At 36.4% G+C, this 576,716-nt stretch overlaps 2 protein-coding genes and 1 long non-coding RNA gene across 7 annotated transcripts; 1 reads left to right on the plus strand and 2 right to left on the minus strand.

Annotated features, from left to right (window-relative positions):
* Positions 1–58,484: 58,484 nt before the first annotated feature.
* On the minus strand, positions 58,485–102,423 carry TMX3 (thioredoxin related transmembrane protein 3). The gene is made up of 16 exons (XM_008529380.2): positions 102,169–102,423; positions 101,074–101,128; positions 95,031–95,070; positions 93,679–93,802; positions 86,037–86,082; positions 84,386–84,466; positions 82,149–82,248; positions 81,393–81,470; positions 76,893–76,959; positions 73,550–73,648; positions 70,684–70,741; positions 70,444–70,497; positions 69,555–69,611; positions 65,458–65,587; positions 63,982–64,050; positions 58,485–62,469 (listed from the first exon to the last, which is right to left on the minus strand). Exons 1-16 carry the CDS (start codon positions 102,212–102,214, stop codon positions 62,209–62,211), a joined length of 1,365 nt encoding a protein of 454 aa, XP_008527602.2. The 5' UTR covers positions 102,215–102,423; the 3' UTR covers positions 58,485–62,208.
* A 59,017-nt stretch (positions 102,424–161,440) lies between these two features.
* On the plus strand, positions 161,441–442,842 carry CCDC102B (coiled-coil domain containing 102B). Of its 4 annotated transcripts, none has more exons than XR_011542096.1 (10): positions 161,472–161,676; positions 203,358–203,979; positions 205,416–205,558; positions 214,471–214,579; positions 246,835–246,948; positions 281,198–281,407; positions 377,319–377,489; positions 378,891–379,350; positions 412,005–412,108; positions 439,539–440,996. XR_011542096.1 is itself a non-coding variant. In XM_070627845.1 (9 exons), the coding sequence occupies exons 1-9, from the start codon at positions 161,606–161,608 to the stop codon at positions 439,540–439,542; spliced, it is 1,626 nt and encodes a 541-aa protein (XP_070483946.1). In that variant the 5' UTR covers positions 161,441–161,605; the 3' UTR covers positions 439,543–440,996. The 4 variants fall into 4 exon arrangements, 2 of the variants coding, with proteins under 2 accessions (XP_070483946.1, XP_070483947.1); XR_011542095.1 differs by having other exon boundaries at positions 161,546–161,676; positions 205,338–205,558; XM_070627845.1 differs by lacking the exon at positions 378,891–379,350 and having other exon boundaries at positions 161,441–161,676; positions 205,338–205,558.
* Positions 370,541–413,156, minus strand: LOC139084593 (uncharacterized). 2 transcript variants are annotated; one of them, XR_011542097.1, is made up of 4 exons: positions 413,002–413,156; positions 405,134–405,288; positions 374,708–374,923; positions 370,541–370,865 (listed from the first exon to the last, which is right to left on the minus strand). It is a non-coding gene; the product is annotated as an uncharacterized lncRNA (long non-coding RNA). The 2 variants fall into 2 exon arrangements; XR_011542098.1 differs by lacking the exons at positions 370,541–370,865; positions 374,708–374,923 and adding exons at positions 388,502–389,114; positions 390,502–390,705.
* Positions 442,843–576,716: the final 133,874 nt, after the last annotated feature.

The raw sequence follows: 576,716 nt of genomic DNA on the forward strand, positions 1-576,716 counted from the left end.
TCTCAGTCAGTTCTTCCTCAGAAAAACTGTATCATAAATAATGACAAGGAATCCTTTCCCTTGGACAGAAAGATAACTCCACAGTGGGTAAAGAAACCACTGCCTTTCCCGGTTCTTTTGAAGGCATTTGCATCATTTCATTTCTCTGAACTTCTGGAGGGTACTGGTCATCTGTATTAATAGAACATATAACCAGCACTCTTAGATTATGTAGATTTACGATGCCAAAGCAGTAGGTCAGAGAAAGAAGCTTGCTCCAAAGGCTCTGAATGACAGTTAAATTCCTCTGCTCAGTATTTAGTTCCATCCTCAATCTTCTACAGGATACTGTCAACCCCCTCTGCTTCAAGTTCAAGGCCCTGTGAAACTGGGCTGCAGATAACTATGTGATGTTGTTTTCTCTAGCCACATGTGGGAATTATTTAAGCCATCTGGTCTACCTTGCTAGCTCCTTGCCTTTGCACATGCAGTTCATGGAAAGTCCTCTCCATTCTCTTCCCTCCTCAATTCTCCCCAAGCATCATGTCCTGCTACCTCTTTCACACTGTCTTCTCTGAACGCTCCACCTGGCATCATTCTCCTCCCTACTTTAATTCCTTATGGGACAGGTTTTTATACCAACTTCATAAAAAGTTGGGGATCATATGTAGCTTCCTATTATATTCCAGGTATGCATTCAACAAAATTTTATTTAGGAGTTACTAGGGGCATATAGGGCATGTAAAAATTCTTTCCTTCTTGGAACTACAGTGTTAGTGGGAGATATAAAGGAAAAATTACATAATTGTTATTCAAATCCATAGGTTTTGACCCGATCCCCAACTACCCAAAGGACTATGGAAGACAATATGTTGTACTGGGTAAAACACAGACTTTGGAGTTAGACACACCTACTTCAAGTCTCACCTCTGTGAGACAGGCTGAGCCAGGTGACTTCTCTGTGGCTCAATTTCCCCACTTGTAAAATAAAGCCACTACTGTCTACTTCTTAGGTTTCTTGAGAGGATTAATAATGTAACATATGTAAAGTTTTCTTCCACTAAGCGGTTGCTCGTTAAACAGGTAATGAACAAATGAATGAAACGTTTAGGTCTGTGTGAAATGATTAAGGTGGCATGTGTATATGAAAATGAGACTTAAGAATACAAAAAAGAGTAAATTGTTGCTTCCAAGAAATAAAGAAAATAATCACAAAAATATGAGCAGATAAAATAATGTGACAAAAAATCTAAAAAGAAAAATGAATAATTCTCATACTGTTATTTATTGAGTGCTTACTGTGTGCTCAGCATTCCTGGGGTGAGGAATTCATTATTTCACCTCACGTACCCTCAACACCAAGCCATGAATAACCTTACTTTACAGATGTCAAATTAAGGCTTAGAGAGGCAAGTAACAGAGCTAGTAAATATCTAATCTGTTTGTGTTTGTTTTACTGCCCAGAATACTGACTACAACGTAGCAAGAGGTTTTTAACATACATGCAAGAATTTTCACAATCATATCAGAATAAACTGCACCACGGGTCGCAACTCTGAATTATTTTGCATTCTCTATGCTTGGCTGACTCATTGAGAGCTCAGTAAGTGTTTAATAAATAAAAGAGTAAAGTTTTGTATCTAAATAAACATTTGACTCAAAGTAATCTTTTGTATTCTTAGGAAAGTCACTTGTGTATTTCAAGTATTACAATGCAGTTTATTTTCAAACTCTCAACCCACAGTTTCCTCCCAATTTGTGTAAAAGAAAATATCATGCTTGTGAAATTGGGGCATTCTCATCTTCTGAAAGAGGATGTGATGTTTGAAGATGATCAAAACTCATTCAAGGCCAAAGCTGGAAAACAAAGACTTGTGAGGATGCTGAGTACTCTTAGTGTGGCACAACTATGAAGTCAGACAGCAGAATCTCACTGTAAGTGGAACTCGGATGAAAGAGTTATAGCAAGGACTCCTTTGTTGTTATGCATATGGCTTCTCACCACACTCAATTCTTTGATAGATTATATTCATGCGAAAAACATGCCATAGAAAGAGCGCAATTTACCTCCATCTTTATTTTCTATCCCTTTGGAGGAAATGCACAGTCAGCACCATGTAGAACCACTAGGAGGATCTATCTCAAGACATCACCCCCCTGTGACATTGTGAGTTACAACACTCCGCATTTGTAGAGTGATTTACCATTTTAACATATTCTTCAGGTAGTTAACCTCACAGTGCCTCGAAGGTACAGTTGTTGGTATTTTCACTTCCTTTTTCTCTTCTAACCATCACAAGGATGTTCCACTCACATACTTTTCCTGCCACATCATTCTAATCTTAGAAAGTAAGTAATTCTCTTTGTGAGTTTTTGCATTTTTTGCAAACTCTGCTCACTTTTATCCCATATTTATGTTGCTTTCAACTTTATTTCAAGTTTTAAATATTACAACATCATGCATGTTCAGAAAAGCCCCTTTCTCACATGAAAGTAAATACACATCACAATATCACCACACCAGAAGCAATGAGAAAAAAAGATAGACTAGCATGGTTACATAATTGAAGAATAAAAAACCTTCACATAGTAGTAAACATGACAGGCAAAGTCATAAGATCGATCACAAACGTAAAACATTTAACAGCTTTATATGATGTTGTGGGCTACAATACTTTGCACTTGTCCAGTGATTTATGGTTTTAACACAACATAATTACACAATAGCTACTCAAATCCCTATCTTTTGACCGCTAACTAAACAGAGGACTCTGGAAGACAAAACATTGTACTAGGTTGAGCATGGACGTCAGAGTCAGACATAACTAATTCAGGTCTCAACTCTGTGAAGGAGAGTGAACTTCTCTGAGCGTCTCTGAGGCTCAGTTTCTTCAGTTGTGAAATCAAGACACTAGTATCTACTTCTTAGGTTTTAATATAATATAAGCGGTATCACTTACATATGGAATGTAAAAAAAACAAAACCTCGAGCTCATGGGAACAGAGAGCAGAAAAGTGGTTGCCACAGGCTGGGGGGTGAGGGAAATAGGGAGAGGTTGGTAAAGGGTACACTTTCAGTTATAAAATGAATCAGGTCTGAGGATCTAATGGGTAACATGGTGACTATGGTTAATAACACTATATTGTACAACTGAAATTTGCTAAGAGAGTAGACCTTAAATGTTCTTACTGAAAACAAAAGGGTAAATGTGTGAAATGAGAGATGTGTTAATTATCTCAATGCGGGGAATCCTGTCACAGTCTTCACATATATCAAATCATCATGGTGTACACTTTAAAATATCTTACAATTTTATTTGTCAACCATACCTCAATAAAGCTGTATAAATAAATTAATTAATTAAAGCATCAGAAAGAATGATGATGGCAAGGATTCAAAAATATCAGAGATGTTAAAATGCGTGAGTTCTTATTATTACTACTAATAATAGTGAAGAAACTAATTGGCCACTACTGGAGGTTGCCAGGATGCCATATCATGACTCTGATGATTGATGGCAATTTCCTTTAGCTATATTCTTGTGACTAAATTTATTCATATTCTCTTCCTTTCCTTGGGGAAAATAACCAAGACTGAGGACTCATGGTGCAATCCCAGTAGGATTTTCTTTTGTGTTATTTGAAATATAAAGCAGAAAGCATCCCTCATTAAAGACATACAAACCAAAAACAGAATCGAGTTGGTTCCTAAACAAAAGGGATTTAACCAAGCAATTGGCAGCTTTCATTCACTCTCAGTGTCAATATGCAATTGCGTTTTAATAAAGAACTTAAAGACCATACCAACCATGCTTGAGAACAAGAGTTATAATTGATTTAGTGCTGTGCTCCACCGAGAAGGAAAAATAATTTCACGTTGGTATCAAAACTTTCAGGCCCTATTCAGAGGTTACCCCCATAAGACCCCCGTGACAGTAGCCTCTCTGGAAATGCATATGTTGAAATCCTAACCCCTAGTACTTCAGAATGTGACAGTGTTTGGAGATAAGGTCTTTGCAGAGGTAATTAAGGTGAGATGAGTCATTAGGGTGTGCTCTAATCCAATATGACTGATGTTCTTACAGGAATAGGAAACTTGGACAAAGATGCAGGCAGAGGGAAAATGATGGGAAGACACTGAGAAAACATGGCCACCTACAAGCCAAGCAGAGAGGCCTGGAATGGATGCTTCCCTCGCGGTCCTCAGAAAGAGCCAACTCTGCTGACATCTTGATCTCAGACTTGTAGTTTCCAGAATTGTAAGAAAATAAATTTGTATTGTTTAAGCCATCTAATCTGTGGTACTTTCTTACAGCAGCCCTAGCAGACTAATGCCAGGGCTGAGCAACGTTTTAGTCCAAATGGCAATTTTTTAACAGGCATTATTCATGCCTGAAACCTTGTTGGGACAGTATCCACATGAAAGACAAAAACAGACGTTCATGTAGGGGTTATAAGATATGAGGCAATTATGTAATTATAAACGGTAGATGTAGATATGGAAACAAAAAGAGAAACCATTTAGTAACAAAATCGCGTTATGGATTTTTTCTGTTAATGTAGATTTTTTTTTCTGGAAACGTCAGGAGACTTGTGCTATCTTCATGGTAATAAATAAAGCGTTTAGTTACTGCATGCATCAAAAAGAAGGACTCTATTTCGTGCCATTTCCAAAGGGAAAGCTCAACACATTGTAACTAAAATTAAATGGTACAAATATATATTTACTTCTGTAATTGCCCTTAAATGTATTATTCATTTCCGAAGTTTTGAGATAGGAGTGAGTCATCTGAAATATATCATAGAACAGACTAAAGTCGTGCGCCTTTCCCCAGTAGGAGAATGTGTATTAGGAAAAAGCAATTGTTTGATGATGTGTGGGACACAAGCAGATCTATTTGTATTCTGTCCTTTGAAGCAGTTCTTGTATATACATATTTTTATGCCATAGAGCTCAAGGGCTGCTGATTATCTCTTTAAAGGAACTGCTAACCATTTCAGGATATTGTTGAATATAATATCTGAAAATGATTTCAGAGTGTGAAAACATTTTATACACTTTGCAAATCAAATGCATTTGGCTGGAAGGGACTAGCTTATGTTGCTGGCTCTATTTTGCATGTTTTTTAATACTTAAGGGTTAGATGGTTTAATCTTTAGTTTCTTTGATAAGATGTAGGTGCAATTACATTGACACACCTCAGCAAGTGTCCTCCCTTAACGTAATGTGAGTTTTCAAGCTTGCCTCACGACATGACATTACCGCTGATGGCAAAATAGTAAGAAAATTAATGGGTCTTTCCCCCATAGGTTTTTTTTCTGCTTCCAGTCACACCTAGAGCTAATGAATATAAAAAATTCACTTGGAATTGGTCCAAAAAGAAAAAGGAAACAGTAAAATTGCAAGTAAAAATCTCTAACAAATTTGGGCTTAAAACCAGTTTTAGAGTAATACTCTAATTAGTTCATTTCGCTGACAAAGGGAAAACCCAACCAATGGAAAACCAGACAGAAGTTGGTAGCCATTAGTGTGGGGTCACTGCTTCTGTAGACAAGCACCCTAGTGGCTTGGTGGCCCTCACCACATCCCTGTGAGATATGACGTTGGGTCTAGACCCTATGTGCCTATAAATATTATTATTTAAAAACACACAGTTCCAGGGAGTGTATGAGAAATCTCTGTACCTTCCTCTCATTTTTGTGAACTTGAAACTGCTCTAAAAAATTGTCTTACTAAAATTTTGTTTTAAATACACAGTTCTGCATACAAAAGATGCTGTTAAGAGAATGAAAAGACTGGGAGAAATCATTCTGCAATACACATGTACTGTGTAATAAAGGACTGGTGTTCAAAATATACAAAGAATTCTTAAAACTCCACAACAAGAAAAGGAACAACCCAATTTAAAAATGAGGAAAAGATTCGCACAGGCACCTCACTAAAAAAGATATACCCATGGTCAATAGGCACATTAACAGATCCTTAATATCATGACATCAGGAAGTTGCATATGAAAACAGTGATGAAATACTACTACACATCTATTGGAGTGGCTAACATCCAAAACATCGACACCACCAAATGCTGGCGAGGATGTGGAGCAACAGGAACTCTCACTCATTGCTGCTGGGAAAACGAATGGAAAAGCCACTTTGGAAGACAGTTGGATAGTTTCTTACAGAACTAAATAAATTCTTACCATCTGATCCAGCAATTGTGCTTCTTGGTATTTACCCAAATTGTTGAAAATTTATGTCCACACAAAAACCTGTAGTAAACTTTTACAGAAACTTTATTTATAATTGCCAAAATTTGAAAGCATCCAAGATGTCTTCCAGTAAGTGAATGGATAAGCAAGCCGTGGTACATCCAGGGAATGGGATACCATTCAGTGCTAAAAAGAAATGAGCTATCGAGCCATAAACAAAACATGGAGGAACCCTAAATGCACATTGCTGAGTGAAAGAAGCCAATCTGAAAAGGCTGCACACTGTATGATTCCAACTATGTGACATTCTGGGAAAGACAAAACTATGGAGACAGTAAAAACAGATAAGAAGTTGCCAGGGATTGGGGGAGAGAGAGGGAGGAATGAGTAGGGGGAGCACGGGGGATTTTTAGGGCAGTGAAACTACCTTGTAGGATACTGTAATCGTGGATACATGTCCTTATACATTTGTCCAAACTCATGGAACACATGATGCAAAAGCAAACCCTAATGTAAACTATGGACATAATAATGTGCCACATTAATGCAAGACGTGAACAATGGGGAAAACTACATTGGGGTGGTGGTGGAGGGGGGGTATATGAAGACTCTCTTTACTTTCTGCTCAGTTTTTCTATAAATCTAAAACTGCTCAAAAATAAAGAATATTAATTTAAAAAGATTACAGAGCATCATAGCACATTGAAATAGCACATAGCACTTTTTAAGATTGGGACTGAAAGCAAGAGTTGTGTTCTTTATGGGAACCCAAATAACGCCAAGTGGATTTTGTGCTTAGATTTCTACCCGTTTTTATTTAGTAGGCCTCAGCTGCAATGGCATTCAGAAATGAAGGGAAGATATCTTGTTTTCTAGTCATTTTCACATGTTCCAGCTTCTTCATTTCCATATGGTTAGAAAACAATGGAAAACTCTACTAATAAAATATATACACAAAGATACAATGTTTTTAGTTGTGCTTAATGCTTCATGAGAAATGATGGGAGAGAAAAATAATTTGCTTTAACTCCTGCTTAATATTCACTTATTCATTGGACATTTACAAAGTTTCAGGCACTCAGGATGCCCACTTATGTCCCCTGGCCTTAAGAAACACCATTATGAAGTCATGAATTCATTCTCTCTTCTCTTTTTCTCTTCTGTGACCTTTTTTTCCCCCTTTATACAAAAAAAAAAAAAAAACTTTGCAAACTTTCAATTCAATTAAACTTAGCAAGCACTACCATATATGAGAACCCATGCTGGTTATTAGAAGTGATATGAAAGCGTATAGAAATGTATCTTCATCCTCAAGAAGAATATAATTTTGCAGGAAGACAAATACACACATATATCGTCTAAAATATAACAAAGAAGGGCAAGTTCCTCCCATTTACCACTTAGAGGTAAAGCAAAATGACATGATAGCAAGCGCGTGCACAGATAATATGACCAAAGGGTGAGAAGGAATCACTGAGTAGGAGGCACAGAAACTGGACAAAATATTTTCATAAAATAGTTGCAAAGGGTTAGGTGATTTCAGGGGGTGAGAGGGAAATGACTAATGGGGTAAACTTTATTTTGCCATTATGTAATTCTTTAAATGCATAAGTGAATTTACATCTTTGTTTAGAATTAAGCATGGATTGCATTTTTTTTTTATTAATTTCATTCTTGGTTCAGTTTGGGGATTAGGAGTACTCCAGTATCACATACCAGATTGAGAATATTTCTGTCTTTTTCTATCATCTGGAGGAGTAAATAACACTGGAATTAACTTTACTTGAAAGTTTGATAGAATCTTTCCTTTAAGTTAACTTAGCGAATTTCCATTAACACCAAAATTGGATTACTTTTTCAATATCTTCTATGATTTTTAGCTCCATAAGCTTGACACATTTATTCTATTTTCATACCTTGTATTTCCTTAGAAATTGCCCATTTCATCTAAAAATCTGAAATTCCAAATAAGTGGCATAATATTCAATATGAGATTCTCTAATCTTTTTTTTCAAGTAACCATATATTAAATTTAATATCTTTCCCTTTCTAAGCATTGCATTTCTTCCTCCCTCCCCTGATCATTTTTGTTTGTTAAGATCTTTTTTTTTTTTAAGGGAATCGGCTCTTGCTTTAACTATGTAAGTTTGTTCTTTGCATTTTTGTAATTGTCTATTTTCTATTTCATTCACTTCTGCTTCTCTCCATATTAACTTAGACATTCTAATTTTGTAGGATTTATTTTTGTGGTTTTACTTGTTTGTTGAACTGAGCACTTAGTTTCACCTTTTTGCTTTTCAAAAAATTTATTTAAGGCTACACAATTTCTTCTTAGTACCAGTTTGATCACATTCCACAGTTCTTAACTTGTAGTCCTATCATTATTGTCTGCAATTTATAGCTTGGAGCTCTTAATTAGATAAACTCTGTAAAACAGTATTTTTAGAAATGTATTTTAAGTAGAGTGCATAGGCTTTACTTGTGTTATTCATTTGTTGTTGATTATAAATTGATTCCAGAATAGTCAGAGAATAGCGATTGTATAAGTTTTTCTTTGGGAATTTGATGAGGTAAACTGTGACTATCAGCAATGTTTGAAAATAATGCGCAGTCTCTCGGATATTTGTTTTCATGAATGCTCGAGCTTCTTTGTTGCATGATTCAAACCAAAGTATTCTTACTTAATTCTACTCTACTTGATCTAGCCATTGCCCAGAGAATTTTTAAACTTTCCCGCTCTGATTGCTTTGTTTTTGTATTCTTGTATTTTCACCAATTTCTATTTCAGATATTTCAAAGTTGCAATGTACATAAACATTCATGACTTTTATTCTCCTTTGTTGGATTTTATATTCTGTCTGAAATATAGTGAAATCTAATTTCCATATGAAATATCTCCTAGATTCCTTTTAAATGCTTTCAATATCAAATTCTATGTTGTGGAATGATATTGCCAAAACTTCTATTTTTAATATTTGCCTGGGATTATTTTCCTTTCTTCTCTCTCTCCCTTTCTCATTCTTGCTCTCTCTCACTCTGTCTTCTTTTTCCTTTTCGTAAAATAATGAAACCTGTGGCAAAAACTAAATTAGGCTAAAGGGAAAATGAAAGATTAATTAGTTTCTTTTTTTAATCAACCAAAACGTCCTTTCTATCTTAAATTTATTTAAAATATTCTTCTAGAAATCTAGATCATGAATCTATACCATATTTTACCCAAGTAACATGATTTTAGAAAGGTATAGCAGTGATTCAAAGCCTTCTTCTAAAAGAAAGGTCATTTTACAGAAAATTACCTAAATTATCTTATACTTGCATTTTTTTCTATCTGGATCAAGTTTCACAATCCAAATTTGTTAATTCTACTCTGCAGAAAACAGGCACGTGATTTTTAACATTACAGATTTGAAAGTAAGCATGCATGGAAAGAGGGGAGGTTGATCATTTTAAAGATTCAAGCCTTATTTTTCAAAATAAGGAGAGAAGAATGAAAATGTCAGGCGGTGAGTAGACCCGTAACCGGCTAACACACACTGCGGCGTTGGCGCCGGTTTTCTCTTCTCAAGAGGGTTTGCTGCCCCCTGTCGGTCGTTGCAGAAGTAGGACGCAAAAATAAAAAAGGCGTTGAAAAGGAAAAACTAAAAGGGATTGAGCCTAAAATACTTCCAAGGACAGTTTGTGTGGTGTATAAAATCACCTTTGTAGAGGGATCCTGGACTCTACAGCCGCCCCACCCTGCGGTCCCCACGGGGAAAGCGGGTGTGGAGGATCCCGCGGCCCTCTTGTCTTCTCTGTGCTACCTGATGGCACCCGCCCATCGGGCTTCCTAACCACGACGGCCGTCGGCAGGGTCGGCACAAATTAGCCTGTATGGTAGACATCCCACACAAAACTGCACAGTAAAAGAGCTTCACGATGAAAGATCATTAAATAACTCTACAGGACACACGAAGAGCAGTATGGGAAGAAAGAGAAGCAGCAGGTTACTGTCAAAAGCAGAGATTGTCACAAAAAGAGATAAGAAGGCCAGAGAAAACACAAAATTTAAAAAGCAAAAAGAAAAAGAGTTCACAGCGAGAGTTCACATGTTGAACAAGCAACAGATGCTCAGCTCTGAGGGTGCAGATGATTGGGCCTCTAAGGCCATTGTCACAGCCTGAAAAGAATCCCAGGCCCACATGGGCGGTTCGCAGAGTCAGATACCCCCGATTTGTCCTCACAACAAACCCATGTTGCCAATGGGCCCTTAAATGTATTTTTCCATCCATGTGAAATGAGAGGTATTATTTTAAAAAATCTATTTTAAATCTGCAAAAGTATTACTGATTAGTATATGTTGCAAGGCCCTAAATATGATAATAAAATAAGATCTGCCCCCATTTTCCATTCTTAGAACATAGAATTCTACACCTTGAGCAAACTATTTTTTTCAAACTTTGTTTTTTAAATTTTTTTCCAGCTTTATTGAAGTATAATTGCTAAACATTATATATATTTAAGGTGTACTATGTGATGATTTAATACATGCGTACATTTTGAAATGATTGCTACAATCAATTTACTTAAGACATCCATCATTTCAGTTACCTTTTTTTGTGATGAGAGCACTTAAGATCTACTCTCAGCAAATTTCAATATTGTTATTATTATTATTATTAACAGTATTTTATTATTAACTATAGTCACCACGATGTACATTAGATCCCTAGAACTTATTCGTCTTATAACTGAAAGTTGCATCCTTTGACCAGCTACTCCCCATTTCCTCCACTCCTAGCCCCTGGCAACCACCAGTTTCTCTTTGTTTCTGTGAGTTTGATTTTTTAAGATTTCACATGCAGTATTTTGTCTTTCTGTGTCTGGCTTGTTTCACTTAGCATAATGTTCTCCAGGTTCATCCGTGTTGATAAATGGCAGGATTTTCTTCTTTTTCTTATGGTGAAATAATACTCCATTATATGTATACCACATCTTCTTTATCCATTCATCTGTGGATGGACACTTAGGTTGTTTTCATATCTTGGCTATTGTGAATAATGCTGCAGTGAACATGGGAGGGTAGATATCTCTTCAAGACAGTGATTTCATTTCCTTTAGATAAATACTCAAGTGAATTGCTGAATCATATGGTAGTTCTATTTTTAATTTTTTGAGGAACCTCCGTACTGTTTTCTGTAAAGCCTATATCAGTTTACATTCCCACCAACAATGTACAACACTTGCCAAAACTTACTACCTCTTGTCTTTTTGATAACAGTCACACAGATAAGAGCTGTGGGGTGATATCTCATTGTGGTTTTGATGTTTGTTTCCCTGATAAACATCTTTTCATATACCTAATGGCCATTGTATGTCTTTGGAAAAATGTCCAAATCAATTAATAGATAATGAAAGTAAGCCACATAAGAATCAAGATGAGAAACTTTTTAGAATCATATTTATTTCAATTCTGTGGTCCTGAAAGAAGAAAGAAAGAATTAGAAAGAAATATTATATGTATAGAACAGAACGGTCCATACACATACATAATTGGGGCTCTAGAGAATAAATTTTAAAATTGAAGAGAAAAATTATCTTTAGATATACAATAAGCAAAATTAACTTTCTGAAACACAGTTTTGAATTTCCATATTCAAAGAGGAAAATGTGGTAAAGAATTACTAATTCCAAAAACTGATATTGAGGTGAAGAAGGAAAATATAATTTTGCAAGAAGGAAAAATCAAGTATCTGAGAGTGTTCCACTGAACTTCTAATGTCAGCAAAGTTTGAGTAAAAGAAAGTGTGAAAAAGAGAATTTTATTCCTATTCATTTTTTCCTAAATGTATTAAGGAAATAAATATTCATTTTCAAGCACATATAACTCAGGGAATATAGCACCCATGAGCTCTTGTTGAAAAGAAAAATCTATTTTAAGGTGAAATCCACTCAACCCAGAGCAGATATAAAACAAAGAACTCAGGAAAGGAATCTGTGATAAGTGGATTGGGAATGAGCATTACATTGATTTATATGTAAAACTGTAACTAAACAACTCTGGGAAACATGGTTACACAACAGAATGTAAAAATTATAAACCTGATTAAAAATAAAAACGTAACAGAATCAATAGTTTAGGAGGATGGATGTGGGAGGAAGTGTAAATAGATTGATTTCTTCATTTTTCATAAGGAGTCAGTGGACATGTCTAATTTTAATAGTCATTAACTGACTCTAACCTCCTCCAATGTTATTTGTAATCTTTGTTCTTAACTTGAAAGGAATCTCTCAGGAAATAATATCTCTTATCATGAAAACATTTTTCTGAATTTCATCTACTCCTACAGATTCATATGAAGATTTGGGAAAAATAATTTTATACTTATTGTTTAAAATTGTATATATGGAAGTTCTTACCACAATAAAATAAAACTTAGAAAAAGGAAAAGTTAATATCCATTCCAAAAAGAAAAATAATATTATTATTCACTTCAAATAAAAGCTCAAAACAGCAAAGGAAGAATCTCTGGGCTTCTAGGAACCTATCCAATTTTTATAGTGTCCATTTTCATCAATAGGCAATCATAGATGAATCATACAATCACCTCTTAGAAAAAAATGCAATCCATGGCATGAACCCATGTGTAATGGTATGTTGAACTGATATTGACACATGAGTCTGATATGATAAACATAAATCATTGTCTCTTTGCAGTGACATTTTGCTGCACGATCCTACGTGACGCTAAAATCAAGTTTACTACTCAAAAGTAAAATTATCTACTGGAACATGAAACTAATGGGCACATTACTTTTTTAAATATATTCCTGCTGGAGACTAGGACTTTAGTAAATACTTCTATGATGATATCAGTACAGTTTTATTGAAACAAGCATCTTTAGGAATTGACTTTACTAGGGGAAGGACTCTAGGGATGACTATGCCATCACTATTGGCCCTGGAGGACCAAATGCCTGCCTGTGGACCTGGGAGAAATACGTGCAATATTAGTTCCTTTACTAGGCAATTTGACATGCAGATGGCTGCCTGAGAGATGCAAACTGTCCCTGGACCAACACCAAACAACCCCCAAATTACTCATCCTTCTTTCCTGCTGTCTTCCTTATCTTTAGCTCTCACAACATTCTATATTCCACTTATTTACCTTATTTATTGCCTGTCTTCCCCACCAGTATATACATTCAGTGATGGAGGACTTCCTTTGTGTTTACTACTGTACTTCCAGAACCTAGAAATGTGACTGTGACATATTTGGAGCTCACCGAATATTTTTAGTGAAGCTCACTAAATATGAACAAATTGAACGCAGGAATTCACAAGCTATAACCATAAGTTATCTGGCATACAGATATATTTTAGAAGGAAGCTATTGTTTCTAGGAGGAGTCATCATTTTTAGTTTAGCCACATTACATTAAGAATGTCCTTAAATTTTTTCATGAAAGCACTTTCTAAAAATGAAATCTGTGGCTGTAATTGATTCTGATATTGAAATGATTACAAAACCTACAGTTTGTGCAAGATATGTGCTATGGTTGACCAAAAGAATGTACTATTCATTGGAAATAAGTGTAAAACCTTGGACAAACATTGATTTGATAGTGTCATTCCAGATGAAGAACTTGGTAATTCTCATTGCTCTATCTCAAAATATATAAAAGTGTTAGCAGATCCACCTTAAATTCCCCAGTGGAAACCACATTTTTAAAAATTCTGCTACTATAATTGTTCCTAAACTCTATTAAGTAGTCACACCTTAAATGCAGACAGACTCATGTTCAAATCTTAGCAGCTCAATTTACTAAAATTGTAAATTTACTGGATATGTAGGCTACATACTGGATATGTGCACTTTGGAAGATTACCTAGTCTCACTAAAACTCATTTCCAAACTGTCAAATAGAGTGTGTAGAGACATCCAGTATTTATCCATACCAGTTCTTCTCTCATTTTGGTATGTAGTCAAATTGGTTTTTTTCCGCCCCTAAAATAGAGCATGACCATATAACTGGTCCTTACCAATTGGCTATGAACATAAGTTGCTTTGGCAACCAAGCAATCCCCCTGTTTGAGACGGTTTAGCACAAGATAGCAAAGTCTCCCACAGTCTGGGCCGCAGAGTAATTATATATATAACAGAACTTTCCACCTATTGACCCCAGCTGGATATGGACTATAAGCAAGAGATAAAACTCTGTGTATTAAGCCAATGGGAGTTGGATTTAATCTGTTATCAAGACATGAAAATCTTGAATAAAAAATATTTATAATAATATTTACCTCGTAAAGTTATTGAGTAAATATTTAATACATTTAAAGCAATAGGCTCAGTGCTTGTATAGGATTTTTAAAAGACTGTGGTTTATAATTATCATTATTATTACCACTATTATTTTTATTTCCTCTTTATTCACTTAATTCTTTTAAAATAGTCTCCAGAAGATATAAGAAGAGGGAAGAAATGAGATTAAATGAGTAAAAGAAAATGTTAAAGGGAGAAAATGGAAATTAAACTGGTTATAACATTCATAATGAAGATGACGTACAGAAGTTAACCTCTACATCCTAAGTATTAGCTTAAACTTCATTAGACAAGCTTTCCAAAAAGAGTGCATTGCAAGAATGAAAAAATAGAAACGATGTGTGAAAATATTATAATCCAAAGAAAAACTCAACTTACCAGCATTTGTTAAAGCAGCTACCTGGAAAGAAAGGACCTAAGACCTCGCCTCACCAACGCGGAGCGTAGGTTAGAAGTAACAATAGGTGATCCGATTTTAGAGAATAGACACAATTATTCTAAAATCTAAATGAAACGGCACAAACTCTAGAATAATTAAAATCACTTTGAAATGGAAGAATGAAGTGGGAAGAACCACTGTACCCAATACTATGGTTTACAATTAGCCACAGTGATCAAGACAGTATAGTATTGGCAGAGGGATTGATGCAACGATCAGTGAAACAGAAACAGAATAGAAAATCAAGAAAGACGTCCACACAAATGCACCCAAATGACTTTTGACAAAGATGCAAAAGTAATTCAACAGAGAAAGACAGTCTTTTCAACAAATGGTGTTGGTGCAACTGAACATCCACAGGTCTAAAAAAAAAATGTTAACCTCAACCTAAATCTCACAGTTTATTTAAAAGCTAATTCAAACTGGATCATAGAATTAACTGTAAAATGTAACACTGTAACACTTTTATAAAAAAACATAGGAGAAAAACCTCATGATCTAGGGTTTAGGGCTAGGCAAAAAGATCTTAGAGTTGACACCAAAAACTTGATAAAAAAAGAAAAAACTGTAATGTTGTATCTAATCAAAATTTTAAAATTTGCTCTGCAAAAGGCCCTGTTAAGAGGATGAAAAGACAAGTTACAGACTGGTGCAAATAGTTGTAAACCACCTATCTGACAAAAGACTAGTATCTGGAATATATAAAGGCTCTCAAAACTCAACAGTAAAAATAACAACAAATCCAATTCAAAAATGGACAAAAGACATGCACAGACATTTTACCAAATAGGACATACAGAAGGCAAATAAGCACAAGAAAAGATGTTCAATTTCATTAGCCATCAGAGAAATGCAAGTTAAAATCACAATGATATATCCTAGAAACCTTTCAACATGGCGACAAGACCAAATGCTGATGAGGATGCAAAGAAACCGGATCTCTCATGCGTTAATGGTATGGATGTAAAATGGCACAACCAGTCTGGAAAACAGATTGGCGGTTTCTTATAACACTAAACTAATGGCAATTACCATATGACCCAGAAACTGTACTCTCTGACATATAGCCCAGAGAAATAAAACCAAGCAAAAGCCTTATGCCAATATTCATAGCAGCTTTGTGCATAATAGCCAAAAACTAGAAACAACCTAGATGTCCTTCTGTTGGTAAATAGTTCAACAAACTGTGGTACCTTCATACCATGCAATATTACTCAACGATAAGATGGAACTAACTGTTGACACAGGTGACAACCCGGATGATCTGTTGAGAATTATGCTGAGTGAAAACTAATCTCAAAAGGTTATGCACTGTATTCTTCCTTACCTAACACTCTTTTAATGACAAAATTGAGAATGAGAGAACAGATTAGTAGTCATCAATGGTTAAGAATGGGGTAGGGGAAGAGGCAGGGATGGTGGTATAAAGGCACAAAATCAGGCTTCCTTTTGGTGCTGGAACTGGTTCATACCCTGACTGTCGGGATTTACACACAAACCTTCTTAACAATACGTTAGGAAGAGGAGTTGAGCAGTTGAACCTCTAATCATAAAGGTTTAAGTTTTACGCAATGACTAGGGCTCTGCCATCCTAATGAACCCTGCCCTAGGATAGGGTACATGTATAAATTACTTAGATTTAGATTATATCATCTATTAGTTTGAAGGCACTTTTGTGAAGTGGGTATTATTTCTCTTGTCCTTTGGTACTGGGAATAGTGTAAAATAGGTAGAAGCCGACCTAGATTACTCCAGTTTGAACTCAGATCACATAGGACTTTAACCGTTGAACCAATGAACCATCAATAGCGGTGATACTATTAGAATGTCCTGATCCAACCTTGAGGTTGTGAACCCTATTGTCGAGATGAACTCTAAAATAGGATTGCACTGTTATCCCTAAGGTAACTTGCTCCGTTGATCAATAGCTTGGATCAATAAGTGATTGTCATATTTTAACTAGTTGGTCTGAATTTTAATCACTCAGAGGTTATTTTATTCTCTGAGGTCACCCCAGCCAAAATTGGCAGTTCAGATAGTTTTGTTATCCCTTGAATGTAGGTTGAAATTTTGTTCTTCGTGAATTAGTTAGTTAAAGCTCCATAGGATCTTCTTGTCTTATTAAATTATTCCCACCTCTTCACGGGAAGGTCAATTTGACTGATTAAAAGTAAGAGACAATAAAACCCTCATGTGGCCATTCATACAAGTCCTTATTTAGAGAACAAGTGATTATACTACCTTTGCGTGGTTAGGATACTGCAGCTGTTTAAACAAATGTCACGGGGCAGGCAGTGCCTCTAATGCTGAGAATGCTAGAGGTGATGTTTTTGGTAAACAGGCGGAGTTTGTGTTTGCTGAGTTCCTTTTACTTTTTTAAATCTTTCCTTAGGGTGCATGCCTGTGTTGGGTTAACAGTGTAGAAAAATCTCATAGAAATAGATGTACACACACATACACAAATGAGAACATGTAAAACAGGCTGTCTGAAGAGGATTCGTAGATTGTATCCATGTCATATCTTGGTTGTAATACTTTATTACAGTTTTACAAGATATTATCTTTGGGATAAATCGAGTAAAGGTAGACGAATCTCTCTCATTTCTTTTAACTGCACGCAACTCTACAATAACCTCAAATAAAAAGTTTAGTTAAAAAGATAAGTTACTCCAAAGCACAAGAATGATATTTCCTATCTGTAATAAAAAAAATTAGGGAAAAGAAGCAATGTGTTTGATTCTGAAGGAAAATAATCTTTTTTAAATTTAATTATTTTATTGAGGTCATATTGGCTTATAACATTGTGTCATTTCAGGTGTCCATTATTATATATCAGTTTCTGTATAGACTGCATAGCGCTCGGCAACAATAGGCTAGTTTTTATCTGTCACCATACGTATGTGCCCCTTGACCTCTTTCATCAATCCCCCAACCTGCTCCCGTTCTAGTAACTACTAATCTGTCCTCCTTATCTATATGTTTATCTTCCACATAAGAGTGAAATAATATGGGTTCTGTCTGGCTTATTTCACTTAGCCTCAAAGTCCATCCATGTTGTCGCAAATTACACGATTTGTCTTTTTTTTTTTTTGTCTGAGTAGAATTCTATTGTATATAGATACCACATCTTCTTTATCCATCATCAGATGATGGGCGCTTGGGTTACTTCCACTTCTTGGCTATTGTGAATAATGCTGCAATGAACATAGGGAGGTATAAATCTCTTTGCATTGCTGATTTTATGTTCTTTGAATAAATACCCAGTAGTGGGATAGCTAGATTGTAGGATATTTCTATTTTTAATTTTTTGAGAAATCTCCATACTGTTTTCCATAGTGGCTGCACCAGTTTGCATTCCCACCGGCAGTGTATGAGGGTTTCCTTTTCTCCACATCCTCTCCAACACTTGTTATTTTTTGTCTTGTTAACTTGTTAACAGCTATTCTGACTGGTGTAAGGTGATACCTAATTGTACTTTTGATTTGCATTTCCCTAATAATTAGTGACGTTGAACATCTTTGCATGTGCCTGTCAGCCATCTTTATATCTTCTATGGAAAATGTCTGTTCTTAACCTCTGCACTTTTTAAATTTTTTTTGCTGAGAAAGATTCACCCTGAGCTAACGTCTGTTGCTAATGACAATCTTCCACTTTTTTATTTTAAGGAAGATTTGCCCTGAGCTAACATCTGTCCCAATCTTCCTCTATTTTGTATGTGGGTCAACGCCACAGCACGGTTGATGAGTGGCGTAGGTCCGTAACCAGGATCCAAACCTGTGAACCTGGACCCCTGAGTATGCAAACTCAATCACTAGGCCATGGGGCCAGCCCCAACTCAGCCCATTTTTCGATCAGGTTGTTTTTTTGTTGTTGTTTAGTTGTATGAGTTCTTTATGTATTTTGGAAGGTAGTCACTTATCAGATATATGATTTGCAAATATTTTCTCCCAGTTGATGGGTTGTCTTTCCCTTTTGTTCGTGGTTTCCTTTGACTTGCAGAAGCTTTTTGGTCTGAGTTAATCCCATTTGTTTATTTTTTCTTTTGTGTCTCTCGCCTGAGTAGACATGGTATTTGAAAGGATACTGCTGAGACCAATGTCAAAGAGTGTACTGCCTATATTTTCTTCTAAGAGTTTTATGGTTTCAGGTCTTACATTCAAGTTTTTAATCCATTTTGTGTTAATTTTTGTTTATGGTGTCAGATAATGGTCTACTTTCATTCTTTTGCACATGGCTGTCCAGTTTTCCAAACACCATTTATTGAAGACAGATATCTTTCTTCGTTGTATGTTCTTGGTGCCCTTGTCAAAGATTAGCTGTCCGTAGATGTGTGGTTTTATTTTTAGGCTTTCAGTTCTGTTCCATTGATCCATGTGTCTGTTTTTCTGTTAGTACTATGCTGTTTTGATTACTATAACTTTGGAGTATATTTTGTTTTTTTGTTTTTTTTTTTTTATTAATGTTATGATAGATTACAACCTTGTGAGATTTCAGTTGTACATTTTTGTTAGTCATGTTGTGGGTACACCACTTCCCCCTCCGTACCCTCCCCCCACCCCCCCTTTTCCCTGGTAACCACCAATCAGATCTCCTTCTCAATATACTAATTTCCACCTATGAGTGGAGTCATATAGAGTTCGTCTTTCTCTGACTGACTTATTTCGCTTAACATAATACCCTCGAGGTCCATCCACATTGTTGTGAATGGGCCAATTTCGTCTTTTTTTATGGCTGAGTAGTATTCCATTGTGTATATATACCACATCTTCTTTATCCAATCATTAGTTTCTGGGCATGTAGGCTGGTTCCACGTCTTGGCTATTGTAAATAATGCTGCAATGAACATAGGGGTGCAACGGACTCTTGAGATATCTGATATCAGGTTCTTAGGATAGATACCCAGTAATGGGATGGCTGGGTCATAGGGTATTTCTATTTTTAACTTTTTGAGAAATCTCCATACTGTTTTCCATAGTGGCTGTACCAGTTTGCATTCCCACCAACAGTGTATGAGGGTTCCTCTTTCTCCACAACCTCTCCAACATTTGTCGTTCTTGGTTTTGGATGTTTTTGCCAATCTAACGGGGGTAAGGTGATATCTTAGTGTAGTTTTGATTTGCATTTCCCTGATGATTAGCGATGATGAACATCTTTTCATGTGTCTATTGGCCATATTCATATCTTCTTTTGAGAAATGTCTGTTCATGTCCTCTGCCCATTTTTTGATCGGGTTGTTTGTTTTTTTGTTGTTAAGCAGTGTGAGTTCTTTGTATATTATGGAGATTAACCCTTTGTCGGATAAGTGGCTTGTAAATATTTTTTCCCAATTAGTGAGCTGTTTTTTTGTTTCAATCCTGTTTTCCCTTGCCTTGAAGAAGCTCTTTAGTCTGATGAAGTCCCATTTGTTTATTCTTTCTATTGTTTCCCGCAACTGAGGAGTTGCAGTGTCCGAAAAGATTCTTTTGAAACTGATGTCAAAGAGTGTACTGCCTATATTCTCTTCCAAAAGACTTATTGTCTCAGGCCTAATCTTTAGGTCTTTGATCCATTTTGAGTTTATTTTGGTGTGTGGTGAAAAAGAATGGTCAATTTTCAATCTTTTGCATGTGGCTGTCCAGTTTTCCCAGCACCATTTGTTGAAGAGACTTTCTTTTCTCCATTGTAGGCCCTCTGCTCCTTTGTCGAAGATTAGCTGTCCATAGATGTGTGGTTTTATCTCTGGGCTTTCAATTCTGTTCCATTGATCTGTGGACCTGTTTTTGTACCAGTACCATGCTGTTTTGATCACTGTAGCTTTGTAGTATGTTTTGAAATCGGGGATTGTGATTCCGCCGGCTTTGTTTTTCTTGCTCAGGATTGCTTTAGCAATTCGCGGTCTTTTGTTGCCCCATATGAATTTTAGGATTGTTTGTTCAATTTCTGTGAAAAATGTTCTTGGGATTCTGATTGGGATAGCATTGAATCTGTATATTGCTTTAGGTAGTATGGACATTTTAACTATGTTTATTCTTCCAATCCATGTGCAAGGGATGTCTTTCCATCTCTTTATGTCATCGCCAATTTCTTTCAAGAGAGTCTTGTAGTTTTCATTGTATAGATCCTTCACTTCCTTGGTTAAGTTTATCCCAAGGTATTTTATTCTTTTCGTTGCGATTGTGAATGGGATAGAGTTCTTGAGTTCTTTTTCTGTTAGTTTATTGTTAGTGTATAGAAATGCTACTGATTTATGCACGTTAATTTTATACCCTGCTACTTTGCTGTAGTTGTTGATTATTTCTAATAGTTTTTCTGTGGATTCTTTGGGGTTTTCTATGTATAAGATCATGTCGTCTGCAAACAACGAGAGTTTTACTTCTTCGTTACCTATTTGGATTCCTTTTATTTCTTTTTCCTGCCGAATTGCTCTGGCCAGCACCTCCAGAACTATGTTGAATAGGAGTGGTGAAAGTGGGCACCCTTGTCTTGTTCCTGTCCTCAGAGGGATGGCTTTCAGCTTTTGTCCATTGAGTATGATGTTGGCTGTGGGTCTATCATATATGGCCTTTATTATGTTGAGGTACTTTCCTTCTATACCCATTTTACTGAGGGTTTTTATCATAAATGGGTGTTGGATCTTGTCGAATGCTTTCTCTGCATCTATTGAGATGATCATGTGGTTTTTGGTTTTCATTTTGTTAATGTAGTGTATCACGTTGATTGACTTGCGGATGTTGAACCATCCCTGTGTCCCTGGTATAAATCCCACCTGATCATGGTGTATAATCTTTTTGATGTATTGCTGTAATCGGTTTGCCAAAATTTTGTTGAGGATTTTTGCATCTATGTTCATCAGTGATATCGGCCTGTAGTTCTCCTTCTTTGTGTTGTCCTTGTCAGGTTTGGGGATCAGAGTGATGTTGGCTTCATAGAATGTGTTAGGGAGTTCTCCATCTTTCTCAATTTTCTGGAACAGTTTGAGGAGAATAGGTATTAAGTCTTCTTTGAATGTTTGGTAGAATTCTCCGGAGAAGCCGTCTGGTCCTGGACTCTTGTTTTTGGGGAGGTTTTTGATTACCGTTTCTATTTCCTTACTTGTGATTGGTCTATTCAGATTCTCCATTTCTTCCTGATTCAGTTTGGGGAGATTGTAGGAGTCTAGGAATTTGTCCATTTCTTCCAGGTTGTTCAATTTGTTGGCATATAGTTTTTCATAGTATTCTCTTATGATCTCTTGTATTTCATTGGTATCTGTTGTGATTTCTCCTCTGTCATTCCTGATTTTATTAATTTGCGATTTCTCTCTTCTTTTCTTGGTGAGTCTGGCTAGGGGTTTGTCAATTTTGTTAATTCTTTCGAAGAACCAACTCTTTGTTTCATTGATCCTTTCTATTGTCTTTTTTGTTTCAATATCGTTTATTTCTGCTCTTATTTTTATTATTTCCCTCCTTCTACTGACTCTGGGCCTTGTTTGTTCTTCTTTTTCTAGTTCTGTTAGGTGTCGTTTGAGGTTGCTTACGTGAGCTTTTTCTTGTTTAGTGAGGTGAGCCTGTATTGCGATGAATTTCCCTCTTAGGACTGCTTTTGCTGCATCCCAAATGATTTGGTATGTCGTGTTCTCATTTTCATTTGTCTCCAGATAATATTTGATTTCTTCTTTAATTTCTTCAATGATCCATTGTTTGTTGAGAAGCGTGTTGTTTAGTCTCCACATTTTTGCACCTTTCTCTGCTTTTTTCTTGTAGTTGATTTCTAGTTTAATAGCGTTATGATCAGAAAAGATGCTTGATATTATTTCAACTCTCTTGTATTTATTGATGTTTGCTTTGGTTCCCAAAATATGGTCAATCCTTGAGAATGTTCCATGTGCACTTGAGAAGAATGTGTAACCTGCTGTTTTTGGATGAAGTGTTCTATATATATCTATTAAGTCCATCTGGTCTAATTTTTCATTTAATTCTATTATTTCCTTGTTGATTTTCTGTCTGGATGTTCTGTCCATTGGTGTTAATGGTGTGTTGAGGTCCCCTACTATTATTGTATTGTTGTTGATGTCTTCTTTTAGTTCTATTAAGAGTTGCTTTACAAATTTTGGTGCTCCTGTGTTGGGTGCGTATATATTTATAAGTGTTATGTCTTCTTGGTGGAGAGTCCCTTTTATCATTATATACTGTCCCTCTTTGTCTTTCTTTATCTGTTTTGCTTTGAAATCTACCTTGTCTGATATTAGTATAGCGACACCTGCTTTCTTTTGTTCATTATTAGCTTGGAGTATTGTTCTCCATCCCTTCACTCTGAGTCTGTGTTTGTCTTTGGGGCTGAGGTGTGTTTCCTGGAGGCAGCATATTGTTGGATCTTGTTCTTTGATCCATCCTGCCACTCTGTGTCTTTTGATTGGGGAGTTCAATCCGTTTACATTTAGAGTGATTATTGAGACGTGGGGGCCTACCACTACCATTTTGTGTCTTGTTTTCCAGTTTTCTTCAGTTTCCTTTGTTTCTCGTCCCATGGTTTAATCTGTTCTGATGTAGAGCTGCTACTCTCTGTTGTTGTCCTTCTACTTATCTCCTCTGCTCTTGGTTTTGTAGCCCCTTTCCTTTTTTGGATTTTTCAGGAATGAGGGTTTTCCTGAGGATTTCCTGAAGAGGAGGTTTTGTGGCAATGAACTCCCTTAATTTTTGTTTATCTGGGAAAGTTTTTATTTCTCCATCGTATTTGAAGGATATTTTCGCTGGGTAGAGAATTCTCGGCTGTAGGTTTTTGTCCTTCAGATTTTTGAATATATCATTCCACTCTCTTCTAGCCTGTAAAGTTTCTGCTGAGAAATCTGCTGATAGCCTGATGGGGGTTCCTTTGTAGGTTAGTTTCTTTTGCCTGGCTGTCCTTAATATTTTCTCCTTGTCGTTGACTTTTGCTAGCTTCACTACTATATGCCGTGGAGTTGGTCTTCTTGCATTGATAAAGTTTGGAGATCTATTGGCTTCTGTCACCTGAAGATCCATCTCCCTCACCAGATTTGGGAAGTTCTCAGCCATTATTTCTTTGAATAGGTTTTCTGCCCCTTTCTCCTTCTCTTCTCCCTCTGGTATACCTATAATCCTTACGTTGCATCTCCTAATTGTGTCTGATAATTCTCGGAGAGTTTCTTCATTTCTTTTAAGTCTTGCTTCTCTCTCCTCCTCTGCCTGCAACAATTCTATATTGCCATCTTCCAAATTGCTAATTCTTTCCTCCATATCATCGGCCCTACTGTTCAGAGCATCTAGATTTTTCTTAATCTCCTCTATTGTGTTCTTCATTTCCAGTATTTCTGTTTGGTTCTTCTTTATCGTATCAAACTCTTTTGTGACATAGCTCCTGAACTCGTTGAGTTGTCGGTCAGAATTCTCTCTTAACTCAGTGAGTATTTTAATGATGGCTGTTTTGAAGTCATCATCATTTAGGTTATATATCTCATTTTCTTTGGGATTGATTTCTGTGTATTTGTTACTTTCTTTCTGTTCTGGAGATTTAATGTATTTTTTCATATTGCTTGATGATGTTGATTTGCGCCTCCGCATGGAGATAGAGTTTAGTTGCTCCTTTCACTTGTTTCAGCTGCTGCGGTGGGGGGAGCAGCTGTTTATACTTCACCAACCAGGAACCCTGTCCGTAGTTGCTAACTGGGCCTGGGCCCCTCTTCGTAGCCACAGTGGCCCTTTGGATTCCCTCCTCTGCCGTGGGGGCCGTCACGGGGGGCTTCAGGCTGCAGGTGCCTACTGTTGTTGCCCACCTAGATGCGCTCTCTCCTTGGGGTCTGCAACGGTGTTATGGGCTTTTCCAGCGGCCAGGGGTGGGATCACTTTTATTTGTCGCTCGGTTGCTGTCGGCACCCACCAAATCTCACTTGTCCTCTATGGGTCGCAGGAGAGCTATTGGCATCTTCTACAGTCTGTGGTTAGTACACCTAGCTATGCTGCTTTTGCCCTGGGGTCTTCCAGCCTTGTGGCCGGCGGCTGGGTGCCTTCTACTGATGCTGTGCAGAGGCTTTCCCTAAGGCTTCTGTGAGCCTGTAGGGTTTCCCCCTAGGCTACTAAGCTGGGTCTCTGGAACTCTCTCCAGCCCCAGTCCTCTCCGAGATCTCCGGCAATCCCTAGCCTCACCGGGTGGGCAACGGCAGCTGGGGGTCGCCCCGCCCTCTGGGCTTCTCTCCGGGCCTCTGCCGGGAGCTCTGAATGCTCAGCGTGGCCCCTCTGCTACCGGCAGACAGAGAGTTTTGTCTGCTGCCTGGCGGAGCTCCGGCGCTTCCCCTCCGGGTCGCCGGACCCGCCTTTGGAAGTTCCCCCGCCCCGGTCCTCTCTGAGATCTCCGGCAATCCCTAGTCCCACGGGGCGGGCAACGGCAGCTGGGGGACGCCCCGCCCTCTGGGCTTCTGTCCGAGCCTCTGCCGGGAGCCCTGAATGCTGGGCGTGGCCCCTCTGCTACCGGCAGACAGAGAGTTTTGTGTGCTGCCTGGCGGAGCTCCGGCGCTTCCCCTCCGGGTCGCCGGACCCGCCTTTGAAAGTTCCCCCGTCCCGGTCCTCTCCGAGATCTCCGGCAATCCCTAGTCCCACGGGGCGGGCAACGACAGCTGGGGGACGCCCCGCCCTCTGGGCTTCTGTCCGAGCCTCTGCCGGGAGCCCTGAATGCTGGGCGTGGCCCCTCTGCTAATGGCAGACAGAGAGTTTTGTCTGCTGCCCGGGCGGAGCTCCGGCACTTCTCCACCGGGTCGCCGGACCCGCCTTTGAAAGTGTGCTCAGCGTGGCCCCTCTGCTACCGGCAGACAGAGAGTTTTGTCTGCTGCCTGGCGGAGCTCCGGCGCTTCCCCTCCAGGTCGCCGGACCCGCCTTTGAAAGTTCCCCCGTCCCGGTCCTCTCCGAGATCTCCGGCAATCCCTAGTCCCCCGGGGCGGGCGTCTCTCTGGGACCCTCCGGGCGCCCCGAGCACCAGGCCGGGTCTCCCCGCCAATGGCGGGGAGAGACTCTCCCCGCGGGCTCAGGTGTGCAACTCCAAAGTTTCCCTCTGCGTTTAGGAGTAATTGCGGGGGGTTTAAGTAGGGTTCTGGTCACCTGTTTCCACCGTCGCTCCTCTGTTGTGTTCTCGCTCCTGCCCTAGATGTGTGTGGATCCTCTGGGGGCGTCCGTTGGAAGAAAGCCGCTTGCGGGTACTAGGCTGCCCGTCGGGGTCGGAGAGTTTTCACCTATTTCCACATCCTCCCGGAGGAAAGTCCGTCCGCCTTCCGATGTATAGTCGCGTGGGTGTCTCAGACGTCCTGAGATGCTGTCTGGATATCCTTTGTCAAGCGATAAGTGTCCAAATAATTGTAGACTCGAAGGGCGAGAGACAAAGAGGACTACTCACGGCGCCATCTTGGAATTCCTCTCACTTTGGAGTATATTTTGAAGTCAGGTATTGTGATGCCTCCAGCTTTGTTCTTTTTTCTCATGACTCCTTTGGCTGTTTGGGGTCTTTTGTTGTTCCACATAAATTTTAGGATTCTTTATTCCATTTCCCTGAAGAATCTCACTGGGATTCTGATTGGGATTGCATTGAATCTGTAGATTGCTTTAGGTAGTATGGATATTTCAACTATGTTTATTCTTCCAATCTATGAGCATGTAATATCTTTCCATTTCCTTATGTCTTCCTTGATTTATTTCAATAATGTCTTATAGTTTTCAGTATATAAGTCTTTCACCTCCTTGGTTAAATTTTTTAGATATTTTATTCTTTTTGTTGGAATTGTAAATGGGATTGTATTCCTGACTTCTCTTTCTGCTAGCTGGTTATTAGTGTATAGAAATGCAACTAATTTTTGTATGTTGATTTTGTACTCCAACTTTGCTGTAGTTGCTGATTATTTCTGATAGTTTTCTGGAGGATATTTTAGGGTTTTCTATATATAGGATCATGTCATCCACAAACAGTGAAAGTTTTACTTCTTCCTTCCCAATTTGGATACCTTTTATTTATTTTTCTTGCCTAATTGTTCTGGCCAAAACTTCCAGTACTGTGTTGAATAAGAGTAGTGACAGTGGGCACCCTTGTCTTCTTCAGGTTCTCAGAGGGATGGCTTTCAGCTTTTCATCATTAAGTATGATGTTGGCTGTGGGTTTGTCATACATGGCCTTTATTATGTTGAGGTGCTCTCCTTCTATCTTATTAGAATTTTTATCATAAATGGATGTTGCATTTTGTCAAATGCTTCCTCTGCATTTATTGAGATGATCATGTGATTTTTATACCTCATTTTGTTAATGTGGTATATCACATTGATTGATTTGTGGATGTTGAACCGTCCTTGCACCCCTAGATTAAATCCCACATGATCATGGTATATGATCCTTTTAAAGTACTGCTGTATTCTATTTGCTAATATTTTACTGAGGATTTTTGCATCTGTGTTCATCAGCAATATTGGCCTGTAATTTTCCTTTTTTGTGTTGTCTTCTTCTGGTTTTGGTATCACAGTAATGTGGGCCTCATAGAATGAGTTAGGAAGTGTCTGTCTTCTTCAATTTTTTGGAATATTTTGAGAAGGATTGGTATTAAATCTTCTTTCAATGTGTGGTAGAATTCTCCAGAGGATTATTGTTTCAGTCTCTTTACTTGTGATTGGTGATTGGTGTGATTCTCCATTTCATCTTGATTCAGTTTGGGGAGGTTATGATTCTAAGATTTTATCCCTTTCTCCTATGTTATCCAATGTATTGGCATATAATTTATCACAGTATTCTTTTATAATCCTTTGTTTTTCTGTGGTATCCACTGTAATTTTTCCTCTTTCATTTATAATTTTATTTATTTGAAACTTCTCTCTTTTTTTCTTGGTGAGTCTGGGTAAGGGTTTGCCAGTTTTGTTTATCTTCTCAAAGAACCAGCTCTTACTTTCATTTATCCTATCTATTGTGTTTTTAGTCTCTATTTCACTTATTTTTGCTCTAAATGTTTATTATTTTCCTCTTTCTCCTGACTTTGGGCTTTGATGGCTCTTCTTTTTTTAGTTCTGTTAGGTGTAGTTTAAGATTACTTATTTGAGACTCTTCTCATTTGTTGAGGTAGGCCTGTATTGCTATAAATTTCCTCTTTTAGCTTTTGTTGCATCCCATTAGAGTTGGTGTGTTGTGTTTTCATTTTCATTTGTCTCCAGGTATTTTTTGATTTCTCCTTTGATTTCTTCATTGATCCTTTGGTTGTTCAGTAACCTGTTGTTTAGTCTCTACATATTTTTGTCTTTCCCAGCCTTTTTCTTGTAGTTGATTTCTAGTTTCATAGCATGTGGTCAGAAAAGATGCTTGATATGGTTTCAACCTTCTTAAATTTGTTGAGGCTTGACTTGTTTCCTAACAAATGCTCTATCTTTGAGAATGTTCCATTTGTACTTGAGAAGAATGTGTATTCTGCTGTTTTGGGGTGGAATGTTTATATACGTCTATTAAGTCCATCTGATCTAGTGTTTAATTTAAGGCCACTGATTTCTTGTTGACTTCCTGTCTGGATGATCTATCCATTGATGTAAGTAGGGTATTGAGGTCCCCTACTATTATTGTGTTGCTGTCAATTTCTCCCTTTAGGTCAGTCAATAGTTCCTTTATATACTTGGATGCTCCTGTGTCAGGTGCATATATATTTATAAGTGTTATGTCCTCTTGGTGGAGTGTCCCTTTTATCATTCTATACTGCCCCTCTTTCTCTCTTTTTATCTTTTTTAGCTTGAAGTCTGTTTTTTCTGGTATAAGTATAGCTACACCTGCTTTCTTTTGCTTGCCATTTGCTTGGAGTATCATCTTCCATCTCTTCACTCTGACCTTGTGTTTGTCTTTAGAGCTAAGATATGTTTTCTGGAGGCAGCATATTATTGGGTCTTGTTGTTTAATCCATCCAGCCGTTCTGTATCTTTTGATTGGTGAATTCTATCCATTTACATGTTGGGTGATTATTGATATATGAGTGCCTAATACTGCAATTTTACTTCTCATTTTTTTATTGTTCTATATTTCCATTGTTTCTGTTCTCTTGTATTTCTGACTGCCATGTCAGTTTGGTGGTTTTCTCACTTTTCTCTTTATTTATGATTTGTGACTCTGCTCTGATTTTGTTTAGTGGTTACTATGAGTTCTGTATAAAAGATCTCACAGATGAGATAGTCCATTTTCTGATAGCCGCTTATCTTCATTAGCCTAAGTAGGTTCCATCCCTGTCCTCTTCACCTTCTGTGTTATTCATATCACAAATTATTCTTTAATGTGTTGTGTTTGTGACTAAATTGAAGTGTCTATAGTTTTTTTTTTTTTTTTTTGGATGCTTTCTTTCCCTTTATCATCTATGTTGTAATTGTTTGCTAATCTATTCTTTACAGGTATATGGAGTTGTAATTTTCTGATTTTTGTCCATCTATTTATCTCCTTGCTTATGGCTTTGTAAACCTTTGGCTTTTTGTTTCAGGTGTGAGGGCATCCTTAATCATTTCTCGTAGGGGAGGTCTAGTGGTGATGAACTCCCTAAGCTTTTGTTTATCTGGGAAAGATTTATTTATCCATCATATCTGATGGAAAGTTTCACTGGATAGAGTATTCTTGGCTAATAGTTTTTATCTTTCAGTATTTTTAATACATCATTCCATTCTCTCCTAGCCTGTAAGACTTCTGCTGAGAAATCTGCTGCAAGCCTGAGAGGGATTCCTTTATAGGTTATTTTCCTCTGTTTTGCTGCCCTTAATATTTTTTCTTTGTCATTGAATTTTGACAGTTTTAATATTATATGCCTTGGAGAGGGTCTTTTCACATTGCTTTAATTAGGAGTTCTATTGGCTTCATGTACTTGTATGTCTAGTTCTTTCCCCAGGTTTTCGATGTTATCAGCTATTATTCCTTTGAATAAGCTCTCTAATCCTTTCTCCCACTCTTCTCCCTATGGGATACCTATAATCCTTATGTTACTCTTCCTAATTGAGTCAGATATTTCTTGAAGAATTTCTTCATTTTTTAAAATCTTAGTTCTCTCCCCTCCTGCACATGAAGCATTTCTAGATTTGTACTTCTGTGTCGGTTATTCTCTCCTCCATAAAGTCTGCTCCATTTTCTATGCTTTCTACACTATTTTTTATCTTATTAATTGAGTTCTTCATATCCAGAATTTCCATATAGTTTTTTTAAAGGTCTTCGATCTATTTGCTGAAGTACTCCTTCTGTTCATTAATTTTATTCCTGAGCTCATTGAACTGTCTGTGTGTGTTTTCTTGTGACTCATTGAATTTCGTTATGGCTGCTATTTTGAATTCTCTGTCATTTAGACTGCAATCTTCTACGACTTTGGGTTTGGTTTCTAGAGAGTTATCATTTTCCTTCCATTCTGCAGTGTTACTCCAGTTCTTCATGGTGCTTCATGAAGTGATCCTCTGTTGGCACATTTGTGATAGTATCTGATTGAAGATTCCACCTACCACCACTGGGGATGGGGGCAAGGCCTGTGTTTTCTGTTCCTGCCCCATCTGCTAGTAGTTGTAACTCTCTGTTTGCTCTGTGTTTTCATGGGCCAGCCACAGCCTCTTGGCAGGTCACACTCACATGGGTGGGGCTGCTGTGTTCTGTGGGCAGGGCACCTTCACACAGGCTGGGCACTGCATTTGGTAAGTGGGTGCACCCACAGGCCAGGCTACCACTCCAAAAGTGTTCGCATGTGGGCCAGGCTGCCCCTGTCTCCACTCACAGTTGCTGCCAGCCACTGTGTGAGGATCTATGACCTAGATCACTGCTGTGGGTGGAAAGCGTCCACTCTCTTAGTTTTACTGCTTCACAGGGGTCTACTCCACCCACTTTCAGACATATAGTTGGGTGGATCTCTCAGGAATCCTGCTGTGTTGTGTAGGGAATCCTCTGTTGATTAACGGATGTCTATTTAGTTGTAACTTAGAGGGGAGAGACAAAAGGAACAATTCACTCCACCATGAAGCTGAGGTCACATGAAGGAAAATAATGTTGAATCTAGAATTTTATGTTTGAATTCTCACTGAAATGTGAGGACAAAATTATGACCTTCTCAGATGTAAAAGACTAAGAAATATTACCATCCATTACCTATTTTGGAAAAAAGAAGAAAAAAGAACTTGAAAGAAATAACTTAAAATAGCATTTTACTATTTTATCAAGATGAGAAATGACTCCAAGAGAGGAAAGCATGAAATATGACAGATAATATAAGAAATACAGCACAACGGCAATTATAGCTGGAATTATTATTGCCAGTGTTGGAAAATTAATCCTTAAAAATAAAGGGATTAGATTAAAATCCAAGATGGTTCTTTATTTGATAGATAAGTATGTTTAAATCAGCTTTTTAAAAATTTGAGGTCATCTTCCAAAATAATTGAAATAGGATGAAGAGTATCCAGATCATTAGAGGACTCAAAAAGAACAGAGAAAATTAGCAATTGAGCAAAAAGCTGCAATGAAAGGAAAAATATTAAATAAAAATATATAACAAACAGAGAATATCAAGTAAATATCAATAAGACCAATGATGGTTATCAACAATCTAATAAATGTAAAAGTATCAAATTACCATATCAAGTATCACAAAGCATTAAACAAGGTTAAAATATTCAGTTGCATTCCCTTTACCAGTGATGTATCAAATCAGGATATAATAAGGTTGAAAATAATGGAATTTAAACAGAAAAATACAAACAAGTCAAGAGAAAAATGAACAGAAGAAGAAATAAGAATGGCTAATAAGCATAATAAGTGATATTTAACCTCATCTGCAAAATAAAATGAGGTTTACTTTTCTCACATTAGATTAACATTCTTAAGATGAAAATGTGGGAAACTAGCTCTCTAATAAATTGTTATGAAATAAAATCTAAAGAGTGTGTGTATATACTTTATGGATTTATAATTCACATCAGCATATAAAAGTCTCTATGAAATTTGCAGTTAAAAAAAAGAATTATTGTGATACAGTTATTTTCCAACTTTTTTGACCATAGGCCCTTTTGCTAAGTGGATATATTAACATCATGTAAAACAATTAAATACGTATAATCCATTAGTCAATGGATTATAAAGAAATGTAGCTCCCTGGCCTGGTGGCATAGTGATTAAGTTCGCATGCTCTGCTTCAGTAGCCTGGGGTTCGCAGATTCAGATACTGGATGTGGACTCAGCACCACTCTTCAAGCCATGCTGTGGTGGCACCCCACATAAAATAGAGGAAGATTGGCACAGATGTTAGCTCAGCAACAATCTTCCTCACAAAAAAAAAAAAGAAATGTGGCTCCTACCTACTGCAGAACAAGTGCCCACTAAAAATGAATAATAAACATAACCAAATCACTTGAAAGACAGTGAAAGTTTTTTATATCAAGACTCATAGCTCCTAATACAGAATGAATGTCTTTTAGCTATCTTCCTGTGTATTAAAACTCAGCACTTATCATTTTGAACAATATGCTAATTAAGAAATACTATGACATGGGCTAAATAGATTAGAATTGATTCATATTCAGTTTTCAGTTTCTCTTAAAACCAGTGTTGCTTATTTTCCAAATATAGAAATGATTTGCCTGGATACATTTCAGGGTAACCCTTAATACTTGCTATTTTTACAGGAAATTAGTGGAAATATATTTTTTAGCATTTCAGTTAAGTTTCTCTTCATTGTCTCTGCCAATTGTCATGAAAGACTAGCCTCTATTCATATGTTAGCAACCATATCTCACTGGACTATAAAAATATCCTGACTTCTAACTAAGAATTTCTGTTCAATATCAGAGACTGAGTTTTAGGTGAAATAGACTTAGAATTATTTACGAGTTTGATCACAGAATAAACATGCTGTTACAAGGTATGTCAGCAGGAGGTGAGTTGGAAAAGGCCATTCCCTATTGAATAACAATGATGTTACTTTGATCACATCTGCAGAAATATGGTCATATGCAAATTCTACTGTTCCAGAGAGCTGACCTCATCTAAAGGCAAGAAATCCTGCTCCTACACCTGGTCTCTTTCCCTAAACCTTGTCACAGTGTCTCCACTCTTCAGAGAGAGCTGACTGACTCAGTGGCCAGGGCTGTGCTTTACCTCTCCTCTGGATGCTTACCTATAGTCCCAATGTTTATGTCCCCCCTAAAATTCATGTGCTGAAATCTTAATGTGGTCGTATTAGGAGGTGGGGCCTTTTGGAGGTGCTTAGGTCATGAGGGTGGAGCCCTCATGCATGGGATTAGTGTTCTTATAAAAGAGGCTCCAGAGAGATTCCTAGCTCATGGAGAAATTCCACCACGTGAGGACACAGCAGAAGGCACTGGCTGTGAAGCAGGAAGAGGCCCCTCTCCCCGTCATACTGACACCCTGATCGCAGATTTCCAGCCTCCAGAACTGTGTTATAAACTTCTGTTTATAAGCTACCTGTCTGTGGTATTTTGTCATAGTGGCCCAAAAGGACTAAGACAGGTGGCAATTCAATGAGGTGGGTAGAGGGGAGAGGCTGCGCCACTGCACCATGACTAGAACCTGCAGTTTGTTGACCGTTTCTCCCCCCTCGCCCCTGCTGACAACCTCCGCGGATCCTCCCCCTACACACGCACCCCACCACGATTCCCAAGACAGAATAGAGAGGCTGCCCACCCTCCCTTTCATGGACGTCCTCCAGGCTCCTTTTGGTGATCTTTTTCCTGGCAGTAGCCCCTGATTCTCATTTTATGAATTTTCACTTGGCTAACATATGGGGTAAGAAGAAGGTAGCACAGAGTGGGGTTTGTGCCAGAATCTGCACCTCTAGAGGTGGCTCCATTTACCCTGCACCCTCCATTTGACTCAGCTGAGTGGCTGCTTGGTCCCATAATTCTAAAGTAAGATACATTGACTCACTCTTTACTCCCACCGCTATGTAGTATCTTTTCAATTTAAGTGTGATATCCAATTTGGAGAAGCAGTGGCTCCAGAATTTCTATCATAGAGGGAATTAGGGGTCATAATTTGGTTGAGAGGGATGCATGGGATAGCTAAGGAATTTATCTGGACTCTTTTCCACTGCAACGACACGTTTATTTTAGGATGGAGATAGAGATTCTCAGGAGGTATAGACACACTCAGCCTTTTTTGGCACCAATTAGTATTAAAAAGGAAACTGCCTTTCTTCTGCAATTCACTGTGCTGTGCATGGCTTGCTTGTGTGACATGAGGTTCGGTTTGTGGTTGTTAGGCACCTGGACGTCTACTTTGGTATGCGGTCATCATGTGACTATCAGAGGAGGTTGACGGCTGGATCCAGCTAAATCACTTCTTCTTGGGTTCTCAACACTCTCTCTCATTCTTTTCTTTGCTTCTTTAACAAAGATGCAGAGAAGGATATAAAAACTTTTTTCTGTCAAACCCTGAAGTTGTTACCCTCCTGCCCCTTTCGTTTGTTGGTCTTATTTTTTAATCCTGGGACAGAGTAGGTGAACTCGTCTTGTCAAAAAGAAGGAGAGGAGAGGAGTTGCCTTTATCTTTGTATTGAGATAGAATTGACATACAACGTTGTGTAAATTTGAGGCACACAGCCCATTGATTTGATAAGTTTGCAGACTGCAGTACGATTACCACCACAGTGTTAGCAAACATCTCCTGACACCTCTATCACGTCATGTAATTATTCTTTCTTTTTTGTAGTAGGAACAATTTAGATCTAGTCTTTTGGCTTTGAAGTTTATAATATAATATTGTTCTCTATAATCGCAATACTGTGCATGAGATCTCCAGGACTTATTTATCTACTATTTCCAAGTTTGTCCCCTTAAACAACATCTCCCCAATCCCCCCACTCCCCAGTCCCTGGGAACCACCATTCTGCTCTCTGTTTTTACGAGTTCAGCTTTTCCAGATTCTACACATAAGTGACATCAGGAGTTGCCTTTCTTAATTGATTTTTATGTTCCCTCTTGGTCCTCAGTAGCTGGTTAGAGAGCTGGGGAGAAATGATTGAAGGCGAGGCACCTCGGGTTTGCTCATTCACGATGAATTCGTAGTCTCAAATAGAGCTCGTCACCCATAGGTCAGCACACTCTGGTTTCACATTACCCCACTGATTCTGCCGACTCTTTCAAGAGGATCTGTGCAGAGCTACCATCTTGTTTAAGAAATATTGTTCAGCATGGCTTAGAGATAATAAACTTCACTGGGGAGCCAAGAGGGTTGATTTGTCCCTGGGAACCTGCTCTTTCAAAGTTTTGCTGTGTTTTATTGGAGAGTCACAGAGTTGGTGCTTGTTCCTCCAGATAGAATCTTTCTCTAAATAATCGCCCAATAATGTGTGGTTCGAGATGAGTGACGGCATATAATGAGAACATTTGTTTGCTCAACCACTGTGTTTTTTTTTTTTTCTTAAGGAAGAAATATAAAACTAAATAATTCATGTAATTTTACTGACTCCCACACTATTGATTACAATGGTCGTCGTCAATTTGCTGCCCCTCCAGCCATCCTAACAGGTTATTACTTACAGATTGTGGTACTATTTGCTGCCAGGATTCCATTTTTAAAAATAAGTATAAACAACAGGAGGAAATTTTTAGCTCACCAGAGAGTTTCTTTCCTCTTGAAAATAACATAAGCTGCATCTCTGGTTTTTAATTAATCAGATGCCAAGAGTCAATCCCTAAAATTTCAAGTTGGATCAAAATGAGTGGCAAATGATAAGACTGAAATAATTGCATAGAGTAAGGAAAGTTACTAGAATGAATTTCTTTATGATTTAAGACCAATGCCAGAGTAACTAAATATCGATCATCTTTATTGACAAAAGACTAAAATTTAATGATATACTTATTAATTGGACCATAAGTTAACAATCTATTTTATTATAAAGTTAGGCTCCTGGATGTAGAAAGAAAAATATGAAATACAAGCTATAAAAATGACTTTCCATTTATTAGCAATTAGGAGATTTTTAGTTAAATATTAAGTAATTACCTTTAGTTAAATATTAAGGAACGACCTTGAAGAGATTTCTTTTCCTCTTTGGAAAGCTGAGAAAATTCTATTTATCCTGTTTCTTTTTCTTTTTAAAGATTGGCACCTGAGCTAACATCTGTTGCCAATCTTTTTTTTTTTTTTTCCTTCTTCTCCCCAAAGCCCCCCGATACATAGTTGTATAGTCTAGTCGTAGGGCCTCCTGGTTGTGCTGTGTGGGATGGTGCTTCAGCATGGCCTGACGAGTCGTGCCATCTGCAGGCCCAGGATCCGAACCAGTGAAACCCTGCACCGCCAAAGCAGAACGCACAAACTTAGCCACTCAGCCACCAGGCCAGACCCACATTTATCCTATTTCTATAGCTGGATCAGTAACAAGCTATACAACATGTCAGTGTAGCAGTCTGTAGAATGCATAAGGAGGAAAAAAACAATATTATGTCATCCAGCAAAATATATCCTCTGTGCTGTACACGAAAGAAGCACTAAGGGGTCTTTCTACTTTTTCAAAATGCTTAGTTTAGATAAGCTCTCTGCTCCAACTCACACAAGCAACCAGAATATTAACAATTTATAATTCCAGATTTTCTTGGAGCTAAGTCCATGTTTATAAATATAAGCTTCTCACAGTTTATTCTAATATCTGTGACAAGTATTTTCTTACCCTCAAAATTATCGCTAAGGTACAATTTCAGCAATCTCAACTAAACATGGTTTTAAGAGACCACAAAAACAGCAGCCCAACAACCACAACAGACCCTAAAGCATGATTCACCCCCAGTTCATGCTTCCTGGGGGTGGGCATGAGGGTGGGTTAGGGTAATACTGGTTTCTGTGCTCCCTCAGCTGAAGAATCACCTTACAGTCGTAACAGCACTCTGTTATCATTTTCCCATATTTATGTTTCCCCCCTCAAGACTAAGAGGGATCCCTAATGTCTACATCTTTTTATTTTGTTTTATTTTTATTTTTTCATTTTTTATTTTTGATGAGGAAGATTGGCCCTGATCTAACATCCATTGCCAGTCTTCCTCTTTGCTTGAGGAAGATTGTCCCTGAGCTAACATCTGTGCCAGTCGTCCTCTATTTTGTATGTGGGCTGCTGCCACAGCATTACATTTTTTTTTTATTTTAGTTACCAAACATAGCATTTGGTATATAGTGAATGACAAATAAGGCCTAGTTGAATTGAATTCAATTCAAGCTACACCCCCCCTTATTTAGATACAGATTTTTTAAATAAAATAACTGAAATTGTTTATCTATTTCTTTTCTGTGTGTTATCATAGGCACAGCCAAAAACACACACACACAAACCGACATCCTATGTCTTTCTTTATATCACTCTAATTCCCTCTGAATTCTACTTCTTATGCCCATTTGATTCTCTCTTAAGAATGTAATACATTCTGAATTGCTTGGCAGATTACAGTCACCCACCTGGCAAGCTTTGCCCCATTTATTAGCATTCCTGCAGCACTTTGGATTTGCTAAGTGCTTTGTAATAATTTTTATTCTCTTGGCCATCATGCTTTTGATGAGTAACCATATTCCAAATGTACTTTATTACTTTCTGGTTGCTTCTATCCATCACTAAAGAGGAGAAATCAGACGTCTACCAGGATGTCCTTGCACAATGTTAGTTTGAGAGTTTTATTCAGAGTATTAATATTTCAATCAAGTGGAAACTTTGGAATACATAGCATTGTGTGAATTGGATTCACACATTACTTTCCTATAATTTAGATTTATTATTACTCATGTGAAACTGCTGAGCCTCCTCCCGGAGACTCAACCTTCCAAAGCCAGCTTTCTGCTGAATCAGACCTGTCAGTAAATCACTGATCCGCTGATGATTTCTCAGGTTCTATGGATCTTTTTCTTCTTTTCTGTCACATCGTGGTCTCTGGATCCCTTGAGATAGTCATGTTTCATCTTTAACTAAAGAAAGAATAAAAACCTGGGTATATAAAGAGTGCATTTAGATTTTTCTTGGTTTTCAATAAGTCCACTGTTTCAGACACATATCAGTTGTGAATGATGATGCCTTTAGCATTTTTAAGCATCATTTGCTTATATATACCCAAGTTATATGTCAATATATCTTGGAATTCAGAAGCAGTAAATGACACAATATTACAAGCAGAAACTGCAAATCAACAACCAGTATTGAATGCTGTTTGTGCAATCCAGTACTAATCACCATTACTCTCAAACCCTCAGGCTGTGCACACTGATACACTTATTACAAACAACACATTGATTCATCACTTGCTGGAATTCTATTCTATGATCGTGGTTTTCTTTCCCTGTTATCAATGCTTCTTTAAACCCCAGCAGTCATTTCATATCCAATATTTACTTCAAGAACCTACCCCAACCATCATAATGCACAGATTTCTTCAGGAGTGTGTAATGAAAAAATAGTGAGAAGACATGGTTTTGACTCCTGGGTAAGTGTTTGTTACTCCTATAACACCAGGCACATCTTTTATTTCACTTACCCTCAGATTCTTCCTTTGTGAAAGCGGATAATAACTATGCCTATTTATCAATTGCACAATTATTCTAAAGTGAAATAACTGAAAAAAAGTAATCACCAATGTTATAAAGTGTAAATTGTTTTCAAATTTGCACAAGCTACTACTACACTCGAACTCTACGCATATCACCTTGCAGTCGAATAGCACATCATTTCCTGTCTCACCTCCCAGAACAGATTGCAAGCTTTGTGAGGCTAAATAGTGTGTGCAGTCATTTGATTGTCTTCTTCACGGCATTGTAGTCCGGCGCTGGTCATACACGTGATTCCGTAAAATTTGACTATAGATGGAATGGTTCTTTCTCTTATTCGTTCAACCAGATGACTAAACAGTTAAATCAACAAAATGAATCTAACTTGATGGATCTCATTTGACATTTCATTATTTCTTTTCTTCAAAAATGATTAAGGCATTTGTGTCATTTGTTTAAGAGAGTTTCTTTCTGGAACAAAACCTTGGAGGAAATAATTAAAAAACAGGCATACTCTTTTGAAAGTGAAAATGAAACATTGTTTTAGCATAGAGCAGTAATAAAAATTGTTGAAAAGAAGATTACATGCACTGAGAAGAACTGAACGGGAGTAGAAGTTAGCTGAGAGCCAAGAGAGGAAATAGAGGAATTTGAGAATGATCTGCCGAAGACAACTCCACGTCCTGCACGCTGACACAGTCGTGCAGCTGCAGCCAAAGAATGAGTTTTAGTGAGCGTCACCTTCCAGCTTTGAGACTGCGCACACGTAGGCTAGACTCTGATTACAAGTTTCCTCACCTATAAAATGGGGCATAATAACACCTGGTTCATGAGAGCAGGGAACAATTTTTAGCAATTGTTAATTTTATCAAAAAGCAAGCTCTCTGGTTCTCTAACTTTGGAGAATTTCCTCTAAAACAGGAGGAGTGACTAGAGTGATCAAATCTGAATAGGCAATTAACTAATATAATTAAGCAGTTACCTGGGGTTTTGATATTTCTTCATGACTAACTTAAAACTAAACCTGTCTCTCTTATATATGTAGTATTTCTTTCTAAAAACCAATTTCTTATACCAAATAAACTATGCAGCAATCTGTAATGATTTCATGCAATAAAATACAAAAATCTCTATTAAAATTGCATTAGATTACACCATTCATGAAAACTAAGTCAAAATAGATCATAGATCTAAATGTAAAATATAAAATTATAAAACTCCTAAAAGATAACATAGAAAAAATCTTTAGATGACCTCGGGAATGATGATGACTCTTTAGATACAACAGAAAGGCATAATTCATGAAAGAAAGAATGGGTAAATTGGACTTCATTAAAATTAAAAACTTCCGCTTCATTAAAGATACCATCAATAGAATGAGAAGAAAAGCTACAGACTGGGAGAAAATATTTGCGAAAGACATATCTGATAAAGGACTTATATCCAAAATATGCAAAGAACTCTTAAAACTCAAAAATAAAAACTGAACAACCCAATTTAAAAGTGGGTAAAAGATCTGAACAGATACTCACCAAAGAAGATATACAGACAGTGAATAAACATATGAAAAGATACTCAACATCATATGTCATCAAGGAAATGCAAAGTAAAACAATTAAAGATTAAAACTACACACGTATGAGAATGTGGAATCCCAAACACTGACAACACTACTTGCTGGAGAGGATGTGGAGCAACAGGAACTCATTCATTGCTGGTGGGAACGCAAAATGACACAGCCACGTAGGAAGACAGTTTTGTGGTTTCTTACAAAACTAAGCATACTCTTATCATACTATATAGCAATTGCAATCCTTGGTATTTGCTTAAGGAATTTTAAAATTTATGTCTGCACAAAAAGGTTGATCCAACACATGAAGGTTTATTGCAGCTTTATTCACAATTGCCACAACTTGGAAGGAGCCAAGATGTCCTTCAGTAGATGAATGGATAAATAAACTTTCGTACATCCAGACAAAGGGATACTATTCAAAGCTAAAAAGAAATGAGCCATCAAGCCATAAAAAGACATGAAGGAACCTTAAATGGACATTACTAAGTGAAAAAAACCAACCTGAAAGGCTACATGCTGTATGATTCCAACTATATGACATTCTGGAAGAGGCAAAACTATGGAGACAGTAAAAAGATAGTGGTTGCCAGGGGTTATCGGGGAAGTAGGGATGAATAGGCAGAGCATAGAGGATTTTTAGGGCAGGGAAACTACTCTGTATGATGCCATAATGATGGAAACCTGTCCGTATACATTTGTCCAAACCCACAGAATGTACAACACTAAGAGTGAACCCTAAGGGAAAGTATGGACTTTGGGCCATTACGACGTATCAGTGTACAGACATCCTTGGTAAGACACGTACCACTCTGGTGGGGGATGTTGATAATGGGGGAGGCTGTGCATGTGTGGGGCCAGGGAGTAAATGGGAATTCTCCATACTTACCACTCAGTTTTTCTGTGAACCTAAAACTGCTCTAAAAAATAAAATATATTTTTTAGAAAACTTAAATCATCTAGAGAGGTATAAAAATGTAGAAATTGTTAATGACTTTTAAGACACTAGTTATGCTGAAAGTTAACACTTGAGCTCGAGTCAGATGAAGGAGACAAGACCAGGATTGTCAGGTCGTGTAGGTTCTTCCACGCCTTTCTAGTTTCTGTTCAATGAAACTCTTACTTCCCTAACCCTCCTCTCTCCAACCGTCTTTATAGGGACCTTGTTCTTGCTTGCAGGCTTTTTAAAAATTGGTTTTCAAATTCCTTATTTCCACACCCATCCTAACCTGATTCCAACTCATGTAACTCCATTTCTATTGCTCTGGTTTTGGTTCATGGCTGTATCTTGTCTCTGTTTAACTCAAAAGAACTGAGCTGTAAAAACCCTGGCCCCTTCCCTTGGCATAAACCAGAGTATGGCAAATATATATTTAGATGGTGCTCGTCTATGTCTCAAAAAGGTTAAATTTAAGCCACTTCTAAATACTTTCAGATTAACTTTTATTTTCAAAAATAACACATTTATACTGTATTAAAATATAAAATGACAATAATCTGTTAAAGTAGACTGAAGAACTGTTAGGAAATTAGATACTGTATACTTTGCATTATATATCAATATATATTCAAAATAATTATAACCAATTAATAGAAATGACACCAGCAGCAATGAGAAATACACACATTCACACACATAGGCATTAGAGCTTTAGTTTCTGTCTTCATTGAGACCTGAGCAAGGGCTGATTTGTTTAAAAGCTAAGTTCAAAAAGATGTGTTGGAAAAATAATGTTACACATTTAATAAGTATGTTAGGCATTGGTTTTCTTTCTGAAAAATGACTTGCTTTATTCACATGCAAATTAAGAGGATTGCTCAGCTTTGACTCCATTGTCAGGAATTCTAAACTTGCCAGTTCGTGTTGGAGAATCATAAAGCAGAAACACATCCGTAAATACATAGTTGGTGTCTCACTTGATCAGTCTGACAGTAATTGCTTATACCTTCATCCTGTGAAGTGATTTCTTACAACACATTCTTTCCACACTAACTTAAGAGTAAGAGTATGAAAGTTTTATTTTCTTAAACGTCCCACACTTCAAGGATTTTCCCCTTCTTTATTCAAATACTAGAGAATAGGATTAAGTGAGAAGCAGTTCATAAAATTTCAAGAACAAGTGTTTGGATTTTCTTTGTTCCTCAATGTTTTTCATAAACTTTTTGAAAGTGGTGGAAGATTTCTGATGCATACAGCTGACAGTAACAGAAAACCACATCCCATACTAATTTAAACATTGAGAGAAATACATACTCTCACATAACAGGAAGTCCTGAGGAGAACAGCTCCCGGCTTCAGTGAGGAAATAGCTTGAGCTTAAACACAAGGTTCTCTTCATCCTTCCACACTGCCTGCTTGGACCTCAGCTTAGTGTCTCACAGTCACAAGATCGATGCCAGAGTTCCAGTCATCTCATGCTGATTTCACAACAGCTAGCAGAAAAAGATGGAACATCTTCCTGTATGTCTTTTGTTCTGACAGGAAGCATTCTGAAGGGAGAGTTGACAAAAAATATGCCCCAGTCACTGATGTACAATCAGTCACTGGCAAGGGAAATTGGATTGCCTTGATTGACTTGGGGACACAAGTGAAGTTGGATGTAGGAATAAATCAACCTCTTTTCCTAGGAATAAATTCTGCAGGCACTGCCACTGGCTGTTCTGGAACTGAGGCAGTTTTTTCCTCAGCTTTACTGAGGTATTGGCAAATAAACATTGGATGTATTTAAGGTATAAGAAGTGATATTTTGATATATGTATACATTGTGAAATGATTACCACAATCAACTGATTAACACATCCATCACCTTACATAGTTGCCTTTTTGTGTGAGTGGTGAGAATAGTTAAGATCTACTCTCTTAGCAAAGTTCAAGCATACAATGCAGTGTTGTTAACTATAGTCAGCATGCAGCCGTTAGATCCCTAGAACGTATTCATCCTGCGTAACCAAAACTTTGTACCCTTGACCAACATCCCTCTGTTTCCTCCACTGCCCAGCCCCTGGCCACCACCATTCTACTCTCTGCTTTTGTCAATTCCACTTTTTTAGATTCCACATATAAATGAGATGAAATGGAACACAGTTATTGTTCCGGGTCCTTCTCCAGCATCTCCAAACAACCAAAATCCTTTGGCGGCTCCAAGGTATAAAGCAAGCATTCTGGATTCTGAGAAGCAAATTATACTAAACAACTGAGACATAGCGTTTAATTGTTCGTGGTCACATGCTGTTAATTTTATGTACCCTTTTTACATTTGGTTTTGCATACTAAATCTCAAAATCCTTTATTTTGAAGATAATCTATTTACACCTTTATGTATTTTCAGTCTACGCAAAGTAGATATGCAATAAGCCTTTTTTGTAATTCATTATATTGTAACTCAGTAACTCATCAATAAAATACTCTCTCTAGGATTTGGCATAAGAACCCTGCCTCCAGTCAGGAACTTTGAAATAATAAATAGTGTTTTGTTTCAGTGAACACAAGCTACTGTAACAGTTAGTCTCCAAATGTATAAAGAAAGAAATAGCAGTTGATTTCTTGTCTGCCTAGCAATACCTGTCAGGTAACGCCAGTTGTGTGGCCCGCTTTCATGCAGTCATTTCTGGACCGAACGTAAGAAAGGTTGTGCCATCTTTAATTTCCAGTTAACTAAACTCACCTTTATTTAGTTTTCCCTAGAGATTCTCTCTCTCCCATCTGCTGGAATGGGCACATGGCATGGGAGAATCTTACCGATCCTGCTTGGAAAATTTACAAGTCATTCTTACTCACATCCCACTGGTTAGAACTCAGTCATGGAGTCACAGCTAACCACAGGGCGTGGCTGGGGAAGGAGCCTGGTTCTGCTCCAGCAAGAAGACAACACAGACATAGATGGACTCTTTGACACACGTGTAGCATGTTATACATTGATGACCATGTTTAATTTTCCTAATAACCCCATGATGTAAATATAATTAATGCCCCCATATTGCACAGGAGAAAATGGACAAATTCAAATAGGTTAATCAATGTTTTTACAGTAAGTAGTGGAGCCTGGAGTCAAAATTTTTAAATTTTAGCCTTTGCCTGCTACAGCATTTGGTTCTCTGGGGAGAAATAAATTTTATTCACTTGTACTCTCAAGATTTCTCTCAGTCGTTCAGCGGGCTTTGCTGCAGCCAGCTTCCAGCTGCCAGTGTCTCCCTCTGCAGACACGGCAGGTGTCGCCCAGCAGAACAAAGCCACAGTCAGGCGCTGTGCTTGATGCTTCAACATGCATCCTGTATTGACTGCCTCTCCCTTCCTGCATCATTCCCATATTTACCCACTGGTGTTTCCAGAAGATTCCATCAAAACTACTTTCATTCAAATCGCTGTTTCAAGGTCTGCTTCTGGCAGAACCAGAACTAACACACTGAATCTCAAAAATAGAATTTTAAGTGAAAAAAAAATGAATGAAATAATACGTAATTTTAAAATGAATACATCAAGAAAAGGACATAAAAAAAATATCCCAGTGAGCTAAAAGAGATAAATAAAGTAGGTATCAGCTTAACTCCTTGAATTGCAACCGAGTATTTAGGGACTTCTGGGCTGCATCTGTGACTTAGTGTTTCTAAATGGGTGCCATCCAAGGAGAGAATCAACACACAAGGAGCACCCAGAAGCGCTCGCCTGATGAAGTTTTTCAGAAAAAACACACGATGTCAGTTACATTTGAATTTAAGGTAAACCACAAATAATATTTTCATATAATTATATCCCTACTATAAGTATGTCCCTCTCACTTTAGGCTGGTGACATGCATTTTATTTATCTCTTTTAGCCCAGTAAGATATATATATTTTTTATGTTCTTTACTTAACGTATTCCAATATTGCATGGGATATACCTAAACTAAAATATCATTTGTTGAGTATCTGAAATCCAAATTTAATTGGACTTTCTCTTTTGTTTCGTTTTTCCCAAATCTGGTAAGCCTACCAATGAGCCCATAACACGATCATTCATTTGATTCAAATGTACCCGTTATGAGTGAGAGGTTGGTTAGACATTGACTGCCTTTCATGTCTCTCATGTTTGAACAAGTCACAGTCGATTCAGATATATGTATAAATTAAATAAAATTATAATTTAAGTTACTTTGATTTTAGAGTAACTTGTTCCTGTCTTTGTTTCCTTTTCTTGTATGTCTTTCAATTTACAAAGTATTTTTTAGTCTCTTCAAATATAATAACCGTACTAAGTATCAGAAAAATGAACTCTGATTAAATTCAATTTCTCCACACACATAAATGCACAGCAGCTGTCATCTACTTCCTAGGAAGCGTAGAAAATGTGATCAACAGACTATTACCCCATTGCAAATCTGTGCCAGTTAGGCAAAGTGGAGTATTAAAGTTATAGTTACTAGTTCCTCCTTGATAAGGTGTAATGAAAATAAATACTAGAAGTTGACACACAAAAAATCTAGTTTTAATTCCAGTGTGTTGATTCTATTTCAGGCACAACTTAATTATTTTTAAAATATTTTTTATTCAAGTATAATTGACATACAATATCCTATTCATTTCAGGTGTACATCATAGTGATTATATATTTATACACATTACAAACTGATCACCACGCTATCTAGTGACCATCTAGCATCATACAAAGTTACTACAATATTACTCACTATATTTGCTATGCTGTAATGTAAGCTGGTTAAAGGGTGGGAAGGAAGCTGAGCTTAACAAAATGAAAAAAGTGAATTATTACTCAAAACTCTTAATCACATTCAATTTTCATATTAAATATTGACAACAAGCAATGCAAAAATATAGCATTTTAAGCTACCATTTTTCTATCTTTCCTTACATTCTCTGGGAAAATAGAATGTTTTATTTTGTTTAAGTTGAAACTGACGAGGGGGAGGAGATAGTAGTTGTGGTGAATTTGATGATCATGACGATGTTGATGCGAACAGCTAATATATATTCTGTGTTTTAATATGTGCCAAGTAAATGCCAAATGATACATTATATCATTTATTCCTCAAGTCCATAATATGAATTGTCTCCATTTTACAGATAAGTAACCCCCTCAAGATACAAGCAGAGGAAGTAATTGAACAAGGATTCCCTCCCATGAAGTATGACTTTCCAGCAAGAATCCATAGATAGAACTATTTTGTTGGAGCTTGAAGTGCTAGAGGCTTTCTAAAGTGCATTATTTCAATTCCCGTAACGACCAAATCTTTTCCAATTTTTAATAGAAAAGCAATTTAATAATTATGTTATAAAATTATAGTCTTCATTTGGTAGATATGTAATATAAGAATTGAATTGCAATACTGAATAGGACTATTATACTCCAAAATGCACAAAGAAGGTATCAATTACATAGAGATATCATGTTTATAGCATACACACACATACAGATTGGGGTTTAATTCCAAACAGAGTACCCAGAGGATTGAAGTCATTCCTATTATATAAAAAATCAGATATGATCATCAGCAAAGAAACATATGAAAAGATGCTCCCCGTCATATGTCATCAGGAACATGTAAATTAAAACAACAAGATACCAGTACACACCTAAAAGAATGGCCAAAATCCATAACACAGATAACACCTGATGCTGGGGGGATGTGGGGCAACAGGAATTCTCACTCACCTCTGGTAGGAAGGTAAAATGACACAGCCACCTTGAAGACAGTTTAGCAATTTCTTACAGAACTGAACTTACTCCTCACATATGATTCAGTAATCACACTCCTTGGCATTTACGCAAAGGAGATGAAAATTGTGTGCACACAAAAACCTGCACATGAAGATTTATAGCAGCTTTAGTCATAATTGCCCAAACTTGGAAGCAGCTAAGATGGCTTTCAGTAGGTGAATGGATAAGTAAACTTTGATACATCCAGACAAGGGAATATTATTCAGCACTAAAAAGAAAGGAGCTATCAAGTCATGAAAAGAAATCTTAAATGCGTATTACTGAGTGAAAAAAAAACATCTGAAAAGGCTACAACACTGTATAATTCCAACTGTTTGACATTCTGGACAAGTCAAAACTATGGAGAACAGTAAATGATCAGTGGTGGGGTTAGAGGTTAGGGGGAGGGAGGGACGAACAGGAGAGTAAAGAGGATGTTTGCGGCAGTGAAAGTACTCTGCATGATACCATCACAGTGGAGACTTGGCACCACAATTTGTTCAAACCCATATTCTATATGTCATAAAATAGTAGACATAAAACAGATATTTTCAGCTAAATTGATGGTGTTTACTCCTCCCAGGATGCCACAAAAGGAGCTACTTTAAAAATGTAATGGTAGTACACAATAAATACACAATAAAGGCATGAGACACAGAATTCTTGTGAGCAAAGAGATTAGTAAACATATAGGTAAATCTAACCATTGACTATATAAGATCAATAATAGTGAATGATTTTGTGGCATCTAAAATACTGCATTCCTAGACCACTAATAAATAATCTCTGTAATAATAATTTCGGGTAAAGCTGTTTTCTTCACATCTGATGATACAATAACATGGAAGGTAATAATGATATGTTCAGAGTTAAAGTGTTCTGAGTGCTCTCAGATTGGAATTATTATGAAAGATGAACTTTAAAAAGTTGGCAAGTCAAAAAATTTCTTGTTTAATTTTATTATCCACATCACTAAACATTCTGGAGCTGTACTACTCTCATTTCAAAAATATGACAAGACTTCTGCTCCTTTTCACTTTGTTAATGTCAAAGAAAATTAGGAATGATACAATGGTTTGAAAGTCTTAGTGTACAATAAAGCTGCGAGAATTGTGTAGATCAATTGTACCTCAATAAAGCTGTCAAAAAAAATAAATTATATAAGCACATGAGATGGCTTTGTTGTGTGTCTACTTGGCTAGGCTAACAAACATTTCCCAGAATTCCCTTTCCTGTATGTTTCCCATTAGGATGGGCCATAAAAGAATGTTTTGAGTGAGATTTGGAGGGTAGAAAGAAGCAAGTAGTGGACATCTGTAACTCACCCTTGTGTTGCTGTGCTGCTGACTCTCGTCGTTGGCATGAGGTAGCTGCTAAGCCTGCAAAAGCTCAGCCATTCTCCGGGTGCTCCTGCTTCTAGGACTCATAGGCCAAGTCCTCAATGAATGGGATGCATGATGCTCAAACCACAAGGTCAAGGCAACAAGAACTAACCCAGGTTTCATTCCTTGATCTCCATCACCTTACATTCATCTTTCCTTCCAAACTGCCTACCTGTGAACTTGAAGCTCCAGCATTAGAAGTGAACACAGCGACCTTAGACTACTTAACTGCTTAACCAGCTCCAAGAAATCCCTGCAACTAATCTGTATATATGAGTGTGAGTCTTTTTATATATACATATATATCTTCTAGTGTTTTTGCTTCACTGATTGAATTCTACTGAGTCAGAATGATACAGAATTTGGTACTGAGAATGGTTCCAGAGGAACAGAATCTTCAAGATAAGTTCTGTGAACTGGTTCCGGGTTGTCTGGAATTGGTTCTCTCATCTAAACAGATTTACAGGCACAAATGACCTGATTTCCAGGGCTAATTGGGCATTAGTAATCCACGGCATGCAGCGGCACAACCATTGAGATACTTATAATCAAGTCCCTGATTGATACAAGGGAAGCTCTAGGCAACCAAGTATTTGTTGTCTTAGTTTATTTTAGTAAAAATAGGGAGTATAATGGTTGGTTTATTGCTTCTAACTGTGTTGAAGAAATTGGAGGAAGAAAACGACGAGCTCAAGGCCTTAAAGTCCCAGTTCAACGTCTATGTAAAGGACCCGTGAAGCTTCCATCACCGTCCTGAGAGAAACCTTGTCTCCTGCAGCCACAGAGCTGAGATGTCTAAACAGCAAACCAGAGTTTTATCTTGCAAATGTCTGGATTCCAACACAAACTGAATCCTCAACCTTGCAGAGTCTCTTTTGTTGAAGTTGGGATATTGACTGGAAATGAATGAAATCCTGGAAATTGGTATGAAGACGTGTGGGCAGATTCTGATGAAAGGGGGTACTTCAAACACCTAAATCCCACCAAGTGCTCTTGGCCGGCAGAAGCAGGTCAGTCTCTCTGCCCATCAACCTGCTGTGATCTTCCTTGAGGTAGCTGCCAACAGGTCCACATCATGAGAAACTAAGCGTGACCCATAAGGAGGTACAACGCAGATTGAAAGAGCTGCATGGTTTTGCCAGCTCATATTTATGGAAACCAAGGGACTTGCATCAGAATATATAAATAACTCTTAAAACTCAATAATTAAAAGACAAATAACCTAATTTTTAAAAAATGGGCAAAGGATCTGAATAGACATTTATCCAAAGAAGATATACAAGTGGCCAAGAAGCACATGAAAAGGCACCCAAGATCATTAGTAATTAAGGAAATGCATATTAAAACCACAGTGAGATATCATTTCATACCTTGTAAGATGGCTAAAATAAAAGAGACAAACAATAACAACTGCTGACAAGGATGTGAAGATATTGGAACCTTCATACCGTATGTAGATTAGTGGTTGCTTAGGGCTGGCTGGGGAGTGGGTGGAATGGAAAGTGACTGCTAATGGATGCAGGTTCTTTTTGGTGTGATGAAAATATCCTAAAATTAGGTAGTGTTGATAGTTGCATAACTATGTGAATATTTTTAAAAATTGTATTGTACAATTTAAAGAAATGAATTTTATGGTATATGAATTGTCTTTCAATAAAGCTGTCCAATAAAAAGGTTTCAGGACATTGGGATGTTAGAGTGAATTTATCTTGTAAGATCCACTCTGGGAAGGCCCAGAAGGCACATCTTTCACCACAGCTGTGAGAAAGAAATTGATGAGGGGAGCTCCAGGAGTTCTGAAGAGTTGTGCGGTCTCTCTTCTCCATAAGTGACAATTACAAGGGATCTGCTACACTGAAGCTACTACATTTCTAACAAATGGGGTAATAGAATCCCCAAGTAGTAGGTGCCAAGCGAGGGACTTAATCACCAAAGGCAAGGCGAGTGTGGTTACTGTAAGAACCAGTAGTTTGATTCCAATCAGTCAAACTAGATCTGAAACCAAAGGACAGTCCAGTAAAGTCTTGATCTATATAAATGGAAAAACTGTAGGTCTGGTGAACTGAAGTTTGAATTGAATCACCAAAAGAGAAAGTCATGCCCCCGAGTCAGTTCCCAGTTCACACATCCAGAGCCTCAAGTAAAGGGAAGGCCAGGTCCTACTGAGAAAAAGATGTTGCTACACAGCGAAAAGGAAAATCCAAAACACTGTGAATCATCCTCCTTAGCCTCCTCTAACGGGTACTGCAGACATTTATCAGGGTGACAGCTTTGGGGAAGGAAAAATGATCAGATATTGAGGATTTATAGATGTTGGCTCAAAACTCACAGCACTTCTGATGGTCCACCAGTCAGAATAGAAACATATGAAGGTCAGATAATCCTTTGAGTTTGAGCTCAAGTCCATCTCATAGTGGGCCCACCCTCTGATTATTTTCCTAGGTCCAGAAGGGACGATTAGAATATGTGTATAGCAACTTGCAGAATTTCCATGTTACCCAACCATGGAGTGAGGGCTATGACAGGGAGAGTAAAATGGAAGCCACTGGAACTCCCTCTACCTTTGAAAATAGTAAACCAAAGGCCGTAGCACATTCCGGGAGGGCCTGCGGGAATTATTGCCTTCAACAGGACTTAAAAGATGAGGCGTGGTGATTCCATTCAACTCATCTGTTTTTGCCTGTATAGACAACAGACGGGTATTGAAGAATGAAAGCAGATTATTGAAAAATTAATCAGATGGAGACTCCAACTGCAGCCGGTCCAGATGTGGTTTCTTTGCTGGAGCAAATGAACACATCCCCTTATATCTGGTATGTAGCTATCGATCAGGTGAATACTTTTCATCTCTCTACCAGGCGAACTATGGCTTGCTGGCCAAATCCAGCCTGTAGCCTGTTTTTGAAGAGGTCTTAAGCTAAGACAGACGTTTACTTTTTTAAAGAGTTAAAAAAAAATAGAAAAGAGTATGTGACAGAGTCCATACATGGTCCTCAAAGCCTAAATCATTTCTTATCCGGCCCTGTATAGCACAAAGTTTGCTGACCCCTTGTGGGGCCTTAAAGAAAATATTTCTATGTTTCTGCACCATGAGGGCTCTCTGAGCAAATTTTACTGAACCTTGGGACCTGGGCTAAAAGCAGGTTTGGGGAAGAAATTTATGACTGTTTGGAAAAAATCTCTGGGTGTCTGTTCAACATTATCACCATGAAACAAGATTTTACTCTAATGCTTACTCTATTTTTTCTCTCAACATTTATTTTGAAACTTTCCAAACCCACATCAAAGTTGAAGAATAGTACGATTGGGGATTCTAGGTGAAGGGTCTGTGATACTCACATGCCCTTTACTTAGAGTCCGCGATGGTAAATAAACATTTAGCCGCATTTGCTTTACCTATTTTTCCCCCTAAATATATACAATAAGAAGTCCTTATAATGTTGTTTTTCAAAAAGTGATGAAAAGCAGAGCGATCGGAGTCAAAGCCATGGTGCCATCCCTTCTCCCTTTCTAACAAGCATCACTCCAGTAGAGACTGGGGATTTTGGGCAATCCCTTGTTTTCTTCTTCTGAAGTTACACAATCCAGCTTCCTAGGGAAGAAACTTCTTTAGATCACAAAAGTCCAACTACGTAGAAAGACCCGCACCTGATTACTACACGATAGTTGAACGGAAATGCTTTCCTATAGAGCTGTACTTCTGGGCGTTTTGTCCTCCATTCCTAAGCAGACATCTTGAGACAGGTTTTATATTTGGCACTGGTTACGTAAAATATTGTTTTACATTAGACACTGTAGAAGAAAGAAGCAAAACTGTGAATATACTTTTCTATTTTAAATTTCATTTTCTATACAAATGACCCATGAGGATGGAGCCGGAAAGTCTGGACCTTTGATGGTCACACCTCACTGGTGCTCCCCCATCACGCACGTCTCCAACAGCAGAGGCTGCCTTCAGCCCCTGAGCCATCGCCCATCTGCAGAGGAAGGATAGTAGAAGGAAAAGAGAGGTAAATAACCCCAGCTGCACATAACCCACTTTCTTGTTTACAGGAATCAAAAGCACTTTCTTCAAGCAGCTACTGTTGTGCCAGCCTCACCGTGGGCTGAGGCCGAGGGGTCAAGATGGGGCTATTGAAGCATAGCATGCTCTTGGACTGTTCTTGACCCCTGAATGCTGACAAGGAAATCACAAAAAAATACTCCTCTCAAAGGCGCTGACACTTTTGCCCCTCCTCACATCGTTAAAACCATTGGTTCCAACTTGGTGTACACATCAAAATCAACTAGGGCAGGTTTTTCCTTTGTTCCGGCTTCAAGCAGAAGTTCATCCAAGACCGCCAGATAGATTTTCTAGGGTTCATGTGTATTTTTATAAATTATTTGAGGCGATCAAGGCTCTCATAATTCTGATAAGGACTTCTGGTTAAGAATCCACGACTTAAAAGGCAACAATCATTACCAAAAAGGCTAACAATCTTAGCCTGACATTTGCAAAGGAGCCCATTATTTATTTTTCCCTAGTATTTAAGGGATGGAGAATATTTGGTTATCTAAAAGTTTCCACAGTTCTTGACTTCTACTCTTATTTTCAAACACTGTATAGATTTTAAGATTCTGGATCCTAAGCTAAATAATATAAAAATCTTTTGTATGAAAACATAAAATATTTCCAAAACTTATGACCATATGTTAATTATCTTTCTTATTGCTTAATCATTAAGCATTTAGATACTTTTGGAACATGCATTTAAAATCTTCACTTGAAATAAAATCTATGCTTTTGACTTTTTAAAAGTCAGAAACTCAACTCTAACACACTAGTGATAGATATATCATTGCATAAGAACAATATATTCAATTACATATTCATTCATTCTACAAATATTTATTGAATGCATACTTCATGCCAAGCATGTTTTAGGAACTGGGAATATAGCCTTCAAAAAAATAAAGTCTCTGATCATTCAGAGCTTACATTTAGTGTGTATTTGAGAGGGAAGATGGGAGTAAACAAACAATTGATATATAACGTTATAAAGAAGTGCTTATAAAAAATAAAACAGCAGAGTAAAGGGCTAGGGAGAACTGGAGGCCAGAGATCTAATTTATATAGAATGGATGTAACGGTGTTAATGATAAGGCGACCTAAAGTAAGGGGGGAGTGAGCCATGAGGATATCCAGGAGAACATTCTTCTAGTCAGAGGGAACAGCAAGCGCAAAGGAGCACGCTCGGTGTGCTCGGGGCACAGCAAGGGGGCAGACACTGTAATGGAAGAGCAAGAGGGGCAGGGAAGGGGGGGTGGCGGCGGATAGGAGATACAAGCGGTAATGAGTGCCAGTCGGGAGTTTGTAGCAAGCACCACAGGCTCCGTCAATTTCCTAGAGCGGCTATCACAAGTATCACAAAGCAGCTGGCTTAAATAACAGAGACTTATTGTCTCACAGTTCTGGAGGCCGGAAGTCCAAGATCAAGGTGTGAGCAGAGTTAGTTCCTTCTGAGGGCTGTGAGCGAGAATCTGTTCCATGCCTCACTCCTAGCTTCTGGCGGTTTCTTGGCAATCTTCAGCATTCCTCAACTTGCAGAGAAATCACCCCAATCTCTGCCTTCATCTTCATATGGCATTCTCTCTGTACGTGTGTCTATCTGCAAATTTCCCCTTTTTATAAGGACACAGTCGTATTGGATTAGGATCCACTCTACTCCAGTATGACCTCATGCTACCTAATTCCGTCTGCAGCAAACCTATTTCCAGAAAAGGTCACACTCTGAGGTACTAGGAGTTACGACTTCAACATAGGTATCTAGGGGGACACATTTCGACCAGTTAACAGAGGCCATGGTAAGGACCTCAGCTATTAAGCTGCGTAAGATAAGAAGCCACTGGAATGTTTGGAGCAAGAACATTCCATGATCTGCCTTATACTATAAAAAGATTTCTTTAACTTCTCTTTTGATAGCAGACTCAGGCAGGCGATGGCGGAAGTTGAGAAGCCGGGTAACGGGTTACAGTGGCTTGAACCAGGATGCTAACCTGGAAAGCAGTGTCAAGTTTGGCTTCTAAGTATATTTTAAAGACATAACTAACAAGAATTTCTCAAATTACATACAGGCGTTGAAGGAAAGAAGTCAGAGATAGATGCAAGGTTTTTGGCTTGAGTATTTAAAATACAATTTACTGAGATGGGAAAGACTGAATAGAAGCAAATATTTGGTGGAAAATTAAAGTTTTGGATATGTTGTTTGAGTTGCCTATTAACCACCCAAGTGTAGATGTCATGTTGGATTTACAAGCCTGGAGTTCAAGCTGGAGATACAAATTTGTGAGATGTCCATGCTTGGATTTGTAGAATCAAGAGACTGAGTGAGTAATGACGTTGAGCACCTGTTAACAGAGGTTATTGACCATTTGGATATTCTCTTTTGCAAGGTTCCCATGCATGTCATTTGATCATTGTTTACATTGGGTTGATTTTTCCTTATTGATTCTTTATATATTCTGGATATAAGTCCTTTGATAGATCCAAGTATTATGAATATCTTTCCCTTTTCACTCTCTGTGTCTTTTGATAAACAGAAATTCCTAATTTTAATAAAAATCAATACTTTTTTCATGTTTAGTGGTGCTATTTGTGTCCTCCTTAAGTAATTGTCCTACTCCAAAGATCATGAAGACTTTCTATATGAAAATTTATTGTTTTATTGTTCATATTTAGGTCTATGATCCATTTGGAATTAATTTTTGTGTATGCTGTTAGGGATCAACGTTCCCTTTTTCCCCCATGGGGGTAGCCAATTGATTCAGCACCATGTATTGAAATCCTTTCCCCCACAGAAAGTTAGATCAGAAAACAACAAACAGCAGTTACCACTTCCTGGAAGTATCATGTTTTACCAGACAGCTGGCGAGGAGATCAACACTTGGCAGCAGAGGGAGTTATGCGGTCAGGATTCTTTCATGTATCTATTGTTCCCCACAGCTACATATGAGAGTGACACTTCAGTTAAGCTTGGAGCAAGGAATTTGTTTTTCGCAAGGAAAATGGCTAGCTCTTAGTCACGTACTGTTGGCTCCAGGCAAAGGGCTGTATGTTCCCTTCTTGATTTCCCAAGGGGTCTTTCCTGTAAGGACCTTCCTGAAGATCACAGGGAGTGGCCACACACCTAACATCCTGACATTTTTCTACCAAGTCTCATAAAACTTCAGCCTTTTCACGGACATACATGATAACACCATCAACAGGTTAAGGTTCCAACTCCACTGGTGGGAAGGGAATGCGGGACAAGTCACTGACGCCCCCATCCCATTTTGTCTCGGCCATTGAGATAATGAGTAAGGGTGGTTAAGTGATTTGTTCAGATTTACGCAATTTTTGAGTGATTCTACTCAGATCTCAACCAGAGTGTATCTCCAAAGGCTCTTTTGAACTGTACTTATTATAAATCTTAAAAAATAATCATCAACTTTTCCTCTGTAATATATCTGAGGAATACCTCATAATTTCCTAAATAACTATGAATCTGATGGGAAAAAAAATGTTCCTGGTGTATCCTCCTAGAGGTTGTTTGGCCCCTGTGAAAATTACCATTATGCTTCACACACTAATCTTTGAATGACTCTATGTATTTAAAAGAACGCTAGAGAAAAACTCATTACTTTGAAGGCTAGCAATTCAGAATTTGAGATTGTACTACCAACAACTGAGAATAGATTGTACTAAGTGCAGTAATTTGGGCCCAAGAAGTTTAAATGATAATCTTGGAAACTAAGTTATCCAATTAGTCTTTCGTGAAAAATGTGAATCAACCTATGTCCAAATACAAAGGGAATTTTGTGAATTCTTTTATCCCTTCCAAAATTACCCCTTGTAAAAAAGGGAGCACCTTTGACCTTATAAAAATCTTTCAGATTATTTTAAGTCACTCTCTCAATTATTTGATTTAGAACAACAAAGTGTTATTTGGAGAAGTCATATGATTTTGAAATCTCAATAATGCCAAATCAGAATTTTACAAATTTCCCTTAACAGTTCAAGAATAAGAACAACACAAATGACTTTAACATGATTAATTAGTTACTCAGATTATTTTGTGTGCAACATCAAAATATTAAGTGTCATTTGATGATTCATTAAAATCTAATCATTTACTATATTTTTGACTGCATTCCTATGGTGTGGTATAGAATTTCTAGCGAGAGCATCAAACATGTACAGAAACTGCAGAATATCAAACAACTTTAATGGGATAAAACCACTATTACATAAATCCACTGGTGAGCATAGTGATGAAGACAGTGATGTAGTCACGTGAAAACTTGGAACGAGTGGAAAAATATCCTTGGTTTCTACCATGTATTCTTCAGTTTCACTTGACTGCTTCACCCATCCAACTAAAATTTAACACATAAAAGCTGGCCAAGATTTTGGGGGATTTTTTATAGGAAAGAGAAGGGACTGGCATAAACTTGGGCATAGAGGGTGGCTTCAGAGCTTACATTTGTGGCCTCACAGAATCTGGGCCTCACAATGAAACTTGATACCAAAGGGCTGTCTGGCTCATGTTTAAACTTTTTCACTGTGGGAACTCTGGCCCCCTAGGACAGCCCATTCTGCCTCTGGAGACTTCTTTCCCTGAGTGTTCCCTTAGCTTGACCAGCATTCCATTCCGTTACCCACCCACAGCACTGTCACAGCTGCACACATGCTGAGGAAATCCGATCCCTTCACAAATTTGAAGAAAGAGATGTGTTCTCCTGTCTTGTCCTGGTCTCTTACCCTCCGAGTCCCAAAGATTCCAAAGATCTAATAGCAACGATTTTATGTTGAATAACAGATATACGAGAAGGAAAGCTAAGAAAACAAGAAAAATAGAAGACTCGCAATTGAGCATTTTAAGTAAAAATTGAGTATCAGTTACAGTAGCCTTAAAACTCCGTGACTGAGGCCATGACCACCTTTTACTGTTGTATCCTCAGTAGTACATAGAAGACATTTAATAAACATTTATTGAAAGAATGAATTGCAAGAAAATAACTGCCACTTTTTCACTAGTTGTTTAAAACACCTCATAGGAGATGGGCTTAGACAAAAATTGATGGCTTGTGACTATTGCCAGGAAGGCATGAAGGAAAATCCAATAATTTTCCTATCTCTATTCAACATCTATTAGTACACTAAATCTGTGTCTAAATCACATGTATGTCTATCTAAACTATTCACACACACCAATGATCCTACTGGATGTATGTCCTCTTATGCTTATTTATTCTCACTAAAAGCACAAAATACAAAGGATTTTCAGAGTTGTTTGTGAATCTAAGTATTTGTAATTAAGAGAAAATTCAATGTTAAAGAAATAACTTTTTTACTTCTATCCAAAATGTCAGAACTTAAATTGCAGTAAATAGCAAAGCAAACAGACATATTAGGATTTCACATTCCTAATGCCTTGGCTTTTCTCCTTGGTAAACAATGTTAATGCTAAATGAAGTGAGAAGAGAAATAAATTAAAGTGGATAAATAAACACTATAATTTTTGAGCCATTACTGTGTGCCAGTCATGTTCTAAACATGCTTCACATGCAACTCACTCTTCACAATCCAATGAGGCAGCGGTCATCATCCTCGAATTACAGACAACGCAGAAGCAGACAGGTTCAGAGTCTCACCAATTTTACACAGGAGAGTGATGGAGCGAGGACAGGAATCCAGGTTTGTGCCACCAAGGCTTCCCCACACGCAATGTGATACAGCCGCTCATCACGGCCAGGGAAGTCTGTCATACTCCCATGGAACTTGTACATAGCTGACGCACTTTGTCCCTCTTATCAGAAGTGGCCCATTGTAACAAGTTATTCTGTACACATTCACACGTGTGGGACCAATTTTTGGTTATTTCTGTGCCAGAGTAATTCTCATTAAAAGATATGCACATGGTAAAAAGTATGAAATACAAATTATTAAAAAATTAACATTTGTTTAAAATTTTGTTTTTTCATAATATACTCTCCCCAAGTGATGCTATCTTAAAAGAGAAAGTCTTGAGGCTTTAGCTCCCATTCTACTGACAATGAAAGTCAGGGGTGGTTATGTCCAAGATCACAATTTAGCACTTGATCAAGGACTCAATCCAATTATTCTAACTTTAAACTCTGTAATTAGTATTTTAAAATTCTAAGGTTTTACAAATATAAAATATATCAAACCTATGAATCTTGGATTCTTCATCTATAATATAAGGGGATGAGATTACAATCTGGTCTCTCTGAAGTCTGTTTAAACTCTCAAATTCTACATTTCTATAATGATAAATAACTTACAATTAAATAAATACAAGGAAACAACGCTCAGTGGAAGATGAGCCTCGGCCCTCCTCTTCGTTGCACAGAGAACTATTCACGTCGTAAACAACCAAAAGATAAAGAGTAAAAATAATAAATGATTACATATGTTTTCAATTAATTTATTTTAGAAAAACAAAGGTTTACAATTGGGGCCTTAAGACAGGGTATCATGCATTCAACAAGTTAGTAACACAGACTTTCAAAAACCTTTATAGATTAGGCCAAAGTAGAAAATTATTTTTGCCCACTCTTGGACTCAGACACATTCAGAAAAAATATATATTTATAAAAATAAAATGGCAAACCTAATCCCACCAATTGATAATCTTAACATCTCAAACTGTTTATTTGAGTAATTTCTGCATAATAAGAATAGCTGAGTGATTTTTCCCTATCCTACCTCCATATCATATGAATCAATGGTGAAACTATTTAAATTACTTTTTGCAAAATCCAAACCAAAAAAAGCCCCTGAAATAAAACACAAAAAACATCAACCACAACAAAAAACCACTAAACAAAAATAATACAGCTAGCTTTTAACTACTCATATACACCCTTCCTTCAGCCTCTAGACATTTGGCTCTTTATGTTATTTTCTAAATCAGATACCAACAAGGACTATGTGTGAAGACAAAAACAAAAATTCCAGGTCTAATTCACCTCAAATAAGTTTCAGATAGCAGTAGCTAAACAAATATTAATGTACACAATGAAACAAACAAAAAGATTGCAAGCTATAATGGGGTGTGCACAGCTTGATAAAAACATGCACTTTCTCTCTGAAATATCTTTAAATACTGTGTGAGCACCAAATCCAGCAAGAACAAGCATCTAGGATTTTGAATTTTAGAACTTAGCAATAGAACTCTATTGCAACTGAAAGAGAAGGCAAAACTCCAACTCACGGAAGGATATTCCCTTTACTGAGATGTAATAAAAGTGAGAGTCATCAGTGAATTAGGATGATGATGATGTTCTTCTATCAGATTCCTTAAGAGATCCTTTATTCTGAAGTAATTATTTTTCTTCTTTTTGGTGACAAAGATTTGCCGTGAGCTAAGGTCTATGCCAATCTTCCTCTATTTTGTATGTGGGACGCCACCTCAGCATGGCTTGCTGAATGGCGTGTAGGTCTGCGCTTGGGATCTGAACCGGTGAACTCAAGGCCGCTGAAGCGGAGTACATGAATTTAACCTCAATGCCACCAGGCTGGCCCCTGAAGTAATTTTTCCTGAAAACACCATCACCAGTAAGCTCTAACAACACACTAAAGGGAAGAGAATTCTAGTGAGCAAAAACTTTAAATGTGCTTTTTGAGGAGTCTGACAACATCCTAAAGCAGAAACAAGTAAAAAGCAAAAATTTTAATACAAAAAGGGAGAAATAAAATTTTTCACTTGCACACCATCTACACATTGTTTTCCCAATAGACACACTTTGAAAACCCAAAGAGCATATGGGGCAGCAGTATGGCGTTGTGGAAAAGATAACAGAGCATTAGGCCTTAGTTTATAGACACAGGACTCTCAACATAAAGCTCATGGACCGTGTGGCCAATACACACTGAGTTTCACTTTTTCTTCTCTCTTGATGTCTTTCATTTACAGGTGATGCTTCATGAGAGAGAGAAACATGCAGCTGACAGACGTCAGAGAGTGATAAATGCCAAGGAAACAGCAATGACACTCCTACCACAATTCTCTCCCGTCTCTAGCTAAGCTTTGCCTTCCTTACTGGATGGAGACTCAAGCGCGGCTCCTCTCAGCCAAGGTGCTCGAACTGCAAAGCAAGCTTGGCCACTGGGAACACTGGCATTTATCTTCCAGAAGAATCCCTCAGTCCTCTCTGGAGAGGCCTCTACTTGTTACACTAACAACATTTATCACCAATTTACATTTAAGAGCACTTCATTCCAGTATTTTCTGAAATTCCCTGTGGCTGCATATCTGCTTCATTATTAAAAATAATAATAATGGGGTGCCAAATATTAAGAATAAGTACTCATTATATACTAAAATAGTAGATAGATACAATAAAACAATTACTGAAACTCCTTAGAACTTAAGATATGAGTTTCAGTTCAGTCGTGATCAGCCTGGCACCAGAAATTAAAAAGGCTGCCCTTAGAGATCAAACCACTAAACAACTTCAGTATCAGGACCATGAATTGTATTTTTAAAGTGATTAAACATTTTCTTTTTCTTTTTTTTGCTGGGAAAGATTTGCCCTGACCTAACATCTGTTGCCAGTCTTCCTCTCTTTTATTTTTCTCTCCCAGTACCTGGTCGTATACTCTAGTTCTAAGTCCTTCTAGCTCTTCAATGAGAGCCACTGCCACAGCATGGCTACCGACAGACAGGTGGTATGTGGTTCTGCGCCCAGGAACTGAACCTGGGCCACCGAAGCAGAATGCCAAACTTTAACCACTAGGCCATCAGGGCTGGCTCTGAAGTGATTAAACATTTTTAAATGTTTAATAAAATCTTTAATATTGGATAACTCAATAACTCAATGAAAAAATCACCCAAATAAAAGTTACCTAATAAAAATCCTAAACTTACCTAAAATTACGGCTTCAAAAATAAACTAATCTACAAAACACACCATACTATTACTTAAAAAAGAAAACACAACTTTTATACATTACTTGGGGTAGAATTCCTGTGTTATTTCATTATGGAGAGAAGATGAGAGGTCACTGGCCTGAAATGGCTGACAGAATTGAGTGTGGAGAAGGTAACTGGCAGGTCTCTTTAGTCACTGGACATGAATTTAGTTGACAGGCGGATTATGTCACTTATTACTCATTATGAACAGAGACATGGCCATAATATTACATAACAGATGTCAATAAATTTTGTACGTATATATGTATGTCTGTTTATATATACATATATACACATACACATCACATCATAAGTTACCATATAATAAACATAAAAATATGATAAATATTACTTTTTAAAATGTAGCAGGAGCTTTTTATCAAAGGAAATTTTTATAAGGAATCCAAATATATAAAATAGAAAAAAGGGAGGCTGTTCTGGCTAAAGCAGGGCAGGAGTGACAATGACCATCCCCTTCCTGTAGTGACCACTGAGACACCTGCTAACAGTGTCCCGGGGCTGGTTTGAGGTCACTGCTCCAAGTAAATCCTGTTTATGTTTCAAAGATTAAACATAAGACTATTTTTTTCCCACTGTACAGGCCCATATGAAAATTTTATAATGCAACTGAGTATAAAGTTAAAAAGTAACATTTCCTCTCCTTTAAAAATAATAACAAAATAAAATCACTATGCTATATAAAACCAAATTATTTTTAATCTCATAATATTAATCTGTGGAAAAAGTTACTAGTTCTCCTTAAAGTGCCTAAATTTTAAAGACTTAATTTTGTCCGTATAAATCTTATCCAAAATATATGAGGGGAATGGATGGTAGGAGGTGGAGGTATTATTTTTCTCTATCAAACATGTATCTTCTACCTGACTGACCAATTTAAATATTCTGCCCAAGAATCTTAATTTTGTCACAGAATATTCAGATAGAGAAACATGCACACAGAACGGATCTCTTATGACAACATATGCAAGGTAAACTTTGATGGAGTGCTTTGATTTTGTTTGTTTTAGACAAACATTTCATCTCTTTGCTCCAAATATCTCTCCATTTATGGAAGGACTACTTTAACCCATGCAGTGGAGATTAGCAAAATACAAATAACACGTTCTCTTCTGTAAAGATCATGATTAAATGTCTAAATTCAATAAATAGACTCTGTCGTCATTTGAAATCCTATCAAACATTTTATACTAGTGAGTCTCAATCCTTCTTCTTTTCCAATACATCTTTGGGTTCTTGCACTGCAGGCACTGGCGAGTCCCCAGTCCTTGGCTCCTGCTGTGCTTTGCTCTCTTCTATTTGTTCTGGGCTTTCAATTTCACTTCTGGACACTTCATAGCGTTCTTCTATATAACCTCCATCTGCATCAGCTGTGTAGATTCCATAGCACATGATACTGATGACACCCAGTGGCAGGCCAAAGAGAAAGCAGCCCATAAGTGGAGAGCTCTTGAATATAGACTGTGGAAAGACAATTACAACTCAGTTCCCCTCAGATGTATTCTAATATAAAATGCATAAATGAATTTAAACCACTACAGATTTCTTCCTCTTGCTGCCATCCAACATGCTTTTAGTTCCAATGAATCAGTGTCAGTTTTTCTGCAGTAATTATCATGTTAAAGACATCATAAGAGAAATTTTATATTTGTGTGTGTGTAACCAGCTAATGGCACCAAATACTCTATAACCTTTTCTAAAGACATTTATTTTTCTCACATTATCCACCAAGGTCTCTTTAAAACAGCTGCTATGTGCCCAAGAGGTTTAGAGTTGTATCCTGGGCTACAGGAATGTGCTCACTGAGAAGGCTGGTTATTTACCATCATGAAGGTGTACACATATTCTCTTCACATGACGTTTTTAATACTTTTTACTTATCTCCTTAGGAGTAAAGCCACATTAACTTAATAATTTCCCTCAGGTTATATTCTGTCTCCTCAGCTCCCAGGAAAGTCAAAGCAATTTCAGTGAATAGGCTTTTCAGCTATTCTATGTCCTATGGGTTGAGACTATAACCCTTGATAACTACATGGATAAATCCATAGGAGAGCGAGATCACTCTGGGTTGAGGTAATGGAAGAGGCCTTCACAGAATAAAGGTGTTTGCAGGCAGCAATTTAAGCTTGAGAAACAAGGCAGGCCAAGGTACAGTGTGAGCACTAGCAAGAAGCACCAGGGAAGCTCACACAGGGTTCAAAGACTGAGGAGGAGAACATACATGAGATGAACAGAGCATTCGGATGTGCATCACTGGAAAAGAGAAGGCAAGTGCTCAAACTGATTATTTTAGAATACTAATTGTGTAGTAGTGTGCAGAAGGGATCGGAGACAAAGCAAGAGGAAACTGAGTGGAAGCCAGAGCAAGAGACAGACATAATGTGATAAGAGCCAATCCACGTTGGTCGCTAATAAACTGAAGGGTGCAGGGAACAAGTCAAAGATTATCAGAACTTATTTCTCACCAACAGAAGAAGGTTAGCTCTATTTCAATGACTGCTTTTGGCCATAATGAAGAAAAATACCCAGGGAGTAGCTCAAGATAGACAACTAGAACTAAGTTTAAGGCTCAAACAAATTTAGGAATGCCTCTGCCATCAAGCTGATTGACAGCTGAAGGTGGGATGGTAAGGAAGATTTCCTAGAGTTCTAAGCAAGAAGGGGTTCATGAGCTTCAGACTGAAAAGGGCAGAAGGAGGAAAGACACTGTGAAAACACTTTACGTCACGCTACCAAGTTAGCTGATTCTGAATTTCAGTTAACTCATCAGCTATACAGAAACGAATAACTAGAAAAACTTAATTTCCACCTAATGAATATATTTAATGTAAATATGGACTAGTTTTTAACTTGCAAATTAAAAAGACACGTTTTTACCTAATCCTTTGAAATTCCAGATTTTGCCTTAGTTAGACATAAAGAACCTACATATTCTCAAATATGAATGACACTAAACAAACAGTCACAACTTACCACAATAGTAGATTTGGCATCAAATACTATTCTTTTCAATCTCTGCAAAATGCTATCACCTCCTTGGGCCTTAAATGTCACAAGAAGAAAACAATTAAATAGTTATTTCAGTACTATCACTTCATTTTCCTGTTACATAACCTTACAACTGCAGGTCAAGAGCTGACTACAAAAGGTTACTAAAAGCACCTGAAAGAGCCATGTAGTAAATATTGACTGTTTCTTTCCTGTCCCTCCCACCTTCTTTCTGCTTTCTCGGGTGATGCCCTCTGATTCCCCTCTGAAGAATTCATCCTCCCTGTCCACAATCCAGGCCGAGTCCAGGTCTGCCCCATTTTTGAGTTTAGCTGAGGTTGTTAAACTAAAGTGGCAGCAGGATATCTTTGCTACTGTGTAGGGAGAGTCCCAGAGGATGAAGCTCAAAAAAGAAAAAAGTGCTGAGAGGCAGGGAGAGAAAAATGCCTGATGAAGATCAGTCAAATCCCTGCTCTCAGTCATCCCTGAAGTCTGGCTCAGTCCTTCAATTTCTAAGCCATATGAGCCAGTAAGACCTCTTAACCATCAAACAGTTTGAGTTGGGTTTCACTAACTTACAGATGTAAGGGTTCTCACTCATACAGGTGTGTTTCATTTCAACAAGTGCTATTTTCACAAATAGAGAATACCTCCTATGTGACTAACAGTGTTTCAAAGCAGAAATATCTGTTACTCTGTGAGCCAACTTTCAAATAAAGTTTGTGTTAAACTGAAATAAAAGTCTCACAAAATAATAATTAAACACAAAAAACAAATTAAGCACAGAAGTCCCATCTTTTCTATTTTATTCTAGTCTATTGAATTGAGATGCATGCTGGTCACAACCTGCTCAAGTGATTTCACAACCCTCTAACATGGGTTGTAACCCACAATTTGAAAAACACTGCAGTAAGATTTACAGAAAAAAATAGAAAGTTAAAACTATGCTTCATTATTTCTGAGAAATATTTTACAGGATTATATTTGGAACTCTCCATTGGGACTCTGATTCTCAATATATTTCCTTGTCTTTTAAAGAAACTATGGTCTTATTCACAGGTTCTCTTAGAAAACCAAATCTGAATAACTTAATCCAATTGTCCTCTTGAGCCCAGAAAGGTGCTAAGAACCAGGAAGCTCACTGTCAGGGTCCTTGTACGTGGCAGACCTCTCAGCATTGCCAGCCCCGACTCTAAATGCCAGCAGCATCCCCCAATCACTGTGACAGCCAACAACGCCCTCCAAATAACTCTTAAGGAGACATTTCCACCCCTGAGCAGCCTCTGCCACAGAAGAACCTTCTATACCTTGGAGAAGGTGACAATGTCCATGGAGTGAGAGAAGCAAGGCACCGCAGCCTGCCCTCGCCTCAGGGGATGGTGACTCTCCCGTTCAGGATCAGAAGAGCTCACTTCTCTACCTCCTCCCACCATCCCTTTGAACTGAAAGTGAACAACTTACTTCCACTGTGCCATCCAAAATGTTATTAATAAACTGGACCATGTCTTCGGCATTCGTAATCTGTCTGTCTAGTAAAAAGTATTGTTGGTTTGAAGTATTCAGTACAACCACAGTTGGGACTTTCAATTCACTGACAATAGAAAAACAAATCAAAATACCCATTAACACAAACAGAGATAACGAATATTCTAATATTTATTTATGTTATATCTAAGTAGCTATAATTACAAAAGAAGGCAGCTATATTTATAGCTTTTCTTCCTTTTGCCTATATGAAGAAAATTTCAAATGGTGCACCAATTTAGAAAATAGCTAAATTAAGATTATAAGAAAAGCATTTAATATACAATATTAGACAGCTGAGTATTCACGGTTAAACTTAAGGATACAAATTATTATGTAAGAAGTATCAATTTCTGGGCCATATTATTCCTTGCCACAAATTTGTTTTAAATACCATCACTGCTAATCACACAAACCCACCTCAGTTAAGCGGTACTCAGGTAACTAGACAGGGAAGAGCATGGTCTCTGGAGTCACACTGCTGTGTTCAAATGTGGAGCTTTCCCATAATTTACTTTTTTAAGCCTAATGTTTTTCACTTATAAATGAATAAAAGGTGGGTGGGGGCACCTATCTTGTTATAAAAATTAAACGAGAAAATTCAAGTTAAATATTCACTGCAGTACCTTATACATAATACAGGTTCAACAAATCCTATTCCAAATTCTCTGAATTCCCACTATCCATCTATATATTCCACCTCATCATCAGGAAGTAAGTCAGTGATATAGCAGACATCAATTCAATATGTCATTTAATTGAAATAATTAAAACTTCTTCTTTCAAGGACAGACTTCTGCATCATCATAAAAGGAGGGAGCTTAATTCAGTAAGTCACCTACACGTCAGTTCATGGTTACTCGTATGTCTATGTGAGAGTATTATGCAAAAGCACAAAACTCTACGGTAGAAACAATTTACACCACTACGTTATCACTACCTGAATTCAGTAGATTACTGTATTGCTCACAATGCTGGATCCCTCTCCATGCCACGCCCTTTCCCAGTGAAGCAAAACATGCTCATCTGACCCCTGATGCTGGCTCGGCAGTGTGACATGGTCAACGGAAAGGTAGCAGAAGTGACAGAAGCAGAGGTTTGAAATGTGTATGTGTGGCTGGGCCTGCCTTCTTGTGTTCCTGCGACTGTCATGAGAAGAATGTCCCCCAGGAAAATACCCTGCTGGGATCAAGAACACGGAAGACACGAGGGAGTGGACCTGAACCTAACTGGCTGTTTGGAGCCACATCTAGCTGAGCCCGGCCAGGGTGAGCCAAGCCCAGACAAGCAAGACAGAATAAAGAATCACTGTTTTAAGCCACTAGGTTTCAGGGTTGTTTATTATCCAGTATTATTAGGCAGTAGTTAACTGATTGTACAATAAAAACATGTTAGCTTCGTTCTTATTCATAAAAACACCACAGGCAACTTTTTGATTTATAGTAGTTTACTTATTAGTTATCATAAGGCATGAGTAGCAAAAAAAATCTTTTTATAGAATGAATTAGAACCTTGCCTTGCTTTAAAAATATATCTTATGAAGAAGTTAAATACACAGTTGAACTAGAAACTATCTGTTTTGAAATAATTCAATCTGAATAAGGATGGAATGTATAACATCTGATCCTATCCTCTCTTAATTACACTCACAAAAACCCAAAACAAAATAACTTAGACCAAAGGTCTGATAGTATTTTATTTTGAGAAAAGGTAAAAACACATAATGCTGAAGTATAATTATCTTACATAATATCATGTAATTGCCTTAAGTTAGAAACATTTTAGGCATCAATACCTAATAAATTCCACTAATTTATGTGTCAATATTAATGTTATGGTAGTTAAGAGCTTTTGCAGTAAGAGAGATCTGGATTTGAGGATGGATCTCTTTAACTTACTTGTTGGGCATCCTTTGGCAAATTATTTAACTTCCTTGAGTTTCTTCTAAGAAATTTCAATTTCCTCATCTATATAAAATGGAGATGATAATAGTACTTACACCTTAGTGAGTTATTGTAAAAGTTAAAAATACACATTGACCACTTAGTCCAGTGCTGGTCACAGGGTAAGGGCTCGATGAGGACTTTCAATTATTATTATATAATCATCATTATATGCCTTCTCCCTTCTCTCAGAAAAACCATAAACAAAATAGGAATTAAAAACAAAAGAAAACAATACAGGGTTGGTGGTAGAGACTGTTGTTATTCTCTGACCATAACTGTAGCTCAAAATTTCTACCTGACAACTCACATTAGAAGTGACACTCATGAAGGAATATCCACCCATCTCCAGACGTTCTGCATATTATCCTGTATCAAGGAGTTCTTCACTGGACCCAAACTGCTTTGGCTTCAGGCAAAACTGTTTTACTGAAGCACTGTATTGACTTGCCAAAAGGACACTCTAAGAAATGAGTGTATCAAAGTGCCTACTATACATACTGTAAAAATACACTCCTGTGTCAGAGTGTCCCCTGTTATGAGATTCTATAGCACAGCAATTTCTCTTAGGTTTCTACAAGGTCAACCATACTCCTGTAAGCAAGTTATTTTATAGGCAAGGGAAAGGTATAAATAATGCTTTTTACTTTTTCTTAAGTATTAAAATTTTTTCAAGTACCTTTAATAATTGCATAGATCCTTTATTTTATTTTCATTTGTCTTGATTTCTTCATTATACATTATAGCTGGCACTTTATATATTTTATATTTGGTAAACCCTCTCAAGTCCTTATTGGAATAAGAGGGATAATACATTGAAGATAAATGAATAAAGGTAACACTACAATTTCAGGCTTTTAAACGAAAATAATGAATGTTACTCTGGGTTTATAAGTTTTGCTTTTATTTCCCCAGTGTTCTTACTTGAAAAATGGAAGACACTAATTTAACCTAACACACTGCAACAATGATGAAGGGATGTGATACACCTATGCTACTAAGCAAAGCTAAAGAAGACCAAAATACAGCATAATGTTGCTAACTAACTTTACCTGGGCCCTCAGTGCCGCTGGACACGTTCATCTGTCTCTGGCGAGCATTCCCTATCTTCTCCTCAGGGGCTTATTTTAAAGCTCCACCACTCTCCTAAGCCCCACGGTCCTATCACTTCTTGTGTTGGCTCTACACTCAGCCTGAATTAAGCTCTCTGCACTCTTCATTCAGCTAATTTCTCATTCTTCAGAACTTCTCTTAATTACTGCCTCCTCTGGCAGGTGTTTTCTGAGCCCCTCCACCTTAGCATGCACTGGGGACTGGGGTGGGCGTGGGAGTCTCTATGCTTCCAGAGCTTTCTACCACACAGACCTTTTCACACAGTACCATAATCAACATGTTGTCTTACCCAGCAGACTATAAGCATTTGAAGACAGGGACTCTAATTTACTCATTTTTTGCATCAACAGTGCCAAACACTGTGTGTAACATACATAAAATACTCACCAAATGTCCACTGAGTACTCAGAGTAGGTTCTTATTTAAAATTTATTAATTCAATTTAGGTATGGTAAACGTTATTTTAATATCAACTTTCTGAAGTGACAAATCAGATCTTTACATCATAAACACAATCGATGAAATTATATTAAAATTGCATATTTTTCCGACAAGGTTATTTCAGTCTCTTAAAGGTTATTTCAGTCTCTTAAATTCAATTCTTCTAGAATAGCAATTAATTCTTGAATGCTAAAAATTTTCTATTTAAGTTACATTTAGTCATTAAAACTGAACTTAAAGTGTGTATTAAACAGAAACTGCAAAATTCACAAGTTTCTCAACGATGTCTTTTCAAAATACTATAAATCATTAACAGTGAATTGAGAGATAAACTTTTTTTAGGATAGAGCAATATTAAAGTTCAGTAAGTTTCAAATAGAGACTTAAAAACTAAAGTAAAATATTTAATGGGAGAATATCTGCATCAGCAGATCCCAAAGATTTGTCTTTTTCAGTTATTAGTCCTTCTGGCTATCTCAAAAACAGAAATTTAAAAATTGACATCAGAATCATTTAATCATTTAGCACTTTACTTACTCCATCAGCAAGGTATTTATATAGTCATTTCCATCCATATGGCCAAACTGAAAATCCCTAACCAACAACAACCAAAAAAAAAAAGACAGAAAAAAGGTAAATATAAAAAACTAAACTTCAGGGCTTAGTAAGCATGTAAACACTGTAAACGTTTAACATATAAATCATATACAATAAATGTAGAAAAGAGTGTGAATTCTTCTGGCTTTGAGATGCACATGCACAGGTTCACACAAATTCTAAGACATTTCTACTTTGTTTACATGTACTTAAAATGCAGGACAATATAAGCTTTTCTAACTAAAACATATTTAAGAAAAATTACCCACTTACTCCAAAAAAGGACTAATCAGAAAATGTTGACACTATGTTATAGGAGAAATATAAATATATATCACTGATACATCATTAGAAGACTCAGAATAAAAATGGAATAATAATTAAATAATATAACAAATTTATATTGATTGTCTCATGGCAGCAACAAACAGAAGGATTTAGCACTCAGCAAAAATTTCACTTATTTTTTACATTTTATTATTCTTTGAGTTCCTATCGCAATCATTATCTGTCCATATCTGACTTGTGATTGCTCACGTGACTTTATTTCAATTGTGTACGTGCACATTTTCCTACCGCAAACTTATCCCGAATCCTATCAAGTATGATACAAATTATAAATAAAATATATACATATTTTTTTACTTGTAGGACATTTATCAACAAATTTCAAGTCCAGATAATTCATACTGAAATGCAACATGCTGTAATTCACCTTAGCTCCCTTTATTTACCTTTGGAAGTATGAAATACTAGCTCTTTTGCTTTACTATATTATAAAACATAATTAAACAATGACAAAGGAATCTTCCAGAATGCAAGCACCTACCTGTGGAACTGGTCTCTGTAATCTCTAGCAACTTCCTGAATAATTGACTTCAATCTGTGGAAGAACAAACACATGAAAATTTCATCTCTTCATTTCAAAAATACAATTATTCAGTTACAATACCTGTGGCCCTGTCTAATACTGCAGGAAAAGTAAGACACTATATCACGTTTATCTGAAGCCATGTACAGTCTGAATTAGATGATATTTGAAGCATAAAACTATTTCAAGGCACTATACCTGGTGTGTTCTGTTGATGTGTTTTTCTCATCAATTACTGCAATGGCCACTAGCTTCCCTGAAATTAAGAAGGACAAGTCTAGATTCAATAACCCTTATTACACAAGCTTTTCAATTATTATTGTAGCTGTAAACAGGGAATTAGTAAATAGTGTTTCTAGAATTTAATTCCAATTACCCTCATGTCATACTTAGTAGAGTCAATCAGTGAATTAGGTAACTCCAAGGGTTAAGTTCCTTCCTACCTTCCATCCCCAAAATGTAAATAATAGCAAATATTTAACAATTCATATACTCAAATTGTATTTTTTTCCACCTAACCCACAAACTGACTAAAATAAGTTATTTCATTAAAAGCTAAAACCATAAGGAACAAGCAAAGAAAAGAAATTCACTACTAATTACTGTAGCTCTAAAAGAATGGCACATAACAAGAAGAAAATGATTTTTACATTGCTATTCCCTTCAGTACCATGGGTCACTACCTGCCAGTAACAATAGGCAATATAAAATTGACTCCAATTTACTTAACCTTAAATAGAACATAATTCATATTCATCTCCGATATCCTCCAGGAAGGCAGCATGACATAATAACCAAAGCACTGGTACTGGAGTCAGAACTCCAGACACTGCACTCCAGCAGCGTCTCTGATGTTCTAGGCCCGGGAGAACAACGGTGAAGCGCCGTCATGTATCAGCTATGTGACTTCACCTCAGTAAACAACTTATTTTAGAACCTAATATCTATTTCAAAGGTATTGCGAGAGTTGGATGAGATTATATGCTCAAAAACATGGGGTAGTTTCTGGCTCAGAGTAGGTATATAAATGCAGGATTACATCAACAGTCTTTCAATATCATCCCCACATTTTAATGCTTCTTCCCTAATTCCATACTGCTTAAACATATCTTTAAACTCTACACAATCTTGACTGTTCTTTTAACCTTCAGCTAGAAACACTAGTTCACAATGATTATTTCCATTCTAAAAATATTATTCATGTTCAATGTTGGGTTTTTTATTGTGCTTCTTTAATTTTCCAGTGCTTCATGAGCTTTTTTCAAAATGCCTACAACATGTAAAGCATCTTCCCACAGGCCAACACAAGCGGTTTCTCATGTATTAATTTCACAATTACTGAGCACCAAGCAACGTACCCAGTACTAGGCTAGCTCCCAAGCACAGGGAGGAGCACACGCAGACACAGCTCTGCACTCGAGGGAAGCACAGGCTAGCAGGGAAGACAGTCACACAAACAGATGGACAGTTAACAACTAGGAGCGTTCTGAAGGAAAGGAACGTGCTGTTGAAGAAGAGCAGTACAGACTAAACTAATGCAGTTTGAGGGGCTCAGTAAAAGATTTTCCTAAGGATGCAATATTTGGTCTGAGCTTGACAGATGAATATAAATTAATTACACATTTCCAGGTAAAGAAAACAGAACATATAAAGGTGCTTTGATGCACAGCACAGGGCCCTTTGAGGAAATTAAATAGTGTGGCTGGAGAAGGAAGAGGCTGGGGAAAGACTCAAGGGAAATAAGACCAGAGATTCAGGCAGGAGTCTGAAGAGGAGAGACCTGAGGTCAGCAGAACTACGGAGAAAAACACCAAGTGTCTGAAGCCACAGAGAGCCAGGAGTCCAAAGCAGCGCTTGTAAGATAAGTGGCAGATGCGATGACCAGCAGGACCATGGCTGATACTTAACAGGGGCAATTATGTTGGACACACAAAAGGAATACTGTCACCGCCAAATTCTTTCCAAATTTATCTGGGAGAAGAAATTGAATAGAGCAAAGCTGTCTATTTTAATTAACTCCAGGTGTCTCCTATGATTACTGCACTGAAAGCAGAATTACAGTATCCTTACATCTTTCCCACCTAACTTCCCGTGGGCCTGAAAGAATCAGAAGGTAAACCCACAATCTTTGGCAGTATCCATGTCAACTTCCAATACTAACTCTAACGCACGCCTCCCTCTGTAAGGAAAAGCAAAGGCAGAAACATCACCAGACATAACGCATAAAAAGCAGGCTCGGGAACCAGAAATGGATCCTAAGAAAGAGTTACAAAGTGACAGGGGGATGTGTTCAAACATTTCTAACTTGTATTATTAATCAGATTCAAGATCAAGAAATCATGAAAAGGAAACTCTATACTCATAACTTACATAAAAACTGAACCTTGGATAAAGTTTTCCCATTCTTTTCATGTAAAACTATACTGCTATCCTGCTTATCATAAAGCGGTGAATGGAAGCAAATGTGGCAACAGTATCTATGATTCATCTCTCATTTGTAACTCATTATAAATTTACAAAACACTCCCTCTTAAAACTTACATGATTAGCTTCTTATAATTTTTATAGTTTGCATCTATTTGAGACCATACAGTTAGCTTCTTACAGCTTTCATTTTTGCATCTATATTTGCTTTGCCTGTCATTTTCAATCATGTAACTTTGAGAAACCATGCCAACTTGATGCCCATATTTTCCTCACAATTAAAAGCAGGCCTTAAAAGATTGTGATAAGTTGTAGTCCAACTCTTACTAAAAAACCAGCCTTTTTAGTATAGCTTCCTGGTTGGTTATTTTTTCTCATTTCTTTATTATTCAGGTTCTGTTTTCCCTGTCACCATCAGTTCTATTAGTAAAACGTCTCTATTTAATCTCTGATCCACACACAAAGGTATATTCTTTGGCAGTATTAATCTACATTCTCATAAAGCGGAACTGGCATTCAGGATTGAAAGAAGGAATAAAACTATGAATTAGATGTTAAAATTCATTTCCTATAGAATCATATTTAAATAATCAATTAAGGAAAAATTCTACAGTGATAGAGTCGTATGCATGCTTGTTACCAGTATCTCCAAGTTCATACAAGAGGAAACCATCCACTGTAAGATAATTCTGAAACCTCTCCCTGCTGATCCAAGATGACAGATCACCATCTTCATACTCTTAAAAACAAAACAAAGTTGATAAATTGTACTGTAAATACGCCTTTAAAATGTTTATGATGTTCTAACCTAGCAATATGCATAACATGCCTGACAGAGGAACATAAGCTTAAATTTAAAAATTTTATTTTTAGGAATCTAATCTAAGCAAACAATCAGATACACAAAAGGATTAATGCATAAAGCAATTCTTCACTACAGCATCGTTAAACACAGCAAAAAGATAAATAAAAATAAAGGAAATAATTGAAATATTCTAAACATGAAGTAATTTAAATAATTATGGTACATATGGAAGAAGATCGTTTATAGATTTTTTAAAAAATTGTAATAATTAAGTGGTAAAGCAGGTTACAAAACAATATTACAGCATGACTGTAACTTCATAAAAAATTATGAAAAAAACTGAGAGAATGATAAAATGAAGGCATATATATTCCTACTAAAGGGTTATCCTGGGTTGATAGTTATCCTCGGATGATGGCATTACAGGTAATTTTTCATTAGAATTGTTTTGCTCTTCTCTATTTTATGACATTTTTACCTCAGTTTACAACCCTCTCTCATATGTAAAACTAACACAAACACACATATAAAGCCATAGTATTTTAGCCAAAAGTAATCAAATACTTCTGCTAAGTAGCTAGAAAATATTTATAATATCCAAGAGAAATAGTATGTCTTGATTAGAAACATAATTCTGAAGTAATTCTGAAAAATTATTACAACTGCATGAAAAAGAAGCTGACTAAAAGCCTACCAACATGTCTGGTTGAAGACTGGATTTTACTGATTTCTTGAAAGATGTGCTTTTTCTGTCACTTGCATTGCTAAACAAAACATTTTCAAGTTACCAAACCTATAAAATAAGTGATATAATGCAAATTTGAAAGTATTTATGGATTTGGATTTACAAATTAGAAAGACAAACACAAAACCAGAAGTTGAGATTATTGGCTACACTCTCCACTTGAGGTCAAAAGTAAATTTTCTAATGATGGTACAAAGGTGATAAATCTTAAACTCACTGGAAAATAAACTACCCTCCTGAGCCCCTACCTCAATGCTTCTACACTTAGTAACTACTAAACATTAGAAAAAAGATTCAAAGGAAACCCTGTGGCGTATGTGAAGCCTTGGAGCTTGTTCTAAGTACTGACAGGTGCACATTAGAAAATGCCGACCTTTACGACAGCTGTAGATGCTTAACAGGTGACTCCTGTCTTTCTTACTGACAAGCCACCACATTTGAGGAGCGGCACGTTCTTATTCTGCTTAACCAATACATTTAAGTCTAAACAGATATGATCAGGTTTTTTCCAAAAAGAAATCAAGTGGCTCTCTGAGTTGTTAAGAAACTCAGAATAGAACTAGAACAAGAGGTTTGAAAGCTGAAGCTTGATTATACCACTGACTGTTTTAACTTGGAAAAAAAATCTCTTTAGTCCTGTTTCTTTACTAGTAAAATAGTAAGAATACTGATCTCAAAGGATTGTTGTAGTCATCAAATAAGACAATATACACTAGGTGCTTATCATACTAGGAGTGTCATAATCAAAGAGCATGTGGCTGGAATCCGTGCAGGTATGCATTATTTTCCTTCTCCTATTTTCATATATGCAAATTTCACTTAACTTCCTTTTTAAGTCCAATGTCTAATACAGACATTCAACAAATATTCAAAGAATGAATGAGTGAGTGAATGAATGAGCAATGAACGAACCTGCGACTTAATTACACATCTATCTCCTTATCTAACATCCCTTAGTTCTCTCCTTTGTAACCTCAGGATATTCATCTATCTGCCTTGCTACCTACCTCATAGCTTATGGGGAGGATAAAATGAAAATATCAAGTTAAGTATATAGTTTCTGCTATATAAAACAGAGCAAATAAATGGAAGTAGTTATACTATAGCAAGAAATAAAATTCAGTCCTCACATTTATTTAAAGATACTGAAAATACAAGATTTTAGAAATGCTTTGTCTTCAAACATGACTGTCAAAACAATTAACATGTTCCTTTTATTAAAATGAAACAACCAAAATATCCTTTTATTAGATCTTCTTCTATTCATTAGAACTATTGAAGTAATTCAAACCCTACAGCTTTCAAGTAGTTCTTCTTTCTTTTCTGATATAAAACAACAACACTCTAGAATGTTTCTGCAGTGAATAAAATGTTCCACATCTGTGCTCTCCAACACGGTAACCAAAAGCCACACGAGACCACTGAGCATTTGAAATGTAACTGGTGAGAAGGGGACACTGAATTTATTTTGTTAAACTGTACTTCAGAATGTCACCAGGACTGCTATGAGGCAGGACTCTGCATTGACTTTTGATTTTGAGTGGCTGTGTAGTGTCCAATGATGTCGAGTTTCACTGTTTCCCGTAAAATTTAAAACATGTCCTGGTGCCCCTGTGAGTTTGCTGCACTGCCCTGAGGTACCTCAGAGCATAGTCTGGGAACTGTGGGAGTAGATAATGCCAAGGAATTGTTAGTTTTGTCATAAGAGCATGTGGTTATCTAAAAAGAAAGAAGTCCACACTTCTTAAGAGATGTATAATGAAGATGTAGTGAGAGATGCATAATGAAGCATACAGTGATGAAATGCCACTGAGATTTGCTTTAAAATACTTGAACAAAGAAAAAACTCACTGAAGCAAATGTGGTTAAACCTAGCTAACCGCCTAACCTGGGTGATGGGTATGTACGGCGGGTTTTATTATTTTAGCATTTTCTTTACAATGATGTATGTTTGATATAACAAAAATATCTTAAACATACACCAAGTATTTGCTTCAACGAAGCAGTGTTGAATAGCAGGTGAGTGGTTACTGCTGTCAGGGAGAGAAAGATGGAGCTGGTAAAGAATATATTGGGACATCACCACTATTGAAGATATTTTCTTTCTTTACCTTTCTGTGTGTCTGAAATGTTAAGTCTTTTTAAAAATTAACTTAGAATAGTTTAAAGTAATGTATAAAAATTGCATAGGGTTCACTTCTCAAAAACGCAAATGACCTGATTAAAAAAAAAATTCATTGTAAGCAAAACTCAGAATGAAAGAACACTAGATGGAAAAACTAAAGTTAAAGGGTAAGAAAACCCCATCATTCATTCAACTAATGGGAATTGTACGCAGTAGCTGCGTTTACTAAATTTTTCACCAACATTTAAGTCTTACAATAGACACAGCATTTTAAGATGTTTTATAGGAGTTAAAACTTTGGAACTTACCATCATAAACAAAGTAAGTTTCATCTTTGAAAACAAGCACAGCAGGCATCTCTTTCAGTGTCACATACTGAAAAATAAAAAGTATAAATAACTTTTATCATCACAAAAATTTCAAGGGGTTGGCCTGGTGGCATAGTGGTTAAGTTCATGCACTCCACTTTAGTGGCCAGGGGTTTGTGGGTTTGGATCCCAGGCACAGACCTACACACTGCTCATCAGGCCAGCTGTGGCAACCCACATACAAAACAGAGGAAGACTGGCACAGATGTTAGCTCAGTGACAACGTTCCTCAAACAAAAAGAGGAAGACTGGCAAAGGATGTTAGCTCAGGGCCAATCTTCCTCACCAAAAAAAAAATTTCAATTGGTAGCTGTGATTTCAAAAGTATTGGAAGATACCAGAAAAAAACCACAACAATAACAAAATTGTTACAAAAAGTTAAAAAGAGCACAATCAATCTCAAACTTATCCAAGGATTAGGTCTGCTATCTCTTTATACATCCTCTGGATGTGCCCTGTTTGCTATGATGAAAACCATGGAATATTCTCAGAGTTGATAACATACCAAAGATATCAAGGGAGGCAACGGATAAAAGGCACTCTGAAGTGGCAGAAGAACAGGGGGTACAGTATCAGTCAGCACAGGTAGGTGCGAGTCCTTCCCTCCCTACTCCTGGGCTGCGTGACAATGAGTCCATCACTTTACCTGGGGATTCAGCCTCGCCCTCTGTACAAGGACACTGCGCCCCCACCTCACAGGGAGTCAGACCCATTAACACACATGAGAGCAGGTTTACACTGTAAACTGCTCTATACACGGGAACTCACAATGGTAATTAGTTACAAGGGATTCATTCAGGAGGTACCTGCTTCTTATACCTGTGTTGTAATTATTTCAAAGTAGTAAAATTATAGTAGAGAAATCAGTATCAGAGCAGAAGAGATATAGTTTGGGTAAACCACAGAATTATTACACGAGTGTGGTAATACTGAAAGCAACAACAAATAAACAGATCAGTAGATAACTAATAAAATAAAAATGACAACAATAAAATAAAAACACAGTTGTCCTGAAAAGATTAAAAAGTGGGGCAGCAGGGGCCAGCCCAGCAGTGCAGCAGTTAAATTCCCACGTTTCACTTCGGCAGCCTGGGGTTTGCTGGTTCGGATCCCAGGTGTGGACCTACACACTGCTTGTCAAGCCATGCTGTGGCAGGCATCCCACATATAAAGTACGGGAAGATGGGCATAGATGTTAGCTCAGGGCCAATCTTCCTCAGCAAAAAGAGGAGGAGTCGTGGTAGATGTTAGCTCAGGGTTAATCTTCCACAAAATAAATAAATAAAAAGTGGGGGAGGCATATCTCAGGTAGCACAGAACGATCTGGTTACATTACTAGTAAAACTTGGTACAGCACCATGAAAACAACTATTTTCAGGGCAGTGGTAAAGCTCTCAGGTGAGGTTCTATCATCAAGTATGCCTAGATTCATCTGCTCTTGGCAACTCTTCCACAAAGGTGCTTCAGAAGGATTTTTTAACCTTCAGCATCTCTCTCTTTCAAGAATATCCCTGAGTGGACCACACTATAACCTTACTAAATAGCTGAAACCTGGCAGCCTCTATTTCTACAAATTCTGAATCTCTTCTCCCCTTTCCTGGGGTTCCTTTAAACTCACTATCTTATATTACAGTTATTTGTCTAAATGCCAATCTTCTCCATTCATCTTTAAGTATCCTGAAGTCAGAAATTGTCTTAATTTATCTTTACATCCCCTTGTTACACTTACTGCGTTTTTCATAAATACTACTTGTAAAGCTAAGGAAGTTTTTGCATGACCAAACATTAAAATTCAAAATATGAGAACACAAAATCATGGGCTTTGTCCTTATTTGAGAATTTTCTATGAGAGAAAAAAATCCCCATATTATTCTTAAATAACTATTATCCTCCCAGCAGACTTCTGCAACCACATACTCAGAACTAAGAAGGAGATGACAAATAATGATATTTGCCAAAATAATTAAAGAATGCTTAAAGAAATTAGTTGAGAAGGCTAATAATAAAAATAATACATAATAACTAGGAAGTAGGCCCATGTAGCAGATGCTGTTTGTGCCCGCCCAGATGTCCTGGGTTCTTGGATTTTGACCTAAGACATCCCATCCTTATATGAGGACTGAGATGGTGTCTGGGCCCAGAACGCAGCAAACCCTCTGGTGCACTCCAAATGAAACTGCTCGGAAAGTTTCGCCGATGAGAGTGCAGTATACATACCCACCTCTAATACGAAAACGTGGTCCACTGGACTTAGGAGACAAAAGTGGATTAAGAGTTCTAGTTCTACTCCATTATAGGCCTTTAAATCACATTAAGATAACATTCCAGAATAGTGGTTCATAACTTTTTGGGGCATCCGTTGAGAATCTGATGTCAAGTATGGCTCTTCTTCTATTCCCTCCCCATCAAAAGTAATGCACGTACACAGAATACTGCAAAATAACTTCCTACACAAACTAAGTAAACCTAAATGAGTTTAGGCTCACCAGAAATTATCTGCGATTCCCCAAGGAGCTGAAAATCATTTTAGAATAATTTTATATGATAAACATCCATGTACATTTGCAGGAGCATTAAACACATACTCTAGGCAACTGCGCAATCTTCTTCAAATATTTAACCATTAACAAACATTGAACAAAAAAGTAATCAAATGCGTAATATGACATACCTTTGTGAAAAACACTTGTTTCAATTTTTTATAACTTAGACTGATTAAAAAGAAAAACCTCCCTTGATTTATTTCATATTTCAAAGCCTTCAGCTACCACCAAATTTTTCAGGTCCCCTTCTCAGTAAAACTCTTCTGAAGAGAAGTCTATACTTGTGGGCTCCAATTTCCTACCTGCATTCTCAAATGACAACGAGGCACCTGTCCCCATTATGCTCAAACTGTTTCTCTTAAAATCACCAACAACCTCCATGTGGGCAAATAACATGGTTACTGTCCCCTTTTCATCTTGATCACTTCGCAAGCCTCTTACACAAACCGCCACTCCTTTTGTAAACACTTTTTTATCTTTCCACTCATCTTGTTTTCCTACTTCTCATTTTCCTTTGCTGCCTTTAGTCCTGGGCCTTCTTATTTCTTTATAAATTTGCATCCCATGTCTAAGAATTTTCTCTGTACAGCCTTAACTCTAGACCCCTATATCCAACTGCATATTTGATGCTTGGACTTGGATGTCTAATACAGTGAATCAAATTAAAATGAACAATTCAAAATTCTTGATCACTCCCCCACTCCCCAACTTGTTCCTTCCACAATATTCCCAAGCTCATGAATAACACCACCATCTATCCAGTTATTCAAATCAAAAACCCAGGTGTCATACTTGATTCATCCCTTTCCTCCATATCAGCAAGCTCAAATAATTCTATCTCCAAACGCAATAATTCTTTCACTTCTCCCCATTTCTCTTACTAACCTCCAAGCTCAAACTTCCTACATTACTTCAAAAGTTCAACTGTTCTCTCTGGATCCACTCTCATCTCTATCCAATTCATTCTGTGCTTAGCAGAGAGTAATGTCCTTAAAATGAACATGACACCAAGTCCAACCCACCATATGCATGGCCATGACCTGCAAGGCCTCCACTGGCCTCTGTCTACCTCCTACTTGCTTTCTCACTGCATTAGAGCCACACTGGCCTACTACACTGTTCCTCAAATATACCACGCATGTTCTCATCCTGGGCATTTGTAGCATCTGTTCCATTTCTGATTTACTCTGGCCACAGATCTTTCCGTGGCTCCTTCATATCACGTAATTCAAATATTTTCTTCTCAGACAGACATATCTTTATCAACCAAGCTAGAGCAGCCATTCCACCTCTAAATGTCCCTACTATCACATTACTCTTTTATTTTTTTTCATAGCAGTTATGATATCCTATTTATTGATATGTTTACTGAGGATCACTATCTCAGTCTGAGGACCCAACAGAAGACCTCCCCTGCAACACTAAAATTCAGTCTACTTCCTCCACCCACGAGAATGTAAGCACTATCCTATCAGGATTCTGATGACCTTGCTTGTCTTCAATTATCCAGGACTTAAAACAGTGCGCAGAACATGATTAGAGGATAAGAAGTAGTTGTTTAATTTTTATATATATATATTTTATTATTAATACATATTACACATATTATAATATATATTACTTAATCCACTATTTATAAACCAATTTAGGGTTTGAGGTATCACTTCTCACTACAGCTTTTAAAGAGAAAAAAACCACTAAGGTAATAATCATAATCCCTAAATGCTATGAATCTAGTGATATCTGCTTATTAACAATAGGCAAGCTGGTACCAGCAGCAAAGAGTTAATGTGTTTACTGTTTCCAGACATATCACAGTAAATAAATCTGACAGATAAAATCAGCAAATAATTTAAAAAATGAAATTAAGTCATTAAAATCCAATTTTAAATATTACCTCAGGAACCACTTCTTCTGAGGCAGAGAAGAAGTATGTATATACAATTAATTCTGAAGCAGCATCTATGTATTTCTCCTGTGAAGACACAAACAGAAAAAAAGTGACTTTCAAGTATCAAGTAAGATCAAGTCACTCCTCATTAAACACTCACAGCAAGTAGTATTATCACTAAGTAGCATCAGCACGATTTGCTGCCTTGAGTCCTTTTTTGTGAAAAGATGGAACATAAGCAAATGAAATAAATTGTGTCTATGGCAAAAGGCCATTGTAACTAAGTGTTTCTATACTCCTTTAAGTGAAGTTCATTAAGTTCAATATAAGCTCAATTCATATTTATTCATTTAATTTGATGATTATAGGAAGAGATATGTGATATGCACACACACCTACATAAACTAATCTTAAGACAATGATGTTTTGCCTTTAAAAAGTTTACACTCAAATTGCATTTTGCAGTCTCAAAAGCTCAAAACACTAAAAAGCAATACAACATTTAAATAACCAGATCAATAAGAGAAGAAATACTAAGGCAGGCAACATCTATCCACTTTTTACTCACTTCCGTTTCACGAAGGCAAACACCATAAAGACTATATAAGAAAGGATTTTTATTATAAAAATACTTAGATTGAACTAAAGTGTTTCCAATAAGAGTGAAGAAATTTTGAGTTTTTGGTGAAGTTTTGGCTATAGAGATTATTAAATTACGATACACCTGCATTTGCAGAGTAAAAAAATAAAATCATTTGATACCTTCAAAGGTGACTCTCCACCTATATAAACGAAAAATACACGATGTCTCTTCTGCACATGTTCAAACATTTGCTGACTTGGAAGTGGCCGAATCAGAGCCCTGTTTGAAAACAAAACAAACAAGCAAACTTGCAACTGAACTAAAGATAGTACACGATTTACTCCTATTTATATGATAGCCTACCATGTCTAAAGTTATAAAGTTTTAATGTTGCATTAACTGCATTTTAAGTGTATCACCCAATATATATAAATCTAATAAAACTATAGCCCCTGATCACTATTATATCCATATAATAAAAATATAGTACCCACAATTTAATTATTAGTTTAAAAAATAAGTTTCAAATACATCCCTTTAGAGAGTACCTTAGCCAATATTTTGACAGGCAAAAACAGAACTATAATCCATTTAGAATCCTCAAATCAAAACAAAACAATCCATATGAGAATTATTTTTTTCTTCCTTCCAAAAGATCATTCACATAAACACACTATGAAATACTATCCCAGGAGTTTATAACACTATGTTAAGAATATTTATGTATTACTCTGTCCATTTAAACGTGATAAAGTTTTAAAATACCCTATAGAGGTTAAAACCTAAAATGTTTCATAAGTATGTTGTTCTTTTCAGAAAAAATAAAATGGAAAACAGTAGTCGTAACAGTCCATAAGAACCTCACAAAGAGCAAACAAATCGCAACAAAGAGTTTTACTCCACAGGCATATTTTAAGCCAAACAGACTGAGAAACGAAGTACATCAAAGGCTACTATAAAACACACCACTTACACAATATTACCAAAAAACTAAAAGAACAGGTAGCCTTCTTTTAAATGTGGTCTATATTATCAGACGTTTACTCCATCAAATTTGCAAAAAGAACAAAACATACTTTGCAAAGGCAAAAATATTTTCAAAATGCACAATTCTTTAAACGCATTGCATCACTCTACTCTGGCCTCTATTCAATATTCCGTAATTAACTGGTAAGTGATGCAACTCCAGAACTGACTCTGCAACTTCACTTGCTACAGTCACCCCTAGTTACATCACGAGAGTTGTCTGAGACTTAAACTAAAACTCAATTAAAAATTGCCAAAACATAAAGACGAATCTAGGTCATGGGGAATAACGCACACCCCACTAGCAATCCCCTCATATAAAGTTATCTCAAAATTTATTTATTCACAAAGCAAATAAAGAAAATGAAATATGCAATGAGAAAATACAGTAAAAATTACATTAATAAGCTTTGTAAACTTTAATATATAAAGATTATTCCTATTCTGTGCCTGTTCTCAAATAATTTAAGCTGGATAGTAGCATGCCACCCAACAAATCCACCCCGATATTTCAATGTACCTTAAAGCTAGTTAAAGCTATCAATATACCCTGTAAAGCTCATAAGTGCCTGTACTTTCAAAGTCAACACAGGTTAAGCCACGTTGATAAATTTTCTCTTCAAGAAGTTCCACATAATCACACTAAATAAGCATCAACTTTCTTTAGTTCCCAGCAAGATGTACATTAAAAAACATCACCACATTCAAACTGACAGGAAATGCTTACGGAAGAATTTCTGTCTCCTTCTCAGTAAAACCTCAGAGATCCTTAAGGCAAACAATCTCTGGGTTCCACTTATGCCACAGTCTAAGCAAAATGTGCAATAATACCTCCCAGTCGGCATAAAGCAGCATGTGATAGATCAGGTAAAGCATTTATCTACAAAGCATTCTCCAGTATTGCAGGCGAGGGAGGAAAACCCAAGTCTATCCAGAACAACAGTATGAAGTGGTTTCCCTGAAAACTCTGAAATTAGGTAACATGAAAAATAAACTGACGTAAACTAGGCAGTAAAAAAGCAAAATTATAATAAAATAAAAATTAAGATCATAAAATTGTTAGAAGTAATATTTTGAAAACGTCTTAAAAATTCATTGGGGGAATTCTTCTATATACTAAATGAATTTACATGTGAGGTAAACACGTATATAACACAAATCACAGTCCCTTTTGTTTCTTTAAAGGATCTCTTTGCATATGCTATATAACCCTATCTTTTCTCATAAATAAGTAGACAAATTTTATTTAGGTTAGGTCCCTAAAAATATATGTTCGATATGTCTATTAAAATACATTTAATTTTCAAATATTAATATTATTACTGTAAGTATTAATATTAATATAAATCCTAATATTATACAGTAAAGCCCTTTCCTAGTAAGAACTTACCCAGATACTCTGTGAGCAAACTCAATAATATCATTTTTAGTTCGTGGTCCTCTATAATTATATGCCAAGTCCCCCTTTAATCTTAAAAAGAAAAAAAAGAAGGATAAAAGCTTGGATTATTTCAACTGTTTTAATATTTAATGCTAATCACTATTATTACATAAAGTTATAGTACACAGTTAATGCAGAGGAGTTTTACAAGCAGCATGACTACGTTAAACACAGTAGGCAACTGGCTTCAAGGGGGTAACAACTCAAAATATAAAGAAAAGGTTCTATTTTATTAAAATATTAATATTCAATACAAATATTTATTATTATATTTATTAATATATTAAAAATATACAGAGTAAACATGAAAATAGTTTACTCTCTACAGTCATGCACCGCCTAACGATGTTTCAGTCAACGACGGACCACATATACAATGGTGGTCCTATAAAATTAGTATTATATAGCCCAGATGTGTAGTATGCTATACTATCTAGGTTTGTGTAAGTACACCCTACAATATTCACACAATGACAAAATCGCCTAATGATGCAGTTCTCAGAAGACATCCCAGTGTTAGGTGATGCATGACTGCATTTGATAGTTCCATGTGTCTGTGCCTTCTGAAGATGGAATAATTTACACACTCATCGTCAAGAGCTAGCCAAAGCATTATAATTCTCACTATACTTTAAAAGGTAAGTTAAAGGGTAGGGAATTAAATGTATTTTGGTAGAGGTAAAACAAATTTTAAGCAATACAATATCACAGTAACTTGACAGATGCTGCAAGACTACACAGTAAAACAATGCATAAAAGCACTTCTGTTAGAAAATTAGATAATTTTCCAAAAGCCTGCCAATAAATTGTGTCCAAGTAACTGAGATTTTAAACAACAGAACATTTATAACTAAGCATAGGAAGAGAATGGATAATTTACTTAACACAAGAAAGTAAAAGAGACTTAGCACTTTCAAAAAGTGGGGGAAGGAGGGAGGCCAACAGCAAACCCAAGAAATAAAAAGTTAAACTTAGTCAAATTTTGAAATTTGATACTTTACCACTGAAATAAAAACTTATTTTACTATAAAAATAAGCTTCAAAGTAATTCCTCAACCCCATTACCAAAGTAAGGATGATACCGATGAGAAAATTCAATAAAATCATGATTCTAGGTCCTTTAGAACTATCACACCATTTCTCCCAACTTACACACTCTAGATCAGACTTGATCAGCAGGTACTGATTAGAATTAACATTCATCAGTTTGATTCTCTTCCTTTCAGCTCTAATGAAAGAAATCTATTTTAATTATAGGAAAATAAAATTTCTTAGGAGGCAAGATAAAGCAGAATACACTCGAACCCCTCAAGGGTAAAAGCCCTTTCATAATTTACAACTGTAACCCTTGTCCTGCACGGTGCCTGTCGCACAGTAAGCACGCAAAACATGTTTAGTGAATTAGCCATCAACAACACATTCACTTAAATACAAAGAAAAGCATAAAGATATGCCCTCTCCTTTGGCCACATACTGCACCTAGAAAGCATTGCTGAACCCAAATCTTCAATCCTCCAAAGTTACTAGAAATTAATGTAATAAAACGTAAGTAGAGTGAACTAATAAAAATACACACATAAACATACAACACTCAACTTACAGCTTAATTGTTGGATAACCTCGAACTCCAAACTCTGAAGCAATGCCTTGATAAGAAAAAGAATAAATAATTCTAAATTTTTTAAAAAAATGAGAAACTAGGTAATAAATGCGCCTTTTACTTTAAAAAATATATATTTATACAAACCCATTTAGATATGTTGTTTTTAAGTCTTAGAAAGAATATAAACTCACACACAAAAGAGAAAAAACATCATTATTTCCATACAAAACAACCACTTAATAATCCAACCTATGGCCTGCACAAAGCACTGACAAAATATGAAATGTAGAAAGAATAGTTAAAATGTTATCTCTAAAGTACTTATTTTAAAAGGTATTCTTGTTAAAATACATATATATATAAATAAACTCTCATTTCTCATTTGACTTCATTTTCCAGGACAAATATTTCATCTAGATCTCACTGACTTCTCTTAAAAACAAACAACCGGCAAAAGCCCATCTCTTCCTTTAGTGTTTTCTGAGGCTTAAAAGAACTGTAGTGTATTTTAATTTTAAAAACATAAATGGTATTTACAAAATTAATTTCTGCAGTCAATATATGATCTAAAAGCAACTTGACTTGTGTTAGAAGTTTCTGCTTTTGTAATAACCTAGAATAATTCCAATTGTCTCAAAGAGTATTCTGAAATTTTCACATTAATTAAAATAAGATATAGTTGCTACAATGGCATCTTTTTAAGGGAAAGAAGAAACGAAAATAGAAACAATCAAACAACAGAGAATTAAGACTTTAAGAGGACATAAATCATATAGCAAATTAATCCTATACTGCTTTCCAGATTCCAGGCAACTAGAACAGGAAATAATAAAATATTCTTAGTTTATAGACAATATACAAAATATCTACACAACTATACTACTACATGCAAAGTATACGGTATTTATTCATATGAGCACTCCCTTTGTCGATTTTCTTTATTTATAGGATATTTTCTTACCACAGTTGGGTATAAGAAAACTACTTCTATGTACATGGGTTCTGGTTTACCAATGACTTTAGTAATCATTAATCTTTGCTTTCTCATCACTCCCCACCAATACACAAGAATGATGACAAACTGAATTGTCGCCAAATAACATCCCAAATCTCTCCGCCTTGCTTTGTCGCTCTAGAGCTCCTCTCTTAAACGTATGGAGACAGGTGACCAAAAGGGTCTGGAGAGTGATCAACACTGGTTTTTATTAGAGGCAACACAAACAGCAGAGGTAACAAAAATAACTCAGGTTCTGAAGATACAGGTCCTATCTTTGAATATTTGTGCCCATCTCTAATTTAGGACTTAATTCTGTCTGCTACGTTCTAATTAAAGACTGCTATTATTGAGACTGCCTTCTTGTCAGTAAAAACATAGACATGAGGGGCTGGCCCAGTGGCATAGCGGTTAAGTTCACGTGTTTCACTTCAGCGGCCTGGAGTTCATGGGTTTGGATCCCGGCATGGACCTACACACTGCTCATCAAGCCATGCTATGGCAGCTTCCCATATATAAAATAGAGGAAGACTGGCATGGATGCTAGTTCAGGGCCAATCTTTTTCATCAAAACAAAAAAAATACAAACACAGAAATCATTTAGGGGAGACTATAAAGTATGTTCCTAATGCCCCTCTCCCCAAATTAAGGAGGCAGGTAAATACAAACCCTTATTACCTTCAACTAAAACTCATTAAAAACTGCTATAACATAAAGACTAATATAAATGACTAGAGAGGGCAGTATACTGCACTAGCAATTCTTTATACAGTTTACTGTAGAATTTCCTTACACAAATCAAATATAGAAAAGGTAACATGCACTCAATGAGAAATGCAGTAGTGGTATTTTAAAGCCTGATGGTGTAGTTCTCATGATAGGCTTCAGAGAGGGCAAAAACAGCTCCACACTTAACCCTAGCACTTAATTACTTGACCTCAGTTTTCATATCTATAAGACAGAGATGTAGCATACCACCCACTCTATGGTCCCTTGGCTCCTTGAGCATTAACCTTCATTTCTGAGATAATTTCAACTGACAACAACTTGTAAAACTTCAAACTTAGGTTTTCCTAGAGGAAAATGGTTGTATAATAATTTTTAAAAAAGCACAAAAGCAAAACATGGGTTACAGACAAATAATGACCCAGGTCAGGATTCCAACTTCTCCATTTATTACCCATGCAGCTCTGCATAAGTTTCTTCTTTTATTCTGCTTTCTCTTCTGAGGATACCACTCATCTTGAAGGGCTATGGGTGAGATTTTAAAATGAGAAGCATGTGGAAAAGAATCTAGCAGAGTCTGGCAAACAGAGATCCTCTAACACCGGGTCCCTTCCTTTCTCTTCTTGATCCTAATTTCATCTTTAGGTGAGTATCTGCTGACACATCAATGTCCAGATAATATTAACAAGAATTACCATGTTAGAATATCTTATAACTGGCTTTAACATCCCTTCAACTTCACCTCAAAACAATATTGTGAAGGGTGAAAAGGGTGCTAATGCTATTTTTCCGATAAAGAAACTAAAACTTAGGGGGATTCGGTAACTTGTTTGAGAGCAAGCATTGATTACGTAGCAGGACTGAGACAAATTCAAGTCTGAGTTGAAATGTTTTGTTTTTTTCACATATTAGAAAATAATATTAGAAAGAAAAGAAAGTGTTTAGAAACCTAAGATCAATTCCTTCATCAATTGAAGAATCCATTTGTAACAGGCAAATAACTTCCCCTGAAGTTTTGTAATTTTAAATGCTCATAAAATGAGGTCAAACATGAAGCCCTAGATTTCATTTCTCCTTGAAAATGTTAACAACTTGATGGTAGTGACAGACTTGGATGTGAATCTTGGTGATCCTGGATTCTGGGCCTAATTCTGCCTCTAACTTTGTCTGAAATTATTCAACGTCATTTCACCACTGATTACCTTTTGTGACTTCATCTACACAACGGGAGGTGGGAAGAAGTAAGGGGTTGGACTTTATCTGAAGTCCTTTTCAGCTCAAAATACTATTTTTCTTAGTATTTACTGAGTGTCACTAAGTATCTAACATCAAAAGGAAATAAAATATAGCAGTGGTTCTCAACTAGGGGCAATTTTGCCCTCCAGGAGACACGGGGCAATGTCTGGAGACATTTTTGCTTGCCACAACTTGAGGAGGAAGAGAAGGGTGCTACTGGTATCTAATGGGTAGAGGCTAAGGATGCTGCTAAATATCCTACAATGCACAGGAACCCCTTTGCCCCCAAAAAACAAAGACTTATCTGGCCCAAAATGTCAGGGATGAGCAACCCCGAAATATAGACACTGACCAAAAGGGCTTATAATCTAGAAAGGTAAAACTAATTTGCAAATATAATCTGTGAACAAGAAATCAGAATAAGAATGTTACTGGCCAAACATTGTTGCAAATTAATACATCAAAGAGAATGATTTATCATAAAATGATGTCATACTTAGGCGGAGGAATAAACAGAATTTCAGTGGTTTCATAACGGAAATCAGTACACCATTACAAGTAGCATCATAACATATTTTAATTTCCAAATGAGAAATCATTTTAGTACTCGTTTTTGAAGGGATATGTACAAAAGAGGCTAAAATATATGTCTGAATTTACATTGGACATTATACAACTTTTTATGTTGATAAATAGTATTATTAGTTAAAACCACACATCATGAAATTTTTGGTACAATTCCAAACATACAGGGTAGGATAAATCATGATAGCTCAAATTTCTCTAGTTGAGGAATTCTATACACAGAGATTCATTGGACTGAGTGTGATGGCATTTGGTCCCAATCACTGCAATTCCATGATTGAGAAATACACTACCCTCAAATACTCTAGATATTCTACATTTCATCACTGAATAATTCTATCCCACCCCAAAACCAAAATCCCATAAATAACTACCCATTAAAATAATACTTTACTTTGTGATTCTCCAACTTAAGTGTGCAGCAGAAACACCTGAAGTCCATGCTAAAAATACAGATTCTTATGACCCAACCTCAAAGACTTCATTTGGTAGGGCTGGTGTGGGTCTTCAGAATCTGAATCTATACTGGGCACCTCAAGTAGTCCTAATGCAACTAGTTTGTAGACTAAACACTGAGAAAGACTGATGCTGTGACTGCCTGAAAAGCGACTTAAGGGGATAAAAGAGATACCCATGCAACAGCTAATCTTTTCGTATTCTATAGTTAGGCCTAGAATAATGCTGAGAGCTAGCTTGAAAAAAAAATTCTATTTCTTAACTGTTTGATTCCAAGTTCTACTAAAACGCCTGTATTGGAGCTGTTTTGAAGTATTTAAGGAAACAAATCTATTTATAATCCCTAGACAGTAGTTTTTAAATACTTAAATTTTGTTTTAAATATTAGGAAGATAACATTCGTTTTCTCTGTAGTACATAAAACATCTCCTTGATTCTATAACAAAGTGGAAAATGCATCAATCACTGACATCAAACACTAAATAACACAAACTTACTTATGTTTATTGGTTATTGTTTCTCTCTGCCCACTAGAACATAAATTCCATGAGAGTAGAAATTTTTGTCTGTTTTGCTCATGGATGTGTCATCAATGCCTAGAACATGCCTGGTACATCCTGGCATATGGTAAGCACTTATTACATATCTGCTGAATGAATGTTGACTCTACAGCTCTTTGGCAAAAGAATAGTTTTCCAATAAACTATGCTTACATGATTCAAGTAGTCACAAGGATTTACAAGCAAGCATTGCCATGCAGGTTGGGCTATGGGTTGGGTAAGTAGGAGAGGAAGTTTATTCCATATGAAGCACCTAACACAATGCTTGGCAGAGGGCAGGCCTCAGTACATACCAGTTCCCTTTCCTCTTTTCCCAAAGCCAGATGCTTGAGATAATGTGCTATGCATCCTCTATAGGTGCGTTTTCCTCCTATTAATTTAACATAATGTATTACACAATGCTAAGAGAACACGATAATCATCTATCAGAGGCAAAAATTTAAACCTCTTAATGGTTTATGAAAAGTGAATTAGAAAAAAGTCCCACCATAAAGTACCTAAAAGACTACAAACTGTATATGAAGTCTTAAGTCCTGAAAGAATACTATTGCTTTTTAATCACAGTATTCAAAACACTATCTCCTCTAAGGTACTCAGGAAAAAAGTCTTGGCTATTTTTTCCCAAATCACAGTGCCACTTAATAAATTGTGGCACACAGGGGCACTTAAAACATACTGAATAATAAACTAATGAATTAGATATTATAAAAAAGAATGTGACTTGCTGTAAACTGTTATTATCACTGTAGCATCACATAAGTAATCCATTATTTTTACTGATTTATAGGTACTACTATTCTCATTGATTATGTTTCTTCATACTTTCACATTCCTTTATACATTATTTTACTTTATTATTCCATTGAATGATTCAAGTGGTCAAAAGAATTGCCATGTGTAAGACTCTACTGCACTTGTTGGTTCATTCCTCTTTCTCCCGCTATTAGACTGTAAGCATTTCCAAGACAAGAAGGATTGTTTTGGTTTTTCTTCAATCTCTAGAGACTAGCACAGCGTTTGACAAATAGTAGTTAGTAAATATATACTGATTGAGTGAATATGAATGGATGACTATATGAATAAATATAAATGTATGCGTATGCATGTCTACTGAACACACACGTCTAGACACAAGAAGTTACTTTCATGAACAACAGTTTAAAGGCGTAATTTCTTAAGCATTGTTAAAAGTTTATTTTAAGAAATGCCAACTCAAGCATATTATTCTCACCCTCTCTCTACAATAACTTCCTGCCACTGATCTTTTCTCCTCTCAAGGTTCTAACAATTCATTTGAGTGACAATAATTCCAGCTCTAACATCTCACCTGCATGCTATTTCCCTATTCCCAAACATGCATAAAGCAAAATACTATAAATTCAAAACAGCTGCTAACAAGAAAATGCACACAAAATTATTCTTTTCCATATGACCAATAGTAGTGTTGTTCAGTAACTACGCTAAGATTCTTACATGTGACATTATTTTCGATTATTCTTCTTTATACCAATTTATCACATGTGTGATTTCACCCTTGAAAATGCTTCCCCTTGACTCCACTGCCGCCACCCAAGTCTGGGCTCCTAGCATCCTACACCAAGATGCATACAAAGGTCAACTTAGATGATCTTCTTGTCTCTAACTGCTCTTCTTTTCTACCCTATATGTTGCTGCCAAAAATATTTTAATCAAGTCATTTGCCTTTCTCAAAAATGTGTACTACCTCTCAATTGAGAATTGATAAAATCCAAAACCCTCTGATCTGGGAGGCCCTTAAAATTTGGTCTTACCCTGTAGCATCTAATATGTGCTAGCTATGTGCCAAGGATTTTGAACACAAAATATTAATACAATCCTTACAACCTTGAAGATTATCACTGTTCTGTTTACAGACATGGAAACTAAAATTAAGAGAGGTTAAGCACTTCCCCAAAGCCACAAAAGTAGAACATGGTAGAGCTGGGATTAAAACCTAGGTGTGGCCTGGGCCAAAGTTGTATCATGAGTACAATACTGATTTCCTAAAAAGAAATACACATTACATACTTCCACTTTCTTCATTAATTAAAAGAAAAAGGAACTAACATTCACTGAATACTACAAGGGACTTCATATGTGCTACATCATTAAAACCTCAGAACAGTCAATAAAAGACACATTACAAATAAATATCTACCAATGTGGACACCAAAGCTTAGAGATGTTAAGAAATTTTCTCTGCGCTACACAGCGAAAGTAGCAGGCAGAGTCAGCAACTGAATCCAGGTCTCCTTTCCAAAGACATGCTCTTTCCACATTTCTAGGACACATCATACTTCTCTAAACTTAATTTCTTCTTTTCTCAAACCCTTTCAGATAGGCATTAGTCAATCTTCTCTGTAAAGGGTCAGATAATAAATATTTTAGGCTTTGTGGGGTATACAGTCTCTGTTACAACTAGTAAACTCTACCATTGGAACACAAAAGCATCCATAAACAACAGTGAACAAATGAGTGCGGCTGTGTTCCAATAACTATAATTACAAAAATGGGCAGTAGGCCAGATTTTGTCCATGGGCTGTAGTTTTTTTGCCAACCTCTGCTTTGAGACATTCTATTCTCTGGTACATACTTATTAAGCTCATTCTTAACTCTAAGATTTTGCTCTAATATTCTCTCTAATGTGAATATTTTTCTGATCTTCACTTGTATTTATTTCAACTCATCTTTCAAGTTCCCATTTACTCCTCTACTATGCCGTCACAGGCTACTCAGACAACAAACCCTCAATCTTAATCCACATAGCAACATCAAGAGTTTAACAGTCAAATTTCTGTATTTATGCCTCAGGGAAATTGATTATCTCAAGCGGGCTCAAAGTTGGAGGAATGGTTTATACTTCTTTGTTAGGCATACAATTAACATATACTGCATATTTAACATTCAACAACTAATTCTTTAACTGTAAAGTATACAGTCTTAAATTATTAAGAGAACTTTAATTTTACATAAGCAAAAAAAACCCTTCTTACCTTGAATACTGTTTCATGTAATTAAAACATGTTCATTATGAGAATGGTAAAATAAAGTGAATAACGCTTACTAGAATAGGAAGTAGCATCCATCTTTCCAACTTTAACCGGAGAGCCAATGCTTTTCATCTCAAGACCAACTTCATTCCAAATCGGTTCCAGTTTTTTACAGTGGCCACACCATGGTGCATAAAACTTGTTTAAAAAAAAAAAGATAACCACTAAAATGTTGTGTTACTATGGATATCAATCTTAATTTTTAAAGAATCTCTTTGACTAAATGATCTGACAATAATCTGTTTTAGATAAAAAGTCTAATTAAAGTGATTATATAATCAAAGATAAAACACACACACATAAACCTGGATAAGTTTACTCCTAACATATTCTCAACACTGATACTTCTCTAAGTTCATTTAAGATGACTGCTGATACCTACTTAAAATAGAGATATGGTTTACAATAAAAACATCTTTGCTTCCAAGTGAGTGTGTCTATGATATATATAAAATGAAACCACTAAATACACATACACACATCATATGTACACCCCTTAAGGGTTAATGAACAATATCAATCTACTTCTATTACAAAAATTCCAACACAGCAGGTACTTTTGCTACTTTAAGCATAACCACTGGTAAGACATAGGAGATCATTAGGATGACTGGCTTGGGATAGGGACAAGTCAGGCTGCTTAAATGAAAACCACAGCTTTTCCTCCTGAATCACCAGATGACTGGGGCGGTGCTTAGGTTTCTCTAGTGAAATGGTGTAACAAACTGCTTGTTGTAGGTTCATGAAATGAGATTTACCTATTTTTCAACATTATACTATGGAAATGTTGAAATATACACAAAAGGAGAAAGAAAGAATTAAACAATGGGCCCTCATGTCCATCGCCTGGTTTCAGTAATTGTCAACTCTGCCAGTCTCACTTCATCTCTTTTGCTGCCACTCCACTTCTTTTTCACTGAGGCACGTTAAAACGAATGCCAAACACTGTGAAGTTTAAATACATTCCAAACTTGAAAGTGAGGAAAGGAAGATGAAAATTTGATTTTGTTCACTCTTAAGATGAAAATATGATTTTGACTGCCAGGTGATATTAACATACTCAATCTCTAGGATAATATGAAAAAACAACATAGTGAATTCTGTTATAAAATCATAGCATAATCTCCCTCAGACATAAACCACAAGTTGACCTCATCAAAATTTCATCAAAAGCAGTTCCCTTGCCAGGAACCTTAAAGCTCTGAGGTTGATTTTAATGCAAAGACCCAAAGAGTACTACCTAAGAAAACACATTAAGTAATATACATAAGCACTGATTGTATATTACCATGTTTGGGCGGAAAATAGAAAATAACACTTACAATGGGAGGGGTGGTTAATGAGTACAAAAAATTTACATACTCACATCTACAAGCCAAATGTCATCTTTTCGACTGTCTTTAAACCTAAAAAACAAGAAAACAAATCTTTGACTGTATATTTCCACTTTGCAATTGAATAGTATAGGTGGGGATAATAAATTGATAAATATAGGAACATGGAACAAATTCTTTAAATAAATTTTTATGTAAAAGTTTTACTCAGTGACCTCTAAATCTTAGCAATTAAACATCTTAATAAAAGGAGAGTACTGATAAAGTAACCAGGAATAAAAGATCCAAAAAAATTAAAGTGGGACTTGGGAGAACCACAGCTATATAGCCAGCTCCTAGCCCTCTATTCCACTTACACCTGTACATTAAAGTTAAGAGCAGGCCTGAGGCTATCCTTAAAAAGGTCTACTGGCAAGACTGGCCCTGAGTTGGCATCTGGGAACCTGAATTTCAGGAGGGCTCCCACCATTGGTCCTACACTGTGTAAACAACAAGGTTTTGTGACAAACAGCTACGTTCCTTCTGGGAATCTGAATTTTGGTACAGGTTAGGCAGAAGGGTGCTTTCATGACCAGCTCTCAATAAAAAATCCTAGCGCTGAGTCTCTAAGGAGCATCCTTGGTAGATAACATTTCACACATGTAGTCACAACTCCTGATGGACGAATTAAGCACATCCTTTGTGACTCTACTGGGAGAGGACTCATGGAAACTTGTTCCTGGTTTCCCCTGGAACTTGCCCGTGCCTTTTCCTTTGCTGATTTTGCCTCATGTCCTCTCACTGTAATAGATCACGGCTGTGACTTCGACTACAGGCTGAGTCCTGTGAGTGCTCCTAGTCAATCACCAAACCTGGAGGAGCTTTTGGGGACACTGACACAATACAGTCAAAGAATTTTCAGAAAACAGTTCTGACCATGTGACTCTTGACATCTTTTGGCCCTCTCCCACCATCTACAAAAAAAGTACAAATTGCTGTTTTATCTGGTTCCAACATATCTTTCCACTCAAATATGAGCACCCTACGATTTCCAGACTATGATGTTTATCACAGCTAAATTCATGTTTATTTGACTTTCTACATTCTTTCAGGTTCAAATCCTACCCAGCTAAAAGCACTGCTTACTCTATAATACTGTTCTAAATTCTTCACAGCTGCAGTCAATCTTCCCATATCATCTTTATCCTCTTTATGATTCTTATCAATTCCCACATGTTGTAGTTATCCAACCATAAATATGCTAATTCAGGGAAGAAATATATTTGTTTCATCTGCTAGTGTTTTCCAGTGATCTATATTCAATCTATACTGGCTGGATGACAAAAGTTCTCTATGAGGAGGATATTTTAGTAACATTTGAAGACCTGTAGTTAAGACAAAGAGAGCATATCCCCCCTAAATCTGAGCTCTCAGGTCCAAAGGTGTCCACGTCTATCCAAATGTAACATTGTCCTATACCAGGGGCAAGGACAGCACCCTTAACCAATCCCCCATGTTGGTGAACCTACATCTTTTGGCTTTGTTCCCCTTTTTTAGTTAAAAGTTTTAGTCTATATACTGATAACCATCACATGGGCTGCCCATCAGCTGATTAAGCTTGTCCTTTAATTGTTCATTAAAATGCTCAACTACCTCTGTGGATTAGGGGTGATACAGAGCACGAACAGTCTACTGTATGCCCCATGACTAGGCCCATTGATGGGGAGCTTGGGCTGCAAATCCAGGCCCGTTATGAGATGCAGTGTTCTCCAGGAATCCGAACAGAAAACAAATATGGTCTTGCAGGGCCTGGATGATGGGGCCCGAGTCAGTGCAATGCATGGGGATGGCTAGGCCCAATCCAGAGACAGTGTCAACTGCAATTAGGATCCAGGGGAACACTATGGTTGGAATGAGGGGTCCAGTGTGTTCTGCCTCCTGAGAATGCCCTGGCTCACTGACTTGAAATAATCTGTTCTTGGACAGTATTTTTAGGCTTGAGCAGGGTCTGACAAATGGGACAGCTTTTTCATGCTGCTTTGGTATCTTCTCACAAGAGTGCAGTCCAAGCGTGCCAGCCTAATCTAGGATAGCATCTGAATTTTCAGGGGCCATCCTCTTGTGGATCCAGGAGGCAATTAGTTGCACATCTGACTGCTCTGGGGTGAAGAACAATTCAGTTTCCCCATTTAGCTGACAAGCATAGTATGCTCATTGGTTGTTTCCCTTTGTCAGCACAGGGGCCTTTCCAGCAAGCATCCACATATGCAACAAAATGCTTACTAGGAGCAGAACTGATCTTTATCCAAATGTCTCATCTTCACAGGGGCTCCTGTTTTATATGCCACACAATCAAAGAATGAAGCCATTGGCCACAGCCCATGAGTCAGCGAAAATATGGCAGGGCTCACTTGCTGGGGCTGGCTGGAGCAAGGAGTAGGAGACAGGGGAACAGAGAGGCAGATAATCTTACAGTCTTCCACACTGCATGAAACTGCCCACTGTGCAAAGGTCCTTTACCACATGTGGTGAAGGACAGGTCTCTTTCAGGCTGGATGGCAGCCACACCCAATTCCATCCCAGTATAAGCTAAGCAGGAGGAGCTATCAGTGAACCAGGCCCATGGGTGGTCCCCATTGGGCAAGAGGAAGCAGCGGTTCCTTGTCTGTTATTCCTGGGAGGTGGAGGGGCACCTGTGAGACCTTTGCAGGGAGCTGTGAGACTCCAGCAGGGCTGCTGTATGTGCCATCTCCACTTCACTAGAGATTCCAGAGCTGTCCCTATTCAGCAACATGCCTGGAATTTCTGCTCGTGAGCCTACCACTGCACTCATCCACCAAGGCCCAACAGGTCAACAACTGCATCTCAAGAGGTGTGTTATGTTTCAGCCAACCTGGGGAACTTACAGGTCCACATTAGCCTCTGGTGGTGTCCTTCTACAATGAGCTCCAGTGAACTGAGAGGGTGCTGAGATATGTAACTCGAATGGCAGATGTGGATCAGCGGGGTGCACAAGAAGGGAGGCCTGGTGGCCTGGTAGAGGGCCTCCAGGGTATTGCGCTGGTTAGGGCCCCAGTCAAAGGTGGTGGCCTTTCTGGTAACCCGGTAGATGGGTACCATCAAGATCCCTGCATGGGTTATATGACAGCATCAGCAGCCAAATAGGCCCATCAATCCCTGGGCCTCTTTTTTTGGGGGTCAGAAAGGCTCAAAGTTTGGAAATGATCTTCTCTGGAATGAGATGTACTGCTTCCCAGATCACACCCAGGAATTTCAGCTGGGTACAGGTCCGTGTCCCCTGTCTGTATTAACAGCCCAGCCATGTTGCCACTTGTGAGTCTTTATGGTGTCCAGTCCTTGTGGGCAGCGCCCTTGCCTAGGCCCTCTAGGTTATCAGCATAGTTTTTGTAGGTCATGGCCTACCCATTGACGGCAGATAGGTGGGGAATTTAGATAGCCTTGTAGAAGGACATTAAAGGTGTACTGGAATCCATTCCACAGAAAGGAAACTGATTCTGATTGGCCCAGTAGAGAGGGATGCCAGAAAAGGCACTTGCAATGTCAAATGCTACAGACCAAGCTCCGCCCAGTAGCATCTTCCTGATATCAGGTACCACTAGTGCCAAGCACAGCACTACGGTTCTGAGCTACCTATAATCAATGGTGAGTTTCCAGGTACCCAAGGCCTTGTGCACAGGCCAGACGGGACTACTGAATGGAGAAACAGTCTCACAGAGCACGATGGCTTCCTCCAGCTCAGCAATTACTGCAGTTATTTCTTTTACTCGCCAGGTAGCAAATATTGTTTTGGGGAGACAATGGCACCAGGAGCTGGTAGTCTGGTGGTCAGTCTCCCACATGCTTGACTAAGATAGCCCTCACTACAGCAATTCCCACTGGGGCTTGGGGACAAAGGTGAGCGAGAGTGCACAGAGCCAGGCCTGGGCAACAGTGCTGGTACTGGTTGTCACAAACTCAGAACCAGAGAGTATTATATAGATCCTCCTCACCCTGCTAACAGGGACTATAGGGATCACACGCACCTGTGCACTGATATCCAAAAGGCCCCAGAAGTGCAATTCTCCCCACCTCCCAATGAACTCTGACCCTTGGCATAGGATCTCCAGCCCTGCCTGCGGATAGAGGGGCCTCAACTGAACACATTATCAAGGTGTGGGTAAAGATGTCAAGGCTCTTCGACTCATCTCCAGACTCAGTGTACAGGATGGTGGGGACAGTACTTGTGATACTCACAGGGCTGCCATCATGCCGATCATAGTGGGGCCACCCGTCCGGTCCCTCATGGCTTGCTACCTGACCATGAGGTCCTTGGTGAAGAGCTTATTAATCTCCTCCTTTGAGACTCCATTACTGACTTACCACAGCTGGAGACCTTTTCAGAAAGTCTTTTGCACGGGTCACCCAGGAGAGAGAGCCCAGTTCTCACTCTTACTGACACTCTTTGTGCCGGTCAATGTTTGCTATCTTGGTGGTAGCTGCTTTTCCATGTCTGGAAACTTGTCAGTTAAGACTTGAACTGTGTCACAGACCGACCAATCTGGCTTCATGAGGAGGCTTAACTGGGTACAAAGCAGGATCAGCAAAGACAAACCTAGAAATCTGAGTCTGGTTAACAGTTTCATTATCCTCTGTTCCCAATCCCTCACTGTACACCCGAGGATCACCAGGATGGCTTGCAGGACCACTATAGCCTCTGTGAGGGTGGGCCAGACATGTTTTCCAGTGATAGGAAACCCATCATGGGTGGGCCAAACCTGTGAGAGTCCACACAGCACCCAACTGAGGAAGGTGAGGGTCCGGGGTGTCTGCACCTGCTCATCCTCCCCCTACCCCCGCCTCACACAAAGCCATGCCATCAGGGCATCCTAGAGGAGGAGGCCTGTAGCGACACACCCCTCTAGGTACCACTAAGTTTAACAAGGTTATCTCCCTGTGAACAACGGGTCTCTGCAGAATCAAAAAGTTTCTGCCAGGGATCCACTAGCACTCCCCAATACCCATCAGTACTTGGCTGGTGAAGTGCCCCAAAGGACTCTCAGGCTTTTTGCTTTTCCAGAACAGCATTGTGCTCAACTGACCACCTTGCTGCTACATCAATTTTGTTGTGTAGAGGTGGTTAATTAGGACAACAGCCAAACTAAAAGTAAGAATCAAGCCTTGAATCACTTACAGCAACAATGTAAGCCAAGAGGCCAAACAAAAGGCACCAGCTCCTTAGTGCTCCATTTTTCTGAGTGGAAGAGCCACAGGCGAGGGGCAGGTAACTGCAGGACAGACGGAGGACTTCATCTCACTGCTGAGGAGCACTGAACCAGAGGCTTCTGCCTCTTTATGGACCCGTGGGGAGAGGGAGGGAGAAGGATAAGGGACAGGAGCAGAAAGGTACAGACTCCAAGGGGAGAAAAGAACCTCGGCCAGCCCCTCGGTAAGGAGGTCTCAGCAGAGGTGCCCAGAAAATGCCTTAGGTGAGGCCAGCAGTCGGAGGTCTCCAAAAGAGCAACCAGGCTAGGAATGCAGACATCCACAGGAGCATGGCTGGCCCAGAGGGCCTGAGGCTATGACTACAACTCCCTCCAGACACTGCAGTGCACTGGCTGTACACCAAGTCTGGTGTGGGGAGGGCAGCTTCTCTCTTGAGGCCTGCCCGGCAAAACCTTGTAATTGCCTACAGTCAGGCCTGAAAGATCACCCATAGGATTCTGGTCCATAGGCAAGGCCTTGTGACTAGTGCTGGGCTACTATAAAGATAAATACACAGCGCCGTTACAGAATTTCAGTACCCACTCGGTAGTCTACAGCAGAAAAACATAACAAATACAAGGTAAAATGATAAAGTAGAATATAGAAAGTTTGCCAGTTTTCTGATCTCATAACTGTTAGCAACTCTTTGAACATAACCCCATTTTGTACATACACAGCACTTAGGGCAACTCTGAATGAAATGAATGAAAATGAGTGGTATACTAGCATTGGTCATTACTGTCTCTATTATTAAAAGATTATATTTATGCAAATATTCAAATAATATTAGAGTTGGAAGAAGTTAAGATACTATTTAAAAATAAATATACTCACGATTCATCTAAATCTTCTACAAACCCTTTACAGAAAGCCATATCAAGTAAAACAACTGAAAAAGAAAAGACAAATATACACAATACAGTAAGTGCTGATTTATCACTTGGCTTGTACCTTATGCTTAGTCACCTAAAAAATGTTTTTGATTTTTTACAACCTACCAAAATAACATCACTGATCCATCCCAGGGCAAAAACGATGCAAGCATAAGTAGTTCATCCATTTAATAAACATTTACTCCTCGTGCAACCATAATGTGACAGGTAAGTTCTATGTAGGCTGGTGTAAGTCTAAGGCACAGAAATTCCTTTTACATATACTTTTTCTCTAATCCTATTTTTTCCTTTTTTACCAGTCCATATTTTTGGAGTAGAGATAGAAATCGTTTTTCTGGTATTTCTCCTTTTTCTCTAGTAGTAATTATCTCCTAAGTATAAACTCCAAATGCCATCAAAATACTATTAGGTTTCTTTCCCCCAAACTGATTGATAGACAGAAACAAAATGAGCTACACATCTAAAACTTATTTCAGAAGAGTGCCTGGCACGTAGTGAGAGGTAAACGGTCGCTGAGTAAGTGAACACACCACAGTGAGGACCAGGGTTCCCGACTGGCACGAGGAGGCCGAGAAAGGCCAACACGTACTCAGATCACTTCTCATATAGCACAACCTCGGCGACCTGACCGTGATCCGTCCTTGGCCATGCCTCCTGGAGCCCGGTGGGTAAAAATTCTTCAGACGTGACAAGACTCGAAACCTAAAGCCAAAGCAAGGCTTGGCCACAAGCTGGGAAGGTGGCATCATCCTTCAAGCCGATCGATGGGAGTCGGCGCTCCTGAAACTTCCTGCCACACTCAGCAAAGGAGGAACGGAAGACAGCCGCATCTCTCGGGTGGCTGCCGCGGGTCCCCGCAGGGCCGGTTGGGGGAAGGACCTTAAAGGCGTCCGCTCAGTTAGGGGGCCCCGGGAGCGGAGGGACATCTCGGCGAACCCCGCAGCCTCTCCCCACCGGGGCTCGAGACCCCTGCCCAGGCCCGACCCCTTCAGGGAGGGTCCCGCGCCCGCCCCCCTCGCCCACGCACGGCCCTTACCTGTGGCGCAGAGCCGCAGGGCAACCCCGCGTCTCCAAGCTGCCATGCTCACGCCAGGAAAGGGGGGAGACCCTGCGGAGAGGACACAGAACCTGGCGGTCGCCGCCGGCGCTCTCAGAAAGGGAAGCCGAGCTGCCGAGCGCGGAAGGGAAGCGCGGCGTTGAGGGCGGGGGCGGGGCAGGCCTGCCTCGCACCCTCCCAGGACCCGGCAGGTCTCCGCCAATGAGCATGCGCGTAACTGCGGCGCATGCGCGCAAGTGCGGCGCACGCGCGGTCGCGTTTTTAAACTCGGCCCTCTCAGCTGCCGCGAGGAGCGTGGGAACCTAGCGAGGGGGTGTTTTCGTGTTGGAGTGGAGCAGGTTGCGTAGATTGGGGGGCGTTTCCCGCAAGTTAAATACCCACTGCCCTTGGAAGATGCATTAGACTCCACCGACGCATCTTGAGGTTGAATTCCGCCAGCTCTTCCACTTCCTGTTCGTGTGTAATGAGCGATCAAATTCGTGGAAAGAGGTGGATGTTAGCGGCGGTTAGAAAGATGGGAGGCTATGGATTGCTGTGTGACCCTCCATATATTTCCAATGAATTTGGAATTTTCCTTGAACCTGTTTGCAAAAGGGGAGATGTCTTATAGTCCTAAGCCCCATTAATGTAGTTTTGCCAACTAAAAAATTCCCTTTTTAAAAATTGTTTCTTTTGAAACCTGAAAAAATGAAGTTGATCGTGGGATATAATTTTTTGTTGATTTGTTCCTGTTTTTTATGTTTGAAATAAGCATTATAAAACATTTATAAAAATTACTTAGAAAAGCGATAGTTTTCTGTGATGGTTCTTCCAGCAGTCACTGCATCTGACCTAGACAAAATGTTTATGGGACATAAAAGACCAGAAGATTTAGATTTAAGTCAGTTACTGAACGTGTGTTATGAGAATAGAAATGAATTATGATGTCAGCCAGTTCATCTTAGGTTCAAAATTCCAACAGGCAGAAATCTCAAAACGTTGCTATTCCTAATGACAAGAAGATTAAATTATAATCTGATTGAGAACAAGCCCTAGGTTTCATCCTTTTTATGCATATGGCGTAATATCCAGAGCAGGCCTTCCGCAGATTCAGATATATTTTTTAATTGAGCATCTGGCTTATTCGAAGAGCTTAACATACATAAATATTTAATCCTCATAAAAGTTCTCAAAGTAGGAAATATTATAGATTAGGATCCAGGATCTCAGAGAAGGTAATTTGCTTAATAACTATAAATGATGGAGCTGCTATTTGAAAGTCTCAGACCCCAGAGCTGGTGTTCTTTCTGTAACACAACAGTGCCCGGCAGGATTTCTTTCTGCCCTGGAATTATCCCCTTCCCTCTTCCTTGTCCCCTTTTTCAGTCATCCTATTTTGGCTAATGGTCCAAATGTTTGAGCAGTGCATTTCCCTGGGAGTTATGCTAGGTATTTCCCAACCTAATATTTTATCCGACTGGTCACCACATCTTTTATTGCCTAAATATCTCTTGAATCTGTCCCCATTTTCTCCATCTCCATTACTCCCTGGGCAGATTCTCATCTTCTCTTGCTTGGATAATTGAAATAGCCTCCTAACTGGGCTCCTAGCCTCTAGTTTAACCCCAAGCCATCATGTCCATCACTTGCCAGATTGGTGTTTCAAAAATACAATTCAAAACAGATCACTTTAAACTTTCATACTACATCCTGGAGTACAGGAAAAAATCATGGATTTATACTGTCTGCAAGTACGGTCATCATCTGTTGTTTTCTCAACCTTCTCTCCATTAGTCCCATCCTCCCCTAACTATGCTTCCCTAGGGACAGTTCCCTGCTGAACCAGCCATGCTGTTTCCATGCCCTGTACATTTTGTAATCTTCATCATCACTTAGATTGAACATTATTACCATCAGCATTTTTGCTGTTTTAGCAAAAATCTTCTATGTTACATTTTCTTTTTAAAAAGCCTTACTTTTTAAGAGCAGTTTTAGGTTCACAGCAAAATTCAGAGAAAAGTACAAAGATATCCAAAAAAAAAGTAGACTAAAAAAATTCTCATTCTCATCTATTTCAAAATTGTCCGTCTTCCACAGCATGTAAAAGAAAATACTCCTTTAGAATTTGCATCATGGCTTCAATTAGCATATGAAGCACAACATAAACCACTCTTGACCTAGACATAAGCTTTCCAGTACTGTAACCAGCAGCTACATGTGGCTTTTAAGCTCTGCAGATGTGGTTAGTGTGACTGAGTAACTGAATAATTTAATCTTAATAAAGTGAAGTGTTAAAACTGATACTTGATTCAGTTATTGGAAAACTTTAAGTATAGCTGGCAAAACCTGGTTATGTAAATCTCCTTTTTCAACTGTAAATTAAATCTAAATACTGAATAAGTATTTCTGATGAAATTTTAGAGTCTGGAATGATATGTACTATAAATGTAAAGTTTGCAATGGATTTTGAATACATAAAAAATAATGTAAAATTTCTAAATATTTTTATATTGATTATATGTTGAAATTATAATATTTTAGATGCAAGTAAAGTATATTATTAAAATTAGTATCACCTGTTTCTTTTTCTTTTTCAATATGACTACTAGAAAATTTAAAATTACATATGTGGCTTGCATTGTATTTCCATTGCATATCATGGACCTAGAGAATCTGTAAATGATCAAACAAAAGCAAATTTCTTAGAGTTTTTGGATAGAAAATAAGGTAAATTTGCATATGCTAAAACTTATATTTAGTAAGTTCATAGTACAATATAGCATATATTTTTAACTAATGAAAAATTGTGTTTTTCCTGCTTGTCTGTCTCTAGTGGTTATGAATTGAGATTTGGAAAGTTCTGCATTAAATGTAACAAGTGTTTTAACAAAAAGCTTTTAAGTGAACTGCATATTATACATGTATATGCCTCATATATCATGCATACATATCCTCACCAAAAGGCGTGTTCAAGGATGTCTATAGCAGGTCTGTTTGTGATTGTGAAAAGCTAAACTACTCAAATGTCTTGGTAGACTGGATGAGTTGTGCTGTTTTCCTGTAGCAGAATACTCCATAGCAATGAGAGTGAATGAACTATTGTCAGGGAACTGGGTGGATGTATATCACGAATGAAATGTTGAGCAAAAGAAGCAAGAAACCAAAGAAAGGTACTCACTGTATGATTTCATGTACATGAGCTCAAACCCAGGCAAATTAACCAATAGTGTTAAAAGTCGGGGTACAGGTAATGTTTTGTTTCTTGATCTGAGTGCTGGCTACACAGATTTGTTCACTTTGTGAAAATGCATTGAGCTCTGCCCTTATGGTTTCGTACTTTTCTGTATAGAGACTGTAACAAAAGTTTAAAAATAAAAACAAATAAAGCTGTATAACTTTTTAATGGAAAGATGGTCAGTATACAGTGTGAAGCAGTCCTTCTCAAACTGTACTAAGCATCAGTTACCTAGAGAACTTGACAAAACAGTTTCCGACCAATCCTTACGGAATCTGATCCAGTAGGCCTGGATTTGCGTTTGTAAGTTCCCAGGGGATGCTGTTGCACTGTCCTGCAGATCTCAGTGGTGTTGAGGAAAAATAAATCCAGAAAATACCATTCATTTTTAGATTGCTTTGTGTAAAATACAAGAGGTAAAAACAAATCTAGAAATGAAAATCAATTTTTTTATAATTGTTATTTCTTGATGGTGCATAATGGTTTTGCTAATTTTAAATAACCTTACAGGACTGGCCCGGTGGTGCAGTGGTTAAGTGCGCACGTTCCGCTTCTCAGCGGCCAGGGGTTCGCTGGTTCGGATCCTGGGTGCAGACATGGCTCCGCTTGGCAAGCCATGCTGTGGTAGGCATCCCACGTATAAAGTAGAGGAGGATGGGCACGGATGTTAGCTTAGGGCCAGTCTTCCTCAGCAAAAAGAGGAGGATTGGCAGCAGTTAGCTCAGGGCTAATCTTCCTCAAAAAAGTAAATAAATAACATTACATATTTTTAAATGTCTCAGTTTTAATTTCTAATATGGTAAATATTGTTAGATATAACCCACGTTAAAAAAAAATCTCTGAAGTCCTCAATATATTTTTAAGAATGTACAGTGGTCCTGAGAACAAAAGTTTGAAAACAAAGTGGACATTTGCAGAACGCTACATTCAACAAGCAGGGAGTACATACTCTTCTCTAAGACACATGGAAGAAGTAAAAGAAACTCGTATATCTAACATATCATTAAGACTCAACAGATTGAAAAAAATGTAGTTTTATCAATATATTCTCTGACCATAATGCAGTTAGGTTATAAATCCATAATACCATAATTGGTTAAATACGCCCAAATCTGGATTTTCAAAACATACTTATAAATAACATCTTTGTAAAAAATAATAATAGGAACTAAAATATACTCAGAACGAAACAAGAAAGAAAATACGCCTATTAAAATTGTAGGATGTAGCAAAATCTGTACATTCAGAGAAACTTATAAACATAAATGCTTTTTTATTTTAGACTGAAGAAAGAGTGCAAATCAGTGAACTAAATATTCTCCTTAAGAAGTGGGAGAAACAACAGAAAAGAAGGGAGGCACAAAAAATAAACAGGGACGTTTACTTTATTGTGCCAGCAACTGTTCTATGCGCTGTGAACAAAATGGAAGCTCGTGCAGTTCACTTTCTAGTGGGTTATAAGAGTTATCACTTGTACGGTGTATATGTAGTTGGACGAGCTTCTGAATGCTTTACCTACATTCACTCACTTAGAGAGACAGGAGGAAGAAGACACAGTAGACTCAAAGACGTAAGTCCCAAACTGTGTTTTTTGAAGCAACCAATACAATGGACAAATTGGTTGTTATCGTGAATCCAGAAATAGAGTGAGAGCATATGAGAGAGAAGGAAGAAATGAGAAAACATCTAACATCCAGAAATCACCAAGACACCTTCGGAGAGGCGGGCTGAATCATCCTTCAGGCCCAGAGACGTGGAAGCCAATTTAATATTGGACCAGTCCAAGCAGAACAGCTGTAGCACCATCCCCTTCTCTGTCTCTACATACCCACCCTGGAAGAGTAAAGCCCCAGGCAGCTAGCTGGAGAAGGCAAATGAGAGAAGGCAGATCAAGACCCCCTAACCTATCCCACTGCAAGTTTCCAGCCTAAAACAGTCTCTAGGAGGCAAGGGGAAAAATTTTTGATGGGAAATCTAGTTCAGAATTTTGGTTAATATTAGGAATGGATATGCAAATTATTAGACTGCATCTGCAACTTAAGGTTAGTTAGAACTATCTATTATCCAAGTGGGCTCGTTAGAATTTTCATGCTGGGACAGGAGTAGAATACTCACACTGAAAAATGTTTAACAGAATGATGGGACAACAATCAGTTGCATTTTGATTATGTTGCCATTATTGTTTATTCAGTATATTAATTACATTAATAAAATTAGGACCAAAAGATGGACGTAAATATAGACAGTGGAGGTTAAAAAGGTAAAGAACATTGTCACGACATATATGAAAAGTTAAAATCAAAAAGTTATAAAAATGTAATTTACCAAGATCGATTCACGAACTGCAAAGAGAATAATTGGATAGTCATTAAAGAAATTGAATCAGAAATTTGAAATTATCTCATAAAGAAAATGTGCTATCTGACTTTTATGAAAAAAAAAAACATCTGTTACAAATCTTCCAGAGAATAGAAAAAAAAGAACACTTCTCAATTTGTTCCATGAAGCTAGTATAAACTCAGTAACAATACCAGAGGAGGCACGTGTGAGAAAGGAATTATACAGGTCAATTTCATTCATGAACAAAAAGTGGGAAAAATTCCAAATAAAATATTATCAAACCAGATCTGGTAATGCACAACAAAAGATAAACTTGGGTTTTCTCCCAGAAATGCAAGCATGGTTTAACATTAAGGGGAAAATTGATGTAAATTTTCCACAGTAACAGATAAAAGATGAAAAATACGTAATCACATAAATAAATGCAGTAAAAGAATTTGATAAATATCAACCCCCAATCATGACAGTAAACCAGGAATAGAAGGACGATTCTTCAACATCATGTGCTGTGCAGGTTAATTTCCAGCAGTCCTGGAATTAGCCTGAGCTGTTTTGCTCAAGTTCCTGCATTTCATTAAGCTCTGGTCCCAGTACCTCAAACAAGCTGATTATTAATGTCACTTTTGTAACCATGCATCCAAGGAGTTTTCGGTTGGTTTTTACCAGCCTACCAGCATTGTTTATTGTAGGAGTGAGATTCCTGATTTGCAACTGTTGAGACTGACTTTGTAGCAGGAATATGTATATGTGACCAGAAAGATATTTAAAAACCCAGTGAGATTCCTGGGCTCCCTAGTTCCAAGCAGTTCTAAGCACATGTACGTGGTTCCTGATCCAAGAGAGAAAGTGCTCTAAAACATGACCCTTATAGAAAGTAGAAGGTAAAAACTTGTACCAGACCTCCCCAGACCCCTTGCCGTGAGACAGCCTTTGACGGGCATCTAAATCCTTACTTCTACACTGTTGTTATATTGTATCCATTTTCTCGAATAAGTTATAGATTTGTAAGTATTGTTATTTGGGGTCCTAACAGTCTTCTTTAGCAATCAAAGCCTATTTTAGTACATACAGTTGGCATTAGAGGTGGGATTTCTTAGAAGACTTCTGACGCATGTTTTTGCTAAAAACATGGGTTAGACATTATTTAGAAAGAAAAAGAATGGTTCTGATAAAGGGGATGCAAATGAACTATTGATGCAGAGGTGGTTGCCAAGCTGTGCTTGGTGTGAAGTAACACAGGCTTTGAAATCAGCTACTGATTGTAAGACTTTCCATTGCAATCTAGAAATGATAGAACCTGAATGCCAGGAGCTAGCAAAATTAGAAGACAAGTTGCCAACTGTTGGCAGATTGGCTAAATCAGTTCCTGGTTGCTCCTTTCAGTATTAGCAAAGTGACAATCCACAGTCTCCTTTGATGGAGCTTCATCCTCTCTGGTTGGCAAATGGAGCCCCAGCCAAAGAAACCTGGGCACAAACTTTTGATGGGTCAGCTTAGCCTGTGATACCTACTACAACTAAGGCGATAACTCAAGTGGGGCAAGTTGCAGATGGAGGACTAGAAACCAGTGAAGTAAGGAATTGTGCAGTAATGAATTGGAGGCAGTTTGTAGACTGTTACAAGCAGTGTCCTGGTGACCCTGTTAAAATGGATCCTGAGAATCTTAGATCAAGGAGCAGTGCCTCTGGCTTTGAACACTGTTGAGTAGAAGGAGATGTTTGCACTCATCCTGGATCCCTTTTCGGCTGCTGTCTTTGTGGGGACAGTTCAAGGAAAAGTCCTTGCTGACCAGAATGGATTAAGACAGGGACATTCGTACTAGAGCAGGTTAACTGCTCTGCCCCTCCCATGTCATTTAAGTGCTAATGTCTACTAAAGCTGCAGAAATGCTGCTGATGCAGACAGTACCAGACTGGCTATATGACAGTGAGCCGTTAGTGGACTTGCCAAGTGACAAAACTCCCCGGGGATGCCTCTCACCCAGGTTACGATGAAAGGAGTGCCACCACTATGAACACCATTTGTGATTTTGCTCCTAGGACCTCAGAGGATGTAAAAGATGCAATCTAGGGTCTTTTATCCCAGCTTCCTCCTATAAGACTTCAAGATAATACAAAGGTTACAGTTTTACAAAAGAAAGGAATCAAAACAAGAAGAGGGCAATAATTCAGGACCTAATGCTGTGGAAATCATTAGACGGTTAATTTAAAATGGCGTTGAGAAGGAGGAAACTGGCTAAACTCCCACCGAAACTTTGATAGAATTTTATAGGAAGCCGAGGAAACACACTGCCTCCTCTCAAATTTCCCAAGATATACAAATCTCAATGCAGATATGCTTGTCTTGCCCAAGATTAGAGGAATTTCAGTTAGAGAAAGGTTCTCATGAGCCTACAGCATCTCCAAAATACCCACTTTTAATACTACTGCAAGCTATCAGTTTTCTATTTCTACAGCTTGAAACAGCAGAAATTTATTATCTCACAGCTCTTAGATTAGAAGTCCAGTCAGCCGAGCTAGTTTCTGTGCCCTAGGTCTCACAAAGCCAAAATCAAGGTGTCAGAAGACTCTGGGAAAGAACCCATTCCAGGCTCATTCAAGTTGCTTAGTAGAATTCACTTCCATGTAGTTGTAGGACTACAGCCCTTGTTTCCTTGCTGGCTGGTGGCTAGGGGTTCTTCTCAGCTTCTAGAGACCACCTACGTTCCCTGAGTATGGCCCCCTTCAAACCCAGCAACAGTAGATGATGTCCTTTTCAGGCTTCAGAGCTCTCTAACGTTCCCTTCTGCTGGAGCTCTCTGACTCTTCTTCCTTCCTCTTCTGTTTTGTTTTTTTTTTTTTTAAGATTTTATTTTTTTCCTTTTACCCCCAAAGCCCCCTAGTACATAGTTGTATATTCTTCGTTGTGGGTCCTTCTAGTTGTGGCATGTGGGACGCTGCCTCAGCATGGTTTGATGAGCAGTGCCATGTCAGCGCCGAGGATTACAAACCAACGAAACCCTGGGCTGCCTGCAGTGAAACGCGCGAACTTAACCACTGGGCCACGGGGCCAGCCCCCTTCCTCTTCTGTTTTTAAGGGATCATGTAGATACATTGGGTGCACCTGGATAATCCGGGCTGCTCGCTCTATCTTAAAATCACCTGTTAGTAATCTTCATTCCATCTGCGAAGTCCCTTCAGAGCAGTACCTCGATCAGCTTTTGACTGGATAAGCAGGGTATGAGAACCTTGAGAGGACATCTTCAGAATTCTGCCTACCATAAGCAGTAATGGAGAAAGAGCATGACATGAGAGACAAGGTCTCCTCACCAAGTCCCTGTGGGAGAACCAAGGCCTTTTACAAATGTTTGGGTGAAGTGGCCTGCAGATGGAGAAGAAACCCTTTTAGATCTTCTGCATACAGGAGCACAGCTTAGACCTACTAATGAGCCGCCTACGGGTGATAGCATTAAGTTATGGGGACAGGGAGATGCTACTGTAAAAAGAATAAAAATTAAAGCCTTATTAAAAGTTGAAATATATGATTTAAAAAAATATACTGTGGGGATGTCTCCCTTACCTGAATGTAAAATTGGTGTGGATATAACGGTTGGCTAAAAGTTCCTCCCTCTACTGAGTAAAATGAGAAAAAGAAATAACTTCTAGATCTACCCTAGATTCAGTAGTAATTGAGTATGAATCATGGGAACTGTTATAGTTACCTAAGCCTACTCAAATAGTTAATTTGAAACACTATTATAGGCCTATATCAATGAAAAATTACTGCCTTAATTGAGGACATGTTAGATGCAGGTGTGTTAATGCCCACACACTCACTCTACAGTGAACTAATGTTGCCAGTGAGGAAGGCTGATGGATTGTGGAGGCTGACCATGGACAATAGGGGACTCCTTTAAACAGTAACCCTAATAGCTTCAACAGTCCCCAGTATGATCCAGACTATTCAACTGCTAAACAGATCAATTCAAAAGCTAAAGGTGACCAGTTTTCTGTAGCTGACCTGGCTGATGCCTTTTTTCAATATTAGTTGCTAGGGAGAGTCAACACCAATGTGCATTCATGTGGAATGGTTTCCAACATACATTTGCCTCTAGGTATTTGAGTTCCCCTGTGCATTGTCACAATCTAGTGAGGCTGATCTAGGGTACTACAAGTGTATAGTGTTCTAGTGCACTATATTGATGATATGATTATTTCCGAAACTGAGAATCAAGCTAACAGGAACTTTACTATGATCATGAGTCATATGACTCATCAAGGATGTTAATGAATCCTGAAGAAAATCCAGAACCTTGCATAGATCATAAAATTTAGGAGGATTACATGGGCTGGAATGTCTTGTGATACACTGCAGACCACTAGGAATAAATGTTCCTGCTCTTACCCCACAGACTAAACAAGAAGCCTAATGCCTGACAGGCCTACCTCGCTTTTGGAGAAATCATATCCCCTACTTAAGGATACTCTTCAGCCCAATCCATTTAAATCACTTGGGAAAAGGCAATATTTGATTGGAAGCCTGAACAACAAGAAGTCTTGGAACTGCAGATATTGTAGCTCAAGCTATCCTGTTTGGACCATATGTTGTTGTTATGGGCTGAATTGTGTCCCCCAAAATTCATATGCTGAGCTCTAATTCCCAATGTGATGGTATTTTTGTTTGTTTATTTATTGAAGAAGATTAGCCCCGAGCTAACATCTGTGCCCATCTTCCTCTATTTTATAAGAAGGACACCTGCCACAGCATGGCTTGATAAGCAGTGCATAGGTCCATGCCCAGGATCCAGAATGGTGAACCCTGGGCTACTGAAGTGAAGTGCACAGACTTAACCACTATGCTACCAGGCCAGCCCCCGCAGTGTGGTGGTATTTTGAGGTGGGATGTTTGGGAGGCAATTATGTTTAAATGAGATCATGATGGGATTAGTGTCCTTGTAAGACTAGGAAGAGACCAGAGCTCGCTCTCTCCTCCACGTGATGTTACAGAGAGAAGGCAGCCATCTGAAAGCCAGAAGGAGGGCTGTACCAAAGCCCAACCATGCTGGCACTCTAAGCTTGGACTTAAAGCCTCCAGAACTGTATAAAATAAGTTGTTTAAGCCATCTAGTCTGTTATATTTTGTTATAGCAGCCTGAACTAACTGAAACATCTGGTTTTACAGGTTCCCAGTGGAGAGGAATTTTGCCTCTGGATGAATCATACCTCACCTCACTCAAATCTGATGGCATTTAGATGAGACTTTGGACTTTAGACTTTAGAGTTGATGCTGGAAGGAATTAAGATTTTGGGGGCTATTGGAATGAAGGTATTTTGTATATGAGAAGGACATGAATTTGGGGGAGCCAAAAGCATAGATTTCTGGACTGAATATTTGTGTCCCCCCCATTCATATGTTGAAGCCCTAACTCTCAATGTGATAGTATTTGGAGGTGGGATCTTTGGAAGGTAATTAGATGAGGTCATGGGTTGGTGGGACCCCCCCATGATGGAAGTGGTGTCCTTATAAGAGGAACAGACAGGAGAGCTTTCTCTTCTCACCCATATAAGGATATAGCAAGAAGGCAGTTTTCTGCAAGCCAGAAAGAGAGCCCTCACTAGAAACTGACCATGCTGGCATCCTAATCTCTGACTTTCAAACCTCCCAGAACCTCCAGAAATAAACGTCTGTTGTTTAAGCCACCCAGTCTATCGTATTTTGTTATAGCAGCCTGAGCTGACTAATGCAGGTGCTAATGCTGAAGTGATATTCAAAATATCAAGCACCTGCCTTCATGCAGACTCAAGTCTTTGACAAAAGTTCATAATTGTGGTCAACAGTGACCTCTGGGTTATTAGGCAAGAAAAATATTTGATACTACTCTTCGGTAAATTTCTTTTAAACTTAGTTACTAGCTAGTTGTTTGGAATTTACTAAGACAACTCCATTAACTGAAAATTGAAGGACATACAATTATATCAACTCCTGAATTAGCCTTCATGTCATGGGTAATGTCAAAAAAGCATTGCAACAAGGAGAGAAATCTCAAAGGAACTTCCATCATAAAATGGAAATGATATTACAGAAGCATTCTACCATAATACACAGTGGAACTCAACATATTCATGAGCAAGTAGCCTATTTTCCATTAGGTCCTCATAAAAAGCCATCTGAAGAATGGTCTTGCCTTTTCATCAATTTCTCGAGGATATAAGAGAATTGACCTGGTTCACAGGTAGTGGTTCCAGAATGGAATGCCATGGCACCATAAGGAAAGCAGTTGTCCTATGTCCAGCAGATAGTAAACTCTTCTCAGAAGAAGGCAAAAGCAAGTAAGCCACCCAGTGAGCTGAGTTACAGACCCTGTTTCTGGCACTTTGAGAACTGGACACAAATAAAATCTCCACCTTTGGGTCCATATTGACTCTTGGATGATTGCTTACGGACTTCTGATTTGGTCTGGAAATAAATGAACAATAAAGGGGCCCCTGTGTCAGGTACTGCTCTTTGGAATTTGCTATGGCAATTCTGAGTGCAAATCAAAGTAGAACACACTGTTGCTCACCAAAGAACTACTATTCCAGTTTCTGAAGGTAACTGGAATCAAGTTGATGTTCTAGTTCTGTCTCTTGAAGCGGCAGTGTGGGCCTATGAAAATAGCGAACTCAAGTCATGCAGTGATGGGCTGAATGGTGACATACAACACTGAACTTTATTTAAGCTCAAATCATTAATAAAATTACACTTCCAGCCAATAGGAAAGGTCAAATTTGCAGTTGTTTCTGAAAAATAGTCCTAGGGGAGAACATCCAGCTCATAGCAGGCAGGTAAATTATATTGACTCTTTCCCTATTCCTGAACAACAACAGAAAGAAAAATATTGGGCCATCTTGGTCCTCCTAGTTACATTCCTCAGATCAAGGCAAAGCTTTCAACCGGTTCACCAAGAATATGTTATGGCTGTGCTACCATATCATCTCCTCAGTCTTAGGTGCAGTAGGTGTGGCCTGGACAAGGCAGAACAATCTAGTCTGTTGTCTGCTATCTTGAGCAGCCTCATCCATTTACATCATGCATCCTTAAAATTTATCATTTTCTATTGGTGTTATCATGCTCAAAGGGATGGGAAGTACCAGTATATATAATAAGGATCAATAACTTACATCAAACATTAATGTTAAAGGTAAAAAAAGAAATAAAAGAATTTCCTTTAATATCAGGATCCAGATGAGTAGATTATTATTACCATGTCTATCAAATATTGCACAGAAAGTCCTGGATCACATAGTAAAGTAAAGAAGAAAAAGGGATAGAAAAAGGATAGGAAAAAGGAAACTCCTTAATCATAGATAAGACTATCTATATTGAGGGGCAAGCCTGGTGGCATATTGGATAAGTTCATGTGCTCTGCTTTGGCAGCCTGGGGTTTGCCACTTTGGATCCTGAGTGTGGACCTATGCACTGCTCTTCAAGCCATGCTGTGCAGCACCCCTCATAAAAGAACTAGAAGAATTTACTACTCGGATATGCAACTATGTACTGGGGCTTTGGGGAGAAAAAATCCCCAAAGATTGGCAACAGATGTTACCATAGGGCCAGTCTTCTTCTTCTTCAAAAAAAGACTAGTATTTAGGGAACAAAAAAGACTATATCACAAATTAGTGGGAGGAGAGTAAAACTGTAGGGATTCTAGTAAGAGGTCAAACTTAAGGGACTATCAGCTTAATATAGATTGCTATGTACATAGGTTATTATATGTGAATTTCATGGTAACCACAAACCAAAAACCTATAATAAATGCACAAAAAAATAAAGAAAAAGGAACCCAAAGATAACACTAAAGATAGCTATCAAACTGCAAGAGAGAGAGCAAGAGAAGAAAAGAACAGAGAAGAACTACAAAAACATCCAGAAAAAAAGTAACAAAATGGCAATAAGTACACACTTATCAACAGTTACTTTAAATATAAATGGGCTAAATGCTCTAATTAAAAGACATAGAGTGGGTGAATGGATGAAAACCAAGACCCGTATATATCTTGCATACAAGAGACACACTTTAGACCTAAAGACTGTCATAAACTGAAAGTCAAGAGATGGAGAAAGGTATTCCATGCAAATGGAAATGAAAAGAAAGCTGAAGTAGCAATACTTATATCAGAAAAAATTGACTTAAAAAAAAGGATAACAAGAGACAAAGAAGGGCATTACATAATGATAAAGGGGACAATCCAACAAGAGAACATAAATATCTATGTGCCCAACATAGGAGCACCTAAATATATAGGGCAAATATTAACAAATATAAAATGACAAATTAACAATAAAACAATAATAATAGGAGACTTTAACATTCCACTTACATCAATCAATAGATCATCCAGACAGAAGATCAATAAGGAAACGTTGGCCTTAAATGACACAATAGACCAGTTGGACATAGTAGATACAAATAGAACATTCCATCCCCAAACTGCAGAATATATATTCTTTTCAAATGCATGTAGAATATTCTCCAGGATAGATCACATATTAGGACATGAAACAAGTCTCAATAAACTAAAAAAGATTGAAATAATGCCAAGCCTCTTTTCTGACCACAAAATGAAAACGAAAATACAACTTACCAAAGTTTATGGGATACAGTAAGTGTGGTACTCAGAGGGAAGTTTGTAGTGATACAGGCCTACCTCAACAAATAAGAAAAATATCAAATAAACAACCTAGCAATACAACTAAAGGAATTAGAAAAAGAAGAACAAACAAAGCCCAAAATGAGTGGAAGGAAGGAAATAATAAAAATAACAGAAATAAATGAAAGAGAGACTAGACACAGAAAAATAGAAAAGGTCAATAAAACTAAGACCTGATTCTTTGAAAAGATAAACAAAATTGGGAAACCTTTAGCTAAACTCACCAAGAAAAAAAGACAGAAGGCTCAAATCAATAAAATCAGAAATGAAAGAGGAGATATTATAACAGATGCGACAGAAATACAAAGGATCATAAGAGGATACTATGAATAGCTATACACCAACAAATTGAATATCCTAGAAGAAATTGATAAGTCCTTATAATCATGCAGCCCTCTAAAACTGAATCAAAAAGAAATAGAGAATCTGAATAGACCAATCACAAGTAAAGAGATTAAAACAGTAATCCAAAACCTCCCCAAAAACAAAAGTCCAGGGCCAGATGACTTCGTGAGTGAATTCTACCAAGCTTTCAAAGAAGATTTAATGCCTATCCTTCTCAAACTATTCCAAAGAATTGAAGAGGGTGGGACATTTCCTACTCATTCTGTGAGGCCAACATTACCCTGATACCAAAACCAGACAAGGACAATACTCAAAAAGAAAATTTCAGGCCAGTATCATTGATGGATATAGATGCAAAAATCCTCAATGAAATTTGGCAAATCAAATACAACAATACATTAAAAGGATCATAAATCATGACCAAGTGAGATTTACTCCAGAGATGCAAGGATGGTTCAACATCCGCAAATCAATCAATGTGATACACCACATTAACAAAATGAAAATAAAGATCATATGGTCATCTCAATAGATGCAGAGAAAGCATTTGACAAGATACAGCATCCACGTATGATAAAAACTCTGAATAAAATGGGTATAATAGGAAAGTATCTCAATGCAATAAAGGCCATGTATGACAGACTCACAGCTAACATCATACTCAATGGTGAAAAGCTGAAAATTTTTCCTCTAAGAACAGGAACAAGACAAGAATGCCTACTATCACCATTCTTATTTAACATAGTATTGGAAATCCTACCCTGAGCAATCAGGCAAGAAAAAGAAATAAAAGGGCTCCAAATTGAAAAGGAAGAAGTAAAACTGTCACTATTTGCAGATGACAGGATTTTATATACAGAAAACCCTGAAGAATCCACCAAAAAAACTTTTAGAAATAATAAATGAATACAGTGAAGTTATGGGGTACAAAATCAATGTTCAGAAATCAGTTACGTTTCTATACACTAACAACAAAATAGCAGAAAGAGAAATCAAAAATACAATCCCACTTACAATTACAAAAAAAGAATAAAATACCTAGGAACAAATTATACCAAGAAAGTGAAAGGCTTGTATACTGAAAACTATGAAACGTTGAAAGAAATCAAAGAATACCCAAAGAAATGGAAAGATATTCTGTTCTCATGTATTGGAAGAATTAATATGGTTAAAACATCCATATTTCCTAAAGCAATATACAGATTCAAAGCAATCCCTATCAATGTCCCATGACATTTTTCATGGAAATAGAACAAAGAATCCTAAAATTCACATTGAACAACAAAAGATCCCGGAAAACCAAAGCAATCCTGAGAAAAAGGAACAAAGCTGGAGGTATCAAACTCTCTGATTTCAAAATATACTACAAAGCTACAGTAATCAAAATAGCATGGTACTGGCAGAAAAACAGACACAGAAATCAATGGGACAGCATTAAGAGCCCAGAAATAAACTCACACAATATGGACAGCTAAATTTTGACAAAGAAGTCATGAACATACAATGGAGAAACTCTCTTTGATAAATACTGTTGGGAAAACTGGACAGCCACAGGGAAACTAATGAAAGTAGACCATTCTCTTACACCATATGCTAAAATTAACTCAAAATGTGTTAAATACTTAAATCTAAGACTTGAAACCATAAAACTCCTGGAAGAAAACATAGGCAGAGAGCTCTTTAACATCAGTCTTGGAAGTATGTTTTTGAATATTATGTCTCCTCAGGCAAGGGAAAAAAAGCTTTAGCACAGCAAAAGAAACCATCAACAAAATGAAAAGACAACCTAACAACTCGGAGAAAGTAGTTGCAGATCATGTATCTGATAAGAGGTTAACACCCAAAATACATAAAGAACTCATACAACTCAATAACAAAAAAAACAACCTGATTAGAAAATGGGCAGAAGGTCTGAACAGACATTTTTCCTAAGAGGATATACAGATGGCCAACAGGCACAAGAAAAAGTGTTCAGCATCACTAATTATTAGGGAAATGCAAATGAAAACCACAATGAGATATCACCTCATGCCTATCAGAATGGCTATAATTAAAAAGATAATAAATAACAAGTGTTGTAGAGGATGTGGAGGAAAGGGAACCCTCATACTTTGCTGGTCTGAATGTAAACTGGTGCAGCCACTGTGGAAAACACTATGGAAATTCCTCAAAATATTAAGACTAGAACCAGCATATGGCCCAGCTATTGCATTTCTGGATATTTATCCAAAGAACATGAAAACAATAGTTCAAAAGGATATTTTTACCCCTATGTTCTTTGTAGCATTATTAACAATAGCCAAGATTTAGAAACAACCTATGTGCCCATCAATGGATGAATGGATAAAGAAGATGTGGTATACATACACACACACACACACACACACACACACACACACACACACAAACAATGGAATACTACTCAGCCATAAAAAGATGAAATCTTGCCATTTGTGAGAACACGGATGGACCTGGAGGGTATGATGCTAAGTGAAACAAGTCAGACAGAGAAAGTCAAATATTATGTGATTTCAACCATATGCAGAAGATACAAACAACAACAACAAACAAAGAGATGTACACAGAGAATAGGTTGGTGGTTACCAGAGGGGAAGCACAGAGTGGGGAGAGTCAAAGAGGTAAAAGGACACATGTGTACAGTGACAGATGGTAATTAGACTTTAGGTGGTGAACACGATGTAGTCTTCACAGAAACTGAAATATTATTATGTGCACTTGAAATTTATGTAATAGTATAAACCAATGTTACCTCAATAAAAACATAAATAAATATTTAAAAAATTAAAACACTGGAAATTTTAAAAAGTCAGATGCAAACTATTAGCACTAATAAAGGTTTATCAAAGCAGCTATATATAAGATTACTATGCAAAATTTGTATTTCTTTAAAATAGCAATAAGGAGAAAACATATATTTTAAAAACATATCATTAACATTACTAACAAAAAATGTTGCCTTATAATAAACTAAAGGTGTGTGCCAGCCAAATGAAGAGAATTATAAATATCAGTTAAATAAATGAAACAAGACATCAATAAATGGAGAGAGAAAACACTTGAGTGGATAGAAAACTCAACATGATGCAGGTATCTGTTATCTCCCGGATTATCTTTAGACTCAATGACAAGTCATTGAAATGTTGCTTTTCCAAGGACCTCGACATTTAAAAATTTATTTAGAAGAGCAAGCATCCAACTATAGCCAAGACATTCATCCAGAAAAAGAATAAGGTGAGAGAACTTATTCTACTAGATATCAAGACTTACAATGATAATAATGAGGACAACATGGTATTGGCACAGGGATAGACAAATTGACCAATGGAATAAAATAGACAACTCATAAACAGACTCATGCATAAATAGAAACTTGACTGTAACAAAGATCACAATGGAGAAAACTGGAGAAAAGAATATATTGCACTGAGACAATACAATTGATTTTTTTTTTTTTTTTTTTAGTGAGAAAGATTTGCCCTGAGCTAACTTCTGCGCCAATCTTCCTCTACTTTTTGTATGTGGGACGCCTCTATAGCATGGGTGATGAGTGGAGTAGGTCTGTGCCCAGGATTCGAACCTGCGACCCTGGGCCACTGAAGTGGAGCACATGGAACTTTAACCACTCGGCCGCAGGACTGGCCCCAATACAATTGATTTTGATCCAGATCTTACACAGTGACAAAAATCAACTCCAGTGAGAAAGAAGACAGACAAGAGAAATATCAAATCTTTAGAAGAACATATGAGAATATCTTTGATACTTTGGTGTAGAAAAGAATCTGTCAAACAAAAATTAGTCAAAAGAAAAAGATTGATAAATTTGTTGAAAGACATCAGGGAGCAAGTGAAGTGGAAAAACAAGCAACAGAACTGGAACTGTTATGTGGAACATACATAACTGAAAAAGGATTAGTTAATTAAAAAATCAATAAGAAAAAATTACAAAGCACATGACAAAGACATGACAAGAGCGAAACACATGAACTGGCATTTTACCAAAGTGGGAACATAAATACCAAACAATATGCAAAGATGCTCTACTTTATTAACATTTGTTACATTCAAAATAGGACCTCACTGGCACACAATTTGACTTTCGTTTTGTATGTGGTTGTAGAACATTGGAAATTCTCACACACTATTGATGTTAGTAAAATTTATATTTATGAATGCAGTCCGCCTAAGTTTCTCTTTGATATTTTAATACTAAATATAAAATGTAAGATTTCATCTAAATAAATTCTTTGATTACATATTTCAGATTAGATTCCAGGCTATCATTATAATAGGTCAGACTCTCTTACCCATTGCGAACATAAAAATACAAAAATATTAATGCTCTATTTTCTTTTTATAAAAATATCTATATTTACTTCTGAGTCTCTCTAGAGTTGAGAGGTGCTAACCCAATTATGGCAATCAGTTAACATTTCAGTTAATTAGCTTATTCCCTTCTAGAGAGTTAGCCCAGGGGAATAACTCAGATTCTTGTCTGTGACTCTGAAGAAACACTTTGAACCTTACCTTTACTTATTATGCCAATTTCTTCATAATTTCAACATAGGAGTGACTCACGTGATAATTCTGTCTGTTCACACAAATCTGTAGCACCACCTAGAATAAACTGCTGATTGGAACATTTAGATCTTTAAATAAGTTTTCCCCTAAATTTTAAAGACTTTTAAACATTAATACAATCTTGTTCTCATTCATATTCTTAAAAACATGTAAATCTTACTGATTTTAAAAATGATGACATATATCTTTATCTGACTGGATGTCACACTTCTGAGGCCACTCCCCTGAGTGAGAAAATGTCTTTCAAATGATGTATTAAATACTTACTAGATTGTATATCATTCATCAATACAATAAATGTGTCAACAATACCAAAAGGATTGAGTAATAAGATCCAGTAGGAATATAATCTGATCTCTTGACCTTTCTCGGGGTATTTAAATTATTATTTTTTTGTGTATCATGGACTCAGGACTTTAATAGATTTAATGTATTTTAATTAACCACAGTCATTATTTCATTTTTTATGCTCATATTGTCATAATCAAACCTCTATAATTTGGTTCCTGTGTCCTTAGGACATGGTTTCACTAACCTTTAAATGAAACCTTGGCTTCTGACAAAGAAGTTCTACATTTTCTTGTACCTTCCTCCCCTAGACATAGAAGCAGCTATCATCCCAAAAAACCTTACTTCCTTTTCATAGAAAATTGATTTTAGAAACTATAATGTGAGCTTTACGTTTACATATTAGTCTGGTCCCATCTGAGGTGCCATTGCCTCTAGGCCATTTCAGTGGACAGAGGGAGAAACAATTTTATTAATAATTACATATATTTATATAGAAATACATCTCTGTTACATAATCTGCTACATAATAATGTTAATTTAGGTATCTATCAACTGTCAATTTCATTTGAAAGGATGCTCTTCAAACAGACAATTGTTCTTAAGACTCTGAAATCTCTGAACACCATTTCCACTCACTTAAAATTCAGAAAGTTATGGGCATCAGTATAGTCCAAGCTCTTTTTTTAGAGGAAACAATTTTTTTTTAAATATAAAACTGTGATTACATCTCACATCAAAGGAGAATAGTTTACAGTTTGCCAGATTTAAGTTTTCGTATCTGCTTAAAATTTCCTGCTATTTTTCTTTCAAATAAAAAGAATTTCTCAATCCTCTGACTTTATTATTCTAAGATCAGTCTGAGGAACTTTCTCCACTTTGATATATGTTCAGTTACTCAAACGTTCAAGTTTGGAGAGTGGAAGAGTTAATTTCAATAAAATATACTGCTTCAGGGAAGGGATCTTGAATCTCTTTTATGTGTGCCAGACAGAAGTTATTGAAGTACAGTGCTTTTATGTGAGTATCCTGTGTATTTTATGTATTTCTAGTATTTCTAGGTTGGGCCCCACAAAGGGCTCAGGAAATAGCAATCTTACCCTGAGGTCTTAGTCCTCTAAATGGGTGTTGGGTATTTCTTGAGGACTTTCCATAGGAATGTGTGCTGGTCATCTTTCTTTTGTAACTCTCGCCTGCCCACAGATAACATGATTTAATCTACTCAGGGTTGAAGTTTTCCGGTTTTCTTTTAAATGTTTTAGGATATCATGGTTCCCAGAACCGTGGATAGAAAACTGTAATTTTGAGTCATCCCTGCCCTGCTAGTTGCAAGTTTACAGACTAGGGACCATAATGATTTAACGTCAGTGAAACAAGAGCAGGGCCCCCTTCCCAGTGCTATTTTTTTTTTAAAGATTGGGCACCTGAGCTACCAACTGTTGCCAATCTTCTTTCCTTTTCTTTTTTTTTTCTGCTTTTTACCCCCAAAACCCCCAAGTACATAGTTGTATATTTTAGTTGTGGGAACCTTTAGTTGTGGCATGTGGGATACCACCTCAGTGTGGCCTAATGAGCGGTGCCATGTCCGTGCCTAGGATCCAAACCGGTGAAACCCTGGGCCACCACAGCAGAGCGCGCGCACTTAACCACTCGGCCACGGGGCTGGCCCCCAACCGCTTCCCAATCCTTGGACTGAGGACCTCCCATAGAGTAACCGAGCCTAGGGACAGGCAAGAGGAAGACATCCAATGTATAAGGAGAACTATCAAGAGAGGATGTAAGAGCTGGGGGAGAGATTATGCAGAGACTAAGCAGACTCAGTTTGTGATTCTTTTGTGAATTCAAAGGACTTTCTGAACTAAAACAGTGCAGAAATGGAGCCAGAGCCAGCCAGGCCAGCCCCAGCTGGCGAAGGGAGATAATGAGATGGGTCTGAAAGTGAGACACCCATAACTTGTACCTCTCATGTACTCTATCTTTGTCCTGGCAAATAAGACCACAGACCCAGAACTAAAAATAAGTGGTTTTTACTAAGAACTGCATGATAAACAAATAAATGAGAGGAGAGGAATACACATCACATAATTGGTTCTTTGATATATCAAAATTACAAGTCTGGTTATTTAAGTCCCTTTGAGAACTACCTGTGGTCAACGGCGCGTAGACAGGGAAGAGAAGGTATTGCGATACCAACCACCAGAGAGGAAGGCTGAACTTCCAGTTATAAGTTAGGACTTCAAGAAGCTTTTTGAAAGAAGCATCGAAAATATAGATTTCAGTGGGATCGTATGGTTTCTGTAATAAAATATTAAGGATGCATGATTTTGCTGAGACTCTATCTTGCTCAAACTACTGACTACCTAGGGGCCAAGTTCTTTGTTATTTGTCTTTGCCAAATAAATCCTTATACTCTTGAAGCAAAGCAGATTCGTTGAAGGTGCACCGTACGACAGACACATCACATATGTTACTGTACAGCCCTCTCATAACAATTTCAAGTGTTATAAACTGGTAACCCTTCTTTATAGATGAGGAAACTGAGATTTAGGAAATAAACTACCAATAAGTTGGCCCAAACGGGAACTTACCTCAGAGGCCTTCCAACCAACCGCCTCTGTAAATTCAATTATTCAAAAGGAAATTTACACTTGATTGCATGTGTTTACTCCTTCTATTTTGTGATGATATACCCCTCACATGAGCTAAGATTGTTTGTATCAGCCTGGAAGGAGCTTTAGACTGGAATTTTTGTTAGTAATAAGAATGGCGACACCTGCTGGAGTCAAGTGTTTCAGCATCAAAGAGCTAGCTCTGAGCAACTAACTAATCTGATTCAAGTCATGCCTGCATTTCCCAGGAGAGGTTAGAGATACACATGCACACGGAGAAATAATGAAGTCTATGCTTTATTTATAACAGAGATTTATTACGGACAAAGGCAAGCTCTTTAAGTCAAGATTTTAAAAGAGCTGAAGGCTTCTAGACTATCTTTGCAAAGAAACCCCACTACTAAGAAGCTTAAGAATTCAGAGAGAAAGCAGTTATCAGTAGTTTCTCTAGAAGTGAAAGTAAACCTGTCCTCCGGGAAGAACAGAAAAGAATGGTGAGCTGCCCCTGGGGAAGCTGGTTTCTGGGCTCATTAAGAGGCCCAGGGCGACAGGAGATACCTAGCTCGGAAAAGACAAACAGCTAGAGAAGGGTCTGTCTGTAAGTACGTTTATTGCACGAGGCTGCTGCATCAGAGAGTAGAGATTTGCCCAAACAGCAGGGCACTGACGTATGTAGGATTTTCAAGTCCAAGCTGCATTTTACAGTCAGAACGATGCAGTATGTCTTGAATGTCACAGGATGACAATAGCAAGAGATTACTGTCATCACCTTGCTTAGGGAGAAATTTTGTGTATCATGTATATTTACACCACAAATAGGACAACATAAATGCCAAAGAGTCTATATGTAGTGACCCAAAATTCACAATTTTAAGTCTATTTCAGATTTAAAACAATGATTCCTCATTCAGTATTCTGAAAATGAATTCCCCTGTTCATTTCCTTTCAGACTGTTTCGAAGGCAACCTTTTCAAATATTTTTTCAGGCTAAAGATTGCAACCATTTAAGTGCATTTCCTGAAAGAAACACTTGATCATTTTAGTTCTCATTCTCCAGACATTTTCCATCTTATTTTCCACAACTTGGCAGAATAAAGACAGTGCGTGGAAGGTCTGAATAGTTACTTTATCTTCTTCCTCTGCAACCTCCTGATGTTTTCTAGAATTTAGAACTGAGTGTTTATGGCTGTTCTTTCTTTTGAGTTTCTTTGCCATTTGGTTTTGTAGACCACACAGCACTTTATGATGTCACGTCATCACCCTTCCCCTATCTCTTGGAGCAAATTATTTTAGCATTTCTTTCGTGAATGTTTATAAAGGGCTTCTTTATGTATAAACATTTCTGAAGCCTTATGTTGGTGACATAAATTTTTATTATAAACGACCGATTTAAAAGGACATTTGCTTGGGTATATAATTTTATATCCAAAATTCTTTCTTTAAATATTTAAACCCATCCTACTCCTTGTTTTCTTGCATCCATTTTTGTTGTGATGTCTGATGTTCTGATCCGTGTTATTTTCTACATGATCAGCTCTAATTCACTGCTTTATCAATTTCTCCACGTCTTTGATGTTCTTTTCTTATTTTGTACATGATCAGCTCTAATTCACTGCTTTATCAATTTCTCCACGTCTTTGATGTTCTTAAATTTCCCTCTAGCATTTCCAGGAGTAGGTTTTCTTTCTTTCTTTTTTTTTTTTTTAATGTTTCCTGTTTGGTGTGAAGGCAGATCTGGTAAAGAAACTTGCGTGTGCACACCCTGGCTTTCCTGAACTGCTGGCACTTCTTACGGGTGTCCTCACCATGTGTCCAGGACTCTCCGACAAGAAGTCCTTTTCTTGATAAGTGAGACATGAGATTCAGTATAAACTCACCAATTAGATGCACCTAATGTTGTTAGATCTGTGTTGCTCACAAAGTTCTAACTGAACATTTTTAGCTGCAAAGTATGTGTTTTGACAATTTCTTCTAAAGGTCTGTCTAGATCCTCAGAGCCTTACGTTAGAGCGACATCATGTGGTGGTCCGAGGTTATGCAGGCAGGCTTGTTAGCAACGTTTCTCCTTTAATCACTTTTCTCGCGAGATCAACTCTTCGGTGACTGGACACACTTTTCCAACAGCTCTTTTGCGTCGAATACCATAACTTTTTATTAAAAAACAATACTTTATCACTGTATAATAGAGTTAAATTGGACAGGAATTTTTAACATTTTTAAAAAAGTGTTTTTGCAGTAAGTGTTTAGAGTAACAGTTCTAAAGACTGTCCTAGAACAAACTCCCATCGAAAGTACTTAACTCCCCAGTGGATGTCATGTTTGAGAAGGTCTTAAATTTAGGGTCATTTATAATTTGAATCCTAATCACATTTTATCCTATGAGTTCCCACACTTTTAAAGAAGTGTGAATTTTTATTTGCTCATCAAAAGCAGCAAGGATTATCTTAAATATCAAGCCCAAGAAGGGCATCTGTAAAACACAAAGGCCTCTCCCCAGTTTGAGAGTGAGTTAACATTAACTGAGTATGAGCCACCATAAGACTTGTGTCGTTTAAATAGTGTTTTTCTAGCCTTCTGATCAAAACCATTATTAATGTCGTTGCTCCAGGCATGTCAGTTAGCACCATGTCCTAATGCCATGAGTTAAGCGGATTGTTCTGATGGAAGCTTTTCTTGATGCAATAGTGCCAGTTATCATATTTGCACTATTTCTTCATATATTTTTATCTTTATTATTTACATCATACCTAGTTATTTACAGAGCACGAAAGACCTGATTTACACAAAACATCAAGTGTTCCAGGTTTGGTTCCTCGCAGAGCCTGAGGTGGGATTCTGTTTCGCTGATTTAGTGAGGGTGTCCTCTGGGAAGAGCACTGGGAGAATCCAGCTCAGCAAGAATGTGGTCCTAGCTGGAGACAAATCAGATAAGTCAGACTGATTCCACAGGAAAGCTCTAGAGCAAAGCTTTCCAGAGCAAATAGATTAAATATGATGCATGCCATATATGTATGCAATTTCAAACTGTCTAGTAGACATATTTAAAAAGGTAAAAAGAAACAGATGGTTTAAACACATTTTACTTAAAGTAGTACATCCAAAATATTGTCATTTAAGCATGTGTCAATATTAAACATATTGATGACATATCTTACATACTTTTTTCATACTAAATCTTTGACTTCAATGTATAAACAGCATATCTGATTTCAAGGACACAATAGCCACATGGGGCTAGTGGCTACCACATTCACCAACACACCTCCAGGTCATCAGTTGCACAAAACTTGGCTGTATCTTGAGTCAAAGGAGGCGCCCTTTCTATCTTCCATTTCAGTCAGTTACTGGCTATAATCTGCTCTCAGAGAGTTGGGAGGAATATCCTGGAAGGCGCAGTGGCTCCTGTTTGACTGAGAGCAAGTCTCAGGTGAAGGTGGCCTCTGTGAGTTTGCCAGCTGGGGGCTGGGTGTGCCTGCTGTGAGAGGGTCTGGGTGTTCAACAAAGTGTGTGCTACAGTCCCAGCACTGCTCACATATACCGGCTTCTCACAGTAATTCTTTCAGTGCAGCCTCTGATTTCCCAGGATTCTAGTTGGTTACATTTTACGGAAAAACTGTAAGAGGAGGGGTAGTGGGACCAACGATAGCCCCTGCTGCAGAGTTGGTCGCAACGCTGTAACTTATACCCAGGGGCTCATGCTGGTTTTAGCAAACGTTCATGGGCTGAACCAATGAGAGGCACATTTCCTGAGCAGGCGTTACTGAGCCAGGGAGTAAATTTCTTCCTCAAGGGAACCTGATGCCTCTGTCACTGAACAGAACCTACTTTGAGTGCAGTCCTGGGACAGCAGAAACATGGGGCTATGACGGAAACAGAGATGAAGAGGTTTGTATGTGGTGAATGGGGGAGAACTGTGCTACAAACAAGACTCAGAGACAGGAATGCCCATGTTGCAAATGTCTCAACTTCGCGATGAGGCGGATACATTTCATATTTGCCATCCTGAGCAAAGAGAAAGGACCTCTATCCAAAATTTGGCCCAGATGTCAAGAATGATGACACCATAAACACACAATGAAGGTATAAAAATGTTTACTACTCACATAATGAGGCTTTCTTGTGAGAGCAGGGCGACTCCATAGCAGGTCCCAAAATGGCTCCACAGAGCAGTGAAAGGAGACTGGTGTGGGGTTTTTGTTGTGGTTAGCAGTGGAGCCAGAGCAATTGTCCCTGCAGGTGGTTTCACGTGCCGGCTGGTGCCAAAGGAGGAAGCACCTGGGCTTTCTTACCTGCTTTCCTGGATGTGGGCAGGAGGGTGAGGTTCAAAACCTGTCAGCAGTCAAACATCAGACACTAGAGTCGGGCTGTGTATTGTTTCCCTGGACTGCTGTGACGAATGACCACAATCTGAGGGCTTCCATGACAGGAATTGATTGTCTCTCAGCTGCACAGGCTGGAAATCCAATACCTCGAGGTCTGTAGGGTTGTTCCTTCTGGAGGCTCTGAATGAGAAATTTGTGTCTTGCCTCTTTCCTAATTTTTGGTGATGGCTGGCAATCTTTGGCATTTCTCGGCTTTTAGATGCATCCCTCACATCTCTGCCTTTGTCTTCACATGGCGTTCTCCCTAAGTGTCTGTCTCTTCTCCTCTTCTTATAAGGACACCAGTTATGTTAGGTTAGAAGCCCACCGTAACCCTGTAAGACCTCATCTTAACTCACATCTTAAGGACTTCATCAAAGACTTTATTTCTGAATAAGGTCACATTCACTGATACCAGGGGTTAAGGTGTCAGTATGTCTTGTTGGAAACACAGTTCAACCCACAACAGACTATTAAATGCCATATGCCACTCTTTGACAGAGCGATTTATGCCGGGCTATAAGGTAAAATAACAGCAGAATTAGCTTCTTGATGGCTAACTTCTCCTTACTGTAAGTCTAAGTTAATTGGTCATGTTCTACTACCACAGATTGGCGGGTGTTCTGGCAGAGCTGAAAGCAATAATTTTCTCTATCTACCCTCCTTCCCCCAATGCCATTGAGTTGCTACTTTGTTCTTTGGCATCACTAAGTATTGGGTAATATGAACAAAATTTTGCCTACTTAACTGCTTTGTGGGCTGCAAATTGCTTTGTTTTCTAAATTTGCTGGGTATAGGGACCGTGTAGTGATCATCTTTGAACTCTTTGAAAGAGAGACTATATAGGATTAAGGAAATCTACAGCTGGTCTGTAATAGCTCTATCTTTATTTCTGGGGATGTCTGATGCCTGGCTTTGACTCTTGGCCAAGATAAGGAAAATAGAATTTATAATGTGCTGTTTAAATTCTGACGCTTAGAGCCAGTTTGTTTACTTATGATTTTCACCTGGCATGATGGCTTAGACAATTGGGCCTGACTACGTGATCAGAGGTACATTAAAACTCTCTCTTGGAGCTTCTGCCTTGAGCTCTCTGGAAGCTTAGATTCATCGCATACATTTCGATGGTTCAATCCAGAGAGAAAGTCATGTGCATGTAAGTGACCCGAGGAGTTAGCACCCGGCTGTCTCTGAGCCTCAATGCTTGCCTACAGTCCATTCTCTTTCTCTTAATGGATCGTCTCCTTTGCCTTTAAATAAGCCTCCTGTGAGTAAGAGCTGAGGTCTCTGCAGAGGCCCCTGGAAGATTTGGGATTGAATTAGTACAAGTTTTGACGCCTGAGGGAACTTCAGTCATTTCAGGGAGCGATTCCTCAGCCTGCTGCTGCTGAAAGAACCTCGAATCTATCCGGTTATTCAGAATCATTTTTAGCAGAGACTGAGCAGAAAAAGAAATCGGGGAGGAATTAGTTTCTTTGAACTTTTAACTTACAAGTGCAAGAAATTTTTATTTGGGATTTTAATTCCTTTGGATTTTGAAGTCTTTGAACTTGAAAACTTTTAGTATTAGCATTTGACTTCTTCCTGAGAATTTTATTAATGAGAAACTGTATTCAACGTCTACAATATTTACATGTTGTTGGAATTTTACTGTGGGGCTATCTTTCTGCAACTTATTAGAATATCTTGTTGTTGTAATCTAATCTCATTACAGGTCTTCTGACATGCTCTGCTTAAGTAATATGAGTATTACTTAACGGAACACAGTTTGGATAGGAAATAGAACAGAGACAATTTTCACTCAAGACTTGTCTTGGAGTTAATATAGTCTTCTACTTTCAGATCCGGATGAGAGAAAATCAACACTAACATCTGTTGGACTATGGAGGTTTAAAACATGTCTGAAAATCTTTTGATATTCCTCTCGTGCGAGTTGGGGGTTTATGTTCCCTCCTCCTGAGTCTGGACCTTTTCAGAGGCTTGCTTGTGGAGAATAGAATGCAGCAGAACTGAAGTGCCTCAATTCTGAGACCAGGTCAGGAAAAGCCATCCAGCTTCCATCTGCTTCTCTCAGGACACTTGTTTTGCAGCCTTGTGCTGCTGTGTAAGAAGTCCAACCGCACTGAGGTCTCCAGGATGAGATGTTCAGATCACATTGGTGGCAGTGTATAGCGCTCTGGACAATGGTGCCAGCTGAGGTCCCATCCAACATCTTTAACCACTTAGCGTCAATCACCAGACATGTGCGAGAAGACGCCTCCAAATGATTCCCATCTTATCCAGTTACCCCCAGCTGTCAAGTTGCCTGTAAGCCGCTATGTTTTGAGTGATTAGTTACCCAGCGGCTATAACCAGCACATGGACTCAGAAGTCTATCCAAGGGAGGAGTAGTTGGTATTGGGGATGCAATCCAATTAAGGTTGAAGCAGGACATCCTGATTAACTTTTGGTTTCCTTCCTCAAGAAGAATAGCCACAACCCGATTGACCATGGGGTTGGCCCAGTGAGCTAAGGGAATGATGAGCTGAGCGCTGTTGGGGCAGACCTATCCTTCCTTATTTCGGAGTCAGGAGGAGTGACTTTCCTTCCACACTCCTGATCTCCCTACCTTCTCAGTCACTCCCTTGGAGGTGGGAGGGAGTGATGACATTGTTGGAAATTTGAGAAGAAGAAATGGACCATGCTTGTTTCAGCTCAGATCCTCTGCTTTTCTCTTTGGGAGCCAGCCTGGCCACAGGCGACATGCATTCTCTGCTCCTTTGATCATGTCTGACGCTTGAGGGGCCCAGCTCTTGGAAGGAAAGCATGTGGTGTTCTGACTTCTTCTGTGACTGGGGCTAAGTCTGCACATCAGATAGCGTATTTCACCCCCTACTGTGTGCCACCTCCTAAAACTTACTTTTATGAATAATAAACATTATGTTTTATCCTCCAAATGCTTTATTCCTAGCCTAATTTTTATCATGTTCAGAATTCAAGTAGGGCTGAAAGGTGCCATTTATTGGGCTTCCTTAAGATGCCAAGACAATTCCTATGTATTTATATCGTACACTCAGTCATATTGTTTATACTGTCATGTGAAATATCTAATACAGGACGGAGTAGACCTCTAATGTTTTTGCTAACCTATAGCAAATTTTAAAAATATATGCAATGTAGACATCTTGTTCTAATCCTTAAAACAGACTCCACATGTATTCTTGGAAACTGGTCTCTCAATATATTACTACCATATTAAGAGCTTCTTTTAAAAGAACTGAACTTTGCATAGTTTCTGGGCCCTTAGAGTTAACCCATACTTCAACTATTTCTGAATGCAATTCACCACCTGAAGAGGTGACAAAACATTTGGAGATTACTAAAAAGACACTTTAAGTGTTTTCAACTGGGAATCTTAGTCTATCTAAAAGAAATTTCAAGGGGCCGGCCTGGTGGTGAAGTGGTTAAGTTCACACCTTCTGCTTTGGCGGCTGGGGTTTGCCAGTTCAAATCCTGGATGTGGACCTATGCACTGCTGATCAAGCCATGCTGTGGCAGGTGTCCCAGATAAATAGAGGAAGATGGGCACAGATGTTAGCTCACGGCCGGTCTTCCTCAGAAAAAAGAGGAGGATTGGTGGCAGATGTTAGCTCAGGGCTAATCTTCCTCAAAAAAAAAAAGAAAAAGAAATTTCAAAGGGCTTTTGGAGGACTTATTAGGTTTTTCTCAGAAAGAAATCTTAAACAATTTGTTACTCAATGAGATCAGCTTCTTTCGTCATCCAAACCATACTGAGATTGCGCAGAGGAATGACAAAGTCCCTAGTCATAGAATTTTGGAGGAACGGTGCTGGTATGGCTTCAGAACTAGCAATTGATCTTAAGAAAAATACAACTTTGAAACTTTTACCTCTATAGGCAAAAATTTACCTCTGAAATTCTCCTTCTGAGTGTTTGGTTTTATACTCCGTTCCTACGAATATTATCCCTTAAATTAGCTGCTTATTTTTTCTCTTTAGTCCCACAGAATCTATACAGTTACAAGGTTTTCATCTTTTTTTAAAAAAAGCAATTACCATTATCTTTAGTTCTGCCTTAAAAGTAAACCTTGAATAATTTATACCATTTTTAACCGCTTTACTGAGGAGTTATTGATATACAAAGAACCAAACACTTTTTTTTTTTTTTTTTTTAAAGATTTTATTTTTTCCTTTTTCTCCCCAAAGCCCCCCGGTACATAGTTGTATATTCTTTGTTGTGGGTCCTTGTAGTTGTGGCATGTGGGACGCTGCCTCAGCGTGGTTTGATGAGCAGTGTCATGTCCGCGCCCAGGATTCGAACCAACGAAACACTGGGCCGCCTGCAGCGGAGCGCGCGAACTTAACCGCTCGGCCACGGGGCCAGCCCCAAGAACCAAACACTTTTAATGTATATGATTTGATAAGTTTGGACATATGCCAACACCCATGATACCATCACCACAATCAACATAACAGTCACATCCAGTATCTCTCACAGTTTCCTGTGTCCCTACTGCTTTTTATTGGTGGTGAGAACACTTAACATGAGATCTACCCTCTCAACAAATTTTGCAGTTCACAATACAATATCGCCAACTATAGGCACTAGGTGTACAGCAGATCTCTAGAACTTACTCATCTAGCCTAACTGACACTTTATATCCATTGAATAACAACTCACATTTCTCCTACTTCCATCGGCTGGAAATTGCCACTCTATTCTTTGCTTCTATGAGTCTGACAATTTCAGATACCTCATAAAAGTGGAGCTGTGCAGTGTTTGTCCTTCTGCAACTGGCTTATTTCACTTAACATAAAGTCCTCCAGGTTCATCCTGTTGTTTTGAACATTTTATTTTAATTTTGTGCACTACATTCTAAGAATTCTTCTGGAATTATATTATCTTTCATAAGGGAAGGTGGCTTTTTTCCCCCCCAATCACAAGAAATTCTTCAGTGTTACGTTATTATCAGTCAAGTGCAAGCACTCTTTAATTGTGTAACTTGATAAGATTTTAAAGGGAATATTTGAAAAGGCATTGGCAAAGTATAATGGACCTAACAAGAGATAACACAGGTTGCTGGAAGTAGCCACAGTGGAGTGGTGTTACCATTCCCAGTTCAGATGGAGGAACGGGAGGGGTAACACAGAATCCAAAGGAAAATAGCTGAATGGACAAGACTTTATGAAGGAGCTGTGGTCTTTGGTGGAAGGTCACATAGTTAACATGTGCTGCCTCCACCAGGAGGAAACTGGGGAAACAAACACGCTCCTGCTCCCCATCTTTGATTCCTGCTTCTCATTGACTTAATCCAGCAGGAAGCCAGAGAGTAAGTGAGTTTGAAAGAGTCCATAAGTGTCAATCTCTCGGGCACAGAGCAAGAAGAATGGAAAGCGCATCTGGAAGGGCAGAAGGGAGAGAAGAAAATATCCAGCAGAATTAACCAATACCCTGGTAGACAAACTCATTTTTTCAACTTTCCAGATTTTTGTTTTATTCAGTCTTTTATTCAGCAAATGTTTGCTGAGTGCCTAATGCTGAGATAGGGACTGTGAATCAGGAGGAAAAAAGGTAGCACATCCTTTCAGGGATTCCATAGTTGAGTGAAGGAGTTAGACTACAAAACAGGAAATCATCATGCAAGGAAATGAGCCTTTCTATAGAAGTAGGACTGAGGTGCCCAGGAGCACTTTGGAGGAATGGATGGAGTGTCAGGAAAGGCTTCCTGAAGGATATGCCTGTGATCGCCTGGGAGGTAGAAGTGGGAATTATCCATATGAAGAATATGGAGAATGATATGCCAGGTGACTGAGAAAACAGTAGATGCCCAGAAAGCGGACATAGCATGGAACTTTTCAGGAACACTGTGGCAGAGACAATTTTCTTCTTTCTTAGTGACAGAATTCCATTTCTTTTTGAGGTAGGGGGCTATGTGCTAGAAGCACGCACACACAGACACACACACACACACACACACACACACTCTCCGCTACATTTCCATTTCCCAGGTTCATTTGCAAGTAAGTCCTTGATGTAATCCAAGAGAATTAAAAAAAGCTTGGCTCTGAAAATTAGTGAGATAACAAGTCATGTGTTCAACAATAACAAGAAGTAACAGATTTAATAATGTAAGAATTCTAGGTATTGGAAATGTCAAATACAGAATATGAGAAAAATATGTATAAAATATTTAAAGTAATAAAGGATATGGCTAAAAGTGTATTTATACAGTGAAGAATTTGAACAGATAAATTTTAAAAAGAACACAAATGGAACTTTTAGAAATGAAAATTAAGTAAGTAGTGAAGTAAAAACCCAATGAAGAGGTTGGATAGCAGATTATATACAGTTGAGAAAAGAACTAGTGAACTCAGAACTCAGAACCATGTGTCATAATCCAGAATGTAGCAAAGAGGATGAGATGGTGGGAAGACCTGAAAGTGGTGAAGAGATGTGAAGTATGGAATAATGACTCGACTTCTAGAGGAAGAGAAGAGAGAATTATTAAAAGAAACAGTAACAGCAACATTTACAGGAAAATAAAAAACATAAATCCACAATTCATGAAGCAGAATGTAATTTTTTATTGTGGGAAAATACACATATCATTAAATTCACCATTTCAGCATTTTAAAGTGTATAGTTCAGTGGCATTGAGTACATTCACAATGTTGTATTAAAATATTACAAGATCATAGTAATGCTCTGAAAAGCTCATTCTAATCATTACATGTAATTTACAAAGAATAATGTAATAATAGTTTACGATCATTTAAAATTTTCAACAAAAATGAGCAAAATTAATGTTAAATATTCAAATTTATTCTTTCACAAAATACAACATTTTAGTAAGAGAAATCATATATGATACAGTATGTGCAAGCATTTTAAAAATCATTACATACTTATCTCTAGCATATTGAATTGAGAATTAAATTTGAGATTTCAAGTTATCATTATTATACTTGTATACATTTTAAGAATAAACCAAAATAAAAATAGTGGTATTTAAATAAACCCTTATTTTTGGAGATTGACCTTTTTCAGAATCTTTTTGTGGTTTGCCATCCTCAATAATCAGTTTAAACTATCAGGCTAATTTATTACAAATGGAAATCACATTGATAGCATTACAAATCCATACTCTAATGAGAGTCTACAGGGATTTATAATTGGAGAAGAAAGACTTTACCAAATGGAGTTGTTGATTTCCCATTACGTGATAGGGCGATGGGCCCAGTTTCCTACTTCAAAGGATTATGCTTAAACCAGCAAGGATGGGTTTCATTATCACAGGGACAGTAGTTGCTCCCTTGTGATAGCTTTTTTCAGGGTTTAATCACATATTCAGCCAGCGAATTCTTTTTCAGTCTTGCCAAATTCATGCTCTTCTTTTCAGAAAGGAAGAGCAGCTAGTAAGTATCACTTACGATAGCCTTCCTATACCTACACATCTACAGTCATGGCTTCATTATTTGTCTCTTATCCAGAGTCATGAAGCTGAGTGCCTCATTGGTCCTATTTCCTCTTATTTTGTGTTACTGATTACTTTCCTTTGGAACACTGCAAACTTTTATAAATTATTTAGCATGTGGCTACCAAATGGGAAACGAAAGAACTTAGATAACAAAAATCAAAAGAATAAAATTTCAATGAGGAGGCATTCAGTGTTTTTGTTAAATGCAAGGTAAATATATATAAACTATTTTTTTATGCCTCAAAATGTCATGCAATCTGTGCCTCTAGGTTCGATGAGTAGAATTAGATATATTAACATTCATTTCTAGATTAATTCAATTAATAGTCATTGTATTACTGTGCAATGAACACATGAGACAGAGTGTTATCACCTTCAAGTACCTTTCAAGCTAAAGAGGGAAACGTGCATAAAGAATTCATTAAAACACAGTCACATGCTGTAGAAGTTATTACAAAGGCATAATTTCAACTGGGATAAAGAGAAATAAGGTAAAATGTAAAGATGGACTTGTTTCTCCTACGCGCAGAAGTGAACTAAAGCTATTGCAGAGTGAGGGGAGAGTAATCAAAGACAAAGGGGAACAGAGATGGACGTGTATTAATTCTGAAGTACAGGATGACATACATGAAACAAACTATAAGTTAGAAACGAAGATGAGTCAAGGGTAGTTCACTGGGAAGAGAATATGTGTTATATTTTGGGAATTAATAATTAACTGTGCTTAGAACATATGGAATTAGAGAGCTGCCACTATAATCAACTTCACATGAAATGCCGAGGAGCTTGGACTTTATTTGATAAGTAATGGGGAACCATTGAAGGTTTCTAAGCAAGAGAGCAACCTGGTAAAGCTTACATTATAACTACATTACTAGCATAGAGCAGTGTGTAAATGAACTTTGGGGAGTAATTCCAGAGTGAGTTGAATACCCATATAGGAAAAAATGTAATTGGACTTGTATGTCACATCTTTAAAAAACATCTGAGTAGATTACTGGCATACATATGAAAAGCCAAAGTAAAAGACTTTTAGTGATAGACAACATATCTACATGACAAGGTAGGACTTAAGACATAAAAATCTCCATCCAACCAAAAAGAAAATATTGATAAATGGAATACTACTAAAAATCTACAGTAATTACAAATTTGACAGCTCCCAGTATTGGTCAACTCGGGCTGCCATAACAAAATACGATAGAGTGGGTGGCTTAAACAATAAGAATTTCTTTTTCACAGTTCTGGAGGCTGGGAAGTCCAAGATAAAGGCGCTGGCTGATTCGATTCCCTGGCGAGGGCCTCCTCCTAGCTTGCAGATGGCCCCCTTCCCACTGTGTCCTCACGTGGTGGAGAGACAGAGGAAGCATGTTCCCTTCTCTCTCTCCTGATCTGAACACTAATCCTAAGATAAGAGCCCCGCCTCCATGACCTCATCTAAATTTAATTACCTCCCAAACAGTCAGTCTCTAAATGTTGTCATATTGGAGGATAGGGATGCAACATAGGAATTTGGGGGGGATGCAATTTACTCCATAGCACACCCTATTTTCCATTTTCCGCCTTTCTCTCTAGTCCTACTCTTGCTCCCGTAATCGTCCCAAGATAAGTTAACTATACTCAAACTTTTGTCTCAGGTTCTGTTTTCAACAGGAACTGAGACTAAGGAGTTAGCACTGGAGAGCAAACTCAGGATGGGATTGTGGAACTCACCGGCTAATAGCCAAGAAGACTGTGGCTAATGGTAAGTGAAGGCTGTGAGGCAAAAAGAGACAGTTCTGTTTCAGGAAATGATAGTATCATTATGGCTGGGATGCACGGAGCATGGCTGAGATCAAGAACTGAGGCTGGAGGTGTAGAGTGGGGCCAGATCAGGCTGGTCCTGGTAGGACATGTTGAACAGTTGGGTCCTTTTCCTAAAACAAATGGGAAAGCATTGAAAGATTGTAAGCTGTGGAGCAATATGGTCATATTTGCACTGAACGTATCAGCACGAAGAACAGACTAGAAAGGGGTGGGTGGTGACAAGAGCAGATGCCAGGAGATGGGTTTAGAGGCTATGGCATTAGTCCAGGTCAGAAAGGGTGGTAACTTGGATGAGGAGATGGAAAGCAGAGACCGTAGGGACCTTGCCTGGTATTTTAAGAGATCATTTCTGCATTTAATGAAAGATTTGACCAGTTCACTGTAGTGGTTCCTCTGAATACTCCTTTGAGAGATTGTCTGATTATTTCACTAAAAGGTAAGAAACTTCTTATTAAAAATCATGATTTCCTCAGTTTCCATTTGCTTTTAAATCTCTACTCATTGATGAGTACAAGGAAAACAATACCGACATTTCTCCACTATAAACAGTATCAGTCTGCTTAACAGACGCCACAACATCTCGGTAGCAAACAACAATAAGTGTTTATTTCTTTTGCAGCTGTGTGCCAGCTGGGGTCAGCTGACCTTGGCTAGGCTCAGCTGTGGTTTCTGCTTCAAGGCACAAGTCTGGTCAGGCGTGAATCCCTCTGGGATTAGATTTAGGTATGATTCATGAGTAATCATTCTGAGACCCAAGTTGCAGTTGCCACAGCTACTCAGGGAAAGCCCTTTCTGTGGCGAAGACAGAAGCATAAGAAGAAATAATTCATGCTTCTGAGGCCTAGAAGTGACAGGGTACTACTTCTTCCCATGTCCCAATGAACTAAGCAAGTTTCGCAGTGAAGACCACTATCAGTGAGTTGGGGAAATGGACACTGCTTCCATGAGGCCAACACAAGGATGGAGAGGCACGCTACTATTATAGCGGAGAGGACAGTTGTGGCTAATAATTCAACTTGTCATAAAACTAAACTAGATCACATTCTGTCCAATAAAACTTGGAAGATTTTTGACAATTTCTTTTACTACAATTCTCCACTCAAAAGTTGTTCCTTTCTGTGTACAATGTTCTTAAAGGGATGGTAGATAAATTCTTTTACAAAAACTCTATGTAATTTTGTAAGGTTTTTCTAAAATGCAAAGTTGTAATGACATTTAGGAAGTCAAATATATTTTGATTCATAGAAGCCAGGCTTTGTAGAAGGCAGAAAGAATTTTCTGTGATCTTAAAACACTAAGTTTTAAAAATTGAGAGCCAAACCCAAAGTACTGAGCATAGAGTTTTACACCACCAAAGGAAAAATATTTGCTATTGTAAAATACATACTGCTTTACAGTGAAAAAAAGAAAAGTTTAGTCAGTAGGTTAGGCGAGATGGTTCTGAGGGGACCGAGCTTGGTATTAATGCTGGTAGGGTGAGAAGCCTCTGAGTGGCAAAGTGATAGATTTGGGGGATTTGCAGATTGGGGGTTTTGTGTCTGGCCTTCCAGATTGCAAAGGGCAAAGCATAAAATTTATTTAAATGATCAGTGGTTGAGGGATGGTGTTTAGACAGAACACCTGAAGATAGCTGTGTAGAATTTGATATACTCCAGGGTGCTGTGGTCAAAGCAGCCAAGAGTTCCCAAGTCCTGTATAGGGGAGAGGAAGACCTTAGAAGCGACCTTAAGTCAGAATGAGAAATTGTAGAATGTATGACAAGTCAAGATGAGCAGCCATAAGGGACTGGTGACACCCATGGAAGACACCATTTCTAAACACCTGAGATCATCAGGGATGATGTATGTCAGGGCAGAGAGCAATGACTAAAGATGGCTCAGGGATTAGGTGCTCACATCTCCATTTAGGATGAATGCAAATTGCACATCCTTTATTTGACTGCCTCCCTTACCTCTTGCTCCCTGAGATTTAGGTAACCCTTATTAAAAAAGAAAGGAGAAGGAGGTTTGGAGAAACCTTGAATACAGTTTTTCAAATGCTCCCGTTGCATGAGGCAAACTTGTAAAACAGGGGGTGGTGGGACATCTTTCTCTGTAGAACGACGAGGGGTGGTGTCAGGGGAGCAGGGCCTTTGGAGCTGTGCACACGTGGCTGTGAGTGCATTTGGATATTTACCAACAGAGCCTAAAATTTCAACCTGGAAGTGACTGTTACCTTGAATTGGGAAAAATAAGAGCCTTCTGCTGTCGGTGGAACTGGAGGTCAAAATTGAGGTCACCCAGAGTTGAGCTTATTCATAAAAAGGAGGGAAATTTACATTTCTGCACATATGAGTTGTTACTGTGAAATACAAACACACACACACACCATTTGGAAATAAGAATTCTCAAGATTCTTGGTGCTTAAATGTCTGGTCAGAGTCTCTTAAGGTAAATAGATCTCTCCTGTTTTGTAATTCTCGAGAATTATTGTTTCACCGTGCAGTTGTTTTGATTTTTATTGTTTCAGTTCCACACATTTCCAAGGTTAGAGATTAATGTAGCAAAATGAAGCATCAAATGTAATGAAGAGAATCAGTTTCTTCTCCCATGACATCAGCCAAAGATCCAAGAGTTCTTGACCCCAAATGTGAACACCTTGGCTTGACTATCAGAGTCACAAACTGCCAGAGCCTTGTACACAATCTAAGACCATTCAACAGAATGAAGATTTATTCACTCAAATGGATTTATTTTAGTGAAATCTTTCTGTTGCCAGCACAAGGTGAAATGGAAAATTGGAAATAAGCCTGAAAAGCTGGTCAGTGTAGGCAGCCAAACCAGATAATTAGGACACAGCCATACTCAGCACTACATTCTTAGAACTTGTGGAGTACAAATTATCTGCAGCTGCAAATAATTTCTAATATTTAAGCAGTGGGTAAATATTTTACTTTTTGACCCAAACTGTCTGGCTTGGCTCTTTCTACAAGCATTATGGCCAACTTTCCATTTTGCTTTGTACTTTACAGGCTTGGGCAAAATCTGGACTGCTAAGAAACTGGATAATTTTGTAAAATAAAGCTGAACTATTTAACAAGTCATTTATTATTCATTGAGATATGCTATCTCTTGGTAAATGGTTTAAATAATCAAAATATTAATTTTATGTTTATTTTGAAACTGAGATTTAGAAATAATTTGTCTAGTCCAAGGAAAGAAGGAATGTTAACACTGGAGTATAGCCAGATTTTTCTTGGTCATTCCAAACAGACTAATTAAAAGAACAGATTTAATATTTTCTTTGGGGGAGCTAACTGGTACACATTCCCAGAGAGCTTTATAGTTTAACAGAAAAATTTCTCCAAGAAAGGATATAAAGAAGATGAATACATATATATGAGAGAGAGATAGAGAGATGAAATTGGTATGAGTCTGGAGAAGAGAGTTAAAGCTTTCTGGTAAGTGGAAAAAAAGGCAAATTAATGTTACAGAGTTTAAATTCTTGGGACACGGACCATGAAAGGTAGAATCTAAAAGAAAAATTACAAAATGAAGGAAAGGATTGAATCAATATCAACATGTACTCAAAATTGTGTCATTAGCTATAAGAACTTCTTCCAAAGTAATATATTTTGCTTCTTGGAAGTAATCTCTTCACAACTAGAAAAATGTGCCAAGACAGAGGAATTGGCTTGAGTTTCTCCCTTAAATTAAATCCCTTAAACCTGGTCATTGTTTACAACGTTAGAAGATGTCTTAGGCTGTAAAAAATTTGCACTCCAAAAGTTATAAGAATGGGGCAGAGTGAAGTACTGGTAACTCTGGAGAGGAGCCAGGGAAAAAGGGAAGGTTAATTTGATGTGTCCTGCAGGATCCAAGAAGTTAGTTTACTTCGTATATGGTAAAGAGCAGGTGAAATTTACCCAAAATAAAAGTTTTTAAAGTTAATCCTCTATATCTTAATTTTTTCCCATAATGTTTATATTTACAGATATCTAGTGGAATTTGTAAAAAGCCTTTGCTACATAGCATCCTAATATAAATTTATCTTGATAGTAAATCAATACTAAAGTATGATTGTTTTCCAGCAGCTATGCTTAAAATAATTTAATTTCTTCAAATTGAATATAATGTTTGCTAATAAAACTATATTTTTCAAGTATATAAAAATGTAAAGCATATTATTTTTGGGGTATCATTAAGGGTAAAAATTTTGAGAAAAGTGAAAACATTCTTTTATTTTAAAGATAGTTGTTTGAAACACAAGCATGTTTGATTTTGACTGATATTAAAATATTTGATTGGAAAAAATATTAAAATATTTGATTGATAAGATGGCATAACTGATTTTCACGTTAGCACATACTTAGTTTTGACTAAATATTTTCTTCAAACATCTGTCCCTTTCTTTGAACAATAAAAACAGTAATAATGTCACACGAATACTATATCCATCGATTCAGTCATGAATTTTGCCTGTGCTTGAAATTTTGCTTACGCTTAAGAGAAAAAAAGTCTGCAAAAATGTGCACCTTTTCTTTAAATGGTACTTTCTATTTGTTAAAGGATCAAGTAAATGTCACCATGATATTATTAGTTTAAAAATCTGATATAAAAGGAAACATGAAAACACAATAAAATTTAAACTCAGGCAGATGGTTCTCTAGAATCCTCCAATAGGCAACATTGAAGTTATTATTTGTGTTGATGCTTACATTGTTCCATTTTTTTATTCTGCTTCCTTTGAATGGGAAATTGTATTTGAAGACGATTTTTTTTGTGTTAGAGAGAATCTCGGCTACCAGGGTTGCCATGATTCCTAGACCCTTTCGTTTAACAAAGCTAGGATAAACATATATATATGTGTGTGTATACATATGCATATATAGTTTGTAAACTATATAGTTTTATATATAATAATTCTATATATATTTATATAAAATGCTAAGTGAATTCTCACTGATGCTTCCATTAGTAATCAGGACTAGGATTTCTACTGACCATTTCCATCTGCATCTCTTTTCTCCCATGTTGGAAATCCTTGTTCTTGAAGACACTGAGAATGATAACATTAGCATATCACAGATCACATAATTTCTCCTTTGCTTTATTTACAATATAAACACAACAGTGTCAGAATAACAATACCAACCACCAAGAATATGATAACTGAAAATAGTTTAAATTTTTTGCATTTTTTTTGGTCAAATTATCATGATTTAATAACTCAGAATTGTTAATCAGTGACCAAATATACACTATAAGTTTATTTGTTTCATTTTGTTCATTTATTTTAGAGGTTGATTGCTTTTTTATTTCATTTTCCATGATCCCAAAGTCAAATCTACTAAACAAGATGCACTCAAAGAAGTTTAACTTCTATCCTATTCTCTCCATCTAATAACCCCAATAGTTGTCATTTAAAAAATACTGTGGTTTATGCTTTAATTTTTGATATAAATTGGTTATATAATCAATACCACTCATAGTTGTTATTTAATATAGTTTATCCATTTATTTTTAGTATGTCATATATAAAAATATTATAATAATGCATATATTTATTATATAATAATATAAATGTTTAATAAATAATAAATAATAATTATATAAATAATAATAGATAATAAATATCTTCCATCAGGAGAGGGTAATAACTGAATGGCTCTCCTTGTGTGATGTTCATAGCCAGTCATATGTATTTCCTGGATTCATTATTAATTAGTGATACACAGAGTGACCATAGTCTAATTCTATTGTAATATTTCTTTGATTATTTCTTTCACCCATTCTCTCTGTGTTCTATTTCTGGAAGTGTGATCACATACATATTTTATATGGCCACATCATCCTGTGTATTTCTTGATCTCTATTTCATATTCTACGTATGTTTTATTTCTGGAGTGCTTTCTAGATTTTTTCTTTTGCTTCTATTTTCAAGTTCACCAATTGTTACTTCAGCTGGGTTTAGTCTGTTGGGTAAGCACTTCCGATGAATTTAAAAAATTTCAATCATTTAGCTTTTATATTTAGAATGTCTCTTTGTTTACTTAAAAACTACTTGGACAACTTTCATAATCTCTTGATTTCGCCTATATTTTTAAGACATTGGCCCACATTGAACATAACTTGCTTTTGATTTGTCTCAAATAATTCTAATACATGAAGTCTTTCTAGTTTTTATTACAGTGTAGTTGTTTCTCTGGTTCCACTCATGACATCATGTATACTGATATTTTGTGCTCTGTGTATGTGTGTGTCCAGATCATTTCCCTTGGAACTTTGTGAGAACTGTTTGGGGTCTTGGGAGTACTTTCAACTCAGAACCATTTTAAAATAAATTGACTGAGAATTTTTAGACTAAGTAGGTCATGGGAAGTTGAGTTGCAAACTCAGGCAGATCCAGCTTATGCTTCCAGATTTTCAGAGAATATTTCCACCTCCAACATTCAACCCAAACTCAAGACAGGCAGATGTTAATTGATCATTTACATTCTGCACAGCAGGCTAGTGGATCATTTATTTTTAAGCTGAAGTGATAGTTATTTGGAATCCCAGTTCAGTGTGAAGGCTATGCCATTAAATCCCCACCTTGACAGGTTCAACGTTTTCCTCTGTCCTGTGCCCTGAGAAATCCTCAAAATGGAGAAAATTCTCTCACAAGGCAAGCTGAGGTTAGCACTTGTTTTCTCCTTGATTTCTAACTTTCTCTTCATGTTTGGCCTGATATTTCTTACTTTCCTTACAGTTCAGCAAAACATTGTTTCTTGTTTATACCAACTATTTAAAATCTGATCGTTCTTAGAGATTTAAGGGAGTACTTAGATCACTATGCTGCCAGAAAGAGAAAACTATTTACTGGTACATAGAATTTTAAAGTTGGTGTAAATGATAAACTATCCAAAACAAAGACTCAATGTCATGTGCCTCAAATTAACCAGATTAAGGAGTAACTCTAAGAATTCCTTGCCTGGAAGTAAAAAAAGCAAACAAAAATGAAGAACAGTTTCCTAAATACATCAAACACAGTTGTTACAACTGTTTGATTCTCACGGGGCAAAAGAAAGATTCAAGGTTGACAAGCATACTGCAATGAATTAAATGGAAATATTTCTTTGATCTTTTAAAGTAAAATCCATATTAAAATTCTTTTAAAGGAAAAATCGAAATGGTCATTTGCTGGTATGTTAGAGGTACTAGATTAAAAACGAGTTTAGAAATGATATGGCTGGTGTGAGGATATTAATTAAACCACTGATCCATAAGTTTAACATGTGAGGTAGCACTTTCTGGCAAGGAAATGAGAGACACAATTCAAGATATTTGCATCTACAATCTAATAGCAGAAAAACAACTTTATGATAGTTTGATGTATTTGGGGATCTTGAGGTAATCAACATTTTCTCTCCCCATATGCCTAACTGTCCTAGCATATTTCTTTTAATTAATGACAAAAGTTACTGTTTACTGGGTCCAAAATCTTTATTTGCCAGTGAAGGAGTTTTCTTGATTAATATTCCAAGTATAACATCATCTAGCTTTATCTACGTTTTGTCATTTCTTTTTCATCAACTGATTTACCCTTTCTGAGTTCATATTGAATATCTACCAATTTCGTATGAGTTAGATTGCCAAGAATGCCTTCTTTTACCTCTAGCAATCTTGTATTTATAATTGAGTAGCTGTCACCACTTGTGAGATGTACCCAGTTTTAGTTTGCAGTCTCACCAGATGTAGCCAAGTCAGAGATGAACAGGATTTAGGATATCATCAGGCCAAATCTTTTTTTTAATAAACAAAAAACGTACAAAAAAAGACCAAGTTACAGTGATTTGAGAAACTTTCCCCAAAGTCACTCATTAATTGACATGTTTATGTTAAAAAAAACTATCCAAATCCCTGCTGCATAACTGATTGAATCATATTCTTATTCAAAATATGTTTGTTAAAAACCTAGTACTTACTAAGCCAATGTGCTGGAAACTGGGGATAAAGTGAAGGAGGTATGGGAACAGCTCTGAAGAAATCCATCCACAGAGTTGGAGGAGTGGAATTGTAAAGAAATAGTTATGACTGCTGGTCAAAGTGGTTTCTAGTTATAGCCTTCAATGCTTTCCAAATCCTTTCCAAATTTGTCACTGCAAAGATGAAAAAGGGGGAAAACTCAAGGAAACACCAGAACTTAACAAAAACTGAGAAAACCTACTGCCAGAATTTTGAAGAATTGAAGACAATCATAGGGCGGATAGGGTGGGTATGTGAATGACTAATCTTCCCCATCTGATTGATCCTAAGTTTGGTAGAAGTTATTCTAAATAATAGTACGAAGATGCTTTATTGTTCCTGTTTAATGACATACACCACCCAGAGAACAAGACAGCCACCCTCAGGTGTTTTCCTATGGGTCTGATTGGTTCTTCCCAAATACCTTGCTCTCATCCCACAGGAAGTAGCTTGGTAAACAAAGAAGGTAAATGCCAAAAACTTTCTCAGGCAGAAACTTTTGAGCTCACACGTGTTCGTGTCTTTTTATGGGTGTGTGACCAGGCAGTGTTGCAGGAAATTGTAAAATGCATAGTCCTCATCAGAAAAGAATTATGAGGGAGTATGAAAATAGGAAAGGTAGTGGCAGTGCATACTGGGGTTTATATCCTTTCCGTGTACTATGTGGGTGGATTGCTTAAGGCAATTAGAAGTATAAACAGAATAGAAATAATTATTTACATTTTAAAATCTTATCTTTCTTAAATTTGTATTTTCTTAGTATAATAATATATATCACACATTGGCACAATAGTACATGAATATATATTATAAATGAATACATATTCTCATATTGTGGGTTCATACCGAATATAATTTGCTAATGGTTGCATAGTCAAAAATGTTTTGAGACTGCTAAAATAGAGAAGCAGAAAATCATGCAGTGGGGGAAGGAAAAAGGCAATGAGAAATATAGCCGACTATAGAAATGAGTTGTATTATTAATTCTAGAGAGACTTGCTATTGATTTTAAGGAGCTCTGATAACTTAGGCAAACTTGCTCCCTCACACATGGGCTGCTTTTTTTTTTTTTTTTTAATCAAACAGCTTTATTGTGATGGAATTCCCATGCTGTATAGTTCTCCCATTTAAAGTGTATAATTCAGCGGCTTCAGCGTATTCACAGAGCCATCATCACAATCAGTTGTAGAACATTTTTATCTTGCGAGATACAAGAAAACCAGGAAAGAACACTGCCTCCTACAGCAATCACTCCCCACTTCCCTCCAACCTCAATTCTAGGGCAATCAATAATATACTTTCTGTCCCTCTAGATTTTCCCATTCCGGATATTTCATACAAACGGAATCATAACAGTATACCATATTATCTGGCTTCTTTTACTAAGTATAATGTTCTCAAGCTTCCTCAATGTTATAGTACATATCAGTACTTCATTCTTTTTTATTGCCAAATAGTATTCCAATGTATGGATATACTACATTTTGCTTACGCATTTCTCTTTCAATAGGCATTGTTTTTTCCCCTCATTTTGTGGCTATTATGAATAACGTTGCTATAAATATTTGAGTACAAGTTTTTGTGTGGATATAGGTTTTTATTTCAATTGCATATATACCTGAGAGTGGAATCACTGGGTCATATGAAACATTTTGTTTAACATTTTGAGGAACTATTTTCCAAAGCAGCTGTACCATATTACATTCCTACTAGCAACAGATGATGCTCTATTTCTTACACATCTTTGCCAACACTTGTTATTATATGTTCTTTTGATAATAGCCATCCTAGTGGATGTAAAATAATATGTCATCATGGTTTTGATTTGCATTTCATAATGACTAAGATATTGAGGATCTTTTCATGTGCTTCTTAGCCATCTATATGTCGTTTTTAAAGATATGTCTGTTCAAATCCTAGTTGAGTTTTATGTTAGCTGTGTGTTTTTCATATGTGCCCTTTATCATGTTGAGGATATTCCTTTCTATTCCTAGTTTGTTGCGTGTTTCTATCATAAAATCTTGTTGGACTTTGCAAACTGCTTTTTCTCTACCTATTGACATGTATTTATATCTACCTATAATTGTATCTATATAATATGTTGGCATATAATTGCTCATAGTATTATTTCATAATCTTCATAGTATTCTTTTATACTATCTTCATAGCATTCTTTTTATAATCTTTTTTTATTTCTGTAAGTTTCCTAGAAATGTCCTCACTTTCATTTCTTTTCTGTGAATATAATTATTCTCTCTCTCTCTCATTAATCTGACTAAAGCTTCATCAGTTTTGTCGATCTTTTAAAGAACAAACTTTTGGTTTTGTTGATGCTCTGTGTTGTTTTTCTGTTCCATTGTTTATCCCTGCTCTATTCTTCCTGTTTTCTTCTTCTGCCAGCTTTGGGTTTAGTTTTCTTTTCATTAAACAGTCCCTTAAGGAGCAAAGTTAGTTTATTGCTTTGAGTCACAAACGTCTCCTACTCTGTTTCAGTGGACTTTCTCACAGTTACATACTGCTTGCTTGCTGTAGGTTTTTGCCTATCTTTCAGAGTTCCAATAAGTGGGTTCTGACAGTTTTAACAAGATTTCAGCATCTCTGAGCTCCAGATTTGCCTACTCCCTCATTCTTGCTGATGTAATTTGGATCAGAAATACTTTGCACTCACTTAGAATGGACAGTCTTACCACAGATCTATGTTAACTCTTCCGTCTTCTGTCATAATGTAGTCTGAAGAGACCTGGACCAGTGTCAGAACAGTGACATAATACTAATTACACCAGGTGAGGAAGACGTGGCTAGCGCGTTGATGGCCTTGCTAAGACACACGCCCTACAAACGGTCAAGGAAAAACCCTACCACATCAGTAAAAGTTAGGTACACAGGATAACACATTCTGATTAGTGTATCTGGCATCTCCCACCAAGATAGAGGAAGCATAACTTGTCTATTTGTCATCTGTAGTAATGATTTGACTATGTTGTGAATGGTACATAACAAGATGTCTTCATTACTTATCTGATCGTGGATAACAGTCTTATTCATGCTTATTGATATTTCCTGATCTCTTTAAAATAAACATTCACTACTTATGTAATAAATATTATTTTCAGACAAAAACATATTTAAGTTCTCAGGAAATTAATGAGAAGAATGAGTGGGTGGACAGAAAAAAATTGGACATGTAATTTTTCCACACTGAAGTCAAGATTCTTTATCTGTAAAATAATGATTTTACTATATTAGTTGTTTTCCAAAGTTCTCTCTAGAGCCTAGGGAGTCTGTGGATGACCTCCAAGGACCATTGTTGGAGGAACTCACATATGAGGAGAATTTCCAAGTGGGCAGGTATCCAAGTCTTCCTACAAGCATTGATGGGAGAAGCTCCCCTTTGACGTATGTGACCTGTGTGCAATATGCATATATTCTTATTCTTAAAAGAAAGGACTCTATTACTTTAAAAACATTTTGAAAGCCAGTGTAAAAAATAATTTCTTAGGTTAATTCTGACTATATTCTGTCAAAGTATTAAAACTTACCTTTTATTTTGTTATTTTCAAATTACCTGGAATGTCATCTGAGCTTGGCCTGCACAATGATTTGGGGAATAAGTAAAAGACAAAAGTATTGGGTTACAGATATTTTAAAAGTTTTTATAATAACATGTATTGCTGAGTCCTTGTAGATTATTTTAAAGTGATAAATATATTAATTTTAGTTTTTAAGATCTAAGAGATATTACAAATAGAGTAGTAGTCAATGAGGTATTTTCAAGGGTTTCTAGAAATCAACAGATAAGCTATGTTTATTATAGCTATCTTTTGTTAATTTCTATCTTTTAACCATAAAGATAAATTTTCACTAGTTTGAACCAATAAGGAAGCAATTTCTATTTGAAGGGACAATGTAACCCTGTTCTTATACTATCCTACCACACATCATCATCATTGAATTCATTTGAAAATATATTTCTTAATGTTTATAGGCCCAAGTTTTACATATTTTTATGTTTATACCTGTAGGATTGGGATGAAATTATACATTTTTGTTTGGCTCATCACCAAAAAGTTTCTATTTTTATTGATTTGGACATTTTAAAATTCATGAAAAAAATCAACATATGCATTTCTATGTGTAGGAATATACCAAAATAAAATTGCCTTTCAAAAATTTCTTTTTTTTGAAATATGAATCTCTATTCCTATTTTTCTTCTCTTGAATAGTTTTTCAAAGTCAGTAGAAGTTTTGCCTGGATAATGAGAGATGTGTCATGAAAATATTAGTGCCTTTACTTAGTTGGCTAATGGTACTACATATTCATTTTAACTTAAATTAAAAGGATGTTTTTGTATATCTTTTGCTTTTGCATTCGAATGTTAATATTTTCAGTCCTGCTCAATCTGGACCAGAGGAATATTCCTCTCCCGCAATTCACAGATGCCATTTTAACTCTCTAATTTCCAATAGTCAGAAATAAAAGAGATCTGAATTCATTGATATTGATGAAACAGAATTTAAATGAAATCCTGAGATAAACTTGGTCCTTTTATATGTCAGAATGAAAAGAATATCATTCATTTTTTTATGTTTGTTGCATAATTAAATCTATACTATGTATTATTATCATTACTATTATTATTATACCTGCCGTTTGAGTTCTTGCTATGTGCCACACTCTGGATTCCATTCTGCAGGCTCACAATAATCCTTACAACAACCTATGGGCCTTCTTTTGCCGCTGAAGTGACTGGGCCTCAGGGGAGGTTGGTGTAGTGGGTGCATTTGTTTACCCAGCAGACCTGGTCCCTGAAAGGACCCCTGAGGAGAGTTTTGTGAGGGAGGACAAAGCTTTCTCTAGGCCGGTTTTCCATTGTGGTGTGTGGATGGAGAGCAAGAAAGTAAGCTGTAGATATCCACAGTCTTAAAAAAAAAGTCTTTTATTTTTGAGTGGATTCTTTTAGTGTCTTTCACCACCAGTGGAACCTCTTTATCCTTCAGTAACTTTTGTAGTCTTGCATTTTACTGAAGCTTTGCTATACTTCTCTCCCTGTGCCTGGTGCCCATGCTGGGAACCTTCCTCAGCGAGATGATTTACCTTATTTAAAAGTCATTTTGTTTGTTTTATTTAATTATTTTACTGAGGTCATATGGTTTATAACATTGCGTAATTTCAGGTGTACATTATTATATATCAGTTTCTGTATAGACTGCATTTTACTCAACCTTAATAGTCTAGTTTTTTTTTTAAAGATTGGCACCGGGCTAACAACTGTGGCCAATCTCTTTTTTTTTTTTTCTGCTTTATCTCCCCAAACCCCCCGTACATAGTTGTATATCTTAGTTGCAGGTCTTTTTAGTTGTGGGATGTGGGATGCTGCCTGGACGTGGCCTGATGAGCAGTACCATGTCCAATCCCAGGATCTGAACCCTGGGCCGCCGCAGTGGAGAGCACGAACTTAACCACTCGGCCACAGAGCTGGCCCCTTAATAGTCTAGTTTTTATCTGTCACCATATATATGTGCTGCTTTGCCCCTTTCACCCTACCCCACACCCCTTTCTTCTCGGGTAACCACTAATCTGTTCCCCTTATCCATGAGTTTATCTTCCATATATGAGTGAAATCATACAGTGTTTTTTTCACTGTCTGGTTTTTTTCACTTAACATACATAATACCCTCAAGGTCCATCCATGTTGTTGCAAATGGCACAATTTTGTCTTTTTTATGGCTAAATAGTACTCCATTATGTGTATATACATATATACACATATTCTTTATCCATTCCTCAGTTCATGGGCACTTGGGTTGCTTCCATGCCTTGGCTGTTGTGAATAATGCTGCAATGAACATATGGATACACAAATTTCTTTCAATTGTTGATTTCATGTTCTTTGGATAAATACCCAGTAGTGGGATAGCTGGATTGTATGGTATTTCTATTTTTAAGTTTTTGAGAAATCTCCATACTGTTTTCCATAGAGGGTGCACCAGTTTGCATTCCCACTAGCAGTGTAAGAGGTTTCCCTTTTCTCCACATCCTCTCCAACATTTGTTATTTTTGTCTTGTTAATTATAGTCAGTCTGATGGGTATAAGGTGATATCTCATTGTAGTTGTGATTTACCTTTCCCTAATAATTAGTGATGTTAATCATCTTTTCATATGTCTGTTGGCATCTGTATATCTTCTTTGGGAAAATGTCTGTTCATATCCTCTGCCCACTTTTTAATTGGGTTGTTTGTTTTTTTGTTGCTGAGTTGTACAATTTCTTTATATATTTTGGAAATTAACTATATGTCAGATGTATGATTTCCAAATATTTTCTCCCAGTTGATGGGTTGTCTTTTCATTTTGTTCATGATTTCCTTTGCTTTGCAGAAGCTTTTTAGTTTGATGTAATCCCATTTGTTTATTTTTTCTTTTGTTTCCCTTGACAGAGTAGCCATGGCATTTGAAAAGATACTGCTAAGATGATGTCAAATAGTCTAGTGCCTATATTTTCTTGTAAGAGTTTTATTATTTCAGGTCTTACATTCAAGTCTTTAATCCATTTTGAGTTAATTTTTGTATATGGTATAAGACAATGGTCTGCTATCATTCTTTTGCACATGGCTGTACAGTCTCCCCAACACCATTTATTGAAGAGCCTCTCCTTTCTCCATTGTAGCTCTTGGCTCCCTTGTTGAAGATTAGCTGTCCATAGATGTGTGGTTTTATTTACAGACTTTCCATTCTGTTCCATTGATCTGTGTGTCCGTTTTTCTGCCAGTAATGTGCTGTTTTGATTACTATAGCTTTGTAGTATATTTTGAAGTCAGGGATTGTGATGCCTCCAGCTTTGTTCTTTTTTCTCAGAATCGCTTTGGCTATTCAGGGTCTTTTGTTGTTCCACATAAATTTTAGGATTATTTACTCTATTTCCGTTAAGAATTTCATTGGGATTGCCTTGAATCTGTAGATTGTTTTAGGTAGTATAGACATTTTAACTATGTTAATTCTTCCAATCCATGAGCATGGAATATCTTTCCATTTTTTTGTATTCTTCAATTTCTTTCAATAATCTTATAGTTTTCAGTGTATAACTATTCTACTTCCTTGATTAAATTTATTCCTAGATATTTGATTCTTTTTGTTTCAATAGTAAATGGGATTATATTCTTGACTTCTCTTTGTGCTAGTTTATAATTAGTGTATAGAAATGCAACTGAGTTCTGTATGTTGATTTTGTACCCTGCAGCTTTGCTGCGGTTGTTGATTATTTCTAATAGTTTTCTTGTGGATTTAAAAGTAATTTCTTTAGGCATTCGACTCTGTCTTCCAAGCAGCTGCTGCATGTGTGAGAAGGAGAAGCAGGACGTCCAGGCCCTGTGCTCAGGCAGGTAGCGCATGATGATCCCGGGGATGAATACTCCATCAGTGTGGGTTTTCATGGAGCGTGGGTTTTCTGCCAGGCGCTCTGGGAATAGCGAATTTTACCTTGTGGCAGCCGTCTCTAATGGAGGTTGAGTTTTGTACTTTCTTTTGTAGCATTCTTTCTTGATTTCAGCACTGTTATAGATTTATTTTTAAAATAAGAACAACAACAACGTCACTTTTATGTTATGTCAGTGAGAGATAGGGTATGAAGAGAGGAAAACATGCATGTGGAGCCCACTATATTAAACTAAAATCTGCTGACACCATTTAAGTTTTGTGAAATACGTTGTCACAGGTTTAAAAATTGATTGTGAAACTAAACTGCATGTTTTGCTCTTTTTAGAAAGGAAATTTTATAACTATTCTAATATTTTGATAGTCATGATTATTAATCTAGTATTAATCTAATAGTATTAGCAATCTAAGTAATACTTAGTAATTTAGTAGTTTGATAATCATGATTATTTTCTTCTATCTCATAGGAATTTTTAATCCTTGAAATGCACTGGTTTATCTCAAATATACTCTGAATTTTAAATATTTATTAAGAGTCTTCAAGCCTGGTTAATATTTTGATGATAATGCATGTTACAATGAATTTAAAGGCTAGTTGAATACAGTACTTTAAGAGTTCATGCCTCATAATTATAATAAATGATATTTCCTTTATTAAAGAACATGTTTTACCATTTATAGAGATCCTTATATAAGATGAGAAAAATTATAATTTTCTATACATATACATCTTTATTTCCCAAATTGTCCTTCAGTGGAGTTAAGTATATGGTCCAACATAGGCAACACGTCGGTATCAAGAACAAACCCAGATCTCTTAGGACTTAATTCATATTTTCTTTAAAACAGTAGACTATGCTATGAAGCATTGCTTGTTTTGGTGATTTTTTTGGCATTTTTGTTCAGAGCTGGGATGTATTACTATAAAATGGAAACTCCCTACAATGTAAGGAAATAATTTTTTTTCTTTCACATGGTGCAGGTAATTCTTTTTTATAAGAATTCCAAAAGGATAGATTTGCAAAAAACATACTTTGAAAATATTGAAGGAAACTCGCGCTATGTGTGAGGAAAATCTATTCATAAGCCTTAGCAAGTGGTAGTTTACTGCTGATACCAAGAATATTTGTTAACACTAATCAAAACTGTTACCCACCAAGGAGGCTTAGTTCTATGTTGAATGAGATTATATAGCAAGGGATGTCCAAAGGTTATAGTTTATTAAGAAATGAGATGTGTTTTCTAAATCAACTCAGTAAAATTAATTTTTCTCTGTGCGAACTGCCTTTCCTCAGTTTAGTCGACATGTTAAATTGTAATTTCATATAGCTCCTGAGGGGGAAAAAGCACTTTCATCAATGTTGTGGATGTTGGGTTGTGTTCTTCCAAGAGAAAACAATGCTTGGCCTTATCAATTTAGGTGTATCAAGAAGAAACTTTTTTGTTTTTGAGTATGTGGTAATCCTGGAGTTGATGTTGCTAAGAAAAATTAATTATGGCACTGTGAGACTGCTTCCCTGTGTTAGAAATGGGTTTTTTAACATTTTTGTTTTCATTCTTTGTGCATTTGGCACCCTAATGCATACAGAATATATGACTGACTATGTTTGAAAGATATGAGTAGAGTGGTGTGTGTGTGTGTATTTGTGTGTCTGTGTGTATGTGAGAGAGAGAGAAAAAGAGGTTAAGGCATCTAATATTTTAGTAAGATAAGCTTTTGAGATTATCTAGTCTAACTTTGTGACTGAATATATGGGAAAATAAGGCTTAAAATGATGGAGTCACTTTATTCAAGTGACTTATGCAAGGCCATAGTTGATAGTTGGTTATTAGCAGAGCTAAGCCATGTCTTAGCATAATCTTCCCGCTACTCCATCACTCTAACAATGGATCTCAACTGATAGTGATTTTGCCCCTCATGGAATATTTGGCAATGTTTTGAAACATTTCTGGTTGTCACAACTTGAGTGTGCCACTGGTAACTAGTGGGTAGAGGCCAGAGACGCTGCTAAATACCTTACAATGCACAAGACAGCCCCACATAACAAAGAGTTATTTGGTCCAAATGTCAACAGTGCTGAGTTTGAGAAATCCTTCCAAAAAGTGAAACACATCACACCATTACTAACCAAGGAAAGAACAGTTGACCATTCACTTCTGCTGTGAGCTTGATCAAAATCCGATGACTAAATTTTTATTCCTAATTATGTAAAATGTATCTGATTATTTGAAAAGAAAGTATTTGTCTCTGGGCCATTTTTTCATAGGTAGATATTCTCAAGGAATGTTCTTAAATGTTCAAAGTCTTACAAAGATAAATTCATCATATGCTTATTATAAGCATAAGTAATATGTCTAATTGTCTTGTCAGGGCCCAAGTGTTGGGTGACAGAACAAGATCACAAGTACAAAGCGACCATTTACAGAGGTAATGAAATCAGTCATATCGTTACACTGGGCCAAGCCGAATTTGCTTCATGTTCCTACTCAGAATATAAAAATTTGCTTTAAAACTATTTTGTAGACATTGCAGTTAGGTTGACATAATTACTTTTTGAAATAATTACCTCTAATGATAGCTTTAATTTATTTAGTCTTGGGTACTGCTTAGGCACTTTGCATTCATTATCTCTTAACCCTTAGAATTTCTCCAAAGATTATAACATCCATTTTATAAATGAAGGAACTGAGACTCGGAGATATAACTTTGAGCACACTGGTGCTCAAACCCAGGTCTGTTGGAGACCAGGATCTTTCTTTTTTAACGACGTTATATTGTATATCAGATTTATTTTTCTTACAATTTTTTCTTAACTTTTCCCCCAGTTGACAAAATATAAATAAAGTTAGCTTGGTGTTACACCTTAAACATTTTCATAAAAAACATACGTTGTGTTTGTAAAGAAATCCTGGACATCATGAGACATAATTCACATTTCTAATATAGTGAGAAGGAAGAAAGTATTTTCTATAATGCTGCAATAAGACTCATACGTTGACATTCAGGTTTATGCAACCGATGAATGTGAGTAGGCATAAGTTAGTTTAATAAAAGATGGTGGCTCCTGGCTGGTCTCTCCTGACTAATGAAGGGTGTATTTGTACAATCACAATATACTCTGTGGTTTTATGCATAGGTATTTCTAATCTGTGCTTTCAAATCACCTAGTACATTTCAATCAAAACCAAAATTGGCTTCCTTGCAAGAAATTTCAATTGCTGAGACAGTCATATGTTGTTTTAGAATAATTCCACAAATATTGTTAAAGCCACTAAAATTGTAGCAATTAAGATATAACAGTACAGCTAAATTCAAATAGTTACTACGGTCCACAGGAAATCTTTCCTATTTGTCTTTATCAGTATTTCTATTTTTCTTACTTTGTCAGTGAGAGGCACGTATATGTGACATTGGCCCTATTAATTCTTTGAATCCATAAAAGTAGGAAAAAAACAGTATTAGGAGAAGTTTAAATATCACCATATACTTATTTTGTGTTTTAAAGATACATCTTTCTAATTTATTTTCTCTACAACTTGTACTCTCATTATTTTGGTTTTCTTCAATGGCTTTCATAGAATATCCATTTATACCTTCATTCACTTATCCATTAATTTATCTGCTTATTTCCAAAAGATTCAAAGACAAATACAATATTATATCTTTAAGATATTCACGGTTCTTTGAGGAAACAGACATGTAAATAAGTACACAAATACAGTCTTTGACAGTATCATTAACTCTTTCTCTGGGAATCAGGAGAAACCTCATAGAAATGGTGAGAGATAGATGTAAAATTGGGGAAAACTTGCTTCTGGAGTTTTCAATTTCATGGTTTCTTCTGGACTCCCCAGTTGATAAGGATTTGGAGTCAAATTAGTTTTGATTGATATTTATTTCCTATTGTTTCTCCAGTTAAAAAACTCTCATAACTTTCTATTGGTCTGCAGCTCCCTATCTAATCAATAAGGCCACAGGAAGAAACTAATGACAATGGTTTAACCAGAGAAGTTCTCTTTTCCTCCCATCACCAGAAGCCTGCATGTGGCCAGTCATGGTCCCGGGTCCTTTGCCACTCTTAATGTGGCTTCCACTGAATCATAACCTCATGGTCAGTTAAAGAATTCTTCTCCGTCTGCAGCCTCCTGTCCTTGTTCAAGGAAGGAAGAAGAAGAAAGAAATGAAACGGACTGGCATCCATATCAGGAAGACAAAACGTTCCCAAAATGCTCACCAGGCTTTCACTTAGGTTTCACAGGTGAAATTGTACCATGTAGCTGTGTGTTTTTAATGAGAGTTTTGGTAACATAGCTTTATTTTTTTTCAGCTGACCACATGGTTTCCCCAAACAAAAATCAAAATTATTTTTGTAAGAGGCAGGCAGAAAATTGATACTGGTTGAGCAAATAGAATTCACAGGGAGGACCTAATATACAGAATGAAATTGGAATCCCCCCCCGACACACAAAATCAGCCCTCATTGATGAGTGCTGAGTGCCTTAAGATATTGTGAACTTGCCAACAAGTTACGAAAGCTCCAAAGCTGAATTTTCTCCTTTCTTTTTCTTGTATTTCCATTACTTGTTATGGGATATTGAGTGTTAAGATAATGAAGATGTTTGTACACTCATGCTTTGTGTGTGTGTATGTGTGTGTGTGTTATAAGCCGTGATGGCAATGTATCCTTTGCACTAAGATGGAGATGCTGGGTAATCTGTTTGTTTGTTATTGTGTTTTTTGGGTAAGGAAGGTTGGCCCTGAGCTAACATCTCTTGCAAATCTTCCTCTTTTTGCTTGAGGAAGAGTGGCCCTGAACTAACATCTGTGCCAATCTTCCTCTATTTTGTATGTGGGACGCTGCCACAGCATGGCTTGATGAGCAATGTGTAGGTCAACATTCAGGATCTGAACCCACGAACTCTGGGCTGCTGAAGTGGAGCTCATAAACTTAATCCTTATGCCACTGAGCCAGCCCTGACACTGGATAACTTTGTTTCCATGACGCTAGCAGGTTCCATGCTATCAACAACAAAGCATTTTTGAGCCAGACTTGGCAATGAGGACAAAGCAGGACACCTACTCCACTTTCTTACCTCTAGGGAAGCAGGTTTGTGTGGGAGAAAAGAGCCTTCATTTGACAAAGCTTCAAGTGAGACAGTGCCCTCTACATATAGCCAGATTTTGCTGATTAGTAATTTATAAACTTGCCAGTAAAAAATTGATGTGGAGAAACAAAAATCTGATTAGCGTGGGTTTTAAAAAGATGGAAGGTATTGACGTGGAGACAAATATGGACAATTCTTTCAGATTGTACTTTAAAAGTGACATATTTTAAGGATGAAGAGGAGTAAGTATTCAGAAATGATAAATAAGTTTCTAGCTGGATGGATGGTAGTATCGTTATTGAAGATTGAGAATATAAAATATAGTAGATATTTTGGAAGAAACATAAAAGATTTGGTGTTTGGAGATTACTGAGTAATTTGAATGACTGCTAGTGGATATTCTCATTAGACTGTTAGAAATACAAATCTGAAGACTGAAAAACTCCTATGGGTTGGCCATATATATTTGGGAATTACATGTGCATTAGTGTATTTGCTGGGGCTGCCATAACAAATTACTGTAAACTTTGTGGCTTAAAACAATCGATATTTGTCTGGAGGCTGAAGTCCAAAATCAAGGTATCGGCAAGGCAATACTTTCTCTCTGAAGACTCTAGGGGAGAATCCTTCCCGGACTCTCACTAGATTCTGGTGGTTGCCAGCAGTCCTTGGCTTGTAGGTGCATCACTCCAATCTGTGCCTCTGTCTTCTCATAGTGTTCTCCCCTGTGTGTCTGTATCTAAATTTCCCTTTTTATAAGGACATCAATCATTGGATTAAGGGCCACCCTAATCCAGTATGACCTCCTCTTAAACCTGATTACATTTGTAAAGACTCTATTTCCAAATAAAGACTCATTCACAGGTAGCAGGGGTTAAGACTTCAACACATCTTTTTGGAGGACACAATTCAATCTGTAGCAATGTGTATAGTGAAAGGAGCCAAAAATATAAATGTGAGCACCCTGACTGAAGACGCGGAGCGAGAATAGGGCCAGCCATAGTCCATTGGAGATATTCCACCCTGAAAAGAGAGAAAATAATAAAGGAAGGAATAAGGACATGAAATGGCCGACAAGACAGAAAAAAATTATCCAGAAAAGTTGCATTCTGGCAAATGTATTGCGAAGAAGAGATTTGATAAGAGAGTTAAAAATCTTCAGAGATTTCAAGTAGCGTGAGTACTGGAAATGGACCACTGTAATTCGTGCTAAGGTTGGAGAGGAACAAGTTTGGGGCAGGTAGATAATTTAGGAAAACCCTGGAGTTATCCAGACAGATGATGACAGTTGCCTGAACGAGGATAGTGGCAGTGGGAGGAGAGAAGACTGGGCAGATAATTGAAGTAAAATCAAAAGGAAGTCATGCTAGATTGGACGTAGAATAGAAAAGGAATTAAGGATGACCTCCGGGATTTTTCTTCAGCAAACTGTAAGACTGATTGGCATTATTGAGATAAACAACACAGCAAGTCCATGGAGAGATGATAATTTCAGTTTTAAATACTTTAATGATAGATTTGTGGTATTTTCTAGTGGCAGGATACAGTGTGCTGATGCATGTACTGTTAGAGACTCAGAAGATGATTGAGAGTCACCTGAAAAAAGAGGTGATAATTGAAACCATGAGAATGGGTGACATTTTCCTGAGATAAAATAGATTTATGTGAGAGTATACCTGGTGTACATGGAGGGATGGGAGGGAAAAGAGGCACCACCAAGGACAGTGGAAAAGGCAGCAAGAGTAGTCAAGAGGAAGACCAGGAGAGTGTCGTGCTAAGATATGAGAAGAGAGTCTTAACGCCAGTGGGTTTATGAACAGCGTCAAAGGCTGCATAGATGATAAGTAGAATGAGGGTTGAGAGGAGTTTATAAACTTTAAAAAAGCAAAATGTGCTTGTGTGTGTGTGTTTTCAGAGACAGTCACTTTGGTGCATTACAGGGAGTAGATGGCAGATTAAATCGGGTTCTTGGCTGGAGAGAGCCCTTTCAATCATCTTACCATGAAGGAGAGGAACATGGTACCTACAAGTGAAAACCATTGAATTGAAAGTGAAATTCATTGGCGCAGGTGAAATTGGCTGAGGAATTTATCGTGTTTAAAATATCATCGGAAAATCTAGACAAAAGGGAGAGTTCGAAGAGAGAATGGTGACTGAGCACGTGTCCTGAAAAGACAGGTGGAAATGAAACCTCAAAAGGTTAGTTCACTTTCCACGGGAGAATGACGACCCTCTCCGTTGTATCAGGAAGTAAGGAGGAAAGGATATTGTTAAGTAGAAATAAATGAGGGACATGTTATTCAGCTAAGAATAATCCTCCAAATTAAAAGGGAAGAAGAATAACACAGTTTGAAGACATTAACTCCCTGACTTCAAATGCTTTTTTCATGCTATTTATAAGGAATATAGTGACTGTGTTTCTTCTGCCTTCTCCTCTTTTTTGGGGGGCATTCAGGGTTAGTTTCAGGCAGAGAAGCTCTCTTTCGTGTGATCTGCCATCACCCCTTCATCAGAACACTTCCTGACAGCTGTGTCACATCACTGGAAAGTCACTCTGTGTTTTTCTCCCCAGAGAAACGGGCCGGAGAGCTCTCGCTGGGTTCCCTGGAGACCGCAGCTCTCAATTCCTGCCAACGTGACTGAAATCAAAGGTTTTGACATACAGTTTTATATCATGATTTGTATACTCAAATATTTTATTAAGTATGATTTTTTTTTTCTTTTTTATCGGCAATCTAATGAGAATCAGTTTGGACCCGTGATAGTCCCTTTTGTTCCTGTGATCTGTAGTATGATCTCCCTTTAGTTTTTGGCAGATAGATACTTTATTAGTACTTTTTTCTTTTGCGTTGCCATTTTATTTTTTCTATTACTATTGCAAGTCACACCTATTGTTATTAAACATTAAACAAATTTGTAGATGAAGGGTTGTGTGTTTTCTTCCTTTTCCACTCACAGTACATAGTTTCAAATGGGTTGCACGGAAAGTGTTGGACCCCCATGCTTAGGGAATGCTAACATGATTTTATTTTGGTTAGCTCACTTGTGATCCACAGAGGCTGTTGTGAGATTGGTTTTGATAAAACTTCACAACCAATGGGAATCTTTTTTGAGTTAGTGTGGAGTGGCCTTAATGCTGGAAATAATCCTGTTGGCCAGGACCCCAGAGCTATACAGATGAGAAAAGGATGCAGGAAATTCTGTTGTTTACACGTGTCTGTAACACTGAGCCGCTCGAGCAGCCCAGCAAGCCCAAAGGGTAAGATGCTTAATAACCTTGTGGTTTTCTAGTTAGTTTTTATATTTTCCTGCTGAGGCAGAGCATGTGCTGTTCTCGGAGCAAAGAGAGAGACAGTTGCTTATAAAATGCAGAGCAAAACTACTGTAGGTCTGGGAAACAGAGGGACTCGGATCTTCTTAAAGTGGACTTGATTTCTTCCCTCCCTCTGCCATTTTCCCACTGTTGGTATTATTTATCCTGACAGCTTGTCATACATGTCCTGTCTTTAAAAAATAACTGTATACTAAACAAAACTCAGGTAAGAATTTCAACTCTAAATTTAGACAGTGATATAATATGTTAATATTAAAACCTTGTTTTGAAGTTCCAAATGAGTGTGAGTTAGTCAATATGTTTGATGTAAGGTATATTCTTAGAGTAAAAAAGAGTAAAATTGTTTCACAAACCCTCATGTTTATGCTTCATACATTTAGAGTTCTTGTCATTCTGCTAGTCCTCATGCTGAATTCCTGTCATTGTTAATAGAAAGTATACTTCAAACTTAACATGAATTTTGATTTCTTTGTATGAGTTACCTGGGTGGTGTGGAGGAGATAGTGACATAGAATAAAATAATAAAATCCTGTACGTGATACAAAGGACATGGATGTTTAACTATATAGGAAGTAATTACAGAACTGAAGGAAAAAAGATCTCTGGAAAACATTGGGAAGTGTTTGCTTATGTTTCCTGCAGGGATAAATTACAAAATGAATGTTGAGTGATTAGGTCTATTAAATGAAAATGTAAGGAAGATGTTCTTAATATAATTAGAAGAATATAAGTAACATATGGCATTGAAATACACAATGATATTTCTTGATGTTCTCATTTACATCAACACTGGTCTTTACATTTTCTAAAATTAGATGAATACACTTTTGCTAATGATTTTGTGGGATAGGATGTCGTTACAACTTTTGATTAAATGTTTTGTTGTTAATGATTTTATTGTCAAGTATCTCCACATATACATTAATTATTCTTGAATTCAGACTTTTATCCATTCTTATAAGCATTAGATTAGAAAGGAATCTTGAAAATCTACTGATACAATATTTGTTTAAGTTTTTTGTGGTTTGGCAATATTGATTTAAAATATCAATAAATCTATTTGAATGATATTTAGAAAAATTCTTTATGTGAAATGCTTTTACTCAAAACATTAACAATTTTATTGTGAAATAACGGATCATTTAATGGTCTTTCTTCTGCATTCTTCATACGTTTTCATGTTTTCATTGGATTCAGTAATTGCTTAATCTCTGAGACAAAGCTTCTTGGTGTCTCACTATGGGTGTGGCTTTGAAATTTATGAGGGTTCCGTCTAAGTAGGAGAGCCACAGACATAATGGCAGTAATTTTTTGGAATTGAAAAATGACCTCAGGTCACTTCTATTCGAAGAAGTAGCCTATCTCCTATGTTGATATTGCAAGGTCAACTGAATTCTGCCATAATGCCAAAACCTTCAAAAATTCCGTTTTTGGAAGATTTGAGAGAAATCTTGAAAGAAAAATCCAACTTCCTGAGCTGAATCTTGAAAAACCAGTGGAACTTGAATAGTTGCTGAAAAGCAAAAGGACTATTCTACTTTGTAGAAGCAGTTGGACAAACGGTTTTGAGGTCTTAAAATTCACACAAATTTTGTCCTTACATGTTATACAACGGGGGTAACTGCACGTTTCTGAAGAGATGGAGCATTTGTTCCCTTCTTCTTCATCGTCACCATACTGCCAACATATAATCATGTTTCCTATATGCAAGATAATTTGCACACATATCTAAAATTTTGAAACCTGTGCAATAAAATGAACTTCATTTTACATATTGTCTTCATTTTACACATGAAGGAATCTGACATTTAAAAATCTTAAATGATTCTTTAAAGCCACAGACATAGTAAGTGCTGCAGCTAGGATTCCAAACCATGTCTTTCTGGCTCCAGAGCTATTTCCAGTATGCTGCACTGGTATTTTAGGAATGTAAATCTGGCAGAAGTTAAGCAGGATGGTTTGGAATAGGCGTGGGGGTATCAGAGTTCAGGGAGGAGGCGGTGAGACAAGCCAGAGATCAATTCCAAAATCTGTAAGTCCAAGCGAATCACAATTCTCTCAGGTGCCCACTCTTTCCTTTGGGAATAAAATGAAGAAATTGGTACTGAAAATAAGCAGTCTTTACATTTAAATTGGCTGTTCTCATATTCAACCCTTATGCTTTCCTCTCTCTCTTATTTTCTTCAATGTTATAGTCCAAGAAGATGTTTTTTGATTTCTCAGAGGAAATTTCATCACTGATTTTCATCAAATCTTATTTATTCACAAATGAAATATGTGTGGTGACTGGAAATTCTGTTAGGAACATACTGACTTTGCTTTGTTTCCTCTTGACATGTGGTATGAATGAATGCTTAGTGCTCACGCCTTCTTCAAATTACAGAGAGAGGCAGTTATTATCAAAGAAAAGTATCATCTAAGTGTTATTTCAACGAGTGAAGAGCATGTATAGAATTTATGTTGCTAACAGGTAAAGTGTAGTACAGTATATCCATAGGAAAAAGAAGAGAAGCTGTTTATCAACACTTTCCCCCCCATGTTTCCAAACCTTAAACATATTATTTTACATTTTCTCTAAATAGAATAAGAGTAGTATCTGGAATAGTATTCATTTGCTTCTTTACTATTTTTTAGTGTTTTCAATGAAATAAAACTACCTCACATTATAAACTTTCTATTATTTTAGAAGCTTCCTGTCATTTAAGTCATGTCTTTTTGCCACGTACCCAAACAGATGAGGATAGTTGAAATTTAAAGATTCATCATTTTAAATTTATCACTACTAAAACAATAACTACATTTGTCATTTTTAATACTTTGGTCACAGACCTTATGGCATTTTATTTTAATTAAACAGGTCTAGGCTGTATTCCAAGATTTTATTCCCTGGAGGGCCTTTGTTTACCCAGTGCCCTGACCGATTGTGAAAAGGAGAACTAGCAGGCTGGCCCAGTGGTGTAATGGTTGAGTTTACATGCTCTGCTTCGGTGGCCCAGGGTTCTCAGGTCTGGATTCCGTGGATAGATGGTACACATCACTTATCAAAACATGCTGTGGCAGCATCTCACATACAAAATAGAGGAAGATTGGCATGACATTAGCTCAGCGACAATCTTCCCTAAGCAAACAAAGGAAGATTGGCAACAGATGCTAGCTCAGGGCCAATCCTCCTCACCAAAAAAAAAGGAGGAGCGGGGATCTGGGTATTTTCTTGGAGGAAATCAGCCCGTCAAAGAGAAGAGAGTTTGTGCTCAAGGCCATTCCATGAAGTCATAGCTTTGAAGAGGATTAATAATATTATTATATATTTAAATATTATCTGGATGATTTATATTCAATGATATTTGCTAAGAATTGCTGTTATGTGAAGCAAAGGTAAAAATATATTTGATGTTAAACTTCTCTTGGAAGTATTCTGTTTTTTGGTAACTGAAGTCAGAGATATTCTTAGTATTGAGTAGAAAACATATGTTCATTGCAGAACTTACAAATGGCGTCTTATCATTATGCCTGTTTTTAATTTGTAGAATTAAAGCTTAAAAAAAAGAGAAGGGATTCTTTCAGTCACTGACTTATGAACATATGTTCCTAGGATGCAGTAATCATTTAGAAATGCAACACAAGGTGAAGTGGCAATATTTCAATGAGGAAGAGCCTGAAACAACTCTAGACTACTTTTTATGTGGAAATGGTTTTGAGGGCTTTTTATACAATCTTTCATCTCTCCCTTAGTGAATTTAGGATTTTGAAGGCATTATTTCAAAAGTTGAATTTATGATGGCTGCAAACTATCAAATGGCTTTATTACTCAGTGCATATTCATGGATTTCTAACTTCTCTTTGCTCAACTTCTGGATGAGATGAAACTCTAATTTACAAATGAAGAGTGAGAATTATAAGCACTCAGTGGGATGACAATACTTGTTAGCAAAGGAGAGGAGAGGGAGACGTGGAAATCCTTAGTCATTATGGAAAGTTCTATTTGTAAACTATTCCTGGTTAGGAGCTAGAGTAATTTCAGGGATTTTCTAGGGGTTCAGACATGCTTTATTTCGTCTTTAATTCAGAACCTTCTTGTGAGCATACTCAACAGCGGGACTGAGTTGGGTCAAAGCCAGGCTACTTAGAGTTTCTCTCATCCCATTCTCTGACGCTGCCCAGGCTTCTCTGTTCTGTTTTTTTAGTGACGAAGCTTAACTCATAAAATGTATGATTGTGTGGATTGAAAACATTGACGATGGTGATTATGGCATATTATAAATGGACTCCAAAGATGTTGATGCTATAAGAATCTAAACTTTTGATGTGGGAGTAAAATAAATTTGATCTAATACTGCAGACTGGTGAGAGACATTCCAGTATTCATGGAGTTCTAAGCAGTTCTAAGCATCTACACCTTGGCTGTAGACTTCTCATGGAAGGCCAGGACCTAAACCTGGTTGACAGCAAATTTCTGCTCCCAGATCTTAACAGTAATGTATTCACTTGAGGTGGGTAGTCATTGTCTACTCGTTCGTAGAAGTCGTATTACTGAGTAGAGTGTTCATCTATATAAATTAATGAAAATTACACAATCCAGAAACACAGACGTTCGTCAGAAACAGTATCTGAAATATAAATAACTTCTGTTATGTATTCCTTCATTCCTTCTCTTTCTTAACTTCCCAGTCTTGTGCAACCTCTTGGTTCTCTTGTAGAAGGGATATACATGGCTTTTCCTCTATAATCCCCCATCCACTTTCCACACTATTTCAAAAAGACTCTTGGCTAAGTAAGCGTAAATATATGTCTTTTGTAGATATAGATATTTACTATAAGTGTGTGTGTATATAATTAAAGGCATATGGGAGAATTAATTTCCTGATCACAATTAAAATGGAAGTTAAGCTCACTGAAAACTTATTCTAGGATAATTTTAAAAGTCTATCAGCATCCAATTTTCAAAAGTCTTTCAGCATCCTTCTTCAGAGGAGTCTGACTTATTTAGTAAAACTTGTAACACCTGTGTTTTGAGAGAAAAATAGTAGTTCTAAATCACTATTTTCTCACAAGTTTATTCGTTCAGCAGTGGATGTCTACTGTGTCTCAGACACTGTTCTAGCAATGGAAATAGAGGTGTGAACAAAACTAAAAATCTCCTGCTTTCATCAAGCATCTATTCTAGCTGGTGAATCAATAGAATCCACAAATTCTATGTAATTGTATATTAAGTGATGATAAGAGCTTGAAGAAAACAAAAAGTCACTCCAGGAGGGGCTGGAGAATGTGTTCCTTCTGGTATAATCAGAGAATGCCCAACTGCCAAGGTGAATGAAGTAAAGAATCTACCATGAGGAATCTTAGGGGAAAAAGCTACAGGCGGAGAAAATAAACACCGAAGTCTCTAGTCAGGAGAGTGTTGTCTATTCAAGGAATGGCCAGAAGGCCAGCAGTTGCAGCAAGTGAGCAAGGCAGAGGTAGTTCTGCTTTGAAGCTAATCTAGTTTAAGTTTCAAGATAATCTTTTGCTTAAAAAAGGCCTCCTCATACCCCAATTGTGTGAACCTCAGGTCCAGAAATCTTGGATCTTGGCAAAGAGTTTGGGGAAGTAATGTGTGCCCAGATCATGAGAACCTCGTAGGGCACAGTCTTAACTTTTTCTTTTATTCTGAGACTGATGGGAAGCTATTTAAGTGTTTTGATCATGGAAGTGACATAATAAGTTGAGTTTTAACAGGATAACTCTGGCTGTATTGTGGAGAACTCGTTGGAGTAGGGAAACGATAGAACCAGGGAGACCCGTTAAATACAGCCCTCCAGGCAAGAGAGAGGTGGTTTGAAGTAGGTACTAGAGATGAAGTTGGTGAGATGATGGATATATTTCACATTCCCCTGACAGAATTTTCCAAAAACTATAACGTGCAGTGTGAAAAAAAAGAGGAATCAAAGATTTTCTCTAGGCTTGACCTGAGAAATTGGAAAAATGAAATATCCATTTATTGATCAAGGGAAGACAGTGGGGGGAGTTGTTTAGGTGGAGGGATGTGGGTAGTGTTCAAGAATTTGTTTTTTTGAACATGTGAAATTTGAGATGCCAATTAAATATTGAAGTGGTGATGTTAAGTTCGCAGCTGGATACATGAGTCCAGAGTTAAAGGAAGATCTTAGAATGCAGAAATAATTTTGGCAAGCCTCAGCAAATACGTGGATTTATAGGCAAAGGAGTGGATGCATTCAGCTACAGCTATTACCACTGGGGAAGAGAAGAGGTGTGACGACTCTGAGCTGGAGCACTTCCACATCAAAGGTGTGAGGCAAGATGAACCCATTGAAACAGAATGAGAAGCAGCATCAGCAAGGTAGGAGGGAGAACCATGAGAGAGGAGTCTCTTGGAAGGCAAATAAATGAGTGATTCCAGAAAGATAGAGCAGTCAATGATAATAAAATGCTACTGATTGGTCAAGGAAGACAAGAATTTGAAACCTGGAATTAACCGTTAATTAGATTTAGCAAGGTAGTAGTCATTGACTGTCTGGAGTAGTCATTCATTGTTTTTGTGGAGATCTAAGCTTGAATACTGATTGAGTCCAAGAGAGAACGGGATGAGTGGAAATATCTCTTAAAGATTTTCATTATAAAAAATGCCAGAGAAATGGGATGGTGATCAAGACAATTTTTTCTACGGTTGAAGGTATTGTCTACAGCATGCCCATTTGCTGATAAGAATGCTCTAGGAGAGAAGTTGATTAAGCAACTTCTTGATTACTTTGATAATCAATTTCTTGATAAATTGATTAAGCAGGAGGGAGAGGACAGTCATGTCCAATGTGTTCAATGATGTCTATTTTATTTTGCTGTGGCTATTGCAGCCTCGCCTCTCTGCATTATGTGAGCGTGTGGCAGAGAATGAAAATGTCCTGTTCAGTTATATTGGAAGGGCAGGCATGACTCTGGTACGTATTTCCACTATCAATGGAAAGCATTTCTCAAGCATATATTTGCAAATAATGTTATTAGTAATCATCTTAATTTGAAATATAGATAGGAAGCCTCTGAAAGATAGAGGCAGAAATATTGCCCAAACACACCAAATATATTTAAAAAAAATCAAAACAAAGTTTTCTATTTCTGTAGAAATCTCCATGAAAAAGAAAATTCCTTAAATTTTTTGGATGCTCTGGAGTAGAGCTATCCAATAAAAATACAATTCAAGCAACATTTACAATTTAAAGTTACATTGAAAATTTTTTAAAAACCCTGAAATTAATTTTAATAATGTATTTTACTTAACCTAATTTATTAAAAATATTATCATTTAAAAATGTAATCGAGATAAAATTATTAATGAGATATTTTACATTTTACGTTCCACACTGTGACAAATTTGCACGTAACAGTACATCTCAATTGAGATGATTCTCATTTCAAGAGTTCACCAGCTCCATCTGGCTTGTGACTACTATATTGGATAGCACGGGCTATAATATTCCAGAATATAAACAATTACAAAGCATTCTCAAAGCAACCAGAGATCATATTGAAGGCATTAGATTTATCTCCTTGTAGTAAGTGAATATATGTGTCTGAGTGACCTTCCCAAGCAACAGATTTACTGTAGATTTTCTGATTCTGAACCCAGACTTCTCTGGGTTCCACTATACCATTCTGAGGTTATATTGATGCTGAGAAGTATGACAAATATGATGACCTGTGGAAATAACTGGTACCAATATGTTCTCTCCTTGCTCTACTTCAAGACATCCTAACTGGTGTGAAAAGCAGGCAATGACGAGACCCAATTTTAGTAATCCATACATCTCTTAGTATTTTTTTTTCTTTTTTAATAAATTAAATCAAAGATACAAATCTGTGAAAGCATAGCGAGAAAAAAAGTAAAATAAGAGTTTTTCAGGAAGATTTAAAATTTTATCATTATAGGATTGCTTGGGATAGACTTGAAAAGAAAGTATATATATGGTTGAGAGGGTAAATAAAAACAAAGCAAATTTTCAGAAATGTGTGCATTTAATCTGGTCTTCAACTCTGCAGTTTTCCCTGCACGTGTCTTACATTTTCTATTTGAGGGAGTGGAAAGCCAAATCTTTTGAGAAATATAAACACTCTTCACTTCCTGTTATTTTGACATTTTTAATCCAAGTCCTTTACTTGTCTTTACTAAGGAAATAAAACACTGCCTAGAATAAAAACAAACAGACGAAAACTGATTCCAGATCAATTAACAATTGTGTCAGGAACTTTGCTTTGTTAAATCGCTTTTCTCCTTAGTGTTACCGTCTTTTACACCAAAGGACAAAAACCCAAAACAACACTTTCAAAGATGATCGGACAAGTTGGGAGACTCTTATGTCTAAACAAATTACTAAATGTTTTGGCTAAAATGGAGAAAATACGGACAGGGAAATAGTTTCACTGGCATATATAGTAAATGATCTTCAAACCAAAATCTAACATTTACATTTTTTAGTATTTCATGTCTTTTCTTTCTTAAGATTATGCAACTTTATGAATGAAATTTTCTCAGTGAAATCAAGATTCTGGATCTCATTATTATACGAAGTTGCTTAAGTACTGCACAACCACCATATTTGTTTTTCTGGGGAAGGTATTTTCCTCCAAATAATGTATCTGAAAACTGGTTACTTGATTACTTGTTTTATTTTACATTAAAATTAAAAGAATTAGAACAAAATATGTGATCGATATTATTTTAATCTTAGAAGAGTCCATGGATATATAATGAGGTTATGTGATCGATATTATTTTAATCTTAGAAGAGTCCATGGATATATAATGAGGTTATAAATCAAATACCAGCAACTAAAACAAGAAGTCATCATTTTGTCTAAATATCAACATATTATTAGCTATTGTTTTGATAATTTGTGGTGATATATGTACATATTAATATTTCTTTTTTTAAAATAGTCTAAGAACATTCAGTTTTAAACAATTCCACTGTTTCTCCTCTGCTTTTTCTATGTTATTTTATTTCAGTTTTTCTGAAAATTAAAATGCTCCTTAGCAAGATAAAAATAATTGATTCAATATCTTTATAGTACTGTAAATGAATATAATACTATAAATAAATATAGTTTTAATTATACACAAAATCAATTTTACATGTTCCTTTTATATTTTTCCCATTTATGTCATAAGAGGTACAATACACTTTCCAAAACTTATGCTATTCCTAGAGGTAGGTAGCCTTGTGACTTCAAAATAGATTAATCATGTACTTTAAGAAAAAACATAATTATGAAACTTGGGTGGGTCCATATTCACTAATAATTTTATTTTCCCAACTTCCTGTGTAATCACATTTGTAAGGACACGTAATTCCAGGACTCAATCTGACCTGCGGCAGTGTGGAGTATTCAAGGACTCACGTGAACTCCTGTGGTACTGCGCTTTGAACATGTTGCCATGGGTGGGTGGAGGCAGCTGGTTTCCTGTTTAAAATATTTTTGGGAACTTTTCAAAAGTTCAGTTCATGCTCAGCCCAGAGTTCCTTCAGAAAGAGAGCTGAACATGTGTAAATATTTATATTTGGAAGATTAATCAAGAATACGTGATTAAACTCCAAAAGCTGGATTAGTTTGTTTGTGTTATAGCTTAGGCAACTTTGTTATTTCTAGTTCTTCCAATATGTTCAAAATAATTTGTTTTGATTCTTTCAAAATAAAAATTTTTATTCCATTTAAAAATATGAAAACATCTTGGTAATTTGCTACAAGTGAATCTTCGGAGAAAAACCATTGTTTTAGTATGCTTGAATTTGCCTTGAATTTCTGTGAGTCATATTCCACATGTAATGAGAATTAAACTCCATGAAGATGGACATTTAAATCTATTTATTCACTGATGCGCCTTCAACCCCGATAACAGTGTCCCTGGCACATAGTAGAAATTCAATAAATATTTGTAGAATGAATACATGAATATTCAATCTCAAAATCTAAGAAATATTTATCCTTATTCTACTTTAGCAACAAGATGAAATCAGTAGACATTATTGTACATGCATCTGTGTAGTTCTAATAAAATGGTCATCACAATGCATTGTTTTACATACATTTGCTGGTTGGTGTGTCTCTTATTTTGCCTTTATTTCACGTGAGTTACTGAAATGATTTTAAAACCCTAAACTGGATGAAACTAGAAATAAAGATGAATGGAAATAAATATAGGCACTTTAAGAATCTTAAAACTGCTATTGTTAAATTAATTAAACAAGGAGACCATTAGATTGAGGTCGCTCTACAGCCCTGGTGGCCCATATAAGCAAACCAAAATCTAAGCCTGTAAATGCCTCAAGGTTATGAAATCAAAACTTAAGGACGACCAATCCCAAACAGCCAACTAAGCTTTAAGCCTTAGCCCATCAATCATGTCCTTACTTTGCTAGCTGTGGGTGGAGCGCTCCTAGCCACTTCTGTTTGGTGCTGCCTGATTGGAATGGATTTTTGCTCAAATAAACTCTTAAAATTTTTAATATGCCCCAGTTTATCTTTTAACATTGTATATTTACTACTGCTTGCATTTGCTTATGCATATTTTGGTTACTATCATAATTTTTCAGTCAAATTTAGAGCAACAGGGAGATTCGTAGAGAGTGTGCATCTCTGAATAGGGTGCATGATGTACAAGGCACATTAGTTTAAAAAATACAAAAAACAAACGAAAACCTAATAGGACCAAAAATTTGGAAAGAGGTATGAACAGCTTTTTCCATTTTTTTTTTTGAACAGGGAAGTTGTTTGTAAACCTCAGTGAAGAACTTTCATAAATGGACAATCATTTGCATAAACATACTCAACAGGTGGTAAAGCCCTGTTTAGGTGTAGCTATGCATGACACATATGACTTCTATCTGAGTAAAATGAAAATGCCACAACAGAAAAACCCCAAAGTTATTTGGTTTTGCAGTTCTATATGTCATTAGAAAAAAATCAAGGGGAAATTTTCCCCAATCTGCCTTAACGATCTAGAAAATAAAATCTCTATTGTTAGTGTGTCTTAGTCTGCATTATTTTCGAATGCTTTCTAAATGCAGGTTACCCTCTGAGTATTTGTAAATTTAGTGATTTTTAGAAAGGTTCTATACTGAGGAATTTTTTAATGAGAAAGACTATAAAACCATGGAAACTTTCAAGAAAATGGTTTGCTTTCTGTGTTGATGCAATGCAAACTTAAGAACAGGAGCAATTTAGGCAGACAGGGGAGATGTTAAGAAAGAGGGAGTTTTGAAAGGGGTGCCAAGGTGATCAAGTGATTGAAAGGTAGAGGTCCTTCAGGAAGGCGGGAACATCAAGTTGGCAGGGATGACAGGCCGTGATCTTGAGGTTTCATGAAGCATGAAGGACACCATTCTGTCTCTCACAGGCAGGGACAGAAGCTGAGTTAGAGAGTGAATGTCTGGAGTTGGAAGAGACGAATATTAGACTGAGCTTGGATTTAATTCACTGAGCATATTCACTTAAATAGATAAACGCTTCAGTCAGCAAATGTGGATACCTTTTAAATTATCCAAATTGGAAATAAACATAAGAGTCTCCTATTGCCACTGAATGAGTTAAAATTCTCGTAAGATATAAGCATAAACATACTTATGTGTTAGATTTTCACTACTACATGATCAGTACTTTAATCTTTTATTGTTAAACACTCTATTGTTGAAAATAAGGAGGTTGAAAGAGCCATAAGTCATAGTTGGGTTTACAGAAAGGAAAATGAGCTTTTCATATTTCCCTTAGGAAGTATCAATATTTTAACTGGGAGATAACTGAATAATTTTACTTAAAAATAGATTCAAATCACATTAGTATGTCAAATAGTCTTTGTTCTACTTTATGAAAAGTGTTAAATTTTTAAAAAATACTTTTTGTGATAAAAATTTAAATGTTAACCAAAGCATTTATTTCAGAGAAAAATGTCATTTTAGGTCCTTTGAGCTTTATAATCATCATGAAATCGTGGCTGTATGTGATCACTGGGTTATGGAAACTATAAAGCAGTGAAAAACAACTTTCATGTAGTGATTCAGTTTAAATAATAGAAAAGCATTTTAAAGAACATAGTAATAAACTTGAGTAGCCTCTCTACAGCTTAGCATTGAATGTCTCTAGAGCATAAGTTATGTCTTTCAAATGTTGCGTATTAACTGAGTAAGTTGATGTTTTGACTAAATCAAGAGGGAGTAAAATACGAAGAGGAAGAAAAAGAAATCAAGACTCTAATGAATATTCAAGAATTTTCTATTTTTAAAATATGAAATATACATATTTTAGTTCAAGCTGGAACTTCTATATTTTTCATGGAAGAAATATTCCTTCTGAAGAATTAACATGTAGGAAGAGTCAATCAAATGAAGTTGAATTATTTTGGTAATTCGAGACTAAAAGCTTGGCTAGAATGAGAAGTGTGATATCCAGGTATCTGAGCAGAGGAAGCTTGGAGATGCTGAAATGGAAGGAAAAGGAGAGGAGGCCAGCCAGTAAGTCTGGTGTAGCTGTAATAAGGACCTTGAACTTAATCTTAAGAATTATGGGAAAGCAATGGAAGGCATTTTAGCACAGAGGAAATAATACAATTAAAAATATAAGAAATATCTCCCCAGTTGTTGAGTGGTGAACAGCATTGGGAGGGAGGGCAGGGTCGGTAATCTAAGAGTGAGATGACTACTCGGACCGAGGTGGCTGAGATGGAGACAAGTGTGATGAACAGGACTTGGTCATTGATTGGATACAGGGGATGATCAAGAATGATTAGTAAGGGAAGACTAAATTTTTGGCTTATACAGACTGACAGGATGGTGATGACTTTTATTAATAGGAAAAAACTAGAGGAAAGTCAGAGTTAATCTTTGTAGAATGAGAAATGGAAAGAGCTTTCCCTGAACCCCCTGAAGCAGCAAAATTCATGCTTTCCCTTTCCGCATAATCACACACACAACAAATAGACTTTTCATTTCCAGCAACCCTGAGGATTTCAAATTAACGAAATAAGATTAATTTGTTATGGCCCAGTGGACATACATAAACATAACTGCATGCACATGCATTTTGGCAGTTGTAAACTCTATTTTGATTGAATGATAGTTTTAGTTTCCTTTACATTCATTAGTTGAGTGCCTTCTACTGTGAGGACAAAGATAAATAAGATGGAATTTCTGCCCATAAGAAGCTCATAGACTGGCGGTAAAAACAGATATATTAAAATTATTATGTGGTGTCATAAATCCAGAATAAAGTAATTATCCAGAGTATGGGGCCACAGATGAAAAAGGAACAAATTAGCCAGGAGACATAGTACAGATCTGTCATTTCTTTCATTATTACCCACTCTTCACCCCCATTGCACGTGAGCACGCAAGCACACACACACACATTAACAAATTGAACTCTATTTTGGTTTTCAAATAGTTTCTGTACCAACATCTTTTTATAGGCATGAGATCTATGTCTTTTTATGTATACTATGTACCTCATATACTGTAAGTGTAAGCTAAGAGTTGATGACAGGATGAGAATAGAATAATGGAATGACTTGCCTCTATTCATATGGGCTCTGTGAAATGTGCATCCTATTTGGACAGGAACCAACGAAAAATCACTGTCAGTTGTTTACTTCAATTTCTCTTTTCATCGTTCCCACAGCTTCAGATAATTTGGAAGTGGGATTGTTTACGTTCCTATATCTTGTTCTTTGTTTTATCTGTAAGCATTTTGCTCTCTAAATTTTATTAATTTCATTGCCCCTTGATTTCGTTTCAGCAGATATTTCATTCTCCCGAGGAGGGATAGAAAACAGAATAAATTGTTCAAAGAGCTGATTCTCAAGATAATGTACTCTGCCTTCACTAAGATTTGGTATAGTAATTAGAAATGTGTGAACATTGGCTTTATACCACGTATTTTAATTTCAGGCACAAATTCATGATGTATAGGGAACGAATTTGTGTAGTAAAGAGAATTATAAAAGAATATATACCATTTATTGAATGTCTATGTTGTGCCTGGATCTTCATAGATATTGTAGCATTGCATTCTCAAAGCAAACTGATGAGGTGGTATGATCATTCCAGGGTTATTATTAAAACTGAGTCTGGGAAAAGTTAAATCAAGTCCCTTTTCACTATTCCCTTTTTGCTTTGGAGTAACCAAAGAAACTGCTGGAATTTTCTTTGAAGAGCTATTAGCTGTTTTAAAATCAGGAATGATGGCTAAAAGCAGCAGTAAATAGGGAAAAGATCAGTTTGTCTGACTTTAATATATAACAAAATGAGAAAGAAAATGTTTTTGTATTCAAGTTAACTTCCATTATAATTAACAAGATGCACTTGCCTGCTTTTTTGTTTTACATTCTGGGAGAAAAAAAAGCCATGAGTTTTCAAGACAGAACAGTCTCAAGGTAATCAGAACACTCACTCCTTTGCTGTTTAGAAAAAAAAATCTATCCTCACTTTTTTTATTAGTAGGGGTAATCTGATGTTGTAAAGTGTTATGTGTTTTTCTATTTTTTATTTCAGTTTATTACTACTTTTATAAAATGCTTAATTGACATGATTATATTTGTCTGAGAATCCTTTTGACTTATAATAGTACAGATTATCTTAAAGCATACAAGAAATTTGAATATGGGTTTTTTTCCTAGATTTTATGCAACAGAACTTAGTGGGAGTTTGGGGTCTCTGAGGTCAGATCTTTTACGCTGCCAAACATTGTGAGCAATTTAAAAGTAGATCTGGCTTTCATAAACACATTAAACAGCGGAACTCAACATTTGAATTTAGCCTTCTTCCAAAATATCAGTTACTTTCTTTTTTCCATTTTCCACTTTAATTTTAGCATTTGGATAGCAAAATAATTATCTTGATTCTGTTTTGTGTCCTAAATTTTGGAAATGGAAATATGTTCAAAGAAGGTGGAGGAAGTGGCTGGATTTGCTTTTCTTCCCCCAAGTCCAATTATCTTCGTGTTGTTAATGCTCATTATTTTGAAGCAGGCCCAGAAAATCTTGTTGATTACTTAAAATTCAACGTAAATATATAATGCAAGAAAGCTGTGAATAGAGATGTTATCAAGCAAATGATCATAGTTCTCTGCGTGTGTGTGCGAGTGTGTGTGCGTGCACACGTGCATGTGTGTGTGTGTGTGTGTGTGTGTGTGTAGGGGAAACAGGACAATGGACTACTCTGTCATAAGACTTGTTAAGGGCTTTACAGGCCATTTGTTTGCTGAGACTCATGCCTTCATTTCCGTTAAGAAAGGTATATTTGATGATCAAATTCTGATCATCTGAATGCAACTGTTTTAGTGAGCATTAATTTCATAAAACAAGGAAACATCTGGAGAATTTAATCTGGGTGGTTGGATAACTAAAGCATGAATCAACTAGTGCATTATGGTATGTTCCCTCGTACTAAAGAAAGATGATTAGAGGGGAAAAAAGCTAAAGTTTTAGTTATATATTATATGTACAAATTTCATAAAATATTTTATTGGAATTAAACACAGTGACTTTACTGGGAATTTTTGTATTTTATGCCCATCCAAAATCTCCGTAATAAACCACACTATTTCTCTACAACAAATTGGGAATCACTGAGTTCAAGCAAGGCATTGTCCTTCAAGGAAGATATCTCCTTTCAGGCAGAGCTGAATGAGCTACAATTTGCTGAGCACTATAAACTACACCGACCAGTCCTGTTACCACATTCTTCTTCCACTTGTTTCACGTCTTCCCCTTGTGTACTCACACATTGATACTTTTACCTCAGCCATCAAGCAGATGGACATTTCCCGTCTTCTATGCTGCCCCTGCACCCTGTGCTTCCATCAGAGCACACGTTACTACATTGCCATAATATTAATTTTCCGTGTATTCTCCTGCCTAATATGAAAACTTCTTCTTGAGAGCTAAAAATCTGGGTAGATGGAGTATCTGTAAAGACAGCGCCTGGCAACTGGCTGTTTTCTTATTATCTAAATGATAAGATTCAATGTTGATGGCTTCATGCAAAGTGAGCAAACCGTAAACATATACCACTCAATGAATTTTTAGAAGGACACACCCGTGTAACCACCATCCAAGTCAAATAATAGAATCTTGTTAGCATTCTAGAAGCCTTTTTCGTAACTTCTCCCTGCCATTACTACTCTATCCAAAGGTAAACATTATCCTGCTCCCCATCATAAGGTGTGGCTCTGCCTCTTTTAAACTTGTTATGAATGGGATCACGCAGAATGTATCATTTTGTGCCCACTCCTTTCGCTTATCATTTTGTTTGTGAGATACGTCCCTCTATAGCACCAGTGCACCCACGTTTATTGTTATACAGTATAACATTACATGACTATAGCAAAATTTATGTATCCATTTTTAGTTTATAGACAATGGATAAGTTCAGTTTTGAGCCATTGGGAATAATGCTGCTATAATCATTCTTATGGGTAGTGGTTTTACATTGTGGTTTTAATTTGCATTTCCTTGATATGTAATGATGTAAGAACATCCCAAATGTTTATTGACTATGTGAATATCATCTCTCATAAAGAATATTTTAAAATGTCTAGCATGTTTTAAAAGAAATCATGTTAACTTTTTCTCGACGATTTGTAGCAATTCTTTGTACATTCTAGATATGAATCCTCAGTGGGCACAAGTGTGATAAGACCTTCTCCCAGGCAATCATTTACATTTTCATTCTGTTGACAGTATCTTCTCATGAACAGAAATTCTTAGTTTTAATAAAGTTCAATTTATAAGTATTTACCTTGTGGTTAATGCTTGCTATCCCCTTTGGAAATCTTTGCTTGTTGTAAGGAAATTGGGAGATTTTTCTTAGTTGACATGTAGGATTTTCATTATTTCGTCTTACTCTTTTAGTCAGTGCTCTCTTTGAAAGTGGTCTTTTCATATGTTGTGATGTAGGAGTTAGTTCCATCTGGTTATATGGTTGAGCTGGCACCTTTTGTTAAAAAAAGGAAAAGTAATTTCCCATACCGAACTGTCATAAATCAGGTATCACCAAGGTGTGGGTCTATATTTGTTCTCTGTTCTCTTCCATTAGTCTTTCTGTCTCTCCTTGTGCCAAAATCTCATTGTCTTCATTACTGTAGCTTTATATTGTTGTTCAGATCTCGTCAAATAGTTCCTCTAACTTTGTTCTTCTCTAACATGTTCTTGGCTATTTTTTACATTTGGCATTTCCAAATGAATGTTAGACTCAACTTGTCAGTTTCCACAAAATAAACTTTCTGAGGTTTTCACTGGAATTGCATTGAATCTATAGGTTGATTTGGTTAAAGGTGTCATCTTTACAATTGTGAGCTTCTGATCCATAAACATGATATATCCCTCCATTTATTTAGGTATTCTTTAGTTTCTCTCAACAACATGTTGCAGTTTATATAACGTAAGTTTACACATCTTCTGTTATATATCTAACTATTTTGATGTATTGGATGCTATTATAAAATGGTATTGGTTTTTAAAATTTGATATTTGAAAGCCAACCCTGATGGCCTAGTGGTTAAAGTTCGATGCTCTCACCACTCCAGAGGCCCAGGTTCAGTTCCTGGTTGTGGAACCACCACTTGTCTGTCAGTTGCCATGCTGTGGCAGTGGCTCAGATAAAAGAAATAGAAGGACTTACAACTATGGTACACAACCATGCACTGGGTCTTAGGGTGGGGTGGGGGGAAAAGAAGAAGAAAAAAGAGGAAGATTGGCAACAGATGTTAGCTCACAGTGAATCTTTCCCAGAAAAAAAAATTGATATTTGATATGTATTTGTTTCCAGAATATAGAAATACACGATTGTGTACATTGACTTTATATCCAGTAACCTTTCTAACTTCATTTATTAGTTCCAATAGTTTGTGGATTGATTTGAATTCTCTAGTTACATAATCATATTGTATGAAAACGACAGTTTTATTTCTTCCTTTGTTTTCTTATTTAACTTAATGTCCCTTTCTCTGGTTAAAACGTCTCATCTTGTACAACACTGAACAGTAGTAATATTAGCAGATACCCATTTCTCATTTCTGATTTTGTGGGAAAAGCTTTCAACAATTCACCATTAAGGATTATTACTTTAGGTTTTCTGCAGATAACTGTTACCATATCACACATTTTCCTTTCTATTTTTGTTTTGCTAAGTTTTTTAAAATCATAAACTGGTTTTCAATTTTCTCAAATGCATTTTATCTACTGAGATTTTTTTGTTTATTTTGTTAATATGGTTTATTAAGTGAATTTCAATGATTAATAATCAAATGCTAAACCAATTTTATATTCCTGAAATATATTCAACCTCTTTGTGATATATTAATATTTTTAATCACTATATTTTTCTTGCCAATGTTTCTGTTCGCATTTTTATACCTATGTTATTGGGAGATATTTGTCATAAAGTTCTTGTCAGATTTGGTGTCAAGATTGTTTTGACCTTGTAAAATGAGTTGGGCTGTGTTCACTCTTTTCTTTATCTGGAAAAATTTGCATCATTTTCTGGTATGAAAATATTTTATTTACATACCTATATGAATAATCTTTGCTGGATTTAACAGACTCTTTTCTCTGAAATATCTCCCACTCATTCATTTATTCATTCATTCATATAACAAATATTTGCTTAATATCCAGTCTAACTCGGCAGTGTGCTAGCCCCTGGGGATGGAGGGTGAGCAGAAACACCCACGGTCCTCATCCCACTGAGCTCACAGCTTAGTCAGTGGGGGAGAAAAAGGGTGATCAAGTAATTTTAATACATGGACCAAAACTCTTACACATTTACGAAGAATGAGTACCAGTGTTCAGAGATCACAGCAGGGAATCTGATCTAACACTCGATTCTGGGGGCTTCCTGAGGAAGCTAATAGTAAGAAATACATCAATTAATTTCCTTTCTCTCATTTGAACTGACATCTAATTCACATGGTTAGAATGCTGTAAATGAGAATGACTGTCCAGTGTGGCTCATTTTCTGTTTTGGAGAGGATTTCCCAACATAGAGGAGTTTGGCAATCCAGAAGCAAATTCATGTCCTTCACACTAAATTAAAATCTGGCAGAAAGATTACATATTTAAGTCAAAAAAAGGAAAAATGCTGACAATATATAAGCCTCACTGGGCCCTTCATAGCAATGATTCTAATAAATACCTGCTGCTTCTCTTGAATTCAGCGCAGTCCTTTTCCCTATCATTTTTACTTGTCTACAAAGATACTTAAGTTTGCATTTTCCTGGATGTATTTTATAAACTTTTTTATTAATTTCATAAATGTTGTATTTATATTTTATGTTAACTGTTAGGATGCACCATTACCATCTCTTTCTTCACTCTTTTATTGAACTCAAGTACAGTGCTTGAATGCCATAGAGAGAAAGCAAATCTTGAGTCTGCAAAATTCTTCTCTATAAAGAAAAATACTAAGTTTCATTCTGTGTGGGAAGGTAGCTAATGCAATATGAAACCATGCCAAACACAGGCAGCAGGATAATACACACAGTATGTTGTAAACTTCCTTTTTGATTTTCTAGGGGAAAATCAGTAGTATTTAATTAATAAATAAAACAAGTTGTTTTAAATTTAAAAACATATAATATGCCATTTTGAGTAAGAATATAAACACTATTTAATGCAATTGTACGTAAAATAAAATAAAACGTCCAAAAATAATTTCAAATTTCCCTTAGGCGACAGCTGTCAAAGAGTTTCAGGATTTGAATTCTTCTATTTGAGACATAGTTAGTGTAGAGGTTTTACTAAATATGCTAGATCAAATGTCGCTTTAACCCAAAAACTTGTAAACTATGAAATTGGAACCCATTCTAAATACCACAAAAACTACTAAGTGTTCTCTTGCAATTTTTTTCTTATTTAACAGTAAGATTTTACAGATGCAGATGGATAAATGTTCAACACATCAAATTGGTATTTTAGTTTGAAATGGGGAATTTTAAAATTATGAATTTTAATCACATTCCTAAAAAAAGATTTCATTGGAAAAAATATAGCCAGAGAAATGAAAATATTGAAATGTGCATGTCATCATTTGAATAACATAGAATAGTGAGACTCAAGTGATATTATAAATATTTGACAATCTTTTTTGTTAGGCCAGAGGCTCTGTGAAATTACAACTAATGAAAAGAATTTATAGTAATAAAAATATTGAAATAGACTTTTGCTGATCTGTAGAATTTGTCTATCATACACACACACACAGACACACACACACACACATGCACTTAGAATAAATGGAAAATAGAGAGGCATAGACAGGTAAATACAATCAGACATAACTCTTGGGTTATGGTGAGAAGTAAAAAGGTTGATATATGTGAAAGGCTTAGGAAGATGCCTGATAAGTTCTCTCACTCTTTCTCTCTTTTCCGCTCTCTGTCTCGAAATGTCCTTGTAAGTTGCCAAACAGTTCAGTTTATCTATCATTTGATGTGCAGAAATTATTCTTAAAGAAAGATAAATATTACAAAATATATTAGTCGATAAACATTAAAAAAAGGAATTATGCTAAAAGTGACTTGATGAAACTGAAAAACTTCAAGATTTTTGTCATTTTATGTGTTCAAAACAGCACTGCTGAACTTCAAGAAGGGCTGTTTGAATAGAAAGCTTTCTCACACTCTTGTATCTTGCATTCAGAAATGGGAGAGAAAAAAAATCTAAATAATTAGTAGACAATTTCCCTTGCTCCAGAAACAAAATAATATCTTGCTTGTTAATTGTAAAAAAATAAATTTCAGTAAATTATTAGAATATCAAAATGTAAAAATGAGCATGTCCAATTTTACTTATCACGAGAGAGGAAAATCATATGCACTGAATTAAATGTGCTCTAGAATATAGCAACTTCAAATCTTCTGTAATTGTAGCATATGCTCTTGAGAAAAATTTTAGGAAAGTGACTCTGCACACCGTCCTCATTTTCCAATTTTAAGTTGTTAAAGGCATCATTGCATGTCAATTTATATTTCCTGTTACTGTTACCTCTTCGCAGGGTCAAAATGTACCACAAAAATCCAGAATATTTCTCTCTTGTTGGTTTTTTATTTCCCAAATATCAACAGAGACTAAAAATGGATTTTTCTGACAATTCACATTTTTTTGTGAAGACTGCACTCTTTCAGCTATTTTAAACTAATCTGAAGAGAAACTTGTCTGTGCTGTCAAACTAATATATCAAAAGTTTTAGAAGAGAGATTAATAAACTGAGGCTGTCTGTAGACTCAAAATTGTATTTGGATTTCAATTAGTTTAAGTATAATAAGCAAAAACAGACTAAAAGGTAATTTTATTAATTTGTGGCTGTCGCCCTGATTACATATGTGATTTGCTTGGTTAGCGACGGCTTTCTTCCTTTTTGGATTGGTTACGTAATGTTCTTACTAGAAACTAATGGCATGTTTAGCCATCCTTTGTGATGGCTCTCAAAAAGACCAGCCAGCTTTATGTCAACATATCTAATTTAAACAGGATACTATAATATTTCCTGCATTTATTTCCTTGAATACAACCTATCTTTAGTGCCGTGGACCCTTTACATTTCAAGATTATCTGAAAGGACATCATGAAATTTGTTTATTATTAATCCTATGATTGGCCTTTGTATTGAGAATTACTGTTTTCTATTTCCTCATTTTATGCCATTTGACTTTCCTATTGAACTCGAGTTTAATTAGTAAATGTTAACATTTTGTTTCCTAAATACTTGCCCTTTTGCATTGACATTAAGCTAAATTGTGATGGATGGAAATGATAATTGATAATTTGAGCAAGTGATTTTAATAGTCAGATATTGTCTTTCTGTATTGCTGTGTAACAAATTACATTAAAATGTAGTGGCTTAAAACAGCATTTATTGTCTCACAGTTTTTGTGGGTTAGGAATCAGGCATGGCTTAGTTGCGCCCTGTTTCTGGGTCTCTCAAAGGGCTTCAATCAAAGTGTCAGTCAGGGCTCAGTGGTCTTTAAGTTCAGCATGGGATGGATCTGCTTTCAACTCCCTCAAATGCTTGTGGGCAGGATTTCATTTCTTTTGAGCCGTTGACCAGAGGCTTCCCTCGGTTCCTTGCATGTGAAGCTCTCCACAGGAAAGCTTATAACGTGATTCTTGGCTTCATCCGAGTTACCAAGAGAGGAGGCAATAGAGAGAGTGCTAGTAATAAAGAAGTCTCATTCTTTCATAACCTAATTTAAGAAATGACATCCTATCACTTTTGCCATATGATGTTCATTAGAATCATGTCACTAGTGCCAGCCCACAACGAAAGGAGGAAATTACACAAGGTTATGACTACCAAAACATGGGAGAGCTGGGGAACATTTTAGAATGTGCCTACTATACTTTCTATTTTATAATAATAATTTTAAGTTATTCATGCGTATTGGGAGGAAACATTTTGAATTGTCTTTCTGTACCATTTTATCCAATTATCCTGAGGTTAAGGAAACATTTGAAGCCATAGAAGAAAACATAGTTATGTGGCTTGAAGTCATAGCCATAACCTTGCTTCTTATTGGCATTTATTAATATCTGGTTGATCACAATGCTATAAAGCTACTATCTATATGCTATCTATCTAGAGTTTAATGAAATTGAAATTTAAAATGAAAAAAATTATATGTCATAATGTTTGTGTTACTTAGTAACCAATGCTGAATTCCTAATACAAAATATCAACACTTGGAACACCAATTTGAATGGCAGTGAATTTTTCACCTGAATCTATGAAAGCCACAATGTGACACATTTTCAAGTGTTGAAAGAAAAGAACCGTCAAATTATATACCTGGTGAAAGTATCCTTCAGGAAAGAAGGGGACGTAAAGATACCAGATGAAGGAAAACTAAAAGATGTCATTAGTAGACCTACCCTTATAGATTGGCTAAAGATCCATTCTTTCAAACAGAAAGGAAATGATAAAAAAAAGAATCTTGGAGCTTCAGAAAACAAGAAAGAAAAATCAAACACCAGAATATGATTACGTATACTAGAATGTCTTTCTCCTCATAGGTTTTATAAATCTCATTTGATGATTGAAATAAGAATTACAGTACCATCTTATACACAAGAAAGTGGTACTTAAGAATACAGGAGGTAGAAGGACCCAAAGGGAAGTAAGTTTTCCTCATTTTACTCAAAGTAGTGAAATGTTGATTCTAGTAGACTATGATGTCACATCTGTATATTTCAATTCCTAGAGTAACCAGTTTGAAAATTGTACAAAATGATGCACTCAAAAGCGCTATAAATACATCAAACAGATGGAATCCTAAAATATGTTCAAGTGACCCACAGGAAGGGAAAAAAAGAGAAACAGGAACAAAACAGGAAACAAACAGAAAACATGTAGTAAAATGACAGACTTAAGCTTTAACATATCAATGATTACCTTAAATGTAAATGGCTAACTACACCAATTAAAAGGCAGAGATTGGCAGAGTAGATAAAACAAATGAACAAACGAAACAAAATAAAACAAGCAAAAACCATGAACAGGGGCCGGCTCCGTGGCTGAGTGGTTAAGCTCGCGCGCTCTGCTGCAGCGGCTCAGGGTTTGGATCCTGGGCGTGGACATGGCACTGCTCATCAGGCTACGTTGAGGTGGCGTCCCACATCCCACAACTAGAAGGACCTGCAACTAAGATATACAACTGTGTACAGGCGGGGTTTGGGGAGATAAAGCAGAAAAAAAAAAGATTGGCATCAGTTGTTAGCCCAGGTGCCAATCCTTAAAAAAAAAAAAAAGAAAAAGAAAAAGATTGGCAACAGTTGTTAGCCCAGGTGCCAATCTTTAAAAAAAAAAAAAAAAAAGAAAAAAAACCGTGAACAAACTATACACTATTAACAGGAAACTTAACAGAAATTCATTGTAAATTCAGTGACATATATAAGTTGAAAATAAAAGAATGGAAAAGCATACTATGCATACATTTGTTTAAAGAAACCCTAGAGTGGTTACATTAATATCAGAGAACGTAGTTTAGAGCAAAACAAAACAAAGAATAACACCACAGACCTACAGACAAAGAGAGAAATTTCATAATGATAAAAGGATCAATCCATCAGGAACACACAATGAAGCTAAATGAGTACACATCAAAGCAACACAGTTTTTAAATGCATGAAGCAAAACCTGAGAGCTGAAAGGAGAAATAGACAAATCAAAAATTATAGCTGGGGACTTTAACAACTCCTCTCAGCAACTGATTGTTTAACTGATGAGTCTAGCAAATTACTAGACCGAAAATCAACAAAGATATAGGAGATCTGAATAACAAAATCAACCAAAGAGATCTAATTGTCATATATGGAACATTTCAAACCAAACTGCAGATTATGCATATTGTCAAGTGCCATGGAATATTCATCAGTATAGATCATATCCCAGGCCAAAAACAACCTTCAACAAACTTAAACAATTGAAGTCATGCAGGGTGTGTTCTCTTACCATAATGGAATGAACCAGACATCAACGATAGAAATATTTCTAAAGAAGTAGAAATTAAACAGCACATGTCTAAATAATCCATGGATCAATGAAGAATTCTCAAAGGAAATAAAACTGATACATAGTTGAATGAAATGAAAATATACCATATCAAATATTTAGGAGACAGCTAAAGTACTGCAGAGAAGGAAATTTATAGCACTAAGCTATTACATTAGAAACAAGTAAGGGCCTGAAAACAATAATCCCAGCTCCTACTTGAAGAAACTGGAAAAAGAAGACAAAATATCCCAAAGAAAGAAGAAGGAAAGAAACAATAAAGGTAAGAGCAGAAATCAATTATATTGAAAACAGGAAAGCAATAGAGAAAATTAATGAAAACAAAGCTGGTTCTTCAAAAAAAGTAAGAATAATTAAACATCTACAAATACTGACAAAAAGAAAAGGAGAGTAGACATAAACCACCAATACCAGCATTTAAATAGGTGACATAACTAAAGATCCTGTAGCCATTGAAAGGAAAATAGATGAATATTACAAAAATTTTTATGATCATAAATTGACAACCTAGGAGAAATGGACCAACTCGTTGAAACCATAAATTATCAAAACTCAACCAAGATGAAGCAGATAATAGTTAAATAGTCTTACTCACATTAAAGAAATTTGAATTTATAATTAGAAATCTTCCAAAGTTTAAATCCAATCTCATCTGGCTTCACTGGAGAATTCTACCTGTTTTAGTGTGTTCATGCTGCTGTAACAAAATACCACAGAATGGGTAGCTTATAAACCACAGGAATTTATTTCTCACAGTTCTGGAGTCTAGGAAGTCTGATCAAGGTGCCAGCATGGTCGTGTTTTGGTGAGGGCCTTCTTCCTGGTTCATAGCCGGTACCTCCTTCTCGCCATGTCCTCACCTGTGGAAGGGGGGAGAAGGCTTTCTGGGGCCTCTTTTACAAGGGCAGTAATCCCACTCATGAGGTCTTCGCCTTCATGATTTAAGCACCTCACGAAGGCCCCACTTCCTAATACCATCACATCGGGCATTAGGATTTCAATACATGATAATTGGGGGGATACAAACATTCAGCCATAGCACTACCAAATATTTAAAGTATTAACACCAATTTTACACATATTCCTCCTGAAAATCAATAAGAGAGTATTTCCCAATTTATTTTATGAGGCTATTCTTACCCTGATCTCAAAACCAGACAAAGACAGTACAAGAACAAAAATTGCAGACCAATATCTTGCATGAACATACATAATAATCCTCCAAATCCTAAAATAAATAACAATAATAAATAAATAATCCTAAAATCTTAGTATAACAAGTTAAAAAATGTATAAAAATAATTATATACCATGACCAAGATGAACTTATTCCAGATATGCAAGGCTGTTTCAACATTTGAGAAATCAATCAGTGTAATCAATACTCTAAAGAATAAAAATCACATAATTATATGAACATAGGGTATATATGAATATATATAATATGAATATAGAATATAGGAATACATATGAATAGAGGGAAATGCCTCAACTTGATAAAAAGCATCTAGAAAAACCCTGCAGCTGTCGTCATACTTAATGCTGAAGATTGTATGCTTTCCCCCTAAGTCTGGGAACATGGCAAGAATATCTACTATCACTATTCTTATTTAACATAGTACCCGAAGTCCTAGCCACTGCAATAATACAAGAAAAAGAAATAAAGAGCACTTAGATCAAAAAGGAAGTTATAAAACTGTCTCCATTTACAGATGACATGAATGTTTACACAGAAAAATCCCAAGGAATCACCATAAACAAAAAACAAACAAAACAAAACTCCTAGAATTAATAAATTTAGCAAGATTGTAGGATACAAGAGCACCACACAAAATATTACTCGTATTTCTATACTCTAACATCAGTATGTAGAAAAAGAAATTAAAAACACAATATCCTGTATAATCACTCCAAAAAAAATGCCACTTAGCAAAACATATACAGGCCCTGTATGCTGATAATTGCAAAATTCTGCTGACAGAACTGAAAGAAGATCTAAATTCCTGGAGAGTCATACTGTATTCATGGGTGTGAAGAGGAACATGATAAAGATGCCATCTCTCCCAAAACTGAAACATAGCTTTAATGAAATTCCTACCAAAACACTATAAGTTTTTTTCCTGTGCAAATATATAAGCTTATTCTAAAATTTATAGAGAAAAGCACAAGCTCTAGAACAGCTAAAGAAATCTTGACAAAGGAGAATAAAGTGGGAGGAATCGCTCCACCAGATATAGTCTTACTATCCAGCACAATAATCAAGATAGTGTTGTACTTGAAGAGTGGGACTGATGGACATATAGATCAGTGGAACAGAATAGACAACCCAGAAACAGACCCAGAAAAATATGCTCACCTGACTTTTGACAAAGATGAAAAAGAAATTCAATTGAGGAAGGATAGCCTATCTACAAAGGGTATTGGAGCAACTGGACCTCTGTAGGCAAAAAACTGAGTCTTGTCCTGAACCTCACACCTGATATAAAAATTATCTCAAAAGGGATTGTGGACTTAACAGTAAAACATTACACTATACAACTTTTAGAAAAAAATATAGGAGAAAATCTCCAGCATCTAGGAGTAGGTAAATTCTTAGACTGGACACCAAAACCACAATCCATAAAGCATATTGATAAATTGGACACCATGTAAGTTAGAAACTGTTGCTCTGTGAAAGACCATGTTAAGAGAGTGAAAAGAGAAGCTACATATTCAGAGAAAATATTTGCAAACCACGTATTTGACATCAAAGACTGTATCTCTGAAAACCCAACAGTAAAAACCAAAAATACAAATAGAAAATGGTCAAAGACATGAAAAGACATTTCACGAAAAATGATATACATATAAGTATGTAAACACATGGCAAAGATGTTCTTAGCTATCAGGGAAACACAAATTAAAACCACAATGACCTATGCACCTATCAGAATGGATAAAATAAAAAGATAGTGACGACCCTGAACGCTGGAGAAGATAACAACGTAAAATGGTATAGTCACTCTGGAAAACAGTTTGACAGTTTCTTATAAAACTAAATGTGCTCTTACTATATGACCCAGCAGTTGAACTCATGAATGTTTATCCTAGAGAAATGGAAGCTTATGTTCACCCGAAAACATGTATACCAATGTTCATAGATGCTTTATTTGTAATAGCCAAAAACTGTAAACAGCTCAGAGGTCCTTCAGCAGGTTAGCAGGTAAAACAAACTGTGGTACCTACCTACCATGAAATACTCCTCAGCAATAAAAACAAACAAAACCCCCAAACTGGACTATTCATATATGCAGCAACTTGGATGATTTCCAGGGCACTATGCTGAGTGATGGCTGACAGAGCCAATCTCCAAGATCACATGGTGCCTTATTCAGTTTCCATAACATTTTTGAAATGAAAGAATTTTAGAAATGGAGACAATTTAGCGGTTTCCAAGGATTAGGGACAGGGTGGGGGAACATGAAGGAGGTGGGCTCTGTCTTGACTGTGGTGGTGGATACACAACACTGTACACGTGATAAAACCATATAGAACAAAATACACAGACAAACCAAATGGGTATAAAACAAACTGGGAAAATCTGAATAAGGTGAGTGAATTCTATTGATTTTATTCTACTGGTTCGGATATCGGACTATAGTTTGGGAAGATGTTACTATTGGGGGAAACTGGCTGAAGAGGACATGGGCTACCTTGGGCTATCTTTCCTACAACTGCATATGAATCTACAATTGTCTCAACAAAAATTCAATTATAAACAGTCAAACAAGAATCAACACTTAGGTTCTAACAAGTGTTAGTCTTACTATTGAGATGAATTAAAGCCTTCCAATGTAATTTTACCAAAAAAAGAAAGTACAGTCTAGTCAAAGATCAGGAAATAAAATGGTCACTATTAACCCAACAAAAATGACAGTGTGGTCTAATTAAAGTTCTCAGCAGTAAAGGTGGAAATCCATATACCCTGTGAATATGTGAAATCCTTACACTTTCACACAAAACCTTAGGCATGTCGCCTCCCCCTCACTTCCACAGTGCTGTGCTCATAGTAAGCACTCTAATAGAATGTTCTAATCCAAGAGAGAAGTTAGGAATCAGAGCAGACTTACATTTCACCTAGCCCCCTTTTATTTCTGTAGTATTCATTCCAGTCTGTTGCCACATCTTTTCTGATCGTTGAATATACCTGATATATCATTGCTTTACAGTATCTAAAATCTTCATAGTTTCATTATCATTTTTGGTCCTTCTGATGATTCTCACAGTGTTCTCCAACTATACCATTTGTTGAGTGTTTTAAAAGCAAATATATTCAAATTTAGAATCTAATTCAAAATCTCCATTTTGTACATTATTGGATTGTCATTTGAGTGGTCATACAGACATATGCGTGTATATTTTTATATATGAAAAAGTATGCTATATACATTAGAAAGCATTAGAAAAAAATTACAGTCACACATAATCTAGATATAAACCCTCAAAAGTTCAAAATTTTTCACTGCAATCATAATTACTTTAAAATTAGGTAGGTAAAAATATAGTTTTATGCAATTTTTACTATCTTAATATTTTATCTATATTTTTCAACATTGAAATTTACATTATTATTTAATATACATTGATAGGCACTATTTTTAAAAATTTGACTGTTATGAAGATAATACCAAAAAAAAGAAGTCATCACTGAGAAAGCAGTGGACTTGAGCATAAAAATGCTGTAACTTGCTGCATAATATTTCCATCTCCCCTGTTTCTATGTACTCATATACTGTGAAGTACTTGCCTGTCAAAAGCATGACCATTTGACAAAGATTGCTAGCATTTAGGTGAGAAAGGATAGGTCAAAGCATGGGAGAATTACTGTTTTAAAATATTTACCTTTCTTATTTTGCATTTTCTCTTGATTGCTCAGTTTTTCTGGCTCCAGAGTATAAAAATGAATAAAAAACAAGAACTTCTCAATTGTCTAATATATAGACTCATTACTATTTATTACAAAGATACATAGTAAAGATTGACATTTTAATTGGAGAGCACAAACATTTCAAAATAGTAGGAGAGAAGGTTCAGTTTACTCAGTATTAGAGTGGAAATCTCATCTGTCTTTGGGGTAGTTGAATTCCTTGTCTAACTTTTCAAGTGTTTTGTGTTATGGAAACCTCAAATGTGTTTTGTTAAATTCTTTACCCTTAAGGTTTAGACTCAAGAGTAATTTAGAGGAAATTCCATCCATATGTTTATAATTTAATATGTTAGGCTGGTTTTTCTTTTACTTTTTCATATTTGATGTACAAGACCTCTCTCGAACTGTTTCTTTCAGGGATCTTTTGGCAAGATTAGACTAAATCACAAACCAGAAATTTCAGTCTGGAATTCAACATATATCAATAAGTGTAGATTCTGAACAATACCTAAAAGTTTTCTCACTTTGACTCTAAACACCGTAAAGATAGAGTTGAAGATTACTCAGTGGCATTGATGGACATTGAAAATAATTCTGGTTAATGTTAACTCAGAGTCAATACATTTTCTTATTCTTGAATTGTACTTTATTTTGGAGGGGGCTGGCCTCGTGGCCGAGTGGTTAAGTTTGCGCGCTCTGCTGCAGCAGCCCAGGGTTTCGCTGGTTCACATCCTGGGCGCGGACACGGCAGTGCTCATCAGGCCACGTCCAGGCAGTGTCCCACAAGCCACAACTAGAAGGACCTGCAACTAAGATATACAACTATGTACGGAGGGGTTTGGAGAGATAGAGCACACACACACACACACAAAAAGAAGATTGACGACGCTTGTTAGCTTAGGTGCCAATCTTTAAAAAAAAAAATTTCTTTCTCTTACTATTTACTATTTAATGAAGAGAGAATGTTCAGCTATTTCAACTGCACACCCTCGTCTACTCGAGCAGATCTGTAAAACAATTTCTAAATGTCTAGTCTTTTAAAACAGCCCCTGTTCCTTTCTATCACAGCATGAATGGTGCTTAGTAAACATGCACGATGTGGATGGAAAAATACAATCTTAGTGTATCTAGTGATTATTAACTTAGGTCTGCAACTCAATGAACATTTGAGAACTTGTTAATCTGTGGAGACACTGTGTATTTTTTGAATCTGAAAAACACCTCATAAGCATGTGACATGAACCTTGGAAAAATTAATGAAACATAGAAATTCGTATCCAGAGTACATTGGAACTAAACATGGTTTCCCCTTAAGTCTTCGTTTGCTCCTGAATAATTGTGGTGAAAATGGATTAAACAGAAAAGAGATTTGGCATGCAGGAATTATTTTCTCTAAGTATTGCTGACATTCCTAAATATACACAACAGTTTAGCTCAATCTGCTAAATAATAACATTAAAATCATATACAACCCATGTAAAAATATGTATGTGTACTTCATGTATATACATACATTGCACATACACAGACACATTTATATATGTCTATACACATACACACACGTGTGTGGTATATGTTTTTTGATGTGGTTTAGAAGGAACTTAGGGTACTGAAACCTTAGTTCCTTAAATTTCCTCATTTTGAACAGGCAGTTGAATGCTGTGTTCACAGAGGAAGGCTGGGCTACAAAAGAGTATCTTATTCTGAGGCAGGTAGGTGAAAACAGGGCGTGGAGTGTTGGTGCCATTACCTACTTCGTGGGCCAGTCCTCCTGGCCTTTAGATTTTTCTTTTATAAGAAACACAAAAACGTGGTATTGGCTGCTAAATTCTGTAGGCTTCTGTATGGTTCAGAAGGTTGAAACGAAATTCTTTCCCTTGGCCCTTACTTTCCCTAAGTTAAGGGGCAATGAGACCATGTACTTTGCTGTGGTGTTTGGGTCAGGATGCTGATATTTATCCTGAACATTTGTGAAAGAGACAATTCGGTATAATGGAAATAGCTCCGAACTTTGAAATGGAAGATCTGAGTTAAGCCTTCTCTCTGCCACTTATCAGGTTTCCTTACATTGGTCCGGGCATCCAGAGCTACTTAACAGAATTTCTATAACCATCATGCAAAATGTATATAAAAGAGTTTTTAAAATAGATATTTTATGCCAATGTAAAGAATTATTACATCTGGAGGTTGATGTTTGAAATTCTACTGTTAGCATTTTATCCTCTTAGTTTTTTTAAATACTCAGAGCAGTGGAATATAGTGAAATCCAAGGATCCGAGGGAAGAGCATTCCATTCACAAGGTCCTAAGGCAGGAATGAATGTGGCCTCTTCAGAGAACAGGAGGAAAGTCAGTACGACCCGAGCAAGAAGGGAAGGTAAAGAAAGGATAGGATGTTGGGAACAAAGTCAGAGAGGGAGGCTGGGGCCAGATCATGTGAAACTGAGATTGTGGTTAAATGTTTTCATTTTGTTCTAATTAATAGGCAAGCATTGATAAGTTAGTTTTAATTAGAGAGTTATGTCATTTTATTTAAAAATTTAAAAAGATTGGCTGCTGCATACTAACTAGACAGAAGTATTAGCAGGCATTTCAGCAGTAGTAATGTTGAGACAGGTGGTAGTTGTTTCCACAGGAAAGAGAAAATGATGGTGAAAAGAAGTACATGGATCTAGGAAGTAATTTGAAGTAATGAGATAATAAAATGTGCTGACTAAAGTGAGTCAGAGAGAAACTAGGTTTTTGACTTGATCTGTTGGATGGGTGGTGGTGCCGTTTACTGTGATGTTAACAATGGGGAAAAAAAACTACATTTTCAGAGGGCTGAGGATAGGAGTTCAATTTGGTCAATGTTAAGGTTGAGGTGGAGATTCCTATTAGACATCCAAGAGGAGATATAGAAACATACTGCTCTATGTGAGTCAAGAGCCAAGGAGAGACTAAAGGGCTGGGGATATGGATTTGGCAGTCAATGGCAAAAACATTCTATTTAGTGTTGTCAAGCTTTGGGCCCTCCAATATTTACACAGGAGCAGCAGAGGGAAATAGACACCAAGAAGAATGAGGCAGAGGAATAATCAGAAGAGTGTGGTGAGAAGGAAACAAAAGACAAATGTGTTTAAGGAGCAAGGAACTTTCAAGTGTTTTGAATATTGCTGAGGTCAAGTCAGGCAAGGATGAAAATGAGTATCTTTGGCAATATTGAGGTGACTTGTGATCTTGACAAGTGGGATTTCTGTGGAAAGGAGTATACAGACTTCCACTTGAAATGGGTTGATAAGAGAATGGAATGTGAGGAAACAAAAGCATTGAAAATAGCACATTGGATAAGTTGTCTCTTTTGTTCTGGGAGCTGGGGCACTGTTTGGTGGAGAAGGTGGCAATGATGCAGTCAGTTGGTATGCTGAAGGGACTGATCCAGCAGAGAGGGCAGATCCATGTGACACTCTTGAAACAACCATGTGACAGAACTATTAATGTCTTCATTTTATAGATGAAGAAACTTTTTCACACAGGTTAATGAAGTTGCTGAGGTCACAAGATGGTAAATGACAAAGCAAGAATTTGAACTGGTGCCTATGTGGTTTCAAAGTCCAATCTCTTTTCACCATGTCACCTGTTGTAGGCTGAATAATGCCCCTCACCACCCCAACCCACCCAGAGATGCCCACATCCTAATCTTTGGAACCTGCAATATGTTATCTTATTTGGCAAAAGAGATTTTGCAAGTGTGATTAAGTTAAGCATTTTGAGATGGGGAGATTATCCAGGTGGGCCCAATATAATCACAAGGGTCCTTTTAGGAGAAGAGAGGAAGATCAGTGTGAGCAGGGGGAGATGTGATGATGGGAGCAAACCGTTGGAGTGATGTGATGAAGAGGCCACGAGCCAAGGAATACAGGTAGCCTTTGGAAGCTGACAAATGCTAGAACAGGGTATTATCCCCTCAGAGCCTCTAGGAGAAACCAGCCCTGCCTACTCTTCAATTTTAGCCGAAGGAGATTTATTTTGGGCTCTGAACTTCGGAAGCGTAAGATAATAAATTTGTGTTACTTTCAGCTGTTGAGTTTGTGGTAATTTGCTTCAACAGCAATAGAAAACAAATACATCACCTTTACTATGTTAGTTAGTTATTTGCAGAATTGTCTATTGCCCTTAAGCTCAAGTTACGTGTGTTTATCATGGCACTGTCTAATGATTGCACTGAATAAATAAATTAAATACTAACTTCTACATTCAAAATATTGCTTTATTTGACCATCAAGACAAGGATGACAATCTTACAGTACTTCTTGAAGGGTATTTTTGAAATTTCTGAAGATTACTGTGGCAAATATTTTGGGTACTAGGCCCTCAGTTGCCCTTGGCAGAGGGGAGCTGCAAATTCAAGGGCTGCCAAGGTGCCTCTTGGACTCTGATGGATGTGGGTTCCTTAAATCTGGTCTTTCTCTTGTCCAGAAAAAAACCTGTCTTGTCCATCTTTCCTAGATGTTCTCTGTAGCATCTGGTGAACCAGTAATCTTGGGATTTTGGTGAGCAGGGCTTTTTAAAGACTTTTTGTTTGATCTGATTTATAATTCAAAAGGGTGATTTTTATTCTCTGCCACCAATATGGTCATAGCTCTTTGTACTGAAGTTAAATTCCAGATCATACATAGGAAATAAAGCTAGCAAACAATATCATCTATGTCTTTATATGAATATTACTTTGCTTTAGTAAGAAGTAGGGTGAAATGAAGTAAAGTATTTGGAAATATTATATGTAGGTATAGCTCACAAAGGCCTAAGTACATTATAACACTTCTGCTTCTGATTCCAATTTTTTCTCTTAGCTTTTTGATGTAGGATACATTTTAGCGAATTTGGATTATTAATGTAAAGAATGTAGTGTTGGGAAATTGAAACAGAATTTAACAATAATTTTTTTATTCAAAACTTTTATAACGCTTTTCAAAAGTAAATATGATCATCTTTTGGGCGGTATTCTTCAAACTTCATTATTAAGCCTGAGAAAACTTTCTAGTCAGCTAACACAGCTTGGCAGCTGTGCACAGTCCATCAAATGGGTGTGAGAAAATATTACTGAATCGTACTGACATGAAAGGGTTTTCTCTTTTTCACTATAAAATGTAACCTGATATGTGAAGAATTTCTGATTTAGCCTCATACATTCTTAAAGAGCAAGTGTGAATGGGGTAATTGGCTTAGGAATTTTGCTCAGGAAATGCATAGGAAAATTGGAATACTTTGTAGTTTTGTTTACTAAAACCCTGAAACGGACATAAGTATTGGAAAATGTTGATGAATTCAATATTAAAGAAAATCTATACTTTTAACAAATAAATAGCTTTTAAATAACAAATAAACATAAAATATGGAAAGCATAACCCCTCCCTCTTAGCACCACCTGGTCTGTCATGGAACTGTGATAGGAATTACTTCATAGGGTAATTTACCTTCACATTATTAAGTAACAATAATTTTAATTTTGAGTTGTTGCTTATGTGATTGTCTGGATTTTATGTTAATTTCTTTTTAACTAACATTTATGGGCACAGTTACATTGTCTATGTTACTTAATCTCTATGAAATTATACAATGTGATATTTACGTAGTGGCGTAAATTCCAGATTCAGGGTCACCTGTCCAGCTTTGGAAAGTGGCAGGATCTTTGACATGACCAGGTTTTTGTGGTGTTCTTTCCAATAAATTGTGCACTCTGACTGTTAGCCACCTGGAAATAGTAGCAAGATTATTATTATTTGAAAATAAGATTTGACAGCACTCTATATTTCCACCATAGTTAAAACTAATTTCATTTTTGGCTTAAGGTCTCAATGACTATTTTAGTTTATTTGTTTGGCGCTGTTAAGTTGGATTAGATTGCATGACAAAATTGGTATAGTTTGAGGTTTTGTTGACTAGATCTTTGAAATAAACATATATATTAAGAAATGCTGTGGAATTCAAATGTCAGACTTCCGTACAATGGGTAATAATTGGCACAGATTTTACATATATCGTTAGGAGAAGTATACTTAAGCTGTAAATTCAAATCTTAGATAAAATATCTTTATGTCTTAATATTTGTTCACTGGTGAGACATTTCAGCAATATTTTAAAACAGAACTTTCTTGAACCTGATTGACACCCCAAGTATTACATGAGTAATTAAATTATGTTATATCCTCCAAAAAATTCTAAATCATGTGAACCTAAATTTGTACTTGGCAGACAAAGCACTATAAAAACTTCAAGATGAGCAGCCTGCCAGAAAACAGAAATTTCGTTTTTCCAGGGCTCCTTACAAAGGATGCATTGGCACTTCAGAAAATGGCTTGTGGATTTTGATGCATCTTTCTTTCTTTATTCATATTCCAAAGAAGTAGGACATCACTTTCTACCTCTGACCTATAAGGTTTTAATTTTAATGTAGTATTTATTTTGTTTTATTTTTTGCTTCTTAAAGCATAGAAAGCATTGCTATTGTCTGGGAATGGTAGCGATAACATCAAGCTACGAGGTAGAGAGGTTATTCTGAAACAGTTTATTTTAAAAGAAATGGAGTTAATGTTCTATCATTGAGCATTATCTAAGAAACATTATTTTTTTAAGTAACTTTTTTTACTGAAAACCTAGAAGAGATGACATAACATTGGATTTGAAACAGTGATACATGGCTTCAGCGATACGAGGTAATGGTAAGAGTTAAGTTAAAGAGGAAGCAACGAAGAGTCGGCCAAAACAAGCAGGCTTATCATATGAATTCCAAGCCAATTCTTCAAAGGTAATTTCCATCTCATCAGATAATGTGATTTATAATTTAATGATGACTTGGGCAAACATAAGTATATATGTTTTAAAATGTTTACATTTATGCTTATCTTATACTACAATGCTTTTGGAACATAAAGTATCTAAGTTTTAAATAGCTGGAAACCTTTACAAATGAATTTTATATTATTCCCGTTGCCTTCTTTGTGCAAGTGTTTCCTGCTTCTGTATGATTCCAAATCTCACATTCACATCAACAAACACAGACTAACTGTCCGTATAACTTGCGACAGGTGTGTAGTTTTTAAATACAATATTTAACCATGGGCAAAACTTGAACTCTATCGAAGTGACGTCATGTGGCCATTCACTGTCATTGTTTCACTTACCTCCCTGTCATAACTGCAGTTTTCACATTGAATATTTAGTGCTCTCTTGCAAAGCAGTCCTAAAAATACATTATTTTTTCTACTTTAGACCCACACAAAGTGCATACGTTTTATAGTAACCATTTGTGTGTGTTTGGCAAGCCACATTTTAAAATACAATATGACATTGTACTTTCCTGAATATTGAAAACTGATCCTTCTTTTTCTCTTTTTATCAGCATGTATGGTGTCATATCTATAGTAACAACTGTTCCTTAGCACTATGTTCTGAATCTGTGTGAATCTATTTTCCCCTTGCTGATGTCTTTTATTAACATTATGTGTGTGCGTTAGAGGTCATGTGCTTCTTAGGGAAAAAAAAATCCAAGCAGGGTTTCGTTCAGAATTCATTTCCTATATATTAATGGAAAGCAATAAGTATAAACAATAAAACAAAAATCCCTTTGGACCCTATTTTAGTCTGCCCTGATAGTTTAACTTCTGCCAAAAATGCTTTTATTTCTGGTTCACCTCATTCTTCAGATAATACACATGATGTCACTTCATAGAGACTTCTCTAAGTATATAGGTATGTGTTGAATCACAATACACTATATCTTTCAAAGACAGTTAAAATCTGTGATCGTTAGTTTGATTTATTGTTTTTGGTTATAAGCAATTGTCTAGGATGGTAGAAGCCGTGTCTCTTTTGTTCACTATCACACAGGAGGCCAAAGGTAGGTTTTCCACTCAGATGTAGGGCCTCTAAGGATGTAGACGAGTCAAACATAGGTCCCCCTAGCTGCTACCTGAAGGAAAGGAAACCAGGGAGAGGCAGGCGTGTGGAGAGAGGGGAGTGCTCCTGCATAGCAATCAGATTGCACACAGGAGACCATCGAGGCAAGGTTTGTACAAGGAATGGGCACACCAGGGTCCAAAGCATGGATCGTGGAAGCAGGATGACAGAGAGGAGGGGTGGACAAGCCCCAGACCTTATATACAGTTCCTTTAAGCTATGAGGAGGAGATTGAATTCACTCAGAGCTCAATGTCAGGATCGGTTGACTAATTGTGGTATGATTTAATGAGAGACATTTGAGCGTAAAAAATATCCAAAATGGAAGTCTGCTAAATATATTTCTGAAATAATGTAAAAGATGATCTTACTATGGTGAAAATAGATATTTTGAAGCTGTAGATTTTTGAAATGAGGAAGCAGTGGCTCTGTATTCAAATTTCCTTAATTCCCAAACTGGGTTGACTCCTTCTAAGTGCGTGACTTGAGCTAGTTACATTATAACCCTAAGCCCTAGTTTCTTCATCTCTAGCATGGAGTTGATAATACTACTGAATATATCCCTGAATAATATTAAAATGATGTGGAAATTGATTTTATACCTTTCTTACATGAAATTTAGAGATTTTTTGTAAACCTCATTTATATGTTGCTATCCCTGTTTTTTAAGTATACCATTTTTCTTTCAAAAGACAGAAAAGAAACTGAAAATAAATAGTAAAATAGTCCAAGGTGACATATTAGTGACTTGTATCGCACTGAGGAAAACTGTCACCTTGCCTAGGAGGGAACCTGGGCCAGCCAATGAGCAGGCTTTTTCTTATTTAATGGTCACAAGGACTCAGCGACATGCATGATATTTCTGCCTCCTTTTACAACTAAGGATATGAGTCAAAGGCAATCTATGTAATTTGTCCAAGATCATCTGTCTAGAAAGTGGCAGAGTCAGAACTTGAACCAAGAGAGTCTGGAGCCCAATGTCTTACACATTAAGCTCCTTTTTAGCAAGAAATAATATGTTTAGTAATATTATCTATACATTGTAGACCCATCAAATTTTATTTTGTTAAGTGCTATATTCAAAAATGCTTGCCATCATCATGGTAGCCTGATTGCATGAACTTGCTTTAACAGCTTTACTGAGGTGTAATTGATATGAAATACTGCCCATATTTAATTTGATGAATTTGGACATATGCGTGCACCTGTGAAACCATCACCTTAATCAAGGTAATAAACATCTGCATCACTTTTAAGAATTTTGTTGTGGATCCCGTTTTTTGTGGTAAGAACAATGTGAAAATCAATATAAGAAACCAGAGTTGACAGCATTAAAATATTTTCACATACATGAAAACCTTTGTGCTATAACCACTGACAAATACTTTCACAGTCATCTGAAATAAAGCATGAAGAGTACCCACATATGTATGGAGAAAATGAACACTTTAATAAATACACATGAGGAGTAAATATCCCCATTTACACTTGCTTGAGAAATACTTTAGAACAGGAAATGCTATTCAAGGACTGAATGATTAAACCCAACCCAATTTTCTTTAGTCAGATGTGAAAAAATATGTAATTAATTGTAGGCAAGATCTCAATGTACCAGAATCCGATTATAGAGTCTTCATAACACTAGTGAAATAAAAGTTAATGAGAAGTTTTTAAAGACATTACAATTTTATGATACTGATTTATTTTGAAAAACGGCAAGAATAAATTTGTTTAATATACTGAAATAAATTTTCTGCCTTCAATTTGGAATTCCAACCAAAGAAAATATCACTAAATAGTGAAAATGAATATATATATATATATGAACATACATATAAAATATTTGGTATAAATTATGAGTTCCTTTTGTTCTTTTTAAATATTGGTCTTGGTTTACTAATGGTCCGAGAAATTTGGTCAGTTATATTATCATTGCCCTCTGAATTACCAAAAATGAAGGGAACAATTACTCCAAATCAGCATTAATTCAAATATGATTGGACATACACCAATGCTAACAAAAATAATTACAGCCATGAATCTATATTATTATAATAAGTAGTATAATAAGGAGTGAATTGGTTTGGCACCTCTACAGAGCGCTTATTAAAATGTGTTTTTTTTCTACAACTGAAAGTACTGTACATTTAATATTATGTAGTCATTTTTTTTCAGTGACTGGAGACTTATTTTGTAAGTTATTGGTATAATGAAATCCCTTCAGTTGATTAAATGGGTGGTTTATAAGGAAGCAGTTTATGATCTGTAACTATATAAATGCAAATGAAAAAAATGAGAGGAATTAATGTCATGTATATAAAATGCTATCTAAGATTATTTACACCAGAAAATCTTATTTGATAATAAAAATAATTAATCTTATACAACCACAGAAATTTATTAATTTATAGATTAACCTGCATGTTTTAAGCATTTATTTTAAAGACAAGTTTCCACTTGCTATATCCTCAATATAGCTATGTTGCTATAATGAATAAAGTCATGTGTGTACATACTGATAAGAAAGGTTTGCATTTACCAATTAATTTGTCTCTGATGTTTATATGGAAAGCTATTTTTAATTCCTTTATAAAGCTTTGAAATTGCTAAGACTGTGTTCAGTGTTGCTTACACTGTGAAGCCTCATCATTTCTAAGAGACAGCTGTTCACCTCTTTTTTTTTGAGGAAGATTAGCCCTGAGCTAACCGCTGCCAATCCTCCTCTTTTTGCTGAAGAAGACTGGCCCTGAGCTAACATCCATGCCCATCTTCCTCTACTTTATATGTGGGATGCCTACCACAGCATGGCTTGCCAAGCGTTGCCATGTCAGCACCTGGGATCCGAACCAGCGAACCCTGGGCCAGCGAAGCGGAGCTTGCACACTTAACCGCTGGGCCACCAGGTCGGCCCAGTTGTTCACCTCTTTAGCTCCTTAGAGTATCTCATACATACCATAGGACGCTAACACTGATTTGGCATGTAATATGTGCTACAAAAAGATTGATTACATAAATATACTTTTATAGTATGAATTATGTATTTTTAAGTTATATGTGCTTGTTTCATCCACTGGACTATAAAATCTTTAAGGACAAAGACCATGTCTGATTCATAACATTTTATTTTTAGAACCTATCATACTATTAACCATAGTAGGAAATTAATTCATGTAGCAGTTGGATGTCATTCTGACTGCAAGTAAGAGAACACTCAATAATCATAGCTTAAGTAAATATAGGTAATCATTCTCACAAAACAGGGAAGCCAGAGGTAGACATTCCAGGTTTGGTGCAGCAGCTCAGTCCTTAAATCAAACTCTTTTCGTCTTTCTGTTCCACCATTTTAAATGTTACAGGATGACCGTTACACTTGCCGCTGCCTTTTTTCAGGCAGGAAGAAAGCAGAGCAGAAAGGGTTTCTCATTCTGATGTTTTCATGTTTTTCTAGACAGGAAACTTCCTGAGCAGACTTCCCCTCACATCTCATCAGCCAGAAGCAGGTCATGTGCTGCCTGGAGACTAGTGAATGATCAATGAAATGGAGGTCATCCTGGAAGATTTAGAGCAAGCATGAGTTAGCCCCTGGGATTGGGATGGGGGCTTATCCTCCCAGAGATTAATAGATTCTGCATCCCACCTGGACAACTGTGCTTTAGTTAGCAGGAGAAAAGGGACCAATGAGTAGCTAATGGACAATATGTGTTACAATAAATATTACCTGAAAATAATTGAGTTTATTAAAAAGAATTATTCATGTTGTATGCTATCCCCAATTGCATCTTTATATTTTTATTTGTATTTGTTTGGCAAATTTTAATATAAGCAATTTCTAATTTTTTGAAGATAATTACATACACATACAATCCTCTGTATTTTTAGTTACATTAGAAAGGAAAATATGCAATATTGAAAAGATGTGTTGTTTTCATCAGCTTTCTTTCCTTTTTGATGAGCAAGATTGGCCCTGAGCTAACACCTGTGCCAATCTTCCTCTGTTTTATGTGTGGGGCACTGCCACAGCATGGCTTGATAAGCAGTGTGTAGGCCTTCGCCCAGGATCGAAACCTGTGAACCCTGCGCTGCCAAAGCAGAGTGCATGAACTTCATCACTATGCCACCAGGCTGGCCCCATGTTTTCATCAACTTTCTTTTTCAAATGTAGGTCTTGCTCTTATAATTGCAAAGAAATTCAAATGTTAATTGTGCTTTCTGTCTTTTCTTAGGCCTGAAAAGATAAATATGAATTTAGATTCCATTCATGAGCTAATTGAGGAAACACAAATCTTCCAGATGCAGCAATCCTCAGTGAAACCACCTTGTGACATGGTGGCACCCCCCTCATCCCACAGGGACCCCTGGAATTCCTGTTTACCACTTTATGGGCTGCAATCTCATGCCGCTCACAACTTCCATGCTCACTCCTGCAACGCCAGTGAATGGGACATCTGTGAGGAACTTCGCCTGCGGGAACTTGAAGAAGTCAAGGCCAGAGCTGCTCAGATGGAGAAGACCATGCGGTGGTGGTCAGATTGCACCGCCAACTGGAGAGAAAAGTGGAGTAAAGTTCGAGCCGAAAGGAACAGTGCCAGGGAGGAGGGAAGACAACTCAGAATAAAATTAGAGATGACAATGAAAGAATTGAGTACACTGAAGAAGAAACAGAGTCTGCCACATCAAAAGGAGGCATCAGAAGCTAGTGTTACCCGAGACCTGAAGTGTCCTAGTTTCATAGAAGTGTCCTATGCACAAAGAGACCAATTTCAAATTGGTTCAGAAATGTGTGAATCTATCAAAGAGTGTTTGTTAAGAAGAGAATTTCCTAGAAAAGAGAACACAAATAGTAAGGTAAGGAAAAAACCCACAGTGGAATCTAGAGATTACGTGCATATTTGAACACCTTACATGGTGATGGGGAGGAAGGGAAAAATGACAAACCCAAGGGTAACCATATTTGTGTGCTCAGACCGCCATAATTAAGTACCACAGACTGGGTGGCTTCAGGAACAGAAATGTATATTTTCATTTCTAGAAACTTGCATTTCTAGTTCTAGAGGCTGGAAGTCTGAGATCAAGGTGTCTGTAGAGTTGCTTTCTTCTGAGGCCTCTCTCCTTAGCTCATCGATGGCTATCTTCTCCCCATGTCTTCACATAGTCTTTTCTCTGTATGTATCTGTGTGCAAGATTCTCTTCTTATAAGGATATCATCATTAAGCCCAGCCTAATCACCTTGTTTTAACTTAATTATCCGTTTAAAGACCATATCCCCAAATATAGTCACCTTCTTAGGTGCTGGAGGGGGACGAGGACTTCAATAAATGAGTTTTGTTGAGGGGACACAATTCAGCCCACATTGCTGATCTTACTAAGATGTTTAGCAAAAATTAACTAAGCACTTTTTTATGTGAAAAGAAAATATTTGGAGAGATTTCTTGCTATTTACCCTAATTATGCCAATAATAATAAATCATCCATACAGTAGTATAAACATTTGTCAAGGTTGAGGACTCTGGCCTCACAATAATTCCTGTAAAATGGGTACCACAGGCAAATACCTTTAAAGAACGCTTCACATTCCCGCTCTTGGAATTTCTTGGTATACTTGGGATCTTGAAGTTTCTGAGAATTCTGCACAAAGTAAACTTTTTTAAAACATTTAATCCAACAGTTCGTATACTAATTTACCCATGAAGAGCCTCCTTCCTGCCCATTTTTCGTTGTTAAATCTTGTAAATGCTGTTAACAACCCATGAAACGTATTTTGCGAAACTAGGAATTCATGTTGTCTCTTTAAATGGCATCAGTTTATATTGTCACTCCTTTCTGTTTAATTCCATCTGTCAAAGCAAAATCAGTTAATATCTTGCCTTTCTATAATTCCATCTAAAATTTTAAGCCTTTCCATGATGTGTGGATTTATGGTAGATAGAACCTAGGTTCCACTGTAAATGAAAATTTTAAAAGAGCGAAGAGAAATGTATTTTATTATAATAAGATAGAATATAGAAAGAAAAAAAAAAGCTGGAAGAATACGGGTTAAAGTTTGGTCATATAACACCATGAGAGAATGAGAAAGAAATAAAAATGTGGATTTGATTCTGGATCATAGCATTTATTTCCTTCCAAAAATATGCTTTCTTCATGATTTTTCTATACTAAATTTAAAAGTTGAACAATAAGAATTGTTTTATATTTTTTCCTTTCAGGAAGAAAGTTTGATTATTGACTCATTAAGATTAAATGAGGAAATGAAACTCAATCTAGATTGTTCTGATTTATTCAAGAATGGTGGTTCTGAAAACTGTGCCATGAAACCTAGATTAACACTGCAAGCAATAAATCTGCCTTTGGAGAATGAAGTGCCTGAAATGTCAGCTCTGCAGGTGCATTTGGATGAGTTCCAAAAAATCTTATGGAAAGAAAGAGAGTGAGTGCTAAACATTGTCTCCTTTAACCAAGTCTGATTTTCAAACTTCTTAAAATGATTACCTCTAGTATACTGGCCATATGATAATGTATTTTCCCATGATTAGTGTTGTCCGCAGCCACAAAGGGCAAGGAATGACAGGTACCACCAAGGCTACTTGGTTGTTTAAGAAATCAGAGTTTATTGATAAAGGGAAACAGAACGAGGGGCAGGGATAAAGAGGAACAACAAATCGGTACTTACGACATCCACACCACAATCAGCCGGGGAAGTCCCAATAGTTTGTACAGCGGGCTGGATGCTGACTGTCCAAGTCTGAGGCAAAGAGTCCTTTTCTCAGTGAGACTCCCAATGGTTCTATGCCTGTGACTCCCTTTTACCCTAAGGTTTCTCTAGGTTCTGACTCAGGGTTTTAGACATTTAGATACTTTGAGTTATTTCTTCTTGTTCCCATGGATGGGGTGCTTCTGTCTTTTTTGTTCCCATGGATGGGGTGTTTCTAAAGTCCAGTCAGGTGCCAGTTGGGGTGGCCAACCCAGGCAAGGAACATGATGCAGAACATATTCTTTGTAACTTGTGCCTTAGATCCAGGGTCGAAGAGGCCATCTAAAGCCTCTTAATGGGCAGAATAAAAAAACCAAGAGTAACACGTATATAAATATATATAAAATATAAGTATGAATATAATTATATTTTTATTATTATATATTATGTAAAGTTTCAATTTCCCTGGTTTAAATGGACTGAAATGGTGATAAGTATGCACACAAACCTTTCTTAAATGCTATAAGCTTTGTCTGCCATTCTTTTTCTGTCTGCTAGAAGTTTCTCATTAGTTCCTCTGAAATTTATTCATACCACTAATCATCTTTTTCAGATTTTTTGTCTATATCTCACCATATGAATAGATTGTGATAATACAAGCATCTGTGTATAGAATAAATATTTATTATTCTGCTATCGAACATAAATTCCTAATAGAGGCAATCAGCATTAGTAGAAAAGGGAATAAATTTGAATTAATTTTTAGGCCTGTATCCATATTAACAATTAATTTTATCTGCAACTATGGGTCTCAGTCAAGTTCTAACCTCTGTGTTTTATTTCTTGAAGTATTTAACTTTTTAGTAGTTATAGACTTCTCTCAAACCCACGCACAGCGTTGCTTCACTGACGTAATGTGATAGGAGCCATATGAAACTGTTTCCTAGATGTGAGCCTCTAAGGTGCCAGTTTTAAGGATATGCATGTGCATCCTTACACTGTTACTCACATACATATACACATACATATATATTATGCTTCTTTGGAATAAATTAATAATCCCAATAGTAAGTAAATTCTTCAATTCTCAGCAACTTCAATATATAAGCCACAGACAGGCCAGAGAATCAGAGAGAATAGGCCTTTGACTCCACTTTCTCTTCTCACTCTCCTCTTTAAGAAACCATCCCCTGGGTGTCATGTGTCCATGAATCAACATTAGCATGCAATCCACATGAGACGATTGCAAAACCTTTTTTCTTTCACTAGAGGATATTTCCCAAGGATATAGGATATACTGTTGCTATAAATCTGTCTAATCTTTTAAATTCTTTCTCCCGGAATCTCAACAAGTGGGTGGCTAGAGTAGAGAAGATATGAATGTAATTTTTCCCATGTTCCCAGCTAGTGGGAAAATTCTCTTGACTAGAGCATGGGAATCAGCCGAGAGAACTTAGGGAATCATTTCCACCATTGTCACTGACTAGAACCTCTTCTTGGAATACACTACACATTCTTATATGATTCATACTTGGGGTACTGTTCAGTTTTATGTGATATTACCCAGTATCTGGAAGCTGCTCAAGGACTGAGAATTTGTGTATTTCTGATCTCTCAGATAAAGACTTCCCAGGCTGAAAATTTGAGGTGAGGGTGGGAAACCTGGTCCTGTTATAAAGCTAGGTGCACCTAACATTTAGGAAGAACTTTGGCCATATCAAGTCTTAAGTAAGAGAAAGGATGAGGTAAAACATTTTAGTGAACTGTTTTAACATTTAGAATTATTTCTCAAATTAAAGTACAGATGGCAGCTGTATCCTGTAGAAAATATTTCCTTTGTGTGACTTAAAGAGAAGTAGTATGCTTCAATTATTTTGTTTTGCTTCATAAAATGTTGAATTTTTTCTTAATAAAATGAGATTTAAAATCTTGGTAAGGAGGTACAGAAAAATTCTTCAAAGATTAGCATTAGTAGAAATCCATATATTGTATATATCATGTATATATATAATATATATAATGTATATATATATTTCTCAGTTAACACAATGAACATATTGGCATGCAAGCTTGCAAATCTGGTTAATATTATTTAATATAGTATTGTTAAAAATTAGAAATTCAGACCTATTTTAGTTTTTATTCATTGTAACTAATGGGATACGCAGTAAACATTTGCCATTTCTTAAAAGTAATTTTTAGTATTTATTTATTTATTATTTCCCCAGCTTTATTGAGGTATAATTAACAAATAAAATTTGTATATATTTAAGGTGTACAATGTGACGTTTTGATATACGTATATATTGTGAAATTATTATCACAATTAAACTAATTAACATATCTATCACCTCACATAGTTATTATTTTTGTGTGTGCAATGAGAACGCTTATGATCTACCCTCTTATCAGATTTCAAGCATACAGCACAGCATTAACTATAGTTACTATGCTGTATGTTAGATCCCCAGAACCTACTCATTTTATAACTGAAACTTTGTACCCTTTGACCAACATCTCATTTTCCCCACTCCCCTGCCCCTGCCAACCACCACTCCACTCTCTAGTTCTATAGGTTCAAATTTTTAAGATTCCACATATAACTAAGATCATACAGTATTTGTCTTTCTTTTTCTACCTTATTGTTCACTTAGCATAATGTCCTCCCGGTTCATCCATGTCGTCACAAATGGCAGGATTTTCTTATTTTTATGGCTGAACATTTTTTCTACTGTATATATATATATATATATATATATATATATATTTCCCACATTTTCTTTACTTAGTCACCTGTTGACGGACGCTTAGGTCGTTTCACATCTTGGCTATTGTGAACAATTCTGCAATGAACATGGGAGTGCAGATATTTCTTTTAGGTACTGACTTCATTCCTTCGGATATACACTCAGAAGTGGGATTGCTGGATCATATGGTAGCTCTATTTTTAATTTTTTGAGGAGGCTCTGTGCCTTTTTCCACACTGGCTGCACCAATGTACATTCCCACCAACAGAGTGCGCGGGTTCCCTTTCCTCTACGTCCTCGCCAACACTTACCTGTTGTCTTTTTGATGACAGCCGTGCTACCAGATGTGAGGTGATACCTCATTGTGATTTTGATTTGCATTTTCTTGATAGCTAGTGATGTTGAGCACATTTTCATGTCCTTTTTGGCCATTTGTATGTCTTCTTTGGAAAAAACGTCTCTTTAGGTCTTTGCCCCTTCTTTAATTGGGTTATTTGTTGTTTTGCTATTGAGTTGTATGAGTTCCTTATATATTTTGGATACTGACCCCTTATTGGAGTGTGCTTTGCAAATATTTTCTCCCGTTACACAAATTTCCTTTGATGTGCAGAAGTATTTTCATTTGTTGTAGTGCTGTTCCTTTATTTTTGTTTTCTTGTCTGTGCTTTTTGTGTTGAATCCAAAAAATCATGACCAAGACCAGTGTCTGGGAACTTTACCACTTTGTTTTCTTTAGGAATTTTACAGTTTCTAGTCTTATGTTTAAGTCTTTAATTTGTTCCAAATTCGTTTTGTGTATTTTGGCTGTTTTTTGACTCGCCAGTATCTATTTTGTGTTTGGACAATCCGCTACCTAATGAGACAGAGTCTGTTTCTCTCCACAGACTACAAACGCGGGTAAGTCTCTAGCTCAGTCTCCCCGCAGGGAGGGTGCAGACGTTGATCTGGGGACAACTATTCAGAGGTAGCCTAGACTTTTTAGCAGAAGCTAGTGCTTCAAGAAGAGAGCACCCAGAAGCCATGCTGGTGAGGAGGAAGGCTGGCCGTAGCTGTATCTTGTTTCCAGAGGCAGAAGTGGTCTCTGGTCTCCAGTACCATCACCTGCTGTCTCGAGTTGGTGGTGTGAGGTCATGCTGTGATGTCTGTACCTAAAGGGTGGCCCCAGTGAGGTGCTGAGGAGATAATTTCTGGGGCTTTCTCTTTGGTATTTCTGGCTGTGCAGGTTCCCCACTTGCTTCTCTGGCTCTCCCACAGATTCTCTGAGCTATGAATGTCCTTTTCTACTTAAATTAGCTAATTTGAATATATTTGCTTGTCAGACACATAGTTGACAGCAGGAGAGTGTACAGGCAACGGGCAGTGAAGGCAACAGGCAGTGGGGTTTTCACAGGGCTGATTCCGTGGTGTGAGAGCCGGCCTTGTTGCTGGCTGCATTGCCTCCAAGTGTTGGTCTCTGACGTTCCTGGACGTCTCTGAGCTTTAGAGCATTCTTTAAATTCACCTCTTTTCTAGTTAAATTAACCATATACGGCTTTGGCTATTTGCTGAAAAGATACTGAAAAGGCTGGAAGATGAGGAAAATGAAAGATGTTACTGCTGAAAGAAGTAATTAGAAATACTTGAGAGTAGAATCAAAAAATGACAAATACGTTGCTCATTAAAAGTGTATTTGTGGGGCCAGCCTGGTGGCATAGTGGTTAAGTTCAATGTGCTCTGCTTTGGTGGCTCAGGCTTCGCGGGTTTTGATTCCAGGTGCAAACTACAGCACTCATCAAGCCATGTTGTGGTGACGTCCCATATACAAAATAGAGGAGGACAGGCACAGATATTAGCTTAGGGCCACTCTTCTTTGCCAAAAAAAGTGTATTTGTAAACATTTTTATTATTTGTAGTTTAATACTAACTCTAGATTTTGAACTAATAGAAGAATGGATAACTAGATATTATTACAAGTTAATTATTCTTGACTGGCGAAAACATTTGCCATTAATAGACTTTTAAGAAGTTACTTATTAAATATTTTACAATGAAATTTCACACAGTTCAAAATTGATTAATTTTTATTTCCAAATATTAATGTTTCAGGAATTTTCATTCCTGAAAAATATTTTGATTCATCTTCCTGTCTACATGTCAAAATTTTATGCCCAATTATTATGGGATCATGATAGTTAACAAAGCATTAAAAAATTGTGGAGAAATGTAACCATATCTTTCCATATCAATCATTTTAGTTCACAATTTATCTTTTAGATTATGCAAATTTTATATATTTTAACAATCTCATTTTTAATGTTTATATCATGTTAAACATTATATATTTCCTGGGGTTTATCTTTATTAATTTTGTTTTTTAAAAGAATTTGTGCATAAAATATGCAATATTATTTAGAGTAAAATTAGGTTTATTTCCTTTGCTTTCTTGTAGTTCAAATAGTATGATAATAGTTTAAATTTCAATCACAAATTTAACTTTATAATTAATCAACTTTGAAAATCTCTCTAAAATATAGAATAAATTGATTAGGCCAGAAAGTTAAATATTTAAAGAGTGCCCTCTGCTGCATAAATTTAAATGTGCAATGTCCTCATGTCTTTAATGCTTGCTTGCATAAAAAGAGTCCCACAAGTTTTTTGATGAGGCCATACTAAAAAATATCCAAGCATCCCATTGGTGTCAAATAAATTTTTATAACTTGCCTGTCCTCTCACTTCTCTGACTAAATTGGACTTTTTTACATAATAAAAATACATAATCTTCTTATAGAAAACTAATAAATGTGAGTTATTTTATTTAAGATGTATACTTAAGGAGACAAATAGTACCATATTTTAAATGTTGCTAATTTGCCTTAAATAAGGAATACAAATAGCTATCCATTCATTTTAATATACTTTGGCAAAATTATATTATTTTTATCTCATGAACTGGCTTTCAATGCTTATTCTAAGTTTAGACATGATTACGTCTTTAGAATATGTCTACATTTACATGTAACTAAGATTAAAAGTTCAGTAAATTTATTGTTTGAAATGTTCCTCTTGAACTTCTTAGAAAATCCTTAAAGGACTAGTTACTCCAATAATTTTGATGACATTTTTGAGGATCAGCATTTATTCTCCATTAATAGTTAATCATTTTTATGTTAACATGTTTTTTTGCTAACATTATCATTTGATTTATTAAAGTGTAATGTTAAAAACTGACGTTGTTGCCTCGACATGTATGATTTTGAATTTATAAATATAAAAACATAAACATTTGTCAAATTTTTAAGTACACATTTTATATTATTCTATTTATAAATAAAATTATCAAAATTAATCAATGTATGCTTCATTACATAAATGTAGTTAATATCCTTTAATAAAATTCTTTTATTAATTCAATATATTCCTTTTCCTTTTTAAATTTTTCAGTTACTGACAAAAAACATTTCCACATTCTACTCATGTAACTCTAATAAATTAAAATTATAAATGTGGTGATTCTTAAACATTCCAATGAAGTTACAAATTAGTACAATTTTATTGTATTTTTTTACCTTAAATTCAGGTCTTTCAATACTCAATTGCTTTTAATTATTCAAATATGCCTTATCCAAAACTTTAGAAATACCCGGATGCCAAACATATAACATATTTTAGTGTACAATGATTTTTTCCTATTCTTTCTAAATTTAACACAAAATATTAGTATTTGGCAATTTGTTCATTATTTCTATACTTAATCTTATTCCTCTTGAAATCCCAAACGCAGCCACCAAGAACAAAAATAACAACAATGTAAGCAACTGGAGTGTCCAGCTGGCTGGGTTTGCTTACATAGAATTCTTGGCTGAGCTTGTTAATATGGAGGTGTGGACATCTATAGGCACTGTTTGTAGGACTTAGACTTCTATATTGAGCCCTTTTGTTTGTTAATTTTAATATATTTACTGTGTTAATAAGGGATCCAAATTATGGTCATATAAAGGGTGCTGGTATTTTTTGCAGCCTGAGTCTTTTGAGGGTAAGTTAATCTCTAACTAATTTTTTAATATCCTCTTTCAATTTTATGGCTTGATTCATGCAAATATCATTATGTAACTCCTTAATGGGCTGCTTATCCATTGATTGGATTAAACTAATATATTTATGGGTTAAACCTATTTTGAATTATTTTCAGAATAGTGCTACCTGGAAGAGTCACATTTCTTATAAATATGTAAATGGCATTCAGTTTTGCTTCTGCATACATCTTCTAGTTCTGTGAATAGGTTTCTAAGATCTTTCTAATGACATTATCACTGAAATAGATCCGTATATGCATTAGTTAATTATAAATGCAATAAGGCTGTAACTGACAACTGCAGAATCTCAGTGGCATATAGCAATCAGAATTTATTAAAGTCTCTGAGCTGACTAGAGGCTGGTTGACCTGGACTGGGGTCTGCAAGAGAGACTTATTATGTCCCACGTCTCTCTTCTTCCCACTGGGAGCAGTGGGCCGGCACTAGTATGTATTTCTCATAGTAAGGGACAAAATACAAGAGAGCAAGCCCAACTGCAGAAATACTTTTCAAGTCCTGGCCACGTTGTGCTCACCAGCATTCTATTGGTAATGTCAGGGACACTTCTATTTTTCAAGACACTGCAAATAACAATTCCACCAAGCGTTTCACCACTACATATCACCATTTTTCCAGCCTCTGCCCACCATCTAGTCACTAAGTGAAGTCTACGTATTTTTTTGTTTTTGTTATTGCAGCGTCCCACTTTTAAGTACCATTTTCTGTATCAGTTATCTTTTGCTGCATAAAAAACCCCCCAAATTCAGTGGCTTAAAACAACGATTTATTTTGCCCATGTGGAGGCAAGGAAGCTGGGGTCAGCTGACCTTCACTGGACTTGCTGGGCTTGGTAAAGCTGGTGAGGTTGGGCTCAGATCTGCTTCACATGTTTATTTGGGGACAGCAGTTTTGGGGGGAAACTCTTTTCACAGTGATGGCTGTGGCATAAGAGAAGAAGACCAACCACACCAGTCTTTTCAAACTTCTCCATCTGTCAAATCTGCTAATAGCCCATTGTCAAGGCCTAGAATGACGGGATGGGGAAAGCAACTCTGCATGGAAGTAGAGGAAAGGGAATGAGTATTTTTGAACAGTAATCTAATCTACCATACAGATGAGGACTGGCCATTTGCAAAGGTTGATACATGCTAATTATAACCAGAAATAAACACTTATTTCCAATGATTCTAATAGACATATGGGCATAGAAAAAAAGTGAATGATTGAGATATTAAAGGACTAGATTTTAATCTTCGTTCTGTCACTTATTCTACAATTGGAGAAATTAATTTCAATTATTTTAAATAATTTAAAGAAAGATCCCAGTGAAATCGCTTCATTAAAACAAAATTGCAAATATTTAAAAATTATTTTTATATCCCCAATAAATGAGAGATTTCTCTCATTGTTAGGTGGGCTCCTTGGTACTCTCTATCATATCAAAGGATTCTTCAATCATATACAGTGACAATATGAAGTTGGATAAAAGCCGTGTTAAAGTTAGAAACATGTACATCCTCTTATATAAGGAAATGATAGGAATAAGAGGCATTGTGAGAAATGCATGGATAGTACAGGAGAAAGTAGGCAGAAAGTCACTTATTTGGATACTGGCAAGGCTAAATTAAATATGTTTAATCTATTGTAAAGCTAATTGACAGAATAATAAATTAAACCAAATTTTAGTCAATATTTGTAATTTTTAATAAGGTGAAAAACATTTCTATCGTTACAATGATCATATACAATTATCAAAAATTCTGAAAATAGAAAATCTAAAATTGAATGCATTTCTAAAATTATTTTTAAATTGTAAGTCTACTTTGCTTTCTTTTAATTCTTGATTTAGAATGCGCTTATCTTTGGAAAAGGAAATAGGACGACTGGAGTCAGCTTTGTCTGTATGGAAATGGAAGTATGAAGAACTGAAAGAATCGAAGACAAAAAATATGAAAGAGGTATGGAGACAGACGATGGAAAGGAAGGAATGAAACTGATGGTTTGCTTTGTTTGGCTGTGTAACCTAGTGGGCAGAAGCCTCGATAGATAAGAGGAAAGGAGGTTAAAAAACTGAACGTCTTCTGTAAGAGGAATATTTGAATTCACATGTCAATAGTGGACTCAGTTAATCTCAGGCCATAAGATATCTTGTTATAAATAATGCATATTTTTTTTTTTTTTTTTAAAGATTTTATTTTTTCCTTTTTCTCCCCAAAGCCCCCCCGGTACATAGTTGTGTATTCTTCGTTGTGGGTTCCTCTAGTTGTGGCATGTGGGATGCTGCCTCAGCGTGGTCTGACGAGCAGTGCCATGTCCGCGCCCAGGATTCGAACCGACGAAACACTGGGCCGCCTGCAGCAGAGCGCGCGAACTTAACCACTCGGCCACGGGGCCAGCCCCAATAATGCATATTTTTAATGATAAACCACATGACATCATTAACTATCCATTCCAGTCACATGCGAGGGGACTGCTGAAGATGTCGTATATCATCAGATCTGTAATAAATAATTTTATCTTATTCTGTAATGAAGCAGTCTGAAAATATCAATTTATCTCAAGTGTATTTAGGGTTTTTCATATTGGCATTATAAGTATTCGGGATCAGCCACTCACTTTTATACTTTTCCTTTGCATTTTCACCCATAAATTTCTGTCATGAATGCTTTCCATTTCAATGATTTATTAATATTAATTATTTAAACAATATTAATTGTACATATTCTCTGTACTAACACATTGTGCTAGGTAAGTATGTGGGATAGAATAATGAGCAAAGCAAAGAAAAGAAAGACACTGAGCAAAAATAATGACAAGCTAAATGCCATCAAGTGAGTTAACATTTACCTGATGTGTGTGCAATAAACACACATACACACATGCAGACCATATGTATGTGACAGCTGTCTAAAGAAGCTGAGTATCTAAGTCAATTACGTAATCGTGCCTTAATTGGAAGCACTCTTCCATCAGTTGTTAAAAAGTGATGAGCAATATTCCTCTTTGTTTGTGAAATCCTATATGAATGTTGTTTCAAGTTTGTTTCCAGGAAGTAATAAAGATTAGAGTCACTAACTTAAGTTTGCTGAAATCACATGATGAAATGTTCAAGAACCTTAGTTGCCAGCATATGCCTTAACTTCTGGACCATACGCGGGCATCCCGATGTCCATAGAGCATAGCAATCGCTGTGCACGAGTTCAGAAATAGTCAGCTATTAACTCTGTGGATCGCTGAGGTCTGAAAGGAGGGGGAGCTTCTCCTAATATTCTTAAGCAAATGTCTCTTGTTTAAAAATCGTTTACTAATGAAAGGTCACTTCAGTGAGAACCACAGCAGGTTAGTTTGAGAGCATTTGTCATTGAGGGGTAAACTAAACAAAGCTAACAAGCTAGATTAAGTTTATTTCTCCTCTATGGATTCGTGTTAGATTTTCAGAGTGGTTCTGTTTCTAGCTTAAACTTTGGGGGGTTGTGTGTGTGTGTGTGTATAGTGTGCATCATGCCTTTACATGCATAGTGTCTGTATTCCCAGGTACCTAACTGAACATTATGTCTCCGGGTATGAACACTAGCAGTATATCAATGTTATATGGAAAAATAGTTCACAACACAAAAACCATGTTATGCCTAGAGTGTATGTGTGTTTGCTCTACAATATAACGGGCTCTAAATTTGATTGAGAAAGCTAATATTTAAGATAGAATTGGTCTTAAATTTGATTTTTACGAGAACATACATTTACTATCTACTGCCACTAGTGGGCAGTGCAGACTTGATAACATTAGTCTCCTACAGCTTTTTATTCAAGCAGTTTAACATTTTTGTAGCAACTGTTTTTGAAAAACGTCATGGTTTTGAATTGGTCTACAAAGTGATATGTATATTTTAAAAGGTTTAGTGTTTTATATTCAAAGGTATTTTTGATATCAAATGGGAAAATGCTTACTTTAAATTGCTTAACAAAGCTTTGTAGATGAGAAGAAATAAAACCAATGAAGCATTTTAACATCATAAATTGGGTCTGCATTTTGATACCCATACGGAAATATATATTAATACATATATGACACTTTTACTAGATAAAATGATGATATGGTTTCAGAACAAAGGAAATCTCAAAATTGTTGTGGAAAATTTGTCCAGCTACTTCAACTTTTTTTTCCACCCTGAGCTAACATACGTTGCCAGTCTTCCTCTGTTTGGATGTGGGTTGCTGCCACAACATGGCTGCCAACCAGTGGTATAGGTGTGCTCCTGGGAACGGATGTTGGGCCACCGAAGTAGAGTATGCCAAATTTAACCACTTGGTCATGGGGCCGGACCCTCAACTATTTCAACTTTTGAGTATACATTTCAGTTAGATGAACTTCAGATATGGGCAGTGAATGAAAATGGCAATGAATGAAAAAAAAAGCTTTTGTTGCAGATGATGGAAAGTTATGACAAATAGAGATAAAGCAAAAAACATTGTTTGAATTTTATATGGGATTATTTTTTAAAATATCTCTTCCCACCTCCTAAAAAGGAATTTGTGATATTCTTAGAGCTTTTTTTTTGCTGAGGAAGATTCACCCTGAGCTAACATCTGCTGCCAATCCTCCTCTTTTTTGCTTGAGGAAGATTTGTTCTGAGCTAACATCTGTGCCAGTCTTCTATTTTGTGTGTGGGTCACCACCACAGCATGGATACTGAGTGGTATAGGTCTGTGCCTGGGATCTGAACCCAGGCTGCCAAAGCAGCACGTGCTGCTGAACTTAACCATGAGGCCACAGGGTCAGCCCCTCTTGGAGCCTTTTTGAAGAGACGTGGTATGCACATATGTTTAAGTAGTTTTCACAAAATATGATGGAATGTTTAAAAATATTTAAAAACTGAAGAAAATTACTTGGTCACATAATTATACATACAGTGTTTAATTTTTTTTTTGCTAAGGAAGATTAGCCCTGAGCTAAGATCTATGCCAATCTTCCTCCGCTTTCTATGTGAGTTGCCACATCACGGCTGACGAGTGGTGTAGGTCTGGGTCTGGGATCTGAACCCATGAACCCACGTCGCCAGAGTGGAGCATGCCAAACTTAACCACTACGCCATGGGGCTCGCCCCTGTTTAATTTAATAATAGATTATAATAGAACAAGAATTTTACGGTACATTTAGAAATGGCATTATAGAGTAATTATAAGTATATAATATTCAACATTCCCATCCAGTTGATAGACAACCAGAAAAAGCTGTCGTGACACCTCCTTTGGAACTTCATATGAATCTCCTTTCTCACTCCACTCCTCAAAAATTCTGACGAATGACCTTCATTTTCACTGTAATTCTTCATCTATAAAAAATTTTCAATGCAATGTAATTCTTTGTTGGATGCCTGAAACTGCTGCAAGCAAATCCGTGCCTGGCTAAGAACTGCTGGTGGGAAGATCAGCAGTTCTTAAAGCTGGAAACAGATGTGCTTAATGGAGCCAGATTTTTAAAAATATATTTGAAACTTTGCTGTGCTTTACAGGGAATCAGTCTTAAATCAGTGACATTTAGAGAAGAGTAAATATAAGGATTTAATTGTAAAATCTAATAAGTATTTAAAATGCAACCAAGACAATGAGTAGTAGAGATGATTATATTCAAAGTGTTGTTCCCTTGCTGAATTTAATACGTATTCAGCTTTTCCTTTGCAAGTCTGTGAATATTGATTTGGAATTAGATTATGAATTCCAAGTGTACTGAAATGATCTTTTTAATGAAATCGTATGGTCTAGAGAATCTAATGGTCATGTAGTAATATTGATTACAAATAATTGTGGCACCTTACTTTAACAAGAAATGACCCTGATTCTTTCCATAATGGGAGATATTTTTTACCATAAGTAGAGAATACTGCTAACATTTTAAAATTGGTCTCAAGCTGAAAAATAACTTTTTAATCATTTTTTGAAAATTTTCTACTTTTACCTGGCATCTTTTTTAAGGATTTATTGAGAAATCTTCTATATTTTTGTGATAGTAAAAACGTTTCTAGTAGTTTACAATTTACAGGGTTTTTAAATAAATATTTATATTAAATATTTATAGAGATGCGGGCTTCGTGGGGGCTCTTTATGATTCTAATAGCTTACACTGAAGCCTTAACTCAAACACCCCAAAACATCTTTTTGATTTGGCAGAAACAGAACGTTAAAATTAGGAGTTATGTAGCTAAAATTCTGCACTGATATCTTCACTTTGAGAAGGATTATGCCATATAGGAGCTATTCTACAAACATACAGAGAGTCTCCTTGAAGATATTTGTAAGAAATACATTATGGTGGAGGATTAATATAGTTGTGAGCTGATTTTGAAATACTGTATCTTATTGCTATTTTCGTGGCTTTAATAAATTACTCCATAGAAGTGACCACCAACATTAATGTGTCCTGTCAGTTCTCACTCCAGCTGTAGCTCGTACCATCCCTGCCAGCTCTGCCACCTCCACAGTCAGAGCCATCTTAATCTCTTGCTTTGCCCTCCCCTCCAGGTCTCCTGCCCATCACTTTTGACCTATTCATTTTTCCACCCAGCGACCAGGGTGATATTTCTAAAAGTGTACGTTGGATTACAAACACTTCAGTGACTTGCCTTTTACTGATAGTACAGCTGCCTTCCAAGTAATCTGGAAGCCCAAGGAAATCCAGATCCACTGGCTAAACCCCAGATGTTGACAGGTCAATGGATGCCCAATAATGACACCACTTTTTTCTACCTTAACTGTTCTAACAAGCAGTGCCCCAAATTTCAGTAGATAGTAGCCAGTAGAAAATTATTTTTGACTCACATACATTCCCTACATGTGTTTGAAGGGCAGCCTTCTCCCATCCAGTGACTCTGCTGTCTCCTGAGCTCTCATAGGTCGTGCAGCTGGACACTCTGCATCTGACCAGAGATTAGAAAAAAGAGAGAATGGGGCGTCACATAGGGACAACTTATATGGACCAGGCTTAGGAGTAGTGTACATCATTTCCACTTACGATCCAAAGACAAGTACTCATTTGCATAGTGACACCTAATTGTAAGGGATGTTGGGAAATGTATTCAAGATGTATCCTCAAAAAGAAAAATAGGGGCCAGCCTCATGGCTGAGTGGTTAAGTTCGTGAGCTCTGCTTTGATGGCCCGGGTTTTGCTGGTTCAGATCTACCCACTGCTCCTTAAGCCATGATGTGGTGGTATCCCACATAGAAGAACTAGAATGACCTACAACTGGGAAATACAGCTATGTACTGGGGCTTTGAGGAGAAAAAAAATAAGAGGAAGATGGGCAACAGATGTTAACTCAGGGCCAATCTTCCTCACCAAAAAAAAAAAAAAAAAAACTTAAAAAGAAAAAGAAAATGGAGTTTGTAGCCATCTAACCAGTTTCTGCTGCAGGCATCATTATATTACATAACATAGCAATATTTACTTATTGATATTTCCTATGAATAAATATATTAAAATATTGCTTGTATTGTTACTGATAAACATATTGTGAAGACTTTGACTTATATTTAAGGGAAAGTGAGCTTCCTAATTCTGAAATCCATAGTAAAGAGCTTGAGAGCTTGGTGTGCATCATACAGCTGTCCTGGGCAGATGGAAGCTTATTTCACATGGGACCCTTTCCCTCTTCATCCTACGTACTTGAGAAAGGTTGTGCAAAGTGTGCTTCTTGCAGATATCTCTTCCCCAAAGCAAGGGAAGAGAGGAAGAGACAGAGCCATGTGCCCAATTTCCCCTTTGAAACTCACCAATCAGATAACTCCTCCTTCTCCTGGGTAAGAAGGAGTAACAGAAGGAGAGAGACCTGGAGTCTTAGGCAAATAGCTGGCCGACCACAGGGCTGGATACTTTGGGTAGAGAAAAGCTTCCCTCCCTTTACTACCTACCAGAGCCTACACGATTTCACTGTTTTTTGGAAAAGCTGGTGGGATACTTCCCAGAGCTCTCTTGCCCAGCCTCCTTCACCTACAAGCATAGCATCACCTAACTACCAAGAAGGCAGAGGGAGGGGACATGAGGTGGCCACCGGGAGGATTTCTCTGTTCTAAACCAGGACAGTGTGATTTCACTTCTGAATGCCTCTCCTGTCTGCTCTTTGTTATTCTCGCCTATTCACATGAACCTGTAGCTACACTGCCTTTCTTTCATTTCATCAAAGGAACCAAAATTTTCCTGCTCAATCCCAATCTGCCAGCCACAGAAACCAACACTGAGCCCCAATATGGCACCATTCCCTGGGATGCTCAGCCAGCTACCTGGGGGCAGGTTGATTACATTGGACCACTTCCATCATAGAAGGGGCAGCTTACTGGAATAGACGCTTCCTTGAGATATGGAGTTGCCTTCCCTGAAGACAATGCTTCTGTCAAAACTGCCATCTGTGGACTTACAGAATGCTTTATCCACTGCCATGGTATTCCACACAGCATCGCTTCTGATCAAGGAGCTCACTTTTCAGCAAAAGAAACGTGGTAAGAAGCCTTTGCTCATGGGCTTTCTGACCTTACGAATGTCTCTACTGTCCTGAAGCCACTAGCTTGATAGAACAGTGAACTGGCTTTTTGAACACCCATTACAGCAGCGACTAGGTGGCAGTACCTTGCAGAGATGGGACAAGGTTCTCTGGAAGTCTGTATACGCTCTGAATCAGAGTCTAGTATATGGGGCTGTTTCTCTGAGATCCAGGATTCACAGATCCAGGAATCAAGGAGTGGAAATGAGAGCGGCACCACACACTATTACGCCTAGTGACCCACTAGCAAAACGTTTGCTTCCTGTTCTCACGAGATTATGCTCTACTGGCCTACAGATCTGAGTTCCAAAAGGAGAATATTTCTACTAGGAGACACAGCAAGGATTCCATTGAGCTGGAAGTTAAGTCTGGCACCCTCTCACTTTGAACACCTCTTGCCTCTGAATATGCCAAGAAGGGAGTTACTGTGCTGGCTGGGGTGACTGACCCTGACTACCAGGGACAATTGGACTGCTACTCCACAATGGAGGTGAAGAAGAGTATATATGCAATGCAGGACATTCCTTAGGGAGGCTTAGTATTACCATGCCCTATGATTAAGGTCAATGGAAAACTACAGCGACCCAGTACAGGCAGGATTAGTAAAGGCTCAGAGCCTTCAGGAATGAAAGTTTGGGTCATCCCACCAGGCAAAGAATCATGACCAGCCGAGGTGCTTGTTCTTCAAAAGGAATGTGGAATAGACAGTTGAAGAATGTAGCTATGACCATGTGACCTGACACTCTACTGAGTATTTCTTCCTTATTTTACCATAAATATGTTTGTGTGTCTCTCTATCTATCTCTATATATCTTTGTTTTCTTTCCTCTCTTATTCCCTTATCATTAATATGAAATGTATTGTCTTTATATCGATATTTAAGTATTATTAATTTTACATCAGAGTATTTAAGTTATACAATATCAAGGAGAAGAGTAAACATCACCTAAAGGCTTCATCTCCTCTTATGGGGAAGGGGTTAATTTTCAGTTATATGCAGGATAGTTGTATCATGGTAGGTGGAATTGTGACCTTATTATTATCTTTATTTGAAGATTAAGTATGGCTTAAAGACATGCATATGGGTGCCAGCTTGAAAGGAGTAGACTTGTGATGGTTAATTTTATGTGTCAACTTGCCTGGGGTAAGTGATGCCAAGCTTGCTAGTCAAACATTATTTATGGGTGTTTCTGTGAGGGTGTTCCCAGAAGAAATTAGCATTGGCTTGGTAGACTGAGTAAGGAAGAGCACCCTCACCAATGCAGATGGCATCATCCAGTCCACTGAGGGCCTGAATAGAATGAAAAGGCAGAGGAAGGGCGGATTTGCTCCCTGCTTGCCTGGAATGTCCATCTCCTTCAGCCTTCGAACATCGCCACTCTCAATTCTCCGGCTTTCAGAGGTGGACTAGGACTTACACTGTGAGCCCTCGATTCTCACATCTCTGGGATTGGATTAGAACTGACTTCATTGGCTCCCGTGGTTCTCAGACCTTCAGATTTGGACTGAATTACACCATCAGCTCTCCAGGCTCTCCAGATTGCAGACTGTAGATCCTGGGACTTCTCGGTCTCCGTAACTGCAAGAGCCAACTCCTGTAATAAACCAATTTTTCTCTCTATAGAGATAGAGATATATAGATATATATCCTGTTGGTTCTGGTTCTGTTTCAAACCCTGACTAATACATCTAGGTCCACACTGTTTTCTCCGTCTAGAACAGTCGCACACAGCTCTTTCACCTCCTACCGGCCAGTCACATCTTGCCCTTAACTTCAGTTTACACATCACTTTATAAACAGGAGGGGCTTCAGGCCAAAAAATGCTTCCTTGACTATTTTTCCTCAAGGAAATATGCAAGATTTTAAAAGATCTCATCAGACTTGTAGCGATCTTTGTGTTTGTTTCCTGTGTGCCTTTCCCATTGAACTTCAGCTTCATCCTAATATAGGCTCCGTCTCCTTTCTCGGTCTCCCTCTGTCCAGCGCTGAACAAACATGGTTATAATTTGTGGTGACCCCCACTGTTTTCCCAGCTCTATATACTTATGTTTCTGAACAGTGGCTGCAGCTATAGTGTGAGGAGAGTAACTGAAATCCTGGACCTGTCTTTCATTAGCCTGATGAGACCACTGTTCTACGTCCCTCCGGATCTTAGATCTCCCAGGGCACTGGGGTGAACCTTCACCCCAAGATCCCATCCACCATGAAAATCTGTTCAGCTTGTTCCTTGCAAGACATAAATTAGCTCATCAGGCCAAAGAGGGAGGCTGATCAAATACCATATTAGAATTCTGTAAATGTATAAGAACAATTAAGCATATGGGATGCTACTTTGCTGATATAAGTGCCTTCAAGACCTTTTAAATAAATGTAATTAAGAATAATATAAGCACTAAATTACCTAAGTCAGAATTCATTGAACTACTAGTGGATAATTTATAGACATTGCCAAGGTAACCCTCAGAACACCGAGATGACTGATTTAACTCTAAGGCTGCCATAAGAATTCTGAAAGAAAATTAAGCTATTCAGAATCCACTCTACTCGTAGAAATGTAATATGATAAAGAAAAAGATAGGTTGAAATCAGGTGTTATAACATCTATTTAAGTTAAGAAATACTATTTTAAAATTTAAAATATAGCACAAAGGAATCAGCTTGTATTTAATTAATCTATACAAATATATAGTTTGAGAATAATGGTAAAAGTGGATTAAAAAGAACAAAGATAAGACCTCTAAGTGAGTTACACAGTGGCGATGATCCCACGTGGTGGGGAGCATTTGGTCTATGGAACATCTTTCTTTTACATCCCAGCCATGGAACATTTTCCAACATTGAATGTCTCATAAATCCAAACATTCTTTTTTTTTTTCCCTAAAAGAAATTCCTATACAAGGATATTCAGTTAAGAATATTCTGGAGATAAGGATACTCCTTGTAGTAAATAGCATTAGTTTATTTTACCTGCAGGAGCAGTGTTCATGTTGAAGAGGAGATTGGACGAGGCACCTGTCTTCTTTCCTTTTCCCTAAGAGTATGCTCATCTCCCTCTCGCCGTGTACTGACACCAAAGGTATTAACTGTGTACTACCGAGTGGAAAAATCAGATTTAAAACAGGAATGTATAGTATAAAATTTAAAACTTCTCTATGATATAAAAATCTGGAATGACAAATTTAAACTTGTCCATTCTTCTCATATACATTACAGATTTTTTACTCTATAAACGTCCCTTTTATTTTTTTTTCAAACGTATAATTTAAAGACAAGGACTTTAGAACTATGGATGCAAAGTTTTGGGAGGGTTTGGAGGTGGTATATTTTTTGGGGGGGTTCCAAGTGTTTCCAATGAATATTTTAGCTTTATTGAAGTATAATTGATATGCAAAAGATTGTCCACATTTAATGTGTACATTTTGATGAGTTTGGACATATGCATACAGCGTGATACTGTCATCACAACCACGGTACTAAACATATCCATCACCTCCAGAAATTTCCTTGTGTTCTTGTGTGTGTGTGTGTGTGTGTGTGTGTGTGTGTGTGTGTGTGGTGGGTTTTGTGGTAAGAACATTTAACATGAGGCCTATCCTTTCAACACAATTTAAAGTACACAATATCGTAATGTTAACTATAAGTATTATGTTGTAAAACAGATCTCTAGAACTTATCTTGCATAAAAGAAATTTTATACCCATTTAAAAATAATTCCCCATTTCCCCTTCTCCCCATCCCCTGGCAACCACCATTGTATTCTCTGCTTCTATAAATTTGACTGTTTTGAATACTTCATTTAACTGGACTCATGCAGCATTTGTCTTTCTGTCACTGACTTATTTCACTTAGCATACTGTCCTCTCGGTTCATCCAAGTTATTGCACATAGCAGGATTTCTTTCCTTTTAAGTTTGAATGACATTCCTTTGTATGTATGCATCGCATTTTCTTTTCTGTATGTATACATCACATGTTTCTTTACATGGACATTTGGGTTGTTTCCATATCTTGGCTATTGTGAATAATGCTGCAATTAACATGAGGATGCAGATAGTTCTTCGAGATCCAGATTCCAATTATTTTGGATATATTCCAAGAAATGGAATTGCTGGATTCTATAGTAATTCTATTTTTATTTTTTTGAGGCACCTCTTTACTGTTCTTCACAGTGGAGATTTCTCATATACCTCCTGCCCCTACCCATACAATCCTCCTCAATTATCAATATCTCCCACCAGAATGGTGCATTTTTTACCAAGATGAACCCACATTGACGCATCATAATCACCCAAAGTCGACGGTGTACCTTAGGGTTCATTCTTGGTGTTGTGCATTGTATGGGTTTAGACAAATGGATAATGACATGCCTCTATCATTACGCTATCATACAGAGTATTTTTACCATCTTAAACATCCTCTTTGCCCCACAACCTTTGGCAACCACTGATCTTTCTATTGTCTCCATAAATTTGCCTTTTCCAGAATGTCATATAGTTGGAATCAAATAGTATATAATCTTTTCAGATTGGCTTTTTTCACCTAACAATAGGCATTTAAGTTCCCTCCATGTCTTTTCGTGGCTTGGCAGTTCATTTCTTTTTAGTGCTGAATAATATTCCATTGTCTCGATATACCAGAGTTTCTTTATGCATCACCCACAGAAGGACATCTTGGTTGCTTTCAACTTTTAGCCATTATGAATAAGGCTGCTATAAACATCTCTGTGCAGGTTTTTTGTGGGGTTTTCAGTCTCTTTTCATTTATTTATTATCCCTGCTGAAATGAGTTCCTGCCTTGGGTTATTTCATAGGTCACTGGCCTCTCTCTAGAAAGCAGCATTTGAATTAAGCATGATCAGGGTTGTGTCCAGGATAACAGCTCAAAGTATGGCAAGCTGTCTGGAAGGAACTCCATTTAGCACTCTGATGAGAAAGAGAGTGGTGGAAATGCAGAGTGTCACCAACTCCTCTCCAGAGCCGTGGTGCATCCTAATTAGCATCAGTAGTTTAATGAGAGTTAAGAAATCATAAAGACAGAAGGCTCCTTTATCTGATGTTTTTACAGGGATCATATAAGAGGACTGAAAAGGCACAGATGACATACTGGAACAGAGAGTATTCTTTGAAATGCATTTTACAATGTGCAATTGTCGCTTGAGGCAATTTTCCTTTGTAATTAGTTCTGAAGTTATGATCAAAGCCAATGGAAGGTATAATTCCATATTCACATGAAAATATCTTCTAATGTGTACAAAATGAGGTGCTGATGAAATCTCATGAGGGTTCTCACATGGATAATCTGAATATTGTAAAAAATGGTAAATAATCCTTTAATGCAATTGTATAGAATTAGCAGAATCCATTAGATTCACCTAAGAATTTGTTTTTAAATTCATATGTCCAAGTCTCTCTTTGGAGATTTTGATTTAACTGGTTAGGAGCGCTTATCACATATCTGTGTTTTGAGAAGCTCATTATTCTGATGTGCACCCTAGGTGGGGGTGGGGAGGGTGCAGAGATTCTCAAAACCAATCATTAATTTTATGTTAAAGATCAACTTGGCTCAACCTCTGTGTGCCCAGAAACTTGGTCAAACATTATTCTAAGTGTGTCTGTGAGGGTGTTTTTGAACGAGACTAACATTTCTATCAGACTGAATGGAGGAGGTGGCCCTTCCTAATGTGGGTGGGCCTCATATAATAAGCTGAAGACCTGAATAGAACAAAAAAGGCTGACCTTCCTGCAAGTACGGGGGAACTCCTCCTGTCTGACTCTCTTCAAGCTGGGACATCAGTTCTTTTCTTGCTTTTGGACTTGAACTGAAACATCGGCTCTTCCAGGGTCTCAAGCCTGTTGGACTCGGATTGAAGCTCCATTAGTTTTTCTGGTTCTCAGGCCTTTCCACCTGGACTGGAACTTTTACCTCTGGCTGGCTTTGTCTCCAGCTTCCAACTGCCAATCCTGGGAGTTGTTAGCCTCCATAATCACGTGAGTCAACTCCTTATGATAAATCTCTTTATGGAAAATAAAAATAAAATAAAAACATGTATGGAAGGATATTTATATACAACATAATATAGTATTATATATATCTTCTGTTGGTCTGTTTCTCTGAAGAACCCTAACACATCGACCTTCCTGAAAGAGCCGTAACCAGACCAGACCCTGTCACTACAAGTCCTGGTTTCTTCCCACTCATTGATTTTTCCTCTTTCATCAGCTGTATTATTGGCACCAAAAGAGCTGCATGTGCTTCTAGTTAGTAACATCAATTATGAAATGAAATCCATACTTTATTTTGCTTATTTTTCATATCAATTGGTAGACTGACTTAAAAATAATTTCTTTATGTATTATAGAAAAAATATTGTGCTAAAAGAAAGATACTCGGTATTTGGTGGTTTGGGTTTGAACTACACCGCTCTCCATCCTACAAAGGAGAAGGAGCGCGCTGGCTCCTCTGCGGACGTCGAGCTACAGACAAGCTGAAGAAGCTGCCGTTCCAGGCCCCCGTCCTGCATGGGCCCCTTACAGGACCTTAGCAGCCATCCCAGCAAGATGTGAATATGGTCACGTGTTCCTGTGTGGTTTGGAGCAGTAAGATAATTGAGACACATTTTTGAACCTGCCTCTTTCCACCCTGACTTTTTCTCCAACACTCTTGACCTCTTCTCTTTTGGACGAGGAGTAGCTGTGGAAATCTTTTGGATCTTGTCAAGTTGAAGTTGAGTTGAGGATACATACAGTTTGTACACACAGTGGTTCCTCCTTATTCGTGGAGCTTACATTCCAAGACCCCCCAGTGGATGCCTGAAACCACAGAGAGTACCAGATCCTACATATACTGTTTTTTCCTATATGTACATACCTATGATAAAGTTTAATTTATAAATTAGGCACAGTAAGAGATTAGCAACAATAACTAATAATAAAATAGAACAATTATAACAATATACTGTAATAAAAGTTACTGTAGATCTTGGCAAGCTGAGCATATGATTTTTTTCTTTCCTTATTAAGTTGAGAACTTTCACCTTTTCACATACAGGAAGCGCTTTATAGTTTCTCTTTGGCATATCCGAATTGCCAGCATCACTACTCTGCACTTTGGGGCCATTATAGAGTAAAATCAGGGTGACTTGAACACAAGCGCTGTGATACTGTGACGGTTCATCTGATAACTGAGTCAGCTCCTAAGTGACTAATGGGCAGGGAGCAGATACAGCATGGAGCCGCTGGACAAAGGATGATTCACATTCGAGGGGACAGCAGGACAGCACCAGATTTCAGCACAGGACTCAGAACAGCATGCAATTTAAAACTTATGAATTGTTTATTTCTGGAATTTTCCATTTAATATTTTCAGACTGCAGGTCACCACTTGTAGCTAAAGCCGTGGAAAGCCAAACAGAGGATAAGAGAGGACTACTGTAGTGGAATATATTTTTGGACGTGTATATTATGTGTACATGGTCAATATGGAAGTTCTCTCCTCTCAGAAACGTAGGTAATAATGCACCATACTTTTAAGTGAAAATCATATGAAAGATAGTTTTTTGGGATACCTATATGTGTAGGGTACAAATTTTAAAGATTGAATATTCCAAACAGCAAATAGGCGTATGTGTCATGCTATGAGCTTATTATCCAAATTTCATTTGCAAAAAGATGACCAACTATTTGGGAAGAAAGACGAAATCCTCTCTACAAAAAATGGTATCACAAAGTCACTCATACTAAGAAGTTACTCAAAGCGTGTATAGTCAAAAATGTAGGAATTTGTTTTATTAATTATTTAGTAGCTCTTACTAGAACTTTATCGTATTTTTCAGGATTTTGTGATATTTTATAGCTTTCGAAAATTTGTGAATGTTGTTTCCTCATTCTAAATAAATATTTACTTTCGTTCCTAGTTTTTCTTTGTCCCCAAATTGGAGAAAATTCAGGCTCCAGTAAATCTGAATTTACTCAGGTTCCTCTGCCTTCCATTGGCTCAACCTCCAAGACTCCAGCACGTGGCTCTCTGCGGGGCGGCGCTGGTCCTGCGTGTCCGCGCTATGGTTGCATCGCTTCTTCCAAGTGTCGGTTTCCTTCTGTCTCCTCCCCTAGACAGTGATCACCATGAGGATGGAGACACCTCGGGGCTCCTCCACTCACCCAGTGTCTGACTCTCAGTGAGAAGTGATCAGTAGATACTTGCAGATGGACTTAACAGAGGTGGATGTGAACGTCCTAGGACAAGGGAAGGGTAGTTGCTAGAGGATTAGGACTCCTTACTTTTGGCCTATTTTCTGTTGTTCTGACTTTTTTTTTGGCTATATAAACGTTTTTTGCTGATTCCAGATATTGAATTGTTTACACTAAAAGGCACAAAGTCCCAAAGAAGAAAAGTAGTTTTGTCAGCTATTTGCTTGTAGGAAAGATTTGTGCAGGTTAGGCTCCAATCTCTAAAGATTTCGGAGTGCCATATGTTAGGGGTGAGTAAGAATGTATTAACAGATTTCGAGTCACCAAATTAGCGAAAAATCCTATAAGACAGAGTGTTTCCAAGAGTAACTTATTTACATAAAAAGTAAACAGCATCATATGCATTTAATTAAACTTAAATCATAAGTATAAGTGCCATTTTAATATCGACAGAGAAAGAGGGAGTTTGGGAAGTGTGAAATTCTCAAATTCACTTTGAACCACATTCTTAATATTAAATTATGAAATACACAGAGAAGCGAGTGAGTAGGCTTTTTGCTTCTCCCTAAGACAGGGGTGCGAATGACACAAATTAAGAGGTGAAAGCTCATATTGTGCTTCAGATTGATGAAGAATGCTCCTCACAGAAGTTCTTTGAGATTTAAAATTAAGTTAGAAGACATAATTGCTGTAATTCTTCTGATTAAAACAATTTTTGCTCTTTACATATTTTTAACAACTTTGTTGAGATATAACTCACATACTGTATAATTCATCCATTTAAAGAGTACAATTCAGTAGTTTTTAATATATTCACAGAGCTGTGCAAACACAGTCCACTTAGAACATTTCCTGAGTCCAAAAAGGAGTCGTGCGCCCATCTCTAGTCTCTTGCCTCCAACACCCACAACTTAGGTAATCGCTAATCTCATCTCATGCTGTAGAGTTGCCTATTCTGGACGCTTCATATAAATGGAATTTCATGACTGCCTTCTTTCAATTTATACAAGTTTTTGCGTAGAGTTTCTGTAATCTGCTATCCTACCAGCTATTCCAGTCAAAACTCAATAAAAATTATAAACACTGTGCTGATTATCTTAATGAAAACCTCATTAGAAAAAAAATATTAGGAGGTATAATTTTCTGTTTCCCATAAGAAAACCACTAACATTGAGCTGTTTTATGCACATCTGAAGTAAGAGATAAACATTCAAAAATGTTATTTTCCTTATATGAAAACTCTGGTTTTGACAGAAGTGCAGGCCATTATCTCATGTTTAATAAAGAAGAACTAAGTTGGAAAACAAAGAAAAACATTTCAATTTGTAAGGCTTTGCAAAAATGTAAGATATTCTTTCTTTATTACCAAAGTTGGCACTAATTTTTTACTTGGTTAAGCTAAATCACATACTATAGCTCCAATAAAATATATTCAAACATGAGTATTTGATTTTTCTGAGTTTTATACTACAGTAATTATATGCAGCTTCAGGCAATATTTAATTAAGAATTAAATCATGCTAATCCTTTAAAAACCCTATTTATCTAAAAGTAAAAATCTAACACACATTTTTTTTCTTCAAGAACTTTGATGTTCTATAATTTCACGTTTTTTGTGAGCTAAAGGATTTGAGGCTCTGTGTGTGGACTTAGAGGACAAAATCCTGTGAAGTTGAAAAGGCTTAAAAACAATAACTGAAATGCTATCACATTCAAAAACATACCATAAAGATGCTTCTATTCATGCATAGGAAGACTCAGTATTGTCAAGATGTCAGCTCTTCCCAACTTGATCTATAGATTCAATGCAATCCCAATCAAAATCCAAGCAAGTTGTTTTGCGGATGTTGACAAACTGGTTTTGAAGTTTATGTGGAGAGGAGAAAGAGCCAGAATAGCCAACACAATACTGAATAAAAAGAACAAATTGAAGGACTGACACCACCAGACTTCAAGGCTTACTATAAATCTACAATAATCAAGACAGTGTGATATTGGTGAAAGAATAGACAAATAGATCAATGGAGCAGAATATAGAGCCCAGAAATAGACCCACGCAAATACAGGCAACTGATCTTTGACAAAGGACCAAAGACAACACAATGGAACAAAGATAGTCTTTTCAACAAATGTTGCTGGAACAACTGGACATCCACATACAAAAAGATGAATCTAGAAACATACCTTACAACTCTTCACAAAAAAATAACTCAAAATGGATCATAGACCTAAATATAAGACACGAAACTATCAAATGCCTAGAAGATAATAGGAGAAAACCTAGATGACTTTGGGTATGGTGATGCCTTTCTAGACACAACATCAAAGGTATGATCTATGAGTGAAATAATGGATAAGCTGGACATCATTAAAACTTCTGCTCTGCCAGAGACAATGTCAAGAGAATGTCAAGATAAGCCGCAGACTTATTTGCAAAGGACACATCAGATAAATGACTGTCATCCAAAATATACAAAACTCTTACAGCTCAACAATAAGAACACAAGTAACTGGGTTTAAAAAAGGGCCACAGGTCTGAACAGACCCCTCAGCAGAGGAGATATACAGATGGCAAGTAGACATATGAAATGATGCTCTGCCTCCTCTGTCACAGGAAATGCAAACTAAGCAATGATGAAACACCAGTACTCGCCTATTAGAATGGCCAAAATCCAGAACACTGACAGCCCCAAGTGCTAGTGAGGATGTGGAGCAACAGGAATTCTTATTCATTGCTGGTGGGCATGCAAAATGGTACAGCCACGTTGGAAGGCAGCATGGCGACTATATGTAACAATATTGTATTTTATACTCGAGTCGCTATGAGAGTAGAGCTTTTATGTTCTCACCATAACAACAACAAAAACAAAATGGTAATTATGTGAGGTGAAAGATGTGGTAACTAACGTTATTGTGGTAAACATTTCACAATACATACATGTATCAAATCATCACATTGTATCACCTTAAAATTGTACAGTGTTATAGGTCAGTTATATCCCAATAAGCTGTGAAAAAAATACAAAAAGACCACTTAAGTCACATTTTATAGTCATAGTGATGAAAAAAAAAGACTTTCTCTTCACTACTGGCTTTGAGCAATTTGATTTTGATGTGTGTTGATATAATCTTCCTTATATACCTTTGTGCTCAGGGTTTGTTGAATTTCTTGAATCTGGGTGTTTATACTTTTTATTAAATTTGGAAAATTTTTGCTCATGATATTTTTCAAATATTTGTCCCCACTGCTTTGTCAGGGACTCCTATTACAGTACATTAAGCCGCTCAAAGTTGTCCCAGTGTTTGCCAACTGGAACCCATTGCAGTCCTGCCGGGGTGAGCCGATGGACAGCTACTGGAGGATTTGGGGAGAGGAGGTTTGATCAGTGAGACCCATTGAGAATCTTGATTATTCTGTTTTCGAACCCTCTTCTCTACAGTTGATTAGGTCATGAGTGTTTGCTGACTTGCACCACTGAAGTTGGCTGCCCCCTCCCACAGAGACTGGGTGATGGGGTGCTCTCTGCTTCAACGTTCACATTTCAGAGATGGTTGCCAGGTCCTAGAGATGGACATCCCTGCCTTATAGAGCTGGCTGAAGGCTGGGACAAGATTTATACCTCAAAATGTAAGAGAAAGAATTTACAAGTTTGCTTTTTCCAAAGTAAATACTCTAAAAAAGTGAAAGTCAAGGGCATGCAATCACGAATAAGCCTGTTTCAAGTTTATTCAAGCTGAGGAGAATGTCAAGGTCCTCTTGGTCACTTCTAAGTCTATCATCTGTGTTATTTCTGAGCCAGTTTCAGTTGCTTGACTTCTCTCATCATTATTGGTCATGTGTTCCCATTTGTTTGCATGACACATAATTTTTTTTTCTGGTTATAAGGTCAAGTTTACTTACCTATGCATTTAATTTATTTTTTTTTCATTTATATGTTTATTTTCGGATGTTCATCATAATATATTTCGAATTCTGTGTAGATTACATCATGTTCACCACCTGAAAACTAATTATAGTGCATCCCCTCACATGTGAGCCTAATCACCCCTTTTGCCCTCCCTCCTCCCCCCTTCCCCTATGGTAACCACCAATCCAGTCTCCAGTGCTATGTGTTTGTTTGTCATTGTTTTTATCTTCTACTTATGAGTGAGATCATATGGTATTTGACTTTCTCCCTCTGACTTATTTCACTCAGCATAATACCCTCAAGGTCCATCCATGTTGTCACAGATGACCGGATGTCATCATTTCTTATGGCTGAGTAGTAGTCCATCGTGTATAAATACCACATCTTCTTTATCCATTCGTCCCTTGATGGGCACCTAGGTTGCTTCCAAGTCTTGGCTATGGTGTATAATGCCACAATGAACATAGGGGTGCAGGTGTCTTTATGCCTTTGTGTTTTCAAGTTCTTTGGATACATACCCAGCAGTGGAATAGCTGGATCATATGGTAGATCTATTCTTAATTTTCTGAGGATACTCCATACTGCTTTCCATAGTGGCTGCACCAGTTTGCACTGTCACCAGCAGTGAACAAGGGTTCTCTTCTCTCCACATCCTCTCCAACACTTGTTGTTTCCTGTCTTGTTAATTATAGCCATTCTGACCAGAGTGAGGTGATACCTCATTGTAGTTTTGATTTGCATTTTCCTGATAGCTAATGATGTTGAGCAGCTTTTCATATGCCTGTTGGCCCATCCATATATCTTCTTTGGAGAAATCTCTGTTCAGATCTTTTGCCCATTTTCTAATTGAATTGTTGTTTCTTTGTTGTTGAGTGGTATCAGCTCTTTGTATATTTTGGATATTAACCCCTTATCTGATATATGATTTGCAAATATCTCCCCCCAGTTGTTAGGTTGTCTTTTCGTTTTGTTGATGGTTTCCTTTGCTGTGCAGAGACTTTTTAGTTTGATGTAGTCCCATTTGTTCATTTATTCTTTTGTTTCCCTTGCCCGGTCAGACATGGGACTTGAAAATATGCTGCTCAGACCGATGTCAAAGAGTGTACTGCCTATGTTTTCTTCTGGAAGCTTCATGATTTCAGGTCTTACATTCAAGTCTTTAACCCATTTTGAGTTGATTTTTGTGCATGGTGTAAGGGAATGGTCTACTTTCGTTCTTTTGCATGTGGCTGTCCAGCTTTCTAATTTTTTTTTTTTTTTTTTTGCAAGGAAGATTAGCCCTGAGCTCAAGCTCCTTTTTTTTTTTTTTTTTTTGCTTGAGGAAGATTAGCCCTGAGCTAACATCTATGCCAATCTTTCTCTATTTTATATGTGGGTTGCTGCCACAGCATAGGTGACGAGTGGTGTAGGTCTGCGTCCGGGATCCAAACCCGCAAACCCAGGCCACCGACATGGAGCATGCCAAACTCAAGCACTAGGCCACAGAGCCAGCCCCTCATGACATGTAGTTTTTGACTGGCCTCCTGTCATTAGGAATTTTACCTTTTTGGGTGCTGCACATTTTCATATTTTAGTCATTATTCTCCAGCTTTGTTCTGAGACTGGTTCTGTCACTTGGAAACTTTTTGATCCTTTGTGTCTTGAAGATTGTAAGCCTTGTTAGGTGAGACCAGAGAAGCATTTAGTCTGGGGCTATTTTTCCTACTGAGGGTTGAGGCAAAATCATTCTGAGTCCTTTTCCTAATGGACTTATGAGGATTTTCCACTCTGGCAGTTGGGAATAGGACTTATTATTCCTGGCCTAATTTGAGTCCTAGTGGTTGTTTCTTTTGGGGGTCAGTTTCCTCATGAGCATACTCTGATCAACACGTTGGTGAGCACTCTGGAGACCCCCAGGGCTCTCGCTTGGCTCAATTTTCTCCCCTCTGGTGCTCTCGTCTCCTCCACCTCGGCCCTCTCACTCCCAGCTCCACCTCCTCAACTCAGGGAGACCACCGGGGTCTCCTGGCTTCCCCTCCCTACTCCGGACTGAAGACCACCTCCAGGCAGGAAGCTGGGCAATTTTAGGGCTGTTTTTGCTTGTTTCCCATTTCTCAGGGATTGCCTGAAATTCAATGTCTTTTCAACAGTATATCCTCTATTTTGTTCCGCCTTTTAGTGGTTTCAGGTTGACAGACTTTGCCTCTGTTCATCCATCTTGGCCAGCAGTCAGTATCGATCACTTACTAGAAGTATGACTTTCCATCTTGCTTCCCATAAAATGACTTTTTAAAAAAAGCAGTCAATTTTTATTTAGACTATATTTTACATATATTTTGTGAATTTTGTGTTTTGGTAAATTATGACTACTTGTTTTAAAATAATAATGTTATATTTTTATCAAGGATATTTTCTTTTTTCTGAATTACAAGAACAAAGGTCCTTACCCTCTTGTGTGTGACATTTTATTTTTACATGGTTTCTAAGCTGTGAATCATTCTTTCTTTTGCTAACTTATCAGTTTCAGTCTCTCACTTTCATGTAATATTTACATTGGAAAGTTACTTAGACTAAAAGCTATCTCATCTTCCTCCTTTTGTGGAAAGTAAAGTGACTTGAGGCTTGAGAGTCTGATTGTCCGAGTGCACAGAACGGCTTCAGCAGGCCCAGGCCTACCACACAGCCGATCCTTTCCCAGTGTCCTTTTGACCACTCTGCTGTTAGTCTTTTAGAAAAATGCTGGAAATTTTATTTGGAGACTGTGACTAAGAAATACAATTTTTTAATCATAATTTAGTATCTGATGTTGTTAGAAGTGGATAACTCAAAATTTAAGGGGGGAAAAAAAGCAACATTTCCAGATTGAAAGTGGAATATAGGAAAGTGATTCATTTCCCTGTGTGTCAATCATTGTACAAAATAACTCCTTTCTACTGATCAAACAAGTTTGTACAAACACTTCTCTATAAGTATATACTACATAGATTGATAAACACCCACCTAAAGAAATATACCCCATTGTATTCCCTTATTAAATGCTTTATGCAAAATACATGCTAGTTAACTTTTGATGAAATACAAATTAAATTTCTCAGATCAACGTTCTCCACAGGTCATGATTGATCCTTTATTGACCATTGTGATAGCCTTTATTACCTTGTGCATAAATCTGCTAAGAATAATAAATTAGTCTTTGGGACTCTAATTGGTTTTCCCCTGCTTTGGAGTGACTTTGTGAACAGAAATCATCTATCAGCCAAAATGTGAAACCTCAGATTATTGCAGCAAATATGGAGCCTGCACTTTGATGCAACTGGGAGAGTCAGGTAGTTTAGTACAAAACAGTAGTATTCAAAAAAGCCTTTTCAATAATTTCCAATGGACACAATAGGGATATGCTATTTTTCATGTTTCTGGTTTATAATTTTATGACGATATTACTCTTGGGTGAGCTACCACGCATATTCACCTGCACTCCCACAGCCACATATACAAGAAAAGTCAGCCTCCTATTACAGGTACATTGCATTGTTTCTATATGAAAGATTGATAATGTCTTTAACAGATCAGGTTCTATAGCTGAACTTCTAACAGAAATAAGACTACAAATTAATAGATCTTATACTTTAAGGTAAGTCTGAAATCTTTGCACTGGGCTACTTTCCAAGTACGCTCACGCACAGTGATAGGAGATGGATTTTACAAGCCAGGGTGTTATTCTTTCCTGTTTTTTAACTTTTTATTATGGAAAATTTCAACTATATACAAAAATAGAAATAATATTCTAAGGAACCTTGATGTTTTCATCAGCTATGTTTAATAATTATCTTCTTATGGCCAATCTTTTCTACCCATACCATATCCACCCTCATTCCCACTTTGGATTATACTATCTGGAAGTATTTCTGTAGGTATCTCAAAACATAAGGACTCTTTTTTGTTAAATATAGCAGTACTGAGCCAGCCCTGATGGTCTAGTGGTTAAAGTTTGTCGCTCTCACTGCTTCAGGGGCCCTGGGATTTTTTCTGGGTCATTGAACCACACCACCCGCCTGTCAGTTGCCATGCTGTGGCGGCAGCTCACGTAGAAGAACCAGAAGGATTTACAGCTAGGATATACAACCATGCACTGGGGCTTTGCGGAGGAAAAAATAAAAGAGGAAGATTGGTAACGGATGCTGGCTCAGGGTGAATCATTCTCTGCAAAAAAGAGAAGAAAAAATCTGTTTATCTGCCAAAAAAATATATATATGTGTATATAGCAGTAAGATTTTCAAACCTAAAAAATTAACAATAATTTGCTAATATCAGATATTCAGTGTTCAGATTTCATATTTTCTAATAAATATAAATTTTATTTTCACAGTTTACTTATTTAACTTTCAGAATTGTCCCCTCCTGTGTGACTTCTTGAATAGAATGTGCAATTGGTGCACCCTCCCTCAACTGGTACAATGTTTCTTCATCCTACTTATGCATGACTCTTGAAAAGCTTAGACATTTTAATTGGATATATCTTTTTAGGTGTGTTTTAATATGTATATTTTTTCTTTATATCTCTTTCTTCTTTTTTTCTTCTTATAATTCACTTATTGAAAAAATAGTTCTTTTATCCTGTAAGTTTTATTTTGAATGTTATAGATTGCATCCTATGGTATGGTTAAATGTTACTTTGTCCTCTATATTTCCTGTTAAAGGCTAGTTGGATCAAGAGGTATGATTTGGTTCAGTTTCATGGCTATCTCCTAGATGGTGTCTTCTTCCATTAGGAAGCTTATGGTATTTGCTGTCTCTTTTTGGTGCTTATTGCCTAGAACCATTGATTAATTAGAAGCTGCAAAATTGTGATATCCTAGCTGTATTATTTCTGCTTATTAGTTGGAATATCTAAATAAAAGGAACTTCTTCTCATATAATGCTTTGTTCATTTGGATATAGTCAGGATACATGATAGATTATTTTCCCTTTCTTTACCAATTTACAAAATAATGAATTAAATCACTAGCATTCCCCAGTGTTAATCAAATGAGGTTTTTTTCAGTAACACTGTGAATTCATGAATTTAAATTTGTTGGATTTGCTTTAATCCACTGCAGTTATGAGCTTTACTGATGTTCATAAGATACCATATTTAGAGAGTAGAAGCTTCTTTATATTGGCTACTCAGGACATTTGATGCAATCTTACTAATCTTTTATAGTTCCTTTACTTTATGGTATGACAAGATAGACCAGGATTATCCTTTCTTTAGACCTGGAATAAATCATTTCTTCAAAGAGTACTGGGTTCTTATAGTGGGAAATATCTCAAGACCACAATCTGTGTTTAGGTATGTGCATTCCTGTGGAGATGGTCATTATTTCTGGGCCATTTCAGTGGAAAGAACTGGACAATTTGTAAATATGTTGACTTTTCTTTGTCACGTTCCTCTATTTGCACAGTTTATGGTATCCTTTTTAATCTTTTTTGTTTATTACCTGTGGATTTTTAGTGTCATTTCTTTTTACTTTATCTCTTAAGGCATTGTCTGTTATATTTGTTTGGTCGTGTGTTCCTTCTAGTTTATTCTGAAATGAATATTTTTAATTTTTAATTTTTTCCTCAGTACTATAACATTTCTCAGTCTTTCTAATTCTTGGTTGTGTTGCTGTTTCGTATTATTTATAATTTTATTAATTTTGTTTAGATAAATTGAAAAATGTGATTCCTGTTTTCTTGTTCTCTAGTGAGCATGTATTAGAATGCTGTCATTATCTGTAGCATACTTTCATTGTCTGTAAGAACATTAGTCGGCCTCTTATTCTTTTAATAACATTACATGTGATTCAACTACAATCCTTTTCTGTTGCTCATTCTTACATGGATTTAGTTTCTTTTTCTTATAATACAAAGTGGATGGATCAAGAAATGTTTCCTAGCTTCACTGCTCTGGAGCTCACTTCTCTTAATACTTGCGTAAAGTGCCCTAAATTATGGCCTTGTGCTTTTCTAAAACTCCTGGCTCTGTTCCCTAACTGCCTTTGGACCCCTTCTTTTCTCTGCTTTTATGGCTACTGTTCCTTTTACTATGAATTCTATTCTCAGCATTTCCCTCTCAGAGTGGGGTGTGTTTTTCGAGGAAATTTTTTCTGTTTTTTTTAAAGTATATAGGATACAGTTCGTTATGGTTCTTCGGACTTTTCTATGGGCCTCTTGCATTCACTCACCAATCAGACTGTGTAAAACTCCCCAGTTTCATCTATTGTTTTCACATTGACCTGACACACTTTCAGGGAATGTCTGTTGTCTATTTGAGGTTCTCTTGTTCTTGGGGCAAGTTGCTTCCCTTTAATTTTCTCCAACAGGTGCTACAGTTCTTGAAGCTGTGAATGGATTGTCTTAACCGACCTGTATCTCAGGGCTTATAGGGAAAACTTGTGACATAATTTTGCTGTGGACATCCGTAGATTTTTGATTTTTTTATTCTCATAGCTTTGCCTGTTTTCATGGAGAGATTTGCAGGCATTGAAATAATTACTACCACCACATCATTACCATCTTCCCACAATTCCCCACAGGGATAGTCGTTTGGTTTTCAACTCCAGATTCCCAACTTCCATATGTGGCCTTCAGAAATTGATCTGCATAAGGAAGTACTTTGCAAGCAAGTTCTCTTCTCCCACATTAGCCTCCATCCACTTCTCAGATGACAAGGATCCCATCCCATTGTTATTTTAGGAGTTTTGCCACAGTGGGAAAAACTCAGGAGTACTAAACAAAGAGATATTTTGAAATATTGGTGTTGAGAAAGAAACTAATCAGTGGGTCACAAAACCTGTGACAATTCGGTGGTGTCTACTTTTCCTTTTCATAAAGGTACTAGAATACGATCTAATTGATTGGTCAATTTATAGATAGTAAAAAATAGATTTTGATATCAGATCAAAATAGGGTTTTACCGTATATTTAGAAGGACATTAAAATGGCAACACAAACAATGACTGTGCTGTAACAAAACATCTTCCATTTCTATCAACATGTATGATCAACTTTATCAGTGTCTACATTTTAAAAAGAATAAATAAAACTGATGATAATTCTTGTTTTATTCTATCAATAAGTAATTTCATCCATGAATACACAAACTAATTGAAAAAATGTATCTATCCATCTCATTAAGAAATACATTTCCAGTAAATGATTAGTTTATATTTAGTAATTACTTATCACAGTATGTGCTATCTTATCTTGTTTTTAAGCAACCGTGTACCTGTAATAATTGTTAGGATAACTCAATCCAAAAGAAACTTTTCAACATTGGGAGCTTTAAGCCTTAATATATACGTACATATTTTATATCCATATTTTATTGAATATTGCAGAGTAAAAGACATTTTCAAGTATAAACATATGTTAGAATATGATGATCTGGAGGAGATGGAATAGAAATAAAACTTCAAGAAGTAAAATTAAAAATATAAATTCTTTTGAATATATGATGGTGAATATTAAATTTATATAGTTTTTATATATCATTGCATACAGTAAAGTGTGATACAACTATTTTATTTAAAGTATCAACATTTAAAATTCACCAGAAATTTCATCTTTTGAATGTAACTGACTATTTTAAGACAAATTTTAAAAATGTAAAGGAAACATCAGCATGAGAGCAAAATAGTTTAAAGATCACTAAGATAAGGTATTTAGTGTTCTTATTTTGACTTGAAGATTATAATAAAATTTCCATTTATCATAGTTAAACATTCTTTACTGTCTTTATTACCATTCTTTAAGGTTGAGGAAGGAAAGTTTAAAAAATTTTGGCTAAAATTTTTGGAGCTATGATACAAGGCATGAAATTTTGGAGGCTTCTCTGTGCACTCAGAGTTAATTCAGATTATTTGGAGTCTTAACCTTATTAGCTATCCCTGGATCCACCATATGTGAGTGGTCTTCTGTTTGGGCACATTTCCTTCTTACATTCCTCAACTTTCATAGGAACACGGTATTGCTACTAGAACCTGCCTAACTGTTAAATTCTTGGTCATATACTCTGAACTAATTGATATTCAAGACTTATTCCATGAGTCAAATTATAAGTGTATGCATAAACATGAAGGCAATGGGAAGGGCCATTATTGAAGTGTGTTGACCAGGGGAAATTAGATTATAATGAAAAAAATGACTCAAACTTCAGTGTGAAGAAGGGATTTGGGGGGTATGGTGATGAGGAAACTGTTATGAGTCTGTCATGATAATCCAGAAAAAAATATCAGGTGTCCCAAGCTTGGTGGAGGATGTGAAGAGATATAGAGAGTTGAGAAATATACAAGTGAAAGAAGTTGAGATGCTTGGTGATTGAGTATTGTAAACATGTGGGAATGCTAGAGAGGTTAGAGAGAAGAAATTATAGATTTCTGACCTTGCCTATTGGGTCACCATTCATCATGAGGAAGAGAAACTTGAGGGGAAAAGACAATGAATTCAGTTCTGAACGTGTCGAGTTTGAGGTGGAAATGTTTGGTAGGATTTTGGATTTATGAGTGCAGAAAAGAAATTTGAACAGTGAGCAGTGAGACAATGGCTGAAACCATGGGGGTAAATGGAATCATACCTAAGTATTGGTGTATTGAACGAAACAAAAGAGGGCTTGGAGGATTAGCACCAGCTAAAGAAGGGGAAACTGCACAGAAGTCAGAATGGTTGGGAAGGATGGGGGCAGGAAGGCCTTTCTTTCCATAAGCCAGATGAAGAGAGTGTTTGAACAAGGACTTTGGCAGCAATGTGAAATTCTGCTAAGGATTCAAGTAAAGACAATATATTGGAAAGTACTGGAAATGGAGGTAGCAGAAGCCAGTTGAGGAATGAGTGAGAGAGGAGCCTGTGAAAAAGGTGAATATAAGCAACAAAGAGCTGGAATGGAAGCTCCAGGACTGGAAAAAAGGAAGATATTCTACCCTTGATCCCTCACACCTTCTTCTTCAACCTAAATGGAAAGTATTGAGCAATTAAATGTTGATGGGGGAGAAGCCAAGAGATCTTGAACACATAGGAGTGGTACAATTCTTAGAATGAGTTTACCAAGTGCCGAAGTTACCAAATCCTGTGAAAAAATGGAATGATTAGCCTTTCACTGTAGGAAGGATATTTAAGTTCTTTAACAAGAGGAAAGAGGAAAGATTTGTGTAGATGCATGCAGATTTGTAGATTTTGTTAAGAGAAGTTGAAGATCTTTTCTATGCGAAGCTTCTATTTCTCCATGAAGGAAGTGCAAGATCATTTGCTGAGAGTTATGGGAGAAACGGTAGGTTTGGTGTTCAGGAGAGTTTGAATTATGCTGCATTGTTAATAATATTAACATAAATATTCAATACAATATTTCACAAGGACCAGATCTTTGGAATCAGTGTTAACCACTTAGTCATTTTCGATTGTTTTGAAGGATGAAATGTGAGGCAAAATTAACATAACAGGGGATGTTAGATTCTATTTTGTGCCCTTTTTGAAATAAGCTTTTCTTTTCCTACATTATCTGAATAAGAAAATACTTTTATTTATAAGTTACACAATATTTTTATTTTCTAGACATCTTCAGAAAGATTTTCCACTCCATACTAATCTGAATGTAGAAGAATAAATATTTACATATAGTGTTGCTAATTTTCCAGAAGCAAATTATGGCAGATATTTCTGAAGTCAGAGATATGACAAGTTGCCTGGTTTAACCTTTCACAAATACTGCGGTATGGAAGGAGGAATTTTGGAATTATATTATGGTGCAATTTCAGAAAAAAAGTCTTACAAGGGATGACACTTAAATAAATATTAAATAAAAGAACACGAGCTTGGAAAATGCTTTCTAATGCTGACTCATTCACATCATCAGATACCTCCTATTTCTGGCACTTTCAATTTAACTAATGTGATACATCATTTGTGGATGACATTTATAATTCTGCTAAATTAATAATCTTTAGTATCTACATGTCCACAGCTTTCAACTTTACAGCTGCTAAATAGATTTTAGTTACAAATCCATTCATCTCAACATTAAGTTGAAGAGGTAAGTGGCAAAATTAAGGTAATTTTGAGACCAAAGTATAAGTTTAAAATGATCTAAATAACTCAAACTTTTATAAGAGGGAGAATAGTTGTTTCTGTTCATCAGTAATTAATCTTTTCATCAATTTTTTTCCTGATATATTGTTTGACTTGCTTCAGCTGTACAATATTTCATTTATTGTTTTTATTACCTCTTTTGCTCTTGCCTTCCTGGAGTATGTAGGAACAGTGGGCAGGCCAGAGCAGCTGGAGTAGAATAAGAGATAAGAGTAGGAGATGAGAACTGAGGGGTAACAGGACCAAGCAGATAACAAGGACTTTGACTTATACTCTGAAGAGATTGAGAAGCCACTGGAAAGGTTTAGATGATCTGAAGCACAGTCGGCTGATCTGAATTACTTTTTAAAGAGCATTATTTAATTGCTGTTTGGAGAAAGAGAGTACGGAGCCACTTGGAGAAACAGAGTGTCTGGCAGCTATTAATTAACAAAAGTGAGAGACCATAGCAGTTTTTGATCAACGTACTAGTGGTGTAGGTAGTGTGAAGTGGTTGAATTTACTATGTATTTTGAATGCTTAGTTGAGTTGATTTGGTTTTCAGTTTGGATGTGGCATGTCAGAGAAAGGGGGGGTAAGAATAAATCCATTATTTTTGGGCTGATCAAATGGAAGGATGGAGTGGATGTTTATTGAGACGGCAGAGATTGACAGAGAAACAGATTTGAGGAACAAGTGCCTACTTTGTCTTTCCGATGTGTTAAGATTTGGATGCCTATAGACGTGATAAGTAGGAAATTGGAACATGGGTCCAAAGTGTAGGGGAGAACCTGAGGATGGAACTAGACTTTTGGAGGTGATCAGCGTTTGGATCAGTAGGCAATGCCATGTGTACACAGGAGCTGTCCAAAGGAGAGAATACACAGAGAGCAGGTACAGGACTGAGCTTTGGGACACTCTGACATTCAAGGCTGTCTTCCAACTTTTCTAGTAAATATTTCTAAAGGAAGAATGACTAGACAGTTTTTTAAATTTCCCAAAGGATCATCCTTTATTATTCTTTAAAATTTTGAAACTGCTCTTTCCTTAGTTTATGAATGCAAGATATATTCGTTTTTTCCTGAAGATAGTTGTGTTTTTTTTGAAATAACATTCTTTCATACCTTAAATTGTACCATTTTTCTGCTTTTTGTTTGTTTGTTTTCTATCAAACATGTAGCTTCTTAATCTTAGCCATTTATTTTCATTTTTTGGTTCTTCATATGTCCACAGATCCTCAATTTCCCACTCACAATGATGAATGAAAATGAATTATTTTTGGTAATTGGTGTGAATTCCCTTCACTGTTGTATATGAAAATTTGTTTTCCTGCCTCTTGCTTCCTTTCAGTGTAGGCTCGATTGAAAGTTCTGTTAACAATGGAAAGATTTATTGATTGACCTAGTTCCCTGAGAATTCATGACCAATATTTCCAAAGTTAAGCTGGGAGTATTCAATTACCAGAATGAGTTGGATTTTGCTTTGGTGAACCCAAACCAAAACCTGTTGTTATCATATTATTCTTGCAATTTGTTATTTTCTTTAGCAAAGTGACTTTTTAAAAATTTTATTTTGGCCACAGATTAATGCCACACTGCACTGTCTATTTAACTTATATGAAAGTGGGTGAACCATGCCTAGACAGGCTTTCAATGAACTCAGTGGCATAGGTCCTATTCCATTCTTGCCATCCATGTGTGCCTCCATGTTACCAACTCTGAACATGGAGCCTTTCTGTAGTTGGCGAATCAGCTCCTAGCTCCACTGTAGTCCATTTCCGGTATGCTGGGGCTATGGTATCTTCTGTTATTCTCCCTATGTTGTCTATTTCTATGATCTTATTGCCTTTCTGAAGATTATTACCATGGCTTTTGGTTTTATAATTATAGATGCAGTCTTGCTTTATTATTAAGAACTCATGTAAAGAATTTGGCAAGAACATTCTTAAAATTTTCTTCCTTCAGTTATTAACTTTGTGAATTTGGGAAAGCTGCTTAAGCCTAGGAAAAATATTTTACTCTTCTTTAAAGTAGGAATGATAATAATACCTATCAACATGTAGGATTACTGTTAGCATTAACTAGGGAAATGTATATCAAGTCCAGTTCCTGGAGACTAGCACATGCTTAATACTACTATTAACAATAACATTATGATTAATATTATTTTTTAATTTTAAATAGGTTGTGCAATGTTAGTTTTTATATTCTAATTTATTGCAAGATTACACATAAATTATATAAAATAAATTCTGGAAACATTTACCTACATATTTTAGGGAAAAATATAAGTTAATAAAACAAAATAGCATAGGTGTATGTGTCTACATGTTTTCTATATCTATCAAATTTCATGCTTCTGCTGAAAATTTCTAATTATAAGAACAGCTCTGGAGGAAAACCACTGTTTGCATTTATAGGATTTTTTGCATTGTCCTATGTTTCTCTTTATAGACTTTATTTTTCAGAGCAGTTTTAGATTCACAGCAAAATTAAATGAAAGGTACATAGATTTTCCATATGCCTCCTGCCGTCACTGATGTATAGCCTCCCCCATTATCAAGGTCCTCCACCACAGTGGTATGTTTGTTACAATTGATGGACCTGCATTGACACATCATCATCACCCGAAGTCCATAGTTTACATTGGGGCTCACTCTTGGTGTTGTACATTCTATGGGTTTAGACAAATGTGTAATGACATGCATCCACCACTAGAGTGTCATACAGAGTAGTTTCACTGCCCTAAAAATCCTCTGTGCTCCACCCATTCATCCCTTCTTTCCCTCAACCCCTGTAAACCACTGATTCTTTGTTATCTCTATAGTGTTGTGCCCTTTCCGGAATGTCACATTGTTGGAATCATACACTATGTAGCCTTTTCAGATTGACTTCTTTCATTTAGTATTATGCATTTAAGGTTCCTCCATGTCTTTTCATGGCTTGATAATTTATTTCTTTTTAGCACTGACTGATACTCCATTGTCTGGATGTACCAGAGTTTGTTTATTTTTTTGGCAGTAGTTTCGAAACTATGGCAACTTATTGGCATCTTTTGGAGATGTTCTCCACATAGTTTTCCAGCTCTAGCATTATATAGATTTGTCGTTCCATTGCCCAAGTTTGTCTCTGCTAGAATCTATAAACTCATTGTGCTTCATAAAAAATAGACATAAGTAGAGTACTGTGGTACTAATATTCAAGGCTGAAAGATCAGAGTCAATTGGATTAGTTTAGAATCCACTTGGTCAGTTACCAGGAGTCTGTGGAAGTAACTGAGTTTTGCCCAATTTTCAATAACGAATTGGATTTATGGGGATTTTCTGATTTGTTTCCTAACAACTTAGGGTTTTTCGGCTACAAGTATAAATATAAATGGCTCACCCACAATAATTACAATAGCAACAACAAAACTTGCCAGAATCTGCATAGAAAAAAAAATAACTAAAAGCAAAATGAAAGACTAGTGTGGATTATCGTGGAACTGACCCTTGTAGCATCACGTGATTATAATTTTACTTTTTTTTCAGCTTAACATTCCTCATGGTCAACATGAAAATGAAATGGAAGAAATACCAGAAGATGTAAAGGAAGGATTGAAATCTCAAAACAAGGATAGAGTGATCTATGAGTTAAGAGCAGAGGTAAGATATTGGATAAAGAGTGTCATACCAAAACAGATCTAACAATTATTAAATGATCTAGTATTCTAAGAAGTATAACTGAGGCATCTGTAGTTACTTTTTAAAACTATGGAATGATATTGGCTCATCACTAGATCTGAATTATCTGAATATTATAAAGACAAAATATTTGACTGAAAAACCACTTTGGCCCATTACAAATCTTACTGTGAGTAAATACTTATTAAGCATTCAGTCAGCTGCTGGGTCTGATGTAATATATCATCAGGACCAATGACATACAAGATGTGCGACGTGTAGCCTCTGGTGGAATTAACACGGCCATTGGCAGCTGGCAACAGGCAGGGTAAACTCACTGCATTATAGCTAATTCACTTCTCAGTTATGCCAAGTAAAATAGTGCAAACATTTATTTTCCACTCCTGTTACTACCAATGACAAATTGATTTTCACAGATTTTAAACTCTGTTTCCTCTGTCTTGTTGATAAAGGAGGAATTATCATCTTTAGAGACAGGAGCGGGGAATTGAGTTATTGGCACTTCATAGGAAATTGTGTTAGTGCATTAAATGTGGGAGATCATAAATTATTTATTTTGTAACAGGTAATTCTGGAAGATGTCTTGAATACAAATGTGTAGGAACAATTCAGGAAATGGAAATGTTAGTGAAAATATAGGCTGGGAGGAAAGTGATTTGTATTTGATGATTTCTTCCATAGAAAACTCTGTAAAGATTGAACTCAGAACACAGAATATTTTATATCAGATGAACATAGTGTGATGGAAAATGCATAGATTTTGGAGCCAGAAGCAGCTGCATCACTACTGATTACTGTGTTCTAGTCGACTCCTTAAGCCTCTCTGAGTCTCAGTTTACAGATTGAAATAATGAAAATAAGAATAATAATAGTTATCACACAGACTTTTTGAAAAGATTACATACTGCAAGGGAAAAATTGCCCCTGGCAGAGTGCTTTAGTGTCATGAATTACCTAAGCTCCTCAGAACTAGCTCTTCCTGTGTTGTTCCTGATTGCATCAATGCCATCCCTTGCCACCTCTTCTATGAGTCATGTAAGGGATGCTGGGGTGAGGAAGGACATATGGAGAGATCCATAATAAGAAAGACGGAACTGTTAAAAACAACTCTTGCTAGCAGTTAAGTCAAAAAGAAAAAAATGATGGCTTTTGTATCTTTTGTTTTCTAAGAGGAATCAAACCATCAGGATAAGTACTACTTTTTCTTGGCTCTGAGGTCTGGGAAGCATCTTTGATCAAGCCTTGCACAACATGTATAAAAACTTATTTAGCAGTTAGAGACAAAAACAGAGGAAGGCACTTAAGCCTGTATATTATATTGTCTTCATATCTTCATTTCCAGGATGCATCGGAAGCCATGGCAGTATAGGATCTCTGATGTGTTACTTTTTAAGTTTGATTTAATAAAAAGTTCTGAGACTCATTTATTGGTTATGTGGCCTTGAGTAAGCTATTTAATATCTACACAGCTCAATTGTTTTCCTTAAATTAGGATACAAACCTTTGACCCACCTAAAGACAATCTCTCACAAGACATTCAAGTACTATGACACATGATTTTAGGATTTTAAAATTCTTAACGAAGCTCTGAAAGCTGAAAGCAAATATAGACATGAATTGGCTGTTTCTTTTACTATGTCCACTTGAATGGTATAGTCAATTGAATGACTGCAGACAGAAGTTGTTATTCAAAAGAAAACAAATATTGGACAGATACTTATAGATACAATGAGCCTGTGTTTGTGCGTGTGTGTTGTGTATGTGAGTATATATATGTGCATTTAAATTTTAAATTAGGATAGAAACTACCTCTTTTCCTTGGAAAAGAAAACAAATGACCACTCTCTGTTGGTATTATTTTATTTCGTACACTGGCTATGTTTAGGTCTTAAAATCATATCATAACTTTTTTTAATAACTCAGTTTATTTCCCCCTTCATACATTTCTTCCATTCTCTGCCTCTGGCAACCACCAATCTGTTCTCTGTATCTATGAGCTTGGTTTGTTTTTTTTGCAGATTACACATATAAAAGAGTTCATACGATATTTGATATTTGTCTTTCTCTGTCGGACTTATTTCATTTAGCATAATGCTCTCAAAGTCAATCCATGTTGTTGCAAATGGTGAAAATTCATTCTTTTATTGGCTGAATAATATTCCATTGCATATATGTTCTATTTGTACATATATATAGATGTTTGTGTGTGTGTGTGTGTATATCTGACACAATTTCCTTATTGATTCATCTATTGATGGACACAGGTTGTTTTCAATATCTTACCTATTGTCAATACTGCTGCAATGAATATGGGGTACATATATCTTTTTGAGTTAGTGTTTTTGCTTTCTTCAGATAAATACCCAGAAGTGGAATTGCTGCATAATATGGTAGTTCTATTTCAAATTTTTTGAAAAACTTCCATACTGCTTTTCACGGTGGCTGCACCAATTTACATTCCCAGTCACAGTGCACAAGGGTTCTCTTTCCTCCACATTCTCATCAGCACTTGTTATTTCTTAGCTTTTTGATAATAGCTGTGCTAGCAGGTGTGAGGTGATATTTCATCTGGGCTTTGATTTGCATTTCCCTGATGATTAGTGATGTGGAACACTTTTTCATGTACCTTTTGGCCATCTGTATGTCATCTTCAGAAAATTGTCTATTCAGATCTTCTGCCCATTTTTTAATTAGATTGTTATTTTTTTTGCTACTGAGTGGTATACGTTCTTTATATATTTTGGATGTTAACCTCTCATCAGATATATGATTTGCAAATATTTTCTCCCATTCAGTAGTTTGCCTTTTTATTTTGTTGATGGTTCCCTTTGCTGTGCAGAACTTTTTTGTTTCATGTATGCCCACTTGTTTATTTTTGCTTTTGTTGCTTTTTCTTTTGGTGTAATATTCAAAAACTTATTGCCAAGACCTATGTCAGGAAGCTTACCACCTACGTTTTCTTCTAGGAGCTTTATGGTTTCAGGTCTTATGTTCAAGTTTTTAATTCATTTTGAGTTAATTTTTGTGTATGGTGTAAGACAGTTGTTCAGTTTCATTCTTTTGTGTGTGGCTGCCCAGTTTTCTCAACACCATTTATTGAAGAGACTGCCCTTTCCTATCCTTTGTTTTAATTTAATTGACCATATATGCCTGGGTTTATTTCTGGGCCCTCTACTTTGTTCCATTGATATATGTCTGTTTTTATGCCAGTATCATGCTGTCTTGTTAATTATAGCTTTGTAATAGAGTTTGAAATCAGGGAGCATGATGCCTCCAGCTTTGTTCTTTTTCGCAATATTGCTTTGCCTGTTTGGGATCTTTTGTGGTTGCATACAAACCTTAAGATTGTTTATTCTCTTTCTGTGAAAAATGCCGTTGGAATTTTGATAGCGCTTGCATTCAATCTGTAGATTGATTTCTACAGGGTTGTATGGACATTTTAACAAAATTAATTCTTCCAATCCATGAGCACAGAATACCTTTCCAGTTATTTGTCTATTCTTGAATTTCTTTCCTTAATGTCTTGTAGTTTTCAGTATATAGGTCTTTCACCTCTTTGGTTATTTATTTATTCCTCAGCATTTTACTCTTTGTCGTGCAATTGTAAATGGGATTGTTTTCTCTATTTCTCTTTCTGATAGCTCATTATTAGTGTATAGAACTGCAACATATTTTTGTTTATGGATTTTGTATCCTGCAACAATTCATTGTTCATTTATTAGTTCTAACAGTTTTTTGGTGGGGTCTTTAGGGTTTTCTATACATAATATCATGTCATATGCACAGAGTGACAGTTTTACTTCTTCCTTTCCAATTTGGAAGCTTTTTATTTATTTTTCCTGTCCAATTGCTCTGGCTAAGACTTCCATACTGACGAATAAAAGTGGTGAGAGTCGGCATCCTTGTCTTGTTCCTGATCTTAGAGGAAAAGCTTTTAGCATTTCATCCTTGAGTATGATGTTAGCTGTGGGCTTGTTATATATGGCCTTTATTATATTGAGGTACATTTCTTCCATACCCACTTTATTGAGAGTTTTTATCATAAATGGATGTCAAATTTTGTCAAATGCTTTCTCTGCATCTATTGAGATAATTACATGAATTTTATCTTTCATTTTGTTAATGTGGTGTATCACATTGATTGATTTGTGGATGTTGAACCATAAAACTCATTGTGTGATTGTACCATAGTTTAATTAAAAATATAACCTATTTTTTAAAATCTGTTTATTTTTATTGTTAGCTATATAATCCACATTGCAGTAAGTATGCATGTGCACATACATCTTTGGACATTTAAAAATGGCTTGGGTAAATTCCTAGAAATGGTATGGCTTGGTCAAGATAATTTTTATTTTTAGAAGCTTTTATACACATTGCCAAATTGTCCATTAGAAAAATTGTATCAATTTACATTCTAACTCGCCTGCAGTGTATAAACATGCTCGTTTTACTTCTAGAGGCAATGGTAGACATTATTATTTTTAATATTTGCCTAGCTAATACAAAAACTGTCATTTTAATATGTGTTTTATTGGTCTAAACATACATTTTCTAGTAATTTGCCTATTTTTCTTGATATAATGTTGATTATAATAGCTATCATTCACTGAGAACATCACACATATAGTGTTGGGCCATTGAAATATAAGATCTCATTTAATATTTTGACACCCTTATGATCTACGTATTCTTACCCATATTAAAGGAAACTTGGCCTTAGAGAACTTATCTTGCTCAAGGTTACAAAATAACCTCAAGCATTATTTTTTATTTTATTTTATTTTTATGTGTGTGAGGAAGATTCACCCCAAGCTAACATCCATTGCTAGTCCTCCTCTGTTTTTGCTTGAGGAAGATTAGCCCTGAGCTAACATTTGTGCCAATATTCCTCTACTTTCTATGTGGATGCTCCCACAGCGTGGCTGGTGAGTGGAGTAGGTCTGCATCTGGGATCCAAACCTGTGCACCCAGGCCGCCAAATTGGAACACGCAGAACTTTAACCACTCAGCCGTGGGGCCAGCCCCTCAAACATTGTTGAAATAATTTTTTACTAACGTTCTCATTTAGTTCCAGTTTCTCAGAGGTACACCCTCAGACTCAGACTGTTAAGCAAGTCATCTTAACTTACCAAACACCACCCAGCTAATGAGGTTCAAATCCAGAAACCAAATGCTGCCACAATCGGTTTGTAACATTGCTAACTTAGTCTATCGTCATCTTGTGAGTTTACAAAGCAGTGACTCCAGAAACAGGATGGATTTTCAAAGAATATTGTTTGAATTAGGGAAAAAATAGTATTTTAATATCAAGCATCACATTTTTTAACCACTGATCATCCCCAGGTATGGTGGAGAACTTTTTAAAATTGTCTGTTACTAACGTCTACCAATCTGATAATAGTATTATTTTCTCTTGACGAGGGTGTCCTACTTATTTCTTAATCCTCCCAATCTCTTTCAGAAGTAGTTTGATGGTGATCTTTCTATTTTGGAAATCAGATTGGTCAGAGAAGTGGAAAGTGCAGCCCTGACAAAAAGGCTCCAGAATATTTAAGTAACTGGCTCTTCTTGGTAATGTGTAATGAGGTGGATTCTCTGAGACAAAGTCACTTGATAAATGAATATATCTCAATATATGCATCTACACATATGCCTAAAGGATACATTTGATCTTTACTCTGTATTTAAGATCAAAGTCCCTTGACCTGGGAATGAGAAGTTTGTTTAGAATGGAAATCAACTGGCATTTTGAGTCAGAGAATCATTGCTTCTTTCCACAATGTGGCTGCTGCTTGAAAGCAAACCCATCATCGGGAAACACTCCTTCTACATTTTTTACACCAAAATTTTTGGAATGAACATTTCCTAAGAGAAACTAATTATTTTATCTTGCATTATTCCGAAAAATATATCATCAACATTTCAGTTTCAAATTTTTAGGAATTTTGATTTCGTATTTCTTATTTGTGGTTTGTTCTTTTCTCTTCTCACCTGTCCACACATTTCATCCTGTTCCTTTTGCAGTTTGGGAAGGTGGACTGGACATACTTTCACCTGCTTAACCCAATAAGTACAACTAAGAACTCTGAGCATTATATATAAAGCAAACATAAAAAGAATCTCAAAGTTGAAGAGAAGAGGCATACCACATAGGTAACTTGAGATTTAAGAAATGACATGGTAGTGAGTTTTCCAGGTTTTCTTTTTGCTGCATATATCCCAGAATTGAAGCTGAAAAAGCCAGCAACCTGTAAACACCAACAGGCCCAGATGAAAAACAAAAAACAAAGCAATACAGCAAAAGATGGCTTTCTCTAGCTGAAGGACTGGGGACTGGTCAGCTTAGCAAGACAGAAAACTGCTCTAATTCAGCCAACTATCACAGAAAACAATGGTGCCCCACCTCAACCCCCGCTCACAAAGCTGTGTAGGGAGCCTAGACTTCCAGCCTTTCCAGTCTACAAAGGAGGCATCCAATCCTCCCTACTGAAGTGGGGGCAGGGAAGGCTGAATTGGAGCCAGGACTTTCACCTCTGTCAGTAATGAGGCCCCTAGACCCTGATGGAGTCAGTGGAAATCAGGTACGGAGCCTGTACTTGCACCTCTACCCTGTCTCAGCTGGGGAAGTCTAGTGGGTAGTTGGAACTCCCATCCTTACTCAGCAATAACAAGGAGCACCCTCAATCAGATATCAATGGCAGTCTAGTGGGGAAGCTGGACTCCCACCTTCACCTGGAAGTAATAATACAATGATGCCCCTTCACCTTTCAGAGCAGTGTCAAAGGAAGTCATCTAAAACAGAATGTTTAGATAAGGTCTAGAGTCCCATACTATCCAAAATATCCAGGATACAATTGAACATTACTTATATTAAGAACCAAAATATCTTAAAAGTGAATGAAAGAAGACCGCCTATAGATGACAGAGATGTTTTAATTACCTGTGAAAGATTTTGAAGTGGCCATGATAAAAATGCTTTAATGAGCGATTGCAAACATCCTTGAAACAAATGAAAAAAATAGGAATTTTCTGTAAAGAAATAGACATTCTCAGCCGAGAAATAGAAAATACAAAGAAAAAACAAATGGAAAAGTTAGAACTGAAAAACTCAGTAACTAAAATTTTAAAAAGTATATGAATGGAGGGGACAGAGGAAAGAATCAGTGACCTTGAAGACAGAACAATAGAAATTATTCAATCTGTGTGATAGAATGGAAATGGGCTGGAAGAAAAACAGAGCCTTTGCTAACAGGGGTTGAGGTAGGGGCCTGTGGGATGATAAAAGAGCAAATGGTTTTGCCATTGGAGGCCAGTATGAGAGGAGAAATAGTTTGGGGCTGAATAGCACTCAAAGGAATAATGGGTGAAAATTTTCCAAATTTAGGAAAAGGGTCAAATCTACAGTCCAGAAGCTTAGTAAACCCCAAACAGCATAAACTCAAAGATATCCACATCAAGACACATCAGTCAAACTTATGGAAAATTAAGAAAAAATAATCTTGACAGCATCAAGAAAAAAATCACACCTGACCTATAGGGAAAAAAAAATCCAAATAATAGTGAATAGCTCATCAGAAACCACGGAAGCCAGAAAGAAGTAGCACACAATTATCCAAGTTGTAAAATAATTGTCAACCCAAAAGCAGTTGTAAGAAATAACTAAAATAAATCTCATGTGCCTTCTACCCTGTTTTCCCCAATGGTAACATCTTGCACCTCTAGAGAACAATGTCATGACTAGATATCAACAATGATATGTCAGGACATTCTCAGATGAAAGAAAACTAAGGAGATTTGTCTCCAGCAAATAAGTACATGAAAAGATGTTCAACATATTAGCTATCAGGGAAATGCAAATTAAAATCACAGTGAGCTATCACCACACACCTACCATATGGCTAAATGAGAGATAGCAACAACAGCAACGCTGGGGAGGATGCAGAGCTGCTGGATCACCCACCTATTGCTAAAAGGAATGTAAAGGATAGAATCACACTGGAAAGCAGTTTGGCAAGTTCCCAAATAGCAACTATCATGTGACCAAGAAATGCACTTCCGGGTATTTCTCTCAGAGAAATGAAAACTTATATTAACACAAAACCTATACATCAATCTTTAGTTTTATTTGTCAATGCCAAAATTTGGAAACAATATTGATGATCTTCTATGGGTGAGTAATTAAGCCATAACACCCATACCTTGGGATACTCCTCAGCAATGAAAAGGAACGAACCTTGGTTCATGCAATAATCTGGATGAATCTTCAGAGAAATATGTTGAGTGAAAAATTCCAATTTTAAAAAACTATGTAGTCTATGATTCCATTTATACAACATTATTGAAACGACAAAATTAGTGGTTTCTGGGATTGAGGAGTGATGAGAGAGGAGTGAGTGTGGCTATGAAATGGCAACAAGATACATCCTTGTCATGATGGAAATAGTCTAGACTTCGGCTATATCATTGTTGATATCTAGTCATGACATTGTACTCTAGGGGTGCGAGATGTTACCATTGGGGAAAACAGGGTAGAGGGCACATGAGATTTATTTTAGTTATTTCTTAACAGCTGCTTAAGAATCTACAATTATCTTAAAATAAAAGATCAATTTAAAAATCCTAATCCTCTTTCAATATGTATGATAAATTCCAACTTTTCCACACACTCCTCTGAAAATAGGCATCCCTCATTTTATTTCCATTTTGGGGATCCAAGAGACCCAGGCCCAAATTCTTATCCTGGCATTATCTTGCTCTCTGATCTCCTTGCAATAGGTTTTCTGAGTCTGTTTGATTTTCTGCAAAGTGGTGTTTAAGTAACAGCTTATCAAAAGGATTAATCCATTTGTATATGTAAAGTACCAAAAATTATACATTACATGTAGTGGGCACTGAAGAAATACATGTTTATCCCTTGCCATTCAAATTTCATTTAGTGTATCTTATATTGAACTGACCGTCTAGACTTTTAGATGTTAGTAATACTGTACATAATTCTGTCATATCCCATAAAGAATTCAGAATACTTCCACATGTGTGTGTTCTTTCTCTCCTTAATTGTAAAGTCTTCTGTGTTTCAGAATACTGTCTTATAGCAAGTGCACCTTCCACGGTTTCTGGCGCCAAGTAGGTTTCCAATAAATGTTTGATGGAGGGAATGCATCTTTTGATGTGAATAATCTGACTCCAAAATTAGACTGTAAGATTTTCCAAGTGAAGAAGAATATCTTTTCCCATTCCCGATTCATCTACAATGTTGCATATATCTCCTCAAGCATTGAAGCTTAGGCAAATCTTTGTCAACCATACAGACAAAGACCATGAAAGTCTTGAGCTGGAAAGAACCTGAAAATATACCATATTCTAGTCCCTCATTTCACCCATTCCCTTTCTGATGTTAGCGAATTACCCACGATGGGCTCTTCTGGCTCTAGATTAGTGCTCTAGCTTAGCGTACTAAGCTTCGTTTAGTAATCGACATATATTGCCTCTGCTACTGCATTAGGATTAAAATCTTCCCGTATAGTACAAGAAAATGCTCTTAAAATAATTTCTTTTTCTTCCTCATCCTAATTGAACGCAATATGATATAAATTAAAGGGATCAAATATATTCATTTGTTTTTTTTCCTCTCCCTCAGGATATATATATTTACTCACTTTTAAAATTCTGCTTCCTAATTGAGAAAAAATGGCCCAGGTCGCTGAAATGTTCAATTTAACTAATGATTGGATAAGTAGTCCTCTTTATTTTGCTTATGCAAGATAAAACAGACATTTTGTTGTGTAATTTTTTCCCACCCAGAAATTGTATTATTGATTGGAGTTTAAAAAGGGAACTTTTCTTTATTGAGCACCAACTGTATTCTCTCTGCATAGACAAAATACCATAATGGTGAAGTGAAAAACAAAACAAGACAACAAAAATAAATAATTCATATGCTTATTCAGGCATTACTTCATTATCTTATTCAATCGTTTATTTGATAAATATTTATCATCCATCTCCAGTGTGCTTGGCACTAGGGTTAAACACTGATGATTCAATGGTGTTGTAGAAATGGCCACAGTGGGAAACAAACAAGCAAACCCAGACAGTTAGATTCAGTGTGTTACTTACTCTGACAGGTAAAGTATAGTGCTCTATGCAACTGATAGAAAAGATGTTGAGAAAGAGATGGGAAAGATGGACAGCAGCTAGCCAGGTAAAGAGCAAAGGAAGAGGTAGGGAGTATGAGTGAAAAGGAGCACAGCAGGTGAGACCGTAAGAGACTGCAGTATTGGCAGGTAATAAACGTAATAAAAAGGGTGGTCTGATCTGTAAAAAGTTCAGACCATTTCTGTTGAGTAGAGGGATATATTAAAAAGGTTTTTTTGATACTGGTATGTTGACAATGAAGCATAAAATTCCCGCTTTCCCTCAGAAATTATGTGGATTTGGGGGGAATATTTTGATCACCAGAAGAACAACATGTTTTAACAGGGAACAATTCATCGCCAGATTTTTTTAGGGTAAGGTAGGGGAAAACACAGAGGTCAGAAAAATCTTTTGTTCTTTATTAAAAAACAAACAAAAAATATTTTCAAGATGTTTTCTTAAATTATATATTCGGTCTTTCCTTCTGCATATATTGTATACTATGTACTATAGGACCTAGTAATGCAACGGTGGTTTTTGTAGAAATGGACCTGCCCTCATAGAACTGCCTTCAGTGAGGGACACAGAATCTGTCAGAAACCATACAGTTAAGTGCCTGTTTCCAGCTGTATGGCAGCTACAGAGCAGGTGTGCGTGATGCTGGGGGAGTCGACAGAAAGTTTAGATGAAGAAATACTTGATATTTTATTTACTGACACAGTTAAATAGTATTATCTTTGCTAAGAAGGGTGTGTTGTATAATTAGAAATCCAGTGCCATCATAATTTAATTTTCTAAGATTGCCACGATGGTTGTTGATCTGAATTGATTTAAATCTCTTGTATTTCATACCTCTTATTGAGTTTACATGTTCTAGCAAAGAGAGTTAGATTTCTGAGAGTACTATGAATCTATCAGAAATGGTCATATAATTTTGAAACAGGGTATTGATGGTTGCAAGCAGCATAATTCAGAAGTCTTTTAGGGATATGGCTTTAAGCATTCTGGCAACATTCTGAGTTCATATTGACGAAACTCAGGGAACAGAATCTATAAAAAGTATTTGATATGAACCATTAGAGAAAAATAATATTCTAGGAAAAGTGAAAATCAAACTGTCACACATGGATATGCATTCTAGTCATTGAGATAAACATAAGTCTAAATAGGCCAATTATCAGAGAGTAAAACTGTCACTTTTCCTGCATTTTGAGAAAATTGGTAAATATAAAATTGAATAATGGATGAAAGCCTGTGATCATTTATCCAAGAAGTATTAAGTGCCTTGAATAACAGATTTCTTTTTCAAAAAAGATTTTGAATTTTGTGGGGTGGAATAAAATATGTATAGTTCTTTTGCTGGGATAGCCCACCTGGTGGCCAGGTCTTCAGAAGAGCTTTCTAGCCACATTAGAGGAATGATTTAATTATAATCTGAGATTTGTTTTTTATCAATAACTTGCTTACTATCTTCTGTTGGATAGAGAGCAGTCTACTGAAGACTGCGATGTGGGTGGGAGTAGAAGGGACTGCACTAATGAAAACCGTGAAATGTTAGCTTGTCGGAGCATCAGCCCACCTCTCTTCTTCAGAAATCCCTTCACATTTTCATGCCAGTCCCAAGGCACCTCGTGTTTCCTTGCTGTCCTCAGGCCAACTGAGGCCTCCACCATCATGCGCTCCCGGTCTTGTCCTCTTCAGGGCACACACATACATTCGGGACATTTCCTAGCCCTCTGGCCCATAAGTTCTGTCCAGTTTTTCAAGATCCTGTACTGCTTTCTATGGGGACAATAAGTGAACTTAGTAGATTCATATTAATATGCTGTTTACATTCTCACATCATCATAGCAATTATTACTCTCAATGCTCCTAATTCAAAACTGCTTTACTAAAACAGAGTATAGTTGCATTTAACAAGGATCTCAGAGAAAGAGAAATATTCTGCTTTACTTAAGAGGTATTTGACTTAGAACTTTCCTATTATCATCCTCAAAATGTTTCACTTAGGAAACATGTTTTCATATGAGCAGAGACCTTCCGGAAACATATGCCTTAAACTGAAGGAGGAGTCATACTTATCTTCTTCTGTCAAAATCCCAGGTTAGTATGAACATGACATAAAAAGTAAAGAGGCCTGTCAATCAGTTTAGATGGTGGCAATCTTAGTTTCATTCTGCTCATAGTAGGTGCCCAAGAAATGGGTGTTGACTGAATGAATGAGGGGAAAGACAAAGTACAGATCAAAAAGAAGAGAGGTTTCTATTTCAACCATCTATGACATTGAAAGAAAAAAGTAAAATCTAAAAGGGTATAACCGGGGGCGTAGTAGTGAAGTTTGCATGCTCCGCTTCAGTGGCCGGGGTTCCCAGGTTCAGATCAGGGCCACGGACCTAGCACCACTCATCAAGCCACGCTGTGGTGGTGTCCCACATAAAGCAGAGAAAGATTGGCACAGATGTTAGCTCAGGGCCAATCTTCCTCCCAAGACAAAAGAAGTCGTAACTGTCTATACTCATTTGGAATATGATTTGATGTGTACTATATTTTACTATATTTGATGTGTTTCAAAAACGTTGGTTTCAGATGTGCCCACTAATACCGATTGGTGAGTGTAAAGTCTTACAGGACAAGACTATCAAGAAAGTAGTGGCTGATCATCTAAGTCATAAGATAAGCCCAATTTTCATATTATAGCTCTACTTTTAGGACTTGTTTTTTTGAGGAGATTGGCCCTGAGCTAACATCTGATGCCAATCTTCCTCTTTTTTTTCCCCAAAGCCCCAGTACATAGTTGTATATCCTAGCTGTAGGTCATTCTAGTTGCTAGACATAGGATGCTACCACAGCATGGCCTGATGAGTGGTGCATAGGTCCACACCCAGCATCCAAACCAGCAAACACTGGGCCTCCAAAGTTGAGCGCACAAATTTAACCATTTGGCCACAGGCCAGCCCCCTACTTTCAGGACTTAATGGAAGAAATTTAGTGCCCTCTGAACTTCTCACTGAATTCAGTTATTTCTTTAATGGAGTAAGATGTTTCTCTTGAAAATTGTTAGAAGTTCTCCACTATTTTAAATATTTAAGCAGTGGAAATGCTGTTAATTAGGTAACTTCTATAAATTTATGAGTTAGTAAAACTTTGCTTGTGTTTATTTTCAATCCTAGTAAGTGGGGGTGGCTATTGGAACAATTATTTTTAACAGTGATAGACCATATTGATTTTTATTTTCAGTATTGATCTGTTAAAGTTCCAAACAGTTGTTATGGAATTATGAGTCTTATAGCCTGAGGGCTTTTTTTCCTGTATATTTAGGAAGGATTCAAATGTCTTGGAAAAGAGAAAAGTTATTTTTAGTTCATATTTGAGTCCCTGACTTTACGCTTTCTGGTAAACACCACAACAATAATTGCTTTACTAAAGTGATAAATCAGACAGGTGATAAATCAAGACAACGGTTCTTCCAAAGTGTTTTATCAACTAACGAGATTATGTATTAAAAAAAGGGGAGGGTGACCTTTGGAGATGAGCAAGGATCAAAGGAAAAAAAATAGGCCAAAGGCGAAAGGAAGAAGAAAAGTCATTTAATGTATGCATCCTCGCGTTAAATACTGAAAAGTAATGGAAGGTGTGCATGTATCTATTAAAATACATCCCTCTGTTTTCTTTCAGATTGAGGATCACTAGGTATTTACAGCTAATGTTTACAAATCCTTTGTAGGGTTCTTGTGACTTATAAGCCTTTAACATACTTGATTTCATTTAATCAGCACGTCAACGCTATAAGAGAAGCATTATCATAATTTTTCTTTTTACAGATCAGAAGGCAGGCTCAGAAAGTTTAAGGAAGGTGCCCCAGCGTTCACAGCCAGGAAATGGCACAGTTAGAATTCAACCTCACATCTTTGACCACTATGTGATGCTGCCTTACGCCGTCATAAATCAGCTAAATATTTTAAGCATTTCTTCCTCTTATTATTTTGAACTTAATTTTTTTGCATATTTTTGGGAACATAACTCTCCTATGCTGGAATGCTAAGTAAAAATATACAAATCAAGCAAAACTAGCTATGTAACGTGGCTAAATAATGATCAATACATGATTTTAGAAACACTTCATTTTTTAATAGATTAAAAAAAAGTAACCATAATTATCATTCTAAAAATTTAAGAAATCATCAAGCATCCTTAAAAAGGCAACGATTATTTGCATTACAAGGGTAGATTTTGCATCACTGCATTTTAGGAAGTTGGAGTCTGAGCCACTTGAGTAAGAATGTAAATAAAGAAGACAGTTATTATCACTCACACACGGCAAGTTCATACCCTATAGCACAGAGAAATAAAATGGGAGATGATAGGCGTCAGAGCATCTGATGTCTTTCCTTGCCACGACTTTAGTGTCATGCTCCCCTTCCTAAGCAAGTCTCTGATCTTTCTTATTTGCTTTATTTTCAAGTCCCAAATACTGGCAGAATAAAGGAGCATAGCAAGAGACAACTGATGGTGAAATATCTCAATATTTTTCCTTTCATATCAAGCTTTGGATTTTAGGGGATTGATTATTTCCTATGCTATCCATTGGTATGTTTCTAGAATCTAGAGTGGTCCGTGGAAGTCATTTGATGTAAATTGGACAAATGAATGATACTTAATCAATTTATGTAATTTAGCTCCTAAATAGACCAGATTATAACCATTATTTCCAACTCATACTTTTTTTAGGGTTTTTCCTTCTATCTGGTATATAAAACTGCTTGTCTTTACAAACACAACAAAGAGATTTACACATTTTCAAGAGAAGCCCACTTTGTTGAATGGAAACCTACTTTTTTTTATTGGCTTAAAAAATATCCTTGATTTATTTTGTAAGATGACTGAATCATTTTACATTTTCAGTGCTTGTTCTTCAAATGAAGTTAATGCAGTCATGTTTTCTCAAAGACTATGGAAATTCTTGTTTTAAAAAGGATTGCAGGTAGCTGATAATATATCTCTAAGGGATGCCATTTATGTCATTTAAATCCTGGCACTGACTATCCAGTAATCATACTAACTAGTCAGAAGAGTTCTTCACAATATATTTTCTACTGTCCTGCTTACTGACACGGTATTTATTTATTTATTTTTTTACCTAGTTTGATGTTCATCCATTTCACACAAAACCCAGCAAACTAGTTTTATTCTCCTTTAATAATCTTCTCATGGAAGCTAGTCATTTTCCTGACGTTTAGGTTTCAAACCTTTGTTATTTTTTTGGTTCCACTGCCTTTTATAAGGTTATCTCACAGTTCTGACCACTGGTGTTTTTAACCTCTGGGTCTTTAAAATTGTCTATACTTGTTCTGCATTTTCTCTTCTGGGTCAAGTCCTGGCCTCTACTAAGGGTTTTCCTCATAAAAGTCATATCTATTAATCCAAGTTTAGTAGAAACCATTGTTGGAAACTCCTCCGTATTTGACACTTTGACTGCCCCTGAGCAGAAAAGGAAGGAGATCTCTCCTTTTCCCATATGTTTTATTTCCTGGAGGTGAGGAGGTGGGGAAGTGTGAGGTGGAGAGCTGAGGTAAAAACAAGCATATTATGAAACTCAAAGGAAATTTGCCTGGTTCCAGATGAGAGCCTAAAGTTTTCCTTGCAAGTGATTTTGAATTCTGGTCATAAACAATTACTGGAAACTAAATTTCAAACAATACTAAAGTCTATACTTTGACCTTTATCAAATCTTCTGGGAAATTCTTTCCTCTACCATAAATGCCTAAGAATTTTTCAGTAAAAAGGTCAAATGAGTTGAAGATTCTCACGCATCGATCCATAGGCATTGACATTTGTTTTTGAATTTGGACAAATGTTCGTGTTGGACTTTGGCTCACTGACATATTTGAGTAATCGATCCTCTTTACTGACTCACACTTGAGAAATATCTTTCCTCTTTGAGAAAAGAAAACTTAGACTACAGATGTATAGCAGCAGTTAAGAGCACCTCTGTTGTTGCTATCAAAACTCAAAACAATATTTTTATCAAGTATTTTAAACTTTTAAGCTTACCAAGTGACTAAAAACATCAAAACACCCCAAAATCATTACATATTTACTGTGAACAGTGGAAAAGCATGTTTTACCTGGAATTGAATCTATCTCTGCCAGAGTAGAAATATTCTGCAGGCATTGGGAATAGTGGTGAGAAGAGTCAATCCTACTTTCATCCATTGGCTCCTGGACATACGTATTCAATGTACTGGGCCACAGCCCCTTACGTTGGCCATTGGTCTAATGTATAAACCACAAATTGGGGACAATGTCTCACTATTGTAGAGTGCCTTCGTTAAGTCAGAAAACATAGATGTCATTTAACAAACCATTCCCACTTTATCAGTGACTTGCTGATATGTGTGATTGGTATTTGGAGGACTTATCAAAGCACGCAATGTTTATCTCCTTTGTTACTAAATATGCCCAAGCTTTTGGGTGATGTTTTGCAGGGATCCGTGTCGATAAACCACTTTCTCGATAATCCTTTAGATCATGGCACTGGCAGAGACAAGGAAAGAGAAGACAAACTTACAGAGTACTTTTCAATTCTAGAGAAGACTACTGCTGCCCTCTTCAGAAAGGGCCTGGTGTACTCAACTTGTCACCAAGTGGCTGCTCTCTGATACTCACAGATCAGGCATTCAGGAGGGGAATAGCTAGATCAGGTTTGCTGAGAGGAAGCCCACACCTTGGACCCAGTCATAGCCTCTAACTCTGACACTATGACAACTCCATCTATCACCCCTTATTCAAGCCTTGGGCTGGTGGAGAACCAAGAATGGCTAATGTTGACTGAATACATCATCCTGTCCATATGGTTGCTAAATGCCTCTCGTGTTGGAAACTCTCTAGCAGATATGACACAGGAGCCAAAGATCACACTTTTTATGCCCACATCTATAATGTCCATCCCTATGCCTCTTGCACAGACCTCTTTGTCTTTAGTCTTTCAGTCTTGCTCTGTCAAGGCCCAGGGTCAGAAGCCAAATGATTCGCCACTTTCTAGTCATTTGTATATATCCTTACCTCAGGTTACTTGTCCCTTCATTCAATGTTGATGACCAGTATATTTCTCAAGTACTGGGAGGATTTTTTTTCTCACAACTGTCTTTCAGGGCCACCACTGAGTTGGTATGTAGTAAAGCAGCTTCCATTTTCATTTCATGCTAACATATCAAAATGACCCCTCATGGATCACACCTGAGTTTTGTCCTCCTGCATTAGCTCGTTGAAACATACTGCCCATGAGGTCATAGGTGTGTGCTAAGAGAGAGGCATCCATATAACATAGGTAGGTAACTTGAGGGCTTTGTCCATCTATCTGTGTAATTTACTGTTGTCCTCTTGACCTGTTTGGCCTGATCTTGAATATATTACTTCTGTTATATGAAGAATAGCTGTTAAGTCTGCCTGATTTTATAGCTTGGTAGATGTGATAATACCCAGACCATGATGGGCAACTCCAGACACATAGTCACTTATGTCCCATGGTCAGGAGCTCATTCTCTGCTAGGAACTGGTTTTAGCATACAAGGAGCTGGTTTTCAAATGGAGAATAGTTTACTTCTGCAGATGGCATTGCCTTGTTCGAGAACTCTAGGGGTATATTCTGTGACTCTTCTATAGGGGTTTACCAAAGTCTACACAGTGCATTCTTATCTATGATATGCTGACGTTGTTGGACTTGCTGGGTCAAGTGGATTGAGTGGCAGGGAAGCCTGCACTACAGCTTGGAACCGCTGTTCCCTCTCTTGCTCTAGACCTCACTCCGAAATGCCATGCTTTCAAATCAGCCCGCAAATGGGTCAGAATCTTATTTACAAGTGCAGTATATCCAGTCTCCAAAAAAAAAAAAAAAGAGAGACTGGCCAAGCACTCTGGCTCTTTCTTAGTACTATAACTTGTCCCTTACATTAGAGGTGATCATTGTACATGCTTCAGAAAATTGGGTCCCTAAACATTTTATTGGAGTGGTAGGATCCTTAACCTGTGTGGGGTGAATTTCCCACTCCCTGACATGTGGTTTAACAAATGATTCTCGTTCTATCAGGCAAGTAGCTGACAAGTGTGATTGGTATTAGGAGGACTGGTGCATCCCTTGGCAGTGCACACATTGTTTATCTCCTTTGTTGTTAGGTGCACTGAAGCTTTTGGATGATGTTTTGCAGGAATCCATGACTAACTAGGGCATCCAGAGTACTTGCCACTCTTACTCATCAGGTCTGATTAGCATGATGTCTTCAATGTAATGGACCAATGGAATGTTCTGAAGAATGTCAAGGTCTTTGGAGATCCAGTAAAGATATTGCATCTGGAAGGTGAGATTGGGCTACCACTAGGTTACACTTACAATTGTCCGTCATCATCCACTACTCATCGGATGTTTCTAAGCGCCATACAGGTCCACTGTATCTATAGGTTCTTTGAGGCACTCATTTTAGCAGTCCCACTGGGATGGTATATTGCTTCCAGGTGTTCAAGTGCATCCTCTAAAATAAGCTCTTACCAGGTTTGAGGGTCCCACTGCTGCCCTCTTGGAGCCCTGACTTAGCTCAGGAGAGCTGTCAAGACAGTATTCCATTTCTCTTGCAGCTCTTCCACATAGAATCGATTCCTAGGCTGGGGCACTCTGTCTGCCCTCTGTATTCAAGAGATAAGAGTTTCTTTAAAAACAATTAAAGACAACTTCTGGCTTTAATAACATTCGCTGATTTCAAAGTTGGCTGACATGAGCTTGTCAGTCACTTTCTTTACGGCTTCCACGTCATTTAATGAAATCCAGCCACGTCCATTGCCTTTATATCATTTAAGTGCAAAGCTACTGCATAAATGTTTCCCCTTCAACTCTGTGCTTCCCCTCAGCTTTATCCTACTCCACCACAAGTGAGATTCATAGTTTCTATCCAGCTACCACCAGTGATGAGGTCTTTGCTACCTTCCAACCAGCAAGTGTTCAAGTACCAGAATCACATCCAGAAGCTCTGTTTTTTAGGGCAACTATTAATATAATTCTCTTAAGTTGAGTCTTTTAAGAAAAGGAATTTCTTTTTATCTTCTCTCCCTTTTAATTTCTTTGCCAGGGTCAACCATATTTATCAGCTTCTTTTTTGTAATACAATTATCTCTTTAAATTATGTCTCGGCACTCATGCATACACTAATATTTAATTTTGATATATGATTTACTTCTTTTTTATACTCAGATGCAGAGAAGTTTATTATGCAAGCTGCCTTCGTTCATGGTGCATTGTCACCATGGGTCTCTGCAGAGCCCCTCTCTCCTTTGCATTCATTCATTGATTTATTCATTCTTTTATTTTTCTATTGTCTGCATATCTCTTTCTTGTACTCATTCCATCCATAGGCAACTATTGCAAGATGTACCTATTTTTATATATGCTCTTGGAAAATGGGCATTTTAAACTTTTGCAGATGATGTATATCTCATTCTGTTTATTACTTTTTAAATTCAGCACTATCTTTTATCTTTCAAGCTTAATCTCTATCATTTGTGTACTACAGTCATGAGTTGCTTAATGACAGACAAATGTTCTGAGAAATGGTTAGGCAATTTCATTGTTGTGCGAAAGTCATGGAATTTACTTACACAAGCTTCAATGACATAGCCTACTATACACCTAAGCTATATGTTACTGATCTTGTGGGATCACCATTGTATATGCAGTCCGTTTTTGACTGAAACGTTGTTATGCAGTATATGACTGTATTTGAACACAAGTTGTATTCATCGTAACATTTCTCTCTTACATGCTTTAGGATGCATCTCCTAGAATAAGGACATTTTCCTACATGACCACAATGATCAAACCTGAGAAATTAATACATCATTAATATTATCACTATCTGGTCCATTTTCAAATTTCCTCTATTTTCTAAGAATATCTTTCATGTCTATTTGTTTTAATCTAATCTAGTTTTATTGGTGCATAGATATCTTATCAATCATCTTTTCAGTCTAGAAAACTTCTCCCATTATTTCCTCATAAACTGATGTTTTAAAAATTCAGATCAGTTCTGCAGTAGAATATACCACATTCTGGATTTGTCTAATTGCTTGCTAATGGTATCCTTTTATTCTTCCATGTGCTGTGTTTGCCGTAAACAAGGAGGTTGGTTTGGAGCAGGATTTCTCAAGCTTGGCACTATTGGCATGTTGTTGTGGGGTGCTGTCCGTGTATTGTAAGATGTCTGTCAGTATCCCTGGCTTCTACCCACCATATGCCAGTAGCACCTCTTCAGATGCAACAACAAAAGACCTTTCCAGACTTTGCCAAATGTTGCCTCGGGGCATGTCACCCTGGTTGAGAATCACTGTTTGGCAGGCTAGTTTACACTCAGGTTAAACATTTTTAGCAAAAATAACATGCACTTCGTACATAGATTCCTTATGCTTTACCCCAAGAGAAACACAATGCTATGTTGTTCTTCTCTTAGTGATGCTGAATGCGATTGCTTGGCTAAAGTGTACCGCCTTCTCTAATATAATACTCACTTTGAAATTAGTAATTTGTAACGACCTTTGGGATAATTCTCTGACATTCTGAAAATATCCTGTTCTCCAAACACCTTTTATCTAATGATTTTGGCACCCACTGATAATATTTATCTGAGCTGATTATAATTATTATAATTGATAGTTGCAAATTTCTGATTCTACTATCCTTTTCCATTTATTAGCTGTTATTATTCTGTAAAAACACCAACAGATTTTTCTTTTGTTTTTTTCTGGGTTTTTTTGAGGAAGGTTAGCCCTGAGCTAACATCTGCCACCAATCCTCTTCTTTTTTGCTGAGGAAGGCTGGCCCTGAGCTAACATCAGCACCCATCTTCCTCTACTTTATATGTCATATACCTGTCACAGTATGGCTTGACAAGCAGTGCGTAGGTCCACACCCGGGATCCAAATGAGTGAACCCAGGGCTACCCAAGCAGAACATGTGGACTTAACTGCTGCACCACTGGGCTGGCCCAAAAAAACCCCAGATTTTAAAAACTTTTCTCTTTGTCTCTTTCCCTCTTTGGGTTATATTATAGACTCATGAATTTGTTTTCATTCAATACATTATAAATTAATATTGTTTTCATTTTTGATATTCAATTTGTCCCAACTTTAGCCACTTGAATCCCTTTTAACCTGGAACTGGCGTCCCTCTGACATTTTTCCATTAATCACTGAGTGCTTCATCATTTTCAGACACAATTAAACTAGCTCCAGCACTGGGATCAAGCATTTCTCAAAGAGCAGTGGTTTATCTTATTGGAAAGATTTGGGTGCTGGGGATGTTCATTTGCCTTGCAGTGTAATTACTCCCACGTCCTGTCAGTGGACAGAGATAGAAAACTGCATTCACGTTCATATTTCAAATTTCCTATTTAAATTTAGCATTAAGTATTTATTGCTGACCTTTTCTACTGAGGTATAATTTACACACAATTTAATGCACAGATATTGAGTGATACTGGTCGATGCATCATGGACTATGAAAGCATCTGCATAATGCACATTCTTATGAAGGTGTGGTACATTTCCATCACCCTGAAACGTTCTCAAGTTTATTAATGCCCCCTTCCAGTCAATTTCCTACCTTAGAGGTACCACAGATTAATTTTTCCCCTTCTAGAACTTCATATAAATTGAAACATACCATAAATACTCAATTGTACCAGGCTTCTTTTTTCATCATATTGTGTTCTGTTTCCTATGCAGTGTTTTACGTATCCGTAGTTTGTTCCTTTTTATTTAGTAATAATATAATAGTATTCCACTGTGTAAATATATTGAAAGTTGTTTATTCATTCTCCTATTGATGAACATTTGTTTTGTTTTATTTTTTTGAGGAAGATTAGCCCTGAGTTAACTGCTGCCAATCCTCCTCTTTTTTTCTGAGGAAGACTGGCCCTGAGGTAACATCCATGCTCATCTTCCTCTACTGTGTATGTGGGATGCCTACCACAGCATGGCGTGCCAAGCGGTGCCGTGTCCACACCCAGGATCCAAACCGGCGAACCCCGGGCCGCTGAAGTGGAACGTGCCCACTTAACTACTGTGCCACCGGGCCAGCCCCAAACATTTGGTTTTTTCTTTCCAGAGTTTAACTACAGTGGATGCAGCTTTTAATATATTTTAATGTAATTATGTTTTGTGATCATGTTTTTATTAATCTTGGGAGTGGAATTTGCATCTCTTTTCTTTTTTAAATTTTGTTTCCTAACAATGTTAATATATATAATTATTTGTCTGGTTTATCTTAAAATATACATAATATGGTTGCAAACTTACAACTTCAGTATTACTACCCATAACAATCCTCTTGAGTGAAGTTTAAGATTTCTGTGGAATCCTCCTTGTGCTGAGAACATATCCCACTGGATGTTAAATGAGTGTTCCGTGTTCAAAAGTCACCTGAAGAAACTATATTCTGGTTATGTAATCAATTTGATATGCAGTTAATTAGTTCAGCGTATCCAGTGTTAGACTTTAGTTTCTTTTTCTTTTTGATTTGCTGCAATTCATGTTGGAGTGTGGCATTATAGTTTTTCTTTGTCATGTAGTAGTTTCATGAGTATTTTCAGCAGCTGAAAAGTTTTGATTCTCATTTTATTTTCTAGTTTTAGTAGCTTCGTATGGGTGTTGCATTCCTTTTTCTGTTGGTGACAAAGTGGGTAGGATTTTCCTAGACAAGCAAGAAAAGCAATGGCAGCTGGTTCTATGGGGGAGGGTAGAATAACCAAGAGTGGGGATTGTCTACTTAATTTCTCAGTTCCAGAGCGGCCCCTTTTGTTGATAGAGTGAAGGGACTGTTTTGTTTTTGATTTTGTTTTTGTTTTTAGTGAAAGCTTTTGGGGAGAGGAATGTAGACCAGTCTAGCTTGTGACTCTTTGATAAATGATAGGGGCTTAATATCAAGCTCTTGCTTTCCAATTTTCTTTACCTCCAAATATCCAAATGACACTCTGCTTTCCAAGGTACGCCTCCCCCATAAGTTGTAGCACCCCAGGACCGAAAACTATTATCCCCTGTACTTTCTAAGCTCCTTTATTACATTTCTTATGTAGCCAGTGTTCTGATCCTCTCGGTCTCAAATCTGTTCTCAGCATTTCCCTCTGTAGAGCGAGTGAGTGTCCTGGAGGAGGTCCGCCCTCGTGTGTGTCCCCTCTTCTGCTCAATTCCCATCTGCCTCTGCTCCCATGTGGTCTCCAGTGAATGCTTGCTGCTCTTGGATATTTTATTTTTCCTCTTACATGTGAATCAAGGTTTCTGTTAGAGTAAGTCTCTTAATGATGTTTACAAAGTGGGTGATTTTATTTCTTCTCAATTTTTATTTTTGAAGATTGTGTTGAGAGAGACAGATTTAGTCTGGGTCATGTTCTAAACTATATGATTCCCAAAGGATACTATTTTTTGACCGTAAGTGGTCATTTATTGTAATATTAATTACAGAAAATAACTTTAAGAAACTCGTTTATTTGGATACTGGAAAACAGACATCTAAGTAACTCATAGGTCAAAGAAAGAATTTAAGACTGAAAGATAAAAACATTGAAATCTTGAGATATCTGCAAAACTCAGGGATGTTTATAACATCAATGTCTGTATTAGCAAACAGTTGTAGGCCATGGGATCGTGCCTCTCAGATCTCAATTACAGGGAGTGTCATTAACCCAGAACCCCAGTTGCCCTACTTGGAAATCTAGGCAATGAGACCACACTTCCCATAGGCTACCCCCAGCCAAAGTCAGGCCTCTCTGCTACTGGGAGATGTGACCTTCCTTACTAGGGACTTTGACTCAAGAGCTCGTCCAAGGTTTTGCCTGACTTTCCTTGGACGACACTGACATGTAAGATGATTCTACTCAACTTTCCTTCCTTCCCTGTCTCTCCCTTGCTCAAAGTCAGTTCTGATCACAGTATGCTGCTCTGAGCCTCTCCTGACTCCCTGCTAATTTTCTCTCAATTGCATTCCCCCTAGTAAATTTATTGCCTTTTTTTCTGTGTGTGAGGAAGATTGGCCCTGAGCTAACATCTGTGCCAATCTTCCTCTATTTTATGTGGGATGCTGCCACAGTGTGGCTTGACAAGCCATGCTAGGTCCGTGCCCAGGATTCAAACTTGCAAACCACAGGCCACCAAAGTGGAGCACACAAATTTAACCACTATGTCTCCAGGCTGGCCCTGGCCCCCAATTTATTGCATTTTTAATCCCATTATAAAGTTGCTTCTTAGAGTAACCAGAAGAATACAACAACAAAGACAAAAAAAGTTAACAAGCTAATATTTGAGCAGAAAGCAAACAATGTAGAAAGAGGGAAAGAAAAACACTATTAGGAATTAATATTAAATAAAATACAAAACAAAGTTTAATAGAGATAGTCAGCAAAGCCAGAGATGATTCTTTGAAAAAAAAACTTCAGGCAAAATTAATTGAGGGCTATAATTAGAAGATACTAGTAATAGAAAGAGACACAGCTTTAGATAAGGCAGAAATTTGCAAGATAAAGAAACCTATGAAGAGATGATGCTACTCAAAATAAAATCTGACAGGAAATGAATCATTGACCAGAAAAATATGACTTAACCTGTATGACTCTTGTAGAAATAGAATGCCTGAATGGATTTATAAAATTAAATACAGAAAATTAAAAATTAACAAATTAAAACTCTTCTTACAGTAAAAGTCTAGTATCAGAATGCTTTATGGTTAAGTTCTACCATTCAGAGTAGATAATTGCAGTTTTATGGAACACATTCCAGAGAATAGAAAGAGAAAACACTTTCCAACCCTTTCCAGTGTGTTAAATTGTTATACCACATCTGGACTATACTATAAGAAGGGAAAATTACAGTCAATCTCACATATCAATGTAGCGGCAAAAATGTGAACCAAATTCAAGTAATCTTAATCTCATAGTGAATACAAAAATGGATTTGTCACAGGTCTACTATAACATTAGATCATCTATTATGTAAGTCAGCACACTCAGAAGAGTACAAAAACATCAATTATGAGGTTATCTCAAAGGTTACATAAAAAATAGTTGCTGCCACTCAATTCATGATTATAGGGAAAAACATTTTAGCACACTAGGAATACAAGTGGGCTTTTTAAACTTGATAGAGTGGCAAAACTTTGGAGCAAATATTTTATTTAATGATGATGTATTAGAAGCATACTCTCATTTTTTACATAATATTCTACTCCAGATGCCAGACAGTTCAACAAAAGAAGAAAAATAAATAAAATTATAAGAACTGGAAAGATACAAAAGTGTAATTATCACAGATGATATAATTGATTATCTAGAAAACCCAAAGTAATCTACAAAATATAATTCATGAGAATTTAGAGATATTGCTGAATATAAGATCAATTCCATATGTATACACTAGCACAAAATGTGTATATATATACGTATATACACTAAAGAGAGTAGTGTTTGGGCAATGATTGGTAGACCAAGGAAACAAGCCCAGAATCAGAGCCAGACACATGTGGACAGTTGGTCTATCAGCAGAGTTGTCACTGCCAGCCAGTAGTGAATAGAGGAGCCAGTAGAAAGTACTGACTTTAGATTAAAGATGAACGGAAGGAATTAACTTGCCCCATTATAATATTAATCTTTTTAATGAACAATCTAATTTTATTTTTTTGGTAAGGAAGATTGGCCCTGAGCTAACATCTCTGGCAATCCTCCTCCTTTTTGTATGTGGGGTGCCCCCACAGCATGGCTTGACAAGCAGTGCATGGGTCCCTGCCTGTGATTTGAAGCCATAAACCCTGGGCTGCCAAAGTGGAATGTGTAAACTTAACCACTACGCCACTGAGCTGATCCTGGAACAATCTAATTTTAATGTATAAAAAGATTGTGTAATTCTAGTTTGGTCAACAAGAGAAACTAATTTTTGTTCTTCACTGTTTTCTTTGTAAGAATTCATCAATATATCTCTTTTGTAAAATTTCCCCAAAAAACAAATATTAAAAAGCAATATATTTAAAACATAAAAATGTTTACCCCAAGTCATTCTTGATGTAAAGTGGTGATTTGGGGGATGCTTGTTAACATCTTGCCACTATCTCATTTTTAACATCATTCTCTAGATTTAATTCATTCCACCATCATCTTGCCTGCTATGTTGCCCCTTGTAAATCACGTCTACACTTTTTTCCCCTTTACCACTCAGTGTTAATTAAAGTTAACTTTTTTAGGGGCTGGCCCAGTGGCTTAGTGGTTAAGTTCACACACTCCGCTTTGGTGTCCTGGGGTTCATGGGTTCAGATCCTGGGCGTGGACCTACACACCACTCATCAGGCTATGCGTGGTGGGGTCCCACATATGAAGTGGAGGAGGTTGGCACAGATATTAGCTCAGGGCCAATTTTCCTCACCAAAATAAAAAAAGTTAACTTTTTCAAAGCTCTACTTTATCTGAACCATCAAAGTACATACAATTAGTTAATGTAACTTCTAAGTAAAATGACTGTTAATCCTTTAGAAAAGTAAATATATGGATTAACACAAGGCATAGTCTCACTTGAGTGGAAAACCTTGCTTATCAGCCAATTTCATGTTCTTTGGATTCCAAAATCTCTGAGAAGATGTGTTTGGTAACTCTGGGGACAAAATAGTTTGTGTAATTTTTATACTACTTTTAGGAGAGATTTTGGAAATAAAAAAGGTCTACCTTTCATGGCTTGCTTAATTACAACTTTCTTATAATGTATTCATTTTCCTAATGCAGATCTTGTTAAGCATTGTGTATTTACACAGTTTTTCCTAGGAATAGAGCACATGTGAAGATGTAGCTAGTGCCTGGCAAAATTAAGTCCTGTTCCATATATCTTATATAAAACTCTGGTTCCTATTATCATTGGAACAAAATCTGCATTTTAAAAGCTCTACTGTGTTTCACTTCTCAAATTCTGTGAGTGCTGATTCTGTAAAGTTTCATGCCTTACTATGCTTATAAGAAATCTACTGCAGCCAAGCTGGGCAGGAGACTTGCAGAGCAAAAGCTTTTCACTGTATTCGTTTCAGATTAATGCTTTTCTCTGGTGGTCTAGGACACACTCATAAAATAAGTCCTATTGTTTGGGATAATAGCAACATGTCTATTCATATTTTTATCTTAATAGTTACTAGGATATGTATAGATAATTAGTAGCTTCCACAGGGAAATGGAGATAGTATTTTCATATGAAATTTTTTATCACCATCAAGAATTTTTGAGACTGGCTGACTGTTGCAAAATCAAGGGTCCAAAATACTTATTTAGAGTTCTTACTTGTGAAATCTATAAGTTTTCTCTACCAGGACTTAAGTCTTAATAAGTGCATTTTCTCTTCTCATTCTAATATATACTGACTTATTTAGACACAGATTTTCTGTTTTTAATTTGGTTGCATTGCTTTTGATTCATAATCTATGTGTGTTGGCCTCCCTCTTTTTCTGTGGGAAAAAATGTTTTTAAACTTTATTAAAATTGACAACTTTTACAACATGAAAGACACTGTTAAGGTCATGAAAACAGAAGCCAAAGACTAGGAGTAAACATTTCCAAAACATTTATCTGATAAAAGATGCATATCCAAAATATGAAAAGGTCTCTGTTTAAAAAAACTTTTTTATTAGACTTTATTTTTTAAAGAAGTTTTAGGTTCAACATAAAATTGAGGGGAAGGTTCAGAGATTTCCCATATATCTGCTACCCCCCAATGTGGATAGCCTCTCCCATTATCAAATCTCTCACAGAGCGGTACATTTGTTACAACTGATGAAGCTACATTGATACATGATTGTCACCCAAAGTCCATAGTATACATTAAGATTCACTATTGGTGTTTTATCATATGGATTTAGACAAATGTATAATGACATGCATCAATCATTATAGTGCCATACAGAATATTTTCACTGCCCTAAATATCCTCTGTGCTCCTCCTATTTATCCTTCCCTGCTTTCAATTTCCCCTTATGCCTCCTGCAACTTCTTGCAACCACTAATAATTTTCAATGTCGTGATAATTTTGACTTTTCTAGAATGCCATATAGTTGGAATCACACAATATGTAATCTTTTCAGATTGGCTTCTTTCACTTAGTAATATGCATTCAAGGTTCCTCCATGTCTTTTCCTAGTTTGATAATTCATTTCTTTTTAGTGCTGAATAATATTCTATTGTCTGGACATACCACAGTTTATGCATTCACCTACTGAAGGACATCTTGGTTGCTTCCAAGATTAAAAGCTGCTATAAACATCCATGTGCAGGTTTTTATGTGGACATAAATTTTCACCTCCTTTGGGTAAATACCACTGAGCAAATTCCTAGATAGGATGGAAAGAGTATGTTTAGTTTTCTAAGAAACTACTGAACTCTCTTCCAATGTAGCTGCACCATTTTGCATTCCCACCAGCAATGAATGAGAGTTCCTGTTTCTCCACATCCTCACCAGCATTTGGTGTTGTCAGTGTTCTGGATTTGGGCCATTCTAATAGCTGTGTAGTGATATCTTTTTGTTTTAATTTGCATTTCCCTGATGACGTGTGATATGGGGTATCTTTTTATGTGCTTATTTGATATCTACATATCTTCTTTGGTGAGATGTCTGTTATCTAGGGGTCATTCTCTTGACATTGTCTTTCACAGAGCAGAAGTTTTTAATTTTAATCAAGTCTAGCTTATCAATTATTTCTTTCATGGGTCATGTTTTTGGTGATATATCTAAAAAGCCATTGCAAACCTAACATCATCCAGATTTTCTCCTATGCTATCTATCTTCTATGAGTTTTATGGTTTTGTGCTTTACATTCAGGTCTATGATTCATTTTGAGTTCATTTTTGTTAAGGGTGTAATGTCTATGCCTAGATAAATTCTTTTGCATGTGGATCCCTCTTCTTTTATTTAACTTTGGCACACATTTTGTTTCAAATTAGTTCTGGGGCTCTTTCATTTTAGAAATTCTCCAGGGATTTAAGATGAAATTCAAAGTAACTAAAAGACATGTGTCATTACCTATAACTAAAATCATTCATTGTTCTGCTGACTTTTGGCAAAAGAGGGAGTGAGCTGTCCTTGAGCTGTATTGAACAGGTGGGAGGAGACTTTGATTTGGGAGGGAGTTCCTCAAATTCTTATTTGTGATTCTAAGACTTGGTTAGAGAAAGAATGCTAAAAGATCCAGTGGGTGACATCAATAATATACAGCCTGCATTTAGTTTTGAGTTTCCAGACTTTTGTATGTGAGTCTACAGCATGGCCTCTCCTCTGAATTAATCTGCTGCTAGAGAGAGCCAACACAAGGATCAAAACCCCAAAGTATATCAAAACAAAACAAAAACATTTAAAAAACCTTTGCTATAGTGTAGTACTGTGGATTCAGAATGTGGTGGTTACTTACTATTGCAAGGGGATCCGCATGCACTAATTGCCCTCATTAGCATGGTTGGGGGTGGAATGAGCTCAGGATTAGAATCAGAGAGGAACTTTAGGTGAACTATGGCTTGGATTCTTTACCCTCTTTGAGAATTACTTCTATGCTTAGAACCCCTATTTCTTTATGTGTGGCAAGTCCAAAGTTACAGGATTATTATAAGGATAAGAAATAACCCATATAGCTCTTTACTGGGAGTATATTAGGTTCTCTGTAAAAAGGTAGTATTCTCTTACTGCTAGAAAATAACAAGCTTCCTGCATTTTACCCCGTACTTCCAAAATCAGTGTTTGTAATGACGTTTTATGGCTGACTTATCTGAAATGAAAATTGTGAATATTTGCAAAGCTATTATTGCAACATCTACATTGGTTTTAGCTGACTCATCACTGGCCTGCACAACACCATATGGTGCATTCTGTTGGGGGATTTTCTCAGTTGACAAGGTCCATTTACAAAATGATTGTCACCTTGATAAAAAATGATGAAAAATTAATACACTGTTTTCATCTGTCACTATTTGAATTGGCTGTTGATATGTTTGTTCTTTAGAAAACAAATTTACAAAAAGAAATATTTGTGTTGAGTTTAGAATCTTAAATAAATATTTCTCCTAAATAATATAATTTCTGTCTCATAACACTAGGCTATAGGAAATGCTTTTCATATTTTATAAATGAAAAATTGAGGCTCTCAGGATAATAAGAATTGGGACTCAGTTCTAGGTCATTTTACTGAAAATCCTCTCTTTCTCTCACTTTATTCACCAACCATGAAATGCACTGCAGCTATGACAAGAGTGATATGAATTCAGAGTGAATGTGGTGAGAAACCATATTGGTGTTAGGCAATGGTAAGTTAAATCACTGGCTCTTCTAGGATTCGATCTTAATTTCACTTTGCGTCTAATTGCTGTAATTGAAATATAGAGAAGCTTCTTCCTAGACACTAACATTATGTACTTCCTCTGTCATTCAATAGGTATTTAGGGGGCACTTACATGGCATGAGTCAGGTGCCAGGCTGATGAGCAAAATGACATGGTTCTGGTTTTATAAAACCTACATTCTAGTTATTGTATTGATTAGAATCTTTGACGTCCTTTCAACAGTATCAGGCAACGACAAGTGACAAAGATTGAGTTAATAGATGAATATGTGTAGAAATGACCCAATATTCAATCCTGAGTAATAATCCCTATATTACATTTTTCACAAGCAACTCAAGTGATTCTTATAGTCATATTTACTTTTGAGAACCACTGCTTGTTTTTCCAATTTCCTTTCATACCATCTCCTCCCCAAATTCCAATACTTCATTATTGGACTCTTGGTTCCCATAATGTTCAAACCTATTGCCTGCTTCTTTCATGGGAACACTCTTGCCTTGATTCTGCTTCTCTGTATTCTTAGACTTCAGGTTTCCTCTTAAATGTTGTGTCTTTGAATAACCTTCTCTGGTTACCTAATTTATTACAGGTCTTTCTCTTAGCACCCAGGGCTTTTCCTCCTTCATGAAACACTGCCCAGTTTGTACTTATGTATTTCTTTGTATTTTGATAATAGTACATTCAGTGCTCTTTAGTTCCTCACATATAAATGGAACTCAATAAATATCTGTTAAATAGTTAAATGTTTGAACATTTGTATGTTTTTTAATGTCCAATATGTGGAAAATTGGAAGTAATTAATCAAGTATTTTAGTGATTACTCTGACTAGAAGATACATTTACATTAAAAATCTTGGAAAATATTTTTCAATAATTCCTGTATTACCTGAAGTTCATTTCACACTAGTACCTACTATTAGTTAAAATTCATAGTATATTAGAGTTAGAATTAAAATATTTTAGGATTTTTCTCTTGATTGTTGGAAGCAAATCAAAGGAATTCCATTTCAATTAGATAAAATTATTAGAATTTCTTATGATAAACTCTAAAAGCTAAAATAGTACCTGATTTTTCTTTCATAATTTTAAGTTGCATTCAGTTGAATGGCTTTTAAGGTGGTGGATTTTCATATAATTCTTGGAAAAGAATAATCTGATAAGAAAGAATTTTGAAAAATGAAAACAAAAATAACTGCTTAAATGTTTTATGATGTTCCAATTTCACAGAACCTTTACCTTTTTTGATATGTGTTGAATATATAAATTTATCAGACAATAGGTATTTCAATTAAAAAACTGCAAGTAGTAAATAATCTGACATAATTATTTAAGCTTTGTAGTTACTGCTGTTAAAATCATCCCTTTTTTTTTTTTTTTAAGATTTAGAGTATAGTCATTCAGACCATATATTACTTACTTAAAACTTTACTTCTACCTGTTATCTGTTATTAGGTATAAAATTGACTTCAGCAATTTCTTTTTAATGCCTGCAATTTTATAAAGCCTTGACATAATGTCATATTTGTCCTTGGCCAAAAAGACATTTATTCTCCTAAAATTAATTTTTCATCCCTAGGTTGATGACTTTTTGTTACAGCTTTATTATTTTCATTCTGATAAGTGATGTGATGATAGTGAGAAAGTTTGTGTTAATCTTAATAATTAAAGTAATTTCATGTTCTAAATTGAATTGTGAAATACTATTTTTCACCTTTTATCTCCAAATAGGCATTCCAAATGTCAAACCACATCATCTAAAATTTGATCCCTTAGTTTATTAGATTTAATTGATAAGCAAGGTCTAGTGCCAAGAACACAATTTCAGCTTCCTGTTTTTTAAAAGCTAGAGCCTCTCTTTGATTTGAGAATAGAACATTTCCTACAATAATGGTGCAATTATATGTATATGAAAAAGCAGATTTTAGACTCTTTTTAATCAAAATTCATTTCCAAAGATATTAGTGAAATCTAACACTTTTCCTAATGTTGACTAAGTTGATTTTTCTTTTAGCATTTAAAATGATGTGAAAAATATATGATACATTCAATACTTTGTAATCAAGCCATTTAAAATTAATGATGCAAAAACAAGTAATTTCCAATTTTTATCCTTAACAAATAGTTTTAAAATGCCTTTTATTTTAATCATGTTACATAGTTTACAAAGCATTTCAAATAATTGATCTCATTCAATCCTTACAATGCCACAGATTTGATGGGTCTGCTATTGTCATCGTAATTTTGCTATGAAAACTGAAGAACAGAAAGAATAAATGTCTAGAATCAACCAGTGAGTAAGTGACAGAACTGGGGGCTAGAGTCGACTAGTTTTACTACTGTGAAGAGTTGCCTCACTATACAGATTTATGCCATGAATAACTTTAATTTTTCTTTTCAGAAACCCTGTCAGATTAGCAAATAAATCATCCACATCGGGGAGATGAAGTTACCTGACTGAATTTATCCACAGAATAAATGATGAAATCAGGATTGGAATTCAGGCTCAAGATCAGAATTTATAGCTAAAAAGCTACGAATCATTTCGACTTACAAAATCCAGAACAAGAAAAAAAAAAACCAACCTCACTATAATAATGAGCAAACATTCAAACATAATAAAACTTGAGAAAATAAACCCATTTGATATTGCCTCTTTAAAATCTAACTATAAAAAAGTTAAAGTAATGAAAGCTGACCAAGGGAGACATTAACATTACTCATAATCAATTAAATCTGAACCTCTAGAAGTCAGTTCTGGTCGCTGGTAATTATAGCTACCTCCCCAAGAGAATCTGATGTGCAGGCTTGGCTGGGCACCATGGGACGAAGGCAGAGGTGAGCAAGCTTTTTCCATAAGGCGCCAGACAGTAAATGTTTTAGGCTTTGCTGGCCATGTGGTCTCTGTCCCAACAGCTCAACTCTGCCATTGTGGTGTCAAACAGTCACAAGGATATGTAAACAAATGAGTGTGGTTTGTTCCAGTACAGTTCCGTGGCACTGATATTTGAATTTCATATAATGATAATGTGTCAGAAACACTATTCTTCTTTTGCCTTTTTTCAACTATTAAAAAAAGAAAATCATTATTGTGGAACGTACCAAAATAGGTGGGCCAGGTTCAGCTCACTGGCCATGGTTTGCAAACCTCTATTCCCTATAAATCAAACTGGCTACTCACTCACGTGAGTTTGTATTTTGTAGAACTCTAATCACAGTTTATAATATTTTATCTCATTCATTTTCTTTATTCTCAGTAAGTAGCAGAGTGCCTGGAAGTTGAAAGGTATAGTAAATAAATGAATGACTGAATGAACACGTGAACTCTATCCATCCAATTAAAACTGCTCAAGAAACGATTTTGTGCCTTCTCAAGTGATAAATAGTTCATAAGTTGAGTGGAGATTGTTGGCAAAATATCATATGTTTTTCATTTAACATATTTATTTGACAAATATCGTTGGTATGGTTGTAAAGAGTCACAAGAACCAAGAGGAAAGATGCATTCGTCTAGGGTACGGCCCGGTATTTAGTACCTTCATGTTATTCTCAACTTTTCAGATAAATACAGTTTTCTTTTAAAAGTTGTATAAATGGACATATCTGTGAACCTTTCTTAGCAGGGGCCTGTTTGTTGGGGCGTTGCTTTTTGGCAATTACAAACGCTACATGCTGCTTCTTTGTGTTTTCTGTGTTTAGCTAGAGAGACTGCAGGCTGAAAACACCTCAGAGTGGGACAAGAGGGAAGTACTTGAAACAGAAAAACACGGACTGGAGAGAGAAAATAGAAGGCTAAAGGTCCAGGTGAAAGACATGGAAGAGCTCCTGGATAGGAAAAACAGATTAAGTGCAAACTCTCAAGGTCCTGCTTTCAAGACATCACAAATTGAACTGCGGGAAACAAACAAGGTATGGGTGCTCCTTGGAGCAAATCTTCTCACTCACTGTGTTTCCTCTCTGATGCCTAGGTGGACGCTGCCTCCACTTTGGCACACCTCCCAATCTAGATATTTCCTTTTGTGCTACCTAATATCTTACGGGTTGCTCTTTTTCCCATTATAAGATAAATGAATGTTCTTCATGTATGTGGAAATGGAAGGTGATACATTTTGTGTGAAAATGTTAGAATGTCACAAATCTGACAGTTTCAAGCTTTTCCAAAAGGAAGAAAAAAACTGAAGTAAGGGATGGATCTTTGGGGTTTTGGTTTCTTGTTATAGCTGTGTCTCAGTGTTTTCCAAGCAATTGATCTTATTTTCAGTAGCATGTTTCTCCACTAGTCTGAGCAACCACACAATAAGCATTTGTTGGTGGCTATGGTACCTATCTGTGTAAACACTTACATTTGCTGAAGTTTATTCCGCTCTAGTTACTTTTTAGTGGATCTCAGAAAAATTATTTTTGAGTCAGTTAAATGCATCATGTTTCAAATAGCTTTTGTAGGCTACGACATAAAAGTTAAAACTAGAATTCAAAATTTGACTTTGGGAAATTTAGGTTGTTTTGGAATTGTTTTATCTTAGAGCTGATAGATGTAGTTACTGCTATAGATGGGATTTTTCTGATACATAGTTTTTAGGTTTTGTATTGTTGTCTTAATGGCAGTTGTAATTTATGTGTTTTAGTGTCAACATGCTGCAAAATATAACTATTTCATTTCTGTTTCTTCCATTAAAGTACCTAAAGCACCTAAGTGTACAATCCATTTTTTAACTCAATTCCTTTAACAGTGAGTTAAAAGTGAATTTGATAAGTTCATATTTTTGAGTTATATAAGTAGTTCATACTCATATGAGCTCTGAAAGCTAAATGGCCTTAAAAATTGAATTCCAGATCACCTTTCTTTATTCTTTGTGATTCTAGGGATTTGTTGCAAATGCAAGATAAAATTGCATTGGTGTTTCATGACCTAGCAATGCAAATATCTGAAGTTAAATGTTATAGTCAGTGATCATAATTTTCTATTATATGGATTCCTAAACCACCCATAATGGTGTATTTGGTTCTGACACATATACAACAGGTAAATCTATTGAGAATATTTTGCAGATTTCTACTTGTGAAAGCACAGAATTCTTTCAATTATGGAACAAGTTTTGATCATCAAAATACCTCTTTCATTTGATTCATTTGAACAGAATAAACATTTATTTGTATCATGGCCTGTGTCAGTCCCTGCTCTAGATGTTGGTGATGTGAAGGATTAGAGAATCATTATCCCTTCCCAGCATGGGCTTAGAGTCTATACAGGGAGGTATATGCATAAATTATTATCAAAATACATTGTGATGGTTGCTAAGAATAAAGTGGAATTGGAATACAAGTGAAGAAGAAGTTCATTCTATTTCATTTCGATGCCTTTCTATTTATATCAAAATGTCATAACAAAGTATGTAACTTAGGATATGATGGCTGATTGGAGCCTGTTTGGAGCTGACATATATGCCAGTTGGCTTGGCCTGTCAAGAGGGCACACTGAGTTCAGACCTGGGCTCTTTGGGACCAATGTAGCTCTTCAGCCTAGAACTAGACAGAACTTGACAACTGGGAAGATTCTGGAAGGTCAGACTAAGTCAGAAGACTATTTCTTAAGTGCATATCATTTTGATGGCAGGAAGGAGGCGTTAGTGATTTCTACCCTCTTCATTAAGAATTCAGACTCACACTTGAACCAAAATAATTACCTATGATGGAGAAGCTGTAAATCAGTCCTTAGTACCAGAGTGATCTGTGCAGAAGATCAAATTCAAGATTCAGAAATCCAAATGCCAGAGGAATCAAAGCTGCATATAGAACATGCCAAAGTCCAGGAACTAATGTGAATGTTATTCTATCACAAAGCCAAACTGTAGTTGTAATATCATCCCAACAAAAACTAATGTATATGTATATAAATTACCTGTATAAGTGCCACATAGGAGTAACGTGTATAAATGCAGAGAAGTACCATATATCTATATGTACATAAGTACTGTATATGAGGGAGGCAGTGGAAATAGGTGCTGACATGTAAGAGAAAGAGCTGTAAGCTCCACTCATCGTCAGTCTCTGTAAGAGATGTAAGATGTCTTACCACCTTATATATACATCTCATCACATTTAACAAATGTTTGTGGCAGACACAAATCTACCTGTTACTCATAGAAATCTTCATATCAATAAATTTTGTTAATTTCTTGAGTTTTAACAATCTCATTGTTCAATGAAATTTTTATAAATCCCTACTTACACAGGAGGGGAGAGCTTTCACATGGCATTGCGTATTTTTTTTTTTTTTTTTTTTTTGGCTTTAGTGTTATAGGGAATACCTTTATAAGGAAAATGCCTTTCAATCTTAAATTGCCTATTAATTGAAAGACAGATTATTCTCTACATGAGTGACCTCGTCACATAAATCCTCATCTGGTAGTTGCTTTTATAGCCTATGTTTAAGGATATGTGTGCATCAACCTTTTACAATTAGGAAAAAAACAGCAGTGCACCTGAACTTTTAATGGATACATCATATAATTACCACTCCAGTAGTAGCAGTTTATTTTTAAAGCATAAAGCACTGCCATAGACTTTTCTAGAACAACCTCTGCATGTATATCTTTTGGTTTGTTATTGCTTTGTGTAATAGTGGCACCATTCCGAAGTTCCATGGCATTAGTGTAATTGACAAAACAATGGACATATGATAACCTTCTGTGGCGGTACTGGGTGCTCTTCTCAGAAGGAAGCTGTATTTTAAATGATAGGAAAGATACTTGAGAACTAGCTTTATGAAAACATAAATGAACAAAAATGTAGGTCTGTTTTTTGTTTTTTGGGGGTTTTTTTGGAAAGGAAGATGGGCCCTGAGCTGGCATCTGTTGCCAATCTCCCTCTCTTTGCTTGAGGAAGATCGTCCCTGAGCAAATCTGGGGCAATATTCCCCTATTGTGTATGTGGGATGCCACCACATCATGGCTTGACGAGGGGTGTATAGATCCCACACCCGGGATTTGAACCTGTGAACCCTGGGCCCCCGAAGCAGAGCGTGTGAACTTAACCACTACACCACTGGGTCACCAGGCCAGCCCCCTCGGTAGCCAATAGTTCATTATACTTATGATGCTTAATCATTAGTCTGTACATTTCCATCCAACATTTTAAAAAAATCCACTTATGAATATGCAGAAATACACATGTTGGGATAATTAATATAATTTAATATTTTTAAAAAAATCTTCAGTGCATTCAACGAATTTGAATTTAATTACCTGAAATATTTGTTAAAAATGTTCTGTGTTTTCTTTTATAATATCAAAGTAACCAAAATATTGAAGTGCATTAAAAATTATAGTGATATGTAAAGTGGGATGTACATCTCCCAATGTGGTATGAAAAGACTACATTTTTTCCACCTTATTATGGTTTATTATATATGTCATATTAGCCAATAGCATATCTATATAACCTAATTAAATTAATATATCATTAATGGTAATTTAAAAATGGTAAACATGAAATGAACCTATGACAAAGATTTTATTTAACCCATTTATTACTGAAGAAACCATAAGATGTTGCAGCAGCTGAAAGAAGGAGCTACATATCAGACAACTGGGCAACCTGGAATGCTGAAAAGAATTTGCTAAATAGATGCAAAACTGGCTTTTCCACAATGAGGAGAGACAATTGTGCCACTGCCAGACAAAATTAATCTGCACCTCTATGGACAAGAGTCATTTTCATTGCTGTGGATTAGAATCACAGAGTTGTCTGTAAAATAGCTTAAAGACACTGAAAGTTGCAATGCCTATAGAATCAGAAAATCCTACCTGGAGGAATGCGTTAGAAACAACTACCAGGAATCTTTGTTGCCCCTTCCTATGTCTTCCACAATTTTCCCTGTCACAATTTATGACAACGTAAAGTAATTCATGTGCACGCTTAATAACTCTCTATGTATGCGTGCATCAACACCTGGGCAGCTTTACTCTAGACTAGGGATGGACAGACTTTTTCTGCAAAGGTCAAGATTGTAAACATCTTAAGGGATTTAGGCCACATATGTCTATGTCACGTATTTTTAAAAATGTATAACCCTTTTGAAATGTAGAAAAGATCTTTAGTTCACAGATGGCACACAAACAGATCTGGAGCCAGATTCCACCCATGGGTCATAGCTTGCTGACCCCTGCTCCGGACCAGTGGTCCATGTGGTTAAAGGCATGGCAGGAGCCGAGCATGAAAATGTGAGGGAGCCAGGTGCAGGGCCAGAGGTGACAGCAGGACCTTGGCCTGGCTGGAGAGCAGTGCCTGTCCTGAGGGAAAATATATTCAAAGTATTAAAAACATCGTTCTGGCCATACGAAACCCTCTGGGCTGGATCTTCCGCTTGGGTTTCTAATGTGGTTGGTCAAGACAGTCCACTCTAAGTAACAGCGATCATTTTAAAATGCTTAGGAAATCATCGTTTTGATTCCTCAGTAAGATTCCCCCTGTCGATTATTATACAGGTATCTCTTTACTAGTCCTATTTCCCTATAGGAAAACAATTGTCATTTCTTTTGGGACCTCATTGATACCTCCTTTGCCTGGTATACGGCACGTACGGAGTAAGTAATTTTTGAATGAAAATAAGTTGATGAACCACAAAACGTAATTTGTGTGTGTGTGTGTGTGTGTGTGATGAAGATTGGTCCTGAGCTAACATCTGTTGCCAATCCTCCTCTTTTTGCTTGAGGAAGATTGTCACTGAGCCAACATCTGTGCCAATCTTCCTCTATGTGCTTGAGGAAGATTGTCACTGAGCTAATATCTGTGCCGCCACAGCATGGCTTGATGAGCGATACTAGTTCCATGCCTGGGATCCAAACCCGTGAACCCTGGGCCACAAAAAGGTGGACTGGGACAACTTAACCACTACATCATTGGGTCAGCCTCAAGTTTTTTAACAGTATATCTATAGGTGTGTCCATTACATTTCGGCTGAGGATTTCAGCACAATTTGCGGACATAACTGATCAGTCCTCTGAATGCAGCTGATAATAGACATTTGCCAAATGGCCTTATTTGTTTCTTTGAAAAAAACACCTGACCATCTCCTGGCATTATAATTCAAAAAATAGGGAAATGATTGTTTGAGACTGTAGAGCGGTACAGAAATTAGATACAGTGTTAAGAAGTTTTTGTTTGAAACGAATCTGCTAGATACAAAAATAATTAAGGTTAGCTGATATTAATATTTGTACTTAGCTTTGAAAAAGAGACATACAGATTAAAATAACCATTTGAAAGTTAAGTATTAATCATAAACAGAAACTACATCAAAGTTATGAATTTTATTGAGATTAAAACATTCCGATGTTAGATGGTAGTTCTATTGGGGAATTATGTATTATATCATTGTCTATTTAGAAAAAGAAAAAAACCTTTAGATTTTTTTAAAGTTAAAAAAAATATGCACTACTACCATGTTAGATATCTAAGATTTAGTATCTAGAAGTAGTCATAGTGTTAAATTTTTATATTATTTGGAAGATTTCTACTTTTTATTAGTCATTTTATATAACAGGGTCTTCTTTTAAACACTTGAGTCTAACAAGGAGAGTTTTGCACAAAGATGAAAATCGTAAATAAGTGAATTTATAGTAGTGAGGAGAATCAGTATACCATGTATGATAGAGATAAAAACAAATGAATTCAACACGGAGAAAAACATTTATGGTGTGTATACTACAAAGAGAATTAAAATAATAGTAATGATCAGTCCTAAACTATTTTAAAAATGTTTGCTGAAAACAGCCCAAAACTAATGAAGCTCAAAACTAAGATACTATTTCATGGCACTATTCTTGTTGAGGTAGGCATGGAAACAAGAGGGGAAATTCTTTGGCACAAACTTCCAGGGGTTCATGTTCCATTGTTCAAAGTATGGATCCTAGAATCTACAACCTGAGGTCACTGATTTTCTCTGGAGTTAGGTGGGAACAGGACAGAAATAGATGCTTAATGGTAAGCTGAAAATCAGAAAAGTCCTAACATCCAGAGGAAGGAATTTATCCATAATGAAAAATTCTAAAGATAGGGACTAGAAAAGACCACTGAAGTCATGCTATAGCTGGAATTATATCTCATTTACTAATAATTAACTTGATTGCATATATTATAAATTATAATACTTATAGTGTGACTAGTTCTTTGTCTACCACTGTAATGTTGATAAACTGTCAAAAATAAATTTATGAAACATCAGGGGACTCCCAAGAAGTTTATACTGTATAGGGTTTAGGTTATGAGTCATAAAGTACTCATTCATTGGAGAAGTTATAAAAGTATAAATTAGTTAGGCTTTCCTTTTTTTTTGATTGGCACCTGAGCTAACAACTGTTGCCAATCTTCTTTTCTTTTCTTTTTTCCTCCTGCTGTTTTTTTTTTCCTCCCAAAATCCCCCCAGTGCATAGTTGTATATTTTAGTTGTGGGTCCTTCTAGTTGTGGCATGTGGGACACCACCTCACCACGGCCTAATGAGCGGTGCCATGTCCGTGCCCAGGTCCGAACCGTGGGCCTCCGAAGCGGAGCGCATGAATTTAACCACTCAGCCATGGGGCCAGCCCCTAGGATTTCCTTGACATACATTAGTAGCATATTTCTATCATAACCAGCAGCATAAGAAATATGGGCTACATTGGCATTTACATGGGATTGGCTCATTAAGAATGATTAGATTTCTGAACAATTGCGTTGTTAGCATTATATCATTCATACAAGGGATCACAAATGTTCATGTGAGAATTAGTTTATATTTATTTATCTGGAATTCAGGGATTAGCAATTGCATTTGAGATATTTTAATCTGCAAACCCTAATGTCATATACAAAAGAATAACCTCGAGATATCTTAAAATGCAGATTCTGGCTCAGTAGGTCTGGTGTGGAACCTGGGATTCTGAATACTTCTCAAGGTTCTTGGTACTTCCAGTGCTGTTGGTTTAGCTCCCGATCCGGAGTAGGAGATGCTGGAGAAAAGCACACCAAGTAGGAGGTGAGGCCAGGTGGTGACTGTCAGGTGGTTAACAGAAGTAAAGACAGGTGAAATGCTTGTTGTCCAGAGAAGAATCCTGCCCTCCGCTAGGACTGCAACATTCCCTACATTCCCCTGTATCCTCTGTTTCTGTATTTTTATCCAAATTTTTTAATCCAATTTTATCCAGATTCTCAGTGTTTCTTCCATATTATTTAGGTGTGTTCATGTCTTATTCTCAGTCCCTTTTGTTTTTTTTTTTTGCCTCTAATTTATTGGAGCGTTACTCGCAGTTCTTTCCTGAAACTCGCGGAGGGTGTGGCCACCATGGCCGTGACTCTGAACTCAATAGACCACGTTTCTCATAAACACTTCACTTTAATCACCCTCAGGCCAGGAAGTAGCTCAGATCATATTTTCTGGAAGTTCATGGATAGCTTCCTGTTATCAACAAAAGATACAAATACACTGCACCCTCAACCCTGTCCTGATTCTTTCTGACTCAGCAGATCTGGGGTAAGACCTGAGATTCTGCGTTTCTATGAAGCTTCCAGATGATGCTGATGCTTGTGGTCCACTGAGCACTTGAACCCTAGCAAGGGCCTAGACAATGGCAATTATTAGTGGTTTCTCTGTGCCTTTGCAGCAATTTCCCTCTTAGAATTCATTTCTAATCTGCTATCAGAGTTATTTTTCTTCTTTGCTTACTTTTCTCTACCCACTCTCGCCTCTTAGTGCCTGAACCTCTTTGTGCTTTCTCTGACCCCCTACCCCAGGGCTTTTGCATAGACCGCCCTTTCAAGGGAGAACAGTCTCATTTCCTGTATCGATTTATTCTATCACCAGATTTCTCTGAGATGATCAAGCTCACGCACCTGTCAGTTCAGCCAACAATTAACTTAGGTGGATGTGTCCATTTAGACAACACTACAACTCTGCAGAGATGGGAAATGCAAAGAGCAGCACGGCGTCCTAAACGCTATATTGGCCAGTGTTTTGAGCCATTATCTCCCTTTGACAACCTCCTATACATACAGGCCCTTTTCCTACATTCAAACTGGTAGTTATATCCAACAGGCACATATGAATCTGGAGTACAGCTGGCACCGTGTTTGAGAGAGCAGCATATGATACATTGTGAGCCCAGTGCTCTCCTACAGCCTGTTTCCCTGTCTGAAGCCCTGCCCCGGGTTCTGTTTCCAGCCTCCCTTCTCGGGCAGACTGCTACTGTCCTCTCTTCTGCCCTTGGCCTTCTTCACTAATAATCCTTCAGACATTAACCAGGGTTTTGCTTCCTCAGGAAAGCCTTTCCTGATCAACCTGGCTGGGTCAGATAGCTCTTGCCGTTTTTGCAATTATTTGTCATGAGATAGTTTGATTCATATTTCTGCTGCAGGTGACTAGGAGATCCATGAAAGATGGTGTTTCTATAGCTGAACTATGTATCCCCACAACCTAGCACACTTCCTTTCACATATGAGGCCCTCAAAATATTCAAGAAATGAATGAATTAAAAGAAAAAAAAGGAATGCAGGTCTTTGTAGTATAAGTAATCGGTTGTGCGTATGAACCACAGTACTGGAGAGCTAAGGGTGCGTGATTCTCCCTGGACAGGCATTGAGAGAGGGAAAGCCAGCCTCCTGAAATCAGTATAAACAGATATCTCACATTAACATATGAGAAGACGGACCATGCCTAAGAGAGAATCAGAGAGAAAAGGGAGTTTCAAGAAAAAGGGTAATTTTGGGGTTAAGAAAAGAACATCTTCCCCTGGGCTTGGCGAAAAGAAAACAACCAAACTCTAAGGACTTTGTTCATCCTAAACCCTTCCTGAGCTCTTTCCCTTCCTGTTCCTCTTTGTTCACTTCTTTGAACTTTCAGGAAGATGAAGAATAAGATAAGAAAAGACAAATGAGAGAAAAGGAAATGAAAAGTGGGGTTTGTGCCCACTATCCACCGAGAAGACATAAAATAACCAAAGAGGGAACAAACATATATAGCCTAATATTTATCAGAATACATCCTGAGTTTGCTGTAGTGGAGAAAAGGAGAATTGCCGTTCCCTAGGGGGCTGGCCTTATGGCCAAGTGATTAAGTTCTCGTGCTCCACTTCCATGGCCCCAGGTTTCGTTGGTTCGGATCCTGGGTGCAAACATGGCACAGCTCATCAGGCCATGCTGGGGCAGGACCCATATAGCACAACCGGAAGGACCTACAACTAGTATATACAACTATGTACTTGGGGGCTTTGGGGAGAAGAAGAAAAAGAAAAAAGAAAAATTGGCAAAAGTTGTTAGTTCAGGTGCAAGCTTTAAAAAGAAAAAAAAAAAAAGAATTGCCATTCCCAAGCATTTTTCTAAGTGTGATGCCTATCCCATAAATGTCGATTTGCTTTATTCAGTGTATGGCACAGATTCTTGTATTTGTTCAGCCTTAATTCGTCTGTTGATATGCAGTGTACGCATTTCCCATTGTAAATAACACTTCTTTGAAGTGAAAAGTTATTGGAGAAATTGGTCAGTATTGGATCGTGTAAAGCACCATGAAGTGGTCAACATGCCTCTGGGGACATGCTTTGGAAGCTTGTTTTCTTAAATCATTCTGGCAACTGAGTCCCTTCATTCAGGTCACGTAATGGGTCATTTTCAGAAAGTTAATGTGACATGGTGGTAATTGATGTGTCTCAGGAAAATGATGAATTAATCTGAAAGTGGAAAGGCCATCAAAGTCAATTCCTAATGAATTTGCTTTACTGACAGTAAAGATTCAAGGAATGACATTATATTTATTTTGTTTAGAACTTTGTCTTCAAATACATTTTATTTCCATTTGGTGGCTTAGCAGCCAACCGGACGGTTTTGTTTTCTTCATTCATTATCTTTCTTCCAAATTCTTCTCTTACTCATAATCATTTCATGTTTTTTCTTTAATTGTTCTTATATATCTTTGCTATATGAGATACACTAGAAATTTTAATTTTCAATATAGCTATTAGTAAAACTTTGTGTGTCTGCAGAGACTTTGAGATCTATGGAAAAATTTAACCCTTTTGTATGTGAAATATGTTATATTTTGTTTATAAAAATGAAAAGAATTTATTTTAAAGAATTCCATCTTTTTTTGTAGCAAAACACTAGGCTAGATGTCTTTTGTGAATTGATAATTTAGTTATTTCAAAAAACTTAGAAAACGTCCATGATTTTGTATACATTTTAACAAAAGTTAATAAGACTGTGAGTTGAGCAGAACAATGTTCTTTTGTCCTAGAATTTCCTAAGTTAGCAGAAACAGACTCTTATGTACCATTTATTAATGACGTACGGAAGTTATCTACTAGAAATTCCCCCACTGGATTGAAATAAATCAACATACTACAAAATAGGGTGATGTTTGCTCTCCTATGACTGTGCTCACCCACTCTCAAATACACACATGCATGCACACACACATACACACATACATGCGCACACACACAATGAATTGATTTTTACAAATTTAATTATAAAGTAAGAGTTTTATTTTTCTTCCAGTTTTGTGATTCTCCACTGAAGCAAAGTTACAAAAATAAGATTTTATATATATGAAGGATTATTTCTAGGAATAAATTATTATTGGGTGGAGTTTCACTTTCTCTTACTAAAACACCAAATTCTGTCATGTCCTGTTAAATTAAAATTATTAATATTAAATCTCTGTCTCTCCTACAGTGTTTGGTACATCCCCATAGATGTGTGTCAAATGGATACAGAAATCTGTGTATTTGTGCTTCCATTTTAATTATTTAAATTTCATTGTATATCTTTTTATCTTTGATTTATCTTTAATTCTTATATTCTCTTTATTCTATTAACAAGGCAAATGTTAGAGAGCAGCAAGATCTGTACGGTTATTGGAGGTTTATATTATCTTTTAACATCTCCTTCCTGTGTATCAGATAAATGGAATTTTATCCCATAGCCAATTAAAACAAAGATACATGTTTTGACACTTTAGGTCACTTATATTTTACAGAATTAGAACTTCATGAAATTTATAGTATAAATTGTAACATTCAGATATGAAATTAGATCATTTCGTGTTTGATATGGCTAGCATGCTACTAATAATCCACTACATTATTATAAAATGATTGGCAGTTCACATAGCTGCTATCAGTTGATTTATATTAGCTTGATTTAAAGCAGTGATAAAAAATAATATTTAGCTTCTTATTTAAAATGACATAAAACAATATGGTTATGCCATTTCTTTAAAGTTAAAACGAAAATGCAAATTAAAAATAAAACTATAAGATTAGTAAAAAATTGAGATAACTTTAATAGGTCTGAGACATTCACTATTCTTTTCTTTCTTTTTCTTTTTGTTTTTTTAAAGTGAAAGCACGTTACATAGCATTAGTATTAGCCATTTTAAAGTGAATAACTTAGTAGCATTTAGTACATTCATGATGTTGTACAACCATGACCTCTGATTCCAAAACATTTTCATCATCCCCAAAGAAAACCCAGCAAGCCTTATACAGTAGCTCCCCACTCCTCTCTCCCCTGAGCCTCCAGCAACCACAAATCTGCTTTCTGTCTTTATGGGTTTACCTACTGTGCATATTTCATGTGAACGGAATCATACAACATGTAACCTTTTGCGTCTGGCTTCTTTAACTTAACATGAGGTTTTCAAGGTTCATGCACATTGTAGAAGCATCAGCACTTCATTCCTTTTGGGGTTGCATAGTATTTGATTACATGGATATACCACAATTTGTTCATCCATCCGTGCTCTGATGGACACTTGGGTTGTTTCCATCTTTTGGCTCTTTTGAACAGTGCTATTATGAGCATGAGTGTACATGCATTTATTTGAGTGCCTGCTTTCAATTATTTTAGGGGTATATCTAGTCGTAGAATTTCTGGGTCATGTGGTAATTCTGTGTTTAACTTTTGGAGGGACCAGCAGATTTTTTGTCATAGTAGCTGAACCATTACAACCCCAACACAATGTATGAGAGTTTCTATTTCTCCATATTCTCAGCAACACTTACTCTTTCTGGTTTTTGTCTTTTCTTAAATTATACCTGTCCTAGCGGGTGTGAAGTGGTATTTTATTGTGGTTTTGATTTGCATTTCTATCGTGAGTAATGATGTTGAAAATCTTTCTATGTGCTTGTTGGCCACTGTACATCTTCTTCAGAGAAATCTCTATTCGGGCCCATTGCCCATTTTTTTGATAGAGTTGTTTGCCTTTTTATTGTTGAGTTTTAAGTGTTCTTTATATATTCTGGATACTAAACCCTCATCAGATGCATGGTTTGCAGACATTTTCTACCATTCTTTAGGTTATCTTTTCACTTTCTTAATAATGTCTCTAATGCATGTAATTTTTAATTTTGATGAATTAAAGTTTATTTTTTCTTTTGTTGTTTCTGCTTTTAAGGTGTCACTTCTAATAATCTATTGCTAAATTCACAGTTATGAAGATTTACCCCTATTTTTTCTTCTAAGACTTTTATAGTTTTAACTGTTATATTTTAGATCAGTGATCGATTTTGAGTTAATTTTTGTATGTGGTGTAAGATAGGGGTCCAACTTCATTATTTTACATATGGATATCCAGTTGCCCCAGCATCATTTGTTGAAGAGACTACTTTTCTCCTATTGAATGGTCATGGCACCTTTGTTGAAATAAGTTGTTCATAGATGTATGGGTTTATTTCCAGACTCTCATTTCTACTCCATTGGTTTACATGTTTACGAATATTCCCGTACCACATTGTTTTGGTTACTGACCTTTGTAGTAAGTTTTGAAATTAGTAAATGTGAGTCCTCCAACTTTGTTCTTTTTCAATATGATTTTGGATATTCAGGGCCAGTTGCAATTCCATATGAATTTAAGGATCAGGTTTTCCTCAAAAAATGTGATAGGGATTTTGATAGGGACTCTGTTGAAATTGTGGATGACTTTTGGAAGTGTTGAGATCTGCCAAATGTTTGTGTCCCTCCAAAATTCACATATTGAGACCCAATCCCTAAAAGGATGGTATTTCGAGGTGGGGCTTTTGGAAAGTGACTAGGTCTGAGTGCGGAGCCTCATGAATGGAATTAGTGCCTTCATAAAATAGGCCCCAGAGAGTATGCCATATTATTATGCCATGAAAGTGGTAACTGCTAAATGTGTGGTTCAAACCGTATACAACAGGAAATGGGACTGGAGACTAGAGAATGAAAGAATGAAACCTTTATCCAAGGTCCATGCTCAATATTTGAGTGACTTTGGCCATGCAATCCTCTTTGTGCTTTAGTTTGATAACTTTTAAGAGAAGAATTTGGAATAAATAACTGAGATTCATCCAGCACCAAAATTCCATGGTCCTATTATGTTTTCCAAAATTTAGCTACTAGGTTTAAATAAAGACACTAATTTGGGGGATGATGAGGACAATGTAATTTTTTTTGGATTTTCAGTTTATTTTCACTAAAATAGCTGTTGGCTTCCAACACAGCTTAGTGTACTCTTTCTACTTTCTGGATTTATTTCTTTTTAATTTACACAGTTAAATTTAATATGGTTGTTGACATAATTGAGAGCTTTTTCATCTCATATTTCTCTGCTGCTGGCCATCACCTTCTGTTTCCCTATCATTTTATTGTGTTAATTTAATGGTTTTAAATCCCCACAGCATTTGGCAGTCTTGCTAATTCTCTCTAAATTCTAGGAAAACAGTGGAGAGGAAGCAGCAATACATCAGTAACGAACAAGAATCATCTCTTTGTTTTTAACCGACTTTGATTTAATTTTCCATTACACTTTTCCCTTTTTCTCTTTTGTGAGCGTGGTTCTATTTTAGGACAAAGTGAATAGGAAGTCAAGAAAGAGTAATTGCAAATCACGTTTATATTTCACATTCGGCTCCTTTCTTATTATTCTGAAATCGTGTTACTTCACGTATGTTTGATAGAATTTACATGGTGAAGAGAAGAAATTTAAAAATAGTTTAGATGTTTTCATCTCCTGGAGCAGTGTTTCTCAAAGGAGGATCATGGTCCTGCCTGTACCAGATAGAGTACTTTCTGAAAATAAAAATTCTGAATTAGTAGGCATGTAACTTGGGAACCAGGAATGTACCTATTTTAAAACAAGTAGCTAGGTGATTTTTATGTGTGCTACAATTTGGAAAACCACAAGTCAACCTTGAGGTTCCCAAAATACATGTAATACTCTTTGCGATAACTGTAAATGACTTTAGGTTATTTCTCACTTGGCATTATTGAAGTGTGTGTATGTGTATAACTTTAGGGAAGGCAGTGATTAGGATAAATATCTTTTGTTAATGGTAATTTCAAATCATTTATTTTAAAGGATTTTTATACCCTTCATAGATAATTTAAATAAATTTTTCAAATGAAATTTCTTTTCCAATCTACCGCACTAATGCTTGAAAACCTGCTTCTCTTTGCACTGGAGGCAGGTTGATGTCCGTGTTAGTGGCACGTCCTTGATGGCAGGGGGAATGAGCAGTGAAATGTGTGAGGACTGCCATGCCAAGGTGAGGCAGGAGTGGGGGAGAAGCAGCATATGGAGAAATAATTAGCTGGCTGAGTCTGTAATACAAGAACAATGTTACCTTAAGCCAGTTAAAATTAATTATCCTACCTTAAGCCAGATAGGGTTAATTCAATTTCTCTGAAAGAAACTGTTTATTTGGCACAATTTGGGTGGATATAGCTGGAATGGTTTTTATCCATATTAATGAGCATCTCATAATCCATACCATGTCTTTTGGTTCTATATAGAGTATAGGGAAAAAGAGAAAATTTGGATTTACAAATTTTTGGAAGCCAAATGTGTCCTTCTCCCCAGATGATTATCTGAGTTTTAATGTTTTCTGGTCTTTGTATTTGGATGAGTCACTGCTTCTTAGCCTAACTTGAATGGAATGAGGAATGCCTCTTCATTCTTTCTTCTCATTGGATTTGTCTTATCCACTTTTTGCTTATTAGCATGTAATCCATTTTAAGAAAAACATCAATTTCATTAATTTTTTTGTGTTAATAGTTGTGGAAATATAAATGAAGAATTTTTTCAAAACAAAGTAGAAGGATTTTCCATTTTTTCTGTGCTGTGGGCAGTATGAGTTTTCAAATGTTGCAGTCCATCTCATTACTTATTTTACATGTGTTTGTAACATAATTTACAAAGAACAGAAGAAGAATATTAAGACATAATTTTATGAAAGGTGCAAGCTATCTCGTCTTATCTATTATAGGTATAAGAAATTTCATCTAAAGTCAGATAGTATCTACTCTTTCATTTGTCTATTGACTTATTCAACAAACATTTAGTTAATGCTGTCTCACTCAGAGTTTGGCTGTAGGCATCAGAAAAAAGATAAATAAAAGAAAGGTATATAGTCCAAGGAGTCAGATGATTTGGAAGGATTGGGGGAGCAGATCTACATCGAATATACAGGAATGACTCCTGGTAGACTGCCACAGAACAGGCAGTTAAAGAACAGGTTCCCTCTGGGGAAGGTATCTGGAAAATACAGGGACCAGACGCCGCTGTTCCATCCACTGGCTTCAGGATCTCTCCACCTTAGCTACAAGCTGGGGATAAGGAAGTCACCCATAGGACTAGGCCTGCTAGCTCTCTAACTCCTTGTTACCTCTCTTCCCACTGAAATCAGCTCCAAATCCAGGCCTTGCTTGAGAGCATCTGTTTTCCAGCATTCAAATCTTATCTGGAGCTCTAGCTACAAGAGATTCAGGAAAATATAGATGTTTGGCATTACAAGAGGGAAAACTAGAAGGAATCTGTAATAAATGTTGAGATAGCCAATCTACTGTATGTTTCAGACATGCACAATGTAACAGGGGATATAAGGCTGGCAAGACACATTATGTAACAGCTGTCCTCATGAAGCCTACAGTCAAATCAAATGACCAACAAAGAAGTATATTATGATGACTGCTACATGCTGCAAATTAGTAGATTCTTGTCATTGCTTCCTCCTGGGAAATGATGATTCGGATTGAGATCAGAAAGATGAAAGGAAATAGTCACCTGGAAAAGAGTGATATAAGAGGCTTCCATACCCAGTGGATAAGGGCAAGGGCTCATTTGCTTCCAGTAAAGTTTGTTCCTCTTTGGGGAAAACAAGTTTCTTGAAAACCACTAATTTTCTTTTCTTTTCTGAGGTTAAGTGTCTCAGGGGTTGGGGGAGAGCAGCAGCTTTAGGGGAGAGATACTTGGAAGAAAGCTGAGGTTCTGAGACTACAATCTGTGTCTACTACCCCATAAGTCCCTGGGTTGGTGCTAGAATCTCAAGGAAGGATTTCACGACTGCTGGTGAGCCTGAGGAGGAGACATGCCCGGCGGAAGTTCAAGTGCTGTGGAAATGGTAGGGCAAGCACAAAGAAAGGAGTCACAGGATCTCTCAAATCACTAACTACTAACTACTCTCCTGGCAGGATGGCGGTTATGTGTAGCTGGTGCAGCTAAAGGAACTGTCATATCATGACCCAAAGGCTTTATCCTTGTTCTAGCGGCTTTATGCTTAGATCCTGTTGTTCTTCTCTGTCCAAATTTATTTACACTGAAGTTAAAGTACCTTTCTATGTTGTTTGTAGGGACTTTGTCCATCAATTCAGATTATTCTTGGTGTGTGCTAATGACGTAGCTTAGTTTCTTTAATTATCAAGACTGTGTCAAATTGTTGTTTTGGAAGTTTTCTGTTAGCATGCTCTGCAAAATACTTGTTGATTACTAATTTACCCTAGAATGGCTACATTTTACTTTGTAGCTTTATCTCTTTTTATTCCAAACATTCTATACAATAATAACGTTTACCTCACCATAGAAACAAAATTATTTTTATTGGGATACAACCTGAAAATAAATCTCACCTTCAAGTAAAAAATGGATAAGGTGATACTTTATATAAGAATGTGCCCAACTATTTTACTTGTCATATTCATATTATAGAAATACATATATATATAACATTTTTTCCTCTCTTTACACACACAGATATGAAGAGCTACATATATACAAGATATATATGCCAATGTGATAGGCTAAATATTGAGAAATCCAAGATGATGCAGGCAATTAGAAAGTTTTTAAGTTTTTTATTAGAATAACAGTCTGGTCATCTGAGATTAGAAATATAAAATCTGCACATAAATCTCTATTTTATCAAAGCAAAATTTATAAAATTAAATACTTTTGGAGATTCAATACCCATTTGCATTATAAAGCCTAGCGAATGGTTTTGGGGGCCCCTAACCTCTGTTCACCTGGCTTCTACTTAACATGCATTGATTTTCCTTTAGGATGAACTCCATCCCCCAATTTCAGGCCATATCTTGTGGTTAGGGCTGACACCGCCTCTCCCTCCAGGGTGGGTAGGTGATTCATGCTTCGCTAACAAAACATTTAAGTTTTCTGGGCACACACACTAGAAGGGCAGGTAACTACATCAGAGACAATTAAGTGTAATGATGCTCAGACTTTTTAAGGAGACACATTTTCTTCTCTGCTAAAACTAAACCTGAGAAAATATAGATTTAGAGCTGTAAGAGGCATCTTACCATCACTTGGAGCTACATGAGAAAGAGAGAGCTGAAGCATAGAGGGGACCTGACGGGGAGACATAATGAGCCTCTGGCTTGAGCATGGCCTGGATTTAGATGCCTCTGGGGTTTTAAATTATTTGTGTCAAGGAATTTTATTCTTCATTTAAGAAAATTTGAATTGATTTTCCAATAAATTCCAATAAACTAAAATTTATTTTCCAATAAATTACTTTCCAGCTGTTATCCAAAGAGTTGCAATATTAATAACAAATATATTCTTTACCATAAGCAGTTTTTAAAGGAAAGTATAGTTTAAGTAAATAAAAAAATGAACTTATTTATTTCAAGAGAAAACAGAGCATGGATCTCTGAGTTTGTTAATCATTATTAGGATGGACAAGTCGTGTTTAGCTGTTAGTTATCAAGTGAGTATTGTATGTAAAACAGAAAAGGGAAAGATATAGATAGGAGCATATCTATATACTCAGATGTGGTTAATTACACATGTGGACTGTGCTAAATGTTTTTCACATCTGTGTTGTAGAAATACTCCTAATTATTTTATAGCTTTATCTCTTATCTATTTGGAGAGATGTATTCCATGATGTATATTACGTAATTTTTTTTTTTTTTTGTGAAGAATATTGGGCCTGAGCTAACATCTGTTGCCCATCTTCCTCTTTTTGCTTGAGGAAGATTGTCACTGAGCTAACATCTGTTCCAGTCTTCCTCTATTTTGTGTTTGGGATGTTGCCACAGCATGGCTTGATAAGCGGTGTACAGGTCTGCACCTGGGATCCAAATCCATAAACGCTGGACCACCGAAGTGTAGCATGTAAACTTAACCACTACACCACCAGGCCAGCCCCTATATTACATTTTTATTACTTATAAATGTCATAATATTAAATAATTTCCCCAACTATTAATCACCAACACTTAATATATTTAAAGTGATAATGAAACTAGGTTATTCAATATATATGTAAACATTTGGAAGGAATGCACATGATAGAAGAGGGAGTAAAAAGTGTCTTGTATTGACCATGGTCATATGAGTAGAAATCCAGGCTCCTCTATGGCACACCGAAGACAGATACGAAAGCTTTCTTGTCTATTTTTACCCATGCTGAGCTGAAAAACATCAGCTTCCTCATAAACTCTACCAGGTGTGTTTCACTAATTAATTATACAAAATTTGGAAATTCAGAAGCAGCATTTCAGGTTTAGAAAAAGTATTTGTCTTGCTGAAGTACAACTATCCTGGGATTTATGGAGATTCAACATATACAACTGTGTTCCCCTGAAAGTTCTTTCATTCTTCTAGAGATGGACAGTATAAAGTTGAACTCTGCTGCAAAGTTACTGCCAAAGGAAAATTTTGTCTTCTTATTTAAGCCCAGAGTAGTTATGACAATTCTCTTAGTGTTGGCGGATGTGAAGGTGAGGACATTATACAATTTCTTCAATAAAAACAGTGTCAAGCAAGATAATTTATTCGTATCTCTAGTTCCAAGATCGGTCTGTTAGAGAATAACTTTAATATTTGTTGTGAATTTTGCATGTATTCCTGCAGTCTTATTTTATAACAAGGGCTTAATTACCAAGACGCTATGGGTATTTCAAATTTTACTTGAAGTTTGGCAAGAATCTGAATGATGCTGTATCCTGAGAAGCCATATTATTAAACATGAAAAAGTCATCAGGTCATCTTTTAGGTACTGTGGAAGGAAAAGCAAACAAATAATTTAAAAAATCCCCGTCCTGATGGATGTTGCATTTTAGAGAGTAATAGAGATAACAATATACAATATATAAGTGAGCACATATTCTTTGTGAGGAAGGACCCCAACCTCATGAAGGATAGTGAGCAGTAACAAGATTCCAAAGGAGAAGGCTGTGTTTATTTTCTAGGGCTGTCAGAAAACATCGCCATAAACCTGGGGGCCTAAAGAACAGAAATTTATTCTCTCACAGTTCTTGTGGCTAGAAGTTCTAAATGAAGGCGTTGACAGAGCCATACTCCCTCCAAGCCTCTTGGGGAGCATCCTTCCTGGCCTCATCCAGCCTCTGTTGTCTCTTGTCACTCCTTGACTTTTGGCAGCATCATTCAATCTCTGCCTCCATCTTCGCATGGTCTTATTCCCTGTATTTCTGTCTCTCAGATGTTCCTCTCCATTCTCTTATAAAGGCAGCAGCCATTGCATTTAGGACACATCCTAAATCTCATCATGAGATGATTATGAGATCCTTAACTAAATTACATCTCTAAAGACGCTATTTCCAAATCACATTCATAGTTACTGGGGCTAGGACTTGGACATATCTTTTTTGGGATACAATTCAATCCCCTCCAATGATTACACAAATGAACAGGTTACTTCACATGTGCTGCAAGTGGACAACAGAAGTCAATGAGTCAGAGCGAGAGTATTACAGCACAGCAAAGAGCAGGACTAGCAGCATGGTAGTGCGGGTTCCCTTGTCCCCAGGGCCCACTGAGTGAGGTATGGACCACAGGTGGTCCACATGCCCTCGGTGGTGTGGCGGCTGAGCCAGTTGCCCTTATATTGAGATTGAATGGTAAAGGAGTCTTGTTGTTGTCACCTTGATGAACTTAGTTACTCACATGACTAGCTACTTTAGAGATGCCCTCAGCAGTGATGTGCAGGGACACTCAGGACCATGTAGACTGCCTCTTCCAACAATCAACCCCTTGATCCTACGTATTCTTGACCAAGTTTAAATTTTTACAAGTGTATGCTGGAGGTAGGTAGAATAATGGCCCCCAAAATAGCTACACTTTATGCCCTGGAACTTGTGAATGTGTTACCTTATATGACAAAAATTTTGCCATTGGAATTAAGGCTAATTAGCCGAAATTAAACAGGGAGATTATCCTGGATTATCTCCGTGGGGCCAACATAGTCATAAGGGCACTTATGTGGAAAAGTAGAGCAGGAGAGTTGGTCAGAGAGATGCAGGATAAGGACTTGACCAGCCGTTGCTGTCTTGAAGATGGAGGAAGAGGGCCATGAGCTAAGGACTGTGGCAGCGTCTGGAGCCTAAGAAAGGCCCTTAGCTAACAGCTAGCAAGAAAATGGGCACCTCTGTCCCACAACTGCAAGAGACTAACTTCCGCCAACAACATGAATGATCAAAGAAATAAATCTCCCCTAGAACCTACAAAAAACCAATGCAGTTCTGATGACATCTTGGTTTTAGCCAAGTGAGACCACGTCAGACTTCTAAATTCTTCTCCAAACTTCTAAATACATTTGTCTTGTTTAAACCACTAAATTTGTTGTAATTTGTTACAGCAACAATAGGCAACTAACACAATGCTACTGCTCTGCAACTTGGATTTGATGCTCTGATAGGGGCTGGGGTCAATTCCATTCAATTTGTCTCATACAACACTTGATAAGTGCTGTTATCAACAGAATTCTAATCAGCAGGATGAGGTCAACCAGAAATATTGACCTCAGCCATGCACCCCAGGATGGACACTTGGCCTACTGAATAAGCCCTGGAGGGGAATACTGAGTCTTATTTAAGATAACCATTTAACTTTCTTTTCTTAAGGCATATAGGCGTCACTAGACCCCAATAGTGGTCTGAATCTGGACATAAGAGGAAGTGTTGGTGACCCTCCATCTCCTTCTTCAGCCAGGATTTAGCTTACGGGTTATTCACTACAAGCCCTACAAGGGTTACCATTCTTCTACGGCTCGTGCTATCTCACTGGGGACACAGGTTACTCCAGTTTGGGATTCTCTGTTGAACTTGCTCTGGATCAGTATTGTATTGGGTTGATTAAGCCGCAAGATCAGTATCACCAAATATTTGCAGCTTCGATAGTCAGACATAGCAAAACTCAAGGCCACTTGGGGGCCAGGAGAAGCGTTTACATTCGTCTCAGTCCAAATGAAACAAAGGTGTCCCAGGCTGTGTGATGTGCATGTGGGAGGGCGATGTGCCTTCATGAGTAGCCAGTGAGGGCCTCAGGCGCAGCAGCCCCAGCTGTGTCCATCTGAGCTTTTCTGCTCCTGTCGAGTCTGGATGGGGAAGACAAATCCTCCGGTGAGTCAGCTGGCCACCTGCAGCTGCTGCTTGACTCAGGTGGACCAGGCGATTGTCTTTCCAGCTGCAGTGAGAGCATGAATCCTCCCTCCTTGTGGCTCCTGAAGTCTCAGGCGTCCCCTCCCTGCCAGGTGCTGGGGTCCCTGCTCTCTCAGTTGCTCTTCCATGGCCACATAGTCCATTTATCCAAGCAGTAGCTACTAATGCTCCCTCAGGCCACCTATCCCTCCCCTGGGCCAGAACTTTTGTCCAGCTGAGTCAGAGGTCACGGGAGCTGGAGCACAAATAAGCTTCCCACGGGGGAAAGAGTTATTTACTGAGCACCTACTATGTGCTTATATTGACAGTGTAGGTTTATCTTAACCATAATCTTGAGATACAGATTTTATTATTGGTATTTTACAAAGGCGAAAGCTGAAAGTCAGAGGCTCGAGGCTGACACTCCTAAAGCTTGCACTCTCGTGTCTCTGCAGACGGCTCCCAATCGAGAAATACTTGATCTATTAAACTGACTGCGTCAGGGGCCAATGCATGTCTATATGATGCAGAATCCCATGTCCCATGCCTCATGTCACACTACCTTCTGATCCAAAGAAGGAAAAATGGAGAGTCTCTGTTAAATTAAAAAAATAAACCACCCACTATTTTGTTTTTCTTTTTCTCCCCATTATGTCCTGTTTTAATAAAAACTTAGGGAATCATTTAACAATGTATTGGACTCTCAAAATGATTTTTTTCCAGATCTTTTATTTCTGTATTGCACAATAAACATACATTTTAATATCTCTATAGTAAAACTATGCAAAGTGTGTGTGAGACTCGAATAATTTACAGAAAGCAGCTCCCACTAGTTGAGCACACAGCATGTACCACACTTTGTGCTGGGTATGGTACAAATATGGCATCATATAAAATCTGCTGCTAGGTATTTTTGTCATTTGCATTTTATAACTGAGAAACCTGAAATCCTATGAGGTTAAGGAACACAGCCAATAAGTAAAGGAGCTTGCATTCAAATGCTGGTTTGCAGGAAAAGTGAAGAAAAGCATTATTTGAATCATGTTGCCTTCCTGTGAACCAGAAATTAAAGACAGATGCGACCTTGGTAACATAATTGCATTAAGCTTGTTGTCTTTATGTCACCTAGAAAATAACATCACACATGAGTAGCCACCAACACAGCGCACACGGCATCCTTGGACATGATTTGCCTGTGTTTGCAGTGGATGGATTCATGGTAATGAATATGTGGATCCTAGGGGTATGCTTTTAATTTATTAACTATGACAAGGAATCACTAGCTATTATCAGCACAATTTGCTTTGTCCCAGAGCTACCTTCAAGAAATGCTTGTTTTGCTCCATGTTTGCTGCTGTAGGTGGCATCATTACCAACCAAGGACCTCCCCCAGGACTGAAATTGTTAAATTGCCTGTTTTACTAAAATTAGTTTTATAACTTCTGGTACAGCCTGCCTCTCTGCCCTCTCTCTCCTTCCCTCCAAAACTTACCAGGTTTCTCTATGTCCACTGACTCGTTCCTCACTTTTTCCTTATCCACCCAGATTTGGTTGGAGATATCAACAAAAGTGCAACATCAAAACATGCTTTGCAAATTGGAAAGAAAATTTCCCTGTGAGAGGAAGCAGGTAGATCACCTGACCGTCGTTCTCTCGCTCTCAGTCCCACGGCACGTACATGCTAGTCCTCGATTTAAGGCTCTTGTCAAGCACTGAAGAAATAACCCCCTTAATTTAGCTGAGCTGATAACACCGTACTTATGCTGAAATGGTTCTCAAGTTTTATCGAGTTTCCAGAAGCACCCAGAGGACTTGTTAAAACACAGATTACTAGTCCCCACCCCCAGACTTGTAGATTGGGTAGGTCTGTGGTGGGGCCTGAGTGTTTGCATTTCTAACAAGTTCCCAGGTGACGCTGAGGCTGCTGGTCTGGAGACCACACCTTAGGAACCTCTACCATATGCTAAGGCACTCACAAAGGAAGCATGGAAAATCAGGAAGAACAAATGTTTCCAAAAATAGCAGCTCTCTGATTCCACTGTGGATAAGCATTCTATTAAAGTCTTCCATTCTATACCAGTCCACAGCCTCTCTGAGAGAGCTAAGTATACCCCATTGGTTGTTGACCCTAACTTCATATTAAATCACCTGGACAAATTATTAAGAAATACGCAGATACCACTCTCCAGATATTCTGGTTAAACCAATCTGGCCTGCTGGGGTAGCATCATTTTTTTTAAAGCCCCCCCCCCACACACAAGTGATGCTAATGTGCAGCCAGGGCATAGAACCACTCACTGCAAGCCCAAGAGGGGGGGCCCAGGTTGGCAGGCACCTGGCAACCACCCTCTCATTCCTATGTCCTGGATGTACTTTCATGGTCCCCTCCCATCATAATGGCCCAAAGATGCAGGGTTTCCCAAGCTGAGGTTCATTTCACTTGTTCTTCATTCGCTGCCTAGTGGTGCTTCTTCCCTAAAGCATGACACGATTAATGACTTCACGATGAGACCCTGCCCCCTGCTCAGTGCATAGCCAATCAGAGAAGATGGAACCATGTGTTATGTCAAAAGTTCAGAAATAGCAGAAGTAAAAGCCAAGGAATCACTGAAATAGTAATTAGAAAAAGTTTATTGTGCACACACCAGAAAGACAGTTCATGAACCGGGAACACTCAAACCAAACATGGAACAAGGCTGTCCGGTATATTGTCATAAGGCAGCTGATAGAATGAGGAGGCAGGGACTATTATTCTGCACAGTGGTTCATCATAATACTAGAATTTTCTTAAATGATAGGGCATTGGTTAGTGGTTACCTCAGACCAGTTTTGGGAAACAGTTTAAGTTTTGCTTATGATTTCCAGAGGCATAAGCAAAAAAATGACCCAGGTCAAGTTAGTCTTGCAAAATAAGCTAAATTAACCTTTGAATGGCTAAATTGGTTTTGTCTGCTCAGGAAGTTCTCAAGGTCGGTCTCCATTTGTTTTTGATTTTAACATTTACAATGCCACTCCCATCAGAATACCCGCAAGTCATATAGGCAGTGAAGTGCAGGTGGGAGTGGAAAGGAATTAACGAGGCAGGTCTCCATTTTCATCCTCCCTCCACCCTTCTTCTGAGGTGAGCTTCCTCTAGATGTTTATCCCTCTTCTGGATGACACAGAAGAGTCACATCCTCCACTGGGGGCTGGGAGCTTCCTCAAATCAGAAAATGGAGCACCAGGTAAGCCATTTTCTCATCTCAGCTTCTATTCATGATGTTCTTGACCATGAAGCCTCCTCTCTTTTATAATGTTAATCACACCTCTGTTCCTGTTTCATAAGCATCTACTATTTGTCAGCATTTCTCCAGGCTATAGCATCAATTATTTCATCTTGTATTTATGTCTGGTTACTAACTCAGATGAACATCACTGATCTTTTACAAGGTGGAAGGAAGATATCCCTCTGAGCCTGTATATGTCTGGAAGATATCACAGAGGTCCATAAACATACCTACCAATTATCATCCCCTGCCACAAAGCCCACCTATGAACGGTTCAATCGGGGAGCACCCTTACGGTGGGCACTTGTCAGTTCCAATAATTCAGTCATTTTTGGTAGCATATTATCAACACAAAAGCCTTGAGACATTTTTAAAGACTGGATTAATAAAACACCAACCTCAAACACTTCTTTGCTTTTTATTATTACTAATATTATTATTATTATTATAATTTTGCTTTTCCTGAGGAAGATTCGCCCTGAGCTAACATCTGTTGCCAATCTTCCTCCTTTTGTATGTGAGCTGCTCCCAGAGCATGGCGGCTGACAGAAGAGTGATGTAGGTCTGCCCCTGAATTGAAGCCGGGCCAAAGCAGAGCATGCTGAACTTACCCGCTGAGCCCCTGGGGCTGGCCCCCTTCTGTGTTTTTTAAAAACAACTCATTCAAGACAGAAATATTCTGACTGATACTACACTTATAAATTAATTTGAGTTTCCTCTAACAGGAGTAATAAATTAGCGAAATATTGTTAAAATTGGGTGAAAAATCAGGATGAAAAATTTAAAAACCCAAGATAGGTATAATGGCTTTTGCTAAAATTTGGTGAGAAAGGTCGCACAGCAATATTTTGTGATCTTTTCTTAAATATTGGATATTACGACAATAACTATAACATTATTTTTACATATGTAAGGGCTAAGAAAGTTTCAAAATATAATCTGGAAAGTAACTCACAGAAAATACAAATTTATTTTTTTAATTTTTAAACTGTTTAATCAAATAGGATTCCAATATTTACAATTGTATGTTAACCAGTGCTTCTGCCTTTTAAAATGTCTATTACTTCTTTGGACCAGCAATGATGAATCAAATTATGAGATCAAATGCCTATAATTATTTATAAAACAGGCATTAGGGCAAAATAGATTATAAACATTATTTTTTCTTTGACTTGCTCTTGGCATCTACTAATATAAATTTTTTAAAAGTCTGATTTTGAAGGAGATAGGAACTAAATAGAATATAATTGTCTTTTAGAATAACTACAATAGACATAATTGTTCCATTGATTTAGAGTTAGTAAACGTCTGACTGTTATTTCACATACATTAAAAGTCATGGATACCAAAGGTACGATGAAAACATTTCCACAATGACTATGCTCATCATCATTTCCAGAGACGACTTGTAATATTATTAAACTTCATTACGTAATGAATATCTTCGTGGCTGTGCCTTTTTTACATATCTGTTTCAAGATGCATTTCTCTTTTGAAATGATTTTCCTTCCAAGGTTTATTCAAGTTTAATTTGTGTTCATCATTCTTTATAGGTGCCTATTTATTTATTAAAGTACCTTATGGACACTTGTTTCTAAATTAAAAATTCCAAATTATTGCCTTAGCGATATTTAGAAAATCAAGTGTAAATGAATCAGGGAAACACTAAATTTTAGCTCATTCTTCATGATTTTTATATGTCAAACAATATTCTCCTGCCAATGGCTTATACAAAGCTCATACAATAAATGAGTCAAATGTTAGAGTTTGTTTGACACTTCAGTTGTTTACATTTCCTGAAAATATTTCAGTGTAAGATATGCAGAGTCAACGTGTGTAGTGGAAAGTAGTATTGTGCAGGAAAAAGAGTGTGGACTTCAGAGTCAGACACATATTGATTTGAGAATCGGGATAGATTTGTAAACATCATCAAGTTCCAGATTCCTGATTAAAAGTTCTCGTAAAAATATTACGAACATTAAATAAGATCATATCTATAACACATGATAATGCTTGACACATTAAATTTGTTTCATTTAATTATTTCAGCATGTATTCATTTATTCAACAAATATCTCATGAACACCTGTAATTGCAGGCACAAAAGATCTTGTGTTAATAAGGTAAACAGTTTCTATCTAATACAGTTTAGACGCTAATGTTCAATGTTTTTTCCTCCCTATTTCCTGTCCTCATATAAGTGGTCTATTTTATTCAGTATATGATATCATATTGGGTAGAAATTTCTCTACCTGAGAAGTGACCTAATAATTCTCAGAAATGACATTGACAACAAGAGGTTTGTAGTTCTAAATTTCAATAATTACACACCATAGAACACTAATAATTAATACAGTTACGTAACTAGATTTTTTTGAAAATAAAGTGATATCAAGTATTTTTTCCCCTGCCTTTGGGGATACAGTAGTGTCCAAGACAGAAAGTACTCTAATGGTTTCTAAAGCCTGCTAGAGAAGAGAGGTTTTATGTAACTGCAGATAATTGAAGGATTAGAAGTGTGTCAGGGAGAGAACTGAACATGCAATGGACTTTTTAGAGGGAGTGAGGGGAGGGGTGAATTAAGGCATTCGTCACATCTCCTTCAGTTATGTTTGGTTTGGAATACACCAAATATCTCATTTGCAGCCAATATATGGGCAGTTAGGTAATAGTTAAGAACTCAGATCTGGGACTGGGTTTGAGTTCTGACTTCTCCTCCTGCCAGCTGTGACCTTGAGCTCCTCTTTGATCTAAGCCTCAGTTTTCTCATTTGTCAAGTGGTGATAGTAGCAGCATTTCCCTTATAGGGCGTTCATGAGAATTGCATGACGTAATTGAGGTAGAGTGCTTGCCCTTAAGGTTAGCACATAGTAAGGGCTCAGAACATTTCAGTTATTAAGTTATGATTATGAGTATTATATGGGCCTAGACATCAGAAGTGATGCCTGGATTATAAGTACGGACTTCAGAATCTTAGACCCACAGGTGATAATTGATTCTATGGGAAAGTGAAAAGGTTAATAATTGTCAGTGGAGGAAGAAAAAATAAGAGACTGGTACTGATTCCATAGAAATAATATGTGATAAGTAGCTAGATAACGTAGAGCTGGCCAAGAAGGCCGAGAAGGAGCGTCAAAAGAAGTAGGAGAAAAACAGAAGAAGGTGATGTTGCTTGCAAAACCCTGATTCCAAGAAGAGGAGGTGGTCACCTCTGCCAAGCACTGCTGAGCAATAACATGGGGATTAAAGATAGCCTGTGGATTTGTGACATGGGAGTTGATGGTGATCTTGGTGGGAGCTTTTCAGAGAGGTACCCAAGAAGAGGAAGAAACCAGATTGGCATGGAAAAGGAATAGATTAGAGTGGAAGGTGAAGAAATTGAAGAAACTATTATTTTAAGATACTTGAGGGGCTGGCCCCGTGGCCAGATGGTTAAGTTTGCACACCCTGCTTTGGTGGCTCAGAGTTTCACTGGTTCGGACCCCAGGTGCAGACCTAGCACTGCTCTTCAAGCCATGCTGAGTTGGCGTCCCACATAGCTGAGCCAGAAAGACCTATAACTAGAATATATAACTATGTACTGGGGGGCTTCAGGGAGAAGAAGAAGAAGGAAAAAAGAAAAATATTGGAAACAGATGTTAGCTCAGGTGCCAATCTTACAAAAAACGATGCTTGATTGTAAAATATAAAAGAAAGTGAGAAATAGAATAATATATTGGGTAGTGGAGTCTTTTTTTTTTCTGAGACACAAGCCTTTTTAATACTGATGAGGAGAGAGGTAGAGTTTGAAATCACGGGGCAGAAAGCAGGTAGCCATAATTCAAGTTTCCTGAACAAAGATGGATGTATTGGCTACAACAGGACAGTGTCACCTCTCCTAGTGCAATACGTCAGGAGAAAGAGCAGATGTGTGCTGATGCAGGAATCTTTTTGTGTCAAGAGTAAGAATGATGCTTTTATGGACAGGTGGATTTCGGATAGAGGGGATCAATGGATTGTTGTAAGGCAAGAAAGTAGTTGAAATGATGAATCTTGGTATTTAAGGTCAATAGTGAGAGAAGTGATGGTGAAGTGACGGGGGATGGGTGGGAGGTGGTGATGGAATGGCAGAACAGGTGTGTGTTTAGGACGTGGTGATGGGAGCAATGAAGCAGCTGCGCCAGAAGATTAGGAATTTGTATTCAGTGAGTTATTTAGGATTTTAATCAAACATATTTTAAATCAACACAACTAAAGATTAGTAGTTATAAAGTTACATATTTTCACACCTTTAACGGACATTGAAAACTGTCAGTTTCATTGTGTTAGAGTAGAAGTCTTAATAATTTGAGCAGAAATAGTTGTCTAACAGAGGCCTTTTCTCTCTCAGAAATTCCACACAGCAGGGGTGTCAAAGGTAGTAAAGACTTAATTTCACCCTTCAGTGTCTCATAAGACTAAACACTTCAATTTTGACCAAACGGTTGGAAAGGCTGCATAAAGAGTTTTCTACCCGAAATGGAATAATTTTATCCTTCTACTGAGTTTTCCACTTTACGAAAGCATCAGTTTTCCAACAGACTGCCCTTGCATTGGTTTTGCTGAGGAAAGAAAATGGCTTTTATGGAAGCTCCCGCTGGTGGGCTCTCCGAAGTTTCAGTTTTCCCTCAGCAAGGCAGAAATACCAGGAGACCAGAGCCTGTTAAGCATTAAAAGCAGTGCAAAATTTAAGTTGGTTTTTCAACTTAAATTCTCCTTTTCATCTTTAAATTTTCTGAAGTTAATGGGTCTGTTTTTTTTATTTAGTTTGATTTTAATATTTCAAATATCAACCATCTCAACAGCTTCTGTCTTTCAGAAATTTTTTTTCCTGAGGAAGATTGGTCCTGAGCGAACATCTGTGTCAATCTGCCTCCATTTTATATGTGGGTCACTGCCACAGCATGGCTGAGGAGTGGTGTAGGTCCACCCCAGCATTTGAACCTACAAACCCAGACCACTTAAGTGGAGCATGCTGAACTTAACCACTATGCCACAGGGCTGGCCAATTCAGAGAATAAGTTTTTGATAATCCAAAAAAATTTTCTTGGGTTCTACCTTTGTTAGACCAAGTAGAGTTGGAGTACATGGAATGTAATTTAGTTACTAAAAGTGAACAAATTATGTGTGTTTGTATATCATGCATCTAGAATTACCAAATCTACCCTATCTTTAATATTTTTATGACATAATTTATTATTATAAGGAAGAAATAATTAATTACCATGCAACCTTAAAAATCAAAAGAGTAATTGCCTTCTATACCAGCATTATTATTTTATTTGTTTGGCTTATGTTTTTCATTTTGTTCCTCTTTCATCTCTCCTCTAACATCACAAGTTTTCTAGGGCTGAATTTTGATAATCACACGAACTTGCTTGGAAGACCTACCAGCAAACATAGGGCAATGCAAACTGTAAAGGATCCAGAAACTTTGATTAACAATTATATGGTATATAAGTATGCAAGATCTCTCCATAGACTTTTATAGGTTATTCTTTGTTACAAGTGTTCTCAGGATGCTAGTAATATACGATGTCATTAACAATAACAGTAAATATCACAAGGAAAATAATTCCATAAATGGCACCACTGTAGAACAGTCACAAATGAATGACAGGCAGTCAGGTCTACTGCATGTGGTCGTGCAGAGTGGGTTCTGCAGAAGGACACCTCACCCGGGCAACGGTGGGGCGGAAATTAAGGATGTGCTGAGTTCCTCATGCATGGGCTCTGGTCTTCCGCTGTGTGTCTTCTGGGGAATGACTTTTTAAACTTAGGAGAAGGCAGCATGTGAGCTACCTGCGATAACTGGTAAATTGTATACAGTTACAAACGTTTTAGAACTGACTGAGAGATTTCCTTTGAAAGTTGTCAGAAATCAGCTTTGGGGATGGTTACCCTAATGTTCTGTAGCCCAAAAATGGCTCCTTTGTCAAATTTACAGGTATTATATCAGTAAAGCTTGGTTAAAAAGTAAATATTAATAAGATGCAATATCAAGAAATCTATAGAAAACACAAGATCATAATAGCAATTGTATATACATATACACACACACAGACTTTTTTTTCAAATGAAGAAGTGAAATTGTTTGAAAATCCTATTTTATTTCAGCTGCTAGAGAACCCTCCAATTATTCTTTTTTTTTAATTTTTATTTTTTTTGGATGTACATCGTATTTCAAATTCTGGACACATTACATCATGTTCACCACTCGAACATTAATTATAGTGCATCCCCTCACATGTGACCCTAATCACCCCTTTTGCCCTCCCCCCTCCCCCAATGGTAACCACCAGTCCAATCTCCAATGGTATGTGTTTTGTTTTGTTTTTTGTCTTTTTTATCTTCTACTTATGAGTGAGATCATATGGTATTTGACTTTCTCCCTCTGACTTATTTCACTCAGCCTAATACCCTCAAGGTCCATCCATGTTGTCACAAATGGCCAGATTTCGTCATTTCTCATGGCTGAGTAGTAGTCCATTGTGTATAAATACCACATCCTCTTTATCCATTCGTCCCTTGATGGGCACCTAGGTTGCTTCCAAGTCTTGGCTATTGCGTATAATGCCGCAATGAACATAGGGGTGCAAGTATCTTTATGCCTTTGTGTTTTCAAGTTCTTTGGATAAATACCCAGCAGTGGAATAGCTGGATCATATGGTAGATCTATCCTTAATTTTCTGAGGATACTCCAAACTGCTTTCCATATTGGCTGCACCAGTTTGCACTCCCACCAGCAGTGAACAAGGGTTCCCTTCTCTCCACACCCTCTCCAACATTTGTTGTTTCCTGTCTTGTTAATTATAGCCATTCTGACCAGAGTGAGGTGATACCTCATTGTAGTTTTGATTTGCATTTCCCTGATAGCTCTGATTTTACTTTATATTACAGCTCTCATTTAGAAACATGGTCAATAAATTTAGATTTTTTTTTTTAAAGAATAAGTGTCTTTTTTTTTTTTAAAGATTCGCCCTGAGCTAACATCTGTTGCCAATCTTGTTTTTCTTTTCTTCCTCTTCTCCCAAGAGCCCCACAGTACATAGCTGTATATTCTAGTTGTAGGTCCCTGTGGTTGTGCTATGTGGGATGCCGCCTCAGCATAGCCTGATGAGCGGTGCCATGTCCACACCCAGGATCCAAACCAGTGAAACCCTGGGCCGCCGAAGCAGAGTGCACGAACTTAACCACTCGTCCATGGGGCCAGCCCCTAAATTTAGGTCTTTACGTTTCAATAATTCAGACACCTTAAAATTGAAGGTAGGTTTCATAATTTGTTTTTGAGAGTATCAGTTTTCTTAGTCATAATGCAAATTCTTGGTATAGATTTTTCTTATGCTTATTTTAATCTGACTCCACTTTCGTATACTTGAGAAATCAAAGAAATCACTTTTATTCAACAAATTTGATCCCCTTAATTGACCCATACTATTAAGCTGAATATGTTTTTTACACTCATGAAGCTGTAAGAGATGAATTGGGAAATGTGCCATGCCTGTCTTCCAATGAAAAAAATGACATAAATTATCATTAGTTGATAGAATTTCAGCTGAAACTTCAGTTGCCTATAAATTTGAAAAATTAAAATGATTGGAAGAAAACATTAATAGTGGAGAGAAATTTAATTATTGAAAGTAATAAGAATTATATACTGCTTCATTACCTAATAACTATATCAGAGGACAATTTGTATTCAGGCAGTATTCACTGTATTTCCATTATACAATTTAATTTAAAATTTTAAAATAATAATTATTATAAGTTACTTTGCCTTTCTATAATTGACATAAAATGTTGCATTTATTTTGTATTCCCAAACTAATTAATGTCAATGTGAACTTGAAGGGTTCTTTATTTCATTTTGATAAGCTTCTGTAAACAGAAGTAGAGTATTTGGACTGCAGAATGTTTTTATCACTATGTTTACTATGTGTTTAAAGTAAGAAATAATCTGGTCTTTGGATATCCTATGAAATGATCAACAGTTGTCTAGAGAGATGGCTCTGAGGACAGTGAAATTAAGGAGGTTACTGCGTGGTAATTAAGCCCCTCATTGCCCCCCCCCACACACACACACATGATTGTTTTGGAGGGAGTTCTCTGATTGAATAGATAAACTAATAACCTGATGACATTGTGCTCAGATTTTATCTTTTAAAGGGAAATATGATCTGTAAGTCACTATTGTAATATCTAGAGAAATTATTTTGTATAATAGGGGCTTTTTAGCTCATTATTGATTTTTGCCAGCTGTTGGATTCTTTAGCTAAGCAGGCAAGGCATATTATTACATTTTGTATAAATACATTTTAAGACATCTGTATGACTTAGGATAAGCTAAACTGTGGTAACATATTAGAACCAAAATGTAAAAGGCATGACATGTTGGAATTTACATCTTGCTCATATAGCCTTCTAACTTGGACCCCGACACCTTCCATCATGGTTCCCTAGGGCATACATTCTCAACGTGGGCCATATCATCCAAGGGGGTAAAAGTTGTTTTTTGGGGGCATGCGGATGAAAACGATTTTGGATATTACAATAGTTTGTGGTCCTCCAAAGGGCCACAGTATGTAGACAGATATATAGGGTATATACATGTTATTAACATTTCATAGGGAGGGAGGATTAGGAAAAAAAGGTTGTCTAAAAACGCTCTTTGGGGAAGGTAACAATGGAAAGGAGGATTTGAGAAACACTATCCTAGGGCCTTGCTCTTGTCTTTTGTTTCCATCTGACAGAAGATGATAGAAAGCAGAAGAGTATGTACAGAAGGGCTTTATCACCATAGATGGCAGTAACCCAAAACACTCACCCATAAACATTGGCTAAAATGGAGTCACATGACTATAGCCAACTGCAAGGGAAACTGGGAAACGTAGTCTAGCTGTGTGTCCAAGAACAAGACAAAGACATATTTTGGTGAATAGCTAGCTAGTGGTCTTGAAATTCTAATTCACAGGTGTGTACCTATCACAGAGTGGATGTTTAGTCAATGTTTTCTGAACTGTTTGCTGAGCTAATGTATGGATCTCTGTGTCAACTCCTAAGATAACTCAGATACCAACTCAGTAGATCTTGTCAGTGGATTTTTGACTGTTAGGGAGAATTGTGAGTCTGTTTCACTTTTGTGGGATCCTTCCTTATTCAGTGTAGACACTATGTAATCTACCAATATTTCTGTGAGTTTAAGCTAGGTTTTTGCTGTGTTTCTTTTTTTGTACAGTGTTATCTTGAAATTTAAATATTAATTTCTCTTATTATATGAAGTGGCTCTTATTACTAATCTTTAAACATCTTGAATTATTTAAAAAATCACCTTTCGAACGATTATATGTATAGACATATGATAAATCATTTTGAATGGAGAAGTAGTACTTTCCTTTACAATAACCAAATGACAAAATTTTCTATACCACAATGTAGTTTTGGGTTGCTTTTGTTGGAGAGGATCATAGGTAAAGACACATGGACTACCTTAAGATGCAAACTTGGTGCATACAATCAATTTTAGTGTATTCTTTGGATTAGTATTTCTTTTTCCTTTATTCTCTTTTACGTAATACAATCTTCTGAAAAAATTCCTAGAGACTAATTCTATCCATTTGAAAAATTGCTCAGTTCAGGATTAGATATGAGGTAATAGGGTTTGGAGAGGAGAAAAAATAAGAGAAGCAAGAAACCTTGTTTCTAGACTTTCCCTCACCATGAAACATACAGATCGTTAAACCACTCTGTGTCTTAATTTCTTCATAAGTAAAGGCAAGGCCTTCCTTGGGTGACCTTTATAATCCCTTCCACTTCATTGACAAATGATGCAGAAAGGCTCTTCTCTTTCTAAATCTCCTTTCTGCTCCTGGATGATAACACAAGTACGTCTAATGTCCACTAGGCATCTTGAGAACAGATACTGGGTTTTATTAAACTGGGTATTCATTTCAGTTTTTTCATTTCAGTTTTTCCAGCTGAAGGTATAGTAAACATTCATTTTTTATTTTGTATTCCTGCCCAGTATATGTTGAGTAATTATGATTTTTTCAACTCTATGTTAAGTACTTTAAAAGTATTATTTTAGTTCCACCTCTCAAAAATCTTATGAAGAGGCTGTTCTCTTACTGTTCCTGTTTTACAAAGGAGGAAATTGAGGTGGAAGGCGTGCTCAAAGCTTGTCAGTGGAGAATTAGTTTTGGATCCAGGGCTGGCTGACTCCAAAGTCCCACCCCGACTCACCTCTGAATTGTTACTTCATAACCTGGTCATAAACACGTAACAAAGGAAAGTCTCATGTGTCTTCTTGCTAATTTGTTCCCAATTTGAAGTTGAATTTTAAGGAGATAAATTTATTTTTACCTATCATTTATACTTTTTCTCAAAGATTTTGGAGACCACATATTCTTAATTTTAAACATAATGTTGTATAATTTTCATTTTCCCCATAAAACATTTCTAGACATTTTAACATCATTTTAACTGGCAACATTTGACTTTCCTGGGAAAATTAGATTATCTTGACGGAGACTGTAGTCAAATCCGTAGGGCCTTGCTACTGGGGCAGTCATTCATTAATTTAAAGAAGTTTGGAAATACTTGATGTGTGTGTATATAGTTGTTAATTCTGGAGCTCTAATTTCCTTAGATTGTTCAAGACTATTCTGTGATGAATTAGCGGAGCTGAGCGTCAGTTTGGAACTTGTTGTTTTGCACAGCATCAGACGCTATGCAGTCACATCAGTTTCAAATTGTAGAAGGAGCTGAGGTATTGTGAGTCCCACAATATGACAACGTAAATGTAATTAGGATGTTTGCCATTAGCTGAAACGCTTATAACCCCCTCAAATTTGAATTAAAAAAAATTTCTAAAGAACAAAAGCGGAAACAAGACAAACCAACAAAAATCCATAAGAATGTGGTTTCTACCTACTACCTATGTATTTAAAGGAATATTGACAGCCAGAGATAGCTATTTATGTATTATAATAAGTAAAATTAGGCTTCTTTTTAAATGAGGTAGTAATTTTTTTCACTTGCCACTAGATAAATATCCTTTCACCTATGATTAGTTATTACTGATGAAAAATTATGTCACTGAAGCAGCTGGTTTCTGCTGTGCCCACATTCTTCATCAGCATCGTGGGCTCTATCCTTAGAGCAGAGAAGAAATTTAACTAAATGTTTTAGTGTAATAGGAAATAATTTGGGAGATACTTTAAGTTGTACATTTTAAATTAAGATGACTTACCTACTAAGATAGTTGTTGGCAAGCTTTAAGAGGCTGAGAGTTTTGTTTTTGTTTTTTGATTTTAGGAAATTGTCTGATAAATTCAGCTTTCTTGATTTGTATGGCGAACTGACTGGATATCTCTCAAATAAGGAACACAAATCTTCAATAAGTTCTTCTGAACCTTGTTTTCAGAAATAATCTTCAACTGTAGCTTGGATAGGATCACTTTAAAGCTGGAAGCTATATTTAAGCTGGAATAACTAATCCTACTCATGATAGTTTCTGAGGACCTTCAATGTTTTCAACTTTTTAAGAAAATAGATCTAAGTTTGACCCAGGCATTTAATTGAAGGAAAATCTTATTCTATATCTGTACTACAAGGAAATAATTTTTATACATGTATGAAAAATATATAGAATATTCAGTAATTAGAAGTCAGATGGCAGTTAATAGGAACATGACGGTATGCTTTTTTTTTTTTAGCAAATACTATATCCAAATACATTTTATAATATAATTATGATCTGTGTACAGTTTTAAATGTCTCTTAGATTTTTGTTCATTCATTAAACCAATATTTATTTAGCACCTATTTATGCTATACACTGTTTTAAGATGTGGATGCAATTGAATAGAAAAAAATAGACAAAAATATATATATTCCCTATCTCGGTTAATGGCAAGTCCACCTTTCCTCTTGTTCTTGGAGTTGTTCTTGACCCCATGCTTTCTTTCACACCCCACTTCCAATCTAATATCATATCTGGTCAACTTTACATTAAAAAAATACTTAGAATCCAGTCACTTTATACTACTTTCACTGCCAAAAACATATATATATATATTCATGTATATAATAAAATGTATATATTACATATATATAAAACATATACTCAATGCACATCACAATAATCAAGGCTTACTCTAAAAAAGGCTATTGGATCCAGTAAGGTGGTAATTAAGGATTATATATACTCTTTCCTTCTCCTGAATTCCTTATTATAGATCAAGTTCTGTATTATTTTACAGAAAATATTATGACATAAATAACTATATTATATTTTCAGTTTAAAAACAATGGTATTATTTTAATTTTTTAGAGTTAAACCTCCCTCATGATACTGTGATACGTGGGAAATAGGAAAAAGAAGAAGTAATCTATTAATGATATTTTTGCATTTATACCTCACTTTTTCCTCAAGTGACTTGAGTCAGCTTATTATATGCAGATATTAACCAACATAGCCATCCCAGAAAGTAATTAACACTCCTGAGGTTATAGTTGTGAGATAGCAAATAAATATTTCTGCCTACCAGATGTTGCCTTTGGTTATTCTCATTTCAGGGGCTTTATTTCTGTTGATGAAACTCTTTTTTAAAAAGCGAAAAATCACGTAGTATTACATATCTCTCTATGTATTTTTCAAATGGAAAAATAAGATGGTCATGTCTCTTTATTTTGTAGTGGATCCAGTAGTTTTTGTGTTCTATGTTTGGCCAACAGTTACTGATTGTTCATGTAAAATTCAGGAAATTAATTGTGATATATTTGCTGAAGTGGTTTCCTTTTAACTAATAGATAAATTCCATTTTTCAGCCTTTCCTCTGCAAGCCCCCCCAACCCCACACATATTTCTTTTTCTCATTCTGCAAGAAGAGAATCTTGACATGTTTTAACTTACTTTTGATTAATTAGAGCCTGTCTGTGTATGTTTAAGCTAATTAGAAATTTATGGTTTCTGAAATGTCACATGACAATATGAAAGAAGTTAGCACATTTGTTTTCATGGTAACAATAATGGAAATAAATTGGAATTACAATTCAAACACATTGTTGATGTACAGGGTAATTGCTTTGCACCTGTTTGCTTAATTTATTTTTCCCCTTAAACCTAGAATACCAATCTCCTTCCTCTAGTGTAATTAAAATGGATAACTTCCTTTAAGGCACTAGTGAAGTTGTACCCACTCTACAAGCTTTATTGAAGGCTTAGTGTTCAATATCGCATATTTCTCTTATTTGCTATCTAACATATGCTGTCTTGTATTATATTTTTAAGTTATTTTATTCAATTTATGGCTTTTTCTAAGCTGGGCCAAATAATTGAAATATATCTGAAGAAGTTAATGAAACAGAATATGGTAGTACCATAAATTCATGATCACTACATCACCAGGAGTTCACAAATAGGTCCTCTAATTGCCGCTTGCCTCTGGCCACACTGCTTCTGTACTCTCTCCACATCTTTCCATTTCAAAGCTTTTCAACTCTTCTGAAACCTCCGATACACCTACTCTCTCTCCCTTCCTTTCTGAATCCCCACTATCTCTAGCAGAATCAACATATGTTTTCCCCCAAATATTTATTGAGCACCTATGGACCAGGCCCTGGTGGTTCTGGGTGCTAGGTATAACTGTGAACAAAACATGCAGAGCTCATTTTCTTGTAGAGATTGTAGTCACTAAATAAAGAAGTATTCAATATGCTAGGTGGTGATAAATTAGAAAAAACTAACGCAAGTTATGAGAGAAGAGAAAATGACTATTAGGTCCTTTGGATAAGATGGTTAGGGAAAGCATCTGGCACTTGAGTACAGATGGCAAGAAGGGAAGGAGTGACCCACACAGATACCCAGGTAAGGGAGTTTTGGTGTGGAAGAAGCAGCAAGTACTAATACTATGAGGTGAGAGTATGCTTGGTTTATTTGAATAACAAGCACAAGATGTTATATTTCATAGAGGAAGCACAATCCCTTGGGTTAGGATTTAATCATCTTTTCATTTCCCAAGTTTATAACAGTCCATCCAGTCTCTCCTCCTTGCTTCCTGCCATGATGACAGAAGAACCCTTCTCCTATCAGAAGCCTACTCCCCCATCAGGAATACTATCTCCATGTACTGAGAATTCTTGCCCCCACATCATTCTCTCTCTGTCCTATGTATTTTATCCAATCTTCTGTATATTTCCCATTAACATGCTCTTGTCCTAAAAGTAAGATAGGACAAAATGTTAAGAAGTTTACACCAAGCTTATATCTCCTACCTGTTGCACTTCTAAGAAAGCATTCATTATAAAATTGTGGCTAATAAATAATAAATTACTTGAATAAACATATATGTTTTGCATTAAATGCTAACTCCAAGTCCTAGTTTAAGGAGAGGAAGCATTTCTAGTTACCAAATCTAAGAAATACCACTAACCAGTTGGCTGGTTTTGTCATTGCTAAAATATTTGTTGGGGCTGGCCCAGTGGCTTAGTGGTTAAGTTCATACACTCTGCTTCGGGGGCCCGGGGTTCACGGGTTCAGATCCAGGGTGTCGACCTAGCACTGCTCCTCAAGCCATACTGTGGCGGCGTCCCATGTAAAGTAGAGGAAGACGGGCATAGATGTTAGCTCAGTGACAATCTTCCTCAGGCAAAAAGAGGAAAATTGGCAACAGATGTTAGTTAGCTCAGGGACAATCTTCCTCACACACACACACACACACACACACACAAAATAGAGAAAAAAGTAATATTTGGATTTTTCTGTCAATTTGTAATTACATGAATGTACCTAAGAAGCCCAAAGCTTCCACATATTTAAGTTAATTAAAGTCTTTGATTTCTACACAAGAGATATGAGATAAAGCCTTGCAATCTTTAGTTTTAGGAGTTGAGTATGATGGGTACTTGCTGAAAGCTCTTGGCGTGTTTTTATTCTGAAATACTTTTATCTGATATAGACATGACATGAGAAAGTTTCACAAACTCTAGAAATACTTCAAAATGTATACATCTGCATCTGTGGAAATGTTAATATGTGAGCAGTAGCAAATTTCAAAATATCAAGTGCTAAAAGCTGCAGTCTACAAGACTTTATACTTGGGCCTCTGTATATTTTATACTTGGGCCTCTGCAGCATTTGAAAAGCTGCAACCCTTCTCCATTATGCCCAGGAAACTTTGTTTCTATAGTACAGCTTATGTAAGTGGTAAAATGAAAATAGGCTAAAAGAAAGTATATGATATATACATTGATTGATAAAGCTCAGAATTTGTAAAAAATGTATTTGAGATATATAACATTTTTTAAATGTGTGCTCTGTAATTTTGTCTTGTCTGGAATTTCTATTTCTATGTAATAGCATTTTTAGTATATTCTAAATCTGACTCCCACTTGGCTCACTAGATTATGGAGACGTTCATGATAACTTATGTGTATATATGTATACAAAGTTTTGTGTATACATATACTTTTTTAAAACACATGTTGGAAGTGAAGGAAGAAGTACACCCAACTTGCAGCCTGTTCACTTTCTGAAAAAACATTGTGCATAAACCTCATATGTTTATAAATACACAACAAATTCTAAATTGGTTAATTTATTGTGGAAGTGATGTGTTAATCACCTAAGAGAACAGACTTGCTTTTTCAGTAGTATGTTTTTATGTGAAAATTAAACATGCTAATGATAAATTATAAACCTAAGACGTAACGTTAATTCAAGTCATATGTACTTTCACAAAATAAAATGTGTTATGGAAAAACATCACCAACCAAATGAAGGGACTCTTAGAACTGGAAATGTACATATATGTGGGACAGAGTTAGAATTTTCAAGGAATTATTAATTGGATAGAGAGAGATTGATTATGTAGAATTCAGACATTGTAGAGAAGGAACAGAGTTTCAGAGAGTCAGCGGCAAGATTTTGTTGAGGAGGCAATTTTAGCTGTGTGGGGGAATGCATAGAATTTAAATAAACACAGATGGTAGGAAGAGGGGCCCAGACAGAAATTGACAATATGAAGAAAGAAGCAGAAATGAGAATTCACAGAAAGTGTTTGGGAAGCAGTGGCCTTTTTGATACTAGCTGAGGATTCAGAGTCCATCTTGAGAAATAAAATTTGAGTGGTAAGTATACCTCAGATTTTCATTTTCTGATTAATGAATGCGTCACTCAAAACACATATTTCACTTGCAAAGGGTAAAGTATTTTAAAACAAGGATGATTGTACGTCTCCTTACTCACCTATTTTGAAAAGATTAAATACTTCTAATACAAAATATTTATTGTTTTCTCTTTTTACCTCATAAAATTGACAGGTATTTTTCTACTCATGAAAAACAAAATTGGATGCATGCACATGAATTTCTTTAAAAATTTACTGCAATTCTGAGTTTTGGTCAGAGGAAGATACTAATTCTTATCATTTAATTTCCTTTCCATCTGTATCCACAGATATATGTGAACTTTAAAAACAAATTCTTCTGTGTTCCACTACTCTATAATACATCAATTAGATTAGGAAGCAGACGACTTGGCTCTCAGTTCTCATCCTCCGCTGACCATGAAGTGATTTTTGGGCAAATTGCGTAACTTTAAAGACGGCAAATTGTATACCCCTCTTTACAATAGGGTTAATTACAACTAACTTCGACTCTTCAAAGTTTTGACAATCTAATAAATAATTAAAACGTTGAAAATCATAAGTTGTTTTACAAATATAAAATATTTTATAGTTTAGGTTTAGAGAGATATTGGATCCTTTTTACCCAATAATTTGTAATAGTCTATATTAAGAATCTTGGACCAATTTTCATCTTCTAAGTCTGAAGTCTAATGATGTAGTGATGAGGTCATTCAATAGGGATGGAAAGAAAATACTTCATCATTTTGAAGCAGCTTAAAATCCCCAGATTTTAATTTTAAACTGCAAGAATATTAAGGAAAAAATGTCGCTTTGTAAACCCTCTGCTCTCCAACAATTTTGTGTGTTTGTATAAGCTTGGATTGTAGTTTTAGCACATCCTTTGAAAAATTGGTCTTGACCTGAACATTTCTTACAGAGATGATATTAAATGTGCAATTTTTTCCCTAACTGTGGAAATTCACCAAGTCTGATAAGAAAAAGAAGAAATCAGTGTCATCCTATTTAATGGGAATTTGCTTCACCCAAATTCATCTTAGCATTAAGTACATCAATACATAAAATACTGATTATCAATCTTCTCAACAACTTGACTCCATTGTTAAGAAATGTCAACCATAACCATATAGACTAAAAAGGTTTGGTTTTTCCAAGAAATTTCTTAGTGGTTTTTCTGGTGTTTTTCTCTCTCTTTCCATTTAACTCTATTGATGGAGTTTAAGATTTTATATGTTTAATCTACTTCTAAGCACTTATCAATATATTACTTATCAGTTAAAACAGTGGCAAGAATGAGCAGAAATTATAGAGTAGGTTTCTGTCTGGAATAAATGAATCAGGAAGGAAGAAGTAGTTCTCAGAATGTGCTCTTGAGGGGGGATGATTTGCTGCCTTAGAGCTTTGGTGCTTGATCCAACTTGCTGACAAGCCAACGTTTAGAAACCTATGATGAAGGAGAGAAGCTGAACTAAAGTTTACTCAAGGCAAAGTTCAGTGGAAAAGTAACGGGCAATTGTAAGCCCTTAGTGAACCCCAATGAGATACAAGTATTATCACTACTTGGCAAAAATTATAAAGCTTAATAATGCCAGTGTAATTAAGGATTTGTATCAGCAAAAACTGCTAGATATTGTTGTTGGTGAGCTAAATTGATGCAACTACTTTGGAAGAAATTTTTCATTATCTTGTTTGAATTTGCATTGCTCATGTATCATCAATTCTAGCATTAGACATCAAGACTTACTAACACTCTCGTACATGTAGACCAAAGACCTGGAAGTACTATATGAAGTAGCAAAACACAGAAACAACCCAAGGGCCTATCAAAAATGCAATGGGAAAATAGTGATACAGTTACTAAATGGCCTATTTTAGAGGGATGAAAATGAATAAACTACAGATGTGTGCGACAATGTCAGTGAATCTTAGAAACATAACATTGAGTGAAAAGCAATTCTCAGGTTACTACATTGAGGATAATTCTATTTTTACAAGTATCAAAGACAAAAATCAAAATAGTATATATTGTTAGTAATGTGTAATATACACATCAGATAAATTGATGCTTAAAAATCTTAAGGAAGATAAATATAAAATTCAGCATCATGTTGACTTTGGAGAGAAGGCAGACAGATGGGATATGGGACAAACACACAGGTAGACATAACAGTGTTGGTAGTGTTCTCATTCTTAAATCTGTTGTTGGGTTCATGGGTATTCATTTCATTATATGCTTCATATCTTTTATATGTTTTGAGTGAATCTGACATTACATTAAAAAATTAGATGAAAAGTCACGAGTTTAAAGTGAATGTCTTTTTAGTGGCCAGAATAAATGTCACAGGAGAGACTATGTTATATTTATCTATGTATCATTTTATATGGGAGAAGGGGAATTTTTATTTACTGGGTAACAGTCTTTATTAAAAGGAAGCCATGTTTAACTTTAGGAATTGATTTTTGTTTCAATGACCGATTTCCCTGTCTTAAGAAAAAAATAGAATGAAATAAGTAATTAAAAAGCTTTTTGGGGATCTATTTTATTCTCTGCTTAGACCAATTGGGTTCATTATTTTTGTCTAAAAAATCTTGTTTTATATTCCTTTATTTTATATTGTGGTATTATTTAAATGAACATAAAAATGATTCCCCAGAAGGACTAGTGCTTATACATGGGAGGTAAGAGGACCAGATGACACCTGAAGAAATCTGACTTTCCTATGAATATTTGCTGCCATTATCACTAGAGATTTCATGAAGCTTTAACAAGCAACTGGACTTTTAGGATAATTTCATAACTTCTGGAGCATTATTTGAGTCTATTTACATGGCATTAAAATGCTCAAGTGATTCTCATTGAATTGCTTCTCTCTTCAATGTCTGACTTATACCATTGCTTCATCTTTGGCATTCTTGAATATTTGCAGGGTCACTTATGTACCTTTTCAGTATGAAAACATGGTAACCCTTGAGCACAATCACATCAGCAACACCAAGTCTGCATGACGCGCTGCTTTCCAGCGATGACACGACATCCACAGGAAATGCTGATCCATGGGAATATCTTGCCAGCTGTTCAGACAAAGATTAGAACTGCTCTCACAGCTTTACTTCACTTTTTCCACTTGTCTGAAAACTGTCGGATGACAATGCACTAGACAATTTCTACATCACTAAACATGATCAAACATCATTACTTTCAAGCAGTGTGAGCATTGTATTTATATTTAGTTTAAGAAATTATAAAAATATATCTCAATTTATTCCTTTCGTAGGCATGAGGACTATGACAAAGCTAAATTTACATTTTGGTAATACAAAAGTAATAATTACACGGAAGAAGGAAAAAAGAATAGGAAAATCACACTCTCAGACATCTATTATTTTCTATATTTTGTTAGGTGTTTTGCATATGTTATATGAGTTAATATTTATGAAGCTGCAGTAACCCTGTAGAACTGTTATTCACAGTCTGATTTACAAAGGGAAGACTTGAGATTTGGAGACATTAAATGACCTGTGCCAACAGCACTCACACAGCGGAAAAATAATAATTTGAATGAAACTTTTCCTACTAAAGCCAGTTAGGATTCTGCGTCGCCACGCCACTGTGACAGGAGATCCAGCACACATGACAATCTGGGCCATTTCCATGAGCATGATCTGTAAGTTGTTGGAATTCACTTCTGATTAAAGAATTCAGAAATTTAAATTTCTTCAGCGTTTTTTAATGCTTTAGTTACCATCTGCCCTACCATGGTAACCATTTGTTAAAGCTCAGCACTGCCAAATGTTGCTGATGAAAGAAAGCCTTTATAATTTATCTATGGAGATTTTAATATTAGTGACCGAATTTTTAAATCTTCTTTTTGAACTTGGTGAAGAACTTTGTTGCCGCATGGAATATTTTCCAGAATCTCTACTTGAGATCAGTTGATGTTTATATATAAGACAAGACTCCTCCTGCAAAGACAAACTTAAACACATCTAATATATCACTCTCTTCTTTTCCATCAGAAAAGCAGTGCCTATAGTATAGGGCCTTGAATTTGGAATTTGAAAAGTCACTTGTCTTTCCAGCAAATGTTGACTTAGAGATGTATTCTTAAAGCACATGTTGCTCCTTTATTAATTGTTTAAAATCAACATTATTTTAAAGTGAGTTTACCTAATAGGGGTACTATAGACAGACAGCCACACAGAGGGAGACCTCCCTTTAGGAAAACATAGTGTGTGAAAATCTGCGTTTATTCAGAAGACAGCATAGGGTCATGGAGAAGAGATTACTTTCCATATTAAAGCACATGTAGGAACATAAATGGAGTGGAATTCATTAAATTAGAGTACTTCAAACATATTCATTATTTTTCTAGTATTCAAGAGTATTTCCTTCTGTTTTTGCCTCTTCGTGTTGCTAGTTCTCTCCATTTATCCTGTTCCCCTCTACTTCTTCCAGAAGGGAAGCAGCAGTATTAATTTTCATTCTTTTATGATGTATCTGACTAAGAAGGCTGATCCATGGCCTCTCAGTGACTTTGTCTGTGCTGAAGATAAACCACTAGCTTCCATGCAGAGGAAGAACAATTTTCCCTGCTGCAGAATTTCTTAATATGTTTGGAATTCTTAGTCTCTGAGAAATCCTGCTCCCTCTCAACACATTGCATTCTACCACCTTACACTCTCCTTCTATTGGCAGATTAGAATTATTTTCTATTATTTGAAAACAAGAAATTTATTTCTTTGCAAAATAATCCTCAGTAAATTTGAGTTATTTTGTAATGGCATTAAATTCATTTGACATTTTCCTGACTGTATAGTATTCCAGAGGAAACGTGAATCCATACTTGTAATGCTTTCATAACTACTTGAGAAGGTGTGTGCATGTCAAGAATAATGGAGGGAAGTATATCTAAAGTCAACGAGAAATATTTTCAAAGTTTGGATTCAATATAGTCAGCCTTTTATAGACTAAAATAAAAAAATCTATGTGTATGTTTGTATTATGTGTTATCAATTACCAATTCATTTTGTGCAGTAGGCTGTATGTATGCTTCCTGTGGAGGATAGATTCCAGTTGGCTACTTATGTAGGAAATTAATTCCTCCTTCCATGTCTCTACTCTCAACATTCTATATTGAGAATATTAAGTAATAGAAATTCCATTTAATTCTTTAGGAGTTTCAGGTAACTTTTAAGTTTTTATTTAAATGGGAAATATTCTCGTGGGTTTCATTGAATTCCTGAAACATCTTGAGAGTGAAATATTAACTAAGTTGCTGGGTCCTTTAGTAATGAATATGGTGACTGCCCTGGATCTTGGCAGAATCATCCGCCTTTGGATTTGCTCCTTGACAGCGACTGTCATTTGCTTCTCCTCACAGGAGCACAGGCCACGTTTTCCATTAGTGGAGGAAAACATGATGACACACTGTTTTCCTCTTGCAGACTTCACCTCTCTGAACTAGGCCCAGTAACACACATATTCCATTGCCTTTTAAGATGTGAAAGTCTTTATCTGGGTTTGAAATATTAGAAAACAAACAAATGTATTAAAACTTTATCAATGTTATAAAACAAATGTATTTTAATGTTAAATTAAAGGGATGTGTTAAATAAATTGCCACACATAGACATGCATGATTAACGCAAATTTGTATTTTCTCAGAACTTTTAAAGAAGAGAGTACTTTACATACAAAATTGTTTTATATACAAAATCATTCACATTAACATGGAAACAGTGGTGATAGAAGGCATTTATATCATTCAATCTTATATTTTCAAATAAAATTAGATATGATGATGAGATTATGGGATTATGAGAAAATTTTCTATTTTAGATAGTATAAAATGTTCATGCTTTGTTTGTTAATAAGAAAAACCATTGCATTTCTTTAAAATGAATTTACAATAATAGTCTTTTATGTAATACTTAGTATATGATTAAATTTACGGGCATTTTTAGGATATTATTTGTTGTAAAAGTTAGAATATACCTATAAAATAATCAAGCTATTTTCCTAACAAAATTGGTATTGGGAAATTAATAACGAGGCTTTGAAATTCTTCTTAAACTTTCTCATTCTACAAATTGTAAGTTTTTTTTCACTTTGAATGTTCTGTGCCTGTGGTGTTATATGTATGCACATATAAAAATAGCATTTTTATAGACATATTATGGTAATTTAAGTGCTCTAAAAGGGTATAACTTGACACTAACATGCCACTTTGTGAGTTTTAATAGAATTGTAAGTGCTTTTACATATTCATCTTCTCTGGGAATCTATACATTTATTTTTAAATTTCATTAAGATGTAGGACTTCTGAACATTTTACTGCAGGTATTATTTTCATATACTGAGTATATGTATTATAAAATAAACATTTTTCCACTAGATATTTTTGCTAAGGTATCCTGGAGAGTTAGCTCCTGCTTTCCCAAAGAGCAGCCAAATTAGTATTTGGAAATATCATCCTAAGAATTGCAGTATTTTCTAATATATTCTGGAATATATTCCATCCTTTGATTTGTTTTCAGTTTTTTTAAATTATGTTGAGGCAATATGTTTCTTTAATTTTATGATGTAGTTTTGAAAAGTAAATAAAGTTTTTCTCCATTTACCGTTTAAGGAGTCTCTTTGGATTTCGCTCTGAACTCTACATGGCAGCTTATAAATCTGTGTCTTTGGTCTGGTTCCCTTATGTTCAGCCCTCTGCCTCCAAATATCCAAGAAGTGAACGCCCTTGGGTGACTCACTAACACCTCCACACAGCATCCACTCTTTATTTCTAGTTCCAGACAAATCGTGCTTTTCAGTAGTAATAATATTCTCCTTCATTCCACACTCAAAACATTTTAGTTATTATTGTACCACCATTTTGATATCATTGCCTGTGTTCAGAAATTGATTGAATTTTTGATTGATTTATTGGTTGACTATTATTTTATGCATTTTCCAGTCTATCCATTCTTCCAGTGAACATTCAATAATTATGTATTGACCACTTATATTTAGGTCCTGAACTGGGCATCGTATTGCTGTTGTTAGTGCCATTGAGTCAATTCCCACTCTTACAGACCCTGTGCACAGCAGAGCGTAACCCTACCTGGTCTTTTTGTGCCATCGTCTCACCTTCCAGTGCAGTATTAGACAATGCACTGCTGAGATTCATTGGGTTTTCACGGCCAATGTTTTTGGAAGTGAGTGGCCAGGTCCTTCTTCCTGGTCTGTCTTAGTCTGGAAGCTCTGCTGAAACCTGTCCACCACGGGTGACCCTGCTGTTGTTTGAAGTCCTGGTGGTATAGCTTTCAGCATCACAACAACAAGCAGCCACCACAGTATGACAACCGACAGGCAGATGGTGTGGTTCCCTGATGGGAAAATGAACCCAGGCTGTAGTGGTGAGGGCACTGAATCTTAACCACTAGACCAAAAGGGCAGGTTAGGCACTGTATAAATAGTCGTAAATCCAACAAAGTCATTGCCTTTATGGACCTTAGCGTCAAGTAAATAGGAAAATGCAATTCAAATCCTGTGGATGTTTTCCATATGAATATGTCTGATATCCATCTCCTAAATTTCCATTATTTTCCCATCAATAATTCAAGCCCATATATGCTGGCAATCTCTAGGCTTGCTTTCAGTGATTCCTACACACTGGCCTCAGCAGTTCTGATTGTTTTCCCCTAATCAAAGATATTCTATGATTCCCTCTTTTCTATTAAAGGGAAGAATCTAAACTATTCTTCCTATTTTTTAAGGCATTGCTGCATTGATTCACTCCTTTCTTCATGTGTCCATATATTCATTTGTTATATCTGTGATTATATACAAACGAATCTCAGGCAGTATACTTTAGCATCGCGGGGATTGGCAATGAAGGAGACTCAGTCTTATCCTCAGGGAGCTTGAAGCCCAGCAGAGGAAAGGATTTGTAAACCCATATTCCTAATCTAGTCTGAGATTGGCCAATCCTGTTCTTTTATTAATGGTAGCATCAATTTGGGGCTCAAGCTCCTTCATTTTCTTCAAGATCATGAATCATAGGTTGTTATATAATTTGCACAGTATTAAAAATAATCTATTAACCAACAGGAGCGTTTAACCTAAAACAAGAATTATTTCATCTGGAAAATTCTGATGCTGCTGTGAACTATAGCTTGAGGCAGAAATCTGGTATTCAGGGATACAAAAACTTTATTCAAATTCTTAATAATCCCAAACTCGTATTTTCAGATTCTAGAGCTCCCAGTACATTCATATCACCCAGGCAATAAATACCCCTTCAGTCTGTTTTGGAAAGTGGAATGCTTGAATAAGGATTCTGCATGAAAGAAAACTAATCAACATGTGAGAAAAACATAACTTTAATGGTCATCTGAAACATGCATATTCCAATGATTATTCAATAGCTTTCCCTGCTTATTAGATTAGCAAAAATTAAAAGTCTAACAGTACAAGTATGACGAGATGTAGAGAAATGCGAACTAACTCATTTTGGAGAACAATTTGGCATCATATAGTAAAATCACTTTGTAAATATATGACATGGTCTACTGGTGTCACCATTTAACCAGTTCAAGTGGTATGGAAACCACCCTTTGCATCTCTGTACTCTCCCCCATTTATAATAGAACCATCTTAAATATTTCCTCTGTAAACCTTGAGAACCTCATCAGATAGTGTTATAATTTTTTCTTTAACTATCAAACATAATTGGAAAAACTCAAGAGGGAAAGGAAAGTCCATGACATTTACCCATACTTTTACCCTTTCTTTATTTTTTCTTTCTTTATGCTCCAAGATTCCTTCTTTCATTCTTTTTAAAGAACTTCTTTTAACCATTCTTTTAGCATAGGTTTATTGCTGACAAATTCTCTTAGTTTTCTTTCATCTGAAAATGTCTTCATTTCCTCTTCATTCCTGAAGAATAATTTTGCTTGAAATAGAATTTTAGACTGACACTTCTTTTCTTTCCCCAGCACTTGAAAAATGTTGAGCCATATCTTATCAGCTTTAAAGGTTTCTTACGAGAAATCTGCTGTCATCTGAATTGTTTTTTCCCTATAGGTGAGGAGTTCTTTACTGTGGCCACTTTTAAGGTTTTCTCTGTGTCTTTAATTTTCAGCAGTTTCACTGTGACATGTCCTGGCATGCATTGCTTTGAGTTTATCTTGTTTGGTGTTTGCTCACCTTCTTGAATCCATAAGTTTATGACTATAGTTGACTCCCACTCAATGCCTGAAACCACGAATAGTACTGAACCCTATATATACTACACTTTCCAATTTACATGCATCCCTGTGATAAATTTTAATTTATAAATTAGGCATAGTGAGAGATTAACAACAATAACTAATAAAATAGAACAATTGTAACGATAGACTTTAATAAAAGCTATGTGAATGTGGTCTCTCTCTCTCTCTCTTCTGTACTCACACTTCTAATGATGTGAGATGATGCAATGCCTATGTGACGAGAAAGTGAGGTGAATGATGTAGGCATTGTGACAGCATTCGACTACTGTTGACCTTCTGATGATATGTTAGAAAGAGGATCACCTGCTCCCGGACCTCAGTTGACTGAGGGTATCTGAAACCTCAAAAAGCGAAACCGTGGAAAAGGGGGAACTACTGTATTGCCACTATATTCCTACTTTTCTCCCCTCTGTCCCCTCTGTTCTGCTGTTGAGCCCATCCAGTGACTTTTTAAAAATTTTGGTCATTGTACTTTTCTAAAATTTCTATTTGATTCTTCTGTATATATATTTTTTTTCCCAAGGAAGATTAGCCCTGAGCTAACATATGTCAATCCTCCTCTTTTTTCTGAGGAAGACTGGCCCTGAGCTAACATCCATGCCCATCTTCCTCTACTTTATGTGTGGGATGCCTACCACAGCATGGCGTGCCAAGCAGTGCCATGTCTGCACCTGCTATCTGAACTGGCGAACCCTGGGCCACCAAAGTGGAACGTGTGTGCTTAGCTGCTGTGCCACCAGGCCAGCCCTATCTTTTATTTCTTTATTGAGACTTTCTATTTCTTACTGAGAATTTCTCTATTTTTATTTGTTTCAAGGGTTTGTAATTGCTTATTGAGTATTTTTTTACGGCATCTTTAAACTCCCTGTCAGGTAATTTCAACTTCTAAGTCATCCCAGTACTGATGTCTGTTGATTATCTTTTCTCATTCAAATTGAGATTTTCCAGGTTCCTGGTATGATGAGTAATTTTTCATTGAAATCTGAACGTTTGGGTTCTTATGAGACTCTGGATCTCGTTTAAAGCTTTTGTTTTATCACCTACCCCAGTAGGTGAAGGGCTATACCACCTTGGTACTTCCAGGTTTTGGTGAGAGTCCAGTTTCTCCACTCAGCCTCTGTTATCACTCACGGGTAAGAGGCTCCTCGTGACTGTGGGCAGAGGTACTAGTTCAGGCTCCCCACTGGGCCCCTTCTGGTATTATCTCACAGAGAGGTGAAGGGGTTACTGCCTACCACGTGGTCTCCACTGACACTTTGGTGTGGTTTTACACTGTCTAATACTTTCCCACAGCTCTTGAATACTCTTCTGTTTTTCCACTTTCTTTTATCCTTCTGTTTCAGTTTGGTAAATTTCCAATGACCTGTCTTCAATGCTATGCTTCTTCCCAGGACTCTGCTGAGTCTACCGGTGATCTCTGTCTGATAGTTCCAACAGCTGTGTCGTGGCTGAGTCAGGTTCTGATGATTGTTTTACCTTTCCAGACTGTGTTCTCTTGCCATTTTATAGACCTCATAATCTTTCGTTGAAAGCTGGACAAGTTGTATAGCACAATAAAATACGTAAGTAATTTTCTTTTAATGTCTGGAGATAAGAAAGCATTTCTTTTTATTAAGCCTTTAGAGTGTGAGTTTGCGTTGATCTAATCAGATTTTGGGTGTTTCGGGTGCTCGTTAATGTCAGAGGGTTCATGTCAATATCTGGTCACCCTTTGACTTTGGTTCATCCCTGCTCCCCAGGGAGAGCCTGTGTCTTGCAGCCATCCCTGCAGTGTTTGACTGTTATTTTGTTAATTTGTCGAGGGGATGAGAGAGGGAAATATTCTGGGATGTTCTCACTGAGCCTCAGTGTTAGGCAGGTAGTGTGGACTGGGTATCAGGGAAGTGGCCTGCTCAAGTGTCCTTGCGCTTTATCCAAACATAATGCTGGATGTGGCGTGTATTCCTGCCTCTCCCACAGGAGTAGAGTTTTGTGTTTTGTTGTTTTTTTTTCTTTCCTGATCCCCTATTGGCAACCATTAGTGCAATAAGGTCAACTCTTGTATTTTGTTTGTGACTGTACAGGGCCTAGGACACAGTAGTTGCCCAGATATTTGTTGACTCGGTAAATAGTGTATCTTCATTACCATAATATATACAGTCATAAAATATGTGCCACGAAGTTCACTTTTTTTTGGTGTTTTTTTCAGGGTCATATTTCTTCTTCCGTATTATAGGATAACAAAACTATTCTTAGTAAACTATAATCTTTTTCTTCTGCATTATCAATTTGTATTACGACATTTTTCGGTGAATTATCTTTCCATTTTTTATCTACCACTGTGAAAATTATACAACAATCAAAAATATTAGAGCCCCCATTATCAATAGTTATAAAATTATTTAATTGACCAAGAGTAAAAATATTTTGTAACGTACATATAGATATTTATTCTGGTAAGAGAAAATTACATACCTTTGAAATATAATTTCATTACATTTCAGCAAATCTTACATCATGTAAATCCATCAGCCATGGCTATTTTCCTTATTGAATTTGAGAATGAGAAATTTAGGTTCCTTTTAAGCTGTCAGAATGAGAGAGTTTCATTAAATATACTAGCGAATGAGAAATAGTATATTTATTGCTATGGTAATCATAGACTGACTGTATTTCAGTAGTAAACAGAGATACAAAATTAGTAGTAAATCTTTAAAGAGCATTTATTTCTTTATCTTTCAAGTTATTTGGATATTACTTTATTGCCTACAGGAAGAATGTAACTAGGACTTTATTTTTAGATGAAATAAATCAAAATATAAAGAACAAGAACTTCTACTATAAATTAGAAGTAGCATAAATATTCATGATTTTTTTTCTCTTACATAATTCTTCTTTTAAAAATATTTGTTAGAAAAACAACTGATGCTTCTGTTTCATGCCAAACTTGGGGAAGTGATATGCTTTGAGAATTACTTGTTCTTATGTGATTCTTTAAAAATATGTAGGTGAGGACGTCATCATTCCAATTATTAGCTACTTTTCTTTTTTCTGCCTAGTTACTAATCCCATTTTTCTCACATACTCACAGTGTGCCCTTGGGAACATTTAACTTGTTTTCCCCTCAGTTTCTTCATCTGTAAAAGGGTAATATAGTAGTACCAATATTGTTTGGAGACTTCTGTGATTTCACATTTGTTAATAACACAGAACAGCCTTTAGCCCATGGGTCATTAATACTATATTGATATTATTATTTTCTGAATGCAATATGCTTTATCATTCTCTTTCGAATAACATTATTTAACCTAAAATATTACAATAAGTTAAATACAACACGTGGAATCTGCAATAATTTTGGTAGTCAGGAACTAGGGTAATGCTTGCATCCTAGATTATAGGTGCTATATTGAAAAATGTCTTGCTATGAACATAAGACTCATAGTTTGACTCAAGGGATAAATAAACTAAATGTGATTTCATTATGCAGCAATATATATATGTGGGTGTGTTGTGTGGATATATGTATATATGCACATATATATGTATATATGTACAAATCTGAAAACCAATATTTGGTCATAGTCAAGGTAGTAATATTCAAGAAAACCAATGTGAAATAAATATCCCAAATAGAAAAAGATTACTTTCACAGAGAACACTGTCCTTAGGAATAGTAATAAATCATATTAAAAAATATCTTTCATCAAAATTTATTCTTGGGCCGGTCTGGTGGTGCAGCAATTAAGTTCACACATTCTGCTTCTCAGTGGCCCAGGGTTCCCTGGTTTGGATCCCGGGTGCAGACATGGCACCACTTGGCAAAAGCCATGCTGTGGTAGGCGTCCCACATATAAAGTAGAGGAAGACGGACATGGATGTTAGCTCAGGGCCAGTCTTCCTCAGCAAAAAGAAGAAGATTGGCAGTAGTTAGCTCAGGGCTAATCTTCCTCAAAAAAAAAAAAATTATTCTTAATGATCTTTTTAATCAAATTCATTTTGTGTAACTCCAATTTTTCCATGTTTCTTTTTGTTACTGGATGTAGGCATAAAACTGTGCTGGCAAAATTATGATACGTAATTAGGATCCCGCCTCCATCTCCCCATGGCTTTATGGAGCTGGTTATCACTGTGACTGTGCAGGCGCATGCTCAGTTCCACTTCCTTCCACTTTCCCTTCCTCACATTCATCCATTTTGTTCCCCTCCCCCAGTCATTGTCTATGAAGCTACATTCACATCTACATATATACAAATACTTCTAAAGGAAAAAGTCAATATTTTGAAATTTGCTCCAATTATTAAAATTTATGATCACCTGCTGTGAAACATAGTGTTTTCCCCCCTCGCTCCCCTTACTTCTATCTGCCTTGATGACTATATGTTGTCTCCTGCAAGTATACCTGATAAAATTAATGCCCACACCCTAAGGCCAAAGCAAGACAACATGCATATCTTTAGTCACAAGAAATCACTAGAAATATTAGAATAGTAGTTAGAAAGGTAGATATATTCTTTAAAAAAACAAAAACGAAAGGAAAAACAAACACTAGATTTTCGAATTGCATACTGAATTCTTTCCTTCAAAGACAAGGTTGGAATTTGGGGTCTGGATTACTTTTTCTCGTTACTTCGTGTTTCCATGTAAGTTTCCTGGACCTTAGAAGAAGAGGAAAAAGGTACATGATGGTATTTTTGGCAGCAGGAAGCAGACATTTACAGTCTTGCCTGCCTCTCCCCTCTGATCTGCTTGCAGAGCGCGGGGGTCTCCGGAGCTCTGGTGTGGTGCTGAAGGGGCGTGCCTACACACTTCTCCGAAGGCATGGGCCCCCTGTGCTGCTGTCTTTCTGCAAATGCTAGGAATTCCAGTCTTGCCCTGCAACAAAACCAGGTTCCCTAACAGCGTTCTCTAACATTTTAATTTCTAGCTGTTCAAGTTTGCTCTCTCAACTGGCTCTGAACCATTGGGAAAAGGTTTGTTACCTATTAGGCCACTTAAAATCCCAATGGTAGAAGATCCAAGATGGCGCCATGAGTAGTCCTCTTTGTCTCTCCCCACTTCGAGTCTACAATCATTTGGACACTCATCACTTAACAAAGGATATCCAGATAGCATCTCAGGATGTCTGAGAGACCCACACAACTATACATCGGAAGGCGGACAGACTTCCCTCCGGGAGGAGGTGGAGATAGATGAAAATTCTCCGACCCCGACCGAACAGCCTAGTACCTGCAAGTGGCTTTCATCCAACGGACGCCCCCAGAAGATCAACACACACATAGGGCAGGAGCAAGCGCACACCAGAGGAGTGACGGTGGAAACAGGTGACCAGAGCCCTACCTAAACCCCCCGCAATTACTCCTAAACGCAGAGGGAAACTCCAGAGTTACACACCTGAGCCCGCGGGGAGAGTCTCACCCTGCCATTGGTGGGGAGATCCCGCCTGGTGTCCACGGTGCCTGGAGGGTTCCAGAGAGAATCACAGAGGTAGCAGCGGCCCCCTGGTTGCCACTGCCTGCACGGTGGGGCAAGGGATTGCTGGAGATCTCGGAGAGGACTGGGGCTGGGTGGAGCTCCAGAGGCCGGCTCCACAGCCCGGGGGGGAAGCTCCAGAGTTCCGCCCGAGCAGCAGACAAAACTCTCTGTCTGCCATTAGCAGAGGGACTATGCCCAACATTCACAATGCCGGGAAAGTCCCAGAGAGAATCCCAGAGGGTGTGGCAACCCCAAACTACCGCTGCCTGCCCGGTGGGACACGGGATTGCCTGGAGATCTCGGAGAGGACTGGGGCTGGGTGGAGCTCCAGAGGCCGGCTCCGCAGCCCGGGGGGGAAGCTCCAGAGTTCCGCCCAGGCAGCAGACAAAACTCTCTGTCTGCTATTAGCGGAGGGGCTACCCCCAGCATTCACAATGCCGGGAAAGTCCCGGAGAGAATCCCAGAGGGCGCTGTGACGCCCAACTCCCGCTGCCTGCCCAGAGAGAATCCCAGAGGGCACGGTGACCCCCAACTCCCGCTGCCTGCCCGGCAGGGCAAGGGGCAAGGGATTGCTGGAGTTCTTGCAGAGGACTAGGGCTGGGTGGAGCTCCAGCAGCTGGCTCCGCGGCCTGGGGGGAAGCTCCTGAGTTCCGCCGGGGCAGCAGACAAAACTCTCTGTCTGCCATTAGCGGAGGGGCTCCTCCCAGCATCCACAACACCAGGAGGGTCCCGGAGAGGAGAATATCAGGCAGGGCAGCAGCCGACCAGCTACCACTGAAATCAGGATCTCCGGCTATCCCCCAGACAGGGCAAAGGGCTCCCCGAGTTCCTGGGGAACAGGACTGGGGCTGGGTGGAGTTCCAGCAACCCGGCTCTGTAGCCTAGGGGGAAACCCTAAGGCTCACAGCAGCCTCAGTGAAAGCCTCTGCACAGCACTAGTAGAGAGCACCCATCTGGCAGCCACAAGGCTGGAAGACCCCGGGACAAAAGTGGCATAGCTAGGTGAGCTAACCACAGACTGTAGAAGATGCCAATAGCTCTGCTGCGACCCATAGTGGACAAGTGAGATTTTGTGGGTGCCGACAGAGATGGAGTGGCAAATATAAGTGATCCTATCCCTGGCCGCTGGAAAAGCCCATAACACTGTTGCAGACCCCAAGGAGGGAGCACGTCTAGGTAGGCTGCAACAGTAGGCACCAGCAGCCTGAAGCCCCCCCGTGATGGCCCCCACAGCAGAAGAGGGAATCCACAGGACCACTGTGACTACGAGGAGGGGCCCAGGCCCAGTTAGCAACTGCGGATAGGGTTCCTGGTTGGTGCAGTATAAACAGCTGCTCCCCCACCACACCAGCAGAAACAAGTGGAAGGAGCAACTAAACTCTATCTCTATGTGGAGGCACAAATCTACAACATCAAGCAATATGAAAAAATACATTAAATCTCCAGAACAGAAGGAAAATAACAAATACACAGAAAACAATCCCAAAGAAAATGAAATATATAACCTAAATGACGATGACTTCAAAACAGACATCATTAAAATACTCAATGAGTTAAGAGAGAATTCAGATAGACAACTCAACGAGTTCAGGAGCTATGTCACAAAGGAGTTTGATAGTATAAAGAAGAACCGAACAGAAATACTGGAAATGAAGAACACAATAGAGGAGATTAAGAAAAATCTAGATGCACTGAACAGTAGGGCAGATAATATGGAGGAAAGAATTAGCAATTTGGAAGATGGGAATATAGAAATGCTGCAGGCAGAGGAGGAGAGAGAAGTAAGACTAAAAAGAAATGAAGAACTTTCCGAGAATTATCAGACACAATTAGGAGATGCAACATAAGGATTATAGGTATACCAGAGGGAGAAGAGAAGGAGAAAGGGGCAGAAAGCCTATTCAAAGAAATAATGGCTGAGAACTTCCCAAATCTGGTGAGAGAGATGGATCTTCAGGTGACAGAAGCCAATAGATCTCCAAACTTTATCAATGCAAGAAGACCAACCCCACAGCATATAGTAGTGAAGCTAGCAAAAGTCAACGACAAGGAGAAAATACTAAGGACAGCCAGGCAGAAGAAACTAACCACAAAGGAACCCCCATCAGGCTATCAGCAGATTTCTCAGCAGAAACTTTACAGGATAGAAGAGATGGAATGATATATTCAAAAATCTGAAGGACAAAAACCTACAGCCGAGAATTCTCTACCCAGTGAAAATATCCTTCAAATACGATGGAGAAATAGAAACTTTCCAAGATAAACAAAAATTAAGGGAGTTCATTGCCACAAAACCTCCTCTTCAGGAAATCCTCAGGAAAACCCTCATTCCTGAAAAATCAAAAAAAGGAAAGGGGCTACAAAACCAAGAGCAGAGGAGATAAGTAGAAGGACAACAACAGAGAGTAGCAGCTCTACATCAGAACAGATTAACCCATGGGACGAGAAACAAAGGAAATTGCAGAAAACCGGAAAACAAGACATAAAATGGCAGTGGTAGGCCCCCACATCTCAATAATCACTCTAAATGTAAATGGATTGAACTCCCCAATCAAAAGACACAGAGTGGCAGGATGGATCAAAGAACAAGACCCAACAATATGCTGCCTCCAGGAAACACACCTCAGCCCCAAAGACAAACACAGACTCAGAGTGAAGGGATGGAGAACAATACTCCAAGCTAATAATGAACAAAAGAAAGCAGGTGTTGCTATACTAATATCAGACAAGGTAGACTTCAAAGCAAAACAGATAAAGAAAGACAAAGAGGGACAGTATATAATGATATAAGGGACTCTCCACCAAGAAGACATAACACTTATAAATATATACGCACCCAACACAGGAGCACCAAAATTTGTAAAGTAACTCTTAACAGAACTAAAAGAAGACATCAACAACAACACAATAATAGTAGGGGACCTCAACACACCATTAACACCAATGGACAGAACATCCAGACAGAAAATCAACAAGAAAATAATAGAATTAAATGAAAAATTAGACCAGATGGACTTAATAGATATATATAGAACACTTCATCCAAAAACAGCAGGTTACACATTCTTCTCAAGTGCACATGGAACATTCTCAAGGATTGACCATATTTTGGGAAACAAAGCAAGCATCAATAAATACAAGAGAGTTGAAATAATATCAAGCAACTTTTCTGATCATAATGCTATGAAACTAGAAATCAACTACAAGAAAAAAGCAGAGAAAGGTGCAAAAATGTGGAGACTAAACAACACGCTTCTGAACAAATGATGGATTATTGAAGAACTTAAAGAAGAAATCAAATATTATCTGGAGATAAATGAAAATGAGAACATGACATACCAAATCATTTGGGATGCAGAAAAAGCAGTCCTAAGAGGGAAATTCATCGCAATACAGGCTCACCTCACTAAACAAGAAAAAGCTCACATAAACAACCTCAAACGACACCTAACAGAAATAGAAAAAGAAGAACAAACAAAGCCCAGAGTCAGTAGAAGGGGGGAAATAATAAAAATAAGAGCAGAAATAAACAATATTGAAACAAAAAAGACAGTAGAAAGGATCAATGAAACAAAGAGTTGGTTCTTTGAAAAAATTAACAAAATTGACAAACCTTTAGCCAGACTCACCAAGAAAAGAAGAGAGAAATCTCAAATAAATAAAATTAGGAATGAGAGAGGAGAAATCACAACAGATACCAATGAAATACAAGGGATCATAAAAGAATGCTATGAAAAACTATATGCCAACAAATTGAACAAGCTGGAAGAAATGGACAACTTTCTAGACTCCTACAACCTCCCCAAACTGAATCAGGAAGAAATGGAGAATCTGAATAGGCCAATCACAAGTAAGGAAATAGAAACGATAATCAAAAACCTCCCCAAAAATAAGAGTCCAGGACCAGACAGCTTCTCTGGAGAATTCTACCAAACAGTCAAAGAAGACTTAATACCTATTCTTCTCAAACTATTCCAGAAAATTGAGGAAGATGGAGTACTCCCTAACACATTCTATGAAGCCAACATCACTCTGATCCCCAAACCTGACAAGGACAAGACAAAGAAGGAGAACTACAGGCCGATATCACTAATGAACATAGATGCAAAAATCCTCAAAAAAATTCTGGCAAACCAAATACAGCAATACATCAAAAAGATTATACACCGTGATCAAGTGGGATTTATACCAGGGACACAGGGATGGTTCAACATCCGCAAGTCAATCAACGTGATACACTACATCAACAAAATGAAAAACAAAAACCACATGATCATCTCAATAGATGCAGAGAAAGCATTCGACAAGATCCAACACCCATTTATGATAAAAACCCTCAATAAAATGGGTATAGAAGGAAAGTACCTCAACATAATAAAGGCCATATATGACAGACCCACAGCCAACATCATACTCAATGGACAAAAACTGAAAGCCATCCCTCTGAGGACAGGAACAAGACAAGGGTGCCCACTTTCACCACTCCTATTCAACACAGTACTGGAGGTGTTGGCCAGAGCAATTTGGCAGGAAAAAGAAATAAGAGGAATCCAAATAGGTAATGAAGAAGTAAAACTCTCGTTGTTTGCAGATGACATGATCTTATATATAGAAAACCCCAAAGAATCCATAGAAAAACTATTAGAAATAATCAACAACTACAGCAAAGTAGCAGGGTATAAAATAAACATACATAAATCAGTAGCATTTCTATACACTAACAGTGAACTAACAGGAAAAGAACTCAAGAACTGAATCCCATTCACAATCGCAAAGAAAAGAATAAAATACCTTGGGATAAACTTAACCAAGGAAGCGAAGGATCTATACAATGAAAACTACAAGACTTTCTTGAAAGAAATTGACAACGATATAAAGAGATGGAAAGACATTCCATGCACATGGACTGGAAGAATAAACACAGTTAACATGTCCATACTACCTAAAGCAATCTACAGATTCAATGCTATCCCAATCAGAATCCCAAGAACATTCTTTACAGAAATTGAACAAAGAATCCTAAAATTCATTTGGGGCAACAAAAGACCACGACTTGCTAAAGCAATCCTGAGCAAGCAAAACAAAGCCAGAGGAATCACAATCCCCGATTTCAAAACATACTACAAAGCTACAGTGATCAAAACAGCATGGTACTGGTACAAAAACAGGTCCACAGATCAATGGAACAGAATTGAAAGCCCAGAGATAAAACCACACATCTATGGACAGCTAATCTTCGACAAAGGAGCAGGGGGCTTACAATGGAGAAAAGAAAGTCTCTTCAACAAATGGTGCTGGGAAAACTGGACAGCCACATGCAAAAGATTGAAAATTGACCATTCTTTTTCACCACACACCAAAATAAACTCAAAATGGATCAAAGACCTAAAGCTTAGGCCTGAAACAATTAGTCTTCTAGAAGAGAATATAGGCAGTACACTCTTTGACATCAGTTTCAAAAGAATCTTTTTGGACACTATAACTCCTCAGTTGAGGGAAACAATAGAAAGAATAAACAAACGGGACTTCATCAGACTAAAGAGCTTCTTCAAGGCAAAGGAAAACAGGATTGAAACAAAAAAACAGCTCACTAATTGGGAAAAAACCTTTACAAGCCACTTATCTGACAAAGGGTTAATCTCCATAATATACAAAGAACTCACACGGCTTAACAACAAAAAAACAAACAACCCGATCAAAAAATGGGCAGAGGACATGAACAGGCATTTCTCAAAAGAAGATATAAATATGGCCAATAGACACATGAAAAGATGTTCATCATCGCTAATCATCAGGGAAATGCAAATCAAAACTACACTAAGATATCACCTTACACCCGTTAGATTGACAAAAACATCCAAAACCAAGAGCGACAAATGTTGGAGAGGTTGTGGAGAAAAAGGAACCCTCATACACTGTTGGTGGGAATGCAAACTGGTACAGCCACTATGGAAAATAGTATGGAGATTTCTCAAAAAGTTAAAAATAGAAATACCCTATGACCCAGCCATCCCATTACTGGGTATCTATCCTAAGAACCTGAAATCAGAAATCCCAAGAGTCCCTTGCACCCCTATGTTCATCGCAGCATTATTTACAATAGCCAAGACGTGAAACCAACCTACATGCCCAGAAACTGATGATTGGATAAAGAAGATATGGTATATATACACAATGGAATACTACTCAGCCATAAAAAAGACAAAATTGGCCCATTTGCAGCAACGTGGATGGACCTCAAGGGTATTATGTTAAGTGAAATAAGCCAGTCAGAGAAAGACAAACTCTATATGACTCCACTCATAGGTGGAAGTTAACATATTGACAAGGAGATTTGATCGGTGGTTACCAGGGAAAAGGGGGGGTGGGGGGAGGGCACAAAGGGGGAAGTGGTATACCCACAACGTGACTAACAATAATGTATAACTGAAATCTCACAAGGTTGTAATCTATCATAACATTAATAAAAAATTTAAAAAAAAAAATCCCAACGGTGACATAATAGGTACGCAGTAAATCTTTTTGAACAAACTAAGGAATAAATTTCAGTAAATTGACCTTTGGCTTCAGAAACAGGCATGAAAAGGTATGGGATATTAATGACATAATACATATTACTTTAACTCTGATGAAAATTGTAGGAATCTTTTAATGATTCAATTTGAATTTAATAAAAAATTATTGACATGGTGAATTTTGCTCCTTTTTAAAACTTTGTTACCACTTTGTGTAGTTTTCTTAGCTCTTTTAACAGAAATGTTTTCCCTTTGTTTAAAAGTTACAGATAACTTCTAAGGATCAACAATAGTAAAGAAAAAGGAACACATTTGCAATTTCATATAGGATATTCGTAAATTCTTTAATCATGGAATGCTTTCATTTAGAAAGGATTAAACGTACAGACAGTAGATTTCTAATGTTCTTGTAGCGATACTTGAGTAGGAAAGTCTAACAGTGATACACTCAAATCATTGAGTCTACTTATCGATTTGCATTTTGCTGCTGTGTGCATGTAGTGCTTAATCTTTAAATGGCCTGGCCACAGACATAATGGATTGTCTTCGTAATTTAAGGATTGCATTTTGTTTAGGTCCCTGTTTCATGGGCAGAGCTCTCCAGTGTTTTTCATATAATGGCAATGTAATTGAAAACAAGCAAACCTATCATTTATTGAGATAATGTCTAATTCTGGACACAAAGCAAACTAGAAGATAAGGATCAAATATGATCCAGGGAAATATATAAATGGTTACTTGGTCACGAAATAGTAAGTCACTTTTGTTTTCTTCACAATAATGATGATGTTGTAGGATGTAGTTGACTGGGGTTAACCCACCCACTCCCAAAGCTGACATACTTGTTTATTCAGCAATGTCTCTGATTTAGATAGAAGAAGTGAATAACATAAAGCTTAGCAACCAAAGGCATGGTACCTGATGTCAGTCTAGAATGCTTAAAACTGATTGCAGATATACTTTTTAATATACAGCATTGTTAAAAACTTATTTACTATTATTTAGCAAGACATTAAATTGCTAGTGCTCACAAATATACCATGTTTGTAATTCTTTCAGCCCTTTGTTTTTGCATAAATAGCATATTTTTTCAGAAAAAAAAGACTCCAAAATTATGGCAAAGATGCTTATTGTTTTGCAACCAGATTTTTAAATGCTGACTAATTTTTTTCTAATACAAAATAGTCACAGGTCTGCTTTTCACTGTTTTGCAAAATCCATATTGAATCCATTGCATCTTACCTGCTGCAGCATCAAATCTTTGCAAGGGCTGAGCCACTCTCTATATGAGTCACGTGAAAAATATTCAGGCTGAGATAAGGGAACCAACTATGAGTCCTTCGTGATCTTACAAACTTTTATCAGTAATTATGTTGGAAATGTGATTTATATTTAACCATTTTATTTCTAAGTTTTGAAATAATGTTCAACAACCGAATACCTCTTATTAAAAAAAGTTAAAGTCTAGCTGTTCGAGGCCATCTTTTTTCCTGTTTCTTTTATCGACATAAGAAAAAAATGATTCTTGTTGGCTATAGTTTTTACATGCAGTAAAACCCTTAAATATGCAACAGCTGACTTTCTTGAAAGCTTTTTCACCTTGGTATACCAGAATTATCTCTTATAACTATGACCTATAAGAAAACCACATGACATCATTACATATGTGGCTCTCTTCTCCCATCATTAACAGTAAAATTTACAAAAAAATCATTTGAAACATTTAGATAGGCTTTTCTTAATAGACAGAAAAATAGTCTATCAAAATTATCTCCTTCAACCCTATACTATGTTGAAAAACACTGTGTTAAATGCTATGAGAAATTTAAAGAATCATAAAACATCACATCCCTCAAGAGACATGCAAATTATTTGAGAATGTAAAACATGTCCACATGGAAAGATTACAAGGAGCAACACCCACCGTCAAACGGGCAGCATAGGCACCTCCCTTAGGCACCAACTCCAATTCTAGCTGCACTTATTACTATGAAATGAATTTTTCAGGATTGATTATTCTGGGAACTCTGCATGGCCCTTTGTCTTACAGTATAAGTTTCTAATCTTTTATTTTCTCATGAGCATTCCGTAGGTCAAAGCAAAGCAGACATGCAGTTATTAAATATTTAGCGCATGAGTTTTGTCTTAAGAAAACAATAATGAGATTATAGAGCAATCTGTTATATATATATAAACTCTGACCAAATATTGGAGGCAGGAAGCTGACACCTGTCATGCAGTATATAATGTTTGGGAATTCTCTGTGAATTAATTTTTCTGATTTTCCCTCCAACAGTTGTTTCCATAGATATAGTCAAACTGTTGCTGAGTCATTAGAGGAGCATCATTTCAGATATTTGTTCTGTTGAAAGAACACTAATAAATGAGGAATTAAGGCTATGAACTGCGGGTCCATTTCCAAGTCAAAGCGTGTGGTTTGGGAATATTTTTCTGAGGTTGACCTGCTTTTCGGTGTACCATCGTTACCCAATAATATGATTTCACGAACAGTTGCCTAGAGACTTTGTACTCTCTTGTCTTGGGCCATTCTACAAGTGATTTCTTTCATTTGGTAATTCTCTCAACAAATGCTGTCCCTGTTATGTGCAGACAGAAAACACACCCGCCTCCCACAGTGGCACTTTCATTTTTGAAAATTTTCCCCACACGACATCTGTGTAGACCAGCCCCGGGGACCTCAGGCTCTTCAGACTTCCTCACAATCAATTTTGTTTTCCCTCTCTCCTCTGGGAATTTAGGCTTTATTTGTACATATAGCAATAATTGAAGGTTTTTGTTCATAGGATTCAATAGCAATCCAGATGCTTTTCAGAGAAGTTTCCCCTGAGGAGACATTACCCATAGAAAACTCCCTTTTTTCAGTAAATGACATTTTCTTTCTTGCTAAAATTATACCACAGTTTAAAAAGTATGAAATATTTTCTCTTAGGTTTGGTTTAGATTTCAAGCAATTGATACTTATATTTCTATTTATTCTTTACATAAACTCTACAAAAACAACCATTTGACTAATGATATTCAATATTCCACTAAAAACCTATTACATTTTCAAAATTCTTAAAAGTATCAATATTTAAAAATTAGTTATACATGCTCAGAGGGGCTGGCCCGGTGGCCTAGTGGTTAGGTTCGCGCGCTCCGCTGCAGGCGACCCAGTGTTTCGTTAGTTTGAATCCTGGGCGCGGACATGGCACTGCTCATCGGACCACGCTGAGGCGGCGTCCCACATGCCACAACTAGAGGAACCCACAACGAAGAATACACAACTATGTACCAGGGGGCTTTGGGGAGAAAAAGGAAAAAATAAAATCTTTTAAAAAAAAAAATTAGTTATGCATGCTCAGAATACTAATTATTTTAAAACAGCTGCTATTGGTCTTATTTTGATAACAAAAATGATTTGAACTCATGTAGAAATTTCGGAAAATATAGAAAATATAACAAACATTAAAAAGAATATTTTATAAAATCATTAAATTTTCATCTGCAAAATAATTTTCAATGATGCATTATAATATATACGGAGTAATGCACTTAACTAAAGCTTAGGAAGTGATATTTAGGTCGTCTTTAGCACATAGCTGTTTGTTGCTTTTGCAATCATTGGGTCCAGTAGGACACATTTTAATTATTATATTCGCATTGCCAACACTGTCTCTAAAAACGTAGTATCAATTTACTTTCATTAGTAATGGACAACTAACTTCTAAATCCTATGACAATTTAGACATATTCCTGTGTTTTTGCCTTCTTTAAATTCATCTGTTTGTCTATTTCTGTCATATACCGCCTGGTGTTAAATATTGTAAGTTTACTGCATTGTAATTCATAGAGTGAGGATTGCAGTGTATTTCCTTTTCAAATGTCCCTGCCTGTTTTCTCACACTCATATTGGCAGATAGCTTTCTAAATTATTGTTCTGTGTTCCTAAAGAAAATCCTGTTATGAGCCCCTTCATATGGATGACATTAAATTTGTGATTAATTTACAGATTGGCTCTGTACATCATTCATAACTCTTTATACTATTTAGGTCTTTTTTCTCTTTAGAAAAGTTTTTTTATTTTCTTCATATACTTCCTATAAATTTCCTATTCCTATTATTCTTAGATATTTCATGCCTGTTTTGGCTGATATTAATTGGATCTCCTTTTGTATTATAGTTTCTCTTAGGTCAATTTTGGACTATAAGAAATGCTACTGTTTGTATGTATTTATTTTGTAACACATAATCCGATTGACCATAATGTGTTTTCATATTTTTTAGCTTATATCTTGGGGTTAGCTTGTCTATACTCTTATGTAAAGAATGATGATTTTGTCCTCATATTTTTAATATTTGTAACTTTTAAATATTCTAAAACGTTGACTTGGCCAAAATTTAAATAGCAACACTAAAAAATAAGTTTGAAAACAGATATCCTAGGCTTTTTCCTGATCTCACAGGCAAGGTGTATGTTTTAATGTTAAGCATGATGAAGATGATGATGATGGACTATGGAGACTGTATGAGTCTGTGAATATCTTGCTCATTCTAATTTACTGAATTTTTTATGTTTTTGAATATATTTTTAAATTTTAATCTAATGCCCTTTGGACTTATATTGAGAAGATTTAGGGCTTTTTTCCTTCCATTTAGTATTAATGGGATGAATTATATAAATAACCTCCTAATAGTAATAACATTTCTGCCATCCTAGAATAAGCACTTCTTTGTCATGTTTTAGTGTTCACTGTAATTTACTGTCAAATTCTGTTTGCTATTTTGTTTAGGATTTATCAATTTATACTTAATTTTTTTTCATATTCAGTTGAAAAAGCTTATTTTTATTTGAAATATTTGTTGAATAGCTTAGAAATGCATTTTATCATTTCATTAACAGCCAAATTTACTCTGGATGTGGGAGAATGATAGATACTATTTATACTAACTCCTTAATGTACTTGATGACTTTTTACGAAGGAGGTTGTGGTTTGATTTTGTATAACTTAGTGAGTTAATGTAATATAGCTTTCTTTAGACTCTATTGTGATTAGCTACAGGCCTTTGCAACTTATCATTGATTTGGGTGAAAATACAGATACAGTTAAATGCTTTGAAATAATGTAAAACTCAACATGGGCATTGAGGGGATCTTGTCATTTGTTTATCTAGCAAAAGCACACAGTCTTTCTGTCTGTTAATCTTCATTTTGTCTGGATCACCCCAAATGGAAACAGTGAACGCCACCAAATTGCAGGTGCAGACATACACACGTATGAGCTGTTGAGAACCAAGCCTGGTGAACTATCAGTCCATTCTTACCTGCAGGAAGCTCTGAATTAGTCCATTTCCAGAAGCAGAATGTGGAGTTAACAGCTCCAGTCTTGTCATCATGATACGTAACTGTATACTACCTGAGAAAGGTTGCTTTTTTTGTTTGGTAAAAAGAAATAAAACAGATCCCGGAAGACGTGGGTGGAGTTTCAGCATTAAATAGGGCGGTGAGATTAGGTTTCACTGAGAGGGTGACACTTGAGCAAAGATTAGTAGGAGGTCAGAGAGAAAGCCACATGGATATCTGGAGACAGAGGAGAGGCTCAACCAAGTCCTGTGCTGCTCCAGGAACTGAAGTGTTCCAGGCTCTGTGGTTGAATCAGCGGCAAGGCAGAGTGTGGAAGAAGATGAGGCCAAAGAGGTGACAGGCGGTCTGTCATTAGGGAACTTGTAGGTCATCATCATGACACTGGGTTTTACTATGAGAGAAAAGGGGGACATTGTGATTTTGAGCAGACGAGTGCACCATGTGACCAATGTCTTAGAAGGACCAAGGATCACTGTTGCTGCTGAGAATAGGTTCTAGATGGGCAAGATTATGCATCCCAATAAGGAGGCTATTGCAGTGATCCAGGAGAGAGTGGTAGCTGGGGTCCAGGAGGGAGTGACAGCAGTGGAGGTAGCATGGTTGTTACCCAGTGGTTGTTTTGTTTCTGTTGTTACTTTTCTGTGCTTTCAAATTTTCTAGAATCACCCTGCTTTACTTAATACTAAAAGTTCTTTTATGAATTAAAATTTACAGTTGATAAAAGATAGAGGAAAAATGGCTAATGGAGACAGGTATACTTAGTTCCAATTTAAAAGCATCTGGAGGAAGAAAGAAAGAGGTTGGGAGAGGGAGAAAGGGAAGCAATGGGAAGGTGAAAGGAAGGAAGGTCATCGTAACCGTAAAGTACAACCCCCTACAAAACTTCTCCATTTATATGGGAATGCTGGTCTCTGTGCTGGTAAAAAATAAAATAATAATGATGGACTTAGAATCTCAGAGATTTACCAAAACAAAGAAATACTATTTGCTCATGCCACAAACTTAATGTGGAGGTCCGTCTGCTTCTCCTATTCACTTGGGGACCATCTCTCAGAGGGTCCCCATCTCTTCCTGTGAAGCTCCCTTGGGGCTCACTGCAGCAGGCGCCTGCCTCTGCACATGCTAACACAACGTTAGGCCAGGACCATGGCCAAACTGATCACAAGGCAGGCTGGGAAACTTAGTGAACATTGCAACCTTTAAAGTTTGAGTAGAGAAAGAATAAAGAGTAAATGAGAAGGAGACAGGAAAATAGAGGAAAAGCAGACAAAAAGGCTGCCCTAGAAACCAAGGAAGAAAGATCCTTTAAGAAGGACCATGGCCATCACCAAGTTCTGCCACTAAAGAGATTATAATGAGGACAGATAACTGTCCAGAGTCTTGGCTATCTGTGACACTTTAGTGATCTGGGTAAGAGTTGTTTTGGTGAAGAACAGAGAATAAACTGTGATTAACACTGATTGAGAACATAGTTGGAGGTAAGAAAGTGGTAGCAGTGAGTATATAAATATTTTCTGGGAGTTTTCTTGTAAATTGGAAGGGAACCAATGGTGGTACTTAGAGGGGTGTTTTGATATTTTAAGATATTTAATGATAAAGATTTTACTATATGTAAAGATATCAATTATATTTGAATATCCTTAAAATATTTAAAGGTATTAAAGATATTCTCTATGTCAAAGGGATTGGTCCACTGAGATATGAAGAAATTGCTGTTGCAGGTGAGAAGAGGGGTGTGCTGAGGAGTGAAGTCCTTGGGAAGACCCCATGAATAAGGAGACATTAGTCTTAAATAGGAAGAGCCACCCTTCTGCCTTTGTCACAGAGGCAAAGACAGAAGGTGAGGACATGGGGGCAGGAGGCGTGTTGGAATTGGGGGCAGAAAGACGAGGGACTTGTCTGTTTGCTTCTGTTCCTGTGACGTATCCAGTTAGGTGACAGTGAGAGTGGAACTGAGGTCAAGTGGAGATTTGATGGGAAAGCATCTTAGAAATTGAGAAAGTGAATTTACCAGTAGTGTGTTGTGTGCAGTGTGTCTGGTTTAGCATTTTGTCGAACCAAGGGACAGAGAATTGGTAATAAATCTTGTTTGCAGGGGAGAAGATTTACTGGACTAATTTGCACTTATGGTGTTTAAGAAGAGATGTGAAGGCCAAGGGATAAAGGAAACATTATTGATTACTGACAGAGTAGACAGTTTGGAGGTCTTGATATAAGGAGAGAACTGTTGACATGGGAATACTAGAATAGTTGAAGTCAATAGTTAGGACCTGTTGACCAGAGATATTTAAAATAAAAATGCATTATGACAAAGCCATTAACTCATTAAGAAGACAAGCATCTTTTAGTGCCTATTCCAACCATTTCTGTGTTGGGTGCCAGGCACATGGTAGTGAAAACCCACCAGGCCCTTGGTCTCATGAAGCTTGGTGTTCCATTAATGTATTAAGGAACCAGTGCAGACATTTCTGAGATTATATCACAACCTATTCCTCCTGCTAAGGAGATGAGAAAGTGACATTTAAGCTGGAGCTCTAGAATAAGTAGGATCTAGCATCATTTAGAAAAAAAGGAGGGGAGATCAGAGAACTTCTCAAACAGAAAGGAGATTCTTGTGAGAATGAGAAAATCAGTGAGCTGGAGGTAATGTGGTGTGATATAACAATATTATCTGTTCATGACAAGATTATAGCCTATTCTAGAGAAAAATCCACGCAGAATTTTCTCCAGTTAAAGTATATGACACTTAAAATATACTCTCAAAAATGTTGTTTTCATTTATCCATAAAAGTATAAGAAAAACTGAAGTCCAATGTATGGATATTTTTATTTATGATGTATTTGAATTAATATATACATATATGTCTCTCTTTATATATGGATGTGTGTATATATATAATTTTAAGGATTACACACACATATTACTGTATATATCTAAATGCATTAGTTGTGATATTTTCTTCCTCCAACTATAACCAGACATACTCATTTGGAGTGACAACAAATGTATCTAATTCTCTTATCCAACCACATGTCAATGCAGTTTTTATTTTCGAGTACATTTTTGTTCTTTTTATAAAAAAGTAGGTAATTATATTTAAATTTTATATGGATAAAACTGGCGAATAGGTTCCAATTTTGTTACAAAGCCAATTTGCTTTCCTTGTATTTTAGTCATTGGAATATATGTTATCTTTCCTTCTAGACTATAATCTCCTTCCATAAGAAATAAACAGTGTCTTCAGAGTAATAGCTAATGAAAAATATTTGTTGAATGACTAATAACCTAGTGAAATATCACAGGAACATTTTAATAACCTATTTCTTAATCTTATAATGTGTCTCATGTATGTTTGTGTTCTTCCAAAATTGTACGTAACTATTCTGTAGATAGAAATTCTAAAATGTATTCATAATTTTTCTAGTTAGCATAACAAACAGAAAGATTTGCACTATAAATAATATATGGTTTTTAAAATAAGTGCTTTTTCATCTGATTATTTGTGTCAATATTATTCAATTTCCATTTTTAGCAGCTTTTTTCCCAATCATTGGAAGTATTCATTAATTTGAGAGGAATCCTAAGGGGTGATTAAGTTATTTTTTGAGTAGAATTTATGTAAGTTGGGTGAATATATGGACTCTTTCAGACATTTAGTAATTTTCAGACATTTAGTAAATCATTCTTTCCCTCCCATAATCTTTATCTATGTGCCAAAGTGAAGTGGACATTTGGCAAGTTACCAGTTAATTTGATCAATGCAGATGCCAAAAAAATTATGCAGAAGAAAATGTCACTTGGCAGCTTAAGTAAAGTCAATGGACCAAATGGTTGGATGCAACCGAGGGATAGTTACCTTGTATGAACTTACCTTGTGAAACTCACAGAAAAGTGGAGGAGTTGGACATATGAAATCAAGCAAATGTTTTCAACTTTATTATTTTACAGGCCTTTCATCAGATAGATTGGATCCATCTCAACTACACATGTGACGATATGCATATTTTTTCTCAAGTGCATGTGTAACAATATAATAACAGAGATCTCTACTTTCATGATTTGAACTGAAAAGTCTGAAAAAAATTATTTATGAAGGTATCAGATAAAATACTCATTATAAGGTGTTTACTAGGAGCTAACATTTATTCTCGATGAATAAACAGAAAATTTCTTGACTGAATTTTATTTTAGGCTTAAGATGAACTTTACCTCCTATTTAAAGGTTGAAGTAAATTTAGTAAAATATTAGATAATTAGTGATCTGAATTTTGGATGGTGTGAAACTGATCTTGTACAACTATTGACTGGGGAATGATTATAAGTGTATGTTTTTTAAAATGTATTTTCTTATATTTATTTAAAAATCAAATCTTTACTTGAAACTTTTTTCATAAAAAATGCTCAGGTTCAGATAGCTTATCTGATGAATTCTTCAGAACATTTTAAGAAGAAGTTAGACAAATATTACACAAACTCTTCCGGAGAATAGAAAAAGTGTGAATATTCTCAACTAGTATCTTAGAGCTTAGAAGGAACACCATATCAGTATCTGACAAGGACTTTTTTTTTTTTGTGATAAGTAAATTTTTCATTTTTAAAGACTTTACTTTTCCTTTTTCTCCCAAAGCCCCCCAGTACATAGTTCTGTATTTTTAGTTGTGGGTCCTTCTAGTTGTGGCATGTGGGATGCTGCCTCAGCATGACTTGATGAGTGGTGCCATGTCCACGCCCAGGATTCGAACCGACGAAACACTGTGCTGCCGCAGCAGACACACAAACTTAATCACTCGGCCACGGGGCTGGCCCCCTGACAAGGACTTTTAAAGAAAGGAAAATTACGTGGGCTGGCCCTGTGGCATAGTGGTTAAGTTTGGCATGTTCTGCTTTGGCAGCCTGGGTACACAGCTTCAGATCCCAGGTGTGGACCTACACCACTCATCAGCCATGCTGTGGCAGTGACCCATGTATAAAGTAGAGGAAGATTGGCACAGATGTTAGCTCAGGGCTAGGCTTCCTCAGCAAAAAAAAAAAAAAAGGAAAATTACAAGCCAATTTTACTCATAAACATAGCTGCAAAAAGTCTGAAAATATTTTCAAAATAGGAAAATATATCATACTAACTTAGGTTTATTTAATAATTGCAAGATTGATGTAACATTAGCAAATTAATGTCATTCACCATGATCAGAATAAAGAAGAATAACCATATGATTATCTAAATAGATGAAGAAAAATCACTTGATGAAGTTTCAATATTCATTCATGACAAAAGCTTTATTCTTTTTAAACTGGGTGTCTGTTCCCCTTGACCACCTTCACCCATTTTCACAACGCTCCCACATCCCACCTCTGCCAACCACCAACCAGTCCTCTGTTTCCATGAGTTAAGCCTTCTCAGACTCCACATATAAGTGTGATCATATAAAAAGCCCTTAACAAATGAGAAATAAATGGGAAATTTCTTAATATGGCTATATGTTTTAACGAGTGAAAAAATTATTCTGGAGAATAACACCAAAATAAGAAAATAAATTCCAATGATATTAATTTTATAGCTTTTTCAAGAAAAAGTTCCATATAAAAGAATTTAGAAGGAAATTTCCTTCTTGGGTAACAGAATTGTGTTTATCATTGCCTTACTCTTGCATCTGTAGGTGCATTTGTGCAGAAATGTGCTGTTTTCACAATGAAAGGAACTTCTTCTTGCTATTGTATTAGACTATGTTAGGCAGCGTGTGTGTGCGTAACACTTGGGCTTACGCAGACTGAAATAACCACCAATTTATTTCACTTATTTAAAAATCATGGGCAGAATTCCATTAAAACTATGGAATAAATATGTTTACTCAAGACAATACACAAATTATAAATATTGAATCTACTGACAGTTTATCTAAATTTATCAAATATTTTAAGGGAATGTATATTTATGACATGCCATATAAACAGTGCAGATAAAGCAATACTTAGAGCTCAGAATGCTTATAATGTTTAGTGTACGACTCTTTAGGCTTATTCAGTTTTGTAAGTAAAGGGTTTTGTTTGCTTCATAAACTTTGCATGAATGATCTGTATTTACAAGCCACAGCATCAAAATACAAAAAAGAATACAAAACCCATATCTTCGGCCTTATTGTCAATCATGGACTGGGGAAGATACTTAGAGGTGCCAAGAAAAATCAAGAATATATTTGTAGATTGACTTTTTCCCTCCAGAGACTTAGCCCTTTTCATATGGCAAAGATGACGAGAACATGTCCAAATAAAGGGCATTAAGCAGGTAGCGATAGAGGATAGTAACATCTCTTAAATTTGTGTTTTTACTGTCAAAAATAAATAGGACAAAAGGGATTATAGCTACCAGTTACACAGATAAAATTAACATGATTAATAGGAGCTGGATTAAATCCCCTCTGTAGGAAAGTTAAGATTTTTCTCTCTTTGTTTATCTATAGCAACAATTCCCAGCCCTGACATAGCATTCATCATGTTCTATTCTAATATAGCTTAACTCATTTTATCTTTCTGGTAGAATGTGAGCTCCCTAAGGCCAGGACTGTGTTAGTTTTGTAATGCAAAGGCTCACAAAATTCAGAAAAGTCAACCATCGGCTCTTTGTGAGCCACTCCAGGCTGGCTCCAACACAACCTCGTCCTTTCAGGCCCTAAGTGTCCCAGGTTCTGAGCAACTGGCTTTTAATATTTGTGTGGACAACTAGCACACAGATTCTCATCACCAGGCACTGCTGGAGTAGAGCAACAAGAAGGAGTCCGGAGCTTTGCTGGAGGACAGGCTGACAGTGTTTTTTCAGCAGAGCATCAAGCTCTGGCAGTTTTTCTTGAAACATGTGGGACCGATTTCTTTTCTCCACTTGCTAACTCAGGCTTTCTAACTTTGCTCTTTTCCCAAGAAACTCTATTCCTCACCCCATGCAATACCACACTGTTGCATTCACTGTTGCTCCACTAGCCCTGGGGCAAAGCTGAAGATGGCACCACAAAGGGACCCACTTTGCACAACAGGCAACCCTTGGAACTGAAGTGTGGGGATATGTTTAGTTTTAGATAAACTTACTTGTTTTCCTAATTTTGTTTTTATGTTTTGCCTAACTTTGCCCTCCAGTGCTTCTCTTTTAGAAACACCAGCACAGAGTGAGAGGAGAGAGGAAACTCAAATGTTCCACATTGAAGAACTTACTAATGTGCCTTAATTTATCACCACATTAAACCATTTTACATTTCAGATTCCCTATGAAAGCACTTTAACATATCAATTCATGTTGACTTACAGGATAGTTTTGATAATTTCATTAACTAATAGATATTGGTTCCTGGATATGGAGACTATCTGGAGAATTAAGTGGTAATAAATACTATGAGTGAGCATCTGATGCCCATGTTCTGAGAGAATCTGAATTTGTGAACAAAATGTGTACTGTCTTTCTCGGATCAGATTGAAAAAATCAGATTGAGTTAGCTGTGTGGTTCTATATCTGTTTGTTTATTTCAACAGAAAGTAAAAGGCTGAGAGGCCCCCTCAATTTGTGTATCTGTGATCTCTCATCTTGTTCCCAAAGCAAATGCTCTGTTAGAAATGATGGTGCATTTTGGTATTCCATGGAAGAGTAAAATTTCAGAGGATGGTATTTATTTAATAACAAATTACATAATATTCTTAGGAACACTTGGATTCACTGTAATAGCAACTCTTTCAATCTTTTCTACATCAGGAATTCATATGTCAATTTGATATACTCCTTTTGAGATATCATCCACATGTAATACATTGTAGGTGCTGAAAAAGATATGAAAACGAATAAGATGAAACATACACTTTTTACCAGTGAGGGCCCAGTCTGGTAAATAGAAAATACTCTAGGTCTACCAACAGAGAGGACTTAATATAGGGAATTGGTTCCACAGGAATTGAAGAGCTGAGAAGCTGGGTAGACTGCTGCAGGGTCACCCATAAATTAGCAACAGCAGTGAGAGGCTGCTAGGGTGGAGAGAGACAAGAGATGAAGCAGTGTTGCCAGGCCCTGCAGCTAAGGCCTTCTGATAAGAACTAAAACTACTGTTGATACTTCCCTTCTCAGAAGGTGGGGCTCTCAGATGGAAGTTTGAGCCACAGTGGATAAGCAACTGCACGAAAGATGCAACTCTAGATAGAACAAGAGAAGAGCTCTGGATCCACCCCTCCACCTGCCCTCAAAAGATCTGCCAGGATCTCCCATTGGTGGAAGCTACCTGGAAGCCCACTGGCAAGGGGCCTGGGAAATAGACTTCCCTGAAAAACAAAAGAGAACAGGAAGGGGGAGAAAGAGGTCTGAGGGCAGATAAGCAAGTGTACAAACACCACAGTGTCAGCCCAAATGATCAAATCACTAGGATAGCGGAGCATGGAAAAGGCTGTGAGAGAAGTATAAAACAATTACTCAGGTGATAAAATGAAAAATAAGACTTAAACTGATAGAGTAGATAGCATTTGACGTGGGTCAATATTAAAGTGAACATATTATTTAAGATCTAAACCAAAAAAGTTTAAAGAATATATGCGGGCACTTTTAATAATTACTCCAAGACAATAGGTACAAATTCAAAAATGTAATACCTGAGAAAGACAAAGCTGGAGTCAATGATATAGTTGAGAGTAAAATCTACATGACTACATCATTGAAGATATTTTGGGATTAAGTACCAATATCTGCAAACATGTTTCAGCATAATTTATGCAGAAGAATAATTGTACCATTCTGTCTTGGAAATATGAATTTATAGTTTAGGAAAGATTAAAATCAGGTTGGTTTTGGACCTGTTGAGTGAGAAATGGTAGCAGGATATCCACATGGATTTGTATCAAAAGATAACTAATACTTTATTAGGTGCTACTTTTGATGGGTAATGCATATAATATTAAGAATGTTTTTTTCCCTGAATGTTTTTCTCTCCCAGGGCAGGCTATTGTTCCTATTGCTTCCTCTCACGGCCATTCTTGACTCTTACACACTGTACTTACTGAATATTCTTTACTACTTGGCACTATTTAATCCTTGGAAATCCATGTTTTGTCTTATTCCATCCCTCTGAAAGGCTTCTCTCACAGTTCACTAATGAATGCCTATGTGCCATAGGCAACACACATTTTTCAGTTTTTATATTTCTCTACGTTTCTGGATCATTTGAAATTATTGACTCCCTTTGAAAGACTGACATCCTTGGACAAAACTATGTTGGATTTTTTGTTCTCCTATAATCCTTTGAAAATGAAGATTAACATATCAAGTAAAACAAAAATCACCATAATTCTAAAACCTATAGAAAAAAACTGTCTACATGTTGGAATGTTTGGTTAATTGAACGAGTTGCAAATGAGAAAGGAAGCAATTATGTTTTTTTTGTAGTACTGCCTGGGACAAGTTCTATTCTTCATTCCTGATTAAAATCTGGGAATAGTAGAGCTTTTTTGCATTATTATTGGATGTCAATAAATGTCTATTGTATTAATTGTTAAGAAATCCGATCCTACAAATTATCAAAGTTTCAATCTCTCATCTGTGTCAAAGCTTCTGCGTTTCTTCAGTTTGGCCTCAGCCTGGAAAGCTTGCAGTGAGAATAAGCTGTGTCTGCTTCTTCACTCTTTCCCACGTTGCTCTCCCACCCCGTCTCCCCCACTCACTAGGCTGCCTCACATTTTTCAAGGCTGGAGTATTTGGCTGGAGGAGAGGAAAGAGGAGGGGAAAGTCCTATGGACTGGTACAGTTGTTTCGGCCATGAGTGCTCCACTGGTCATTAGATGCTCATGTGCTGGCTCTGTCTGCCACAGCGCTCATCTTCCAGTTAGCCACTAACCACTCCACCATCAGCCTGAGCTCTCCCACAGTCCCTTCCGTATAGCATTCTGTTGGCATCATCTTGGCCATCCACGGCAGGGTTTGTTTTGTTTTGTTTTGTTTTTTAATGATCCAGGTTTAGCTGCTCTCTGCAGGGTCCAGTCATGACTCATCCCAAACACTCAAGCCTTCTTATTCCCCAAAATTCTGAAAGTGCAGGCAGTTACCCATGCAGCGCCATCTCCCTGCTCTGTGGCAACAGGATGCTTTTACTTTTTCTTGCGTGAGTGAGGCACCCATCTGTCCCCCAAATGCCAGGTGACACATGTTAAGATTGTTCTCTGAAGCCACCTTGATTTGGCTTCACTTGGGGCAGGTGACCCTACTCTGTTTCCAGGAAAGAGGAGAGAAACTGCCTCAGGGCTCAGATAACAAGACTTTCCAGTGGCTCCTTATCAATGTCTAATCCATCCATTGCATACTTCCAGGTGGGGAGGACATAACGGGCACAGGACCAGATTTCTCTGTCTTCCCATCCTTTTGTTTTTCTTTCTGTTCATCATGTTATCTGCTTGTTTTAGGAGGAAAGGAGCCTAAGAATCCTTTGTTCTCAGTGCCCAGGTCAAACCGGACCAAACGAAAAACTCTATTCCTTAAATATCTTGTTGCCGTGTGTTTGCATGGTGTATACATACATAATTGGAATCATTATGTACGTAAAATTGTGCATTGTGCTTTGTTATTCCACATTATATTAGCCTCATTATTTTTGTGTTGTCAAAATTCTTCCCATATAATTTGGGAGTTTATAATATTACACTTTAAGGATTAATTATAATTTATTCAATAAGGGCCAAATCATATAGATTATTCCCAATATTTATTGTGTTTGTTATTCTTAGAAGTAACATGGAATGAATATTTTTGAACATAAAACTTTCAATATATCTTGACATTTTTCTAGAATAATTTTCTTGTTATGAGACATAGGAAAGATTTAAGAATTGTTGATACATTTTGGTAAATTATCCTCTCTCTCAAAAATGTCATGAAAATGTATATTTTCCTTCAGCAATGTAGAAGAGCATCTTGCTTACAATTTCCGTATCAATATTCTTATTAGCAGTTTTTTCATGTTTTGGATTACTATATTCCTTCTTCTGTGAGTTTTCTTTCCTTTGTTTATCTTAACCTCTGGATTATTTCTTGTTAATTTTTATGAACACTTAATACAGTTTTATTTCTATTTGCCTCTCTGATCACTTCCTTATTCTCTCCTTTATTGGTCCTTCTGCTCTTTCTCTTATGTAGATGGAAGTAGGAACTATTTGGATATTGGGTCTGTAAAACTCGATACACGAGTCTATTTTATTTAAATTATTTATTTCTCTAGAATTATGAGCAAAAGCAATAGCCTTATCTATCAGAAGAGTTGGCTCTGTGCAGAACCACTTTCAGACACAAAGGCTGCATGGAGGACTTGGAAAAGCCTGATTTATCAAAGGAAATTAAGCATTTCCAACAAAAAAAGTATTTTCTCTGAACGTTTGTATCTTTGCGCAATTACAGGGCTGTGAGTATGGGTAGGGAAAAGGTTGGAAACTTTAGTTATAAAGCATTACTTAGCTAAGTGTGCATGGCTTTAAGAAAGAACTGTGTAGGAGTAAAACTACGCGTTCCCCACTGAGAATGAGTCAGTGATCTCTCTCTCTGTTTCCCATGGGGACCTGTAAAATAGAAAAAGAGCTTGTGATTCCATCTACAATTTGGTGACTAACCACTAAGGGTTTAACTTAATGTTTGTATGCTCTCTTGAGACACAGAATGCTATATGAACTCTAAATTGTATTTGTAACTTATAGTTATGGTTTAACTGTAAGGTTAATAGCCATATTTGCAATTCTCTAGAAATCTTTAAATATCATAGTCAGAATATGTATTATAACAGATGAACTGTATTGCCTACTGTTATAGAACTTTATTATTTGTAGATTTAATTGATGATTAATGCATGCTATGAAAAGAAAATGAGTCTAAAGAGACATTATTTTGATTTAGCTTACATCATAAGAACTAGTTTATATCTGTGTATGAGATACATATGAGATACACTCAGATATATAAACACATACATAAATGCGATGTCAAAATAAATATAATCTTGCTGATTAGGCCCTATAATTTTTTTCTGCAATGTTTCCAGGTGCATATGAACACCAATCTACAGGCCTTGTTTTGCCAATTAGAATAACTTGATTGTTTCTTCTTCTTGTTACTTTCTCCTTGATTTGGTTCTCTGACTAAAAGGAAATAACCAGCAGTCACTATGTACCAACATCTAAATAATCTATACAATTGCTTGGGAAAGAAATTTGGACTCCATCCTATAGAATAGAGCCCCAAATACTTCCCTTATGCTCATTCATTGTGTCATTCATCAGATAATGAATGGTTATCAACCACTATCCTTGCGAAAGCCAAATCAGAAATATACTGGCAATGAGTTTAGGGAGAAGGTCAGAGTCACCTCTTAGATGAGCTCAGAAGCCTTCTGACTGGACGCACATGTCAATTTCAGCTTCTTCCATTTCTTTTCACTTGGTCCTGGGAACTGTTGTGCATGCTCCCCTTCAGATTTGATGGACATCACCACTCTGCTCTCGCAAGTGTTTATGACAATTGATATTCCTGCTTTGGGCATCCACATTAGTTATTATATTTTAAAAATAATTTTGTAGATATTTTATATCTATATAAATGTAAATATATATTTATAGATATTTAAAATATTTTACATATATTTTAAATACAATTTTGGTAGATCTTTGGATATTCTCTGAAATAATTTATATAGCAGCAGATTATCTATCCTCTAAGGTTTCGTAAAACCTACCTAAAACATTTTCTGAGCCTTATTTTTTCAACTTTTTAATAGCAGTTCGTTCACTCTAATTTCCTGATTTTTCTCAGTTCAATTTTTGATAAATGTGTATTTTTCCAAAAATGATTCATTTGTTTTAGATCTTCATATATGTTGGCATAATATACTTCATAGTGTTCTCAAATCACTTATAAATATTTATCTGCATCTGTTTCTGATATTTTGTATTTTTTTCTTCTGTCACTTTTTCAAATCAATTTTGTTCATATTTTACTCAATTTATATTTAATTTTTAGAGGAACATTTTTTATTCTTCATTCTCTTTATTTTTGTTAATTCTTTATTTTGTGCTTTCAATTTTTAAAAATCTATTCTGTTCAACTGTCCCAAGTTTCATGATTTCTCATTTAGCTATTTATTTTCAATCTTGATTTCATTTACTAAATCTATCCAATGCTATAAATTGGCCTCTACATGCTAATCTAGCTGAATCCTGCACAGTGTATATATATATAGAACTTGTATTTGTAATTTTCATTGTGATTTCCTTCAACTCACATAAATTTTCAAATAATTTTTAAACTGTTTTTTAAAAATTGAATTCTACTTTAATTGCTTTGTGAGTACAAACCGTCATCTAGAATTTGTTGAAATTTGTTCAGATAGAAGTTTGTTGGAATTTGTTGAGACTTCCTTTGTGAGCAAGTATATCGCCAATTTTGTAAATAGTCAATTAACTAAAATATGTTATACTTAAAAAAGAATATGCTCCCTCTTTATTGGTTCTTTCTTGGGGATCTATAAACACATCCTCACATCCACACATATGTTTTCTAGTAGATCAAACTTTACAATTTGTCATTTGAATTTTCCACACATTTACTATTTTATTGTGGTTGTTCTCTTGGCAGAGACTGGCAGGTGGATATAGAAGCTATTTCCTCCTCTTCCTGGGCGCATAGGTAGAATGAATTTCCCAGTCACTTTTCACTTATAGGTGATCATGTTCCTGAGTTGTAGCCAAAGGGATGTAGGTGACAGTGATGGCTGCACTTGAGGGCTGGTCATCGTGGGCTTGTAAAACACTATTATAATGCATATAGCAAGTAGACAGTCGGCTAGGCAAGTCTGGACCTCCGTATCTGTCTTTTAACCCTTCTATCATAGTTACAATTTCTTCATAATTATTTGCTGTATTCTGTTTAATTTAATTCTGATCTGCTGGATTCTTAATCAATTTCTTTCTCAGTAGTATCTAAACTTCTTTTAAATTCATCCATTGACTTTTTAATTTCCAGAACTTTATTTGGCTTTTCAAGAAGTTCTACTTGGTTATTTTTCAAATCTGCCCTTTCTGTTTTCACTGGTTACTGTTATTTTATTATAATTTATAGTCCTTTTTATATTTTAAAGATATTGTGATTGTTTTGTAGCATTTTCAGATTGCTGTAGCTCAAGTTCTTGAGATGCTAATGTTCCTGTTGTGTTTTTTGACTCCTCTTCACATTGAATCATTACATATTAAGATTTGAAACTGTTTTTGAGCTAGGTTTCATATCAGGTTGATTTTTCTGTGGGCCCATAAACCTTGGGCTCTTGAGTCATTTGGGGTTTGTTTCTTCCATGTATTCCAAAGCTTTCACTCAACAATTAGGTTGATTTTCCAGCTTGGTGACGACTGGCTCCTTCATATCAGTGCCTGCCCTAGACTTTGATTTTTGATTTTTTTTTTTATGAGGGTAATTTGTTTATACTCTGTCATGAGGAGAAGTGAGCTTGCTCTTTCACTTTGGCTTAATAGCACATCTCTTGTACTAACATGAGCATTAAAATCCAACCACTAAATGTTAGAGCTTATATCTTGGTCCCGTTCCTTACTTTCTTGGGTTATAATGACATTTCCATGTGTTTGTAGCAAAAAAGGTGTTGGTTAAGTTTCCCATTTCATGGGAATTATTAGTACAATAAATCTTGTTACATTTAAAATGTCTATTAGACATCCAAATGTAGCTATCAAGTAGATAGTTAAGTATACAAGTCTAGGGCTCAGTATTCAATTGAATTGGAGATAGATATATATAGTATTATGATGCTCAAAAAATAGAGAACATCGTTGAGAGTTCAAGTTAGATAAAGGCACGGAGGTGAGCAATGTGTTTGACTATCTGGAAGCCATTTGTGACCTTGACAAAAGCAGTTTTTCTGGAATCCTGTAAAAAAGTAATAATGGAAGGAGTTAAAGAAATAATTAGTGATGAAGTAGACAAAACAACTACAGAAAATTCTTTTAGAAAGTTTTACTTTGAAGGAAAATAGCAATATGAGCTCTATCTTGAATTGGCCATGAAATCAAGTGAATTTTCTGGGTTTTTGTTTTTGTTTTGTTTTTTGAGGCAAGGTTCTTAGGTAAGTGTTGTGATTAGTGAACATCTAAGGCTTCTCAAATCTTTTGTGTTTGTCCTATATTACCTTCAAATGTGCCCGTGTTACAGATATCCTTGTACTCACTGAACTCTGTTTCTGTTGCTTGTTCAGTTGCCTGCATTTAAAACCTTGTCCATGAGGGTAGAAACAGTGACTCTTTGGTTCACACCACCAGCATCTAGCAGTGCATCAACACAGAATAAGCTCAAATGTGTTTTTTAAATCACGTTAGTAGGTAGACTTGTCTGAGATTGGTGACGAGAATATGTGTTTTTCCCTATGGATATAGTACATGTCCTCTGGGAATTGAAAAAAGAAATACATGGAATGAAGTTCTATTCACTCAACACATCCAGTCATCTCCACAATGCACCTTGCCACCATGCTCCTCCTCACTTCCGGTCTTGGCATGTGCCGATACTTCTGTCTGGAGAAACTTTTCCAATCTTTCCTCCTCGTGTAGTGTTTTTACTGAACTCTCAAATGTCAGACTCCATGTTCCTTTCTCTGGGAAATATTGCCGTATTTCCCCATGCTGTTTTTGCTGCTTTGTATATCTCTTCATTGACTAAACTCTAACATAGTCCTTTCTAAGGTGAGTATCTAATTTTTCTGGGTTTTTATTTTCTCTGTAAACTAGCCTATAGGTTGTTTTATGTTTCTATCATTGGTGCTTATCATATTACCAAGTACATAGCTCATTGTCAATAAATATTTGTTGAATTAATGGAGAGAGGGAAGGAGGAAAAGAGGGAACAAGGGAAGCAGAGAGGTATAGAGGGAAGGAGAGAAGGAGGGAAGGAAGGAAACATGGAGAAATGGTACCTCAGAGAGCAGGCGTTCTTGGTTGCTCAATATCTAGCCCCTTGTCCACTGTCCGTTTCTTGATGGAACCCTAATTTTTCATGTGCTCTCCCTCCACCTTGCTTTGCTGACATTCATTTAGCGGCCTCTCCTCAGCCTCAAGACCTGAGCGTACTTAATCTAATCTGGTCACATAGACTTGCATTCTTGATCCGTCATGGGTATAAGAATTAATATGTGACCCAATTTTAGCCATTTAAACATGAAGTGAAATCCTGGGGAGATACAAAAAGAAATTGGTTTTTTCACATTTAAGAAGCTCCTACAGGAAGAGAATTCCCTTTTCCCTCTGGATGTTGTCATAACTACACGTGATTTCCAGCTGAAGAAAAACCCACACAGCAAGAAGAGTCTATCGGTTAGAACAGGTTGGGATGTGCTACAACAACAAGAAGCCTGAAAAGCACAATGGCTTCAGAGTGCACAGTCTGTTTCTTGTTCACCTCACATGTCCTTCCAATGACACAAAGTGACGGAGGAGCAGGAGAACAAAGGGTTCGTTTCAGCACAAATGCAAAGGCAGAAGACAGAAGCCATGGTAACCAGCGTGCTTCAGATACCCGGAAGTGACCACACTCCTTCTACTTAAGTTCATGGCCCGAAGAAAGTCCCAGGGCCACACCTGAGTTCAACAGGAAGTAGATGGACAATCACCCTCTTAGAAAGGAATGTCAAACGTTTGTGAAAAGTAATACAGGTTACCAAAGTTAGCAACACAGAAGTATGAAGAGAACCCAGTCCTTGACGAGGTTATTGAGCTGTCACATTAATCAACCGTCAAGTCATTCTACTCTTGGATTTATTATGTAAGATAAAACATGTTCTTGTTTTTTTGTTTTGTTTTTTCCTGTTAGTTTCAGACTGAAATATGTTAACTGGTTGAAATGTATTGTAATTTTCTCCTCACTGGATTCTTTATTTCTGTCACGACATATTCAAGTGAGACAAGATATTTTTCCTTTTGGAAACTGTATCTATTTCATTCTCTTGATCAATATTTTCCTTCTCTTTCCATGTGCCCCTCTCACAGCATTAAAACTCAAATTAGAATTTCAATCTCTTTATACCAGGATTTTAAGATTTTTACCCGTCTGCCCACAACTACATAACCTTGTCTTCTCCCCACTTTTCCTCAATTCTTACTGCTGTTTTTTCACTCTATTAAAAGCTCCCCCACATGCTGTAATACCTTCCTCCCTCCTATATGTCAGCTTCACGTCCTCTTGTATTCAGTGCTTTCTTCAGCCTTTCGCTTTCTAATGGAAGCCTGTCCATAAAAAAATGTGTGTAAGAAAGAATAGACTCCCCCAAGCATCTGTCTCAATATATTTTTCCACAAAGATAGCAGTTTAAGTCTTTCAATTAACTCCAGAACATGACAAAAATAATTAGCAGTTGATATATAACTATAAGTAAATATTATTATGGTCTCATAATTTAGTAGTAATTCAACAATTTATGATTATTTAAATATGTACAGAAAGCATATATTTTAAGCAACATAATTCTTCTTTTTATTTATTACTTGAAAAATCCTAATTTAGTTTTCTACCTAAAAAAGATATTTTAAAAACCTTATTTATATTTTGGACTCTGGAGAAGAATAATTATTTCAGGTATTCATAAACAGTCATGGACTTAAAAATATCTTTTTAGGTAATGATAAAATTAAGATAATTGAGAATTGATAAGAGAATTAAAATTTAAGAAGAGTAAGGTTAGTTTAAAAACCTAAAAATAATCAATGTTTTAGAAAATAATATTAAATTATGTACTGGCAAGTTGGAAAAGAGATCATCCTGAGAAAAATTGTTCGATGTATTTGGTGCTGGAAAATAAAACGAATATAATGTTTGTCATTCTACTATCATTTACCAAGTACCCATTTCTTAATTTCTTTCTTTCAAATAACGAGTTCCGTGCTGACCTGCCTCATTCCCTCTAAAGAAATCTCTTCTTCCTTTTGCCCACATACTGTACAATCTAGCCTGCATGCTGTATAAAGCACAAACATTTTATTGTTTGCTTAAGCACTCAATAAGAAATATTGTAAGTATATGTATTTATTCATAGATCCATATATCATTTATTAAGCACCTTCCATATTCCAGGCATTATTTTACATACTTTGGATAATCGGTGAACTATACAGTTAGAAGAAAAAGAAGCCCTGTCCTTATGGTGTATTGGAGAAACAAAGACAGATCATTTTGTGTTTTTTGTAGAGTACAGTCAATTTAAAAATGATTAACACACAAACTAAGAACCAGTAACCTTTGACGTGCACTAAAATTGCCAATGGATTAGTCAATCATGGTGTTTTTTAGGCATGTCGAAAGGTTTAACCTAGTCTTGTAGTAGCCTGTTAGTAAGGATAGACTTCTTTAACAAACTTCAGTCGCTGCAGCCACACAAGTTTACTTTTTCGCTCATTTGGAAGCTCTCCTTGGTGTTTCTTCTCCATGTGGTGACTCAGGGATCTATACTTGTCAGCTTTCAGCTTCATCATTTTATAGTCCTTCAGTTCCAGGCACACAGGTTAGGAAGAGGGACAGCATGGAAGTTCCCACCGGATGCTTACTTGTGAGATCCAGGGGAGATGGAAGCCACTTCCTTTCACATTCCATCAGCTGGAGGAACTCTAGCCACAGTGTCCTACTCAAGCAAGGCTTACCGGAACTGCTTCTGTTTTATTAACATCATGTAAATGTCTGTTAGTGTTCAATTTTGTATATTTTCAAGGTATTTCTTTCTTCATTAGACTAACTGATAGGTTTTCTGTTTTATATTGTTCTGCTTGTTTTCCAACAGACCAATTCTTCATCAGTTCAATTTTCTGTATTTGTTTTTAATAAATTATTTTTATCTTTTATAATTCTTTCCTTCTCCTTTCTTCAGATAATGTTGGTATATTTATCCAACGATTTGAGTTGAATGCTTGCGATATATATATCACACATACATATCTATATCTGTATCTATCTATCTCCATTTTTTATTGTAGTTAAATTGAGGTCATATCTTTTCTGCTAGCAACAGCTTTGACTCTCTTTCTCTAAGGTTTTCATAGTATTTTCATTATTATTTCCAAAATTCTACAAGAGGAGCTGTAATTTTCTGTTGATCTGACAGCTAGTTTGGTTAATTTTCATTTTTCCACATGACTGTAAATTATTTCTGCTTTGCATATATAGATGCATTAAATATTTACTGATTAGGAAAAAGCATCTTAAATAAATGCATAAATGGGTATAAATTTCAACATGGGATAAAGTCTATGAAGGAAATGAACAGGTTATATGAAAGATAATTTCAAAATAGTACAATGGATTATTATTCACATATGGATAATCAAGAAATCATCTCAGAAGAAATCATATTTAAACTACGACCTGGATGATAATTAAGAGTGACATGAGTGTGGAGTTGCAAAAGGTCTTTGTAGGCAAAAGGAAAAGCATGTCTGAACACTCTGAGGCAGGAAAGGATTTGATGAATTCAAACTGTAAAAAGGCGAATTCATGGAGAATATCCTATTGAGTTCTTTCATCAATAATATGGGAATGAAAAATCTTGCCTCTGCCTAAAACTGAAATTGATTTTGCCCTGGCTCTCACATATTAGTTTAGCTGGGTTTAGAATTCTAGGTTACTCAGCAACTGAAGACATTATTTTATTTAATAAGGTTTCTTGCTGTTGCAGATTATAAATCTACTGTTAGTTCATTTCTTTATACGTTTTCATTTCTCCCAATCTGTTTGTGCTTTAATAATCTCTTTTAGTCTTTGTTGTTTCTCAGTTTGTTTATAACATATCTGGTTTTGAATATATTTTTACATATTCTGCTCAACATTTTGCATGATGTTTTTCTTTCTATCCTTCTTTCCCTGAATAACATAGCATTGGGAGGTTATCTTATCAACAAAAATGCAAAATCTCACCCGGAGAAAACCACTTTTATCCTAATTCCTTTTCCTCCTACTTTCGACTCAGCAAGATTCAGGAGATATTTTGTGATTATAATACAACAAGTTGAAGGGCAAAGCCATGTATAGCTAAGAATGGAAAATCAGAAAGATGAAGAGAGCCCCATTCCTGGTGGCGTTTGCTGAGATGCTCTGTCTACTCTGGGTTACTGACGCCCAGCCTTAATATTGCATTTGATAAAAGCAAGCTAACTAACTAACCTATCTATTCTAGCCAGTCAGTCTAATTAATCTGTTACGTGTAATTAATGTATCACAGATGACTTACGCATATTGTATCACTTAAAAGTTACAATTCTGTAAAGTTGCTATTATTATATGCATTTTTACACATGAGGAAACTATGACTTGAAAGAAATTAAAATTAGTGAAGCTTTTCTATATTTTCTCAAAACGAATATTATTGGTAATATAGACATAACTGACTAAATAAAACATTAGTGGATTGTTGACAAACATTTTTTGGTCAACTGCTTGGTTATCTATGGCCTTGAATAAACACAAATTCATACTCTAAAGTTTGATTTTCAATCTGTAGGCTTTAGCACATGTGACTCACTTTACACATGGTCAAGCATTATCTCTGCCTAGAAGGTTCCAGAAACTAACGCCATCTTCAGACTTATTGATGGGAAGTCCTATCTCTTGACATAAATATGCATGTAGGTGGCCTACTAATACCTTGAAACCACATGGCAAAGTTGAACTCCTTAGCTCTTCTCGTTTCTCAAACATGTCTCTTTGCCAATATTCTTGCCTGAGATAATTTAAGCAACATCCTTGCAATCTTATAGGAAACAAATTTAATTTTGACTTATTCTTTACCCTGAACTAACCACATATTTGTAAAACCTTCCTCAAAAACATCTCTAACATTTTCCACTGCTATTTATCTACATTTTCCTACCCCAGTTCACTGTTTCTTAATTTCTCACCTTGACCATTGCAATATATTTTTAACTGGCCTCATTTCCTCCACTCTTTATCAGATTTATCTTTGAATCTCTGGTGGGAATATTTTTGTTCTTCCTCAAAAACCTGATTCTCTGCTTATGGACTAAGTCTCAAGTGGCTTAGCATGATATTTGATGAACTTATAATTTGTGTTCCAATATTCCTTTCCAAATAAACTCAAGTATATTCTTCAATCACTTAGGGTTATTTACATATATATACCATTTGTGAACACAATATTGTGGCTTCGCGCCCTTTTTACATTTCTTTCTCTATAAAGTTTCCATCATCTATTTTTCATCCATTGCTTTTTGCTACGATATTTAATTCTGTAGGGTAGATCTCCCCAAATGACAGCCATGGGGCACTGGATGTTGAAGTTTGTGTTGCCTGGGAAGCAGATTCTGAGACAGGTATCAACATGCAGGAAGTTTATTAGGGAGTACAACATCTATGGGGAAAGGGACAGGCAGCACGGGGTAGCGGGAGAAGTAGGGCTGGGGTGAAATAATAACAATACTTCAGCTGATCCTCGGAAAATCTCTGAAGCTGAGCCAGACCTGTGGAGCTGTCCCAAATTAGTGAGAAGAGCAGTTCTTTATACTTCTAAAATGCACTCGCTGCTCCAAAAAGGGGATGTGGAGTTAGGGAGGAGCCTCTTTGCAACCAAAGGGAAAGGGCTGTCATCACTCAACATTTCCAGCAGCTGGTGGAACGTATCCTCCCATCCTGAAGGCAGATCTGGAAGACACAGGACAACATCCTTCAGCACCAGATCATCCTTGTTTCTTGTCCACCCCTCATGATTTATTCCCAATCCTTTATCTTACCAATTCATTTGATTATTTCTTAGTACTTGTCACAACTGAAAAACTTGCTTATTGTCTTTAATCTATTACCTCTACTGAATTTGATAAGTTCTATAAGGTTAGAGGTCACATCTGCCTCGTTTACTTTTATGTATAGCATGCAGAGCCCAGTCATTGGCACATGGCAGACACTCAGTGAATGCTTGTTGAATGCATGACTGAAGATGTCTCAACTATAGCTAGCTATAGCTAGCACTAAAATCACTGAATTTGTTTTTAACATATAAGATATTAAATGAACACTCTAAAGATGCTACTTAAAACCACCAAAATGCTCTCATTTTAAAGCTATTATCTGTTGCCAAGTATTATAAATATGTTTACAAATAACGCTGAATTTATTCCTGTTGAAATATACTTTCCTTTGAATTTCTGTATTTCTTAAGGTCAGAATTATTATATAGATAGATAGATAGATAGATAGATATTAACATTTATCCTAAGAAATAGGCAGGTGGTACAAGATATTTTTATAACATGCTTAATTTGGATGAGATTGTGAGTTCTTTAACACATTTAAGTAGAAAATGATTTTGTGATCACAATCCAATGTATCTGAGTCAACTTTTGAGAAGAGAAAATATGCCCTTGTTGATAGCATTATTACGCACAGCTGGAGTCTAACAAAGCCATCAACAGACCTTGAGCAAGTTATTTCCAATTTTCTATGTGCTTCTCTCTATTAAACATAGTTGGACCATATGTTATATTGTGAATGTCAGGTTGTCTACATATCAATACCCTATTGTTATGCACATTTGAAATTACAGATGTAGAAACTTCTAATTTTCTCTAGATGTTTTAAAAAAGTGAACAAACAGGGGCCGGCCCGGTGGCGCAGCGGTTAGGTTCGCACGTTCCGCTTCTCGGCGGCCTGGGGTTCGCTGGTTCGGATCCCGGGTGCGGACATGGCACTGCTTGGCAGCCATGCTGTGGTAGGCGTCCCACGTATAAACTAGAGGGGGATGGGCACGGATGTTAGCTCAGAGCCAGGCTTCCTCGGCAAAGAGAGGAGGACCGGCAGTAGTTGGCTGAGGGCTAATCTTCCTCCAAAAAAAAAAAAGTGAACAAACAGAAATAACATATACAATAATACTTTTAAATTTCCTGTATGTAATCTTATTTTTCCTTTAAATAGATGCATATAAATATATTTGATTCATTTGTACTAGCCTCTCATTATGTCATTTTAAGTTGTAAGAAGATATATTTTAGTTCTGTCAGCTTGGCACGATCAAAATCATTTAAGCCTCAATACTTGATTATCAGCTACAAAATTAATTCTAGGTAGAAACACTATCTTTACTTATAAGCGTATACACTAATGCTGAGTTGATAAGCCATATACAAAATTTAAACCCTGCGATTAAATCCCTTACATCACTAGAAACAGAGAGTCAATCTATTTGAGAAACTAATATCCTGCCAAAAATATCTGTATATAAACACATTGTCTATGTTTATTTTCTATATCAAAGCCCAATACCATTATTTATATCCACTTATAAAAGGATTATGAGTTATATTTACTTCTCAGTTTTATGGCTTTGGATTTGCGGAGGATTACACACTGACGTATAATCTGTAGTACTGTGTATTTTTTTATGTATTTTTAATTTCTATTTGGATTTTTCTCTGCCCAAATAAAATTCAAATATATCACATCATGGTTTTATGTATTTCTACCATTAAAAATATAGTAGAATAAGCTTGCTCTAGAAGTCCATGTGGATCTTTATTACCCATGTAATTTTCTTTTCAAATAGAAGTCATTAACTCAAATGAACATCCTTTTGGATGCCTCCCAATTGGATGTCTATAAGCAAGTTACAGTGCAAATTGAGATTTCAGGTAAAAGCATCAAACATATGCATAGGATTATGGTTTGTGATCCTAAGTGCCTTCATCCTTTCCTGTAACATGTATTAAAGAAAGAACTGGTTGGGGGGAAATCTCATTACAAGAATAACAAAAAATGAGTGTATAGTAGCAAAGGTCATATCTTTGAGAATTAAAGAAGAAATCTATCTCTCTCCAGAAAGTAAAATGGAGGCGGTGGTGAATTAATGGATTAAAATGTCAAAGAACTTGTGAAGTTTTGGGAGATAAGGCCTCATAACAAGATTAAAGCCAGCTGTGGGATATAGTTTTGATAAAATGAAAAGTGCAGGGGTAATTTACAGCTAGGTTGGCTGTAAGCAATTTGCATAGCCGCTCCGAGACTGAACAGGGAAAATAGAAAATACAGCAGAGAGAGAAGGTATATGAGGAATTTAATGTATAGTAGGTATGTGACTAACATTAATCCCTTCCACCCTATACTGATTTTATTAAAATATCTTTGTATTAATGAAATAATATTTTCACCAAAGTGAAATCCAATTTTTGTCTTTATTAGAATAGAAAGTAAAAGGTATCCCATGAACATAAGTAAAATATATTTGGGTATAGATAAAATTTGATATATTTTCTCAAGTAACAAAACATGGCCATGCCAGGCCTGCCAACTTCAAGTGTAAGCAGAATTTTCCTATTGGCCCAATTGTTCCTTGCATCTTTTTAAGTGCTGAAAAACTTCTAGGTCATCTCCTTCCACCAAAGGAGACTTCTTATATTTCATTGCTCAGTTAGGTTACATCTATCTTCCTAAAGCAGTTCCTGGCAAGGGTAAAGCTTACTACAAGTGGCATATACTAGTGGTCCTCAAACTTTACACTGAGTCAGAAGCACCTGGAGGCCTTGTTCAAGCCAAGGTTCCTGGAACTGAAACCCTGAGTTTCTGATTCAGTAGATCTCGGATGGAGGTCCCATGTGATGTGGATGCTACAGGCGTGGGGACCATTCATGGAGAACAGACTTTGACTAATACAGATCTGTCTCCTGGGCATGAGAATAAAGTGACCTTCTCTGAGCAAATGGCCAAGCAATAGAACATGAATGCGAGGGCTCTGCCTGCAAGGATGACACATGGTTGGGGTGGAATTTATGTTGACAAACAACAGTGTTTTTGCTTCCTGCCTTCTTTTCTTCTTTCCTTTCCCCTCTTCTTCCTCCCACCTGTCTTCCTTCCTACCTGCACTTTCAAAGGTTGTTTTGTTTAGGTAACTACATCTAAACCAATCCAAGTGAATTGTACAAGCCTAGTGACACAGCATTACGTATCTGAGAAATAACTTTGCTAAGTCACAAGGGTATTTAAGTAGTTGTAACTAAGTGCATAACTCCTGAGAAAAAGCCATCACTTTGCAAATTTGTCATAACTTTTCCATTAAGCTCTGCATTATTTTTGCGGCAAATTCTTTATGTTTGACAAATCAAGAAAATCTTTCATTAAATGCTCTATTGTCATTCTAAATAACAGAATTGTGTTCCCTATTACATATCTCTCTGTAAAAGAATAAGATCTATAATTTGGCATTTGAAAATTGTATTCCGCAGAGAAGAAAGGAGAAATCTGTTTGCATTTTAGATGTGGTTTGTGATGTAATTTGGTAAAACACTGCTATGAGGTGCAGTGTTACTGGGAGGCAAGTGAAAGGACTATGGCCCAGCCCACTGGGGTCTAGCTGCCTGTCCAAATCTGTGTGTTCCTAGCTGCCCATGGGCACTACTCAGGTTTAAGAATCAATGGGTGTGAATCTGACTCCTATGAGGGGCTGAGGTTTGCAGGACAGCAGTGAGATTCCAGGAATCCCTCAGTTATTTGACACTCACATTGTCAGGAGACACTGGGAGGCGCATCTTTGGATGTTAGGGGTGGTGGTGGCTGGTCCGCATGGGAGCCTTCCTCTGCATTGTCCTCCTGGCTTCCTGGGAGTGGTGGCCAGCACTTTCTCACCAGGTTCTGCCCTCCTGTCCACATCTTCTTCCCACCTCGGCAGGATTTCTACCGCTCTGATTAGCGTTCTGAGTTTCACAGAGGCCAGGAGCCTGCCAGTTACCAAAGATATCATATCAAAATTCACTTTACGTCAGCTTTTTTCCTATAATAACGTGCTCTTCACACTGTTTTGCATTTTGATTTACTTAATAGAATATTTGGAGATATCATTATATCAATATACAAAAGGCTACCATATTCTACTTAATGATTTTTATTTAATCAGCTCCTTATGATGGATATTAGTTTCCAATCATTCACTATTAGTAAACGGAACTAATGCTGCACTAAATATCCGTACACATGCAGCATTTCACACAATCTTGTGCATACCTGTAGGATACATTCCTGGAAGCAGAATGGCTGGGTCAGAGTTTATGCGCATTTTAATTTCAAAGAATTTGGCTAATATTCCTCCATAAATGAATCTCTGTTTCTTCACATTTTACCAACAGATTGTGTTATTACACTTAATCTAGCCAGTCTGAAGACATGAGAAATGGTATCTTGGTGTGTTTCTTTTAATTAATCTTTTATTTTTGATAATTGTAGATTCATAGGCAGTTGTAAGAAATAACACAGAGAGATCTGTGCATCCTTTCTCCAGTTTCTCCAATGATCTTATCTTACAAAACTAGAGCACGGTAGTGTAGGATATGATGAACAGGATATTGACACTGATACAGTCAAAACACGGAATGTTTCATCAGGACAAGGATCCCCATTTGCCATTAGCCATGCCCACTTCCTTCTTGAGACTCCTCTTAGCCCACATCCTTAACCCCCTGCAGCCACGAACCTGTTCTCCACTTCTATACATTTTTTCATGTCAAAAACATTACGTAAATTGGAAAGATTTTTCTCTTATTTTGAGTGAAGCTGAATAACCTTCAATGTTTGAGAGATTCTATTATCTTTCCTGTAAACACTGTCCTTCCACATTTTCTAACAAGTCAATTTGTACAGACTTGATATCACTCTTGAGATAGTGAGACTTGTCCTTCTTCATTTTCCATGTAGGACGTTCTACTTTATTTGCTATACACAAAACGTATTCTCATTGTGATTAAATTTTTCATTTTATGATCTCATGATTTTTGATCATACGTGGAAAAATTTTCCCTACTTGGTAATTTAAAAAAACAGTATCCAAAATTTTCTTCCAGTGTTTTCCTATATTTTATGGCTTTTAGTTTTTACTTTTGAATCTCTGATTCATTTTTACTATTATTGTTGTTGTTATTGGTATGAGATGTGAGGACATATTTCATTTCCAATTGTCTAACTAGTTGTCCTGAAAGTAGATAACTACACATTTTTAACTACTGCCATTCTGTGTGATTTTTCATATATAAGGTATTATGACAATATCTTTTGGAAAATTAAAGAAATATCCTTGGATTTTCTTAAAGTATTATAACATTAGGAGGAACTAGAGCTTATTCTTTTCTTATGGTTTTAATAAAGATGTTTTCTACAATGACAGTACTTTTAATTTTGCACAGCAAATTTTAACTAAAAATAAGAAGCTACATTATTAATAATCTGAGGCCAATTAATATAACCTGTTAATTCATCTCTTGAATGGTATTGAGTATAACAAGATTGACTGGAGATCCAGTCATTTTGTGATAGATTCACTTTGTTTCTTCTCAGGATGGACCCCTTACCCCAGGTCTCTGAGCTAGATGCAAGTGTTTTCAGAAGGATGCCATTCCCAGCAAGATTCCAGCAGCACAAAACCTTTTCTCTTAAACAAACGATTAAAGAGCTGACTCAGTGGTATAGTGGTTAAGTTCCCCCATTTTGCTTTGGTGGCTCAGGGTTCACAGGTTCAGATCCCGGCACAGACCTGCACACTGCTCATCAAGCCATGCTGCAGCAGCATCTCACATATAAAATAGAGGAAGATTGGCACAGATGTTAGCTCAGTGACAATCTTCCTCAAACAAACAGAGAAGGATTGCAACAGATGTTAGCTCAGGGCCAATCCTCCTCACCAAAACAATAAGAATAATTTATTTACTTACTTATTAAAAGCAGATAGTTTGCTAACTTTTAGCACACGCTGATTTAGCAGATGAATAGCTCTTCTTGCACTTATTTTTATTACATTTTATTCTTCATTTGTGGATATGTTATTTCTCATTTTGGAAAGCATACATAAAAACTAAATTTTCATAACTTGGAAAATGGATCATTCACTCAAGAACGTAAAGAGTTGCATTGTGTTTTAGCCATTTTAGCCACATACAAATACATCTTCCATCTACAGTTATATGCTAATCATAATATTTAATTGCAGAAATGTAGAGCTCCAGATGAAGAGATGCCTCATTGGAATTCTTCCTAAAATGCTTTTCTCCCTTGTCAAAAGAAATTACTGTTGTTCTGACTGTATCAGAGTAAGTTATCAATAATGGAATCCCTGTTTTCTTTTGAAAGGAACTGGTGGACCTTCAACATGCCTACCAGAAACTAAGCAGACAATACCAGGCAAAAACAGCAGAACTGACTCATGCAAACAACCTCCTGGATCAAAGCGAGGCCGAAGCAAAGAAACTGAGGTTGCGAGTGGAAGACCTAAAACAGGGACTCATCCAAAAAGAAGACGAGGTATCTCACGAACGAACAGACGCTGGATAGATTCAGAATAGCATGTCATAGCATATATGAAGCATTTTCTCCTTTATTAACATATCACATTAATTGAGATAAAAACTTCACACTTTAAACCCTAAAATTAATAAAGAATTATAAGGGGCTGACCCCGTGGCTGAGTGGTTGGGTTTGCACGCTCTGCTTCAGCAGCCCGGGGTTTCGCCAGTTCGGATCCAGGACAAGGACATGGCACTGCTACTCAGGCCATGCTGAGGCGGTGTCCCACATGCCACAACTAGAGTACCCACAACTAAAATATACAACTATGTACTGGGGGCACTTGGGGAGAAAAGAAAGCAGAAAAAAAAGGAAATAAAAGAATTGTAAGTGTAAGGAAAGAGAAAACTATTTCATAGACAACACGCTCATCCTTATGGTGCTAATAGTATATTTTTTATGTGTACTCTATAGCTTCAAACATGTTTCATCATGGGCCTGTGTGTGTGTATGTGTTTATATATGGGGATGGTATCATTAAAGCTTGCTGTTTTGGGCCTGTATATTAGAGAAGTATGATATATATCACAATTGTATATTACAATATATATTCTCCCCAGTGCTCTCTGGTCTTTAAAAGAATGCAGGCCTCTTGTTTGGTTGTGTAAGGTCCACTTGTTAATGGAGTATGGAGTATTTAAGAGGTTTCTGGAAGGCAGAGGCCTCACTGTGATGTCCTGACAGCACACCTGCAATAGGGAAGTGATTTCAGCTGCAATTACAAGCAACAAAGAGCTTCATTTTTTAAAAAAACCGTCTCAAATGTCAGTGAGATTGTGCGACTGTCACCACATGGCGGCAGATACTTCAGATGGCGTTCCCATCACTGCATCTGTTCCTGTTGGACAACTTTTGAGGCAAAAATCATTAGTTCCCTTGGTAGAAAGACTGTTTCCAGATAACGCCAAACAGTTGGAAATTGAAGAAGAAAACGGCATTGTGTTTCCAAGAGGCGGTTCAATAACAGAACACATTCCATATTTTAAGATTTAATTTTTAATTAAAACTAGTCTGGTCAAACAAACTTGATTCTTTTCTCCAATAGCATCAAGTAAATACAGAATCATTTGACCAGCTAGGCTTATACATAGTCCCCTGATCCCAGTAATGTGGACTTGTCTGTCGGCATTGCATTCTTGATGTGTCTCTTTTTATGAAGATATGTATGCACTTTTTAGTAATGTACCTGTGTAGTGAGGCTGGACTGTGAAAGAGTAAGTCAGGGAGGAATTGAGTAGAAAGGCTCAAGAGAATGGCTTTAGGTTTTTATTTTATCATAGCCATTATTCCTGTGAATAGTTTTAATATGTGAGTATTTGTTGGAGGTGGTGGTAAATAAATCACTGTTTGTCGCTCTAGGCTTTAAGAAATTGCTTGTGACTGAATCATCAGCAGGGAAATGGTGAAACCATGCAAGATTCAAGGGATAATGAAGTAGTAGTTCCAAAGATCTGATTCAGCTCTCCAATCGTGTAATTTAAATGGCTGTGGTCTTCAGGATGGTCACATTGTTTGCCCTCCTGTGTAGGAGATTTATTCTTCCCACATCATCAACATCAGGCTTGGCCATGTGACATTTCCTCTGCCAATGCCTTATGAGCAGAAGCCATGTGTGCCACTTACCATCAGGGCTTTGAGAGCCAAAATGGCTCTGCTGTGCCTCTTTCCCCACATATCTTTTCTGCCGTGTCTCATGTTGTGAGGCCAGCATGTCCAAAATAGACATTCAGTCAGCATGAATCCTGATGAAGAGGACATAGAGCAGAGCCTTTGCTGACACAAATGGATCCACACGGGGAAAACGTCAAGATTTATTGTGGTAAGCCACTGAAATTTTGGATTTGTTTGTTACTACAGGAAAACTCAGTTAAAGCTGACTGATGTGGTCATTAAATGACAACAAAATTTGAAATTGTATGACATCGGTTCCCGTGCCCAAAGTAGGTGGTGAGAAAACTTACTGGGGGCTAGAATGATGGCAACCCACTGTACGGAGTCTTGAAAAGTTTGGTACATATTTCCTATAGTACTTTGGAAAGCAAATGTGTAGACCATGAACTTGTGGTTTTTAGGTGAATAGGTATGTGACTGGTATTTCTTGTTTGCTATTGGTCCATTTGACAAGTGCCTGGAAGGAAGATGAACTCCGAAAAGAACTGCCAATTTTCAAAGAGATATGTAAGGAAACATAGAAATGTAAGTAGTTCTGTGACTTCCAGGGTCTGACTTTCATTTTCAAATAGTAAAATATAAAGTGGAGGATGCCTTTGAAACATAGATATAAATTAAAGTTGAGCTTTCTGGCAAGGACCAAATCAATGATGTGGCCATTAAGCCTGTTGTTAAAACTTCCTAATCTACTATGGTTGTTCCCTGTAAATTCTTTAAACAACGTGGCACAGGGAAAGGAGCATGATTATGGCTCTACCAGAACATCTCACGAATTCTGGGTAACTGCAGGTAGCTCAGTGACAATGGAATGTCTCCAAAAGAATTGCAGATGTGATAGTTGACCTGTGTAATTTACCGGAATCAAATAGAATAAAGACTATTAAGTTTTTGTGAAAGTTATACTGGCAAATGAGTTTCCAGCTTGGGACGAAAGAGACTGGTTTCTTAAGATTTGAAAGGATCCTTCATTCCTCCCAACTTCCATGGACAGGGAGCTGGCTGAATATGCCGTCTACACCCTGAGAGGGAATAACGCCCATTGCCATATTCAAATATGGACAAAAAAAGAAGGGCTTCCTAGAGAGCAAAGCCAAGGACCATAGAAAACTACAGATAGGCAACTATTTTCAGGGAGCAGAACCTGAGGTAAAGAAAGGAACATCCCCCTTGGGCAGAACAGAAGTTCCTTGCAACATCTGCCAGGTTAAGATTTCGTAAATATTTTCTATTTCTTTTTCTATATGGAAGTTTTATTGCAATTTTATTCTCCTAGTTTCACTACAGAATATTGGGTGTGCAGGGGGTTGTAAATTACTTGTCTTTTGAGCACATAGATTTCTGGAGCAAGAGAAGACATATTGAGATCTGATGTAAATATTATCACGAGATCTTTGACTTTGAGACCTATGCTGTCATTGGAAAGTCACTTGGGGAACTTCTCTTGGGGAAAGGGTGAAAATTTTTGAACAAAGAAAGGAGGAAGACAAATAGTTTGTAACCAAGAGGATGGGCTGTGTTATACTGTAGGTGAGAGTGTGAATGAGTGAGTGTGTGAGCATGCGTGTCTTTTAATATTTGCTGCCATTTTCTGTGGGAAGAATATAGTTTCCAAGCATGAATGATGGGCACAGTCCTGTGACTTGCTTCACAAATGGAATTTGTGTGGCTTTAAAACAGAATCTTTTGGAACCATAGCTCCATGTGCAGAAGTATTTGGGTATGTTTTATATTCGAAGTCTATAAATAGATGCTTTGAAATATACGTTCAACACACAAAATATTTCAATGTTCTGCACCTCTACATCCAATCAGTTGATCAACAGAGAGGACTCACCCAAAGCACTATCAATTTATATGGGATTGTAATCTGGATTATTTGATTGCAGTTGTCACATCTTCAGTTTTCTCTGATTAAAGGTCATCACTGATTTTGATGGCTGCAAATGAAAATATTCCTGACAGAAATAAGATTTTGCATTAGATAGCAGTCAACATTTCCACAATTTGACTTATCATTGAGAAGCAAAGAAAATTCTGTCAGTTTCACTGCTCAACTTTTTAATTTCATAGTAGCAAATTGCTCAAATTGCAATTAGTTGAAATTAATGTTTAATTGGAACTGTCAAATACAAATTTTCTAACTCCTACAAGCCAACAGATTTTAAATAAATGAAAATGAGATATTAATCCTCTATACTGTAGAGAGAATAGATATTTGGAGCCCATAAGAGAAAACCCAGAGTCTAATTAAAGAAATAAGCAAATTAAAAAATTTCTTTTTTGGATGAGATGCTTTTCTTCAAGCAATTGACACACCAAAAAATCTAATTTGATGTATATTTGTTAGAAGTTAAACGTTCTTTTCTCATCATTTCATTGAAGTCTTTCTGTGAATATGTATTACATTATATAATGGCAAAATTTAATTAAGACTTCATTACCATAGTGCAGGACCAATTACATATAGTGTATCCACATTAAAATACCAAAATAATTGGCTGCTTTAATAAATATGGTGGGAAAAGTCTAATAAATAATATAATAATGCAATAAGCAAAGTTGGTCGAGACAGAACATGTGTAAACTGAACTCCAGAGTTTCTGCCTCCCTAGTACTTAGGAAGCATGGAGTAGAATATAAATGATTACTAAGACCTGTGGCTGCTCTGCACTGTAGAACTAGTGTCAGGAAGGATAAAGGACAGAATGAGAAAAGGTTTGCCAAAGGATATTTTAAATTTGGTAACGCAACACCACATCACATAAAAAAGGAAAAATCGAGGGAAAAATTCAACTATCACCCCACTGTGGTATCATATTACTTTGGTATATGGACTTCAAACACCTAGGCACTTTTATGCATAATTGCAGTCATTATTTACAAATTTATCAATTACCATAACCAATTTTCATGTTGCTATGTAGTTTTCATAGTTGGTCTTTCAAGAGAGGTGTAATATTTATTTCCTTGGATATAAATTTATTTAATCAACCAATCGTCCCTTATTAAAGATCACTTGGATTTTGCTCTCCCAACATACCTCTACTGTGAATACTTTGATGTACAGACCTTTTTTTTTTCCACTGGAAAAAAGTTTTCTAAGTGGAATGATTGGTTAAAGGATATGAATATAATACGGCTCTTTACATATAGAGTATTACCAATTTTCTATGCTTCTCAATGATAGGTCAAATTGTGGAAATATTGATAGTCATCTAATACAAAATCTTAACTGCACCTTAACTGATGTGAAATGTGAAAGTGAGTTAAACCTCAAATGATTTATTTATAAAATTAACAAGTGTTTAATCACTCAGTTTGCTGAGTTGTTCATTGGGTTTACTTTTCATTTCAGTTTCTTCCTTATGTTGAACTCTTTTCCCTGAGTGTAATTCAATATTTACTCTGGACTTGTTCTCTGTGTTTATGTTTAGTAATAGCTTCTGTAAATAAGAGGACTTTCGAAATATTCAGTGAACATTTAAAAGAGAAGTAAATCAGAGGTAAAGTAAGCCTAGCCTAGAGATGCCTATAATTCACAAAGCAAACTACAGAGGATGAGAGTTACCGTATAGTAACTAAAAAGTAAAGGCTCGATAGTCAAGGGAGGAAGAATTGCCTAACTTTAAGATGACATTCTTGCTTTAAGTAATTCATCGATTTCTTCATTGAGCTGACATTTATTGATCTAGGTCCTCAGTAGAACTCGAGGTACAAGATTAAAGACATACATAAAATATATTTCCACCATGAGGGGTAAAGCCTAATGCAACGATTTTGTAACCTGGCTACACAATAGAAACACTTTGGAAGATTTAAAAAAATACTAATATTCAAGTCTCACCTCCAGAATCTGAGTCCATTGTTATGGGTGGGCCCTGTCCATTAGCATTTTTTTAAAGCTCCTAAATGATTCTAATGCCTTGCCAAAGGTCAGAACCACTGATCTAATAAGAAAAGGCTGCCACCATTGAGTCTCAGATTCATAGCTTCGGTCTCCATTGAACACATATATTTGTGATAACAGTATAGGTAGAGGATAAACAAAATGACGCTGCCAAAAAGAGGCTCGTATTCCATTGTAATTGGTACCTGTTAGTATGGTACAATGCAAAATTAATTAATATAACGTCTTCTAGTTTTGAAATTCAAAAGGTGAAAAATCACTTAAGCAAATGGAAAGAGTAAGATACTAGTGAACACTGTAAGTTCACACCAAAAGTGTTAGTGTTTTGCTAAATGCATTGTCGGTGTGGCTTTACACTTTGCAATTATCACTTTATTATTACAGCTTAGCTAATTCTGGCCTCACATGTTAATGCCTCTGGTGTCACAAAGGTGAATCTTTTCAAGTCTGATGTCATCAGCAATGATGAATGTGAGAGACACTTTGGTTAAACCTACAGAACATTAATTATCTAAATTAACTGCTGATTTTTAAGCAAGTCTTTATTTAGAAGGACTCAGAAATCCTTTCCTAGCCCTAAATATATTTTCTTAAAATTTCATTAGTTTACACCCTGGTAATTTTAAGATTGTGAGAATAGTGGTAGACTGAAATTCACATTTATCTATGAAAAAGATGTGGTAAGTGTTTCAGGTAACATTAAAAAGAAATAACAAAGAAAGAGGCCAGCTGCTGGTTCACATGGGGACACAGCCGTGACCACAGACCCAGGATTCAAACTGAACTGTAAAAACCAGCCCAGTTCATTTAATATTTATTGCTTCCTAACTTCTATGTTAGATGTTAGAATATACTTGAGTTACTCCCAAGAAGAGATTTTTAGTGGAGCAGGGGATATTCAAAAATAAATATACGAAGTTAAACATAACAAAATAAATGTCAAGACTGTGGTATTCAGAGGATGTCCAGAAACAATTTGCCATGTTTCTTTTCCTTCCAAGGCTTAATGGCTATTTGTAATTATGTGTTTGTTTTAATTATTTATTGTCTGACACCCCAACTGGAGTCTATGGGCAAGGACCGGTGCAGTCTGTGCCTCTAACAGTGCCAGCATTCAGTAGAGCTGTCTCAGACGTCTCCATGATGAAGACATCAGGGACACAACAACAACGTAAACAGAAGTCCAGCAACCTGGTCTCTCTATATTTCTAATCTAAATCATTGTAATAATTTCATTCCCACTTCCGTGGCTAATTGGAAGGTTATCATTTCCTGCAGTCATTTACCACGTCTTTGCTTTCTCTTCACTTCACCAACCGCCTCCCTTGTCTAGCACTTCTGCTCCGCCTCAGAATTTGATGACAAACCAAACCCAACGTGTGTGCTGTATTCTCAGCTAAAACTTTTATGCATTGAGTGTGAGTTGAAAATGTAGCCTCAGATAGGGGCTGAGTAAAATCAAGATGTTTCAGGGACAGGTTATGTGGAAAGGTTTAGCCCGTGATCGTTTGTTAGCTTTTCCTCTTAACTCTAGCAGCATTTATTAGACCACCGCCCTTTAGCCTTTTTATATGTGTATTTAACAGTATCTGATATTTTATTCCCTCTCTTCATCCAGCTCTGTTGTTGTCCACTCATTTATGCTCTGAAAAATGATGGAAGAGACATAGACCTCATTATATTAGGGGAAAAAAGCCAATAGAAAACTCAGTAAAGAAAAATATCTTTCTTCTTTTGTTTTCTTTCTTTTTCTCTCTTCGGTGCTCTGGTGCTGAGAGTTGAGTTAATCTCACTTATTCCTGGGCGCATTCATTCTTCCGTGCCAATCCATTCTCTTTATTTATATATTCCCTTTTATATTCACATCTCAGTCCCATGCCCTTCTTCCACGTGCAGCCATTTCAATGAGATTTTGTGTATCTTTTTGTTCAAATGTGTTTTCACACACTGTGTCCTTCGTTTTGTGTGTATGTCTTTTAATTAATGTTCACCCTGTTCCTGGTCTGTAGCCCAGGGAACTTCTCATATAGATCCATGAGAGGGTGGGTACAGGATATTTGCTGCAGGATTGGGTCTGAGGCTGACAGATGGATGCATCCGGGCCTTTGGTCACTGGGAGAGCAGAGGGATCAACTCTGTGGACATGCACCATGGGGTGCTCTACTTTACAGCAGATTCCGCGAAGACATCATAATGCCGAGGGATCTTAAAAACCGTGATTAGTGAAAACAGAGAAGCTGGAGACTTTTTAGAAAGTAATATCTTTCTGATCTCTGACTATGACTGAGTAATGTTAGAAGAGGCAGGTGAAAAATGTAATTTCAACCTAGCTTCTGAAGTTTTGACACAATGTTTGGTGTAGTGGGCAAGATAAAGGAAAGGAGTCTGATCAGGAAGTAACCTCTGGTTTGTGCATTCACTGGTGTGATCTCGGCTAATCATTTCACCACTCTGGGAGACACTTTCCTCACCTATAAAATGAAGAAGAATGAGCGGGATTCCATACATTCAATCATTAAAATGTGCGTAGTGGATTTAATGAAACCTTTGAGGGAAGTAAAGAAACACTCTATGTTTAAATATGAAAATTTATGCATAATTTATCTAACTAGGTCTCGGGTTGAATGTTCAGCATTTAATTCAATCTCACAGTATATAACAATGCTTAATTGAATGTTCCAATATTTAACATATAATGTTATATTTTATCTAATCTTTATTATAAAGTTTAAATGTTGGCTATTATAGTGATTTATTAATATAAATATTAATATAATTATATTATTATCTCATGTAAGTCTTACTATAACCCTGAAATTAGGTATCGTAATTACAGTAATTATAGAAATTTGAGATTTAAGTAAATGACATGACCATAGTCACAGATGGGAGAAGAGCTAAGATACCAGCTCAAGCACTGAAATATATGTTAAAAACATATCCTGTTTTTATACATTATCATATTCTTTACACAATGAGGACAATACTTATGTGCATAGAACTATTTTTCCCTGCAAATGAAAATTTAAAGAGAAAGTTTTATTTAGAATCTTGGCTTCCATGTTGGATTACTAAACATCTTGATAAATGATTGGTGTTTCAACTTCCTGGTGAGCCACATCAAAGGGAACACTCAGGGACAATATTTTTTTTGCTCTAATTAGAATGTACTCTTCATGCAAAAATAAGAATTGAGTTCAATAGTAAAATATTTCAAATGCTGTCCCAAGAAGATAAAACAAGGGACATTTTATTTTGTTTAAGGAAGTAAAATTCTTTCTCAAATTTTTTTTATATGCAATATATGATAATGGGAAAGAGTGACTTTTTAAGTTATTAAAATTATGTTGAGAAGAAAAATGTCAGGTGGACTTATATTTTTAGATTTCTATGTTTTCTAACTTTCTAAAATAAGAATCATATTACTAGTTTTCACCAGTAATATTTGAAATTCTGTCTTTTTTGAAGATTTGTCAGACACGTCATTTATTACAGGATAATTTGGCTACCTGACTACAGTAGTCCCTCCTTATTTGTGGTTTAATTCTCCATGGTTTCACTTACCTGCAATCTGAAAATATTAAACGGAAAATTCCAGAAATAAACAACTCATAAGTTTTAAATTATGTGCTGTTCAGAGTAGCATGATGAAATCTCACGCCATCCCACTCCATCCCGCCCGGGACATGAATCATCCCCTTGTCCAATGTATCCAGATACTACCTGCCCATTAGTCACTTAGTAGCCATCTCAGTTATCCAACCATCATGACGACAGGCAGTCCTTGTGTTCAAGTCACCCTTATTTTATTTAATAGTGGCCCCAAAGCTCAATAGCAGCGATGCTGGCAATTAAGATATGCCAAAGAGAAGCCATAAAGTGCTTCCTTTAAGTGAAACGGTGAAAGTTCTCTACTTAATAAGGAAAGAAAAAACCATATGCTGAGGTTGCTAAGATCTATGGTAACTTTTATCATAGTATCTTGTTGTAATTGTTGTGTTTTATTATTAGTTATTATTAATCTTTTACTGTGCCTAAATTATAAATTAAACTTTCCCATAGGTGGGTATGTATAGGAAAAAACATAGTAAATGTAAGTTTCGGTACTATCTGCAGTTTCAGGCCTCCACTGGGAGTCTTGGAACCTATCCCCCAAATAAGGGGGAACTACTGTAATGTAGAAAGTTAAATTTTTTTTAGGGTTCCTCAAACTGAAACTATTAAGAAAGCAATGACTACATTTAAACCCTCAGAGCTCTAAGGCTATGAAACTCTTAGATGAGTCATTTCTGCATTCCGCTACAATAAAATTGAAAACTTTTGAAATTTAAAAAAAATATATATATGCCAGATCCATAACTATTCATTTGTGTGGCTCTACTGTAGTTGAAAAATCAGATGATATGGGCCAGCCCGGTGGCACAGTGGTTAAGTGTGCACATTCTGCTTTGGTGGCCTGGGGTTTGCCAATTTGGATCTCAGGTGCAGATGTGGCACTGGTTGGCACGCCATGCTGTGGTAGGCGTCCCACATATAAAGTAGAGGAAGATGGGCACAGATGTTAGCTCAGGGCCAGTCTTCCTCAGCAAAAAGAGGAGGATTGGCAGCAGATGTTAGCTCAGGGCTAATCTTCCTCAAACCAAAAAAAAAGAAAAGAAAAATCAGATGATAAATATAAACCACACAATTAGATATATTTAAAATTTTATTTGTAATTTGATGCATTTTGACTTAATAACTACAGATACAAGACTAAAATTTATGTTGGCAAAAATTATCAGTTGATGCAACAAACAGATCAACTTTTCTGTGGAGGGAAAATGAGTGAGTAGGTTTTTTGATTCAAGATGAATAAACATAACTAATTTTATACTTTTGAATTATGTAGAAATTGGGCTAATTATATTTGAATAAAGGTATCAGAATAATAGTTACAAGCATATGATACATGTTTTCTACAGTAGACATTTATAAGTACAATCGCCTGCACCCCTCCTGTACCCTCAGGTTCCACAGCCGAGGATTCCGCCATCCCAGGGATTTGCGGTATGGAGAGCTAAGACACAAGCATCCGGGGATTTTGGCACTGGGGTGGCAGGGAGGGAGAATGTCCCTGGAACCAATCCCACTTGGATTCCGAGGGGTGACTGTATTTGGTTTCCCCTGTATCAGTCAGTAACACTGAGAATTTTAAGAAAAGCTCAAATATTTTTGAAGTATTGAATAAACATTATATAGTTATTATAAAGGTTTATAGCAATATTTTTAAACAATATGTATTGATAAGATAAATATTATTTTAAACCACTTACACAGGCAGACAAAATTGTCATGGAAAAAGTGGTTTTGTTGTGTTGATGTCAGTTGCCATGGAAATACAAAAAAATGACACTTTAGGCTTAAAATGCTATTTAATTCTTCTGTACATCTACTACCAAAGAACACATTGGAAATAGGAAAGAATTATAGATAACATGCACCCTAATTGCAATCTAAAGAGCTATCTTCCATGGTCTGAAGTGGAAACATAAATCAACTTGAAAAATACACCGAGGGGAAAGAGAATAGGTATTTATTCTATTAATTTGTATTGAGTCGTGATTTTGCAAATAAGTCTTCAGGAATCAGACTTTATATTAAAAATATGGAATTATAAATTTGTGTTAAAAGTATAACTACATATTTTATGTGTGTGAATAAATATGTATATATGTGTATGCACATACATTCTTCCACAATTTCTATTACAAACAATTGTCCGCATAAATGGTAATTGCTTAGAAAACATAACAGTCTGTTAAATTAACCTATGTTACTTCATATAGATTGAAAGTAGTTAGGTTTTTGTCTGTCACCGTATCAGGTGTGGAGGAGCAAAGTTAAAAAACATGGAAAATAAGTGCAGTTGTCATCGTTAGGAAACATTTGGATATCTCTTTTGTGATGTCCTCTATCTTCTGTGGGTCTTGTAATTAAGGGAATTCCAGATCCTCAGAGTAGATTTCCTAGAAAATGGGGGCAGACCAGCAAGGGTGAGGAGAGTCATTTTTGGATTGCAAGAGTCAAGGTACAACTGGTTCTGAGGTTGCCAAAGGCCAGAGCTGAGCATAACTATCTGAAGTCAGCAGTCAAATGTCCTAGAGCCAGAAGCCAGGCAACAGAAAACAGGTGTGTGAGGTAGTCAGGGCAGGGTGGAAGAAACCTCAAGCATGTAGAATTTGTGGCACACTTATGAGCTTGAGGCTCTTACCTCTTACACGAGGTAAGATGGAGTATTATTCATGGAGTAGAAGCCAATTTCCCACGAATGGACACCAAAGGGAAAGGAAAAGAGAGAAGAGAAATCTTATTACAGGTGTTGTAAATAGGTAATCTGGCTTGTAATAGAAAGGAAGTATTAATACATAAAGATAAATTCTAATAGTGTGAAAAAAGATCCAGCAGTTTAGAGTAGATTAATATAATAGCCAAGGAACATATGTACACTCATTTGTTTTAAAGAAACAGAATAGAATTAGACAAAGACATTGGCAGAAACCTTAAAACCACAACAAAAGACTACTTTGGAGAGCAAAGGGACCATGTCGTTCATTAGGAAATAGAGTTAAAGAAACTGGATCCAGAGCTCAGAGGCAAGATGCCATGAGAGACTCTGGCACCTACCTTAAGGCCAAGGAAGACTATTGCTGTGGCTATGACTGTTCAATGCTATTAAGGCTTGGCAGTGTTGACAGCAGGTGAGCTTCTATGTGAGTGTATACGACATTTGCTTTTATAGTCATCTCCTAATGATATAAAATCTATGTTCTTACTATAGCTACACATTTTATTGCTTTAGCAAGCAGGAAATATTTTATTTTTGGTGAAAGCTATAAATAATAACGCACAGACAGAGATTTTTTTGTTTAAAGAAACTGATTAGCTTAGGAAAGGGAGAAAGATAGTTCTGTCACTACTTGGTAATAGCACATTTGATTGGAAGGAACCACTTTTTAAGAGTTAAATTAGTGTCTTGAATGTCTGACTTGTATGTTCCTGAGGCGATAATCATGTTTCAGAATGCAATGAGGTGTGACTCTATTAACAATGGAAGAATAGAGTTGAGTGAGAGAGTTGGGGTCCAGAACTTGATGTACAGGCTAGGATGGAGGTAAGCCAGAGCCAGGATGTCAGATCGAGATTGAAGACACTTGGGAGGGCAGTCTACAAAAGAGAGCTCCAAAATGGGTGTTGTCGGAACGATTCTGAAGAATCCAGGAGGAGGCAGTCTTTAGAGTTGGCGTACAATCATCACCATCCATCACAGAACCCTCATACAGTCATTCAGAGGGGGTTCTAAGAAGACTTTTGCGATTCCCTCAGGATCTCAGTGAGAGGAACTGGGATACTTACCATGTATCAAGAGAGAATCTGGTCTCCAAGCTGGGAGACAGGTGATGTCTTGCTCTCAGAATGAAGCAAAACACTGTATTCTGAGGCTCAGCCTAAAGACAGATGATCAGCACAAGTCCCAGAGTGCTGAACTTGGTCTCCTTAAAATCCTCCTCACTAAACTCAGGAAAAGGTCTAGGAAATAGATTTAGAGATATAATAACCCTGGAGGTGGGAGAAGAAGGAAACAGAGACTGAGAATCTGTTAGGGTCTCCACCGTGACAGCTGTAAATGCCAGAAATAATGTCATTTATTTTTTTCTGCTGCGTATTTATCTGCTATTTTATCTCCTTTGTATTCAGCAGAGAAACACATCTGAAGTCCCAGTTCTCTAAGAACTTATGTTCTATGAAAGGACAATAGATGCCTAGAAGTAGTAAGCATCCAAATAAGTAATATAAACAAGCATAGATAGGAAGGTATCAGGAAAGTCGTCTGGGAGAGTCCCACCCAGCTTGCTGGGTTATGATGGAGAAATGACTCGGTCTTTCTGTTCCTCATCTTCCTTAGTCAGAAACGGACAGAGTAGGATTAGATGAGGCTCAATTTTCACCTCCAGCACTATTCTTTAAGTCTATTATTCAGGCATAATATAATTTAAACACATACTAGTCAAACTTTAAAAATCATCAAGTTTTCACAGATGTCCCTTTTGTAACGTCCCGTAGTGTATTTTAAATAGGGCTTGGAAGATCTTTAAGACAAGTGTTCCTTCATTAGAGGTGGACTAGGGGACCCATTCCTTGAGGCCATGTGATGGTTTAGACGACCTCAGCAGGTGATGTTCATATCCATGACTCTATGGAAACAGTTTTGCTTCTTGACGTTATCAAAATGGTTTTCCAAATCTAATAAATCATAAAACAATGTAAAACGCATTTTCACATTTTCTTGATGGGCATTAGACAAGCACATAGTTATCTTTTTTCACTCATCCAATTTGTGTGATGTCAATGTATGTACTTTTAGAAATGGAATTTTCCAGATGCAACAGGAAAGATTAATTTTGATGGATTAGCTTGCTCTGTCCAGGTGCAAATCATTTGGAACGTTAATACATTCAGTTTAAAGCTCCGACAGTTTAAAATCTTGTTTAATGTTTGGTTTTATGTATTATGACATCAGTAAAATTTTAGATTATTGACATGTTGATGGAGAAGGTAATCTTTTTTTAAGTTTTAGGCAAACTAAAACTACTTTGTAGTAAAACTATTCTATAGTCAGAAAAATAGAATTTCTTTTTCCTTAAGGAATGTGTATGTGCAATATTGCTTTGATTGCCAGTTAACCAGTGACTACCACGTAAAATACCAATAAGGGAATTGTATCATTCATCCTATACACACATTTTTGAATGAAAGGATATCGTGTACTGAGTTCCTAACAAGTGCCAGGTCTTTAATTAGGTAGCAGTAATACAATGATTATATAAAAATGCAACATTGGTTACTGGCACTTAGAAGACACTCAAATATATGTTGAATCAATACCATATTGAGGAAACTGGGGGCAGCTAGCTTAGTCTAGTCAGAAAGCTTCTTGGAAGAAACATGAGAAACTGAGGAAGAAACTGAAACTTTAAGAATAAATAGGAGTGAGCATATAGCCAGGGCAAGAGGGAATGACGGGAATGGGGAGAAAGAGCAGCATCTGTGAAGGCTAAAAGATGAAAGAGTGGTGGGCAATGTGAAGAAGTGCATGAAATTCAGTGCAATGGAATGGGGTGGTGGGGAGAGAATTTGGAAGAGGAACCTAGGACAGCCAGCACAAGGCCTTGACAACTAAGTGAGGGGAATTGTAAGTCTTGTCTGGAGGGAAACCACAGAAGTATTTTGGGCAGGTCTGAGATATGGCTGTTTACCACCTCTCAGTGATGACTGTGTTCTTTCCCAAGTCCCTTGTGCCCTGGATCTGGAGGGGAGGTAGGTGACCTCGTTGCTATCTATCTATTCATGTCTACCTCCAGACTTTTGTCCTTTTCTCTGCATAGATATAGGTAGATAGATAATAGGTAGATAGATCATAGATAGACAATAGATAGATAGATATGGTACTCACCACCCTTCCTCGTTATTGTCATTTACACAGCTATTGTCAGTCTCCAAACTACTCTGAGATTTTAGCCCTAATTTATTCTTTTGTTCCCCCAGTTTTATTAAGATATAATTGACGTACATCGCTGTATAAGTTTAGGGTGTAGAGCATAATGGTTTGACTTACATATATTGTGAAATGATTACTGCTATAAGCTTAGTTAGCATCCATTGTCTTATACAGATACAATAAAAAGAGAAAGCAAAAATAGAAAAGGAAAAAAATTTATTTTTTCCTTGCGACGATAACTTGTAGGATTTATTCTCTTAATTTTCAAATATATCATACAGCGGTGTTAACTAAGTCATCATGCTGTACATTACATCCTTAGTATGTATTTATCTTGTAGCTGGAAGTTTGTACCTTCTGATCACCTTTTCTCCTATTCCCCCTCCCATCACCCCCTGCCTCTTGTAACCACAAGTCTAACCCCTTTTCCACAAGTTTGGTTTTTTGTTTGTTTTTTTATTCCACATGTAAGTGAGATGATACAGTATTTATCTCTCTCTGTCTGACTTATCTCATTTAGCATAATGCCCTCAAGATTCATCCACGATGTGAGAAATGGCAGGATTTCCTCATTTTTTATGGCTGACTAATATTCCTCTGTGTGTGTCTGTGTATATCACAACTTCTTTATCCATTTATCCATTGATGGACATTTAGGTTGTTTCTGTGTCTTAGCTATTGTAAATAATGTTGTGATGAACATGGGGGTGCAGATAAGATTCTGAGTTAGTGTTTTTATTTCCTTTGGATATATTTCCAGAAGTGGAATTGCTGGATCATAGTAGTTCTATTTTCTTTTCTATTTTTTGAGAATCTTTTTTTAAAGATTTTATTTTTACTTTTTTTCCCCAAAGCCCCCTGGTACATAGTTGTGTATTTTTTTTCAGTTGTGGGTCCTTCCAGTTGTGGCATGTGGGATGCTGCCTTAGCATGGCTTGATGAGCGGTGCCATGTCCGTGCCCAGGATTCGAACCGTCGAAACCCTGGGCCACTGAAGCAAAGCATGAGAACTTAACCACTCAGCCACGGGGCCGGCCCCAGTAGTTCTATTTTTAATATTTTGAGGATCCTCTGTACTATTTTCCATAGTGGCTGGACCAGTTTACATTCCCCCCAACAAGGTGCAAGTGTTTCCTTTTCTCCACTTCATTTCCAACAGTTGTTATCTCTTGTCTTTTTGATGCTAGCCATTCTAACAGGTGTGAGGTCATACCTCATTGTGGTTTTGCATTTCTCTAATGACTAGTGATGCTAAACATCTTTTCATGTACCTGTTGGTCTTTCATGTATGTCTTTTGGAGAAATGTCTATTCGGTCTTTTGTCCATTTTTTTTTTTTTTTTGAGGAAGATTAGCCCTGAGCTAACATCTGCCACCAATCCTCGCCTTTTTGCTGAGGAAGATAGGCCCTGAGCTAACATTTGTGCCCATCTTTCTGTACTTTATATGTGGGACACCTGCCACAGCATGGCTTGATGAGTGGTGCATAGGTCCACACCCAGGATCCAAACCCGCAAACCCCAGGCCACCAAAGCGGAATGTGCGAACTTAACCACTGCACCACCAGGCCACCCCTTTGCTCATTTTTTTAATTGGATTATTTGGGACTTTTGCTATTGAGTTGTATGAGTTCTTTATATATTTTGGATATTAATCCCTTATCAGACAGTTTGCAAATAGTTTTTTGCCATTCTGTAGGTTATCTTTTCACTCTTTTGATTGTTTCTTTTGCTATTCAGAAGCTTTTTACTTTAACGTAGTCCCACTTGCTTAATTTGATTTTGTTGCTTGTGCTATAGGTGTCATATCCAAAAAAAATCATTACCAAGATCCATGTCAAGGGGCTTTTCTCCTAAGGTTTTTTCTAGGAGTTTCATGGTTTCAGGTCTTATGTTTAAGTCTTTAATACATTTTGAGTTAATTTTTGTGAGTGGTGTAAGATAGGGATCCAGTTTCATTTTTTTTACCTGTGAATATCTAATTTTCCCAGCACCGTTTACTGAAGAGACTGTCTTTTCTCCATTGAGTATTCTTAGCTCTCTTGTCAAACATTAGTCAATCATATATGCTTGGATTTATTTTTGTGCTTTTGATTCTGTTTAATTGATCTATTTGTCTGTTTTTCTGCCAGTGCCATACTGTTTCACTTACTGTGGCTTTATGGTACAGCTTGAAATCAGAAGTGTGATGTCTCCAACTTCGTTCTTCTTTCTCAGGATTGCTTTGGCTATTTGGGGTCTTTTGTGGTACCATATAAATTTTAGGATTGTTTTTTCCGCTTCTGTAAAAAATGACATTAGACTTTGATAGAGATTGCACTGAATCTATAGACAGCTTTTGGTAGTATGGATATTTTAACAATGTTACTTCTTCCAATCCATGAACATGGGATACCTTTCCATTTATTTTTGCTTTTGATTTCTTTCATCAGTATCTTGTAGTTTTCAGAGTAGAGACCTTTCACTTCCTCGGTTAAGTCTATTCCCAAGTGTTTTATTGATTTTTATGCTATTATAAATGGGATCATTTTCTTTATTTCGTTTTCAGATTATTCACTTAGTGTATAGAAATGCCACTGATTTTTGTATGTTAATTTTGTATCCTGTAGTTTTACTGAATTTGTGGATTAGATTGAAAAGTTTTTTGGTGGAGTCTTTAGGATTTTCCATATATAAAATTACATTATCTGCAAATAGAGACAGTTTTACTTCTTCCTTTCCAATTCTGATGCCCCTTATTTCTTTTTCTTGCCTGATTGCTCTGACAAGGATTTCCAGTACTGTGTTGAATAGGAATGGTGAGAGTGGGCACCCTTGTCTTGTACCTAATTTTAGAGGAAAAATTTTCAACATTTTACCATTGAGTATGTTGTTAGCTGTGGGCTTATCGTATATGGCCTCTATTATGTTGAGGTCCATTCCTTCTATACCTAATTTGTCAAGTTTTTATCATAAATAGATGTTGAATTTTGTCAAATGCTTTTTCTGCATCTATTGAGGTCATATGATTTTTTCTTTCACTCTATTAATGTGATGTATCATGTTGGTTGATTTGTGCATGTTGAACCATCCTTGCATCCCAGGTATAAGTCCCATTTGACCATAATGAATGATCCTTTTAAAGTGCTGCTAAATTCAGTTTGCTAGAATTTTATTGAGAATTTTTGCGTCTATATTCATCAGAGATGTTGGTCTATAGTTTTCTTTACTGGTAGTGTTCTTTTCTTTATTTGGTATCAAGATATGCTGACCTTGTAAAATGAGTTTGGGAGTGTTCCCTTCTCTTCAATTTTTGTAAGAGTTTGAGGAGGATTGGTGTTTGTTCTTCTTTAAATGTTTGGTAAAATTCACCAGTGAAGCCATCTGGTATTGAGCTTTGCTTCAGTGGGAGATTTTTGATTACTGATTCAATCTCCTTACTAGTAATTGCTTTATTCAAACTTTTTTATTTGTTCCTAATTCAGTCTTGATTTTTGATTACTGATTCAATCTCCTTACTAGTAATTGCTTTATTCAAACTTTTTTATTTGTTCCTAATTCAGTCTTGGTAATTTGAATGTTTCTAAGAATTTTTCCTTTTTTTCTGTGTTGCTATTCTCTGGGTGTATAGTTGTTTGCAGTAGCCTCTTATGCTCCTTTGTATTTCTGTGGTATCAATTGTAATGTCTCCTTTTCATTTATAATTTTGTTGAGTTGAGTCTTCTCTTTTTTCCTTAGTCTAGCTAAAAGTTTGTCAGTTTTGTTTATCTAATTTCCACATATTCATGGATTTTCCAGTTTTTCTCTTGTTATTAATTTCTAGTTTCATACCATCATGGTCAGAGAAGATACTTGGTATGATTTCAGTTTTCTTGAATTTGCTAAGACTTCTTTTGTGGCCTAACACATAGCCTATCCTAGAAAATGTTTCATGTGCGCTTGAGAAGAATGAGTATTCTGCTGTTGTTGGGTAGAATGTTCTACATATGTCTGTTAGGTCCATATGGTCTATAGTGTTTTTCAAAACTGCTGTTTCCTTATTAATTCTCTGTCTGGATGATCTATTCACTGTTGAGAGTGGGATATTAGAATCCCCAACTATTAATTGTATTGTTTACTTCTCTTTTAGCTGTGTTAGTTTTTGCTTCATGTATTTAGGTGCTCCAATGTTGGGTGCATAAATATTTCAATTATTAATGTCTTTTTTGATGTATTGACTCCTTTATCAGTATATAATGACCTTCTTTGTCTCTTTTACTATTTTTAGTTTAATGTCTATTTTGTCTGATATAAGTCTAGCTTCCTCTTTTGGGTTTCGTTTTGGTTATGATTTGCTTGAAATATCTTTCTGTCCTTTCACTCTCAGCATACGTGTGGAAGGCTAAAGTGAGTCTTTGGCAGGCAGCATACTGTTTGATCTTGTTCATCCATTCTGTGTCTCTTGATTGGTGAATATAATCTGTTTACATTTAAAGTAATTTTTGGTATGGAAAGACTTACTATTACCATTTCCTTAATTGTTTGCTGGTTGCTTTGTAGATCCACTGTACCTTGTTTCTTATCCTGCTGTCTTTTTTTGTGTTTTGATGTCTTTTGATATCAGCATGCTTTGATTTCTTTGTCATGTTCTTTTGTGTAATATCCACAGGTTTTCCCCTTGTAGTTACCATGAGTCTTATATAAAACATCTTAAAATTATAACATTCTGTTTTAACAATAATAACTTAACTTCAGTATAATTCCTAAGCTTTACACTTTTACTTCTCCTCTCCCCTCACTTTTTAGGTTATTGATCTTACAATTTACGTATCTTTTATATTGTGTAACTAATAACAGATTATAGTAGTTATGGTTATTTTTGCTATGTTTAACCATAAACTAGAGTTTATATATGTCATCCTATTCTCTTCTGTCCTCAAAAGTTTCTGTTGAGAAATCCGCTGACAGTCTTATGGGTGTTCCCTTGTTTGTAACTTCTCCCTTCTCTTGCTTTTAAAATCCTGACATTGTCTTTGACTTTTGACGCTTGTAATGTGTCTCTGTGTGGCTGTATTTGTTTTCAACCTATTTGGGATTCTTTGGGCTTCTTGGATCTGCATGTCTATTTATTTCCCCATGTTTGGGAAGTTTTCAGCCATTATTGCTTTAAATATACTTTCTGTCCCTTTCTCTTTCTCTTCTTCTGAAATTTTCATAATGTGAATATTGTTTCTTTTTATTGTGTTCTGTAATTCCCATAGGCTTTCTTCACTGTTTTTCATTCTTTTTTCTTTTTGTTCCTCTTACTGGATAATTTCAAATGCCCTGTCTTCCAGGTTGCAGATTCTTTCTGCTGCATGGTTAAGTTTATTTTGAAACTCTTTATTGAATTGTCCAGTTCAGTTATTGTTTATTTCAGCTCTAGTATTTCTGGGTTTTTCTTCTTTTGATGGTTCCAATTGCTTATTTGAACTCATTTTGTTCATGTATTTTTTTCCTAATTTTGTTTAGTTGTCCATGCGTTCTTATAGTTTACTAGGGTCCTTTAGGAGGATTATTCTGAATTCTTTGTCTAACAGTTTACAGATCTCCATTTCTTTAGGATCAGTTAGTAGAGCTTTATCAGTTTTCTTTACTCATGTCTTATTTACCTGGTTTTTCGTAATCTTTGATTCTTACATTGGTATCTGTGGTGAGTAAGTGGTCTCCTTTTCCAGACTTTGTAGGTTCACTCTGGCAAAGACAGTTCTTCACCAGTCAGCTCAATTTGAGTTTCTGGATACGTCTGCTTATAACATCTTTGGGTCACTGTGGCTTGCTGTTAGGGTCTGTTTTTGGGCAAGGCAACTGTTCAAGCTCTAAGGTCAGGGGTGTGGGGTGTCCACTGGCTGAGAACAGCTGGATAGGGCTGCTGGCTTGGTTCCCTGACCAAGTGAGATGGTAGGATGGTCTTCATGGTTGCCTGCATTCTCTGGTTAGGCTTTCTAGATGGTCAAGACTAGCTACCCTATTCAGCAGTAGGTGGGGCTATGAATGAGCTTGCCTGCCCTGGAATGGCAGCAGGACAGGACCCAGGGCCTGCACAGCTTGTTGTTTGGAGACCTAAATCAGAATAGAGTGCACTGAATATCCTGGTCAGGTGAGGCCACTGGTTTTGCTCTGCAGATGGGGGAAGCCATGGACTGTGCTGTCTGTTCCCCTGTTGCTGTAAGCAGGGCTGTTGGATGGACTATGCAGCTTCCTGAGTACTCTGATAAGGTTCCCTGGTCGGTCAGGCTGAAAGCTGTATTCAGCAATAAGTGGGGCTATGAATTAGTTTCTTTTCCTGGGTACAGTGAGAGACACAACTCCAGGGCCACTAATGCTTTTTGTTTGTGATCTTGACTCAAGCTGGCCCATACTCCAAGTTCCCTGTCAGAACAGGGCCATTGGATTTGTTCTGGGGATAATCCATTCTGCTCGCCTGCCCATTGGCTGGAGAGTTTCTGGGTTACACAGCTTCCAGGTATGGTCTGTGTGGTCAAAACTACATTCATAATAATTTTAAGATTTTTTTGCCTTTTTCACTATATTGATTTTGTATTGATCATACAAAATAAATGGCAGATAAAGCTGTTTACAGCTGGTTCCAGTGACTCAGATGGTAGGCAACAACTAAATTTAAAGAAAGTTGCAAAGAAATATTTTGAAATATTAGAATCTGAATTTTACTCAAGTGAAAGAATGCTTACTATTTCTCATTAGTTTTCATATGTACAGAATTGGGATTTCATTTTAAGGAATGTGCTTTAAATACTAGTTACCCATCTTCATCCCATCAGCACTAATGAGTCCCGTTTGACTTTTGTAATATTACTAATGCTATGACTGGAAGTGATATGCTGCAATTACATTAAACTAAGAGTGTGCCAACGTTATTTCACTTACTATTTAGTGCAAGAAATTTTCTCTTTATATTTCGATACTACATAAATTGTATAAATCATGAGTACATTTCCATTTACTATTCCTTGCTGTTATTTAAAAGAGCTTAATAGTGATGATAGGGAAAAATCTAATTTGATCATAAACTTATTTTCAATAGGAAGTATGTAAAATAAAATATTTAAATATTTTTACTATATTTTAAACACTTATCCTAATGTACTAGTTAACTCCTTTTTTCTCATATTAAGCAATTCAGCTATTGCTTTAATTGCTGATTATTTCAGATAATAGTCATCAAAATTATTATTCAGAGGAAATTAACCGAAGTTCCTTGGTGCAGAGATACCTGGAAAGATATGGCTGTCGGTCCAGTTACAAAATAACTAAAATTATAGTAGACATATGCAGGAAGTTTGGAAATCAGAAGCTCAACTATAATTCAACAAATAATAAGGTGCCCATTTCTGTTTCAGAAACATTTTTAGAAATCTGGTTCTTTGAAAGTTCCATAAGAAAATTCCAATAACCATGCTTATATGTAATATATACAAAAGTTCATACCTAACTCAGTACGTATCTTCTCTTTAAATGGAAGAGTATATGTTTTGTTGAAAGGTTTTCTGTTTGAATCTTAGTCAAGGATTTAGGGTTTTTTTGTCTTATTTTCTATCCGAGGACAGAAACCCATATAAATGGTTTTAGGTGCCTATGAACCAAAGGTCTTCATTTATGAAGAAGTTGCAGGATCAGTAATTTCCCCTGCATATGTTTTTGTCATTTTTGTAAATTGTAATCTAGACAAATATTTATATTGTAGAGGAAAACAATTCTTCTTGTTTATCATATATTAACCTTCTTATCATTGTAGTACTCTTTAGAGAGCTAGGGGTTCTCTTCTAAATTAAAAAAAAGTCAAATATTAGATTATAATGTTTTCCCTTTTATCTGTGGGAAATTAAGCATTAATCCTTTGAGTTTTAAGCCAATCACAATATCACTTATTTCTCTGTCACACAATTTGTATTTCTTACTGTATTAATTCTCATAGTCTGTGTATTTATAAAACACCTTTTGAAGACTTTTTTTTCTTTTCTTCTTATTTTTTTCATGAATTTTATTTTGAAATAACATTGCTTTTCTTTCTAGTTTGGATATCTAATTTTTTGTTTTAATAATAGCTTGAGTCTTAGTTGTAATCAATTACCAAGAGTACTTACTGGTTTTTAAATATTTCAGTAGGTCCTAATTTGTTTTCCTTTCATTTTTTTTTTCTGGATGCAGGTCATGAGGCTCTTAATAAAACTGCCATTTCCTGTGTTTTATGAAAGTTTCAGCACATCTTTGTGGAAACTGACTTCTCTGACTCAGTAGTAGATTGTCACCTGTGTAGAGGGCCTGTGGGCTGGCAGGCACTGTCATAATATCTGGGCTCAATTGCTAGAGTACAGAGCCATGAGGAAGAGTTTCCAAATCATGTTATAATAAGTAAAACTGAGTAGTTTTGTACTGAATCTTTTGTTCTTACTTTTTCAGTTCTTTTAAAGAGTTTTATAATTTTAATCACATTCCATCCTTGCATTTCTATAACTGATGTTTCTGCAATTTCCTTTTCTTTTGGTTAAAATAATAAGGAGGAATAACTGGATTTTTATACCTATATTCAACATTAGATGAAGATTAATCCCAGTGGTTCATAACATGTGATAACAGATTGAAAGTTGGGACAAAAATAGCAATTTCATTTCTTTCATTGAGTTTCATGATGCTGGAATTCATTCCAATATCCAAAGGCAAAGAGGCACATAGCCCAGTGCTCTTAAAAAGCTTCCTACTGAAAGCAGACATCTGTTGTATGTTAATTGAGTAAAATAAAATAAGGAAGGAAGGAATGTTTGTTCCCTGGGTACTTTATTAGCATTCTCTTCTATTTAGATTCTCAAAGAGACTAGTGGGAAATATGTATATCATGAGATGATCAAATACTAGGGCTGTTGTCATGAAAATTAATATTAATATTATTTGACAATGTTTTGTCTTCCTTTGATGTTAGACAATATTGTTATTCTCTGTGCAAACTCTTTAGCATGTTACTCAGGTTAATGCAACTTGAAGTCAGTTTTAATAAAGATCCATATTAAGACCATTGTGAGATACTGGTTACAAATTAAACACCCTTAACATTTTGTCACACATCTTGATGAGAATATTCTACTCATCATAGAAAGAGAGGCTCTATAGTTGTCTTTAATTTGGATAAAATTAACACCAATTAAGTGTCCCTTATCAGATGCCACACCATAAACACTTGTAATATTGCTGCCCCAGGTGATCCAATGGAATCCTGAAGTGTTCTCAGCTACAAATTTGCCACATGATATCACTGCTTTGATTCTGCAGTTGCTATGGTACCCTGAACGAATTCTCAGTATTAGTCCTTCAGGGTATAAATTAAGAATCATCAACATTGTTGGATGTCAAGTGCTTAGTTCCCACTGGCCATGATGCTGTTTTAATTTATTGAAAATAAAAGAAAGAAAAAGAAAAATACCTCTGAACTGGAATAAACTGTTTAATAGAATGCTTTGTATATAAATATCAATAATCAGAAGATTATCTAGGTTAATACATTTTAAAGCAATATCAATACTTTTTAGACTTATTAAGACATCAATATCCATTTATCCATCCAATTCTTAAAGAATACTTTAAAAATTCTTTATATAGATATAAAGCAGTGAAGTAGTCTAGATTCAAGTGATGGAATTACTTAAGATAATCTTAAGAACTTTGAAATTACTGCATATATTCAATTGACTTAATTCTTTTGTAGATACCCTTGAATTAATTTTGATTTGGCTTAATATATAAGTATTATAACAACTCGAAATGCATGTCATATTTGTTTTTATTATTTGTTTATTTTAACAGCTTTGAGATATAATTCACATACCTTAAAATTCACCCATTTAAACTGTTCAATTCAACAGTTTTTAGTAAAATCTTAGTGTTGTGCAACAACTACAGTCTGATTTTAAAGCATTTTCATCATCCTCCAAAGAAAGCACATATCAATGAGCAGTCATTCCCCATTCTCCCTTTACTCCCAGGCCCTTGGCAATCACTAATCTACTCTCTGTCCCTATAGATTTACCTAATTTGGACATTTCATATAAATGGAATCATAGAATGTATGACTTTTTGTGACTGGGTTCTTTCACTTAGTATACTGTTTTCAAGGTTTATCTACATTGTAGCACGGATCAATTTTTCATTCTTTTCATGGCCAAATAACATTCCATTGTATGTAACCACATTTTTCTTCACTCTTCAGTTGATGGGTATTTGGGTTGTTTCCACTTTTTGTCTATTATGAATCATGCTATTATGAACATTCATGTACAAGTTTTCCTGTAGATTGTGTTTTTATTTCCCTTGGAATTCCTGGATCATATGGTAACTCTATGTTTACACTTTAAGGGCCACCAAACTATTTCCTAAAGTGGCTGCACTATTTTACATTATTATAAGCCATGTTCAAGGGTTCCAATTTCTCCACATTTTCACCAACACTAGATAATATCCATCCTCAGGGAGGTGAAGTGATGTCTCATTGTGGTTTTGATTTGAAATACCCTAGTGACTATGATACCGATCATGTTTTTATGTACTAATTGGCTAATAGTATACTTTCTTGGGGTAAAATATTTATTCTGATCCTTTGCCCATTTTTTAAATTGGGTTATTTGTTGTTTTGTTATTGAGTTGTGTTTTTTTTATATATTCTGGATACACAAAACTTCTAAGATACGTGGTTTGCAAATGTTTTTTCTCATTATGTAGATTGTCATTTCAACTTCTTGATAGTTTTATTTGAGGCTTAAAACTTTTTGAAATAATTCTGATGCAAGCCAATTTATGTTTTTTTCTTTTGCTGCTTATGCTTTTGGTGTTGTATATAAAATACGTTACCTAACTGATTGCCATGAAGATTTACCTCCATGTTTTATTCTAAGAGTTTTATAGTTTTAGCTCTTATATTTAGGTCTATGATCCATTTTGAGTTAATTTTTATAAATGAGGTGAGGTAGGAGTTCAACTTCAGTCTCTTGCTTATGGATATATAGTTGTCCCACAACTAATTGTTGAAAAAATCATTCTTTCCCCATTGAAATATCTTGGCACCCGTGTCAATATCCAGTTGACCACAAATGTAGGAGTTTCTTTCTGGAGTCTGGACAGAATTTTATTCCATTAACCTAAATGTCTATTCTCTGCCAAAAAAATATTCTCTTGATTATTATAGCTTTTGAGTAAGTATTAAAATCAGGAAGTGTTCGTTTTCCAAATTTGTTTTTCTTTTCTAATTCTTGTTTTCATACTTAATTTATTTTGGTTAAGAATGTTGAGCTTTACCACAGATTTACCTACATGTGTTCTCAAAGAGAAAGAAACACCGTCAGTAAAGCACAGCCACTTGGAAAGTTATTCTGGCTTTTTGTCACTAAGATGACAATAAAACTTTTGGGAAAATAATTGATTAAAATCATTGGGAATGTAATTTTCATCATTCCATTCACTGTAAGGTCCATTTAGAGAATACTGTCTCCAGGTTTCCAAAAATATAGTTCCTTAAAATGAGAATCTCTCAAATCTGAACCTTGTGTCATTCTATATAAAATTACTCAAACCAATTCACTTATAAGCAAACATTATACATTTTGCTGTATAGAATTTAATTCACAGATTGAATTATTCAGCTGAGATATACTCATATTAGTTTCATTAACCCTATATCTACAACAACTGCATTGTTACCTTAGTTTATTAGGAAAGTTAGTTTATAGACCTCAAAGGTCAATAAATTATTTCAGCAATACATTTATCCAATGCTAGCTGTTTAACATTTCTTAAACATTTTAACAATTGTCCAGTAGACAAGGAAGCTACTTACTTTAAATGGAAAGTACTTGGTAGAAATTTTGTAGCCAGTTTCATGAAAGCTTGAGAGTTTTATGAAATTCAATGATGTATGTATAAAAAAAGAAAGCCAGTAATGAAACTAATAAATAATTCTGGTAAATCATCATGGGTCACAAGACCACAGAACATTTTATATTCTGTTAAAATGAGATCATGTCTTATTTTTGAAAACCTTAGTAATAATTACTTGGAATCACTGAATTTAACTCATCCAATAATTTCCATATAGGTAATAATAAGATGTCATATTTAAAGACTTGAAATTGATTCTGACATTGAAAAATAAGTAGACTCATGTAACACAAGCCATATACTTAGCAAATTTCTCAAAAGGCAACCACTTTCCATCAGAGATCACCAAGACGTTTTAGTAAAATGTTCCTATTGAATTTGCTGACTGTTTTTTTGAGTGAAGAGCTTACCAGAGTATAATCCTTAATAAAATGGTTCATAATATTTCAGTTCCAATTATAAGTATTTGTGCAAAATTTAGTCTGTGAATTATTTGAAGTCAGCAAGTTGTCACGCCCACTCATTCCTTACAAAGGCTCTGCATCACATGCGTTGGGCTTAGGGAATTTGTGAACAGGACACTTATCTGAATTTGTGCCATAATTGCTCATTACCTTAATCAAATTCCAAGCTGGAGAGATTATAATGGCACCCCACTGTAGATGCCTGGAGCAGAGTTGGAGCAGATTGGCCAGAAGGACTTGCCAGGATACCCGACGCTCAACATGTCGCTTCAATTTCTGTGACAGGAATGGGTCCTGTTCAATTGCTAATGGAAAGATGTATCAAAACTGATTATCAACAGTCTCCATTTAGAGTTAGATAAAGATTTATAATACAAAAAAGGGGATTTATGTGCTGTTATCAGCAGCATCTAACAGGCCTCCCTTTCTAATCTTTTCTGTTTGATTTTATTTTCCTTTCTTTTCAATGATAGAAATTAATATTTTCAGGAATTGCAACTCCTTTTTAGTGAAAATCATTGTCTCCATATCACTAAGGCTCAGACGATAACTAGGACCTTGTTTTACTGCCAGTTTGATCAGATTATAAGATATGGTTTGAGTATATTTGAATATATTTTTCTTGAACCATAAATTTTGGGGAATCTACCCAGATTTCAGCCAGGCCGCCTGGGGCCTTACCAGAGTAATAACAGGAACAAAGCAATTACTCTGTGCTCACAGTAAATAGTGAATTGGATTTATCTGGCATGTAAGAGTTTTAGGATACTATTGATATAAAAATTTTCAAATTTTAGCCTACATTCTTGGCAAAGATTTTTAACGAAAGTGGAAGGGCATCTGTTGCTTTAGCCTATCCAACATCCATTTAATCTTTCCCTTTTTTAACATGCAAACGTTATTCCAAGCACTTGAAATACATGCATGAATAAAATGAATATCCTTTCTGCATGGAATTTGCATTCCAGTGGAAAGAGACTGAGGCAAGTAACATATAAACCATGTAATTGTTAGGGAAAAAAAATCAGTGCTCTTGCTTTGGGGACAGGTTGTAATATTAAATATGGTGTCTGGCTTCAGATTTGAGTAAATATATGAAAGATTTTATAGAAAGTTAATCATTCAGATATTTGTTGAATGAGAGTTCCAGGCAGTGGGAGGTCAATATAAAGTCCTTGATAAAATGATGATCAAATAGAGAAAGAAACCAGATGATATATGAGAGAGCATTGCCTATTGATGAAACTATGGATGTCCTTGAGCAGGTGAAAGAGGAGAGGATCTGGTGCACTAGTGAGGACAGGGAAAATTAAAGTTTATATATTTACACACACATATATATACATATACATACATGTGTGAATAGAATATATGGCTACAGCACTATCTAGAGGCTAACAGTCTATGAGACAGAGAATGAAAACAACTATTATAAATAATTTAGTGCAATAAGTTTGAGGATAAAGGTGCGCAATCAGTATAACAGAGTATCTGAGGAAAGCTACATCATTCAGGCCAGGGTCATTGGACTGACTTCTACTCAGCGTGTTCCAAGGACCAGCAGCTCCGAATCATCACCTGGGAACTTGAGAAAACGCAAAAATCTTGAGACCCTTGAGACCAACTGAATCGTTATTTGCACTAATATCCTAAAATGATTCATAAGAATGTTAAATTTTAAGAAGCCTATTTTAAAGGATTTGAGGAGTAGAGCGACCATCCATTTAAGAGAGAAGATAGAATGTGAGCAAAGGTATGCAGGAAGAAAAAAGTAAAATGAATATCACCACCACCAAACCCACTCTGTTGTATGCTGAGAATTACAAAAAGCTCAGCGTTGCTGGAGAATACAAGATCAGGATTGCCCTGGTAGAGGTACTACAAGGGAGGAAGTTAGAGAAGAGCTTACACGCTAATCTGGCCCCTGAGATTCAATCTGTAGGTGCTGGGAGCTATTGAGGGTTTTGTCAAGTAGATGATGTGGTCAGAATCGCATTTGAGCCAGGTCTTGGGGGCAATCAGATGAGAGATTGTGAAGGCCTAGACCACACCTAGGGCGCTTTCCATTGTGCTTAAAATATCCTTCAAGTTCATTTGAAAGTTCATTTATTTTTTATTGTAAGTTTTATGAAAGCTTGGCACAGATTTAGAAAATATCAAAAGGTCTAAACACGTCCACCAGTATTTTGGTACTATTTTTGTTTTTTCTTTATATGTAATTTTATATAAGAAATGTCATGCATTACTTAGAATTTTGTGAGAATTTTTTTCTCAACCCAAGTAACAAAATAGTGTTATGAACTCTAAATAAGCATTTTAATGTCTACAGAACGTTCTATTAGAGCGATGGGTTATAATTAAACTTAGTACTTTTAGTAACCATTCAGGTCAGTTTGACTTTTTCATGATTGTAATGAAAAATATTTGTACAAAAAGAGTTTTTATGTGTTTCTGCTATTATTTTAAAGATACTTCAATACATGATAAATGAAAAAACCTGAATGTTAAGACTTTTGGTATGCTTTTCCAAAATACATTACAAAATTTATTCCAATTACTCCAATTTTGAATATAGTAAATATCTTTTACTTATTTTAAGTATTGTAATCTATTCAAACTCTACTGTTTTTCATATAGTTGGACCAAAATATTCCTTAAATATCTAGTAATACCTGTCTGTGATTGATTAAGCTTCCCAAGTAGTTATCATGTATCTCATATTGGTATTCATATATTAAAATCTAATATGTTAGAGTAGAAACTGGAAATTTGTAAATTGAAGAGAAAAATTTGAAAGATGACATTTCTCATTCAAAATTAAATCATTTAGGAACTGTCCTTGGAACTGGCACTGTAATGCCAAATAAGTGAGTTTTTTCCAAGTAGATATTTAGGGAAAAAGATGAAAATGTGAAATTATCTGAGGTTCCAGAATAATATTAGTTAAACATTATTATTAGCTTTCTTAATGTAATTTTTATTTTGATCATATAGAATAGAATTTAAATCTTTCTGAAAATTAATCTTTAATGAGGCATGAATGCTAAACATTCTGATTCCTCCTCGAATAATGAAAATATGCAAGACTGTATCCAAAGAAGCAAAAAGTAATCTGTATACTTAGCCTCCTGGAATTTTATAAGACCTTTTAAACAATGGATAGGATATGATTGTATTCTAATAAATACTTTTATAATAGTTATCCAAAAGTAGACAACAGTCTTTGTCCATTAACTTCAGGTCATATATAATGATTAAATGCAACATAAGCCTAATATTAACAAATACATGTTATACTGTAGTAAAAAATGCAGAAAAAATGTGAACTGGAGAAGTGGAGATTTGTATATTTCTAATTCAACATTTATCTTTATAAAGTGGAAACTAAGAAAAGTAGGCTCTAAAAAAGACCTGTACAAGTTTGATAAGGGAGAGCTTTTATGGTAAGAAAGTAAACTTGGATTATGTATACAACGGTAATTCTATTAGGTGTATGTGACTTGAGAATTGTGGATGTCTACAAAATGTGGGTATTACCAAAAAATCTGAATATTTGAAACTCAGAAATAAAATTAATAATATTGGGGTGTTCATTTAATATACTTTAATAAAATGTTCATTACATGGGCACAAATAATTGGTGAAAAGGGTTTATAGGATGGTATTCCTCCATGACGGCATGAAGAAAAATATCTTTTTTTCTCCCTGGAAAATAATGTCACCAACTTAACTCACTATAATTCTTTGCCATATTTAAAGTGATTTAACTTGGATCACACTGGCCTAGGGATGAGAGAATTGGGACCAGGTTTCATCCTGAGTAGTAGTTTGCCTTTCTACATAATAAGGAAGATTTGATTATCCTTACAGTTTTATTAAAAACTAAAATTATTAATTTTATTTTACTATAGTGCCATAGGGCAGCAATCTTCTTGGAGAAGCAAAATTTTTGTCTTGAAGCTGCATATGCATGGAGATTTCTGTAAGATTTTAAAATATTCACTTGGAGGGATATAGTTGCTAGAAATTAGTGTCAGGACGAGAGGACAGTAAAACTATATAAACCTTCCCCACGGAACTTCCACTCAGGCTAAGAAGAAGACAGTTTGGCAACTTAAATAAAACACTTTAGAAATATTTACTGGTCAAATTGGAGGAACACAATTAACAATATTTGAGGAAGATATTTTTTCCCAAGAAGGGCCGTTCAAAACCAAGACCTCAGCTTGTTCACACTGTGCTGGGGTCCATTGTTTAAACTTGCATTTCCAGAAACTTGATAGGTCTATAACCAGCAGTGGAGGGAGTGTCCTGCAGACCGGTTCGCGCTACTCCAACTCACAAGGCTTGCACAGTCCAACTTGCTAATATAGAGAGAAAATATCATTTCAACAAGCTTAGATCCTCATGTGTGCTGCACTTTTTGAAAACTTGTAACTTCTGCTTCTACCGTTTCTGTTACATTCCAGTCGTCACCTCAGGTTAAGTTAAATGTTGTTTTCTCGACTTTTGCTTTGCTGAATAGTCTGCCTTTAAATTGACTTCCACATTTTAGGTGCAGGTGCTCATTTTACTGCATTAACATTCCGAATCGTGACGATGCCATCACTGTGTAGCCAAGCATTGCTCACAATTGCAGTCCTCAGAATTACCCTAGACTTCAATCCTAATTAGCTTTCTAATAAAACAAGTTTAAATTAGTTCCAATATATTGGATACTTACTACATACCCAGTACCGCACAATGTGCTCTCTATGTGTTATCTTACTTCATATTCTCAACTAGCCTGTAAAATAAGTGCTAGCATTACACCCGTTTTAAAGATTAGGAATTTGAGACTCACTGTGGATAAGAAACTTGCTGTAAGACACGAATCAGAAAACTGTAATACGAACTCTAATTGTTTGATTTCAAAGCTTAAAGTCACATTTCAAAATAAAATAGAATTTATTTTAAAATAATTATGTCGGTCAGGAACAAAAAGGAAAATACAGATTAATTTTTAGGAATGCAAAGAGTGTTCAGTGAGATATGTTTTGTGAAATAATAGTTCAATTAATAAGACAATTTAACTACTATACATAAACAACAAAATTTAGAAAATTTAAATATCCCTTTTAATGTCATAAATATAAAATTACTAGAAATAAATCTAATAAAATGTTATACAAAACTTCTAGTGAATACATTATAATGATTGAGAGACTTTAAGGATGACCTAAAAATATTTAAAATACATCATGTTCATGGACAAAACATTAAATATTGAAACGATGTCAAATATACTTAAATTATTCTATGGAATTAATAATGAAATTCCAGGCTAAATACAAATAGAGTTCTTCATGAAATTTACTATGCTGTTTCTAAATTACGAAAAGTCTAGAATATCCTTGATGCTTCTGAGGAAAACGAGCTGGGGGAAGGGAGCTTGCCCTGTTGCATATCAGGATTTATGAAGAAGGCTGTAGTAGTTCACGCTGTGGAGGACCAAATAAATTACACCCCAAAATAGGACCTACGATCAGACTTTATAAAAGAAACTTTATGCATAGAATATATAGAATTTTGATATATGACAGATTTGATATGTCAGATCAATAGGGAAAAGTTTATTCAATATTTACACCTATTAAAAGGTATTTCTATAGAGAAAAAATAAAATTGGATATCTACCTCACATTATTTATAAAAATTAACTCCAGCTTGATCAAAGACTTAAATGAACGATGCAAAACTTTAACAAATTTTAGTTGAAAATATAGATTAATATTTCCCTAAACTTTGATTAAGGATGTATTTTTTCAGCATTATTAATACACCCCAATTGTAAGAGAAAATATTGATAAATTTTACTTAATAAAATGACTGTTATTCATCTAAAGATATCTTAAATAAAATAGAAAAATAAGTTATCAACTTAATACATATTTACCAAAGATACTGGGAACACATAATTGGCAAATGATTAATATCAAGTTTATAACATAAATGTACAGATGAAAAGAAAAGGAAAGGCTCCAAATAAAATAATGAGATCTGAAAATGCACAAAAGAACAAAAACATTAAGCTAATAAAAATATAAACAGACACTGAACATTATTAATCAGGGATTGGCGTGTTTTACTATCTCACAGCATCAAGTGTCAGCGGAGATGCGCTCAAACAAGATCCCTTCTAATCACCTTTGGGAAGTAAATTAGTAAACGATTTTGGGAGACATTTTGGCATTATTTTGTAAAATAAAACATTAGAAAAGTATGGCAATTCTCCTCCTAGGTATATCTCAAGAGAAAACTTTGCACATATGCATCGGAAAGCACATGTAAGAATGTTCAGAGCAGCACAAGGCTGCAAACAATCTAATACTCATGGACAGGAGGGTGATGTAATTCACGGCATATTCATGCAATGCTATAACAAAACGCAGAACACATAGGCTAGAGTGAGACACTGTTATGGATGAATCTTAGCAATTCAAATAGAAAAGCAAGCATCAGAAGATTATATACAGCACAATACCCATTTTTTTTAAAGTTTGAGTTAAAAACAACTAAAAAGAAACACCACATTTTAAAGAATATTTATATTTATATCAATATATATACACTTAGCATATGTACATGCATATATGTATATATACACATAGGCTATGTTTAAATATATAAATATATACATATATATATATGCTAAAATTATGTATTTTCCAATCATGGGAATAATAAACACAAGTTCCAGTACAGTCACTTACATAGGAAGAGGAGGCAAGGGTAGGAATGGGAGAAGAATGCCAAGCTAGAAAAGATTTTGTCAAATGTTGTAGAGTCCACGTAGATGTTTGTTTTATTATTGAATATATGCATTGATTCTACTATTGAAAAGTCCCATATACTCATGCGTATATACGGAAGAAACTCATGCTTGAACTACTGATAAGAATGTCATGCAAAAAAGAAAGCTTGTTTCTAAAAACAGTCCCTCATTTCAATCATTTTAACTCAAGCATTTTGTTTTTTGCAGCTTGATAATTTCCTGAATCAGATCCGTAAGCTCCAGAGATCTCTGGATGAACAGAAAGAAGCAAATGAAAACTTGGAGATTAAACTCAGGCACTTACAAGACCGGTAATTATTTTACAAAATACATTGAATTCAACATTAAGACCTTAGATAAGAAAATCTTGATATCCAATTTTTTTCACGTTTTCTTAAATGTCAGTAAGATTATTTTCATTAACTAGAAATATTAATGAAAGAAACTTATAGACACTCAATACTTGAATTGTTGGATTTCTTAACTTATTTTTTTTTTTTGCCTAATGGATGTTGCATGTTATGGTAAAGACAATTTAAATATTATTTAAAACTTTAATTCTGAAATGTGTTAAATTTCTGAAAAGCAAACGGAATTTTCAGAATACATTTCATGTAAAGCTGAATGAGAATAAATGCAAAATAAAATCAGTTGTAAGCCACACAATGTGCTGGGTGGTTGCTAAGAGAACCATTGTATTCGAGTAAAAGTAACTATTTGTTTAAGTAATTGATAGACCTGTGCCCGTGTGTTTTTTGTCTATGTGGTAGCGGTGGTATGTTGTGTGAAAAATGTTTTCATCCGAGAGTGGTAACAATAAACTTGGCATAATTCTTGATACAAGGCAAAAATTGGGCAGAGGCGTCAAACAATATGATCTGTATTATAAAGAGACTGAAGGGGCAAGGTAAGATTTGTAAGATTTGCATTATTCTAGGTTCTTCACATATGTTAACTCAAATAACCTTCATAAGACTTATGTGATAGGACCTATTGTTATCTTCATAAACCAAATGAGGAAATTGAGGTTCAGTAGGTTAAGTGGACAGGGTTGTAGGATTTGGTTTGTACAGGTAATGGGTTAAGACTTAACCGCCTCACTGATTTCCCTACTAAATATTGGGAACAAAAATGTTGTTTCAGTTATATCTTGCTGTGTAGCAAATTATGCCAAAACTTAGCAGCTGAAACAATGATTTCTTACCCTTCGAGATTCAGTGAGTTGGCTATGTTGAAAGGGTGGTCCTTCCGTTCTGTGATATTGGCTGGTGTCACTCTTGAGGTTGCATTCAGCTGGGAATTCACCTGGGGCTGGAATGTGTAAGATGGTTTCATTCTGATGTCTGAATGGGCCAGAATGACTGCATCCTGGGCCTTCCGCTCCATGAACTTCCTTTCTCCTCAATCTGTAATACAGCCTAGGCTTCTTAAAGGCCAGCTGGTTCCCAAGAGGGTAAAATGGATTTCAGCTTTACCTTCTTGATGCCTACTTGCCCTCTTGGTCATCCTTTCTTCAAAAGAAATGGTCATGGTCGTGTTGGCTGTCAATGAGCTTTCTTCTCCCATATCCTAGACATAGAATGATGGGGAGGCAGAGGTCTCTTTCATTTTCAACTCTGCTTATTTTAGTTCAACCTGGTGGTGAATTTCCTGGTAGAACTTTCTTTAAACCTTTCACAGTTGTATGAATCTTATCAGAACTTACTACATCTATGTCCCACAAACCACATCTATATTCCTTTTGAGATGGAGCTCTCCTTTGTGCTTGTCAGGTTGTCATGCACAATACTCAGGATTTTTACATTCTTGGTCCACTTTTAAACTTCCATTAAACCCTGTCTTAAGTCTTTCTTAGTTGTTAAAAAAAGGTTTTATGGCCAATTTGATTTTATCTTTGCCTGGGCACAATTTCTCACTTCAAGACTGCCTTCTCTATTTCCTCTAAAATCTACTTGAAAATTGAATAGTTAACTTTTTCGCTTATTACACTTATTTTTCTCTTACAATCGCTTATCACACATGGCTCACAGGTGACACACTGCTGATTGTTGACCCAGTTCATAACACGAGTTTCCCTTTTTCCAGCCTCCAATACTATCTTGTCACTGTCCCTGCAGCCAACACGAACCGTCTCTTCACTGCCCTTCCAGCATCTACTTGTCCGCAGCCTCTAAACTGATGCCACTTATTTTAGGTTTTTGTTATAGCGACACCTCACTTCCAGGTACCAAGATATGTTCAAGATATCTGTTGCTGAAAAATGAATTACCCAAATATCTAACTGCCTAGAACACTTGTAAATTGTGTATCACAGTTCTGTGGGTTTTCTGGGTTCACTGGGCTGGTTTTTCTGCTTTAAATGGAGGTGGCTGCAGTTACTCCTGCAGCTGTGTTCCACAGAGAGCTCTCACTGGGGCCAGAATGTGCAAGATGAGCCCACCCACATATGTGACACCTCAGCTGGAGTGAGGAATGACAGTTATTGGCTGGGCCACTCCCTTGTTCCAAGTATTCACTCAATACTCAGTAGTCAAGCTTGAGTTTCTTCATGTGGATGTTGGCTTCCAAGAGGATTTCTGGGGAGTCACACATTGCCCCTTCCTCCAGATTCTACTGGTCGTAGTAGGTCACAAGGCCATCCCAGAGGATGTGGATTCATTCAAGAGGAGAAAAAATTGACCCATGGCTTTATGGAAAGAGCCATATGCTCTATAGGGACATCCTAGATATTGCTGCCATCTGTCTTTGCAGACAATTCACCACAAATACAATATCTTTTGATTAGCCTTTATGCATGCCCTATGCCTCCAGTTAAATCAGAAGATAGGCTTTGCTATTTGTTATCTCTCTGACCTTGAGCATGTTACTTACAAAAGAACTATGTAATACTCCCTCAAAGACTGAGTGAAATAATGTATGAGAAACACCTGCCACAGCACCTGACATTAATAAATAGTCAACAAACACTATCTCCCTCTACTTTTTAAGAGAGAATTTCCTTCAGAGCAAATAGATTTAGAAAGTAAATTTTCTATGCAAAAAGGAAAATGTGCTTTTTAAGAAATCTTGGAAATGCCTTACAGAAAATTTTAAAATTGTAATGATGCTTGCCCTTGACTTCAATTACTTAAACCTGTATCCTTTTATTGGGTATGCGTTCTTACCTCTTTTGAAATCTCTTTATAAAGTTATTCACACTTCTACTAAAAAGCATTTTATAATAATAATCCTGATATCACACACCTGAAACTCTTGTTTATTAGACTAAAAAAAAGTCAGAGACAGAATATTGTGATATAAAAATATATGCATTAACCAGTAAAGTAAATGTCTGAATTTTTCTCTTTAAATGTTATTAGCTATCATTTTAAGGAAAATGTTTAGAATTATAAATACTAGAGAACTCTCAGAATAAAAGGAAATTGAAATCTAAATATTTTACTTAAAATAGAATTAATATTCATAACCATATTAAAGAAGAAATCCCAATATTGTTTTAAATATACCACTTTGCATTATTTTTGGTAGATCAACCAACTTGAAATATAAACATTTTAAAATACAACAGTAGTAACTTAAGCATAGTTTATATTGAACAACCTAAAGAAAAAGATGTCACAATAGAGAAAATTTAATATTTTATTGCAAAGTGTCAGAGATTTATGTAAAATGTGAAGCAATGCATACGGAAAATAATTTGCCTTTATTTATCCTCATATTTCCAAAAATGCCTATCTTATGACATTGCTTTTATAGAGTTTAATAAAAATATGTGAAAGAAAAGAGCTGATTGAAAGACAGTTGATTTTGAAACAGACTTTTGAAATACAGTATTCTCTCCATAACCCAAGTGGAGCTGTTACACAGACTTTAAAGATTAGTGTAGAGCTAACACATATATTGTGCACGTTTTCCTCCAAAATGCAAAGGCCTTTTGTGTCCTGAGCTGGTCTGGCCCTAGCTTATTCTTAGGAAGAAAAATGTAGGCTGTGAGCAGTCTGGGAAATGAACTAACCCCCAAGCATTCTTGCCTCGGTAGCACGCGGCTCTCCTCACTGTGGCCGAACTTTGGGTGCGTCACACCAGACGAGTGGGAAGCATGAGAACAGTTATTTCTAATTTTAATCTTATTGACACGATCCACTTCTAAAGAACACATGATATTTTTCTTCCCATTAGATATTGTTGTGAATATAGTAATATTTTCTGAAATCACCTCCAAAAATCTGGTTTCTATATCTTCAAATGAAGGCTAAATTTTATATTCGTTGTGGGGCATAACTAATGAAGGAACATTTCAAATTTTCTACTCTCATTGAAGATGATTCTGCTGATTAGAAGAGAGTAGTCTTTAGAAATGTGTTCAGTACATCTTTATCCACTATATTCACCAAAAAAATCTAATAAACAATAAAGAGACATATTCAAAAGCAAACTCTACCAGACCAACATAATTATTTTCTTCAATAACAGCTTGGCAAGTTTAACTAGGAAAACAGTTTCTATATTGAATGTAATAATGCTCTTATTTGGACCTCCAAAGTACAATTCACAAGAGGAACGCATCTCTTATTTGAATGTATTCTGTTGGGAAAAAATGCTCCTGAGTTCATCTTGAACCAAATTCTGGGGGTCAGGTACCATCTATGGCAACAAGTAATGCGAAAGAGATTTGTCCTAAATAAGCTATTCAATAGCCACATTGATGACTTGGATAAAGAAATAGCACTTATATAATTCTATATTATTTTGTGTTAGAAGAGAAGTAGAAACAAAAAATGGTCCTAATGGAAGAGAATGTAATTTATTAGGAAAAATTTTACGGAATAACTCACATAATAAAACATAGTGAAATAAGAAAGGACTGCTGAAGCACAAATGTGATATTAACAGTGGATCTCATTTTTCTCCCCATGTGACAGGCACTATTCTACCTGCGTTATGAGGTAGAAATTGGCATCTCCGTCTTACAAGTGAGAAACAGTGGCTTTGATGAGTACATGATTTGCTCACATGTTGTATGCATGTGTGTGGATTGGAAAGAACCTCTGCTTCCTTGACCTGTCAGCATTGTAGAGGAGAGGGTTGGGAAACCATCAGTCATGCATAAGTCATTTGAGCAAATCACTTGATCTTTTGAAGTCTCTGTTTTCTGACATGTAAAATGGAGATAACAATACCTGTTTAATCATGAGCTTGCAGCCATAATTAACTGTATGCTAACTGGGCCATTTTGAAGAAGGCCAACGTGTTTAATGATTATTTTATGAGGCTTAAATTAAGGGTAGATTAAATAAAGATGAGAAATACACCAATAAAATGTTTTTCATTGGCCAGCATTTCACTAATAATTTTTTTTATTTATTCATTTAATACGTATTTCTTTACTACTTAAAATTGACCACACTTTTCACTTCTGGCCACCAAAAATGAAAACAGGATCTCAAGAAGAATGACAATGATAAATAGGTTTGAGAATATTTTCCATAAAGGGATATTAGAAAGAATTAAGGTTCTGCTAAAAGGAACAACTTTAACAGTTGCTCCAATTTGACTATCATCAAACAAATCAAATTTCGTTCAGAGAAAGACCCTGGGTAGACGTCTGTAGCAAGAGATGACGAAGTAGAAGAATGTGAACTTAAAACTGAAAAAGTAAAATATTTCATTTTAACTTTAAGCTATAACTTGGGATAAAGAGTGAGAAAATAATATTCATATTTATAAATTGTAATTTTGTGAATGAATATATTACTATACTCTTAGACCTTTTATTTGTTCAGTTACATGAAATCAGATTTGATCAGTTCTCTTTAACTTGCTTTTAGGTCTATTACATGTTTACTCTCTGTGAATGATTGGGTAATAGCTCAGAGAATATTATGGCTCAATGGAGATACAGGTTTTTTACATAAATCCTGAATTGACTTAATTTCCCTAGGTATGAAATATATTTTGGGCCAAATTCTTTCATGTTAAATGTGATATTCAAGAAATGATTTCTTTAGTTGAACTGGTGAGTTAGTCGCACTGTTGAGAACTTAGTACTTTGATGCCATATTTTAATAGTGATTCCGGAGGTGGTATGATGAAGCTAATGTTTCCAGAATCTGACTCATTATTTAGAAAAGGGAAAAAATAATGTTTACTTGGAGGCTACAAAATACTCACGTACACACACCACAACCCCCCTCTTTTGAGCCTAGATATTACACAGATATTACTAACGAAAGATGAGATAATTTCTGAAAATGTGAGCAGACAATACTTATTTCAAATCAAGGGTAGGAATGAGAATCATTTCAGGGGACTCCAATAACTTAGTAATTCTAATTATAAGCTGGTGCTTTATCTCAGTAACATCATCAAAAGCTCAGTAGTTATTACCAATATTTGAAAACTAGGAGAGAGGTTAACAAAGGTCTTGACTAATTCCTAGGTAACTTGGTAAATGTCTTGACTAATGCCAAGGTAACTTGGTATTTTTTATTTCAGAAATTCATCAGAGCATTAAAAAATGAAGTGTAAAGTATCCTTTAACAACAGGAATTTCAGAATTGAAAAGCACCAATGCTTTCCTACTAGTATGCATTTCCTGTTGTCAGAATTCACAGAGCATAGGATTGTTCTTAGCACAACTCATGCTTGGATATCAATGACTATGACATGACAATTTAGCAATGCTGTCAAATGCCCCAGTCTCAGAGATTGGATGAGGTCTAGAGAGAAAGTATGAATAATACTCATTTCAGTAAGATTTTATTATTCTACCAACACTTAATCAATATGAGGAACTTTTATAGTAGTGCATTAAGAACTATAATAAAGCCTTTAATTTAAGGAAGAACTACTAATTCCTCTCGTATGAAATTCCCTTTAAGTTTTAAAAATTCAAGCTTTTATGATAACTACGAAAAGTAGAAAAGGAAGTATATAATATCTGTTAATTTGACTAAATTCTATCTGGGGATGACAATGGCTTTTGTGATATCTAAGACATCTAGAAAAATGGTGTCTAAAACATTAAAAAATAAATTTTTATAATTTTCCCTCATTACAACATAATGGAGTTAAGATTTTGAACACAGTGCATGAGTCCATTAGACTTCTACCTAGGTTTATTTAAATTAGTAATGTTAAAAAGCAAATCTGTAAAAGTATAGAGTTAGATAAAAATTTTTTTAAACCATCAATACTAAATCATACAAAATTAAACTACAAGTAAATTAATGAGATAACATTAAAAAACAAAAGTAGGGGCTGGCCTGGTGGTGTAGCAGGTAAGTTCGCATGTTCCACTTCAGTGGCCCAGAATTCGCTGGTTCGGATCCCAGTTGCAGACCTACACACTGCTTGTCAAGCCATGCTGTGGCAGGCGTCCCACATACAAAGCAGAGGAAGATGGGCACAGATGTTAGCTCAGGGCTAATCGTCCTCAAAAGCAAAAAACAAACAAACAAAAGTAAACTGTGCCAATAATATAATATGAGATTCTTGTCATTTTGGGGATGGTCTTTTTAAGCAAACACAAATCTCAGGAGCTATAAATTACAACATCCTTAATTTTATGAAAGGGTAAAGTATATTTCATTTTAATCAAAGACTCATTCCCCAAGGGAACTGCTTTTAAATATGTTAAATGCTTTCCTGCCATATATGCTCAAGTTTCTGTATTATATACTTTTCCTACTATTCTTTTTATATTATCCTTTAAGAACGCTTCATAGTAAATGGAGATTTAACTCTTACAACACCGCAAGCTCCGCCACTCTTCTATCTCATCGTGCCAGCACAGTCAGTTGATGCCAAATTTGGGGTCAAATAAAGGTAAATTTTCATGAGAATATTAAGATTATTTATGGCAAACCCTAGCGCTATAATTAAATGTTCTGTCCGGCACCTGTTTCTTTTTTAAAAAACTTTATCATCGCCTATTTTTATTTCCTTGTATAATTTTCTATGTATCCATCTTTGATTTTTTTTCCTTCAGACTACTTTTATTACTCTATGAATTAATTCCAAATGAACAATGATATGTAGTGTTGACCTGGGGAGACCATTGTCTCTTAGCAGTTCCCGTCAATTAAATTTTAAATTATAATGTGATTTGACTATTTTTTTAGTTACAAAATTTCATTTTTATACTCTGATTTCATCCTCATAGGATTATTCTGTCTACTGATCAAAGTACTCATTTGGATCATCATTTGGATACGATTTTTTTGTCCCCTCAGTAGCTGTTTATTTGAGGATATCAGAGTTTCTTAGCTGTAGCAAACCAGATGGTCGTGAAATGCCTAACAGTGTGTTATGGTGGAGATACAGGAAAACTCTTACACGAGTGAATCGTAGGGAGAAAGCTCTTTGCTCTCAGGCGCCTATACACTCACGTTGTGTCCCCCTCCCAACCATGGACACTTTGAGACAGGCAACAACATCGACATCCCCCTTCAATTCGCTAGACCCTCAGGATTAGAAGGGCCTTTCATGAACAAAAGCCACAGTGAGGTACACACAGTTTCTACTAAGGGATTCATAGGTGGCTGAGCTGAGACCTGCTGCAGGGAACCAAAATCCCAGAAGGGAGGCCAGTCTGCGTCTTTTCCCTTCTGCATCCACCCAGTTCCATCAGCCACGTGGTCCCACACTGGTTTTCACGCACATGATTATGGTGGAAATCAAAACATAAGAAGCACCCTCTAGGAGCGCCACATTTGTGCCCACAATGTTGTACCATTACAGAGAGAGGGGAGGGTTCTGGGGGAGAGCAGATGTGGGGCAGGTACGAGGAGCAGCACAGGCTCTGTGCTCCAATTACCACCTTCCACTGCTCCAATTCACTTCTGTGCCTCTTTTATACAGAATAGAAATGGATGTTACTTTAAGTCAATCTAAGAGTTTTATCTCTTATAAAATATTAACAAAAGTGTCATAAATAAAAAATTAGTATGCTTTCTTTTCTTCATTGCTTTGCATGCTTGATGTTGTCTATGACGCTGCCTTTTCCTGTAGGGACTACGCTGGGCAGGGCTGCTTTTGTGTTTTATCCTCTGCACTTGGTTTGGGAGCTCTGTATCTTGGTTTTGTTTCTACTAGGAGTCATTTAAGTTATTTTTAATATCTTGAATCTCTTAATTACATCTCTGTAATTAAGGTTAAGAATAAAGTTACATTTTAAATATCCCTCTATATAAAGAATGTTTATCTTAATATTTGCCTTTGTTCTTCCTGCCCTTCTAGAAATTATGTGAGTAAAAATATATAAACTGGAGATATAAATTCATAGTTTTATTAAATAAATTTTATTTGATCCTGACTTTCAGTTAGTACCTGTTATGCTTTAGATTTAAATCAATGATTAATCATTTTTTATGTTCATAAATAGTCAACCTGCACCACAATTTCCATATTCTTGAATCCCTAAATTTCTGTCACTTTTCAAGTGGTTAGTCTATTTTTGTGTGCATGGATGTGTGTGGGGGACAGTTCCCTGAGTAATTTTTTATCCTTTCTCTCCAGTTAAAATAAGTCATAACTTCTTATACATTTGCACTTCTAATAAGGATTCTACCCCCAATTCATATTTATTAACTTATTTAGTGGGGATTAAACCCAGATTAGTATTTTCTTTTGTAACCATACATATTTTTAAGATGGTTTTGGCATTTGCATTTTAAAAATAAAAACATATTTAAATATTCTAATTTGAACTCTTAATTAGTTTTAAAGCTTTATTGACATTTTGATCTAGCTTTTGCTATATTGACCTCTTTATTTTGGCTCCTCACTCAGTGATCTGATGTACATATTTCAGTAATTTTTTCCAAGAATGATAAGCAGGTGCAATTTCTTTTACATGTGAACAACAACTTGGATTGCATAGAATTCTAGTGCATTCTACTCTCTTGGTGTTACAGAAGAGATATCTGTCATCAGTTTAATTTTTGCCCCTTGAAATATGCTTTTTTTCTGTACAAAAGTACTAAAATTAGTCTTATTCTTTAACTTTGAATGTGAACAGCAATGTCCTAATGTAAATTTGTAGTTAATAACTTTAATTGTGAGTAGTACATTCAATCTGTGTGCTAAAGTCTTGACATTTCAGCTGAGGGAGATTTCAGATACAATGTTATTTCTTACATGTTTTCATTTTTCTGTTTCTTTCCACCACATAATCATCAATTATTTCTTCAGCAACGGCAATATATGTTTACCTTGACATTTTTTTTTTGCTATCTCAATTCTATTCTCTCTAAGCATTTTAAGTTCTTAGAGTTTTTTTTCCTCTGAATTCTGGGAGAGCTTTTCAAGTTTGTTAAATTTTCACTGCTGCTAGTACTCTGCATTCAAGACAATTTTAAAATCTGTTTTACGGGTTTCTTTTTATCTTTCTCTTATATGAGACAGCTCTTGTTTCATTTTAGTCATTAAGTAAACATAGCCTCTCCTTACACAGGCATGGCTCATGCCTCCGCCACAAAGCCATTTCATGCTACATCTTGTAGGAGATGCCTAACAGAATTAGACACACACGATTTCAAAATTTAAGTTTTCTTCAAATGTTTACTTTATTCTGACTTCTCACAATACTATTCCATTTCCTTTTCTGATACAACATTTTTCTTTTATCAAATGTCCTTGTTGTTCATTTTTTTCTGTTAACTGTTTTGTCAATTTCATTTTTCTTATATGAGGAGATATTTATTCAGGTCAAATTACCTACATTATAAAATCCTTTTTTAAAAATTTTGTAGCATTCATAATATGTGATCCTAATGGAATAGAGAAAACATGACTTGCTCAAACTTATAACAAAATGACAGTTACCTTGACAATTTAGACAGTGAGTCACAGGGACTAGGGATAAGAATAAAATTTGTTCCAGCTGTTGATTTTCAAGCACCGGGATCTATATAGCAATTTGGCAGCCCTACGGTAGTCATATTTGAAATGCTCTGACACCTTCCTATTAAAATGCCTATTAAACACTGCAAATGCTTAACCCACTTCAGCAGCACTGGAAAGTAGTGTGCTGTAATGTTTTGATATGGAGAAAGCACAAGGTTTCTGTCAGGAAGTGGCAGACCTGAGTGTCCAACTCAAGCATGACCTGGATCCTTGGTTTCCTTCTCTCTAGTTCCGTCCTACATACGTCCCTATTCTCTGTCCTACTTTTAATTTCTCCTCACCCTTTATTTCAGAAGAGCGTACCTCATTGTGTTTGGCAGTTCTTCTATCACCAAATGAATGGTTTCCAGTTCCCACCTTTGCTCTCTATCCTTTGCTGCCAAAGTAATTCTCTCCTCCTGTTCTGACAGGAACTCTTGGCAAGGAAGAAAAAGAACATGAACTACCTCAGGACACATGGCATAAATAGTTGACTTCAGATTCTCTGTGTTAAAAGTTTTCTACTTGGCTCTGATTGTGGTAGGCTTCGTACCACAATTTCTATACAATCGTATAATAATCTGAGTTCTGTCCTTTGAATCTTTTATGGCCATAAATGTGTAAATATTATGCAAAGACGTGTTTTTTCACTGGTTTACAGTCTAGAATTGTGCTGTGGTTGATATAGGTCAATAAAATGTTACTTGGGATTTAACACAATGCATTGCCAATTCAGAATAATTGCTAATAAAACAGTGTAATAAGTTATCTTAAAAACAAATAGAGAAAAATTGTTCAATGTACATAATAATCTCTTTGTAAGAGGACTTTTCCTGTGGCTTCTACGGTAGATTAGATCAGAAGATTTACATTACTAAAGAATGTTAAGAGTTTTCTGAAAAGTAGCTAACCAGAATAATATCCATTCTCTCTTCTACTCAGTTTCCAGCATTGAAAATTAAAGTTTCAAATAGCACTGTGCAACAGAAATAAAATGTGAGCCACATATGAGCCATGTTTCAAAGGAAAAAGAAGTTGATGAAATTAATGTATTAATATATCTTATTTAGCCTAACATATCCAACATATTACCATGATTAACATGCAATAAATATAAAAAATGATATAAACAAATAAATGGAAAGATATTCTGTGCTCACGATTGGAAGAATTAATACTGTTAAAATGTTCACACTACCCAAAGCAATCTGCAGATTCAATGCAATCCTTATCAAAATTCCAATGGCATTTTTCACAGAAATAGAAATAAACCCTAAAATTTGCATGGAACCACAAAAGACCCTAAATAGCCAAAGTAATCTTGAGAAAGAAGAACAAAGCTGGATCACAAATCACAATCCCTGATTTCAAATTACATTACAGAGCTATAGTGACCAAAACAGTGTGGTACTGGCATTAAAACAGATACAGATCAATGAAACAGAATAGAGAACCCAGAATAAGTACACATACATGGTCAATTATTTTATGACAGAGGAGCCAAGAATATACGGTGGGGAAAGGACAGTCTCTTCAATAAATAATGTTGGGAAAACTGGACAGCCACAGGCAAAAGAAGGAAATTGGACCACTGTCTCACACTATACACAAACATTAACTCAAAATAGATTAAAGACTTGAATGTAAGACCTGAACCCATAAAACTCCTAGAAGGAAACATAGGCAGTAAGCTCCTTGACATTGGCCTTGGTGATGATTTATTGGATCTGATACCAAAAGTGAAGGCAACCAAAGTAGTGGTTAAGTTCATGCACTCTGCTTTGGCAGCCCAGGTTCCTGAATTTGGATCCTGGGTGTGAACCCAAACTACTCATCATCCATGCTGTGCTGGCCACCTATATACAAAATAAAGGAAGACTGGAACAGATGTTAGCTCAGGGCTAATCTTTCTCTAGCAAAATAAAGAGCAAGACTGACAATAGATGTTAGCTCAGGGAGAATCTTCCTCATCAAAAAAAAAAGAGAGAGAGATACTGGTACCCCTATGTTTGTTGCAGCATTATTTACAGTAGCCAAGACATATAAGCAACCTTAGTGTCCATTGACAGATAGATGAATGAATGAAGGAAATATGGTATACATATACAGTGGAATATTATTTAGCCATGAAAAGAATGAAATCTTGCTATGTGTGACAACATGGATGGACCTAAAGGGCATGATGCTAAGTAAAATAAGTCAGAAAGATAAAGACAATTACTATATAATCTCACTTACATGTGGAATCCAAACAAGCAAGCTTGTAAATACAGAGAACAAATTAATGGTTGCCAGAGGCAAGGGGGAGGGGTGGGCAAAATGGGTGAAATGATTCAAAAGGTATAAACTTCCAGTTAAAAAGTAAATAAACCATGAGCATGTAATGACCAGCATGGTGACCATAGTTAACAATACTGTGTTGCATATTTGAAAGTTGTAAGAAAATAGATCTTAAAATTTCTCATCTCAAGAAAAAAATTTTGTAACTTACGTATGGTGATAGTTGTTAACTATATTTATTATGGTGATCATTTTGCAGTATGTACAAATATAGAATTATTACATTGTACACCTGAAACTAATATGTTATATGTCAATCATACCTCAACAACAAAAAAATTGACCATGTTTTTTGTATTTCTTTTACACTTAGAGCAGCACATCTCTATTTGTACTACCCACATTACTCTTGCTCAGTAGCCGTATGCGGGTAGCATCTACCATATTGGAAAGTGCAGAAATAAGATGTGAGATACAGAATATTTAAATTATTTCCTTCTACAAATAGTAATAAACATTTGAGGAAAAGCAAGATTTATTTAATTATTTATTATTTGTGTGTGTGTGTGTGTGTGTGTGTGTGTGTGTGTGAAGGAGACTGGTCCTGAGCTAACATCTGTTGCCAATCTTCCTCTTTTTGCTTGAGGAAAATTGTCCCTGAGCTAACATCTGTTCCAATCTTCCTCTATTTTGTCTGTGGCATGCCGCCACAGCATGGCTTGATGAGCAATGTGGAGGTCCACAGCCAGGATCCAAACCCATGAACCCCGGGCAGCCGAACCTGGGTGTGCAAATTTAACCACTACACCACCGGGCCAGCCCTGGCATCATTTATTTTGATACTAATTCTGTATATTCCATCTAAAGTTATCTATTTAAGCAGATTATAATTAATAAAAGAGAAAGCAAAAAATACATCAATGTCTATTTTAGATAAACTAAGTTAAATAATTTTATGGCATATTACAGTACTTCTAGGCGTTTGTAATAGGAAAATGCACACACATATTTTAAAATCTCATATATAGCTGTGATTAATTGTGACCCTTTCAAATAGCTTTATTTTACCTTCCTTTGTATACGGCAGGCTGTAATGAGAAGGATCTCAGTTAATCGCCATTTCAATTCTAGCAGCTACTATTGTTTGATCTTGGACAAATTACTTAACATCTTTTTAAAAATGCAATGCTACTGATTTTGTGGGTTGTTATGGAGATTGGAAATAATATATCTATACCAACTGGCACAGTCTTGGGCACTTACTTGATAATTAACACAGTAGAAAGCTCCTGTTACATCACAAAAGCTCTAATAAATTAAGAAAGGAAACATCAAGATGAAACTTGACAAATGGTTTGTTGACATGGTGGAGCCTCTGGGAAAATATAATGAAGGAAGTAACAGCAGCCATGTATTGTTGACTATGTACTGAGCCAGTGCACCAATGTCTTCACGTATATTAACTTTAATAATCTTCACAATAACTTAAAAACTAATTGTCTCTGTTTAACAAATAAATTTATGAAAGATATTGTCTATGCTTCCTTCATTTTATGTATTACTTATGTGAAATGGAAGTCTATGGGTCAATAATTATTGAACATAATTGTAATATATCCTTGGATATCACATTATTATATGGTTTTCCCTTAATTATTTTCTGTTGAATACGTATTTTCACCAATATTAAATAGAGATTGTCAAGATATAAAGTGGAAATATATTTTCCCTGTTAAACACTTCTATGATTCAAGTGACCTTTGCCTTATTTTAGCACTGACGGAGTGAGAGACGGAGGCCTACGTTCTGACAGTTTGATCATTCCTGTTTGGGAAGTCTGTTGGCTATGACTACCTTTTAAATTTTATGTTCCTTTATTATTATTATTTTGGCTTCCATCTGGACTACTTAAATAGTCGTCTTTCATCCCAAGCCACAAGTTAAAAATAGCCGCCATTGTTCTCCCAAACTTTGTATCCAGTGGCCCCCCTCTAAAATTTAAACACAGAACTAAATTTTGCAATTACTTTTATTTCTATTGAGAAATATTATCAGTCATAACACCACTCTAATTGTTTTAGTGTTACCAGTGACTTTCTGGAATGTCTGTTTTCTGAGTAAAACAAACATACTGTGTGGAAAAGGAAATTTTGCATGTCAATAGCATTTTGCAGTGCATTACTTACAAATACTTATTTAAATGCAGAATTATCATTTAAATTATGTTACTCAAATTTAAGTATATTTTCCATTTCATGTTTTGTGCACCTCTCAAATTTCATAACGTTGGTGCAGTATAAGCCACTTCAGTAAGTTCTGCTGTTTATAAGCTACCCAGTCTGTGGCATTTTGTTCTAACAGCCCGAACAGACTAAGACACTGTGGATGCCTGGTTGTAATCCACGTTAGCACAGGTGTATTTTAATTATCCCCCCATTAGAGCAGAGCCCTTATTCCTAAGGCATGATTTTACTTGTGGGGAATAGTGTTTCTGGTGTCTCGACTGAAAGCCTACTGTGTGCACCAAGGTCCCTGCAGAATGACTAGGAAGGAACTGCAACATTTCCCCAGTCCCGGGAGACCTCTGAAAACGCTTCAGTTCTCCTCATGTTTGCTGCTTGCCCTTCGAGCATCTCGCCCTGCTCACGGTCAGCTCAGGAACAGCCACAGGACCTAGGGCACATTCCACGCAGCTGTTTGGAGCCCTTCTCTCTATTTTTCTCCTCTAATATTGTGCCATCCAGACCGCAGCCACCTTCACAGCCCCAGACTCTGAACCCCACTTCTACGCTCAGGGAAACCAGTGCTCCCTGCCTGCCTCTACCTCCCCACAGCATTTTGAAAAATATCCTAGTGAGAAATTCTGGGTGAATGTGGACCTCGCTCCATATGCTCCCCTTCCCTTAAAATTCATATCACAGCCAGTTGCTTTCAAATATGTTTTCATACACTTTTCATACATTTTGCCCTGTTTTTATAACTGTTTACAGCAGTTGGGTATGCCTGATACCAGCTCTTTTTCTTGTTCAGAAACTACTAAGTTCTTGACATCTGCTTCAGCCACTCCCTAGTAAATCAGAAAATTCAATTAAATCTCTTTTTGGCTAAACAGCTGCCTCCACCTTTCTGTTACTGCTGCCGTCTAGATTACCATGATCTCTTCCGTGGATTCCTACACTGGCTTTCAAATCCTAGCTCCAGCTCCACGACATCCTCTCCATTGAACAGCGGTATTCTACAAGCACAATTTATATTATGTCACTCTCCAGGTGAAAACTTTTCAATAGCTTCTCATTAAACGTAGAATAAATATTTGAACTCCTCGCAATGACCTATAAAACGTGGGATGATGTCAGCTTTCTAAGTGGTTTTCTCTTCTCTTCCCTGTTCCTCGTTTATGCTTCAGCAACATCGATTTTTTTTTTTAATTTCCTGAACCTGCAAAGCTCTACCCAGAGCTATCCTTTGAAGAGTCTGTTTTTTATGATCATGACATTATGTTCATCATTCTTCCCCTGACTTCTTTCACTTGTTTTAGGTGACAACTCAAATGTCACTTCCTTGGTGAGGCATTCCCTGATGGCATAGAATTTTACCCTTAATCTCACATCAACCTGATCTTTTAATTCATGTCACATACCAAAATAGGATGTCCCCGTTTAGACAGGTATAGGCTTCTGTTTCACACCTGTTTTTTCTCCCAGAAGTAAGCATCACGAGGACAGACATCATGCTCTGTTTAATTTACCACTCTATGCCCAGTGCATCTACATGGGATGTGGCATATAATAGGTGTTAAATATTCCTTGAATTAATGAAGAAATATATCATATTTAACTTCAGAGAAAAAGAGTTTTCAAAATTAACATTTGGGGATTTAAAAAAGAATCAAAATTTTCAAAGAATCTTAGAGCATTGGAACTGAAGAAACCATCCAGATTACCTATCCCATCATGATGACGGAATCGCCCCTCTGATAGCATCGCCAGCACTTAAATCATTCCAGGGGGAGGGAACTCACTATTTCACAAGGAATTATAGTCTATTTTCAAAGAATTCCTGTTATTTAAAAAAATGTCTTTATCATTACATTTAAAATATTTTAAGCCTGATATTGAACTGTTTTACTTATAATCTTATAGAAATAGTTCTCTCATTTTTCCAAAGACTTCTGAAAACCATGATACATACATTTTCTTTCCTCTTGTGATTTCTTCTGAAATTCAAAGATACAGATCAAAATAAAAATTACTTTTACATTTCGTTGAATGTTAAAGAATGACATTCCATTTTGGATGCTTTATCATCATTGGAATTATTCAAGCTGTGAATTAGATCTGTATCATCATCCTTGTGTGCAGTTAATGACACATATTTGCATGAACTACAAATAAAGAAAATTTTGAATTTCAGCCAAAATGAAAGTAATATAGATTTTAAAAAACCAAGTTTATGGAAAGAAGGCAGTCTTCTTTTCTTTTAGCTAACATTAAGAAAGATATGTCAAATGTTTTAAGTCGTTATAGTGTTCACATTTGCCCATTTGTTATTATCATAAAAGAAATGAAAATCTTCCTGTGTGAATGTATACACTAGAGTAAATAGAGTACCTGTTTTGCATGAGAGGACATATGTAATGTGGAAAATTCGCTTACTCGCTTTAGCTCAGCATGTGTGTATGCACGTATATGTCACAGAATGGTAAGGACGATCAAATGAGAAAATATATTTGAAAGCATTTAAAAGAAATTTTAAGTGAATTGTCCTAATACTGCACATCGTAGCCATAAATAATTTTAAAGAACTGGTATTATTTAAAGAATATAAATAAAATGAAACACCACTCACAGGCACAGTTACTTTTATATGCATAAAGAAATTTGCAAAATTGAATTATTTTATTGTGGTCCTTTGGTCCCTGTTTCTGAATCATTTTTATTACCACTATTCTTTGAGATGTAGAGGTTTGCTTGCAGAGTGACCCACTTTCTCCTAGCTCTTCTTTGGGACTATATTCGACACCTCTAAAATTGCATTAACTTTTATGGGTCGCTCGGATATCACTCCATGGGTTATTGTTTCAGCACAATAAATTACAGTTTCCGAATTGCTGCCTATGGGCCATCATTAATCTAGGAAAATGGAAGTGTTTGGTGGTCTCATTACATATTTGATCCTTTTAAAATTCTGGCTGAATAAAAATAGAAACCAAATGTGATAAAACGGTTTAGACATTACACTAAAATCTAATAGGACAACTCATTTTTACATTCATATATAAAATGACTGCTGCCAGAAGAATATGTAAGCAATCCTTGTCAAAAGGATACTGTAAGATTATGCATTGATCATCTTTTCTTTGCTCTAAACATTGAGCTAAGAAATCAGACCTATTTTTAAAAAGTCATTAAGAAACAGGGGCATGTTCAGTGGCACAAACAGAACTCTTCATGGGCCAGAAACACAAAACGACAGTGTCACTGCGGCCAGGGGTTCGCCTGTCTCTGTGGGCCATGGGGCTTGGCAGTGTGACATGGACCCAAGTCGCTTCTTATAAAGCAGAGTGAGGGAAGGGGGAAAGACATTCACAACAACCACAGACGCCCCCAAATTCCCCATCAAATCAAAAGCTAAAATTGACCAAGAAAAAAAGAGGGAACACCCCCAAGTAACTTAAAAAGCATTTAGAAATAGAATATAACCAGAGTTATAGTTGACGTTTATAAAATACAAGTGAAGATTCTGAAAATTTTTAATCCATAAAAATTATAAATTTAGATATTTGAAATTCTCTAGAAAATAATTTCCAGTACTCCATAAAAAATAAAAAGGGAACCGGATAGAATAATTATTATTAAATACTTCACTTATGCATTAAATTCCCTATTCCTCCTTGAAACAAATAAACCAAGTGTTATAGCTGAGTTTTATAGCTATTTTATCAAAATCTGGAGAAACAGATAAAAAAATGTTATAGAGAAGTTCAAAAGAGCACATTTCCCAACACATTTTATGAGAGAGTAAAGTATTGAAACAAATTTGATGAAACTAGTCTAAGACAGGAGAATTATAGATTGATCTATGATTATGGGCACAAAAATCTTGTGATAATCTTGGCAAGTGGAATCTAGAAGTGTTATAAAATATTCATCAGGACCATATGGTGTTTATTCTCAGAATTCAACGAAGGTCCTCTATCAGAAATGTATTAATTTATTTCAACACTTCAACTGAGAAAAATGGTATCATTATTACATAACAATAATAAAACAATTTAAAATTATTAATTCTTATTCATGATCAAAACTGGAGACATAAAAGAATGTCCTTCACTACTTAGCATTTCTATCTGAAAATTATACAAATATCCTTCTGGTGAAACACCAAACCCCTCATCGAGTTCAGAAACAAACAAAAAACATCAAAGGTGACCAGCAAATTTGCTCTGCAGTGTCGTACCTCGGTAAAACAAGATTATATGATAAGCAAGAAAAAAAAGATGTAAATACTGGAAAAAGGAGACAATTTTGCTATTATACATAGGCAAAATGCATATCCAAGACAATGTACAGAACATTTATATAAAAAGAAAAGTTAAATAAATTTTCTCTGTAGAAGTTTAACAAACTAACTTATAAACACATGGAAAAATTCAAATAATTCCATATCTATTAATAAAAATTTTAAAAGATGTCTTTGAATAAATCAAATGTATGCAAAATTCCTTTTGCGAAGTTTACACAATTTTTTGTAGGTCCTGAAGGACCCTTGAATAAATAAGGGGCTATATTATTCATGGATAATATGTTATAATAACGATGTTACTTAATTCCAAACTAATCTTTAAATTTGTGTATTTCCAATCAGCATAGCCACAGAAATACGCATGAAACTTGTCATATTGTACTAAAATTCACATTGAGGAGAGGAAAGAAAGTAAAGTTTCAAGAATAGTTATGCTATTTTTGAAAGCATATTTTTAAAAAAGAGGTTACTTCAATCATCGTTAGATACAGACAGTCATTTAACACCACGATGATTAAGAATGCCTATCGGTTTCATGGATATTATGCCATGTTTACTGATATTGTGGAAAATTTTATATCAAGTAGAATGTGTTTAAGTTAATTCATAGAGAAACATCCTTTTAATAGTATTTTCTATTAAATAAAACTGAATACATCATAAGAATTCCTGTGACATTTTTCTAGGAACTTTTCTCTTAGCTATTTTAAAATTCACATTTGGAAACAAGGTCAGGCAATGAGTTTTATGTCTTCTGCCAGTTTATATTACCTTATAAATGACCTAATAACAGTAAGCATAACCAACTACCAAAATACCAATGGTCTTTTCAAATTTATTGTGGATGAAATGTTTTCACTGTTTTGATAAAATAATAATTATACGTACACATATGGTACATATATATATGCCTATATTTCTACCTATTTCCAGACTGTAACCCCCATGATGTCAAGGATATTGTTTGTCTTGCTCATTGCTTTGTGACCAACACCTAGAACAATATCCGGAACATACTCCACATATCAGAAACATTTTCTTGAATGAAAACTACTAGCTTTCCATTAAAACAATAAGGTAGATTCCCTTAATTTCATTCCATTTATTTAAAAACACTTTGTCATGGCAGCTGGATTAAAAAATTTTGTATTGAAAACATGTAAAAGAAGTCATTTGGCATATTTCCCATTTTTTAAACACAACTTCTTTGGAGGAGGACTGAATAAGACTTTTTATAGAGTAGAAGCAAGGCAATATTATTCTATGAGTCAGCTTGCCAATTTTTCTAGACTTGTAAATTAATGAATCTTTGAAAAATACACCATTCAGATTGAAAATATAGTATCTGCAAGGTCTACAGAAATAGATGTATGATCTTCGTTCTTTTGTTTCTGAGTCAAGAATCAAAATATTAATGTTACCATAGCCATATATTTAAGTTTTGGAGGCAAGGGTAATATTGTAATGGGAAAGTCTTGACATTTTAAAAGATGGAATTCAAAGACAACAAACATTCTAATTTTTTTTGATGTGTGGGTGTGTTTGCATTATGTATTAAAAAATAAGCTGATGGTCACCTCATATATTTATTTGCATTTAATATTTTGATTTATAATGTTTCTCCATAGACTTTCTCAGTCTTTTTCTTATTTTGATTTAGAAAAGACAAATTTCAATGTGAATGAGCAAATCTGCTTTTTCATGTTTTCTATACATTTCTGAATCTTTTCTTATTTCCATGAATGAGAAGATTATAAAATATACAAACACTCTATGATTGTTTAATTCTTCATGGTACAGGGGAAAAGGAAATTAAAACCAAATTTTATCAATCTCACGAATGAACACCCACATTGTGTGTTAAATCTTATCTAATTGCTATTTTATAGTATAGCCAAATAATTAATAATCACAGCTACGATGGAGCTACACTTTTCATAGCATTCTTAACACAGCTACCATTGCCCAGCCCCATGGCTGAGTAGTTAAGTTCGAGCGCTCCGCTTCAGTGGCCCAGGGTTCGCATCCTGGGCACAGACATGGCACCGCTCATTAGGCCATGTTGAGGTGGCGTCCCACATGCCACAACTAGAAGGATCCACAACTAAAAAATATATATATACACAACTATGTACTGGGGGGATTTGGAGAGAACAAAGCAGGAAAAAAAAAAAGATTAGCAACAATCGTTAGCTCAGATGCCAATCTTCAGAAAAAAACAAAAACACAGCTACCAGGAGTATTTTTAAATGTTCTATTTTCAGACTACAGAAATGTACACACACATGTAGTCACTACTTCTATTCTTTTAACATGTAAAAGTTAAGTATAATTTGTTGCGAAGTGAGAGATAGGAGGCAGGTAAAAAATCTTTATATATGTAATTACTATATAATTTATATTTCTATAGAAGAATTAATTTATCAGTCAGATTGTTGTCATATGTTATATGGTATTTAGTTATATCTTCTAAATACTGCTCTCTATGTTATTCTCATTGTTTTTCATAATATCTTAGCTCATTACTATATTTTTACATAGAAATGTGCTTCAGAATGTGCATTTGATCTTTTGAAAAAGTATCTCCCCATTGTTGTACCGATAGCAATTTCTAAAGATGAGAGACAGGGCCTTGAATTCAAGGATAAGTGTCTGGCCCTTCACAATAACCAGATTAAGCTAACTGAAAATTATGCAGGGTAATAAAACATTTAGATTCTATATAGCTTTTCAATTCTAATATCAAAAAAAACTATTTTCACTCAACTATATTCTATCCTTCTTTTTTTCCCAGCATCTATCCTTCTTTAAGGAATTTAGAATGTAGATTATTAAATTATAATCTATTATATTGTATAACATTTGTGACAATATTTTCATTACATTTGGTTTTCTTCTTAAAATGAAACTCTATAAATTTTTATTTTCCCAATAAATTCCACATATTCTCTGTACTTTGATAATGCCCTTTATGTGTAGGTTTCCATTTTTTCTTACCTTATTTAAATATTTTTTATAAGATATATTCTCCCTACCATATCTATGACTGTTCAATAACTTCAATTATAATTTAGATATTTCTATTAAAGTTCCCCTGAGTAGGAGTAAATACAGATCATGTCAATGAACTAAAATATTTCTGTTGATGATTTTTCCATTTTAAGTGATCTCCATTGTTGGCATATTTTCATGGTTTAATATTTAACTTTGGCATTTATACTACACAGATTCATATTTCTAACTTTTACATCAACAATAGGCACATTGGAGTTGGTGCTTAAGGAAAGTTCGAGTACAATAGTCATACAGCTCTTTACTTAAAAATTTGCAATATTATCTTAACATTATTATTGCCACATCTGTCAAGAACATTGTAGAACTCAAGCTGTAAAACTTACGTAGTCAGATGTGAGGACAAAAATATTGATTCAATCACAGATGATTTTCTAGTAGCACAGTTGATGTTCCATGTTTACTTCTGGTTATTAAATTTCGGCAATTACTCATTTCTATGACATATCTAATTGACAACCTCAAATAGCAAAAATTAATGTGACATGGCATTCAAATTTTAAGAACATGTCTTCCATTTTTAGAAATTGTCACTTTGAAAAGTGTTGATAGTAAGTAAAAGGAAAGTACTATAAATTTACAAATTTATAAATACATTTATAAATAAATAGTGGACCTACTTATATAGTAAATTTGCACATTTATGAACAGGAAGTTGATGACAGAGCTTGCATTTTTAACACTAAGTAAAAAAGAAAGATCTCAGCGATGTGTACAAAACCTGAATTTCCCCTTTCGTGGAAAATAATGATAAGCTCATAAATGGAAGTGATTTGTCATATAACTCCCACAAAATTGTATTTTATTCAGCTTATCACTTTTTATCTCTTTATGGAAAATGTCAGCTATATTACAATATTTGTGCCTCATCTGTGTATTATAGAATTGGTGGTGCAGAAACAAAGAAAGGAATGTGATGATGGGTGGGTGAGAAAAAGAGGGAAGGGAGGAAAAATTAGCTAAGCTCCTTTTATTTAACCTCTTTAAAATAGTAAAATAAAAAATTAAAATCCACTAATACTATTAAATCTTCTGCTATATTATACCTCATTCCATTAAATGTACCCGAACTCTATTCTTTTAAAGACACTTTTTAGCAATGTTGGCTTTATTTATTAGATTTATTAAAGTAAGTCTATTACTTCTGGGTGCATAAAAATAAATGCTTTCATCCATTTAAATCATATAGTCAAAGATTAAATGCAGTCACAGAATGTAAAATTTAGGGTTTTTCTATAGAATCTAAAATCTAGTGTATACTTTATTAATTTAAAAATATTAAATAAAGAAATATTTGAAATGTTGACTCAGCATTAATAAAATTTGCAGACGTAATTTCACAGATCCAAGAATTCCTACAAATATTTTCAATGAAGGGCCAGTGAGTGTCAGGTGGATTTTATTAGCACTATATTTGAAGATCTGATTAACAGTGGTTAGGATACTAAGAGACTTTATCACATTAGGATATTAAAAGTTATGGATGGCCAGTTGATGTTTCTATTTAATTTCTGAAATTCGTTACTAATTAGTCATATATTGGAGAAACTTATTTAGATAGGATTCAATGCAAAGTATGTATAGATACTTTGCTTCTTGTAAAAATATTATATTTTATTACTAATTTGTTCATTAAGTGGCAAAATTGGGATTCACCTTCAGGTGGCCTGACTCTGGAGTCCATACTCATAATGTCTTGATGTCTATTCTCTATCACCTCTCTCTGGACAGACAGACACACACACACTCTCTCTCTGTCTCTCTCTCCCTCTCTCTCTCATAGTCTCGTACATATGCTAAATATATACCTATATGCTAAATACATGATGATGAATATATTATAATCACAATTATGATGTCTGTGCAGATTTGAGCCACCCTTTTTTCACTAAAATTATGTTTTGCTATTTAAAAATATTTTTAAACACCATTTTAATGGTTCATAATATTCTAAGGTATACATATACTATTATTTGAAGTTATTCTCCTATTGTTAAACATTTTTTCTGCTTTAAAATCTTTAAATATTATTAGTACTATTGCAATAAACATCTGTGTGTATACACTTGTGTTCTAATTTCTCATTATTAACTTAAGAGACACTCCTGGAAAAATGAAAATTCTGCTTGGAAGGATGAAACAGCTAATAAATTATGGCACATATTATCAATAGTCTCTCAAGAAAAAGTGTCTTAATTTCCACTGAGATTAGGGCATTAGCCTTTGGTCTATCATATGGCATTCTCAAATAAACAAATACGTAATTGGCACCTTCTCTGTGGCAGACATTGTACTCTAACGAGGTCACGGACATTTGAGTATAACTGTGAGTGTGTGTATAGGGGGGCAGGGCAGCAAAAAAGGGATGCAAATTGAACAAAATTATCTGCTATTTTGAACTCTCAACAGGAAACATCAGGATACTGTATCGACTGTAGTGGGATGATTGGGGCTACTTTATGGCCTCTACGACTTGTCATAATCTAAAGACTATCATGGCTGAGAGCTATAGTTTGACCAGAAAATCTAAAGTGCTTCTAAATATTGTAAAGGGCTTCTATAAAGCCCTTCCAAGGATCTTTGTTTGGATAGGAGAAATTTCCTCTCCTACCAATAATTTGATAAATGTAGACTGCCCACTGAGATCGTCCTAGTTTCACTGCGAATTTTGTTCTTCCATCAATCATTCAGTTTCACTGGAGGACAAGCCTAAACTCATTAGATACTATTCAACCTCTCTTGCTTTTATTTTCTTCCCCTTCACTTTCTTCCCCTGTGCTTGGGTTCTTGCTAAAATATTCTACTGCTTTTCATTTTTAAATCTTTTCCACACCGCGGATAGTTTATGTATCTTGTGGTCTTACTCCAAATGATCATTGCGGTAGGTTTGCTGAGGACAAGAAGGACCAGAGGCTAACCCGACCTTTGTAGCTTACTGCATTCTTATTTCTTCCAGCAGAGCCTCAGGGCCAGCTGGATTTGTAGAGATGTACTTACATAATTCTGATTTAATTTTTCTTAGGGGAAATTATGCAAGTTCAGGAGCTCTACACCCTTTTACTGAAATAATTATTTTCAAATCCCCTGAAAGTGGTTACATAATTCAAGGGGAGTAAAACATTCATTGTGGGGCTAGTAAAATGTCCACCACAAAAATTCTTCGAAAAGTGATGTTTAATTTTTTTAATATGCTGCTTCTTCTGTAAAGGGAAATGGTGTTTATGTTCAGAATTATGAAGCAAGAAACTATTCTCGATACTTCCATATTAAGCTGGAAAAGGATATATGTGCTTTATCTATTTCCTTAAGTATACTATTGCAGTTTGACATTCTGATAGCTTTTGATTATGGGTGAGATCAACATATTTTAATTTCTTCAGAAGACAAGCTCCCATCTGTAAGGAAATTACATTGTGTCATGACTGAGCATAAAGAAATTATTTTTCAGGGAGGCAGAGAAAAAGAGAGAGAGAGGGAGGGAGAGAGAGAGAACCACAGAACTACAAAAAGAATCCAAGCCGTCTGAATCAAACCAAAGGAAAGGGTGCCTCGTGGGTGTCCCACTAGGACACAGGATCTCACTGTTAATGTTTATAAACTCATTTACTCAATCGTCCAGAATCAGTCATGTTATTACTCAGCTTTTTCCTAGTAATATTGTCTTTGTCTAAAACATATAGGCTTAACACAAGAAATGTTTAAAGATCTTAACATTTCTCGAATCAACAGATACTACTTACTTAGAGTATTAAAAAAAATCCTAGTAACAAGATAAATAAGTTTTTCTTCAATCTAAAGTGAAGATGAAAACTAATTTTAAAAAGTTAGTATCATTAAAAATGTACATTTTTCCCTTGTTTTTGTTTGTTTCTATCCTGGGGTGATGGGGGGCACCAGCTAACACGAATTATATTGCATCCCATTTTCCATCTGCTTTTATTCCTGAAAATACATTTAGTCACCCCTCTAGATCTGTCTTCGTCTGTTCGGGCTCTTATAACAAATTACCACAGACTAGGTGGCTTATAAACAAAAAAATCTTTGTTACAGTTTTGGAGGCTGGAAGTCTGAGATCAGAATGCCAGCACCATGTGGAAAGGGCCCTCTTACCATGGCAGAGTTTTGTCTTTGTATCTCACGGTGGTGGAAGGGGCTAGGGAGCTCTCTGGCTGGGGTATCTTATGAGAGCACTGATCCTACTCACAAGGACTCTGCCCTCATGACCTAATGAGCTCCCGAAGGCCCCGCCTTCTAACACTATCACATTGGGCCTTAGGATTCCAACCTGTGATTTTGGGGAGACACCATAGCAGTATCCTCCCTAGATCCCTGCCTCTTTGCTCTCCTGCTGTCTCTCCTGGCAGCACCAGCATCAAGCAGAGTAGTATCACAAGGCTGCCCAGTGCTGTTTAAGGCATTTAAGGGTTTGGTTAGATGTAAGTAGCATTTGATAGAGGTTGAGATGCCAGAATTGTAGCTGAGCAGACTCCTGCTATGTTCTGACACTACTGCCTCAGCAGCTCTGCATTTCTTCTAGCAATGCAGCAAGAAGCCACTGCAGCTCTGACAGAGTGCCCTGGCCCAACTTCTCACTCCTCCTTTACTCCTGTCTTTATGATGCATTCATAAATTCAAGTAATCTGGCTGTATGCATAAGATTATTCTTCGTTCTGACACATGATTTTAGACACAGCTAAAATCCAAAGTTAGGTACATTTATCCACAAAATATACAATTATGAATTAATATATTCAGTAATGTCTTTTAGGTTATTTGTGTGAGATTTGCTGTCAGAGAATATTTTCTAGATGGAGATAACCGTTGTTCCTGTGACCACTTATATGCTAAAGCTACAGTGAAATTCAGTTTTTCCTTGACTCATGAAGGCAATAGAGGAAAGAAATGATATTTTTGTCTATTACTAATGTTTTGGCTTCCTGTGTATGTTAATGGTCATTTTTCTTTTTCTTATTTTAGATGATGCCTTCGCCTGTAAGACAGTCATCCTGCAAAGTTTAAAAGTGGAATAGAAAAGCTTAAATTCTGTTCATTTTGATTGTTACCTGGCTGTCATTGTCTGCCCTATGGAATTGTTACCTTCCTACATTCACTATTTTGTAAATCATGCGTGTCAAATAACGTTCTTCTATGCAAATATTTTACTCTTTTCAGCCAACCTAAGCATTTAGGTGAAGTTTTGATCAATTACATGAGAGTTTTTCTAACTGTGTGTTTAATGATTTATGTTAGTGTCTCAATAATGAACTTTATTGTTACTATTTTATCTTGTTTTCTATCTTATTTTATGTAGGGTTCCATGGTTCTCTCGTATTTAATTATTCTAACCATTTTATTCTGCTCACGAAAGCAGATATTGTCTATTTCATATGGTATATCACATTTATATTTAAATGATTTTACATCTGTTCTCATATTGCTTTAAAAGCAGAATACGGTTAACTCTGTGTTTGATTTTATATATGTATATTGTTTAATCAATGGATAATATGGTTTCCATTTCTCTGCCTTCCCCCTGGATCACAGGATGCTGAGTTGAACTGACCCAGAGGTGTTTCTGGAAGTCGTGTCCAGCTACACATGCCAAATATAAACATAAAACTCACTGTATACTTATAATATTCTACAAGAAAGACTCACAAAAATCTTATTTATAAGTCAAGGTTTGGGAACAGAGTTTCATACTAGGAATTTGCCTGGTGACTAAGTTAGTCCTCTGTGTGCTTTTCACACGGGTCATAACTATGAAATGTCCATGCAGCAAGTTGACCTCATCATATAACTTTGCAACGGATTATTTTAAATAACTACCCTTATTTAATTCTTTCTGTGTGCTGTCCACTGAACTCGGTGGGTTTCATGGGGAGGGGTTATTATTGATGTTATGTAGACACACAAATTGAAGTACATACGTTTTGGAACTTGTCTGTTTATAGATGGGTAGAACGTAGCTGGGCTGACTTTCAAGCTCATGTCTGCTGGATCCTACAGCCCATTTTCTATCCACTTGTTACATTAAATCCTGGGCTCTTGGATAAAGATTGCTATATTTGGAGGAGAATAGTGGGAAGTCTGCTGCTCAATTTTATTTTCATCAGAGATGCCCCTACGACATGGTAACCATTGAATTCAGTAAATCTACTTCTGCTTCAGAATATTTTATAGTTATTGCAAATACTTTGTCATAACTTTTGGTGAGAATTATACTTGGGATCTTAGCTGTGATTTTGTTTTTATTTTGCTTTTAAACCTATAAAATTTTCATTTAACATTTAACTATACAAAATTTATACAGTCTTTCAGCACTAAGATTGCATAATTACTTCTGGCTTGAAATTTTAACTATTGCAATATACGTAGCATAGATTTCATTTTCACGATTAGGGATTATAATAAATGGTATTTTATCATCCTTTACATTGTTAATCCTTGGTGTTTTATATTAATTTATACCACATTTAATTTTATTTTTGAAATTTCACGTTCTTTAGTATTTTTATATATGATCTTTTAAAAACATGGGGTTTTATCAAGGAAATTACATTAAAGGGAAATTTTTTAATAGAACTTAGCAAAAAATATTAAATTTATATTCAGTTTACATTCTGCTTAAGTGTTTTCTTACAGAAGAAATTTTTGAAATCAGTGTATTTTTGTCCAGATAGAGAAGTTTGGGATTATTGTTGATAAAAAATTATGAGTAACTTTATTATTTACAGCATTATTTGTCATTTTTTAAGGAACATAAACCAAAGATTGCCTTGTTTATTCAAAATTGGACAAACTGACATTTTTTTCTGCAGGGGTATGATAGTAAAATATATATCAACATTCTTTTCCATTGGCAAAATATATGTCCTCTCTTCCCTATGGCAAACAGTGACCTGCTATTTTTGATACCAACGTGAAGTCTCTCTCCATGTTATCAGCACCCTCACATACATTAAAAAACAAAAACTCGGAAAGGTGGACATTTTTTTTCTGTAAAGATGGGCACCTGGGCTAACAATTGTTGCCAATCTTCTTTTTTTTTTCTGCTTTATCTCCCCAACCCCCCCACCCCCCCCCCCGCCCCGCTCCCCCCACTGTACACAGCTGTATATCTTAGTTGCAGGTCCTTCCAGTTGTGGGATGTGGGACGCTGCCTCAACGTGGCCTGACGAGCGGTGCCATGTCCGCGCCCAGGATCCGAACCCTGGGCTGCCGCAGCAGAGCACGCAAACCCAACCACTTGGCCACGGAGCTGGCCGCATGAAAGGTGGACATTTTTAAGCCACCATTTCACACTCACTTCTGTTTGGAAATGGTAAAAATTATTAACAGTTAAATTATTTGGGTAATATTAGGATTTCATTAAGCTTCTGGTTCTGTGACATACTGTCTCTAAGCACTCTTAGTGATGACCAAGACATTCTTAACCACATTTATTCTTCCCCCAGAAAAGACATAATGGGACTTTGCAGGATGGTGTTTTATGTATATCATATGTGACCATTCTAAGGGTCATATTTCCAAAAAAATAATTTTATAGAGTCATAGTCTTTATGCTCATAAAACCTAAATAAAACATAAAATAAAAACTCCAGGGGCCAGCCCCGTGGCCCACTGGTTAAGTTCGCATGCTCCACTTCAGAGTCCCAGAGTTTTGCTGGTTCAGATCCTAGGCATGGACATAGCACTGCTTATCAAGCCATGCTGAGGTGGCGTCCCACATGCCACAACTAGAAGGACCCACAGCTAAAGTATACAACTAGGTACTGGGAGGATTTGGGGAGAAAAAGGAAGATTGGCAACAGTTGTTAGCTCTGGTGCCAATCTTTAAAAAATTTTTAAAAATTAAAAAAAACTCTAAAGATTGTCCTAATAGTCTCACAACTGTACCACATTTTCTCTACTAAACTAAGGACGTACACCAAGCATAGATTAGAGAGTCCAACACATCTGGTTTATTATTTACGAGATGTGTGACTTGGAGAAGTGGATCTTAGCTCCTGCGTCCGTATCTATAACATGGATAGCATATCCACTACATCGAATTATTGAGAGTGAAATACATAAAAATGTATAAAATTTAGCATAATTGCTAGGACATTGTAAGAACCCAATAAATTTTAGTTTGCTATTATTCTGAGGACAAGGACAACTCATATATCTCAGCCAAGAGCTGGTAAAAATATTTGATCTATTTTACGTAGTTACGATAGATAATGGCTTTTAAGGTTTTGACTTTTGGAATTTTCCCAAATAAATGTATTTTAAAGCATTCATGGTCTCTTATTGAATTTAATCCTATATTTATAAAACAATGTTTCTGTTTTTAAAATCAACTACCTATAGTGATCGGGCCAAACCATCGACTTATATGTGCAGGTTTAATTCTTAATTCTATAAATAAAGAAACATACAAGGAGATAATTAACATGAAATAGAACTCTTACTTACATGATTCATATAGCCAAGAGATATGTAAGCCTTCTATATCTACAAAAAAATCAGCATAGGTGACATAAGACGGTAAAGAATTAAAATCTAATTTGCATGAGCATTCTGTCCCCAGCTACTGTGTAAGCCATTATAGCTTTTCACAGCAGAAAACCTAAAAGTATGAAACAAAATCATTTGCATTTACCAGGTGCATTCTTGCTGAATCAGCCTGCTTGGTGTGATGCCAATTTCTACTGTTTCTCACTAAGGGAAAAAATATCCCTGAATAAAATGTTAGTAATGTTTAAAGGGAAATAACAACCTTAATTCAAATTTGAAAGCTGTGATTAAGAAAGATTTTGCCACAAAAATAAATAAAAATGAGAAAAGATAAATGTGAACTTTAACTAAATATACAACACTGAAATTATTTTTAACCAAAAGAGCCTATTATGGAGTTACTACATGCTGACAACACAAAAATAAATGAAACATGTTCTTTTTAGAGAAATTGTTCAGGAAAAGCTACATAATGAAAATGATATCTGGTTAGTTCTTTTGGGATAAGGAGGCAATCGCTAGGTAAGTAAGACTGCAAAAAGACATTTGAAATACAGGAAGTACGTCAATTTGCTGGAAGAGTGCATAGAATTGTGGAAAGATTTCAGACTGCAAAGTCAGAGTAGGCATGTTCTTTGACTGTTTGATCACAGTTTCCTCATCTACAAAATTGGGTTAATGATAGGTGTCCATGCTACCACTAAAGAAGTAACAGCCAATATTGTAAATATTATCTTGGATTTTAGACAGATTAAATGGCTTAAAATATTAGCAGGAAATTTGGTGTCCTGTGTTCTACCAATCAACACATTTATTCCCTTAATAACTAGTTTTAAGGAGAAACAAATATTTTGGAGAAAGTCTGACCTACCTTGGAGTCTTGACTCCTCTTTTACTTGAGTGACTTAGAAATGGAACTTAAACAGTATTAAGCTTCAGCGTCCTCACCCTAAAAATGGAGAATAGTTTGGCCCATTGTCCCTTTTCAGTAAATGTTAGCTCTTATTAATGTTTAGAAAATTGTATTATTTGAGTGTGTAAATTAACAAATGTGCATCAATTCTGCCTCCATGTTGACTGTGAGAGTTTATGCCTGACTCTCACAAGCATGATATGAATAATGAGAATGGCTCATCAAAAAGACTTGGAAAAATGTTATCTGGAATCAGTAATTCAAAATCACTGAAATATCATAGTGTCACACCATATTCTAGATACTCATTTGAAGCATTCAAGGAGTTTGATAGTGGTAGAGAGGAGATATACAGGTGTGTAAGTTTCACAGTGCAGCAACTCTACTACAAGGCAGAATGAGAAGACATATCACAGAGAAATAGATTATTGTGTGTCAAATACGTGGAATGAGTGTTAGAGGAATTCAGCAACAAGATAATCTATACGAAATGGACAGTTTCAGAAAGGATACGTGGAAGAGGTGAGCTTGAGCTATGCACTTAAGCATCAAAGTTTTGGATAAATAAAAAGATGGGACCATTAGCAAAGACATGATGAAAGAACACACAAGGCATGACAAGGCAACAGAAGATAGTTTCAGTGTGGTGCTTGGGAAATAGCAGGACATGCAATTGGTGAATAGGAAATTGAAGGCAGATGGTGGAGGTCATAGGTTATTCTGCTTCTAAGGGTGGGCTGAGAATCCCTCCAGAAGCTTGTGGGAAGGGAGAGGGGAGAAGCTTTCTCCAAAAATAGCAGGCTGGAATGTTTTACAGATCTACCCTAGTCCTAAAATATTAGAATGTTCATCCTCAGTTCTAGAAGCTGTGAGTAATTCCTTTGAGATTTGGGGCTTTTTTGTACAAGATTCAGAAGTGCCCTTCTAGGTATTACCAGAAGCTACTTTACTGTTTGTTCAAATTTAAAGTTGTTCAGCTGGAAAAATGCAGCACGTATTCTCTCTCTTGGAAAGAAAATGAAGATATGATACTAAGCTGAAATCAGATTTCAAAAGGAAAGCATAACATAAAACGATTTTGAAATAAAATGTATCAAACTAATGCTCAGAAATAGTTTTCCTTTCATTTTTATGGCTCAGGAAAATTGTATGTACCAATTTCAAGTGTGAAATATTTATTAAGAAATGTCTTCATTTTGTTAATCCTGCCAAAGATAAGGATTCTCAGATTTGTCTTTCATGGTCTGGCCCACTCATGGTAAAAAGGGAACATGATGAAGCAGTGGCCTTCATGTTTTCTTACTGAACGGAATGGAAAGAAGAAAGATTACCATCAGTTGTATCCCAAAGAAACAGTTCAGGGGTCAATTTACCAGTGTCACTGTAAGGAAGAAAGAGACAGGGAGACTGCAAGACACATGAGAACAAGGACCGCGTCATCTTGTTCGTCACGGTTCATCCATTGATAAGCATGATGCCTGGCGCATAAGAAAGAAACAGTAAATGGAGGAGATGGCACAAGTGGAAGAGAAATCATAATCTCAAACTGATCTCTGAACATATAGTGTCTCTGTTGAATATGGAGGTTGCACAGAGGACTGATCAGATTAAGTTTCCTCTTTAATGGTAAAAAAAAAACAGCAAAGTGGAAGAACTATGGTGAGTAAGACTCATGAGAACTTCTCCCACAACTATGTCGTTATATATCTTTGTACCAGAAGAGACTCATACCCAGAAAGAGTAAACGAGTGCCTAAATTCCTGATATAGTATCTACCATGTGTTGAGAAGAGTGCCTGTCCCAGAGGAATCCCTCAAAACTATTACCTTAGGAAAGTGGTTTGATAGAGCTGGGGACTTGGGCTCAGGTCTCTGTTGAAGGCAGTCTTCTGTTAATCACCACTGCCTCTCCACCGTGGTTTACCCCTCCCTAAACCCAAATATGAACGATATCATTGAACGCAAAATGCTCTGGATTAAGGACTTCAAGATTAAGTTTCGGACCTATAAAGAAAATGAATGATATTTTCACTTGTCAATGTTCAAATTAGCATGTTCCATTGTCAGGAACACTTAGAACACACACAGACACACACACACACACACACGCACTGTATTTATAGTCATCATCTGAATTGTTTGGGCAGATTCACTAGGATTAGGGGCAATATGACTCTGTGCGTATGTATTCTACACAGCATTTGAGGCTTGGGCATGTTGAGTTACCTCATGCCTTTTGGCACAGGGGACCAAAAAATGTATTAAGTTCTTTCATTTTTAAACAATACGAAAGTATGAGTTTGGTATTTTAAAATGATATGTACTGTTTTGTGAAAGTGTCACCTTTTTGTTAAAAATGTCCACGCATAATTTTCCTGCTTGCTTTAAATGTGGTGTCCTAATTGAAAGCCTTTTGAAGTTAAATAAGCGTCAAATAGAGACTCAAAGAGTCTGTTATCACCAGGCAATTACATTTGGTTAATAACCTGGATGTATTTTCTGTTCACATAGGACAGCTTTGTAAAAGCCTTAGCATTAAAGGATTTTATTCAAAGTGACAAAGGAAACATTAAAATTGCAACACAATTTCCTTTATCTTCTCTTATCTAAATGGGGACGGCATCTGCATCATGACGTTACTCACCCAGAGAAGAGGAAGTTATATGATTTCCGCAGGATGACCTTTCCGCGCAGTGTGTGCTTGGCTCAGAATCATAATTTGGTTACAGACATGTTGTTTAAAATATATGCAGCTGGAAATGAGCAGGAAATCCAATTTTTGAACATATACAATAAAACATACAATTTCCCTCTATTCCTTATTTTTATCTCCAAATATCTGAGCCAAAAGTTGCCAGAGCTTTTTCTGTATCTTTTCATAATTTCCCAAATATACGTTGTCTATTCTTCCAACTGGAGTAAATGATAAAAAAACAAAAGCAAACTGGTAAAGCCAACACTAAATAAAATAAATAAATGAACATATTCCTTCAACAGCTAAAATCTACTTTAAAAAACATTTGTGAAATGCCAATTTTAATAATTTTAATAGTCACTATTCCAACTTACAGATTATAATGGACTAATTGATGGCACTAAGAAAATAAGCAAAAGATACCTAACTCAACAGCATCTCTCATAATAATGTACGTATATTAAAAAATACACTATATATGCAACAAAATTTTCCCTATAAATACTTAACAATTAATTAAATAAGTAAACAATTACAGTAGATTAAAGCTGTGTTTTGAGGTCCTGCTCAATATTTTATAATCAACCCAGAATTCTGCAGTTTGATACAAGTGCCAACGTCAGTGCAAAAAACGTTTATTGGCCACAATGTGTGGGAAACATCTGGATTGTGAGTACATCATAATACATTTAATTCATTAATTCATTAATTCATTCATCCTTCTATAACTATTTATTGCGAGACTACAATAAGCCAAGCATTTTTCTAGACACTAGGAAATGAACAGTGAACAAAGTGACAAATTTTGATGCTTTTGGAACTTATATTCTAGTGGAGATGGAAGATATATAAACAAATTTTCAGTAAAATGTGATAGAAATCTGCACAGAATACTGTGGACCTGAAATTATGTGTTTTTTTATCCACAGGATATTTGTAAATGGAACACCATACATTTTCCAATACTAAGCTCTCTCCACCCCCAGATCTGTACAAACCGCGTGGCTGCAGAGCACATTCCTTCCCAGAGATTTAATTAAACAAAGTCATTATCTTGTGGTAAGAATCACCATATATTTGGGCATTAGTTGAATCAACAAATGAAGAATAACATTAAGCAATTTTATTTTATCCTTTGTATTTAAATATCTTCTATCTTATATAAATACAAGTGAAATAAATCAAATTAAGGAGCAGAAGCCAGTAAGAGTGGGAGTTGACAAAATACACATACGTGGGTGCACATGGCAGAAGATGTAATCAACAATTTAGGGGTTATTTTTCTCAGGTTATTTCCTTTTTCACAATAAGTGCAAATTGAAAACAATTGCGATATTAAAGTCTCTTTTTTTTTTAAGTTGTTTCCTTATTTTTCTTATAATAGATATTTAATCCTTTAAAGCTCATTGCTATGTTGCAATATGTTTGGTAATATTTAAATTCATGTGAAATTAAATCACATTGCTCAAATTTTAATTATAGTTTAAACAATATTATTTTAACATTTAATATAACAAACACGATTTTTGGCAAACAAGATTGGCCCTGAGCTAACATCTGTTGCCAATCTTCCTCTTTTTTTTTCTTTTTCCTCCCCAAAGCCCCAGTACATAGTTGTACATCCTAGTTGTAAGTCATTCTAGTTCTTCTGTGTGGGATGCCACCACAGCATGGCTTGACGAGCAGTACATAGGTCTGTACCCAGAATCCAAACTGGCGAACCCCAGGCCACTGAAGTGGAATGCAGAAAATTAACCTCTTGGCCATGGGGCTGGCTCCAGAATCTGGTTTTTATATCTGGAGACGAACTTTATGAATTAACCCTATATTCTTTTGGGAATAAAACTATATATATGAAAGAATGGAGGAGCACTGTAAATATTTCAGTTATTTGCGCTTATTATCATGTTTCCATATATCCCTAGGTAAGAAAACATATTTTCCCCAGTTTTTCATAGTTTTCAGATTATGTGTTTTTCCAACCACAAAATCCAATCTTATATTGCAATGCCCATTAAGCAGACACATATGCCTCTGATTTTAAATATACATAATGCTCCTAAATCAACATTTTCCCACATGGCTCTGTTATACTTTTAATAATGACAAATAATTTATCCCCACATAATTGATGTGATTTACTTATAAAAAGGTATCCTGTCTCAAGGCTTTGGTCCCAGGAGTACAAGATAAAGATTATAGAAAGAAAAACACATGGTACTTCTTGTGTGGCTAGAAGTCTTCCTTGTTACAATTAATTTAGCTAGCTTAATGAAAAAACAATATAATTTTTCATGTTTGCTCCTCCATCAGTAAATTCTGACTCAAATGATTTCAGAAAACTTTAACATGACAAAATTGAGCAATATATCAAATTTACTTTACTAACCCATATTTTAGGCCAGTTAAACCTCTGAGACACATTCTTTTTTCATTTTAGCTTTCTGTTGTACCCTAGAAATCTGAAAAATATGAAATGTGGTCTCGGTTGTACAGGTTTAGGACTGGGAAAGTTTAGCATCATGAGGGCTCAGTCAAGGGAGAGGAATTTAAAGGAAGGGTGCCACTTACAAGACTGTTACAGCCTCTAGGAGAGAGAGAGTCGTCTTCGGAAATTGGGTTCAGAAAATATTTAGGCGTTGAAATGCCCTGAACTCTATTACCACTGAATTGGGAGAGAGTGGGGAGAAAAAAGAAGGGAGAAGTCTGCATTCGGAATAATTCACCCATTTCACAATTGCACTACGTGAGTGTGTGCGTGTGTAAAGGGATACAAAAAGTAGAGCAAGTTTTTTCTTTTTTTTCTTCTTTTATCTCCCCAAATCCCCCCGGTACATAGTTGTATATCTTAGTTGCAGGTCCTTCTAGTTGTGGCACGTGGGATGCCGCCTCAACGTGGCCTGATGAGTGGTGCCATGTCCGCACCGGCAAAACCCTGGGCGGCCCCAGCGGAGCGCGCAAACTTAACCACTCAGCCACGGGGCCGGCCCCTCTTCTTACTTTTAAAATAGTTACCTTAGAGTTATGTCGTTGACTGTTTTGTAGATTGTTATATTGAGAGGTCTATATATTTTGAACATAGATATTTTTCTTTTTGTTGTAATATAAAAATAAAACCCAACCCAAAATAGGAGATCTTAACTCCTTTCAGAGAAATAAAAAGAAAATCCACGTGTAAATCAATGACTGGTAAGTGGTATCCACGCTATAATGAGTGCCAGTAAATATTTTGCTTTTGTTTCATCGGTTGATTGGTTTAGGTCTGCAATATCTAACATAATAAGTTTGCTTTTATGTGCTCTTTTACAAAAAAAATGAAAACACATTGCTTTGATCTTCTTGTTTATATAGCACCTAACATGTATCGAAAACAGTTCAAAATATTCCTCTACGTTCCTTTGTGTTTAGAAAAGAGAATCGATTTTTGTATAAAGGGATGCTCTGAGGGAATCTCTATGCTATGAGAATGTTCTGGGAATTGTTTAAATGCTTAGAATTCACTGCTTAACACAGAAGCTCTTTGCCTTGATTACACAGAGATAATTACCTCTATTTCTTGTCCTTTTCTACTGCTAGTCTTTAAATGCATGTAATGTAGCAATGACTAGTGACACACAACAGTTTCTCTTTCCTTGTCATGCACTTACAATGGCGGTGGCAGTGGCTACATATAGGTCACTGTGTATGTAGACAAAAAATATCCGCTCGTCTGCCATAGGTTTGGTATCTCCCATCACACAATGTCTCTCAGTGTCAGTGTGGAAATCAAAGGGTCTGTTGGTCCTGAGTCTGCGGCTTAGCTGTGTGATAGTCTGCTCCAGGCTCTGCTCAATAACGGTTACCACATATAAACTACATAGGACACAGGGCCTTAGGGGACAATGTGACATATAACATTACCCCTAGCCTTAAAAGGCACATGACTTAGTCTGGTAAGTAAAAAGTAGAACTTTTTAGGAAGTTTAAAAATTTTTAAAAATGTGAAGGGATGGTAAATTGTCAAGGATGGATGTACTCAGGCAAGGGTCAATAAAGAGTGAATAATTTAACGGGGACTTGAACAAAGAGTGAGCCTTAGGCAAGTGGATTGGAGCAAGAACGGTATCCCATGTGTTCCTATTTTTACTATGAAACTGTGGACACCATTCTTATGTGTGGTTTAGATGAGACCATGAGAATGAGTTATATATTTGCATATTAATTCAGTAACTAATTTTAAAAGAAAGCCTAGTGATCTAATTCTACATATATTTCAGTCAAAGAGTAGGTATTATATATATATACATAGTGATAATTAATGATTGCATAACTAAGATGATAATTTTCTACTCACTTGACATGCATAAGTTTTACTTGGTAATTTTTAATCTAAGAGAATCAGTTAAACATGATGGATATTCCCATCAAAAATCTTGTCATAGAAAACTCATTTTGTATGGCTTGATGATGGATTTATTACAATAAATATGTAGAAGACTGTTTATGAATAAATTATCTGCTCCAGTACAAAATCTGGGGTAATTAAGGAGCATAAGGACTGAGTTAGAATGCCATGGATTGCTTCTGAATAGGTGGGGAATTGAGTTGGTACAATGAATGTCATTGTTGGATCTAGAATGATCTGCCTGGTCTGTGGTCATTGACTTTAGTTATCAGGATTTTCCAACTAAAGCAAAGTGAAAATGGAGAAATAATTGCAAGACTGAGAGATACCATGTATTTAATGTGAAGCTCAGTGTATGGCACATGGAAAATTGTAAATCAAATAATTACCAAGTTTTACCCTGGAAGCAGAACTGAAACAGTGTCACCTTGGTTTTCTCTCAGAAATTGAATATTCATTTTACAATGATGATTAGCTTTGCAACTAAAAGTATCAGAAACATAGGTGACCAGAAAACTTTATGGTGAATTTTTTCTTATAAAATTAAATTTATTAGATATCAAAATTTTTAAATTTTTTTGTAACTGCCTAAAAATGTTGTTTTTATACTTATATTATATATATATATTATTTTATACTTATATAAAAATTTAGAATTCCTAAATTTCCTGTACAAATACTGGTGTGGTTTTTATCTCTTGACTGGCTTTTACCTGATGTGAGTGTATATATATATATATTCAATAAATGCTATCTCTATCTACTGATCTCTTTTGTTCATTTGTTTCTTTACAACATACAGCAGAGCCCTTGTAGCAAATCTTCATAGTGACAAAAGCTACAATATCTAAAGTATTATTAATGGGTCTATTTCAAAATCAAGACTATATTTTAGCGCAAGCAGCATATGTTAGTGTTATTACTGTCCTTACTAAGTGGAATGAGTTCAAGTGGTACTACTAAGGCAACTGCTTTGAAGCTGGTCTGCAGCAAGATCTGGATCTTCCTCTGAAATGTAAGTTAACACACTAATTTCTTCATCAATAGAGTCTTGATATCTATCTTGATATATATAGTCTTGAAATTTGCATCTAACATCTATATCAAGCATAAAGTCTTCATATCTACAGGTATATAATTTTTAAAAGCTGAAGTAAACACTATACTGGTTGCTTTCTCTGCAGGTGCTTTATATTCCAGCACAAACTCCTCATCTTGTTGAAGGACCAGCATTAATCTGTAGACCGTGATTTGAATAGCACAGTTTCAGAGAATCTAAGAACTGAGAATTGCTCCAATATTTATTGAAGATTTTAACTTCCTTGTATGATTCTCCTGAAGGCTCTCTTCCCCCTACTCTTATAAAGCCTGCTGATGACATCATTTAGTGCTTATAGAATTCTATCTTTTAATAGTTTATTTTTTAATCTTCAAAATTTCTTCAGTAATGAGTATAATATTGTCTTCAAAAGAATTTTCCACTTGCAAACTACTGCTTAACCCCTTTCATTTAGTTGTCATAAAGATGTTTCTTGGTCTCCCGTGCTCCTGTGGTATATGGTATCTTTGGCTACCTCTCTGTCCTCTGTCGGCTGGAGTCCAGTTTTCGATGGTTGTTATTCTACAGAATCCAGTTTTTGGTCCCTGCTCTGTTCCTTCCCAATTTTAATTAGCTCTGTTTGGTTTGATTAGTGTCTGCAGCTGTTCCTGAAAATGAAGTTGCTCTGTCCCATTGCACTTTATCCTCTTATTGTAATGGGCAGGCATTTTTGGTGATTATTGTTTACTTCAAAACCCGAAACTGAGCAGTCATTGTCAACCGTCAGAAGCATCAGTATGAATTCACACAGTACCTGCCATCTGTTCCTTTCATGGGGTCATAAGAGATCATTTCTGAAATTTAACTGCTTTTCTACCATTTCCACTGAATGGTGTATAAGCATATCCAATAATAGTCATCAAGCAATACACCTACATTTTCTTCATTTATGTACCTGTCTAATTAAATGCAGAAATGCTTGAAGCCTGCAAACAATGCCAGCCTCATAAACAATCAAGTAGAAATGATTTCCCTGTTAGGAAACATGAGAGCTGCTTCCATACAAACAGAGTTCTCTCTACACTCCCCGAGAGAAAACCGAAGCCTTCGGGAATGCGAGACTGTCCGCCGCACTTCGTCCTTTGTGTTCGTTCGGCTCATGTTTGAACATAGGGGTGTCTAAACAACCTATGATACACATGACAGAAATTCATAAATTCAAATTTAGAAGGTATAGTGCTTATTTTTATCTTTCATGCAATTATTTAGAGTATATGAAACCATTTTCTTGGTACACAAACTGCACTATGAACCATAAAAGTTCGTATTTTAGTCATAGAAACCTGCTTGGTTAGATTCAGCTGAGAAAGATAGGTTCTTTGAAATTCTTTCTCTGCTTTGACTTTCAACCAAGTTTTATTCCATCTTAACCTTCTTGGGAGTATATCGTCCTTTGTGGTTGCCATCTGCCACGACTCTGTGTTCAGACAACCAGCCCAAACCCAAAGCTACTTCCTTTATCCACCCTTTCCTCCTGCCCTGACATCTTTTTTCCAGGTTTTACAGTCGAGGTCAACTGTCCAAAGTTTATTTTTCCCGTCACCCAGTCTTGCTTCTCAAAATGTACTCTGTGATTCAACCTACATCGCAGCATTTATTTTGCTTTTCTTATAATTACCTACACTTCTAATTCTCTAATCTTTGAGATCTAGCCAATATGGCACATAAATATCTTCCAAGTCCATTTATAAATCACATTTAAATAAACACAGATATATTCATAATGTTTAAGAATTAACACCTATAACAAAAATTGTCTACGTACAATTAAGGAAGAGGTTATTCATAACATCCTATTTAAATTCCTCATATGTTTATTCAGTTCATGTTTTATGCAAGATGTTAAAATAGAGGTATCTAAATAATATATGACACACATGGACAGAGTCTGTAAATTCACATTTAGAAGATGAAGTGTTAATTTATTTTTATCTACTTTATTATAAAGAGAATAAATGACAAGCAGGAAAGTTGGGAAATAGTGGAGGTGTTAGAACTCTGTGAATCAGCTTGGTTAGTAAGTGGAGTTTGGAGGCAGCTGCTTGTCAATTTATATTCTTGAAGATTCATACCATTTAAATGTTGCCTAGAATTTCACCAGGTGCACAAAACCCTCTCAAGTATGATCAATTAAAAGTGCATGAATGCCATTTAATTTATCAACATCCAAGGAGCCTCACTGAAACCAGAAACTAGAACGGTAACTGTTGAGTGAAGATACTTGTTCGTTTCTATTTTCATGTGATAATTTAAAAGCACTGTATCGCAGATTAGACCATTGTTCAACATTTTAAGATTTTTGGGTTCAACTTCCTATATAAAATTAAATTTGCCTTTATGAAATGGACATATGATATTAAATACACAGAAAATCAATATTTTCCCACTTTCTTCTATGTAAGTTCATTACGCTTTATGAGCTGTGTGTAGTTTTTGTTGTTCTTCTTGTTTTTTGGCATATATCCTGCTTGACGTTCTCCGAGTTTCCTGGATCTGTGGTTTGGCATCTGACATTAATTCGGGGCAATTCTCAATCATTATTGTTTCATATATTTCTTCTGTTCCTTTCTTTCTTCTCCCTCTGGTAGTCCCTTAACTTGTAGCAACACCTTTGGTAGTTGTCTCGTAGTCCCTGGATATTCTGGTTCTGGGTTTTTTTTTCAGTTTTTGTTCTTTGCTTTTTGGTTTTCAAGGATTCTTTTGATATGGTCTCTAGCTCAGAGATTCTTTCCTCTTCTTTGTCCAGTCTGCATTCTTCATTTCAGTTACAGTTTTTTTTATCTCTAGCATTTCTTTTTGGTTCTTTCTTAGGATTCCCATCTCTCTGCTACATTGCCCACCTGTTCTCCCATGCTGTCTGCTTTATCCATTAGAGCCCTGACTATATTAATCCTAATTGTGTTAGATTCATGGTCTGATAATTCTGACATCCTTGCCATTTCTGTGTCTGATGCCTGCTCTATCTCTTCAAATTGTGGGTTTTGCCTTTTGGCATGCCTTGTAATTCTTATTGATAGCCGGGCATGATGTACTGATAAAAGAACTGCAGTAAATAGGCCTGTAGTAATGTGGTGGTGAGGTGTAGGGAGAATGGAATGGTTCTACAGTCCTGTGATTGGGTCTCAGTCCTTTAGGGAGCCTACGCCTCCGGACTGTGAACCTCGCAAGAGTCTCTGAGGGTTTTTTTTCTCCCCTCTTGGGTGGGACAGGGTGGCTAGAGTGGGCCAGAGCAGGGAATTTCCCTATTCCCTTCCCCAGGTCAGGTAGGCTCTGATAATACCCTAGCAGTTTAGGCTCTGGTTACCTAATTTCCCCTAAAGGCAGGACTTGTTAGGATCTTCCAGTGCTCTGGCATATTTCAAATGGTTCCTTTTTCCCTCTCCATGCCAGAAGCCTGAGGGGACTTTTCTCCACTTTTTACTGTGGGAATCTGGTCAAGCTCCTGGAGGTAAATCTCACTACATTGTTGGGACCTGCTGTGACTGGGTCCGCTGGAGTTTATAACTCCAAGTTGTCTGCACTGAGCCTCCAGCAGTTCGCCAATTACTGTGTGGGTTTTCATCTCCCAGCTCAAGTTCCCACGGGAGTTTCCATTCTTGAGTCTGTTCCTGGAAGCCTTGACTCACTGTATTCACCTGTTTCTTCAATCTTGGGAGCAATGGTTTGACCTGTGTCCTCCTTTCTCTTACTGATCCAAGAAGGTTGTTGATTTTTCAGTCCGCTCAGCTTTTCACTTGTTGTTAGGATGGAGTGAAGGTTTCTGAGCTCCTTACATGAGGAACCAGAAACTGGAAGTCCATCATTTGATTAATTTTGTATTTTAATCATTAAAGAATACTTGGTCACTGAATTTTTTTAATAATGAAAACGTTATTTTTTTAAAGTTGGCATCAACTGAAGTAAAACTTTCAAATATTTAGATGCATTGACTTATCAAATGATAATGATTTCCCATCTCCCCAGGTCTACACTTTGCTTTAACAAGGCTTTCTACCACCCAGTTCCTTCACTCGCTCATTACTTCTATCATTTGGGTTGATAAATAAAGCCAGATTGTGGAAATGGTTACATAACTCTACACATTTACTAAATATCATTGAATTATTTTTCTTCAAATGAGAGAATTTATAGGGTATAAATTATACCTCAGTAAAGTTGCTTAAAAAAATAGAGAACTAGACAAATTTAGTTGGATATAGAATCAGTGGATTTTTTTTATCATCTTTAAATATTATGCTCTACCAGTTTGGAAAATCAGTGTTTAATGTTATAGAATAACTTTTTTCCTAAATGTAGATATGCATTAGTAATCACTGGAATGACCAGAAATAAATCTTTGAATGTTAAGGAATTAAGATATTTACTTGACAAAAATGGAAAAAGTAATATTATTTTCAAAGGCTACAGAACAAGTTTCATGCCTATTAACCAATCATTGGTTTTTCAAGAAAGCTTACTTTAGTACAACTAGAAAACGTAATTGTTCAACAAAATAAAGATATAGGAGATTGAATATATGTATGTTTTTAAGTAGTTTTACATCCTTTGAATTGCTATTAGGGAGGGATAAAAAAAGTTAGTCTAATTTTAGAATGGAAATTACAATAAAACTAACACATAAGAACATGAAAAGTATTCGAGCATCTTTTATTAAGACAAATCAACTTTGAAATTAATGTCAAGAGGAAAAGCTAATATTTTGCTGATAAGCCATGATTTTCCATTTAATAATTATCTTTTAAGAAAGTCACATTTTATTAAAATATCTAATTAATTAACTGTACGACTTTCCTAATGGCACAGGCACCATGGTAACTGAAAAGAGATAACAAGAGTTTTTAGTAAAAGGAATACTTGAGCAGTGATAGGGTCTCTGCCTTCCACAGTGTCAATTTAAATGTAAATACGCACCCAAAATATTGATCTCCTCTGTAGAACCAGCAAAGATGGAAATGTTCTGCTTGAGGTATTGAAAACAACCCTAATGATGATAGTAAATGTACTGTGATATGAGAAGATTTAACTTTAATCAAATCCAAAAGTCCCTTTTGTCTTTTGCATTGAGTTGAAATCTCAAGCAAAATATTCTCCAGCAGGGACAGGCAAAACTGCGTATAAGACAATCACATAAAGCGCTCTATCAATCCCATTAGTATCAAAGCTGTTTGTTTATATTATATCTTATGCTTCATGATTATACTGAATTTTTACCAAGAAATATCTTAGTGCCTAGAGTTTTGTCACGAGTCAGCATCTGTTTGGTTAATCCTAGTTATGCAAATAAACCATATTTTGTTCTATATGATGACCCAAGAGACTTGATCTGTATCCACAGGGAATGACAATTCCCTCCACCTGTAGGGATGTGCAGCTGTTCTGACAATGGCATCATCAACTGCATGGAAACCGGGTATTTTTAGAGCATTCAAGAAAGAGAAGTCCAAGTTGTGATAACTGTGCTTTATCTACTAGATGGAATCCGCATGACACCATAAAGAGGTAATTATTCAGATTTGAGTTGAATTCCCCTTCTGAGGTGTGTTTTTGATGGGAAACAGAGTCTGTAAAACTTTATTGCATTTTCCTAAGTTTATGTATTCACCAGTTTCCCAAAATTCTCGAGTCCTATAAAAATATAAATTACCATATTATCATTGTGTTCCTATGAAGTTGTTAGAGAATTACCATCATCCGAATAATTGTTGTATCTTTTGAGATATCAACAGTAACACCTAATTAGGATAAGTGTGCCTTCAGGGGAAAGAACAAAAGCTCCTTAAACAAGAAAGGACATTCTACAATAAGAACAAATCTCTAAGTTGGCAGTCCAGTTCTGATAGTTTCATATTCTTGGCAGGAACCCAGGCTTCTAAATTTCTGCATCTTTATAGTCTTTGATAACTGCTAGACAGTCAGCTCTCGTATGTCTGTTTCACAGAGAAGGAGGTTGGAGGTGCAAGAAGAATGTACCCTATTCCAAGGTAACTTCCCAGACGACGCTGCAGACATCTCATGGGCCAGATTTTAGTTACAGAGCCACATGTAGCAGCAAGGTAGTCTGAAAATTTTGAAAATTCTGTCCTCCTTACAAGTGACAATGTGCAGGAATAATAAATGGGACATTATTACTAAAGAAGAAAGTGAAAATGACTGTCGAGAGGCAACAGGAGTTCTGGCACAATCAAAAGTGTATCTCTTTTTATTATATAGTGTTAATCTTTATCAAACTCCCAAAGCAATTTCATTCCATTTGGGCATATTTAAAATTAGTATTAAAATACAATAATCACAACTAACGTTTGAGGTTGTTCCTACTTTTGCCGTATCACATATAAAGAATACGCATTTTGTTGTCACCAAAGAATTTCACTACCCTCGCTTAAATAAGAACTTCCCCATCTTCCTATTCAGCAAGGAAATCCTGCCTCTCACGAACAGTCTCTGCCACTACCTTTCTCTACCAGCCAGAATGTGCCCCATTTGCTTTTCTAGGTCTCTTTCTCTGGATGTTTAACTACAAGACATTGTGGTCTATTTGGCGGAATATCAAAGTCTACGATTTTCAAGGCTGCAATTTTCATGCCCTTTCCTCTGAAAATTAATGTATTCTAAACAATCTTGCCCATCTGTTTGTACAGCAGAGAATGGGGTTCCTGGTGTCTTCAAGTTTGTTCTGCTATCTGTGCCTTTAACTTAGTAAAAGAACAGAGAGTATTTAGCATTGCTGTGCTCAGTTTTTTAAGAGAACAAAATGGAAAGGATGAAGAGGGTTTGCACCGGTTTCATTATCATTCCTCAGCACCAAAATCCAGTGAATCCAGTGTGTGGTTTTTCTTGTGTGGATAAGACAGTACCCCAGGCTCTGCGGATGTCCAAGCGGGCAAAGTAACCCTAAGTAAGCCCAGTACAGTCTAAGAGCTTATGTAGCTCTGCATTGCTGCTACAGCGGAAGTCTGTAGAAAACAGATACTATAAGTATCTGTGTGAATTAATCTTGGCTATGCACCTTGATACAGAGAGTTGTTTGGCAAAATCAAGCATTTTTACTCTTGTTCTTGATAGCTGGTTCATAATTGTGAATGCATTCATGTGTGTATACGTGTATACACATATGTATAGATGCATTATATATAATGTATATTTAATATGTATTAGTCTTAAGGGTATATTATGTCAGCCTATATTTGCATGTGGCTTAGAAGTTTCTAACAAAGATACTGCTTGTGGTAAAATTAAACGTATAAGTAAATGCATCTTTCAGAAAATAGGTAAGATGGTGAATATTTAGAAGTAGATAAATATATGTGTATAAGTATAATAATATATTTAATGTACTGATAAAAATATACATATTATATTTATAGATAGGTAACTATGGCTATAGATAAAATATATATAAGCAGGTGAAGCATATGGAAAAAATACCCAAGGAAACTAGCCCATGTGTGTGACTATTTGTGTGTGTGTGTGTGGGCACGCACATGAATGCATGCACTAGTGAGGTCTCTGGACAGGGTTTGTGTTCTGGCCCATACTCCAGGAACAAGCTCTATAAGGTAATTACTAAGTTATGTCTCGACACTTCAGTTTTCCAGTTTGTAAAATGAGGGAGGTTGGCTTACTCTGGATGACTTCTCAATGTTCCTCTTTTTTGAAATATCTATGACCTTTAAGAGATAACATAATCATACAAAAGCAAAAAACAAGAAAATATGCCATTTCTGAATCAGTTTTGGACGTAATGATGACTTCATTGAGATAGCCATCTAAATTCAGAATGTGACTATAGACTAGGATTGTAATTGTGAACCTGCTATAATGGCATATAAAGTAAGTCTTCCATATTAAACTCAGACTAAGTCAATTTCCATCTGCAACACAGTGTAACTAGCACGTTACGCTAGAATTACAGCACGTTATCAGCACCTACCTCCTCTAAGGGTGTGTCAACTCTTAAATTCTTCATCATTTTAACTAAACTAGAAAGTAATTCTTGTGATTTTGTTATTCCTGCAGCTACATTGGATTGATATATAAAATCTCTAAAATGTAACTAAATTGTACATCCTTTTCGGAGGATCAGCTTCATACTTCTTTGAATCTTGCATACAATATATCCTTGAAAATGCTTAGCCAATAAGAAGAAGAATGTTTTTCAGTCAGTGACATTGACACAATCTGGTATAGGGATTGTCTGAAAATGTGAAGATTTGTATTAAAAAATAGCCCTATCCAGACGTGTGAATTCTAATTCAGAGATAGAATTAATGAATTCTCTCAGCTCCATGCCCTCATTTCCCATAATAACAAGCAATCTTTTTGTAAGCAATAAAAAGAAGGCCTGGATATCTGCGGGCATCCTCGCTGAGGTGCTCTGGCCCTGATCAGAAGGATTATGAGGGAGGAAGAGGACCCCCAGCACACACACAGAACTTTCACGGCAGATTAGAACCCGAGCCTTTGGGGAGACACAGCACAGCCAGTATCAATGGCATGATAATCTTCAGCACAGTCAGGGACTTCTGGGTATTCCAGCTGGAAAGGGGCCTTAGAGACCATTTGTTCCTCATCATTTAAGGTTTATCAGTAAGAAAACAAAGACCTAGAGAAATTAAATGACCTGTGCAAATTTCAAGCATTTTGTGGGATCGCCACTTTGCTTAAACTGGACTCCAGGGCTCCTTCACTGTCTCGATTATCGACCTTAGAGCTCATCTAACCTCTCATTGAAGACAAAACTGAGGACTTTGGTAAAAGACACGTTCCCATCACACGTGAATTCTATAGTGTAGCTCGGCGAGATTACACCCTGGATAAAGAAAATAGCTCCTCTCTCCAAGACTCAGAAAACTAAACATCACAGAACATGCTACAAACCAAGAGTGCAACTAGGGGATGGCTTTTTAAAATTGTATTTGAAACGCACTGAAAAGCAAAGGTAGAATGTAAAGTCATCCCTGATTTCACATAGTTAAAAAATATTCTATGAGCTCAAAAATGAAAGCCCTTTCTGCCATCTGAGGCATCAACGGTCCCCGTTCTTAGTCCTTTAAAATCCCACATCTTTTAATGAAATCCCAATCTCTGCTTTACCACAGTATTTTTTTAACTATTCAATGTTTCTTATGTATTTGTGTTTTGCTGTCCTTTTCAATAATTTGAATTATAGCAATGAGAAATTTTGAAAAGAAGATGAGTCAAAAAATAAAAAGACAAAATTGAGCTCTTTTTTTGTGCTTGTACGCCTCAGTCCTTGAAATGACCCTATGAAATTAAGCTCCTTAAAGAAAATTTCATTCTTTCCACTTTCAGTCTGCATGTCCTTGCACATATGAGTCTGAACAGATGTGTATGATGTGTGCACATGTATGTGTTGAGAGGTAAATAAATGGAAATTAGAGAAGAAGATAGATTCCATTTTTCATTCACAAGCTGATATTTTCCTTACTCCCAGATGTATAGCTTTATAATACATAAGAGGTAAACAAACCTAAAAGCAAATTTTCTATTACGGTTTTCTCCCGGAGTGTGATATTTCCATTGCAGTGCTTCATGTTACCCACCTGTAACTGGGCTGGCCTGGATGAACATGTAGCTGCTGAGCCCCGGACTCCTGATCAGACAAAGGAAAAGCATCAGTAAAGGCTGCGTTAATTCTAATGAGGGCTGCTTTCAGTCTTGTCTTCTGTCAATAAATCATTGATAATGTGACATTTCCCTGGGATAGAACCAGGTCACCATTAATGACCTCAAGCTAGCTTTCAAAGTTCTGCAAATGGGAAAAATACTTAATATGAATCAAAAGTGAATTAATTTGCATAATGAACTTTTCTATTCCTCCATGAGCAACGCAAGAGAATTCTCTGGAAGTTAAATTATGTTTCTGCATTGTTTAAGTGCACGTGAAAAGTACAAAATAATAAATCTCACCTGGTGGAAAGGATACTAGCTAGTCAACCTTGCTTAAGATCCTTACATCTTTTGACAAAATTGTTCAGTCAAACCTAACTATATTATTGCCAAAATTAACATAGGTGAAAGTAAGGATAGTGCCAAAATTTGACTATTACTCAGAGGGAAAAGAAGAGCTACTGCGGCGGGATTTGGGGCAGAGCAGTGACATGACCTAACCGGTCTGTCTGAGGACAGAGCATGGGAGACAAATGCAGAAGAAGGGGTACCAGTAGGAAGGTTATGATGGCGTTGAAGGAGAGAGAGTGTGTGGTAGCAGCGCACAGACTGAGAATCGATATGATACTAATTTATACGTACTATATATACTTACACACAATATGTTATGTATATAATAGGATTATAACCAGGCAGAAATTGTGGGTTATAGGCAGCATCCTTTATTATTTCTCAGACATTTGTGGGTTTTATTATCAAATAAGCCTGATCAAATTACATTCATATATGTTGGCCTTCCAATAAATTAATTACAGAATTCCAAAACCACACATTATTCTGAAAAACCTTATGGTTTTAAATTAAGAAAAAAACAGTCATTGCTATAAAGTGAACCAATCTTTCATCATCTGGTAGAGTTGATGTTATTCTTAATATAATTATAACCTGTTATGTAGCTACAAAACTGTTGTATTTCAACACTTTGTTCTGTCCAGGAGAATAATATATCATGATATTTTTCTGCCTGTGCAAAATCCAACATATACAAAACTAACATGAATAGGGAATAAAGTTACCATTATGCTATTTCAAAAATACTGAAGGCGTGCTTTAAGAAAGGTGTCACTAACCTATTTTAAATACTGGTGAATGAAATAAGACATTAAATTTTACACACATACTGTATGTAATTACACATGTATCATTCTATTTCTATAAAATTCTAGAAGGTGCAATCTAATCTATAATGAAAGATAGCAGATGAGTGGTTGCCTGGTGGTGGAAGGGTGGGGAGGTTTAGAAGGAAGGGGCATGAGGATACTTTTTGCGATGATGGATATGTTCACTAAATTGATTGCTATGATGGTTTTATAAGTGTACACATATGGCAAAACTTGTCAAGTTTTAAAATTTAAATATGTGCTTTATTCTGTCATTTAAAATTTAAATATGTGCTTTATTCTGTGCTTTATTCTGTCTTAATAAAGATATTTTCAAAATAACTATAATGGCACTTACAAGATTTCTAATTACCAGAGGTATTGGGACATGCCTATTTCACTGAAAGCCAAGCGCACTTAAAGTTCCGCAAATTTATAAAACCATCTTCATTGTCCTGTTTGGTACCAACTGTACTTGTCAATGAATTTTATGTTAGTTTTATGAAAACTTCTAGGGAGTAGTAGCATGAAAATTAGCACACATTAATGGGAAACAAACTTTTTTAAAATGAAATTTTTCAAGAGTAATAAGATTATACAATTTTAGAGTAATGTGTATGTTTCTTACAACGCAGTTCTGAGCTGAGACACACCGAGAACAAGTAACACTTAAATTCTACCATCAAGAAATAATCTTTATAAACACCAGCTGAATACCATTACAGATGCGTGTGTGCATGTGTTCACAGAAATCGATCAATGATGAAGAAGAAAGTATTTGCACAGATTTAGATTGTTGAACATTGGGAAGTCCTTGTAATCTATCAGAACTTCCAATCTTTCTTTACTCATTATTTCCCCCTTAGTTGCCCCTTCTGTATCCTGCCATGAGTTAATACGCATGACAACAGAGCACTTCCAGAATTTTTACTCTGTGAGTAAAATGTATTCATACAATGTGTGAATTTTCTTTGGCATATACTCGTCAAGTCTTCCCTATAATCAAGGAATTTACTGCTCTCTTTCCCTTTAAGGGAATTTTTTGTCAATAGGTAACAGGGTTGAGAGTTCCAGCTGAGAAAGTTAAAATGATATCATGTCCAATCCAGCCACTTAATTTAGGATAGCAGTCAGAGGAACTATAAGGTGCTTTTTACTATAAATATGATTAGATGAATTTGAGATACTTTCCCCACAGAATATCGGCAAATACCTGTAAACAGCTCACACACATACTTGATCTTCATATATTATTTTCTATTTAGGAGGCTTCTAGTCCTTTACCATCCTGCTTCATAACTTGGTAAAAAAAAAAATTGATGAAGAATTGCCTGTATCTAAAGCAAATATTTCCACAATGGATTAATATTGCATAAAAGTGTTATTTGCTTTTGAATCACCACTAACAGGAACAAAATTAATTTTAAAATGTGAAATGAATGCCTTAATGTTTAAAACGACACCCTGCTTAGGACAAAAATGAAGCTATCCAAACATTTTATTATCAGGAAACATCTCTGGTCTTTAATTACGCACGAACACCTCTCCCCACATCTGAAGAAGCAGTTTGAGTTAATTCTGCACAAAGCACATGGGAGACAACATATGAGACACAGTTTTCCCTAAATACCTATTTTGTTCACTTTTTTTGTAAAATAAATTTCAAGGTCTAAAACTTCATACAAAATATGTTATCATCTTAAATATCGTTTCTACTTTATGGTCAGGCAATTTTCTCAATCATTTAAATTTGTTTTTTTTTTTAAATTATAATCCTAGAACAAGTCCTTTGGGACCCCCTGATGTGAATCAAGTGACCTTCATGGTGACAGGGCCACTGAGCACCCAGTCGAAGCGCTGCCTCCTGTTGAAGCCCACGCTGCACTACGTCCTTGCTCTTCGTTTGTATTAAAGACATAACTAAGAATAATCGAGTCCATATTCTGTAAAAGCAAGAAAGGCATGCGCTTAGGGCAAACATTCATTAGGTGAATTTCATTGACGGCTCAACTTTTGGTCATCTGACAAGGTCACAGTTTCAATTACAATAACTGTTAGGGTCTACCTGATGCCCAGCACCCCTGCCCAGACACCTTGCTCCAGGCTCGAATTGGGGAATCCGGAATTTATTATTCAGCTCAAGTTTTCATAATAAAAATTTCCATTGAACAGCCTCTCTAATTTCCGAAATGTTTAATCAGGTAAAAATGAGTTATTGAAAACATAAAAGGATTCATTTGTAGAATCATCTCAGTTTTTTAATCATTTATATCCTCATACTATATGGCAGATATTGTTCAATGCAACCAGATACAGCAGTGAGCAATCGCATTCCGGTTCTCTTGAAATTTACATTCCCATGGGGTGGTGAGAGGGGAAAAACACCAGCATTATATTACCTGGCAACAATAGGTCAGCGCTATGAAGAGAAAAGTAAGACAGGGGAGAGAAAGTGATTGGAGCTAGTATTTCGTGTACGGTGGTGAGACATGGACATTCTGATAAGACTGATTTCAAGGGATCTAAATGAAGTGAGAGAAGAATCCATACAAGTATCTGGAAAAGGAAAGTTCCAGGCAGAAAACCAACAGGGAGCTAAGGCTTGCAGGTTAGCAGGAGTACATGCGGATAGAGGAAATTTCATGGTAAGGAACTTTAACAGAGACTATTTCTACCTCATTTCCCCAAATGCAAATTTATGAATGCTGCCCATTTTTATCACTGTGTTTAAGTTCAAAAATCTTTAAATACATTGTACTAGTGTCTTTGGACATTCTGTTTAGATATATAAATATATATAAAATATCTACTACATCTATTATGATATATATATATTATATTGTATGTATATATATTATTGCTGCTGAAGAAACTAATGAAAACAAAACTTAGTGGCTGAAAATAACATTGACTTATCATTCCTCATGTTTCCCTGGGTTGAAGGGGTCATTAGGATGGTTCTACAGCACATGGTTTCACGTGGGGCACACAGGGGTCTGCATTTACTTGAGGGCTCAGCTGGTGCTGAGTCCAAGAAGCTTCACTCACACATCTGACTCCTCAGAAGGGACAGCCAGAATGCCTGGGATTCTTTCTACAAGAGAGCACTTCAACTTTTTGCAAGGTAGCTCCGGAATCCAAGCAAACTGGGAAGCTCCCAGGCTTTTTAAGGGGGCTGGCACCAAAACGACACAGTGTGTGTCAATTCTGCCATATGCTATAGGTCCAAACAAACCCTGAGGCTAACCAAGTATCAACGGCTAGGAACCAGATAGCACTTATTGGGCTGTTCAGACAGGAATGGGAGGAAATGTTGCAAGTCATCTTTAGAGGAAACCACACGCGTGCATACACACGCACGCATGCACACACACACACAATCATTTTAAACAAATCAAGCTCTGTTCAGAAAACTAGTAATAATTCTTAATACATTAAATTTTAAATATATTTGTGTAGTCATTAAATGCTTATACAAATAAGCATTTGTTAGCAATAATGCCACCTCTAAAGGGTTTTTGAATCTTATCAATTTAATTTTTTTCCAGGAAAATTGTAAGTGCTCCATTAAGCTGAAGAATAGGATCATTGTGGTGAGGATAAAATGGAAGAGACGGGCTGCATACCAGAACAAGACAGGTGTTTGCCACCAGGTAATCTAAGACGAAACACTTGTTCTTCCTATGGCTATTCAGGTCTCTGTCAGCTCACTGAAGGGTGGGAATTAGATGTAAAAATACAGCTGTGGGTTCTGAGCAAACAGTCAAGTAACACTTGTAGAAAAGTAAGCCATGTGGGTTACATTAGTTCATTTGCTACTCTGAGAATTCTCTTTTAAAATACTGGATTTTCCAGAAGTTTTCATCATAAAGAGTATTACTAGCATGAGGAGTATCATTATCTAATATTTTGATCATTATAGACTTTGTATCCTGATTTAAAACAAAGGTGAAGTATACCAATTTTATATTTTTTTCCTGTATACTCAACATGTGTAGGGAAAAGTGCCGTAATTTTTGGTCTGTGCTCCCACAGTTTAATGGCAAAAGGACTAATGTACTCCCTTCTTATTAGGAGTACTATTTTTTTAACATGACTTCTTGTAAAACTATTTTAACTATTATATTTGTTAGCTGTTACATTTAACTAAAAGTTGACAGTTAAAAAATACAGAATTGTTTATAAATATAAAATTCATTTAAACAAATGCAATTATTTAGAGTAAGTTAACATACAAATACATATTTGGCCACAGTATGTGTACACAGATATTCTTTCAGCAAAACTAACGGGCTTAAATTACCCAAGTTTGTGGTATTTAATTTAGAATGTCAGAGGGCACACAACACATTAGAAACAGTGCATATATGGGAACTTTTTTAAAAACTTTATTCCTATAACAACTCTGCCACTTCCCTGATAATCTGCATTTAAATGCTTTAAGCATCCCTTTCTTACTTGTAACATTTGTGTAATAGGATTTCAATTCAAGGGTATAATTCACTCTTCTTAATAAATTGCTTAAAGAGATTAATTTATTTGTCTAAGTTCTTATTCTACTATCAGGGCATATATTGAACTTATCTTTTAAATTGTGTAAATGTATATGTATCTACATTTAAGGTTGTTTCTTTTTAACTCACAATGTCTTTACCATTTTTTAATTTTTCAGCTTCCATGCTGTTATAGCCCTTCCCAGATATTTCTGCTTATTTTGTTTGAGATACAAATTAACTATATAATTTTAGCATATGCACACTTAGAATTGACCAGGAAATAGATCTACAATGCCTAGCAGAGGAGAAAGGTGAAGTCTGGGACATTTAAAAATGAGTCCCAGAAATGGCTGACTTTGGAGAGAAATTCTGGATACATATGTTAGTCAATCTCCCTCATGTTTTATGGAAATTTATCACCAAAGTTCAGGAGAAACTCCAGTCTAGCTGGCAAGTTACAAATTAATTGATCGGTATATTTTTTAAAGGCAATGAATAAAAAAGTCAGGAAGTCAGACGTACATCTGCCAGGAGGATTTTTGAATAAATTGCTTTTATTTTCTTTTCAGGGTAACAGAGGATAAGGATCAGATATTACTTCTCCTGACTTCTTAGGCCTCTGCTTTCCTTAAAATGTTCTTAAAAGATTTCCAGCAGAATTTGGAGATTCCCATCCTCCCACCCAAGTCCTGTTAGGAGGGAGTGACAGAAACGCGGCCCTCTCCCTGTGCATGCTCTAATCACAGCTCTCTGCTCTCAAAATAACTTGCCTCTCTCTTTTATCTCAAGAAGATTGTCAGTGATGTCATGCAATTACTTTTGCTTTTTCAGTTGAGTGAAAAAGAGAACACGTTATAAAGACTGAAAAACATCTCATGTCTTTGTTCCCATTTTTTTTTTTTTTTTGGTAATTATATATGAATTTTCTCTTAGCAATGCATGATAGCTTGAAAACATTCCACAAAATCTCTGACCCACCTTTCATAAAGAAATGGAGTCTGATTTTCCTCCTTGTGAATATGGGCCAGCCTTAGTGCCTCATTTCTATCAAAGAGAAAGCACTAGAAGTGATCTTGTATAGCTTGTAAGACTAGGTTAGAAAGGGCGAAACAGGTTCCTCCTGACTTGCTCTCTCTTTTGCAACTTAGGACCTTGGAGCTCTGAGTCAACATCCAGCTACCCTGAAGCCATCCTGTTGGAGAGATCATGAGACTGTAACAGACAAAGACAGATGCTCAAGCAGCCCAGTTTCTAGCTGTTTAGTCTGCCCAGCATCAACTGCCAGATACCAAACTCAAGAGTGAATTAGCCTTCAGAAGATCACATACTTCAGTCTTCCTGCCTTCCAATGAGGCCTCAGACATCACGGAGCACAGACAATCCACCCTTCTGTCCCCTTCTTGCATTTCTAACCAATGGTATCTGAGCAAAATAAATGGTTGTGTTATGGCACTAATTTGGGAGTGATTTGTTTTATAGCCACTGGAACACAATGGACTAGCTCAAGCCATAACACCATGTTGTAGCGATAGTTACTAAAACTATCAGTTTGGGTTAACTAGCCTAATTGTGGTAATCATTTCACAGTATATACATGTGCCAAATCATCGTGTTGTATACCTTAAACTTACACAATGTTATATGAGAATTATATCTCAATAAAGCTGCAAAACATAAAATAAAAATAAATAAATCTATCATTTCTAGATGGAGAAAAGTTGCCACATGACAAGAATCATGTTCTACTACACAGCCAATGTCACAGGGTTCCTAGGCACTCCTAGCATTGCAATGGAGATATCTAAATCCTTTTTGGCTGTATAACGTTGCTTGGTATCCTAGGAAAGTTTGCAGTCCTTCTTTAAACACAGTGCTTACTTGCTAACATATTACTTTTGAACTTTTGTGCCTAGATTTGTCACTTGCGCATTAGAATTAATATTAAAAATTGAAAGTTTTTCTTGCTTGGGCAAGTGCTTCCTTGCTGTAAGAAAAAATAATCAAGATTTTTGGAAATCATTTATGACAATTTATTATTTTTGTGATTGAGAAGTATAAAAATGGTGTGGCAGTATAAAATAAAATGTTCACAACTTGTACTAAATTATTTTTTAAGAAGTACTAACTTTGTTAATATTCTCTGAGTAAAAATATCTTGACTGTAAACAACAGATGCTTGAATTCCTCCGTGCAGACTCAAACTACAGGTAGGAACTTTCATTCGAGTTGAATTCTTAGCACCACTGATGAAAACTGTCAAATATATTTTGCATATTTATTATGCAATGCTCTTTTCTAAATTGATTTAAGGGAATTATTTCTTCTACTAATTTCAAATTGATAGTCACAAAGTATCTGAAAATTCATTTTGTCAGTCACATTCTTTATTAGATATGTCATCAAAGATAGCAATAAATATCAAAATGGATGAATCTGAGTTTTATCTGCTCTTAAAAAACTTTAATAGAAGAAACTTAAAATAGCCTTAGAATGGGTATAATTTTTTCCATTTGGTAACATTTTCCTGATTAAGAATTTTACCTCAGAAATTTATTTTATATTGTTTACTTCCATAACGCCATTGAAACTCCAAGTTTACCATTCTTCTGAGATTGTTATTCTCTGCTTAAATAGTGTACAGATAATAGATATAATTATTTCAGCTCCCTTCAAAAGTTGCCTTTAAAACTTCAAACTGCCTCTCAAATATTCCCGCTCATCTTTCAAATTTTTACATATTGAATCTTGTGGAAGAAATGGCATTACAGCATTTGAAGAGAATAAAACCACTGTAAATGAATGCTAGCCATTTATGAAAATTGAGTTTATTTTACTACACTTTTGCCAAATGTACTTTCCCACATTATCTTTTTTCCATTGTGCATATAGCCTCTGGTAAATGTTTCACTCAACACACTTTAATACTGCACCATTTAATGTTTAAAAAGGAATCTAGTAGAAAGAGGGCAAAGTTGGTCTGACTCTAGGACTGCACACTGATGACAAGGCTCTCACACACAGCCCTTTGTCAGAGTTCCAGCATCACATTTTACTCACCTCAGGGTAAGGTCAAGTGGCACAGGAGCACTTGTCTGAGGACATCTCCCTGGTCTCTCTCACCCCACTGGCTGGCAGCTGGGTGCCCAAGGAACTCTGATGAGCTTCCTCATGACTTTTTTCCAAATACCTATTCTGGATGTCTTAGGCATGCATAGAATCTCTCAACTCAACAGATCATCTGAAAACCCTTAACCAAGCAGCATATACATTCTAACTAGACAAAATGTATCTGTAACATAACTACATTTAGGGATGAGTGTCGTTTTGCGATTTGCAAACTGCAATTTCCCTCTAAATGAACCCAACTACCATACTAGTACCCTGATAAAAAAACATATCATCAAAAATTATTCAACTATCAGATTGGGAAAGACAACAAAGCTTAATACAAACCAACAGATAAACGAATAAATAAATATGCAAACAGACAACAAGCAAGCAAACAAATGATTGAATGAATGAACAAAGGAATGACTGCTGCATTTATAGAAGCACTAGCATGTGTGATGTGAAACATTTCATCAGAGAATCAAGTTCTGGCTCTCCTCATTCTTGGCATGCTGTTTGGACAAGTAATTTAAGAAGAGAAAAAAAAAAGAACCAAATCCATATGTCTCTTATGGATATTAAATGGGAACATCCATGTTAAAAGGCATCACACTGAGTGTCTAGCATAAATAACCTACATACATTTTGTTCCACCCCAGATGGTACCAATAAGGCTCTAAGATCTTGAGCTATCAGAGGTCTCAGACTGATGTCCACTCCAAAAATTGGGAGACCACCTCTCTATTTTTAGCCTGTTAGTGCTTAAACCAAGGGATCATTTTTGGTTTTCTAATGAAGTGTCTTGAATAACTGGATTTAAGTCTTGCCAAAATTGAGCATCTGCCATACAAACCTACACGTTATTCTTGACTATGATAAAGTCAAAGGCTGCACTCTTTCAAATACCATTTGGATGGAGGATGCTACTGAAGCCTGATGTCTCAAGTATCCCTAGCTTTTGCCGGGAGGCAGGCTGCTGGGGATCTCAGTGACGTTCTCTCTATGCAGCATGAAGTCCTACCAGGTAAATGAAAACCACTGAAAGGGTGTTTGTTAGATCAACTGTGATTCCAACTGAATCTTCCAGAAAATTCAGCAAAATTAGCTTATGTGTATCCACAATGTTCCTTTTGTAAGACATAAAACCTAGATCTAACTTCCATGTTTCATATTATGCAATGTGTACCAACTTATTACATTGTTTATAGTTTATAATAAAAATAAGGAAATATCACTATACTTTGCATTTATTTGTATACTCACTTATATCTATAAAACTATGCCTGTGATACCTTTCTTTATCTCCTTAGGTTATAAGGAGAGTTGAGCATGGCATGTCTCGCCAGCGTCCATCAGACAGGACTTCTTTGCTCTAGCACCTTGTTATTTAAGATATGGTCCTTGAATCAGGACCATCAGTAGGAGCATCATTGGGAGCTTGTCAGATCCGCATTCCCTCCCTAGACCTGCTGAATCAAAATCTTCACTCTAACACAATGGCCAGGTGATCCACATGTTTAGGAAGCACAACTCTAGTACTTGCTTCAGTTTCATATCAGGTCTTCCTGATTTCTGTCGTTATGGAGATGCCAGTGTTCCTTCAAACGTACCGTGAAAGAACACTAGCAAATCATCAAGAAATGTGTTCAAATGATTTCAAAGACTGATGCTCAGTGTGCATGAGTGTACGTGTATATGTATGTATATGTGCACTTATCCAGCCATTAAAAATACTGAGCTACAAGGATTAATTTTTCAAAATTGAAATGAATATTCCAAGGAATGAAATTGAAAGACAATAAATGATCTTCTAAGGACATATAATCATTGATTTTTTGTGTGTCCAAAATCTCTAGCTTAGGCTTTATTAACTAACTTCTGCTGTTAGCCCCATAAGTAAATGTTCTTAAAGCACTCAGAAGAGTCCGGAATTACAAACATATAAACAGATAGAGATACACACACACTTGTGTATACAATTAAAATAAACACTCTTCTAAAAGATTTATAGAGGTAAACAGTGAGTGGAACTATTCAGGACAATTTTTACTTATGTCATTTGCATTTCTGCAGTTACATTTTTTTAATCAAGAACATTGTAACTACATAAAAAATAATAAAAACACTTTCTTTTGAAACATCCCTTTGATCCTTGATATATTTCTATTAATGTTTATATAATGAAATACGCAAAACCTGAGAAAGCTCATGCAGCATTTTATTTGGTAAATGGTTAAAATATAAAATTCATGAAAAGACAAACTCTGACGTTCTTCATGTAAAATTAAACAAGGATACCCTCAGCAACTTTGTAAATTTTAAATGACAAGCTGTATGCAACATTTGTATTGAAATCCCAACAAAGTTTCTGCAGAAATGGTTCAATGCAATAATCAATTCAATGGACAAAGGTAAAAAGGATAATAAGCAAAAGACAAATTCTTTTAATGTATGTTATAAAAAATCCGAACTTGCAACTTATTATGGAATTGAATAGCTGGTTAACGTGTCTTAAAATTAAAAAGTACACAAAGAATAAAAGAAAATATTATGAATATTCTGAACATTATGCATCCTATATATTTTGATACAATAAGGAAAGAAAATAGCCAAAGATCATCAAAGACTTCAGTCTGCCATTCATATGTATCAACAATCTAAACTAAGATCTGTACGACCTCAACCAGGAAGTAAAGATTAATTATGAAACAAATGCATTGTTTTTTAGATTGGCCCTGAGCTAACATCTGTTGGCAATCTTTTGTTTTCTTCTTCTTCTCCCCAAAGCTTCCCAGTACATCGTTGTATATTCTAGTTGTAGGTCCTTCTAGTTCTTCCACATGAGATGCCTCCTCCACATGGCCTGAGGAGCTGTGCTACTTCCGCACCCAGGATCCAAACCAGCAAAACCCTGGGCGACCGAAGCAGAGCACACAAACTTAATCACTTGGCCACAGGGCCAGCCTCTAACAAATGCTTTTTTGATAGCTAATGAATATCTAGCATTTGTTGTGAAATAACGTCCATTATGCCATAATATGAAACTAGGATAAATCTACAGTGTATACCTAATTGACTGCTTCCTTCAAGGGCTCTGGGTTTTATGCTTCTTCATAAAATCCAAGGTGGGTTGGTAACTGCTGTTTAGCAGTGCGATACATAGGATGTGTGAGGGTCCATAAGGATCCATCCTCAGGCCTTGCTATTGAGGGCTTACTACCATTATGAGAACGGGGAACAAATATCCAAAAGGTTGAAGAAGGGAAGACACAGATTATTCGAAACTGTCAGCTACCAAAAAGACAGCCTTTTCTATTGTGAGCGCTGTGAAAGCTTTTAACACCAGATGGAATGTCAAAATGCACAACCTAAGAATGAAGTAGACCTTATGAAGGCGAGGCAGGACGGACTATCAGAGCAAGCGACATTAAACCACAGATTCGTACAGGGAGTGGATCACAAGTCAGACAGTCCTAAAATAAACCTGCAGGGAACTGCTTGTAACAAAGACTATTTGACTATTTATTGCATAAAACACAGACGCATCCCTCCATCCACACCCACACACACACAGTTTCTTTCTTCTTAATTTGAAGAACTTTTACAAGAGATTAATGTAGTAAGAGAGAACATATCATGAATCTCAAACAGAAAAATGAAAAAAAATGTGAAGGAACACCATCTGGTAGTTAATAGAGATGCACATTCACACTTTATGTTTCTGCATCTGGACGTGCCACGCAGCAGAGACACAGCTGCCTGCACCAAGGACAATGCAAAGTAGTGTGGCTTCCATTTGCCTTGGTAGCACTTCCATATCCATGTATTTTAAGAGCGTTGTGATTTTTTTGAATGATGTTTCATTCTTTATAGATTCTAAAAAATAATCATGCAAAAGAGAGAGTTAAGACTGCTTCGCATTTCTTTTTTCCCAACTACAACCTAAATTATAAATCAATTTGAACTAGTGTTTATGCAGAGCTTGCTCAGTTCAAGCCATTATACTCACCAAGAGCTCTTCAAAGGTTTGTCTTAATCTTGACTCCATGCTGTTCAGTCTAGCAGCAGCTTCTTATAACTGGAAACATCCTTTAAGAATTTATTTTGTGACTTAAGCTTCGTCATGCCATCCCTTCAGATGTTGTCATATCGCTTGTTAAGACTGAATGAATTTCCTTCAAAATCTGCTTTACAAAGCAGATGGATGTGGGTGTGGGGGTGTGTGTTTGTGTGTGAAAATGTGCTTATAATAATGATAGAGAAAGTTACCTTTCTTAACACGTGACTATGAACATTTCAATCCTTTACATTTCAAATATTCTGAGAAAAAGAGAAGATTTAGAGCATAGGGAATGTGCTCCTTCAAATATTTTAAGAGCTGTAAATGGGCAGTAAATTTATGCTCTGTGGCTCCAAACTCAGAACAAGAGCACATAGGTGCAAATATCAGAAAATCTATTTAATAAAAAACTATGATAGCGTTGCTCACCCTGTGGGGAGCTCAGTCATCGTAAGCATTCAAGCTTGGGCTGAAAGAGCAACGATGACCTCCTTTATGTAATTACTGCCTGATCAAGACACCGAAGGGATGGGATGCATCCACACAACCCTGCTGGGCCTTTTTTCCTCCCAATGATAATCTTCCCATATATATTGTACTAGTTTCCTATGGCTGCCATGTCAGTGCTGGGTTAGTTTCATATGGCACATAATGAGGACAAAAAGTCAAAGTACCAAAACCTAGATGGCTTCAAACACCAGAATTGTATTGTCCCAGAATTCTGGAGGCTATAAATCTGAACTACGAGTGTCAGCGGGGTTGGTTCCTTCTCTGAAGTTTCCACGGGAAGATCCTTCCTTGCTTCGCCCTAGCTTCTGGCAGTTCCTGGCCAGCCTTGGCGTTCCTTGGTTTGTAGACACATGAGTTTAATCTCTGTCTCTGTCTCCATGTGGCCACCGTCCCTGTGTCTTCTCCTGTTCTTATAAGGATACTAGTCATAGCAGATGAAGAGTATCGGTGAAAGGCTTTAGAAAATTATTGAAGAATTTGACACAAAGCAATAGAATAGAAATGAACACCACCTCAATTCCTTTCTGCTGGATTAAAAACCTCTTCTCTTTAGATATAAACTACTTGCATTTATTATCTAATTAGCATTAGTTGTCATGATTGAAAGAATAAGCAAGCACGGAAAAAAGTAAGGAACCCCATTCATGTTTCAGGGTTCTTTTGTTCATTTGTCTTTTATTTTTGTTGTTAGTTAATTGCTACTTACTCTAGACTGAGGTAAGCATCCGTCTTACCAGCAATGTTACTGCTTCTGGGACATTCGATTCAGGTCGTGAGGTGGCTGTATCCTCCAAGCACGATGTCTCAAAGAAGGAGATTCCTTCATCTCTGCTGAAATGTCTCAGATTTGACTCAAGGCAAATTCTCTTTTTTTCAATAATACAGTTAACTTTTAGCATTTGCTGTTGTATTAGGCAGTCTCAATAATACACTGATATTTCTCCCCTTTTTTTTCCTCTTAATTTTCATACTAAAGAAAGACATGGAGATCATTTTTTCAAGTGAAAGTAAAAATGCTACTTTCATTTTTGGAAAAATCGTCCTTAAATATAGGGAAAATATCTTCATTTATTCCTGATCATGTCTTGTTTCTTATGTTTGTGGATGAAACTAGAAAGTACAGTGTTCCATGTGAACCTTTCCCAAAATGTGTGCAGAGTTCATTTTTACTCTGACAGTTGTCGCAGAAGGCAAACAGACTTAATTGTCTCCTATTTAGTCATTAGCTGGTGTTTTTTGATGTCCATACCAATGATATAATTTAAAATCTTTAAAACGAATTAATATTTTGAATTTAGATCCTTCAATTCACTTAAAAATTCTTATTCGAAGTCCTACCTAAATGAATATCAAGTAAAATACATAACCTGTAGGAACAGCCCAAAATGCTTAAGTATAAACACTGTGTTTGCCTCACTGTCTTTTATAAATCCTTCAGGAGTTAATTACAGCTTTCAGTCAAGAGAAGCAAATACGTGAACCAGAGTCAGCCAAGGAAAATGTGTCCTACTCTTTGAATCTAAACATAGGATAATCATTAACTTTTAAAATATTCAATGTCTAAATTGTCACAAATCACTGATTCCATATTTTCATTTTAAAATGTTAAAATGTGCTATTTTGATATCAATAATATTCCATAACATATGCAATAATAACATCAAATAACTAATTCAAATAAACCAATAATTTCTACTCTAAATATGATCTATAAAGTATGTATACATTTGGAAATGCTTGTTACATTTTTTATTAATCAATCATGGGATCTCTAATTTAATAACCTGTCTGTTAAAAGTTATAGTTATGAAAAACCAATTGAAAACAAATATAAAAATGTTTGAGGCATTCCAGTTTAGCTCATAGAAACCTGATGCTAAATGAACAAGCTTTTACAAATATTGACCAAAATTTGTCTAGATTTAAGCTTCTTTCTTTTGACTTGGCAATTAAACTATAATAAGAGATGCTTATCTTATGAAAATCATTAAACTGTGGCCCATAATTCCAGTCTAGGCGTATTGAATCTCATATGCACATGTATAGCCAAGATTAACAACAATAATGGTTCTGTTTCCTATTAGTTCTCTATCTATAAATTTGACTTTTCCAATTCATTTTAAGGATCAGCCACAACTGGAGAAAAAAAGAGCATTTGATTACTTTTCTTGTTCTTTAAAATTAAATATAGCTGGAAATTTTATCTCAGTATTAATGTGCTATCTTATACTTACATTTAATCAATAAAATATTTTAAATATCAACATTTTTTAATCTTTCTTTTGCTTCTGCATTTATTAGAATTTTTCTGCCAAGGTAATCTTTTGTTAATATTAAAATTTTAATTGGGAAAATACCATAGAGGAAAACAAAATAAAAAAGTGCATCTTAACAAATTAGTACACAGAGAACATCATTATGATATGACCCAAGTCAAGAAGTAGAAACAGCTCTCATTCCAGAATATTCTAGCCTGCCCCTACTAAATACAGACTCTAAATTACAATCACTCTCCTAATCTTTAATAGATCCCTTCCTTGTTTTATGTTTTTCTTATTTAAATACGTATTCCTAACCATTCATTTGTCTTTTTTGAACTTTATATAAACATTAAAGTGTATATAAACTCACTTTTATGAATCTCAAGTAATATATGTATATATTGGTGAGGAAGATTGGCTCTGGTTTTATATCTGTTGCCAATCCTCCTCTTTTTGCTTGAGGAAGATTGTCACTGAGCAAACATCTGTGTCAATCTTCCTCTATTTTGTATGTGGGACACCACCACAGTATGGCTTGATGAGCAATGTGGAGGTTCACTCCCAGAATCCAAACTCATGAACCCCAGGCTGCTGAAGTGAAGTGTGCAAACTTAACCACTATGCCACTGGGCCGGCCCCAATAGATTTTAAGAGGAAATACAAAATGGTGTAGATAGTGACATAAGAAAACTGTCTTCAAATATAGAGATTTTTAGAAAAGAACTTCTCCCATCATTTTCTGGAAGCCCAGATCAATGTTTCTTGCCTGTAGCATTCACTATTTCTGTGGACCGGGGTTGGGGATTAGAGTAGAAAAGTATTCCTGAAAGAACCTGCAGCTGTGTGGTGAGACAGTTGAAATATGCAACTCCATTGAGCCCTTATTTAAGCCAATCAAGAGCACTGTTGATTTCTAAAATGTAAAGCCTAAGGGGAGCTTCATCATGGTCCCTGTGTCTGGTTCCCGGAGCAGTTAAAACAAAAGCTATTTGTGTATCTGTAAGAAGAACAAACTCTGTAGTTCATGAACTGAAAAAGGTAACAGTAACTTTTAAACTCTGAGAGTCTTCAAGAAAATCATTTATTTTGTTTAAAATGGATATCTAAAGATCAATTGCACCTCAAAGAGCAGGGGGAGCCCTCACTTTCCTTCCTGTCCAGACCGAGGAGAGTTTCACTCAAGGGGATTTCGATGCATAATTTTATACCTGCAGGAGCTTTTTTAGTTAATGAAATGACTTTGGCTTCTACTTTTCTGTCAGTTGCTATGTTCTCTGCTGTTCTGAAAACTCCATTTTTAGGCTAAGAATGAAAAAAGGGCCCCCATATTCAAGAACTATGGAAATAATACTGAAATCTAGACTACAGATTAAAATGAACTTTAGTGAGACACTTTATAAAAGACTTGATAATATACTGTGCCATGTAAGAATTGAAATGATGAAACTTCTCTTCTTTCCTTTTCAAAACAGATTATTTTCTGTAACCGTTGGCATATCATAGAAAGTTTTGATTACTTTCCCATGTGAAAGAGGTTTTTGTTTTTATCTAAGTACCTCTCTCTTGGTTGTTTCGTTGACCTTTACCATTAAGTGGAAATTTCTGGAGCTTTTGTAGATGAGCTCATATTATTTTTAATTCAGAAAAGAAACAATGAAAGATAATTATACCTTACTCTGAAGATGCCTAATGCAGGCAAGGTATTTTTCATGTGGTATATTTCTATTTCTGGGATGAAATGCACACAGGATGAGCCATAGTATGAGTTTAAAAAAATGTGAGTTGCAGGATCATACACTGGGAGCCAGAAACTCCATATTATTGTGACATTGCTCTATTTAGAGGTATAATCGATAAAAAGGAATATTGTTATTCTTGACTGACAACAAACTTGTGCATATTTAAGTTTAAGCTAAGCATAGCAATTAGCTACTGGGAAAGAAAGATCTCCTTTTCCATATATGTTAGGTAAAAATTTCATCTACACACATCATCAGATTTAGCCATTTTTAATGAGGAACTGATATAAAAATTAATATTTTACACACCTGTAACTGGTTTCTTTGTGCATGTTTGTGCATCTCCCATGTATTATTCACGGTGGAAGTGCTTTATACAGGTTTTATCCCAGGATCAAGCTGACAGAACTAACAAGCAGCTTCTCTAATCCCTCATCAGAGAGCATACCAAGATAAGGAATTTTAACACATGCCATGATGCCATCTCCAAATTTGGAAGAAAACTAAATGGAGTAGGGGTGGAGACGCAGGACAGGTGGAAAGACGTGGGATCTCTCTCCAAACTAGCCGTTGCTCTTCAGCATCAACGATGGATTGTGGACACTCAGAAGTCACAAAAATGGCCAGAACACTTTTATTGTGCCTTTCAGGGAGAAAAGCGAGAAAGAGTAGAGGGGAATAACCACCCAGAACTAATAGCACCGTTAAGAAATAATGGAAGAAAGGAGAAAAGAATCATATAAGAAGGATATTATTTTGCCTCTAAAATGCTTAGAAAACCAAAGAACAAAGTCAGAAAGCAACTCATCTCGGTACAAAAAAATGTCCCTACTAGGTCTACGCCTATAGAACTTGACATAAAAGCCACACACTTGAACTTGTCTTCCAGCTCCCAAGATCACACAGCCTGTTGCAGGCAGAGACAGGATGTGACATCAGGCACTGTGGCTGGACTGTCCGTGTTCTTAACTTCGGCCACTCTGCTTCTACGGAGTCATTTCTTAAAATATGCCACGTTATACCTTTGTTGCTCTTTCAAGATTGAACAAATAAAAATGAAACCTGCGTGGGGAATAATTTTAAGTAATTTTCTTCCTTGGTTATCAGAAAACACACCCTCCCACACATAGCTGTTTATTAATTGCCAAAGGTTACCCAACCAGCCAATAGCAAAGTGATGATTTATATCTAGTGAGTGAGGACGTTTCTTATGAGGTAGACTTAACTATTTGACTGCACTGCCTTAAAAACAAAACTACTCCACATGGGAAAATGTTTTCTTAAAATAGAGAATAAAAACTTTCTGAAGTTAAAAAATATTAAATACACGTTAAAATAAATCTGAACAAAAGTAACACCACACATAAATACACAGAAAAGTATAAACACATTTCACTTCAAAATAACAGATGCAAATTTACTAAATATAACATTAGTAAATTGAGGGGCCAGCCTGGTGGCATGGTGGTTAAGTTCACATGCTCTGCTTCAGTGTCCCAGGGTTCACTAGTTTGGATACCGGATGCAAACCTATACACCACTTATCAGGCCATGCTGAGGTGGCATCCCACATAGAAGAAACTAGAAAGACTTACAACTAATAGATACAACTAAGCACGGGGACTTGGAGGAGAAAAAACAAAAGAGGAAGATTGGCAACAGATGTTGGCTCAAGGCCAAGCTTCCTGATTTCCAAAAAAAAAAAAAAAAAAAATGAGTTATTTCTTTAAAAAAAAAGCAAATTAAATCTAGCTTTAGATTGAAATAATAGAACTTGAACACAGAGGGCTTATTCAAAGAATACATGGATAGTTCAATTAAAAACTGTTAGACTCCATTGAGAATTAAAGGGGAAAAAAACATATAATCAACTCAAAGAGTTGCTGTTGTCTCTACACAAGTGTTAAAGTTCATAGTTGCAACCTAGGAATACGGCAGAATTCTCATGGCCAAAGATGTATATCTACCAAAGGATTTTCAAGAAAACATCAACATTTTCTACCAAAAAATTAAAAAGAGGAAAATAAATAAACCTATAAAAATAAACAGTTTCAAGCAAAAACATGAAACAGCTTTTTACAAATGAAAAAAACAGAAGTGGCCCACTTACATAAAAGTTAAAATAAATGTTCAACCTCACTGGTAACCAAGGGAAATACAAACTGAAAAAACCCAAGTAAATGCTATTTCTCATCTTCCAGCTTGTCAGCGTTTTTTAAGTCGGATAGTATCAAATTTTGGTGAAGGTGTAAAATAACAGAAACGCCCACTGCAGCTGGTGGTGGGAAACGGATTTTAACCTCTTCAAAAAACATTTTGGCATCACCTAGTAGAGCTGAGGACCTTAGCCTAATCGGGGAGTAGGGTAGTCACCTGGGGATCTTTAAAAGCTCCTGATGCCCAGCTCCACCTTTAGCCAGTTTGATTTAATTGATATGAAGTGAGACCTGGGCACTGGGAGTTTGGGCAGCTCCCCAGGTGATTCTCAAGGGCGGTGATGTTTGGGAAGCACTGCCATTCTCTGTGATGCTGGACCCACACTACAGAGAACGTACCTTAGAGCATCTCTTGCACGTGTACAGGACAATCACAAGAAAGTTACTGGTAACGATGGTCATGATAGCAAAATACTGAAAACGATCAGAAGGTACATTAATCCAGAATGGATAAATCATAGTGAAATATTCAATAAAACATAATAAATGAAATAAAACCTCATGCATTAATAGCAATGACTCTCAGAAACATAATACTAAGTGAAGGAAGTACATCTTAGAAAATAAATACAATATGATCCCCAGTAATAGGGTGTCCAAAATAGACATTTAATAGAGTTCTAATTAGGGATGCATAATTGGATAATGAAGATGATAGAAAAAGCAGGGAGTTGTGGGTATACATTTCAAGATGGTGGTTGATAGGGAGATGAAGGAAGAAAAGAAGTGGTCAGGTAGTGGATTCTGGAAGCTTCACTCACTGTTCTCTGCCTTGACTTGGTGGTAGGTATACAGCTATTTATTTTATTGCTGCTCTTTACCTCTATTTAGTGTTTGAAACACTTTTGTACATTAGTTATATGTCATAATAGTTTTAAAATAAATTACTGTAGATATTTTAAATTGAGGAATAGATCATTGATTGTTCATGTAATAACCATTACTCAGGCTATTGAGAGGGGAAGATATGGGTAGAATGTCAAGTGTGGATGCATATAATGGATAGTGTACTACTGCAAAATTCTTGATAAGGGATTGTGTAGTGAAGACTAGGCCAATTACAGCGAGGTCCAAGAGACACAGATGGGAGTTAGTGATTCAGAAAATGGAGCAGACAGGGATGGACAGGGCAGGGATGAAGAGAGTCTGGTCAAAGGTTTCTATGTTGAATCACATGATAGACAGGATGTCCTTCACTAAGGCAGGAAACCATGCAAGTGGAGTAAAGATCTTCACCAATAAGAGCAAAGGTCATGCTCTTGTTGTGGACATGTTCAGTTAGACTCTTCTGCCCAGGTGGATGTGTGTCAAAGACAGCTATATATAAAGGCTGGATCCCAGGAGAAAGGAGTGAGTCAGTGCATTTTTGAGGGTCATTGGTATATAGATGTTAAGTGTATTTGCTAAAAAAGAGATTGCACAGGATGATGTAAAGTGAGAATACAAGTTCAGAGGAGGCAAATATAGATGGTCTGGGCAGAGAACATCGAGAAGGTGTGCTAGAAAATTGAAAAGAAACAAACCCAGAAGTGTTTCGATAATGAGGAAACAATAAATACTCCCATGCATCAGCAGAAGTCACTTTCACTTATTACATATTAAGTTGGTTTCAAAATATTAAAACCTATGTGATCCTAAGGCTGATATAAGCCAGTGGTTAAAAAATGGGAAGCGTTTGGTCGCATTGTTTTTGAAAATAAAAAAACACTGTCACTGGCAATTAAAAATGAAAATCTATAAATTCACTTCATCAGTGTACAAAACTAAGCATCAGCTATTTACTAGTCAAGAATTTTAAGGAAATGAGAAAACATATTAATTGCCTAGAACTTTTATGAATCCTTTAAGTTCAGGCAAATATCAACACGTGTTTAACTTACAGTATTTCCATGACACTTAAAAAAAGTTACAGAATTCTATAGAAAGCCCTAAAATTTCAACATATCCAGTCTGTCACTTCCATTGTGGAATGAGAAGAAGGACAGGTACAGTCATTTTCCTTTCAAACAAGAATCCCCAAATATTTGAAAGGGGACAGGAGGTAGCCTGAAGAATCAGAGAAAATAAGTAGCAATTAGAAAACTGAACCATCAACTAATGTGATAATATTATTTTGTGCCAGACCTTCCTTCTCTAAAAATTAAAAAAATTTCTGTAACATGGGGATGGTCTCACATTATACATAGGACTAACGAGGCTTATGCAGATTAAATAACTTTTTAAAGGTCATAGACTGACACATGGCATTTCAAACTGAATTCATGATTGTCTAACTGTGGCTCCATGACAAATTAAAATGAAATAATGTTGTTTCTGGAAGCAAGACTTGTCCAAATATTCTTAAAATATAAAATTCTACTTCTTTCATAATTGTAATCTATTGCCTTTTCTGTATACGGACTGATTTCTCAGTAAAATAATTTGTGCAGCTTATCCAAAAGCTGTCTACCATTTTATTCACAGAATGAGTATGAATTCCTTTGTGTAATATTTTGTATTATTCATTCATGATATTAGAGCTCACTTCTGTACAAACAATGAATCATGGATTTCAATTTTAAAGCAACATTAATTATTAATGAGGTCTAAATCTGTCTACTTTATGGGCATGCACAGATTTCTACAAGATAAAAATGTTATATGCAGCAAACTACATCTAATATTTCAGAAACATAAAATGTGTTCTTTATTCTTTAGAAATTATATCAGGTTTCAATCATGATTATTTTTATAATCGATGCTATTTACAACTACATCAAAGTTCACATGTTTATGTATTTCCTAAATTATAGAGCCCCATCTCCTTACTAAGGACATTCAGATCCCTTTCCCAGTGTAGCCTGAATCTTCTTTCACAGTCTTTCCCTCCATTACTCCCCTCCATTTATTTTATGCTCCAGATACATTGGACTCATCAGTAGTCCTATGTATTAACATATTTTCAGGACTCTGTTTCTTTTTCTGCCAATTATCAGTACTCTGAACCACCTAACATTTAAATTCCTCCTTCTCTCTCCACCTCAATCTCATTTTTGTCTACCAGACAAGTTGTTATATTTATTCTTCCATGGCCAACTCAAAAAGTCAGCCTTTCTTGAAGCATCTTCTTCAACCTTCCATGACCCACTATCCGGCTTAAATTAAATACTCTGCTCAGCACTTCTAAATAAACATATGAAAAGACATTCAAACTCAGCCATTAGGTAAGTTAAATTAATAACAAAATTCCACTATGCAACCAAAAGAATGACTAAATTAAAAAGACAGAATATATGTGTCACCCAGGGCATGGAGTAACCTGAAATCTTATGCACTGCTGTTGAAATGTAAATTACTACATCTATTTTAGTAAGCTGTCAGCAATATCTACTAAATCTGAACATATACCCCATGATCCAGTAATTGTACCTCGGGTTATACATGCACAGAAATACATATTATTTGTACCAAAAGACATATGTGATTGAGAAGATTATAAAGCAAGAACCAAGAATAGAACACACCACAATTGCCTACTAAGGTAGAATGGGTAATATATTGTGGTGTATTCATAAAATAGAATAAGAACAATAAAAATGAAATTAAAAATTTTTGCTACAAGCAACAACATGATGTCTAGATTCCATTTAAGATGACAGATGTGAGAGAGGACACATGTATGACATATACACAATATTCAAAAATCAGCAAAATTCATCCCTGATATTAGAAATCAGGATGGTGGGTACCTTTATGGAAGAGCAAAGCGACAACTGGAAGAAGGTGTGGGGATGATATATGATGCTGAAATATTCTACTCCTTGATCCAGATAGTCTTTTTGTTGTTAAAATTCTTTGAGCTATACAGCCATGATGTCTGCTCTTGTGTCTATATAGATCATACTTCCAAAAGACGTTTATTAAAATATGAAGCTATAAAGTGCTTGGCATTCTGTATCTCAGAGGCATACGGTATTTCCCCAGAATTTATACATAAGAGCTCTTTTAAAATTCTTTTAAGTCAATTAACTGGAAAAGACAATCAAACTAATGGTACAGTTAAGTCAAATAGAACAGATGGAAAAATTGTAGTTGCTGTTGTAGTGTATAGAGGCCTCTATGTGTTCAAAAATATTATTTGTTTCAATGTTGTGGAAGTTGGTTTGACACGTCAGACAGTATAATTGTTACAGTGGGAAAAATATGTCAGCAACAAGCTTTTGGTGTATTTCACTAAATTTCTACAGATTTATTCTCAGTTATAAGGAAGTGAACTTTTGTTAAATGGAATTTGATTTTTTAGAACGCTAATTTTTATATTAAGAATGGAGTTCACATGTCAATATTTCATCTATATGTTTACCTTTCTTTCTTCAATGAGGCAAAGTCCACAACTTCAATATGTGTATTTTTCATGTGTATTTTCTCTGAGTTTGAGAAACAAGCGTATAACTACCAATTCATAAAACAGAATGGAAATTCATGGACTCAAGTGTTAACAATGCCATCACATAGGATTGCGTTAAGTTGAACCCATTCACAACATTTTACATTATCCGAGACTGACAATCATGAAGGATTACTTGTCCACATTCCATTTCTCTTGGACAGTAGAGTTATTGATTTATAATATAATTTTAGTATGGGGATAAACTGAAAACAAATTGTCATTAAGTTTCCTTCCAATTCTAGGATTGGTTAAATGCAATGTTCGTTAATATTTCCTTTTCTAGCTTTTAGAGAATTACTTCCACTCTCTTTACCTGTCCTATAGAGTGTGACCTGCAGTGCAGCCTTCACCCGGAGATGGAGATTTCCTCTCAATTTTATATGCTTGAAAATTCTTACATAACAAATGACGTAAGCTTTCCATGATCAGATAACTAGGACTTCGAAAATCTAGCCTCGATTCCAGATAAGATTTTTGTCTGCACATTTTGTTTTTGTCTGCGCATTTTGTTTTCAAATAGAAACCAAAGACACACTATGCATATCAGCAATGCCTTTCTCTTGGTGTTAACATTTATATTCATCCTTAGAAATTTTGGATTTGTAATAAGCAACTTCAAAATTTATTTTTCTGAAAATCTTTCTAACGCTGTGTAATGTATCATCCTCAAAACTGAGAGTTTCACAATAATGTGTATGCAGTATAACTGTTATTATCTATCTCTTGCAAACTTGTTGCTGGAAAGCAGGAGAATTAGGTTGTGTTAGCTGCTTAACAGCTGAATTCATTTTGTTACTAAATCCTTTACTCTTCCTGGGCCTCACTTGGTCCGTATGTAAAGTGAGGAGAGAAAGACTTGCTGCCACTACTCACAGAAGAACGATTGTGTTATTTTCTATTACTGCCATAACAACTGACCACAGTAACAAATTACCACAACCTTAGCATCTTAAAGAGAAAAATTTATTATCTCACTGTTCGGGAGGTCAGAAGTTCAACAAGTCTCACCGGGCTTAGTTGTATTCCCTTCTGGCCACTCTAGGTAGAATCCTTTTCCCTGCCTTTTCCAACTTCTAGAGGCTGCCTACATTTGTTGGATTATGGCTTCCCTCCTCCATCTCCAAAGCCAGTACTGTTGCATCTATCTGAGCCTGTTTCTCTCATCACATCTCCGACCACACCTGGGAAAGGTTCTCTGCTTTTCAAGGGTTCATCTGATTAGATATGGCCCACCCAGACAATCAGAGTACTCTCACCATATCAAAGTCCTTAACATTAACACCATCTGCTAAATCCCTTTTGCAGGTAAAGTCAGATAGTCACTGGGTATGGAGATTAGGACACAGATATTTTTGAAGGGAGTGGGGGGGACTATTCTGCCTACTACAGCAAGAAAGCATTTTAATGTGTTATCCTAGGATCAGAAGCTTTTGAAAATGAGTGAACAAATTCATTATGAAAATATTTTCAAATACTTATTTGAAGACAGTGTCTAGGGAATCAAATTGTTAGAAGTCAGTCCTCTCTTAACTTGGTGCACAATGAACAGGACAACACATAGTTTGTGTTATTTGGTGGAAAGGAAAGGTCCCGAGGATTTCTACTGCTTAGCATACATTCATTGGTCGTGAGTTGCTTTGTGTGCCTCTCATACTATAAACTCCTTTCATAGCAGTGGTATTTGACAACAGGCAGACTATCAACAAAAGGATTTTCCACTTTCTATTACGGACTGTAACTCCCTCACTCTGCCCCCTGGTGGCCAGGCTGTAACCATATAATCCACTCTGACAGTCAGACCTGCTCCTGCCAGGACCTACTGACCGTGTTCACTAGCAGTGCCACCATGTCAGCATGCAGGCATTAGTGACCTCAGAGGTTTCCTGAAGCATGAGTTGAATGTGGTTTCTGTAGCCCAGTGTCTCAGTTTATTTGTTTTTCCCCATTTGCTGAGCATGGTTTTTCAGCTTTCTGCTGATTCTATGAGCATCCTGATATTCTTAACATAAATTCCATCTCTGCTTACAATAGCCAAAATAGGGATCCGACGTTTACAACCAAGGATGCATAGCTGAGTCTATTTATTCTTACCCCAAAATCCAAGGAAGTAATTAATTTAGCAGGAAGACAAAAAAGAGTTGAATCTACTAACATATTTTAGCCACTCTCGAATATATATTCTATGATACAAAGAACGAAAAATATAGTAAGGAAATTTTTTATAATACAGAATGAAAATGGAAAAACAGCTGTGAGTTAGAGGTCATGTATGTATGATTTTTAAAAAGGCAAAATCATAAGTCCAGATATTAAAATACTTTGTATCGTGGTGCATTTAATTAAAGGAAAGTAAGTGTGCTGGTTTAACTTTCATATCTATTAATGAAAGTAACTCCATTTGAAAATCAGATTGCTATATTTTAGGAAACCAGGAGAATGGAGTCACTGGTAATACTGACTTTCTCACCACAGTATAGCATCAGAAATTCTCTTAGTGAGGAATGACATTCGAACAATAGAGTTTTCAAATATCATTCTAGAAAGAGATCATAGAAGGGTGCTCTTTTTGCTCACTTGCTTTAAAAAAAAAAGCTGCTTTTTTTTGCCCCCATCTTGTGCCTCTTAAATGCTTGCACGCAGCCAACTGTCTGAGCCCACACCTGCCACCACCCAACCAAGGACTTCTGTTCCCTGTCCCACCAGGTCTCTCATCCTAAAAAGGGCATTTTAAGCAAAATGATGAGAAAGGGTGTGTGTGTGGTAGAACGCCGTGTTTGGAAGTATAAAATATGGCAAGTTTGGAAAAAGAAAATTTCATTTGGATGTTTACCTTGTTAATGTAAGTCAGAAACGCATCCACAAGTTAGAGTCATCAGCACTGGTCATATCAAAGCAGTGTGAGCTTTTTCTCCAGACTTTTGGATGTGCAGCCAAATGAAAGGATAGCAGCCTGTGAGTCAAAATCTGGTAGTGCTACTTAGGTATGCCAACAAATGGAGATGCTAGAAGGAACCAGATGTGCAAGGTTAGAGAGGAGTCAAATCAGGAAGATTTACATGAAGAGGGGGACCTGTTCAACATGGTGGTGAGCCGGAACTCCAGCAAGGAGACATACACATGTGAAAGGAAAGAGCACAAGTAGGTTGGTTTAAAAATATAAGAGTATTTAAAACAGGGACGGAATGGACAATAACCTGGAAGTTAGAAATTTTAGAATTCGATGTTAAAAAAGAAGCATTCTATTTTAGAAGGTGGGAAGGGGTCAGTTGGCCTTTGTGCAGTCAATAGTGCTAATAGAACTTGGCTTGCTTTCAGTGAGTTTTCCCATTAATGTTTGATCATTAACCCATTTAAAAGAGGGTCATTTTCTGCACCACAGTGCAATGACTCTCAAACTGTCACCAGCCACTTAATGGAAAGCAAATTTCATTAGACCAGACATCCAAACAGATAGCTGATACAGTCTCAGCTGAAATGCAGGATGAGGAGGGTAATTTGACTTAAAAAAAATAGGCCTGCCTATATAATTTTAGCAGTTTAATGACATGAGCGTGTCCCTCAGGGACATCATCTCTGTGAAGTCTCAGAAAACTTAGAATGCTCCAAGTTTCTTCTTAAAGAGCCAACAAAAAACGTTCAATTTATGCCTAGTTCCTATGCCTAATGATGACAATTATTTATGTCTGTCTCCTATTTGGAACACAGATATTTTAGTATGCTTGCACACGTTAAGCATTTCAAATATTTATTGATGTCTAGCATTTCAGCAGGGCTATCCTTAGTTGCCTTTCTTTTTTAAAAGTATTACTCAATTGGTCTTTAGGACTGAAAGCATCCATCAAAAACTCTATTGCAATATTCCAAGGGATTCCATTCCAATATTGCTCCTCATGGCCATGGAGATAACGTCTTAAAGCTGCTCTGGCCTGCACATCAGGTGATACATTGGTGGAAATTGGAATGGATTCAATACCTTCCTCTCCTTATGAATTGAACTGGACTTTATAGATCTGCACTCTTTAAAACCAGTTCTGAAAAGTCTGTCCACTCTTTCTCTCCACTTCTTTCTGCCCAACAAATCATTAGGTGGCAGTTGATATTATAGTCACCTCTTCTCAAAATAGATCAAGGCAATGCATTCTCTGTTGGAGTTGGGTTAAAAAGTGGATCAAAGTTGTACTTTCCAAAGGTAATGATTTGTTCTTAAGCGTGTGGACTTCCAATTAGGTTAAAGACCACTTTTCTTGAGCATTCATCTTAGTGGAAGGGTGCATGCTCAGGTTTCTGGAAAACACATAACCAAATATCAAAGTACCTAATGGCTAAGAACTTATCAAAAAGAACCTACGATCCACATGCAAATTTATATGTCACTTACCATCTTGGTATTTCCATGTTGTTATACAATTGCCTCTGGAGAAAAACTGACGTTAGTATCAGCCAAGCCATTCGGCTACATTATTTAGACTTAGTATTGGGGTTACACAAGATTATTTGTTATTTGTTACTTGATTAAACCAGAATCCAGATTTCGTATTATGTCACCATTCCTTACTAAATACTAATGAGCTAAAATGAGCTTGTACACTTTTGTTTTAAATCATTGTTCTCTATTTCTTTTTTAAACTCCATATGCCTTAAAGGACTTGAGGAAACTAATGCTACACGTTGTTGTTGTTGCTGTTTTTCTCTCGTAACATCCAGCTCATTCCAAGTTTATGAAATCTGTATTTAGGTAAACTAAGATGAATATAAAGATCCTTCCTTTGGTTCAATTTTGTCATTATGAAAAAAAACCCCTCAGTTTTCAATAGATATGCATAGGGGTACATCATTAAGTAAGATACCTGAAATAATGAGATATGTTGCTAGATAGGCATACAATTTCCTTGTCAGAAAGACCTTATTTTAGTAAAAGATCCAAGGTTTTATTCACAATAAGATAACATGCAGATGCCCACACTAAGAAGAAAGAAAAAGACACTTTCACAGCAAGGAAAACTGTTGGCAAATTTTAGTTCTAATTAAGAAAGGAAACGAGTGAGTTGGAGAGATAGCTAAGCCAGGTGGGAGGGTGAGTGGCACCGAGCCCACACAGCACATTTCTATGCAAAAAATATGGCAACTATTGTCTGTCTTGTTCCAATTACCATATATCAAATAAAGGGCTTGACTCTATGGTGGGATGCAGAAGAATGTAAAGAAGGCCTGCTTGCCTTTTTCAAAACACAATTACGTTTGTTATAACGTGAACCTGACCCGGAAATCAGTGATTTCTTCAAATTAAAAAAAAAAAGAGAGAGATTCACCAAGTCAGTCCATCTCAGAAGCGCCAAACCCAATGGTAATTCCAAGCCTAAATTCACAAGCAGAGCAGGCTTGCCAATGAGACAGATGCTATCCTTGAAAGTCCCTCTCCTGTTGTTGGGTAGCATCTGAGCCTTCTTCATTACCAAATGATGACAAATAAAAGATAATAGTATTTGTACCTTCCATGCATATTTAAATCAAGGAGTCATGTACAAGAAAAATGTGCATGACAACACACACCTGTACTCAAGGCCTGCACATACATAATAAAAATATGAGGCACATTGGTTTTTCTTATATTTTACAAAGGCATGCTCATTTGATTGACTGCATACATATAGAAGCAACATTACATCATCTTTACCTCATGACCTTAGAGATAATGCTCCCTGGAATCTTACTGTGTAACATCTGGATGGAGAATCCAATATTTGTTCATTTAAATCCTACCCAAGTCTGTGTATTCCAAAACGTGTTACAAGTCGTAGGTAATGTCTGCAGAGCTTGTGTTCTATAAATGGAGACATCTTCACAATGTCAATTTTGAATGTTCCCTCTACTGATAGATTTAGAAGGATTTACTTCTCATTGTCCTTTTATCAAGAGCTAAGGGGGGCTGGCCCAGAGGCGCCGCAGTCAAGTTCGCACCTTCTGCTTTGGCAGCTCGGGGTTCACCGGTTTGGATCCCAGGTGTAGACATATGCACAGTTTGGCAAGCCATGCTGTGGCAGGCATCCCACATATAAAGCAGAGGAAGATGGGGATAGATGTTAACTCAGGGCCAATCTTCCTCAGCAAAAAGAGGAGGATTAGCGGTAGACATTAGCTCAGGGCTAATCTTTCTCAAAATCAAAAACAACAACAATAAAAAACAAAAAAAGCTAATGGGAGAGGAAGAAAAATATTTAGTTCCTCCAAATATTTCTATAAGTATCAATGAACATGTTGATTTAAGAGAAAAGCACTAGAATTCTGCTTGCCCACAGCCATAAATTCAGAAAACCAACTACAAAATAGATAGAATGGTGTCTGTGTGTGCTTGTGTGCACAATTTTTTCATAATAATATTAAAAATGAGAAATTAAATTAAAATATCAATATAAGCAAATTCTTGGAAAAAATTATGAAAGTAAATACCAAATGAAAAAGCTAAGAAATTAAAATAGCTGTTTCTGGAAAATAAGAATTAGAGGTGGGAAAGCTGAAGCAGAGAACAGCTTTTAAATCTGAAAACATAAATTAAAATAAATTAAAAATTCAGTTAAAGTTAGGAATAAAGATAAATGAGAACCAAATGGAATTAGGTAAATAAATGAATATACTTCCATAAAATGCAAAACCACTAAAAATGAATGAAGTAGATCTAGATTAGTCTGAATTTTATAGATGTTCCAGATATGTTATTAATTCAAAAAATGGTAATGCATGCTATGCATATTCTAGGCCTTGAGGCAACAGCAGTGAACAAAAGAGAAGCAGTCTGAATTCTCCAATCATTACATTAGTGAGGGATGACAGGAAACCCATGCACATAAGCATAAAGTATTTCAAATGGTCATAGTGCTACGGAGAAAAGCGGAACAAATTAAGGGGTATAGGAAGTGGGTGTGGGTGGAGCAGGAGTAGGTGTTTTCTTTCCTGAGCTTCTCTAAGAATATTATATAGAACCAGAGATGAGAAGGAAGGGATGACCAAGTCACGTGAGTCTGCGAGGCTGTGGGAAGGTGTCTATCAGCAGAGCCATGAAATTTGGAATAAAACTGAAAGAAAGGTAGGGGATATAACTAATTTGACATCCATTTTTCTGCCAGAATTTGTTCCATTAGTGGAGGAATGATATATAAAAATAATAATGACACTACTACTACTAATTCTATTACTCATATTAATTCTACTACTACTACTGCTCGTACTGTTAATACTGTCTTCTACTATTGTTACTACTACTACTAATTCTACTACTAATACTGTTAATACTACTACTAATTCTATTACTAATACTGTTCATACTACTAATACTAATTCTTCTACTACTTCTACCATTACCATCACTTAAACTACTATGTGTCAATAACTGTGCTTAGTGTCCTTGCCAACTCAGGCTGCCATAGCAAAATACCATAGACTGAGTGGCTTAAACGACAGAAGTTGATTTTCTCACTATTTTCAAACCTGGAAGTTAGAGATGGGGGTGCCAGCATAGCTGGGTTCTGGTGAGGACTCTCTTACTGGCTTGCAGATTACCACCTTCTTTTTCCTCACAAATGGGGGGAGAGAGAAAGCCCTCTGGTGTCTCTTCTTTTAAGGGCACTAATCCCATCTCGAGGGTCCCACTCTCATGACTTTATCTAAACCTATTTATCTCCCAAAGACCTCATCTCCAAATACCACCATATGGGGGTGGGGGTGGGGGTGGTTAGGGCTTCAACATATTAATTTTGAGGGGTTCATAATTCAGTCCCTAGCACAGATCTTTATATAGATTAACTTTTTTACAAGTTTCCATCATCAATAAGTCAGTCAACTAAGTTACATCAACAATAACTTAGTCATCCTCATTAGCCAAAATTAAATACAGAACAAGAGTTTTCTAAATTCCTTCTTGTGTCTTTTGAGATATAAAAATATAACTGACGTCTGTGACAAAATCAACAGATGTTATTTTTTTAACAGAATTGAAAGATCATCTTTAAAGAAATTCAATTTTATTATTTTCAAGTACATGTGATAACATAAACTATGCTAAGCATTGCCTAGACCCTTGAGATAATTTGACACATATATACATATTTTGAATAAATTTGAATACATTCTACATATACACATTTATTTTAAACACATTTATTATATATATATATATGTATTTGTTTAATGTCCTCATAAAGAGAATGCATTCTGTATATTAGTATGACACGTGTGTATATATATGTATTTTGAATAAATTTGAATACATTCTATATATCTACACTTATTTTAAACATTTGCTATATATATACATACACATATACATATATACATTTGTTTAATGTCCTCATAAAGAGAATGCATTCTGCATATTGGGAATTTAAAAGCTACCCCTCTCCAATGCCCTGGGCTTTCATTTATATATTCATTCATTCATTCATTCAATCATGAACTGATTTATTTATGTTGAGGTGAATTTTAAATTCTATACAGAGTGTATTATTGAACATTGCTGTGCAAGAACTGCCTCAAAATTTAGCACTTTAAAGAAATCAAACATTTATTATTTCACTTAGTTTATGAGGATGAGATTATCTAGTGGTTCCGACTCAGGCTCTCTCAGGAGGTTATAGGCAAACGGTAGGTCTGAGCTGCAGTCTCAACACTTCAGTCTGCTAATGAGGTTCTGCTTCCAAGCTCAATTCCGTGGCTGTTAGCTGGATGATTCAATTCCTTGCCATGTGGCTCTCTCCTGCAGATTGCATGGGCTCCCTCTGAGTTAGATCAGAGGGAGAGAGAGTGCACTCAAGATGGAAGCCACAGCCTACTTAGAACCTAATCTCAGAGGTGGCATGCTATCATTTCTGCTATTTCTATTTAATAAAAGTAAGTCACTAAGCACAGTCCACTCTTAAGGATAGAGAAATTAAGCTCCGTCTCTTGAAGGGAGAAGTATCAAAGAACTTGTTGATGTCTTAAAAATCATCACCAACAGTAAATTATTTTTAACTCACTTCTTATTTTGATTACTAGAAATAGTGCAAAATCAGTGTACATAGTATGTTTTCTTTTCATAGATGTTATAATTTATAAAAATATCTGAAATATTTTAATTGAGGATGATATAGTAGAAAGGGCACAGCCCTTATAATTAAGAATATCTGACAATGAATCTCAACCTTTCCACTTATTAAATGTAACCATGCGCAAATTACTTACTTTAGTTTTTTACTTCTGTAAATCCTGGACAATAATGACATTTATGTGAAAATTAACTGTGTTTATACATTTTAAAAAATTAGAAAAGTGACTAAGGCTTAGAAAAAATTCAATAGATATTAGCTATTATGATTACTTTTAAATTTTTTAATTTATGAATATCTCTGTATATTCATACCCCTTAAAGTAATTTTATTATGATGATCAGTAATGAAATAAGTAAGAAAGGAGTCATTGCAATATTGAGAGTTTACTTAAACAACAAATCCATATTGGCACAATCACAAGTGGCAATAAAAATTTATTAGCAGTTTTAGCTGACAAGAGCATTGAGATGCACAGTTAGGCACAAAATGTGCCATATGCCATATTACACCTGGACACTGTGCAGTTGCACCTTAATCATTCTCCTAATGTCCTCGTAGTACCTGAATATTGGAAGACATATGGTATTTTGCCTCCTTAGTGGTGCTTTTCCATCCTACACTTGGTTGACAGTTATTTACTATTAATCTGCTGCCAGCTGTGAATATGAAGATGTAATTATAAAACCCTTCTCTACAGAAGGACCTCTTCTTGGACATTTTACATGCTCTTCCTTGACTGGCATCGACTTGTGACAGGAATTCTGTTACCTGTGACTTGCATACTCTCTTAAGCAATAGTTTAAAATATGGTCTTTTAGTATGAATGCAATTTAAAAAATTGAAGAATAAAGCTATTTAGTTCCTTAATGGCTGTCCATGCTACATTAGAATATAAAGCCCTCTCTCCAATCTTTGGATTCCAAGATGTAAAATGCTAAAAGAAGTTCTTAAGTAGAACTAATCTGAACAAATATCTTTTACAAATTTTCCAGAAGGCATGAATTAACAGGACTCAGAAGTTACCATCCTTTTCTTTGAAAAAGAGCCCCAGGGAGATTCTAGACAAGGTCAGAATTTGCTTGAGCATCAGTCTTCGCCTCTTTTGATAGCAGAGTATGAGGAGGAAGAGAAAAAAGTACATGGGCCACGACCTGTTTTGTGGGCACAAGATTAACAAGTGACACGCTGCATCTTTCTTAATTTAGTGCTCAGGGACAAAACCCTGCCATTTTCAACGTCTAGATTAGCAGTCTAATGCCAGTGGGACTGAGAGGATAGGTTGAAAATAAACAAACAAAAAACTTGTTCTAACTAAGAATTGCTTCTTGGAGTTAGACCACAAAGAGATCCTCTTGCACACCAGTTGCAAAAGTTCACAAGGAAGTCTGAGAAACTTAGAGGAGGGCCCTCAAGGTAGAGATTGAGATGCCTGAAACTCCTAAATTAGGGGCTGGTGTGGCTGCTGTAGGAACACACCACTCACTGGTGGGGTATTGAGGCTATGGTGGGGGGCTACCCCCACAGCTGCCCGGTGCCATCGGGAACACTAAGAGATGCAGCACCCAACACTGGAAAATGCAAAAACAAAAACAAAGCGGGAAGAAGAGAAAACCCTTCCTTCCTCCTCCAGTCCCGCAGTCTCCCCAGAGGACCCCCTATAGGCAAACACTTACAAGAAGACAGTGGACAAAGGAAAGACATAGTTGCAGAATCCAGGTCCTGTATCTGTATCACAGAGCAAGACAAAACGGGGGGATTTGAAGCTGAGAAGGAACAAGTAACTGGAAAATCCAGTATGTCCAGAAATGAGTTGTTCTACTTGGCAATAAAGTATTACTGCTGTTGCTGCTCAGCTTTGATATCCCGATTGTTACAATAGTTCATGGTTCCATAGGTTTTTGTTTTACATAGTTTATAGTCCCTTCAGACTTTACTGTTTCTTGATATATTAAATGTTATTGAATAGAAAACTTTAAAAATGTGTTCTATAATCCCATGATCTAAACAGAGCACACTAAACCCTATGGCCATAATTACCAATGATGCAGAGCCACTCCATCTCATTAATGATTGTGGTATGATATTCACACCACTCTGAGGGATACAAATATGTTCCCCACCCCAAGTGGTCTGAAATAGTTATAATTATATAATTCTACTTATTTACCTGTTAGCTGCTACTTCTTTTCTACTGTCAGCAGGGCTTCTACTATATTATTTTGTAACAAAATCAATCATTAAGAAATACTCACTTGAGGGGCCGGCCCCATGGCCAAGTGGTTAAGTTCCCACACTCTGCTGTGGTGGACAAGGGTTTCACCGGCTCGGATCCTGGGCACAGACACGGCACCGCTCATCAGGCCACGTTGAGGCGGCATTCCACATGCCACAACTAGAAGGACCCGCAACTGGCATATATAACTATATATGGGGGGGGGGGGGCGGGGGTTGGGAGATAAAGCAGAAAAAAAAAAAACAAGATTGACAACAGTTGTTAGCTCAGGTGCCAATCTTTTAAAAAAAAAAGACTTACTTGAGACGGTGGGAAATACAAACTAGAAGATGCTGTGATATGATAAGCCAAACACTTAGGGATCAATTTCAATGGCTCTTTATTAACCGATATAGAGCAATCACACAATAAATACAATACTGAAAACATTATTTTACAATTAGTTTTGTTGTTAATACTAAAATAAAGTGGTATCTTATCCCTGACTTAAAGGATTATATTCTAGTTTAGAAACCACAACATAATCAGACAGAGTAACAGCATATTCAAATAACAATTGAAAAAAATAGTAAGCTTTCATGAGGTAGGACAATATTAATTGTGAAATACTACTTAAAGGTAATGCGATTTCAAGTTGTGATTGAGCAAACACTTGATAGTTTGAACAAAACAAGTTCAGAATTGCTGCACACGTTTTCCAGGCAGTTACAGCGTACGTGAAAGTTGAGGCGGCACAGAATTAGGTATTTTCAGGAACAACCACTAGCCACCTGGAGGAGAGATTATGGAAGGTAGGAAGTGGGTGGGCACATTTAAAGAGCCTTACCTATGTGCCTGATCCATTCCAAGACATTAGGAAGTGGGAGTGAAAAAGAGAAACTAAGTCTATGCCCTGACGAGCTTCATTTTAGTAAATCAAATAACTCCTGATGACATTAAGTGAAAGAAGGTAAAATAGGTAACAGGTCAGGAAGGAGAGTAGTCAGAGGTCAGGTAGGTTAATGAGATTTTGAAAGGTCTTAAATACCAGAATAACAAAGTTTGGATTTTAGTCTGCACAGAAAATAGTTTAAAAAAATTTAACACAGGCATATTAAGAAAAAATATTTTTAGAAAGACTAGTTATGTGTATATGTACAGCATATACACCCTGGTGACGGCATGAGGAAGGTTCTAGGTATCTGGAAGCATTTTGTTCTGTAGTTTCAGCAAAAGTCAGTAAATCGTCATTTGTATCCCTCCCACCATCTTGCTCACTAGATTGTAAACTCCAGGAAGGAGAGAACAGGTCTGTTTTAGCTGCGTAACTGCAACCATCACCGGCCCAGAGTCAGCGTTCAATAAATATTTTCTGAATGACTAAATAAGTAACCGAATCCTGTGTACGCTGTGTGCATCTGTGTCGCTATCTCTTTGGAAGAAGTGTGGATGTTTTCATGAAGTGTATTTTTTAAGATAATTGCCCTGTTTCATATTCTTAAAAGGAACAGAAATCTGCGGATTCAGTGCATTAGGCTATTAACTCTCCTCTCAGAAAAGAATAAATGGATTGCTCTCAGAACTATTTTCCAGTAGATTCCTAATTTTTATTTATTTTCATACAACTGAATCTAAAAGTTCAATTATCTAGGACTGCTATACAATTAAAGAATATCAAGAATGGTTGTTTTCAAAATGCAACATATGCCATGTTCATGAATTTAACAGCCCCCCACTGACATTTGACTAAGATTAATTTGTGTCTCTATTAATCAGAGACACTAAATATATGTTTACCTCCCTTTTTTTTTTTTTAACCCCCTCTATCCAGGGGAGGGCATATTAACCATAATAATTGAAATTTTAAAACAGAAAGATATAACTATTGTTAAAAATGTCTGGGTGTTAACATTAAATGGGGGTTATCATTACCAGAAAAAATAAAGAGAAAGAGAAAAAATGGTAATTGCTGGGAAATACATGGATTATAAGTACCCCAAGGAGAACGTTGGCCAGGATTTGGGGTGTATCATTTTTATGTAGAGTTTCCAGTTGCCTATTTTCCTTTTAATTCTCTAATTTTCTGCATCTCTTGCGACAGAGAAAAGGATGAATGGCGCTGTGTATTCGGAGTTTTGTTGCCTTGGAAGCTGAACTCTGATGACTTGAAATAAATTTCCATACCATCACCTGCAATTGATTTGTACTAGTTAAAATATTAATGGAAATGCAAACTAAAGCTTTCATAAAGTTCTCCAGGACACTATTTGATGACTTTGCTAGATGTTTTAATTAAACACTATTAACTATGATTTGTATTGAATTGTAGAGAACATGAAGTCCAGCCTTTCAGGGACAGATACTATGTAATTTACTTTGAAAATCAGCTCTACTCATATTAAAAAAATGTATTACTATAAAACACATATAAATTCTAATAAGTCAAATTGATTTTTAAAATTTAATGGTTGTAGGGTAACATTTAGTCTATTATTTCAACTAAAATAGGTTTATATGTTTAAATTATTAACCAAATGAAGTGGTTCATTCTTTTCCTAGACATTTTCTGGGCAACTATTACATGTTAGTCACTGACTAAATGGTGGGCATAAAAAGTACATGCTCTGAAACAGCTCACAGTCTAGAAGAAAAGATGAATTTACAGAAAGTAGGCACATGTCATTTGTCTACACACACACACACTCACACACTCTCACAGTGACAATGCAGACAGGGAAGTGAGGGGTAGTCAAGGGCAGTTTTAGAGACGATATAGTTTGTGGTTTTAAAATGTTCAACAAGCCTACTCTGACATGACAGAAGAAACAAGATTCATTTTAGAATTCATCTACATTACATGAGAAAACCATCCAGAGCCTGATAGAGTACTGGGAACACAGTACATTCTGAACGCATATTTGTCTAATGAACGAACGGAACCAACAACAACCACGACAAAAAACAGATTTAACTCTGATGTCCTCGTGCTTGGCTCAACTTGCATTTCATAGACAATCCTATACCACAGCATATACGGTGGTCTTTTCCATGGTGGTCTTAGCAACTGAGCTCAAGGATCTGACAGTTGCAAGGTAGAAATACGCCTTGAAAAACATCAAGTCCAAGCCATTTGAAAAAAATAGTGAGTTGGTTATACAACAATTTTGGAGAATTTAAATACTTTAAACCACAAAACTCTCTTAGGAATTTAATATGGTTATATTTGGTGATCTGCCCCTTCCACCAAATGATTGTGGCGAGGGAGACGTATAAGCATGGGGGAGATAAAATGCAACCCAATCAGCCTCTGTTAAGTGGAGCTATGGACCACTTTTTGACTGTACTGACAGTAATGGAAACCTTTTCAGCAGGAGGAAATTTTTCAAGGGTCAAATAATCCAATAATGTACATGGTTGGCAGCATTTGCTTGGAACATAATTCACATTCAAATAATATTTACTTCTTTAAATGCCAAGTGTTCTCAGCTATTTGGATTACTATAGAGCATTTTTGGTTTATTCTAGATTTCAGTACTTAGTCTGTTAGTCATATTTTCCCTTCTTCTCTTAGATTAGAAAAGTGACAAAAATCTCTGTTGGAAGCTAAGTACCAAGAACACCTGTGAGGATTTCATGGAAGTGGATCATGAAGAGGAAGAGTAGTACACAATCAGTCTATAGAACATCTGTGCATTGTGTGTGCGTGTGTGTTTGTGTGTGGTTACTAATGAGGAGCAACACAAAATTATCTGAGAGAGCAACAAGGAATAAATAAAGTAAACCTCAGAGTTAGACTGAATGTAAAAGAAACATTAATTCTTGGGAGATTCACAAGGAATTTTCATGCTTAGTTGTATATAAAAATTTGAGTTGATCTCCTAACTGTGAAATATAGTTCATATGAATGCTAGTCTCTTAAAACAAATCTTAATTTCAACTTAGCACCTGTTATATTTTCTCAAAAAAACTTGTAAAAATTAAATGTGTTATTTAAGAGCTAAATAACTGAATTTTAAAATTTGTGCCTAAGGTGAAAGCAACACTTCAGTTTGCCTTGAGTCTTCCTCAAAGCGTTCAGTGATACAAAAGTTGGCTCTGTAGACACCTGCTATGCCCAGACACATCCTAACAGTAAAATTATGGGTGAATAGAAATAGCCCCAAAATTTCAACCATGTAAATAAAATGGACTTTATCTTAAAAATAAATGTATCAAGGCCGAATGTGGTTCAAAGGGATCTTTTAGGACGGTGAGGCACAAAAGATTTTGTGACAGTCCCAAGACAGAATACCCTATAATTGGCTTATTCTGAAATTGGCATCACTTTTTTCTCCTTTCTCATTCAACATAGAAGTTTTCCTAGCTGCCTACATTTATGATTATAATCATTTAAAATCTCTAGATCAGCTGCCATTTTTGCCACCAAATCTGTGTGGTCCATTATTTTACTAATATGCCTGCTGCATAATAGTGAAGAGATAAATATTCACAAAGCCCATTCCATAGAAAATGATTCATTAAATCAACAGCTTGTGCAAGCAAAAGATTTTTTAAAAAAGTATAGCTGTATTTATAAGACTTTAAAGCTAATTAAATGTTCCTCTCACTTACTGAGTTCGATTAAGTGTTATCTCCAGTCATTTAGCAAAAATCTAGTGAATACCTACTCTTCACTAAGTGGCGGGTATCTAGCTGGCCAGTAAATAGCATTCTGCTTCCTTTGTTCTGAACAAGTAAAGAAGTGAAAAAGAGCAGCATATGATGGCTAAACCATCAGCTCTGTAACTTACAAAGTCTCTGCTGGAGATTATGGCTTAGTGAGACAGACAAAGAACTGTCCACTGAATCTCAAACGAGGCACTTACCCACTGAGAAGTGGCAGAGGAAGGCCGATCACCAGAGTGGGATGTCCCATTCCTGGGATCAACAGAACATTTCTTAATACCAGAGCTGATAGAAACAGTGACCCTGTTTACCTCTTCGCCAACATTTAGTCCTTTTTGTCATTAGGAAACTATATTCACTCCTTTCCCACACCTTCTTAGAGAATAATAGCAAAGGTTTTCCCTGCAATCCAGGGAGGTTTTGGGGGATGGAGCATGGTGGGGGGCAAGAATGGCCTGCATTTCCTGCATCCCAATCACTGTCAGACTTCCTAGAGACTATGGAACTATTTTGAAAAGAAATTCTCAGTCTGAGAACTGAGTTCCTCTGCTTGGAACATCATCCTTCTTCAGTTCACCCTTATCAGAACTGCCAGAATCAGCTTTCTAAAACTCAAACCTGATCAAGTAACTGCCCAACCCAGACTCATTCAACTCCTCTTCATACATCACAACATACATTACAATCTTTAATATGGGGGGCAGCATTTAAGAGATGAGACAGGGGCCTTGCCCCCGTTCTTCTGACTGTATGCCAGTCTTGGGAGAGGAGCTGGCATGCGTGTGCTCTCCATTGGATATGATATCTAGTCTCCAGTCTTATCTCCTATTGCCCTCTCCCATCCTTGGCCTACCTGCCAAACCATTACTGTGCACCACCAATTCCACAGTCTCTCACACCCCTCTTGCTTGTCCTCCTCTCTTTTTCTAGAACCCTCTTCGGTTTTCCATATTTATAGTCTTCCCTAAACTGCACATCAACTTTTTTACACCTTGCTAACTACCCACTTTTCAAGACTACTAAATTATTACTTACTCTGTAAAGTTTTCTGTGATTTCCACCTGTAATAAAATATTCCCATAGCAATTTCTACTAACTTTATAGCCTTTCCTCATTGCCCTTAATATATTTTTACATATTGCTCTCCTCCACCAAAGTTTTAGACAGCCTTAAGAGTAAGGAATGTGTTATTCATCTTTGTATTCTCAACGACTAGCACAATTCTTGGCATAAAACTATTTTTACATGAAAGCTTTTATAAATTGTTATTAAACATAACTAAAGAATGACATTTTCAAGACTCACTGTTGTTATTGTTTCTGACTTCCAAAATCTTTCTCTAACATTCTTCCTATATGATAATTTGACATGACCCTTATTATATAACAATGACCTTCATTAATAATATAGTAACTATTTGTTTTTTAATAAGCCTTATAGTTGATTTGTTCTATTGACTTGTTTTTAATTCATGCTTCTTAAAGAGAAAAGTTGTCCAGATGTTTCAGAATGAGCACAAACCTGAGATGTTTCTGCTCTTGGTTCCACCTCCAAACACCTGTGACCACGGACTTATCTGGGCCTCAGTTTCCTCATCTATAAATCAAAGACATGGACAGATGGTGATTAACATTCCATCCAAATGGAATATTCTAGTCTGAAAATTAAGGTAGAGTACATTGTAAATACTTCTAAAAGCTATGTGTGATTGTGAACTCATATATAATTTCCTGGTGGTTTTTGACTAAATATTCTAGGACTGTAACAATATTCTGGAGAAGTGTGACAAAGCACCTGGGAAATATCCAATTATTGATTTATTGTCCATTTATTTTCTGTTCATTTCTACATTCTGTTATTCTAATCTGGTGAATCATTTCGTTTACACAGAAAACACAAATATACTGTGATTATTAAGCTAATTTCTAATAGTAGAATAGTCACATTAATAGCATTTCTAAGTAATTTGTCTACAAAGAAAATGCCTTATTTCTTTTCCAGTGATTACACCTTTTTGATGATAGCTTGAGCTTTGCCTACTCCATATTCCAGCAACAAAAAATACATACATAAAGCCAGCTTTGGGTATATGTGAACAACTTCACTTTTATGTTCTGAAAATGGCACTTTTTTTATTATGAGCAGCAGAATTATGCCCCATCATGTGACCTTATTTGAGATTATATTATTAAATGCACCATCAGAGATGAAATATGAAGTGGAATTTGTATGATTTCTAACTGCCTTTCCAATAAAAGCAGCAGGGAGCTATTAAGTAATCCCATTTTTAAAGTATATGTTTGTAGGAGAAATAAGGCTTCAATCCTCATTCTCTACAGGCAACTCTATATTAGGCAAGCTGAGAAATTTCATCAGTTTCATCATTATAGGTTTTTTCCTCCAGTTTATAGAATTTCACTTTCTTATAGGTATGCACAAGGATCTAGATAGTTCTGATTCATTGCAAACATTTTCTTTGGACCCTGATTTTTTTTCTCAAGAAACATCTATTTTATAATTCTGTGAATGGTACTGTTTATGAGAACAACATTACACTGCTTTTGAACATACTTGTAATTATTTGTTTTAATTAAGGATACACATTGGAATAAATATTAACATACACCTGAATTTATTATTGAATCATAAATGCACATTGATTGCTAATTTGTCACTATTACTCAGTGTAACATACCCAGTTTGCGTCATAAAGTATACTGGTTACACTTTAAGATTTCCAAAAAATCTTATTTACTCTGTAGCATTCATAGCCTTTCTTTTTAGAAAGCTTAAGGAGTTTTGATAGATAACAAAATAAATATTTTTCAGGGAGGAAGGCAGTGTTGATTTACAATAAAATAGAACTGCCTGTTGCTGATTTCCTTTGTGAAAGGATGCAAATGTCTCTAATTAGTAGCTATGACTCTCCTTCCCCAAACAGCCATCTGCTATCTCTGCTTATTTTATCTTAGTATCATCTTTTTTTGTTTTACTGTGATCTTCTGCAAAGATCAGAATGTATAAAGATTAATATAGCAGAGAGCCATATAATGATTACCCAGATTTAACTAGTATAATGTATATTCTCATATATTTTCCATGTATTAAAAAACGTTTTAGAGGGGCCAGCCTGGTGGTGTAGTGGTTAAGTTTGTGTGCTCTGCTTCAGCAGCCGGGGGTTCACAGGTTCTGATCCTGGGAGTGGACCTGCACACCACTCATCAAGCCATGCTGCAGCGGCACCTCGTGTAAAATAGTGGAAGATTGGCACAGATGTCAGCTCAGTGACAATCTTCCTCAAGCAAAAAGAAGAAGATTGGCAACAGATGTTAGCTCAGGGCCAATCTTCCTCACAAACCTCACACACACACACACAAAATGCTTTACAGATATAGTGCAGAAATTCTATCCCCCCCCCCCATCATATTCTCTTCTATCTTTAGCCAGAGATGCTGAGTGAGTGTTTTTCTCCATTTGCAGTTATGTGTACGTATGTATATGCATGGGTATATATATATATTCATACACACAGACATATATACACACACACATATACTTACATATATGTGTGTCTGTCAAGAATTTAGAAGTAATGTAGCACTGTCTGATCATTTTGCAACAGGCTTTTTATTCACTTAAAATTATATATTTGAAGTTTACTGATTTTGATAAATGTACCCTTTATTTATTTTGCTTTAATCCATTATTTGACCATTGTAATTTATCTATTCTTCAATGGATGAATGTTTGGATTACTAAACACCAGATTACTAAAAACAATGTTGGGTGGAGATCTTTGCGTACTTCTCCTAAAACAAGCAAACACGATTTCCTCAACAGCATGTTTTCTCTAGTTGGGGAATTCTTGGATCATAGGGTCATTACTTTCTGCTTCTAAAACTGCTAAATCTTCTGATAAACAAAAAGGGCATGAAAATTCTATCTTCATAATATATTCTCTTCTGTGTCATTACCAAATAAATAAATGAATAATTAATTTCAAATAACTGACTTGTAGGGAGATAGTAAACTTTTCCGAGGTAAATTATACAGCATTCCTTTCCGTGGTTGTGGGTAAGCTTATTTCTTCTTTAAAAATGTTCTTTCCTGGGGCTGGCCCTGTGGCCGAGTGGTTAAGTTCCCGCGCTCCACTGCAGGTGGCCCAGTGTTTCCTTGGTTCGAATCCTGGGTGCGGACATGGCACTGCTCATCAAGCTACGCTGAGGCAGCGTGCCACATGCCACAACTAGAAGGACCCACAACGAAGAATATACAACTATGTACCGGGGGACTTTGGGAAGAAAAAGGAAAAAAAAAAAAATGTTCTTTCCTCTTGCCTCACAAACAAAGAAAAGGCAGTGAGGTTTTCTGAAGTGTAATGGACCCATCCAGCAATCTAGTTAATGAGAATTTCTTCTCTGCCTTTTAGAAGTGCAAAGCTCCTAATGCTAATGCACGACTCTTACAAGCAGTTACTTCACTGTACTCATCTTACACATGCAAAGGACAAGACACATACAAAGAGGAGAAAAAGGAAATGGCTTTTTCTAAGATTTGCATTCTCTCCAAGAGAAACTGCTTAGGACTTTCAACTTGAACGTGTCAGAAAGCGATGCATGAGAGCTAGCACCGTCTAGGGTATGTTTAACACCTCCAATGACGGGTGTTCTTAGCCATATAATTTAACAGTGTTTGATGTCAATAACCGATTTGACAATTAAATGTATTTGAAGACTAAAATCTTAAAAATATACTGAATACACGATCGATTAAAAAATCACCTTTATCCAATTTCACTTTTTGTGTGTCTTTTCTCTATCAATAAACATCAGGCTGATAAAGAATAGCAGAACACTGTCCCCAACAGGCAGTTATTTATTTACCCCTTCCACTGATGCACATTGCTCAAATTTATACTTAAAAAAATAAAGACAACAATTTGTGGTGATTAACTATATGAGTCAACTCGGCTAGGCCATGATGCCAGCTGTTTGGTCAAATACATTCTTGATTTTGTTGTGAAGGTATTTTTTAGATGTGATTAACATTTAAATCAGTAGATTTTGAGCAAGGCAAATTATCCTCATTTTGTGACTGGGCCTCATCCAAACCGTTAAAGAATTTAAGAGCAAAGACTGGGGTTTCCTGGGTAAGAAGTGATTCTGCCACAAGATCACAATATAATAATTCCACCTGAGTTTCCAGCCTAAAGATTTCAGACTCAAGACTGCAACGCCAACTCTTCCCTGAATTTCCAGCCCATCGGCCTGCTTGCCATACAGATTTTGGACTTGCCAGGCCCCATAACACCTGAAACAATCCCTTAAACTAAATTGCTTTCTCCAGTTTCCATTTCACTTCTGAATTTTCCTGTATTTTCATTTACTTTGTGAATATTTTTCTTTACACTTTTATGCATAGTTATACTATCTGTTATAAAAACCCATGTCTGCTAATTCCCACGTCAAGGTCATCGTGTGGATGGTCTGCATTGATTGCTTGTTCTCCTGAGCATGAATCATCTGTTCTTAGTGCTCATATGACTAGTGATTTTGGATAATGTGATGGTTAATTTTATGTGTCAACTTGACTGGGCTAAGGGATGCCAAGATAGCTGGTAAAACGTTATTTCTGGGTGTATCTGTGAGGGTGTTTGCAAAACAGTTTAGCAGTTGAGTCAATAGGGTGAATACAGAAGATCTACCCTCACCAGTGTTGGTGGTCATCATCCATTCAGCTGAAGGCCCGAACAGAGCAAAAAGGTAGAGAAACGGGGAGTTCCTTCTCTCTCATCTTGAGCTGGGACATCCATCTTCTCCTGCCCTCGGACATTGGAGGTCCTGGTTCTTGGGCCATTGGACTGCGGTACTTATACCACCAGACCCCTGGTTCTCAGGCCTTCAGCCTCACACTGGGAGTTACATCATCAGTTCCCTTGGTTCTCAGGCCTTTGGACTCAAACTGAATTATACCACTGGCTTTTCTAGTTTTCCAGCTTGCAGATGGCATATCATGGAACTTCTCACCCTCCATAATCACATGAACCAATTCCTATAATAAATCTCTTATATATCTATATATACCCTATTGGTCTGTTTCTCTGGAAAACCCTGCTAATACAAATTGTACCATTGAAATTGTGAATGATACATTACAGAGATTCTGGATAATGTTATTTTCTTCTGAAGGAAATACTTTTCAAAGTATTTTTAAAATAATAGATTGAAGTTAACTTTTTAAATTTTCATTAACTTGATTAAAATTTTTAATAGCTTCAACCTTTAAATTTTTGATTTTAGATTTCTTGCATTAATTTTGATTTTTTTTAAATTACGCATTAAAATATTATTTGTCTTGACTGCTGGAATCATTCAGGGCCCCTTAAGTTTTGCACCAACATGAATACCTTATTTGCCTTTCCATAGTCTCACTCCTTTGCAGAGGGGAGGGGGAGTCTGTTTCTGGCCTGATCATTATTGCTGGGCGCTAGGATGGACCAACACTTATGCCCTGCCCAACTGGTCCTGCTGATGCTAAGTGACTTCAATACTATAACCTCAGGGAATGAATGTTCCAACTATGGGCTGAATCTCTGTTCAGCTTACTATTACTGCAGCTCCACTCCCTCTGCTTCCATTATAGTGCAGACACACAGAAAAATAAACTCATAAAGATGCCATCACTTTTCCCCACATACCAAGGAACAGTTAGCTTATCCACAGTACCAGAATTCAGTTCTCTCCTTCTCAGTGAATACTCCCATCACCCTTCTTAACCTCAGAGAAAACAACTAATCCCTCCTTCCTAAGTTCTTTCCTAAAATTAGCAACTTTGAAAAAGTTGAATAATATTTTTAATTAACATCATGAAAATATTCTACTCCAAACAAATAGAGATGCATGTTTTCTGTAGTCTCAACAAATAAACCAATAAGTTCTAAGGTTATTTATAGTCACCATTTTTAGGTTAAATCTTAAAAACAATGCCCAAATGTTCACTTTTCTCATAGTTGCACAACTATGGCATTAACTCTCATTCTCTCTATTCTATCATTTCCCTAGTTTTCCCCATCACTGTAATTTCCATTACTTAAAATTTTATTTACAGAATTAGCGGTCAATTGGTTGTGAAAAAGTGTGCTTGTCAACTTATACATTAACATATACATTAATTATATTGCTCATTTATTCATAGATCAAGTACTCATATACCAGTCTTTGCATCTATTTCCTTTTTAAATTATTTCTTTCCTGCTACTAAGACAGCGCAAATTTGGCAGCTAGTAGACTGCCAAAAGGAATCATATCTCAGCTAGTTCTTATATTGCTTGTGACTTAGGAAAAGTGACATCTTTGGAGCTCTAATTACTTGGATTAAACTTGGAAATAACAGAATCCTCTTTTATGTTTCTAAAGAAAGTTAAATAAGATAATGACGTGATAATACCAGATGCACAGTGAGTGGTCAACAAAAGTTCATTTTCTTCCAACTGTATGTAACATGTAACTCTATTCCGTTTGGAATTTTGCCCTTGTTGTTTATTGACCTACTGTGATTCTGCCTCTGTCATTACTTGTATTATCCAGAGAGTATTTAGATTGATAAATTTATCTTTTGAAACCTGTGGGTAAGGTGTTGTATGCAATAGACTAATTTTTGACCTTCATAATGTAGCCAGGTTAATTACTAGTTAATGAAAACCATTTATTTTGCCTACAATAAGCTACTCAGCAGGAATTTTCCACCTAATTAATAGTGGCATGTTGTATGAACCTCATCTGGCATTTTGCACCCAATTCAAGGCAATTTTAGAGACCAATAATCCACAGTATATTTGAACATATCTCTGCCGGTCATTATAACAATTCATGATTTTACAAATAAACAGTGGATGGTGATTACTCAAAGTGCTTTCAGTTTCCTCATACACAGTAAAAATAAGTTGAAGAATACTTCTTTGTCCCAAGAGTAAATATGCAAGTCTTTGTTTAAAAATTAAACCATCTTCTAGCCCCCAATGGTACTCCTCTCAACATTTTAATTATTAATATTTAATCACTGATCTAATTATTTTTCAAGTGAACATATAAAACATGCATTAAAAGGAAGAAAAACTCTGTAGCACGCTTTTGTAAAATTAGATAGTCCTTAAAGCTATGTCTGGTTATGATTATTAAAGGAATAAAACCAAAGGAATTTACATACAAAATAATTTAAAACTATATTTAATGGATAAATATTTTGATAATTTTTAAAATTGTGGGTCAAGGAGTACTCATGTACTCATTCTTGAAATGGGATATGTATATTAGTGAAGTCAGATAAAATATAAGTTATCTTTAAGGGGCTGGCCCAGTTGCGTAGTGGTTAAGTTCCTGGACTCTACTTCAGCGGCCCAGGGTTCACAGGTTCAAATCCTGGGTACGAACATATGCACCACTCACCAAGCCATGCTGTGGCAGCATCCCACATACCAAACAGAGGAAGATGGGCACAGATGTTAGCTCAGGGCTAATCTTCCTCACCAGAAAAAAAAGAAAAAAGTTACCTTTGGAAACGTTTCAACCTCTAACCACAGGAAAACACAGCTTTGTAACATCACTTTGTTATAAATTTCATAAATCAGAGAGTCAGCACAGTTAACAAGTAAAATATTCTAAATGTTCTGAAAGCCCTACAACCGGTAATGTTTACTGAGGTTTCTCTATTCATATTAATTTCTAGTTTACGAATCTCAGGTCAGCTAATTTTTGATAAGGATAAGTAAAGAGTCAATTTATTGGGATTCAGGTATGCTAAGTTCTCAAATAATAGAAAAATGAGAAATTTCAAGGAATCTTACTCACTCTCCTATAAACTATTAAAATATCTTGAAAATGCTGATGCTTAATCCTCCAAACCACATCTCCAAGATTTACTAATCAATTTGGGGTTAGGAAGATCAGATGACCTCAACTATTATTAGCCTATCAACAGTGAAGAGAAGAGACGCTGGTATGTGGAGACAGCCCTGAGTGTCCTAAGGAGATCAATTTAGCAAGGATTGAGAAAATCAAAATTGATCTCCTTCAATATTTTGCTTAAACCTGGCTGTGGTTTTGTCTGCAGTCAGTGTGCTGTAGTAACGTTATATCTCACCTGGTCTATAGGTCAGAGAAAGAAAGTGAAGATTGTTTACCTGCCTCATCTGGAGTAGCAGACATTTGGTCCTGTCCAACACACCAAAGGCGTGGACCAGATGTCTTCAAGGCTCACCTGCTCTCATTTTCATCCACTTCAGGTTACATGAATCACAGACACTTTATGAAATGAGAGGAAGTTTTACAGAAAATATTGATAAAACCGGAAACTCTTGATAATGAATAAAATGGAGATAGAAAAGTGAAGAGTGGAGAAGCACCAACAGGTTATGATTTTATTGTTGAAACCTACACATTTCTTTTAAACCCTATCTGGACCTTCTCACTTGCTTCAGAATAAAACTACGTCACATAGAGTTTCAATAAGATGGTTCATATTATAGCTAAAAATAACTCATCACTGTAGGATTTACTCTAAGTAAACAGCTTACCATAACGATACTCTATATAAACATCCTGTTCATATATTTGTGGTATAAGGCCTAAAATTAAGTTTCAATATTATATCTTGTCATCTGGTAAAATCAGAAGGGCTTCAAATGGCCTAACCGCAAGGTCCCCACTCTGCTCCCAAGGATAAGGTCTAGCCAAGCAACCCTCCTTACCAAACACATCCCGGAGTGTGGGTGCCAGTTCTCTGCAAGCTTCTGACATTATTCAAACAAGCCCATTACATCTTCCCATGGAAACCAGGGGGCACCTCATCCTCTTGGTACTGCAAAAACCCACCTCCCACAGGCCTTGCTTGTTCACTGTTCCCAGGCACAATACCCTTGTGCCCCTACATGGGTTGCCATGTCCTCCTCCCCGAGCAGTGTTTGGTCATCTCCACAACCCTACAGCAGGAATTATCTCCTTAACAATGGGCTGAATAGGAAGCAATGAAAACTGTGTAGAAAAGATAATTTTTTTGCTTTAATCTGCAATGTGGCAAAATTACATTAATTTTAACGCATTCCTTGTGTTAGCCCAGCTGAGTCATGATGAATTATCCTTCATACATTGTTCACTTTATTATCTAATATTTTGCTTAGGATTTCTGTATGAGCATTCTTGAAATTTATAGGCTTTGGGATTTTTCTTGATTTTGCTGTACTTGTTAAGGTTTTTTTAAGGTGCTGATTAGCATCATAAAATATTTAGAGGAAATTTTACTATTTTTATTCTAAATCTTAGAAAGTTTGTATATGATTGGGATTACTTTTATGCAGATGTCTGACAGAATTCATCAATGAATCCAACTGTCTGAAGTTTTCTGTTTGGACAAACTGTTGACTATTAATTGAATCTGGCTTTAGATATAATTCAGATTCTTCTTTCTCCTGTCATAAGTTTCACTAATATTTTACCAGAGATTTTTTAAAAATCTAAAATTTCCTATATGTTGCCATAAAATAGCTCAAAATATGTTCTTATAAACTATTATCTGATTCCTCTTGCTCTATTATCTATTTTGAGTTTGTTCATGCTGCCTTCTCTCCTTGTATGTGTGATTTTTTAATTGAGTTGCAGGCATTGCCAAAGAAAAACAGTAGGAAAAAATTATTAGGCCCTCAATGATATTGCATTCCACATTAGAGGCCAGTGACTCTGGCAACCCTCAATCAGTTTAATCTACATAACTATTGAGAAGGTTCTAAGTTGGATTTAAGTCTTTGAGCCATGTCTATTCCTGTTACACCTGAAATCTTTAGATAAATCATTCCTAGCAAAAATTCTAGGAGTTTTACCAAGCCTTTTCCATTCACGCCTAGGTATACCATGAAATTCAATTTTTGTTTCTCTGATCCCACAGATGTTCAGATGAATTCTTTTCATCTGCCTTTTCTTTATCTCTAGTAACAGTTTTTGTTTTATACTCTATTTTGTCTGATATTAGTATAGCCAGTCTAGTTTTCTATTTGTATATGTCATCCATCATTTTACTTTCAACCTATTTGCATCTTCTAATTCATATTGTGTCTCCTACAGACAGCATATAGTCAGATATTGTTTACTTTAACTATGTTGACAAACTCTGCCTTTTGTTTGGATTGTTTAATCCATTCACATTTAGTGTTATTATATATATAGTTGGATTTATGGCTTGTAGTTTAGTTTGTATTTTGTATATATCTCCTCTCCTCTATGTTCTTCTGTCTGTCATTAACCGCTTTCTCTTGCATTAAGTCAATATTTTCCAGGATAGCATTTTAATTCCTTTAATAAAGAAGGAGAAGAAATAAATAGAAGAACAACAACAACAACTCCACACACTTGGGCTATGGGGATGTTTTATTTTTCAATTAATTTTGTTCCTTGTTCTAACTCTGATTATCCAATTTATTTGTCTGTTCAACACTAATAATACATTTTATCCTTAAAATGGTTCAAGTGAATCAGACATCAAAGTAAGTGACTTTGAGTCAATTAATTTGAAAACTCTAAAATTGTTGAAAAACACATAGTTTTACTGGCTTCAAAATTTTCTAAAATTTCAAAATTTTCACTTACCCTCCTAAGCAGGCTTATAGAGGAATTTTCTGGAGGATTTGACTCTGAATGTGTTTCAGCTTGCATAAGGAGAGGTATCAATGCAATTGACCGAGAAAGCAGCAAAATCAAATAGTTCATGGAACGTGTCCAATATTTTTTAAGGATCAGCAGCCCTTGTGGAGTGGTAATTGGCATTTGGTTGTCAAGAAGCCTTGGTTTGGTCTCTCAGAGAGAGGTAATGGATCTGAGATTATCACTGCATTGGCTCACAGCTCAACTAGTAACGCATTACTCTAAAGATCAACTTGGAAGAAGTAAACTCTTATCCATGGAATATTTCAAGCAAATATTGACTCCGTTGCGTTATTCCGTAAATGTTCAATGCTATTTTTTACTTGAACTAACTTTCAAATGCAAATATTTTTAAAATTTCAAAATTCATATTTAAACTGAAGCTTGTTTCAAACCTCTTGTAAAATGCATTGTGATTTTGATTTAAAAGTCAAATAAATATTATATCTAGAGGAAAAATTTTAAAGAAATGTATAAAAATCCTTAGACATATACAGTAGTTAGATTTTGTATTTCTCAAATTCTTTTAAGGAACGGTTATCAGATATATTGCAGTCATGATCTGAATAGGATACCAAGTATTGGAAAACAAAAAGAAAATATTGGCAAATAGCATAAACTGATTCTTGCTTGGTTTAATATTATTGCATACATTAGAATCTTAAAAATCAATCTATTGGTCTTAATTAATTCAGTCTCCTGTGAAAGAACATAAATAAAACATAATTCATTTTAATGTTCACTTACCCTCCTCTACCCTGTGAAAAAATAGAGGAAACTTCTATTTTAACTTTCTCGGCTTATTTTGGTTTGCAAACTGGCCCCGTTGCACGGAGGGCAAAGAGAAACCAAAGAAAGAGGCAGACCACTCCAGACTGGTAGGCGGCAGGTTTAATAAGCAAGGGAACTTACTTACAGGGCTTATCTTGGGCGGAGGCAAAACAAATCGATCCCCACACTTGCCTTCCAGAATCTGAAAAGTTTATATGGAGGCCTTAACTGGCTTCAGTCACGTACGCAGTCCAGATGGTCTCAACAACTTACTCTTTCAAGGCTATGTTCTCTGAACAGCTCCTACTGTGGGACAGTAGGCAGCGCGTGCATTTCAAGGACAGGGGAGCCAGGGAGGAGGCTCTGATTGCTGGGGTCCAGCTTGTGGATCAACCAGCAGTCACATCTTCTTGATTACCTCCTCCAATCGCTTAGTGTTTTAATTCAATGACAAAGCAAAAATACATAGAAATGGGTTAAATGCCATTTTAGATTTTCAATAAGCATTGGCTCTAATATGAGTGTTTCCTTGTTGACATTAACGTGGTTTATCCAATCAAAAGCTACATTAAATTCTATATCATCACGGCATTTATCAATTAGACTCCTTTCCGGGACACTAGCCTCCCCTAAATTTTTATTGCTAAATTACCTTGATGAAGTAATGCTTAAATTTCTCTTTGGTACTTCTAAAATTATAAGACCGATTTTCATTCAGGCTCACATCATCATCTATCAGACCATTTCTTGAGAATCTGTTCTGGCAAATACATACACACACACGAAGTGCCTCAGGCTTTGCAATATTTCACAGAGATCCTTAGAGACAGAAATCGCTGGCATTAAGGAAAATGGGGGGGACATTTCCCACTAAAATAACTATAAGGACATTTTAAAAATAAACAGGCAGAAACTGTGCTACTAAGATATAGTTCAAATACAGTGGAAACTATACCAACATACAATTTGAATATCTGTAAGAAATTTACAGTAAAAAGAAGGCACAAGATTTAAATAACTTTACCCAAAATTTACATAATAGTGTATTTAAGATTTGTTTCATTTGACTCAGAGAGTTTGCAGCACAGTATTAAAATTCTTCATACCTTCCTGATTTTTGACTTGGAGACCTAGGGTCTTTAACTACTAAAAAATTGAATAATCATCAGCCTACCCTGCAGGAACTTATTTGTGAGGCAGCCAATAATGTCCAACTCCTTGCATAGTCTCCATGTTTCCATTGTCCCCACAATTTTACAATATTAATTGTTATCAGCAACTTCCCCAAAATAGCTAGGCTGAAAGTAAAGGGTAAGATGAAAAAAAGTGGAACATCTATTATTTTAGAAGTTTTCTGCCAATTGTTACCAGCATCTAGGAGACTGAGGATGCCGAGCAGCTTTGATTGGGCAGAATGCCAGCAGCGTGATAAATACTGTGCGATGTGGCAATGCCTATGATGACGGAAACCTCGTGAGCGAGGTCAGACTAGATTTCAGAAACAAGATGAAAACATTACTACCCATACAGGCAAAATGATAAATGGAATTGTATTAAAATTAACAACTTCTTATCAAAAGACATCATTATGATTAAGAGATTGAAAGGACAAACCACAGACCAAGAGATGATATTTTCCATACCTGTGTCTAGTAGAAGACACGTAAAGAACCTCCAGAAATCATGAGTAAAAGTGACGCAGGTTCATAAAACAATGGGTAAATGACTTAAACATACATTTCACAAAAGAAGACATCCAAATTGCTAATAGTATGAGAAAAGTTGCTAAAACTAATCAGTCACTTACTAAATCTAAATATACACATTCCCAATGACTCGGTAAATTAACTCCTAGGTATGTAACCAAAAGAAAAGCAAACATTTCTACCCCAAATTATACATGACTCAAACGTCCATCAGCAGAAAAATGGATTAAAAAAATAAATCATTGTATTGTTTTAGTTAGCCGGGGCTGCTATAACAAAAATATTATAGACAGAATGGTTTAATCAACAGAAATTTATTTCTCAGAGTACTAGAGTCGGGAAGTTCAAGATCAGGGTGCCAGCACGGTGAGGACCCTCTTCCTGGTTCACAAACAGCCCTATTGTAGCTGTCTCCTCGAGTGGCTGAGAGAGAGACAGCTCTGATCCCTTCATCCCCTTAAATGGGCACCACGCTCATCACGGGGCACCCATCCCCATGTCTTCATCCAAACCCAATTACTTCCTCAAATCTCCACCTCCGAATACCATCAGATTAGAGATTAGGGCTTCAACACATGAAGTGTAAGGGACTCAAACATTCAGTCCACCACAGCGTATTACACGATGGAATACCACACTGTGATGAGAATAAATGAAGTACGCCTACATGCAACATGTCACAATTATAATTTTGAGTCAAAGAAGCCAGATATAAGAATCTATACTAGAATATGTCATTTATAGAAAGTTCAAAAATAAGCAAAAGTTATGTATGGCATTATAAGTCAGATATTTTCTGTTGGGGGATCAGTGACCAGAAAGTGGCACAAGGAAGTCTTGTAGGGTTTACTAATGTTCCTGTTTTATTTCCTAGTTATGTTTATGGGTGTCTTTATTCTAAAAATTCTTTAAGCTTTACACCCACAATCTTTGTTACACTACAATGAAAGATGACTTTTAAAATATTTAGGGAATAAGGCCAAGAAAAGATATGATTGCTCTCAAAGAGAAGTGTCCTTGTTCAGCTTACAAATAATTTCAAATTAGACTGTAAATTGAGTGTTTAAAAAGTTCAAAAATGTTCCTTCAGCAGTATAAATGAAAGAGAGTCATTGTCTGTTGACAGACAATAGTCTTAACACATGTCAATTTTTCAAGAATTAGAAATAAGGATAAAATATTAACATTAACCTCTGGGGGGGAAAGTACTGTGGAATAAATTAAAGTAAATGATTATCTCTAAGAATTAAAGAAAAGTTTCTCTAAAACTCGTGTTCTGAAAAATCTAGAAGAAAATTTTAGGAAGTTGTTTGGAATCCTTGAAAAGTATACAAGGATGTGTTCTCTGTAAAGTTAATGAAGAAAGCCGAGTGAGCACAGATCAAGGTGAAAAGGCATGGACTGAAATAAAAAGCAATAGGGTGAAATAATAAAACATTGCAAGGAAACTAAACGTTCAAAAAGCAGAATTAAAGTTCAACTGATAGTTATGAGATTATTAAAATATTTAAAAAATAGACTAAACATTGTGGAAGATGAAATTTCTTACAAACAGGAACAAGAACAATAGATGCAACTGATGAGAAAGAAATGAATATTAAAGTCAGGGAACAAAAAGCCAACAAATAAATAATTTATATTCCCAGTGGAGTCATTTCATCAAATAGAGCAAAATAAATAATCTCAGCCATGTCTGAAGAAAAGTTCTATGCTAAAGAAAGCCATATCTAAGCAAAATGAAAGAATGACCCTGGGTTGATCCAAATTAGATACAAAAGTTACATCTAAAGATATCCATAATTATGAACTGTATGTATGAGATTAAAGGAATTCTATAAAGATTCTGTTAGATGTTGGGAAGGAGGTTTGGGTATACTAGTTTCAAAGGTCTCCATGCAGAACTAAATGCCAGAAGGCAATAGATCTATTCATTCAGTGTTTGAAGAGGAATAATATGAATGAAGAATATAAAATTTTGGCGAACTTTCATATATGTTGTTGACAAAGAGACACTCTCAGATGCAATGATCAAAATGTAGACTACATATCATATTCACAGGGGAAAAAGAGTTATTAAAACTTACTACCAGCAGGGAAGAGAAAAGGCAATATTAATTTTCAAAATAGGGAAATCATTGTATAAAAGAACTAATTTTGAGCACAGAAAACTTAAAATATTAAAAAGTCTGAATAATTAATGTAAACCTTGTCTTGATAATAACCGCAAATGTTACAACAAATTTTTTTTTTGCAAAGATAGGCATGTGAGCTAACAACTGTTGCCAATCTTCTTCTTTTTTTTTTTGGTTTATCTCCCCAAACCCCCCCATACATAGTTGTATATCTTAGTTGCAGGTCCTTCTAGTGTGGCATGTGGCACACCACCTCAACGTGGCCCCACGAGCAGTGCCATGTCTGCACCCAGGATCCGAACCAGGGGAACCCTGGGCCGCTGCAGCGGAGCACGCGAACTTAACCACTCGGCCTCAGGGCCAGCCCCCTACAACAAATTCTTAAATGAAAAGTTACATAAGAAATAATATGTCAAATAATAAACTGAACTAAAAACAAAAGGTTGTATTGAGAAAATAAAGAAAAGTCATCTGGAGTGGAGTTGAAAAAAGGCAGCTAAATTCCCATGTTTTAGCAGGAATTCCTATAAGTCGTATCAAATTGATAAATGAGGAAACAGCAGCAGGAGAACATTTTTTTAGAAATATGAGACTAGACATAATCACATATATATGTATATATATATATTAACATACATATAATTTATATTCTCATTGATAGCCCTTCTTTGATCAAAATTATACATAAACATTGTATCTAAAGGCTCAAAGACTTGCCTATTAAAAGCTCTCCCTACTTGTTCCCACTTACTAAATCCTACTTCAGGAAATAAAATGTTCCTTTCATCACAAGTATGTTTTAACGTTGGAAGAATCCAGTACTTACATATAGATTTTCCTGAGATGAATCTGAGGGATCAATGATATCACTTAGCATATTAATGAGAAGGAGTTGGCAGCTGCTTAAGCACAATGTCTAGTGGGAACCAGAGCATCCTTGATGCCTGTGAGCACGTGTGTGAGTGTGTGTGTATCTGTTTGTGTGTGTATTTCATGGGTATGTGTGTATGTGCATGACTTTGTTCTGGCTAATATACTTAAGTGAGTCTGGCCATGGGAAACAAAATCGTCATCTCCTTCATTTGGCCTAGAGTAGATATTTTGTTAGGTATGCCTTTATTTTCTGTCCGTTCTCTGTAGAGGAAGAGATGAAGGAGGAAATAATATACCCTTTCCATATGAACATAAGATGCAATAAAATGTGAATCCTATTCTAAAACTCTTCACTGGTTCCTGAACCAATAGCCACACCTAAACTAATCATTTAGTCTTACAAAAAGCACATATACCCTGTTGTTTTGTTTCTCAATATTATTTTTTATTTTTTCAAAAATTTCCCCAAAATATATAACTATCATATATAATTATACAACATATATACTTACACAATTATTGTATTAACATTTAATATTTCACTACAAAATAAATGAAAAAATTTGGTTATTTTATATTTAAAGTTGCATTGCAGACTTTTAAAAGAGAGTAGACGACCAGCTTTCTCAGCCCAACCGTTCTGATTAACATCTAAAGATGCTGAAAAAAGAAACTGGGATAACAGAGTGCTCTGACTCATGGAAGAGAAGAATTTACTCCAAGGAAAATGAACAAAACTCTGAACAAGAAACAGAAGTATAATAAAATCTATTCTTCCCTAGGCTTTATGAGTGTTAAAATGTAACTTATTGTGTGTTATGGAACAGAACATTTTTGAATGGCATTACTGCACCAGTTCAGTTGTGGTATCATTTTGAGACCAAACATTAAAGAAAAAGAACTGAATTTTTCCAACAGAGATGTGATAAGCTCGTTAAAATTCAAAAATTATTTGTTATAGCTTTCAAACTAGAAATGAAAAAGCCACTGAAGCATCTTACAAAGTAAGTTATTGTATTGGCTGGAGAAGCACACACAGTAGCTGAGAAAATAGTAAAGCCACCTACAGTTGGCATTGGGGAATGCCTGTTGGATAAACAGTAAGTAAAATACATCATGGCGTTGAGCTCCTGTAAAGTAGCTCATTGATTAAAGATTCAGAAGCAGATGTGAAGGTGGGGTTAATGTCCCACCTGTAGAACTGCATTCTTGTCTTACAAATGTTCAGATCCATAGACTTGCTTATTTCCTTCTATTTTCTGGCAGACACACGAACTCACCAATGAAGGAACTCTTCTTTTATGTGAATGCTCGGCCACAGATACAATTGGTGATGAAAGATTAAAAATGTTAAATAAATTTTTTGAGTCTCAGAGTTTATCTTGGAACAATGAAATTGACATCACTTCTGTTGATGGAAAAGCAATGGTGGGCAAAACTGCCGGTGCCTTAGCATAACTACAGGCAGTGGCACCAAACTGAAACCATAATTATATTCTTCAATGCCATGCAGTCAGGGGTAAAAGAAAATGCCAGTTTTATGTAAGAATGTCTTTGATGAAGCAGAAAAAAGTATTAACTTTATTAAAGCCAATCCATACTGTATACATCTTTTCAATATTCTGTGGCAAAATGTGAAGTGCACATAAAACACGTTTGCAGCATATCAAATATTAGTAGTTGTCTCAAAGAAAACTTTTAGAATCGTTTGCACTACAATCTGAATGGGCCACTCTTTTCATGAAAATTCGTTATTCTTTAATAGCATGACTAATGGAAAAAAAAATGAGAAAACTATGATTCCTCAGACTTAGCTATCTGGTAGACATTTTCTCAACTGTGGATATACCACAGTTCTTTTATCCATTTAGCAGTTGGAGGATGCTCGTACAGCTTCCAGTTTTGAGACACTGCAGATAAAGCCTCTGTAAACATCTGTGTGCAAGTTTTTGAGTAAATGTAGGTTTTCAGTTCTTCTGGGAAATGCTTAGAAGTAGGATCACTAGTCACATGATAAATATAAGTGTAACTTTATAAGACATTACCAAACAATACAGAATATTAGTTATATTATATACTTCTTTCTGAGGATGCTTTGGCTTGTTGTAGCTTTCAAATAATTGTCTATTTCATGTAAATTGTCACATTTAAGGACATTCAACTGTTCATAATAGTCCCTTATTACCCTTTTCATGTCTATAAAATACATAGGAATGTTCTCTTTCATTCCTAATGTTGGTAATATGCAACTTCTCTCTTTTTAAGTGATCAGTCTAGCTAGACGTTTATCAATTTTCTGGATTATTTCAAAGATCAGACTTTCAGTTCTTGTTTATTTCTACTGTTTTTCTGCTTTCAATTTTACTGATTTTGTGCTCTTATCTTTATTATTTCTGTTCTTTACTTGTTAGGGGTTTAATTTGTTCTTTATTTCAAAGCTTTCCTGACTGGAAATTTAGATTATTGAGTTGAGTCTTTTCTCTTTCCTAAAAGAAGCATTTAATGCCATAAATTTCATGTAAAGCCCTGCTTTGGCTACCTCCTTCAAATTGTTTTTATTTTTGTTCAATTCAAAATATTTTCTAATTTCTCTTTTAACTTCTTCAACCCATAAGTTATTTATTAGCATGTTGCTTAATTTTCAAGTATTTGGAGATTTTTAAGATATCTATTATTGATTTCTAGTTTAATTTCTTTATGGTTAGAGAACATATTATGTATAATTTCAGTTTTTTCAAAAATTGTTTAGGCTACTTTTATAGCCCACAATATGGTCTAAATTATAAAATGTTCCCTGTGCATTTGAAACAAATTGATATTTTGCTCGCATTGGATGGAGTTTCCTAGAAACAATAGTTAAAGTCTGTTAAGAGTGTTTTTCAGGTTTTCTGCAAGGTCACTGATTTTTCTCTCTGCTTTTCTGCTGTTTACTCTGATTCCCACTCCACAGTTACAGTAGTTATTAGCCCCAGTGCTAAATCATGTTATTTAAGGTACTAATAATGACATACATGAATAGTTTTCTATCATAAATTTCTCATATGTTGGTAATTCCATTTAAACATAATGCATTTTCTTTGTAATACTATATATGTTTTTGCAATGAATATCTTACACTTCAAATGGCTATAAAAAGGTTAATAATTCCTGAGTTTTGTTAATCAAGTAGGCACTTCTTTTAAGCAAGTAGACACATGATAAACTGGGCTTTTTGAAAGAAAAAGAGTCCTAATTTTTAGTATCATAACCAAAAAGCAGCAGCCCCAGATGATCTCTGTTTTGCACCAAGATATGACTCAGACATTCCCCATAAGGGACGTGGCTTACAGCAGATGCCATGAATGGCATTCTCTGGCCTCCTGTAGTTCTAAAGGCAGTTCCAAGGGGCCATCCTTACGGATAACAATTCCAGGGCCCATCACAGAAGCCCTTCTTGCAATTCTGTCAGTAAAGTCATTCCAAGTACTATGCATATATCTGACAGATGTTTTAAAGTGATTTATAAATACATATGTTAAATATACATGTGAATGGTAAATATATTTTTAAAAATTATATATACGTTTACATATTTAAACTATATATACTTTTAACCTATAAAAATGATTTGAAATATATGTGTGTAGTTTTCAAACATTGTTTGCCTAATTTTCACATAATCTAATTTGACATTTATCCTGAATTTCAAATGACTTTCAGGTTTAACTAATTCAACAATTTGTCATCACATAAAACTTCACTTGTCTAAATTTTTGCTCTTCCCATAAATAAAACTGCTATTCTTCCAGTAAACTCAGGTAAGAAATCTCAGTTACCTTTAACTTACTTCTCTTCCAGAATTCCCATAATAAATCAATTATGGGCAATATTTACCAATTTGTTTTTAGTCAACAAGGGGTTCAAATGAAAAACATATTTAAAAAGAATTCATTGCTCTGTAATCCAATTTAAGAAAAACTGTTTTAAACCCATGAGACATTAAAAAAACACTGTGATCACCATCCAAATTCCATTACCTAAGATTATATTTTATCATATTGCATCTAGAAATTTTAGAAAAAGTAAATTCTTACATAGTAAGTCAATCTCCCCTGAATTAACACGCACAGTCCCTTCCTCCTCTTCACTCTCGAGTGAGTCTGTAGCATTCCACTCCATTGATTATATCCCTCACTTTTTAGTATGTTTTTAAACATTTACATAAATTCTATTATTCGACAAGATGTTTTTGAAACTTTAAATGTTCAAATTGTTTTTGAGATAACTCCTTATATATTTATATAATTATAACATATTACTATGTATATTTGTGTGTATATTTCATTTTAACCCACATATAACTAAATCTACATCTATTCTCCAATTGACAGTTCTCTCTGTTGTTTCCAATTTTTTCCATCTTGTACATGTGTGGAAGTTTTCCTGGTTACTATATCTAAGAGCATCAATAAACTCTGATATTAATGATGTAAAATATATACAAATAATTTAGTACTGAATATGACAGATAAGTACCAATGAAATGGCTAGATTCTTATGATAGACTTATGCACAATTTTTTCATTCAAAGCAGTCTTTAATTATATTGATATTATCTTTTTGGTAACTAATAACATTTTCAATTAAATAAAAGACTATATAGTTAAGGGTATGTCTGACCATTTAAAAACTATATTTTTAACCTCCTAAGGAACTAGACGTGGCCCTATAATTAAGTTCTGGTCAATGGGATGTGAGCAGAAGTACAGTCTTGCCCATTGGGCATGAACTCGCTTGGCCCCTTTCTCTTCTCCCCGGGAGCTGGAAAGAACCAACACGCCCTTACTAAGCTAAGAAATAGAAGCCCCGTGTGTAGGAGGTAGTCATTCTCTAGGGCCTGTTCTGCCTGCGTCAGACTTCCATGCGAAAGAAAACAAAAACTTCCATTTTGTTTAATCCACTGTTTTTGGTGATCGCTTTGCCACAGTCCCTTAACCTGTGCCACACGTGATGCAAACACTTAAACACAAATTTTCAAAGGCTTAAACCAGTAAGGGACCCAGTTCAGTCTGTCTTTCTCAAAAGGATACTTGCATGATGTTATGTTTCCTTCATTTACTGAAAAAAGAGAAGATGCTCAAGTCTCCTTATGGTCCGTTTTCTTAACTGAAAGTCTACTTTGCACACAATGTTTCACTCCTACTGTCTGAATCTGCCACAACAGTCACTGAACTGGGACTCTCCCGGCTGAGACGAAAACAACCAACAATCAGAAAAAAATTGTCTTGTTTATTTAACAGGAAATATGTTTTCTGATTTTGCGTGTTGTCTTTTGTTATTTCCCACATGTGGCAGTACCTATTAACATAATTTCAGCCCGACAGCTTTTTCTTGGTATGCCAAAGCATATTCATACTCAATTTAAAATACGCAACTCATGGTGTGTTAGTTTCCTGTTCTAAATCAGTCCATTCGGCACAGTGGGCATGTAGCATCATTTGTGCACAAATAAATGAGAGAAAGACTCCTAGTTTACCTCCATGGAATGCAGATGTTTTGACCTTTAAACAGCTGACACCTGGGATTGTTAAGCTTATCTCTGTACCACAGTGAGATTTAATGCATATAATCAATTTACTCATTTTAACAAACATATATAGTTGTTAGATGTAAAGAATTATTTTTAAAATGATCAATTTACAATCATTTTGAGTGGTTTCATATTTCTATCCAAACATCAGCTCATAAATGATGGTTTCCCTGACTATCCTACCTCAAAAAGCATTCTATAGAAAACTCTACCCTCTTACCTGGCTTTACTTTTTATTCATTGTACCTACATTACCAATATAATTTTATTTATTTTATTTTTTTATTAAAGTAACATTGGTTTATAACATTATATAAATTTCAGGTGTACATCATTCTATTTCAATTTTTGTGTAGACTACATCATGTTCACCACCCAAAAACTGATTAATTACCCTCCGTCATCTTACACTCCCTTCAGCCTCCTCCCTCCCCCTTTCCCTTCTGGTAACCACCAATCTAATCTCTGTATCTATGAGTTTGTTTGTTGTTATTTTTATCTTCTATTTATGAGTGAGATCATATTGTATTTGACTTTCCCCATCTGACTTATTTCACTTAGCATAATACCCTTAAGTTCCACCCACCTTGTTGCAAATGGCAAGATTTCATCATTTTTTATAGCTGAGTAGTATTCCATTGTGTATATATATCGCATCTTCCTTATCCATTAGTCCTTTGAGGGCACTTAGGTTGTTTCCAAGTCTGGCCTACTGTGATAATGCTGCAGTGAACACAGGTGTGCACAAATCTTTACACATTCATGTTTTCATGTTCTTTGGATAAATACCCAGCAGTGGAATAGCTGGATAATATGGTAGTTCTATTCTTAATTTTTTGCTGATTCTCCATACTGTTTTCCATAGTGGCTGCACCAGTTCGCATTTCCACCAGCAGTGTATGAGAGTTCCCTTTTCTCCCCATCCTCTCCAACATGTTATTTCTTGTCTTGTTAATTATAGTCATTCCGAAGGGCATGAGGTGATATCTCATTGTGCTTTTGATTTTCATTTTTCTACTAATTAGCGATACTAAATACCTTTTCACACCCCTGTTGGCCATTTGTATATCTTCTTTGGAAAAACGTCTGTTCAGATCTTTTGCCTGTTTTTTAATTATGTTAGTTTTTTGTTGTTGAGATGCATGAGTTCTTTGCATACTTTGGATATTAACTCCTGATCTGATATATAGTTTGCAAATGTCTTCTCCCAATTGTTAGGTTGTCTTTTCATTTTGTTGATGGTTTCTTTGGCTGTGCAGAAGCTTCTTAGTTTGATGTATTCCCATTTGTTTAGTTTTTCTTTTTGTTTCCCTTGCCTGGTCAGATGTGGTATTTGAAAATATGCTGCTAAAACCAATGTTGATGAAAGTACTCTCTGTTTTCTTCAAGAAGTTTTGTAGTTTCAGGTCTTACATTCAAGTCTTTAATCCATTTTGAGTTAATTTTTGTATATGGTGTAAGATAATGGTCTACTTTCATTCGTTTGCATTTGGTTGTCTAGTTTTCCCAGAACCATTTGTTGAAGAGATTTTCTTTTCTCCATAGTACGTTCTTGGCTCCCTTGTCGAAAATTAGCTGTCCATAGACGTGTGGGTTTATTTCTGGGCTCTCGATTTTGTTCCATTGATCTGTGTTTGTGCCAGTCCATGCTGTTTTGGATACTACAGCTTTGTAGTATATTTTGAAATCAGGCAGTGTGACACCTCCAGCTTTGTTCTTTTTTCTCAGGATTCCTTTGGCTATTCAGGGTCTTTCTTGTTCCATATAAATTTTAGGATTCTTTGTTCTATTTCTGTGAAAAATGTCATTGGAATTTTGATAGAGATTGCATTGAATCTGTAGATTGCTTTAGGATGTATGAACATTTTAACTATGTTAATTCTTTCAATCCAAGAGCATGGAATATCTTCCCATTTCTTTGTTTTCTTCAATTTCTTTCAACAATGTTTTATAGTTTTCAGTATATACTTCTTTCATCTCTCTGGTTAAATTTATTCCCAGGTATTTTATTATTTTTGTTGCAATTGTAAATGGGATTGTATTCTTAATTTCTTTTTCTGCTACTTCATTGTTATTGCATAGAAACACAACTGAATTTTGTATGTTGATTTTGTATCCTGCAACTTTAATGTACTCATTTATCATTTCTAACAGTTTTTTGGCAGATTCTTTGGGGTTTTCTATATATAAGATCATGTAATCTGCAAATAGTGACAGTTTCATTTCTTCCTTTCCAATTTGGTTCCCTTTTCTTTCTTTTTCTTGCCTGATTGTCTGGCTAGGACTTTCAATACTATGTTAAACAAGAGTGGTGAAAACAGGCATCCTTGTTGGGGTTCCTGTTCTTTAAGGGACAGCTTTCAGTTTTTCTCCATTGAGAATATTAACTGTGGGTCTGTCATATATGGCCTTTATTATATTGAGATACTTTTCTTCTATACCCATTTTATTTCAGAGTTTTTTATCATAAATGGATGCTGTATCTTGTCAAACAATTTCTCTGCATCTATTGAGATGATCACATGATTTTTATCCTTCATTTTGTTAATGTGGTGCATCACATTGATTGATTTGCAGATGTTGAACCATCTCTGTATCCCTGCAACAAATCCCACTAAATCATGATGTATGATTGTTTTAATGTATTGTTGTTTTCAATTTGCTAGTATTTTGTTGAGGATCTTGCATTGATATTCATCAGTGATATTGGTCTGTAATTTTCTTTGTGTCATTCTTGTCTGGTTTTGGTATCAGGAGAATGTTGCCCTCATACAATGAGTTAGGAAAGCTTCCTCTCCTCTCCAATTTTCTCAAGACTTTGAGAAGGGTAGGCATTAAGTCTTCTTTGAATGTTGCTAGAATTCACCAGGGAAGGCATCTGGTCCTGGACTTTTATTTTGGGGAAGGTTTTTGATTACTGTTTTGATCTCATTACTGGTGACTGGTTTATTCAAATACTCTATTTCTTCTTCATTCAGTTTTGCAAGGTTGTATGATTCTAAGAATTTATCCATTTCTTCTAGATTTTCTAATTTGCTGTTGGATAGCTTTTCATAGTATTCTCTCACAATCTTTTGTATTTCTGAGGTGTCTGTTGCAATTTCTCCTCTTTCATTTCTGATTTAATTGATTTGAGCCCTCTCTCTTTTTTCTTGGTGAGTCTAGCTAAAGGTTTGTCAATTTTGTTTATTTAAAGAACCAGTTCTTAGTTTCATTGATTTTTTCTACTGTGTTTTCAGTCTCTATTTCATTTATTTCCCCTCTGATTTTTATTATTTCCTTCCTTTTACTGATTTTGGGCTTTGTTTGTTCTTCTTTTTCTAGTTCCTTCAGGTACACTGTTATATTGTCGATTTGAGGTTTTTCTTGTTTGTTGAGGTAGGTTTGTTTTGCTGTAAACTTCCCTCTTAGAACCACTTTTGTTGTATCTCATAAATTTTTGCATGTCATATTTTTATTTTCATTTGTCTCCAGGTATTTTTAATTTCTCCTTTGATTTCTTCATTGACCCAATAGCTATTCAGTAGCATTTTGCTTAGTCTCCATGTATTTGTGGCTTTTCCAGTTTTCTTCCTGTTGTTCATTTCAAATTTCATAACATTGTGGTGAGAAAAGATGTCTGGTATTATTTCAACAGTCTTAAATTTATTCAGACTTGTTGTGTGGCCTAATATGTGATCTATCCTGGGGAATGTTCCATGTGCATTTGAAAAGAATGTGTGTTCTCTTATTTGGGGATGGAATGTTCTGTATATGTCCACTAAGTCCATCTGGTCTAATGTGTCATTTAAGGTCAATGTTTCCTTATTGATTTTCTGTTGGATGATCTATCCATTGATGTAAGTGAAGTGTTAAAGTCCCCTACTATTACTGTGTCACTGTCTATTTCTCCTTTTATGTCTGCTAATAATTGCTTTATAAATTTAGGTGCTCCTATATTGGGTTCATAGATATTTACAAATGTTATACCCTCTTGTTGGATTGTTCCCTTTATCATTATGTAGTGTCCTTTGTTGTCTCTTGTTACAGGTTTTGTTTTAAAGTCTATTTTGTCTGATATAAGTATTGCTACCCCAGCTCTATTTTAATTTCCATTGGCGTAGACTATCTTTTTCCATTCCTTCACTTTCAGTTTGTGCGTGTCTTTACCTCTGAAGCGTGTCTCTTCTATGTAGGATATATACGGGTCTCTCTTTTTTTTTAATACAGTCAGCCACCTATGTCTTCTGATTGGAGCATTTCGTCCATTGACATTTAAAGTAGCTATTGATAAGTATGTATTTATTGCCATTTTGTTACTTTTTTCTGAATATTTTAGAACTTCTCTGTTCCTTTCTTCTTCTCTTGCTCTCTTCCCTTGTGGTTTGATGGCTTTCTTTAGTATCATGTTCAAGCTCCTTTCTCTTAATTTTTTGTGTATTTATTATAGGTTTCTCGTTTGTGATTACTATGAAGTTCATATGTAATAACCTACATAAATATCAATTTATATTAAGTTGATAGTCTCTTAAGTTTCACTTCTTGCTAAAACCTCCACTCTTTTACTTCCCTCCTCCCACATTTTATGTTTCTGATATCATATTTAGCCTCTTTCTTTGTGTATTTGTATCCATCAGCCTCTTAAGATGGAAAAAGATAATTTTAGTATTTTTATCTTTTGAGCTTCATATTAGCTTCACAGTTGTTGATCTGCTATCTTTCTTGTATATTTGCCTTTACCAGTAATTTTATTATTATTTTTTTTTTGACATTTTTCTTATTCCTATTTGTGGCATTTTCTTTTACACTTTAAATTCCTTTAGAATTTCTTGTCAGGCTGCTTTACTGGTGATAAATTCCTTTAAGTTTTGCTTGTCTGGGAAACTCTCTATCTCTCCTTCCATCCTGAATGATAACCTTGCCAGGTAGAGTATTCTTGGATGTAGGTTTTTACCATTCAGCACTTTAAATATACCATGCCACTCCCTTCTAGCCTGTAAGGTTTCTGCTGAGAAGTCAGCTGATAGCCTTATGTGGTTTCCTTTGTATGTAACTTGTTGCCTTTCTTTTTCAGCTTTTAGGATTCTCTCTTTGTCTTTAGTTCTTGACATTTAATTATAATGTGTTTTGGTGTGGGCCTCTTTGGGTTCATCTTGTTTGGTGCTCTCTCTGCTTCCCATACCTGCATATCTGTTTTGTTCTTTAGATTAGGAAAGTTTTCAGCAATTGTTTCTTCAGATAGATTCTCTGCCCCTTTGTGTGTCTCTTTCTCCTTCTGGGACACCTATAATATGGATGTTAGTGTGCTTGATGTTGTCCCAGGGGTCCCTTAGACTGTTCTCATTCTTTTTAATTCTTTTTTCTTTTTTCTGCTCAGCTTGGGTGATTTCCTCTAGTCTTTTGACCAGCTCACTGATCTGTTCTTCTCTATCATCTACTCTGCTATTGATTCCCTCTAGTGAGTTTTTCATTTCCATTATTGTATTCTTCAGTTCTGATTGGGTCTTTCGCATATTTTCCAATTCTTGGTGGAAGTTCTCACTCTATTCATCTGTTCTTCTCCCAAGAACAGTGAGCATCCTTATAACTCTTTATCAGGTAGATTATCTCTGTTTTGTTTATTTCTTTTTCTGAGGACTTGACCTATTCCCTTATTTGGAACATACTCCTTTGTCTCCTCATTTTGCCTATTTCTCTGTGCTTATATCTATGTTTTAAGTAGATCAGCTATGTCTCTTGATCTTAGAGAAGTGGTCTTATGTAAGAGATGCCTCATGAGGCCCAGCAATGTGCTTCCCTCTCATCACCAGTTCCAAATGTTCCAGGAGCATCCCCTGTAAGGGCCATGTGTGTCCTTCTGTTGTTGCACAGTTGTTCTTACTTCAGGTGCACAGGAAGGCTAGACTGCCCCATGGCCCACTGGTTGTGAGGTTCAGGTTCATGCAGCTGCTACAGTCCCTTCAGTCACTTTACTGGGTGGTTTACTGCTTTATTACACAGTTGATTGCAAGGTCTAATAGAATATTCCTGTGGCATTTTTTCTGTTAAATGAGTAGGCCACAAGCATAGCTGGTCACTAGGCTCAAGGGCTCACAATTGCTGTAGGCCTCTGGCCTGTGAGGCTGTTGTCAGCTCTCTCCGTAGTGCACTTTGTGGGGCCAGCCACAAGCATGGCAGCACACAATTTCTCAGGCATTGGAAGTTGGGGCAAATCCCCTATATGGCTTAAGATTGCTCCCAGCTGTGAAGTGCTATGGCTAGAATGTGGCTTTTTTCCTCTCCAGAAAGCCATTACCTCACTCAGTACTGTCCCTTGTTGTGGGGGTTCTTTTTATCCTGTTTCTGGTTCTCTCTCAGGGGTTGTTGTTCCAATGGTAGTTTTAAATTTCTTTTATCCATGCGAGGAGGTGAGTTCAGAGTTCTCTACGCTGCCGTCTTCCCAGCAATCCTCCTGACAGCGACCATGGCCATTGACTTTCCTCAGGTGGCCATCAGTGCAGGGCCCCTGGCAAGGGAACCCAGCAAGCCAAAGGGCAAGGAAGCATGCAAGGCCCACTCCCAGCTCTAATCATGGGTCACAGGAGAGAAGAGTGGTTCATATTTAATATAACTTTAAATATATACATTTATGTCTTAATAAACTAAAATACAAGCTCCAACCCCTGGAACATAAGCTCCATGAAGTCAAGGTTATGGTTTTTATAGCTATTGCCACAGTGACTGAAATAGTAGTGGGGATATAAAAGCTGCTAAATAAATATATCACAAATAGATTAATGAACTTTATGGGTTAATTTTTTTCATTTTCATTTTAGGTTCTCAGCAAAATTGAGAGAGAGGTACAGAGATGTCCCATATAACCCTTGTCCCCAAACATGTATGGCCTCCCCATTATCAACTTCACTCACCACAGTGGTGCCTTTGTTACAACTGATGAACCTACATTGGCACATAATAATCACCCAAAGACCCTAGTTTACACTAGGGTTCACTCTTGGTGTTGTACATTCTGTGAGTTGGGTTAATTTTTTATATCGTGTTTTTCTTTTTGATTAAAATAAGAACAGACTATAATAGAGACAAAGTAATGACTATTAAACAATTGTAACTTTGATACATTTTAATTTGCTAGATATTCAGTTTTGCCAAAATGCAGTATTTTTGAATGACAATAAGATTTATTGCTGGAAAGTCACCTGTTTCTAATCACATCATTGTCTCATGTTGCTAATTCCTAAACTTGGCTACAACAGTAAAATCACCTGCAGAGATTTTAAGCAAAGCAATGATGGCTTCTCAATCCAGACCAATTAAACCAGCCTCTCTAGATGTGTGGTTGAGGCATAGGTCTATATTAAAACTCCCCAGGTGATTTTAATGTATGTCTACAATTGAGAGCAACTGGCCTAAAACAATCTCTTTATCCCCTTTACTGCTCAGTCTCTATTAAAGAGGAATATACCATATTCATGAGTCAGATGCAAAATCATACAGATATCATTTCTCCCCAACTGATTATACAAATTTAAAGTAATCCTCATTGAATTGCTAACAAGGTATTAAATTTTAACTTTTACTTTAATGATAATTTTTAAATGCATATGGAATATCAAAGAGCCAAACAGACTATCATTCATTGAAATATTTTTGTAATTCTAAAACTTAGGAATAACAGAAAGTCAAACAAGAAAATCGACAAATAAATTTTGTTAGACTCACTGTCATCGTTATCCATCTGCACATAAAAATTAGCTCTAAACTCTGCAGACCAAAACAATGAGCCTCATGACCTCACACTTTCTGTGGGTCAGCAGTTGAGCAGCAGAGTAACTGGAGGGTTGTGTGAGCCTCTCCTGAGAGGCTACAGTCAAGCTCTTGGCCGGCAGACTCTCCGAATCATTCAGGTAAGATAAAATGTTTAGGCTCTTGAATAATTTTGTTAAATAAGGAATGGCAAAAGAGGAAACACAAGAGAGCACATTAAATAAGAAACACAAACAGTATTGGAATAAAATAAAAAGTATAAGTTATAAAGTGTGACTGAGTTGAAATTTTATTAAAGTGTAGACATTTAAAGGTTTTAAAAATAAAATATGGCCACATCCTTTAAACAAGAATTATGCCTAAATATAATTTCTAAGAAGCTGAATATAAGGGGCAAGCAAGAATATATGAAACAAATGTCAAAACAAAGGATAACAGCAATGTTTGTATCAGATAACATGAAATTTATAGTCAAAAGTATTAAAGACACAGTGGAATACTTTATAATGATAAAAAGATAAATCCTTTTATAATTTTAAAGGTTAAAGGAAAATTCTTTTGTACTTTAAGAAGAGGTAAATCAATGTGAAAAGACAGAAAATTAACCTTTCTTTGTATACCTAGCACAGGTGGAAAGATATAAAGTAAAAACTTCTATAAATAAAGGAAACGATTAATTCAATAACGCTGGCAAAATTTATAACACCTCCCTCAGATGTACCCAAATAAACTAACAATAACTAAGGATTTAGGAAGATTTGAATAATCAAAAACAGCACATGCTGTCATCAATTTACAAAGAATATTCATTGTTTTCAAGCACTCATGGAACATTTCCAAAAATGGACATGTATTAGGCCATAAAGCAAAGACACATAATTACACAAAGAAGGAGTCAAGGGCTGGCCCTGTGGCTGAATGGTTAAGTTCGCGTGCTCTACTTCCGCAGCCCAGGGTTTGCCGGTTCAGATCCTGGGCACAGACCTATGCACCACTCATCAAGCCGCTGAGGCAGTATCCCACGTGGAGGAACTAGAATCACTTGCAACTAAGATATACAACTACATGCTGGGGCACTGGGGAGAAAAAAAAGAGGAAGATTGGCAACAGATGTTAGCTCAGGGCCAATATTCCTCGTCAAAAAAAAAAAAATGAGAGAGAGAGAGATGGGTCTAAACCCTTTCTTTAAAAACAAAATAAAAGGAATCAAACAGGCCGCTCTCTTGCCCTGAAATGAAACAAAAATAGACACAAATACCTTGTCTTTCCTATCTTGCCCCACCCCCCTAAAGAAATCTCCATCTTTATTTGAAATCACATAAGTGCTAGAATTCTTTGAACATCTTCTTTGTTAACTAAGGAATCAAAACTAACATTGCAGTTACTTATAAATGAACAAAACCAAGTTGTATTTAAAACCTGTAGAACATGAAAAAAATAACTAAAGGAAAATTTCTTGCAAGTAATGCCTTTATGGGAACATAATAAATATTTAAAATGAATGAAAGATGAATACAACCCAAGAATCAAGAAATATAATTAAATAATACCCTAAAATTTTCAAGCCCTCAATACAGATAAAAGGAGAAAACAATGAAACACAAAACATGTGGAAAACTGAAAACTGGTTCCTGGAAAAGACAACAAAGTCTTTGCAAAGCCTGATAACAAGAAAAGGAGAGAAGACTGACATAAACAGCATTAGAGGTGAAAACTGTGATGTTTAAAAATAGGGAATAGAATTTAAATATTAAAAGGTAATTATGCATAAAATTATATGGATAGGGTTTTTTGTAAAAATGTCCACTACCCAAATTGTTTCATAAAGCAGTAGAAAACTATGTAGACTAATACCCATAGCAAAAATGGGAAAGTCAGCAAAAACGTAGTGCCATTCCTCCCTCCAAAAGAAAAACCAGCTTCAGCTTCGAAACAGATTCAAATAAACAGTTGAAAAATGGGCAATTCCAATGTTATTAAGATTTTCTAAACTATTTTAAAAAAAAACGGAAGGAAGCTTAGAAGTTGCCCTTCTATCCTAACAAGTGAAAAAGCTGGACCAACTGAGAAATCGACAAAGCATTTTAGATCCATAAGACAAGTGAGGTCACAGGACAAACAGCTGACCCTAAAATTGGACACGCAGACAGGCAGACAGAGAGAAACACAACACAGCAGCGCAGAAACTGCTGTGGGAACCAACGTCAGAATAGCAAAATCTGAACTGGAACTGAGGAATTGATGCAAGTAATGAGGCTCAATGTGGACAAATGTGAGTTAAAAGCTCCAGGGGGACCCAGTGAATAGGGGATCCCCCCAGCTTTGTGAGTGTTACCTCCTGGAGGTCTATCTGGTTCTCACAATATATATTGGAGAAAAATCCCCTTGTGCATCTGGCAATGGGAGGCCGAAATGAACCATTCTGAAATATGCCAGAGTTCTCAGTTCTTAAAGCCTATCCACAGAAGAAACTAGTTAACCAGAGCCTAACTGACCTAGGTGGGAAAATACTCATCTCCCGCCCACTCTAGCCATCCTATCCCACCCAAGATGGGGAGGGGGAGGGGAGGAGGGGTGATGAGAAGCATGTGTGAAGTTCCCAGTCTAAAGACAGAGACTTAATCACAGGACTGTGGAACACTTCCCCTCCCCCATACCACCACATCACTAAAGGCCTATGTATGCAGTTCCTTTTACAGAGTACATCACGTCCAGCTATGAAGAGAAAATTATAAGACATACTAAAAGGAAAAGAAAAACAGTTTGAAGAATCATAGCACACATCAGAACCAGACTCAGATGTAGCAGAGAAGTTGGAATCATCATATCAGGAATTTAAAACAACTATGATTAATATAGTCAGGGCTCTAATGGATAAAGTAGCACGCAAGAAGTGATGAGTAATGTAAGGAGAGAGGAGAAAATCCTAAGAAAGAAACAAAATGGACTGCTGGACATCAAAATCACTGTCACAGAAATGAAGGCTGCCTTTAATGGCTTATTCACAGTCTGGACATACCTGAAGAAAGAATCTCTGAGCTTGAGGATATCTCAAAGAATCCTCCAAAATTAAAAGGCAAAGAGAAAAAACAGGACTGAAACAAACAGAGCCAGAATATCCAAAAACCATGAAACGACTACAAAAGACGTAACATGTGAGTAATGAATATACCAGAAGGAAAAGAAAAAATTAAAGAATAGAAGAAATATTTGAAACAATAATGTCTGAGGATTCCCCCAAAGTAATGTTAGACACCAAAACATAGATCCAGGAAGTTCAGAAAACACCAAGCAGAATAAATGCCAAACTATATCTAGGCATATTATTTTCAAACTACAGAAAATCGAAAATAAAGAAAAAATCCTGATGGAAGCCAGAGAATAAAAACAGCTGACCTACAAAAGCATAGAGAATTAGATCTGACTTCTCAGAAACACTGACAGCAGGAATAGATCCGAGGGAAATACTTAAAGCGTTGAGAGAAAAACACCACCAAAAATTCTGAACCCTGTGAAATTATCCTTCAAAAGTGAGAAAGAAATTAAGACATTCTCAGATTAAAAACAAAATTGATAAGATTTATCACAAGTAGACCTGCCTTGCAAGAAATATTAAAAGAAGTTCTTTAGAGAGAAGGAAAGAGATGCAGGTTAGGATGTTGGATCTACACAAAGGAAGGAAGACCATCAGAGCAGATACAAGTAAAGGTAAAATAAACACTTTTTTATAAAGAAAGATCCTTGACTCAACCTATGAGATGAACAAAACCCTGAGAAAGAAATCACCCAAAGAGTACCCACAGGCAAAATAAAAACAAGAGATTATATTAATTTGTAAACATATAAGTAGATGTCCTAAATAAAATGTTAGCAATTGTCCAGCAGTGTATTAACACAATGAAACCTGTTACTCAAGTTTATTTTGTCTGAGGAATGTCAAGAGATTTCAAGGTCTTATAATTTGTAAAGTATTTCATTACTTTAAAATGTAAAAAATCTAATCTGGGCCAATACTTTAAAAAGTAACTAAAAATGTAATACTTCTTTGATTAAGGACCAGACAACTAGACGTATATAAACGTCTCAATACGGAAGGCACTTTTATTTTATCAAATAAAAGATATTTCCTATTTTGATAAAAAGTAACCACCTCAAACATTATTCTTAATCACAATAGAGAGAATATACTTTTTACGGATGAGAGAAAAAAATACAAGCTGCAATTTCTATTTTAATGGAATAATATAAAAAAACTATAAATCTTGGAAGAACGGCTAAAATTCGTTATCTTCAGACAATGGGATTGTCTGCTTATGAAACAGCACAGAAAACATTTACCAGCTTAGTTTTGCTTCCTTAAACAGGTAGTTGAACAACCAAACCTTGTTCAATAACAGAGACAGCACTGCGCATGAGCTAGGTGGGAACCCATAGCCCCAGGATGACCCTGGAACAAAGAATCTTCCACCTGAGCCCTTTAGAAGCTAGAAATCCTTCAGCAAAGAAACTCTGGCTGCCAGCAGCTTGATTACCATATATGGACTGATCCGAGATTAGTCAATCAGCTTCCATGGGCCCAGCTGTAGCTACACAGCCCCCAACTTCTTAAATTGCACTCTAACCTTGGATCAGAGAGACAGACTTGAGAGCCTAGCTCCTTGCCAGCTGACCTCGCAACGAAGGTTTTTCTCGCTCAAAAGCTGGTGCCATAATATTGGCTTCTGTGTGCGTCAGGCAGTGGGCCCTTGCTTAGTAGCACTTAGGCTTAAATAATTAATTAACAAACTACAAGAATTAATAAGATTATGGGGCTGGCCCCGTGGCCGAGTGGTTAAGTTCGCGCGCTCCGCTGCAGGCGGCCCAGTGTTTCGTTAGTTCGAATCCTGGGCGCGGACATGGCACTGCTCATCAGACCACGCTGAGGCAGCGTCCCACATGCCACAACTAGAAGAATACACAACTATGTACCGGGGGGCTTTGGGGAGAAAAAGGAAAAAATAAAATCTTAAAAAAAAAAAAAAAAAAAAGAATTAATAAGATTAAAGTGGTATGTCAAGATAAGAGGGGCAAATCATCAATGTGTCCTTTCATACCTGCAACAAGCAACCGGAAGCTTTAAAAATGTGTGCTTTCAGAAAAAACAAAAATTTTAAATTCCAAAGTAAATATGTAAAAACATAAAAATGAACAATAAGAGTTGACTAAAATATAGCAAGAGTTCACAAGTCAGAAAATTAGGCTTCATCTACAGCCCCTCTCCCTTACTCCTCCTGGCTAATCCATGACCATGCTGTCTCAACTTTACCTTCCAAACGATTCCCAAATCTCCCTGTTTCTCTCCATTTCCAGCACCACTCCCCGAATCCAAGGAATGCTTCTCCATCACCAACATCTGAGGTACTGCAACAGTGAACCAGGATCAACCGCCAACTTCCTCTTCCTCCCTACATTTTCCACTCAGTTTTGGGTAGTCCGCGTGCCTAATATAAAAAATAGTCCCTACGCTTTTTTCCCCAGTCGCTTAAGGTATTGTTTTTCATGTCAGCTCCTTAAATCATTTGCTTGTATTTTTTAATGTAGGATAAGAGATAGGTTCTAAATTTATCATTTTCCATTTGCATATCCAATTGCCCCCATTTAGCGAATAGTTCCTCTTTCCTTAATGATTTGGAATGACTTCTCATTCTGGAATCTGTTTTCTCTTCCATAATGCTCTATTTTTCCATTCTCATACAGGCACTGCGATTTGGGGGGTCTACATTATAATTACAGTTTGCTTGGGTAACAATTAAGGCATTTGCTCCTCAATGAAAGACAGAGATGGTGAGCTGAGAGGTTGTTTGGAAAACAAGTAACTTCCTTTGGATTTTAAAGATTTAAAGAGAAAACTTAGTGAGCTTAAGACAGCTGTTAAAATGATACAGCTTCGGCTCACACAGGAAGTCTTACTAATTAAATTTAAATTGCACTGAAACTATAATTTAAAAGATTGATTTAGAAGCCATTAAATTCCCAAGACAGCCAAATTTAAATTTTTATCATTAGGTGATTGTGGAAGTAAGAGTGTCATTCATTAGTCCAAAATATTTTCAGCAAAGGTTCCAAACAAACCAACAAGTAAATATACCAGTATACCCAGGTCCTAGTTGTTTTATGGTATCGCTACCTGCAATTCCCTCCTATTTCTGCTGGTGAACTAATTAGCATTCTTACACAGCTATTCATCGAATCTTGATGTGGGGCAGGTGATAAGGTTCCCACAGTGTGAATGCCCTTGGCAATGAGTTTACATTCACATATTCTACATTGTGGGAGTCTTTAAACCATCCTTTAAAAAGTATTAGGTATAGATAGTGTGGGGACCTGGAATTGGCCACCCCAAGATATGTCTCTTTGGCATCAGGATTATTTGAGGCTGATTGCTTTTGATAAACTGGGACAGGGAAGGAGGCTCTAAGGAATGGAACTTGCCCTTCCTTAGGACACATTTACATTTGTAAGGTAAATCTCTATCTGTAAAGGTGCCTCCCTCTCTGTACCAGGAAGAAGAAAGGAGATGACCTTCTCTCTAGAAACTCTTAATCAATACCAAAGGCAAGGACTTAAAATCTGCATTTTATTGTGCCTGTCTGGTAACCTCCTGTAACTGACTTCCCTCCCCCTCCCAACACTGGCATTTCTTTAAGGATTAAGCATCTTTCCTTAGGCTAGGAACTGATTGCTGCGCTCACCTGTGACCGCCCAGCTCCAGACAATAGACTTGCCTCTGGCTACACCCTCTGAGACAGCAGACCACTACCTGCTGTGTCCATCAAGCACTGTGCCAACAGGGCAATCTTGTGACTATTGTGGGAGGGACATTTCAATCACAGGTGAAACACCCTGTTTGGGGGTATATAACCACTATGTGCACTCCACTTCTTCGGTGCCCTTTCTTCCTTCGGGAAGAGAGGCCCCAGGCCGTGGTTCCTCATAAAGCTTTGTTTAATTTTCTCTTGCTATTCTGTCTCATGCGAATTTAATTCGTTCTCCGGCCAGACGAACCCACATTTGGAAAGAGGAAATGTCCTCCTCCCCTACAATAGCTAACATGATTTCACAACATTTAAATTAAAATTATATGAAATGTTAGACCAATCCTCATGCTAAATTTGTATTTCATCAAAGAAGAATAATGAGTTAAAGGCTGGATAATAGAAGTGTAACGGATAGTACACCTAGCCAGAATTTATTTTTATTTAGACAGTATTCTGTAAAGTGCACCACTTGACTGTTCTTATTCATGCTGGACATGGGAAACTTGGCCATAATGTTAAAATTAATTCTACCTCTATCTCACCTTCATGCCCAGGTTCAAAATTACAGAGGTAGGATTTAATTAACCTGTGACTGTAACATGACTACAATAAAATGATTTTCCAGTAATTGAAGCCAAATTTTGGTGGAAAAAGTTCTATGTACAACTTAATTCATATTGCATTAAGCCTAAATATAATTAATACTGTAGCAGAAGAATTCTGATAAACATTTCCAATTAATCATCCCTACAGAGCTGCTGCTACTATTATTTATTGTGATCAAGATAATTATTATTTCATAGTCCTGGCTGGACTGTTCAGTGTTTTCTGGTCTGCTCATCCCTAGTCTGTTTTGCACTGAAATGTTTCTCTTGCTTCAGGTCCTTTATTATTAGTCACATAATATTTTCATTGTATGCTAATAGACTTATTCAATATACAATTATTAATACTGTATCTTCTTTTGTTTTCTACTGAAGGAGTTCCTTCCCTCCAAACTACTCCACCTAATGTTCACTATTGATTTTTTAATAAAAATAGGTTTTTTTAACAAAACTGTGCCTGTGTTCTCTGTTGTGTCTTTCTCTGTTGCTGAGTGCTGCTTTCTCTTGTGCATAACGATGGGGAGAGTTTATGGAATTTGCTTTCTTCACAGAAACAGGCATTTTTCCTCACTGAATTGACACTGAAAATCAGGTATTTTGTTGGGACTGTTCCATATTCCCGCCTCTGGATGACAATGCCTTCACTCCCGCTAGGTTCCCACTGGAAGCCACCCCCTGTTCCATACCCTGAGGACACAACAATAAAGAAAGGGCAAAACCCCTGCCCCCAGCACACTTACAGTCTGGTAGCAGTGAAACTTTCCTCTGGCAGCTGAATTCTTGGAGCACTATTATCTAGATACTTTGGTAACATACCACAGAGATTAAAGAAAGGTCTTAATTGTGAGTAAACCAAAATGTTAAATTCTGGAATTAGATTGTGTATTCCAAGTTCATGCTTGACATTGTGAACCAGAGCAGTGTATCTATGGATTCGGAGAAAGAGAATCAAATTCCTCCCTTGAATCATTAACAGATATTTATAAAAACCTCAAAAAAAGACATAAAATTCATGTTTTTATCAGTATTTATAAAGGATTTCACTCTAGAGCCCTCCAAATAGTTCCCGTATTCATTCTTCCTCTGTTAATTGTTCTCACATATTTAACTTCACTGGTATTGTCTTTCTTTCTGCTTTTATGGACCACTAGGGAGGAGAGCTCCTGTATTCAATTCTTTGACTATGTATTTGCCTGAAGAATCTCAGAAGGAGTTTCATATTTGTCTTCTCTGAATACATCAAGGAATTAGGTCACAATGGCTATCTCCAAGGTCTAGAATAAAAGTCATTAAGTTCAGTCCATGCAGAAATGATGATCTGGAAAAAAAGCAGTTTTCTTTATGCTTTTTCTTGAATTTTTGTTACTGTTTTGCTCTGTAAGAATATTTCCATTTGTCAACCCATGCAACTTGAACTCTCTTTCTTCATACTTATAATTACAGACTCTCTAATGTTACTTTTGCAAATGTTGGCTGACACTTTTAAATTAATTTAAGAAGCACCTCTGTCATTTTATTTTTAATTCTTTTCCTCAGAAGCACTGTGTGTGGCTAGATCTGATGGTGCTAATGTTTGGTGTGTGAAAAAGGTTAAAAAGAGTTCTCCAAGGTAAATTGCTATTCTTAAAATAAGATGATCTTATTTCCATAGACCATTCCTTTTTTAAAAAAAGAGGCTGCAAAGATTTTATTTTGATTTTAATAAAGTGGACTTCACTGAAATAGCTTAAACAATTTAGAGCAATTTTTCTATGCGATTTCATATATTTTATTGATTTCATACAAACAGCAATTTGGGCGATTTCTATACTCAGTAATGTGTTAGAGAAGATAGAATGTTTATTTTGCACCTTCAACTTCATATTAATATCCGCTGATAAGAGAGTAGATAACTTTTCCTAAGAGATAACATAGCTATATGAAAGTGGGAATTAATGCTGAAACTCTCATATGCAAGCCTGTTGATAAAAAAGCAAATATCCAATACACAATAGAAAGGAAAAAATCAAGATGATTTAAAGTCTCAAATGCGAAAAGAGTCAAGAAGGTTATTATAAGCATCCTCTAGATAAAGTTTAGCACCAAATGTGCTTTACTGAATAAAAACTGAGAGAAAATCCTTGGTTTTATATCTTAAACTAAAATCTTCTTGTGAATTAGAAAATAAATGTATATTTCTCTTATTTATAGATTTCAACACTAATGGAGTAGTTATTTATGATTCTCAAATACTGCTGAAACATACGAGTCAACCACCTAGAATGTGGGTTCTTTTGCTTCTGGGCTTTGGTGCCTGGAATACATGACAGGAAACATGACAAGGGGAAAAATGATTTATCAGAAATATTGAGTAGTAGATATGTCCAAAGGGATGAGAAAGGAAGTGTTTTCAAGAAATTTCTAATCCAATAAAAACAATCTATAGACACAATCGGACAAACATAGCTATAATTGAATAAGTTAAGTAATGGCTATGAAGTGCCCTGATGGGGAGAACAGGGCGCTATATGAGCCGGAGAGCAGAGAGGGCTCACAGAGGAGTCCGGTGTAAAATGGCCTTGAATGAGGAAATAACTGGTATGCAAAAATAGGGGAAGCCGATGGAACCACTCTAGATGGGCCCCGAGGAGTAAGAACAGAGGAGTGTTGTAAAACAGCGTTCAATTTGACTAAGATTTGTTGTTGGTAGTGATGAGGATTTTAGGCTGGTTAACTTTAAAACTGCAGATGAGAAGCAGGCTCTGAGGAGTGGAATTTGCTCGCCCTTTGATGAGAGACAGTTGCATTTGTGAAGGAAATCTCCATGCCTCCCTCTCTGCGCCAGGAGGGATGGGGGATGGCCTTATCTATGAAAACTCTTAATGGGGAAGGCAAGAACTTAAGTTGTTTACTGTCTGGCAACCTCATGTAACTGACCCTCCCTCCCGCCCCCCCCCCCCACCCCCGCCAAAATCCTCTTTTGTGTTTAGCTGAGGATAATATTTAAGCGGTGACTTCTGCCATTTACTCAATCCGGTTTGATTCTTATCTAAAAGTTGTGGGACCGCCCAATGGCCGGACCCTACCGGCACTGGTACCAATTTAACTTTTTTTTTGTCTTGTAAAGAGATAACTCACATACCTATGCCTTAAATTTAGCCTTACTCTCCACCCAACTTTGCAGCAGAAGCGGCAGCAGCAGGAGCTCTGACTGCCCGTGGGCCCTGTCCCCACACACCAGCTCTGCCTGCCCATGGGTCCTGTCCCCATGCCAGCGGGGGCAGCAGCAGAAGCTCTGACTGCCCATGGGTCCTGTCCCCATGCTATTCTATACTATTCTCTAAATAAAAGAGCACTACTGCCAGATCTTAAGAGTCTAAGAAATCTTTCTTTCGACTCCTCGGCTCACCGACCCCACATCAGTAGTGCCTTTAAGTCTATTCTGACTCCCAGCAGCCCTGCTAAGCAGAGCAGAACCTGCCAGGTCTTTCTGTGCCATCCTCTCACTCCCCAGTGCTCCATCACACAATGCTCCCCTGCTATTTGTAGGGTTTTCACAGCCAATTTTTTCAGAATTTGGTGGCCAGGTCCTTCTTCCTAGTCTGTCTAGGCTGGAAACTCCACTGAAACCTGTCTACCATGGATGACCCTGCTGGTATTTGAAATCCCAGTGGCATAGCTTTCAGCATCACAGCAACAGGCAGCCACCACAGTCTGACAACCAACAGGCAGTGCTGAATCTTAACCACCAGACCACCAGGGCTTGCCTTTGCCTAAAATAGATCATTATTAAAGAGGAATGATAGATTATAAAGTTGAAGTTGAGAACTTGAACATTCAAGACAAAGTATGGAATGTTAAACTAACTACTAGTTCAAAAGCTTTGTACTTTATTTAAAAAAACAAAATTGTGGATGCTTGAAGAAATTTTCAAGTGAGAATATTCAGCAGTAGGGTATTATTAGCAGTAGAGTATAAAATGGGTTGAAGTTGGGGGAAGACCAGAATGGAAGAGGCCTGTTAGGAACAGTTATGTGGAAGGAGATTCCAAAGATAAGTGGTCATATAGTTTTCAAAGATTTTCCCTTTGAAATATGACTACATACTTTATATTGAAGATGTGGGGGATTAAAATCGGCCACCCCAAGATATGTCTCTTTGTCATGAGGATTATTTTGGGCTGGTTACTTTTAAAAACTGCAGACACGAGAGAAACACTCAAAAGTAGAAGTTACCCTTTATAAGAGACATTTACATTTGTAAGGGGAATTTCCATCTGTAAAGGCGTCTCCCTCTCTGTACCAGGAAGAAGCCAGGAGGACCTTGTCTCCGGAAACTCTTATCAATGCAGAAGGCGAGTACTTAAATCTACATAATAATCTTACCCTTGTTTACTGTGCTTTTCTGGTAATCTCCCATAACTGACTCTCCCCACCCCCAACATCTTCCTTTGTAGCTGAAGACGGTATTTAAGATAAGAGCTTCCACGATTTTGGTGAGTTGCTCAGTTTTCCTGAGTGTCTCCCTTGTATACATGTTATAAAGTTTTGCTTAATTTTCTCCTATTGTTCTGTCTCATGTGAATTTAATTCATTGTCCAGGCAGAAGGACCTAGAGTGGGTATAGGAAGTGTCTTCCTCACCTACAAAGGTAACAGAAAATATAAGGGAAGTGTAGGGTGCTTGAATGTAAGGAGTACTGTACAAATCAATGTCACTTATTTATAAACAGCAAACTTTAAACCTGTATTTTTTCAAGTGCAAAACTAATAAGCAAAAGAATTTTGTGCAGCCTGAGCGTACTCATGCTTCTGTAATTACCTTATTCCAATTAAGATATTGGGAAACTAGAAACATTTTCAGTAATTTAAAGGCTAAAATTATGTTAAATTAACTGTAACATATTATGATTCCTCAATTTAAGAGAATATGTGCAATCTCAAGTAAATATAAAACCATCATTATTAAATAATATTTTATCTTCAATTTTCTTATAATTAATTTATTTGCCTATTAATTTTGAAGGGAAAAAGGCTTGACAGATATTAGCAGATGCATGTTTCTGAAAACAGAAATTTGTGAAGTTTGAGAAGGAAATCAATTAAAATGATAGGTTCCAACAGCAAGAACCTTTATTAAATCTGAAGCTAAATCATGTTTGTTTTAACGTATCTTCCAAAATCAAAGATACTTTCTTGGCAAGTTCTAATTTCAGAATTATTCTTAACCATTCAAAAAGCTTAAAACAAATGCCATCTATTAATTTATTAGATGTATGACAAAAGTACCTGAGGGGGCATTTTTGCCATATTTGACCCATATACAGAAGGGACTGAGTGATTAGCATAGGTCAGATAAATATTAATTATTTTAATTATGATTTTTAGCCAATGGAAAATTGCTTCAAACATTTTAAACTATTGGGAACATGGAAGTATACTACCTAGATTGAAATCAGCTGACACAGTCAAAAGACCATATGCCTTTGTGTTCACAGAGTATTTAAAACTTTACAAAGCCAGCTGGCTTTATTTCATAATCTAATTACATATAAAAATGTTCAGCTAAATATTGCAATGCTTGCCAAAAACTGCTTCAAATATCTTCATCCTCCTTAATCTCCATTTTATTGAATTTGCATGTTTCATAACTCCTATCCTTCTACTAACTGCTTTGTTTTTCAATATTAGTATTTTAATAAGATATCATTGACTTCACCTAATATATTTTGTTTTGCCTAATAAATTAGTGTGTATGTTATGTGAATGATAAGATGGAATAATCTTATGAGGGTAGACTATACAAACATATGAAGCAAGAAAAGAAAGGAAGTCCTATATTCCAGCATATGCCATTACAATGTAATGATGGGGCTCAGGGCAGGCCACTCCAAGATGCGCCACTCTGGTATGTGGATTATTTCGAGCTGAAGACAATAAAGGCTCAGAATACTCAGGAAGAACTTTTGATCTTCTCCTCTACAAACTACCTGAAAGAATTTAACACAGAAGGTCTGTTCCAGGAAGGAGCTCATACCATATGATAGCTACGTAAAATAGGTGTGATAGAAAGACACCAACAAACCTATTTTTTGGCCCAGCAAAACCCATTTGACAAATATTTGCATTCTATCTCCATGGAAATTGTCTTCCTCCCATCTGAAATCCCAAATCACTACCCCCAGCATCCTCCTTGTCTGTAGCTAAAGATATTTACACAGGCAGCCTCAGCCAGATGGATGAGTTACTCAGTTTTTCCTGAGTTTCTCCCATGTATACATGTTATTAGACTTTGTTTGATTTTCTCTTGCTAACTTGCTTTTTTAATTATTTGACCAGCCATAAGAACCCTAAGGGAAAGTTGGGGAGGGGATTGTCCCACATCCCCTACATAAACATACAACATTCATTCAACAAACAACAACGAAAACTTGTATTTGACAACAAGGGAGATATATATTAATGGAACATGTAAAACAGAATTTTTACGCTATTAATGCATATTCTCTTTCCAGTACTTACAAATACAGTTGAATTTTGGATGAAAGGAAATACTCGTTTGATAGATGTACCTCTGTTACCTCATCATTTCTTTCTAGTTACAATTATTTCAGTAAGAGATTGAAACTGGCAGAGACTTAGCTATTGATGATTAAGTAGCTAGAAACTAAAGTTTTTTTTTCTTTTTTGCAATACTGATTATAGCCTTTAGCTGTTTAACCTACCCATTGTTAACTGTGCTGTTTAGGTAACATACTATCTGACTCCCACTGGGTTCCTATAGATAACATCTCCCTGGAGCCTGGGTCACCATGGTAACGGGTGTGTGAGCTGTTTTTCAGGAATTAGAGCTCCTTGTCCACTTCAGGCCAGTTGAGACCACCAACCCATCAAATGGGCGGGTGCAGATGTCTGATAGGCGACCTTTTGACATCAAAAGGCTAAAAACTCCACCCTCAGATCATGCTAACACTGCCATTTTGTGAACCTGGGTCCCGTGAAGAGACACGAAGTCTGATGACGCTTGCACAGATCATCAATGACCTCACCTCTCCTCACCTCCAATCACCTCTCTCCACATTTCAGACCACCTTGCCCCTACCCCATAAACATCACTTCCTCATGAGGCTGCCCTGTGAGAAAACTCTCTCTGCTACAATCGCGTCGTCTGGGTGTTTGGCTTTCTGGGTGGAGGGCAAAAGTGAACCTGGTTTGGTAACAAAACCATGCCCCACTTCATAAAATTTGTAAAATTCAACATTTTCTGCCCATATGCTATGACTCTATGAATTTCTTTAAAAATTACCTTTGGCCATGGAGGACAAATATATTGGTTAATAGCAAAATAGATGGTTTTCTTTGTTTTATCCTCTTAAATATTTGAAAAAATGTTCAGTTTTTCACAAAATTATATTTTGAAAGAACTCTGGATCCTTAATATCTGAACACTATAGGAAGAAATTTGCTTTTATACACTGAAGTCACACGTAATTCATTTATGCTTGAGAAAGGGATCGTGAACAGCATTTACAAAATAAATCGAAAATGTTTTAATGGCATATGAAAATGTTTACTTTCAAAAGAACAAAATTATAATTTTATATTTTCATGATTTTAGGACTTCTCATTTTAAATGAATCAATTACGGAAACTTGAATAGGGAACTTTTCTTGGATCTGTTGTCTATATCTTTTTAAATCTGAAATCGTATGTTTTAATTTATGAGGGTGATTTTAAATTTCAGAATTTAGAGAAAAAATGCCCACTCTGCCTTTTGAGAACACTTTTCTAAAGTCCTCACTCTGCCTTACATTTACCTCCTAGATACTTGGAACCAAAAATTGCTCTGTTACTAAAAGTACTGTTCCATGGTCAGCCAATTAAGATAGAAGCATGGCTTAAAAACTTGTTCTTAAACTGTCTCTCTAGTTATTCAACATTTCCAGTCCTCAGTTATGGCCCAATTAGGCTAGTCCCCGTTCTTATCATATTCCTATGTTTTCCCATCTACACGTTTTTTTAGACCCAGAAGGCTCTCTCGTCTTTTCCAAAGATTGTGCATCCCTTTAAACCTAGTTCAAACCATTTCTCTTTGATAAAGCATTTTCCAGGCTATTTCTCCTCCAAAAATCTTTCTTCTTTAAATGCATCTCTTTTTTCCTCCACCACCCATTTAGACATTCGTTTTTCTGTTTGTTACTGTTTGAACTAGATGTCATTTACCTGACTGTAAGTCCTGGAACTGAGGAGCCACGTCTAAAACTGTCTTCTATCTGCCACTCTGATATAATGCTTATGCAGTAAAACTTTGTTACTTAATTGCTGGATCTAAATTTAGGTGAATGGCTTTATTGTTCCAACAATACTTAAGTGTGTATTTCCTCACCTAGACTTCAGGGTCATTACTTATAGGAAGAGTGGTTTATCTTTTCCATGTTATCTGAAAATGCAATGTTCGTGAGATTGTCTCTTAGGAAACCGGGCACCTATGTTATGTCCCAGTGAACTGTTCGAGGAAACTTTTGGCCACATTCCCCATAAAAGATTTCAAAAAGAGATGAGTAATTCTATAAAATGATTTTCTGTTAAATTGAAACATAATATTACTAACATATATGTAATACATATGTGTACATCTGTGTCTATAGAGGTGTAGATATATCTATAGATGTATCAATCTGCATAAAATTTCAGGTAGACAAATAGTGTGTGTATATGAATATGCATTCTAGGTGGACTTGGCATAGGAAAATCAAACTAATTTGGTGAGATTTCAGAACCTACAGAAAAATATTTCATTCTTTTCTAGATCTTAATTTAAGCAGCATTCCTCCTTGAAATATCTTAAAAACAAAGCAAAAACCCAAATAAACTTAACTGGAATACATGTAATAATATTTTAAACTATAAAGCAGTATAAAATATTGGTTATTATTAGTTTCTACTTGTCTTTTGTCTAGGGTTTAAATTAGTTAGAATGATGAAATCACTACCATCTAAGGTAGGAACAACGTGTTCTGTAACAAAAGAGGGACCCAAAATACTCATATCTATTTTCTTCTTGTAAAGTACTTCATCCTTGAATGATTTAGTTATGACTGCGAGATTTAGGGAGAAAATCTTAGGATCAGAGAAAGTGAGTGATAGTTTCAAATTCTAATGTTGCTACATAAGTTTAATAAAACATCTAAATCTCAGTCTCTTCACCTAGAAAATGAAGTAAAACCACCTGGCTTGCTTGTTGTGAGACTAATGATAAGGGATAAATACACCTGGCACTGTGTGTTTAAGTCATAAAAGACATCTAACAAGTGGAAATTCTTAATACCATTTGCATTATCTCTTGAGAATGAACACATTAATTTACACATCTGTTTATATCATGCCAAATATTATCTACTATATAATTTTTTCCCTTATCATATCCAACATCCATGAGTAAATCTAATTCATCAGCAGGTCAATTTGATCTCTGGAGGGCTTCAACATCATGGGTTTTCAAACTTCATATTCTGTAAGTTACAACCTTGTAAATCAAATGCACTTTATGCTGATTTAGCATATTGAAATTTTATGTAGAAGTGATAAACCAAAATAGTCTATTCAAGGATCATAGGATAATGAATGATTTTATGATTTCATTTAGCTTCCAAATGACTATATCCGTTATATGTCAGGCACTCTGGAGACAATGGGGACATAGGCATGAAAACCACTAAACTCTTGCTTTGGGGCATATTTCAGTCTTAGTGAGAAGAAAAGAAAAACTATATAGTGCAATCCACAAATATCATCTTAAAAGTCTGGGCAATATCTCATGAGGACGAAAAGAAGCAAAGAGACACATAGCGCTACATGCTATGGTTTGAGTGGAAGAGATGAGAAAGACGTTGATGCCTAAGGACCACAGCCTGTCAGTCGAACAAGGAGAAGCAGAAATATTTCCAGCACAGTTCTAAACCAGCACGAGTAGGATGAGAGGCTTTTCAACCAGATGCTGTAGCAAAGAAATCTAAATGACAACATAAAAGACAGTCTAAAATAATAAAGCAATCTGAAAACAGAGATAGCTTTCTCTTCTAGCATCTCATCCAGGGTAATTGTGGCTTAAATTGAGGAAGAGTTTAAATTGATTTAGTGCAATAATATAAAATACTCTCTTGATTTTTATTTCCCTGATGTAAGAAAAAATTCTAAATCTATATTTTTACAACTTTTTACAACTTTTGTGACATTGATACTCATTCATGTAGTTTCAGCACTTGATAAATAATCGAAACATCTTTTTCTAAGAAATAAAGTCTTTTAGTATATGTGTGTGAGTATATAAATGTATTTTTATACTCATATATAAAGTAATTAAAGCCATCCAGAAAGCAAAGTTTCTATATACAGATTAATCTTCACAGAGGGAGGAGTGCCCCCGCTCCACACACAACATATTCAATTTATTTCTTTAAATCATCTTTCTTCTTATCCGAATATGTACATACTACATATTCACCTTTTTCTAGTCCGTTAACATAGCCAACCTCTTGCACTCTTCTGTATCTGTTCATCAGGTATTTATGTTTATCAAACACCTACTAATTTACGTGCAAGATAAGGAGTTAGATGTTGGGGGGGATGAAAATGATGACTCCACGCGGAGGGCTTCAAACACTTGCCTAAAAGCCATGTAGCAAATGAGAATGTTATAGGTGGAATAAAGGAAGCCAAGGTGGGTTAGAGTTTGACACTATCGCTTGGAGCGAAGAGGTATTTTTTGCCTGAACCTTTTATTTTTTTTGCTCAGATTTTATCCATACAAAAGAAAAACATGAAGATGACATCTTTAAATCTAAAGTTTTTCCTGCCTTCATAATTCTGCAAAATACTCTTCAGTAAGGGAATGGACCATTAGTTGCTACATCTTCTTAAGCCTGTTAGAGATTCGAATGGCAGGCCTGGGTTTGAGCCCATCCTATCAGGGCTAAGGAGATCAGATAGGTGTCCAGGATTCTCCTTTCTTTTGGACTGGCAGCTGCTGTCATCAAAGTGAGAGGTGCCCTTCCAATGTGCTCAACCAGAAACCTTTCTCAGCTAAGCAGACGGCAAAGCTCATCTAGTATCTTGACAATTTGCAGATAAATAGAAGTCTTTCTTACCTGGCCAATGCATGCACTGCTGAAAATCAGGAAAAGAGTAAAAATATAGAAAAATCTGTGGATTGAGAAAGAATGAGGACAGTCATACTTAGAAATAGTATAAGACCTAGTCTATCAGTGTTGACAAAGTTTAACTCAAGAACTCATATAGCAAAGCAGTGTTACTGGTAACCAAACTGATATTTTCCAATACAGTGAAATTTTTTTAAAAACTTGAAACAGATTCAGTAAATTGGAGTATAGGAATGCAAATCAAATGAAGGAAAATAATTAAATTTAAGTTGAAAATAGATAGGTATATATTTTTTTTCATTTTTCACAGGAAAAATTTGGGGATCCACTTATTTTCAGCCGCAAATATGTTAAAGTTTGCATTATGAGAGGTATTTAAAAAGTCGTAATTTTGCTTTTGTCATTTTACAATGTCGATATTTCAAGTTCATGTAGGTGGTGCAAATACATTTTTTACTTCCTTTATTATTTTGAGGGTTTGAATGAACAAGGGTTTTCTATTACAGTACTCTAATACCTTTCATTTTCTTCCTTCTTGCTGTTTAATAATTTTAAAGGCGTCACTGCTGTTCAATTATTTTCATAACCTCATCTTCTTTACAAACACACAAAGTTCCTATAGTATCAAACATCTGATAAATGTTCAGGAATTCACATCCAGTGGAATGTAGACCCCATGAAAGCAGAGAATGCTACCTGTTCATTTTCCTTTTCCTAGCTCCTGGCAGGGTCCTACAAAAGCAGGTATTTCCCTCTTCTCTCTCCTCCTTGAAATGAAATAAAGGGTTAATATCAAGGAATGTCTGCAGTGTTTCAAAGGATTCTGATGTTCACGCTAAAACTAAGAATACAATTCCAAACCCTGCCTCCATGTATTTATCTATAAAGAGCCCATGTGAGACCCTTGCATTTGTCTTATCTTAAAATCTTTAGGCAGGAAAGGATTAATCACCCTGGCACTTCTCTCTCACACAGGGGTAAAATAGAATGTTATAAACTCTGTGGGAGCCTCTCTGATTTATGTGAGAAAGGAAAATTTACTCCATTAGAGGCGCAAGCCTTCAGAGTGATCTGCCCAAAACCATTTAACCTCTGGGTCATCCCAGACACGCAGTCCTGGGAGGTGCAGCAGGACCAGAGCAGACGTTGTTCTGAAATAACTGAGAGGGGCACAAACTGGATTCTCCTCCCCTGACCTTGTTATGAATAGGAACAGACAGCTGCTGTCAACATGGCACAAGGTGATGGGGTCAAAAGGTCCTCTTGACCAAAAATAACTATCAAAATCCTGCTTTGTTTTCACAAATTCCAACACCATTAGCTCTTTTAGTGCCCTTAAGCGCCTTTTAGCTAGCTTAAGACATTATTTAAGTTTCAAAGGATAATGAATTGTAGACCAAATTAGCTGAGATTGGTTTATCCAATTATATTGCTACCTGCAGAAGAACCTTGCAGAAATAAGATAAAAAAATAAGAGAGTTTAGGTGATAGAATAGGATAAAAAATTTCCAAGAGTACTAAACTTTATCAGACAGGGTAAATGTTCTAGTTTCTAACTAGGGGAAAGTTTAGGCAAGAAAGTAAGATAAGAAGTATTTATGGGAGAAGGAGAGCTGGACTTTGTGGACAGGGCTAGGTGTGTGGGTCATCTAGCAACAATTTAGGGCTTTGCACGCTTTTTAAAAGAGGTGAGTGAATGCCATTCTTTACCACAGCCTATACTTCTTGGAAGAAGGAAGAAGATTTTACACAAGCTCAAAGTGGGGAAACCCTAACCCCTCTCTGCGCTCTCCCTCTGCCCACCATACCCACACTGTTTTACAAAGGTCACCTGTATGTGGCAAAGGAAAGCTGCATTGCCCACTGCTGCTGGACTTCCCTAAGCCCGCAGCTGCGGGGACGGGCAGAGCCAAGCCGAGGAGGTGCAGGTAGGAAGGGGAGGGTCTTGAGCCCTGGATCCATCCATTCTAAGAGCATAAAGGCCAACACTCCTTGAGCACGTAGAGCTTAATCATTTTTCCTAACCCAGAGCATCAAAGAGGAAATTACCTTCTAGAAGAATTACATCTGGCTCTTTACCCTGCATGCAGTGATTGTTTACTTAGCGTTAAATCATGTAAGATACAGCAATAACACATTTACTTTAGTGGGAACGGAAAAGAATTACTTGTTAAACCAAGGGAATGATTTCTGGGGAAAAATGATAGTGGTTTTCTTAAATTAGATTTTCTATTTGCTGAGCAGAACTTTAATTATGTATGTTTTCGTCAATAGTCAGCATTCTTTCATCCAGATTTTTAAGCATAGTTTAAGGATAACAGAATGCTTATCTCATAGTAGTGGCATTTGGAGAAGCTTAGCTTTAGGCACATAGATTTTAGGCTAGATTTAAATATAAGGCAGTTTCCAGTAGGAAATATGAGCATTTGTAGTTCATCTTGATTCCAAGGGGGTTTGGTCACGTGTGGAATTGTTACATGGACCTGAAGGGCTGGAGCTAAGTTCCCCTTTCTGAGTGAAGTGCTCAATAAAAATGTGGCTACACATGCAAGTGATATCCCTGCTTCATTGTTATTGTTATGTCTGTAATCTCAACTAACATTCATTCAGTTAAGCAGCGAACTAGGGGTTGGAGGGATAAAGACAAATAAAAGGGCCTTTGCCCTTCATAGCCTTACATTCTAGAGGGAATAATGGACATTGAAACAGACAATTTTAAACCAATAATGTAAATGAATTATCGGCAAAATGATAGAACTGCTAAGAAAATGAAAAGGCTAACTCTGCCTAAGAGGGCTAACACGAAAGGCATGCGATGTCTATTTTCTGGGTCTATTCAAGAGAAGCTTCTTAGACCTGGTTGGAATATCGACAGAGACAAAAGTGTTAAATTTTGTTTAACAAAAGGGCCTATGACTAAATTAGAAAAAGAACTGTTTGCTGAAATGGAAACTGTAGGGACAGTGTGACAAAATCAGTGCAGCAGTTACCTCCATAACACAGCAGGAGAGAGACGTCAGAGCAGATGCACTGTGAAATGCTAAGAAAGCAGATTTAACGTGTTTGGAGAAAAACACACCCACGTAACGTCCTCCCCGGAGTCTTGTCGGATGAGCAGCGGTTAACCGGTGAAAAGGTTGAAGGCCACCACACCATACACAGGGGGAGCAGGCTTGGAGATGGGCGAGCACAGGATATGTGCTGAGTGCTGTGAGCAGGTCAGGAACCCAAAAGTGTCAACTGAAGCCTAAAATGTCAGCAAACAGGGCTGGAAATGCAAGAGGGGCCTGGTTGAGAAGCCATGAAATACATTAACGCTGTGCCTTAGGACTTCCACTCCATCTAACAGGCACTGAGGAGCCCATGACCGTGGTTTAAGCAGACTGTAACAAGTCAGATTTGCATCTAAGGTTGACCACGCCCAAGAGAACATGCTTTGAAATGAGATATAATGCAAAGAAGCATTCAAAGAAGACAGAGCGTTGGTTATGTTGACTTTAAACACTTTGTTAAAAGCTTTCTTCAAGGGAAAGCTTTACCTTAAGGAATAGTCACCTTCCCAGGGGTGCCTTAACCCTTGTGGGATTTGTTTCTATTATTGGTGCCATTTTAATCTGTGGGATCATGAGGATGTCTTAAATGTAAGCCTAAACTGGAAAGAGCTTATGAAACATTAATCAATCATTGCATACTCCTGTTGTGGTGTGTTGTTAAGGGAAATATGTCTAAAGATCCCATACTGGTCAACAGTACAGGATTATGTGTATGTATATTAGAGAAGGATGCATCATTATAATAAAGGGCTGAGAGATTTCAGGAGTGGGAGCATTTGCACACTGACACGTGCCTGTTGGGGACAGGAAGTTAATGAAGGAGAGAGAAGAGTTTCTGCTTATGCCCTGGCTTTTAACTAGAATGAATGGTTTGATAATGATGGTACTAATATTAAAAATTTGTGTTCATATTAATATTATTATCATTAGTATAAATGATACCGATAGCTTCGTTATTGAACTCATTATTGGCAGGGCACTGTGCTACCCTATTCACACAATGCTCATTTCATATTTGTAGTAATTCAGTGGGTTAATTCCTACCTCAGTAATTCAGGTGGGTACTTTTACTTATACCCCTTTTGCAAGTAAGCTTTTAAAGCTCAGAGGGGTTAAATAACCCATCCATAATCAGTCAAATAGAAGTGGCTGACCCATCTATCTGACTCTCCAGCCCATGCTTTCATCATGATGGTGGTGTCACCAATTAAGACGGAAATACAGAGCAACCTCAGGGATGGCAATGCCTTCTGCTAGGGTCTGCAGCACTGTAGGACCACTATGTGTCCATGAGGCAGGAAATGTTGGCTGTAAGAGATCGAAGCCTGAGGGCAAAGTGTTTATTTCTGACTTTAAGTTGCAGCAACACTGAAATGCTTGTTTTCGTCAGAGGACTTGTTATCTGCCTGAGCCTTTGCTCCTGTGCATCCTTCACATTCCTCATTCTCTACAGCTCATCCCCAGCCAGCTCAGGCTGACTCCTTTATGACTCACAAGAAGCCTTGATTCTTCACATGACTTCTTCAGGAAGCCTTCCACAATTACTCAGGCAGGATGGTGTTCCTAGTCTGTGGAGTTGTTACAACCTGCCCTTCTTTTACCACAGTCGGTCTCACATTGTAATCAAGTTAGTTTGTTTATGCATCTGTCTGCATTGTGAAACTTCAGTTGTACGTTAATATTTGTCAAGCACCATATAAATGTGGCCCTGCAGCCCTTGTGCCTAGAACTAAATTGTTCTAAGTAAGTTTGTTTATATTCCACATATGAGTGAAATCATATGGTGTTTATCTTTCCCTGTCTGGCTTATTTCACTTAACATGATGCCCTCAAGCTCCATCCATGTGGTTGCAAATGGGATGATTATGTCTTTTTTATGGCAGAGTAGTATTCCACTGTGTATATATATATATATATATATATATATATATATATTATATCTTCTGTATCTAATCATCAGTTCTTGGGCACTTGGGTTGCTTCCACATCTTGGCTATTGTGAGTAATGCTGCAATGAAGTTAGGGGTGCATAAGTCTCTTTGTATTGTTGATTTCAAGTTCTTTGCATAAATACCCAGTAGTGGGATAGCTGGGTCATATGGTTATTCTATTTTTAGTTCTTTGAGAATTCTCCATACTGTTTTCCATGGTGGCTGCACCAGTTTGCATTCCCACCAGCAGTGGATGAGGGTTCCCTTTTCTCCACAACCTCTCCAACATTTGCTATTTTTTGTCTTGGTGATTATAGCCATTCTAACGAGTGTAAGATGATATTTAAGTGTAGTTTTGATATGCATCTCCCTGACAATTAGTGATGTTGAGCATGTTTTCATGTGCCTATTGGCCATCTGTATTTCTTCTTTGGAAAAATGTCTGTTCATATCCTCTGCCCACTTTTTGACTGGGTTGTTTATTTTCTTGTAGTTCAGTTGTGTGAGCTCTTTATATATTATGGAGATCAACCCCTTATCAGATATATGATTTGCAAATATTTTCTCCCAGGTGGTGGGTTGGTTTTTCATTTTGATCTTGGTTTCCATTGCCTTCCAGAAGCTCTTCAGTCTGATGAAGTCCCACTTGTTTATTTTTTCTTTTGTTTCCCTTGTCTGAGTGGACATTTTATTTGTAAAGATCCTTTTAAGGCTGTTGCCAAAGAGTGTACTGCCTTTATTTTCTTCCAGAAGTTTTACGGTTTCTGGTCTTACTTTCAAGTCTTTGATCTATTTTGAGTCTATTTTTGTGTATGGAGAAAGATATTTGTCTACTTTCATTCTTTTGCATGTGGCTGTCCAGTTTTTCGGGCCCCATTTATTGAAGTGGCTTTCCTTTCTCCATTGTATGTTCTTGGCTCCTTTGTCAAAGATTAGTTGTGCGTATATGGGTGGTTTTACTTCTGGGCTTTCAAGTTTGTTCCATTGATCTGTGTGCCTGTTTCTGTACCAGTACCATGCCATTTTGATCACTATAGCTTTGTAATATGTTTTGAAGTCCAGGATTGCAATACCACCAGCTTTGTTCTTGTTTCTCAGGATTGCTTTGGCTATTTGGAGTCTTTTGTTGTCACATATGAATTTTAAGATTCTCTGTTCTATTTCTGTGAAGAATGTCATTGGGATTCTGATTGGGATTGCATTGAATCTGTAGATTGCTTTAGGTAGTATGGCCATTTTAACTACGTTTATTCTTCTAGTCCATGTGCATGAAATATCTTTCCATTTCTTTATGTCATTATTGATTTCTTTCAGTAATGTCTTATAGTTTTCCTTGTATAGGTCTTTCATCTCCTTGGCTAAATTTATTTCTGGATATTTTATTCTATTTGTTGAAATTATAAATGGGGTTGTATTCTTCAGTTCTTGCGCTGGTAGTTTGTTATTAGAGTATAGAAATGCCACTGATTTTTGTATGTTGACTTTGTACCCTGCAACTTTGCTTTAGTTGTCAATTATTTCTAATAGTTTTCCAATGGATTCTTTAGGATTTTCTATACATAAAATCATGTCATCTGCAAAGAGCAAGAGTTTCACTTCTTCATTGTCTATTTGGATTCCTTTTCTTTATTTTTCCCTCCTAGTTGCTCTGGTCAAAATCTCTAGTACTATGTTGAGAGTGAGCACCCTTGTCTTGTCTCTGTTCTCAGTGGGATGGCTTTCAGTTTTTCCCTATTGAGTATCATGTTGGTGGTGGGTTTGTCATATATGGCCTTTATTATGTTGAGGTGTTTTCCCTCTATACACATTTTATTGAGAGTTTTTATCATGAATGCATGTTGGATCTTATTAAATGCTTTCTCTGCATCTATGGAGATGATCACATGGGTTTTGTTCCTTCTTTTGTTAATGTGGTGTATCACATTGACTGATTTATGAATGTTGAACCATCCCTGTATCCCTGGTATGAATCCCACTTGATCATAGTGTATGATCTTTTTAATGTATCGCTGTATTTGGTTTGCCAATATTTTGTCGAGAATTTTTGCCTCTGTGTTCATCAGCGATATTGGCCTGTAATTTTCCTTCTTTGTGTCCTTGTCTGGTTTTGGTATCAGGGTGTTATTGGCCTCATAGAATGTTAGAAATATTTCTGTATTCCTCAATTTTTTGGAATAGTCTGAGAAGAATAGGTAATAAATTGTGTTTGAATGTTTGGTAGAATTCTCCTGAGAAGCCGTCTGGTCTTGCGTTTATTTTGGGGGAGTTTTTTAATTACCGTTTCAATCTCTTTACTTGTGATTTGTCTGTTTAGATTCTCTATTTCTTCTTGATTTAGTTTTGGGAGGTTATAAGAGTCTAAGAATTTATCCATTTCGTCTAGATTGTCCAGTTTGTTGGCATACAGTTTTTCATAATATTCTCTCAAAATCTTTTGTATTTCATATCATATGATTTTAAATTATTGAAAGGTAGACTTCAATTCATGCATGAAAATATTCTGATATTAATATATATATACACACACATATATCTGTATAGATATAGATATATTCATTAGAGTGAAGCAGAATATTATTACACATATTTAAGGAGAGGCTTAATGATCAATTGTCTTAGATATTGAGGAAGAGATTACTTCAATGGACACAAAATGCTACATTATATTACTTCTAACGTACTCTTCTATCTCAAAAATATCCTGCAATTCTGTGTTGGTTTGAATGAGTAAGGAGTTGAGAGTAGGTCCTTCAAGACTGACCTTTCTAAGAATATCCTTAGCTTACAGTTCTACTGAGACTTGGCCTCTGTGTCACATCAGTAAAACTGCAAAGTCCACAACATACCAGGATTTGTGGTCAGTCACATGGCAGCCTGGCTCTGTGGGTAGCAGTGATGGTCAAATGCAGTGCAGAAGTGGAAGGAGAGAAGACTCATTTATCTTTAAGAAGTCACAAAGTGTCCCCCTCTGCATATGGCAAGCAAAATCAGGGTTTGGCTGCTCTGCTTTCTTCCCTGGGACAGGCTGACACCCACTTCTTTTAATTCGTTTATTCTTGAATTCTGCTTTTGTGCTTGCCCCCCAGTGTCAATCTGATCACAGTGTAGCTAAGGAAGCACTCCTGAAGTAAGCCGCACTACCCACTGCCTGCCTTCTGCACTTACTCCTGAAGAATGCCTCCACTGTCTTCCCTCTGGACCTATTTATACATACTTAGCTGGCACTCTTCTCGGCTGCAGATGTGGGGAGATTTACATTCTGCTTCTTTGGCAGGCTGGGGTGGAATTAGGTTGGGGGAAGGGTGGCATCTTATTTACAGTACAATCTAAAAACAGATTTCCTCATTACACAGAAATGTGGCCAGCTGGACACTTCCTATATCACAGCATTAACACCTGCCTGCCCCCCACTTGCAGCAGCTCAGGGGTTTGCAAATTCATCACGACGCTGCCCCCTGCGGTACGCCACAAGAGCAGGTGTTCTGAGAGACGGAGCCACCCTTTCGCAGCGGTCGGGAGAATATGAGTTTGTGTTCCCTCTGGGCCGTCCACCACAATTCCACGGCCTGTCTCTGCATTGAACTATTTCTAATCCTCATTGCATTCATATAATTTAATTCTCTTGCTTTAACACTAAATGTTCTTTCTGGCCAATGATATAAATAGCCAGCTTGTTTAGGTTCTGTCTGCTTCTTGGCCAGTTTTCTCTCCCCTTTCTGTCAGGTTCTGCTAACAGTGGTGTCCAACTCGAAGCCTCTCGTCTCACTTTCCTTGCCATGGATCATCTCATCAGGACTCTTTTTATTCCCCTCTCTTTCTCTTTTATTTATTTATTTGTTTTTAATATTCCTCTTTCACCATCTGTGCCTGCTGACATTTCACTGCAATCCTCACTTCCAGGAAGTCAAAGTACTGAGTTTATCAACTCTTTCTTAAGCATAAATTTTAAGATTCTCCATTGCTATTTAACACAGCAACCTCCAGGCTTCTAATCTGAGATTAAGCCACACAAGTCATTAACTTGTTTTGGAGACCATGTGTTTTTACCAAGAATTATTGAACACGGATTTAGCTCAATTTGGGGGCACCAGGTCTGTCTCCAGGAGGAACTGGTGAACAGAGGTATTTCTTACTGTGTCTACCTCCATGCACTGCCCAGATTCAGCCTCTTCAGAAGGCTGTCTGCAGTCTATGTGATACGCAAGCTTTGGGAGGCGTTAGGAACCACTCACAGATTGGGGCTACATGTCCTTTGATCCTTGAAGGCTGGTTTCTTCCCAACAACTACTGACTGATGAGAGTACAACTTGGAGACAGCTGTGTGGGGAACAGCAATTCCTATAGTGTCTTTAATGTCCCACCCACAAAACCTCCTGCAAGGCCGTGTCTCAGTGCCAGGGAGCAAATCAAACCCTATCCTACCAGTGGCTGAACGCTCAACATGGCCACACTACAAAAAAAATAGACCTTTACACGTGAAAATGTTTGTTTTGAAAGTTTTGGAGGCATTTAGGTTTTCTAGACAACTCTCAGAGTCAGCAAGTTATGTCAGTGTGACATCTGGCTTTCAGTTTGACCAAAGAGGAAAAAAAAAGACATGCTGTTCTCAAAGAGACAGCTCCTTGGCCAGCAGGACAGAAATCTTCCCACTCCTGTTTTGCTGACTATAATAAATGTTATATTAGTCTACAGCCTCCCAAATGGTCGCATGACAGATGAGAAACTGGGTAGCAGGAAAGAGACAAAAGGCTCCTCGTATACCTGCCATCTCCCCGGTGTATCATGCGGAACGCTCCCTCTCAGCCAGGCGAGATGAATCAGGACACACTCCAAGGGGGGTGGAGCTAAATGAGGCAAACTAAATTATACTCGACTCGCAGCTTTCCAGTGCTGGCCTCTTTCTACCTGAGCCACTGGGGTTCATACCGAGCGGCACAGTAGTGCTTAGTGAAGTCATTCTCACCTGGGGAACTGTGTGTGACCCAAGATGGGTGCTCTCAACCCTAACACCCAGGCTGTGTTGATGATTTATTATTCAAAATACTTCTGAAGCTTTGGACAGATTAGAACCCCCATTAGCTATTGAAGCAAAATCCCCACAATTGAGCACTCCTCTGGAATACGGGCTCTGGTGTCTGTCCAGACCTTCTCAGCCCTCTGGCTGACATCTCCCCAGGAATGTCTCAGTCCCTCTGAAGAGTCAGAAAACCAGAAAACCAAGCACCATTTAGGGTGTATGATTTACTCACCTTGGTCTGATACAATTACCCTGAGGAAATTCAATAAACTAACAATAAATAAAATTAAAACTAAGCAAATTTTCAATCTGATGAATCAAATTCCAATGTAACTCCATAGCCAGAACCCGAAATTTCTATAAAGACCAATTTAGTCTGACTTCAAAACTGAATGTATACTAGCAGGTAATAAAAATGCCTTAATTTGTAGTTCCCTTTTGGTTATTCTCACTTTATAAACACTGGGACATTCCAATTATTGAAAGCTTTTATGAAAATTGCACATAAAATGTATCAATCTTAATAAACTAAAGCTACCACAAATTTTTAAAAGTTAAATATAATTATAACCATATTCTTTTTTAAATATAACTATTTATCAAGCATGATTATAAAAATAACAACTGTACAGGTTATAGGGAATTCTTACGACAAATTGGGTAAAACTAATTTACTTGGAAAAGTAAGATCTTTGAGATATCATAAAATTTAACATAAGATTTTATGTCAGATTGGTAATTTATAATCCAGACGAATGTATTTTTGAGTGACCATAAGTCATTTTTTGCCTGAGTAATTCTGCTTTGTTGAAAGTTTTTAGATAGTAAATCTCATCCCTGCTTTCATATCTAACCTGAACATTCTGGCGACTTGAAGTTTGCAGATAGTCTTTTTTGTTTGGGGGTTTTTTGTTTTTTTTTTTTGGTGAGGAAGATTGGCCCTGAGCTAATATCTGTTGCCAACCTTCCTCTTTTTGCTTGAGGAAGATTGTTGCAGAGCTAACATCCTTGCCAAACTTCCACCATTTTTTGTATGTGGGATGCCGCCACAGCATGGCTTGATGAACAATGTGTAGGTCCACTCCTGGGATCCGAACATGTGAACCCCAGGCCATGAAAGCAGAGTGCATGAACCTAACCACTATGCCACCAGGCCAACCCCGATGGTCTTTTGATTGATTCTTTAAAGTGGATTTATAGTATGCCTTCATTAACTTGTTCTTCTTTTTCTGCCTTTTGACATGTGCTCCAAGCTACTGTAAGAAAAGATCTGTACTTTCTTGAAGACAATTAAAATGTTCTTGTCATAATTACATTGTTAAGCACATCTTTTAATGTTCTTATTAACTTTATCTAATGTTTAACACATATTATTAAGATGTTCAGATGTTATCTTTTGTGTATATTTTTCCTCAACATTTTCAATCCTAATGACTATGATGAGCATAACTAATTACCTGAACAGAAGATTGAACATTTTATGATGTGGTTTTGCAAGGGAGTTATTTTATGTCATAATTAACACTAAAGAAAAGATGTAATTTCCTTTAAGTAGAGAAACAAGCATTCCTGAAAAGATGTAAGTTCCTTTGCAGAATAGTTTGTAAAGGAGGGCTGAATATCCCATGAGCAATTTTAGAGAAAATTTGCTCTCCCTCTTTTTAGGTGGAATGTAATTTTACACTAAGAAATAAAAACAAAATTATTTTCTGCCTAGTTCCATTGTTTTACTGGACCTGCTCATTGATTTCTTTAGAAAGAATTCTCTGTGGTAACAAATATGCCTTTGTGTGTGCCGACCTTGATCTTGCAAGTTCTCTTAATACTCTTTGTAGTTTTTTCAGTCATAACAAAGGTCAAGTTCAATTCAGCAAGCATTAATTAAGAGTCCCTTACATGTTAGGCACTACAAAAGGTGTTGAGGATACAAATGAGGAAACAAATCACCCTTCCCTGGAGATTCTCTCAGCCTGCTTACAACCTAGCAGACAGAGCATTTCAGCAATGTGTTGAGTGGCATGATAAAATTTATCCAGGAAAGTATTGGAGGAGAATAGAATACTTTGCCAAACCTGAAAGATGTCAGGAAAGGCTTTTTGAAAGAGAGGTTGCCTGATATATGTTCTTCAGGAAGGAGGAGGGTTATGTCAGTTGAGGAAACTAATTGAGTGTTGTATTTATAAAAACAAAGAATCAAGGGAAAAATTAATAAATAGATAAGCATGCCCTTTAGCAAGGAAAGCTTAATGAAACAAATAAATGGCATACCAACCAGTAAACAAAATTATTTTAGTATGTAAAGTACCTCTGTATGTATTATCTACCTTAGCAGATTTTTATCATTTTCAAGTGTTCAGTAATGAGAATGTGTAATAATATTCTAGTTACTTAGAGAATAACATAAATCAGAGTCAACATTTAAAAGTGAGTACCAAAATATTTGAGTGCTTTACAAATAATGCCTCATTAAATCTCATATTAGCCCTATAAGGTAATGTTATTATAATGCTTATTGTACAGCTAATGCAAGTAAGGGATAGAGATTCTAAATAATTTGGCAATTAAGTTCAGTTCCATATCTAATATGTGTTAGTGGTTGGATTCAAGCCTGGGTAATCTGTCTCTAGACTCTCTTACCAAACCATGCCCTGCTGTCACTCAAGATTGTGACTGTTTCTACCTGGTAAGTAACTAACTTAGCATGGAGCTGGTAGATGAAGTATGGAGTAGGGATTGAGAAACTCTCTGGAGCTAGCAATTCCCAGGATTGCATATGACTCTCACAGGTTGGAAGGAGGTGGACATGATGAAAACAGCTAGTCCACATGCCAAAGAAAATTGGTCATAAAAAATGTAGCCAAACACATTGGCCTAGATATTAGCAGAGAATAAAACTTAATAAGCAAGTATGGCCAAGGTATGACCCATCTCTTTTTGTAGCCTCTTCAAAGCGAAGGAAGAATATGTCTTCCAGGATTTTCCTCACCATCCCACAACATCTGTTTCTGAAGCTGTGTTGATTCTATTTGCTGTATTATTTATCTTTGTATAAATTAATTATAAGGTCTTTTGCAATCCTGGTTACTTATTTGTGTTTGTATGTATTTTCTCTCCAAAGAACAAAGACTACATCTTACATTTCTTTATTTTTCCACTCACTTTAAAATAGTGCATCTATGTTGTTTATACAGTGAAATTATAACATATGCACATTCAACTTAGGTAAATGTAGGGTGTGTGCAAGAGAGAAAAGAGAGTGGGAATTTAAATAATGAAGGTTTTGCCCACCTTCTAGTCCATGAACACCTACCTAGAGTGAATATGAGAGGGCATCTGAATCTGTGTTTACTCCATCCGTGTTTGGCTTCCTCATGTGATTCTATGGATTCAAAGGTATGCAGTTTTCTTGCAGCATGTCCCATGAATGCAAGGTAACTAATCCATTGGGTGCTCACCTAAGAACAGTGATCCATTTAATACTGGAGAGAAAAGTGACTGTTAAGCTTAGTGAGAAATAATATGTCAGACTCCAATGTGGAGATTTCCTGAGAGATTGTTCAAGGGAAATGTTTACACATTCTTCACTCTGAATCACCTGTGGAATCTAACTAATGTCAGTTGTGACTGTACTGTATCCAGTAAACAACTTTTAAATGAACTAATAGAATGAGCATCTGTTGAAGGTCATGGTGGGACTAGGACACTGTTAGAAGGTATTTACTGGGAACTCAGGAATGTCTGAATTTGGTTGTAACTCAGTACCCCTCCAATGCAAGGTACATGAGGAAGCCAGTGGGGCTTCCCAAAGCTCTTTTAGGTTACCCCGAGTTATGATATTGACCATCCAGACTTCTGGTCTAACAGGGTTGAAGTACACAATTTAGTGTATAGCCCTATTACGTTCTCCACTTCATGTAAGTCCAAACCCAATACCAACAGGCTGCGTGGAATAGAGGATCTAAGTGATGATGAAAATAATTAAGCTTTTTATTATTAAAAATAAATTAATAAAAATAAATTAAGGGTGAAAAAAAGAGAAGTCCAAGATGACTGATCTTACAAGAACTCAACCCTGCTTCCTGATCACCCCTGATGGAGGCCACAGGGAACAGAAAATAGAGAAAAACTCAGACTCAGTACTTTTTAATACATAGTAATTCTGTCTACAAGCAAAAGGCCTAATCATCCCTCTAGGTAACCTGAAACTGTAAGATTTCTAGGTACGGACCTAGGAAGGTGATACAATAGAGCTCTTTCTTTCCACTCCAAAATATCTATCTTTATTTATTATCTGTGTTGCAGCAGATTTAGTAAGATGTTGGGAGTAGGCTGCTCTTAAAGAGATTTTTTTAAATTTGGAAGTTCACTATGACTTCCCTTTATTTCTCATATTGTTTACCTTAAGGCAACTTTATTAACTACTAAAGCATATTTGATCCAGTACTGGTCTAGAATTCTATGACTACAAAGGAAAACAGAAAAATTGAAAAGGTTTCTGAAAAAACAGTCAACAATAGAAGGAAGTATTGGAGAATGAAACCATCCAGTAAAATTGAAAGGCATCAGATATAGTTAATGAAATCATGAGCTTTTGTGATTTGTCTCCCTCTTTTTTTGATGTTGTTTCCCCTTGTATTTGAACTACATAGGAAGAAATGGGGAATTTTGGCAAGGATTCAAGTGAGGAAGTGAGTCAGAAGGAAATTCAAGAACAGGAATCCCATATTGGCATACTTCATGTATCTAAATCTACGAATTGGAAATCTGGCAAAAACTCTATACTCTTAAAGGCTGAAAAATCTCTCTCCTTCATGATGATACTGCTTCTTTCTGCATATTGACTCCATTATTTTTCCATATCAAGACATCATCACCAAAGCTTGCAGATGGTTATGAGTTAAATTGACCACCACCAAAGAGTCAATTTCTCAGTTTTCCAAATTCTAATTCCCCAAAGAGTATTACATTGGCCTAAGCTATCCTTTTTACAGAGGCCAGAAGTCATTGGTTACAGCCTTTGAATCAGGAGTGCACCATGTTGGATGTATCATGGCAGTACAGGTGGAAGTGACTATGGGTGAATGGACACAGCAGTCAAGGGAAGTTACCATAAAATAGGTCCAGTGAATTTCACTTTATCATTTACATGTTTGTCAGCTTAACTCAATTAAATTCTGCAAGGTTGCTGTATTTATGAAGGGTATTTAGTGGTGAAATCATCTACATACCAAGTTAATTTTGATCATCATATATTTTCTAGCTACATTGCCTTTAAAGGTTCTGCAGCTTTGCTAGCTCTGTGTATATGCCATGTGACTTTGTCTACCATTTTTAGTGCACTACTTGCTGATTGCTGAGTGCTATCATGAAGTACTCAGTGGCAGGTATAACTGTTTCTAATGGATTAGCAGATTCCGCTTGCTGGATATGAGCTCCAAGCTTGTTTTGTAAAATTTTATGTCACTTAGGGAATCGTAGCTGAGTCCAAAGCGCTGCATCTTCTTTGTCATCCTGACTGCCCACAGTTGATGGCATACCCTTTGATGGCCCTTTGAAGTTCTGATAATGCTGCCTTACTTCTCTCAATACACAGAAAGCCAGGAGTTTAAGTATAAAATAAATAAGTAGGATAAAACATTGCTAAATTACAAGAGCTAAAGTTATTTTCTTTCTCTCTTTCATCTCAAGTTCAATTCCCAAAGAGAAAGTGTTGCATTATTCCTTTTTAAGAAAGTTGATTGAATAATTAAATCCTAAAGCATGCATATCATACAGCTAATATTTCTGTCCTGTGAATCAATCAAATCCAATCTCTCTGTACTGTCAAAAACTGCTATCCTAATAAGGGAAATGCCATTTTACTGAAAGGACAGATTTTCAGTTTTACTCTGGTCCCCAGTTGCCGCTTGGTAAAAAGCGATTTGGGTCACTACTTAGATCACATTAACTTTCTAAGGAGCGTTTTTGGCTATGCTTGAGCAGTAATAAACACAGAAGGATTGTTTCCTGTAGATCAGATTGCAATATATTTGAGTTTATGGAACTGTTTCCTCATTTTTAAAATAAAGAGATTGAACTAACTCATATATAAGGTCCCTTCAAGAATTCAAATGCCATGATAATATAATTCTGTAACTCAATTAAACATCCCCCTTTCCAGCAAAAGGATCAGAACCCAAGCAAAATTTGAATTTGGTAAGAAAGGTAACTTTTATTCTTAGTAGCCCACCAAAGTTTCCTCTCTACTTTCACGGACCCTGTCTATCTTGGTCTCACAGAGCTGTTAGTGATCTTTCTCTAACTACTTTAAGTTATTGCTTCCTTCAGAGCTAAGCTTTTGTCGGAGGAACTTGAAAACGGGAAAGCCTTCAAGATACCAAGTGATGAATTGCCAAAGGTGAAATTTCAGGAAATGATGGGTTGCCCCTCACTGATGGAGTATTCCCTACCTACTCACTCCTGCTGGGCGAAGCCTGAAGTTCTGGAGAACTAAACTAGGTGTTCTCTATTGTTCTAATTAATAATCGGTTAGTAAAAGAAGTCAAATAATTGTTTCACTTCTTGGTCAATATATCACTGCTTCATATCCAGTCTCCTCTGAAGTTGGCATAGATAAAGTCTACTCTTCCAAATTATGAGTGTAAGGCAGAAGCAAGTCTCCAAGATTTACACTAGTTGAAACATGAAGCTCCAGAGTAAAGCCCAGGGGACTGCTCTGCATGACTGTCTGCAGTATGGGTGGACCATTGATCGCACATTCCAGTAGTGATTCCAGCGGTTATCTCTACGGCTTCACTGTATGCCAAGTTCTGTATGCATGTGGACTTTTGGCCACAGGAACAAAATAATTGGTTAAAACAATGAGAACGCTTATTATCCCAATTAAAAATTCCACTGACAAAGTAGTTTCAGGAGCCTCCATAAGTTCGTCCTTTACCTAGGTGCTTCTCGTTTTTCTTCAAACTCCAGAATCCTAGTTCTTGTCCTGAAACTTGTTCCCATTAGGATTCCAAACAATTTTGCCACCATAGTCTCACAGAATTCATACAAAGGCAGACAGAAGGCAAGTTTTCCTCATGGGCCTACCTTTAACACAGGAAAAATCTTTACCAGCAGCCCAAGAGCATACTTACTATTTTATCCTCCAGAACTCGGTCCATAGTCACCTTAAATCATTTACCACCAAACAGTAATCATATTGGTTTTCCCAATCATAATTAGTGACCTGGGAGTTGTTCATTGCCACCCCAAATACAAGAAAAAAGTTGACGTCCAACTATCAAGGGTGAAGAAGAAGATGGCTATCAGCTTATGACTTAGAGAGTCCATCTGACATATTTTTTTGTAACTATGTTCCAGCAATTTGAAGTGCTTTACAGGTGTTATGTTTCTGAATGCCCCCAACTCCATGAGTTACATTCACTTATCCTCACTTGACAGAGTTGTGAGATCTGTATTCATAAGCTCTGCTAATCTGCTCCGAAATGCTGGTGTATGATGGAAATTTCCCAATTATCCACCTTCTAGCCTTCTCTGTGAAATAGCAGTTATTGTAGTGAAAAATCATCATGAATGAATGAGTCCTACACGGAGCAATAATTGCAGAGATAAAACTTTTTACACAGGTGTGCTGGGTGAGATTATGCTGGAGAAAAAGAGCAGTTTTGTCCTAAAGTAAATTGACTGGTTATTCCAGAATGAGAAAGAGAAAAGTGCAGGACAGAACCTGAATGGATATAGAAAGTTGTAGAAGATAATTAGAAATCTAATTTAATTGGTCATGTTCAAAGCTGGCTAAGGTTTGACTAATTGATTTATAAAATTTTCAAAACTAGTTTTATTTTCAAAAATAGCTTTAGTATTAGCGACTATACCAATGCAAAACTAGGATTCAGTTTTCCCTTTGTTAATCTTATGAAAGTTTCTTCTTTTATTGGTCTACTCTGAATAAAATACTGTAAAATGTTTCTGTATGTAGTGAGTAATCTGCCTAGAAGACAAATATTCTGTAAATTATCAGAATTATTTCCTATACTTTATCTTTACTTTTTCAAGTTCCTGGCTATTTAAGAAAGCAAAATTTCCTCACACATGAAAGAACTGAGGTTCTTAGAAATCATACTAACTTCTATGTTCACTTTTTAAAAATTAAGCACATTTATTAGATAATTTTTTCTTCCCATTACAAAAATATTCTTTTTTAAAAAAATTTTATTGGTGAATCTACACTGACACATCGTAATCACCCAAAGTCCTTAGTTTATGTTGGGGTTCATTCTTGGTGTTATATATTCTATGGGTTTAAACAAATGTATAATGGGTGTATCCATCATTATGATGTCATACAGAGTATTTTCCTATGTGATATTATATGTAAAAATCTTCTGTGCTTTATTTATTCCTGCCTGTCCCCCAGCAACCACTGATCTTTTAATTCTCTCTGTAGGTTTGCATTTCCAAAATGTAATACACTTGGAATAATAAAGTGTGTATTACAATTACTGGATTATATGGTAAGACTATGTTTAGCTTTGTAAGAAACTGCCAAACTCTTCCAAAGTGGCTGTACCATTTTGCATTCCCAGCAATGAGTGAGAGTTCCTGTTGCTCCACATCCTCACCAGCATTTGGTGGTGTCAGTGTTCCAGATTTTGGCCATTCCAATAGGTGTGTAGTGGTATCTTATTGTTTTTTTAATTTGCATTTCCCTGATGACATATGACGTGGAGCATCTTTTCACATGCTTATTTGTCATCTGTAAATCTTCTATCTGTTTAGGTCTTTGGCCCATTTTTTAATCCAGTTGTTTGTGTTCTTATTGTTGAGCTTTAAGAGTTCTTTGTATATTTTGGGTAACAGTCCTTTATCAGATGTGTTGTACGAAATATATTCTCCCAGTGTGTGCAGTTTGTCTACTCATTCTCTTGACATGGTCTTTTGCAGAGCAGATGCTTTTAACTTTAATGAAGTCCAGCTTATCAATTATTTCTTCCATGAATCTTGCCATTGGTGTCATATCATACATTTTTGATTAAGTGGACTGTTGGTGTGTATTTCTTCCTAATCCAAAGTGACCCAATGGTGGGGCATTATTTTGTTCATCTCTGGCCCAGTCAGTGCCTAACACAGTTCTCAATAGCAGGTGCTCACACTTCCTGTTCAGGAGCAGCATTCAGTCTTCCTGAGTCAGAGAAGAAAGGAGAATCTGGGGAACTTACATGAACTTGATAAAGGACATGGGATGTTTGTTAGTGAGAAGACCCAAGTAAAGTGCCCTGTGAGATTTTCACAATTTAACTGGGAAGACTGCAATGAAAATGAATGTTCCTGGAAGAAAAATTGAAATGAACAAAAGCACCAAGGGGAAATAAAAAGGAGCATTTGATAACTGTAAGTAGTTCATTATAGTTGGAGGAGCATTCACGTGGGATTATGGGGCACACCGGATACCAGGAGGGATGCTGTGCATACTGGAGGTTGTGGACAGCCTGTGAAGGCATTTTAGCCACCAATGCCATAATTAGATTTATAGTTGGAAATATCACTCTAACATCAGTTATAGGATCAATATCAAGGGCAAGACTGTAAGTGCCAGGCTGTTGACCAAAACGGACGTAAGTCCCCCTCAGCTGGAGTAAACTTCAGACGAGCTTCTTTCTGACTCTAGACCCCTGACTTCCCTTTACTTAGAGCATTTACTTTAGAAAACTGTCTCTGCCCCTTTGAGATGTAAATCTTTTTAAAAGCTTCTTGCCGGTTTACAACCTTGGACTTTCTTTCTCCAGGACCTGGGATTTGAAATGTAATTATCAAAGAAGAAAGATCCCTCATCTCCCAGTCTGGATGGGAGGGTAGGAGCCTAATTTCTATAGGAACCTTGCTCCAAGGTCTCACGAAGAGGAGAGAAAGTTTACCTTTCCTTTGGGTACAGCCAGTAGTAAACACAGATGGCCTATGATCTCCCTGCACTCCAGCCCTTAAAAACTCTCCAGCTGGAGCTCTGACTGACTTCTGGTCCCTCTTCTCTATTTCAATAGCTTTGAAAAATGTCTTCCCTGACTGTTTAACTTTGTCTGGCTCAGTTTTTGCTTTCATACTGTATAGAAGAATCTTACACTAATACAGATAGAAATGATGCACAGCTTAACAGAGACAGTGGCTTTGTGAATGGAGAAGATGTGTTTTAGTGAATCAAAAATTGGATGTAACATAACTTAGAAAATGACCAGACAACATTGATCAAAAAGATAAAAGAGATTAGAGAGTCCTCGTTTTCTGTTCTGGTTAAGGGGATGAATGGTGCTGCTTTCAGGGTGGAAGGGTTCCGACAAAATAGCACATTTCTGTGCAAAGAGATCCTGAAATGAGATGAATGTGAGGTGCCTGTGGAACAACCAATTACAGAAGTCAAATAGATAGTTGAGCCTAGAGTTGCAGAAATTATCAGTACACAGTGGTAAGAATTGAAGACTTGAACCTGAGTGTGATTATCTAGGAAAAAGTAGGGAATAGGACTTTAGACACATCAACATTCATGTGGTAATTACAAGAAGAAGAATTTAAGAAGACAATGAGAGAATATTGCAAAGGAGAAAAGGCTGATGTCAAGGCAGCCAAGTAGAAGATTGTATCACAAAAAAAAATGTATGACAATATCAAATACAAGAGGAAGATTTGGCAAGGGAGAGACCTCTCGTCTTTAGAGACCAGCAGCTCACCTTGATGATGGTGGTGTCCAGCTAGTGATAGAATTGAACACAAAGAAAGGAGGTACAGAAAACTAAGGGTGTGAGGTGGTGCAAGCAATTGGAGACCAAGTAAAACATCTTCCCAGTCTGAGGACATAACAGGACAGAATTTCTTCAGAGTCCCCTCTCTCACCACCACTTTGAAAGCCCTAGATTCATCTCAGGATTGGTTCTATGTCAATAGAAATTAAAGATCAATTGTCTTGTTTCAAAACTATGAGTTAAGTCACTTATGAGTCTTTTCTTAACATCTCTCTCCTTGAGCTACTGAAATAACCTCCTGAGGTTGGTACTTTCTCTTCAAACCTGCATTTCTCCCTTTTCGTAATTGGAAAAAGACTGTGTTCATCCACATGCCATTTACCTGAATTGCTTGGGCGGTTTGTTCCCTGTATGAGGGAAGAAGTCTCTGTTCAAAAAATAAATTTGCCCTTTTTGCCAAGTGTCTAATTACTTGAAATTTATTGACAAAATTTTCCCCTAATAATTTTTGAAAGCCTACCCTGTATAGTCTGACCTCTTTGCATCAAACACTTGACTTATGACATTTTAACTGAGAAAGAAGTCTTAAAATTGATGTTTGAACTGGTTTCCTTACAACTGGCATGACTGAGGGATTACAGAAGTTCTGAGAAATAAAACAGAGGCACCCTATGAATGACAGCACCTCTACTGGTGTTGCAACTACGAAAACACTCCAAAAGAGTGTTGCCCAATGTTAAGAAAAATACAAACCCACTACTCATCAGTAATAAAATCCCACTTCTAAGTTCTTTATTATGCAAAGAAGGGGTAATATGGTCTATAAAAAAATATTTTAGCAGACTGGCCTTCTGAATCCAGAGAATCCAGGGGAATGGACTTGCAGGTCAAGAAGGTATAATGAATGCATAATGAATTCCTCTTCTTCTGCTCCAAACAGATCATTAGATGCAATATTAACAAAATTTTCAAACAGAAATTCATGGTAAAAACAAGAAAAGGCAATCCCTATGGGCTATAAATTCAAAGGTCTCCATTTATGTGAAATAAAAACAAAACTAGTAAGTGATCTCTCTTCCATACCTGTGGGGCTCAGATTCCTGTAAATCAGATACTGGCCCATTTTTCTCCATGGCTTTGTAAGCATTGGCTCCACAAATCAACTTTTTGTTGTCTGCTCATATTAGATTAAATAAGCATCAATCTCAAATATGGCCTTCCCAAGAAAGCCTTGGTTGCATACACAATTTTGCCAATTACACCTTGATAACAAAGGAGTATAGATTCTTTTGAACCTATGCAACCAATGATATTTCCATTAAAGTAAGAGTACTTAGTAAGAGTTTCTAGGTTCTGGAGTGGGCAAGCAGGAATATTATGATATTGTTTACAAATGCTACATTTCAATTTATAGAAGTATAGTCTACAAAAATATTATCAGATCTAGATAGCGTAAGAGGAAAGGGTTTCTTATACTCGGAAAATACAATATTGCAACACCAACGGTATTCCAAACAAAAACTACAATCATCCCTCATCACTTCATTCAGCCCTCTATATTCTTGTTCTCCTTGATCTTAACTTAGTGGTCTCATGAATCCATCTGCCTCTCAACTAGAGTTCTATAAATCCTGACTAAGTCCAGGGTATCGTTTCAAAGTTGTTTAAACGATGCCATCATAAACCTATGCCTCAGAGTACCTGACATAGTCTTTTTCCACAGGGCTCTGAGACAGTCGTTTTTGAAGATGAAGAATTCAGGCCAGGGGTTGATTGCAAGAGCTTTCAGAAAAGCATCAGAATAAATTGAAAATTCTCTATAGATAATAAATATCTTAAAATAACTGTGCTTATCTTTTACTGATAATTTTCAAAAGTGAAAAAGCTGATGTGAATTCATTAAGAAAAAAAGTAATGCAACAGACAGGAAAATTTGGTTATTTCTGAAGTGTCCAAAACAGAATAAAGTCAACTCCAAAAATGTTTGCTCTCCCATTTCCTAAGAAGAGTGGATATTATATCTAATTTACAGAGATGGGTGAATATAATTTTTTTTCCAAGGAAGATTAGCCCTGAGCTAACATCTGCCAATCCTCCTCTTTTTCTGAGGAAGACTGGCCCTGACCTAACATCCATGCCCATCTTCCTCTACTTTATATGTGGGATGCCTACCACAGCATGGCCTGCCACTCAGTGCCATGTCTGCACTCGGGATCTGAACCAGGGAGCCCTGGGCCGCTGAAGTGGAACGTGGGCACTTAACCACTGCACCACTGGGCTGGCCCCTGAATATAATTTTTATATAGCCAAAAAAAATCTTAAGATATATTATCCTAATTTAACATACCATTAATAACCCAAATAGCTAGAATATACAATTAATATATTAAGAAAATCAAATAAAAATTTGCTATATATCTGCATAGGTCTTAAATATCTGTATATTAATAAAACTTTATAGGTAAGTGATGTATATCCCCAACTGAAAACCAGTGGCCTAAGAGATGCTAGATTCAAAATAAAGAAGAAAAGTTGCAACCAAGTTAACAGTTCAAAAAATAACTGAATTTATGACTGATGGCACTATACTACTACCTAATTTCAAGCAAAGCAGAATCAGGATTCTGACAGATAGAAACAAATTATGGACAGTAAGGGCTTTGACAATTCTCTAGATCTTTCCATACAGCCTACAATTTCCAAAATATTTACATTAATAATATTTTACCTATATCAATTTAACGTAAAGAGTGTTAGCATCTTTTTTGACATGGCATTTCCCATGCAAGTCATAACAGTATCATATCAAATAAACCTATTTCTATTACCTCTCTTTTTACAATGTGAAAGAACAAATCCTTTGTGATTTCCCAGGGAACCTTCAAGATAGTTTTAGTTGCAAAAGATATCCTCTGGAGGATTATATTTGGGGGTGGGTAAAACAGAAAATATGTAGGGAGCAGTCTGGTGGTGTAGTGGTTAAGCTTGCATGCTCTGCTTCAGTGGTCTGGGGTTTGCAGATTCTGATCCCTTGTGCGGACCTACACACTGCTCATCAAGCCATGCTGTGGTGGTGTCCCACATACAAAATAGAGAAAGATTGGCAACAGATGTTAGCTCAGAGCCAATCTTCCTCACCAAAAAATAATAATAATAATCAAAGACATAAGAATATTTGAACAACTCTTTAAGATAGGATCATGGGTTACTGAGAAACTAACTAGCTACCTATTTAACCAAAGCAACAATAAAATAATTTAAAAGTAAATAAGGGGGGGCTTCCAGTTTCCATTTCTGTATGTAAAGAGTGTGAAAGCTCCTATTCAATATTAGTAACAAGTAAAAAGCCAATCAGACTGAAAAATCAATAATTCTTCTAAGATCTGTAAGAGAGGTAAGGACACAGGGCAAACTGCTCTCCCAAAGATCCAAGAGACCAACAGGCAAATACAGAATATAACAACTTACCCAAGGAGAGACTGACAAGCAAAAACTGCTACAGGAATCAGCACCAGAATAGGAAAACCAGAACTATAATTAATGAATTGCTGGATACTCAGTGTGCACAACTCTATGAGTTAAAAATTCCAAGGGGACACAGTCATAGAAGGGCTCCCACAATTTTGTGAGATTTACCTCCAGGATCCAGACCAGGTTCTCACAGTAAATATCTGAGGAAAACCCTCTCCTGCTAACTTTAGGGGGAGGGGAAAGGAGCCATTGTGAAATATCCCAGAGCACTCTGTTCTCCTTAAAAAGGCCTGCCGGCAGGGGAAACTAGTTAACCGCAGCCTGACCTGCTGGAGTATTTTTAGAGCCTGACTCACCTGGGGGAGGATAAATACCCAACTCCAGCCCACTCTAGCCATCCTCTCTCACATAAGGAGGAGAAAATCATTAAAAACCCTTGTGAAGTTTATAGTCCAGAGGCATAGTCTCCCTTGAAGACTGAGACCTAATCACAGGACTATAGAATGCTTCCCCTGTCCCACACCTCACCACCACATTACTGAAGCCTATTTATAGCAGTTCCTTTTACCCAGTATGTCATGTCTGGCAATCAACGAAAAAAGTACAAGGCATACCAAAAGGCAAAAAACACAATTTGAAGAGACAGAGCAAGAATCAAAACCAGACATGACAGGGATGTTGGAATATTCAGATTGGGAATAAAACAACTAAGGTTAATATGCTAAGCGCTGTAATGAATAAAGTAGGTGGCTTGCAAGAACAGGTGGACAATTTAAGCAGATGGGACTACTAAGAAAGAAACAAAAAGAAATGGTAGAGATAAAAACAGTATAACAGAATGAAGAATACCTTTGAAGGGCTAGCAGACTAGACATAGCTATGGGGAGAATCACTAAGCTAGAGGATATGTCAATAGAATCCTTGAAAATTGAAAAGCAAAGAGAATAAAGCCTGAAAAAATGGAACACAATATCCAAGGACTGTGTGAAACCTATAAAAGTTGTAACATATAAGTCATGGGAATACCAGAAGGAGAAGAAAGAGATAAAGGAACAGAAGAAATATTTGAAACAATAATAATTGAGAATTTCCCCCAAATTAATGTCAGACACCAAACCAAAAATCCAGGAAGCTTAAAGAACACGAAGCAGGATAAATACAAAAAAGAAACTTCACCTAGGCATATCATTTCAAACAGCAGAAAATCAAAGACTGAAGAAAAATCCTAATAGAAGCCAGAGGAAAAAGAATATTACCTATAGAGAAACCCAGAAATAAATCTGACTTCTCTTCAGAAACCATGTAAGCAAGAAGAGAGTAGAGTGAAATATTTAAAGTGTTGAGAGGAAAAAAAAAACACCGACCTAGAATTCTGTACCCTGCAAAATTATCTTTAAGAAGGGAATGAGAAATAAAGACTTTCTCAGACAAACAAAAATTGAGAGAATTTATTGCTGATAGACCAGCCTTGAAAGAAATGTTAAAAGAAACTCTTTAGAGAGGAGGAAAATAATATAGGTCAGAAACTTGGATCTACATAAAGAAAAGAAGAACGTTGAAAAAAGGAATAAGTGAAAGAAAATAAAAACTTTATTTTTCTTATTCTTAATTCATCTGATAGTTTTTCAAATAAAATACCAAAAATGTATTTTATTATGTATGCTGATGTCTTATCATAAACATATACATAAATATGAATATTTATATAAAAAGAAAATGAATGACAACAATAATACAAGGGATGGTAGGGAGGAATTAGGATTATTTTGTTATTAT

This window comes from Equus przewalskii, chromosome 7 (assembly GCF_037783145.1).
Source record: "Equus przewalskii isolate Varuska chromosome 7, EquPr2, whole genome shotgun sequence".
Classification (NCBI taxonomy): Eukaryota; Metazoa; Chordata; class Mammalia; order Perissodactyla; family Equidae; genus Equus; species Equus przewalskii.

Excerpts from the sequence above, each read along its gene's own strand:
- TMX3 (XM_008529380.2), bottom strand. The coding sequence starts at position 102,214 with ATGGCAGCTTGGAGACGCGGGGTTGCCCTGCGGCTCTGCGCCACAG. Across the intron at positions 93,803-95,030 it reads ATGACATTTGGCTTGTAGAT|TTTTATGCACCATGGTGTGG; the intron begins GTGAGTATGTAA and ends TTTTTAAACAAG. Across the intron at positions 69,612-70,443 it reads TACAGAGACCAGTTCCACAG|GGATTTTCAGTTTGGCCATA; the intron begins GTAGGTGCTTGC and ends GTTGTTGGTTAG.
- CCDC102B (XM_070627845.1), top strand. The coding sequence starts at position 161,606 with ATGCAGGAAATTCTGTTGTTTACACGTGTCTGTAACACTGAGCCGCTC. Across the intron at positions 214,580-246,834 it reads AGACAAAAAATATGAAAGAG|CTTAACATTCCTCATGGTCA; the intron begins GTATGGAGACAG and ends CTTTTTTTTCAG. Across the intron at positions 377,490-412,004 it reads TCATCCAAAAAGAAGACGAG|CTTGATAATTTCCTGAATCA; the intron begins GTATCTCACGAA and ends TGTTTTTTGCAG.